Raw genomic sequence first — 573775 nt, 5'->3', positions numbered from 1 at the left:
TCCTCTGTTTCGGTAAACAGCTAGAGCAAGGGAGGAATGTGTCCGCTAAGATAAGAGCTCCGTGAATTAAAGCAAACCCTAGTTCCATCAAAATCAATAGGAAAACTGAAGGAAAGCTCACAAACCAGGATTTGACCCCAAATTTGGTAAGGAAGCAACAAAGAATGAGGAAACTCTGCCTTAGCAGACCCCGGTTACTACAGCCAGAGCCCAACTCCATGGCGAGCTTAGACCTATGTGTACGGGGCCGGATCCTTCCCCTCACGTGCTCCTGTTGGTTCAGATTCCAGGACCTGACATAAACCAGAAACCCACTTCCCACACTGCCCTCTCAAACCCACTTTACTTCCAGTCTCCTTAACCCAGAATTTGTGGCAGTGTCGGCTGCTGCTGTTGTGACAGATGCTGAAAGAGGCTGGCAATATTTTTGGTGCTAAAAGCTGTAATTCTTTGTTGACAAACTGTTAAAGAAAAGATTTACTGTTATGGGGCTGTTTCCCCTCAGGGTCACTTTCTTGAGGAAATAACTCTGGCTCTGTCAGCTGAGGATGTGTGGGGGCACAGCACCAGGGCACAGGCAGACAGCAGGGCCCTCGGGGAAGGACAGTGTCCTGCATGCTCACGCAAGTAATTCCAAGTAGCAGCTTGTCCAGATATGAATATCTATTCACGCTGAGTTCCTTTTTGGTTTTCCTGCACTAATGCGATTCTGCTCTAAGTCTGGTTCTTGCTGAGAGGTACAGTAGAGGACCATGAGCAGGTCCCAGTGAGGCAGAGCAGGAGGGAGCTCTGACCGGCACGGGTGGGAGTGTAGCCAGCTCCTCCTCCTCCTCTTCCTCCAGCCCAGTGGGATGAGGCAGCTGGAGATGCCTCCTCCATCAGCCCCGGTGAGATGTGAACAGGACGGGCCATAGGGTTTGTTCAGGGCTGCTGTTTCCATGGGCTTGGTAGCCGAGGAGCGATGCTCTGGCCCATGCCTGGGCTGACCCTACAAGCTGCCTCTCCCAACAGCCCCGCTCCTCCTTAAGGTGAGGGCTCTGGTCTGGGGAGGGGACAATTCTCTGCAGTTCAAAGGATCTCGAGTGTATCCACGCACTTACATTTTTTTCTGCACTGGTGTTGTCAGGAACGGTTTCATCAACTTTCCTCCTGCTGAAAGGCAACAGCCCCACTCCAGGACTCGTTTTTCCTACACAGCTTGGCTAACGATTTTGTACCTGTAGCTGTAAGCGCCTGTGTCCCTCAGTCTGTCTCTGCCTGAGGTCTCCTCATTTGTCTTCCACAGAAGCAAAGGGTGACTTTCCCCACTGGTCTGGCTGACGTGCCCATGATGAACTGCACGTGTTTAATGTGCGGCCAGAGCGAACTTCTGAGCTAGTGCCACTTCATGGACATCGTGATGATGTCCTATTGCATGCCCGCCCTCCTCCAAGCAGTCTCTTTTTTTCTATTTTTATTTTTTGGTGTATTACTTGGAGAGCTTATACTGCACAGTTTGTGCTTTTCTTGCTTCGGGAATAAATAGATGATAGTTGTCAATCTAGGGCATCTCACCAACATTGAATGAAATGTCTTTTTTTCTTCAAAGACACTTTGGGGGTTTTAAATGATCTTTTTGACTGGTAGCAGAAATCATGGAGCTATGCAGCTCCATTAAAGGCTTTGCAAATATTCAACTACAATGAGTGTCTCCTGCCTCTACCGCATTCCTGATTTTCTTCTATTGACAGGAATCAATAGTAGCATATATGAGGAAACAGATAAATATATCTCTAGCTAACGAGAGGTAAATGGCTCTTCAGAGCAAGTTGGCCTCACAAATTTCCACTTGTCTCTGCATTTTCTTATTTTTTGGATAAATATTCAGCTATGCTTGTTATCCCGCTCACCTTGAATGTATCTGAAATCTCCAACCTCTCTTCAATGTGTTTTCAGCATTTTGCAATGTCAGATGTTGCTTCCAGCTGTAAGAGAAATTATCTTTTATACTTCTTTAAAGTAAAAGCAATTTAGAGCATTTACATCTGCAGAAACAGTAGCTCCTTGTGGAGTCCAACACCCAAGAGGTGCTTGTTTTTATACATTATTGGACGATATCAAAGGCAGCATTGTAGGGTAGTTAATGATTGCCTTTTCATGTCAGTTTTTAAATTTTTGTGTAGTGTCTTTATTATTCATACCAATCTGTCTTTTAGATCATCTTCCATAGACACTCCAGATTAAATTTTCTTCATTATCATTATAGAACTAGATGAATAAGTGGCACATCTGTTCATGAAGTGGTTTATTATCTATTCTGATGAGGTTTTGGATGAATAGCGGAATGACTTAAATATGGAGCAGAGAAATGCATACAGGTTTATGCATAATCTTAAATTCATAACCAGTAGTGCTAACTTGAGGAATTTGATTTTATACGGAAGAGGTAATTATTAATTAATGATCTGGGCCAATTTATCACGAGGGCCAACTTAATGAAGGGACAAGACGAGACAGAAAACAAACCTGCATGTGAAATAGCACTAATGAAGACCCACGCATTGTTTAACGGGTTCTCATTCCCTCACTGCAAAGGAAAACTCTATAAATATTTTATAAACACACCATTCTAGCCATGTAAAACCAGATTGAACCAATAAATCTATTTATCCAGAAGTTATTTCCTAATTTCTTACAGCTGCATCATTTACAAAGGAGGACGCTGATCATTTGTCTATCAAAGAGACAAAAAGGCTAAATTTTCCACACCCATATGGTCGTGGCGGTTTCCACGCACGCTCCCAAATTGCCAAGCACCCATGATCCCATTCGCCTTCGGGTCTGGTTGTCCCACAGGGAGACAGAGCCCAGGAGAGACACGGCAGCCAAGGTTTTCCAGCTGCAGGTCAGGCTCCTTTTGGAGGGACTATTTTTCTCTTCCACACCTCTACTGTTGCTTGAAGTCCTGGAGGAAGATGCCCCAGTCCCAGCTGGGTGCCAAGGTGGGAAGGCAGCGGAGGGAAAACTGGAATCTGGGTAAAAAGCTCTGCTCCACTTGGCTGCACTGAGCACTGTTTGTTGCCCAAAATGTTTGATGAGGTGCTTTATTGCCCCTCTGCAGATGAGGTACAATGAAGCATCAGATTCTTACATGATCTTTATATGTTTATTCTGGGGTTGTGAAATGTAAGTGGGTCGTATGTAAAATATGAGTCCATGTCAGACGGAAGAGTTGCATCTTGAGCTCCAAGTGACAAATCACTCGAGCTGCAGGAGCTGTCACGGTATGCAAGGTTGCCAGGAACAATCAATGAAATTATAGCCTTGTACTACATGGTTGTTTATGTGCTATTATGGAAATAAGGTACCATCAAAACTGTTGAAAAAACTTGAGGATTACAGTATGCACAATTTGGGGATATGACAGCAACATTTAATCATGTTATTCTGACAGGTTCTGTTTAAAAAAAAATAAAAATCACAAACTTCTACTGTTGTTGCCTTAATATAGCTGAAAGGGTAGCAATTAATGTTATTTGTCAGCTGTTACGGAAGAACAAATCTGGAATAATGTACAGTGTCTCAGAAAGCTGAAATCCCCAGAGCAGCTCAGGTAATACAACAAACACAAGGATGCTCGTTATTAATACGGCTTCTGCCAAGCACAGGTGTCCATCAGGTAAGTAATTCTCCTGGATTTCCATGGAAATTCTACATGAAAGAAGAACATGGCAGGCAAGGGGCACCGTACCGCGCTCCGTGCTGGGCTGCCCCACGGCCGGAGCGCTGCGGCACGACGCCGGCCCCTCTCCGGCTCTGGAGTTCTCATTTAACAGAGAAAAAATTGTTCACCTAATCCCACTTGCTGTCTAGAGCTATGTGGAAATATTTAACTTCTGTCTGAAAATACATAAGGAAAGTTAATTTAATATATCATTTCAAGAACAGATCATTTTACACTCAAAACTCTGCTGTTAATAAGGCATTAAGAGCTTCATTTTGGGCTTGAGCTCAGATCTGGGAGAGCAGAGGCATTCCCAGCCTCTAGGTGCAGGCCTGGGGAATCTCTCAATTACAACAAGTTAGTATTTCTAGAAAATCATGTTAATTGAATAAGTGTATTTTCAAAAATAATGCAGAGAAAGCATTTTGCCCCAAAACTGTACTCGCTCCACACCGTTGCCTATGTTTTTTCTGAGATGCTTTGCTTATTTATTTTCCAGATTTTGCAAGAGAAAAGGTCTTTCCTATGGCTTTCATGAAGAGGTATGGTTTAAACCTAAATTGCTGTTGTAGTAATTTAAAATATTTTTTAAAAAGTTTCATACAGATTATCTTTAGACCATTGTTTTTGTGATCCGTCACACTGGCAGATACTGTACTGAACATTTTTGTCTACTTCTGAAGATAGTATCAATCACCTCTGTTCTTGACAAGCCCTAAGGAAAAGAACATTTATCAGCATCTATTAGAACAGTCTAAAAAAAATTCTAGAAATGACATTTTATAGAGAGAGTATGATCTGGTTGGAAAATAGCAGAAGCTTGATGCTTTCCCTCAAAAATCCTGCGCTGTCTCCTTATATAGTTGCTGTCATCACAGCATCCACACGCCTCACTCCTCTTATTTTAGGAGATCCTTTTTATATATTTTCACGTCAACCCCATGGGGGAAGATTCCAAAATGGGAGAGCATGGCACCAAACCTACGCTCAGCATTGAGCCTACAATTTTCTGTTGGCTCCTGCCCCTAAATCCCCAGAGCCAAGCGTTAGGCAGCACCCGATGCAGGGATGTGAGGGGACGGTGTCCAGCGGGGGGTAACACCCACTGACACGCCTCACACCACAACAAGGCAGACGACTGTTTCTCCAAATTTGCCTTTCTCCAAATTATAATTCCCCAGCGTGGCACGGTAAAGGCCAACAAGAGTGGGTGGGTTCCTTCTGCTGCCCCTTCGGGGCAGGGCGAGCACTGAGCCTGCACCTCGTCGTCCTGGGGGGCTTCTGCAGCCCCGAGAAAGCAGCCAAGGGGGGGTCGTGCCTGGCACAGGCCACACTCCTCCCTTTGAAGCCCGCCCAGGCACGGGCACGCTTCTTTCCAGCAGACACAGCATTTGCCTGAGAACTCTCCAGAACTTTATATGCTTCAATTTGACACCACATACATTTAGCTATAATAGTAAAATCAGTGGGACCATTAAAGCAGATTATGCACTAATAATTATGCAAATATTCCTTCAGTGAAACTATAAAAATCTCATGAAGATTTAGCACATGGCTATTACAAGGAGAGAAATATGTGGAAAATGAAAATGAAGATCATCATTAACTTTAAGGAGTTAGGGGAATTTTTTGGCTATCATTTAAATACATGATTTGGGATGCCTTTGCAGGTTTAACCTGGGGGAGATGATTAGTTATAACAGTGCTAAAATACAGCTGCAGGATGAAAATTTGGGCTGCCTGGAGAAATGATTGCTGGAAAACAGAGCTCACCTGTTTTGTCCTTTTAGAAGGAACTTAAATATAGTATTAGGGCATTTATAAAAAGCAGGATAACATTTGTATTCCTATCAGGTGGAGCTAAAGGGAATATCCATTTTCCTGTTTCAGGGCATAGATTAGTGGCTGGAAGAAATTACGAAGGGGTTTGACCACTTCCCCCTCCAGTGCCCTTGTTTTCAGCTCTGGGTGGAAGAGCAGAGACTTGCTGTGGCTCCGGGTGCAGAACAAAGCAAGTAACTTGCTGCCCCACAAGCCATAGCAGCCTGGTATTTCACTATGGTTGAGGTTATGAAATGATATAATATTTGATGAAGAGACCACCCAAAGGAGCAGATTCAGTTTAATTTGTTGAAGCTGGGTTCAGCATCCAGGTAACACTTGGTACTTAATTAACTTCAAACATGCAGGAACCACAGGAAGTGTAGATACCACAGTGACAGGCGCGTCTTCAAAGCTGATGGGTCTATCCTGATTGATAGGAAAAAAAAAAAAGGGTGGGTTTTTTTTTGTTGTGGTGCTTAAGTATTAGCTTGGGCATGTTGAAGTCAGAAACCTGAAGTGCATTTTACTCATTGGCCCCGGCGTGGTCCCCGGTACTGACCCAGCTTCTGCCACGCCGACGCTGAGGAGCCTGCAAGGCTTTGGGAGGGGGTGCCCAGGGTGGTGTGAGCAATCTGCTTCTCCAGGGTGCTTTGGCTGTCCTGTCAGTCCACGGAGACCAACAGGAGAGGGGAGGACGCTACAGATGTGGCCAAGGGCATCGCTAAAAATTTAAAGTGTTTGAAGAGCTGTCACTCCTCTCCATGTCAGGTCCCCGTCGCACAGGGTACGCAGCCGCAGTAACAACGGCCCGGTACACCAGGGAAGAGAAGGAAATGTTCTCGCTCGTGTTTTGTTTGCTGGGGAGGCATATTGTACAGCTGCAATTAAACTGCCAGTTTTTAGTTCTGCATTGTTAGCTGAATTTATTTCTCATCCATAGTGCTGGAAAAATAAACATGCTTGTGAGTTAGAGATAAGTACTAATGCTGCAGTGCAGCGCAGGGCATGACAAGCAGCATGAAGCAGTAGCAGAGGTAAGGAGTTGGAGAATGTTTTCTGCGCAGTGTGGTTTGCCCTAGCCATAAAAGGAGGTATTAGATATGGCATGAAGATGTGAGTGATTAAAAATACATGAAATTATGAGGGAAAATCTTCAGTCTTTTGTGTTGGCTAAAAGCTGCAAAAATGCATGAAAAGGCTGGTGAGGACTGGAATGACTTCTGTAGATAATTAGATCAATATATTAGATTTGTGGACAGTTTAAGGAGCTAAATTGTAATGTAGTGACAAACGTGGCAGTAGCTGTGTGGGATAATTGCAGTGAGAAGAACAGCCCTAAGCAGGAGACAAGGCTGGAGGGAAAGGTGGCGACGTTAGGGCAGAGGGAAAAGTAGGGCTGAAGGTATCTGCATTTTAGGGAGGTAGAGCTTGTTGCTGCTGCAGTCAGGGACAGGTTTTCCCTTAAATAACAATTTTACCATGAAAGAAGAGAGGGCTCTTGGGTTTGGCTTTGGTTTAGGTTTTTCTTCTGCTGGTTTTTGGTTGAGTTTTTTTTTGTTTGGTTGGTTTTTGTTTTGTTTTCTTCCTACAAGTATGGGCACCAGTGACAATTCAAAGCTTAACTCGCAGGGGCTGTGGGACAGGCTGTGTGAGGTTTAATTGCCCAAAAGAATGGCAGAAGGATCCCACCACCATCCTCCCTCCCCAGCTTCCCCTTCCCGGCAGCCTGGGCGAGGCACTCACGGCCAGGCCTCTGGGTTGAAAGGCTGGGCGGACCCATCCAGGCTAATACTGCTGTTAATTGAGGGATTATTAGAGCGGAGACATATTTTTAATCCTTCTGGTGCTGCATGTGTGGGCATTGACCTTCCCTGTCACCCCTCCCAGGCTGTACGTCACAGTCTAACTGTGTAATTCAGCAGCCTGGCAGCCCGACTGCACTAAGTGTTGCCAACCACGTTGCCGTTATTATTATTATTATTACAAAGCTTCAGCCTTGCTGCACCCTCTGTATCCGCTGCCCTTTTGCCTAAAGCCATGCTATTTCAGCCCATGCTCTCTGCAGCTCTCACAGGTTTAGATTGGATTAATTCATTAATGCAAAAGGCCAGGGAGAGATCTGGTGGCAACTGGAAAAAGGATGTTCTCTCTCACATGGCTCTGTCCCGCCTGGTTTCCCTACCCACATGCCACAGGTTGCCTGAGCACTTTTTACACCTATTTCCATCTGTCCGTCTATAGATCGTGCACCCTCAAGAGCACAACATAAGCAAAATTCCGTGGTTGTTCACAACGCTCACAATAAGACAGAGAGTGTCTTATGGCAAAGGAAAGACGAGGGTCAGATGTGATGGTCCTAATGAATAATTATAAATAGATCAAGACCTGTTCTTTTGGGCTAATGATGAAAATAAAAGCTCATAGCTACATGAGTAGCGCCGTTTATTTTAGCACTGGTAATATCACTAAACTACATACTATTCCCAATACATTATGTTAAAATTACACATATTAGATGTCTTTATTGGATTGTAAAAAATAATTAGAGTCGCTTAATAACAACTTCAAGTAACACAGGCAAGATCATAGAGAAAGCTGAAATTACATTTTCGATACGTGTCTGGGAGCGCCTGCACCCTGTCAGATGTCCTGGAAAGGGACGGTGCCACCGCAGGCTGCTCATGTAACTTGGGGGTTAACGTCTGTGACTAAATAAAAAAGAAGGAAACTGCAGATTTATCTTTGGAGGTACAGCCAAGGTCATTGCTGCCGCTGCCACTGCGTACAGCCCATTACACACTTGGAGCCCTTTAGCTGTGGCTGCTCAGGTGTTGTTGTAGCTTGTCTTCATTTTACCTCAACTCATAAAAGAGGGAATAAGGGGCGGGGGGAGCAAAGTTAATAATGACATTCGAGTCAGACGAACTGGAGTCACTCCGGTTCCGTGCAGAGGGACTGGGGGGTTCAGGGAGCCCCTGGCATTTAGGGTGGTGGCAGAGCACAGCTTGGGGGACGGGGGCTCCCTTCCCCCCCGGCTCCCTTCCCTCCCCGCCCCGCCAGAGCATCTCCCTCCCTGACAGCATCTCCCTCCCTGAGGGTCCTCGGGAGACCCCAGACCTCCCCGGGTCAGCACAACGCTGTCGATACCCGACGCTCCGACCTCCAGGATTTCAGGATTGCGGACAAGGCCCAGGACGTCAGAGCAAACGCAGCGATGTTGCGTTCAGTTGTGTTCAGCAGCTCAGCAAGTCCATACGCTAAAATATGTTTACGTTGAAATGCGCTAAATAATTTTTGACAGCCCAGGACTGTCTGAAGCTCGCAGAGCTCTGTAAATACCTCCCAGGCGGTTCAAGGGGTTAAATCCCAAGCAGAGTTTCTTCCCGCGTTCCTTCTGCTGGCCCAGCTCTATTTCATGGGTAAATGGACATTCGCAGGAATCGCAGGGATCGGCTTCCCAGTTCCGTCAGCACTAAATCTTGAAATCAGGGGATGTTTTGCTTCAGTAAAGACTAAATAAAATCTGATAAAGGCCTTTAGATTTAGCAGCCTGGTGCAGCACAGGCACACCTCACTGGGAACTGGATAAGATGAGATGGTTTTAGTGCTCCCTGGCTCCTGTTTACTGTGATCTCTGGGGCAAAATAATCCTGATAGCTGTGCCTCACTTTCTCCTCCCATAAAATGGGCATAATAATAAAAATACATCTGGAAAGATGCAAAATTTATGCCATAGAGAGGGTGTTTACAGTATTAACGTTTTTAGTGATTTTTAATAAGTCTCTGATGAAACCATTTTTCTCAAGCTTTTCTTTGGGAGGCAGCTAATTTGCATGCAGTTCAATTGCTTCAAGTTTTGTTTGTCTTGCTGTGCTTTAAAAATCCTGAGCATTTTGGGATAATTTGTCAGCCATTAGTGATATTTTTGTCATCGCAGTCCTGCTTCGTGACTCAGTATTGCACCAACAATCCCGTTGCAGAGCAGGATGCATTCGCAGCCGGTGACGAGTGCGCGGCTCCTCTTCCTGCTAAGCTCAGTGGACGTTTTCTCGTTAATTTAAACAGGGGTAGGAGAAGGTTTTTATCAGAATGTCACCAACTGCTTAGCAGTTCAGCTGCCCATGCTTCATCACGGCGGGGAGTTTGCAGGGCAGGGTTTATAATTTAATTTTTATGTTTCAGGTGGAGAAGAAAAACTAACGTTTGTGTTTGGAGAAAGCCTCGAGCCGAGTGATGTTGAGATGGAGTTACCGGGGCTCGTACTGCTGACTGGGGTGCTGCACCCTCGTGGCAATAGAAAAGGCCCAAGGCCAGGGGTCTCTACTTGGAGGGATCCCCCCACACTGGTCCCCCTCACCCAGCGCTGTGCCGGGGCACGCTGCACCTTCTGAGGCTCGGCCGGCTGTGCTGTGGGGGAAGGACGGAGGGGGTTTGTGGTTAAAAGAGCTCAGCAGGTCTCGGGTAGTCTGTGCTTCGGTTCCTCATGTGGCTTGAAGCGAGTCATTTGGACCCAACAGAGCCCTGCTCGGGGTGCCCAGCACAGCGCACCCGGACCCGGAGGGGACCTGAGCTCTTGGAGGGCTCGGCAGGGATAAACATGAACCATGTCAAGCTGTGGTGCTCCAGATGCAGCGGTGACATCCGCACCCAGCGCCCCTCGTGCTGGGCAGGGTGTTACCCCTGATAATTCAGTTTCAGAGGGATGTGTGCAGTGCCCTTCCCTGTCTGTCCTAGGCAGCGTTTAAGAAATAAATACCAGAGTTCGTACAGGCATCAGTGCTCATTAACCACATGGCTCAAAGGATATGAGGTGCCCTGTGTCAGTACTTTCCTTCAGATAAAAAAATGACTTTTTGAAAAAAAAATCCCATTTCCTTTGAATGTGTCATGGCTTTGTTTTCCAGCCACAACATGCAGGCGTGCTCAAAGGCTTGCCCAGTGCTGCAGCCCAGCTGGGCTGTGAAAGGGCTGTTTCAGGCTCACTGGTGCCTCCAAACACATCATTTTCCCACAAAGACATGCATGGGAATTATTGTTTCTATGCTGAGAGTTTCTCCTCCTGCTGAGAAGAAAATGCACACTGGACTCAATGCTGTAAGTGTCAGGACTCAATGCTGTAAGTGTCACCTGGACTTGCCATCTCGAGAGGAGTTTACAAAAGCCGGGTATCCATCAGCACGCAGATAAACTGCCCTCTTGGCTCCCAGCTAGATGAGTTTTGTCCTTCCCTTTGGAGGACCATGGCTTCAGTGTTCAGCAATGTGGAGCAAATTATACCCAGATTCCAGGGTTAAATCTGTGCCAAGCACTTCAATGAAGCCGGTCGCAAGGTTGATAGTTTTGGTGTCATTCACAAAGGTCTCACCCCTTGGGCACCTCTCGGACCAAGGGGAAGCTCCTCTCCTCTCACGCCATTGTCCGTGACTCTTCCACAGCCCTGGCTCTCACTCCTCCAGCTGAAGGGCTGCTCTCATCTCCCACCTTGCATTATTTCTGTTCCTGGTTTGCTCCCCATCTTGCAGTCCTCCACCCTGCCTCTCCCTAAATGGATCTGCCTTTCCTCTGGCGAGCTCTCCCCCTCCAAGACAACAAGCCAGGTTGGAAGATGCCTCTGGAGGTCATCTGGCCCAGCCTCCCCCTCACAGCAGATGAATTTCCCCTCCGGTTTCACACCCACCTCCAAGAACATCTGAGCTGCTGCTTTGTCATTCTCCCCTCAGCCGTACCAATATTGCTCCCAGAGACCAGGTGGCAGCAGGAGGGCTGGTTTTTTAATATACACAGCGTTCTCTCTCAGGTTGGGAATGGACTTGATTGAAATCACAATCAGGTCCTGCCTCCCTTAATTTGGAGCTACCAAATTGCAAATCCCAGGTGTTTTTTTCATTTGTTAAAATTCTGCTAAGCTGATGGAGTCTCTCTCTCGTGTTGTGGTTAAACAAGGAATGGGTGGATGAAGTATGTAGCATAACATTTATGCCTAAAGTCTACCAAATTTTTTTGGTTTTCCATTAACCTATAATGGCTTATGAATATTCATATCTGGGCTTGAAAATAAAGGGCAGAGTGGCCAAGAAGTGAGACTTCAATGCCAGTGGTGAAGACAAGATTTATATTTTAGGAATTGTTCTCCTCTTTCAGACCTGATTTCAATTCATCCCAACACACTTCTCTACAAGAGGTATTCTGCTTTTAATATTTAAAATTAAATGTTTGCAGAGTGTGCAAAAGGTGCTGAGCTGCCTGATCAGAGACAAGCAGAGCTCAGGCACCCACACTTCAACTCATCAGTGTGTCGGCTCTGCGGGGACGGGGACCACCCCCTCAGCCCGCAGCCCCGGCGCTGGTGCTGCACCAGCCCTGTACCCCTGATCTCATCACCTGCTCTAAAAATGAGTCTGAAGTGCCTTTGAGAGCTACAGTCTGGTCTGGTTTTTAAACAGCATCCTTGAACTCAACCCTTAGAATTTGCCAAATTCAGACATACTTTTGTTCAGATTTAGATTTCTAATCTACAATTTTGATTTTTTTAATTATTTTTTTTTTTTTTTATGTCTTATGTTACAGAAAACTCTGTCTTGAAATTCAACTTCTGTTTCATATTTCTGATCTAGGAGTGGGATATAAACTGATCACAGTGGAGGTGATGTGTGCCATCAGGACAAAGTGCCCTCACTGGACAAAGAGCCTCCTCCATCCCTGCAGCTCCCTGTGCTGGGGCTGGAAGAGGGACCAGGGAAGAAACACCGGGATGATCACGGACGTCTTCACGGCTTCGAGGCAGAATTCCTTATTTAGTCCATGGGCTGTGCGGCTCCCCCCATGACGGGCAGCGTCCCCTTCCTCTGAGCAAGTGCACACGAGGGGCTTGGCCCGGGTCACACACACAATGCCAAATGCCTTTTTTTTGTCTTTGGTTGATTTTTATTTATCAATAAAACAATACTACAAAACATGGGAAACATCTGCATTAAATACAGATCTGCTGTTACTTTGCCAGTTTTTAACCTGCTGTATTTACAGAGTTCTCCCCTACAGACTTTTGGACAGCCAGAGCCTGAGGGGCTGGAGGACGGGGCAGCCCAGCTCCTCGGCACTCCGCAGCAGCAACAGGAGTGAAAAGTTGAGCATGACGTGAGTATCTATCTGCTGCTTTCTGCTCTCGCACGAGACAACCTCATTGTCTCAGTTCCCTGCAGTAGGTCTCCTCTTTGCCCTGCCCCGGGTGCAGCGGGGAGCAGCTGCTGCTGCAGGCTGGAGGGTGCAGGGGTCTGTGTCCCACCTGAGTGGAAAAGAACTTCCTTCTCCACCAGATACACTGAGCAAGCTGCTGAGCTCCTCATTTCCTCTGGTTTTGGGGCACTGTACTAATTTATTCCCATTCCTGTCAAGCCCACGATGACTCGCACAGTCACGCCTCGCCCTGCCCGAACATGCTGAGATCAGCGGCAGAGCGGGCAACACAGGTACTAACCACCACCCTCCCCATCCAGACCTGCTCCTCCACATACCGAGTGCCTGCACAGTTTGTCATTTGGGGGGGTCAGGGGTTACAGGTGGGGAGAGGCGTCCCCTCCTCTGACAAGGGTTTGGACCAGTGATGAGTTAGGGCCGTCCTTCCCACCACCTTCCAGGCACAGACCCAGCCCGGGGCTGCTCACCCTGGGGCTGCTCACCAGCTAGAATGACTGTAACTCCATCAGTGAGAAAAAGAAATATACATATCTGTATATATATATATATTTTTCTATATATAAGCTCCTTTAATTACACAGTTGTAAGGCGGATTACAATTATTTTCTGATATCACCTGGTATCAAAGGGAATCTGTCCTACTTTCCATGCACACCATACAATGCTGTGTAGGGAAGGTAATTAAGTCTTCAGTAATTATCGTACAGGTACTCTAACCTGAACATCGATTGCTCTTTCACACCTGCGGTGACACGAAAAGAAGACAAGATAGTACTCAGAAGTGCTAGGAATAGCAAAATTTAGCTTCCTGTCCTAGAAAACCCGTGGGAAGCGGCAGAGCTGAGCGCCTGCTCGGGACAGAGGTGTGACCTCCCGGAGAGAGGACCCTGCCACCGCCCCAGAGACCTCAGCTGCTTCCGATGCGTCCTCCTCCTGTGCAGACTGGGACGACTGGGAGAGACGGGGAGTGAGAGCAAACTCCAGGCAGGGGCCAAGTGGGGGGAGACGGACCCTGAGCCCGGGCTGGGTCGGACCAATGACTCTGGACGTTTCTCCTCCTGCTTGCTGGAATTTGTCTTTGCCTTGGCAGTCAGCAAAGAAGAGCAAGTTGGGTTTTTCTCTCAACGTGTAAGGGAACAAGGACAATATTCCATAATGGTTCAGCTTTTCTTAAGATTTGTCATTAGGGCGCTGGCCAGAGCCTTGCTAATTGGCACTGGGCTGAGCAGCACGGCGTGCGCTCGCACAGGAGGGCTGTCTGCTCACACCCCGTCCCCGAGACCCCGCAGTCACGACGCTTCTGTAACGGGGCACAGTTGTGGAACGCAGCTTCTCAAGAACTGCCACAACATTGCCTAAGACAAAATGTTTGATCATAATTAAATAAAAGTTGAAAGAAGTGCAAGAACAGGTAGAGTGCTACTGCTCTGCCTGGGGTCTCCTCAGCCGCCAAAGGACAGCAAATCATTTTTACAAAACAAACTTTGATCCTGAATTGATTCCTTTCATTTTTGTCTTTATTTGTCTGCCCAGGCAATGGAAACAGTCTGGGACATCTAACTACACCTCCCAAAAGCTCGGGAAGTCTTAAAGGCCTTTTTTCCTGGGACAGATGAGTACGCTCGTCCTCAGGGGGCTCAGCCAAGCTGTGCTGCCAGCTCTGACAGGTGTCTGCCTCCCCCAAGCCCCACTTAAACCCCAGGGCATGTCTTAAATCGAGAGATGCGAGCAAGTAGAGCAGCTTAAAATATTTTCAGCAAAACGTGCTGTTTTGAAAAAGCCACAGTGTATTATGAAGGCAGGTAGATGTCGGAAGGAGCGGGGCTGTCTTTTAACAACGGGTGCTCAGGTTTGTGCGCAGTGGCTGGGCTTGCCGGGGCTCGCAGAGAGCCCACCCCCGCCTGCTGTGGGGTGAAAGGGGTGGCCAGGACAGGGGAACAGGTTGTCAGCAGGTCCACAGAAATAAGATTATTCAGGAATGCACAGCGAGTCTGGGAAACAGGCCTGGATGGAAAAAAAATGTGTGGAACAGGGACATGCTGAAATGTGCAAAAATGCATACATTGCCATTCTAAACGTGAAGGATTCCAACTTTTGTTCTCACAAGTTCTCATCTTTCAGTTTAAAACTGACCTAACTCAAAACAAAAAAAGAGCAAAAATGGGTGTAATAAATCATTATTAATTTCTTTTTTGTTTGAAGTGAAACATTTCTTTCATTTCGGGTTAGATGAAATGGTATTTGTAGTTTCACATTAAAAAAATTTTTAAAAAAGAAAATAAAAACTTCAATTTTCTGTTTATTCCAAACGGTCATTTAAAAAAAAAAAATAAATTGGTCAGCAAAGTCAAAATCCATTAGTCACCAAGATCTTGTCCACATACAAGTGCCGCAGCTCCACAGACACCTGGAGTCCAGATGTTTGCAGTTACTGGTTCACCTACAGCAATTTCAACACGTGCCTTTAGGATAAAACAGCATCCCCAGAGACGTAACCCGTGTCATTTCTGATACAAAACTGGCGACAGCAGCATTGGTGCTTGTTCCATTTGTCGAAGAGGAGTGTGCTATCGTGTGAGCTGACCTTCATCGCCCCCCGCCCCGCAGAGGACGAGGCTGCTGCTCATCCAGCGAGCGGGTGATGAACCCGGGTTTCAAATCCTGAGCAAACAGGCAGGTAACCAGGGCTCCGGACCAGCGGGCTGGTTTAGAAACAGCAGCAGAACCGTCTCCTCATGTCACCCCACCTCCATGGCTCCAGACCAGGGGTCGTTAATGTGGGAGAAGCTCGCGGCGGTGGCGGTTTGGGGATGGCAGGGCCCTGCTGCTGGCTCTGCAGGCGCTGGCCTGCTGTCACCGAGGCAGACGGTCACCGTTGCTCCCAAGTCATCTGCCGGGATGGGAATCGCCTCCTCCTCTGGCTCGTGGCTCCTCCAGCGCGGGCGTTCGCAGGCTGCCAGCGGCGGAGCGGGTGCAGCAAGCTGTGCCGGGCAGAGCGCGGCGAGCACCGCGCCTCGCCAGCTGAGGGGATGGAGCTTCCAGACACGCTTTGCTTTCCATATGCTTGTGCAGACACTGCAGCAGCCAAATCCCTGCTGGGGTGAAGCACCATATGGGGGCAGCTCTGCAAAGACGGGATCTCTCCCCTTTTCCCACAAGGGGCCGTTGGAAAGGGCTTCCTCTGAAGAACAGCCAAGTACCACAGATTAAAAATAATAATTAAAAAAAACCACCCCAGGTTACTCAGCCCAAGTGAGCAATTGCCTGGTTTTCTGGCTTTTTCAGAGCCAGCTTGCCTACAGCAAGGCTCCCCGGCGCGAGCCGTGTTGGTGTGTCTGCGCAGCTGGGAGAGCGACGCGAGCGGGCCGCCCCGCGCGGCGATGGCAGCGGGCCCAAGCCCCGACTGCCCCCAGGCAGCCATGCAGAAGGGAAGAAGGGGTGATAATAAACCCAAATTATGAGTCTGTCATTGCCAGAACGGCACTGCTGGGGGAGAGGATGGCAAACAGCTACCTCCTGCCCCCCGCAGCCTTTCTTACTTTTTCTCTTTGCAGCAGCCACTGGAGGGACGTAAAGCCTCGCAGTGGGCACCATCTGCGGACCCTGGGAGCTGCCTGGGAGGGATGACGTGGGGACCAGCACAGCTGGCTCCTCTCCTTGTCCAGGAGAGACGTCCCGCCCTTCCCTCTGCATCCTCCTCCTCCTCCTGCTGTGCCCTGCGCTTCCTCCATTTGTGACTCAGCCACTGGCTGTAGCGAAGCCATCCCTTGCCAAGGCGTCTTTAAAATGAGAGAGGATGAAAGTATTTCAAAGTATTCTTGGAAATACTCTGGCAGGTGAGCCCTGATGCGATGGTGGCTTTTCCAGAAGTATGTTCAAATCACGGCACCAGAAAATCTCTGTTCAAGACAGGGCGGCAGAAGAATCTCACCCTGTGACCATTGAACTGTTATTTTTCAGCCTAACCCAGAAATAAATGAGGAAAAAAAAAAAACCCCACCACCTTCAAGGGAGAGCAAACCCCAGCCTGCAGGGAACTGGTTAACATGAACTGATGCCAAACCACAGTGGGAGGAAAGCATGGATGTACCTACCTATACATTTATGTGTGTGTATATATGACAGTTGAAGGATACCAACTTATTTATTCTTGTCTGTGCTCTTACAGTGGATATGCACCGATTTATTTGCACGGCAAGACACAAATTAGCTGCAGTTTTCAGCCCCCCAATGCCACGACACCAATAGCTGCACTTTTCACCAGCGTATTGTGTAACACTAACCTGCACGTGGAAACAATTAGCATGGAGTGGCTCTCTCCATTTATCACCATCCCAAACAGAAGGTCATCTCTTCCGCCAGCAGCGATGCTGGAGCAGAAGGCAATAGCAACACCTTCATTTGCCACCTCCCAGCCTCTATAAATAGGCATTTTTTTGGCAGTTGGCCCACAGCTACCTGGCAGGTGCCATTGCACGAATGACTCCACGCAGGTCACAGCTATGACTTGTTTGTTTTTTTCCAACATCTCTCTTTCTTTCATGCTGTTATTTGTACCAGGGAAATACAGCAGGCTAAAAGCTACATGTTTTTTTTTTTTTTTTTACATACCACAGTAGAAACAGTTACCGAGTTATATTTGTCAGAGTCACAGTAGTTTATGCATATTTGCTATTCACAGACTGCAGAATATTGCCAATAACCTCACTGGTGGGGACTGACAACACGGAGATACATGCATTCATGTGAGACCATAATCAATGATGTCTATACTGTATTAAGCACATTCATTTTTTTAAACACCTTCCAGTAAAATCAATTCCTTTAAATTTGTAGATAAAACTTTTTTTTTTTTTCCACAATTACGCACAAAATAACCTGTAAACAATTTGACATTACACTTATGTACAAGTGAACCACATTGGAAAGTAGAGAGGTAATTCAGTGGGTGCCACTTAATCTACATCAATGTGCAACAGACTGACTCAGCCTCAGCAAAGTCATTAAGTGCTTGTATGAGGTCCGAAAATGTAACATGAGCAAGGCCCCGAAGAGATCACAAAGTCACCAAACCCCCCTCTAAATCCTGTGTTGGCTGGGAAAATATTGCACTGGCAGCACTCACTCCTCTAAGGCGGGAACGTCTGTCCGGACCCGAGCGCCCGGGCGGAGCACGTCCTGCAAACACGGGGAAGGGGCCGCCCCCCCTCACCGCCCCCGTACCTCGGGGCCAGGGCGGACGCGGTAAGGGACGTCGGGGAAGATCCTCCCCCGCCGCTGAAGTCCAACAATTCCCACCCAACCAGCCGGGCCTTGCCATCCTTCTGCTTCGCGTCGGTAGGTTTTGTCTGTTTAATTCTGAATTCTGCTTTTTCATGTTTGCTATAGTTTAAAATCTGTAATATCATACTTATAAACTGATTTTTTAGCTAAGTGATATCGATGCCAAGAAAAATAAAGAATGTCTTTTTATAATATAAATAATTTAAAAGTGCTTTTTTGTTCTTTTTCTATTAATCTACAAAACCCCGTTGGGGCATAAGCTATCCATAAGACTGGACAATTATTTTGTACCATGATATACATGGGGCCTTATGCATAAAGTACTCTGAAAATCAAGTCCACGTGCATACTCGTAATGGTGGAAAGGGCTTCAGGGCAGGGTAAGACATTGGAAAGTTTCCTCCAGCCTTTCTGGGGCTAGGAGAGCAGTGTGAGATACGACTGAAGGTCTCGGTTACATTATGGTCATTGCCAATAAAAATCAACCTTGTTTTCTCCTTCAGCCCACGGCTTTGCAAAGAAAATTAATAAATGGACTCACAAAACTAGAATTAAACCCCAAAATGTTCTCCAGAGTGCTGTGAAGCCTCTATTCGGTGTGTGCAGATTATTTAGGGGAAAAAAAAAAATTGGTCCCCATGGGTCTATGTAAACTCAAATGTTCTCCCTTTGTCTCCCCCTGATGCTTTGAGTCCTGCTCAAGTGTCTGTCTTGAGGCATTTGGCCCCTTGGAAAACATATTTCTGGCCACGAGAGGCGTAAAGGCCAGCGGGGATCCGTGTAGCTGTGATGGGAGCTGAGCCGAGCCCAGCTGAGCTGAGCCCAGCCAGCAGCCACACTCGTGGCCAGGACAGTGTCCGGGGTCCCACGTGCACCCACGGCTGCGGGGGGGCTCTGTCACCCCCCGGCCAGGTCCTCGTCCCGTACATACAGCTGCCACGCTCCTCCAGCCCCGTGTCCTACGCAAAGGTTAAGCAAGGCTGAACAGACCCCGATAATTAAAGCCTGGCTGGCAAGGCCATCACCGAACGACCAGACCTGTTTGCCACGCGTGGAAGTGATGAACGCTGTGAGCAACCTAAGTGGATTTGGATTTTATTACAGCTTAATGGCTTCCTCTCATCCCCACTGAGGCCGGTGCCCATTTTTCTTGAGGTGTTTTAGGAGAGTCTCAGTCCCACTGAAGTCAATGTAAGTTTTCAAATTAGTTTCAACAGAACTTATATTTGGTCTTTGTTATGCGTGGAAAGTAGCTCAAAGTGCAATTTCCTCCCCAGATATTTTAGAAAGAATAAAGTCCTCTGTTAACTGAGTTTCATTTTGGTTTGCCACCGATAAGTGACCAAAAATGTCCTAGGGACAGACACGGGTTCTCTCGCTGAAACAAAATAGAATTGAGCTGAATATTTTTAAAGCTCAAAGCCCAGCTACCTTTTAGACAATCTGTTCTTCCCATTCCACATCCCCCCGCTGCACTGCAGCCATCTCCCTTCTCTCCCTCGTTGCCTCGTGTCGGCAGGTGAGCAGAGGGGGGCTGCAGCCCCCCACCTCCCCTCCAGCCACAGGCAGAAGCCGAGGAGGGGGGAAGGTGCCTGACATGCTGAGCACCAGCCACATTTCCCTGCTTCTGCCGAGCCGCGGGGCTGGTCTGAGGGGCTGTTTGGATGCCCACCTATTGCAGGAATTTCTCCTGCCCCTTCTAACAGCGAGTGGTGCCGCATCCTGTGGACAGGGGGAACAACCTGGCCCAAAGGGCCTCTCACCCCGAGGCGCATGGATACATCTGTGTATGGGTATGTACTTCTGTATGGGTATAGATGTATATGCATGTGTGTGTGACATTATTTTGGGGAAAAGCTCTTCCATAGTTAACACATCACCCTCCTGTGCTAAGAAAAATCACCATTTTGGTGCCTGTACAGACCCCACCAGCGGGAGAAGGTTCGGTCGCTCTTTCCCGACCCACTGCCACCCGCAGGTGAACTACAGGGCCGTCGTGGCTCAGTGGTTTTAATTACCCTGGTGCCTGTCTCTCCCTGGCCAAGGTTCCTCCACCCTCTGCCCACAGGCAGGGTCCCATGCCTGGTGGTGGTCCCGTGCCCGGTGGCAGCCCTGTGGCCACCTGACAGTGGCAGAACAAGGTGCCCGAAGCGTGGCTCTTTGGTGGGGTGCGGTTCTCGCCATGGGGCACTGGGGGTCCAGAGAGCAGCAGTGAGGCAAGGAGGGAGAGGAAGAGCATTTAGGCTAACACCCCACAGGGAGGGTGGGCAGCTCCCCCCCCATTGCCCAGGGGCTCCTCTGCCACAGAGGCCGCGGCATCTCGAGCCTGCCAGCCAGTCTTGAGAGCAAAAAGCTGTGCAGCACAGCCCCCGAGTCCCTGTTAAACCAAACCACCCTGTACAACAATTGCAATGTGACATTGGAGCAGAACTGGGCCCCTGCAGCTGCGCAGCAGGAGGTGCTGTGAACACACGCCTGGGCGCCCGCGCTCCCCCTACACCGTCCCGACCAGCAATGAGCATTGTGCTTCCCAGCAGGCTTGGCCTGCCCGTGACTACTGAAGTTCTGCAGTTTAAGACCTTTTTTTTTGTGTAGCACTGGAGAATAATCACCATTTCATCTAAAACTGAAGACGTGAAGGCCACATAAATCAAGCCCATTCAGGCGCATTTCATTTGGTCTAATTTTTCTACAGTTATTAATCATCGTGCAATCCTGTGCACCCTGAACGTCAGTCTGGGAACACACACGCGCACACACACACACACCCAGCGCCTGTTCTCCCACTCTGTCACACGTATTTTATAGCCCAAATATTTGTGATATTAAAAAGAGGCAGGGAATGATCTGGAGTGGTGGGAAGGACAAAGTTTTAGCTGCAGTCTGCTGCTGAGGAAGAGGGGTGATCCATCCCGAACTGCACACTCCGCTGGAAATCCCGAGGCAGGGCCCTATTTGTTCCCCGGTTTTGTTCACTGGGTGCCAGAGCTGGGAGGCAAGATGCAGGAAATATTGAGTGGGAAAAGAAGAATGTTAGAAATGAACAAACAAATAACTAAGAGCAGCCAAATCTGTGGATCTTGTGCAAAACGTTGATTTCCATGTGAAATATGAGCAGAGAAGTGGAGGTTCTGCCCAACTACCATGCCCGCACTCGAGTGTGAGTGAACGTCTTAAAACCTGAATTGGTTCTAGAGCCTGATCCCAAGAAGTGCTGAGTTTTCTCCCTGAGCCCAGCTTTCCCCAGATCAGACCCTCTATTTCACAGCCCTCGCTCCACATTGCTGACACCGCATGTTCACCCTAAGAAACAGCACCTTCTCGTGTGTAAAACCTCAGCAGAGATGACACCGAGCTGCCGCATCCCAGCCCTGTTCTCCAAAGGCCAGCAGGGGTACGGCTGGGAGGGTTTTTCTCCCTCCCTACAGCCAGCTCACACTTAGGGATCGCTCCAGACAAGCATCGCTTCCTTTCTTGCTGGTAAAATTTTTCACCCTCACCAATGAACACCCATGTAAGGTCTGCAGCTGAGCACTGGGTATGAATCTCTGCCTGTGTCCTTGTGCAGACCCAACGGTTCTTCTGGCAGAACACAAACGCCCCGGGCAGGTGCGTGGGCGCAGGGGAGCCCTGCGAGCACCAAGGTACCACCTCGCCGAAACGGCACGACGATCAGACGAAATAATCTGTGCGTACTTGACATCAACTTCCGCAGCAGTCTCAGACTTAAGAGGGGGGAAGCCCTGGAACCTGCAGGACGCTAAGTAAGTCAGGATCAAATACTTTGTGTTACCAGCACTATCACTTCCCATATTTTTTTATATATATATATATAAAATCTCCTTCTTCCTGTGCCTTTAGAAAACAAATAATTTATCTCAAATACTCCAGCTGGTTTGTTCCCAGCTATGGCCAAGATAGGTTGGCTGGAGCGATTCATTTTTCCGTCACTCCGTGGCTCGCCCGCCTCGGCAGCCCGAGCTCACCCCTGAGCCCAGCCCCGCTGAGCCCAGCCTAGCCCCACGTGTACCTGCTCCAGGTTTTGCTGGCCCTACGCCTTGGACACCTGCTAACACCCAGCTCCTGGGCGCTCCCCGCTCCGGGCTGCTGTGCTCACGCCTCGCCTGGCAAGGACAACTTGTTGCACCCCTCCCCGGGGGCTGTGGGCCCCCCGCTCTGATTGGTGCAGGACTGGCCTGTTTGCTTCTGCGCTGGCCAGGACGCGGTGCCCGCTGGCCCTGCCAGCTGGGGCCAAACGCTCCTGGCACAGGCGAGCCCGCAGAGTTCAGCCATCCTCGGCATGGCCACACCGCCCGCCGCCGCACCCGGCCCCCGAAGAATCCCTACAGCTTCCAACCGGGACCATCACACCTTGAACCCACCGGCACCGGGAAGCCTCGAGAAACACGACAAGAGGTGTGGGGAGGACACGGAGGGAACAAGATCTTCAAAAACAAACAGAATATTTTGCTGACGGTTACAAAGACCCACACGCTGTTCCCTGGGCTCCACTGAAATGGATTTACAGTGTCTCAGAGAAGGGGGGAGAGAGAGGGAGCAGGGAGAGGGACAGTGAGACGGGTTTTCTACTGTTCAACCCTCAAAGACCTGAAGAAGAAACAGAACATCCACAGACTGCTAAAAAATGCTCTTTTCTGAGAAAGTGCAGTTATAAGGAGAGAGCCAGAAAATCTTTAAGCAATATATATTGATATATATATACATATATATATACACAGAGATATATATATACACACATATATATATATGCACATATATATATACACATGCTTAAGGTAAACTGTCATGGCATAGCTTGTTTCTTTGAGCGGGGTGCATCCCTCCAAACAAACGCACTACAGGGAGAACGCAGAAGGCATGCAGCCCACGGACACCCCGGGCACCGCCTGCTCCCGCGCCGGCTTCCCGCCGGCACCGGCAGCAGCCGCATGCCAGCAGCTCTTGGGGTCGGTCTGGTTGTGCCCTTAAGGTACTCAGCTTGTGTAAGACTCAAGAGTTTACAAATAAAAGCGTTTGTCATTGTGCTTCCACCACTGGAAAAATATTGTTACCCTATAACTATAAATATTAAGGTGAAATAGGCAAATTAGGCAGTACTATAGAGATGGATTTTTTTTTTTTTTTGTGACCTAACAAATAATTATTATCGGGAATTATTTTCATATCACTTAGAATCTTGCTCTAACGGTAATAAGGTGTGTGCTTTCCCCACCCTGAGCCTATAGGTGGTACTTCCGCAGCAGTTCGGATTGCCAGGGATGTTTCCTTTCTGGAAACCTGTCTGGGATTTTGATCTTGAGGAAATCCTGGATACATTTTTCTAGCTCCTCCTCAATGGAGAGCTTCTCCTTCACTGCTTTTTTCTTGCTGGAGTTGGACTCCCGGGAGCCGGAGGTGAGAGTCCGGAGCAGGTCGCTCTTCCTCCGGATCTCGGACTGCTGCAGCAGCTGCACCGGCCCCTTCTTGGCCGGCCGGTCCAGAGTCTGTATGTTGGGCTGGCGGGTAACGGGGCCGCAGATGACGGTCTCCTGGGGGGAGCTGGCCTCCGACTGGCTGTCGCAGCTCGACGTCGACAGCTCGTTGCACGACGTGCCGCTCTCTCCCTCCTTGTCGCCTTTGCCGTTCTTGCAGCAGCAGTCGCAATGGGATGAGGACCACCGGGAGGGTTCACCTGCAAGGGGAACAAACGAGAGTGCCCCAGGGTTACCGACAGCTCTGAGGCCCCCCCGCCCGCACCCAGAAACAGGCTCCTTGCCCACCGCCGAGACCCGTGAGAGCCGGGAGGGAGGAAAGCACCCGGCACAGCAGGAGCTTTCCTGAATGTCACCACGAACTGCCAGCAAAATCTCCACCCAGTCTCGAGGAGAGGCTGATTCCCATTAATGCTGGATCTTCTTCATCTGCTCCCCTTGCACGTGTTGCTCAGACACCCAATGTGCATCTGAAAGTTTTCTGAGCTCCTCGGTGGGGAACAGTCACGAGGATCCAGTCAGGGGTTTAACCAGAGCGACCAACCATTGCCTCAGCAGCCCCAGCAGCTTTCCCAGCTTGTAATGATTCACCGCTACTTCATCCACCCACCAACCCGAGGCCAAACCCTGAGCAGATCACATGGGGCTTTATGAAGTCTGGACAGGAGGGAATAAAACTTGTTTGAACAGGAAGGGTCTGTCTGTGCTGGTGGGTGAAGGAATCAGGCTGTACCTGAGATGGCTGCAGGGACCAAGGGGTCTCACCGGGGAATGCCAGGCTGCTCCGATCCCATCGAACGCTCCCGGCCTCACCATTCTTCTGCCTTTACAAGGACAGGGTCAAATACGCTGTTAAGTCCAACCTATCTCATTTTTTCCCTGTTTGCCATGTTCAGGTTAAAACCAACAACCTGAGGATGCTGCTATGACCCTTCTCCGTGCACTTATGCACAACCGCAGAGTCCTACCCTTGTTAGCAACGCACATAACAAACCAGCACAGGCAAACACCCTGCCACGGGCTCTGCCCAAGGACAGAGCCGTGCAAGCCACGTGGCATGGCCGGCAGCTCTCCCGTGCAGTGGAGATGGAATTCCAGCCCCGCTGCAGGGTCAGGCACCATCACCGCTCCGCAGAGGCATTGCGGTGGCTCCGTGGCATTTCCCTGCAGCCCCATGGCAAGCTGGCTTGCAGCAATCCCCGCCCTGCCCCCGGGGAGAAATGGGACGATGCCAGGCTGGGAGCCAGCCCACCGGTGAGTCCTTCAGCAGAGGGGCTCCTCCAGCGTGGCTCCCCCGTCTCCTCCCAGCACGACACGCGTGGGATCGCTCCATGGTGTGAGGGGCTGCAGCAAATTAAACGTGGGAGGTGAACGGCAGAGGCATGTGCACAAAAAGCAAAACACACAGATCCTGGCTACGGGCAGCTTGCCCTGATATTTCTCTGGATCTTAAGAGGTAAAATCTTGGCAATCACAACGAAATTCAGTGTTAGGGGTTTGGGTCTGGCCCCCAGCTCATGGCGAGCGAGCAGGGGGCTGTGGAGGCACGACAGCATGGGCAGCATCCCGGCATGACACTGCCACGGGGCACACGGCCTGGCATCACACGCCTTCCTCACCACGGGAAACAAAGCAAAACAAAACATGCTCCTCATGCCTAAAACAAAATGTTCAGACAATGCTGGTCTCACTGCTCAGAAGAATGTTCCTTATTATGCTAGTCTGTCATCATCGCGGTTCTTATACTGTCATTTGATTAAATACGGCTATTTGTTCTTTTCTGAAGTAAGAAGTCAAACATTCAGGGGACCATTGGCTACTTAGGTCAATAAACATCACTCCCACAACAAAAAGGACAGATACAGCCCATTATAAAATCGAGAACTGGGTACCAGAAGGTGCCTGGCTTCCCCAGCCTCCAAGGAATAGTGCTTGGGAAACTGTCTTTTCCGTTGCTGACAGCTATAGCACCCCTAATTTCTCCAGACACTCTATTCTCAGCTTCAGCTGTAAGAGGGTGCAGGCAGCGCCGGCAGCCTCCAGCCCCCTCCGGCTGCCCAGGCCCTGAACCCTGCAGACAAGTCATGTCACCTCAGGGGCAGCCTCCCCGTGCAGGGGGGTTTGGTCCCACACAAACCAGAGGCTTTGGGGAAACACGGTCCTTCCTTTGCATAACCCACCGGTGATGGGAACCCCTTCATTTATTTCCTGATTCATGTAGCGCATGGCTCGAGTTTTTGTTTTTCAGCTGGAGACCTGCCCAAACGCAGTAATCCGTGACGAAGGGGAAGAGCTGGCATTGCGAACAACTGTTCCCTGACCAAACCACTGCAATAATCATGGATTTAAATGTCATTTGGAAGCATCCATCTTCCCACTAAAAAGTAATTATCATTTCCAACTCATGCAGATTGGTAACATCATCCAGATCAAGAAAAGCATACATAATTCAGCTTTGCAAGTTCAGACTAGCAAAACAGCCCCTGGTCTCACCCGTGAAAACCAGGCCCCCGTAGCCAGTGTTGCCCCCCGGCACTTGTGGCGCTTGTGACGGTGGTGTAAGGGCAGGAGGAGGGAACGGGGAGGGGGAAGAGCCAGGTCAGTTGGCCCAGGGTTCCTGCAGAGCTCCTGCATGGCGGCGGGCGGGTGAGGCCGATGGGGAATCTCTTCCTCACACCAGGGTCCAAGGTGGCCGTTTGCTGCCACCGCTCCAGAAACAGGTCCCCATCAAAAAAAAGGGGCCAAAAAAAAAGAAAAAAAACCCCACGTTGCTGCCAATTTCAAACCCCCAGGCCTTGGGAGCAGACCCTGGCAGAATGGGGTTTGCAAGCTCATGGTAGCAAAATGTTAAAGAGCTGCACTGCTGATAGCCACTGCCCTGCTCGCCCATTCCTCCGCCTTTCTCACAACCATAAGCACGATGCATATCATTTACAGAAACTGGTGGGAAAACAGGAGTCAGGAAGCCTCTCCTCACCTCTTCCTTCCTCTGCCTTGTCAATGATGAAGGAGTCTCTCAGTCTGTGAGCTGTGTGGCTAAATTTAATTTATAGACTTGCTTCAAGACCTGTTCTGTATCTTGTCTGAAAGAAGTCAATAGTGGCTAAATGGAAATTTTTTAATAATTTGCTCAGCTTTGGCAAAGGCATTACCACTGAGCCTTTGTAAAACCCTGATCACACGTGCTCCTGAAAAACACATCCATGAGCCCTATTGATCTGCAGCTCCTCATTGCAGCAGACGTTCCAGTTCGGTGAGGGGTTTCCTGCGCTGTGGCTGCTGAGGGCTCCCTGCAAGGGCCGCCTCGGCGCCTCTGCCCTTCCCACACACAGAACTGGTTATTCCCACTGGAAAGGCAAAAATTAACCCAGTGGAAGGGAACTGGTGAGGGTGTTTCTGGCTGGTGGGAACACAGCGACGCCGGGAGGGGAGTGCATCCCTGTCATGGCTCTCCTGGCTGGCAGGAGGGCAGCTCCTGCTCTCCTTTTCTGTTTGCTCTGCAGTCGCCTGTAATTACTTTTTCTCTTCTCATCTTCCCCGTGCTGCCTGCGTGCATTTAAGGGTGGCAGTGAATCCTAATGGAGGAAACATGTTTGGCAAGCACCACTGCTGCCAGCAGCCCTTTCACGAGGTGTTTTCCCTCCTCGGACACCAGGCTCCCTCCCGCCACGGCCCTGGGGAACAGCGGGGCCGAGCTCCCAGCCAGCAGCGCTGGCGATGTTCTCCTGCTCCAGCACCAGGATGACATGCTCCTGCTGCTTCCCCACCCCATGCTGGACCGAATGAAGTCTGAAAAACGGTGAAAAATGAGTTGAGAGGGAAGAAGTAACAGCTCAGGTCAGTTCCCATTAGCACACCGTGCAACCTCCTCCTCCATCCCACCGCTGGCTCTCAGCATGGCAGTTTTCGGCGCCTCCCTCATAATTTCTAAGCAAATTCCTAGGGACATTCAGGCAAAGCCCATCCCCATCCCATAGCAGCCAGAGAGTCCATGAAGCCCAGATGAAAGCGCTGCACTCCCCCAGCCAAGGAACAAAACTCCAGCACGTGCCTCAAGTGCCCAAACAGCCCCAACACCGAACATCCGACACCAAATACCCAACACCACATCTGAGACCACTGCAGTGGCACAGGACGTTGCTGCCATCACCTCAGGAAACTTTGCAACCCTGAGCTAATGTTTGGCACACGCTTGGGTCGCAGACACCTCCTCACAGCTGTGACTTCATAGCTGTGGGGAAAAAAAGGGGTTCAGTCCCCCATGCCCCCGGCAGAGGGGACGGACCCTGCTCAGGGATGGCTGCACAGGCAGAGGAGCCAGCAGCTGCCATCAGGCACATCTAGAGTATATACTTCATTACCACCAAACAAGCCTGTTATACCTTAATTAAGACCTAATAGATGCTAATTTCACTTAATGAATATTCACCAACGATGGGCATACCATGGGTGAACTGGGAGGCAGAAATTCATCTATTCATGAGGCAGACAGCAAAAACCTGGGTGCTGGCATGAGCCGCAGGGTTTGGAGAGGTTCTCCGGGCAGAGACCTCCTGCCGGCACCAGTGCTCAGCGAGCTGGGCTGGGTGGGCTCACTAGGAGGGGGCTTGGCAGGAGAGCTAGTGGCCAGCGCAGATGCTCCAGGTGTGCAGAGCATCTCGGCGGCGGCTGCAGGCTGAGGTCTCCAAACAGCCCCGGAAAAAGGCAGAGCCCGGCCGGGAGAGCGAAAACCAGCCGGGTCCTCTGGGCAACCCCAGCAACTGCTCCACTCCGCTGAAAAAGGAGGGGCAAAGGTGAACAGATTTCTTTCTGATAAATACATTCTTGACACCTTTAAATGGTGGGGAAGGCTGTTTGCACAGTTAAACACACTCTCAAAAACCACCCAGCCAGCCTGGCTTCCAGCCTCCCTGCCAGCCCTGCCCTCACTGGCCCCAGCCCAGCGTCACGCAGCCAGAACCCCAGCAGGTGTGTGGGCTGTGGGCATCGCCAGCCGTGGGCTTCTACTTTGAGCTACAAAATGAGCTTAAGTTTTATGCTGAAAAGACCTTGATATAATCATTACAAGAACAACATATCAGGCTAGCCAGAGCAGTACATTAAGAAAATCTAAAGAGAGAGGGAACGCTACAGAGAAAATTGAATTGCCCTTTAGCATTTAATGAGGTAGGGGAAAAAATAATTTTCATTAGGCTATCATCAGATACCAGAGGAAGAAAAAAAAGAAAGGTTCCAGTATTAAGCAATAATAGATGAAAAATACATCTGTGCCAACCAGGATCAAAGTAATTACCATGCTAGGAAGTTGGCTCTGTTAGTTAAAACAGTACTCTAAAATTATCTGATGTCAAGTCAAGCAAGCTGAGCTCCACTTTGTTGCAGGTGCACAACAAAAAGTGTGGGCACAGCTGCCTAATTTACTGCTTCGCGAAGTCCTTTGCCTGATTTTGACTCAGTCAGGCGCGGGCTGTGGAAACCTCTGCTCCCCGCAAGCTTTGACAAACAACTCCAGACATGGGCTCAGCGAGATGGCTTCTGTCACCTCCTTGGGAGCCAGAGGGTGCCAGGGGGTGCCAGAGGCAGACTTGCCAAAACCCAGTGAACAGCCTCAATCCAAAGCCAGCTATCAGTCACATGAACTCTCCACCGAAGTGAACTTACTGCAGGATACACTCCTTCTGCCCATAGAGTTTCAGAGCCTATGCGGTAAGGAAATACAACAGCAAAATTCTAACAAGGAAGGGAGGTTGGAGATGCTAGACACATCATACAAGATCTAATTTCATCATTTTAAGTAACTAAATTACTCTCTGTATTACATCAATTAGTTGACATCAAAGTGAGGGAAAACGATCGGTCGGTCAGACAGAGAGACAGGGACCAGGCTCGGGAATTACAGATAATGGCATGCACGGCTGCCACGCAGCCTGTTAGAAATAAAAACCTCAACAGCATCATCAGCAAGGAAAAAGCCCTTTGGGAGTCGGGGAAAGGGGCAGCAGGTTGCAGAGCTGGGCTACCAGCAGCACGGCGAAGGTGAGAGGGAGCTGCTGTGCGTTAGCCGGGGAGCCACTGCAGGGCAGGTCACTGGCAAAGGGGGATGTGAAAGAGCTCAGGACTTAGAGAAAAAAATTCACTGCTGTTTGCCTCAGACTGATTTTATTTTTTTTCTAGCAGCGTTCAACCAAAATGCTTCAGCCACTCCCTACCAAAGGAAAATAATACATTGTTTAGCTATTTAAAAAACCCCTCACTTTTAAAAGATGTTTTGGAGCATGGAAAGGGGGATGGGGGACAAAGGGCTACTGATTCCAGGCTGTGCCATGTGCCACCTCCATGTAACCCCCCCACATCTGGGTGTAATTAGAAGCTGCTGACAAACCTGAGGTTGCATCAGAACTGTAACGAAATGAGCAGAGCTCAGCGCCCTTCACACCTTCCATGCGCACACATGAGACATTCCTTTGCTGGATACAACGAGTTTTCAACAGCGAGAACCACGCGGGGTCAAGGCGACCGCGGCGTTCGAACCGCAAACCCTCCCGCTGACCTCGGCCGGGCGGGAGCAGGGTCGGCCGCGGCTTGAGGCTCGGGGCCACATCAGCTCCTCCAGACTGGGAGCACGGTTTTCAACAGTCGTGTGTGTCGTGGAGCGACCACACGGAAAAGGAAATCAATAAAGCTCTACTGAAAAAATGCAGGCTGGTGCTAACTAAAAGCAAGGGCTGCACACTGAACTGAAATCAATTAAAAAATAAGAACTATCACAGCCATTAAAAAGAAGAGCTGAGGCAAGTCATTCATCCCCGTGCCAGCACACCATTGGTGCTCTTCAGGTGTTTTTCCCAGCATTTCCCAGATGACTTTTAAATTCACCCAGCTATTCACTTCTTGCGATTTTGGGGGAGAAGTTAGTAACTTCCAGCCTAGAGTCCCCACGCCAACACCCTTGCAAGGCTGCTGCTGGCTGCGCCGGGACTCGCCCAGGTTTCAGTGAGTTTGGGTCTGGGTCGGCGGAGAACCTCTGCTCCCCACGGGAAGCCACCAGCTTTGGGCGTGCAGGGACGCGTGGCTGGTGGGGATCCTGTCATGTCCCGTCTCTCACAGATCCGCACGGTTCCCCGCACTGTAAATCGGCCCAGTTGCATTGCCACATGGGGTTGGGCCTCCTCATCCCGGTTTTGGGTGCTGTCAGGGTGACTGACAGAGCCGATAGGAAAAAAAAAATATTTCTGTGGGTTTTGTAGTGAGAGGGAAGTACCTGCAGGAGCATCAACCCACGCAGGACCTATGGCTGAGCAAGGATGGGTGCTGAGACCCGAGACCGGCCACCACTCTGGCAGTAAACCAAACATCGTGCTGATTTAACCACAGAATTCATTAATTAATGTCTAAATGCTTTGAGATTCTTAGATAAAAGGGGCTAATTAATTCTGGCCTGGCTTTCCTGCTTTTCTCCCTGATCTCAGCACATTTCTCTCCCAGTGCCCTAATTATAATTATTATTATTAGAAGCTTCTGAAGAAGCAGCAAAGCCTCTGATGTATAATTGACACACAAACCATCAGCCATCCAGTTTTTCTCTTTTCCTCTCCCTCTTTCACAACAAACGTGCTGTAAGCAGGAACGGGAAATCCCCGCGAAGAGGGACGGCTGGTGAGCAGAAAACTAGGGAGGAGAGAGAAGTTATGATATAAAATAAAATTAGCACAGGACCTTCAAACCAAAATCAGCAAAGGTTGATTGTGAGAAATGGCACGCAGACCCTAACCCTAGTTGTCACGAAGCCCATCTCAGATACGACGGTGTTTGAATTTTGTAGTGCTAAGCCTGGATAAACAGCCCGACGGAGACAGACCTGGTTCCCCCCCACCCTGTCCCTCTGCAAACCCCCAAGCCAGTGGAGATGCTCCATCGTGGGGGGGTTGCAGAAGAACTTTGGGGTGTCTAAAACTGCCCCAAACCCCACTGCCGCAGCAGGCTGGGGCATCTCCTCCTCCTCGACTTCTAGGAACTTTGAGAAGTAGGTTTTTGCATTACTTCACCCAGAAAAAGGCTAACAGAAATGTAACACTATTCAAATGCAAATGCCATCCGTAAGTGACTTGCAGGCAAGTGCTGTTCTACCCTGTAGCTGCATCCACTTCTGGGGCTGGCACCAGCCTCAGCCTCTACCTGTCCCAGGTGTCACCCCCATTTAATCGCTCTAACAAGCTGCTGCAGTGGGAAGAAACCGTCACCCCTTGCTCTCCGAGCCCACCTGGAAACGCAGAGGGAGCGTAATCAAATGTGTGAAACCTCTGACAGATCCCAGGAGAAAGGGCTGAACACTAAGGCAATTTTTCACCGATAAATGCTGTTGTCTTGAAATGGAGCACGGTGATTTTGATGACATTTGCACTGGGAAAGTGCTCAGCTGGATCACTTCATCACCTCCTTTCATTTTGACATCTATATTATAATATTAGTTTTAATATCACATTACATATAGTTAATTTTCTGTTATAATGCTTCAGACATAAAAATGCAATGTTGTGATATTTCAGAATTCAGAATTCTACAAGAAATTTTAAAAATTATAATTATAATGCCTGAGACTTATAAAAGTGCAATGTTGTGATATTTCAGAATTCTACAAGAAAATTAAAAAATTTGATTTTTTTTTTCCTACTAAATTTGACATGAAAGCACATGTTGATGTGTAAGAACATGCAATGGGATGGAGACTGCTTTCTCATGTAGCTCTGACCTTACAGGCAGACGAGCTCATTGTTCTCAAATTTATATTCTTTTATTCAGCTTTCACGGTTTTCACAGCCCTTTTTCCTCAAGTTTGGGCTATTTTTGGTTTTGGGTTTTGGTTTGTTTTTTTTTTCTCCAGGGGAAGATGGATGGTTGAGCCTGTCTTACAAAATAACAAACAGCAGCTTTGTTGCTACAGGTTTGGAGATAGCAATGAATTATGAACCAAAAGGCACGAGGGAGTTTTCTCGCTCAGAAGGCAGCACGAGGGTCTGGCTGCCAGGGCCACCCATGCCTGTGGGAAGGAGCCACTGCTGCTGGGGCTAATGTCCACTCGGCCCATGCAGCCCCACCAGCCGCCTCTGCTGCGGGGCCGGGCATCGCCCCAGGCCAGGAGCAGCTTTCGGAGACGCGGCTGGGGCGGCTGATGTCTCCAGGCAGGACACGGCGCTCACACCCCATGTGCTTTTCGAGGCAGGTGGAGACCTTTTCAGCACCCAGACATTCATCACCTCTGTGTGCGTGGGCTGTACCAACCTTTCAGGCTGTGGCCATCCTCACTTGAGCCATTTTCCTGTCCTACTGTTCTCAATCAAATCTTATCCATTTACGTTGTCCTTTCACCTTTTCTTCTTCTTAATGCTTCTTCTGCTTCAGGGTTTTGTTGCTGGTTTTGGTTTTTTATTTCTACTTCACATTCCCTTTCTTCGTCCTCGTCCACACAACTTTAACCTCTCAACTGCTCTCTTGATGTCTCTTCCACACTTTATCTCTTCTGCTGGGGCCAACTGCAGCAACTGATCCCCACTTGAGCAGTAATTAACAGCACTGCCCAGGTAGCCAGGACTACCAGCAGGTGGGAACAGAGTGGCCCCCCCCAGCCAGCTTCCCATCACCCCCATCCCACGGGGGTCCCATCACCCCAGTGCTCCACGGGCCGGGCCCTCACCTCCACACTCACCTTTGTTTCCAGCCTTGTGAAGCAAGTATTCTCCTTTCAACACACAAAAAAATGAAGTGTTGAAGCTTTTAAAAATATCACACATTATTCATATGGTAAATAAAAAATTGATTGCCTCTAGATCTGAAGATAAGGTGATGTCGGTAAAGTGACAATTTGATTTAGATCACGCATTCATGCATGCGCAACGCCTCAAACAGTTTTTGCATCCGTGCATGAATTAAAGGTGTTGTGATTGATGACAGACGAAGGTCTAATTGGTGTTTTAATAAATACATTCTGACTTGGTAATCGAGCTAGATTTATCAGCAGAAAATGCCCCTGTCTAAATAAAATTGCCAAGGTAAAGCTTAGGAACAATGACAAATGCCATGCAAGTAATTGGCTCTGGGATCAGCGCTGGCAGCAGGACGGACATGCGGTAGATTTATTTGCATTTAGGATCAAGTATCTTCAGTAAAATTTCAGCAAGCAAACAAAACCAGGGAAGGACTTGACAGTAATGTTATTGGTTTGAACTCTCCCATATGTTCAAAGCCAGCAGTGAAGGGGGAGGAAGAGAATCAGCGGAGACAACGGCTGCTGCCAGGCACAGTTCGTAAGCTAATGCAATTTTTAACCCTCCTGGGAGTGTCTGCGGACACCTGGGTGCTGCCGTGGCCAGGACTTGAGCTGCTCTCCGCAGCTACCTGGTTCCTTCCTAGTCCATTCTACTCATTTAAATTTTTTCCATTTACATTTTCTGAACTTGCCAACCCAGTGTAAAAACCAGAATTGTTCGTCCGTGGTCTCTCTGTCTGGGGAGGTCTATGATTCATGCAAGAGAATTCCAGCCAGTCCCTAGCCAGCACATACATTTTTATCAGGAGTCTCCCCAGCACTCTGCCATTTTACCAGCACTCCTGCAATCTTTCCTAAAACACTCAATTCTGGAAATGAACTTCTGAAAGAGTATCAGATTTGTTTGAAAATAAAAGTTCCCCAAATGGTGGAGAAAATAAGAGACCTGGTGATAAAATACCATAAGGCATATTAAATGAGCCAAAATATTTATATATAGATCTTTCTCAAAGTAACACATGATGAAGTTAAAATTCTGAGTGGAAAGAGAAGCACCAAGTGTATGGTAAGAAAGAGAAAGTGTTTAGAGAAATTGGTCAAGCATGGTCACTGCTGTCAGACTGTTTCTGAAAGTTGTGGTATACCCCAAGTCATACAGACCCCTTACACTTCATAACAAAAGCCTTTTTATCAGAGAAAAACACTTCCATGCTCAATTTATTCTTTTGGGCATCACTTTGCTGTGCAATAAGCATTTCTGACTCTACCTGGACCCCCCGTGCTGGCCTGCCTGGAGACACAGCCTGTCCCTGGGCGACTCAGCACTTGTCCAAACCAGCAGGTACACCCTGGGGGGACCCTTCACCTTCAGGCGTCTCCCCTCTGGGCGAGCAGGGGGTGAGGGCGGCAGCCCATGCTGCAGGAGCTGCTGGGCCTCACCAGCACATGGGCATCCTTCCTGGGGAACGGGGTGGCCGCAGTGGCCACGCCGCACCCGCCCAGCAGCAAAACAAAAGCACTAAAGACTCAGCCCCGGGTGACTCCAGGCAGCCTCTGGCGGGCTCTGACAAAGCCCCTGCAGCTTTGAAATGGAGGTTGGAGGGTGGTGGCAGACCCTGTGGTTCCATATGCGTGACCTTTGGGCGAGTTATTTCGGTGTTCAGGAAAAATCTGTCCTGTCTCTCACTATGAAGATGTGTTGCGATACCTCAGCAAACGTCTCCATCATTAATTCAGGTCATCTGTCAGCTTTTAATAGTTTCTGATTATGGTCTCTTCAAATCAATCCTTTTTTTAAACCTCTTTATCAGTCTAACCATCGTTGTCTGCTTAGCCAAATCCTTCTCTGGTAGCACTGTAGAAATCATTCAGGCTTGCTCAACCCAGATTTATCTGCCTTTCTACCTTTTAGTTCTCATCCACTAAGTGAAATCGTTGGCCAGACCAAAATGGGAGCGTTGCTGAGCAATACTCTTTCAGTTCTCACCTGTATTTTTCATTGACAGTTTTGCAAGCATTTAGCCTGAAGAAGAAAAGTAAAATGAATAGCCCGGGTTGTAGGAAGAGCAGAAGGGGTCTGACTGTTCAGCATTGCCAGTGGAAGAAGAAGAAATTCCAGGAGTAATTCAGTGCCGCTGGCTTCCTTGCTTTGTACTCCCCATTCCAAATACTGTTTGGCCATCAGGGCTGTGGCATTTAAGTGTACCTTCCTCTGGGAAAATGATGCTGATATGAGAGACTGACGGAGAACATTCCTTCTGCCAATAGCGTTTGCTCTTTCTGTCCTTCTGCCAAACATCTCCAGCTCGGTTAAGTTTGATGCACAGAGAATTAATTGCTGCCACTACCATCATCTTCCTTCTTCAAGTCCAGCCTTGCCCCCTCAAATTTAAGACTCTTCTGTATCTTTTTTGATTTATTATCGACATATTAATGCCTTATCTTAAACAGTTTTCCCTTTTACCTTCTGTTACTTTAAACTGATGCTCAAGAACTCGGAAGTGAAGTTTGATTGAATGAAGGCAGCTGGGTTAAAGAGCGAGGGCTCTCCTCGGCTCCTCGGGACAATCCCCTGGAGCGAAGCACGGCACGAGCCGCCAGCTGCACTGCCTCTCTGTTAGCAAAAGGCGTGAAACCCTCCGGCAGGACCTTAAACTGACCCGCCAGAAACAGGGAAGCAATGCAGGCGCAGCGCTGACTGAACCCCCACGGTTGTTTCGCACTGACATATTCCTGATGTTTATTAAGAAAGAAATTCCAATCCTCCATTAATTAAAACACAGGTAAAACCAAATTAGTCTGAAGAATCAGAAAACACGTCCCCTCCCAGTGACCTAATTTTAGAATTACCCACATGAGCATTACTGCATACTCCTCAGCAGCTAAAGCAAAGAAATTCAGAATTAGACGAATGTCAACAAAGCATTAACGCCTAAATGCAAAGCCGGGGCAGTTTCCCCAGCGCAGCTACGCCGCCCTCGGCACCCAGCCGGGGCAGGAGCCCACCCCAACGCTGTGTATCGTGACTGCACACGCTCTGATCTAGAATGAAAGACCTTGAGATACATACATATATATATATATTTGCATACATATGAGTGAAAAACAGTTTACATTCAGACTTGAGTCCTGTTTTGGACACCTTTTTTAATTAGCAAAGCCAAAGTGTGTATCACTCCTGCTTCTTGAAAATATATATTATAAACTGCTGACAGATGGTTATGGTAATACAGGAGGCACAATTTTTGAAAATTAGAACTCATGAACTCAAAAATACTCTGGAGATATGAAGCTATCATGTCAGCCTATGTTGTTCCAATTAATTGCAATCAATTGCTAATTGAGAGCTATTTTAAGACTTGTCATTACTCTGAACATAATGTGGAATAATTTATGTGCTCCCTTTTACCCCCACCACAAATGACATCGGTGTAAAGAAATCTCAGGAAATGGAGTAAAAAAGAGTAGTGGGAGCCTGATTCCTGATTTCCTTCTGCCTCTTTGGCAGGTACGATAAAATCAGAAGCTGCAGATTTAAAAAACATAAAAGACAAGGACTGAGACAAGGAATCTCAGTCACTTGTTGGGGGTCCACCTCTAAAACTTTTCTAAATGGCAGCTCTGACATTATTGACTAAATACATTTGCTTACTCCCTGGATTCCCAGACAGTACAAATGTCTCTTGTTGAAACCCATGTCTTCAAAGAACATTGCACCTCAAATCCAGGCAATAATGGGGAAAGAGCGTCACAGGCAGAAGGCAAAGTGGAGCCTGGTTTGTATATTATAGTGCAGGACTGGCGTGTCCAAAGACAGATCACAGACTCTGGAGAGGAACTGAAAAATCTGATTTCACAGGCAGAAAAAAGGCAAGCTTAAAACATCCCGAAATGAAGGGGTTAGCAATGGCATCGCTTGCAGAGGAGCTGGCAGGCTCCAGAGCTGCCGAGATGAAGGCGCGGCGGGAGCAGGACGGGCGCTTGGCAGCGGGGACACCAGCAGAAGGCGAGACGTGCGCCCATCGCCCCGGCGAGCCCCGGCACAAGACAGGCACATTTCTGAGCAACTGCCATGGCAACAGATGCGTTATTAACCCGTTAGAGATTTCCAGATATGACGATGAAACAACACACGGGAGCCGAGAGAAGCGCTGGGTTAACGATGGCAGCGGGAGGGAGGCACCAACAAGTGCCCAGTGCTCCGGAGCTGAAAGCAGAGGCCCAAAGGTGTGTCTGCCAGCGGCCCTGTCCAGAGCCACCGCCTCCAATTCTACACTCCAGCTCCATGGGTTCTTTTTAAAAACCTGTGCATATACTCACGGGGAAAGGAAGCACCATTTGGAATTGGGCAACACAGCGGGTTTGTTTGCGTCTTTAGCTTGACTGGCTTTACAGCAGAGACCCCCAAATCCTGACAGAGTTATTTTGACATAAATATCAAATGACCTAAATAACTGTACAGCGTTCAGCAACAGGCTGGATGCTTACTGCAAAAGCTGGTGCAGCAGGGAAATCCAACAGGGATATAACTCTCAGAAGCAAGAGGCATTTGCGAGTAAGACCAGTGTGCTCAAAGACAGCAAGTCTGTCATTCAACATCTACATTCAGACACGCACCAGCTTGACAGGCTATTTCATGATGTCAAGTAGAAAAATCCCCAGGCAAAGAGATAACTAATTCTTAAATGAGGAGTTTCTGCTAACAGTGCTGGTTTCAACCAGCCAGTAAGGTATTTTTTTAAATCAATCTACAGTTCTGCTGTTTTTTCATTGCATTTTATTATGCTTATACTTGGAGCAAACTCAGCTCCCCTTTTGACAGAGCCAAGTTAAACTTTTTTCACCTGATTATTTAATCACATACTCTCTCCCCTTTCATTTTCCACTTGGTCCTCATATATAAATACACACTATATATAAATATGTATCTCCTTGGATCCTGTCAGTGGCTTCTGTGGACAGTTATGCTCACCATCATCACATGGATAAATTCACCTCCTTTCACCTCTCATTTCTTCTGTTCCTGCAGTCTCTCTGTTGCTCCAGTTTCTTCTCTCTCATCTTTTACTCCTAGTATCAAGTGATTTGCTATTCTGGGAGTATCCTCCCATCGCCTCTTTGTCTCTACTCCAACGCTGTTCCCAAAAGTCACCCTCTCCATGAAGTGTTTATGGGGGCTCCTCGGTCGGGTGCCCCCCTAGACTCTGCAGTCCAGTTTTCCTTTCCTTTGGGGTTACCAACTTCTTGTCTCTTTTCTTTACCAGTCCTTTTCCTTCACTTTACACATATGCAGCATGGGGGTTTATGATGCTATCAATTAATAATTAAGCTGCAATGATAGGCAGTGAGCTGTTATAACTCACAACTGAAATGACTCAGTTGAAAAAGGACAGGGGGATTTTCTGACTGCGAGCCCAAGGTTACTAAAGGTGAGTTAATGCAGCTGTGCTGCTCATCCCCGGAGAGCTAGTGAGGCTGAACAACCTCCCAGGGAGGAGCGGAGCAGCCGCTGGCTCCTGCCATCTCCCGGCAGAGCAGCAGGCTCCTGCCAAGGGCCCATGTCCCGTCCCCAGGTAGGGGGCTCCAGGGCTCCCCCCTTTCCTAGTAACACCCTCCCAGCGTGCCAGCAAAACCCAGCGCCCGTGCTGGACACTGAGCAAAAGGCAGGAGGTAGAGGACACCTGCTCTTTCACGCTTGTGCTGCAGGTCTGCCCATGGCACCATGTGCCCGGAGCGGAGCTGCAGCCGTTCGGACAGGCTGAAGCACCGTGGAGCATCACATGTGTGGGCAATGGGGACAGCAGCATAGAGCCATCAACCCACGACAAGTTTATTAGCAGCTTTTCTTTTCTGCCTAGTTTAGCGCCATTTGCTGGCATTCCCCCCTGAGCCTGGACGGCACTGGCAGAGCTGAGAGGAACAGCTGCTTTCTGGATGGCGAACAGTGACATGATGTATGTCGTTATTATGGAGGGAGCTGAACCGTGGCTTGTGCACCTGGACCAGGCGGCAGCGAGAGGGTCCGGGACGGGCTCAGCAGCCAGGAATGGTTCTCCTACTGAGAGATCCAACTGAAAAAGTTGCTTATTGAAAACAATGACTTTCTTCTTCCCTGCTTAAAGCTATTACTAATCCCCTAATTGCCATGATGCAGTTTTCTTCTTATGCTAGGCTTGTTTTAAACAACCTAACGTCCTTCACCGATCATTTAGTGTTGCACAAAATGGCCACGCGTGTCCCATGCAGGGACACCAGCCACAGGGCCAGGAGCTGCCTGGTGGCTGTGGCACCTCCCAACCGAACGGGCTGCACCTCGGGTGGTTTTCACCAGCCGACGCGAGGCACCCGTCCTCTGTCACAAGGACACATCCCCGAAGGACGTCCCACCCCACCTCCCTAGTCAACGGGAATTAACGTTGCAATGGAAGTGCAGTTGACTGCAGACCTGGCCAGCGGTGTTTGCAGAGCATTCCCCGCTTATTTATTATTTAGAATCACAGAAAACTCTTGGTGGTATTTCACACCAATGACAGGCACTAATAAATAACTCACGTTCTTTGCTGTGGCAGCGCATTTTCAACAGCATTGAACCGAACCTCGTTTTTCATAAACGGCTTCTTAAGAAGAACCTTGCGTGGTGCTGGGTGGCCCACATGGGGCAGCGGGTCCCAGCCAGGGGGCCGTGTCCCAGGGACCAGCGGGGGGGGTGGGGGCTCATCACCCGCCCCAAGCTCATCCCCCCACTCAGCCTCTGCTGCCCAGTGCCGCCGGGTCCTGCTCCCCACCAGCATGGCACAGCTTCACCGAGGTAAACACAAAGGAAATCGGAAAGTGAGGGGCTGCTAGGGAAGGGAGCAGCCCTGCAGGGCTGGTGTTTGTTAATTATTTGGAGCATGACCAAGGCAGCTGCTGCCAGAATGAAAGAGGAAGCCTGAACCCACGGCCAGGGGCACGGACGGTACCGGAGCTCTGCATCGGGGCTGCTGCATTTCTGGGAGTATCAGATATCCCCTTCCATAGGGGCAGACGCTTGGGTTTTATGAGCTATTTAAGACACACTCTCTGGAAGTTTTCTTTTTTTCTTTTTTTCCTGTCTGAACCTCATAAAATAGCCTTCTGCTCTATAGAGATAAATTTGGTTTATGTGAGAGAAACATTCCCAGCCACAGTGTGCTTTGCCTTAAATCCTGTATCTTGCTGTTCAATGTTGCTGTGGCTTAGCTTGGTTTATTTTCTATCCTCTAAGTGGTGAATTGAACTTTAAGAAATGAATGGTTTGGTTTATCAGTTTTAGCATCTAGACAAAAGCACTTCTGCATCAAATAAATGCATGCAGTGGGAGACCCTCCAGATACTGCTTTAAAAAATCCAGCAGTTTATTCCAAACATTTTTAGCACCAGCTTCAAGACCAATTAAGTTACCCATGCCTGGGCAATCCTCAGTGCTCCCGGATCACAGCTTTTCTCTTCCATGAAGCACAGGGCCTCGAGGGGGGCGAGGGGGTGCTGAGCCGTGGCAGCAGCCTGGCAGGGCCAGCAAACACCGCAGCTGGGCTCGTCTCCCATCGCAAGGCAGGTCTCTATGTAGGTCACTGAAGCTCTCCAGCACGCAGTGTTAGCATGAATGAAATACCCAACTATTTCTATTTTTGCAATGTATAAAAAAGAACTGTAGAAACCACCAAAAGCCCAACCTGCCCCACCACTTCTGACTTCACTGTGCAGACGGGGACACGGCCTTCAGACTAGTAATTCCAGAAAACAGATCAGTAACATTTGTCAACCTGCTCCGTGGGAGTAAATCCAAGTGAAATCTGGAGTGAGTGACATTTAGAGACGGAAAACTAAACAAAACACAGCACCCATGCCTAGGTGACGGAGGGGATGTGCTGGAACACGGCGAACCAGAGAAATCTCTTACTGGAAAGTGAGGGGGAGACGGGCACGAAGAGGCAGGCGGGGACGTGGCATCCTTTGCTGCCCACAGCCGCGGGATCCTGAGGCAGCGGCACCGCTTGGCACTCAACACCGGCAGCCGCAGGCAGATCCCAGGGAGAGGGTTTTCCACCAGGTTCTGTAGGGCTTTACCCTAATGGGATAAATAATCAGGATAATCTGATTTTTTTGAGGTGGGCACACTGGGTTGGATCAGTCTGGGGAAACTAAACTGGGTTTGGTTAACTAATATACAGCTCTGCCCTGCATTTACAGAAGAAAATACTTCTTTTCCTCCTGCCGAATCTAACAGATTATTAGATATTCTCTTCCATATGTTTCTACAGGAAGATGCAAAAAGTCTTTAGAGATATTAGTGGTTTCTATTATACTCTGTAGGGTTTTAGTGTCATTTACAGAGACTCTACTACTATGAGCATTATTAAATTCCATATAACTTCTCCACAAGAATGCAGAAAATCTCAATGATTATGAGTCCAGTACCTCTGTGAATGAAAAACATATTCACAGGAAATCTCAGAGCATTACAGATGTATTCAAAATAATAATAATGGAAGGATTTTTCTACACTCTGTAATGTGGAAATGCATCAAACATGGAAAAATTGGGCTGTCCTTTGACCTAGAAGAAATGTTGAAAATTTAAGTGAGCTCTCAGCTATGTAAAGACCTGATCCTGATCCCTCTGGAAATAATGTGAGCATTTCCACTGACTGAAAAATCTTCAAAACAGCACGCCAGCTGCAGCTGTAGCATCATGGTGTACTTTTGTACTCTTTACCTTATAGACACTATTTCTTTAGAAATCACTACATCTCACAGCTATCCAAAAGCTAATAAGACAGATTGTGAAGGCGGGCTGAGTCTGAAGAAATCCTCAGAGGAAAAAAAAAAAAAAAGACAGAGTTAATTTCAGGATTGGTATGTTGGGGTTCCCAGGCTGGTTCTGTGAGGACCCCTCAGTGTAGCACCCAGCAGGTCAGTGATGGAGCAGGACGTGGGTAGCAGCAACCTGGCACTGGGGTAACTGGTCCATCTGCACAAGGTGACCTACAGATGTTGCAGAGGAAGCCTTCATTGCAGGAAACAAGGCACAGACAGGAATATACCACAGTCAGGTTCATCTCCATCGTGTTAAAATGACGGGAGGTTTCAGAGAGGCCCTGGAAGAGCAGCCAGTGTTGCCTCCATCTGCTTGAAGTGGCGGAGCCAAGGAGTAACTGAACATATAATTCATGTTTTCTTGATTTCTGTTATTCGTTTTAGGTTTGATTAGCAGTGCCTGTAATGCATTTCTGGAGCGACTGAATGCCGTGCTTCCAGCAGCCATCAGAAATCAGCAATGACAGAAACTCTTCCCCACAGCCCGCGGAAGGCAGCCCTTGATACGTGGCAGCCAAGGCTGACCCAGTCCAGCCCAGCTGGTCTTGGATCTGAGCAGAGACCCAGACTGGCCTCATCCACTCGTACTCACAGAGAAGAAACGGGATCTGCAGCAGAACTCGGGGAAACCTTCCCACAAAAGGGGGAACAGCCGTAACTTCTGCAGGTCCTCAAACTCATGCCGCTTCTGGCATGGAACGAGATGCGGGCCGTCTCCTTCACCATGGTCTTCCACACTGGTTTCCCTTAGTAACCTTACGGTCCGACCGGGAGGGTGCTGCTGGGGGCCGTCACCAAGAAATGGAGCGCGGCTCATTTTGTTACAGGGGAATTTCCATGTACCCATTCCCCAGGGTTTCCTGGGCATGAGGCGTTTTCCTGCAGCCTTTGGCTCCAGCTCCATGTCCTCATCTGCTGCCCCGGGAGCGGACGCTGCACCACAGGGTGTCAGGTGGGTGACGAACCCCCCGGCAGGACCCTTGTGCTGGTGGGGACAGATCCTGGCTGAGGGATCGCCATGGCCACACATATAAAGGCTTTCTGAAATACTAAAACGCATGAAACTGCTTAGCTGAAGTGATAAATGGGCAGCACAATTATTTCTGCAGATATCATACACTGCCTTACGGCTGCCACAATAGATGAGCTATTTCCGCTGGAGCCAGCAAACACCTTGCAATGTTTTCTAAATATTTTCTATTGGAGGAAAACACACTTTCCCATGTGTGCCTGAAAGATTCAGAATAAAACAGGTCCATTATGGGTGTTTTTAAATCTTTTTTCACATAGTTACCTCTGGCACTGTGAAAATCATTTCGCCTGTTGTCAGCGCGTGGCGATGTCAGCCCTGACTCGTGTAGGGCGCTGCTGGTTTTCTGCGATAGGTGCAGCAGGATTCGTGCGACAAGCAGGAGGGAATAAATGCCACCGGGAGTTTCACATGCGCCTTGCGACAGCAAAACAAAAAGCACCTACAAAGCCCCACCTTGACTCAAGCTGTTCCTTCAGCTGTTGTCGTTCGGTTTAGATGAAGAGCAGTTTAGCAGATACGATGCTGAAGACACCATGCGCACACTCGTCTGCTTCGGAAGAGATTTGCACTTGCACATTGCCCGTTGGGGTTGGCACAGGGCAAGGGAGACCCTGGGCCCCCCAGGACTGAGGAAACCTCCCTGCCAAAGCGCAAAGACTGAACATTTGGAAGTAAGAAACATCCTGGAGTTAATACCCAAGAACAGAAACGGGTTCCTTTGCTTTGCCCGCTGCAGTTGTTTGATACTGGGAAGAAATGGGACTCTCCAGCCAGCTCTCCCAACCTGAGGTGTGCTTGTTCTCCGGGAGGAGCTGAGTGGGAGTAAAGTGGAGATAAAAAAGAGGAAAGGAGAGGTGTAAATCCTGTCCCTGCCCCAGGAGCTGCCGCAGGGCAGGGAAGGGCTGGTCGCCATCACAGGGGCCATCACTTGCCGCTCCAGGCCTGCAGCCGGGGACCTGCTCGCCAGAAATACAAAATCCCGAACCCCTCCTGACCCTGCACCGGCCTGTGACCAAGCTGGGACTTCACCAAATGTTGGTTCTTTTTGGTCACATTTACACCTGCCATCAGTTCTGCTTTAGTGCAAGAGGTCACATTTTACCTCTTTGCGGGGGCTGCAGACGCAGGCCCCGAGGACGCGGCCCCTCGGGGTGGCGGCCGCCACCGCAGCACAGGCGGGTGATAACCCCGGGGCCTCAGCACCGCAGCTTTGTTCGATGAGTTTTTCACTTTCTAGAAATGGAAAAGGAGTGTCACGGGGGCGGAGGCGCTGGCAAAGGCGGGGGGTCCGTGGAGGCGGTGCGGGGCCCTCTCCTGCTCCAGCCCAGCAGACCCCGCCAGGCACCACCTGCAAAGGCACTCTCCCCCACAAAATTAAAAAGAAAAATAATTACAAAACGCGGTTTCACAGGTGGTATCCAACAACATCCAAGGATTAAGGGGACCTCGCAAAGGCCTTTCTCACTACGCACGGCGAGGCCATCGCACAGGAAAACGGGCCATGCTGGAGGGTGGATGCACCAGCCCAGCTCCATAACGAGACCCCCACTCCGCCCCAGCCTCCACCCGACTGGGAAACACTCAGACTAACGCCACGCAGGCGACTGTACAGTAAAAGTCTCCCGAGAAAACAGTGCAGTTTTAGCGAAGCAGAGCGTTCAGCTGCTCTAATCATACTAATTACTTGTGAAGACTCCTTTCTCCCTTCCCTCCTGTACCCTCTTGGGCCCTTTTGCCTTCAAATCAGCTACAGAAACAAAGTAATTTGGTCAAGTAAGCAGCTTATTAACACATGATACAGCTCAGTGGCACGAGAAAACACAGAACATCACAAAGGTCCATCCACCCTGACGTGCTGACAGACAGACCGACCCGAACATGGCAGAGGGGCTTTCTCCCACAGGGAGGGATTCGGTGCTGGGGGAGGAGGAGGAGGAAGAGGGCCTCATCCTGCTCATGAAGGGCTGCAGGACCCAGCTCAGCCCTCAGACACCCTTGCCGGGGTGACCCACCATCCCGCTCCGTGGCCCCGTACCCACTGTTGGGGTGACTGGCTGCGTCCCGGCAGCGGCGGGGGGGCTCAGTGCTGGCACAGATCCTGAAATCAGCCCCCCGCTGCTTCCCCAAGTCTGTTCTCTCCCTTCTCCTCCATTCCTCAGCAGCCCATGGCTTAAAAAAATCTCCCTCAGCTCTCTTAATTCCCAGATGTAAGGACGTGGTTTAGAGCTAGTTTTTGGGAGTCTTTTGCGTCAGTCACTGATGCTAACACTGGCTGCTCGGGGCCTTCCTCTTGCTTTATTTCAGCTTTATCTGGTGAAAACCAAACGCTGCAACCAAGTTCTATTGTTCAGGAAAGATAAATTATATTCTAAATGTACGCATGACCTGCTGTTCAAGAGGCTTGTTTTAGTGTTTTACGGTCTTTATTTATTTATCAGGCAGGAGATCCAAATCTGGAACTGGTAGCTGTCTGAGCTGGGCTGGGAGTTAATGGGAGCACTGGCTGGGCAGCAGGACGGGAGCTCGGTGGCGGGATGGGCAGGGTCAGGCTGCCCCCTGTATTGCACCCACCTATTTCAGCATCACCGCTCAGCCCAAAACAGGATTAAGCCAGCAGTGAATCCCTTTTTTAAGTGGTGCAGGCAAATAAAAATATGATTGTTAAATTGAAGAAAAAAGCCCAAACTATCATTTAAAGAGTCTAAATGTTTCAGCTTGAATTCAGTATGTTAGCGTGTAAGTAAAGCTACTGCTTACACCGCTCCCACCTTCCCCGTGAGCGGCTCAGGCCCGGGTCACCACTGCAGCAGCCCAGCTCCATCCTGAACTGTCTCTGGTGGCTTCGCACCCTCATAAAGCTGCTGCCAGGCAGGCGCAGATCCAGGCAAAGGCATCTCCTGCTCCCCGGGGGAGATAATGTTCCTGACAGCTCTGCTCTGCAGCCATTAGAAGGAGCTGCAAATCCAGTGAGTAATTTCTAAAAGGAGCTGTTAGACCTGAATTAATAGGGAATAACGCACACACATCACAGTGTGCCGTGCAGAGCTCACCCCAGCCGACAGCCTGGGCAGGGCTTGGGCTAGGCAGGAGGTGTAGGCTGGGTCCCAGCGCCGCAGCAGAGGCGCGTAGTGGTCCCGGGACTGGGATAATGGGAGCAGCAGCAGACCTGCGTGGGGAGCTGGGACGTCGAGCCATTGGGGATGCCTGGCTCCCTTCGTCGCAGAGCAGGGGGAAGCTCAGCAGTGTTCGGCCAGGAGAACGCACCACTGACAGCCGGGAGGACGCGGCTCCCTGGGCGCGGGCCGCTCGTGGCTGGGTGCAGGGGTTAGCAGGATTTATGCACTCTCCGGGGCTTAATATCGCATTTCGCACTCTCAAAGTTCAACCTACTGCCTTCAAAAAAAACCCCTCATATTCCGCACGGGAGATTAATCTCTAACACAAAATATTTAACTAATACAGTGAAATTTCATTTCATGGGTACTTGCATTTGTGCTACGATAAGCATTAGTTGAAGATCAGCGTATCACCAAATCCTGCCTAAGACAAAGGAATCATTCGTCTATATTGCAGTCAAGCATAACAAACAACCAAGTAGTATTTTGGCACAGCTCTGTGTGTTTGCTGAACTCGTCCTTTACATGAATAATTTACAGCTGAAGGTCTGTTTCACTGACATCACCAAATCAAAAGCCATTTGCACTAGTTATGATATCACAGTGACATCTTGGCTGAAACAGTTTTCACTTTGCCAGCCTACATATTGCCTTGAATTTAATGGATTACTCTTACATATTAAGTGAAAATAAAATGAAAACAAACATTATCTGGGAAACATGCATGAATTTTATTGTAGCTATTCAACCTTAGGAGGGGCTTTGGTCCTTAACAAAGTAGTGCAAAGGGCTGTGAGGAGCACAGGCTAGTGACTTGCCAAGCCTAAAAACTATTCCAGGTTTACTTATTTTTAAGACTTGGTTTGACAACCAGCAGATGAGCTGACCTGAGACACCTCATCACGGCGAGAGCACACCAGGGCTACCCCAAGAGCACCCTGGGGCTACTCTGTCCCCCCAGCACAGCTGCTGGGGCTGGGGTCCCCCCGTGGTGGGGGGCAGTGGGTGCCCACCGGGCCAGGGTGGGCAGAACCCCAGGAATCTGCCAGCCCGTGGGATGGGGCAGGGAGCTGCTCCGCCGCGGCGCGCGTTGCCTCCAGCCAAACTCCCACTTATCGCGGGGAGTTTGTCATCTGGAAAGCTTTACAAATCCAAAACCAGTGAAGTCAGATTCTCATTTACACATTAAGTCTTTTTATACCTTTCTTACTGCATACGAGGGCCATAAAATAAGCAGCAACGTAATTTACTTATGCTTCAAGGCCCCTTTACAGAGCCAAAATGATTTATGGGGCTTTGGTGCACATGACCGATAGGCCGTTAATATTTAACAGCTGTAAAAATATTGCACAAGCACTGTATTACTGAGTCAGTTTTGGCCTACAAACATATTAAGATAACTCTGCATACACTACAACTGGTCAAATATTAATCATTGAATAATTTATCCTGTGAATTTATTTTGTTTTTAAAAAATCATTCAGCAAATATATTTGTCCACTCTAGTGCAAATACATATTTATGATATGGTTATTGGTCTAATATATGTTTTCTGGTATCCTCATTTCAGAATATACATAATAAGAGTTGAATCCATCCCGAGGAAAAAGAAAGGGAGGAGGGCCCAGAAAAAGTTTTCTACGCAAGGCTACGCTTGGTGAAATGCTGCTGCCTGCGTGCAGGGAGCTCTGGAAACGAGCAGTTGCAGTCTCTTTAAGTATTGATGGCTTCACTGGAAGGGTTATGAAAGCACTGGAGAGGGTGCTGGAGCTGACGCACAAACCCCAAGCCGCGACACGGAGCCCGCAGGAATCCCGGCACGACTGCGAGCTGCCGCCAGTGCCCGCCCCCCCCCCTTTGTCACCACACCAGCACACATCCAAAAAAGCAAAGTGGAAACTACACCAGCGAGCAGGGACCCACAAGAGTCACCAAAAGTATTTGTCTCCCAGCACCTTTCAGCCTCTGTGGGAGAGCCCGGGGAGCTGGTGGCACAAAGCTGGGGGGAAGCAGGTCCCTTGCAGCGGCCGCCCCAGCCTCGGCAGAGCCTTCCCACGGGACGCTCCGACATGCTGCCGGCACCGGCAGATGCCCAGCCTGGCGTGGGGCGACGCCACGAAGCCGTTCAGCCACGCCACGCAGCCAGCCGACCGCGCGGGGTGTTAGGGCAGCGCTGCTCATGCCAGGAACGCGCCGCTCGCTCCCCGTTGGCTGTTAGTCCTCGCTTGGGAGCCCCCAGCTTACAACATTTTGATGGTGGATTGAAGGAAAAGCCATGTGATTTAGGCAGTCATTAACAGCCTGGGAAGAGCCAAGTCAGCTCGGAGTCTGCGCGGGATAGCGTGTCTACAGGAGCCCACAGCACATCTGAAAGTCACATAGACGAGCCCAAAGGGAGCAGTGTTCAGGCTTTTGCTGGAAACAGCTTGTGCAGGCAGCTAAAAGCAGATAACATCCTTATGCCTACCATGACAGCCGTACACTGCCACATGAGTCTGACAGCACATACCTGGGTACGTTTTAGGGAAAGAAAATTCCTATGGAAAGCAAGTCCTCAGTTTAGGCTGGGCTTCCTCCTCCTCTAATGCCAGCATTGCCCCACTGCCTTACAATTATTAACTGCATGGTCATGCTTGGTAATTGTACAATATGCACAAAAGAGGATTAGAAGAAGGCAACACGACTGACATTGCCTGATTAACCTTAGGCAGCTGAATTCAGATCATCAGCAGTACCACGCTAACGAACGAGAGCTGGCCCAGAGCAGTGCCTGGCCCTCTTTCAGTCCATCCCCAGCAAAGGCTTTAATTAAAGACTCCGGGTTGTGCGTGACGACCATATGATGCGGAGGCAGGTCAGCTCCTCCAGCAGAAGGACTGACTGAGGAGCCTGGCCAGCAGGACAGGCAGGGCAGTTATTCTGCCTGTTCTTCGCCACGGGCAGAAAAACAGTAATTCACACCCTGTGTGCTGGGCCCAGCACAGCCATTTAATGACCCCAAACTGGGTCCCCTACTACCACAGTACGTCCACTGACAAATCCGCACTGTGATTACACCTCTTCGGGCGCTGAAGAGAGGTATCTCTAGTGCTGGCCTCGCCAGCTCCTCGCGGCACGGTTGGAGCTGCCTACCCGGCTATGGGTTACACAGGAGACAAAAACTCTGCCGGATACATCAAAGAGGGAAAGACAGACCAATGTCTGGAAACTGGGTGGCTGCAGCAATGCCCGCTTCCCCTTGAACCTGTGCTTCCAGACCGAAAGTCATGGGCAAATCAAGCAGCCATCCAAATGCACAAGTGTATCAGAGCCGTGTGCTTGCTCCAAGCCAGGCAGCACTGCCACTCTGGATCGACCTCCTGAAAACCCCTGCCTGAATCCTAACATCTTCTCTAACTACAATCACGTTTTGAGGCATTCGTAGCCAACGGGCAACTTTTAAACAAATCAAAGCAACGTGATTATTGAATTAAAAGCCACCAGGCTCAGCTGTTTCAGCCGACCTGCTCTCTCCACGGTAAATGGCAGCCTGCCGTACAATGTACCAATCTCTTTGTGGCCTGACTCTTCATCCCCATCCATGCTGCTACCAGGCACTGCCCACGGCAGTGGGGGAGGAAGGCACATGCGGGTCACATTGGGTCCCTTGGGGTCCCCAGGGTGAAGGTGGCCCCCGTCCCCCAGCACATCCCTGGTTTGCAGCCGCCCGTAGCACTGCCCGGCGCAAGCGGGATCTGCTGTGCGCTCCATCTGCGTTCAGACTAAATGAAAACTGCCCTGAGCTGCCTCCCCTTGCTCCCACAGCACCAGAACGCTCACAGCATTTCACTTATTTCCATTTCTTCATTACGAGTTGGTTGGCAATGTTGAGATTTTGACTTGGAGCAAGATTTTTCTCTCTCAGGTTCACGCTTCAATGATCAAGCGTGTTTCTAAAATCCCCCCAGTGACTCTTCAGAAGACAACTGCATCGCGCAGGTGATGCCGTCATTCTGCAGGAGTGGGACATCTCGGCCACGTTCACACCAGAGGGGTCAAAGGAGAGGTCCCTTATCAGAGCAAAAAAATACCCAGGATGTGGGTCCCAACTCCGCAACAGCACTCTGCACTGCTTTCAAATTTAAAACAGCTGCAATCTGAGCCACTAGCGTCAGCCCATCCCCAGGAGCAGCTACTGAGATCTGCTTTGTGCTTCTGCAGGCACCGCATGCAGCTCCGGCAAGACCTTGCTCACCCCCACCTCTAAAATGCCCAGAAAGCAGGAGCTGGACTTTGAGCTACTGAGAAAGAAGTTTAAATTTCTAGTAAACTGTGAGAGATCCTCCAGCTCCCTTCACAGCAATGGGCCTGACATTCTTTTAGGAAAATATAAACTTAATTTCAGAACATCTGGGAAATTCCATTAAATGATTTATCATGCAACTGATGAAACTGCAATTTAACTTCAAAGCCCTAAACAGTATTAAGGAAAGCCTCATGTGCTCAAATTAACAGTAAAATATTTGACACTGAAAATTATTGTAACGGCAAACAGCGTCGTTCTCCAATTAGCCTAATGCAATAGATCACCGTAGGGGCAGGCAGCCCCGCGGGCCCTGGCCAGGTGGGCACACGCAGGTTGGGGTACGTGGCCCGTGGGGTGCAGGCGCAGTGAGGGGGGGCCCAGATGAACCCACTCTGTCCTGCTCCTCCCCAGCCAGCTCCCACCCCTTCCCGGCATTATCCTCGGAGCAAAGGGCTAAATACAGCGAGACACAGCCCGGCCGGCTGCCGCCCGCTCGCCCTCGGTGCCTCACCTCTGCCACAGCACAGGCAGCAGGGGGATTGTGCAGGAGGAACCCACCCTCCCTCCCGCAGGAGCTGCTCTGTGCTGCTGCCCGGGGCTGCAGCCCCCCGGACCATCTCCTGCTCTCGGGAAACTGAGGGGCAGAAGCAGCATCAGTGCTCAGCCAGCGCCTGCCTAATTAGTTTACTACTGTTTCCTTCAATAACCGGTGAATAGGATCCCTATTGATCTAATTAGCAGTACGAGAAGAAAATTCTACCTTTTATTTTTATTTTTTAATATTTTTTAAAATTTTTGTTTAAAGGGCTGTTGGCAGCATCCAGGTTCCAGCTAAAGAGCTCCATTAGCTCCACGCCAGCGCACATGGGCATTGGGGAGAGATGGCCCCAGCGACCGAGCCCCCCCAGACTGAGCTCTGGCAAGAGCTCAGCACCGCACACAGCCAAGGAGCTAAGCCCCAAAAGGACCCCCCTGAGCAAGGTGGTGGGAGCCTGCCAGCCACTCCTGCAGAAACTGCTTTATTTAACGACCTTGGCCCTGATTTCAGGCTGTAACTGAGCTGAACGGAACCAGCAGAGGAGACACAAGTATTTATCCATGCTCTCCTCAGGTCCTTTAGGCCACCCGGAGCTGTCCCCGGCAGAGCTGAGCGGTGGCCCCCGGGATGGGAGCGCGGAGAGCGGGCAGGGAGAGCCAGGGGAGCGGATCCCACCACTCCCAGCCTGCGCCAAGACGCAGCAGCTCTGCCACAGGGTCTCATGGCTGGTGCCAGCCTGCGCCTCGGCCCGCACAAGTCCGACAAGGAATGCAGAAGGGATGAAGAGTCCCACTGCCTGGAAATGTTTAGTTGGAAAAAGAGATGAATGGAGGGGGGAAGGAAGAAGAAATACGTTGGTAGATGGTATTTATTTATCTTCTAAAAGGAAAGAAAGACTTCCCGGGACTGAATAGCTCAATTAAGCGCTTGCTAGAATGACAGATTTACTGCTTGCTCAACAAATACATTTCAAACCAGGAGTAAAACTGGGATGAGAGAATTAACTGAGAGATAAGGAGAACCCAGGAGGGGATCTACCACCTGCACAGAAACCAGAAGCTGCTACACAGCCAAGTCAGACAATTTGTTTTGCAGCTCTTTGCCTCTTGGAGGGAAGAATCACCCTGAGGAGACGATGCTGGTCCCCAGCCCCTGCTCAGCTGGGCAACCCCAAAGGCCACAGAGGCCCCAACAAACCCCCCAAGCCCAAACAGGCTGGGGGATCCACCACGAAGGGATTTCAGCCGAGGCTTGCTCAATCAGGTTAAAGATTCATCTCTGGCTGCTCTTGTGGAGACAGTTTTTCCTAAAAATAATTACAAAGCAATTACTTCTTGGTTTTCTTTTTATTGGTTACTACTTCTACTCAGAGCCTGTGATTGGGGCTGTAATTAAGTGCACGGTGCTGTGAACACGCCAAACCGCCGTGACAAACGATGCGCTTGAGTCCTCGTTCCTCCCGTTACGCAAGGGGCAGAGCAAAGCCCTGTAAAGACTCTGCAGCTACATCTTAATAAATACTCTGGTAGTTATTTAAGCCTCAAAAATTAGGTACAAGTCCTTCAATTTAATCCTGTGCCTTCAGGGGTCATAGAAAGTGCCAGATTACGTGTCCCTCCAGGAGCAGTAAGAAGTGTACTTTTTATTACAGGTACTCTGCTGAACAACAATCTCCAGCTCCATTGAGGAGATTTTTGATTAAACCAGACAGGATCGCCTACATTAGGTAAGGTAAAACTGTTTCCAGCCAAGCTATCTGGCAAGCATTTTTTATTTCAGCAAACCAGTAGCGATGGCAGGAATTCAAGATTTGCAGGTGCCCAGATAGAAGCTCAAATCCTCCTATTACTAAACCTTCACGCAATTATGGCAAACAAATTACTATCCCTTCCTCATTGCCCAGACTTAGAAGAGATTCATGGTTTTTCCATTTCAGGCAGATTTTGAAAGGCACAAAAGACCGTTGTGTGTAAAACTCCCAGTGATAATCAATGACAGTTGGATCCTTATCAATCATTATGTTCTCAAAAATCTTCACCTTTGTGATTAACATATTGTTTCTTTGGCTCTCTTCTTGATTAACAAGAATCACAGAGAAACAATTATGCATCCTATCATTACCTTCTAAGGGAGCTCCACAATTACATATTTTAATTAATATCCTTGCTCATGTCAGAGAAACTCTGGTTCTAAGTCTGTTTTCTGGCAATTAAATTGCATCCATAGCATGGCTGAGAGCTCTCCTCCCGCAGCCCGGGAAAAAGTGCAAAGGATAAAGAACATCATTCATTAAAACTTGTTTTTTTCTTTTCCAAATTTTGAATTTAACCCAAGACAATTAGTGATCTATTTCTCACACCTTTGCTTGCAGAAGGCTCTTTTTGCAGTGTTTCAAATCTACATTTGCAGTTTTTGGTGAGGCCACCACAAAAATTATCAGAAGTCATTCCTCGAAGACACCTTGAGTAAAACCACAGACCTACCACCGCCACTACACCGCCGAGCACATCTTAAGCTGGTTTTCAATTATGCGGCACATGGGTCAAAGTGGATCCCTGTGGATCTGGGACCTGGTCTGGGTCTTGCCCAAATGTTGCATTGCCTTAATCCAGCCACAGGCGAGTTTCTCAGAATTTGGGTTTTAAAGCTGAGCATGGCCAGGACCCATGTGATGCCACAGCTCCTGCACCTGCAAGGGCCACCCTCTTTTTCCCCACTTGGACCATTCCCTTTCCTTCTCATCCTTTCTCTTCAACTCTCCTTTCCACAGTCGATTTTTCTCTTCAGCCTCTTCCTTGTGCCTTCTGATGGGAAACTGGGGAAGATGCAGCCGGTAGCTTTGCCCGCAGCTGGCCCCACGCTCCCGGGTGCTGACCCAGGGCTGGCAGGCAGGTGCCTGCAGCCACAGCCAGACGCCGAGCACAGAATCCTCCTCTGAACCACATTATGCAGCTCATCTGTATTGCAATTTGCTGTCATAAATTCTCTGCTCATTCGATATACTGATTGTACCAGGAGTACCATGAAAGGAACAATTGCACAAAGCCTATCGAGTACCAGAGTGTGAATCAGAAATAGGAATTTTCCCTGCAATTAGAAATAAAACGGTGCTATAACTTGCCTTGCAGGAGGGTCATGCATTCAGAAGCAAGGCAAGAAGGGAACTATTTTATTTTTAAAATAGGGGAGCATTTCCGTGGGGAAATATAAAATGCTTTCAATTTTGAGATGTCATTTTTTCACCAAGTCTCCCTATGTGAAAAATTATGGTTAGTCTCAGCTCTGCTCAGTCTCCTTTTTGTACTAGTAAAAATGATCGAGCACCCATTGCCAAATTCCAAACTGCTGGTTATCAGTGCTTGGATTTAGGATCCAATTTGTCCTGCTGCAAAGTATGAGTCACGGAACCTGCATTCTTAGGCATCCCCAAGATTCAGAGAGAGTTTATCCTAAGTGAGAGATAAGCCAAGCAACCACCGAAGCTACAAGCGACTGGATATGAGCATCCATTTTAGCATCAGCCTGCAGTCATTTGCCTCGGGCAACACGGCCAGCAGCTGGGGGCAGGACCACCCCCACCCCTCTGGGCCCTGCTCCTGCTCCTCTTCCTCCCAGTGCTCTGGGGGCCGGGGCGGGGGCACCCAGGCACCTGCTGAGCCCTCCCGGGGTGCCAGGGCTGCTCCCCGTGGTGGCAGCTGTATGAACACCGTGCGTGCCACTCAAAACCACAGTCACAAAGCCAAGAGCAATTACTTAATTGCTTTGATCCGTGCTCTGGTGAGAGCCACGGAGCATAATTATATTCTTGCTTTAAAAAAAGAGTGAAGAAGAAAAAAAGGTTTTATTTTGATGTTTCAGTGTTTGCTTCTCAGCAATATGTGCTTAAAGGGAACTACGGGAATTTATCTTTCCAATGCCTGCTTTCTACATCTGAAAAAACAGGAATAGCTGCCGTACATTTGCATCTCAATTTTAGCTCCAGCGACTTGACAGGGATTCAGCTAAATGAATCGGCACAGTTTGCAAAGAAAGCAGCTGAAGTAAATAAAACCTCCAGGGATGCTGACAAAAAGAGGCATTAAAATCAGGATCTGCTCTTTTGCAATGAAACAAATCCAGCACTGAGTACACACTAAACTTCCCTGAAGTCCCTCCGTCAGCTCCAGCAGACTTTGGATGGCACCCAAATGTCTCGCCACCCATCGCAGCCCCCGCGGCTGGAACCTGCTGGGGCCAAACTCACAGTGAGACACGAGACCTGCTGTGGAGAGGGTGAGGAGCAGAGCAGAGCACAAGCCCCTGCCCGACATTCTGGGGCAACTGCAGGAAGGGCAGGACAGCAGAGGTGAGTCCAGCTGTCAGCGCCCAGGCGGCCCCACAGCATCCTCCTGCCACCGCTCCGGGGACAGCGGGTACCACTGATGGGCGTCCAGGGACCAGCTCAGCTCCCACCCAGCCCCGAGGTTTTATTTAGAGCAGTTCTCCTTCAAAATTCCATCCGAGAGTGTGAAAAATGCCCTCATTTTCAATTCGCTCAGGAAAAAGTGAGAAATATTGGCCAGCTGCACTTTTTATGGAGAAGTTATGAGCACTGATCTTTGAGAGCTGAAAAATATGTACCACTTTTGCATAACAATTAACTTTTATGTTTTTCAAGAGGGCTGTTCCCTTTACTGCCTCTTCACTCCGGGCCAAGTTCTCTCCTGGTCTCAACGGCTGAAGCTCCGCTGCCTCCAGCCGTGCTGCGGCAATTTATCCAAACGGAGGCTTTTACCCTTTGTTTTAACCCTGCCTTTGTCCGAAGGTCACGCAGGCTCAGAGGGAGATGTTTCAAAAGCATCGAGGACTTGGCTGACTAATCCCTGGCTTCAAGGGAAGCAGAGGAAGTTAATGCAGCATGCTTTCAAAAACCCTTCCCGAGCCCGTATTATCTTAAAGTGCAGCATGTTGGAGAGGCTAAAAGCAGAGGTGGGGCCGATCCAGCGGCTGCTGCGGGAGCTGAACAGACCACTTTAATTAGTAAGACTGAGCTGAGATAGAAAGCTTTCATCTTTTGATACAGCAAAGAGGACACAGAAGAGGCAAATGATTTAAAAGGTGCCCGTTGCCCCGGGGCTGGCTTTCACTGGGTACTTTTGTTACTCAGTTCCTTTTGGTCCAGTGAATTCAGTCGCTCACAATGGTTTGCTTATTTTATTTGAAAGAGTGGGAGGAAAAACTGCTCCTATATACAAGTCTGTGGTCAGGTTTGATCAGACAGAGTGGCAGCTCCCAGACTCTGCTTTTTTTATCAGGGCTACCCCAAATTGCCATCTCAGGGACAGCGTGGCCAGTGAGGCCGTGACAGCCATGGCCAGCTGAAGGCTCAGTAGGGAAAAGTCATCACCACAGGTTTTATTTCAGGACAGAACGGCAGCAGGTGTCATTTTAAAAGTCTCTGTTTACCACCCGCATATCGAGGTCATGTGTGTGTCATTCCAGCACAGAGTATCTGTGTAACCCACTGAAATGGCGCGCTCTGGCCCAGCTGGTATTTACGGGTTCAGGCTCTCATTTTCATTTTACAAAGCATATACGCTCACATCAACTCAACAGGTTTTGAGCTCTTGGCAGCAAAGCCTGAGCACACTTTACATCCTCACCAGGGCATTCTGAAGGGTTCAGGAGGAAGAGGAGCGTGCCCCTGGCCCGCTAGCAGCACGGCCGGTCCGGCTGCGGGCTGCAGGCGCTGCCACAGCAGAACTGCCCCTACAGACCATGGCAGAGGTACATAAAGCTGTCACTGCAAACCCCTCGTGCTCGGCACAGCTTAATCGATTTTATATTGTACAACGGCCCAGAGCACACTTCAGGAGGGTGGTTTTACCAACCATGGTGGTTACAGTTAATCCAGGCCACGCAGGAGCTGTGTATCAGTGTCACCCAAAATTCAATTTCCTGCAGGTGGGAGGTGACACCCAGTTCTGCAGCTGGCTGGTAATTCAGTTCAGTCCTAATGAACTTCAGACTTTGATGACATCCATCCAGCAGATTAAAACAAACAGCCAAGAGACTGGTGTCAAACCAAGCTACCCAGCGTCATCATCCTCTCAGCTGCAATAAAATCCCATGTGTCTGTTGCAAACAGCACAAGCCTGATCGTACTGCATCGTTTGGTGTGCTATACCCCTTAGTAAGAACCTAAGCAGAAATGTTGCCATTTTTTTTTTAACAGAAAGATAAAACAATCCAAGCATTTAGTTTTACTAATAAAATCTTCACAAAAAAAATAAATCTGTTTTCCCTTGGAACCGTCTTAGGACAGTTGTTTCTCCAGAACAAGATGAGGCAAGTGACACAGGAAGCTATAAATTATTATTTTCAGAGAGCACCTGCACGGCCATTTTTATCTGAGACATGAGGAAGGGAAGGCCTTAGACACACTGTATTTTCGGTGAAATATCTCAAGAGTACTTTGAACCAGGAATGAATACACAAGCTCTCCTCTAGCAACAGATTGCTTTCTAATTCACAGAATGCAAATGCAGATGCTGTTCTTGGCACTTAACCAAACTATTGCACAACACATTTGTTTCTAGAGTAGCAGCATTTAATACAGTAGCGATAAAAGGGAAAATAATACCTGGCAGACACCTGTATTTGCCCAGCTTTGTTATTTCTGCATATGATGCTATGAAGATCCTAACCTTAACACAAAACACAACCCTGCAGAGATCTCAGACTGCCCATCCTGGTAAATAATGAATAGGGAGGAAATTTAACAAATATTTCCATGATGTCCAAGGCTTCCAGCACTGTGGTCATCTTAGGAGTCATTTCATATAATGAGGTTACCCAACATCAACACCGCCTGGCTCCTGCGACTCAGCTAGGAGACAAAATGGTTAAATTACAAAAAATGCTATCAAAGCCGGGTGATTCAAAGTCTCTTTCACTTCAGAACATTTTGTCTCAGGATCAACAGAAAGACAGTTAGTCTGCATTAACACCTCCCAGAGCCTGTTCTCTGCGATTCAGTTCTGATGTGTGTTACAAAGGGGCGTTTGGATCAGCGGGGTGACAGCGACGGCCAGGCCCGAGCCCTTCGCTCTGCTGCCAACCCCCAGCCCAGAACCACCCCAAGACGACCCGGGACTGGCAGGGAGCCCACCCACCCCTGCTTCCTATGAACCCAGAATGTCTCCGGCTGCCAAAGGAAGAAATTTAGGAGTTAAAAAAAGCAACACCAAAAATTCCACATCTTTGCTTTGCCAGAAGGACTCCAACAAAAACCAGTATACACTTGGAAACAAGAAATCCTAAGTGAGGGTCAATATCTCTCCTCTCAAGAACAAGTAAGGGCAGATGCTGTCAATTTTTCTTGACATTTTTTCCTTCTGTTCCCACCTGGTTCTGTTGATGGGGCTCACTGTGCCCCCACAGAAGTGGGGAGCGCTCGGAAACCTGCCCAGGGCAGCGCGGCCCCTCCTGCAGCCCCCAGCACCTCCTTCCCGAGGCAGAACCCCGACCTCCGGGCAGTTGGCGCTTTAACCCCCTTTGTCCAAAGGGCAAACACTCCTACATTTCCTTACTTTTCAAACCAGTTAAGTGTATCAGGTTTTCAGCGCCAGGGTCACCGTAATTAAGCTGCACATAAAGTTTTCCCCCCTTGAAACGAGCCCGTTACTCCCCCCCAGGTTTCAGCCAGCCATCGCCATCAGAAGCAGCTTTGCCTGTAAAAGGATTTCGAAACACTGGGGATTACTGACTCGCTATCACCTCACACAAATTACATCTTATCAAAGAAGCACTGAAGTACATAATACAATTACTCAAAGAACAATTTGCTGGTGCCAGCGACAGTATTTTACATATTGCACTGAATTTACGGTTTAAGACTAAATATTGTCAATGAGCACCAATTTGATACACTTTCCTCTGGGTTTTTCCTTCCTTCCTCCTACTTCTTTTACCCTCCGAGTCACACACTAACGTATAGCTGGAATTAATGTCAGGCTAAGTAGCTCCCAGAGAGATGAACGTCCGAAGAGGAGCCCCAGCAGCAGTCACAGCCACCCCGCCCCGCCCAAACCAGCTCCTGCTTCTCCTTCTCCACTGCAGGAGACTGTACAGTGGGGTCCATACACTGGATTTCACTCTCACCCACCTTTAAGCAACTCAGACCGGTAATACATAATATTATATATAATATAGTAATATAACAGTAATATTATACATATATGTATATTATACATATACATATTACAATGTATATGATAATATTGTGTGTGTGCATATACCTATATAGAAAAAAAACACTTTTTCACAGGGACTCATTCAGAGGGTTTTGCTCTGAGGACAACGTTTGGGCAAGGCCTGGATCCTGGTTTGGATTGTCCAACCTGCCATCGAGTGAGTTGGGTACTGCTATCTGGAACGGCAGCCGCCATCCTCGCGTTTCTGCCGAGAGCCCGCAGCAGGCACCGTGTGCCGTGACACAGCAAAGTAAAGAAGTAAATGTTATTTTCAGCTACTGGAAACCTTGGCAGAGCCATGATCTCAACACAGCTCCTCCTCCACAGAGGAAGAGGGGATGGTGACCACACTCACTGGAGCAAGAACATCTGAGCTCCCCGATACTGAAGGGGAAGACATTATAGTTTTTGTAAGAATAAAGCCCAGAACAGACCCAAAACCTGTTATCTCACATGATCCCATCAGCAGCAAAGATGCAGCCAACAGGGCTCAAAATTAAGGTCACAAGGACCTCCCTCTTCTGGGAGGCAAGGCAGGCCCGAGCCCCACGGGACACAGGCAGGTACAGACACAGCAGGGGGATTTGGGTCAGGGGGCGTGTGGCAGACTGCAAGTGCAGGCACAGGTCCCCAGCTGTCCAGCCAAGCAGGCTATTTTCCTTTCACCTAAAGGTAAATACAGCAGGGTGGGAGATAACAGAGCAGCACGCAGGGGACATCCTCACAACGGCACCAGCAGAAACATCACAAGGTTCTTCCAAGCCATTCACATGATACAACATGTATTTTATGCATATTTGATATATACACACACATCTGCAGAACATGCACATATCCTGCATTGCTTAAAAGTGAAGATCATTTGGTGCTTGTGTTCCCCAAACCAACTTCACCTTTTGAATCTCTGAGACCTGTTTCATAGCCAGGGCCCTGGAACTGAATCCGCCTCATTTCAGGTGACACGACACCAGCTCCCTGGCGGCCGTAGGCTGCTCACTGTAATCACAGCCCTTATCGCACGGTTCAGGACAGGCAACCTCACCTTCCACCTCTTATCTGTTGGTTAATTATAAACATAAAGTCTAGATTTTTATCTATTTATCCAGATTTATATACATACAATCACCTTATTTACCTAGAAAGAATGCTGTGTAGACCAGTAAGCAAATATTTGATGAGTATTATCTGAACCTTAAGTGTTATTACTAATAAAAATGTCAGCTTGAAAATCAATTAAGTCCCATGGAACCAGATTCTCAGCAGAGATGGATCTGTTTATTTCTGCGGAAGTCAATGAAGTTAAACTAATTTACACAGCTGCTAATGCCATCCAGATTTCTCAACAATAATAAATAGTCTGTCCTTTCCTCTATTTAAAACAAAAACGCATTACTTGTTTAAAAAGAAAAAAAGCCTTGCTGTAATAGCTACTGAGTTTTTTGCTTAATGGAGATCCTGCCTCTTTCTTTTTAAATCAACAAGCCCAAACTGTTTTCTGAAATCTTTGCCTTATATAATATCAACTACACTTGACACAACCTTAATGAAATCAATGAAAAAAAGGCAAAAATGCATCCTACTTTGGTTTCTGATGGATTTTCCTTTGTTCTCGGAAATTCCCACTGATGCCTTTGAATTCACAAAAATGATGACTTAAAACTTGCAGTCGTGTTTCTGCTGCGCAGGGGGAGGCATCCTGCCCGTTGGCGTGCAGCCGCAGGGTTCACCGAGAGCGGTGCCGTGGGCACAGCACGTGGGGCTGGGGATTCTTCGTGGGAAGCCTTTCACAGTGATACGTGAAGATTCACTTTCTGTCAAGCAGTCCCTTTTCTAACTGGTCTGTGGACTCAGAGACAGGAGCCTCAGCTGAAGGAGCCTCCTCTGGAAGGACCACCCTGGCTTAGCCAGCACGGCTGAGGGAGGCAGCCGGGCTTCTGCGAGGAAAGAGTCCGACAAAGACTATTTCATGTCACTAACTAAATCTAACTAAACCTCCTAAATTTTATGGCCCCATGAGATCTACCACACAAGTATGTCATGCCTATTTTACTAGCCTGAATTACAAACACTGGCAACATGATTTAAGAGGACTAATGCTAAATGCTACACTGCTCATGATGAACCAGCATGCATCCCAACAGAAGACATTAATTTAAGAAAAACAGCAGAGCCCAGGCAGGCAAGTTCACTGCTGGGAAAGATGGCTGTTGTTTGCCCTTCCTGGCAGCTGGGGTTCATGTTCTTAGTTCTCACGACCCAGTTGGTCCCAGGCTCATGGTTGGCCAGAGCCCCCTGTTTGACTGTAAATGCTGGATAGAGCAGAACCCAACGCTGTTGAGCGGCAACACCCGCTCGTCCTCGTGGGGCACAAACCCAACCCCATCCAGCCTTACACTGAACTCCACACCTGCATTCACCCGATTCTCCATTTCCTGAAGATGTATTTCCTTTCTGCTTTCAATATTTTATAGAAATGTCAATGTACTGTACCATAAATATTTAATTACAGTTAGCTAATGAAATCACTGAAGTTAATAAAAATCAAGGTAGCGTGCGCAAACACAGCAAGGAACATATTCCTGTATACGTGAAAAAATAAGACAGCATATACTTGGGGTAAAACGTTTAATGCCTGCTTAACTAAATTCATTCAGGTTAATTAAATTCTTCTCAAACAATTATTTGTTTCCTATTTGTTACAGAACACATTGCAAAACATGTCCCTCCACTGCTATGTATTCAGCAATTAGACACACATCTTGATAATTGTTTTCTCTCATATGTCAGATTCTGTTTAGTATTTCTAAACTTTTGCAAAATACAGCAGAGAGAATTTAAGCGTTTCCACATATATCTTTCAGAAGCTGAGATACTGATCTTGGTTTAAAAGAAAAAGAGTGCAAGTACAAAGTTTTCAGTTCAGTGAGAGCCCAAAGCAATTTTCCAAGGACTCCTGCCTGCTCCCTGCGGGACTGGCGGCCGCCGGGCACTGCTGTGCCCGAGAGCGGGCAGCAGCTGTACAGACATCTCAGAGTTCATGCGTTTGTGAAAATTGGTAAACAAGGCACTTAGGTGTATAAAACGAGCGTATAAAATTCCATGTTTCAGAGCATGGAAGAGCCTAACGGAAATTACTCCCTGTGAGTAGCCAGTTCCACAGTTACCTGTGGGAAAGCCGACGACTTGCGTCTGCCTCCAAAGCACCCCCCGCTCAGACAAGGTGCCACCAGCACTTCTGCTCCAGAAGCTCCTGTATTTCTCCCCATCAGTAGCAGAACTATTTCCCTTCCTCTAAATGTTTTAGTCACAATGTTATTTTCTTTAAAATTTAAATTTTTCCCAACAGTTATGGAAATTCAGTCACAGTGTTTGCTAACTAGAGGATCCAGGAAGAAACTAAACATAAACAACAGTGACACTGACTTATCTAGTTTTTTAAATCCAAACATAGAGAAATTCAGAAATTTGGTTATGAGCATAAAATGTAGAAAATAAATTAGGTTGTGCAACTTTTCTTTGTTCTTTGTTTCTTTAACTGTTCTTTGTCAGTCAAAGAAGCCATTAGAAAATCTGTGGCAAGATATTATCATGAGAGCAATCTCATGATGCTTATCAGGACAGATTTAATTCTCTCTCATCAGGAACCTGCTTCTGAAGATCACCAAGATCTTCACAGGAGCAAAGTACAGATCACCAAGGTCCTGGCCCCGCAGGAGGATTTCACCCAGTAACCCCCCTCCACCATGATGGATTGGCTCCTACGCACCCACAGCCCAACGGTCTTCAAGGCCTGTTGACGTCAGTGCTCTTGGGATAAAGCCCTGGCTGAAAAAAAGAATTAAGGCCAGCCTCATTGTTTATATTATAGCCTAAAGTTTAGTGAAACACGGTGTCAGGGCCAGGAGGCAGCCTCACGTCTCCCCTGCCATGTTTGTCCTGCACCCAGCTCAAGCTCTGTGAAAGATTCATTACTGTATTTTTAAGAGACATAAGAAATGGGATTTTTTTTTCAGAGTTAGGAAGTTCAGAAGGGGTCTAACTGCGGGAAAGACTAACTAGGCATTTACAGCGAAGGGTGAAGATGAGGGTTTTATCATCATACCTATACATTACTTCCACCAGGGAAAGGGGAGCTTTAAACTGAGTTTAAACTCTTCAGGGGCTACAGGACAAGTTAATAATGGCTCACAGGATGAGGTGCTACATATTATTCGTGATCTTTAAACCACTATCATAATATGAAGCAATTATCAACACACAGAGAACCAGAATAATTAGCACATCATTACTCATAAAACAGGGTCATCAAATAAAAGATACAAGATAATTATATTACATAACCATACAGTTGAAAAGGCACAGAAAATATATGGAAAGTTAGTTAAGACCAAGAAATGATTAGTCTGACCAGAGCTACGATGATGTAATTGCAGTAAAACAAAGCAAATGTCACCGCCCTTTCTGGGAGGCAGCAGGAAAGTCGCTGTCTGTAATTGGACTCTGCGTTAGGGAAGAAGTGGCCTGTGATCTCCATCATCCACTCCCCGGCACGACCTGCTGCTCTCAGAGCCCACAGTGCAGCAAATGCACATAGAAAATGAATTGATGAGGAAATTAATAATTACCAGCTTCTAAGCAAATTCCCTGAACACGCAATTATTTCACCCTGCAATGCTCCCGAGTGATCAAAAACAAGATGGAGAACAAAGCAGTTAGTGAAAATCATGTAATCAAATAATTATTTATACTGTAATTGGCACCCTGAAAAACCCCTGTATGCAGGACTAGATAGGCAGGGCGGCAACTCCAGCATTAGAGACCAGCAGCCACGTGCGCCTGGCTACAGCGACACGCGCCCAGGGTCACTTACTCCTATTTTCCCATTCACATTTGCTCCACCACAGACTCGTGCCCACTCCCCATTGGTTTTGCTCCTCGGGGAGCAGCGAAGCAGAGGCAGCGGGTGCCAGGCCGCTGTCAGCCGCCGTCAGCACGACGCCTGGCAGAAAGGCTGGCTGCTGGCTTTGGAGACGCCTCACTGAAGCTTCTGCAGAAAGGAGACTCCACAAAACAAGCAGATAAATCACTTGTGAGTGCAGGAACTGGCAGCGATGGGTGGATGGGCTTTCCCTGCCTCCCTCGCAGGGCTGTACCCACCCGAATCAGCTCCTGGGGAGCAGGCGGACGCTGCCGGGTGCCCGCGGGCAGCTCCATGAGCTCACGTGGACACTAGCACAGCCCTTCGCTCCAGGCCGCCTGCGCTCCTCAGGGCCCCCTCCCCAGGTGAGCAAACCCCAGCTCAGAGCTGGTTCTCTGCATCCAGCCCGTGATGAAATGAGTTGGGGTCTGTATCCGACGGTGTCTGGTATCTGCCGAAGGCTTAATTTCAGGCCTCCAGCTTTGCTGCCTTCTGTGGTGGACAAACACCACAGGACGAGCTAAGAACCATCTGTACTCCCTGCACAGAGCTCTGCTGCTCTTGGGTGATCCCAAAGACAAAAGGCATAGAGAGGCTGAGACATGGGGCCCTGTCCTGGGAGTTGCCTCCCAGCCTGACAGCCAGAGCTCAAGGGCTCAGTCCAAACTCCTCTAAAAATTAGCGTCTCCCCACTGACTTGAGTGAATGGTGATTTCAGACCCTAAACCTGCACCCCCAAATGACTTGGAGCATCCAAAAGGATAAATACTCTCTGACGTACATTTGAACAGAAACTAAACCTAAAGCCCCACTGTTCCAGCTCTCCACAGAGAGCCTGGCCATGCTGGCTCTCCTTGAAACAAAAAATAAGGAGAAGAATTCACCTTTAGCGTAGAGGTTTGTACCTGCTGAGCATCTGCATCTCGCCCACCTTACACTGGTTATTGCACCCTCCTCTCCTGCCACCTTACCAACACAGGCTTGTTGAGAACCTACAATTTTGAAGCCACTGACAGGCTCATCACCACAGTCAGTGCAGCGAGAGAGGGTTCCCAATACAACCTCCCGTTCCCAGCTCCTGGCTCTCACCGCTCCAGTATCTGTAAATGGACCATCTTGGTTTTGGTCCAAAGAGAACTTGGAGCAAAAGCAAACCACGATTTTGTAGGCTCTGGGCAATGCTGATGGGAAGTCTCTCAAATCCTCGGCAGCGGAGAGTACGCTGCTGGCAGTGGCGTCTGTTCACCCAGATATAACTTAAATGCAGCTTTTAAAGTGCTTCTGGTTTTACCTGTGGAAGTATAAATCCATATCAACACTTCCGCGGCTACAAGCCAGCACCTCTCTGCAATGAGGGGTGGGTGGATCAAAGCAATAAATGAATGCAGACCACAAATACCATATCCAGCTCTTCCCAAAAGACTGCTTTTATCCGATTTTGATGGCTTGTGGAGCCTCTTGTGCATCTCCTCCTTCCCCTCGGCTTCCTGATGCAACTTCCAGATGAGCGCACCCCCCCAGCTCACAGAACACTCCTGGCAGCACCCACCAGGCTCGGGCGCTGCTCGCCAGCCCCCAGCCGCTCCAGCCCCTCACACATGTTCTTCTTTGCAGGGAAAAGGGAGACAAAGTGGAGCCAGTAGATACAGACCAGGCAAGGGGTGGTGCTGCCAACTGCCATTGCATGAAACACCTCGGGAGAATTACAGAGCTGCTGTGTTTTACTCAGCAAAAGCACTCGGAAATCCAGGGAGGGCCCGAAGGGGTGTTATTGGTGATCACGGGCTCACGAGGATCTGCTGGCTCCAAATGACAGGGCTGTGAAAAAGGAGCAATTGCATCCAGCCTGTGGAAATCCCTGCTGACCCCCAGGTCCTCCATCCTTTCTTCTTTCCCTAAAACCAGCTTTTTTTTTTTTTCTTTCCCCTGCAAGCAGGAAGGTGTGAGCACCCATAAAAATGGAAACACTAAAAGGCTGCTGGAAATTGGGAGATAAACAACTGCAGACATGCGGGAAATGTCTTCACGCGCAGAACTGCGCTGTTCAAAGCACCTAGTCCGGGAGTCAGATAAATCACAGGCTGAAAGATGATCTCAGGGAAATGACTTTATGGAGGAGAGGCAGGCAGGAAAGATGACATGATCGGGCTTCCGGCACAGCGGATGTAATGAGTGAGGCAACAACAGCATAACAGCACAACCCTCCTCCTGGAGCAAAGGACACCGAGCAGAGAGGCAGGAGTCCCATTACGTGCATATACCTACATTATCCTGGGATGAATCACACTTGACGAAGTGCATTTCTACATCTCTTTGGCTTCTTTCAGCCCTCACACATACATCCCAGCCTTACCATAACCCACGGTGCTTCCCACAGGCAATACATGACATGTATCGTTCATGCTCAGCATGTGTATTGCACCCATGTCCACAAGGAGGGCCAAGAATGAAATCACCCCATTTAAACAGAAAAGAAGTTTAAGAAAATCTCATTTTAGGGCTAGATCATCCCTGCTACATAAACCGAGAGTTCATGTGTGTAATTGGAGCAGCCAAAAACCTAAGTGCAATAACTGCCCCTCATCACGAGCTTGTCTGCCCCACAGGGTGTCTACGGGCACGTCAGCGGACCGCGGGGGCCGTTGAGGACTACCAGTGCACTGGGGACCCACAGCCACCCTGCGAACATGCCAGGCACGCCTGCGAGCATCACGCTGTGTGTGCACAACACCCCAGTCAGGTCAGATCCAGCTGCACACCTTGGAGGAGGAAGTCATTCCCCTTGAAGGCATCAGTGTGGTTTGTCCAGGGTCTGCTTCTAGACCTCGAAATGCAATTCCTGCCGAGGGCAGCGCCGACCCGCTCAGAGCCAAGGGGTCCCCAGGGTCCAGCGCAACATCCTACCGCCTGAATTACTGTTGGCGCGGATGCAGGCTCAGGGCTCAGAAACTCTTCACTCTCTTGACCTGCAGATTATCTGTTCCATGCTCTTTCCCCACACGTTACACCTGCATTTCCACAGGTCCCTTCACTGGCAACATCAGTTATCCTGGATCATTTGTTCTGAACTGTATGAACAAGCAAGCGCTATAATAACTTCTTTTTACACTATCACTACTATCCTGCTTCACAGGAATTTATTCATAAAGATATTATATAGTTATTCCAATTATTTAATTATTCCATTCTAAATCTTATCGATAACCCAGGTCTAGAAAACAATCAATGTTGGGGGGAGGCGAGTGGAGGGCAGGACACTTCCCATCTGCTTGCACCAGGGCAGGATGCTCAGCTTGAAACTATTGAAGCAAAAGATTTGTAGGACCGAGGGAAAAGGCAAAGACACCAAATGTGGTGAAACTGGGGTTGGCTGCAAATCCCAAACTGGTATTTCTGGGTATGAATCTGTAAGACGGCCATGGTACCAGTCTGGTTTAGGAAAGCCGATCGTCGGCACTTGCCTGGTACCACATCTCCAGGGCAAAGGGCGCACCGGGGCCCAGCGATGCCGCCCTGCCCCTAACCGGGGTCATGATGTAAGGCACTGAAAAACACCAGCAAAGGAGGGAACTGCAGGGCTGAATGTATGTGTGCAAAAAGTGAGCCTGATACTTCAGGGGCATTATTACAAGTCTGTTGATGTCCTCAAAGTCTTTTTAAGCGTAAGATCTACTGCACTGCTTGCGGCCTTTCTAGAATAACAGCTAACAGGCATTGATTTTTTTTTAGATCCGTTTGTCCTTAACACTTGCTTGGGTTATAAATGCAAATAAAAACTGAAACGGAAGAAAAGATAGTTCCTCAACTGTTAAACAGAGGACATGTTCACCTTGATTGTATTGACCTGGACTTGCCCGAGAGGCCATTTCTGAGCTGAGGCATAACATAACACTGCAGTCTCTCCTTGGGGACACCGGTCCCCAAGTCCCAGGGCTGCCCCAGCCTGTCCCTGACGCAGTGCCTGAGCCCTGGGGACAATGGGAGTCCCGAGACCACGAAACACACCTTAATCTGTCAGAGCCAGCACATCTCAAAGGCATCTGGCAAAGGACCACACATGCACAGAAGGAGCAACGGCCACCGCCGAGGCTGGAGCCTTAAGCACAGCCTAGAAACAAAGCCAGGTCCGTGCTGCAGGTATTTAGGAGAGCACAACCCTACAGCACCTGTGGGAAGTTCGATCACAGAAAGTACAAGGCATTATTAAAAACTTTTCTAGAACTATGTCTTTTCTGCAGTCAAGAACCAGATTGGCAAGACACACCTCATGGACATATGCTGCATGTTTCCCACCAGCCCTTACCACGTGGAGAGCCCTTCCTGCGAGGGAGGCAGAGACACGCCGGCACTTCCAGAGCTACCGGGTAAGTGCAGAAGCATCAGCTGTGCCTGGCCTCTGCACAGAGAGGTCCTGGCTGGAGCCGGCACTGTCCATGTCCTCTCCTGCACTGTCCCTCCAGGGGATGGCACTTGAGGAACCAAAGGGACCGAAGAATAAACACATAAAGCCCCGGAGCAGATGAAACCCTGCGCATCAGCTCTCAGCAACATCCCTTAACGCGTGCGGCTGTTTGCAGTCAGAGGAAACAACGCTGGTAACAACTCCTACGAACAGGGGATTTCTTCGCACAAGACAAACCCCACTGTCACACTCCCTTTCCCAACAGGCAAGGGGCAACGGCGGTAAATCAAAGGCTGGTGACTGACATTGCAGGTCTTGTTCCAGGCGTGCAGCTGCAGGAACCGAGGCAAAGGGAAGGCACGAAAAAACTGTAATTGGAAGGTGCTAGGGCATTGTCAGCGCTATCAACAAAAAGGCAATTGCTGTTTAAAAATTAATCTTTTTTTCTTTGTTACCCTATTGTTATTCCCTTTTTAATGTCAGAATGAGCAAAACAGGAGATTACTTAGCGATGTTCACCCGCAAGGGAAAACGCTGTTTAAATGCAAATGAGCGCACGGCTGCAGCACTCCTCCTGCCTCCTGCGCTCACCCCGGCCACGCCGAAGTCCTGTGCTGCCTCTTCTGTTTTTATCATTTTCCAACACAACTCCATGTCTCCATAGCCACCAGACTGGCCACCCGCAAGCCCACTGTCAAAGGAACTATATCCCCGTCACCCCTTCCCACTGCTTCTCCATTGTCCTGTTCTCCCCACAGGTGTTGTCTCAGTTGCGAGGAGCCCCTTCTTCCACTTCCAGCCCAAACTATCAGTCTCAGTCCTGGCCACCACACTCTGCTGGAGCCTCCCCTGACCCCACAGCACCCACAGGAGAGGGTGCACGTCTGTCATCCCTTCTAACAGGGGTTCAGACAGCTCCTCTTCTCTCTCAACTCCACATATTTACACGAAATCCCTCCTGCAGCCTGTCACTTGGAGAATCCTCTTTGACACCTTCGTTACTTTTCCACACAGTTCTCAGCAAACTGCCTCATTTGTCTTTGCTTCTCATTTGTTTCTGCATGATTTCATCCACCAACACATCTTTAATTAACAGTCCTGTGTTGATGATTCACAGATGTACCGTTCAGCTCCAGACACTTCTTCAGCTCAAGCCCCCGGTTCAGGCTCCCTGCTCCAGCCTGGCTGAGGTCTGTCCTTTGGCTCTGGTGCAGACCGAAGAGGTCGGTCTCTCTCGCCACATTCACCACGTGCTTTTCTCCATTGCTGTGGTCAACATCTTCATTGCAGGAGTAACTGGGGTTCACTCTGGGACTGGCCGCAGCGTGGGTCTCCCTGCATCCCCCTGTCCTGGCTATATCCACACCTTGCCAGTTCTTTACCCCAGCGATTGAAGAGCAACTTCTCTCCTATTCCCACGTTAACAAAATCCTCATCTCCATAACTGCAACACTCTTCTCTCCAGCCGTTCACACGCTACCAGAAGATCCCAGGAAAGGTTGTACCCACAGCTCTCACTTCAGCCATGTTGCCCTGCAAACCCCCCCTCTGCCTCCTCTTCCTCACAGCCGTAAGCTGCTGCTCTACCTCCCTCCTCTCTGAAGCAAGGTTTGTCTTCCTGGAGAGCTCGCGGGAAGCCGAAGGGTGACCTCCCTGAGGCTGCCAGGAAACAGCTTCTCATACTGACACCTAAAAGCAGTGACCTACCTTGGGAAGGAGCTCCCCAGCCCCTGTCTGCCTGCGGATACCCCATCTGCCAACCTTCAGCAGTTCTGCTCTGGGGACCATCAGCCAAGTTATCAGATCATTCTGGTTGTCACTACTCATAGGAAGCAACAGGGAGAATCCCAGGCTCTAAGACAACTTACTTAAGACTCATCAAAAATCGTGTGTGTGCGTGTCTTCACATTTATCCCATGCAAGCGAAAAAAACCTAAGCTTTGGCATTTTTAACCAACCATACATTCAGAGACCAGCATCCAAAAAAGCAAAAAGATTAATAAAAAATTATGTTCTTCATGCAGCAGAGAAGGTTGACACAGAATGGAAAGAGATGCCAGGAAGCACAGGAGGAGCTGATAACCTGCACAGGGTGGCTGAGGAGACTGGGAAGGAGAAGGAAGGAAAAGGGATTAATGAATGATGCCTGTTTCTTGTAAAAATTAAAAAAAAAAAAAAAGTCACTTCCAACACTGACTGTTTTTAGACTCCATGCTGTAAACAGGCTCATAAACACACCAGATGCCTTTTTCTCTGCTGTCCCCACTCATTAGGAAGCTGCAGCCCCCTGGGAACAGCGCTGCCAGACGTAAATGATGAGAGAACATATTGCCTGGTGCCAGCGTTCACCTTTCTCCAAGATGGAAACAATCACGGACATTTTGATTGTTAGGGTGAGAAAACCGTTAATGATGTGTTGATGAACATGAAGTTAATTTTCCAATACATTTCCTACAAACTGTTTCTTTAGGAATGCTCCTTGGAGCCCAGAAAGCAGCTTTAAAGAGCTACTGTTAAATATTGACTGCTGCACTGGGATCATCACAGGAAATGTGTTTGGGCAATATTTTCCAGGGCAGGCAGAGGGGGCTGGGTGGTTTCTGTTAGGAGAAATGCCTTTTCTACCCCAGTAAGGAGGAGCGGGAAGCCGGGCAGACTGAACTGGTCAATGCTTGTTTGTTGCTGGGTTTTCCCTCCCCCAGAAATCTCAAATAAAGCCCGAGGACAGCAGTTTCCTAAGCTGGGTCAAGCAGAGAGTGCAAATTCAATAGCAAAATAGAAATATCCTCCACTGCACCGCAGGGGAAAGCAAGAGCGACTCAATTGGGAGGGGGAAAACAGAGACATGGAGAGGTTACTTTGGGCCAAAAAGATCACAGGAAGAAAGGAAAAAAAGAAGAAAAAAAAGTAAGAGAGAACAACAGGGTATACAACATGCAGTGTTGCACCCTGCTTGGCTTTCAGGGGCCTTTCATGGTAGTACAACTCACCATCTTGAACTTCAGTTTTCCTTTCCAGGTTTAAAAAAAACTGAAATCAAAATCAAATGCATTTAAAAGATGCAGAAAAATCTCTGCATGAAGCAGCTGGAGGCCTGTGCTCCAGTGCTGCCTCACCCCAGCGAGGGCAGATGACCCCGCTCCCTCCGGGGAAGGTACCAGCACCGAGAGCCCCCGGCACGGCCCCGGCCAGGCAGGGCCGAGGCGCTGATCGATGCATTTGCCTCCACAGCGAGCAAGGACGACTGGAGCAAATGTAACGAGCAATGCTTGAGCAGCACTTACAAAGGAGCATAAGAAATGTAGTCTGAGAGGATGAGAAATTGAATTTTAAGCCCATAAAGCAGCACATGACCGTATCTGTGACGGAGCCCTCTTCGTCTTGCAGAGGCTTGCTCGTGTGCCCCCCGACGCCGCGGGGCAGGGGCGTGCAGGAGGCTGGCGATGCTCAAGGGGAGGGTGCTGAGCTCCCTCAGTGCCAGCACCCCAGGAGGTGACTGTTTCTAGGAATTTCTATGAATTCCCAATATCGCCAGAAGACATTCCCAGTATTGATACAGAACGTGGGGGTCTGGGCGGGGAGGAGAACAAAGTTAAGCAACGCGCTCCCGGTGCGAAGCAGATGCCCTCCCCACGGATCCAAGCGCCCACAGGAGAAGATACTTTGCATTTCTGTCTCTTTCTGAATGAGAAAGCACCAACTTAGTGACAAAACCCACGGACAAATAGCTCAAGAATAACGCAGTTTTACAATACAATTTGTACTATACACTGCAGCTAACATGTATTATGTTGAGGGATTGCCAATTCCGTGATTTTCCAGGCTTCTTAAACCCATAATAAAGAGCACATGTCAGGGATTTCATCGCCTGCAGTCAGTGGCAGAAGCTATTCTTCCTCACTGCCTAAGAAGGTAACAAACAGTTATGCACTTCTGCAGTATATGTCTCTGGAAAATACAGATCTTCACTGTAAAGGAAGGCCCGTGGACCTGTACATCTAGTTCAAAACCTAGCAGCATGGCAAACATGGCTTGCTCCATCAAGTGACGAGAGGGGGTTAGCGGTGTCGGTCTGCTTGGCCCAGCTGCGGAGGGAGGGAACAGACATCGCCGCTGCCCCTCCTCTGCCAGCCGCACAGGGACCAGCCTGTGCCCAGAGACCTGCGGGTACTTTGCTTTTACATGTTCTCTTTATGCACAATAACATTTTTTTTCCCCTTTTCCCAAGGCTCCTACTCACTTACATACAAAGTTCATTTTCTGTCATTTACAGTTCAAGACTGGATTTTCAATTTTCCACACACAGAAACATTTACAATGAAGGGTGGGGCAGAGACAAGTAACCCATGAGTACCATGAGCTGAAACACTTCCCTTTCTTTCTCTTTTTCAAATACTGATAGATACCAGCTACAGCACATTTTCTCCTTGTGTATCCATCAAAATTACTTGGGCACAACATTTATTTTTATGTAATGCAAACAGTATATGGAGGAGGGGGGGAACAACCACATTCATTTTGTACTTTGGATTCAATTTTGTCTAGATGATTATCTGTCCAACACCACTATCCTGTTTTTTTAACTAATCATACTTAAAACATGGAAGAAAACCCACTTTTTCCTTTAAAATTGAAATTCACTGATGATACACGCTTAGCAGCAAAACAACTTAGTTTTGCTCATTATCATCAAGGAGCATTTGAGTGACAGTCAAGTTAAAAAGCCCTGATTAGCACATGAAATAACATAAAAGATCCAAACAAAAGCAGGGCTTCAGATCCCTCAAATACAAATACCCCAAATAAATAAAACCTTGGTGTTGGCAAAGCTCATTTGTGGGATATCCAACTCATGAGAGAAAAGAATCTCCCTTTTCTTTTCTTTTGGAGAAGCTTCAGATGTCAGCTATACATCAACTGTTAACAAAAACTGACATGACCAATTAAGACAGGAGTGATCCTGCACTGTCCTCTCTCCCTTCGGCCTGCCTAAAGCTAAATAATGCAAATAATTCCAATTATTTGTGAAGAAACAACTCAAGAGTCAACCTATTTCTGTCCCTTTTGATGACACACGGGACCCTTCATGTGCCATGAGCAGTGCTGATAAGAAACATCCACGAAACTTCTGTGTTTAGCAAATCCATGCTAAAATTTGGCTAATCTTCAACCTCCTTTCGACGGCCCTGTTTTGTACCTCTGCTGCGGGAACACGCTGCCTCCAGCCAAGGAGCAAACGCCACGTGAGGTCACAGCATCCAGGTTCTGAACCATCCGGGGAGCGGGAGCGCACACAGCAAAGCCAGGCTCACAACCACCCGCTGGCGGTTAACCACGGCGAGTCTTGAGCAGACCCAGAGCAACGAGCTTATAAGCCAAAGGCTGCATCTGCCACACCCAGGGTTTGTCACACGCTGCTCCACGAGGAAACGTGGAGCAATTCTATCTACGTATCAGCGCAAGCATTTCCATGCCGACTCCTCACACGGCATAACTGATGAGTGTTAATTTAAATGATGAGTGTTATTTTAAAGACAGTTGAAGGACAGAAACTTGGAGGAGAAGAATAAACATTTTCCTTAGTGTAGTGGACAGCACTTTGCAGCCACAGCACCAACTCCCCTGTCTCGTGCCGTTTGAGAAGGCGCTCGCACACCTCCCGGCTCCAGGTTACTTAACAGCAAAAGCCAAGCCTAAGGGGAAGCAGCTAAAAAAATTCAGAGAGTGGGGGTTGAAAGAGAGTGGTGGAGAAGCACCTTTTGCTTCTCTCAAGTCTTTCTGAAGGAACTTCACAAGTACAGCAGAGCAAAAGAAAAAAAAAGACATCATTCAGTTTTAAATATATTTAGAGCATGTTGCTCCTAATGGATTATCATACTTTAAAATAAACCAGATCAGATGTGTTCAGCTGAGCTGCATCCCATAACACCAAGAGCTTTTAGAGCTGGCCTCAGAGCACACCCATTAAAACTCCATCAAATAATTACCACCAATTTGGCTGGGGGTAGAGCTTTAACCTCACACTGCATAATTTGGGGGAAAATTCAAAAATCTAGCTGTAGCTTCTTACTTATTAAGGGTATTTTAATAGTCTGTTCTGCTGCCTCACATGCTCCTGCTTGCGTTTCCTGGATATTGATGAGTCCGAATCTGCGCAGGCAGAGTTCAAGTGCTCTGCCTTTGCTCCTCACGTGCATATGTTGATGACATCCAAACTGGACAAAAAGAGGACTTGATGCCATCAGGGACACTTTATCAAGATTCCAGCCGGGCTTTTTCATTCCACTAGTCCAGATCCATGTCAGAAGCTTTTGTCTCAGAGAGGAGTCTGACCCCACAGCGTCCCTGTGGGGGGACATGAGAGCTCAGTGATGCTGGGACACAGCACGTGGCACAGCACCACCTCCCATAAGGCCAGCCCAGCCCCGTGCAGAGCTCCTAAGGTGGCACTGGCCTTATGGAGACATACAGCATGGTCCCATTTTAATTTCAGCACGTGGATCAAATAATTGTTTGGATTTTAATATTGAGTCTACGTTTCAGTGATTTGCATTTAAATGTGTTGTCAGAGAACTTCCAGAAATCTTTAATAAGAAGAACGATTTGCATTTTAATGTGCACTTAAAGAATTTCAAGAAATCTTTTCATGTGAATAGTGTTATCTGAGTAACGTTCACATTTGAGGGGGAACGAGAGCTGCCGAATTGCTAAGTACCATTCTAACAAAACTACTTTTTTGAGACAGCCCAGCTTTGGTGGGCTTTGTTTAGAAAAGAAAGATGTGGTTTACAGGGGAATCTGGGAGAGCTGGAAGGGCAGTGGGTGAGACCCGGGCTGGTGCAGGGAAGGCCCAAGAGCAGATCAGCAGGGGCTCAGCCCCCATCGCCATCAGGAGCGCTCGGTGAAGCCAGAGCCTGGGGGGGGGCAAAGACCTGCAGAGGGATTGTGAGCTCTAAAGGGCCCTTTGCTGGAGCCCGCAGCAGCTTTATAAACAATTCAGCTGGGTAACGGCTCGCTTGAGCCATCCTGCAAGCTAAGGAACCAGCTGCTTGTCTTCTACATCAAAAGTGAAGTTAGACAAAAGCCTGATTTCTTTCCTGTGCTCCTCAGTAAAATGAATATTTTAACCTCCTTGTTACCCTCTATATCTCTTCAGAGCATGTTGTAGTATCTCAGCCATGACACTACATTTATGCCTTCAGGTTACGGAGCAACCCTCCTCTCTTCTAATCAACCCAGTGCCACTGATACCCATCAGATCATCGGGAGAAGCAAGCAGAGAGCCCGGGTAGAGTTTCTGAGAACAAGAAATAGAACAAGTCTTCGCAAAAGCTGAAAACAAAGACAAGCCTAAGACCAAAAAGGAAGAGGAAAACCCTCACAAATCCCAGTCCTCCTCCCCAGCCAAACAGAAACACCCCACTGAGGCGCAGCCTAGAAGCCCCCCCACCCATCATAGCCCTCGTGCCTAGCCAGGCCTTCCCCCACAGAGGGGCAGAGACCCACGGCACCGGCCACGGCCTGCAGCCTCCACAGGGCCACGGCGGGCACCCAAGAGGTTTGGGGGACCCACTGGGGGCTCCTCGGATGTTTTGACATCCCAAGCTGACATTTTTCCATAAATCAGTAGAACACTAGCACATGTCTTTGTTATGTTAATCATTACTAGCATGGCTTTAAGTGCTAGGGAAGGAATCTGCATTTCTGATGATTGGCTTTATCCCACACTCATTCCTAAGCAGAGCAAAACCCTAAGCTGATGTGAAAACAAGTTCTTTCTTCCATCTGTAACACCAGCAAAGAAATGGCTCCTTCAGCTTGAGCTTTCTTATGAAACACTTGTACATGCCTGCAGATTATCTTAACAGAAAATTAGGTTTCTACACTGCTCTGGTTCTTTATGTTCTCACTTTAGCACCAAATACATTCAATATGCAGAATAACCCAGCTGATCATACAGTTAAATCATGCATTGAAGTTTAAGTTTTATTAAGCTAGTTTATGTATTTCTAGATTATGAGAACAGGCACAGATTCTAGCCTCTACAAAAAAAAAAAAAAAAAATCAAGTTATGCTTATTTTTAAAATAAACCAGTCTAAAAATCCATACAAAAATATTCAAAGCAACTGAGAAGCTCATTTTCCAACTACAGCTCCAGCCTTACCTTCATCCCATGCACTTTCCAGCCTCCATTCACCAGTACTCTGCCAGCTGCTACTTCCCCAGACCTGCCCCCTGCAGATAAATGAGCTTCACCTTAAGCCCCAGCTGTGCCAAATAGAAAAAGTTGGGCTGCAAGTGGTAGTAGGGACTGTTTCTAAGGAACAGATGAAGACAGGCTCATTGCTAGCAACAAGTGGAGAAACTTAGAGACTGTCATAAGAAACAAATCAGCTTTTTTAGGCCCCAGGAGTTACTTGCAGCTGAGGCAATACAGGAACACTGTCCTGCTGCTAAACAAATGCAAGGCTGAGGCATTTATCAAAAATAAATGACTTTAGGAAATGAAGACACGTATTTTTAGCAGACAACTCCTTCCCCGACAACTCTGCGTTGGGTTCCCACAACTGCACTTGTAGCTGGTGACTCAGGCTGTTCCGTCACCTCCTCGGAGGCTGCTCTGCACCTGCCCTCGCCTGCCTGTGGCCCTGCAAGGGCCAACTCCTTCAGAGCTGAAAGAGGAACTATAGAGCTCTGAGCTGTATTTGAGAAAATATAGAACATTCCTATCCTGTGCACAACAGAGATATCGGTAATTTAAATGTAAACACACGTATCTGTGCCGCTCTCAAAGACGGATCCTCTCCGAGCAGAGCCTGCAACTCGCAGCTTTGCAAACCTGCCGCTATTTCACAGTGCAATCAAGAGTTTAAAAACTGCAATTAGCAAAGTGGAGACATATGCAAGGAGACAGCACAATAATTAGTGAGAAGCAAACTGGATACTTCAGAGTTTAAATTATATAACACATGATTGGTACATAAGTAAGAATATTTGTTTGTTTACTCGATATGGGGTCACCTACTGCTTCCACTGAACAAAGCTGTCATTGATTTTAAATGGAATAGGCTTCTGCTGCTTAAGCCAATTATTTTCTCACCAGAGATCAGAGCATCAATAAAAATGAACAGATAAGCCAGTTTTTGATCAGCTGAAACATTAGTTATGTGGGATTTTTATCATATTCTTCACTGCAATAAACATAAACAGAGTATCGCGTACGCATCGACACTGCCAACGCCGGTAATTCTGCTGAGCCTCCCCTGACAGCTGATGTTTATCCCCATCCACCTGCCTGGAGACAGGGTGCGTCTGCCCTGGGGGAATCTGCGTGGGCTTACAGCAAAACACACAAGTCCCAGTGCTGACCCTGGGGCTGCAGGAACCACCTGTAAGCTTACAGCTGGGGACAGGCTTACCCGGGAGGGGGGGCTTTTACATCAAGTTGGAGACAATGTGGCGGCTTCACGAGTCACGGGTTTCATCAGCCCAGGCTCCTGCTCTGCTCCCGGCTGGCCCAGGGGAATCAGCCAGGAGGAAACGGCCGTTGTGCCCCATGATGGGGGCGTGCGGCTCTCTGTCACTAAATTCCACATGGTGTCAGGTGGAAGTCATCCTTCTGTGTTGTTTTAAAGACCTGCTAATCCACATCGTATTTCTGATGTCGGTAGCCAGCGATGCAATCTTAGGGAAAGTGGATCGTCTTGAACGCACGCTAATAAGCGGTTGAGGAGAAAACACGGTGACAAGGCAGGTTTTGTGCCGTCCTATATTTAAACAACAGTTCCAAGCACAAGGAAACCCTTCCCTGTTGTCGAGGCCAGCTCTGTGCTTCTGGTGCGTTTGGGAGGGTCAAATAAAAACACGTGTTATTGGCACATTGCTGTCAGGGTGTGCAACACACACCAAACAGAACTTCAGCTACAGAGGCTGAAAAGAAGTTGAAGGTCTCACTGAAATCATTTTAACAACGGTAGTGAATGGGCACAGCAATCGTTCTGATCTCACTATCAGCAAGAGGTTTACGTGTTTTTACTCCGGACCTTGCTGTTAGTACGTGTCAGCTCCGAGGGCTGATGCGCGAGAGCTCGTCAGATGGATTCAGCCGCCCTCGGGGACATACGGGACGTGTCCCTGTCCTGCTGAAGGGATTGTTTTATAGAAGGTTATATCCAGGTGGACGTGTTTAGAACAGCTCAGTAAAAAGGTGACTCCTGCACATCCACAGAGCTTTTGGCAAACTGTGTCTTCATGAATTTATCAAACCCGCTCTGTCTCTCCGAAGGGGCTGTGTCACTGCACGCCGAGTTAGCGCAGGAGATGACGGAGCGTGCTATGACAGGCAGGAATACGGACGAGCACTTCCACACACAAGCGTCCCCTGGTTTGCATTTTCAGATAGGAGTAAAAGCAAATGCTTTAGATCAAAAATGCAGCGTCTGTTAAGGTCCAGAGGCTCCAGCCACCTCCCTTCAGCCCTGGCAGTGACGTGAGCGGGCGCCCACACAAGCCTGTAGGGAAAGGGGAGGGCGCGGGCGCAGGTCACGGCGGAGGTCAGGGTACCCCTCTTTCAGCACAAACTGCCCACCCCACGGAGAGGACATGGTGGGAAGAGCCTTTCCTGGAAGGCTCTGGAAATACCCCTGACTTAGGTCTTGTGTATTTATGCATTTGGACTTAGAGCATTGCAGTCAGAAAACTGATAACCGAGCTCTAGCCACGAACACTGTTTACATAAGCAGTGAGAAATACAAATAACCAAATACCTAATAACCTTACACAGAGCCGTTTTAAAGGAAATATGATTTTCCCTAACAAAACATTCTTTAAGGTTTAACTTAATCTGTTCTCTTCAGTTACTCCATCTCTTGGGAATAAGCACATTAAAACACTGACGATCTGTACAAGCAAGAAGAGACATTACAATGCCTTTATCAATACAAACCAATTTAAAATGCCTCCAATATTTAGAGAAGACCTACAGTATGATTGCAAACAAAATCTCTGATCACTTTTTCAAACAATATTTAATCTGTCCTATAGCCATGGCTCTGTAAAAGCTCCATCTGCAAACAAAAAATACAGTGTGTAACTAGAATTGTCACTACAGCTGAGCAAACACATTCTAGCTAATATTTTACTTATTAAATTTCACTTTTTTCTTTTTGGAATAATTTCAGAATCAGGTCACAGAACTTGCAAACATCTTCATCACTGATCTGTTTTGCTGGGTTTCTCCATGCAGTGGAGAAACCTGGCAGGGTCAGGTGCAGGAAGTTCAGGTACAGGAGAATTTTTCTCTCCCCAAGGCAATGGTTTATGTCACCAAACAGCCCGGTGGACACTCGGAATATGATACTGGAATTCAGTTTGGTTTTACGGTTGTGTAACGCAAGCGGAGGCACTGACACTGATTTCAAGGCCTGGTTTGATTTCAAGCCATCAAGCCGTAGGTGGAGCGAAGCGTGGGGAGATCTGCCTGGGACACGGATCCTGCGGGCAGTGGGCAGGGGGGAGGCGTGGACATGCCGAGGGGCCGTGGGGCCTCGCTAGCAAGGGTGGGGCGACGTGGTGCCAGGCTGTGCCGGTCGGTAACAGCTTCAAGGGCGGGGAGAAGAGCGGGGGACGGTCCCCAGGGCTCCCAAAGGGACGGTGTAAAGCCATAACCTGCTCCCTGCAGCCAGGACCCAGCCCCCGGTGGGTGGACCGAGGTCCCACTGGCTCCGAGATCTCTACCGGGGATGGAGAGAGGGGCCAGAGGGGCTGTGGTTTTGAAGTCAATGTTTCAACCACACCATAAAGTGCAAGTTCATATTCAGAGCTCTGCGATCCCCTCATGCAGAAGTAGCGACACAAACTTTCCGATCTTTACGCTTGTGAGGGAGAAGGTGGCAGCCTGGATGCGTGCCCGGTGCCCTTCCCCTGTCACCGCCTCGCTCCCCGTCGGGTAACCAGAGAGAAAAACCTGCACTGGCTAAAGCAAGGAGGCAGCTGCGAGGGTGTGATGGAGTCAGTTGCTCTCATAGATGATGTTGCAATATTTTCCCATGAAATATTCATTGCCCATCCCCACTCACCCTGTCCGCATTAGTACTTAAGCATCGGAGCAGAGGAGAGGCGGCCACGTGCCCCTTGACGCGCGGTGCCGGGAGCTGTGCACAGCCCGTCCTTCCCAGGCACTCCGAGGAAAACCAAATTAGCTCAAACACCTCTGGCTATGGCACGGCCTTCTCGGTCAATGTCATCTTATCCAGGATAATTATGGAAAATACTAATTATCAGAAATAGGCGGGAGGGCAATTTTTTGCACTCCAGGGGATCCCAGAAGCCCTTCGTGCATCAGCGCGGCCACCCCAGCAGGAGGGGAGGTGCCGGCCCTGTGGGGACGAAGCATCTCTCAGCCTTTGGAGACGCTCTCAGTGACACCCTGGTCTGGAGGCTGCCCTAGTGTCCCTGCAGCCCCCCTGCCAGCCCCCAGCCAGCCCCTGGCGCACCCCTGGCCCAGCCGCCACCAAAACCGTTTTCATTCTCCACCAGTTTCCCAGGAAGCCCCCAAAAAAGTGACTGTGGGCCCTGAGTGGGGACGGGGGGAGGTGGGTCCCTGGGTACCATGGGAAAGCGCCTCCATCCCATTAGCACTGTGCTCCCGGCCCCGCTGCGTTTTAGGGATGGGAAGTGTCTTCTAAATCACTGTGGGCTTTAATGAGCACTGAGGAGATTTGTACATTTGCATGCGAGAGGAATGAGTAATGGCAGCAGGCACGAGGGAGGAATAAATGAACCTGATTATACCTCCACCTGCAACCGGCGTCTTTGCCCTTATGCCATATGTTTGCACCATCTTCCATGGAAACCTTCCCTGCAGCCGATATTTCCAGGATGTACCTGTGAAAGCACCAAGGACAGGTAATAGACTAAGAGTTATTTTTGCTGGTCCAGTCACCTGATCACAGTCAGACCTCAGAAATAAGTTCCCTTGTTAGGAGTAAGCTGGGTAGACACTTATTCCGTGATTTAACCCTTGGGAAAGGTTGTTCTCCCCATTCTAAAGATCTCAAATACCTGCAGCTTGTTTCAAAGGCAGGAGGCACTGGGCCTCTCCTGCTTTCTGGACTGGGCTTTAAGTTAATCACCAACACCACGGACTGGCACAAGCTTCCCTGTGACCAGCTGCACACAGCAAACACCCCTGCTGAGAGGGAAGATCAACGAGCCACGTCAAACCTCCCCGCTCCAAGAAGACACTACCACCTGCAGCCCCCAGCAGACATGAAGCCAAAGCAGAATCGAGGTTGGCACACAAGAGACTTGCCTGAAACACGTGCTCCGAGGGCCCTCCCCTGAGTATGTGACGGGGGGCGGGAGAAACAACACGGAAAATGCACACAGGTGCTTTGTGCAAATCACCAGCATCTTCGCATGAAAATCAGCACTATGTAGTAGGTGTAAAATATTCAGGTGGGCATTAATAATTTGTAGCAGTAGATTACTTTTTTTTCTATAAAAGATTAAACAAGCTTATAAATTATGACAAAAATATAGGCCTGTGTTTCACAACAGGATTACATAAGTATCAGACCCTTGCTGGTGTAAAAGTGGAGTCAACCTGGATTTACTCCAGTGCAACCAAGACCAGAACCTTGCCCTAGCATCCCCTGTCACACGGGGGCACGAGGCCCATCCAGCACCCCCATCTGCACCAGCCCTGCCTCGGGATTTGGAGCCACGGGAGGTTTTGGAGCAGCTGCCACCCATGAGCCCAGCACAGGACCTGCTAGCCCAGGGGATGGGACCTCCTGGCCCCGGAGACAAGGCTGGGCTGGGCAGAGCTCTGGTCCCGTCCTCCCAGGCAGGTCCTCCCCATGCCTCGCAGGGAGACCCCGCATGGGCCTAAGGGGAAAGAAAAGGGCCACTGGGAAGGAAACAGAAAATAGAGAGAGACAGGAGTTTCAGGCAGAAATAGGGCTGGTTTCAATCTAAAGTTACAAGGAAAAGAGATTCTGAGAAGACCTGCACATGTGCACAGACACACATACAAATGCACGCACACACGCACAGGGAAAGAAAAAAGGACAAGTAGAGCAATAATAATAATAATGGTCAAAAAGTAATTTGTTCTTAACCTGTTCAAAATAAAAATAACTAGTGTACAAGTTCACTCCTTGGACCATCTGCATCTCATAAGCATAAGTTAAAATCCTGACACCATCTGTTCAGTTGGAATTTTAATACTGTACCAATATGCCAGATCACAATTATGCTAGCAAGGACAGCAGCCTCCTCACTTACCAAACAACTTGCTGCCGTACTTCAGTGAGACGGGGAACACAAAGCCACCAACTTGGAGTGAAATGAATGCGGGTGCTTGGTGCTCGCCCTGGGGTGGGGGAAGTGGGCCCAGGCAGGCCAGGAGCCGCCCTCACAGCCCGACAGAAAAAGGCAGTTGGGGTACGACACCTGAAGGCTAAAAAATGAACAGAAAAACTTCTCTGGGTTCTTGCAGAATATATCTTGTTCTCCACAACAGCAGCGCGTTTGCCATCCTGCCCAGCCTGCAGCCCCAGAGGGGCCCTCCCAGCCGAGAGAGCTCCACCGCCGCCGGCACGCGGGTCAAGGCCCCGGCACTGCCCCAGGGCCCTTTGCCGGGCTGCAGCTGTGACTCTCTGGTCCCTCCGTGCCAGGCACCAGCCGCCATCACCTCCGTCACTTCTGCTTGTGATGGGCCAAGGAGGAGACACGGAGATCCCAGCGAGACCCAGAGCGTTGGTATCGGGAATTCAGGGGCAAGCTTGAATTCAATGGCAAAAAAAGTGTCTTGTGAAATGTCTGAAGAAACCTACCTTGCTAAATTAGCCCAGCAAGATTTATACCATCTTTTAACTAATTTCTAGAGAAGCTGTTGAAAGCCTTTGCATATTTTTTGTTGCTCCTAGTGGGAAAAAAATCCATATTAAAATGGAAATTAACATAATATCTGCCCAGCCTTCTTCAGTGATTTTTTTGGTTTTGCTTAGCAATCTTGTAGAGTTACAAACCATACATCATGTCCTGTGCTTCTTAGGATCAATTTCTTCAAGAAAGAAAACCAGAAATGTGTTCCCTTACCACTGCAGGATATAAAGTGAATGAAACTGAGGGCGGGAGGAAGGCAAAACACCATCAAGCAAGAAAATCTTAACGACGTAGCACATATCCATTTTTTCCTGATCAATGGAACTACGTAGGCATGTTCACAAAATTTAATTAAGTTCTGTTCCCCAAGAAATCTATGTGCAATGTTTCCCTGCCATTATTTATTTACTATCTGTCATGTAGCTTTTAGCTTTCATCCAGAAAATGGTTGGTTTCCGCTGCATTTTCATCAGCAGGCGTGCAGTAGAGAGGCTGCTTCCCAAACGGTTTGTGGGAAGGTTTGCTCTTCCTTCACCGTCTGTACATGACTGTCTTCTTGCAAAAAAAGTCCATTAATGTATTTAGAGGCACCTCAAGTACGATGCCACCAGGAAAAGTCGGAAAAGAAATGTACAACTGAAGAAAGTTCAGCTCTGCTGCCTGCAGCTACGGATGCTGCGGGATCCCCGGCTTCTGCCCATTTGCATCCAGACTTGGTTTGATCCCGAGTCTGTTGTTGCTGGAGTGCGAATACACAAACTCAAAGCTCTGTGCTACCTCAGCAAATTTATCCGGGCATGGCATGGCGTGTGACACCCCGCCAAAGGGGATGGGAAACATCTCAGGGCTGTGAACAGTGCAGCTGCAGAGAGGAGGTCTGAGTCCTTTGGCTCATCTCTTGAATCAAAGAGGCTGCAGAGACGCCCAGGGAGAGGGACCCAAACCCATCACCCTGCCCACACACACAGGACTTGGCTGTCAACGTGCCACCCGCTTTGTACCAGCCTGGCTGGAAGCACGGGGGCTGCTGCTGGAAAGGAAAGGATGCAGTTGGTAAGAGCTTCAGATGGATCATCTTCTCCAGTCCTTCGAGTTTCAGCACAGGAAAGGTTCTTCTGACTTCTTAGACCCAGAATATCTTTATAAAGTAAATACTGATGCTTCCTAGGTACAATCAAGTATTTTGAAGATTTAAAAGTGGAAGTAAGTTAGAGCAGAGTTTGATTCTCTCCATTAATGACCTCCAAGAGATCTGCCAGCCTCAATGGGATGCAGACTACTATGGGCTGCCTAATCCCATATCTGGGAAATTCTGGTTTATCTTTATCATGGGAGGCAGACTCATTTGTATTCATGGCCAATTCTGCAAGCGGAAAAATAATCCACAACAACTAACAGATATGAAACAGGAAAAAAAATAGTTGTGACACCCATTTCTATTTTAGGTCCAAGTAGTGTGACAATACTGTCCTTCTGGGAGGGAGGTTATTTTATTTATTTATTTCTGTCATGAAGGACATTGAAACCAGTGCACAGAATTATTGCTACTATATTTTCAGCTTTACAATAACACGTGAAAATGTTCATTGGACTTCTGAAATCAGAAGCACCCTTGGAAGCAGTGAACGGGCCGTAGCAAAAGCCACCCTGGGGCTGCAGCAGAGGAGCCGGGTGAGCCAGTGGGGAGGGACCTGCTCCCTCCCCAGCACTGGGAAAGTCACCGACTTGTGCAACTTCTTCCCACTGATCAAACATAAACCAGCTTTTCAATCCCTCTGCAAGAAATGGTATCTTTTGAGGTCTGCCTTCACCTACAGGACTCTGGAAAGCAAGAGATTCTTTAATCAAATCGTCACTGGTGAAAGCATTTTTTATCAGCATCCTTATTTAAATATTCTTTGTCTACTGAAAGTAAGGCAGGCCAGCTTTGTATCTGCTCTGACTTGAAGGAGGGAATGAATTATTCCTCATGTAATATAAGTGCACTGACTTGAGAGACTAGAGGATTTGTTCTCTTGAATGCTCACAAATGAATGAAATCAAGAATACCTGGAAACTACTCTTCCCCCAGCTAGGAAACCCGCCCTTCTGCATCCTGATAGCTGTGGCTTCTCTGGGGAAAGTGAGGACACCCTTGGGCTGCACGAGGTTTAGGTCCAAGGGATGAAAGAATTTATTTGAGCCATGGGTACAAAACCCCTCCTCCTGGCAAGTCTTGTGGTTTAAGAGGTGATGGCAGGACTGAGAGAAAGTCATTCTACCCAAAAATGACAGGAACGACGGACAGGTCCATCAGCCAGAGAAAAGCACTCAGCGTAGAGCGTGACACGGTCAGACTAACGAGACAAAGGGAACCCAGCTGTCAGGAAATTGTCAGCATCATGTTTCTGATAGTGACCTCTCAAGAAAGCACAGCTGTATTTAAATAAAGTACATCAAATATATTTGCTGTGCCAAACAATGAGATCTCTGCTCTCACAAACCCTCCTAACTGGGCAGAGCAGGCAGGAGCACACGTCTGTCAGGGCGAGAAGCGACAGAGGGGTAACGCGCTGCAGAAGCGCTCGGCCAGGCCTTGGCTGAGGAAGCTGGTGCAGCTCTGCTGGGCGCAGGGAGCTTTCGCATGAACCTCAGCAATTCAGATTTACTCTTCTGCCTATAAATATAACATTAACAACAGATATTAACAGTAAAGGTAATAAATAATATAATAAATAGCATTCTTTATGCACAAAAATTATATTACCACTGACCACTATTGGGCCATTAATTCAGAAACACAATTCCCTCTGTAATTCTGCAAGAGGACAGTGGTAGTTTCTTTTCCCCACGATTAGGCTGCATCATCGCACCAAATGGAAGGAACCCGGCAGGCTCTTGAGGACCAGCTCCCTGCGCTGCCTCTGATGTTCACCTGAAAACTAAGAGAGTAAACCAAAGCCAACATACTTTTAAAATAATCAGCAACTTGTCAAATTCCTCCTTATTGATTTTTGCATGTTATAAGCAAGGGGGGTTTAGATCTTCAGTGAAGCCCCAGTCTGTTGCTCTGCTGCCCAGCCTACGCTCATCTGCCATGTGACAGCACCCGAAGGCAACGACACAGCAAGAGAAAATTCTGTTCGAATATTATAGGAAGGCATCCGTTATTGACACAGGCGTTATAGTTAGTTTAACTGATGATCAATAATCACATTTTCATATGAGCATGCAAATAGTAAATTTGCAAAAAGCCATCTTCGCTTCCCAGTCTCGGGATTAGCCTCTGCAATCCTTCTGGTCCTTTGTGGAACAAAGATCGGACTTTCCCACACTACCAGTGAAAATCCTGAGCTGAAAGAAATTCATTAAAATTCCCTTTGTAGGAGCCCAAATAAACATTTTTTTCAAGCTCTCTTTTTGCTCACTCAAGCTTTGCTCTGAGTTTTTGGCTTTGAGAATATTTAAAGTGCAAAATTCAGTCCAAATCAGCATGTTCCATTGGGTTCTATTTCAGCCTGATTTAATTCTGGTGTAAAAATATACTCTGATCCAGTTTGATGGAAATTCAATCTGAAGTCTTGAAATAAGTCTCCTCCATAATATTCAGACAGAGAATTTCTCCTTTAAATTTGTCTTTCAGGCCCTGGCCAAAGACTAATGCCCAGCCCGCAGCACAGGGTCCCCATTCCCACGGGGAGGCGAGCTCAGAGCGAGGATGAGAGCGTCCCTTGGGCTGCTGCTCGCTCCAACGTCAGGCTGTTCCTCCAGAGGCGCACACCAAAACCTGGGTCCATTTTCCCATTTGAAATAAAAGGTTTGGGGATGTTTTAGTCTTTTTCCAACAAACTCCAGAGCCCCGTGTCTGGAGCACAGCTATAGAGATTTTCACGTGCAGACTTAAAGGAGTTTGTTTTCGAAGTTTTCAGATGGATTGCAAAACAGGATGGCCAAGGTTTTCTTCACTATATTTTCAGTAGAGGAATTTTTTAGCTGCCTTAGCAGCTAATCAATGAGCTCCTATAAAGTGCTAATCACTTTGTTAGTAGATTCAGAAGCAGCACTGGAAAATTTTTGGCGCCGGTGATTTATGAACCAGCTCCCTAAGTCCAGCCGGTTATTAGAGCTCACACCAACACTCCGCTTAGGGATGGAAAGGCATTTCACATGACTGATAGTCAATACAAAGTGGTCGACAGGATCACGCTCTAATTGAACAGTTTATATTTATGGGTATTTCAACAAAGCTTATACCCAGCTATTGAAATGTAAGAAGTGTTCACACACAATTCTAGACTTCTTGCCTTCTTTTAAACCTTATTAGAAAACTAAGACTACAAGCTAATTTGGGGAAACTAAGGAAAATGGCCTGCCCAGTACTCTGATGCCCAGTATACTCCTGTTCATTCTCTATTTTATCTAAAACCACGGAACACTGGCTCCAAAAGAAAAGTACAAAGCTCTTGGGAAGGCCCTTTTAAGGGCCATGAGCACAGAAACAAACACCAGCCTCTGACACGGGGCCAGTGAAGCGAGACGTTCCCTTTTGCACTAAGCGTTTATATCACATATTCGTATTCAGACCTGAATCTTCATGGACTTAAAAGGTATTGCAGGTGTTCAAACCAAAATAACAGGCGCCCTCACATCATCAGATCTGAAGCTCGAGCTCCAACGTTCCTTGAGCACTTGGGTTAACGTTAGGCAGCATTATAATGGCAGCAATGTTTTACTGTATTCCAGTATTAACTTGAGCACGTCTTCTGAAAGCAGCAGGGGGAAATCACTCAAGCAGGATCTTCTGGACTGGCCAATTCAGTCACCATTACGTTTTACTGACAATTTAAGCAATTCCACAAAGTCTAATTCACTTCAGTCTATTTTCTTCCTTTACAAAAACTACGGTTTTGAGCACGTTTCATAAAAGGTTACTCTTGCTCTTTGCAAAGATGTAATTTAGATTTTTTGTCTCCATATTTACTGTATGTTAGCCTTGAACTTGAAAAGCCGAAAAAAACGGAGAAGAAACTGAGAAAATGTTGTGGTTACAAATTTAAACAAATCCGGGATGGCTAGAAAGAAAAAAACCCAACCTGCTGCAAAGGAAGTGTTTGTCTGTGTGTACAATATGTTGCTGATATTCATCAAATGGCAAATATCTGTTGTATGTTTTCTTATTTACACTCCTTTCGTCTTTCGGGTTTTGTTTTCATAAGAACCACAGCTACATTTCAGCAAATTTTAAAAAAGGCCAGACCTCACCAGGCTGGATAAAGCTGCAGGAAACCGGCTGGGGGGAGCCATTCCACGCTGCTCCGCAGAGAGCAGCCGCAGGACACTGGGCCACTTCCCCCAGGATTCTGCTGGCCCGGGCAGCAGACGGGGCACTCCCCGTTTCCACACCTCCCCGGGTGTCCTCCATGGACACGGGACGGAGGGGAAAGGATTTTGCTTTGGAGGAAGCCTGTCTGGCTGCTGCGCAGGGGACAGAGGGAGCATGTGCATCGCCAAGTGGTATTGTGGAGCAGCAAGGTCACAGATCTGTACAATCATGCTATAAACATCTACCTCAACCGTTCAAGCCGACAAAGAACGTATCCAAAGGGCTATGAAATAACCAGCCGTGCCACAAACCTGGGTGGAGACAAAGGAGACAAAGGCCCAAAAGCCGTCCTTGCCATTCCTGATCACCACTATTGTTAGAATGAACTCCAAGTCCTATTCCCAGCCAACTTTTTTATCAAGTTCCGCTTTAGTTCTCCATTGAGCTGGAGATTCTTACACTAATCTAACAATCAGATTGGACACTAGTGGTTTCCAATAAATAATAACATTTTTCATCTGTGGAATAAGTCTAATCAAAAACTCTGCAGGCTTTCCAGTCTGCCAGGACAAACTGGGAAAAAAACCAACTGTCACTCAAGTCTGACCAAAAAGCTCGGAGCAAGGTCCTTCTGACACGAATATGCTAACAGACTTGGCTGATGACAGCCCCACCACCTGCAGACCATCATCCTCATGAGAGTTTTGTTTGGCAGGATGGACCAGATTCACTGATGATGACAATAATTACCTGGAAACAAACCCATCTCCTGTCAATAGGAAAAGGAGCTTGCATTATTCATTGGACTAGACGTTGTTATCTTTAGGGTCATTTTGATCTTCCCTGATTTAAAACCAGACAGAACCAGCTACTAGAACATATGACAGTATCAGTTTAAAGAGAGGGGAAAATAGGTGACACTCCTCTTCCACATGTAACCCATTTGGCAACACAGCTGTAGGTGTGACACAGGTGGTTTTGTTCGTCACATTTCTACCACACAATTCGTTTATGAGTCAGCAGTAGGTAGAGCAGTACGGGACTTCTGAGCTCCGTTCCCACATACAGAGACGGGCCGCAGGTGGCTGCATTAATCCCAAGTGGATCATCTTGTATCAAGGCCACCAGGATTATCTCAGAGACATATCTCCAATGAAAGGCCACCAGAGTGCAGTCGCAGGGGGTACCACTTGGCATTTCTCTTCCCTCCTGCACAGCCCCACCCCAGACGATTCAACTGTTTAGCCCAGGATAATCTGAAGCCTGCTCCACAACCCTCTCTGCACATCAGCCTCCCACCAGCGAGCAAAAGCCCACCCAGCCAGCATCTTCTTGAAAGAGTAAGGTGAGAAAGCCAAAGTTTACAACTGTCCCATGAGCGAGCAGAGGCAGCACGGGTCCTTCAGGAGCAAGAGCCTTGTCAACTAATTTTTGGCTTTCAGAGCTACAGTGCCAGGAAGGTCTCGCAGTTTCCTCTGAACACCTGCAAGTGCTTGAGCTGCTCCCTGTGTGCAGATGTGAAGTGGCCGGCGCAACTGATTGTCCCGATTTTCTCACACTTGCTCAAACTTTGAAACACGGCCTTAGGAAGGGCAGCGACAGTTGTCTGTCTAAGCCCCCATATTCTTTTCTGCTACTGAACTTGAAGGAGCATTTGTCAACCCCTCTCCACCTGCTTGTTGCGGGAAAACATTTGGGTTAAACTGAAGGCTTGACATATCTAACAAATTCTCTTGGTGGAGTTGTTAGTACCCCCATCTTTCCCTAGTTCTATCTCTCCAGATTGTGTGTGAATTTTCTCTCCTTCACCTCCATCTGTACTTCTATATTTGCTCCTTTTCTCCTGGCAGCTCTCCTCTCCCCCCGCTCTATTGCTCCAGCTAAGCAGAGGGCAACCTGCTGGTGGGGGTGCCAACCGCGCTCCTGTCGATGCTGCCACAGCTATGCGGGGAGCCATGAGAGGAAGCACGAGGGGTTCGACGTGATATATTGCAGTCGAGATCTCCCCCCTGCACAGTGAACTCTTCTGAGAGCCCGGTGCAGTCCCAGCCGCTGACAAGCAGAGGCAGAAGGGACGTGGCATCGGGGTTTTGGGGGCAACGGCAAGATGCAGCCAAGGGCTGCCATGTCATTTGTCCCCATCCTGTCCCGTCCTGTCCCGTCCCGCTGCCACGTCGCTCAGGTCCCAGCTGCTCGGCAGACACGTGCCTACAGCCTGCCGTGGCGCTTGGCTGCTGTCTGAAGCTAAAGCCTTCTCTGTTCCCAACCTGTTCTTTTGCTCTTCTGGCACTCACAACATCCACGTGCAGGGCTGTCACCCACAGTCCTGGCAATGCCACAAGATTGGAACGAGGCAGCAAGAGCTGGTTTGTAGGTTATGGGAGGTGGTGAAAAGAGAGGGCTGCTGCCGCTGCGGAGCCAGGAATGGGGCCAGGCTACAAAAGACTGAGCCAGCCCATATGCTGTAACACCCCTCACCCCCAGCACAACATTTACCAGATGTTCAAGTGCACATTTTGATTCATCCCGTCGTAAAGGTTGAAAACATTTAAAAATGAAGATCCAAGCACAGGCTATCACCCTCTTCAAAAACGAGAGTGTTTGGAGAGGAGGTTTTACTTCAAGATCATCAAAACAGTGGGGGGGGACACAACAGAATGGTTCAAGCTAGAAATCCCTCCTCAGCCAGTATAAAATTTAAGTAGATGTCTTTGACATAAGAGAAACTGGAGGGAAAGAAAATGCACGAGCAGAATCTCCATCTCCTTTCCTCAACTCATACTCCACCTGTGAGCAGGGGCCAGGCTGCGACTGCTGCCTCCCCACCGTGCAGGAGCTGCGTTTCAAAGAACTGTTTAATTGCAGCTCTAATGTACCAGTGCAGCCCATCTCCCAGCCCTCCTCTGCATCGGCCTGTTTGACACTGGAGCGGAGCCCAGCTGCGCCGTCATCCCCAGCGCCGGCGTTGCAGCCCATCGTGCCACCCACTCAGCAAAGCAGCTGCAGGTTTGCTGTACTGGAGCTTTCTGCATGCCCTGCATTTCAGGAGAACCTCCTCCACGGAGAACATGAATCTCCCATTAGCCTTAATAGCACCTCAATTTGAACAAGGGGAGAAAACGTCATGCAATATTAATCGTGCAATTCTGTTAACAGCACACACCGTACCCATGTGAGTAGCTGCACAGTTTACACCCCCTTCGGTCCATCTGAGCTACTTTCAAAAGGATTTGCACGTGAAGAATGTTCTTTATCTTTGTGCCAGCCACAGCCATGTACCTTCTGAGTAGTGTTTGGAGCATACAATGTCTGTGGTGTATCAAAAAAATATTCCTCCCTCTATCCTTTGGAAATACTGATCCTCTCCCAGCTCTGGAATCTCTCCAGCTTGCCGGGGGTAGGAGGCAGCTCTGCAAAGCCCACCCTTGCGTCTGCCCAACCACTTGGATTAGACACCTCCCATGTTTAGGCCCATTAACCTGATCGCAACAGCTTGATGAATTAATGCTTATGTAGACACAGTTGGCAGCTTCTAATTAAATAATTATGGCTAAGCAGCTGCAGAGAAGTTGTAATGTTCCACTAGAAAGCCAGATGTCAATTTTATTGGTCCTAAATTTCAGATTAAACGATTTTGGGAAATTTGGAAAGGGGCTTCTTTTGCCCCAGGTGAATCCTGCAGGTAGCGTGGCTGCTCCTGGGCCGGCCAGCTGCAGCCGGGCCCAAGCAGCCCCAGTAGCCCCAGCAGCGCCAGCTGCCCCAGCAGCCCCAGTAGCCCCAGCAGCCCTCCACCAGCTCTCTCGCAGCAAGCAGCGGTGGGCGCAGAGCACAACACCACCATTCAGATTGAGATAAGAGAGAGGGATTTGGCACCACGGTTGTCATCGCTTTAGCTTTAACCTAGGGAAGGACCCTTTGAAGAGTCCATCTCTGAAACTGTATCAGTGTCAAAACCCCACAAAACTGCGATGAGCCAAATGCAAAGCCTGTTCAACTGGCTAAGAGTCTTCCCAGGAACTTTAATTGGATTGGGCTTTCCCTGCACTGGTGAGAGAAGATTTTGTGACACCTCCTATAGACATTCACTCTCCAAAATTTCTGAGGTACCTCTCATCTCAGTACCTAACCCGGCTGTAGTGATGTGGAAGCAATGAGCGATCCTTGAAGGGAAAAATTTGAATAATATGAAAATCAGGAGTCTGTGTTTGCTAATTCATGCAAAACCTACGTTCATCCTCTCTTCAATTAGCAAACCATTATGCCTATAAGGCACACATATTTTTTTTCTGATTTTAAATATAAGTGCAAACACCATTTATTCTAATCCATTCCTTTACTACACTAAATCTCCTCCTATAACTTGTACAAGACACTAGGATTGCAAACAGAAGCCCAATAATAGAAATCATCCATCCCTGTCGGAATATAAGCGGATGCATGACCTTAGAAGCATTTTGCTAAGAAATCCAGCTAGAAAACTAATTTTAAGTAAATCTATGCATGTCAAAAATACAGATGGCTTTTCAGGGTGCTAACTTAAGCATCATTACATAAGCAGATCAGGGCTGCCTGTTGAGCCCAGACACGAGAGTAGATGGCGCTGAAGCCGGTATTACACACAAACTATTCACTTCCTGATATATCTTCCATCTACAACTTTTGTCAGCTCTCCACACTACTGAGCCCGCTAACTCTGCTGAGAGCGAGCCTGCTAACTCTGAGACTGAGCCTGCTAATTCTGAGACTGAGCCCACTAACTCTGAGACTGAGCCCTCTAATTCTGAGACTGAGCCCGCTGATTCTGAGACTGAGCCCACTAACTCTGAGACTGAGCCCTCTAATTCTGAGACTGAGCCCGCTGATTCTGAGCCCACTAACTCTGAGACTGAGCCCTCTAATTCTGAGACTGAGCCCACTCAGTGCAGTGCAGCCAGTCCACCACAAAGCATCAGCCTTCCCTCGCCCCCAGTGCCCGCAGCAGCCGCTGGCTAAAGCCTGCTCTTCTCCAAATGGGCTTTACTGAGGAAATGTTCCATCCTTCACCCTCTTGAAATGAAAATGGAGGAAAACAGCCTCGTGAACCTCTCAAATATTTAAGTACAGCAGTTGTGGAATGCTCATCTGATACAAAATTACAGAATCAAAATTACCCTGGTGTTACCATTGGTAACGGCGCCTCTACCTGGATATCGACCTGGGAAGTTAATGAGCCTGCTCGAGCTCGCAGCTAAATTCCCCCCAGCAGTGCGGGAGCTGGCGTGACTGCAGTGAGCGGGGCAGCTACTTCTCAGGACGAGGGTAGTTGGGTTTTCATAGGCACGTTGCATAACAAGGCACAGCAACTTGCCCTGCTCTGAGCCCTCGCTGCTGAGCATCAGCTGGCGCCGAGAAGGCCCCTGTTGAAAAGCAGCCAGGGGAGGGGATTGTATTTTCCCTTCCCTATGTGTCAGGGTGTCAGGTTTGCTGACAGATGGCTCGGCTGACTCTGCTCGACCGTTATCAAGCAGCTATTACCTTTGTAAACTGAATCCCATTTGAAGATTTTCTGTAATTAAATCTGCAGTGTGTTTGCGAGGCTTGTGTCTCACCCCACGCGCAGCCGGGACGTGTGCAAGGCCCTCAGCTGGCTGATCCGCACAGCCAGGGCAGCAGCACCCTTCAGCCCTGGGGATGGGTGCCGTGGGGATGGGTGCCGCGGGGATGGGTGCTTTCGGCAGTCTGTGCTGCCACCTAGCCAAGACCAAGCCACTCAGTTCAGCCTTCCTTCACATTTCCAAAGCTTAAACCCAAGCGTAATCCCCCCCCAGATCTAAATAAAGCCTGGGTCCACGGCAGACACAAGGAAACTGGCGCTCTCTGTGCTTCGAGAGTTGCACAGCCAACGGAAGAGAGCAGCTTAAACAGGCAGTTACATTTCCCTCAGAAATGCCTTGTACTTACGGTAGAAGACATATTCGGTGTAGCTGGACCAGACCTTGTCGTCTGTGTACTGGTTGACAAAGGAAGCCGTCACCGAGGAGTTACAGGCCACCATGTGGAATCCACACTCGGACAACATGTCGAAAGCCCTCTCCAGGTGCTTGAACTTGAGATAAAACCTGGAAGTGTACCTTTCTGGAGCCCTGTCTGGGTCTCTGCTTTCATTCAAACTTTCTCCAAAGACCTCTTTGACCAGAGCAATCCTTCCACAAACCAAAATCCTCGGGACCCTCCTGAATTTGGCATCTGCTTGGCTCTCCCTGCCAATAGTGCACGACCCCCGGTACCCGATGGTAATGAATCCCCACTTCCGATCAGGCGGTAAGAGCGATGAGGGTGGGCATATTCTCGTGTCGCTGCCTTGGGAGACCTCTTCATAGTCACTGTGGCAATAATCATCGGGGCTTTGCTTGTTGTCGTCGGGAGTCAGGAGTTTGACCAAGTCCGGGAGCTGGAAGTACTCAGCCTCCCTCTTGAGCCTTCCCTTCTCTGGGAAGTGGTCAGGCAGAACCACTTGCTTGTCCCTGAGATAGTCCAGAATATAGCGGAAAAGGAAACCATCTCTGTCGATGAAGAATCTTCCCTTGGAGTCCTTGGCCAGATCGTTGGCTGTGTCTCTCTTTGGGGTGAACATTTTCCATAGCAGGGAGTGAGGGGTGCCAACCAAGGTGGAGTGGCGAGTGAAGTAAACCTGGCCGCCCACGTTTAGCTCCACTACCTCTGGGAAGGAGTGCAGCCCAGTCCCCTGCTCTCGAGAAGGAAGGTAAGTCCTGCAGTTGCCACTTAGAGCCATTGTACTTTAAAACAGAAATCAGCAGCAGGAAGCAGCAGGACTCTCAATCACATCAAAGTGTAGAATAAGGCTCCCAACATCAAGGAGGAACAGGGGGGAGAAGGGAAGTGAGAAAAGAAAAATAGCCAAAAGGTTTGTTTAAAAAAAATCTGAATTGTCCATGAGTGACAGTGTGGCAGAAGTGGCTTATACCCTAAGCCATAGAAGCTGGAGAGCAATCACTTCGTGAAATGCAATCACATCGTTAGATCTTCCAACAAAGCCATCAAAATCAAGGTCAAGCCAAGCCTATGGTCCTTCACAGGTCTGTCGAAAGGGAAAACAAAATAAGACACAAATTATTCCTTTAAGCATCACAGAAGCTGCGACAGAGAAAAGCATAACAGTTTAGAAAGCCGAGCTAGATCTCCTGCTACATAGGTCTATTTTTTTGTGAGTTCTACGCTTCTTTTTCACGAGTACTAATCAATGGAAGGACTACATACGACTCTGCCGTCTAAAAGAAAATACGTACTTCATCTTTAAAGAAACATCTAATTTAGACATGCACATGAGGGAACAAGAACAGCAAGTCTTACCTTGGTTACAATTAATGCACAGCTCTTGTAAAGGAAAGCAAAATTTCAAGACACTCAGAACACACACACAGGCACAGAGAGTCCAGTTAGCACGAAATCCGATCCCAGCAAAGGGCAGCAAAGGCAAGAAAAGTGCTCTGAGCAACATCCGCGTAGATCTCAAGAGTTAAATCGAGTCACAGGAAAGTTAACCATGGCAGGTGACGAGAGAAACCGACACGTACAGTATGATTGGGGAAAAGAAAAATCCCAACCAAACCGCACCAAAACGCCCCGACTAAACGCGCCGGGGCTCCGGGCGAGCGGGGCAGGGGGGGCGCGGGGGGCGCGTTTCGGCGGGCTCAGATGACTTGCAGAAACCCCGCAGCCTGCGCTAAGGGCGGGCGGGCTCCGGCGGCTCCCGTGGCGGCAGCCCCCCGCGCAGCGCGGCCGGCGGCACACCCATGTCCCCCCGCCGGGGCCGTCGCCGGGGCCGCCCCGTTGCCGCTCCGCTCCGCCCCGTTTGCGCCGGGCCGGGCCGTGGGGCCGCTCCCGCGCCTCTTGCGCCGCGTTGCGCGGTTCTGCTCAGCGGCGCGGGGCCGGAGATGCCGATTGCATCATCTTAAAGGAGTCGGGCCGGGACGGCGGGCGGCACCGCGGGCAGCACCGCGGACAGCGGCAGCACCGCGGACAGCGCCCGCCCCGGGGACCCGCCGGGGCCGCCGCCGCCGCCCCGCTCCCCCCCTCTTCCGAGAAAGTTCCTCCCGCTCCGTTCCTCTCCGTCCCCCTCCAGCCGGCAGCGCCCCGTCCCCGCCCGCCCCCCCGCCGCCGAAACGTGCCTTTCCCGGCTCCGGGGCGTTCAGCCGGCGAGGCGGGCGGGCAGGGCGGGAGCGCCCGGCGGTGGGGGGCTCCCGGTTCGCCCGCCCGTGGCTTGCAGGCGGGACCGGGATTGTATCACGCTGCTGGCGCTCCTCATCTCCCCGGCAGCGACCCAGGAAGGGCGGGAGCCGGCAGGGAGGTGATGCGGGGCGCGGGAGGGAGGAGGTGGGACCCCGAAGGAGGCTCGGCCGTGGCTCCGCACCGACTTTATTAGTCGGGGCTTTAACGGGGGGGCGGGGGGGGGAAGCGGGGAGCAGCGGCCGTGGCTCCGCGCCCGCCCCGCGCTCCCCGCGGCCGTGCCGGCACCGCCACCTCGTGTCCGCGATCGCGCATGATCGTCCCGGCTGCTCGGGGCGGGGGGGGGGTCGTCGAGGAGAAGCCGGAGGCTCCAGGGGAAACCGGGGGTGGGGGGGGGTCGCGGTGCGGCCCGGTGCGGGCTCCGGGGGGGGCAAAGCGGAGAGCCCCGCCCCCCCACCCCCGCGGGACGTTAAGCCCGTGCCCCGGGGTAGATAAACGCGGCACAAAAACAATTAAGTCGCGAAGCTGCGTCGGTAACTCCCCGGATCGCGCCCACGATACGCACCCGGCAGCGATTTCACACCTGGGCACGCGGCGGGAATGGGGAAGCCCAGCGTCGTGCCGAGACATCAGCGCCGGGCAAAACCGGGCTACGCAGAATGATAAAAGTATGGTCAAATAAAGCCTTTTACTCCAACAGCAACCAAAACCTGGAGGGGAAGCTTTAGAGTGAAATCTTTGTGTGAAGTCACCACGCACAGATCGTTTTTGCTGACTGCACTTAACTTGCAGATACTTCAGCCAGATTGTCCTGAAAACACGGCTGTAATTAAAAAAATTAACACAACGTGCTAATGTAAAAAGTACAATTTTCAAGGCTAAGTCAGAAAATCACTGATTTGTGTAGTTACAGACTTTTCAAATTCAAATCTGAGAGTAGTTAATCAAACCCTCGCTTTTCACCTTAATCAATTCATTAATGCTGAAGCAACTGCTGGGCTCCTGAGCCAAGCTTCTGCCTCTTACTGCCGGATCTGATTTCTAATTTTCAAATCAGCAGAATCCGGTACCGCTACGGAAAATGCTCATTAGATCCCAGAAAGAGAAAAGATGAAGTACTGTGCATCCTCCCCTGACGAAGCACTCCTCCAGTGCTCCGCAGCCCTCCCGAGCAGGACTGAGAGGTGGGATGCGAGAGCAGGGGAACGTCAACGCCTTCATGACTTCATTCTAAGAGTCTGGCAGTGTCGGCGCGTACGGGCCTTGACACCCGCGTGCCCAGTCCCGTCAATGACAGCTTCCTTCGGGATTTACACTCATTAGTGCTGCCCCTGCTCAAAGCAAGCAGTATTGCATCAGCTTTCTCAAATATTTTAGTTATTAATGTTAGTTAATATGCTGTAATAACGTTTAAATCACTTTTCATAAAGCCAGCGATGCCATAGTGGCTGCGCTTGAAGAATCAATTCACCCTCCCCAGTAAAAACTGCTCTTGCCCAGAGAAGCCCCGAAGCCGCGTGTGATCAGGCAGTGGGATTACGATCCCCGCCACCGAGGCGGTGGATAAAGATCACCCGGGAGGAAGTTCTGGGGCCGACGAGACAACGCAGTAAGTCTGACGTGCCAGCACTTAGCGAGTGGTGTGGTGACAAGAGTCTTCTGAAAAACTGTGATTCCTGACAGGCTTCTGTGCAGCATTCTGACATGGATAGCATGTGATTAGTGAGTACAGAGAGATTTAAGCATTAAGTATTTTGAAAAATTGTAATCAGAATTGCCCTTTGAAAAGAATAAAAACCTTAGAATTTTAATCACAACACCTTTAGAAATGCATCTGCACTTTTCAAATAATAAATGAAAGAAATTCAACACCTGCTTTTATTTCTTTACACAGGATGTTCCAATCACTTTACTGTAGCATAATATAATTTCCTCTGATGAAATTACTTCAGTAGTAAAAGCACCACAAAATGCTTCCCAGCTAAAGACGAGGCATCGGCCAGATCCACCAAAATGCAGCCTGAGAGGAGTGAAACTTGAAAATCTGGGCCAAATACACTGGTGACCTAAATGTAAAATATATGTCAGGCCCCCACTAAGGTCCTCACCTACTGCGCGGCAGCACCAGCGCAGCTCATCTGAAGAGCAGCTCCAGTTCTGATGGAAAAGAAAAGCAGCTTCTGTCAAAGGGAGGAGGATGAAGCATGTTCCATTTTTAACAGATGCCTCCATAACCTTCAGTACTGCTAGGGGGAAATTCAGCCCGAGCTGTAAGTGAGTGTTCCAAAAGCCACTGCAGAGCTGTGCTTAAACCCGGTACACTAATGATGTGGCGTCATTCACGGCTCTGAGGCCATTCCTTACGGCAGAGTGCTAAATTAGCACTCATACTTCCCGGAAATCATGGGACAACTGACCTCATCAAACTCTGCGGGTGCTAAAAAAAAGGTGTCTTAAAAGAAGCAGCAACAAATGTTAGAAAGAAGGGGTAGTACTCGGCTGGGTCTGTAGTAGCAGTGGTGTGCAAACATATCACCTCACATCTCGCAGTGTGAACACACAAGCTATAAATACGAACCAAGTCGCCCACACGTAATGAGAAATGTCGAAGCTGTTTATCAGCATTTAGCAACACGGTGCAGAACTTCAAGGCACTCGGAGAAGTAGCAATTAGAAGTGGCAGAAATTGAAGGAGGAGTTCTGGGAAGAAAAGAATATCTAAGTGGGATTTTGGACAGAAGATTTCAGCTAAAAAGCCACATGGGAACTCTCATCACTCTGGGCGATTTTTACACACAATAGTTAAAAATAAAAAAAGGAAGAAAGAAAAATAGTACTTTCAGTTCTAGGCTTACGCTTTGGTTCAGAAACGACTTCAAGGGGCCACCTAAGGATCCTTCAGCCCCATATCCTGCAACATTCAGTGCTCCTCGGCAGTCTCACAGCTAAATACTGAGCCAACACAACATTTCGCCAGGGCAGAACTCATCAAGCCAGAGGGAGAGAGCACTTGCTGAGAAGGGTGGCACGGCAAAGGGCAGAACCGCCTGGCCCCAGCAGACCCCTTGGGCCGTTGTGGTTTATTGTCGGAGCGCGCAGCGGGACGGAGGGTGCTCTGAGAAGCAGCACCGCGCCGTTGGCAGAGCCCAGCGCCTCCGGACAAGACTTCCAACCCAGAGCAAAGAGCGGTACCAGAGCCCTGGTAGGAATAAATTCCAGACTCTTGCAGAGTTACAGCCCTTTAACCCAGCCACTTTTCTATCAGGGGTGTATCACTCCTAGGGTGAAGCGGACTTGACATCACTCAGGTAGCTCTAGAAACTGAGCTCCCAAGAACCGAGCTGGCAAGAAAAAGCATGATACTGAGCTAAAATAACACATTATCCACTGCTCCAGCAGCACGAATTACATACAGCGAAAATCTCATCTGCTGAAATCCAGCAGTATATGTGAATAAGAAGCCCTAACAAATCTTTCACTTTGAAGAAAAAGCATAAAGAAACACCAAATGGCAGAATCTCCCTAAGAAAAGGATCTGCTAGCAAAAGAGCGCGAGTGCCATAAAGTAGGTTTATTAACAAGTGCACAGTAAAGCATTAGACAGATTTGCCCTTGATCTTTTATTCATAACTCAAGTGCATAATGTATTTTCATCAAAAAAAGGCAAAGGGGAAGAAAAGCTTTTGCAGCCGCTCAGCATGTGAGCCCGGGCATGGTGCAAGGCAAACAATTAAAACAGAAGACATGCGACAACATTTTTTTTCTATCATGTAACATACAGAGTGTGGGCACAGCTTCTGCAAATAAAACTCTGTGCTCCTTCTGTCAAAAACCAAACCCAAAGCAAATCCATCGCACGAGGTTCTAGGTTTTCAAAAACTGACAGCAAGGGGGAATCGTGTTCCACTGATTTGAATAACAATCACTGCACGTCAGATACATTTTGACCAAGAATTGATATATCCAACGCTGACAAATCCTTTAGAATTTCATGGACACTGTTCAGCAAAGTCCAAACAACATAGAAACAGTCCTGGGGGTCTCTGACACCTCAGGGGACTCAGAGTGCACAGGCAGACAGAGACCTCATGTGTGCTCACACCAGCATCCAAGGATTAACCTCAAACAAAACCTGTTGTTTTCAGTCACCCTGCTGTGACCTCCCTTCTCTCTCACACGTTCTGCCACAGCAAAGCCCACTTCAGCAGACTCCTTCCTCCCCTCCATCCTCCCTTCCTCCAACATTGCCAAAGTTGTTTGAATAATACCTTCTCAGTCTGGTTCAAATTATCCCGTTATTGTTTTTTAATGTTACAGCTAAAACAACACCCAGTCCTCACCCGGTAGCATTATCATGGTATCAGCACTGTGTAATCCACGTACTAATTTTATGAGCACCTTTACTCTTCCCAGCTTGGAGCCATTTTGAGGCCTCCTGCAAAGCCAGACGCCCTCTCCAGATAACCCCAGCACAGCCGGAGCTGGGCCCTCCAGAACAGGATGGTGTTTGCCAGGGAGCGTTTGGTGCCTTGCCAGGCTGCACCCCAAGGCACAGCGCTGTTCTTGGGGTGCCCTTTCCAAGGTTTCCAAGGGGAAGCAGACGATACCCTAGAGCAGGGTTGAGACACCTAGTGCAGGGAGAACTAATTAATGAAAGCTCAACCTAAGCTGTCAGTAAATTCTAATAATCTAAGCAAATCCAAATAGATTTCCAGCCAAAGAGCATTTCACCAGCAGATCACAATTACACAGCCCACTGCCTGGGATTTGGGTCTCATTTTACCGTCTAGTGAACTGCAACCAAGTCACAAAGTCCAGCAAAGTGGCACTAAGTCACCAACATCAGATGTAGCCCGCACACTCTACAGGTCTTCAATGAGCACTGGGGTCTTCTCAGCCTTCAAACACTGATTTACCTAAAGTATACACTGGCAAGAAGCACCTTATACCGCAGTTACTGATCTCTGTATTATCCGTGGCTGCAATTCCCCCACTGTTATTTCATTCAGTTCTACAAACATACATATTTTCTGGGAGGCTGTTCTCAGGAGATACCGTGTACGCTGCACCACAAGATACGTTTTGCAAGAGAGGTTTGTGACAGGACTATAATTTAAGTACAGTAATCTCACTAGAAGAAGATTACATACATGAGAGTTTGTAACAAAATAACTGTAATCGTGTCCTGAGCCAAAATGAATTTAAAGAAAAAGGAAAAGCATATACATACTTCAAAACAGGGACTCGCCCTTGCAGAAGCCTGCGTGCCCAAGTGGCAAGCATTCGGTTCCAGCATGCGTATAAGAAGTTACGCTACATCAAGCGTGGGATTGCAACTGTTTATGCCTGCACAGCTATTTCACGTATTTCTAAACCTCATTACCATGCCCCTCTTCAGCGACAACGAGAAACCAGCCATCAGGATTCATTTCACTCTGAAGTTTCGGCTGCGCCTCCTCAGCCGGGGTTTGCCCTGACTCTGCCCACTGCAGAGCCCGCCTGAGCCATCAGCGCACGCTCGCTCCTTCCTGCGCCAGGACTGGGGGGAGTTAATAAAAACAAACTCTAGTTAACAGTCTGAGTACAGCCTGTTCCCCTGGCCCTACGTGAAAAAAAGGGAGCAAAATGATGAAACCAGAAGGATAAATGGAGTGACTGAGAAAGGACTGTGAAGGAAAGGAGCTTCTTCACATTAGAGTGCCTTCACAGACCCAGTCATTCTTCTTTTTCCTCAGTTCCACTGTATTCCCAGGTCCTCCAGCTCATTTTTGAGGCACAGGCTAACACCTGGGCTTTAATAAAGACAAGAAGATTCACGGCTCTAGCAAATTTTTTGTCTGGCCTCAGGAAAAAATTAATTTTAGTTAATGTGGGCATGTGAAAGGGTATGAAGGTCTAATATTAAATGACAGCGATTATTTAGTTTTCACTCAGCAGCACCATCACCTACCCCATTTCCCTCTGTGCCTGCAGTTTCACATAAACTCCCCCATCCATGCAGTGAACAGAGGACGCCCTGTTCCCTGGAGGAGATCTAGACAGATCACGGGGCAAGGTGCTAAACTTGCAGGCAAAGCCACTTCATGGAACTAAGCTGTGGCCTTGAGAAAAAAGCCCCAGCCTTAAATGAACATTATGCAAAATAGTATTTCTAGGGTCAAAGTCAACTCTCTTCAATGATGTCAACAAGAATTCTGTCTGAATCCTGTGAACACCACCTACCCTGCTCCACATTTCTACAAGGACCCACAGTACCCTTTCTTCTGATGAATAATAGGAAAAAAATCCTGGAGAGAAAGAGATTTTTGACAGTTAAAAAGTTGCTTAGTAACAAATGCCTCTGTGGCCTCAAATGCATTAACCTAAACCTTACTGAAAACCTTCTGATGTTGTCCGTGTACATAAACCATAGTGAAACCAAAATTCTGCACCCAGCTGAAAGCAGACGATGCTGCTGAGCATAAGCAAACACAGGGAACCTGGCAGATGCCACCAGCCCTAGAGCCTCTGTTCTAGACTTCAGGAAGCTGCATTAAAAGGGAGTATATTGCTCACTCGGATGCAGTGTTGTGCATCCTGGTGCCCTGAACAATCCCCGTCCTATGAAGATGCCGTGGAAGAGCAGTGTGGGGGTGAGCCAGAGCAAACCCTGAGCCTGCGCCTGAGGCCACGGCACACGCCCCAGCTGCTGTCCTGTAGCCAGCATTGCTTCTGGGCTTCTGCTCTACTGCTAACCATTAAATTCAGCCTCTCCTTGCTCCCCCAGCAGCTCTTTCAGACTGATTAGACTAATTGCAAACACAGCAGTGACAGACAGGAGGACTGCGCGACTTACTGCCATCCCCACAGCCCTGTTTTGCCCATTTCTGTCCCTCCTGAAGAAAAGCTCAGCTTTTCCATAAAGTGTCTCACGCCATCACATCTGCCCTGCGACCACAGCAAGATTTGCCAACTGGGTTTCTCTAGATGAGAAGATTTCCAAACACAATTTTTTTACATGTCACTGGTGGCTGCACCAGGAGAAAGCAGTAAAAATAAGTAACAATCACCGATTACCCAGTGTATTATGGCTTCACCTCACAATCAGTATTAGTCCTCCCACTTCACAGCTGGGCTATCTGACACTCGGCACGTAAAATGAGGCAAAGCAGTAAAAGGAGGTACTGACTACTGATGCTTTAACGCCGTGAGAAATCTGGACAGAAGCTTATTCTTCGCGTGTATTTAAAAGCCAGTGATTTGCTTTTCTTCAGATGTCAGGCAAAACAAGGGGAGGCAGAAGTCATGACGCCTCGAGGCCTGTTATAACAGGAAGGCTTGACCAGGCAGCGGAAAACGCCCGCTCCCCCTCACGGGTGAGCTGCGCGGCGGCCAGGAGGCCCGCAGCTCTGAGGGGGGCGACCGAGCCCTCCCGCAGGACGAGCCCGAAGCCACCAAACCTCGCCAGGGGTGCGAGCAGAGGACAGCGGGAAGCAGCCCACAGCCGCCATTCCGGGCTCCGCCGCCATCTTGCCTCCGCCCCGCGCCCCCGGCCCCGCCCCCGGCGGCGTCGCCACGCACCGGGGGCGGGGCAGATTCGGCGCATGCCCAGTGGGGCGCCCCGCCCAGCGCGCCGTGCGCACGCGCGGCCCCGTGACCCCGGAAGTGCTGGGGCCGCCGGGTGACACGTCGCAGGGGCCGCGGCGGCGGGTGCGGGGCCGGGCCCGGGGGGTGCAGGTGGGTCCGTGCGGGTTCCCCGCGGGTTCCCCGCGGGAAGAAGGGGGGGAGCGGGGCCTCCCGGGGCTGGGGCGGCAGCCGAGCGGTCGGCCTGAGGGCGGGCAGCCCTGGAGCGGGCTGTGAGCTTGCGGGAGCCCGCGGCGGCCCTGAGGGGGGCCCGGCGGGCAGAGCCGCTCGGCCTCTCCCAGGCGGGGTGGGTCTGGAGACCCGAGCCAACCTCGCTGTTCTCTTGCAGATAATTTGCGATGTCTGGGTTTGACAGCTTCAACACAGACTTCTTCCAGACCAGTTACAGCATTGATGACCAGACACAGCCCTACGATTACAGTGGGAGGCCGTACAGCAAGTAACTTGTGCATGCCCTTGTCTCTCGTGTCATGCTGCTTTAGTGGCAGAGCCCCAGTTGAGATTCTTCTGGGATAGTCTATTTGTTCAGGAAAAGATTGGCATTTCCGCCAGCTGCTGTTGCCTGGAAATGAATTCCTGATGCTCTGTTTTATGAAGAGCATAACTTCTATATGTGGAGATACGAAGCAGTTGTATGTTGAATACTCTGCCTTCTACGTTTTAAAGCAAAGATGATAAATCATATGAGTCATCATAATTATATGAACAATCTTCACATCTTTGGGAAAAAAAATGTTGTTGTTCTTTAAGTCCATCTCCAATCACTCAGGGAATAAAAATGAGTTACAGGGTCAGATAAACGAGCCTCCACTGTCCGTGGTGGTGCCTGGACTTGAGGAGGGAAGCATGGCGGAGGCGTCGAGGTCAGAGGAGCTCCCGGGAGCCCCCTGCAAATGGCTGGTGGCGGGCGCAGGGTTTGGTCCGTTACGTGACCGGGGTAATTCCTGCGCTAGACGGAGCCGGTCGGTGCCTCTTTGTGTCCTGGGAAGGGTCACAGGGCCAGGATGGGGCTGGACTCTGCTAACACAAGGAAAGGAGAAGGAGTGCTGGGTTTTCATTCTTTATCTTTTGGAGATGTTTGCTGAACTCTCTGTACTCAGACTTCAAAATGGTTAGTGGCAAGAATTTATGAGTTTGTTTAGGAACAAAGGACAGCTTTGGTGAGGCTATTTTTTAAAGATAGCAATGTATATTTTTATACATATAAAATCTATAACAGAAAGTATTCCAAAGACAGTATAAATTGATATGTTAGAAAATAATTGAGAGTATGTGAAATAAACTGAAAAATTGCCTTTTTTTTTCCCTCCTGCATCACGTCCTGTAGGTAGATGTCACAATGTGTTTAATGTCTGTATCATAATTGCTCCCTATATGTCATAATGCTGCCTGATACACGTGGTGCCCAAGTGAAGGGGAAAACAGCTGGTTTTTTTGGCTATGCTCATTTTTAAATGTAGAGGGAAACAAAAGTGACGGTATGAATAACTTTGTTCTCTAATAATGAGTTTGCAAATAAGCATTCTGAATAGCAAATTAATGCTGGCATCAAATGAGCTGTCAGTGGTAATTAATGGACAATATTTGAATAAGTTTGAGATGTAAAATTTTCCTCCTCTTTTCCAGGTCTACAGCCAGTTGTAGTAATTCAGTCCCTGGATAATGCTTGTTTCTCCAGGCTGCTGACTTAAAACCAGTGTATCTAGCAAGAATTATCTTGTTTAGCTTAACAGTGTGGTTTGTAAGGCTTTGAACTGGTGAACGTGGCTGTAGGCCTAAAAGGCCCAGATCCAAGTAGGGGATCATCTAATGTGACTTTTTAAAAAACAAGGAGGAAGGATTGTTTGCTGAAACAACTTACTGAAGTTTGCTTCCTGAAAATAAGCTTTGCTTTTGCAGAGAGATGTTTAAAGCAAAAGTCTGTCTCTGTCCACAATGCAATGTCATTCTTTGCAGGCAGTATGGAGGCTACGAATACTCTCAACAAAGTGGATTTGTCCCTCCAGACATGATGCAGCAGCAGCAGCCTTACACGGGGCAGATTTACCAGCCAACACAGACATACACTCCAACTTCAGCACAGTCTTTTTATGGAAGTAATTTTGAGGATGAGCCTCCTCTATTAGAAGGTATAACTTATGTTTTATGGCCAAAAGCCAAAACTCTTCCCAGTTTGGGGATAGGTTGAGCAGCGGGGTGTGTATTCCCCACTTCTGAAAGAGCGCAGTTGATTTGAAATTCTTGCTAATTTTGTTTGTTTGTTTAACTGTGTTTCGGTATATGAAATACATATTCTTGTGTGAACTTTGGCAGTTTTAGAATTGTGTGCTATTACTTCACACCAGCTGTTCTGTGGGAGACACAATTAAATGGATAACGTGTCTTCAGACAGCTCTTGCGACAAAACACTTTCTATTTCTGTTGTTGCAAATAATACTGACAGTTGCCCAGTTTTTGTAAAATAGATCGATGCAGTTAGTTTCGGTTGATTCTCTGGTTAGAACTGAAATCTTTCATTGCTAAAGAGGAATGCTAGACACTGCAGGCATTCCAGATCTGCAGACCAGACACGTAGTTAGCGTCTGGATCCATGGTTTTGGTTTCTAGCTTACAGCTGTCATTGTTCAGTACCAGACAACTGAAGAAACCCTCGCTGTTACTGGTTAGAGAGATGGGCATTCCCACCCTGCTGTGCTTTTTTTGTTTTTTTCAAAAAATAGATGCGTCCCAGGGTCTGAGGCAGGCAAAGAGGAACTGCATTCATAACTAGGTTTTCATGTGCAACTGTGGTCAAACTGGGTGGATGGAGACCTGAAATCGTATCGGAGGGAGCTCTGGAACTCCTTGTCAGGAGACACTGAGTGTTAAAAGGGTGGGTGGAATTTTAGTGGCTGCTTATGAAAGAGAAATCCGCTGAGGGTAGTTAAGTCCAGAGAAACTACTTTGGATTAGAAATCCTTGAGCGCTGGTCATTGGAGACCTGGTGAATCTGCATGTTCTGTGCTTATGCTCTCGTACACGTCTGCTTTTGGGTACTTCCAGGGATGGGGTACTGGGCTAAAAGAACTTTTGGGCTGCCCCAGAACACTGCGTTTCTGCTCTTACCTGGTCCTCGGGAAACCACCTTGTCTCTTCTGAGCATTTGAGACCTGGCATCTGCAGAGGCAGCTTGAGGAAAGATGAATTTCTGGTCCCCATAGGATGGTACCTGGAGGAGATTTAAAAGTGGAGAGGCAGGGAAAACTAAGAGTGAATCAAATGGGGGCAACAGGAAGTGAAAAAATGAAATAAATGTGTGTAATTCTTGTCATGTAACTTGTAGAATTGGGGATCAACTTTGACCACATCTGGCAGAAGACACTAACAGTGCTGCACCCGTTGAAGGTAGCAGATGGCAGCATCATGAATGAGACTGACTTGGCTGGACCGATGGTCTTCTGCCTGGCGTTTGGGGCCACGTTGTTACTGGTGAGATACGGACTGCAGAATATCACTGTGCATTAATATTCTTGGAAACAACTTGGCTTTTTTCCCAGTATCTATAGGTTTATTAGAAGTGAATTCTTGGCACGGTGGCCAAAAAAGCAGATTCTGACCAAGAAAGAGGAGCTGGGGCTTCACACACCGCTGACTGAAATGAATGAGTTCACTGTCACGTCACTTCTGTGGCATTTGAATCCAAGTCTTTGTGCTTTTTTTTTTCATGGCAATTATTTCAATGTAATTTGTATTTCTTTTCTTATTTTGCTTTTGAGGAATGTGGCTCCCTTTTGTCACAGGAATGAGAGTGCCCCATGTTTTCAGATTTTGGGGGTTTTTTTTATAGATTGAGATGTCTTACTTTCAGAATCACGCCTTGTCTTTTTGCAGCGTCTCTGTCATCTTCTGTCTTACCAGGAATCAGAACAGTGGACACATTAAATATTTAATATTTATTTAATTTCTCCATTTAAGAGTTTATTTTTGAACTCTTACTGTGTTTAATATTTGAGTCTATTTCCCTGTTTTGTTACATTGTATTGAATGCTCTCCATGCTCTTTATTCATTGTTCTTTAACTCAAGAGGCAAGGAAACTCAAAATTCCTGTGTAAAAAGTGATTTCCTAAGTGCTGATACATTAGGCATGTGTCAGTATCGAGCCAGTCTGGTACAACACTTCTACAGTAAACATGCTTTCAGATTGTTTATATTTCTTAATAGGTCGGCAGCTGTTGAAGCTTGATGGTTTTTTTAGTGAGCTTAATTGAAGTAAGATTGTGCTAGTGACTCAAAACTGCCAATTATGAAATGACAGAGTAGCAGCAAACGGTCTTCCTCATCATTGAAAGCTTCAATATTTTTAATCAGATTTTTTCTCTGCCTTTGGGCACTGCATTTAATTTTTGCCTAAACTTTCACATTGCTATGACACTTAGAACACAGTGTTTCGGTACCAAAGGGACTTCCAGCCTACTTCTATAAGTAATTTTTATTTATGGAAACTAGGCCAGTAGAAGTAATGAACATGTTTATAATAGATACATTTGGATGTTCTTTTCCCAAGAAATGATTACTTTCTCCTGTGTGCTTTTTTTTGTAAATACGTTGATTATAGTGGAAGAAAACAAGCTTGGCTTACCAAAAAGATTAAAGCAGATACGGTTGGTTTCTGTAGTGTTTGAGGAAGAAGAGGGCTGGGTTATAAGTAAACTGGAAGTTAGTAGTGGGAGACGCCCCGTGCCGTGTTCCTTCAGGCGCGTGCACCGAGCAGTGTGTGCTTTGATGGGTGTTAGGAGGGAAGCGTCGGTCACGTTGCTGGAAAAAGAGGCGGTGACGTGGGATATGTATGTCTTGGAACAATGTGTGTGTGCTTTCTGCATACTGGTAGTAAGCAACGTTCTGATTTCAACCTTTTAAAATCGACGTGAGTTAATTCTGCCGTTCACATACAGTGCTTTGCAGCTCAGCTTCAGCTGCTTGTGGGAATTTTTTTACAATTTACGTTGTGCTACAACTTTGTGGAGTCTGTCACAAATTAAAGGACGTTAGGTTTGGATTTGTTAGGAAGTTCCTGAATTACAACTTTTTGTCTTTATACACTAGCTCTGTAAAGATTATTATTGGAAGTAATCAGCATGAGAAGCTAGTTGATTAAACCTTAAAGAATGCATAGGATTTGCAGCTCAGATCGAAGAGTAACAGTTCGATCAAAATCTGCTCATCGAGATAGGTAAAGTTCGGATAAATGTGCCTCTTGGGTGCCTGGAACATACAGACATCCTGGAATTCCTTCCCGTTGTGGGAAAATACTGCCTGTTGGATTTGAATGTAGGAACTGGGGGTGGGGGACAGGGGGGAAGGTGAAGACACTCCCTGAAACATTCGTCTGCGGGCGGCGTTACTCGTGCTGGTCACTAACGGGCGTTACTCTGCTTCGCTTTCAGGCTGGTAAAATCCAGTTTGGCTACGTGTACGGAATAAGTGCAATCGGGTGTTTGGGGATGTTTTGTCTTCTGAACTTAATGAGCATGACGGGTGTCTCCTTCGGCTGCATCGCCAGTGTCCTTGGATACTGCCTCCTTCCTATGATCCTACTTTCCACTTTCGCAATTGTATTTTCGTTGCAGTAAGTACATAAACTTTGTGATCTGGTAGTAGATTCCTCTCCCGTCAGATGGTGGAGGAAGTTATTAAAAGGGATTGTCATATTCAGTGATGAAGCTGCGTATAATTTGAATATAACAGGAATTTGTAGTAAGTGTGAAGACATAAATATCAACGGTCTTCAGGCATTTACTGGATGAAAGGTGAATGCTGGTTTTCTCTGTGAGTCAATTGGCAGCTTTTGAGTACATAGACTCAAATAACAATATCAAGTTTGTTTGCAGTCAGCTTCGAATCTGACAGATCTCAGTACCTGTGAAGTCTACAAGTAATTATAATTTAAGATGCAAATTTGAATTTGACAAACAGAAGAAAATCAGTGTGATTCCTCATAGCTGTACAGAATTAGGGACTGAAAAGGAAGAACTTGCTACAGTTCCTTTACTGACCGCTTTTACATTTCGTATGCACATAGTTTGGGGGTTTTTTTTATACTGTCATAATTGAATAATATCATTCTGAAGTCTTTACTGGAACTATTTAATTTAAAAAGTCAAAGATAAAAGCTGAAATTCATCTTAGAATCTGTAAAAGGTGTTAGGAGGAGTCCAGTTAGGACTCCTATAAGCATACATACACCAGTCTTACATGAATTCTCTTTTTATTTCTGTCTTTACAGGGGAATGATGGGGATTATTCTCACGGCTGGTATCATTGGCTGGTGCAGTTTTTCTGCTTCCAAAATCTTTATTTCTGCCTTAGCAATGGAAGGACAACAACTTCTAGTAGCATACCCCTGTGCTTTATTGTACGGAGTCTTTGCTCTCATTTCTGTGTTTTGAATAGACTGTCCAAACCGTTGGACTCCAGTGGGCCAAAATGAAAACATCAACTTGGAACCTTTAGTTGGACCAGAAGCAGCTGCAAACAACTGTATAGTGTTGCTATCACAAAACTTAGACCTGTTTTGAATCATCTGGAACAATGAAAACAAATGTCTCGTGTTCACTTTTTTAGGACTTTGAATACTGTTTTCAATTGACCTGAGGTGTCTATAGCTTTAATAAGTGTTCATGCTTATCAGGTTAATGTAATTTCTTTCCTATTCCTCTATCTTTAGAAAAGTAACTTTTGGTTGTTTATTTGAGGGTTGTGTTTTTTGTTTGTTTTGTTTTTTCTTTTTTTAGGGGAGTGAGGGAGGGAGAAGGGTTGCAGTTATAAAATGATAGATTTTTATCTGGAAAAGTTAACGGAACCGCACTTGCAGTAGATTTGGGGTACTCTGAATAAATCTGCAGTAATAAGGAACCTGTTTCCTTCCCCTCTTACCAACAGCAAAATGCACAAATGAACACAAGCAATTAGAGTGTTTTCTATATTTTGACAAATATACTCTTAAGCTCTTTGGTCTCATTTATTTGTTCATTTGATGTGATGGTATTTCGGGATTTAACATACTTAAATTATGAATTAGAAAACAGATGCTTAAAAGTTAAAGGGATCTGTAATTCTGTCACACTTGAACTCTGAATACATTTGGATGTCTAAGTAGCTATATGTTAACTTGGATTTCTGAAGATGACTTCAACTAGAGTCTCTTTTCCTAATGGTGCACATACTGGTAGATGAAGAGTAATCTCTTTTGCAGTACTTCCAAGGAAAACACCATTTTGGAAATGTTATGCTTGTCAGTATTGTAGTTACTGTAAAATAATTTAAGGCGTATTGATTAAATTTTCCTTAGATTTTGAAAAAGGTGTTTGATTTTTCTAATCTTTCCTTTTTAATGGGGTTCACTTACTAAAACAAACTTCAACAGTGAAGCAAAATCATATTTAAAACTGTTCAGTTAGTGGCTTGGCTATTTGCCTCAGTCACAAATACTTAATCTTCCATGAGAAGCACAATGAGATTGTGATGTTAGTCACTTACAAGAAGTCTTACAAGTGTGAAAGCAGAGATTGTTCTTCACATCAGCACTTGCTAATTCTTAAGAAAAGGATACAGGCATAGTTTAACTCGTATTGGGGAGGGGGGGGGTTTACTTAGTAATTCCCTGCCCCGCCTTGGACCTGGAAAAGCTCTAACCAGGTGCTAGTTTATAATGGCTGTTTCTTCAGCAATTTAATCCAAGGGATTTCATTTCCCTGAATTTACCGCAGGGGTTAGTCTGATGTTCCTCTGTCATGTCCCTGGGATGGGCTGGTTCTAGACTTGGGGAGCTGAGTCAGGGGTCAGGTGTGTTACATTTACACCTTCTGGTAAGGCTCAGGGTGCAAATGCATCCTCAGAGGGAAACTCTGCTCCTTGTGATCCATGAATGAATGATTGTGAAGGCTCAGCACACCTCTCTGTTCACTCTTTCCTTAGTCCTGGGCGTTCTCCTAAAAATACCTTCCTAGTGCCACCAGAAGCTACTGACAACCCCCTTTGTTGTTGGCCTGGGCCAGCTTTTGCTCGTGTCACTGGGAGTTGTGGGAAGTGTCATCTGAGCGTAAAGCCTCTGAGAGCCACGCGGGGATGCCCAAAGCCCCTCTGACCCGTGTTAGGGGCTGTAACTGGCTGTTACAATGAATTTTAAAACTCAAGACGCAGATAAAACACTTCAGTTTCCTCCCAGAAGCAAATTCAAGAGCTCAGATAATTTTCTACTTTGATATGTTATTGCAAGTTATCATCCTAAGTAAAACGGTGAGTTGATCTTATTTAGCAAAACATTTTACTCTGTACTTTGTAGTTCTGATTTCTTCAGATTAGTAGACCACGTCTGCCCTGGTGCACAAAGTTCTTACTCCTTTTAATGAAGAACATTACCTGCTGATGGAGCATGATGTCCTGTATTTGTGCAAATAAATTACACTGATTATCTTTACTAATGAGGCCTAATTAAATACAGAATTGTTCTAGTAAGTATAAAAGCTCACAAACTTTCTTGAGCATATCAGGTTCTAATTCTCAAATACTGTATTTTTGTGAAGTGGCTAATTAAGCTTACCTTGCATAGACAGATGTGGTTCACTTCTTAAGGCTTGCGCTGATTCTGTGGATCACTTCCAGGGTGATTACATCTGTGTTAAACTGTTATTTATAGTAACTTTTTCTCTCACCACAGCACGAGCAAGCTAAGTGCCCAGGAAAAACATTAAAATTAGCTTGTCTCAGTGTAGCACTGGCCATACAGCTGCTGCGTTTGGAAAGGCCACGTGAAAAGGTATTTATTTAGATCTATACGTTCACCAAGTCCTTGCTCTGGCCATAGAGGATCCTACATACTCTACTTGAGCCACAAGGTCTGGCCAGTGAGTTTCAGGAGCATTTTGTGTTCTCCAGCTCCCATTGTGGAGTGTTTAGCACTGGATTTCTAACTGGTCTCCTGGGGGCAGGAGAGAAGCGGAGGGGTGTAGAAGGTCCAACGCTGTAATTCATAGAGGGCTTCATAAAAACAAGATGTTATGTCTAGACTGGTAGTCCTAAATATCCCAAATTCCTGGTACATTAATCAACGTGATTCCATTGACTGTGTTTATTGCCTTTCCAAAATCAATTCCATTGATTTTCTGTAATAATGTTTTGTCCTAGTTCTTGCTTCAATTTTAGTTACACTTCAGACGGTTTAATCTTGCCGTCTCATAGAATGACAAGATTGTATGCTGTAAGTCTTTACTCCCACATTTGCCTTTCATATTTAGTAGGACTTTTTATTCTTTTTACTTTCTAAATCTGATCTCTCCCCCACAGTCTGTTAACATCGGTATTCTCATGTAGTTTTCAGATGAAATACCAACATTACTTGCTTCCATCCTGCATTGTCTCTTGACATTTTCATGTTACTCAGCTTAAAGCATTCAAATATGAATGCGGGTGTTGCTTTTTCAGAGCCACTTCTGTTATCACGCCCAATCTTGAAATTACTTCCTATTCTACAAAAGTTAAAAGTTACCTTTCCCGGTTTGTCCATTTTTTGTCCCGGTTTGTGGATGTTTCCACAGTGACTTTGTTTTGCAGGTCACTTGCTTTGCTGTGAGGCGGCTGCTGACTGCAGCTCAGTTGGTTTCTGTAGGCAACATTTCTGTAAGTACCAACAAGTCCCATGGTGCGTCCTTTACTAAAACGTGTTTTTTCTGTGCTCTTCTGCCTTTCAGCTGTGCGCTGGTGTTGGCATCTGTTCTCGAGGGGCTGTTACTGGTTTAGCGATGGATGAATACCTTCAGAAGCTGCAGAGAGCAGGGACTGATGTGGTGCTTCGTGGGAAGCCAGATGTTCCTCCGTCCTCGCAGCTGGAGAGGAGCATCCTGGGTTTGCGTGGGGGGCACCGACACCGCTCGCACTCGCACCACCCTCCTCCCCAAAGCGATGACCTTATTTCTGCAGAGAGGAGCGCTCCACACCGGGTTCCTGGAATACCCTTAGGCTTGGCTCCAGGCATCAGCACCAGGATGTTTTCTGTGGATAATCCGTGCACAAGGAGCTGGGACTCCTGTTCCTCTGGGGAGCGATGGTTGAGGCTGGGCACACGCTTCGTGGTGCATGGGCTGGGCTGGGAGACAGCCGAGAGCCGTAGGTGGGAGGGAGCCGCTCGCTAGTGCGCTAATGGTGCGTTAGTTCACATCAACATCATTGTTTAAAAGTTTGTAAATGTTTTTTAGGAGCTCCATTAGCTAAAAGAACGGCCAGCACTTTGGGGTATGACAGATGTTACAGCACAGAGGCAGGGGTGGCAAAAGAGAGCGCCCCGCTGTGCTCTGCTGGTTGATTTACCTGGACAGGCTGTCAGTCCCGGTGTCTTCAGCGAGGTGCTTTGGCCTGTCTGCTGTTCACGTTACACGCTGCATCTTAACAAAAGTGAAGGAATGGAGTAACTGGGACTTGCCATTTCCTGCTTCTCCACAGGGTGGGCCTGCAGCATGTCTGCTGCGCTGCGACGCTCCCGCCGCGCTGCGAGGCAGGACTCGGGGCTGGCACGGCTTGGCACCAGGAAGCCTTTCCCCTCCTCCTCCCCTCCTCGCTCATCTGCCCCAACATCAGTAGCAATCACGCTCCCAGGCAGGCGAGCAGCTAACGCTGTCAGGCTGGGTTTCTGTCCCCTGCGATGGGGAAGGGAATCGTTCCAGTCGTGGCCTGTCGGATTAGCGGAGATGCCGTGTGTGCTGGGGAGCCCTCCTGCCAACGGGAAACCTTTGCTACGTCTCATTCTTTGTAAAAAGCTGTAATATTTCTGACCAGCTTTTTTTTCCCATTACCAGGAAGTCTCTTCGTTTTCTGTACGCAGTCCAAAAGCACATAAAACTATTTTTCTCTGGGTAATTCAGTGCCTTTCCCAGTGTTGGGTGACACAGGCAGGCAAGCTCTTCCTAGCGAGGATCACACTGTGCTGTAGCGCTGTCTTGGTATCTTTTGTCTGTGTAAGTTGACACGTCCTTCATTTGCTATACTTTTTAAATTTTGTTAAATAGCATCCCTCTCAAAACTAAAAAAAAATTATTTACACAATCTATGGGATTAAAAGAGTTTTTTAAAATACTTTTTGTTGCTTAGGAGTTGCAAGCCCTAATGCCTCAAGATGTGAGGACCTCGGACTATTGATTGTGGTTATCCCTGAGCGCCCTGTGAGATGGGGAAGTTCTCTTGTCCTGTTTTGTAGACGAGGAACGGAGTAAGGAGCTGTAGGTAATTTGTGTAAGTCCTGCTGCATTTGACCATCTTTACCCCAGCAAAACATAACGGGGTGTTTCTCCAGGGGGGAATTCTCAGCCCAGCTCTCTGGGACACAGTTTGAAAGTAGGAGGAGGTTTTGTAATTCAGAAGTCTGTCGATTGTGTTTGCCAGCTTTGTGCTTTGCTAATCAAAGCCAGCAGGCCATTAGCCAAACAGCAGGCCATGCTTTAGGAAGGACTGCAACCATTGTGCTCTTAAGGGCATTCTTTTTCTCCTATTATTTCTTTGCTTTATTGCAGGAAGCACTGACATTAGAAAAGTGAGGGTTCTTTGGTCCTCATCGGGCACAATGAAGTGGAAGATTGTCTAAAATTAGACACTAGTACTGGAACAGGCCTCTCTCAAAAATTGTCCTGTAATTACATGTCTTTAGGAAGGCGGGCGTTGCTCTATTTCTTTACACGCTAAACTCCACCACATCATCCTTGGAATTACAGTGCTCTTACCGTACATATTTCTATTTGTTTTTTCCCAACATTCTTGCTTTTCTGCTGTTAGCATAGGAAAATCTAATGTTCTTGGATACCTGCCTCACCTATTGATCTACCAGACCTATTCGCTTTTCAGTCATGGAATTTGCATCTGCTTCCGTGCCAGAGCTGCAGCCAAAGGGAAGAAGCCGCCTGTGCTTGGGTCGGAAGGACGACCCCAGTTCCCGTGGGCCTCTCTCCACTGCAGTGACACGCACTTGCCATTGGGCTTTGGACCAGACCCTGCCAAAAGCACTCTACCTACTCTATTTTCTCAAGTTTGGAGAATAATGATTTACTGCCAAAGAGGAGTCGGGAAGATTCCCTCGCTCTGGACTGCCGGTTCCCGGCACAGAGGGTTGGGTGGTTCCTGTGGCACAGGCTGTGTTTTTGCCTCTGTGACTGCACGGTTTGCATCTCGTGTTGCTAAATGCACTACAAGAGGTTAGTTCACCTCGGCTATTTCTCCCCCCGCGCAGCTTGCCCACCCACCAGCCTCTCAGAGGGGCTCACTGGAGATGGCGGTTTAGCGGCCCAGCTCAGCGTGGGACCCAGCACTTTTTGCCAGAGTTTCCAGGCCCGTTGGCAGCAAGCACCAGCAAAGGCTTATCTTCCACAGTTTTTATGAATCCAAACTCGAGGCCGTTTGGGCCTCAGGGTAAAATCCAGACGTTCTTACTTGGGGCGTGATTTATCCCACTCTGGTGGGTGCCAGCTTCTCAGTTCTTTTCCAGGCAGAATTCCCATTTAGCTCAACAGGAGACTTAGCTGAATCAACAAGATGAATATTTGGCCAATAATTATGTCAGGCAAATCTGGACAAATACCCTTAATTACGAATAAACCTGAGAGACTAGGACACTTGGCTAGTACCTCTACTCCAGACAGCATTGGACCCGAGCGGTGCCCGGCCTCCCAAGCCTGTGCTCGGACTAGCCACATCCGCAGAGAAAAGAATTTGTGTTGAGAGATCGATGCCAGCTCCTTACCTCAGAAATGTAGAGTCTGAAAAGTGTGTGCATAGAGGCCTTTTGTTCTAGTAAAGGATGCAATCTGCAGAAGTGAAAATCCACCTTAAGAACTTATTGTATTAACCTGTTCATGTTCAGTTACCCAAGAAAGTTTAAGGTCATATTGTCCTCATACCATCAAGAAAAACACTGAAGACTCATGACATGTTATGGAGGATTTTAATGAGTTTGGTGCCTTTTTCTTTCTCTATTTAATCTCTACTTTATCAATATGAGTCAATCTTCCGATTGTTTTAGTGGCTAGTTTAAATCTTAATTACCAGTAGGAAAAGATAATCTAGCATCTTGGCAAGGCTCTGCTGGTAGCGCAGCTGCTTTATTGAATCACAAATCGAAACATTTAAATTCAGGATGATTGTCTCATTCCAGAGTTTTGTCCCAATTAAAAATTACTGGTTCAGACAAGGTTAGGAGATCTAAAGAATGCCATGTCTGCACTTAACTAATGCCAACAGCAGATGTCACATTACTTGCCACTCTACTTTCTTACAGATTCATTTAGATAAATTCTGCCAAATGCCCATTTGGTCTATTGTAAAAGCCCTGAGCCTGCAAGGTACAGAATTACCTTTAATCATTTTATAGGGGATTTGAAAAATTTTATCATTCCCCTTGAGGACACAGGAGTGATTTTTATCTTTTGGAATAGAGTGGTCCAGGGAAGTCAGATGGGGTTCTCTACACAGCACATACCCCCTGAAAGCACAGACTTCTGGCTGCCTTGTCACCGCCTTGTCGTGCTCGGCGGAAGATCAGTCTAGTGGCCGCACTCATGAAATTGGATCCAGATTTTCTGAAGTGAGGCCTCAGAACTGATCTCTGAAAATCATATGGATGCCCTGTTTCATCGCCCTCCTGTGAGCCCCCGGTTCCGGGTCCCCTGTTCTGGGGCAGGAGGGGGGCACACGGAGTCAGGGGTGAAGCCCCGTTTCTCTGCTGTGGGAGAGGCAGGGCCTGGCCCGGGGGTGAAGGCAGAGCCCACCGGTGACAGGGCGGTTTTCCAAGAGTTAACACCCCGGCTGGGTTCCCGTGGCTGCCTCCCCCCTGCCCTGTGAAGGCTGCCTGTTCCCATGTCCTTCTCTGTGCTCGGCTGCAGAAGGTTGGTCTGGATGGGACCAGAGAAGTTCATCACCTGGTGTAATGGCAAGATTATCTCATTGCTGACCTGTCCTTTAAAACTCCAGCTGGAGGAAATGGCACAATCTCCCTTGAACACCGTGTCAGTCCTTTGCTAACTTTATGATTAGAAAATGGCTCATGATGTCAGGCTTATTTCTTCCTCCCTTTAATGCATTGTATTATTACTATTCTATCCACACTAGACATGAAAGGCAGCTTATTCTCTTCCTTTTGGCAGCAGCCTCTTACATAATGGTGAACTTGTTCTAATTTCCCCTGTCGTTCTTCTCTTTTCTTGAAAAAAACTGTTTGACTATCCACTGCAATCCCCAAGTCCTCTCCTACAGAAGTGCTACTGATCCCGTCTTGTGTATAGGCGTTGACATTTCTTCTTTAAAGTAGCGTTGTGCGCTGTACTGAATTCCATCTTAATGATTCAGATCATTTCTCCAATTTATGTAGATCAATTTGATCTCTAATCCCATCTCCAAAGTGATTGCAATGTCTTCCACTTTGTTATCATCTTTAAATTTCTTTAAGTTTCATCCCCCATGTTGATTAAAATAGTTGATAGTTCAGACTGAGGGTGGGGTATGTTGCCTGCATTTTATAGTGGTGCAGTCATAATTTTGTGCTCACATTTCAACCTTTATAGTAAATTTTTCTGACCTGTGTTTCTCGTAAACCACAATATCACATCAGCTGCTTCCCTGACTTTAATAAGACCAGTTAGCTGGGGAAGGAGATAACTAGGTTTTCCTAACCTGCTCTCTCCCTTACAAGCCCATATTGGCTGTTTGTTATCACCTCATTTTCTTCTATGTATTTACAGACAGATTCTTTTAATTCTTTTCCAGCCTCCTTACAGGCATTAGCATTTGTTCCTCAGGCCTTCCTCTTAAGAAGTGCTTTATTTGTCCCTCTGTAACCACGGCGTTTGTGGCCCCATCCCTGCGCTGGCAGCACACGTTCTCAAGATGATTGCAGGTGGCTGAGCAATTGCTCTGTCTGGTTCCCTGAGAATCCTCCAGTACCGTTTAATAAAGCCACACAATTTACAGAAATAGTCTTAACCTTTTAAGGGCTTAAGCATTTGGTCACAGCTGGTGTTTTGATGAGGGCTCACATAAAAAGGGCACGTTAACCTCCCTATCATCCGGCAGCACTGGCTTCCCTTCCCTGTTAAGTAATGGTCATGTACTTTGCTTTTACTTTTTGTTCTAATATATTCATAGAAACTTTGGTTAGTCTTGTCTGCAGCTTTGTTTATAGATCACTTATTACTCTTCCTTTTACCTCAGCGTAGGCTGCTTATTTTTCCATCATCTTTACTAGAAGAACACGCATCAAATTTTCTTTGATGGCCTCATTTACCGTCATCAGCCATTGAGATGTTATTTAGAGAAGAAGCTGAAATAATCAGACTAGAGTATTATAAAAATAGCCCTCCGTATTTTGACCTTCTCGATGCCTTTCAGACATACAGTTTCATCACTGAATATTTTGGGTCTACTTCAGTCTTTAAATACATGCAAAATGGTGACTTTGAGTGCTTTTGGATTACACAACACAGGAGAAGGCGGCCCTTGCTTTGCTTTGAATTGTTTGTTTGCAGGAATATTTGCTCAATCCTCTGCAAATCAGGTTGCTGATTTTAGCAGCCAGCCTTGAGTTAAACAAGTCTGGGAATTAACTGGCCTGAGATCAGTTTATCAATTATAAAATGGGATTGCTAATTCTGGAGCTGCAGCCATGGGCGGAGGAGTAGGGGCAGTGTGTTTGAAGGCAGAGGCAAACCGGAGCAGCGTCGCTGAAGGTGAGCACTGTGCTGTGAGTGGAATCTGCTAGTGCGGGTTCTCAATCCAGTGCTTTTCCCGTTAAAAATGCGCACTTCAGTAAAACAATTAAATCATTTAATTACATTTTGTTTGACTAAAAGCCACAGCAGTTGTACTGTTCTTGAAAGCTAAAGGATGAAAAGGGATCTGTGGGTATAATCTTACATGGAAAAGAACGCCCCGGGTGTGGATTTCAGTAGCGGTGGTTCAGTGACAAGAACATCTGCTTGATTAGCTGCAGTGGGCTTTAATGTTTCCTCTGGCTATTTTATACTCTCCTGGAATTCTTACACTCAGAATCCTTTTATCTAAACTAGATGTACTTAACTCTCATGTAATAGTAGGTTTGATCTGGAGGTTGAGAATTCACAGTTTTATATGTCAGTAACAGCTTTCTGAGAGAGGCAGATGTTTCATGTTAACTTAATTTCAGTATCCTTTAGACTGAATGAGTTTATTTATTTCCTTGTTTACACAACCAAGATGATAACAATTCTGATGCCATGGGGTAGTTTATTTCTGTTCATTTATTTAATGTTTAGATAACATTATCTGCTTTAAATATCACGGTTTGTGTGGGGGTTTTTTGTTGGGTTTTTTTAATTGAACAGGCCTCTCATTTCACTCATTAATCTCTGGTGATTTCCCTGTCATATCTGAATAAAGCATCAGAATTAAATTTTAAATACGCATATTGACAAAAGACAAGATCATGATTATAAATGATTGATTGGTCCAAGCCCATATCACTGGATTAATTCTTCACTCCTTCGCACACTGTTAATTTGGAATAAATTTGCAGCAATCAAGTGATCTTCACTCATGTAGTAAGTATGAAGATCTTAATGTTCTGCCTGAGCTTTAATTGAGCTTTAAGGGCCTAATTCTGCCTCAAATCTATTCTTATTTTTGTTTCAGACCTGGAGTGAACGTAGAGTTTAAATTTGTAAATGATCCTCCTGTCTACGTATTAGCTAGCGGTAGTTTTCCCACCCAGTCTTTCCTTCCATCACCAGGCTCTGACATCCACGCAAGGATGGAGGCTGCGGCGCAGCTGCTGACGCGCTGCTCTGGCTGCCGAGGTCGCTTTAGAGCAGATCGCTGAGACACAGGCACGTCTGGAACGGGATCGCGTGTTCCACACGTTACTCCTATCACTTCTCATAAAATCTGTTGTGAGTATACAGTGATTGATCTAGAGAATGCCAGGAGGGAATAAAGCCACGAAAGGTCTCAGAGCTTCAGAGTGAGGTAAGTCGTGGGTTGTAATATGTTTAACAAATGGTCATGAAAAACACAGGAAAAGAGAGAGAGGAAAAACACGTTCCCTGGCTATGAAGTTGTTTAAATGTAAGAGTCAGGAGCACAGTTCAGTTGGGAATTTTCTTGGCTTTTCCCTGCATAGATAAATCATCCCAGCGTACATAGTGGACGTGGTGATATGTAGTAAATTCTACCCTGAAAGCCCCTTGCCCCGTGCTGCCCTCCCCGTCACGGTACCAAACCCTGCACGAGGCCAGGCTGGAGCCCGACCCTGGGTGTGGTGGGCGGGGTGTGGCCACAGGATGCTCCTGGGGGATGCTCCCGGGGGATGCGGCAGCAGGATGCAGCCATGGGATGCTCCTGGGTGGGTCCAGCCATCAGCAGGGCCAGGGGCCGAGCGGCGCAGGGGATGCAGCGGAGCCCGCAGCGAGCCCACGGCTCACATGAAGCGGAGACGAGCCTCCTGTTAAGACACAGCAAGCGTTTCCCTTCCCATCTGAGTATAACGGGGTCTGAGGCAGCTTTCTGCCTCCTGCCTGCCAGTATCTGCCTGTGTCTGTAGACAGGACGCAGAGGATAAATGGTCAAAAAAACCCCAACCCCAGCAAAAAACAAAGAACAAACAAACAAACAAAAAACCACCAAAAAACCCCCTTGGTTCTTCTTTGTACTTTTTGCATTCAGTATCTTTCAGATAGTTTTACAAGACATCCAAAATTGTACCTTGTAAAAAAATACATCGGTTTAAGTAGGGAATAGGAGACAAAAAGAATAGCAATGCCTTTTCTGTTTGCTTGCATGCAAATGGCGAAACAACCAATTATTTTTTTGCAGGTTCTTTTTATTTGGGATTGAGGAATGGATGACAGAACAAGAACTCGGGGAGCGAATCCACGCGGTGCAGAGCCCGTCTGCAGCTTGTCCACAGGCTGCAAACCCGCCTGTTGTTGGTTGTCCCAGCAAAGCCTCGCTAGCAGGGGAGAAAAACCAAACCAAAACTGGCTAAGTAGAAGCACAGAATGTTAATTTGCCATTAAATCAGATTGGGGGTGTGAACAGCTGATCTATTGCAGATTACAGATAAGAAGCAGGAGGACAAAGTTGGCAAGAGGTGAACAGGCAAAGTTAAAAGTTCTCAAATTATCGATTATCAGTGAATTTGTGGGGCGTGTATGACTTGTGCTCAAATATCATCCGTTATTATGAGCTTCAGCTGCTCATCAGCCCCTTTCCAGTCCAAACTGGGAGCGCAGGGATGGGCCTTCCCAGCCCGGTGGCTCCCGTACGGACCAGCCTGGAGCACCGATGGAGGACATGGCTCTGGGGACTTTCACCCCGTCCCACCTCCCTCTCCCGTCTGCTCCCCCCACACAAGCAGAACTGAGACTTTCCCCTTCCCGTCCTGCCAGAGAAGCAGCTGTAGCAGCACCCCCCAGCTCTGCAAACACCCGCCCTGCTCTAGGCAAGCTCTGGCTCTTCTGGTCACACCTGGAGCCTGCGCACACCGTTATTATTCATTTCGCCGTCTGCCTGAGCCCTTCTCCGGGCTGGGGGTCCCGTCTTCCAGCACAGCGAGGGAGTGGCCTCGCTGCGCCCATGCACAGCCCGTCAGCAGGAGCGAGGAGCTGGGACTGAGGGTCTGTGCTGCTGAGAGGGGGGAGAGGAGGGGAAGGGCCGGCAGGGAGCTACCAAAATAATTATTTCCAGTTGAATCACAGAAGCTGTAAAAACTGCTATCAGCCTAACTTCTATAACTGTTAAGTAGTCGTACCAAATATTCCTTATTATTCTCAAATAATAAATGTTATTAAAATAATTTCTCTCCATCATGAATTACATATGAATGTGGTATTTATAATTATTAAAAATTAACCTCTTTTGAGCGGCATGAAAATATTCAAATTAGATTATTTCAGATCATGTTTTTTAAAGCATTAAAGTATATCCTAGCAATGCTCTACAGTAGCTGCAACTCTCAGCCAGAACTCTGTGTCAAGTTGATATGAAAAATACTGGGTTTTGATAGTACAGAAATTCTGGTGCACGATACCTTAGTCTTACCCTGGAGTCCAGCTCTGGGTGAGAAAACTAATTTTACTGACGTGGAGAATCTCACCGGCTGAAACTCAGCAGAGTTTGATATACTGGGGATCCCAATGGACTTCAAATACTGGAGGTAAGGAAAAAAAAAAAAAAAGTCTTTAAAATCCTTTCATGGCCCCTTTTCCTTGCCAGTGCAGAGCTCTTCCTTTCTCTGCACAATCCAGGCCACTTCCAACCACGCTCACGAGTTTCCATTCCACTGCTGAAAGGCGAAGCATCCCTGCGCAGAGGGACCTCCTTAGGGGTGCTGAACTCCCCTTTAACCACAGCACTTGAAAGCATCTTCAATATACTCTGGTGAAACGCAACAACAGTTTTTGTCCTTCTGCCACAATCTGTAATAAATTGGCTTTGCTGATTTGTAGGGGTTTTTGCTCCTACTTCTGATTATTTTGTCTGTATAAGGGAGGCTGCGTGCTCTTCAGGCGCGCAGCGTTTTTGAGGAGGCACCAACGTTCTCGTGCTGTAAGGAGCTCTGAAGCATTCACGTTCAGCTCTCTCCCCGCTTCTACCTCCAGCACATTTGTTTGTTTTCGCTCTGGATTGCTAAGCAGATGAATGAATAACGACAGAGGCCATTTCTTGTTCCTTCATTATTTTCAAAGCAAATACAGGCAGAATTCTAGACCCTGGAGAAAATACAGCTACGCTAAATTTTGAAATTGTAAAATGCTGGCAGCAGCTAGATAATACTCATTAAAAACACCAAGCTGAAGCTCTGAAACCTCTCTTCAGTTTACACAGTAATTCGGCTGGAAGTATGTTCTATGGGAGTTTTTTCCATGGAAACCTGAAGTGTAATCCCCCAAACAACTCACTTCACTCTCATGTATATGGGCTTGATGTTTAGATACCACCCGGCTGTGTTAGTCTGGTTGCTATGGTCCTGTTTTCTTTTTCATATAACCTCTGATTAATCCACTAACCATCGCAAGAAGTTGGAGGACTGGTATACGAACATGCCATCTGGAGTGTGCTGGGTAGAGATGGGCTTGCTAGATGCAGAAACGCTGCTAGTTGCTTCCAAGAAACTCTGGCAGTATAAACAGCCTTGGCCTGTGCTCATACAGCATCTCAGTCCCCTCGCAGCGCTGCCAAGACTTCGCACTGCAGAGGTTTTTTCAGCCATCATCCCCACCCCATCGCTGGGGCCCGGGGCCTGCTCACGGCCCGGCCGGGCTGCCCGGGGTTTGCAGCACGACCCTTCCCCCAGCTCCAGCCCCTCACAAACCAAGATTCAAGTGGCTCGTGCCTTGGTGCGGGCGCCTCGTGCAACACACACGTGGCAGGCTCGGGCCTGGGTCACCCAAACCAAAACACTGATGTCTTTACCCAGCTTTTTTCTATTATCATCAAGTTTCTGTTATTCCCAGCCTGCAGCTAAGCAAGGTGGCAGATCCTCAGGCGATACATCTTGGCAGGAGTGTTGACTTTCAAGCACAAGAGCAACGCATGAACTCAACACCTGATGAAGCTTAGAAAGCCAACAAAGCTTCACGGATTATAATTCTGCTCTGGTTTTCTCCTACTATAAAATGCTTTTTCCCTTTTTACCAGTCTCAGCCAATCCAGTTTAGAAAAATGCTGGTTAATTATTATCATTTCTGTATCACAGAGGGAGAAATTGAGACACAGAGAAGGGGAATGATTTGTCTGGAGGTCACTGAGCGAGCAAAGCAGAACCACACTCGAGGTCCCCAGTTCTGCTGGGAAAACAAAACCAGAACAAAAGTTACCTTTTGCTCATTAATCTATACCGTTATCAGCAACCTATCTGCATCGTTCTCTGAACCAATAAACTATTTTTAACTGCTATATTTATATTGCTGTGGTTCTCAATACTTCTCACCATTTTCAGCCTTTGTTTCAACTCATCGGCTGGGGGATTGTCCTGATCAGATGGATATCTGTAACGCACGTGTAGATATAGGAGTAAATCACTCGAGGCTCTACAGGCAGTGGAAATAAATAGGGTTTATAAGGTCTTTTTCTTACCTTAAAGTAGACTACCGTGATCAGTCAGATGAGTCACACCCTTTGACCGTAGAGGCAACCCGGGATGACTCAGACACGCACGAGGCCTCCGTAACCCGTGGGGTGAACCCTTCCAGAGGCCGGAGCAGGGGTGCAGGTGGCCAGCTGCAAGGCTGGCTCACGCAGGGCACGTGTCCCCGCGGGAGGGGATCTCCTGTGCAGTGACACCTGGCAGTGGGGGGTGAGCAGGAGCCCCATAGCCAACTCCAAGTCGGGCAGTAACGCCTTGACCCAGTGCCGTCGCTGGATTCCAGCTGGCTGCTTGAAGAGGTCGTGTCCTACAGGTTCGTGCACGCTGGCCATGTGAGTGGGGCGTTGGCAAGGCCACTGGGGTTTCCTAAACCTCCTGGTGTAAAGTGTGAGCACGGGCAGAGCGTCCCCAACTTCAAACCCCTATTTCACCCAGGAGAAGCAGCACCGACAATGAACCTTCTTCCCAACATCACCCTTTGGCCTTGCTTTCTAGCCAAAATATCTTGAAAATTTAAAATACAGGATTAACAAAGGAAGAAAGCAGAGCAATGTGACCTCCAGACCCGTTGATCGCAGCAGCACTGCCACGGGCAGCAGGAGGAGAGGTCAGGCAATTTCAGAGCAGCCTTGCGGCAATATTTAGACGCAATCAGCATCCCCTGTCAACAAAACTCGAGTGCCAAGTTCCGAGCGCCCATTTTCCTGTGCCACTAGATGGCAATCTGTGTATTCCACCTTCTCTCCGCTGCTAGAATGTTGGCGGCTCATGGGCTCTGCTCCCGAGGTGGGATGCCTTCCCCAGGGAAGCGCTAACGGTCACCCATGGGTGCGGGACACGGGGCTGGGGGAGCTGGGCCCAGAACGTGCGCCTGCCAACGACTGGTTCTTCTTAGCTTGATTGGGTTCATTTTCAGTGGAATCAGTTCCCTGAGCTTGGGCTTGTGGCAGGGCCACACGAACGCGGCAGGAGGGGACAAGAAGGGAGCGGGGGGGCAACAAGGCAGAACATCTTCAGCATGACAGTGTGGCCGAGCAGTGATATTCAAAGATACTCAAAGATATTCAAAGCAGTGATACTGTTTTAAGAATACTCACTAATATGTCAGAGCGTAAGGAAAGAAATCCTCACTTTGACCTGTGAATTATCAAAAGTTTCCACTTTCTCTACAGCTTACATTTTTAAAGAACACTCCATTCTTCTCCCAGAGGGGGTGGTGGGTACCTGCTGTTTCTGTACTCCTTTCCTGTTGAGTAAAGCTCAGCAATGTCTCCAGGTGGCACCAGGTCCTACAAGAACTCAGTGGATCACCTGGGTCTGGTGCTCTGCGTCTGACTTCAGATCTGGTCACGAATTTTGTCTCCTGGGAGCGCAGTCCCACAGCACCCGTGGGTGTTAGGTGCACGCAGCCTCTCCTCGTCCCTTCCAACAGAAGCTCAAAATCCTGTGTACCAATACTACAAAAAAAAAAAAAAAAAAAAAGAGGCGGAGGAAGATAATGATTTTTTGGCTAACCGCCACTTCACTTAGCAGGGAAAAGTTAATGGCTGTTCTAGTGACCTCCACAGTCACTGCACTCATTTAACCAGTTACACTTAATTATGCTGAGTAATATAAAAATTCCATATGTTCTGTGAGCAAATTCCTCCTTGGTCTGTGGAAAACAGAAATCCAGCAGAGGCAGGAAAATGCCTGTGCCTGACAGCACTGTTATAATCTATTTTTAACTGAATTTCTCCATCTTCTTTGTAAAGGAATAACACTTCTTCATTGCCTCTGGCTATAATTAATGTGCCATAATTCAAGTCCAAGAGACATATAAAAACAGACTTAAAGCAGAGCCTTAGCTTTCAAGCAGAACAAATAATTTTGGAGAAGATCGGTATTTTCTGTGCTTAAAACACTTTTCCCTGGTTTTAATTAAAGTCCTTCAGTTGCTTGAAGATGGAACGTGCCTTCTACAGCCACGCAGTGTGTGCGAGCGCGTCCGCCTGCGCCAGGGCCAGGCGAGGGAGCCCGGTTTGCTGCGGGAGCTGGACTGGAAATGGCAGGAGTGTCCAGGAGCATTAACCTGCTGTCACTGCCTCTGGTTTATTTTGTTTGGAAGCAATACTGTCGGTTTTATTGCAAAAAAAGGTATATAGAAGAGAGTAAACATTTGAAAACATTTAAAAACTGCGTTTAGCAATCATCCAGCTCTCCAAATTGGGTTCAGCATCCACCACTCCCTTCTTTTAGTTACCTGGTGACCAGGCAGCTCTTGGGAAGCAAAGTACTGCTCAAGCAGAAGAAATGCATTTCAGATAAAACATGTTTTGAAACAATAAACAGTTTATATACATGACTAATCCTAAGGAGCCTCTTGCCTGCTGTAGAGGGCCCTGGGGCTGCCAAAGTCTGGCAGCAGCAGACCCCATCAAAGCCCTCCTGCATTTGCTGGATTGGGATTAAAGCACACAGTGAACAGGTTAATGCTCTACTCCCCCTTCCCCTGCACCCCTTGAGCTCTCCAGCCATTGGGGCAGGACAACTTTTAACAAGCCCCCTTGGTCCCCAGCTGTACGCAATCGGCATCAGCACAAGAGGCACTCTTGCATCTCCTCCTCCCTTGCTTACAGTCTTAGGTCATTGTGGCTACAGCAACAACACTATTTACTAGCAAAAACATATATTCTAAAGGTCACATGCAATCAGAGCAGGCAAATGGGCAGGACGAGGTGCTGGGAGCCGAGGCAGGATGCCAGCAAGGAGCCTGTTGCTGCTTGTTTCAGGCCCCCCTGCCTGCAGCTCAGCTCTGTAACTACGGCCAGAGACCCCCAGGAAACGCAGCTCCTGCCCTTGGGCAGCACAGAGCAGCTCCCAACCCCTGTCTGGCAGGTTTGCAGGCTGGGCAGAGGGCTGCGGGTGTGCCCCATCCACACAGGTGGGTAGAATAGAACGGAATAGGCTGTTGCAGCTGGACGGGACCTACAACGACCGTCTAGTCCAACTGCCCAGCCAGCTCAGGTGTGCCCCATCTGCTCAGCCCTGCTTATCTGTGCAGCCAGCCCAGGCCCTTGCTCCTTTTCTGGGGGTCACTTTGCTTGCAGAGAGGGTGTTGGATGCAGGTAAGAGCTTCTCATGGGCTTCAGGGGTGGGAGAGGGGTTCCTTGGGGGCTGTGCAATAGTTGCTACAACCCAGAACGTAGCTGGGTTGATGCTGCCAGGCTGCTGTGTCTGCTTCTCTGGCTGCTTTTTCTGTGTGTGCTGCTGCTGTGTGTGCCCAGGTTACTACAGCTGCAGTCCTGGCTCTTGGGCTTGTTGTTGCTGGGCATGTGTAGTACTGGGGCTGTGGGCACACCAGGGTGCCCTGGAGCAGGGGGAATGTTCCTCCCCTTTGGGGCATAGGGGGTGGTCAGGGCTCTGCTGTGTACTAGAAGGAAGAACAAACTCATTTCAGTATATACCATACAGTAAAATACTTTGTGTTGTTATGGCAACTAAAATTCCAAAAATAAACCTGGGAAAAAGATGATGTACATCAAAATGACCACATTTTATTTCAATTATGAGGATTTTCTAAAATGCTTTCTATGCAAAGAATTCTGGTGTTTATTTTTAAGTTTTCCTTCTCTTTGTAACTTACAGCCTAGAAAGAGTCAGGTACTGCAAAAATGTTTGCAGAAGCTGGCAGGTGACACTCCGGCGTGTTTTCTCTGCTGCAGCTCAGCATGGTGGCAGTTGCCATGCTGGAATATAAAGGATAGAGACGAAATCTATTGTGAGTTCCTGCTCAGAATTTGAATGTATAGACATAATCTGTTTGAGGGAAAATAAGTTGGAGTTTCATCTTTGGGATAACTTAAAAATCTTTCTGAGCAAAATCCTACTGTGGGACTTTGTGGTACAAACCCAAGCAGCAGCAATAGCTGTTTTATGGCTTTATCTGCAAACACTGGGGGCGGATGCGGCGTCTGGGCTGGCTGTTGTACAGGTAAATAGTAACAATTGTTAGGCTAATCCTAATAATCACATATTGGCATTATGAACAAATGACTTTATAGGTAACCTTCCTCCAGTTGCATTGTTCTGCATGTGCTGTGTTTGCCCAGAACTGGCTGCCTTCCCCATCCTTTGTAACCCAGCTCAGGAGCTTTTACTTTTTTGCTTTTCCCACTAGTTCTGTGTTGTGAAAGACAACTCTTGAAACTGAGTGTATTGTTTTCTCTTAATAATAATAATAAACACATTCTTGCTTGGGCGGACTCTCCAAATTTAGTTGGTTACATTGCAAAACCTTAAGGCTCTGCTTTATCAGGAGAGCCCACTGTTCTTGCCGCTGGGTGCTGCTTGGGAACCAACGTTTGAACTGCAGAGAACAGTGAACTTAGGTCATTCTTGGAACGACTGGAGAAATGAGTTTTATTATGTCAAATCCAAGCTGCAGCTGCAATCCTTTTATTAATCATAATTAAACTTTCATGGAGTTGCTCATGAATGTGCTCGCTAGGCCAGGCGAGTCGGCTCCCTTCTGCTGCACCAGCGTGACTGAGCCATAAAGCCCTGGCTGGGAAGAAGGGCTGCAGGGAGGGCGCTTGCTTATGGTATTTGCCAGAACAGCAAATTCCCCCTGAAAATGGGGTTTCTATCCTTATCCCAGCAGACTGTGGATGACCTGGTGGACATCCTGGGGTCGGTGCTGTTCGCGGCAGGTCCCCGCTGCAGGACACGGCTCTGCCCCTTCCCGTGCTCACGCGTGTGCTGGGGTCAGGCCCTTGATGTTTCACTGTGCTTGGAGAGGATCGTTTAAGGTGCTTTGCCTGTCTTGTCTCTAGGTCCCTCTTTGGTAGATACCTTGTGACTGGTGGTAGCACCCTCCCCTGGACGGCAGCATGTCCCGTGGGCTCCCTGGAGAGTTTTTCCTGCTTTCCCAAGGTTTCACACCCGCCCTTTTTTGGGGATTTGGTGCAAAAAGGAGAGAGGGGCTATTTGCAGCTGCTTGCTGCTGAGGTTTCTTGATGTGTAATGCTGTGACTGGACATCTCTGGAGCCTCACAGGCATGGTGAGAGGCAGTGAACCCTTCTTGATGGCAGGGTGTCCCCTGCAGAGCTGGTGCCCACCCGCAGGCTGAAGCTGCCTGTGTGGAAGTCAGGAAAACCTGTGTCCTTCCTGCTGACAGCAAAGTACCCAGAGGAAAAGGGGGATCAGGCCCCCCCCTGCTGGGAGCAGAGCTCAGGTGGGAGGATTTTAGGGATGCCAGGAGCTGCTTGCACCCCTCTGTGTGGTGCGGTGCCTGCAGTGGGGGAGAGCCAGCCTGGGGTGGGGGGACACACAGCCCTGCCTTGACCCCCCCAGAGTGTTTGGGATGGGAACATGCACCTCCCCGGTGTGTTGGGGCTTGAGGTGGGGATGGTGTCGGGCACACTGCTTGCTTCTCCTGCAGCTGGGCTGATCCCGCATCTCTGCTGGAAGACAAACATCTGGAGAAGGGGCCACAGAAAGGAAATTTTCCTCCATTCAGAGGGAGAGCTGTAAGGGTCAGCTGAATAGTATGTGTGTGTGAAAAGCGGTATTTAATTAAATAAAGATAATGTAAATAGAAATATGCGTTAGCTTAGTATGTGCCATAGAATGAAGGCATTTCCAAAGAGCACGGAGGGGTGAGGCCGTGCACCCGAGCTTACTTCTTGTATCCTGCCTTCCAGCAGGAACAAATTAACTGCCAAAGCCATGCTGTTTCTCTTTATACGTATAGACATATAAATAGGGTGCATGTGTGTTTACTATGTGCTGTAATTTCTTAGGTGCTATAAATTTCGTGCTTCTTCCAAATATTTGAGCACTACTTTGACCTTTTAACCAAAACACGAAAAGTAAACTGTATGAAATCTATATGTACAGTGGTTGTCATTGAAAGCTAACATTTACCCATAGTCATTACTGTTTATATTGCAACAGCATGAAAAATTGCAAATATGGAGGAGAAAGGCTGCTCCTGATGGGGAGCTCTTTGAACCCAGAGAAGCAATGGCCTGAGAGCGGTGCTGTGCTTGCAGAAGTCAGGCTTTTTCCACCCTCTCTGAGCATTCTCCTGGTACATCTTGTCCCATCAAGGAGCCCCTCCTGGATTTGGGCTTTGATTCGTGTTTTGTTAACGAGTGCCTGAGCCATCACTGGTGCTGTGTTTGTTCGATCATTCTTCTGAGACCGCAGCAAATGGCTGCTGGTTGCCATAGTCGTTTCCCTTGTTACTGTGGGATGTGGCATTCTGGGGTAGTAGACAGTAAAACTTGTGCTTTCTGCTCAAGGTTCTGAAATCTCCTGTTGATGACATCTCTACGGTTATACCACTGCTCTGTTTGTCCCTTATCTCCCCTTTTTCTACAGCTGTTTTGGGATGAAAGGGCCTCCAAGAGCTGATGGTTGCGTGGGGGCAGCTCTCCTGGCGCTGCTCCCTGGTGTGCTGGGGTGAGGGGGGAGCGGGCACGGAGGGGTGAGCTCAACCCTGCTGGCCAGGGTGGGTTAGGGTGGGGGCAATTCCCTGGTGACCTCCTATTCCTGTCCCCCACCCCTCATGGGAAGCAGCAGTGTTTGCAGAGGCTCTGGCACGCTTGTGCGTGGGTGCAGGTATAGGCACCCCAGGTTCAGGCCTGCTGGGGCTGTGGTTAAATGGGAACCTCAAACCCTCTGGGGACTCTGTGTGTCCGCAGAGAATCCAGTGTGATGTCACCGGACTCCCCTGTGCTCCCAGCACTGGTTACTGGGGCTGCCTGGGAATGACTGGTCTGATTCCCCAGTGTAAAAAAACAAGGGTTTACCCTGTGTCTCATAAATGCTGGCAGTTTGGGTTGTCCTGAAGTAACATGTCAACACTCTCTGCTTGATATGTCAAAGCTTTTACAGCTGGCTGTGGTGACACAGGCATCTGCAGCTTCATTTGCATGTGAGGCACTTGTGTCCAGGAGGATCTTGCCATCTTTACAGGATGACAGATAAAATGTGTGGTGTGATTTGTAAAGCAGCCTACTTCTGGGGTCTCCAACCTTGTGTTTCAACTACCAGACTGTTTTCTTTCTAATAGATTTACTCTGTTAAAAGACCTCTGGTAACATGGTGGTGTCTGTGGTGCCGCGTAGCTACATAAACATCCAAAGCAGTGTCGGGGCCCCAGCTCTGGGCTGGTGTGGCACTTCGTGCTCTGTCGCAATGTTTGTGTTTGATGCTGAACCCAGAGGCTGCTTGAACTATTGCCCTATTTACCCCATCGGCTGTTTCTATTAAGAGCATTTGCTCTCTGGAGCAAGGCTGGTGTCTCCACATGGTGACCCCTCTATCCTTGAGTGCTCTTGCTGGACAAATACATGTATTGAAATACTGAAATCCAGTTGGATTTAAACCAAACATCTAGTAAAAATATGATGTTACCTTTAGGACTAGTCTGAAAGCCAACAGCCTGATGGATGAAGTGTCATTATTTAGCAAACAAATGGGCTGTTAGAACTGCCAGGGAAGAGTCTTGGTGTGCTACTGAAGAGTCAATATACTTGAATGCAAAGATAAAACTATGATGGAGGGGTGGAGTGGGCTCAAAGTCACATATTCAGGTGTTTCAACTGGTTGCTGTTCTGATATCAGGTCACTGCGATTGATACTAATAGTGCGGTTAGGGCTGGAAAAGCAGAACAGCAGCATTTGTTATCAGTCATGTTTTATGTAGGTTAGGCTAATCTATTCTGTAGCAAGGGGTGTGTTTCTAAAGTTCAGTGTATTCACCTAAATTCATTCACATCTCTTCAGTAAGTTTGGCTTCTGTTAACTCACATGGTGTCCTCAAATTTTAGCCTGCTTTTGCTGAGGATGTGTAAATAAAATTATTAAACATACCTGAAACAAAAGCAATTGCTGCTGCCTGAGCAGGAAGAGGTGCCCTTGATCCGCTCCAGCCTCGTTAGAGAATGAGCCCCACAATTTACTGTTTTTATATTGATTTCAAAATAATGTTGGCCCTATCTATGTCTGATCTGGATGGACTCAGTGAGACTTTTTTCCTACATGAGGGGTTTCAGCCTCCCACAGTCTGGGAAGGAAGTTTGGCTGTTTTACAGATACGCTCCGCTGTTTGGGACAGGCGGGGAGGAACGATGCTGTCAGGTCTGAACGCTACTGGGAGCATGTAGAAAAGCAGCATGCAGTTACCAGGATTTGAGGGAACATATGATAGGAGTCATTATGTTTCTAATTACCAAAGTAATCACAACATTTACTTTGCATATGGCAGTGTCTGGAAAATTTTTAAGACCTCTTTTTCCATTGAAAAATATTGATCTGTAAAACAAAAACTATTCATAAAAAGGGTAGTTTTCTTCCTAGCCTTCTAATTTAATCTTAGAGGACCTTTTTGAAAATGACCTGTTAAGCTGGGAGTAACTTTCTGTTTGAAACTGTCATGAAAAGGTTGAAACTGAAGGAAAATATTTAAAATGTTTTGCAGTGAGACATTTTGGTGTGTTCCCCTCCTAGCCTGGGCGTCAGAAAAGCAGACCATCTTTTTTTCAGTGATGCCATACAAGCAATCACTTGTCCTCTACAAAATCATGCCAGATATTTGTTAATTACAATGTTTTTTTGGTGCTAGTGTATTTCTGGAGCTGGAGAATGTCCACGGAGCGCTCCAGGGCCTGCAGCCCCTCGCTGCCCGCGGCTGGTACAGGTCTCCCTCCGTGAGCTTTACCTTCAGCTCCGGCGAGGTTCCAGTGGTTGGCCTAGAGGTGGCCTTGTAGGAGCATCCGTGGGACCTGGCTTTCTATTAACATCGTCTCATGAATAACTTGGTGCTCTTTGGTGTGAGCAAACTGTGTGTTTGATGTATCTCTCTTCCCCCCTAAAATGAAAGAAATTACATCTGATTGAGAACACTTAATAGGCATTAAATTAGATGTTAGATGTACTTAAAAAGAAGACAGGACATCCATATAGACAGCTGTGGGAGGAAAAAAGATTAGCTTTCCTGCCAAGTGGGAGTAGATTCAAGTAAGTCCAGTATTACCCATATGCTGTACTTAAACCAGTGTTTGGAAGACTATGGGCATTCCTAACTGTACCTTGTTTTCCTTGGCCATTTTATTGGCTAAATCTCTACTAACTTTTGGACAAAATCCTGATTTTTCTTTTAAGTTAATGGAAATTTGCATGTGCTTAGTTGTTGGGTTTGCCCTTTTCTGTTGCCAGTTTGCTTTTTATCCGTTTTTCTTAACCATTGCACTTTTGTGGCCTGGTGTTCCTAAGCATATATTTCTGTACCCTGCAGACCTGAAATTGCTGGAAATTTGTAAACAAATGTAAGATTTTGGAAACTTGTTACTGCATTGTTCTCCTAACTTCCCCCTCACCACTTCTTATTCCCAGTTCTCCTTTACTCCTCATACCACTAAGCCTGTTTAAATAAGATCCATGTGTTGAGTGAAATGAGAAGAGCTTGTGGACTGTAAAGAAAATGTTCACTGAGTGCTACAACACAGCTTAGTCAAAGATTAGGGATAATTCAGCTGTTTCTCTGCAGTCAATAATACAGATATTCTGCACTCTCTGTGTTAATGAGAAAGGGCTGGATTATTTTTAAGGAAATTACCCTACTTGGTTTTCTCTCTCCTTTTCATAATATTGGGGATGAAACATCCATGCATCAGGATGAATGTAGTTAATCTGTAAAGAGCTGCCAGTATGCAGATGAAGTTGCTCTTTAGCAGTAATTGAAACCATCATCTGGATGTTTAACTTGCGCTGACTGTTGGCCGGGAAGGTCTTGTGCTGTTGAGGCTGTGACAAAACTGCTGGTACTGAGTGGGGCATCACAGGTCTGGGATACCTGGGCCAGGAAGGAGGGGACTCTCCCTTGCACAGACTTTGCTTTTTAAGGTCCTGAGCATCTTGTTTCAGTTGAAGGGGAAAAAAATAAAAAGGTGGTCTTGCTCTGAAACAAGCTTTTCTGTGTTGCTGCAAACATCTGCCAGGTCTTTAGGCCCCAAGGGATGATTCTCTGGCAAGGGCTGAAGCTTTTCTGGACAGGCTGAAGTCAGATGGCTTTGGGATAAAGGAGCATCAGAGCTACCCTTGTGAGCAGGACATTATAGCTTGGGGTTATTAAGGTGACCAGCATAATAATGTTTAATGATACTATGACAGTTGTGTTTGCACATGTGTAACTTGTCTCGCAAGGTGTGGTTTGACTTCACAACTGAGCCAATCCAAGAAGCAGAGTTGCCATCAAAAAAAAAAAGACCTTCTAGCTCCCACCTTCGCCTCTGCTGCCCTCGCAGTGAGCTGCAGCGAACCTGGGCTGGCCCAGGCGGCACGGGGACAGCCACCGCAGTGTTGGTGGGAGGAGGAGGAGGAAGGTGCTGCAGTGTGCTTCACCTGCACCCAGCTCATCCACGTTCCTCCCTGTTCAGCTCTATTTGCTGTGACTGTCTTTATAAAACAGATGGGAATCTTGACAGCAGTGGCTGCGTCTGGGTACCAGACCTGATCTGAAGAGGGTGTGTAGTGTTTCCCAGCTCTCACCAGTGAGCTGGCGATGCCACCGCAGCCCGAGCTGGGTGAGCACACAGCGCTGGCTGGGGAGAGCTCAGAAATGGCAGGAGAATACAGATTAAAGCAGCAAGTCAAACAAAGTGCTAGCGAAACAAGCCTGAGCTGTTATTAGTAATGATTGTTTTAAAGCTGATAACAAACAAATCATAAGTTTTGATGAATACAATTATGATGAAGTGCCAGAGGTTAATTATCAATACTCTCTGCTCCTTAACAATGTATTTTTTCACTGCTATTGAGTGAAACAGCTTTGCTTGTCTAGGGACTCTGTTTCATCCAATGTTTGTTTCCCCAGCTGGCTGTGCAGTGTTCAGTGTGCTGGGCTGTCGTCAGCCTCACTACCCTGTGCTTCTCTTGGTTCGTTAGCTAACCTCAGTGATGGGTACCTTTCAAACTAGTTTTCCAGGGCAGTTAACCACTCACTAACCAATTCCCCAGAGAGATACTCCATGTGTGCTAAATCTTCACTTAAGGGTGGTGGGGGTGTGTTTTGGTTTTTGGTGATGACCAAAACTTTACCTCAAGTGGGGCTTCCCCCTTAAACTGTCAGGTTGTTGAGCTCTCTGAAACTGCAGTGGCTGTGGGGCTGAGCCTGAAGGACTTCCGAGGCTGATGCCCTCATCGGAGGGTGGTATGGGATCACTGTCCTCGTGTGGCAAGTTCACACGAGAAGCCGTGGAGAGACTTAGTTGCTGTGGATGTTCAGGAGATGGTTGTCCCCTGGATGCTGAGCTGGAGGAAGAGATGCCCGGGCTATGGAGAGGGTGGAGAAGCACATGAGTGTTGAGAAATGCTGAAGCCCTCCTTTTCTGAGGGCTTTTCTGCTTTTACTACCTAGTAATTAACAGGAAGGCCTAGTAGCTTATTAGCTCGTGAGGACTGAGTGCCCATTGCTGTCTGCAGTTTAGCTTCTCTTTGCCCCACCACATCTGTGGTTTCCCTGGGACCGAGGCTGCGGGAATGGAGTGTGTCCCCACGAGCTGTCCCACCGGGGTGCTGGGCCCCTTCCCCTGCAGTTACAGGACTCTGCATCTTGCTCTTGTTATTCCTTACTGCCTGCTCCCTGTTGTAGGGTCCCTGCAGCTCTGCTTTGAGCACAAGTCCTCAGAGGCCAGCAGCTCCCAGACATCAGCTGCGCAAAGTGCTTGAATGATGGTGCGGCTGGTTTGGACAAGGGGAGGAGACCTGCTGAAGAAGCTCTCCCCTCCTGGGCCGTGTGGCTTGTATGGATTTGTCTGGGGGTTTGTTCTCTCGGGGGGCAAGTTGTGATGCAGCGGCAGCTGCTTGGCACATCTGCGTCCACGTTGTAGTTCTCAGATAAACACATCAGGAGGCAGAGATCTGTGTTGTGGTTCTGCTCTTTATCACATACTCACAGGTTTGAGATACCATTTACCCTGTGGCAGGGTGAGGTCCTTTTGTGTTCATCTTCAGAAGACTTCTTTAAATTGGGAAGGAGACGCCAGTGGCTTTTTAAGTGTATTTGTGTGACTTGCACTTCAAGTAAGAAAGACTAAGGAATATCAGAAAACCTCTGAGATGTGTATTGCATATTAAATCTGCTCTAAATCTGCACTGGCCTCCAATTGTTAAAGTGAGGGGAGATGTAAAGGCCTTGATTAATTACAACAGTAAATTGGGCTTTTGCATGAATTTTGTTTTGTTAAGATTAAAAAAAATGGCTTGGATGAGAGGTCAAATTTAAAGATCATATTCTCTTAAGATGTCAAAGGAAGCTTTAAAGAAATTCCATTGTGCACCGTTTAATCCAGACCTGTTAGCAAAATGCATAGCCTACCCTCTTCTCCCCATCTCACCCCTTCCCCAAACCAGGGAACACCTTCTCCTGCATGTAAGACAAAGTTCTGGGTTTAAAGGCGGTACCACATCAATAGGTTTGCTTCTGATGGTGGTAACTTTCCAATAAATTACTCTGAAAATGCAGAGCGTGTGTTTTTAACGTGCCCTTGGAGAAGAGGCAGCAGACAGTCTGGGCTATGTAGTACTTGAGATGTTCTTCCAGAACAGTATTGGCTTTGTACGGCAGAGGAGGTTTCCTCCTAGGAACTGAGCACAGAATGACCAGAGGCCGTACACAGCCTCGGAAAGACCTGGAGTCACACAGCAACAGCTGAACAAAAGCATAAATTCCATGCAACAGAAACAAGAGATTTGGGAGGAAAAGTGAATGCAGCCAAGCTATAGAAATAGATCACAGGCAGTCTGAAGTCTACACCAGCTAGTAAGGAAAGCTTTGGTCCTAGTCCATAAGCACATTAAAAATATGAGATGGCAGGGTTTACTGAAACAAACACAAACCATTTGTTGATGTTGGCAAAGGCCACGTCCTTCAGGAACAGGGATTTCTCCAGCTACGAATGCATGGCTTCCAAATTGAACACAGAACAAGGAGAGATGTGGTAGCTGTAGACCCTTCTAGAAGAATAGACAGACTTTAAAAAGAAAAAAATGAGAACGTCCCTTCCCTCAGCCAGCCCTGGGTGTGCTGAGAGGGGAAGAGATGCTGATGGCCAGAGCCCCAGCGAGCTTCACCCTCCAAGCTGCTGCCAGACTTGGAGGGGAGAATGTGACTTCCAAGTGAAATGGATTAAACACTTTCCCTTTGAGATTTGAGTCACATCGTTACCTCCTGCTTTACTTGTCTGACTTCCTAGTTCTGTCCCAGAGCTACAGAGTTCTACTGGCCTCTGTTCAGATCGGGCTGTAAAACTGCAACTTGAGCCTCTGCTCCAAATCAGAGCGGCAGGGACCGTGGGGATCCGGGTGGCTGAACACTGGAGTTACCAGAATGATGTTTTTCTCCACAAGCTGAAGTCGTGTTGTCTGGCGGGAGAGGTCAGCGGGGACGATGGGTGGGACAGCGCATGTCCCCGCAGTGGTGTGACCCGGCAGCTGTGCAGTGCGGGACTATCGGCAGGGGCTTGTGCAGGAACTGCTCCTGGTCTCCAATAAGGATTTATTTCAAAACAAATAAATAAAAATCAGTGCAGCACTTGTCCCTCACCTGGTGCAGGCTGCCTGTAGATTTCTGAAGTTCAGCAGAGCACTGGCAGTTGACCCTTAGTCACCATCTCTCCATCAACAGGCTGGTTTGTAGTGTTTTACATCAGTGTATGGGGCCAGATTTGCCAGCGGGATCAGACAACGTACGACTTGAAACAACTTGTTAAGACAGTGATGTGTTAAAAAAAAAAAAAGTTGTCTTGGAACAATGAGTATAAGCCCATTTCAGACAGTTTAGTGAGAAACACATGAGACAGCTCTTCTTGCCAGTTCACGGAGCGTATCTTGGTGGGTCCTTTTATCACTCCATGTGCTGAGCTGCCAACTGACTCCCAACGGATTGCACAGGGGGCTCAGTTTTCCTCCTGTGCTCCTTTCTAGTTCCTTTCCATCATGCTCATAACAGCTATGGTTCGTTGTTTTAGACTTCTTCCTTGCTTAGCTCCTCTAATTCTGGCTGGTTTTGCCTGTTTCTAACATCCCAGAGATTTATTGTCTTTATTCCATTGCTGTTCTGCAGAACTTCATCTGAGTCAGTTCAGCTCTCCCCATTTCTCAGCAATTAATGAAAAATATTACCTTGAAAATGCTGTTCTGCCTCCCTGCCCCTAGCAGACATTTCTTTTCTGCATGGTTTTATCTCCCTTCCCTAATCCTCAAGCACTGCCTACTGTTTAAATTTTATTCTGCCCGGTGCCCACTGCTCCCCTCGCTGCACGAGGTGCAAGGCGATGCCCCTGCTCCATCCTGCTCTTCCGCTGCCATCTCTGGGCTTGCCTCCCTTGCACGCGCCAGCTAGGAAAGGGTGGATGCCCTGGGGTCAGACTTCCATCCTTGCCGTTGGAAATCCTTGAAGCTTGTTATTTAAGGAGCCCTGTCTTACGGTAAATAAGTTTTCTCTGTAAGGAAAAACGTGCCATCTAACTCTCGCCTTCCTCTTCCTCCTGCTCCAGCCCCAGCTGTTGAGTTTTATCTCTATAGATTCAGCTGCTGTATGCAAAGCTGTTTTCTGTATTCTGTAACATGCTGGCAGAAAGCAAACCGACCTGAAAGATAACATACCTGAGAAATACTACAGATGTGTCATGGCAAGCTGTCAAGAGTGCTGGCCAGTACTGTGTTTTAAATTAATGAAAAATAGGCAGGAGTACATTTTGTGCATGTAGTGTCTGCTGATGACTCAATATTTCAGCTAAACATATTTACCTGAATATTCATAGTCACTTAGAAGGTGGCTGCATCTCCTGAGCTCAGCTAATCGTTTAAATTCTGTTAACTATACTGCTTTTCTCCAGCCCACAATTTGCTACCTGCAAGCTGTTTACTATGTATCCTTTAACTTCCAAAAAAACCCCAAAACAACAACAAAAAACCACCACCCCAAGCAAACAAAAAAAGCAACCCAAGCAAAACCAAAAACCAAAACAAACAAAAAAGAGGCACCTGGGAGCAAGGGGCTGCCTGGGGAGCATGCAGGGGGATATGATCCTGTGCAGGGCCCCATGGTCCAGGGTGTGCTGAGCCCGCTGCCTGGGGACCTGAGGTGAACCAGGTACCTCTGGCAATGGAGGTGTGTGGTTTGGTTTATCTCTTTTTAAGAAGATTACGTTCATCCTCCAGAGCAGTATGAGGTCTGGGGACTGGGAAGAAGGGAAAGCTGCTGAACAAGGAGCGGTTCTGCTGGGGGCAGAGCTGTGGCTGGAGTGCTGGCTGCAAGACCTGAGGAAAAGCAACCTTAGTCTTGTTTTTAAATCATGAGAGAACGCTTACCTCTGAGCATTTTTCCCAAGAATGACAAAAAATAATTCTGGGGGTGTCTTCAAACAAAGGTGGTATTTGTCACAACACAGACCTGAAGAGCCTGCGGTTGTGATACCAGTGTCTGTGCAGCTCTCTTGGGGTGTTTGAACGGCAAAGCCCCATTCATCTGATCTAAACTCTGCATCACAGAAGCTGCGGGGTTCTTCTGAGGCTGCAAACGCATCTGATGAAGACCCAGCAGCCTGGGTGAGATGCCCCTTTCCCAGCAGAGGCAACAAATCCCATTTCATGCTCGGAGGTCCCGGGCGGGAGGAGCGGGGAGGGCACGGCTGCCTGGCAGCAGGAGCTCGCCGTGAAGCATCGAGGTCGAGACAAAGCTGGTTTAGTGCGTTTTCCCCTCTAGGAGGTTTTTATCAGGGAACAGATGGTGCTAAGATGCTGTTGAATCTCAATGTCACCTTAGTTAATCCTCTGCGAAGTTTTGAGGTTTCTCTGAAAGCTGCGGCTGCCAACTTCAGCTGCTGCACTGAGTAAGTCCTAGTTTGGCAAGAGGTGCCTTGAATAAGAAAGCCAGGAGTCATTACAGGGTTTTTACAATAACAACTATAAGTCCTGAGGTCTGGTTGGAATGTATTTTTATTTTAAAGGGGACTGAAGTTCTTGAGACAGCAATAAGAAAAGTGAAGTTAGAAATTAAACCCAAAACCAAACAAAAATGACAAAAGAAAAAAACCCCACACTGAGCTTTTCCTTTTGCTGGATTAATTAGCTTTAAGATCACAAAAGAATCAGAGGGACCTCTCTAAGGAGTGTGATGGGGAAAAAAGCTGTCATCCTCAGATGTGAGCAGCCTGCTGTGCCTCGGGCCGGCTGGGGGCAGGGGCTCGCCCAGAAACAGGCAGAGCTGGTTGCTGGAAAAGGCCGACCTGATGCTCCAACACCCGAGTGACTTCAGTGTCACATGCGCTGACTGTAAAACAGCTTTCCATAAGTTCCTGTTGATTGCATGTCTGCCTGCAGTTAATCAATTTTATGAAAACAGCTAATTAGGAAATACAGCGTTTCCTTCCATAGCCACTGTGCTGGCTGGTGACTGGTCGCTCCCAAACCCGCGGCCGAGCGGCTGCTGTGAGCACAGGCGGGTCTGCCGCTTAGGTGATGGCTTTAATTAAACAGCAAATGGGTGGTTTGGTTTTTTTTTACCAGCGGCTGACGTTATTGCTTGACATTCAGCTGTTTTCATTGGCTGCGTGATGCTGAAGGTGTCAGAGACCTGTGCAGAGACCCTCTGCTGCCTGACCCACCGCCCGTCCTGGCCACTGGCGATGGGCGAGTGGGGCCACTGCCCAGGGACTGAGGGTGGTGACAAAAGGTTAATGGTGCTCTGGATAAAGCTGTGTTCAGACACACGCTGAGCAGGATAAAAGTGTGCCACTCACTTCTGCTGGTCTGTCCTGTCCTTTCTGATGAAATGCATTTGACCCAGAACATCACCTGTGTTTTTGTTTTTCCCGTGGTCAGTGCCAGATAAGGCTTGGGACACACTAATGAAGAGTGCTGGTTTGGTAATGGGAAAATGTGGCCAGTAAGTGAAGTCTTCAATCAGAAAACTAATAGTATGTTCATAATGAATGGTGGGAACATTTAATACGTTCAGCAGGAGTAGATGAGATGTTGCCCAGGAATGCGGCTGTGTGAACACCTTACTATCCAGTGATCAAACGCAGGAAGGCTTCAGGATATTTGCTGGGGGAAGCCAGAAGATTACTAAATATTGCTTCTGTCTTGAGGATTTCTTGACAGCCTCGTGGCAGTGGGCATTTTACAGCTGCATTTGAAGAGTATTTCAAAAACTGTTGATCTATGTGCCTGCCATCATGCAAAACTTAAGTCTACAGTTCAAGATATGATTGATTCCACGGCTGCAGTTACTGTCATAAGATTCATCTAGGGATATGAGTTAAGGCTTTTACTCTTTTCTGTGAAATCTTCATAATAACATTTAAATTTTACAAAGTGCAGACAGGAAAGAGCTGTGCCTTGTTGCTCAGGACCTGCGAGGATTCCTTTGAACAACCAGTATGCGTGACTGCACAGCAAAGCCGTCGTTAGCGTTTCAGCTGCAACCACTGTTCACTACTGTACAGCTAAAAGTAATCCATAACATAAGAAATCTGTAGGTAAATAAGTGTGGGGCTTTCTCGTGCAATAGCAGCATGGGTTTTAATTGGAGGTGCTGTATATGGGGAGAGGGGGGGGAAAGAGGGAATAATTTAATCTCCAGGACATCCATTTGCATTAATCGCTTGTATACCAGGCATCAGATTCTTCCTGTCTAGACCATCCTACAAAGACAGATTTTCTTAGCTCTTGGCTCGGGAACAGGTGCTTCTATATATGTGCTGAGACTTTCCTAGAATTTTAAAAACAAAACTGAGGAGCTGCCAAAATAAACAATAATGCCAGCATTTTAAACCTGTGTGTTAAGCGCGTGAACGGGAGCTGATTTCCATTGGTGCTGTTACCTCTGATCATCCCAGCTGGACTTCAGGCCCTCCCAAACCTCAAAATTAAAGGAGATAAGATTATGTTTATTCCAGTATCTTCCCTCTGTAGTTAAGAGTGGTGAAAATCTTTACAGTTTATGTCACTAAAGATTCTTTAACCTTTTGATTTTTGATTTTTTTTTTTAATTTTTAAATCCTTGCCTTTCCAATAGCTTCATCCCAGTAATTGCTAAGGAAAATCATGTTGTAGTCGATACAAAACTGCTTTACAGCAGCGCAGAATTGGAACGACGTGTCTGTGCCCTGTCTGCCTTAATGACAGAGCTGCTTGTGAATCCCCACGAACACCAAATGCAGCTAAAACACTGCAAAGTGCGTCTGCCATGTCTAAATTTGCAACAGCACGTGCCTATCTGAAAGTATTTTCTCTTCCACGTTAGTGAGTAATGATACATAATAAAGCATTTACGTTCATCCTCCATGATTAATCTTGGGCGGACACTGTAATGATGTGTATAGAGTAGTATATCTGTGGGGTGTGTGTGCTGAGGGGAAGATGGAGATGGCTAAATGAAAGTGGTAACGATCTGTAAAGTGTTAGGACATAAGAAAACAATAACAATAGAGACAAAACAGAGGGAGGATTTCGGTTGTATTGGCCCATCACCAAACAAGTGACAAGGAACTGTGTGGGGCACCAAGATCCAGCTTGTAAAACATGAGAGCATATTGTGGAGATGTTGTTCTCTGCTCCAGCTCGACAGCTGCCCCGTGACCTCAGGCAATTCCATTCAAATCTGTGCTTTGCCCCCTGCTTGGTTCATGTCTTAGAAACTCTGTTTCTTTCAGTGTATGCTTAGGCATGACTTGACGCATGGGTTTTGTCTTTATTGAGGTCTACAAGCATTGCTAGCATTAAAATGTAACCTTTCATTTCAACTCCTGTGTAATGCCTACTCCCATTTAACTTCAGCGGGGCAGCCTGTGGTTGTGGAGGTGTCTAGCCTAGTCAACGCATGTCTAGAGGCTAGATGGGACTACTGAATTTGGCTACTAGATCGATACTTGTGCTGGTAGAGATGATAATGCAGAGGTACAACTTTCACAGCAGGTTGTGTAACTGGTGGGGGAGCCTCTGGCAGGAGGAATTCAAGTAGCTAATGTACGCAGATGTTTCAGGTCTGTATCTTGTCTTATTAATTGGTACTGACGTCCTTGACAGCCCCATCTCTGCTGTCCTTCCCTAAACTGGCTGGACTGTGTTCAGTTTGAGTACAGACAGAGCACAACATGCTTGGACAGATTTCTGCAGTTATGGAAGGCAATATCATCTTTGATCCTGACTCCAGGCACCCTGGTTGTGTGTGCTGCGGTCATCTAGTGCTGCCACTGATGATTGCGTTTGGCCTCTTCAGTTATGGCTCAATTTGAGCTGTTCTTGTTGAGTCACTTTAAGCATTAAGGATGCTTGAAGCTTCTCAGGCCTGATAAGACGATATGTTGTTAAACATGAGAACAGGCACAGAGTATCGTGTCACCACGATGGTTGGTTGTTCTCTTCACACACCCAAAACTCTTCTGAGTACATGGGGATGTGTGTACACCCCTGGGGTAACGATGGCTGTAGGTGAGCCCAACAGGTAGAAGAGGCTTTGCTCAGCACTAATATGAAATAATAATCTCAAAAAAAAAAAAGCTAGATGGACTTGCATATATGAATTTATTTGCAGTAATTTGCATTTTTACTCATTAAGGGCTGATTATTCTGATAATAAACTTTGCCATCAAGCATCTCAAGTGGCTTAACAGTCCTTAATTAAACATCATAATTTTCTTTGAAGCAGGTAAATGTTATTGCATATCGCAGGTAGGCAAGCTGGGACTGAAGAGCAAATGAAGCTCGTCATGTTGAACAGCTAAGCTTTGCTGAAAATGAACATTTTAGGATCTGTATGTTTTCAGCAGAGGATAGACCTTAATCAGAGGGACTTAATTTTTCAACTTTCTTGTGTCATTTGTAGTTTCTCACTGGAGAACGGGAATATCAAACAGTTTGTCTGCTTGGTCTCAGCATTTGTCTGATTCTTCATATTTTATGTGAAATTTGCACAAGAATAAATGCCTTTATGGTGAAATGAACACATAAGTTCCTAAACGTGTAACTGAAAAACTAATTGTGCAATGGTGGAAGGTATGGAGCACCCCAGACAAGTCTGTCTTCTAAAAGAACACAGCTCTACTCACACAGGCAGCGCTAAGTGCACAAGGAAGAGGATCTCTTACAACTTTTCAATACAAATGGCTGTTTCCAAGAGGTGGGTTCCACCTGGTTGTGGATAAATTCTTACCTCGGAAGGAAGAGGCAAGCTATTTGTTTGCATGTACACAATATTACTGCTGCCCACTCTTCAAAAAAGAGAAGAAGAAAAACGTCAAAGGGCCGGCCGGCAATCGCATTCAGAGCACTTGTAGGGTTGTTGCCCAGCTGCATTTCTGGCCTTTGAGCATCAGCCGCGCTCGGGCAGAGAAGCGCTGCCGAGTGCCGGGGCAGGGACACAGAGCCCCCCCCAGCCCCGGGGATCAGCCCCTGCCTGGCGCAGCCCTCTGCCTGCCCTGCGTGCGTCCCTCCCGGACTGAGACCTCCAGTAATTAATTTCTGTGTTTTCCTGTATTGAAGTTCTTGGCTGAGATGAATTCACGCTGCGTTACGGGCTGTTATGACCTAAGGAGACGATACTGAATCTACATGACTGCTATAGCCATTAAGTGTAATAAAGTCTGATTTATAGTTAGTGATAGAATATAAAAGAATTACAAGGGCTTTTTCTGAAGATTTAATACTTAACATGTTTGAGCTTTTTGCCCCTGGAGCGGAGCACAGCCTTTACCGTAGGCACTGTTGTGGCATCCTCCCTCTGTTCCTCTCTTCCAGCTATAAGGACAGATGTAAAGGTTTGCTGGGTGGGAGTCTGCTCAGTTAAAGGGTTACAACAGGCTGCTAACACTGGATTTTGTTCTGCTGTCATAAGTATTGTAAGATACCAGAGGAAAAAAGCCAAAGAAAACGAGTCTTTGTAGAAGGGCAGGACGTTCCTGCTAGGATCACCTTGCACAGAGTCGTGTCTAGGAAATAACATTCAAGAAAGAGTCACTGGCTCTTTACAAGTTGCCAGGTACCAAACTCTTGTACTTACAAAGCCTAGCAAATGAGATTGCTTTATGTTGGCCATACCACAGGAAAGCCAGATTAACCCCCCTGGACTCTGGAGCCGCCTTAGGTTTACCCACCAGCGGCATTTTTCTAGTCTGTTCCTTGGAAAAGGCTGGTGCAAGCCGAGGTTGAGGGTTTGATCTACACCCATGGCAACTCGAGTGTGCCCGCAGGCCTGTTGCTACGCTACAAATGCACTATCAGCTTTACTCCACGAGAAAGCTGAGAGGTGTTAATACACCTGAAATGGATCATTTCAAATATTAAACTTGAGACAGGCTTCAGAAGCTCTAGTCAGAGGAGCAGTTTCCTCCTTCCCATTTAAGAAAAATCAATCTGCTGAGCGGGTGTCCTGCGGTCAGAGCTGTTCCCTCTGCTCAGCTCTCCCAGCCCCCAGATTCGCCTCCCCGCCGGGGCTGGCAGGGTCAGGCCTCGGCGGGAGCATCCCGGGGGTCCCGCTGGAGGGGCGGTGCCGGCTGCTGGCCTCCGCGCCCCCGTGCCGTGGAAGATGTGGTTGCGGACGTGGGACCTGCTTCTCCTCTCTATTATGTGGCTCAGCCCTGGCGTACCCCACTGGTGTCTGATTTATACCAGTTTTAGCAAGATGAGAGTTGGCTCTTTCTACCCAGGTACATAAATTACCTCTCCAGGGTCACTGTGATAACGGATTCTGAATAATATACAGAGTCAATTAATTAGAGTGCTGGTACTCCACTGATCTGCGGAAAGGTCACAGTCATATTTACTTTTTCTACTATTAAACTGGGCAGTGAAAATCAGTTTTACAGTGCATCCATGAGTTTATTTATCAATGACTTCAAGGCATGTGTGTACTCTTCAGCCGTTAAACCCCAGTGCTTGGTGTCTGAGTGACTGTTGTCGCGGTGTTATTTGCAAACATGTCACAGCAGCATCATTTGAGCGTCTAGGTTTCATATCCATGATGTTTTCTTTTTCTTAAAAATATGTCTTGAAAAGCGGTGATGCTGGCATGTCAAAGAACAAATGTACCTTCAGTGCTGCTCAGTTTGTCTTGTTTTTTCCATCCAACTCCGTAACTTCTTACAGTGTGATCAACTTGTAAACAGTTTCTGTTTGAAGCAGTCGTGTAAAAACTGGAGGTTAATAACCACCAGTAAGGTTTGTATATTATGTCAGCAGCTTGCTGGCTAGAGAGACAAAATAAATACCTCTGATGCAAAATGTGATGATTAAAAGGTTCAGATGGACAAATATTTCTCTTCCCTGCATATCGAGCATTTGTGATGAGCTCATGTGTTAAAATATGCTGATTGCTCTGAAGAGACCCCTGGATTTATTTCCATATGACAGTGTATAATCCATTCCCCAATTCTGTTCTGAATTAGCTTTAACATTTGGTAAGGTCTTCAACTGCAAATATCTAATTTCTTATTCAATATTCAGATTTCCAAATGAAATAAATGATCTATTTACATGCATCAGTAGACCATCTGGTTCCATATGAGAATTCAACAAAGAATCTATTAATTGTCACGCATGTTTATTCATCTTTCTCAATTCATAATTCTTATAAATAATTAAATCAGAGGATCTTTTGCAAATAAACAAGCCAAATGATTATTTTGAAGCTCCAACTTCCATACCTAAAAGAAAATAAAATTAATAGCTGATGTAAATATCCAGGAAAAGGAAAACATCCAATTACACGAATATATAAAGCACTATCATTTTCTGCAACTAGCTAAGTCCCTTTCGTCTTGCATTTAAAATCATAATTACCATCACCACTAGAACATGTAGAAGACAACAGAAAGAGAAAACAATGTATGGAAAGGAAGCGTTAAGGTAAATTATGGGAAAACATCAAGACAAATTTGTCTGTGTTGCTCTACTGTTTCTGTAGTTATCTCCCCAGAGGGACGGCAGCGCCGGCTGTATGTCTGTGTTTTTATAAGCCTGGGCGTAGCATTAAAAGGAGGATGAGATGTGTTGGGGTGTAAAGGGGGGCAGCAGCGGAGCTATGGTGCAGATAACGGCGGGGGGGGGGGAAGGGTGGGAGCTGGGAGGAGCTGTTGGGGTGGGACAACTCCTCTGTGGGACCCAAACCAGCGTGAGTGGGGAGGCTGCGGAAGGTGCCAGGGATGAGTTGGGTGATTGCTGTGTGGATGAGAGGAATAAAATAGTTGGAGTTATCTTTGGATAAAGCATGGCTAGCAAGAGAGGGCAGACGTATGGGTGACGTACAGATGACTTCGGGTAGTTCGTGACTGGGAGGAGACGTGTAACAGTCTGGGGTGACATTTTAAAGGGGAGCACAAATTCCCTTTGCTAAAGTCTTTGGAAGATTAAAAACAGAGGGACAATTGTGGCCTTTTAGGGGAAATTTTGAGGTACATCCAAATAGCATCCGCGCATCCCTAGAGCCACTGGAGCCTTATTTTTATCTCCCAGCCACTCCAAGCATTATTTCTGGAAATCAAGAGTCCTCGGGCACATAGTGCTTTCACTGTGAGTGACTTCAAGCTGGAAAATGTGATTCATTGGAGCTAAAATGTAATTTCCAGAATAGTCATCTCTCACAGCTTATCTTCTGGAAAAAAAGACATTTTGGCATGTCAGCAGGTGAAAAGGTTGGACACCTGCTGCGACTTATGGATAGTGTTTTATTACTTTCACATTTCTTATTTTAACTTCACTGCCTGACATAGTCATTACCTTTTCAAGGACATAGTTTTTAAAAGTATTGGGAGTCTTCTCTCCAGAGTATACTGAAACTCCTGTAATGTAAGACATAAATGTACCTAATGCATCTCTCTCACTTTCATGCCGAGCCTTGGAAATGACATGGCCGTGTTCATTATGTGCTGATGGTTTGACTCAAGTTCTTATTCCAGGTTCCTGTAATTTTAAAAATTGGTATCCTTATTCCTACAGCAAAGAAGGGTACCAAATTGGTAATGATTTATGGGTGTTCCCCTCTGATTTATTAATCCAAATTAGCACAGCTCCGTAATGACAGAGATTGTTCCTACCTGATATTTTTTGAGGGCTCTGTGTGAACATATTGGGGTTGGAATTTTCAAATTCCCATTAAATATTAGACCAGTCTAAGCCTCTAACAGGACTGACAGACATCAGCTTCAAATCAGAAGTCAAAGCCTGGGCCCTGGAACTAAACTGTCTGTCCTGAAATCTCAGTTCAGACACCCATCCATCCTGCTGGTATTTCATCTCTTCATTCCAAGAGTGAAAAATAGGCTTTTTGTCATCCAAAAGTTGACAGTTTAACAGGTTCCTGTTATGATGCTTAAAACCTGTGTGTGATGTAACTTAAAGTGGCAGGATTTACTTTCCGTGGGGTTGTATCGAGCAGTTCTGATACGAAGGCCATGGGAGTCCTGCCCTGCGTGGCCTGAGTGAAATTCAGCTTCAACAACGATGTTCTCCGAGCCCCACGGTTTGTAAGAGCCGTTTATGAACGGTCTGGTAGAAGCTGGTGGAGCCACATGTCTCTGTTACCAGGTACACAAACAGGAATCTTAATGAGCAAGTCACAAACCGTAAGTGTGAGCTACCTGAACCTTTGTCGGCAGTAAGAGGCTTTTCTCTCCTTTGGATGTCTACGAGGTGACAGTTGGAATAGGAATTGTTCCTCCCCGCTCTATGATTCCTCTGGCTGTTTGTATAATCCCGGAGCGGGGCTGTGGATGGTCCTACATTAGAACAATGCATTCCAGGTTCCCAACCTGTAACCATTCAGGCTTGGTTTCAGTTGTAGCAGAAAAATGTTTGTAGAACGAGCAGAAAGAGGGCCTGACACGCTCATCTGTGCTTTGTGCTTCTGTCGAAAATATTCTTCCCCTCTCTGTCTCCCCAAATCACTCGGAGGAGCGATGCGGGCAGTACTGCATTGCTGTGTTTTCATTGAAAGCGGCTGCTGGGAGAAAGTCAGGAAAACTTATTTTGGAGTATTTTTGGGTGTGTTGGGTTTGGCGGGGTGTCTCTTGTTTTTTACTGCAGCCAAGAGACGCTATTTCAGTGTTTCAGGCACTAAGGTTAGAGAAAGCCTGGAACAGGTTTTATAGAAAGATTTATGCAGCTTCTGAAGACAAGCGTGCACATGCTTGTAATTATCGTTCACCCGTAAGTTTGCTGAAATCTAACTCAGTCTCCTGAGTGACAAGTATAAACTACCATGCAATTGTTTTTCCCTTTTTTAATGAACTCATAGCCTCATTTGTATGTTGAATGAGGAATCAATGCAATCAGACCACAAAAAGTAGATATTCCGTATAGATCAGACTTTAAGATACCAGCAACTGAAATGTTGCCCTACTTTCAGTCACCATTTATAGAGGTAATGGAAAATATTGATTTCAAATGCCATTGCCAAACTATGAGAGCATATTTTAAAACTTGCTTGCTCTTGGAATTTCATCTCCCCGATCAAAAACTTTCTGAGGATGCCTGAGTAACTACTCTGACACTCATATTTTCTGTTCTAAGCCTGGTTAATGAAGAATAAGTGTCAAAAAAACATAGAAAGATTTTTCTGGCTGCCTGTGATAGAGGAACAGGTAGTGTCACTGGGATGGCAAGTACTGATGGAAAGATAGTTGATGTAAATCAGAAACTTTCATTGCTTAGTATACACTAATGAAATTTTTTTTTACATCACTTCCTCAGCATGTGTTTTGTTTAATGTTGGCTTTCTGGAGTTTCTCTAACAAAATATTCTCATACATTGTATTCTAACAAATAGAAGAACTGTAAAGTTTTCATGATTTGGACATGTTTATGGTGCTTCTTTTGTGATCACGCATGTGGATACACATGCTCATGGACTCCACGGGTGTCCAGAACTCTGCCCCAAAAGCTAGAAAGGGAAGTGGCAGTAGCTTTAGTAGCAATTGTTCTACATATAACATACAACATACCAAAAAAACTCAAAAGCTACCTTTGTGCTACGTCTAGAGCTAGCTAGAAAAACTGATGAACACCTGTATCAGAGTGCAGATCAGTTGAAATTAAAATGCTTCATGTAATCATGCCATCATTGCTGAAAACTTAATTTCTAAGAGGGTGAAGGCACTAAGGAGATGACAAATTCAGGTAATGTCAAACATACCGTTTCAACAATTTTTGAATGAAATGTTTCAGTACTTCCTTTCAAAGTGTCTTTCCATTTTTGAAAGATTTTTTTTTAAGACTCAATTATGTTTTTATCTGTTTTTCACAAGCAAATGTCAGATTATATCAGGGTCCAGTATTGTAAAGTTCAGGCCTGCACATCTGTAAAATGGGCCTCTTCCATATCTTAAAAAAGAGTTTTGAGATTCAAATGCTTATGTTCTCATTGTTTCTTGATTATTTGTGAACCAGAGTGGAAAAGGTATTCTGCCTGGCACTGACAGTGAAGCTGTTTTCTTTGTTCTTAACAGCACCAGTGAATGAACAACCAGTCTTAAGTGAAATAATGAAATACCCCAAATTTAATCTAAATCTTTTTTATATATTAAAAATATATTGTTGAGTTTTTTGTGTTTCACCAAAAAGCTGCAGGTTTTCTTTATTCCTTTGTCTTTCCATTATAGTCTAGACTAAAGACTGGGTACTTGAGCAAGACAGGAAGCAAATAATAAAGAATTATTTTTTGAATAGTACAAGAGGCTTCCCATCCCCTCTCCTGGCGTGGGGGGGGGGGGGTGGCCCAGAGACCCACAGCAGCCTTCTAAATATTCAGATGTTTTTTCCACAGCTTGCAGGGAGGTGTGTGTGGAAGATACGCGGCTGTGGCTCAGGTTTAATCAGAAGTCAACAATTCCCTTTGCAGAAATATATTAAACAGGCCTTGTTTTTCCAGAATTTTGATGTGCGTCATAGAGATGTGAGCGTCCTCTTTGTGCAAATGTTATCACTGTTAAATAAAATATATTGTGGTAAGTGTAAAGTAGAGCTTGTGTAAGCTGAAACCCCTAAAACATGAGGTTGTTTATACAATGTTTGCTAATAAATTTGTGGTAACAGTCATAGTTTAATAGAAAGTCTGTAGGAGAGGAGAAAGAAAACACATTAGCCTGTAGCAATGACAGTAACGCTGGTGCTGAGGCTTGGGGCAGTTTAATGAATGTAGTGTGATAAAGTATTCCACAGATGGGAGAAAAGCTGTAGATCTGAAAGGAGTGGTGTGGGTGAGATCATTTGCGCAGTTTAATTGGAGAAAGCCTCGTGTGTGCATGACTGGGGTTACTCTGACGTTGCACACACAAACGTGCCCGTTAGCATCCCCCGGGCGGCTGGCTCCGCGCCGCAGCGAGGCAGGCTGCTCCTCACACCCTGCTGCCCCTGAAGTTTGATCTGCGGGGTCTGACACGCTTTAATTTCTTGCTCCTAATCTGATGACTTGAATTGGGGCTTCCAAGCGAGGGGCCTCATACTGGGGTACGGGGTTTTGGGGCTCTGCTGCCCCACAATACGCGGGGCCGGGGCGGCTGTGTGTGCCCGTGGGGGGTGGGCTGCATCGCGGCTCGTTTCTGTGCCCGACTAATGCCTCGGTGTGATCCCAGAAAAGCTCACACCTGGCTGCAAAGAGATTATTATAGCTGCAATGTGAAAAGAGAATAGCTGTTTTTCCTTCTTCAGACCCAGCTTTATCCTCTGCCTGGTGAATTTTGCTAAATTGACTCCTCGTCAGGCAGTGAGCAGACTGGCGTGAAAGCACAGGTGTAGATTTGTCCTCCTCGGTGTCACAGTCCGAGCTGAAGCGATGCCTCTCATCACTGACGAGCAACAGACAGAGCACAGCTTTTTCCCCCTTCTCCTTTTTCTTTCTTTTAATTTTTTTTTCCCTATACCATGTCAAGAAATAGAGCTTGTTGTCGAGTCCTGTCCCAGCGAGGTTTCTCCACGAGCCTCCTTGCTTGGGGGAGTTTGTCCCTTGAGAGCAGGCTCTGCTCAGCACAGGTTAAAGGCCACCCGACTGCTCGCAGCCTTCTGCTTGTTCACAGGGACCAGGACTGATCTTGTCTGGTAGGAAAATCACTGAACCACAGCTCACATGGCCATCTGGGTGCAGAGCTATCCCCGCTTCTTTGATAGACCTCAGAGATATCTAACTGTTGAGCACCTTCCTCTTCTCATGCCTGTTCAGAGACAGGTGGAAAACGGATTGCGGTCTAACTACTGAAGAGTTTGGGTTCCTGTATTGTTATCTGCTGCATTCAGGTTGACTCATTCCAGGATTATGTAGGCATTTTATTCACTGTGTTATTACTGGAAAGATCTTTCTGCAGAAGCTTGGAATATAAAACTGAAAATACTCTGATTGTAAACTGTCTAAGATAGTATGCAGCGTGTCGTAAAAGTAGGTCCTGTCTGTGCAACACTAATTCCACAACTGCAAAAGCCGTAGTAAGTGTTAAATTTGTTCCTGCTACCATGTAAGTGGTTTTGGTAACTGCCAGAATTGAGATTCTCATCACAGACAAATCTGTAGTCTGCCTTCTCTTCACATTTAATTTTTTCCTAGTTGAAAAACAGTCTTTTAATGCGTTACTGCTGGATGTTTCAGGTACTTTCTCCAAGATTATGACAACCCAAGAATTTCAAAGACGTGGGTGGTTATAAACTCTCTCTTGAAATGTGCCATAAAGCAGAAAAAGGAGCCAGAATTTGTATTATTTCATTGCTCTGCTACACCTCAAAGGAGCTGTCGTCTGAGGGGCACACGGCTGTCGAATCGAAATTAAGCTGAAGAGACTTCAGCAATAGCAGGGGGTTCTTTTTGTGGTTTTTACCCTAATTTGTGTATTCTACCTGGGTCCCCGTGTTGGGTTTCTGCAATGTGAATGCTAAGTGAGCTTTCCATCATTAGATGGTTACACCCTTCTCTCTAGAGGACTGGGTCAAAATGTGATTGCTTTTCCCTTAAGAGCAAAATTATTTACCTAAAGAGAAGGTTTCTGTCTTAGAATTTCTAGTCTTCAGTTTCAAAGTCTAATATGGTTTTTTTTCTCCCTGCTAGCTTCTGGCAATGTGAGGAGCTTTGAAACACAAATATTTATGGATGAGGCAGTGTTTGGATTAGGGAATGAAGAGTCTGGATCAGCTGCGTTGCTTATCTTTTTAAGAGAATGAATATTACGAGCATGGGTACACTCTTCAGATAACATCTTACAGCTTTGATTCCACAGAACATGCTTGATTAAAAAGTAGCCCAAAGAAAGAAGAGGTTCATTTTTACAGCTTCCTGCAAAGATACAGGATTTGGCACCAGTTCTTAGTTCCCTGGCAACGTGACCGTGCTTGGGAAGAGAAGGCTGTGAGTGTACATACCTACAAAATAGTTATGATTCGAGTAGCATCTGAATGCCCCAAGCTGTGCCGGGCCCCTCCCAGGGGCAGGGCATGATGCTCAGCCGTGGAGAGCAGCGGCATGGGGATGGAGCGAGATGCCCGGCGTCCTGCTGCTCAGCCCAGCCCTGGAAAGGGAAATGATTCTTGGCCCCGTATCTCATCAAAATCCAGCCAGAAAGCATCTGCGCTCTAGGAAGTGATTTATATTTGTTCCCTGGGTAAACAGAGTTCTCTGCTGGGTTCTGCCAGTCCAGCACCTTTCAGGCCTGTTTAGATTAACTTTTAGAAAAATAATAAAAGTAACAGGCCAGCTAATTAATGCCCTAGGAATTCTATAGAAGGCCTTATGACACCTACATTAATACCAAATGAGTTCATTATGATTAATGTTATTAAAATAAATGTCATGGGAATGAATAATGACTTGGTCATTATTTTAAAGTGTTGCCACTGGATCTATAAAAGCCAATGATTCAGTTCTGGGAAAGTAATTCTGCATGTTCATGCCTAAAACCTGTAGAGAATTCAAACTTTTTTGCAAAAAATAGCCATGAGATTAACGTGAAAAGATGCGTGTATTCTCTGAAAAACAGAACATGCCCTGGCTTCAGGAAGGTCTGGCTTCCCTAGGGCTGAAAGGGGGATGAGAAGCTTTCTGACCAGGGAATTTTGTTGTGCTTGATGATGAATTCAGAATTGCTCGTGCTGATTTGTGCTTAGGCTTTCATCAGGGCAGATTTATTTTTTTTCTTCCCTGTTTCTTTCAAAGGAGAGTTTGGGCTTCTGTCTGTGAATTCAGGAGGCGATTTCTCAGATCCGGATGTCCTAATGGTTTGTCTTTGCATTGCGTTGTTTGTAACAGGTAATTTTGTATAAATAATTTAAAAGAGAAAAGGGCCAGACTGAAAACATTTTCCTTCAGGCAGAACGTATATATCTGCAGTGGAGATGAGCTACGTTGTTCCTCCTGCTTGCAGTCATGTTTGGTTTCTGTGCCCTGTTGTACTGTCTGTCCGTGGGGCACGTGGCTGTGGGGCTAGAAGTAATTTTGGCTGGTCTGAGTGTAGCGTTGCTCAGCTGGAGTAGATCCAGTCAATGCAGCCTCTGCTGAGGAACACGTTGGGGTTGAGAGAGTCTCTGTAGCTGTTGTACTGCGTTAGATTTTCTAATAATTTTAAGCAATTACTTCCAAGTACTTTTTGACTACACTTCTATCACGTAAATGCTTCCCTACTATTTCTTGCTGTGTGCACGGTTACAGTTTAATTGCACTCTGTGAGATCCTGGGTGTGAGATGTGCTGGAGGTGGCAGCATGATCGTGAACTGCTCTGCTGCAGCAGGACGATGTTCAACACAAAACCATCCCATTTGTCGTGAGGCTGTTGGGCATGACAGAAGCGGAGAGTGGGGTCTTACTGCTAAGAGAAGGCTGTAAGGACACTAGGAGTTTGAATTATGAAGACTATAATTTGAATTATGAGCAATGGACTATAACATAACCTTCTGTACAAAATGAGAAGTGGTGAGAAAAATTTCGTCTTCCAAACAGCTGGTCTGAGTCCTCAGAAGTAGTTGCCTGAAGGGGATAAGGGAGCTGCCAGAGCTGTGTTGCCTTCAAGATCTATTTCCTGGTGTTTGGAGAAAGGGCTGCTGGCTGGCCAGCGCTGACTTGTTGGATTAAAAGATGGGGTCAGCTCATGCAAAGTAGGTGATCGGGTTTATCACGCAATGAGAAGTGTGTTAAATATGCAAATCCCATTAAGGATGCCTCAAGCTTGTGAAAGTCACAGCCAGAGCTCCCAGACACCCCCGTGACTGCCCTGGCCCCCCGCTGTGCTGCCCCCAGCTCCTGCTCCCCTTGCTCTGAGTCTGTGGGGGTTCCACATCCTCTGAGGATTTCTCAGGGTGATGCTGGAGCTCCTGGTTCCCCGTTAGCACTGCCCACATGTGACAGTCCTCACGCTCCCAAAGCCTGCCCAAGGTTGGATTTTGTTCACCCTAGCTCTTCGCATTGCTTTGTGAGATTGCTCAGTATTTATAATAAAATATTAATGTTTGAAAACTGCTTTAAAGATTAGGAACTGATATTCATTTAAGACTTTCCATATTCTTAGGGGATCTTGAAGGAGTGAAAATGAAGCCTTTTGGAGAGGGTTGTCCAGGACAGTGTAATTGAGATTCAGGCTGCGTGCTTTTGTAAAGAGCTAGGTAAATAGTAAATACTATTCTTGTTGTTCATGGATTTTTATAGCATTTTTGTGGCATGTACTAAATTGCTTGTAGGTTTAAAACTGAACGTGGCTATTTATGGGAATCAGTTCACCAACCAGTAAAAATTCATCCAGTCCTAATGTAAAAACATGTTCTGTTCATTCAGAGCAATTTGAATTTATGCAAAATGGTAGAAATTGGAATTTTGCTGGGTTATAAGAGTTGATATGAGATTGTTAATGACATAAATAGTCTTTTTGCTTTTGTTACATATTCAAATTGCTGACTTTTCACTATTTGCCTCTTACTTTGATTTTCCGAACAGTACAGTAGTCTCATAAACATCATAAACTTGTCTTTACAAGAAAGAAGAGGTTAGGAATGAAAATATTTATTTACATTATTGACATTTAAAACCCAATTATTTTCAGTGCAGCGGTTTTTACCTAGGCAAATTTTTTTGGCAACTTATGAAGCCTTATGAGACATTCTTTAGAAGCTTGATTAAAGTCTCAGCTGGAATAAAATATTTAGCAAAAAGATGTTTTCATGCTCTTCAATTACTCCGTAATGAATCATCTTTGTTAACCTACTAGGAGAACAGCCTGTTTCATTCAAGGTCTGCTTGTAATTTTTTCTTTTTGGCTTAGTATAATATATGTAAATTCATTTTTTGTTGTGTAAACCAAGCATTAAAAAAAAGAGAACCTTGCTGCCACTGATGGAATTTTGTTTGTAGGGCTAAAGGAAAGAAAACAGCCTGTTGGTTGCGTTGTCGTGGGGGGGCCATGGCAAACGACGTGTTGGCTTTTTGCTGCCGCTCAGTGATGCTGCTGTGCAACGAGCCAGCACCGAGGGGGCCTGGCCGAGAGCCCGGCCATGGGTGCCAGAGCAGCACCTCTTCCCTCCAGAGCAGGGGTGATAGTGTCCTTAAAGTGTGCAATAAAAAAGATACAGAACATGAGGAAAGAGATCAATATTTGATTTCAACTATTGCCAAAACGGTGCAGTAAAGTTTAAGAGGTACATCTTACCGTGAAGTTAAAATTGCCAGGGGTGTAAGAAACGTAATAAGAGATAAAATTTATGTAACTTATATAATTATTTTTAAAGCAATGCATTTGCCCGGTCACAAAACTATTTTAACTGTGGTGACGTAAGGTCTAATTAATAAAATGACATTGGGAGAAGAGGTACAAATCTGCAGAGTGTGCATTTTACTGCTGATGATCTAATTATGCTGCAGCGATGGAGCAACACACTTTAACCCCGACAACGCTGCTGTTTTCTAAACAGCGAGGTAGGTGAGTGCGCAGTGCCAGACATGCCTGATCTGGAAATGATGACAAAGTTTGTTGACATTCCAGAGTTAACCAGGTCAGTGAGGATAAAAGCTGGCTGCAAATAAATGCAGAATGTCCTCTTCATGCCAAATAACGAGGCGATGAAAGGGCAGACGAAATTTAGGGCAAATAAATGTAAAGTCAATGTAAAAGGGGGAAGAAATGCGGTCTGACTTGCAGAAATACATTGATGGGATTTCAGCTGATTAGTTCCACTGAAGGACCAAATCTCAGGGCTGCAGTAGATAGTTTTACAAAAATTTCAACTCAGTGCTCAGAGGCGCTCACAAAGCGCGCAGAGGATCAGGAGTAAGAAAACTAGAAGAGGGAAAGATCATAGAAAACATGGTTGTGCTACTGATGCATCTTGGACACTCATTAAACAAGAGACTCTTGACGTTAGAAAGGTATGGAGGAGGTTATTGAGGACAGCAGTTATGTAATTTTTATTTATTTTTTAAGGAATGTCTGAATAGGTTAAGGCTCTTCAGCCTGGAAGAGCGATGACTGATGGGGAATAAAAGAGTGGTCTGTGAAATCACCAGTCTCACAGAGATGATTGATAGGAAATGAGTGTTGGCTGTAGAACTAAGAATTACCACATAAAATGAGCAGCTTTGGGCAAACCAAAGAGTTTCCAGAGCATGAGCTATAGCTGTAGAGCCTCTTTCAGAGGGTGTCACGGAGGCTGAAGGCTGATATGGATCCAAGAGGGATCTGGGTGACTTGGTGGGAGGAAAACCCAAGGGCTGTTAGAGACAGGCCCTGGCTCACAGCCCCTCTGTCCATCCAGGGGACCTGGGGACGTGGGCAGGTTTGCCCAGTCCTGACACCCTTCCCTGGGTGTCTGCGAGAGGCCCTGGGCGCTGCCGGGAGAGCAGAGTTGGTGTCACCTGCAACGGCTGCTTTTACACTCATACTGCAGGAGTGTCAGCGCCAATCTTTTAGGTGAATAGTGGCTGGGGAGGTTTAGAGCAGCAGATGAGTCTTCTCAAGCCCTTCTTCACACTCTACCTCCTCTGCCCAACGCTTAGCCTGAAGGTGCACCAGGTGTCCCAGGTGGAAAGAAACGTGACGCTGCGGCACAGCCAGGAGTTTCACTGACGTTCCTTGGTATTTCATAAAATGTCGGAGTCTATTCTGGCTATAAAATTCAGGGCTCCTTTGAACTCGGCTTGGGGGAGGAACGGGATTTCAGACAAGCACTGCAAGCTGCCCAGAGGAGAGCAGATGGGATTGCACCCCTGTGAGTCACCGCGGCCGGTCCCGCTGCCAGCGGTGCCGGTGAGGGAGGGAGCCCAACGTGTTTTCAAAATCAAAACACGTGTCGCGCGCTTTGCTGTTGCTAGGGCCTAAAACCTTCTAATTTCCAAGTAGGTGTTTAATTTATTTTCCACTTAAATCTTTTAGCTTTAAGAGGCATGAATCATTCAGTTCCATTTACCAAAAGGGCTTTGCTCCTGGGTTTTGTTTCTGCGGATATTTGCAGCCGTTACCTACAGTGAGTGGGATGGTGTTACTGCTGTGTTAAGGGACAAGATGCTGGTAAGGAAAGCTGAGAAAACTGATTAATTTAGTGTTTGTAAACCATAGAAAGAAGTCCCACATATTGATGAGAATGACAGTGTATGTACCACCAGACTGAGATCAAGAGGTTTAAGAAAATTAGGTTTGAGATTGAAAGATATGTTGGAAAGGGGTGCAGCAGTAGTGATGGTTGCCAGTTCTTTCCTCATGGTTTCTTGACTGTGCAGAAATATTAAACTTAACTAAAGGATGTGACAACCCCTCTTATCTTTCTGTTCAAATGTCTTCTCTTTGTGCTTCACCGGGGAGGGCTTATGTCCATACAGACTTACAGCTGTGCACGTGCTGTGTCCCCAGCGTGGCATTGTGAACCATAGGGAGAAGAAGGATAAAGAACAGATATTCATGTTTCTGAGATATTGCCCAAACTAGAGGTTGATAACTTAATCTGCTGCCTAACAGCTTGACAGTCTACCAAAAAAAAAAAAAATCCCACTTTTTTCCACACACAAACAGCAGAGAACACTGCCACAGATGTTGGGAAAGCCAAAGAAATAAATAGTCCCACTGTAGTTATTAAATATGACGGTTGGCATTCAGACCGAGGTCAAATATCTTATTCTGCAGACTCAGTATTGTAGTATCTCCAGTTATTTCTATGATTTGTGCAGCTGTCATAAACACTTCTGTCTGTGGAAGCCTATAGATGTTACACTAAGATGCTTACAAAACTTTGAGTAAAGCCATAGATATTTCTTTAAGCTGGAGCTTTTTGATGGAACACCAGATCCCTTTACGTGCTGCTGCTGGAAATATTTTGTCATCTTACACCTAAGCTGCCACCATCGTGTCGCCATCTGTGCACGACTCCTCGTTAGAGCTGATCAGATTCTTTGCTGTGAATAACGCGCCGCTGATCCTCTGACATTTACCTGTGAGCGGGTGCCAGGTGATGAGAGCCGGGCTTGGTGCTGGCTGTGCTTGATGACCGGTCACCTAAGCAACAGGTTTCATAGAGTTAGTGTGGAAACGGCTTTTTTTGCACAAAATGGAACAGCGTGTGAACCGCATCTCAAAACAAGGGCGTCAGAAAGGGCAGCCCCTCCTGCAGAGAAGGAGGTACGCTGCGGGGCTGCCCGCGGCTGCAACCCTGGGCTGTGCCTGGGTCCGAGCTCCATCGCTGCATCCTCTGCTGAAATCAGAGTTCTGGATGAGAAAAGTTTTTCCAGATGCAGGTTCTTTTCTGCCCTAAACCGGGATATAAATACGTAGCTGATTTTGTGCATTCAATACTGCCTGTCTGCCCTTAGATGGATTTCTTTACAATTTCTGGTCACGCAAAGAGCTGCATCATTTACAGGCAGGATTCACAGGAATGCGGTTCTGCTGCTAAGGAGCAGCTGGAGGACGCACTTAAATAAAACAGGATTCCTCCTCACAAGCTGTTTCATGTTATCAGGAAGGTTTATAGATGGAGATAAATCCTTTCTGACCTATGTGACCCAGCTGGCAAGCAGTGACAGGTTCCTGCTGAGCCTGGACCCAGGTTCTTCTACTATTTCTGAAACTTGTGGAGCATCCCTCCCTCCTCGTGGACGTGCCTAAGTACAAAGGGAATTTAATCTCCTTTTGCAGCTCCAATCTCCCAGGGTCTGCCTTTCTCGCTTTCTTCTCAGACTGCATCTGCAGTCTCCCTGCAAAAGCAAAACTTCTCTGCACACTGAAACTGCTCCTAAATTCACCCAATAATATATCACTCAAACCTGACTGGGTCTGGAAAATCTTAGTAGCTGTGACATAACATGACACAAATCCTCGGCTACAGATACAGGAGTGTTATTTCTCCTTGGCGGGGTGGGGGTGGTGGTGTTGAAAAGGGTTATTCCGTGTTGCAACTTCCCAACTTCCAGGTGCTGTTAGCAGGGAAATGGTATTTTCAGTGGCTGGGGGACCAGCCTGGGCCAAGCCTGCTGTGAGCCAGCTCTATTATTAGGCAGCTCTGGCTTGTCCGTGGGCCTGAGAACCACCCATCGCCTCGGGTTCCTTCAGTCCAAACCTCATTTCCAACCAGAGGGGGATGCTGAAGGAATCCACTGAGAATAACACATGAGGAGGTTTTTGGCAGGTTGTTTTCCAGTCCCAATGTGTCCTCCTCATTCCTTACTGTTTGTTTCCTACAAGCACAGTATTAAAGTCATTTACTCTGCAGTCAGTTCTATGAAACCTGTACAGGATGTACGACAGATTCCCCGAGATCTCTCTGTTTCCTCAGAACTACCTTGCCTGCCAATGTTTCAGGAGATTGGTTTTTTTAGAGGTTGTTTTGTGATTTTATTTCCCTTTTCAGGGCCCCCAAACTGTATGTGCCTGACCTCATATTTCTGTTATTGAACATTTATGGGATGCATAAAGACGTTTTACAAGAGTCTGAACTAGACAAGATGTTAACACATATATCTCTTAACGTTCTCCAAGTTGTGTGTTAAACTATTGAAGCAGCTCTGCACGGGTTCAGCTCTTACAGAGAGTTACATTACTGCAAGAAAATAGTAATAAAGAAGTCATTGCACTCCATGAATGAGGAATCGGATGTCCTGGCATGGGAGTTGGGAATTAAAGATAAGCAAAACAAACTTTGAAATGAAGCCATCCAACAGGATTATGGCAACAAGGGGGGCGAAAAAATGTTCCCACTTCAACAGCATGTACATTTTTTAGATTGATTTGAAAAAATTGAGTTCAATAGACTCTTACAGACTCAGTAATTCAACACAGGCTGCTGCTGTTGATTGCTAAAAAACCTGCGCAGAACTTGGTGGGACGAGAAAGCAGGGAAGGGCGTGGAATAAATCCCTCTGTATATTTTGCATATGTATAAGCAAAAAAAGCTATCTGAGAGTAGCATGGCTGTGAGAGCACTCTTAAAGAATCAGTTAAGTAGCATATGCTTATAAAACTAATCCTCCTTGTGCCATTAGCCAGCAACAAGCCAGGGAGCGGTTCCAGCATTCCCCGTGGCAGGCGGGTTTGCAAACCAGAGAGACCAAAATCGTGCTTGCACAGTGGTGGAGGCACAGCGTGCTTTTAGCACGCTGCAGTTTTTCAAACCTTCCTTCCTAAAACATTTATGTTCCCAGAAAAGCCAATAAATATCCTCATGTTTGATCTTTACCAAATTACAGTCAGGGATGGATTTTGAGTGTTTTGCTGCCTGCAAACACTTTCACACAACTCTCGCTTTAGTATGGCAGGGCTCTTAATGAAGCATAATAACCAAGTTCAGGCTTTTTTGGGAAGGCTTTTGTGGTCCTGCTGCCAACCATAATTGACAGTGATTTGAGATGCGTGAGCTCGGTCAGCGCTGTGATTACATTTTTGAAGAAACTGTCCAAGCAGGCTGTGGCAGAGCGCAGTTTCCTCATACATTGTATTGCTGCTGTTCCCCGTCTTTGCACAATAACCGCCGAGCGCAGAGGCTTTGCTTGGGTATGGCTCAGTGACAGACTATACAAGGAGCTGTTTTGACAGCTTTGCAGCTGCCATTGGGCCCGTTCTGTGGTTAGGCTGCTGATGGGCTGTCTAGACAAGCACGCCTTCTAGGAAGCCATGTTCTTCTGGTTCATATTTGATTATGAGACAGGCTTTTTCATCTGTAATGTAAACATGCCCTGAAAAAAAAAAAATCTGCTGTGGCATTTCTTGTATGAAAGCCCCTTTTTCTGAAGGGGTGATTCGATTCATACATTTCCATTCCCCACTACGGTATATATTTTCAGCTTTCCCATTTGGGCATTAGGTTTCCTGAAAAAAAGGGTGAGGTGAAAATGCTGAGCCCCTCAGAAAGTGCTCATATTTAGCAAAGAGCCACAGCTGTGCAAATACAAGGCATTGCATGGAACAAGTGAACTGAAATCCACTTAATACACCCAGCCTCAGGCTCTCCCTGAGCGGCAGGAGTGGAGCTGGCATGGCCACGGTAGGGCCAGCTCTTGCCATCACAAGCAACGGCTGTCGGCGCTTTTGCAAGACAGCATGGGGCTGGGTCTGAAAGGACCATTGCAGCGGGTAATTCCTCTGACCAGCGTGAAAACACACATTAATTTCCTTGTAACTGAAGCAATATATCACAATGGTGAGGAGAGAGGGCCCTGGATCGAGGCGGGGTTTTGCCGAGGGGCTTCAGCCCTGGCTCCTTGTTGACGGCTGCCGGTTCGTTCCCCCACTCTGTGCTTACGGCCTCCTCGCCCACCCTTGCTGGGGGCCCAGGGCGCCTTTCCAGGTGCTGCGAGGGTGCATATGTTGCCCTGTGTTTGCTATGAACAGTGGTATCGGCTGCACGTAGGGCACAAAAAAGGGTGCTTGAAAAGCGTAGCTTGGGCAGTCTCAGGGACTTCACAGGGAACGGGAGATGACTCCTCCCATTGCAGCCTTGCATCTCCCCTCACCTTGCTCTTGTGTCTAAAGTAGAATTGAACCAAGAGGCCAGGTCAAAGCTACCTACAAGGTTTTGCATCATCCCAGAAAAAAGTGGCTATGAAAGCCAAGTCTCCCTCTTCCACCTCATGCCAAGCTCCTGTGAATGACCCACATTACTGAACCTCCAGGACGTGACAGACCCACAAGTGGCTCTGCTCCCCTCTGCAAACCCGATGTACCAACGTCATGTACCCCCGGGCTGGCAGCCAGGTCAGGGGGGATGTTCCTGCTCACTGAAAGGGGACCAGACCCCTGGATAAGCCCAACAGCTTCTCTCTGTAAAGGGTTTGAAATAGGGTCAGTGGGATGCATCATCTAGAACTAAATAAATGAGAGATTTTCATTTCTAAATAGGCTCTCTTCCAAGCATGTTTTAGTTTGGGGAAATCTGTTCTCTGCAGCTCTTCTGAAGACTTTGCTCTTCTGTTGACCATCCTACTTTTGTTTATGAAATTAGTATGGTGTTGTATTTTATATGTTATTGAATTGTTTTGAGCATGTCTTAGCCCTAAGCAAATATATAGTAATAGTGTAAGATCAGAGTCAAGAAAGGCATAAAAATTCTCTAAGTGTCAAGAGGGAGACAACACTCACTTTGCTGTATTTTAAGGAGATAGAGATCTCCAGACTTTCCCATCCCTGTCCAGCACCAGCATAATCCTGTCCCTAGATCAGATCTGCAGTACAATATATCAGAGACTTCAGTGAGTTTCCCTTTGTTTTTCCAATCTAGAATATAAAAAGAAATTCTGTGAGATAGCTATAAATCCAAACATAAATACTTTTGTCGAGCAAGAAAAAGATATTAAGGTTATGAAAGATCAGAACTTAAAATTAAAAGTCTGCTGTAGCACTGAAGGACAAGAAGCTATTTTGTTAGCTTTGTAACATACAACTCAAAAATTGGTATGAGGATTGAAATGCAGCACAACAGCAAAACCGCTGCAGGTGTTCTTCATAAAAGAAACATTTAGTTAGAGAGTTATTACATCTTATTTGAAAGGTCTTTTAAAATATTTGTTATCTAGCTCTACCTGTAAAATTGAGTGTTGTCAGTAAGTGTGTCTAAATCTCTGTTCCATTAGACTACCCTGTGCTCATGTCAACAAAAAACAGAAATAAAAATTATTTATTTCTTACTCATTTGATAGCAGGCTTGCTCCCTCATGATGGGGTGTCTGATAGATTTTTTGGATGACTAGTGAGTGGAATGGGTCTTACAGAGCTCAATGGAAAACCCTGGTTTTAGATCAGTCATTTTCAATTTTTTTTTCCTAGTGGAAGCATGGACCTCTTTGCTGTGAATTTAGGACCACTGAAAATAGTTTTGCTATCTTTAGTTACCTTTCATGGTCCCCTGCAGAGCAGCTCCTGAGTCAGAGAAGGTCCACAGATGGCAGCTACAAAGCCGTAGGTGTTCTGGGCGATTCTGAAGAATGCAATAGAACATTATATGCCTTTGATAAAATAGTGAACCCTATTAAATTTGTATGACTTTTAAATAAACTTCTGTGGAAACCTATTAGTTAAGTATATTAAATTTTATAAGACTTTCTTGCAAGAGCTGCTCCACCTGGCAGCCATCTGGAGGAGAAGGTTGCTGCAGCTGTGGCATTGTTTGCAGGAGCAGGGAGGACACCCGCGTCGTGCTGCCTGCTGCACCATGTCTGCCCAAAAGCCAAGGTTTGGGGGGTGTCTGTGCTGTGCACCCGCTCTTCTGCTTGTCCTTGACCCCTTGAGCAGAGCACGGGTGGCCAACCTCGATGTTGGTCACTGCCTGTGCTGTTAGTCCAACCTACCAGCTCAGCCTCGTTCAGTTTATCTACTCCTGGACATTTGCAAGAAAGGATTTAACCCCCAAAATAATAATAATAGAAAATCAAACTGTTTTTGCATCAGCAGGGCAAGGAAACGAAGCGTGCCGTGTTCTGTCAACAGCAGCGACGCTCTGTGTAGAGAAATTAACTCCCAAAGTGTACTTGCCCTTTATATCTGATTTTAAGCCCATGTATTTCTATCAGTTTTAATAAGTAGATTTATATTGGACACCAAATGTTAAAATTACCTAAACTTGAAACGCCTGCCTATGAAATGAGTCAGAATGGATTCTCTGTGGAAGTTACTGCAGTGCCAATAAGGATTAATTAAAACTCAAATGTTCTTCATTGTGTGTTAATTGAGGAATTGTTATTCAGTCAACCTTCTTGATTTTTCTCTGTGTTAAATAATCACAGAAGTATTTCACCTAGTCTCACTGTTTATTTAACCAATTAATTAAGGGAGGGGATATTCTGCATTTATTAGTATTTTAATTGGAGAATTTTATTCCCCATGGCCTAAACATCTACATATGTTCAGGTTTTGTGTTTAGCTTTTTTATCTTTTAAATGACCAATGTTCCTGATTGTACACACTATGGACTAAAAAAAAAATATTTTCAAGTACTTTGTACAATTGAACTTCATTAGAGCTTGAAAACCAGGGGCCAGGTTTTAATCTCAGCTGTGCTCATGTAAGTCTAAAGTAATTCCCCACTATAATAATGAATTCACTTTGAGTTGATACTGGTGTTGAGTTGAGAATCTGGCCTCTGTGATTTAAATGATTAGTGTGCATGTTGTATAATGGTGTTTAACAGTTGCCAGTTCAAAACATTATATTTAATGGTTACCGATTTATAAAAGTTCATTTTATAACACATTCACAGTTTAGCAGGTGCCACAAAATTTAAATCTCCATAGAGAGAGCCCTCTTGTAGGTAAACCATGAGAAAATCTTCACCTTATAAGGACAAAATTTCCCTGTATTTTGGTGTGCGTAGCTTTTCTCCTACGTGACCATACTCTAAAGGGTGATTTGTCCCTTTCCTGGAAACATTCAGGGTCAGGTTGGACGGGGCTCGGAGCAACCTGATGTAGCTGAAGATGTCCCTGCTCATTGCAGGGGGTTGGACTAGATGACATTTAAAGGTCCCTTCCAACCCAAACTGTTCTGTGATTCTGCGTCGTTAAAAAAAATCCAAGCTTGTGGCCTCCTGCTGCACAGGCACATGGGCACAGGGTTGTACGTGCTCCTCCTGCAGATTGTTTTGAGGCCACACTGAAAAAAGAATAATCCAGGTAAGGATACAGAGGTCAGAATTGGCTCTTGTGGGTCCTCCAGCGTTCACCCTTCTGCTGTGTCTTCGTGTGCCCAATTGCTTTTTGCTGGTGCCTGATGGCTCTCCAAAGCCCACGTGTGCAAATGCCGCTGCAGCGACCCGAGGGAAGGCTCGAATGAGATGAGCAAAGAGAACAAAGTGTTGACTCACGGAGCTCCTGCACCTCGTGTAGGATCCCCTGGAATCCTCCCTGTGGCTGCCGAGGCATCACGCTCCAGCGGGGCCACGGGAAGGACTCGCCGTGTCCCTGTGCCCACTAGGTCTGGGCAGGAGCAAAGCCCAGAAAGCTGCCAATGTGTGTATTTTAGTCAGTTGTTTTAAGAAAGAAAGTCTGTTCTGGTAAGGAAATCAGAAAGCTGATTTCCACACTTAATAAGCTTTTTTTGGGGGATGCTGTGCAGGTGTGCAGGCGGTCGAAGGAAGCAGCAAGGCAGTGTCAAGGAGGTGTTTGTGCATGACTTCCTCGAGGCACTGAAGGGATGCTGGAGCACAGGCACTGCCCTGACCAGCACTCCTATGGGAGTTTTGTGCTTGTAGAACAGTGTTATACTTCATTTTTACACCTGCAAATAGTAAAGAAAAGAAGAAAAAGGCATAAAATGACACCCTTCTAGAGATTTATTTCCTCTGACCACATAACTGCAGAATAATAGGTATTTGCAACTCAGAAAGGAAATCAAAGTACTTCCAATATTTTTCTCATGTCTACTTTTCTTCACTGCCCTCTGTGAATCAAAAGGCAACAAACACCAACACAGTTTTCGTGCTGTAGGTCTATATTCTTTGTGCTCCATTTTTTATTTCCATCTTCAGTAACCCTACAAATACATTTCTTTTCCTCACGACTTTACCAAGCTTTTTTATTTCACTGGGAAGATCAAGGTAGAGATTACTCCAAATCAAGCAAGACCTTATCTTGCACAGAATAATATGAAAAGCATATAAATGTGTCCAATATCTCTTTGTTTCTCCATACCAATGCTGAGTGATTTATAGCCACCATTCTTATTTCCTTGACAAATGGCTTTAGATTAAAAATTTGGCGAAACAAATATATATTTTTTTCTGTAAATTTAAAGGTCCTCTAGATGAATGTAAATTATTTTTAAAGTCCATATTCCAATCATGGTCCCTGATTTAGCAATGCAATTAGTATCGAGTTACATTAAAAAATATGAACAAGCCCCCCTCAGTCAGTGAAGCACTTGGGTACGTGCTTAAATCCCGCAGGGTTTAAAGGGATGTGTGAATATTTGGTTGAAGTCAGGTCACTGTGTTAAATATAGTAACTTAGATTAGCAGACACTATTTTAGCAATATACTCAGGTGACTTGATGTTATGAACACCGGAATTTCACACTTCACCTTATCTGAGCTGTCAGTGCATCCTTTTAAAGCTGTCAGCTTAATCTTTGTAGTTAGTCTGTCTTTATTACTCTTGATTGACGATTTCCTCGGTGCCTGCCCATTTATTTATTTTTAAATGGTATTAAACGCTTTCCAAATAACCCCAGTGATGATGCATCCAGACACTCAGAAAGGGAAAGGGCTGCCTGCCACGCGTGAAAAACCAAGGGCCGTGCCAGTGCTGTCGTGTGTTTCAGCATCCGTGTGCCAGCAGCCAGTCGCGGGGTAACGCTTTAATCCTTGTGGAGATACTGAGGCGGTTCCAGATGATAATTAATCTGATGACTACTGAGGGAAGCTAAAGGCGACCTGCCTGATGGGAGCGGGTGTCTCGGCTGCCACCGCACGCTCTGCCCCGCCGTGCACACACGTGTGCGCAGCCCTTTACATGGCACGTGCCTGCAGGGCTCCTCACCGTGCCGTTATCACGTGACCGTCTGGGTGCCAAACTGCTTTAGCTAAAATAACGCCTCACATGAAACTGCAATTAGTTCCAACTTCACCTACGCGACCACTATTGTCCGTATCGATGGAAGCTGATGCTGCCCTGCAGCTGAAGCAGAAATTTCCTCACCATGGCCCGTGACACCGCAGCAGGCTCGTGCTTGGTCCTTGCTGAGTCTCCCTTCTCCCCTGCTTTCTCTGCAGCATTGCCTGTTTCCTTCTGCCCCTACTTGCTCACAAATGTGCAGTGTTCACTCTTAAAATGAGGATGCACCCCCCCCGGCACCACCATCACTGTCCCCAATGCATGGCTGTCAGAGGTCCCCAGACCTTTCAGAAACAAACAAAATCATTCTCTGCTGCTAAAAAGGCACTCCATCAACACATGGGGGGTTATTCTTTGAACTTCCTTTTTGTTTAGGATTGTATTTCTGGCAAGGGAAACTTGTCCACAGTTCTTGAAAAGGAGTCCGAAAAGACCTGGGTGACAGAAGATTAAGAAAGTGAAGACCAGACAACAAATCATGACAAAATTTTGGAGGAGTTTTCTCTACTCTGCTGTTCATGACACCACAGGGAGTCATGAAGGCCTGTGCTAATACTGGTTGTCGCTGAATACTGGCAAATAACCAGAACTGAAAATCAGGGTGAATCACAATTTGTGCTTTTAAAAGAAAAGAAAAAAAATTCCTATTGTATCTATCTACCACTGCCCATCCATCCGAATCTTCCTGAAGTCCACTATTAACCAGTCTCACTCTCTGGGGTAATTGCTTTCCCTAAGAGAGCCCTCTTCTGTGGAAGCACTGTTGAAACAAGGATGAGTTTTGGGTCCATCAACCTTGACAATGTCCTCTGACATTATTAGCTGAATTCATCAGCTATTAATGACTGCAAGATATATAGGATATACTCTGGTTAGCACTTGGAAAGACTTTCAATTCACTTCTAGCTCTATTTATTCATTTAGAATACATGGAGTTATTAAAGGTCGTGACTTCATTTCCAAAGTATCAGGTGAAAATACTTTTCAATTTAACAAATAGAGGACACTGCTTGCAATAAAATTAAATACCATCTTCAGCTGTTTCTTTGATTTTAAAAGACATTTTCTAAAAGTTTTACTTTCAGTAACTAATTCCAGGTGGGGCCTGGAGAAATGTATGATGGTGCACAAGTGCTCAAAGGAGAGTTGTTGACTCCAATAATGAATTTTGGGACTTTGGGTTTTCAGAGAACAGCAACAAGATTTCTTGTCCTCCTCGGCACTGAATAACATGGAAAACATGAAATATAATAACTACCATGTGCAGAGAGGTTTTACAATAAAGCTCGCACTTTCATTTTATGATCTGAGCTTTACCTGCAAAACACCAGTGAGTCAGTCACAACTGAAGAAAAAATTTTCTCTGCTCTCTTGTTCCTTAAGGGATGTCTGCACTAGGTGCCTTTTATCTGTCTATGTTATTGTTCAAGTACTTTTGATATGGACATTGCAATACAAATTATAGATGCTGCTATATTCAAATTTTATCCAATTTTTTTCCCCCAGCAGGAAATCTGAAAAGCCATCTGCACCACTGACTTGTGCCAGAAGTTCGGGGTTCACCTTTTCATGTCCTATAACTGTTTGAGCTCTTGGCAACCTGTGCTGTGACTGTGATATAAAGCCCTAAATCTAGATAACGCAGTGCGGTTGGCCCCGTTGAAGGTGTCCACCCCACCTTCAGCAGGACAGGTGCTTTCTGGCTGGGTTTGGTTGGGAGGGCAGGCAGGTGTCAGCAGGCCTTCTCCAGGAGCTTCCCCAAGAAAGATGGAGGAAGAACAGAGGGATTTACGTGTTGACCTTCCCAGGAGAGAGGGTGGCATGTCTGACCCAGGTGAGGACAAGCTTCACAGCTAGAAACAGGCATCTGTGCCTGGGAAGAGATGGAAGGGACCAGAGAGGGGTCCTGGGAGGACTGAACTTACGGCATCTTGGGATTTTTCAGGATCCCTGTAGGACGATAGACATTGGGTCTTCAGGGGTAATCAGACATGTCCGGTAGGGTTGATATTGGTCCTACTTCATGTGCTGAAAAGTGTATGACTGAGAACAGAAGATGCTTTAGTGTCACAGCTGGACAATGGGTCACTCCTTGCACACTGCCTTGGTGTGCTGGGTGAGCAGCACACGTTGGGAAGAAACAGCCTTCCCCAATCCCCGCGTGCTTGCGTTACCTGCAGCTTCCTAACTGGATAACTTCAATAAGTATCTCCACTAATTTCGAATAGCATAGACTGCAAGATTCCCCCATTGCTGGCTACGAAATCTGAAAATGTTCAGTGAATAATTTTGCTTAGGTTGTTCAAGAAAACTTCAGGCCCCCGCAAAGGGAATGTGGAAGAATTCTGATTTAACTTAAATTTCTCCACGGCTCAGGCAGCGTTACAGTGCAGTGCAATTTAGATTAATCCATAGGCAGACTTCTGTGACCACAGAAATTTGCCTGCTTCGTTCAGTAGCCGCAAAACAAATGTTTCTGCCTCTATGAAAACTTGTTTTGAGAATGACCAGACATCTGAGCAAGGCCAGGTGTTGCGTGTGTTGTGTCAGATTAGAATAAAAAGGTGTTTTTAACAGAAAATATATATGCACAAGATAAGCATAATGCCAAAATAACAGAAAGGTCCCTTTGTGAGCTTTTATCTAAGAGTTTGGGGCTTTGTACACCTTCATTTTATTGGGGCTGTATGTTTAGTTCTCTAAATACAGTAATAAAGAAATCAAGTTGTAATCCATCAGATCTTCTTTCCGTCGTTCACTCTTGTTACTCCCCATGAGGAAGCCTTACAGTTGTAGGAGCAATGAACTAATTGGTAAAGATGGCTGCGGTCTTAGAACATGTCTAGGCATCGTGAGCATGACGATAGCAAATGAGAATTATTTCCTCCGAGGTCCCGTCTAAAGATGTTTTAAATGCCGTAAGATGCTGTAAATAAGAACTAATTAGAAGTACTGGTCAGAGCTTGTTCTGTGGCTTAGAAAGGGACCAGCAAAGCTACAGAAATTTGTACTATGTCAAAATATTTGCTTTACCTTGTTTGTTTGTAACGTATACGGCTTGGCCAGATGACCCTGCTTATTTTCCCTTGGTGCGTTTCTCTAACTACTAAAGCTGGTTGTGGAGACAGAGATTACAAACCCCTTTCTTGCTGTTATGGCTTGCGGACAGAAATGGTCTAGTGAGCCCCGGCTTACCCTCACAATTCAGAATGGAAATTGTAGCTTCCAGCTGATTATTGGAGAATAGCAAGGTAATGAGAAGCAAAACAGAAGGGAAGAAGTCGAGTCTGTGCGTCGGTACCTCCATATGGCAGTGCTGCAGGAGGACTGCCACCACAGTCGTCATTCACTGTGGTTTAGAATTGATAATGCCTGAATTTTAGAATGTTTTCTTCTTTTCTTAGGAGTGGCAAAGTGACTTATAAACGTAGGGATCGTGTTTTTGATGGGAGCAGCTGGGGCACAGTGCAGCGAAATGCTGTGCTTAAAGCTGCTCTGCAAATCCATCACAGAGCCTGGGATAAAATTCATAGCAGTTGAAGTGTTGCAATAATCATTTATTTGCAGAGATCCACAAGGGATCTCTGCAGGTCTGATATCTGCTTGTACCATCGCACTGCGGTCGCGGAAGAGCCATTCAGAGCTGTTGGCAAAGCACCCTGTGAGCAGAAGGTGCGTTAGACTCCTATGCCTGGAATGTCCATTTTGGCTGACCGAAAGTTACAGAAATTAGTTTTGCTCAAATATGCGCCTAATGCAGATTCACATTTCACTTGCAGTAAGAGAATGATGGAGGAACAAAACAACAGGATCATCTGGATAATCAACGTTATCTTACACAGCCTGATGCTCACCACCTTCTGTAACTTCTCCCTGGAGGGAGTGTTGCCGGGGGCTGCGGGATGTGTTCCCCCCCACCCTTAGGGACATGCTCCCTCCCTCAGGGATGTAGCCTTTAGGCCTTTTTAAAAAGGGGAATATAAATTAACCCTGTTCTTGAATTGCAGGCTTTAGTTTCTCTAGACTACACCAAAAACATCTGAAGATAATATTACTGGATTTTTCCTCGTACTGCAATGTGGCTACTGAGGCGGTATAAATGCTTTGTATTTCCTGTGGTACAGGTATCAAATCAATAGCATTTTCATTGGTCAAAGTTGCTAAAAAATTAACAAAAGCCTTGAAAAGGTGTCCTGCTAATGACATCTTATCAGCTGTTGACAAAAACAAGCTCCCTCTATTAGGAAAATATGATTTAAAATCCAGTAATAGCCAGTGATGTCGGCTCCTTGCAGCAAGTGAGAAGAGAGAAGTCATGAATATGTGCAATATATTTTTTAGTAATTTTTTAATGAAGAATTTAAAACAGCATCCTTATTATTTTTGCATTTCAAACTATCTGGAAAGTGGCAGAGCAGGCAGTAACATATAATGCAAAGCAAATTGAAATGAAAATCTGGGATAATTCACTGTAACCTCAGAAGAAAAGGTAGAGACTTCTTTTACTAGACAGAAAAAAAAGTTTAGTCTAAACTTGCCGTTTTCAGATTTTTTGCTCTCTGAGAGACTTTGAGGAGTAATTATTGCAAATGCAGTCAAGGCATTAATCCATCCAATGCTCAGAGGTCAAAATGCTTCATCAGATTAAGGGATTATAAGATTTCTAGAAGATTGGTTAAGGTCATTTCAAAGTTTTAGTGGTTAGATTTTATTTTAGCGGTTGCTGAAATGAAACAAATAGCTGATTGTACTTCTGCAGCAGCCCAGCATTTTGACCCACAGACTGTAGTATTGAACAAAATCCGCTTTAAAGTATTTACTCTGCCCTGCAAAGCAAGTAGTTCTTCAGGGCTTGGAAGGCAGAGAGCCATTTTACACCTGCTGCAAATCTGGAAATTTATGTTGGAGATTACAGCGGAGGGCAGCGCTGCCCCGGGAAGAGCAGCCAAGTAGAGTAAGGGCCGACTGAAAGGAATCGCTGCTGGATCTGGCTCTTGGACTGAAGCAAACCTGCTCAGTCTCGGCTCTGCACAGCGTCTTCCGTAACAGAAGATGCTGTGTGCAAGGCAGGATCAGATCAACCCGAGCGCAGAGTGGCGTGAGAGGTGGAGAATCCTCCGGTCTCAGAATAACTGACTTCTCTTTATTTGGCGATGACATTTTAATTCCTACTTTCAGATACAGCCAGGAATACACGTAGTTACTAGTTAAAGTAAATAGATGCATGAAAGATGTGTTGAAAAATATCTGTGTGTTTGCCAGGGGGGTGTGTGAGATTATGGCGGGTGTGTGAATGCACTTTGCTGGGAATTTCCCAGTCCGTTGTGATTTTTAGTATGCTTTCCCATCAACCAACTGGTTTGTGCAGGTTGGAAAGGAAATATCCAACGAACTGTATGAGAAAATACTGACAGCAGCGCTGAGCGCTGTGCTCCGCGTGTCCCTACTGAACAGCGTTTGTAAGCACAAGCCTTTTTCTCATTGAAAAATACGCTTTGAAAGTATTTAGATGCCTTTAGGAATTACAATCAGAATAGCCGTGTGTGATGTGAGCAGTGCCTTTGTCACTTCGGGGAGTCAGTCGGAGGTGACATCGTCTGCGTTACGCAGCCTGCATCCCCCAGCCACACGGTGCTGTTTACTAATAAGGTGCAGGTCATTAGTGTGATGAGTTGAGCTCATTACTGGAAGGAGTCCAGAGGCACCTGCCTCAGAAACCACCGGCAGCGAGACGCCTCCGCGCCGAGGGCACCGGGAGGGCCAAGGACCAGACCGGCGGCGAGCGGCGGCTGCTCCTTGTGCTTTCACCTTTGCAAACCCTCTTGCAGCATCTCTACGGGAACTTTGCAACTTGGTCGGCTTTGCCTGAACAAGTGAAAAAAATCCTCCGAGTGTGAGCGCGAACCTCCAGGAGCAGGAGCGAGCCGGCTGGCGCAGATAGCTGAACCCGATTAAATCATCTCTGCGGAGTTCGCCCTGCGGTCACCAGGACAGTGACTTATTGCTGGTGCTTCAGCAGTGCCTGGAGCCGCTGTGCCGGGCTCTATCCCACCAAACACGCTAAAAACCCCGATTGACATCGCGGAGCCTCACTGAGACATTCGTAGCAAACCCCGGGGGCAGCGTAGAGGGTAAACGGGCTCAGCAACCTCAGAGGACACCACATATTCACTCAACTATCGGAGGTTCTTCAGTGCCCATGTGCAACCTGGTTCGATGATCAATTTATTCTTTAATGATTTCCATTCACCTGATGTGCATTTGAAAGCAGAGACAGGTAACAAACTGCAAATATTTTTGCATACCTGTGCTAGAGAATCAATCATTTTCTGTGCAGCAAAGCCGCTCTCATACTCAGGGAGAAAAGTGATATATGAACAGGAGAAACCAGGCAAAGTTTTGAAATCACAGGAAACTCAGCATTAGCCTGCCTTAAACTGTGTCAGAGTGGGAGTCTGAATTTATAACATCCTTGTAAGTACTACTTAGCATTTAAATTTAGGATTTTCTCTGTGGGCGATGCTAAAGACGACAAGTGTCTGCAAAACTGGTGGTATCACACTGAATATGACCTTTTGGCAAGCCATGCGTTAGCAGCCTGCTGTCAAGTTCTCCTCGCTTCTTGCTTCAAACCTCATGAAAACAAAGCGGCTCTTGGCGTTCCGGAGGTGTGAGGCATTGCACACGCTGCCGGGGAGACCTGCTCAGCGCTTCCGAGCACCGGCCTTGCGCGGGAACCTTTCATGTCAAAAAGTGGCTGCTGAGAAACAGCTGGAGTGTGCAAAAACGTCATTGCTGAGCGCGGTGGATTCTGTACACTCCGTGTTTCATCGTCGTTATTGGGAAATATGTAACTCAAAGCACACGAGGCAAACCCGTTAGCTGCCCTGAGCTGCCTTGGCCCACGCGGGCAGATTTCCTATGACTTTTCATAATTTTGACCAGTTCTGTGTGACTGCGCCAGAACACCCTCCCTGTAGGATGAGCTTTCATTCTGAGGGAAACGTAAATAATTTCCAAAGCAATATTTTGTTTGGGTTACTCCCCTCATTTTACTAGAGAAGCAGGATTTATTTTAGATATCTCAGACTTTGATATAATTTGGTTCTGATTCTAATTAGCTAATTATGCTGTTCAACTGATCTAAGTATCTGAGAAGAAAAATAGCAAAAATTTTAATTAGCTTACTGCAGTACATAACTACTTTTCTTCTAAACTGGTGGGTAATTGACTGTGCATTGCCTAATATGATTCGTTTGGTAGTTAATTACTTCACTCACTGGATAAGCAAATGCTTGTAAGCAATTATGTCACGATTCCTTGGGGAAAGAATACATACATGAATGTGTTCACCTTATATTTACCACATGCCTTAGTGAGTTTGAAACATGCATCTAAGCACCCAGCCACGGTGCCCGCGGAACTGCAGAAGAGGCGAAGGGCTGGCTATGATAAACCCTCAGGTTTCAAGCTGCCGTCTGCCAGACATCTCTGTGCTCTCCCTGGGGCTCAGGTGGGGTCATGATGCTCAGGTGGGACCCCAGCCAGGGTGCACTCCCACTCCCCCCCATCTGAAGCCCTGGTGAGCATCCCAGTTCCGAGGTGACGGCAGGCAATAAAAGCTTTCCAGGGAGAAGCTGTTACTGTGGCTCAGTGCCCATCCGGAGGGGCACCAAGTTTCACCTGCCAGAGGGGACCAAGCAGGAACCTCCCGATGCACCTGAAAATTTGGCTTCTTAAAACTTTTCAAGTGAATGTCAATAGCTTCTGAGGACTTCAGCCCGGAAGGACACGACTCGCCTGTCTGGCAACACTGGTGTGCTCTTATGGCAGCACATACTTTTTAAACTTAACTTCTACCCTCTTCATGACCTTGTGTCTTTAATAGCTTTGCTGTCATTGATTTTCAGTCTCGTTATTGGTTTATTTTTGGATCACACGAGTGCTCAATGAAAACAGCCCAAGAGAAAAATACAGCATGCGTTGGTCAGTCTTTTATTTGCGAGCATTAGTGAAGGGTCCATCAGATCCTTTAAAAACAAGCAGGAGGAAGAGTAGCACAGAAAGAAAATCAGCGGTGAAGCGAGTTGTTCTACTCTGTCATGCAGTATAAGATAAAGACAAGGGAAAGGCGACGTGGTGTTGCTGTGTCTCTGCTCTTGTAGCAGTTTTCCTCTGCAACTTCCCCCTCTCAAGCTCTGCCGGGAGCTTTGGAGGGGACACCTCAAAATAAAATAAAAGGAAATAACTTTCTGCTCTGTATAACTTCCCAAACAGAACTGTGCTTATACAAGCACTTACTGAGATCAAGGATAGGGGTCACCTACAGCAGCAGAGAAACTTTATAGCTTGTATTCAAACAAATGTTCATGACTGTCTCATACTCAGTAGTTTTCATCCAGAGCCAATATCAACAACAGAGAATTGCACTGGTTTTCTGTCTCATAAATTGCTGCTTCGGAATATGTATTGACTTTGCAAGTCAATAGATCTGAATAATTGATTTGAACAGAGGTCACTGTTTGCATGCTTCTTAAAATTTTAAATATGAAAAATGAAAAGCTGCTAACTTTTGGAATAATTGGCTCAACAAATTTTTGCTGGGCGAGTGGGCTATGTGGCTATTCACTGCTGATGTGTGACTTCACGGGAGTCAAACTGACTTTTAAATCCATTGGGAAATGCAGGAGAAAAAGTTTACTTGTGCTCCTTCTTGTCATTTAACCTCCTTTTCCATTTTAGTTTCATTTCATTGAGCTTCCTGTTTCCTTTTTCATTTCAATATCCCACAAAAGGTGTCATGCACATGCACTTATTTTGTTGAAGGGTACATATTTACAGATGTATAAACTTTGTGTTTTAAAACATAAAGGGACGTATATTTTGTGATGCTCTTTACTGAACTGATTTTTTCCTCCAAACTAGCTGTGTGGCTTGTGGACTTCAGCACATTTTCCAGTTTCCTCAGTAAAACTGATCCCTGGAGGATGCTCGGTCAAGTGTTCTGGAGGGAGCTGGACACAGAAACCTCATCTGCTGGGCAGAGCCTGGCTGGTCTTCGCGTCTCAGGGAAAGTCTGAAGCCAAAGCCAGTGAATTTGGGTAACACACCCACCAGCACCCCGCAGTGTCCTGAGGACCGGAGCAGCAAAGCGATACAGGTGTGTGTGTGTGTGAATTTCACATTTAATTTATGCTATCAGTGCCTCTTATTACACAAATGTAAACTTCTGAAGATGTAAGAAATTAACACTTAGACACACAGGTATGTATATCTATCTGTATATTTATATATAGGGAGGGGACTGAGCTCATGCCATGGTTCCAGGTGTCAAAGAAATTTGGGCTCCTCTCAAAAATATCGACCTCTTCAATTTCCCATATGAGTTGCTGTCAAAAGTTGAATTGAGAATGACAAAGACCTCCTGAACCTTAAAACAGAAGGAAAAAATGAGAAAGTGATTGCCTCATGGAAGGTAAGGCAAGATGTTTTGGAAAGGGAGATGAGCTCTATGTTGGATAAGCTGAGGTAATCAAGAGTGTGAACAGGCTGTGGAAGATGTACGCAGATTAGGTGCTAACGCACATTAATTTATGAGTTTTGGCGAAAACTCAGGAAGGAAGAAAATTGCACATGGGATTGAAATGCCAAAGCAATAGGAAGGAGTTTATGTCCAAAGTCTGAAAGCTTCCGTGAATGATTTGCAGAGAAATGAGCACTGACCTATCTGAGTAAATCATCCTTGACGTGGAAGGAAACTGAGATCATGACCAGTCCCTGCAGTAAGAAATCCCAGCTCTGAGCAGAGCTGCCATCCGAACTGAGGAAGATCTGGCTGTTGCTCTGGCTTTGCTGTTTTGCTCAGGTAAAGAACCTGAAGTAAACCAAGATCCTTACAGCTCCTGTGCAGAATTTGTGACGTGACGTTAATGGCACTGCTGCATGGGTTTGTGTCTCCTACAGCCTCAGAGACAAGAGAAAATGCCCCAGGAGCACTTTTCCAATAACTGTTCTGAGCCATAACACGGCTTTGGAATGGCACGACTTCATCTTGTGCTTCTGCCTGAACACCAGAAATGGCCTTGAGAAGAATTATTTTAATTTAGATCTCATTGGTACGGTTACATAACTAAAAATATTTTATGGTAAAATATTTCAGAGTTGGAGTGAGCCAGTTCGGCATGGGGGAGAACAAAGCCTGTATTCTGCGGCGGGCATGTCCGACTGTTTGACATTAAACACAAACAGCTATTTTCCATCTCTGTGTAAAGGCTTAACATATTGTGGGGACTTCCAGCACTTGCCACTCCATTAATGCAGCCTGACCCATAGTAAGTTATTATAGGGAGAGGGGTTTCTTCCTCTCTTTTAAAAAAAAAAAAAAAAATACAAAGAAACCCAGTCCTCTTACACACTTGCTTAAATTGGATTTTATTCCTCTTTTAGCATGCATTTCATTTATCTTCAATGCTGGGGCATGTAAAGCAGCAAATCTGCATGGGGTTAATGCCTCAGTACACTAAAAAAAGCAGAGGCTGGCAAGGAGGAGTGGGAGAAAGTAGATCAAGAGAGAGTGCTTTGTTCCAGTTCGAGTGCTTGAAGTATGAGAGAGCGACTCATGCTGTTACTGGAGACTGAAAGAATTTTGTTACAGTTTAAAATTTAATATCTCTGACAACCAACCCAATAACGTGGAAAAGACCATTTCCACAAATATTCTCATGTGTAGGGACTTCGTCTGCTCTCTTATGTGCCTTTTCAGATGGTTGCGATGACAAATCTGTTTTTGCAAAAATAAAACTTTCTTGTAATACTGAGGATATTCAACACCAGGAAACCGCTAAAATCTCAATCCTTGTTACTGTGGACATCGTTAATAACCAATCACTGATGTATTTCGCAGATAGATATATCGAATTTTGTCAGTTGAAATATTAATTAAATTCCCTCCTACTCTCAGTGCTGGAAATACATGGGAGCATACGAATTATTTCTTGCTTCTCTTATGCTTGCAGCCTACACTGAGATCTCCACTACTATTTAATACAACATTATATTTTCTTTCCTTGCGGGGAGACACTAGGAAGATGTCAGAAGAATGGGGGGAGGGGAGAAGCTTTTGTTTTCTAAGAAAGGCATGAAGAGAATTTAGGGACTCTCAAATATAACAAGGGCTTTAGAGGAAGGAAATTCCTTTTGCAGCAGCTGATTTTGCACAGGCTGGCCTAGACGTTTGTGTGTGCAAGCTATGAGTGGGTGTGAAACACCCTCAGGGGTGTGTGACACTGCGGGAGCATCCCTGAGAGCCCGCAGAAACAAGGGGAGACCAGGGTGTTTCAGCTGGGGCCCCAGGCACCGTGCCCCAGGGCCGCAGTGTCCCCAGGGCCAGGGAGGAGACGGAGGGGCTGGAAGGCGGCTGAGCGTGACGCAGCTGCTGCTGCGAATGCTAAAGCAAAGGGAATTAGCAGAAATAACAAGGCTAGCGCTCGTTTCCCTGGGCAAAAAAGAAACGTGACACAGAGAGAAGGATGAGGGATCTGGCGCCTGTAATGCAAAAATTACCAGAACTTTCTCAAGAGTTGTCCTTTGATTTGCTTGTTCATTACTGGGGATGGGGAGCAGTTCAGGCTTGGCAGATTAGAAGAATTGTCATCTTCTCATTTTCATATACTTCAGTACTTTGTAATCTTGGCAAAAGGAAGGTGCTGAAGGGGGTCTATTCTTGAGTTTCCAATTCTTGCATTTGCAATGTTGATTAAACAAGAAAATCTCCTACAAGCCGCCTCTTGTTAGATTCTTCAGTCCTATTTTAAGATCAAATAGGCTTTAAAACAGGTCTGGATAAGCTCACAGACTTAATCTGCGTGAAAGGTATAGATTGGGCAACATGCTAGACGTGACAATAGATCACTCTGGTACCACAGGTGCCCTCCTGTCCTCGGAAGATAACAGTCATTTTCGAAGATTGCCTGGGACATCAGTGTTCTGCAACTTGCTGTACGATTTGCACAGCACAGTTGTACCTGAAGGCAGTTGTTTAATGGAAACATTCGGTTTGCATTTTCTGCCACTAATACTTGAGTGGGATCAACATTATCGAGGCTAATTAGAATTCAGTGAGAACTGGTTGTTCATTAGAGAGAGGAAAAAATGTTCCATGGAGCCCTGGGTTTGGTAGAACTATTTCGCATAATTAAGCAATTCCACATCTTGGCATTTTATCCCTCTTGTTATCATTGCACTTTGTTAATAAGTTTTTAATTGCAAATCATCTCTATGACACAAATTACACTGTGTTTACTGATCAGCAAAAATGCCATGATAACCACCTTGGATGCCAAGTGCTTCAAAAATACTAGCTGCCAACTTCTCTCTCTTACGTGGTTTGGCATTAAAATATCTTCAGGTTACTTAAACTATATTGATTTCCAGTTTAAAGTGTTATGGACTGCACAGATCCTTGGCTAAAGCTCCAGGATTAGGGGAAGAACAGCTTTCATAACCAAAAGAAGTTTGTTTATAAGTTGTAGACCAGCAAGTCTATCCGTGCCTCCCAGATGTTGTTTTATGTCCTGCGTTGCCACCACGTATGTTCTGCGTACCTCAAACTTATGAAAAGTGGTTATTCATACAATTATTTAAGACAGTTACATATTCACAATTACCTGTATAGAATTTGTGCCAGGTTGAGCATTTTATCCTAAAATTTACATTGTTTTTAATGAAGTGTCCAGGCTGACTGAATTCCTGGAAAATGTCTGGTTTCCCTTTATGAAGAAAAGACTCAGAAAGCTGAAGAGAGAAATCTCCTTCCTTGGTCTTAAAATCTTTATTTATCACCCTCAAGTACAAAAGGACAAGCCCGAATTCATTTTTGTAACTGGTTTATTCTATAATATATGAAGGAAATATGTGAATATCTATTCAAGTATGAAGTTTCTGATCAAGTGACTAAAACCTATTTGGTACTTAAGTTAGCAACTATTTTAATTGAAAAAAAAAAATGGGATAAAAATTTTGGAAAACCCCAGTGAGACTTGTATGTGTTTTAGAGAGGGTTTTAGCTTTTGAGATTTTTTTTAAATATGCAAAAATCTATTTGAAAATGTTTTACTTCAAGAGTTTATATGGATTTAGATATCCATGAGCAACTGAAATAAAAAAAAAAAAAATTAAAAGTTTGAGGTCAAATAAAGTATTCAACTCAAATTTAAATAAAATCCATTATGCAGTAGTGGTGAGAATTCAGGAAAGAGTAAAGCATAGGTGCCTTTGGGTCAGACTGTCAAAGACAAACTGTGTGCTGGGTCCCTGCCTCCTGACCCCTGAAATAAATGCAACACAGTCCCAAAACACTCAGGGGGTTAATTGAGATTAACTTATTAGCGATGAGCATCAGACACTGGCATTTGTCCATATGCATTTGCGTGAAGATGAGGTCGGGATTTCTTTGATCCAAGAGGCTGACGACAATGCAATTAGGAAGACCTGAATTTTTGTTCTAATCTGTTGACTTTTTTGTGAGATCTCGAGCAAACATTTATCCTTCACGGTTAAGTGACTGCATCTGTAAAATATTTAAATGTTACTCATTAGAGCACTTAACGAGCAGTTGACAAGAGCTTCGTGGCTCTTCTCCGGGCTCATCTTGCTCTCCTGCCCTCAGCCCGTGGCCCTTGGTGAGATGAGGCACACTCCAGTACTCGTAGCTTACCTTAAAAGTAATGAAGCAAATGAAGTCATTCCGACTTTAGTTAACCTTAATGTGTCCATTTCTTTCTCCGATTATAAAAATACGTGCCTTGTGCATGCTTTTTAATGTGGCAAGTGTACTCCGAGTACACTCTTAACCACTGCAGGGTAAATTACAATTCCCTTAAATCATTTCCAATTATCCTAAACTTTCAAAATACACCGCTGGGTCTCATTCCTTTATCTGAAGTAGCCTTATCAGAAAGTCGTCTCTCAGTTCAGATAAACAGAGATGCCAGATATACAAAACACTGCTGGATTTTACTTCTTTACTACTTCTTTTCCATAATGTATCTTCTGCCTGGTGCTTTGGGGCTTGGTTTCTTCCCTTCCCTCTCCCTGATCGGAAGGGACACTGTGCTTCCTTCAGCTGGATTTTGCTCTCTCCCTCCTTCAGCCCTCTCTAGTGACAGGGACATCGCTTTACATCTCCAGAGGACAGGACTATACCAGAGCAACCTCTGTCGCACACTTTCTTTCCAGAGGATGTGTTACCTAAACAAAACTGAGCTGTGGGAGAATGAAGGGTATGAATAGAAGGTATGAATACTGTTAACAATCGACATTCCCTTTCAACAGTAACTCAGCTTTGTGAAGAGAGTTTGTTTAAAACCCTTAGCCCTGTTAAATGACCCCTCCACCAAACATGTACCCGCATGGGGTTGTTTCATTTGTAGAATATACAGGTTACTACGGCTTTTTTCCGACACCTACAACTTCTTTCTTACACTTCAGAAGCTTTTTTGTTCCACCACTCTGATTCAGAGGAAAACGCTGTTTTCGTTTGGGCTTCATCACATGTTTCTCTGCATTTTTCCAATTCACAGATGCTAAATTATATGTACTGGAAATAAGTTAGAGTTACCTGAGCTGCTGCTGAGGCTGAAGTGTGCTCTGGCCTCAATAACCATACACCGGGGAAAGCTCGACAAGGCGCCACTGTCTTCATATCGTATTTAATTTCCTTTGGGCCTTTGCAGGAATGGGTTTCCCTGGTCAAGGCTGAAAACATCCCGTTAGGAAACATGGTTTGCAAAAGCTGTGTGCATGTAAACTTAGCCCAGCTTGTTACAAAATAAAATTATAAAATATTTGAATACCAAGGGCAAGACAACAAATACAGATACGGTCTCATCTCATCTAAAAATAACTAATGTCTATCAATCCTCGGGCTGGAATTATTCCCCATGGGTTAATTCTTTTAAAATCCAAGACTTTGAAATACCAGCTACAGCATGTGAGAATTGCTCCGCAGCAGGCAAAGACAACCAACTCCACATTTAATATTCCTAGAAGGTCAAATAACTTAAAACTACAAATACAGTGTTTGAGTTCCCTTTTAACTGGATCTAATTAATTAGATCACAAGTGAAAACAGTTGCTTAAGTACTAGATGTTACAAGAGGAAGCACACCCTGCAAGTCATTATCGTATGCCCAGAATAAATTCCTACAGTAGTGTCAATCTAATAGTTGTCAAGAGTGTAACTAAAGAATTAGTCACTGGCTGCTCAGAAAGTTATGTGTTTGGAACAGGAAAGGTAACCATCCATAATTTATCTTAAAGCACATTCTTTATTTTCTCCATTATGTGGAAAGTAGAAGGAGAGCTAAGTGAATAAAATAGTAAAAACCTGACAGAGTCAACACTATGAAATGTGACTGTTCATATAAATATTATATTAATGTAGAATTCAGCCTGAAGACCCCCTAATCTTGTAACAAAAATTAGCCCAAAATCAGAACAAAAAAGAAAAATCCAGGTGTTTTCGTGAGGCTGCATTGTACCCCCAGAGTACAAATGATGCGATTACTGCAAATGCATCTTCTTGCCCTGATAGCTCAAATGAAAAAGCAGAATAGCGGAAAAAACTTCTCCAAGGCACATCTCTTAAAAAGAAGTGGAAAGTATGCATTTCTCAGAATGAATGGCAGCGTTATTTCGCCTGTATTAGTGAAGATAGCAATTATTGTTGGCATAAGGCTTGTTGTAGTTTATACAGAATTTTCCTAGTTGCCCTTGATAGATCGTCAGCTGCAAGGCAGCATGCACACAGAGCAGATATTTTAACGTAAACCTTGGGAGCATAGTTTCTAAGAATAACATTCTCGAAACACACTTTTGTGGCTAATCAGTAATCAAAGAAGTTTTCTGTTGCAGGGGCAAGGAGAGCGTGCCATTAAATCTGTGCACAGCCATGGACACAGGGAGTGCCTGTGGTACTGGGGTGCACAGAGCTGCGTCCTCAGACCCACCGAGGGCTAAAATTATCTCTCCTGGTGAGCTGGAAGTGTCACAGCTTGCCAAGAGTGAGTTAGTTTCTCTTTCAGTTAGGGGAAAATCCATAGACTTTGGCTGAAAACGTTGTATTTTCTCTGTACCTAACGGTTCACCAAGGCATGGAAATTTCTGAGTGTTTCACTATGATGCAGTTTAAAGGAAAACTTTTCCTCTCTGCTCAGGCGTAAGGATATAGATACAGGGTGTTTCTTCAAGGAATATTCTGGACTGAAATACTGAGCGAGTGAGTACAGTCTCCAGGAGCCTTCCAGTGCTCAGGCTCTTGATTTTTTTTAATCTATAGACTTTATTATGCCTAGTCTAACTGCAAATGGAGCAGCAGAAATGGATGGTGCCGTATGTAAATCAATGTTGTGGGAATGCAAAACCTTGCCACATGCAGAGAGCTGACTTTAATAGGAAGTTAATAGCAATGATACATGGAAAGCATTTATTAATTGATATTTAATGATGCATTAATATTTATTTAAAGTTTTGCATAGGAATTTTAACCATAAACTGAAGCTTTAAATAACTGTTGTAAAAAGAAGTGGAAGAAGAGCAGCAGCAGAAAGATTCAAAAATTAATGTCATGCTAAAGGAAATCAGTTCACCTAAAAATATCTCTTGAATAAAATATTTTCACTTATTTTTCATGCCCTACCACCTTATTTCCATCCAAGACATGTAGTCATTCTGATAATGAAAGCTGCTGCCATTGATCCGTGAGAACCATGGAGAACTGCATTTCCATTACTCCTCTTTGTCAGAGAGCAGGAGATCCGGAGAGAGCCTGGGATCTGTTTAAAAGCTTGTGCACGCTCAGCTCACTGGGCTGAGCTCACGGGCTGGCTGGACACCTCTCCAGCTGCCACCGAAAGGGAGTTGGTGGCCAGGAGCTGCTCGCTCTGCCCCCGGAGCTCCAGCCACCGGTCGGTGCAGGCAGCTGCCCTGACACTTGCCTGGGCCACCGGGGCGGGCTGGCCGCTTACTGACACACGGTCTGTCTTGATTACATGTTGAAATGCAAAGACACACCCCCCCCCCACAGTCTCACTGGGATCTCTTGCTGACCACGAGTTAAAAATAGGACCTGCAAAATTCGTGGTTTTTCTTTTCTTTCTCTCTTTTTTTGCTCCAGGCAGCAATTGACTGCATGCCATTTTGTCTGGGCGAGCAGCTACACAGACAACTAAAGTGATGTAAAATTATTATTTCTTAACATATAAACTGAAATATACATATATTTTTACAAGATTCAATTAACCTGCAGATCCTTGAAGAGGGAGATCCAAAGTCCTGGAATGAAAAATGCATTCAGCAAATCCAGTTCCATGGATAACTGGTACTTGCTATTATTTCCTCTGAATGTAAGATTTTCCAGCTCATTTCACTCAGATTTTTAGACATTAAACAATTAGGAAGGTCTGTGGAAAGCCCTGAAGTTCATTCCCCCAAATTCCCCTTTTCTCTGTTGTTAAGAGGACCCCCCCTCGCTGTCCCTGTAAGCTGGGTCTGCCGCAGCTGCCAGCCCCCCGGCAGCCTCATCTTGCATCAGTGCGCTGCCCTGGGAAGAGCTGGGGTCAAAATATTAATCTAAAGGAGACCCCAAACACCCTGTCACTGGGGCATGGGCCAGCCCAGAGCATCCCCTCCCGGGAGACAGCCTGGGGGCACAAGGGAGGGGTAGGACTGCAACAGGCCTCCCCAAAAATTCAGACTATTTTCTGGGTCTCCAGGGACACGTGCTGGCATTTTCCAGAAGCAGCTCAGCCCCCACACCCCACCCGTCAGCTCTACAGTCATTTTTTATCCATTTCAGTGGCAGAATAGAGTTTTTTTCTACACACTGAACTGTGCAAGTGCATTGAGATTATACTTGCTACTCTCTATTTTCTTTACTGTTACAATTTAAGGTAAAGTGCTGATATATTCATGAGGATGCTGTAATTATTTTCTCATTCATTTACCTGTTTTTTCAGAGGGTGTATGTCGGGAGCTGTTTATCAGATGTTGGGAACACACTGATTAAGCCAAGCCTTATCATTTAATGCAAAATCCTTATTAATTTTCAAGTGAGTGAAACTAATTTTTTCCTGCTTTGCTTATAAAATCATGAGGCTACAGCTTCAAAGGCAAGTTTAGGAGTCAGATAGTCCCCGTGCAGGATTCAGCGAGAATGAAATGCAGATGTAACTGGTGTTAAGCGCGCTGTTGATGCTCTGCGATTTTGGCAATCTGCAGCAGGAGTGCTGGAGGAAGTTAGAAATTTAGGCTGGGCCCAAATGGATTGCATTGCACTGCTCTCGACCCAGGCGTCGCTTCTGCTTCCAGTGGCAGCGGCTGCTCCTCTGCACACCGAGGTGTGGGGCAGAGTGATGGAGATGGTGGCATTTGCCTGGCTTCAATGAGAAAGCTGCATTGCACAGTCTGTACATAGCATCACATTAGATCAGTTTTCCTCCTTCTACAAAATTGATTATATGCCCATTTATCACCTCCTACATTCACACTAAGCTCATTCCATTTGCCTTTTCTTATTCTTCAGATGTGCATTTTACACCATCAAAAAAGATGGAACACTGGAAAAAAATGAGTAAGTGTCTCAGTAAAACCCAAGAGTTAACTCACATCCTTAAACCCAGGGGATGAAAGAGAAGGAAAACGGGGGTCAAATCCTCAGGTTATGTAAGTTGGCATATATCAAGTTGGAGATGCTCAGTTTTCCTCTAGCCTGAGTAGTGCAGGGATTTCTCTGCAGAAACCAATGGAATTTGGTCTAAGTAAAAATGGAAACAGTCTGTCTGAGTTATAAATGGCACTTGCTGCCAGAAGAATAAAAATCATGAGAAACAAAGCTCCTACCACCAGAGCCAGAAGAAAGGAGTCGGTGGACTAGAGAGCAGAGAACAGCGATGGCTAAGACAAAACCTGACCTACACAGTGTTTCTAGAATAATAATCCGTTTCTTATAATTTCCTAAAATCCTACTAGTTTTAGTTAATGCAAAGGCCCATTTCCCAGCCTTGACCCATCTGTTCACAGCTGCCTGACAGTCCAGTTGCAGAGATCCTCTCTGGAGGTGGTGGGTTAGGAACGCTTAGGGACAGCTGCTGGCGAAGCAGCGGGAGTTACGGTCCCTGAAACGGGAAATGCGGGTTGGGAGAGACTGGGAGAGGTCAGTCAGTCCAGTCTGGCTCAAAGCTGTCCACAGCTATCCCTGGACCATTGCCAGCAATCCTGGTAATTATTCTACTCTTGTAATTTGAAGTCAGCACAGACTTTCCCTTAGTAAATTTAAGATCCTTCTTCTTTATACGCATTCCCAGAAATAATATTTTGGGCTTGTGTGTGATGGTGTTTATTTGTAGGCAAGACACTAAGGAGATTTCTAATAACACTGTCTCTTCCCAATTAGCAGCAGACCTACAAGGCAGCTAAGAAATGCTTTTATGCTTTGTATAGAATATTTGACAGAAATACTTAATTTTAAATGTTGTGTATTACACATGGCAGGTTGTAAATCTGAGAAAGAGGGAAGAGAATAAATTCAGAAACCATGGTGGATGTTTGGTTTTGAAAGTGCTGACTTGAGCAGTGTGAGGATGGTTTGGTTGAGCATCAAGAAGGTGCTTGTGTCAGAAGCACCACAACGCTGCACAGGAGTGTGGTTTTCTGTGGGGAAGAAAAACAAAAAAGCTGAGTTTCCAAGACTCTGTGAGCGTAACTTGTTCTTAACCAATTAGCAATATGGGAAACTATTTGAGTAAAATGAGGTTTGTGTTTGGGGGAGGGAATGGTGCAGCCTGAGTGAGCCAGCCCCGGGCAATCATGGGGTGCAGCTGGGAGCTGGGGGGTGGCAGAAAGGGGGTGGCTCCCTGGGGTGGCCTTTAAGCAGAAGGGTCTGTGGGGTGGGGGGTGTTTCTGGGTGCCACAAGTCAGGGTGAAAGGTTTGGTCCTATTCCTTAAAGCCTGGCACCACGGCATGTGGAGCTCTGGGTGTGCTGGTGGGTGCTTCCCGGCAGCAGGATCCAGCCTGCAAGGGGGGACTGACAGGGAAATAACTGGTACTCTGGAAGCATTTAAGGGGCATCCTTATTATGTTTAGAGATGTGAGAAGTGCCTTTCCCAGCACGAAAGAGTGGCTCCTTGTGACTGTCAAGTAAGAAATCTTCAAAAGCTGCTGCTGAAGATTTTCTAGAAAATGAATTAATTTAGAAAATATATATTCTGATTGTGACAGAGCTTCATGTTATCAAACTAGTTGTTTGGTTTTTTTTTTTAAAGGGAAAACCTGTTTTATTTGTGCTTCAGTGATTTCTCCTCATGTGAACATGCACAATTAGGAGCTTAAAGTCCCCTCCCTACCACACTGCTTAATTATGAACTGAAGGTGTTAAGCTAATTAAAGAATGATTGCAGTTAGACACTAATCTGCCTTAGCAGCTGAAAAGTATCTTGTTCCTTCTATAGGGGGTAGAACATGAATGTAAATGTCGTGTCTGGGGGCTGTGTAGGGCATTGTGCTCATATCGCTCTCCCTCCGCAGACACATTGTCCGCCCGCGCCGGTCAGTGGAGATGTAAGAGGAGGAGAGTCCCTGCTCTGCGCTTCAGCCCGGTTGAGCATCGTGGGCGAGAAAAGGTTTGCCTAATTGCAGTTAAAAAGTAAGATTTAATATTTTAGATTGCAAGAAGACTATACAAAAATCACCCCTGTCTTCCATGGTGTCACCCAGCCTTCTCCGATGGGCAGTTCTTTAAGGGCCTGTGGTTTGTGTTCAACACTTTCGAGACCCTTGGGCAGGGTGTGCTGCTGCTTTGGGCAATGTCATGTTCACCCAAAAATGCCTTTCTTAAGTGAAGAGCAGCTGTACTGAAGGTGATCCTGCTCTCAGCTTGCCCCAAAGAGACGTGGGGACTCTGAGGGTAAAATAACAGGTGGTGGTTCTGTTTTGGTTTGGTTTCCCCCTCCTAATTAGTCATCATTAATCATAATTTTACTATCTGTAATTATGGTATCTCCTAAGGTATAATAAATATAAGGAAAATAGAGTATGATTTTATATGAGTAAAATAGTACAAGTCACATTCTTGTTCTAGTATTAAGACAGTTCCGATCTTAACAACTTACTGTGCATCTAGAAGGGGGGTATGTTTTCGGTTGCTCTCTTTGATAATGTTATTAGATATCTACCACCTCTAGTTGTGCAATCCTTCCAAACTGAGAAAACTTTCCAGCACGCCAGGCTCCATTGTGACTGTGATTTTTCCCAAGTAGGAAAAAATGCTGTGCTAAACACCCACCATAAGGGCCAAACCATCAAAGACAAATAGAAACAGGCCAAATATACTAAATGCACCTTCATTCCTGGTTAAGCCATAATGCAGTGAATAAGGGTTTTTTTTAAAAAGTGTGTATTTCATGGAAGGATTGTCAGTTTTTTTTATTTTTGTTGTCTGTGTGTTTCACAACTGAAGAGTTATAATGGTGGTACAGTCTGTTCTATCAGAGAAGACTGTATTAAAAGTTTGCCCAGCTTGTTGCTGGATCTTTACATTGGAAAGGAGTTTCTGAAGGCATTTTTGATACATCAGCAAGGAGGGGAAGAGAATTTGATGTTCCTGCGGAGCAGGTAGGGAGGAGGCTGTGGAACTGACTTTAGACAACTCTCTTTAAGCTATAAGACTTTTACCCTACATGTCTTAACTTCATCACTTCCAAATAAATGAAACTAGTAACGAAAGAATAATTAAAATGCTTGGGAGCATTTGAGAGGTGAAGCCTTAGAGTTGGTCTGACATGGTGCAATCAGTAGTGGCTCACAGGGCGTGGCCAGGTTGGGTTATTTTGTGTGGCCGGGTTGGGTTATTTTGTGTGGCCGGGTTGGGTTATTTTATGGCCGGGCTGGACCCACCTGCAGTATTCTGGGGTAACGGACCATGAATTGCAATACCAAGGTCTAATGCATGGTAAATAAAGAGTTGTAACTTATTCTAGGAAATAATATTTTGTTGTAACGTTTCTCAATACAAGTATGAGAAGGTATCATTCCAAAAGATGGTGTTGTTAAGTCATGCCTAAAATGAAGAAACCTTTGGGCAAAGGTTAAACAAATGGTTCTGTTCTCTGTGGAGATCTTCTGAAGTTGCAGGCCATACTGGATTTCCACTAGCATAGCTAAATTAATGGAGTGTATAAAAAGTCACAGACCCTGAAAGATGTAAGTGAGCCTCTGTTGTAGAAGCAGCTATTAGTAATAGCCTCTCCAGGAGAGTTTATTTTATGTTTTAGAAGTGGTTTAGCGTACCCACATGAGGTGCCGCTATGCTGTTATATTTGCATCCATGTGGGATGTCGTCTGTTTTTAAAAATGCTGACATTTCCATGGCTCCAAAACGTTCAGCGTAGATGGAAACTCCGTTTCAAAAGCTTATTTGAATTAATACTGTGATATGACCAAACATTTGCCTGCTACAGAAGGTATAATGTTTTGCCTAGTTTGCAGTGAAAATACTTCAAAATGGCACAGATACGGTTATCGGACATGAAAACTGAGCAAGAAGTTACTACGAGAAAATCCAGCTGAGGAAGCCCACAAAGCTGCTTCTGTCTGGGGGGGAAAAAATCAACATTTAATCATTCCATGGCAGTGAAACTGGCATTTTTCACTAATAGCACTGAACTGTGATTCTCACTTCTTACAGAAAGGAAAAACATGCCCAGTATGAGAGTCTGCCTGCTTTACTAAAAACATTTGTTGTTCAGAAGCTCTAGTTAATGCAGAGCTGTTAATTGTCTGACCATTAAATTACTTGGCTTCTACTTAGTCCCCCACTGGGGACTAATTTTAAATTCAATTAGCACAGAATTTAAAGGGATATAGTTGAGGGATTCTAGAAAGCTACAGAGATATGAAATCAGGTTTGATAAGATGCAGTCAGGAAAGGGAAGTTTTAATCTCAATTTCAAGGTTTTAAACCAGGAGAAGCTCCAAAAGAGGAATTAAAGTCCCTTTGAATACACGTGCACAAATGAGATTCCTTTATGTTAATGCACTGTAATTTCTAATTATTTTGTTATTTCAGACAAAATATTAATCACCCAGAATTTGAACTAACCAATAAAACCTTTAGGAATTAAAAAGTCATGGGAGTGTGTCTGTAAGTTCACACATTGTTGAATTCTTTAGGTACTGGCTAAGACTTCAAAGTGTCAAAATGCCATTTCCATCATTTTCACTCAATCGAAAGCAAGACAGATGAGAAATCCCATTAAGTGGCCTGATTTCCAGAATCCTTTTCAACTGTAAGAAATTTAGGCAAGCACACAGAAATCGGTTAGGAGGCCGACTGTGCTCCTTTTACCGCACACAGATGCTGCCATTTTTTATTTTAAACTGCTGGTAGATTTATGGAGGTGGAGTACAGATCTGCAAAGCAGGATTTGGCTCAGGCTGATCTCGCTGTTCAGCAGCACCACCACGAAGCGCTCTGACTCCTAGCATGTCTGCCCCGCAGCTGCGGTAATGATAAGAGTGTTTAGATACTCAAGCTACCATTAAAATTATATTTTAAGATTTTTTTATTTAAAAAAAAAAAATCACACAGAGTAAAAAGTTCTTGGTAGAAGACCAGATGAACCAGTCCTCATACAGATTTGGAACTGTGTGCCAGGCTTCTAAGGAAGCCACTGGAGCAGTATGGGGAGATCTATATCGTGTTCTAAACGGTAAATGCGTCGTGTCCAAAGAGATCACGTGTTAAAGGGGTGATGCCTTCCTTGAAAGGAAACAGGGAAGTTATGCTGCGGGGTGCACTTGTAGAAATATCTCATTCCAGAAACCTTGCAAGGAATGGCATTGCTCCTGCACACCCCGGCCTTGAGGGGACTTTGTGCACTTTGCGTCTGACTTTCAGACAAGATTTTCTGAGGCTCTTAAAAGCTTTAGGGGCTCTGTTCTCAGTGAGCGTTGGGCACTTAGACTTTTGAAACTGCAGCCTTGTGGCTCGGTATCGCCGCTATCCTGTTCTACAGGAGGTAAATTCTCATCATTTAGAGCGCTCTGGAAACGTGCGCACGCGCTGCAGCCCCTCTCTGGGGCAGCTTAGGGAGAGCTGTGGGCGGCGATGGGCACTGCAGAGCAACCTGCCCCGGGAGACGGGGCTGCCCCGGCGCTCTCCTGCCTTTCCTGCTTCATTGGGGGTTTTTTTTAGCATTTTAATCACAGTCAGAAGCACACAGCCAAAGGCAGAAGTATGTCTCTGAACCACTGTTTTCATTTTTGTAATACTGTGGTTTCCCTGAGGAAGGAGGAGGAGAAAGGCTCATTCTTGTAGCAGCTCATCAGCTGGAAAACAAGTGTTTCATTGAACGAGCCGGTGCAAAGCACCCAAAATACCGATCTGCCCAACCCCTGGAAAGGTGCAGAGGAGCTCATCGGGTAGACTTTAGTACATGGACTCGCTTCATTAACGTGCTACTCTTGCATGATTTTGAATATTTACGTTTTGAGGTAAATGTTGGTATAGATGAAGGAATTGCTCAGAAACGTCCGTGTCTAAACGCGTGAGCAGTTCCCCTCCTGCCCGCACTCCCAGCACCCGTTCCAGTCGCAGCCACCAGCTCGGCGTCAACAGTGGGCAGGGGCTGGAAGGTGTTTGCTGAGCTGATAGAAATATTCCTGCCGCATTTCCCACACGAGCCGGGCACCAGCGAGCAGACACAGCCAGGAGGGACCATCCAGCCACCCTGGGTGGGGAGGGGAAGGCTTCACCCTCATCCCTCGCTTCGGTTTTGGCCGAGTCAAATTCAGTCATGGGCCTTTTGCACTGTTGAGGGGATAAAAATCCTCGTGCTACCCAACACCGCCGGGAAAGGGGCACACCGGGAGGGACGTGGGGGCTGGAGGAGGACCCTGGCAATGCTGACCGGGGCGGGGGGTGTCCCCGCAGCCTGAGACTTGCTGTGTGTCCACTGCCATCACAGAATGAGCTCAAGTGAGGATAAAAATTGAAGGAGTTCAGTTAGGTGGATGCACTTGACTTTCCTCAGGTAGAGTTCACGTCTGCTTCAAATCCTCATCCGTTTAGCAAACCAAAGGTTGCGGTGTCTGCACAGCCCCCTCCTGTTTAACTCCCCGTGGGCACATGTTATTTTGATGGTTTTATTCTCTTTAATTTCTCTCTGTTCCACATTACTTGAATTGTCCACGTTTTTCTATTTTGATGTCTGCATATGTTTTTGAGAGTAGAACCCTGTTTAAAAAATAGTACTTAAAAAAAACCTAAAACAACAAACCAAATCAAAAACCAAACAGCAAAATAATTACAATTAAATCCAAAACTTTTTAAAGGATGCCAGTTTTATTTTCCTTCACTTTTCTGGCACAAATCCACTCAGAAACAGGGCTTGCCAACTCATCTTAATTTTGGATAATTACATTTTTGCGATTTCTAATTTGCTAATCTATAGTAATTCTCTTGTGATTTTTAAAAGGCAGAAGGGGGAGTAAGGAAAGCTCATTTGTGATCAGAGTTCTCCCTGCTATAATTAACTACATCTAAAAAACCATAATTGATGCTTATATAGCTTCCCAATAGCATCTCTTGAATCGGAACATGCAGCATTGTATACTGTGCTTTCTGCTCTGAAAAGATTGATTTGCAAGCCACTATCAATCTGTTGCTAAGCAGTTAGTGACGGCACACTGTAAAGTCCTCAAGGACAATACAGAACAGCCAGAATGTTTTTCTCAGTATCAAACCTTTTTTTTTTTTCCCCGTCTCCTGAAATATTACATCAGTTGCTCCTTAATCAAAGTATAAAAAATGTTGCCAAGGCAATGCCACATTTATTGCCACAGATCGCAGCAGACAGACCTGTGCTGGGAACTACAAATTTTAGGACTTTCACACCAGGCAGCAGGGGTGTAATGTGTTTTGTTGTCATTGGCATCTTCATTTTACACTCAGCTTTTTTGTAGGGTCGTTTGGTTGGGTTTTTTTCACTTATCTAAATAAGGTTAGCGAACAAGGGTAGAAGAGTCAAAGTCAGCTTTAGCTAAACCTGGTGAATTTGGCTTGCTGATCTTTTTGGCTGCGACACGGAAGCAGCCGTCGGAAGAACTGGGCTCGTGTAGCAACACAAAGCGTGGCTGGAGGAGCCTGCCAGGGATGCAGGATGACGCAGTGCTTCGTGTCTGTGCCAGGAGCCTCTGGAGTGGGCAGGAGCAAAGTGTGCATCCATCTTCCATCTCGCCTGGGCTCATCTTAGCAGTGTGTTTGTACAGAGCAGCAATATAAATTTTAAACTTAGCCCGGAAATAAAATATTCTTTCACAAGCCTGCTGTTCCTTTTAGGACCGTGGGGGGAGAGACAGAGCATGTATGTGCGTCTGCGGCAGAGATGTGATTCCTGCACACTAAAAAAAAAAATCCAAACCGAATCAATGAGACCATTAATCTGTGTGCATTTTATTTATGTACAGATGCAAATTGAAAATCAGTCTTTAAAAAAATATCCTAAACAATTAGGTCAGAAAAGGAACCGAATGCTAAACTCTCTGCTTGCCTGTTCTACTTTGTAATGAGATTTTAATAAAAAGGCAGAGAAGAATGCCAGCTGAGCTGGCACATCTGACATTTTGATAACCTCGTCAATAGTACAGTTATTTTATTGGCTTTAAGCAGCTGCAGAACTTTCCCTTATTGTTTAGCTGCCTGTTCCTTCTATTCCTGTCTTGTTGATAACAGTACAGAGATGATGAGTAACAGTGGCAAATCAATAGAAAGGCATGTTTCTTCTTATATGACCATGAACCCGACTCTTCAAATTACATCTTAAAAATCCAGGCTCTTTCTTTGATCATAAACAGCTATGCAGGGGGAAAAAACATCTGAATTTTTATTTGCTGGCTTAGGGTTTTATGAATGTATTTGTTCCCAGGTTTTCTTTCTTCTGAACTAAGTTGCGTTATATTAAAAGCAAAGCACAATATTTATTTTAAGTGAGGGATAAGCTTTTAAGCTTCATTACAAGCGTCTGATGGATGGGTGACCACTAAGTGAACTCACATCAGTGTGCAGCCTTATGACAGCACAGCAGACTTTGCTGTTACGTTATGAGGTTGTGCTCCTGGTCAGAAGGTAAGAGGAGTATTTCTGTTGTGGCCTCTCCTGGCTGAGTCCTGAGTAGAGAGATGAAGGTGAACCTGCAGTTAAAATTATTATGGTCGCAAAAGTCAAAATTAAAATTGAGTTTTAGGAACTAAACATGGCTCTCAACAACATTAAATTTCAATCTGAATGTTGAGCATGTGAAACTTCAGCTGTGATCATGGAAATTCAAAGTTCATAAGCAACCAATAGGGAATCTCAGCTTTTAGCAGCTTTTTCATGGTAATATAAGAATGATGTATGCATTAAAATGTATCACTTCAGAACAAAATTTGAATTATTGTTTTAACATATTCTCTTCTGCCTTCTGAAAATAATTTCTCATCATAAAATTTCATCAAAGACAACATCAAATAGGACATTTTGAGCACCATGTGTGAGCAGGGGGGGGATTGAATTCAAAGCTGGGCACGAGCCACCCCAAGTTCCTCTCACCCGTCAGCCCCGGTCCTGGCACGGCCGTTGGCGGAGCCATGGGCTGGGAGCCCAGGGCTGGGGCACGGCTCTGCTCTGCTTTTAGCTCAGGTTTCTTTGTACCTAGAGAGGCTGAGCTAACGTGGGGTCAAACCACCCAGAACAGGTCAGTCCCTGTCTGTGTGTCCCGTGGCTCCTCTCAGCCACCAGGCTTCGTGAACCCACCGTGGTTTCCCTGTTGGTACATTCCAGTAAGATCTCCCAAACTGGTACTTGGCTATGGGATTTTATCTGTTAATATTTTTTTCTCAGACAGTTTGAACTCTCAGCCAGGGAGATGATGGGAATGGTTTCATCTATCAGCAAGTGCACTGCTCAGTATACCTGCTGTTGAGGTGGTGAGCGGTTTTCAGTGTCTAAGTAGAGCGCGAGGCGAGGGCGGCCGAGCCAGGACCGCTCTGCAGCCTCTCGTGACAAAGTCAGTCTGTGCCCCGTCCCCTGAGCTCATCTCTTTGTTGCTTTGGAAGCGTTGGGACGTGCTCAATGTCCACCTGCAGCGGGGCAGGGATCCCGCGCCCACAGACATCAGCCTCTCCCCTCTGCTCACAGGCGCTCCTGGTTTTAAACCTGAAGTCACAGCAAAAATAGGTGTGATATTGCTTCAGCAGGGATGCCACGAGAAACTACAATGGGAAATCAGAGAAAGTCACAAAAATAAACAGTGTCTCCTGCTAGCTAGAAAGCGTATGTTTACCATGCAAACAGAACTATTGTGCCCTGGTTGAAACTATTAAGCCGCTGCAGGCGCAGGCAGGGAAGGTGGCTCGGACGGGGATCAGGCAACACGGACGGGCTGTGTCTGCTCAGAGGCAGCTCCGGCAGGAAAAGCCCCACCGACCTCAGGTGCAGTCAAAGTCTAAGTTCTTTGTTTACAGAAAGGGAGAAGCAGCAGCCTGGTGCCTGCCTGGCTTTCAGGTATTAAGATGAGGATTAATGAGGAGCTGCTGAGGCTCCTGGCGCTGATGAATCCACCTGCCCACACCGCTCCTCGCAGGCATCTCCCACCCGTTGCCTGGGCACAGCCTGAGCGCGCGCAGGGTGATGGGACAGGGGACCTCAGGTGGGGACTCAGCCAGCCCTGCTGTCCCCCCGCGCATCCCCCAGTGCGGGCTTTGGTGTTGTGCTGGTGCCTCTCTGGCTTCTGGTGTCCTCAAGTTTAAAACGATGTTTAAAAATCTAGAAGTAATGTCAGGAAAAAATAAGAAAAATTATGCAAATTCTGGCATAGTCCTGAAGAGGCTCTTTAGGAACGAAAGCACAAGACCCACTGATAGCTGGAAGCTGAAGCTGGCAAATGCAAATGACGTAAAATAGATTTTTAATCGTTCCTTTACAAAACTTGCAACATGCCTTTGGACCAACTCCCTTTCTAGGAAAAGGCCCAGCGTCCCGTTCTAGCCGAGAGCCAGACAGGCTGCACTGAGCACACAGGGTCTCCCAGCTGAGCACGGGGCCACGCAGGACCTTGCACCCTATACAGGTAGCAATAAAGGGAGTTGTGTCTATAATACTGGTTCTTGGGCAAACTCCCTGTGTGCAAGATTATTGTTCTCACCCCAGGCTGATGCACAGCGTGTCTCAGAGCTGCCTTTGTGTGACCGTTTGTAGCTCTGCACAGGCAGCACCGAGATCCTCTGATGGCAGAGGAGCACCAGCACCATGATGAAGTCATCTCTAACCAAGTTTCTTACCACTTAAGGGATTAAGCTTCCTAATGTACCACCTGCAAGCGATTGCTTTCTGAGAAAAGAAGATAATCAGAATGTGTCTCCAAAAGAACATAATCTTTCAGCTCATCCTTGGAAGATTTTTTTTTCCCCTACCGTTTGTATGTAATTAGAAACTGAAAATAATAACAAAAGGCTTTTTGTAGATAAATTGATATGCTTGGCTTCAAAAACACATTTGAAGAAGATTAAAAGGGACTAAAAAGACTAAAAAACATTCACCTTATATGGAACAAGACCAGAATGTACTCAATGGGAGACAGAAATCAACTGCTCCAACCTGCAGTACTGGGCCCGTAGGAATTCAACAATTTGGAAAGTGTCTTCTAGTCTCTAACCTATGAAACTTGAGCTCTGTTGTTTTAATTTTACCAATTTACTCTATTTTCCTCCTCCTGTAATACTGGGATAATAATTTTTCCCTATTTTTATTTCACTGAATTCAGTCTGAGTATTTTTCCACAGTTATTTAATATTTGCTGTTCAGACTGCAACAGCTATGCTTGTAGGTGAAAAAACTCAGGTTGCGTTGCCAAAAGAAGAAATATAAGCCAGACTGCTTGTGTTAATATTTGCATTTGAAAGTACAAAACTGAGTTCTCTCTAGTACTAGACACTTCTCTCGTAGTGGAAGTGCCTGAGAAAAACGTTTGCTGGGTAGAGGAGAGGATGCAAAAAATAGTCATGGAAAATACCACTTATTGAACGATATTTTCAAAATACAGAGTACTCGGAAATGTCAACTATCCGCTTAGAAGCTAGAAGTTATGTTACGGTTCTATCCCCTAGAACAATTTCCTATTTGCCTTTAACTGCCACGTTCAGCTTTTAAGAAGCAATAACCTAACTCCGTAACGGCTTTGGGGACGCTGGGCCACTCTAGGTTGCTTGGTTTGGGCTTTTTATTTCTAACCCCTGCAAAGAGGCGATGAGCTTTTGATGCTTTTGCCGACTGTCTTGGGTTTGGACGTGGCTGAAGGTGGCCTTCAGCAAAAAGATTGTCTGTTATTCCCTTTTCTGGACTTAGAAACTCTGACCCTCTCTTTGAAGGATGACACAGGGCTCATTTTTGTATTCAGTTTTTCCCCGAAGAAGAACGTACACTTCACTTTGTTTAAAACTGGTCCCTCTTACTTTGGGGGTGGCTTTCTGACGCTGTAGCAAGCACGTACCAGTGGACAGAGAAACGTTCCTTCAGGCACAGCACTGTGGGGCTGAGGTGTAGAAAAGGGGACTGAGAATGAGGTGATGCCTCCTGGCAGGAGCTCCGAGGGCTCTACCACGAAACCGTACCATCCCCTCTGGAGGAGCATTTCTGTTGTTGAAACTGTGACTGAATTGAGGCAAAGGCATTTCTGTGGTGCACCGAGAGTTCCGCTGAACCCCTCGGAGCAAGGAGCCGCTCCATCCTTTCCTTTCTGGGAAGGGCTGGCCAGCGGCAAGGGCAGGGCTCCTCCTGGTCCCCATCCCACCTGGGAAGAGGCAAAAATCAAGCAATTCTTGGCAGTGTTTGGGGGGCTGTTAGAGAAGGGGGAAGAGCTGTTTGGACATTGCATAGTGAAATCCATCCAGCTGGAAGGTGGCTGGGTAGACCTTGTTGCATCCTGAAGAGAATTAGTACTTAATGCCTTAATCTGACTTCTCCTGGGGTTTTAGCTGGACTGTGTGTTTGCTCTGCCTTCCGTTTGGATTCACCAGATCTCAGCTCCTGGCTTTGAAGGGCATCGTGTAGCTTTTCCAAGCAGTGGGCAGGAGGACCCCTGGCACTTGGAGATGTGACTTTGTAGGCAACTGCAACCGGCTGCTCAGAGTCCAATATTGCTACTTTGTTTCTTGACAAAACGATAATACTCCTGAGCACTGATGATGGGTTTTGCACATCAAATTCCCTTAAATATATTGCTGCTATTAAGGCATCTGTAAAAATAGGGGCTAGAGCGCTAGAGATGGTGGTGCTGTCTTTAAGCTGTCTGCAGAGGCTCTTTTCCCTTCTCCTGTTTTCTCCTGGTCTCCTCCACGCAGAGGAAGGCAGCGCCCGAGGAACAGCCCATCCCAGACCAACACCTCGGGCCAGCGCTCCCCATCCCACAGTCAGGGGCTTTTGGCCACTTGCTCTTTCCTGCGCTCAAACCTTTTTGAAAGCGGTGCTGCTGTGCTGCCGGCTCCTCAGATCTGCGGTGGGGGAAGCTGGGGGTGTGCGTGTAGAAATATAAACTGGTATTGGAGAGGGTGCCAGTAGATGGCACTCAAGAATACAGAGCCTTATATCTGGGGCTTGGAGGACCTGGTGCTCTACAGGGAAAGTGGTTTTCCCTGGCAGCTCTCTGCTGGCTCCTGTGAGGAGCTCTGGAGGGACACAAGCTGTGCTGTGCATCAATCCTGCTGTACCCGAGAGCCCTGCGGAGATGTCGGGTCTGAGGTGCCCTGGGCTGTTTCAGAGCAGGAGGTGATGTGCAGTGGTGCTCAGCGGTCCAGCCTGCACCCCTGGAACTCCCAACGTACCCATAGCTGGTGATGCTGAAGTGGCTTTTTCAGCAATGGGGAAAAATTATGTAATTTATTTGTCAAAGGTGATCAGGGGCAACTTTAAACGGGGATCTGGGCAAATGCTACTGCACCTGTGCTTGGCATCCCCATAAAGCCCAGCGTGGGCGCAGCCCCTCCAGCTCTCTCGGGTGGCGAGTGTGTCACAGCGAGTGGCAGGGTTCACTCACCCACCTCCAGAACACCTCGTCTGCAGCTCGTTAGTGGTGTCTCTGCCACCTCTCACCATTGGCAAAGCAGTTACGCTGGCATGTCCCAGGCCAAGAAACCCTTCCCACCCCAGGTAGTGTGCTACCCCCTGCTTTGGATTCTCTGTATCCTTCAGGCCAGGTTCTGCACGATTCCTTCTGCACCAGCTCCACAGCAAGCGATCTGCCGTAAACAGCAGCACAGAGACACGGGCAGTGTCCATAAGGGAAGATGCTTCCCAAGCTCTCTCCAAATCCCTCTTAATTTGCCCTGAGTATTTCTCATTGGGACTGGTAACATAATAATTGCTGCATGATTTGATGAAATCCATGTTAATTCTTTAAAATGTAATTTATTTGACAAATATTTCTTTGCACGCTGTCACAATAACTAGAGGAAGAGACTTGCAGGGTGAAACTGTGCTCTGAGTTGCATTGATTTAGTGATTAGTGTCACGTTTATCTTGAATTTTGTAATTCATACTCATTAACCTGAAAATGTGCTTGCAATTTTCGTCTCCTAGACTAGTTTTAAAGTACAAAAGCAGCTTCTATTAGTTTCAAGGAATCTGAGAGCAATTGTCTCTTGTAAGGCACTAAACAAGAAGGGGGCAGGCTGAGAATCACTAAATGGTAGTTAAATAATTAAATTTATCATTTGTTCAAATCCTTGATTAAAATAGTATTTATCTGGTTTATTTCAACTGTTTGAGGAATTGGACTAAATCATTATATTAAAAAAACCCAACCTTCAACTCTCTCTGCACTGCCTTATTGTTGTAGCTGGTAAATAAGTAGCGTGGTCCTGATTCTGATCTCGTTTGCTTTAGTTACGGGCTGGCCCAGTTCCACTGGCTGTAGAGAAATTAATCTCTGTTTACAGCACTTAGTACAGCTTCTTGCACCCTGCACCATCCGTGTGCACTCGCCTGCACCCTGTCATGCTACCGTAGACTCATTTTAGGACGGAGATGGGTAGATCAGACCGAAACGATAGCAGCAAAGCCATAAGCAGGCAGCAGTGCTGAGTGAAGTGGAGATCTGGGGGCGACGGCTGCGGCGCCGTGCCTGAACGTTGGTGCCTGTGCCACGCAGCCCCACGCACCCCCTCGTTCTCTGCACCAGGACACCTCCACGCGCGTGAAACCACACAGGTACCGATGAGCAGACACCAGGTGCTGTTTGATTTCCTTGTCTGGTTTTGATGGTTTTAACCCCAAAGCTGTCCTCACGATACACATGCCTTACCTACCCGTGTTCTTGATAGCACACGCGTCCCCTTGCCACCCTCTCCAATTAACAGGTTCATGGTTGGTGCTGCCCCACCCTGCGTGAGTTAAGGCTCTTTGCCGGGGACGCCGCGGGCAGGACTGTCCCTCTCAGGGAGCTGTGAGTGGGGTTCACCCAAGGTGCTGGTGGAAATGGTGAAAAGGGTTGCACGCACTTGTTTTTGGATGTTATTATTGATGGTGCAGATCTGTGCTGAGGCTGGTGGCCTCAGGGAAGAGCCCAGAGCAAGTGGACCTGCTGGTCCTCACTGGGAGGGGGGCTGCTGAGAAAAGAGCCTCTGACACAGGTACCGTCTCTGTAGGGCAGCCCCCGGTGCTCACGAGCTGGAAACCAGCCACGTGTTCGTTGCAGGAAAATGCCAACATCTCCAGCCTGTGAGTTCAGTTTATTTTAAGATGTGTTCTGAACTCTTGCAGTAAATACCCAGCCTCTGTTGTGGCATGGTGAACAGCCTGGCAAGGATGCCCTGTCCCCTCTTGGCTCGGCCATCGTACGTCCCACACGCAAGGTGGGGAGGGCAGGGATACCCCAGCAGCTGGCCGGGCTGGGGGACTGTGCCTGGAGGTTTGGGGCTCTGCTCCTCCAGGAAAGATGCCCGTCGCTGGGTCAGGCAGGAGCAGAGATCTCCTCCTTATTCTTAGTCATAAACTGTTCTGGAGCACGATGGGAACTATCAGGTGCAAAAGCATGTCAGGTTTTTTTTTTCTCCTAGATAAAGGGCTGACCTCGCTTAGTGCACACACCCCAAGTTTGGAAAAATAATTTCAACTTATTTTGCTTTCTTATCCCAGATGCCTTTTTTGGGTCCAGGTTATAAGCTCATCCGTCCAAACAGTAACCTAATAAGCTACAGGATATTCCAGAATGTGAAACTTATTTCTTTCATGTGTTAATTGTAAGCAAAACAGCAATTTGACTCACTGGACTCTCCTTTCTTAGATGAGCACTGCCATTAGTCACGCAATTCCTTTGGTTTTTGCACTGAGCAACTGTGAACTTTTTCCTAATGGAACGGTTTATTACAAATGAAATATTTAATTTGTGTATGCAGATCCCTTGTAATATAATCAAGCTCTCTATTCAAGAAAGCAGATCTGATGAAACATCCCATTTCAGTGAGGGCAATTTAGGCTAGACATCAGGAAAACGTAGCTAATGATTAAAATACTGAGGCACTGCTGTAGGTTGCCAGGAGAGCTTAAGGAAACTCCATCATGGGAAGTCTTTAAGAATAAGTTTGGCAGCTATTATCAGGAATGATTTAGCTATAATTGATCTTGACTTGGAAAAGAGAATGGACTGCATGATTTCTTCTTTCTTGTTTTGCATGATTTCCAAGAAATTCTAAAAAAAAAAAAAAAAAAGTTGAATTTAGATGGTTCAGTATTACCAAATGTTCCTTCCTCTCTTTCTAAGGGAATTTTTTACTAAATTTCAACTGAACGTGCAAATAGTTGAGCACACTTTGTAATTTATATCACATGGCAAGGGCTAAACCTCTTGAGGATGTAGCTTCACCTCCCTAAATAATTGAATATTTTTTCTTTTCCTCCTGTTGCTTGGTAGGTTTGTTGTATTGCAGACAGCTACCTTGAGCTGCTGTTTCTCCACTGATGCCAGAACCTAGACAATTGTGCTGAAAGGAGCAGAGCTGCAGCCACCTTGCAGAGCAAGGCTGAGCCAAGCCTTTTATTTCCACAAATCAGAATTAGAACAGAAAACGTTTTAAGCAAATATTATTCAACTGAGCTTAAAAGAAGAGCTGAGCATTCAGAAAGTGACTCATTGTGCAGGCGAAGAGCATGCACTACCTTGAAATGTTGTCTTGAGGGCTGTTTTATTAAATACATGAGTGAACTGACTAACAGCAAAACCGATGCAGAATGCTGATGGTATCTTTGACCTTTAAAACCTTGATAAAATTTATAATTTGCTCATTTTCTAATTTTAAAAAAGCATTCGTATTAGTCATTCCTTACATTTGCTCCTCCAAACTCAATGAACATGTATATATATGCAACTTTATACGTTCAAAATCAGTATTTTAGCCTTGTTATATTAAAATGCATTGAGATGCATCCAAAAGAAGATATAAAATGTATGGATTGCTTCCTGTTTCTCTTACTGCCATGATGGACAGAAGAGAGACAGCAATCTGCAAATAACTGCCTTTCACACTTAAAATTCATATGCACAGGTATTCTGCCTATTCAGAATAACCAAATAACCCAGATCAGAAAAAATACTGTGTGCCCTATCTGAAACGTATTTATCATTCCTTTCAGACGTTTGATTTTGACTCATTCAAGTTTAAATATTACTGTTCAGAAACACAACAGGCTTACCCTGATAGCAGGGATGAATGCTTATAGTCACCATCACAAGTTCTGTCAACGGCCCAACGCTGCCCAAACACCGTCTGTTGCAGAAACAGGACCCTGAGTTGCCCAACACACCGGGCAGCTCTTCTGGAGAGTTGCCCATCTGGCACAGAATTGCTCATTAGCAGCGTCTCTTCTGTGATGGGAAATGGTGGATGGCTTCCAGGTTGGAGGAATAGAAGCCATGCCTGGCGAAAAGCCAAATCTGGGGTCGGCGTGTGTGTGGAAGGGGGAAACTTTGGGCGTGTTTTGTTTAAAGGAGATCACGTGGCTGTGGAAGAGGGGTTTGTTCTTGGTGAGCGTTTGGCTGGCCATGAGGTGGCCTTTCAGTGGCACAGGGTAGTCCTGCTCATCGAAGGCTTCGCAAGCCTGAGACAATGACCGGTTGAAATCTGCAGATACACACCAGTTAATATTTCTGGATAGAGATGGGCCAAAGCTTGAGTTACTTTCCAAATCCCCGTGACTTTGCAGGTTGGAATTAAAATAGAATATTTATGCAAACCACACAACTGATTTTGGCTTTAGGATGTGAAAAACTTGCCTGATGAGCTTTTGCCAAATAAAACCACCCTGGGTTTTATTTCGCGGCAGCTTTTCCAGGCAACGATACTTTTCAGAAAATGAAATCCATTGACCTAGGCCAGGCCAAGAAACGAGGGAAGAGTGTGTAAAGGTTATAACCATGTAACTTTAAAAGTATTTAAATCCACCCCTATATAAGTTTACTGAATCCAGCGTAGCTCGCTCTTTGACACTTGTGAACTGGCAGCCAAGATCACGTGAGAGCAGCAAAGCTCATTTCCCACCTCAGAGCTATCTCATGGTCCTGAAAGTCCACAAAACACTTGAACGGCTTGTAATGTTTTATGCACAAAACCCTTTTCTCACTTTTTGTAGTAAATGGCAATGTCCAGTAAGTAGTTGCCATCCCTAGTTTGGCACAGGGAGCAGGAGGACCAGCAGCAAATATGCTTGGTACTTACAAGATCAGACTTTCAAAAATGTTTAATCTCCATGAAGTCCTGTGGTTATCCAGCTGCATTCAGACCCTGCTGTTTCTCATTCACACTACAGGTTTAGCATGGGGAATCTATGTAGAGAAGAACCTAAGCTGGTAAGGAGGAAGCAGCTCTCTCCTTTTCGAATTCAGATCTTTTATACAGTATTTCTGGCCAAATCAACCCGAGCGAGGCACTTGAGTACTCCACCCACCCAGCTTCAGATCCTTCAAGGGTCCAGCCTTTGAGAAAGCTAAAGAATCAGCATCTCCCATTATTTCTAACTCGTTATTTGTGCACAAGTAACTTGTACTTCACCACCTGCCCTGTGAACATCTGCATCCTTGCACAGGCAGCGGAGGTGCACAAAGAGCTGAGGTTTGAAGGCATCAGGCACGTTGCCCAGTCCCTCCTCTCTATGGCTTGCTCACTATAAACATCTTTTAAAGACACCGGAAAGATACGGCTGTTTATTCTGAAGGTCTGTTTGTCTTCAAACTGGAAATACAAGTAGAAGAGGTCTGTGGTTGGGTCACTAAGGTAGCGTTCTGCTTCTGGCTGTGGGAAAGCACAGAGGGGATTGCTCTGTGAAGCTCTGCAGGCATGCATGAAATGTTTTTCAGAATTTTGCTTCAGCTACTCCTTATCTTTCCAGATGCAAAAAACTTAAGCACATTAAAAAAACTTTATATCCCATTACTTTTTCTTAGACTCCACCCTGAAATTTAAGTCTCCTTTTCCCCATTTCTCAGGGTAAAATGCTCCCAGGGAGAAGAGCAAGGAACAACCTAGAAGCTGACGACGTGTCAGTGCCTTGCCTCTCGTGAGATGGATGTGCTAGGACTCTGGCATCACAGAATGACTAAAGGCAGTCAGATACGGTGAAAGAAATGATGAAACCAGATGTAAGGTTGATTGAAACCACTTCTACCGATTCATACTTTTAATGTATTTCTCGGTCTTGGTATTTCGTTGCTGTATATTTCCCCCCTGGAATTCATTATGCTCTGTGTGTGCAACATCTCTGCTAGCAGCTGTGGAAATGATTGTGTGATCACTAAAAACTGTGGCTTTAGGTGAGAAATGGGCAATAGGAACAAAGATAGTACTAATGTGCAGTTTTCTGCTTTCATATACATCTTATTAGTGCGGGGGGAAGGAAAGAACCCCCCCAGAATCATGGAATAATTTTGGTTGGGAGGGACCTCTAGTCCCTCCTCCTGCTCCAGTGAGATCGCCTTGCTCAGGGTCTGGCCCAAAGTCAGTCCTTACCTGCAGCGTCTGTGCCCCACTGCCAGCTCCTCCAGACAGCCGTGGCTCTGCCGGCTGCAGGCACACCTGCAAAATGGAAACTTTTCACCATCAACCTGTCTGAAAGTAGCTGCTATCCCCTCCAACTGTAAATATATCATATGAACAACTAGATTTTCTAATGCCAGAGCTCTCTGCCTGTTTCTGCCATGCATAGCAAGCGTGCCCCTTTCTGTCCGTAAGCCCCACGTTCAGGCTTAGCAAAACGACTGCTCGCCTTTCCTGCCCCGCGCAGAGACAGGGGCGAGGTGCTTGCAGGGGACTGAAGAGAAGCCTTGGAAAAGTGCTGAGCTATTTCCTCCCCACTGCTAGGGACTGATCTCCACAGCTAGGCAGCATCCTGCCGAAATTCACTCTTATATGGCTTAGCTTGGCCGAAAGCTTCATGAGCCTGAGCGAGGTTTGGGTTTCTGATCATATCCAAAACTGGATATGTTTTGCCAGGGTTTTGCTATGAAAATTGCTCACAGCTCCATTGACTGGCTGTGCTGCCTCTGCAGCATCAATTCTAGCTCTGGCTGACACCTTTGATTTTGGAAGTTTTCTCCATTTTCCAGAGAAAAGTATGCACATTAGCTATTTTTGGATAGCGTATATTTAATCTCCTGCAAGAAATGGAGTAATTCACTTGTTCCTTATTTCCAGAGCCATTACATTTCTCTTGGTGACAGCTCCAAGGAACAGAAATCCTTAACTTGTTTAATGTCTTCATCTGGGTGATCGAAAGACGCCTAACCAAAGATCCATTTCTGTACTACTGTGAGGAAAACAGCACGCAGCACCGACTAGGTAAAGCAGCTTCTCTTTCATCTTGGGTAAAAGGGGATGTTAAAAAGGAACCAGTTTTTGGACGGTTTTTGTATCTGCTTGGAAGCCAAATGAAAACGCTAGTGACTGTTCATCATTTCCTCTGGTCATTCTTTTATTTTATGCTTAGCTGAGGATAAACTGTGGTCTTTGCACCATGTAAAGTGCATTTAGACTCTTTGCTCAAGTGAAAAATGAGTTGTTATCTGTGCCAGTACTGAAGTGTGCAGAGAGAAATCCGGGACAGTCACAGGGGCTGCCAACGGAAATAACCAATGGAAGGTTTGACTCTGTTTAATTGAAAACACATAAAGCAGAGGCATATATTGTGAGTTCCTTGTGATGGAAAAGTGACCAAAAGTAAGCAGTGACTTCAGAGGGTCTGAAGAACACAGCCTGGGGGATTCTCAGGCCTGTCCACAGACTTGCTGCGTACACATCTCCGAGGGAGAGCTGGGCTGCTTGCAAATTATAGAAGTGATCGATATTGCTGATAGTTGGAGGGGCCTCTTTCTCAGATCAGAAAGTGCAAACCTTGCTGGAGCATTCCAAGTTCATCAACGTGCAGCTCAACAATAATTGTCCTGAAGACCTGACGTGTTTGCAAATTTGCTTAAAAAATATTTTTTTTTCTAAAGAAAGGTACAGCTATGGCTGTCCTTGAAATGCAGGCTGGGCTTTGAGCGGGTGTTGCTGGTTGCTGCAGCGTGCGCAGAGGCCGCGGCTCGCTGTGGGGAACACCCCTTTCCTGCGGCGCTGCAGGAAGGATATCCTCACCAGAAGTGAGGCAGCACTCGCTTAAATACTGGCTTGGGCTTGCGGGTTGAGGCTAAGTGCAGGGAACTCCAGATGAGATTAACACTGCTGAGGTGAAAGCAGCAGCAGTCAAGATCTGGATTTGGGTCCAAGGTAAATAACAAGTTGAAACAAGGTAAAGAACATAGGGTCATGCCACTGGAGCAGTGTGAAAACACCAGCTCTGTTACGTGCTGGGTACTGATGAAGTAGCTCTAATGAGGGGACTGACAGCTGAGGCACAGGCCAATGCTCTTTGGGCTGGTACAAATTAAACCATTTGTTCATATAAAGTACAGGTTTACACATATGGAAGAAAGGCTGCAGTGTTTAGTCAGCAGTTTTGGGTTGGTTAGTTGAGTTTTTTTGGTTAATGTCAGCTATTTCAAAAACTGATTGAAAAGCCACAAGATGTTTGCAGAAGCTCTCACATTAGTTGTTACGGATGCAGACTCACCTGCGACTCGGTATCTTCGGTCCCCCCAGGCAATGCTCGTGGTTGCAGGACACCTCAAGGTCTCTCTAAGCTCGTGGTCCCATGAGGGTGCTGAGAGTCAAGAGGGCAGGGGCGACCCCCTGCTACTCCTGTGATCGAAACACCTTTGACGAGTCTTTCTCTGGTTCCGGTCCCTTGCCAAAATCCAAAAAGAACAGCCTTGTCTTTCACTTCTGCTACCTGTCAGCCAGTTAAAGGACCTTTTCAGACCCATTTCTGTCTTCCACCTTCCAAGGCACATGCCTGGGGTCACGCATACAGCCCGCAAGCTCCCCAGGGGCTTGTTTGCTTTGGCTTTGCTCCTTCTTGTACTTCATGTCTTCTGGTACTTCGCAGCACGGCAAGGTGTGTCCTCAAACGCAGATGCATGGAAAGGTCACCCAACAACAGCACGGTTATTGTTTGAGAGTTTTGATAGCAATTTTTTTTTTCTTGATGTCATCATCAGCTATAGGATGGAAAAACACACCAAAGACTGTTTTATTGTCCCTTAGAAAGTGACATCGTCCATTCAAAGCTGTGATCTGATGAGGGAGGAGGGAACATCGCCATCGTTTGGGGAGTGAAACAAGGAGTTGTTAATTAACCTTTGAATTTCTAAATCTAGCTACAGTTGGCAGAGTGGAAAGCATTGGTAAAATAGATTTCTCTTTCTGACATCTTTCTTTCCAAACTAAAGGGCTGATAGTGAGGTCAGCACCATTCTGTGTCTTCGGAAACTGGATGTGTTGGAAAAAACATGAAATTTGGGGGTGTGTGGGAGAAACCTCGCTGACTGCCGTTTGTAGCCTCAACAGTGAACACATTGGATGGACCTGGAGAAAAATAAATAGAATAACCATGGTTTAAAACTCTCAGAGAGAAAGGGGAGTAGGTTTCTTTTTTCTCTGACTCCTTTTCTTTCTCTCTCTGTATCTCACATACACACATGGGCATATTTTTCCAGATTTCTAATTTACTCTGGATCCATCTGATTGAATAGAAGCACCAAAAATAAAGAAAACTGCCATTTTTCTGTCTGGTATTTAACAGCCCCTCAGTGTGACAGGCATCTGACGCCTGTGCCGTAACGCTAGCACATCTGTTATTAGAAACAGCTACCAGTGGGAAATCTCGAGCTGTGTACTCTCTATGGTTACCCACAACACAGGAGCTGGAAGATGAAACATGTCAGGCCAGAGAAACAATTCATTACCTCAGAGTCACAGGAAACACACGTCAGGTTTTTCAAAACCAGCACAAATATTCATGCTGAACTGTTCACCTGCTTTTGCCCTTTCAGTTGCATCGCTCCTCTTGCTACGGGCCGTGCAGCAGTTGGCCCCTCTCCTGTTCCAGCCTTCCCTCCCTGAGGCTTTCCCAAAGTTTCCTCCCTTCCCGTTGGGGCAGTCGGCTCCCGCAGGCAGCATCCCCCTCTCCCGCTGACCGTTTTGGGTCTGATTTTCCAACTGGCAATGGTTTGCCAAACGTTGGTGGCTACTGAAGCTTGCACCCAACGACATGACTTTCCCCTTATGGATTTGGGCTTCGTAATGTAGGAACACAGCTTTTGTTTTGCTCGCATTAGCAGAGCAAATTACAGTATTACGGGAAATCAATGTGATTATTCAGTTGGTGATGAAATCACATGTGCATTTAAAAAAAATCATATCAGGCTGCTACTCTACTACTGCAGTAAGCATGTCAAACTGCTGTGATAGGAGGTGACTAATTATTTTAAAAGGTGCTGCTGAGAGCAACTCCATCTAACCTTCCTTAGCAACTCAACATTTTATCTTGCTAATCTCTGAATTGCAGATGATCCTTGTTACCGTCCGTAAATCCCGGATACTACACAAGCCCTATTAATTAGCATTTTTCGGTCTGCTGTGAGGTGAGAAGATGAACACTTTGATCATAACAGTTTTGTAAACTGTACTTCTGAAGTTGTTCACCTCTCATGTTCCAAATATTTTTAATGTTAGGTCAGGAGGATTGCCAGGCCCTAAGACAGTACATAAGATTTATGTCCATATATCAGCCCTTGTTTACAGTGGTTGGATGCCATTATCTGGGATTTCTGTCACTGAAAAGTGATGCAAGGCAGAAAAATCCTTTCTTGCCAAGGAATGATTCTGAAATTTCAGAGGAACAAGAAATTTGATGGTCTGAGTTTTGTAATGTCCTCCCCCTTAAAAAGCTACAAGTTATATGAACAATTTGCATCGACAAGCATCATACGCTGCTTTACAAACGCTTATAAAAGGCTCAAAACGTCTGAAATTGGGAACCTGACCTTCCCTCCAGGGTGGAAAAGGCGAGTAAATTCTGGCTAATTTTGGTTATGTGACTCTAGTGTTGCTTCACTGCAGTTGCACCAAAGTGGTGTTAGTGAGGTGGGAACAGATCCCTGCTTGGAGAATAAATTTGATAATATACACTTACAACTGTTGCTTTGTTGAAAAACTACAGAAGGGTTTACCTGGTTGGCCTGATCTTTAAGTGAGGAATTTTGGCCTAGTAATAAATGTTAAGTAAGTAGGAGAAAAGGCTGGCTCTTAAATAGGGATAATCTATGCAGAAAGGAAGAAATCTGACAAGTTTTGCTCCTGGCTCAGAAGCAATTATTTCTAGAAACCCAAATTAATGTACTGGACTAGACCTCACCACAGTGCAGAGGTGAAATCACTTCATATAAAAACGCTAAAGGACAGGCTTTTAGCAAGAATTGCCTGGATTATTCTGGTCTGGCCACTATACGGGACTTCAGGATGACAATAATGTGGCTGTTCATTCCCATCCACTGCCCAGGCACAAAAGGTGTTTGTCCAAGGAAACAACACGGAGCAGTTGCTGCAGCCACCACCACTGTTCTGTCCTTAGGGAACTGATGGAATTTACACAGAAAGGTCAAATAAATAACACAAACATCTTCCAGTCTCTAATTTTATTAGATTAAAAAAGCTCAGATACTAATTAGTGATATTAATTGGGCATATCAATTTCAAATGAGTCCAATGAAAACCATTAAAATCTAAGTTAAGTGCTTTATTACCAGAGTGGGAAACTATTTTTCTTACAAAATAAAGCAGCTCCTCAGAATTTGCATCTGCATTTCTGGGGAGTAAGAACCATTTGCGAATCCCCAGTGATGCTTCTGGCCACCTTTAGGTGTTGCTTCCTCAGGAGTCTGAACTTGCACTTTTGGACAAAGCTCTGAATCCGAGGAGTTCTTGCAGCTATTTTCCAGCACAGCCCAGCTTTGCTTTTGCCAGCAAGATTATAAATGGCAGTTTCAAGCTAATTGTCCCAAAGTTCTCAGCTTTTTACCTGGCAAAGGATATTTTGTAATGTCCATCTTTCTCTGAAGTTACCCCAGTGTCCAAGGGAAGAACAATTGATCTCCAATTTCCCCATCTCTCAGCAGATCCTCCTTCAACTTGTAATGCCTTCCCACACCTATTTTATTAGCAAATACATTTTTATATCTTTGCTGAAAACTATTAACAAGTTACTGCTTTGTCATTTTCAACATTGTACAATTACTGTTTTATAGGAAAAGTTGTTCTGTTCGCCCAGACTACGCTCAGTAATCTCAAATATGTGTTTTATTCTCACATAAATGCTTAGCTCTGTTCTTGTGTAGTGTAGCATGAGCCGTACAATTACAGTGCTTCCATGACAAAGCCTTCCTTAAAGTGCTTTCCTGAGGTGATGCTTGTATAACTATTAATCTTTAGTCATTACAAATGTCTTTTTTGGTAGTAAAAGTAAACCACAAGACAGCTGTCTATGTTGTGTGCTTAAACATAAATGGCCACTCTTGTGCTGAGGTGTGCTCTGGAGCAGCTGGAAAAATTACCTCATTTATTCCTTTAGGAGACAAAGGTTTGATTAAGCAGCTTGTTATCGTTCTTTGCACTTATACAATGCAGGAGTAGTAAATGCATTTGGAATGATATGCAGCTGCGTGACTTGGGTTTGTTCAAAACGTACCATAAAAATTGCCGAGCAAGGGAAAAGTGTACTCTATGGGAAGTGTATATATATATATATACACACTCTAGACTCAAAGGAAAATTGTACACTATGAGTACTGAGCTGTCGCTTCCCCCCCAGCATTTTGGATCAGGCAGTTTATGGATCGTGTTCGCCGTGTCAGCAGGTCACTGCGCCGCTTCCCAAGCCCAGAGACCAACAACTCCGAACGGCAGGAGAGCCGCGATCCCAGCCGCCCCGCAGACCTTGCTGGTCACCTCTACGCGGTAGGTCAGGGATGGCGTTGAGTTGTGCTGTGAAGAAGAACACACAGATGTTCAGAGAAGGAAAATAACTTTCTTCTGAGAACCCTATCAATGAACACCAAATGCTGAAGAGCTCTCGTAAAGCCCTTGAGCATGCTCGGGGATGGCCAAATGGTTTAAAATCATGGTTGTCACAGTTCTCCGTGGAAAACGTGTGAGCTGCAGGAAGGCCAGCTCTGCAGAATTAACGGTGTCTCATGGAGAGACCACCCAGGCAAACATGCAGAAAACATTTGGGCCAGGTCTACACTACAGAATTTTTCCAGTATAGCTGTGTTGGGCATGGGGATGGTGACCTGTGATCTCTCACCAGCAGAGCCGTGCTAGCAGAAGCACGCTTTTTTGAAAATATGTAGGAAGAAATTTACTTTTATTTTCATTGGAATCCTGTAAGTGTCTTTGACAATTGTTGCCATTACATTGTTTATATAAGCAGAGGTACCCATATATGAAGTGGAAATATTGCCACATTATAAACACCAGAGCCGGGTTGAGCCTGAGATCCTCTTGAGTATCTATGGGATGTTGCCATTCTACTGACATATGGTAATGTTTTCTCCCAATAATCTCCTGCAGAAGTAGTTCTGGCCAACTACTCATACATTCAAATTCCATAAAATATATAGCAGAGTTTATAAAGTTATTAGAACAAAAATGGTTTTGGAGATCTCATTTCATTGTACAATATGCGGCTTCAGCAGAAGAAATCTGTAAATAGATATTTTAGCTGAATACAAAACTCTTTTTAATATTTACTCTGACAATCCTAATGGTGGATTTTGGCCAAAATGTTTGTGCAGCTTCATGCCTTAAGGTTTCTACTCCAGATTTACAGCTGAATGTTTTCCTATATGATGGATGACTATTTAAAGCTGCTGCTCTCTCCAGTCCTCAAAATGCCTCAAGACAGTTTTTGTTGCAAGCTGTAATTTAAATGTAGAGCCAGATCCTGCATGCGCTTCACGTCAGTGTTTGTACATGAGGATCAAATCTTGGAGGCTACCCTATGCAAAAGTAAGAGAAGAACAGAATCAGGTCCTTCAGGGTTCAGTTAAAGAGTAATAAATAATATTAATGTACATCTACTAAATAATTATGTTTGTTAAAATAATCAAACTGAGGCACTACCAAAATATTTATGGCAATTAAAACTCTTCTACATTAAAATTGCTTTCTACAATTGTTGCCTGTACCTCTAGCACTGGGATGGAGCCTGGGTAAAAGTCCAATGAAAAAAAGTCACGTGGCTTGGAGTCCGTATTAGCTCCAAAATCCAAAGGGTGCTTCAGGAGAGAGATGCAAACAATCCGCTAATAACTGGCTTGTCAGTGCAGAGCTCATCAATGCAATTAGCTGAACGTTGTCGAATGATTAGTCCCAGGTTTGAGCAGACCACTATCACACACAACATTTGCAACCCTTTGCCATAAGCAAAGCCCTTAATTCTCTCCCTGGTGTCAGCAATGATGCTGTTGTCCATCCTTTGATGCCAATGTGAAAGTACTTCATGTTCCATCTGCACAAGCCAGGTTGATATTAAATGATGTGAGAAGTGTGAAAAGAAATAGGTTTTTAAAGTTAATTTAAATAGAGTACCCTTTTAAAGGCCTAAGGAAGTGCTATTGAGCAATGGGGAGCAGTTAGCGTAACAATGGAACAGAAGCATAGTTATAGAAATTACTATGTTCATTAACCATGTATTCTGAATATAACCCTTTATTCTCCCCATCTATAGATAATGTAAACCAGAGTTCAAGGTGGCTGGGGCACCTGAACTGCTCAAATTACTTCAGTGACTTGATGGCGAGTTTGTACTAAGGTTAGAATTTCACAATGATTCTTTTCCACTTGCTTGTTTATGCTTAATCTAAGTTTAAACAGGGAAGGCAATCAAGTAATGAGATTAACACAAATTCTCTGTGTTTATTCAAATACTTTGAACATCCGATTGCTGGTGTATGTCCTTATAACTGTTATGTGGCAGCAGGCTTAGGCATCCATGAAAAATACTGTGGTTTCTTTTTGAGATCTTTCAGAATATTGTTTCCAGAACTCATTCGCCTCAATTTATTCTCAGCTCTTCAGCAAGGCTTTGTTGTTTAGTGAGCCTTTAGCTACTCGTGTCTAGATGCTAATAAAGGTTTCATGAGTGATAGGAAATGCTCTGCATAAGAAGTGCTGACCTGTGAAGGCTGACTCCCACTGAAGGTGCACATTTCTCCAGTCTGTGCATAACCTGTAGGATTCAGAATGAAATAAAAAAAATATTTATATCACATATACTCAGCTCTGCAAGTAAAGTTTCAGAAACTGCAATTTCACTGTAAATGTCGAACTGCTTTGTACTGAGTTTTTGTCTCCATCTCACTGCAGAACATCTGTAATTTTGAGCGTTAGAACTTGACAAGTCAGTTGTGCACACGAGTCGAGGCGCGTGGGCACAGGTGACCCTCGTACCTGGTCTTGCTGGGGTTTGTGGCACAGTGCTGAGGACGTGGGAAAGGTGTTAGGAAAACGTGACTGCAGGGGTTTCTTCCTTGACATTAGTGAATACAATTTTATGTTAAGTAAATATCCGCATGCATTTCATCCCAACCTCTGTAACCAAACCTAAGTCAATAAGACTTTGCCCAAGAACATGTATTTTGGTTTGGTTCCTAATTTTAACGTTTAGATAAAACTGAAGAGATTTGGTTTTTATCATCATTCTTCATTACCAATTGGCATCTAACTTTCATGAATGAAAGCAGACTGGCTGCTCTCCCAAAGCTGATTTATCTCAGCCAAGTTGAAACATCTGATTATTATTATGTGGCCTTATTGACATGCTGGTTAGAGATTCCCTGAACAGAATTGGAAGAGACAGCTTTAATATCCTCTTCAACAACATTTTCCAGGAATAGAGGTGTGTGTTTAGGTAGAGAGTAAGCTCCACGCATAATTTTACATCAAAGTCGGAGAGCCGTCCTGCCGCGGCGACACAGAGGGCAGGAGGGTGGGAAGCCCTGTCCGAGCAGAGGGGCTCTGCTGCTGCCGAGCACGTAACCCTGGAGCAGTCGTGGGCTCTCCCAGCGTGGCGGGGGCTGGACGGGGACCTACAGCCGATGCAGGGTGGCGATGTGCAGCACGCAGCCGTTGGCCGGGCTGGCAGGTCTGGCCTTGCAGGTACCTGCCATCATCACCTCCCTCCTGGTGCGGCAAAACCCGGCAGGTGTCGTCACCGGGACTCGGCGTGCACACGCTGCGTGCGGAGCTCGCCTCCACCCGCACGCGACGGAAGGAACGGTGGGGCCAGGCGCTGTCCCCGGAACACCCTCCACTTTTTAAGAGGTCAGTGTTGGCCCTTGGAGCAGTGAAGCTTTAGGCTTAGATTCCCTGGCTTTTCTGCAAGGTTTGACGCGGGCATAGCAAGTTCCCTGACCACCACCCCATGGCTTCTCCCTGCTCATCTGCCTTTTCCCTCCTCTGTCCTTTGGGATCAGGGCCAAAGGCAGTGAGCAGTCTCTGGGAGACAGGCTGCTGTTTCTCGCCTGTGTGCAATACGAAACACATTTCATGGTTTCCAGAGATTTGAGTTAGAAATGCATTAACTTTTGTTATTCTGGTTTTCATAAGTTTGAGGTTTTCTGATGTTTTGGGACCGTTGTCATCTTGATTTATTTTCTGGGTTTGAACTTATGTATCCATCTTTAGGTTTGTGCCTGTCTGCTTAGCACTTCACTGAGCTGCTCAGATATTTTTTCTTCATAGAAGATAAAATATTTCAATGCTGGAGCAAATGTAAAGGTGGCAAAACCCTCTTGAGGCAGTTTGGTCTGGTTTATTCAGAGAGAAAAATGTGGTAAGAGACTTACAAAAATGCTGCTGTGGGAAAGAAGGGAACAGTCTCTCTTTTGGAAATCTCTTGCACAAATGATCTAAATGATATGATCAATAACCTATTCCCATGATGTTCTTCTCTCAGAGGAATCTGCAGTAGTCTGCCAATGGTCTGGTACGTGGGAAATCAGACACTCAAACAGAAATGGTTTTTAAGAGAAGTGTGAAGAAATGCATCCACTCCAATACAGTGATTTAATCTGAAAGGCGAGATGAACATTGCTGGAAACAGCAACGCAGCGAGGTGAGAATAGGACTGTTCGTTTTGGTGGTGGTTCTCGTCTCCTCTTCCCCAGCGCTGGTGCAGGGTCTGTAGCAGGACAGGACCTTCTCCAGCCCCATCTCAGCACCAGCTCTGCTCTTGATGCTGCCTGCGTAGCACCTGACTCCCTGCCCAGAGGGACAGACTTCCAGTGGAGAGGGAAAGACTGGGCAACGAAGAGGTTTATTATTCCTTTTGCCATCAAGAACATGTTAAACTTGGTGACTCTGAAAGATTATGAAAGAGGTAACAGCTTCTGCTCCCCAGCCCCTTCTGCTCCTGAGTGCCAGAAGGCAGGAGCACGTCTGGGGAAAAAGCTTAGTGCTGCCGTCTGAGCATCCACTGTCTGCTCTGCTGGCGGCAGAGGGAAGATCCTGGAAGTGACTGACCGTGTGGGCTGATCCAGCGTGGATCGTCTGCTGCTCCCTCGCTGCGATCACTCACAAGGCATGCTTTTTTATACATATTTTAGTACCTGGTTTGAAATTTTTGCAATTGTCAGATTTGTTTTAAACCCCTTATTCTTTGACCAGTGAAGGTTGTAGAAACAATTCATTTCCTTTTGTTTCTTTTTTTTTCCTTGACTGTTTGATACTGCTCCAGTACCAAGTAGTTCTGACAACTCAGTCTGAGAAAGTGCAAGATCTCCCTCTTGTCTTTACAAAAGCATTCTGGGGTCAGTTCTTCAGCTTTGCAAAAATGCAGCTCAGGAACATTCACAGATTTCTTCTGCCAGAAGAGCTCTGTGGCAGTAACTTCATACGGCTGGGGAAACATTCAGCTGAGATAAATCACCACCGCCACTTTGACAGCAAAAATCCATCTTCAGCCCAGACCACTTAATGGCCATGAGCTAATCTTCATCATAAATACCATTTCCAATTTTGCCTCAAACAGGTGGAATGTCAAATGGTGAGCGTTGGCCAGCTGAAATTATTTGGATGTTGATCAGAACCACAGTTAGAGCTCTAGGTCTGAGGGCAAAGATTGTCATCTTGCAGAAAAATGATGTATTTGGTTCGGGGGAAGAAAGGAACTGAACTCCTTATTTCCAAGACCCCTAGTTGAAATTATTCCAAGTGCAGGACTTCAGGTCTGCTCCGTACCCAGCTGAAACACACAGTTTTTCAGAACATTCGAAGCAGGTATGTGAATTGTAGACAACTGAGAGAAGTTATCCTGCAAACTGAGAGGCACTTCCAGCTCCAGGGCAGATGAGCTGGTGCCTCAGCCCATCAGCGTCGGCTTTGCAAGCACAAGACTCGCAGGGACCCTCTGGTGTGACTTGGGGTGGCCAGTCCCCACCAACCCCCGTCTCCACTCACCGCGTCAGCCGAAGGGTGTTCCCTGCGGAGGGTCAGCAATCCCACACCCGGCCCCACGCGCTCCCTCAGCTCCTGCCTCAGTTTCCCAGCTGTGCCGGCTGCAGGAGGAGGCTGGGAGGTTTTTCCATCGGTCTGATTCAAATGCTGGAAGAAGGAGCAGAGGATTCCCGCTGCCCACTGCCATAACGTTCAGTAATTGAAGTACCGAGGGTACTCACAGCCCGAGGCCGCAGACAGGCAGTTCTGACACCCCGCTGCGGCAGCGCGGACGTGGGCACATCGGCTGCTGGTCCTGCTTGGAGAAAACTTATCAGCGCACAACTCTCCAATTACCTCGCCTGCCTGGCTGAATCACTGAACGTATCATGCAGTTGTTTAGCTGCTGCACTCCTCCAACTTATCATTTTCTTTTATGCCATTATATTTTTTATATCCTTTCCCCCAGTTCCTTATGATCTCATCCAAAATTAACCGACATTGTGTTTCCTAGCCATTTAACAACTATTAGAGTGGCTTTACCAAATGATTGCTAAAAAAGACTTTCAAGCTTCCCAAACATAATCATGGATTAAAAGAATAAAGGAAATAACATGCTGTGCTAGAGTGACTTCACAGGCTTATTTCTTTCTACCAATTAATGGTTTTGAATGAAGCTGTAATTGAGCAGTGACTAATACTGAAGGCAGAGATTGTCTTCTCTCTCTTATTTAGATCTTGTGCATCACTTTTATAACAATGCTGAATAATAATAATAATAATAATCATAATACTGTATTGTGGTTTCTCCAAGGATTTAAATGTGTTTATTAAAATTACCATACCAGTCCATAAGGGCTCCATAAGGAAGCCAGCACAGTTTAGGAGAGACAGGATTCAAACCAGGATTAAGAAACGTCAGGGAGAGCCAGACGAGACAGCCAAGCCAGCGGGACAGCTCGCTGCTGCCAAAGCAGGCAGCTGTGCTCCCCTTCCCTGCCTGCTGTGCTGGGGCACGTACCCTGCAGCGCCCGGCCATGCCCCCCAGAGCCCCCCGTGTGGTGGGGAGCGGGGAAGAGGAGCGGGGGGAAGGCTCACCCTATTCTGCCCATTCTTGGCTGTGTCATCTGCCTGAACCGCAGGCTCTGCCCTGGGATGTGGCTGGGGGTTTTTTCTTCCAGCGAGCCGTAGTGCACGCGGTGCCTCACTGCCCTCACCCCCAACCTGTTGTTAAAAGTAAAACCCAGGCCAGAAGGGTGGTAGTGCCCTGGTGCCCAGCTCTGGCAGAGCCCTGCGTTACTGGTGCCATTTTATGAATGCAGAGATCAAAACACAGAGATTCAGCGGCTGGCCTGAAGCCACGGCCCCCAGCATCCCTCCTCACTGCTCTAACCTCATCCCTGTCCCTTTCCCCCGCCCAGTCCCCTCCCTACGCTCTGTGTGACTCAGTGGGGACTCAGCCCAGCCAACGTCCCCAGCTGGCCAGTGACCCTGGGCAGGAGAGGTGACCTTCAGCCCCACTACCCTCCCAGCCCAGGCTCCTCTGGGTGCCGGTGCTGTGGCTCACGGGGAGTGCGTGGTCCCCAGGCATGGGCCACCCCTGTCCCCGCATCTTCCAGCACGGAGACAGGTGGGTAGAGGGGAGTGGGTGCTGCTTCTCGGGGCGAGACCTTCGGAGACCTCCTTTAGCAAGGCAAGGGGGTTCTCAGCTTCCATGGATGTGTGTGGTGTTTATAAATACGTGATGTACTTAGAAAAGTGCTGTTCAATTTACCAATAATGCTGTATTTATTTTTCCCAATTGTATCTAGTCGCTAAGTCATAATTCTGCAGCCGATTGGCTGGCTGCGATGGTTTCTCAGGAAACTGGCAATTAAGGAGCAGGGAAAACGTCTGTGAGTCACAGATACTTATAAACAAGCAGAGGAGATTGATTGGGCTGCAGCAGTGACCACCCGAACACCGCGAGGTCCCCGGCCACGGCACCATCTCAAAGGAGCAGCTGCCCCACCGGTGCCGTTTTGGGGTTAATCGCCTGCATTTTGGTGCATTCCCAGCCCCAATGGGGTGATTGTCACCAATGCCATCCCGCTCTGCTCCCCCCGTGCAGCCTCACAAGGCCGGTGTGTGTCCTGCCTTTCCAGCTGCAGGCAGGGAACCAGACGGCTCCTGCTGTGCCACAAATTTGAGGAAGGAAAGGAAAGGACATTTGCGGTCCCTTGGCCGTTCCGCTGCGTCTCTGCTAGGGGAGAGGATTCCCTTTGCCCCAAACTCTTCCCGTTTGCTTGCTCGGCCGTGCGGGGAGCAGCAAGGCTGAGAGAAGCTTGGCCAGGCTGTTGATGCTCCCGCCGTCGCACTGGCAGAGCTGGTGCAGGAACATTTTGAAAGGGAGGTGTCCAGAGGAGCCCTCGCCCCCCTGCTCCCTCCCCAGCCCCCCGCACAGCTTAGCGGTCATTTACACGGCTGCTTTATTTTTTGAGGATCGCTCAAGCCCACTCTGTGCTAGCAGAATTACCCCAAATAGCGAACAAACCAAAAAGAAGCAAGAACAAAACAAAGGCAGAGCCTGCGGGGAGCTGTCGGGGATGCGATGGTGCCGCCCCGCGTACAGCATCGGCCGGGGCGAGACGGGAAGCGGCGGCTGCATTTCAACAGTTCTTTTGCTATTTAATACGTATCTGTTGGAAAAGCATTTCTGTCCTGAAAGAAATCATCTGATGTCATATGGGGAGTTGGTGATAGAACTAGAAATAGATTCCCATATTGGTAATGCCTTGTGGTGTGCTGCTTTGTATGGTGTTACAGACACAGGCTTGCTCCTTTTTCTTGTCTTTTATCCCCTAGTTTGACAGAAATTTTCAGATTTTTTTTTCTTTTTCTTCCTAATCTTTCAGTGCTGTGAACAACTTAATTACTGTAGCTGTCCCATTATCTGTTTTGTGCATTCCAGCATACGTTACTCTGAAATATAAAAATCTTCTCTCATATTAAAACTAATCTAGAATTTTGATTTAATAAATTGGACCATGCTCAAGGAAACTGGAGTGAATATCAGCTTGTTAAGTTTCATATCACCAGCCCTCTGATAGGTATAATACAGCAATTTCTGGTGAATTAATTATCAGAAAGTTTTATATGCTGTGTCTAATCACAATTCCTATCAGATCGAAATTACCACCTACCTCCCAAAGGATGGATTTTTTCTTATTATTCTTCTATACAGCTGTGAAATTAATTATGCTATTTGGGGTGGGAGTTTATGAAAAAGACACAGAAGGTGGTTCTTAGGGGTTTCTCTTACCAATGTTACTTCAGCCATCTAAATAAACACAAGGGATTTGTTTTAGAGGGAGGTAGAGTCATCGAATGCTTTGATTCTGCATATCAACTCTTTCCCACTTCAAAGTCTCATCTTCATCATTTAGCACCAGCTCTCATCTTTAGCATCTTTTTTAAATGCCCTCTTCTGCTCAGCACTTTTGAGACATTTTCCTAAGTGGGTTGTTTTTTCCACTGGCCCTTGTTGAGCTGCATCATTATTCTGCATCTTAATGGCACTCTAATCTTCTTCCTAATTACATGTAATGAGTATTTTGGAGTTGACAGAAGTACATGAAGACCTAATAATAAAGAAAATGACTAAATCTAGTCTTCCAATTATATTCTATTAGCTCAGATGGTTGGCATCTAGTAGATATAAAAATAGGTATTATTAAAATCCTCCAATCTTCCCTTGGTATTTCATCCCTTGCCCCACATTGTGCTTCCACAGTCATATCAACAACAGCCTTCTCTGCCTGAGCCAAAGATTGGCAGAGTTCAAGCAGAGTGTTTAGCATGAAGTCCTGTCTGTGCTGGAGATGAGGCCAAAAGACAACTGGCTTCACTAGGACCAGACTTTACCCCTCAGCTGTGATGTTCTGGATCAACTGAATAGGCCCATAATCTATGATGGTGCTAAAAATGGTGATCCTCGGCACGCAGGAGTGAGGGCAGTTAGCATTTCTTAGGATAAGCATCTTTTTTTCCCTATTGCTTATTTAAAAGAAACAATTTTGTTCATTCTCTGACTGAAGAGTGGAGCTTTTGCTCTTATTTTGTTACCACGTTGGCAAATATTGTACCACTTATGGCCTGTTTCCAGAAGCGCTGGTTATAGTGTAACTATAGGAAAGGCACGACAGCTTTTCCTTCCCTCCATTGCACTCCTTCAAAATTTCTTACCCGGTGATGCAGCTGTGGTCAATACAGTGTGCACTGCAGCACCTATCACTCAGAACTGGAAAAACTCTGGAGGTTATTAAGTCCATATAAAAAAGGAGTTTTGAACTGATATTGAGACCAAGCCACAGAATTTGCACCCAAGCTGTCCCAAAGCCGGGAGTCTGGATTTGGGTTGAAGCTCCTCTGACTCTGAAATCTAAATGCAAAAATGGTTCATAAGGTTACATTGTCCTCACCTTTTTCCCAGTCTTTTGCTTCTCTTCATTTGCAGCCCTCTACAGCGTGGCTGAAATGTTGAAAAAGTACCTCCTGGCAGAAAGGAGACAGCTACAGAAGATTTAAATATTTGATCATGTCTGTAAGTCACTGTCTTTATATCTTCAAGGAAGTCTCATAGGCTCATGTCCTCACAGCCAGGAGCAATGTGATGGTATGTTGTGCTACTTTCACTAGTCCCCACCTCAGACTGGCCTCAGTAACTGTTTGGAAATGAGTCATTAAACTCGGAATTAAACACAAGTCAAGACGTAGCTTTATTGTGTATTATGGCATTGAAAACCATCGCGAGAGCTCTAACCCAGACCCGTTCAGCTGCCTTCGCTGTTCCCAGAAAGAGTTTGCAGATTAGCAGCCAAGTCCGCATGAATTTCCAGCTGTTTGCTCCCTCTTCCCCACGAAGAGCTGTACACTTTGCTTCCTATCACTCAGGAGCACTGTCTCATAACAGTCAGACTCGTCCCAGCAACCTTCAGATAGTCTGGAAAGTCATTTCCCATATGAAATGCGGAAGGAACATGTCCGATTAGAGGTGCTCCCTCGTGAAGTGCCATTTTGAAGCAGAAGTGTGATCAGACTGAGGGATTGCACATTAGCTGCTTGAGTGGTGGAAATGAAACTTGTTAACAATTCTGCTGTTCCTCACCGAAAAATGGCCCCCGTGCGATGTAACCCAGCTGATCTTTCCTAAAGACAATTATAGGATGCAAATATTTATAAATCACCCATTTATTTTATGCCCGTTGATATGTTAAACGCAATCTCTGTGTTTCCAATAAAACTCAAACAAATGCTGCCCGTTATCTCCCTCTCCCCGGCTGGGCTGAGCGGGGGGCCCGGAGAAAGACTCTTTGTCCTGGGTGCGAGCCGGCTCCGATTCGCCCCCGGGAAACTGAGCCGGTGGCCTCGCACACTTCTCCCATCAGGCTGGCTGGGGCACCCGCCTCACCGGCTGCAGGTGTAGGCTGGTGTCCCCTGCCTTTGAGGAGGAGGAGGAGGAGGAGGGGGAGGATGGCCTCTTCCTTAAACCTTTAGTGATGCGCTGGGAAAATTGAACCAACAATAAAAAAAAAAAAAATCCCTTCCAAGCTCCAGGTCTTGAAATGCAATGAAAACAAAATCATTTACAGACTTCCAGTTTCGCTCATTCCATCCTCCCCTGCCCTGCTCACCCTGCACTAACACAGCCCTCCAGCCCCTTCTGGCTGTAGTTTCAGCGACTTCTCGTCCTGGACTGTCATGTGGCTTTCCTGGACGAGGCAGCCTTTCCTCACCCTCCTCTGCAAGCCAGAAGTAATGAAACGTTCACATTTCTGGTATAGTACCATTTGTGCAGTTATTTGAGGACCTGCGTGAATATAAATTGTATTTATAGAAAGATAATAAATATAAATTACACAGCTAACACATCACGACATTACACTGCCATTTTAAGGTCTGCCCTGGGCTGCTGAGGAGTCTCCTGCCCCAGTGCAGAAAAGTCAGGGAATTATAAATTGAGGTAAGACATGTGATCATAATGGGACTGTGAATCCCAAATATTACGAGCAGTAGGACTTCTCACCCTGATTCAGTTTTTATATATTTCACACATTTTTTTTTCTTTATTCCTGTTCCTTTCTGCATTTTCTTCCCCCTGTGCTGAGGGAAGTGGCCCCTGCCCCTGAGCAGCCATGGTGCCGTTCGACACCTGGAGGTGCTCGTGGGAGCGTGTTAGCACAGTGCTGCTTCAGCAGGGAAGGGCAGGAACTGGGGTTATGCTCACATGTTGTCTTTGCATCAGAGGGTGATGTTGGCTATACCACAGGATCGTGAAGTGGGTGGACAGTCTCCTTTGCCTGAGGCTCTTGGGTGACGAGGTCTGACATCTACCATTGAAAATACCAGCTTTGAGGTCAAAGATGGGAGATGGGTGGCCATAATTAAACAGAGTTAGCCCTGAATAAACAAGCCTCCCTGAAGGATGTCCTGGCTGGTGGCCTGGCCCAGGAGGCTGGCAGCACATCCACAGCATTCAGTGAGACATCTGCGGCAGGAAAATCAGTTTGGGATTTGGGTATGAACCCATACCAGCACTGGAAGCATTTATGAATAGTTCTGCTTCTGCAGAAACAGACGGCCTCAGCTGACAGTCACAGAAACCATCTTATGGTCTTTTGTAATGACTATCACCCTCCCTTTTCCTCCCCCAAACCAGAGAATTGCCAGCTCCAAACGCCCCGGGGAAAGCAGCCAGGCTGTCAGCGAGGTAAAGGGCTGGGGCATATCCATGTAGCTGAGGACTGCCATAGACTTGGAACTGGACACTTCAGAGACAGTGTGATTTATACATCCTGTCTGAAATAATGGTTTCAGCAGAAGAAAAGCACCTATTGAAATTGCTGCTGTCACTTCTGCTTCCTGTTTATAACGCTGGATTCGGTTACACAGATGTCAGCGGGGGCATTGCAAACGTAGCATCTGCACTGGCTTCAGGTAGGGGAGAAAATAAGAGAACACAGGCTCTCAAATCACATTTTGGTGCCAATATCTTCCTTAGCAATAAGGGAAAGAAGAAAAACAATTTCAGAAAAACTGCAGTATATAAGCCACAGTTGCTTCTGAAGCAGAACAATTATTGTTGCTATAAAGGAACCTGTGATGCATCATCTGCTCCTTAACAACTCCTGCAAGAGAAGGAGGGTTATCAAGGGACTCAAGGGGAGCGAATCTCTAACCCCAATCTTTAATAAAGTAGCTGGAAAGAAATCAGGAAATTATACACTTGTAGGGTTGATCTCAATGGTAAATACGAGTCTACAGAAATTAATAAAGGATGAGGTCACACAACAGCTGTAGGAGTTTGAGTTGGTTTTAAAAAAATAGTCCAGATGGCTTTTCTAATTTATTTTTTAAAGGAATAAGGTCTTACCTGACAAATCTGTAAGAACGTTCTCAGCAGCTGAGAGCGGAAACAAGGCGAGATGAGCAGCGATAGTACCCAGATCAAAAAGTAACTTAATATTCCTAAAGCCAGCGAGTGGCGGGCTGAAGGGTGTAATCACAGACGGGGTGACAGCTCAGAGCCGCATCGTGATGCGCACTCGAGCCACGGACATTTAACCAGCCTGGAGACAATTTATGCACCCCTGTTGATCATGAGAAATGAAACTTCTGTTGCACTTTTGGGGGAAAAAAACCCTCATTCCTCTTCCCACCCCTGCTCCACTCCTGGCAGCGGTCAGCCTGAGCCGAATGCCGTGGTGGGGACAGAGGGGACCCCCGTGCCCGGGCATGGCAGTGGGGAGCCCCCACCCCGTCTGCAGGGCTCACTGATGTGCTGGGAGGCTCGCTCCCCTGCGGACCCTTCAGAGGTTCATGCAAGGCCAGGGAACATGAGAATAATTGCATATACATTTGTGAAGAATTTCTGGCTGGTTTTCAGCGAGCGCTAGAGCAAAACTGCCTATTGTACTCGGAGGGTTTTACAGACTGTCCTGCATAGCTGAATCCTTACCCAACACGAGCTTGTGTTTGAGGTTGGAGCCAACTGGTATATACTCGCTTACATAAGGGTTAGATTTGGGACTGAGCAGCCATCCCAAATTGCAAGCAGTATGGATTGGCTCCAGGACGTATAAACTGCAGAAAAATGCAGTTTGAGCTGGGCTCAATGCTATGGTCGGGTTTTAGTAGCAACTAGCCCCAGGTGGGTGTTGGCTGCTTTGGAGGCTCGTGGTCAGCCCCGCGTTGGCACTTGGGGCACATGAGAGGTGGCAGAGGGCTGGGCTGGTATTTGGGATCAATAACGGATGCCGTGGCAGTGATGGGAGGCTCTGGCGGGATGGGCATGAGGGCTTGGGGGTGAGCAGGCAGGGCTGGGCTGAGCTCAGCTGGGCTGGGCTGGGCTGGGCAGGCTCACGTGCTCTGCTCCTACCAAGCGTGGGTGCGGGAGGAGGAGAGGGGTTGGGACAGGAGCAGGCTGATGGGTGTGCTCAGACCTTCTGGGGAGCCCTACCTAAGATGATACTTGCAAGACCCCAGAATAAATTAGGGCCGATGCTCCTGCATCTCACAGGGTGCTCTGTGAGACCCAGCACTAAGTACTCCAGTACAGAAACCCTTCAAATTGTTGGTTATTTCTGGAAATTGAGGGGATAGAAATTGCAGAAATAGAAGAAGGTGACTCGACAACACGGTTCCATTTCCTACAGTATCCCATAAGATGTTCAACAAGGAAAGAGAAATGTCAGTATTTGCAGAAACTGGATCTGCACGTGGTAGAAGGCAGCACTGCGAGGAGCACTGTGTACTGGGAATGTGGGTGAAAACAGTGACAATGCTTCCAGCTTGAAAACGGTTTGTCAGCAAGGGGCATCTCTGTTTTCCAACCCGATACTTATCCACATTTAGCCTCAGGATGGCCAACTTGCGAGATTTTATCATGGATTTCATGGTAGTGTTTTCCTTAGCTGTATTTCCAAGACTCATGCGATACACAGATTTCTTTCAGTTTTAATAAAATATCTTTTTTTGACATATTACTTCAGCCCTTAAATTGCAGTAAAATACTTGTGAGACTGGGAAATGCAACTTTGCAGAAAGTTTTCACAGGTGGGCGCTGTGTCCGTAGGACACCATCCAGACCTGCAGTCAGCTGTCCTGCAGCCTGCACGCCTTCCATCAGGAACTTCTGGTGAACTTCTAGCATTGAGCCAATACTGAACCAGTGTGAGCAAGATCTGTTGACAGGAATGAGGTTTTACAAACCATGAATTCTCTCATAGCAGAGTTTCTTGACCTTTCTCTGTTGAAGGACCATCTGACTCTTTAGGGGAAAAAAAGTGGGTCACCCTCAGTCTCCTTACTGTTTTGCTATTGAAAGCAATGCGATAGGTAAATTAAGCTTTCGGCATTCTGTGAACAAAATGTTATTGTTTTTAAGAATCATAACAGTACTGTGGTAATTGCAAAGGCTGTAATTAGTCACGGCGAACCACTGGAAACTGGCACCTGATGTTACATGTGTGCAAGCACTGACACGCGTCTGCCAACCTGCCTATGTGTGCTTTTAAAAAAAAAGGCTTGTTATTTTTCAACTGAATTCTAATGCCTTATAAACTTTTGCATAACACTGGTATTTAGGGACCACACTTTATCCTTCTGGTTTTGCTCAGCTGTTTAGCTGTTTCTGTTGGTTAGTTTTGACCAGACAACCTGCCACGTGCTGCCTGATCTCAAGGTCCCTGTACACCAACTAATCAGGAAATATTCAATCGGTTAGCTGGAACCTCGTCCTGTTGGGCTCTTTGTCATCTGCTCCAGCCTGCTCTGTCTGCACGTACTCAACTTCTCGAGCTGGGAAGCGACAGCCAGGCCTGGAACGCCGTCGCTTTTTCACGTCACCATCCATGACCAAGTACCAAAGCATTATTTCAGCTCTCCTTTTCCCTAACCTGCACGCACGACATCACTGCAAACCACGCGCATCCTTTGAATCATTTGCCAGTTACACCTTTGTTGTCTCTCTCTGAGTTTCAAACAGTCGCTTAAATCTGGATCCTGCTTCGTCGCCTCCTGCAGTGCCTGGTCCGGCCCCGGCCCAACCGGTTGGCTACTGAAATCCAGCCAGGAAGCCCCGCTGGCCCCGCTGGGGGTGCGGCTCCGCGCAGGGTGTGCCTGCGCCTGCCTGTAGCTCACATCCATTTCAGCTACAATTCCTCATCAGAAATAGACTGTTTCCAGATATTGCTTTTAACATTACCTTTTATAATCAAAACTGTAATTTTAGTCTTTCTTTTCATTCTTTGCTCCTCATCTCTTTTGATTTATACACGGGGTGGGGGGGGTGGGGGAAGGAAAAAACCCCAACATTTGATCAGTCACCTAGAGATTTCAAACCAGTACAACTTTTGAAGCTTATACAAAGAAACTTATTTAAGATTTTCATCATTTTTCCTTCCATTAAAAAGCTGTCATATAGATGTGTGTCTAAGCCCACCCACTGTAATCTTTCATGTCTTGTCCCTCTTTTGATTTTCCTTTTATTTTTATCCCTGCTTTTATTCTTTCTCTTCTTTATTAAATGACAGTTTACAATGTCTTTTTTTTAAACTTGTTGCCAGTTCATTAAATCATAATGCAAATTTTTAAAAGTTAGGCTACAATGTGCACGACCATAAATAGCTCACAAATAAATTTATTTATTAGCATCTAAAGGTGTCCTCTCCAAACAGATTTTCTTAGCATCATTTACTGATTTTATTTTTAATGGGCTTACCAAAGTCATTCTTTCTTTCTTTAGGAGAAAAACAGTGAAAGAAGAAATACTAGAGTCATTTATTTCCAGTGACATCATCTATTTTTGCTAAATCAGTAGCAGGTCACACTGGCTCAAGAAGAGCTCTCCTTACACTTCCAGTCAAAATGAATCTTAGCTGTGAAAAGCAGTATTGTTAAAGTGTGATTTGGAAATGTTAAAAATAAATAGGAAGCAGGCCGAGGTTCAGCCGGGAGATGCAGTTCATACCACTTCGGGTGGCTGCAAATGCATTTTTTTCTCCACCATTCTTGAGAATATTGAACAAGTCAGGAATTATTACAGTAATGTCCCTGTCATTCTGAATAATACATGAACACAATTAGTTACTCTTCATTCAGATTGAAGCAATTATTTCATGTCTCCTTGCATGAGGCCATGTGTAACCTATTTCTGAGTGCTGCAGACAGGGCCTTAAAGGATGGTGAAATAACAGCTGGGACTAATTGGAATTATGGTTGACTTGATTCACTACGTTTATTTATTTATTTGTGTGTGTGCAGGGAGGGGAGGAAGGTTTAATTCAGTCTGCACAATATTTAAAGGGAAAAGAGCCGTAGCAATTCTGTTGTGCGCCAATGCCTGTAAGCTTTGCTGGTTTAATTAACCTTTCAACATGAAGACCATCCAGCCTTCTGTTCCGTAGCTTATCACCTTATTAATACAAGTCACTTTCTTTAGGCACTATCTGTCCTTTCCACACCTTCGAAACCGACCGGCCCCAGCTCTGCGAGGCACTAACACAGCTCCAGCAAAGCTGCCCACGTAGGCACCAAGACCGGAGGAGAAATGACCTGCTCTCCCGTGACACGGCATTAGGCATCAAGCTCAGCTGGGCAGGAGCTGCAGCTTCTAGCCCTTGCCCTGCACCAAGCCTGCTGTTTTCAGAGAAAACCTGTTTCTTAGGAAATTGAAACTGTTGAGCTGTTTATTCATCTGCATCTAATTATCCTCACGGGTCTGAAAATATTCAGGTGTCTCAGAGTGACAATTAAAAGGGGTTCTTGGTGCACCTCAACGCCCAAACAGGCTTTGGGAGGGCCAGATGGGACCCTGCTCCCGGGTGAGCTGGGGTGAACAGGCAGGAGAGCGGGCAAACTGCTGACAAGCTTGTGGAAAGCATCTCAAACCCAGTAAGTATCTCCAGACTGTTTGGTTTTGATCAAGTGGCATTTTCTGACACAACCTGCTTTTTTCCCTGAAGACCCCCAGCCCGTGGCACGTGGGATCCCTGAGCTCTGCTCCCAGCTCTGGCAATGGCGAAGGCGGTTTTGACTTGGAGCCCATCACTGTGGTATCTGAGCGCCGATGTTTATGTCTGGGAATCATCCTGCCCGTAATTTGAAAGCAGGAAAGTGATACTTGGCAACATTGTGGGGGTGTGCAGAGGATTAATGTTTACAGGATGTTTCAGAAATGCTGTAGCCTCCTCGTTATAAATAGGTACAAAACCTATTAATGATCGAGTCTGTTCTGAACAGAGCACACACTCATTTCAGGACACAGTGGGTTAATGTGGTGGTTTTTCTGCCCTACTTACTTTTTTTTTCTGTGATGTGGCAGGATGCTGCTGAAAATGTATAACTCAGTTCGCTGGAAAGAATCCTGTAAGTTGCAGTGAATAAATGCAGAGCAGGGAGTATAAAATATATGTGCTTTTTAATATTTATTCATATATTAAAAAGTCAATACAGTGGCTGAGATGAATGCTAAAACTTTAATTAAAAACAAAACAACAATGCTCTCTTTCAGTTGCCTTAGCAGCAGAGAAAATGTAGGTAAACATCCTTCTTTCTGAAAAATGATCTTGTTCCCAGCAAATCCTATAACCTCCCTTTCCCAATATAAATGTATCATTCTGCTGAAGTGAACCGTAAAATGACACTGGTGCGAAATCCTCTGAAGTCAATACGAGTCTTTTTGCTGATCTTGCTGGGCTCCGGATGGGTAGGTGGAAAATTATCTCATTTCATTAATTAGTTGGAAGAAAATTAATCATCTCCTTCTGATGCATAAAATTTTTAATACTAATTTCTCCTCTCCCAGGATGTATATGCCAGAGTTTGAGAGCCGTGGCTGTGTGCTCCCATGTAGGAGACGCACGGGAGCTTCCACCGGCCCAGCCTGGCTCTCACCTCGGCTCTGCCGTCTCCTGCGCAGGGACAGAGGCACGAGAACTGTCCTTTGCCTGCAAAAGCAAGAATTTTAAACCTCGCTGTGCTGCAACGAGCCAGTGGGATCAGGGTACACTTAATCCTTCTTACAAAAAACACATTTCATCAAATTATAACTCTATTAATATTAATAACATATTTCAACATGAAGAGTACCACCGAGCATCGTCTGCTCCTTTCATTTCCATTTCTGGGTGGCCTCTCCCCCCCGACCCTGCCAGGCTCTGTGTCCCTGTGCCCCGGGGGACGCGGGGCAGCGGCTGTGCAGGGGACGGGGACAGACGGACGGCGCTGGCTGCAGTCGCTGACCCCGGGACAGCAGCTGCCTCGGGCTGAGCATCTCCCACCCGACCCCACCACCCTCTCAGGGACCTGGGGTGCTGGGTGCCGTCCCGAGGAAACTAAAGCAGAGGGGGGGGTAACTGGTGCTGATGGGCGAGGAGTCCCAGGGACATGCCAAGAAGGTCCCCTCTCTGCAGGGTGGCTGGGTGGCAGCTGGGCAGCAGCTCCAGACACCTACAGCTATTCCAAATTCTCCCACCACTAAAACTTTAACCAATCTGTCCGCTGTCTTTGGGCCTGGGCACGGGCAAGGTGACCCACCCCCGAGGGTGCAGAGCATAACTCACATCTGAATTTTAAAGATGCTTTATTAGTTGCTGAGAAGACCTGAGCTCCTGGGCCCTTAAGCTGAGCATCAGAATTAGAAACCATTACTGAAGAGTATTATGAAAATCAGCTCAACCTCGACTGTTCGTAAATATGGCCTGACACTTCCCTCTCTGCCTTTACATAGTGGGCGTGCATTTAAATAGTCCAACCTTATATAAAGGTTCACTGTTATGAAAAATAGTTTACATTGGTTCCTTTCCCAAATACATTAATTACAACCTCAATAAGAGCATACGGTGTTTGCATTTCCACTTACAAGGATGTGTTTCTAAGAGAGAGCGCTAGAGTAGCCGGAGTACTTTACTCCATCCATAGACCTTGGCATTTCCCAGCTCCACGGGGGCTTCCTTATGGAAGAACCAAAGAGTTCCAAAATCAGTATTCCTTTCCAAGAGGAGACAATACAAATTAAATAGCCCATATAATACTAATTTCACCCAGGCTGTTGGCATCCACAATAATTAGGCTTTAGGTTGCATTAAATATTAGCAGGTAAAATACCTATTTGCTCATTTTACTTTCAAATCATGAAGCAGTGAGCACTAACTTTACTTTCTTCAATTATTTGTTAGCTCTATTCATTATAGATGCACATTTTCTAAGATAAGTATCTAGATTTCACATCTGTATTATAATTAAGACTGGAAAAATGTGAAGGGTACAGGTGCCATTTAGCGTCTCTGTTCAAATTACTGGTGTTTGCAGACAGTTACTCAGAAGAGGCATTTCCAGGAGTATCCAAGTCACTGCATGTTCCTGCCTCCCTTGTAATGACATTTCAAAACAGTTAGCCTTTGGCCTTCCACGGGCAACAGACACCTAGTTAGCCAAAGCAAAAAAACACCTCACAGCTCAGTTCCGCGTCCTGTTCTTCATGCAACAAGAGAAAACGGGGGTGGTGAAGTTGTGATGACAAGCAACGATTCCCAAATTGTTGGGATCTGCCGGGGTACGTTCTCCTCGTGCCCGGATGCCGGGTTATGGCAGCATTAGTGTTTCTTCTGGGCTACTGGCGCAGCGGCAGCGGCGCGGGCAGCAGCCGAGCCCTGGCGGAGGTGGCAGCCGCGAGGACACACGCGGGCTCTCCCGGTAGCAGCGAGCCCTGCTCACACGGGTGGCTGCAATCCAGATTTTGTTTTGGGATGGGAATAAAAGGAATGCAATTGTTGTCACAAACCATGACCTCATCTAGTCCGAGACCAAGTATTTTCTTGCTAAATAGAAAGGCTGCTTTGGCGTTTTACTCACTGAGGCCAACTGAACCTGACAACTCTGAGGAGAGCTGGAGGAAGGGACCACTGAGACGGGCGTTTCTACATACCTCCTCCTCCTGAGCCAATGTGTGTTTACAGGAGACGACTGTGGGGCGAGATGCCAGACAAAGTGCATTTTTTTTATTTAGATTGGACTGGACATGCACAAAAACTAACCTTTTAATTTTGGAAGCAGGGCTGATCAGAGTTCATACAGTCACTGTGTGCGTGCAAGACGGCCGCAGAGAGACAGGGGTCGCAGAGGGAGCACCAGCTCCAGAGCCCACCCGCGCACGACCCGCGGGCACACGCGGCTTTGGCCGTTCCCTGTCGAGGGGACCGGAGTCACAGTTTGGCCGTTAGCGATGGAGGGGACCGGAGTCACAGTCCCCTGGGCATCGCCGTTCGCTGGGATGCAGACGCTCCGTTAAATGGATTTAAAACTTGCACACAGGGTGCGACAACCAGGTACTTCCCTGATCCATGGGGCATAAACCACCCCAGAGGGAGGCACGAACCATGGCAGGGGCGCTTGACCCTTCTTTTTAGGAGGTTGATAAGCGCACGGGCAGCTGCCTGCACTCCAAATCAACGGGGGATAACAAGCAGCTTGTTTCCCTGGTTGGTTCTTTTCTTTAGAAATTATGAGCTGGTGAAATGGTGTTAAAATGAGTTTTTGGGTGAAGTAGCTTTGCTAATGTTGCTTAGCGGACCGTCTGAGGAATTGATTGTGCAGGCAAAACTTAATGGTTCTTTTTTAAGAGAAATGAAAACATTCACAATTCAACTCTTCACTAAAGGATAATTATAATGAAGCTGTTTGTGGTAGTAAACAACTGCTGTTTACTGTCCCTCACAGTCAAGTAGACAACGTTTTTTAGCTTATATTAAGGTTTTTCATGAGGCTCAATTATCACAAAGGCATGCTAATAAGAAATAAGGAATATCAAAGGAAAAATAGATAGAATAACAGGCCCCTAAAATTATGTAAATAACTGATTGATGAGTGTGGTAAAGATGATTTTTTTTTCATTTGAATATACTGAATAGTTATATTTGTGGAATTATAGCATCTCTTGGGGCTTTTCTAACATTGTGGTTTGTATGTGCTACACTCATGCATAACTAGCTGTCTGCACGCCAGGAACATTTTTTTTTTTCCCTTTATAAATGACAAGATTTTGATTTCACACCATAGTTATATCAGTATCCAGTCTCCCAAGATCCTCCTAATGTGATGACAATTGTGATATTAGTTCAGGCTGTTAATCCCAGGGCTCCTATATTTTAGCATCTCCCCAGTCTCATCAGAATTATATTCTTTCAGGAATATATTGCTGTATTTATCTTCATATGTATCCCATAAATAATGCTGATGAGCACCCAAGCAACGGTTAGAATCAGTTTTCAGGGGGTGTGAAGAACCGTATGTGGTACGTGTAGGCATCCTACAGTCACACCAGGACAGGCTGTTTCAAAGGAAACCAGAGCTCTGATTCTTCATGTAGACTTCCTTTCTTTTACTTTTTGTTGTTTTAATTAACATTAAAAGTAAATTCTGCTTATAAATATATGTTTTGCCTATAAGAAAAAATTTTCCCCAGTGCAAGTATACGTAGCTGCTCCACCTCGGGAGCAGATGCTAACTCCTCTCTATGAGCAATGCAAGTTAACTGTTCTGAGGAAGGGCAGCACAGGTGTCAGGGAAGAAGTGAAGGTAATCAAGGAGTAATCCCAGGCCTGGGAAGGTCAGCTGATACCAATTAAGCATTAGACTTAGGTGAAAAAGGCTTGTGGGTGTGACATGGCTCAGGAGGTGGTGCTGCTCTTCTGTAGAGGGCAGGGTAGGAGGCTGAAGAAAAGGGCTCCAGGAAGACTTCAAATATAGGAATGACTTCTTGGCAGAGATGTGAAGAACTGGAGGAAATGACTAGTTGGGAAAACAAGGTAAAATATTTATGTCTTAACAGTAGAAAGCTCAGATCCTAGAACTACTTCTTTTGAACTTATTTAAATTTTCTGTAAGATAATTTAAGAAGGGTGTCTCTCATTCTGAAGGACCTAAACAGACATTTTACAGGGTGAACCACAAGGCTGCGATGTTTGGTTTGTTCTAGGCCAGTGTGGGGAACTCACCTCCCAGAGATCAGCGTTTGGTTAATGAGGAGAAGCAGTGGGGGAGTGCTGGTGGCCAGGACCCCTCTGCTCCTCATCTCCTGCCTCTTGCTGCCCACGCTGGCATGAAATGCTGCTTGAACAGCTGCTGGAGCAAGAGTGACAACATCCTGTGAGGCTGGGCAAAGTCTTCTTGCTGAGTCTTGCTTAAATGCCTTTTTCTTTTGGTGAACCTGAGACTGTTCAGTCACAACCTCTCTTGGTTGCACTCTTCTGAGATTGTTGAGAACTGGGATTTTCATCGTCAAATGCACAAAAACTATTTCCGAGGAGCAAATGCCTTTCTAATATGTTTTCCAAATATCTCTTTTTCAGATTTGCAAGACATGAGGGAAATAAAGCTACTATTAGTGCCAGCCCAAAATGCTGTGCTGAGAGCTGCACCTCTCCAGGTGGAAAGCCAAAGCCCTGGAATGGTACCCACCCAGCAGGTAAGGGGTGTTAAAAAGAAAACAGTGTATTTGTGTGTGAGATAATCACTTTCAGATAATTTCTGTGTAAGTGCCATTGCTTAGGGCAAGTCTACCACAAAGTCGAGCTGCTGTTTCTGTTCTTGTGGGCTGGCAGTTCACCTGCCTGGGAAGGGGCTGCAGGTATCTGTGCCTCCTGAGTGAGCACCAGGGTCAAGGCCAGTGAACAAAAGAGTTCAGAGATGATTTTGCCTTTCCGAAGGGCCTCATGGAGAGGATCTGCACGATGCTTATTGCAGGTTCCAAGTAGGTAGCTCAAGTGGAAAATCCTCACTGAACTGTAGCTCCTCAGGTGAAATGTTTTTGATACCTCACTATGAATACTTGGGCAAAGCAAAACCATCCTGGAGTTATAAAACATGGGCGTTATTTTAGTGGTGTGTTTGTTGTGGTTTGTATGTATTATTTTTTTTTTAAAAAAGGCCTTCCATGAGCACTTTATATGTATATGTTTGAGTCTGCTCAAGGTGAGTTTGCACTTGGTGAGGCTGAGCTATGAATAGAGGTTCAGTCCAAAACTTTCAAGCCTGAAGAAGCATTTGTGCGCTTCTTTCTCATGCCAATGACTGTGATTTTTATGATTAACCAGATAAAGTGGTGTTGCCTTAAGCTCTCTGAATAATCTCGCTCTTACTCTGCAGTCGTCTTCTGTTCCAGTATTTAATTAGCCTAATTTTTTTCCCTTCAGGCAGAGTATAGACTTAGATTTGAATATAACTTTAGAAATATTATACATAACTCCAGGAATAACACTGCTGAATCTGTTAAAAGACTGTGCTGTGCCACAATTCCTCCGTGCTTCTGGGAATTTCACATCAAACTCATGAATCTGGTAATAATTGAGGAAGAGTAGAGTAGATATCACAGCACATTGGAAAATTAGAACCAACATACTAGCATCAGTTCATGCTATCTTCATTTTCTGGTTTAAAATCATCTACTACTTATTTAGTACAAACAAGGGAGCGTCCCTGCAGGACGGTGCCAGCGGTGGGCGCCTGGGAGGAGCGGGGTGGACGGGAGCTGGCGCTTCCCTCTTGTGCTGCTTTGGGCCCTCTGAACCAGGGTGGTGGTTCTAGGCTTAGGAGCTCTAGGTGGACATTTTTTTTCTTCTTAAAAAAACCTCTGAAAGAGCCTTTGAGCAGATGTGAGCTTGTGGTACCATCCGTGGCCGCCTTCCCCAGCCTGTGTTGCGTGCAGAGGGACATCCTCCTGTTCGCGTGGGACCTGCCACGCGATGACTTCATTTGAGGCCTCTGGTTCTCAGAGTGAGACACAGTGATGAACTTGTTCCCTATTAGTCTCTCTCCCACTCACAATTTTACAGGTTTCTGTCATGTTCCCCATCCCCCACCCAGCAATCTCTCTTTGCAGCCTGAACTCACAGCTTCTGCATGAGAAAGGGCTGGACAGATAATTTCCTACCTTTGCTCATCTCTTTCTTCTCTCCTATAGCGATCAAGTGAGACACTAAGCTCCTCTCATGGACAGGAAACACAATGGAGGGGTTGATTACATCTTTTTCTAGAGCAGGAGTGTTTCCTTCAAGTGCCTGTTCTTAGTGCTGGGTAATAGCCTTGCAGAGTTGCAAACTACTTTATTTAAAATATATATATATATATTTAAAGATCATTTTATCCCCCATACAGCTGCCTAGGTTCTGTCAGTAAGTCAAAATCTAAAACACTTGGAAGAGCTTGTTCCTCACTAAACATTAGCCATGCCCAAGGCAAGGGCAGCTTCCCAGGGCTCCTCTGCTTGGCCGTGCTGACCCTGGCAGGCCTGGATGCCCTCTCCTATGCAGGAACTTCACTGAATTTACATCTCTGCACTGATAAAGAGGATCTGGTTGCGCTCATTGTTCTGAGCCCAAGTGTGTGAAGCAACTCCTTTTCCTTGTCTTTGCACTGAATAGAAATTGCAGCCTCCTGCTCAGTCCTGCTCAATGCAGGACTTCTTTCTCTAAAATAAGGAGATGGATCTGTTGTTTCCACCAGAACAGTGATACAGTAAAAGCCTTTTGTGTGTAGGAAAACCTGAAGAAATACTTGCAAGGCTTTTTAGAAATCCTGCATGTGGCCCAGACCTTGCTTTGTCAAAGAATTTAAACATGTAATCTTGACATGTAAATATTTCCAGAAATATTTCCTGAATAAATAAAATTCCTTCCAAAATGACCTCACCCTTTGGCAGCCGCGAGCACGTATACTGTACATCTTCCAGAGAGATTCATCTGCGCAGTGCTCGGGGCTGTGTGCTGCAGAGCCCCTGGAGATGCGGCGAGCTTGGCAGGATCGGGCACGGGGGAGTCTGGAGCACGTCACGAATGCCAAGTTCACTGCGCTCGGCTGTGAAGTGTCTTGTCCTATCTTAATCCCGTTCTCCTTCCAGATCTGCGCCACCTCTAATCCAAACCATGTATAGTCAAATGTGAGGAAGCAGGAACTGAGCATCGCTGATTTTTGTGGACCATAAAGCAATTAGATTTTATAATTTATCTTGTATTCCAGACAACTAAGGCTGGAAGTGGATCTGACTCCAGTTTCTGGAGCAGGTTTGTCCTCAGGGTGCTATGCAGAGTTATTTGCACTGATCTGGCCTCCCAAACCTCATGTGGGGTTTTCTCTATGTTAATTTTTTGGATTTTTCCTTCAGGGCAAGCGCCTGTCTCTGCAGTGTCTGCCAGCTCCCAGGAGAGCACCTTGTATGTGAACACACTTAAGGGGATGGGGAAAGGCAAAGTATTTCCCCCTCCAAATCTGGGGCAGGCAATCACTTGCAGGAGATCTCTCCCCACGCAACAGGAAATAAATAAACGCTACTCTCTCTTACAGAACTGGAAAATATGTCTTTAAGCAGTATCTGGGAACTTTTAGCCTGAATCTTCCTTTTGGCCACTTCACTTCCTCCCCACTATTTTATTTTTTCTTTCTTGCCAAGCCAGCTCTGGGGCGTTAACACTGTGGCTTTACTGGGTCACCTTGCTTACCAGTAATTTTATCTGGTATCTGTGACCAATTTTTTGCTGTGCTAAGCAAAGCACAAACTACTTCTTTCTGTCAACCAAATTTTTTTCTGATTATCTTCAGTTAAATTTTTGTTGTGCAGAGGAAGATGAGGGAGCCTGAGTGAGGTGTTGCAAAGCCTCTACTCCCCCCTCCCATGAGCAGGTTAATGAATGTGCTTTTTGGCGTGCGCTTCCATCGAGGTGATCATCTCTGCCTTTAGAACAAGGCTAGTTTTCTCTCTGTTTGTCTAGAGTTATAAAAGTGATAAGAAATTAAAGTAATTTCTTCAAGTTTGAGGAGAACATAAAGAGTTTCTTCAAAGGGTATCTCTTTGGAAAGGGTGATTTTAAAATCAGTTTCATTTCTTGGCCAATTTATTACTTATCCAACCATGCTAAGCCCTGACCATGTTATCAAAATACCGTGTTTGCTAGGATCGAGTAGGGCTGGCTAGAACACAAGAATGTAATTTTCTGGAGAACTTTTAAGACTTTGAAATTTGTTTTCAACGCATGTTGAACAGAACTGTGTGCTTTAAAAAAAAAAAGAAAAATGTGAGTCAGGGCTCTTCGTACACATCCCAAATAACAGAGCATCGCAGGTCTGTGCCACATCTCCACAGCCCAGGAATCCTGAGCTCTGCTGGCGGTGAGCAGGACTGTCTGTCCTCTGGGGCTGCGTTGATTGCCCTGCCCTCCATCCTTTGGAAACATGAAGAACTATCCGTGAGGCCAGGCAGGCTGACCTCGGAGCTTGGCGAGAAGTCAGGCAACTGATGCTGAAGAGGGTCTCCAGCCCTGAGCTGCCCGATGTCAGGCCAAGGGCTGGAAACTGGGCAATAAGGGGGGCTGTGTCAGAAACCCCACTCTGCACCCACCGTGCTTCTTCACAGGACTCATCGATACCCACGTGTGCCTCGGCATGTGTGTGGGGGGAGGTCTGTCTTGAGGGGGGGGTGTGGTTTAGCGGGTTTATTTTTGAAAACTCAGTTTATTACAACAGAAAATTATTTCACTGAAAATTCCTCAGGCAGGATTGTGCGCTCGCCCTCGGTGCTGAGGGGGAAAGAGGCAATGTGGGAAGGAGAACCCGTTCACGTGTAGGTCACTATGGCTCTTTATCTGCAGGAATACTCGGGCATGTGAAACCCTGTGCTATACTCTCTTTTAATTATTTGCTAGAACAGCTTGTGCTCTGTAAACCAGAGTAGTTACCTAATTGCCAGGAGGAACTGGCTCGCTCCCCAGTGCAAAGGGTGGAGGACTTGCCCAAGCAATAGGCAAGAGCGTGTTGGGTGCCCGTCCACCCAGCGGGTTGGTAACGGGGCCAGCAAGGCCGCATGGTGTGGGCACGGGCTGCCCGCGCACGCTCACAGGGAGAGGATCAATGTGGAGGCCACCCCAAAGATGGCCTTGAGCTCCCTGGGATTGTCCCGGGCTGAGCCCACGCTTTCTTTTCTCTCTAGCACCTGGGATCGATGTCCTTCCCCCTCTTCTTAAACCTGGTAGGATCAGCCACAGATGCAACGCTGTTTGCTAATCTTCATGTATATACGTACATATGTGTGTGCATTGATATACCCATGTCTAAAAATCCTACAAGAAAAGTGACTTATTTCACTGTTGGAAGGTAGAAGATAGTTTGAAAGGAGATGAGTCTCCTCAGCTGTATAAAGTTCATTCCTACTACTCTGAAACTTACTTATTTTTCCCACCCTGATGACCAGCTACAACAGGCAGAAGAAATGCCAGCGGCAGATTTGGTAACAGGACAGGCTGGGTGCCCTTGGCAGAGCTGGTGCTGAGGGAGGCAGGAGATCATCCCGAAAACTCCCAGGTCTTATTCATAAGGAAAGGAGCCCCGAGAGCACGGCTGGTTAGGCAGGGATTTGCAAACCGCTGGAGCTGGGCTATAATTTTCGCAATCTGGTAAAACTGCTTTTAGAGCACCAACTGAGGAAAGCTTCAGCTGTGTGGCAGAAAATCCTGAAACAAGTATCAGGCACTAACCAGCTTAACCAACGCCTTGGTGGTCTCGAGGGGCTGCGGTGGGGACAGCATGGCACCCGGAGCACAAACCCTCGTCCCGCTGGTCAAGTCCTGGAGTCGCTCGCTTTTCCCCTAGAAGCAAATTCACATTATTTTCTTCAGCTGCCCCAGACCGAGGAATCTCTTGCAGTCAAAGGACCGGCCAAGCTGACGTTGCTCAATGCGTGTCGCTTCGCTGCATTGCTAGAAACAGTTGCCCAACCGCGCTGCCCCAGAGACTTGGCTCATTCACTCGTTCCTCATCCGCTGGATCTGGGAAGTATTCACTTCAGCTACAGGATTCAAGCCTCACAGGAAAAAAATAGGAAATGGCATGTCATATGTGAAAGATTTAGGACAATAAAATGTTTATTCCACCTCGGCCAGTTAAAAACACTAGAAATGAGGCTGATCAATAACTTTTTATCATTTTTTTTAAGGTTTAAAAAACATTGTGCTTTTTCTTTTTATGAGAAAACCTCTTTTGCTATGAGTAGGTACTTTCAACTTGTTCATCAAAAACTGAATTTCCAGTTTTGTTTGTATAAAACACACATTTACTAATTGAGTGGAAAAGTTCTCCTGAATTAAAAAAAAAAGTTCTGCTTTAGTTAAAACTCTGAACTGAGAATCAGCGTTTAGATACTGCAAAGCCCTCTGTGCTCAGAGACTGTGTTTTCGTCCTCTGAAACTCCATGTTAAAATCTGCCCTCCCTAATTCTAGGGAACCGACTCTTTTTCATCGTAAGGCAGCAGAAACAGTTCAATTTGGGAACAGGCGGAATCCCTGTTAAGGGATTCCTGGGACCCTCGGCTAGAACATGCTGGGAGACAAAGGTTCAAATGGAGATGGGTCTGAGCTTCGCTTGGCTGTTGTTGATGCTCAGGAAAAGAAACGGCAAATACGTGCTGGTGCCTGGAGGACACGTGGCAGTAGAAAGCAGCGTGTGATGGCCAGGACACCCAGACCCCCCGCAGCTCCAAAGACGAAGCTTTTCTATTGGAAAGGGCTTGTGTGGTTGGATCACTCCTATCTGCATTAACTAACTGTCAATATGAGTTTAGGGAAAGTCCTCAATTACTTTAAAAAAAAACCCCTCATTATTAATTGTCATTTTCGCACTGTAGAGTAATTTCACATTTTTATAGGATGAGTGCTTCGTTGTGTGATTCATGTGCTACACCGATAGTTTCTTAAGAAGTACTCGGAGCAGCAAAGACCCCACCGGCTGAGGAGAGCATCCCCCCGTCCCGCCCTGCGTCGGCAGCACCTGTATTTGGCGAGGGGGGTGGCGGGAGCCGGGTGCCTGTCCCGCCGAAGCAGGAGCTCGCGCTCTGGGGCAGCGTCGCGCGGAGCAGATGCTGCCGCATGAGTCAGGTCTCCGTTTCGGTGGCTGCAATGACCTGTTTTTTCCTGCAGCGAGGCTCTGACAAGGAAAGTGCCTGCCAGCGTTTGCCCTCATGACCAGTCGTCCCTTGAGCTGCGAAGTGGGCGCTGAGGATAGAGCTGAAGTTTCAGGTAGCTGTTAATAATGTCTTTTGGGGTTTTCCCTTTTTTGAAACTTTATTTCCAGTATATTTAGGCTTGGTTTTAGATAGAACAAAACTGATTAATTTTTAGGCTTATTTATTAATTTAAAGGCTTATCTGCCTTTTCGGTGAAACTGATGCCAAGGTGGTTTTTGAGATGTGCTGGTTCCTTGCTACACACAAAGCCTGCGGGCTCGGGGGCCGCGCTGCTCCGGGCGCCCGTGGTGTGGGACTGGGGGGGCGGTGAATTCCCACTGCAGGGAGAAACCCCCCGGCAGGAGCACGGGGCTGAGCTGTGGCACCCAGCAGCAACCTGACACGGGAGGGAACTTCTGCAAAGCTATTTAAGTACAGTCTATTAATCTTCAGTGACTACATAGATCTACTTAATCGTATTTAAGTCCGCTCATATGTGAATGTTTGCTTAAATATTTCTCGGTGTTCCTTAAACTACAAACTCATGCTCCTGCAGAATACAAGCATTGATTTCTTTAGGCCTTTCCAACAATTCAGGCTATGGCATTTGTTTTCCAGCTATTGTTCTGTAGCTTTTCCCCTCTCAGCTAATTATTGCAGTTCTTTTTAAATGATGCATTTAGTATTGAATTATATATTTTTTAAAATGTCCTTAAGCTTGTCTTAGCTGGAAATATGTTCTGGCCTGACTTGTAATTCCCTCTGCAGCCTCATTGGAGGCAAGTAATATATACAAAAATATTAAGTCAATAAAATTGTACTGTAAGTCACTGCAGATTTAAAGATTATTTTTTTAATGAATAACTATCCCAGGCAGCCAGAAATAATTTTAAAAAATTCCAAGCCCTAATTAAGAAAATCATTTAAGAATATCCTGGGATTTAAAAGTATGCCAAGGGCTTTGTCTGTACGGAGCTGAAATAAGCAGGTACCTGAGAGCACCCTGTGAGGGGTCCGGGGGCCTGACACCTCCCCACCCCACCCCCGACCCCCCCTTGTTTCTTGCTGGGGGAGCAGGAGCGAGGTCGGTGGTGAAGTAACTCTGGTCAATGTTAATTGAGTGAAATGGATTTTCCTGCCAGCACGAAAGCAGACAGGGAATCCGTATCCCTCTGGCTGCAGGGCAGCCCTCTGCAGTAATTAGATGTGACTGGGGAATATTGCATCCCCCCCGCCCCGGGGTGGGCTGAGCTACGGAGCGGGGCTCCCCATGGTAGCTGCATCGCTCTGCAGGTTTTTCAGACTTTGTAGTCAAAACGGAAAAATGCTTGAAATGGAAACAAAAAAATCACCCAAGTGAGTCTAAATTAGAGCAATTCCTGGTTCAGTTTGCTGTCCGGTTTCCTGTTATGATGAAAGTTTCCCATTTAAATATTTTAATGCACTTGATCTTTTCACAAGCTACCAGTAAACTGTTGCAACAAATCTGTGACCATTTAGTAACCTCCGAGTTTCATCTTAGCTGCACGGTAAGGCACAGGGCAGCAGCCAAACCCAAACGTTTCACACTAAAAGCGGAGGATGCTGCAGCCGGAGCTGATGCTCTGAACTGCTGGTCATGCAGAGCTCCCTGACCACAATTGGCACTTTAATAATTGGTGATTACAAGCAAACCCCCCCCGTCCAGATTTGGTTTTTAGGGCTCAGATCGCTTCCTGCTTGATAGAAGGATGTTGTGACAGAGAAATGCAATGGAGGTTTCTCCAGCCCAGGGCAGGAGGGAGGTTGGCTGCTGGCCCAGGGAGCGCCCGGGATCAAAGCCAGAGCTTGAGCTGAAATCCAAGGGAATTTCTTCATAGCTTTCCCCAAACCTACAGTGTGATCCTCAGAGGCTGGAGGGCAAGCCAGCGTGCTGGGCGCGGGCAAGGGGGGCCGTGCCCTGGCCGGAGCGGGGCCCGCGGTGGGGTGTCGGGGACAGCCCGGGCAGGGCCCGCCGTGGGGTGTCGGGGACAACCGCCTCCCGCGCACGGGCAGGGACCCGGATCCGCGCACCCGGGGGCATCCCGGGTGCTTTAGCAAATGGCACTTCTCGCTCGGGCGGATTCAGTCGGGATGACCCCGGTTAAGTTACATTTATAGAACATGCCTTCTGTCGGATTTTATTTTCGTATGTCGTCTGCTCGGATTTCTTCTGCTGGTCCTGTCAGCGTGATCCTCTTGGCTGTAGGTACAGAAAGCAAATTCCCTGATCCAACGGGGACTGGCTCCCACAGAAATATTTTGGGCGTTAGCCTCTCAGTGCTAGGGAGCCGGAGGCAAACATGCTGACTGCTGAGCTCAAGCCCTCCCCTATTTGCAGCTAATGCCTTTGTGCTGAAGGAGTAAATAAAACGTATTTCAGACTTCTGACCCTCCTGTGGGTTTTTACCTCTGAGAATTTATGGAAGGTAATTCTATGGGAGGGTTGTTTGCACTCAAACCTTAGCATGGTTATTTATAAAGCCAAAAAGCAAATACATCTCTAGACCAGTGTGTATAGCTTTTCTTTTTTTTTCTTTTTTTTTTTTTTTTTTGGCCTGGCTCTTGCAGCTCTAGGCAGCGTGAGCTACGCCTGCTGCATGGCTGGTGTAGCACTGGGGTGCTGAAAGGTGGCGCTTCCTATAGCGCTGCTCTAGAGATGGGCTTATCTGAGAAACAGTGCGCAGACACTTTAGAAATAATATTTTTGTTTAAATGACTAATTCCACCTAATTCAGAGCCTCACTGACTTCAAACACAGGTAAAGCCTTCTTAAGGAATGTAAGACATTGCTCTGAATATCAGTGTTTAGAAGCATCTGTTGTGTTATGCTTAGCCTAAAAGTAGTCATTCTTTGACATAATTTGAAATAATGTATTTTGGTTTATGTCTAACCTGAAAAGAATCGTTCCAGTAAATGAATCTGCAGTAAATAGTTTCTCCCAGTGTCAGTCTTATTTCTTCAGTGGCGATAATAGTGATAGAGCCAAAGCTTATTCAATCTCATAAACCAGATGAATGATTCACAGGCACTGTCTCTACACAGCAACTCAATTTATATGATATGAGAATATTATATAAATACCATGTCGTCTTAATCATACATCTGTATTCATTTTGATGGGAAGGCAATTATTTCTCTCTAGCACAGTTCCGTTTAGTGACTTCCTAATGTGCCAGAGATTAATTATTCCAGAAACAAATGTTAAAATACACTTTCAATGGTCAACAACACCACGTTGTCCCCATCGGCCCACGGCAGAAACTGGACGTGTCCCCTCAGCTCCACACTGGGGATGTGCACGGGGGGCTGAGCACCTCCATCTTCTGGCACTGCAGTGGTGTCATGCTGTGGGGACATCACATCAAATAATCTTTTTCAGAATAGGGAGGACTCATGGGTGGGTTTATATAATAGACCTGGGGGAGCGACCAACAAGTTCAGGACAAAACTTGCGTCATCCTCTGGATAGCCGTGTCGTACCCAGCGCGGGGGACCCGGGGGTGGCAGGGGCCTGTGTCCTGAGCTGGGGCACGGGGGACCAGGCTCTCCTGGGCTCTGCTGTCACCGTACGAACTTCTCCTCGCCACAACAGACCCAGAGGAAAACAGTGTCTGGTAAATGCTTAAGCACATAACGCATGCCTCAGAGCAAACAAGTGCTCCTATAAATGGGCTTTTGGCCATTTGAGTTAAAGAATCTCTGTGTCTTCTGCAGCCATTACGCTTGTATAAACAAATATTCAGAGGCAGAGAGAGATGATCCGGGCTGATGAGGAGCCCAGGCTTGGCTCGCGGCCTGAACCATGCCTAGGACTAAATGGACCAGCTGAAGAGGTGTTGGTGACATGCACAAGCGAGTGTCCGCGTTTTCTCCCACATTCTTCTTCCATAATTGTGTCAACTGCTGAGGCATCTGGAGCCCATCCCTGGGGAATTTTGCCTTTTCTCAGTTCCCAGCAGCAGAGCAGAGTCCCCCCCTGTGCTTGCATGCCCCCAGGGCTGGGCCCTGAGCAGGACAAGCAGTAACTGCAGCCTGGGCTGCACATGGTTGTACCCCTCGGGGATGCACTGACAGCCCCACGCTGACGCCTTGGCCGGGGGCAGCATCGGTGTCGCTCCCCTGTTCAGGATGCACATGATGTGTTAGAAGGACCAGCACGAGAACAAACCAGCCTGTTTGCAGTTAATTGCCTCTTCTCGGCAACTTCAGAGAGAAGCAAAAAAAGATCAAACCCGTGTCAGTTGTATTTGTCTGTTCTGGGGTTGATGCACAAAATGTTCTCAAAGTTATTTCTACCCTAAGTAGTGGCGAGGAGAGTTATTTCTCTGACCATCGCATGTTTGAGGGTCAGCAGTAAATGCCAAGAGCATCGTTCTTGTGGCACACCCATTCCGGTGCAATCCTGGAGCTTGTCCCCAGCAGCGACGGCTCCTGGGTGCAGCTTCTGGCCGGGGGGCGAGGGGAGCCCGGGGGAGCCCTGATCCCCCCCAAGCCACGGCCCCAGGCGCTCCCTGTCTCTGTCCTCTGGGTTCTCTGACGTGCTGGCCTGCTCTCATTTTTAACTGGAATTGGAAAAGGGGAAATGAAACTTCATAATTGTGCAGGCTGGGAACAAAGTCAGGATCAGTGAGTATGCTCTACTATTGATTTTTTTTTAAAAAACGTCAAAGTGGCTCTGAACAGAGGAGTGAGTTTGCAACACGCAGTCAGGTTTCATTTTAAAGTATTTTTTTTCAATGTACTAGAATTAATGTTAGTCTAAGGCTAGTGACAGATGTTATTTAAAAACACTTGGGTTTGTTCTCTGAAGACCAAATTGTAGATACTCTAGATTTAAAAGATGTTTTCTCCCAGTGACCATGTACAAAAATGCTAAAGACATGTTCTGGGCTAGTTTCCTGCTTCCCATAAGTGCAATTCCATAATTACAAGCTAATCTGTAAGTGCAGAAGACACAGAAATACAAAATAGCTTCAGCTTTAGCAGCTGAAGGAGACCAGGGGGGTGAAAGGAAACATGCGATGCTTTAAATATTAAAAACCAGAACAAGGTCTCCAAGAGCTCGCGAGAAGTTTTTCACCAGCCACGTTGCCGGTCTGCAGCCAGCAGAAGGCTCCTCTTTGTTTTGCACTTTGCAGGGACAGGACTGCCCACCCGTCTGCCCGTGCAGGGTCAGGTGGGACCCGAGAGGTGCCAAGAGCTCCTCCCTGGGTGCTCCAGGTGGCACCTTCAGGTGACACCTCAAAGCCATCTGGCAGCTGGGAAAATTTTTCTCAGCTTAGGCCTTACAGATGCATTTCTGATTTTTTTTTTTTTCCCCAATGGTCTCTCTGCTAGCCAAAGTGAATGTTTAGGGGGTGCTTTAGAGTGCTTTACCACCCTCCACCAACAGAACAGTAACCCTTGGCTGTGCAAGCCTCCCCTGCAGAGCTGGGGCACTGCCTCCTCAGCAACAGTGCTGCAGGCCGTCGCTCAAGCCCACTCTCTTACGAAGGCAAATTGGTCCTGTTGATTGATCTCATATGTGGGTGAGGAGTTCATTTTCCTTCATTTCAGGTTACATGTGATCTGAAATCCCAAACACAGATTTAACACCCGGTTTAATGTCCAGGCAAGGCCCTTGTTGAAGTTTATCAGACAAGAGCCTGGTCAGGAAAGCCCCGTACCTCGAGCACCTGAATGCTGTGGAATGTTTCACAGCAAAAATGTTGCTGTAACGATGCTCTCGAGTGTTGACATTTCCATCCCTGAAACGTCTTCTTAAGTGCTGAGACCTGTCATAATTATGTTTACTCTTTTCATTACCCAGTAATATTGTTTGGGGATCTAAAGCATCCTACGGCACGCAGCTGCCTCCCCCCCTCCTGCGAGCGGAGCTGCAGGCGCCGTGCCCGCAGCGTTCTCCGGGTCTGTGCAGAGCCGTCTGCCTCTTTGCAGCAGCAGAGCGTGATCACACTGACACACGGGTTCTTTTTTTCAAGATGAAAAGAGCAGTTTCTTTAGAAGTTTCTTATTAAATGCATAATCTTGTTGAGCAAAACCATCTTCCTTTTAACTTGTTTAGCCTTTCATCGCACATTTGTTCATGCTTGATCTACAAAGTGGTTTAGCTTTTGCAAAATTTCGTGAGTGTTGTAGGTTGTTTTCTCTTGGTTTTTGGCTTGGGGAAGTTAGAAGGTGATTTATTGCAAAGACAAAGCAAATGACACAAAGCCAGGCTTGTTCTTCAGACGTTTGTTGCCTCAGACTTTGTTGTTTCCTCCTCATAGTAAATGGGCCAGGGCAGTAACCAAAAACCAGGGTAAGGACTGGAAAACTCCTGTGCCAGGCACTGGGCAGTGAGGAAGGTGGAGCTAGCTTCCAGCCTGTTTTACTCTAAACTGTAAAATCTGGGACCTAGAAAATTCAGGATGCCAAGCTGTTAGGATTGCTCCTACGGTTGCTCGTGCAGATAATTAGCTCACTCATTCACGACATTAATAGTAGTCAGAAAATCTGCAGGAGTTAGTAACTGTGGCTTGAACATCTCTGCTTCTACAAGGCGGGGGCTGTCCAGGGTCTCTGCATCTGGCCAGGGCTCGGCACAGAGCCAGGCAGCCGCGGTGGCCCTTTGCTCTCCATGGGTACCCTGTGGTGGCCGGGACATCGCTGCAACTTGCCAAGGTGCTGTTTGGACTCAGACATGAGCTTGTTTTTACCTAAGGAAAACAGCTTGTCAAAACAGACTGGGCACATAAGGAAAGCAGATGGGTTTTGTAGCTGCCCAGCTGCCTTCCCCAAGCATTGCCCGGCGAGAGAAGTGTATGCAGGGAATCACAATGTAGTGGCAGGCTACGATACCCAGCTAATGGTCCTTCTTGGGGAAGATGCTGCCTTCCCAAACAGATACACAACACTCCCTAGGCAGCTTGGCCACCGAGGCCATCAGTAAAACTGGCAAAATTGTGTCAGTAATGTGCTTGTCATTTCGGTGTTTTTACATCCCTCTGTTTAAAATATTTAACAACCCAACGGATGCTGCATTTTAGTATATGTGGACTTAATACGTACTCTTCTGGTGGCCAGAGCTGGTGAGGAGCACAGCAGCAGATGCTCTCGATGCGAGGAGAGCTCTCGCTGCATACGCCTGAGCTGAGGAAGAGAGGGCAGCATCGAGGAAACGCCCCAGTGCCAAACCGGTGCCGAACTGCTGCCTCACCAAACGTAAAAGCGACCGAATTCCCAGGGAGAAGCTCTCTGATGGCAAGACATCCGGCTGGGATGCACCATCATTTCACATCTCTGCCTGCTGGGTTGCAGCGAGGGAACCAAACTATTCCCCAGAGCAGCCACAGCAAACGTCTTTTTGTTTCTGACACAGACCTTTTCCGCTCGAAAGCACCGTGCCCGTGTGAGCCCTGGTCTGGAGGGTGCAGTGTGATGTCTACTCCTGTTTCAGCCCGTGCTGCCATCGGTTACTGTCATTACGGGCTCGTTAACAGGCGAGCTCCCTGGTGTTAGCTGCAGTGGATCTGCACCCACGGTGCCCCGAGCATGCCTTCACCCAGCCCTGCTCCTGCACCCTACAGAAAGGCCATTTCACCAGAAAGAAAGCTCTTCTCAGGGCACAGAGCTCAGCAGTGCCCAGAAAATTGGTGGTTGCCTGAGAGGAGTCATGCTCTTCGCATGAGTGGTCACACATGAGTCACACAGCCCGATGCCCCGCCAGTGCGAGCTCAACCCCCGTGCCAGCGGGTGCAGCTTTGCCCGGGGACTGTCGGTGGTTTTGTGCCGTCTTGAAGCTGCTCTGCACAGCTTGGGGACAGACCCCGCATGCTGGTACTCTGTGACCAGCTCCCTCTGCATGAAACAGCAGCGTGGGGCTGTAGGGCCTCACTTGTGATGTCCCAGCCCGCGCTTAGAGCACGCGAGGCAGCTCAAACGGGGCAGGAGCCCTCACAACCCACCCCCCTGAGCTCTGGCTCCTGGCCGCAGGCTGCCGGAGGCCGGTGCTGCTTCTGAAAGTCATTTCATAGCCGCAGGTAGACCTGTCATCCCCTGACTCGCTCAGCCCTTCGCTGGGCCTGCTCAGGGCCACCGGGATGCTCTCGGTGATCTCCACTTCTCTAGGTTTGGTGAAATTCATTTTGTTGTTGTCCCTCTTGCTGTCTATGTTCTAAAACGGTCTAATTGCATAGCAATTAGATATGCCCTGCTCCATTCGCAGCATTACGTCTCCTGCTTATCGCGTTGGGCTCTTGCCCAGTGACAGCCTGTTACCGTGATTCATCGTAACTTCATTTCTTGGAAAAGATCTTTGCAGAAGTAGGAGTTGTGCACCCAGCCAGGTTCAGGCTCCCCAGTCATGGGTGATTTGCTGACAACATCCTGGTTTGGCAAAGATGAATTTCAATTATTATAGTTCCTTAAAGAAAAAACAAATCTGACACCTAGATCAAATATCTAGATTCTATCAAATACTCCCACCATAAATTAAGGTTATTAAGGTACTAATTTAAACAACCTGTTCTTTTTTCTTTTTCCCAGCACTAATTAATATCTCTCTATACCTTTGGAATACATATAATTTCATCTATATTTTAGCCAGGCAAGAGCCTTTGCAAATATTCTCCTACTGTGTTTGGGAAAAAGAAGAAAAAAAAGAAGAAAAAAATTCTACCAAAGGAAGAATTTTAGTATATTACTTCTGCAGCGAGAGACCATATTGCTTTTAAAATATATCAGAAAGTCCCTCTCTCAGTGAATTGTGTACATTCTCTCCCTGAAAGATTTTAGTGCAGCAGTGACCTTAGAGGGTCTTTGGAAGCGAAGCCCTTTATATCTGAATTGGTATCCTGACATGTAATGAAGAGGTTGCCATGGCAAATATGCATTTTTTTATGTATTCAGAGAAAATAAGTGAATAAACCATGTAAGTCTGATTCATAAGTTACTGCTGCTCAAGGCAGTAGTAACCCCTCTCTACCAATATATGGTCAAAGAAAGATTTTTTGGTTTAAAAAAAAAAAAAATGTATTAGACTGTTAAATGTAAAAAAGGCCGTTTGAACGTGGTTTTGCTTCCTTTGCCTTGTGGGTTTAGGAATGTTCAATTACTGGACAAAACAACCAAACTCAAAAAGCTTCTCCTGTAGCTCCACAGAGTACGTACAAGCACTAGCACCAAGAGGTCACTTCTATTATTCTTCTTCTCTTCACAGGGGGAAAAAAATCCACATTGTATATACAAATAGCCTGAGAGCACCTTACATTTGGCGCTATTATCTGATTATATACACATAAATCTGCTTATATAATTCTACTTGAACAGCAGCAAATTGTTTTGCCAGAAATTTACGCTCTCGTAGCTGAGCCCTTGCAGACCTACTTTAAAAACTGACTTAACTCTTTGAACTCTCAGTTGCATCTGGTTGAAAGGATCCTCATTTTTTTCTCTAAAATGATAGGTGTTACTTCATTCAAATGGTCCTGTCATAGAAAATGTTACATTTTTAGTGCGAACTGTAAATGAAACTTAATTTCCGATTCTGTCCCTGTGCTTCCTTTTTTCATTGTAACTTTGCTGATGTGTAACTCTCAGTTGATGAAGTCCCATGGCAGAACTGCTCAGAGTGTTACTGACACTAAAATGATTTAGGCCTTATCTTAGTGGCAGAGGAGTCTGAGACCCACCTCCACAAGGAGGAAAAACATGATCTGGCCTTAAATTGGTAGATTTTCAGTCTACAATTGGTAAAGTGAAGAACATTTTGATAAACAAAACAGGACAAGAAAATACTTTTTGATGGAAATTTTGAACTTTTTCAAAACACTGACATTTCACGCAGACGTACAATTCCTTCGGACAAGTGGCTTGCAGGGGATATTTTTCATCTAGTTTGGGGGGAAATAAGAAATGCCGGGAGAGGAGCGAGGATTCCCGGGGCAGAGCTGCCAGCGTGGGAGAGGCCCGAGCACCACGGGTGGGGTGGGGGGGCAGGTCCCCTGCGCCCACGGGGTCACTCCAGACGGGCTCATCGCCTACGTCCGATGTTCGCTGCAGCCACCTGACGTGTGTAAAAGTATAGATGTGTGTGTGCGCTGCTTGGTCTGCTTTTCCAGTTGCTCCCTCCCTTGTAGTTTATACATTTTCCTAAAGGTCACTTAGGCAATTAACTTAATAGTCGGCAATGTCATTCAGCAACTATTTAAACTCCCATAAATGAAATGACTGGAGTCCAACTGTTCCTCCCCCATGACCTCCGTGTACTTTCACTTTGTTAACTCTTTTCACCGCTCAGTCAATCCTCCGGGTGCCAAGAAGTGTTGCACAGCCGGGAGAAGGCCCCGCCGCTCCCACCTTGACCGCAGACCTCGTGCAGCCGCGTGCTGCCCTTCATTCCTGCAGTCGCTGCTGTTTCGGGGCGCGTCGTGGCTGCGCCTCGTGTGCCTGCCGGGTGTCTGCCGTTTCACTTTGCATGTGGATCCTGCAGCGAGGAGTCTGCTCCAAGGTCACACAGCGAGACGGGGACCCAGGAGAGAGCTCAGGTTTCTCTGGCGGCTGTTCCTGCCCTTGCCATGTCCTTCCCAGGTCTAACAGTCTTGTAGGACTGGAAGGGGGGGTCTTCATTTGTCCTCTTCATTAAATGACCAAGCTCTGCTTTGAGAGCCCCGGCCCTGTAACGTCCTCACACCGCCAGCAGACCCCTGTCATGGGGTTTTCAGCCAAAGGCACCCACCGCCGGGTCATTACAACCTGGTTCTCGGTTGGTCTTGGCAGTACGGCACCGGGCACTGCGCCCGACCAGCTTCTACGGGGTAATGCTGCCCACAAAATCGCACTGGGGGAAGAGGAGCTTCAGTTCTGCTTCCTTTGCTTGACCTAATCCTTGTTGGAAAGGGTCTGATCCTGCAACCCTACGTGCTCGGGAGTACATGTTTTCTCTAGACAGAGGAAAAAGTCTGGAATCTGAAAAATCCGGATCGTGTTCCCATCTTAACCCCTGAGGGCTCCTCGTGATCCCCTTGCCTTGTCAGCTCTTCCGAGGGCTTTACGCTCAGCCCAGATAAAACCAAGACGAGGTCTCAGCTGCTGCCACGTGCATGCGTGTGTCCTCAGATAAAGCAGTGTAATTAGTGCAGTCCTTGTCAGACACATTGTTGACTAAACCACAACTTTATCTTAATTAATGGTGTTCTGTCTAGTATGAAGTGTATTAAATAGCAAAAAGAGAAAGGAAGATAAGAAAAGGCAAAGCACTTCCTTATCTTTTTTTTTAAGGCAAAAGAATTCATCTAGAAAAGACCCAAGTAATCCCACTTAATGGCAAATTTAGCACCGTATTTGGTACAGAATGTTTTCAAATAATATATATGCTTGCTCTGAAAATACCAGGTGCTAAAGCTCCTGTTGACTTCCACAGGGCAGTAATTTATCCGGGTGGTGGAAATTTACTTGTTGTTACATCATTTACATGGACCAAACTAGGCCACAGGTGAGAAACTGTTTGTTGTGGTTTGCTGGGCTGGCCAGTAAAGAGAACTATTTACAAAACCCTCTGCCCCAAGAAAAACAGTAACAAATCAAGTATTTACAGGTTCAACACGTTTTGTGTTTACAAGGACAGGCTGGTTCCTGAAAATCCGCCTTGTGCTACAGAGTGAAACGTTTTCACGCTTGGAAGGAGCCGCTGCGAGCGCCGAGACCTCGCGCTGTTGGTGCACGTGTGGCTCCCGCGGGACCCGGGGCAGCAGGACCCGACTCTGGGTGGCAGGGAAAGGGCAGCGGCACGGCAACACTCACAGCAGGGGATGGAGACGGGCAGTGGCGGGGAGCGCGGGCAGGGGCTGCCGGCTCTGCCCTCGGTGGCGGGACGGGAAAGCTGAGCCCGGACGAGCGCTGGGTCTGGTGCCCAGCCCGGGGTCGGGTCCTCGGGGCAGCCGGAGGCAGGGGCTCAGCACCTGCGACCCGCAGGAGGGTGGCTGGGTGCCCAGCGGGGACATCTGGGCAGGGACACTGGAAATGAGGGGCATTCGGGATGGCAGGGAGGCGACGGGGCTGGTCACGACACCGGCTGAAGTGCCAGGGCCAGCGATCCCATCTAAATCGGTTACGAGACTGCTGCTTCTTCCAAACTGCAGCTTTAAACCACACCCATTAAGATTATTAATCCCCATGTAATTAGCTGCATGGTTGATGATGTCTTCATAGAAGGAGGTAATGCCTTTGTCCTCGTCTCTATTTCATCCTTCAAAACTGAATTTGATCTTTTTAAGCTTTTTTTTCCTGTGCTGAGCAATGCCATGAGTTTTGTCCAGGACACCAGCCTGGCGTGAGGACAGGGCTGCCCAGGGGGTGCCGGCAGCACGGGGCTCGAGCAGGCGACCGCGATCAAGGCCAGTGTCTGGGTGGAATTGGGAATGGAAACCACGAAGGCGGCCGGGCTGGATCCATGGTTTTAACCCTCCCCTGCATGGAAGCGCAGAGTGCGGCTCACAGCCAGAGCGGCGGGTTCAGGGATGCGGGTGATTCGGCAGGGAACTAGTTGAGGTCTGCGAGGTTAAAAGGAGGCGTTTAACCTTGTTAAGTAGCTTCGTTATAAAGGGAAGGGCCAATGTCTCAGCTGTTACAAATGTTACCCAGTTAGAAGGCAAAAGTGGCAACCCAGCAGAATTATCGAAAAGACTCTTATCGTGTTGGTGGCAGATTGTTTCTGGAAACGGAGAAATGGCTGTGTAATGGGAACTGCAGGTTTTCCTGGAATTCTGGATGTTGTACAAAACCAGCTCTTTTCAGACCCAGCAGACACAAACGAAGTAAAATAGGTTTTTCAAGCGGAAAACTGCCAATTATTCCAGATTGTTGTGATAGTTTAGCGATTCAGGCAAGGCTTTAGTAGACTGTTAGTGAGAACATCTTTTTAAAATGCACTATGGGTTACAAAGCACATTTGTGAATAAAGCATTCACATTTTAAAATAAGTCTTCCATGCAGCTTTTTCTGTTTCCTGAGGATTTCCAGTGGCCGAACGGCGCCTCCTGCCCAGAGGCCGGGTATCGGCACGAGGGGCAGAGGGTGCTGCCCGTGCGCGGAGGGGGCACGGGGAACCCTGGCGAGCACAGGACCCAGTCCCCGCCGGGTGGGTTTGTGGACAGCCCAGGTATGGTACTGACACCCAAGGCAGGGTGTAAGCGTTTTACCGACTGCTCTGCAGCTGCAAGAGCTTCCTTTAAAAAAAACCCAACAAAACAAACAAAAAAACCCCAACAAAACAAACCAAAAAACCAAACCAAAAGAAAAAAAAATAAACAAAGCAAAAAAACCACCGGACACTATTTTACAAAAGCTTGTGAGCTACGTGATCTAGGCAGAAAGACAATGAAGTTTCATTTTTTGCGGGCCGCAGGGCCCTGTGTTTTCCAGCTGGGTGCTTTAAAGGTCTGGCTTTACACACTCTAGGCAGAGTAAAAGAGAATTTACCCAAAGTGTTTGTGATTAGGAGGAACAAAATTATGCTTAAAAAAGAGGGAATTAGGCTGAAGTAGGTTACCGTGTGTCATCATCTGATTTAATATTTAATAAGGGATTCTGCTTGTGAGCAAGTCTTTTTGAAGACATTTAAGACAACGCTTAGGCTGCAGGATCACCAGGTACCAACCAAGGAAGCTGCGTCCTGTCTTTGGTCCCACTTTTTCCAGTTCTTCTGCTGGAAGAGTTGCACTGACCAGTGAGCACTATTGCCCATGTGAAGCACACAGCACAGTACTGTAAAGTGTATAGAATAAAGCACCTAAAGCACATGACTGTGACAGGAATACAGAAAATATGACAGGACTAGTGGATAAAGATGTCCATTGACCTGGGAGGTCAAGCATCATTCATGCATGCAAAATGTAAAAGAATGTATTTAATTATTCTGTGATTACATATTAATTACCTTTCTGTGGCATGTACACCCGGGAGGATAAAAGGTCTCTAAGCAGAATGACTCTATTTCCTATAAGGAAACAAGACTCAAAAAAAGACAGATGTCTGCCAGAGGAAGCTGATAGGGTTTGCTCTATCTTGTTAGATTTTCTCAAATACTCTTTTGCAAAAAATTACCCAGTGCATAAAAAAACCTTTTTGTTTAAGTCCTTGTGAGTTAAGATTAAAGGCGGAATGGAAAATTGATGTAATTCAACAGCAAGAGAAAGAACGAAAAATGTATTCACCTTCAGTTTGGAAAGACTAAAGTAGTCTGGTTCTTCAAAACTGGATTGAAAACTGGGGGTTTACATCTTCTTTTATTGGTACACATTTTTCTCTAATGTAATTTCTTGATGCTTAAGTAATCAGTCTAGCTCGTACCTGGTCATCACCATTTCCTAACAAATAGCCAGAAACAAGGCAAACTTTTATTATCAGCCCGTACCACTGCTCTCCACCTGCACCGCTGGGCTGGGCTCTAAAGTCCTGTTGAAGTAACGACATGAGAGCTGCGGGACTCCAGCCGATAGGTCTTGCAAGGATTCCACGTTAGGATTTAGCAACATGTTGGTCACAAATGCTTTCCAGGCCTTCCAGAGCAGGCGCAGGTTTAACGCATCAACCCCCGCTTCAAATGCATCAAATGTATTCCAGACCTCGCACTGTTCATTCCAAGTGATTAGATCGACATTATTCACAATGAAATGGGTAGCCCTCGGAGCGGTACATGGATTTACCGCCAGATTATTAACGTGACGGCCTTCTGTCTTGAAACCAGAGGTGCGGTGAGACCCGATGCCTAGAAGTGAGTTAGGCTAATCCTGAGAGAGACAGGCCAATACTTTTAATTTTGAAGGAAGCTTGTCACAGCAGATGCTAAAATGCCTGTGCAAAAGTCTGCCACTGAAAACAAAATGAACTTAAAATTAGACATTTTTACATAAAATTAGACATTTTTACATGTAGATACATTGTTACTGTGTGTGTAATACACAGACACACTCCCCAATTAAGAAATTAATTGCATTGCCTTTGGTCTTTTGCTGACCATTCTGGATGATCACAAGTGGCTCTATAGTCAACTAATTGCACGGCCCTAACTGATCACTGTATCATTTGTAGTTTATCCCTTTAGCACATTTGTTACAGTGTGAGCTAATTTTAGCGTTCTTATAAACATTCACCCCTACTGACAGCCAGCCCTTCAACTGAACTGGTCCTTCTCTTTAAGCAAGGCTCTCAGGAGTAACAGCTCCAGATCGGAGCTTTTGTCCTCAGCCTGGCTGGGAAGGCGCTGCCGCGCCAGCTGTCCTAGACGCCGTCCTGCTCGCTTCTTAACGCCTCTTCGTGCCCAGAAGGAAAACTGGGGTTTGTGAAACTCTTATAATAAAAAAAATACCATCTTAAAGGCACTTTGAAAATAAAGAAGACGGGGTTTCTCCCTGTCTGAGGTGAAAAGTTGTCAGGGAAGCAGAGGAACTTCATCCAATTCTCAGTGACTGAAAGTTTTGTTTAAAAATCTTAATCTAAATTAATAAAAATTGAAAGATGGGAAGAGCTTCACAGTAATGACCTCTCCTTTCTGCATGCTTCCCCAGCATCCCTTCCAGCTTGCCTCTCTCCACAGGGCACAGCTGGGAGAAGTGGTCAGTGCTGAGGGGAAAAAAATTGCCTCTTTTTAGAAGTGATGCACGTAGCTCCGTCCTCTGCTCCCGCTGCGCTGGGCAAGCAGCCGTGGTTAAGGTAAGCGGCAGACTGGAATTACAGGAGTATCGTGACTCATATCCTTCGTGCTCCAACATATGAACAAAGCCAATGTAAAGGGGCTTCTTTAAAAAATCCAGAGGTCCTGGATAGAGTTGTCCCTGTGGTTAAAATGAAGGTGGTAGGAAAAAAGAAGCGCTATAGTCACTGTTTTTTACCTTACTTAAACTTCTCACTAATCTAACATCATCAGATGCAACTGACAGCATGTACATGTGACATCAATTTTCTTATAAATGCAAAAAAATTCCTATGTAGTTTATAGAAACTATGACAGATCTTTAAAACGAATGCTTTTTCTCCTTTTTTTCCACTTTATTTTTTTACGACTTTTCAGTGTTGGCAGTTTAAGGAATCTGAAAATTGAATCCATCCATCTGGCACTGGGAAAACAAACAACATATTTGTCTCTGTATTCTCTCTTCACTCTAATGCTTAAAGATCCTAAACGCAACTGAGTAAACGTGAAATGGTAGGGGAGGAGAAGGTTGAAATCACCTGCCCCTCAGTCCATTAGCTTGGCCATGTTCTAAAGAGATGATCCGAATTATTTACCAAAATTTCTCCTGTAGTCTTGAGCATCCAAAAAATTATAGAACATCTGAAAAATTCAGTTGGTAAAATAATGGGGAGTAGTCTGAAAACACAGGGGTCAGTCTTGTTCTCTCACACGCAAGGTGGCGTTTCTTGACATGAAGTCATGGGAGCCATGGAGGGCTCTGAGGCTTTTACCCGTGCGTGCACCTAAGTGCAACAGAAGAGGCTTTTTCAGGAGAGGATAAGAGGTAGCAGTCCTGTTCCAGGTTAATTATTTAAACCACAACAATCTGATGATGCTCGCCGAGGGCTCTATAGATGTTTGGAAACAATGCTATCGTCCTCTGCATTTCACCAGTCTCATGCATTATGATTCCTCCACCATTTCATGGGCTGATGAAGATTTTTTACCACTATTTTCTCCTTTTGGACAGGGGAGGAATGCCAGGAAATACATGATGGCATCTCGCCAGTGAGCCCAACTGGTCCCTCTATAAGTTGTGCTCATTCATAAAATGCAACAATCCACAAATTCTCTTCTTCCACATGCAGAATGCAATAGTTTCAGAAATGCAGTTCTCTCTGGGTCTCCACTCTGAAGTGACAGTTCCCAGATCCCCTCAAGGCTTTGTGCACTCTGCTGTACGTGGTTTTGTATATGATTTCTTGAATTTTTCCTTTTTGGGATAATAACAGATATTTTCATCAAGAAAGCTTTGGCTGCAGAGAGCAGGTGCCGTGTGTGTGCACTCTCTGAGCTTCTGAGCTGAAAACCTCGTGTGCTCTATGTGTGCAGCTCCACGTCAGGAAAATGCAATGATTAACCTGCCTAAGAATCTGGCCCATATTTTCTCCCTTTCTTTTGCCTTTTACATGGCAGTGAGTTGCTTTACTGGCCATCTAAGGAACAGGCAGCTCTTCATGTACTGGCTTGAAGATTTAGCATCTTCTCATACTGAAGGATGACCCTGATAGTGCTTCCCTCTGGAGAAGGTATTTGTCCTTCAACAGAACGAAATCGCGTTGTTCAGATACTGATTAAATCTTGAGGAAAGCAGTAGGAAATTCAAGCGGTCAATTTTTATATCTGTGTTTAGATCAGTTGGGGATTGATCACTCTTCACCTTGCTAAATGAGAGAAAGCTGTAAAGTGTTAATCTTTAACAGAAAAGCTATAAGAACACTAGCCAAATTATTTTCATTAAGCTCCCTCCCCCTATCTATAACCTTGGTCACATAATCAGGAATGAAAATCTTTATCTCTTTCTTTCACATCTGTTACTAATTTTTTTGAAACCTCCTCTAAATCTGATCAAACTTCTCATCTAAACCAAACAAATTCTGAACTCAAGGCTAAAATGTATCAGGTTAGCTTAGTAATTCACATATTTTTATTTTCTCTTCCTAATTGAATTTGTACATTGATCTGTGTAACTGTTCTCCTGACCAGTTATTATTAACTGTTTATAAAATGCCAAGGGTGTACAGCGCACTGTGAAGACACTGGCAGCAAATTGCTTTTCCAGTTAATACAGCCCATCATTTCTGTCCCCTGCCCAGGCAATTTGCCGTGCGTCTACTCCAGCTCTTCCTCGCCATTCAGCTCTAATAAGGCCGTTTCTTTACGACTCACTGGGAGCGTTATCTGAAATGTTAACTCCTGAGGCCTGGCCTGTACGAGTGCCATGAATTCTGAGGGAACAACCCACTCGGCCAGTGGCAGTACAGGTAAAAAAATAAGGCAATTTAATACATTTACTTCATCTCCTTGCGAGCATCCCCGTTAGTTTCCATTGCCTTGGGGTGGCCAGAGCAGTACGGCAGCGTCGAGAAAGAGCAGATGCATGGGAACGCGCCGGGCTCCGCTCCACAGCGCTGTGGTTTCCTGTTTTCTTTGTCAGTTATTTAGAAAGGTCTCTCAGCAAAAATAGCCACGGGTCCCTGCGGGGAGATGCCTTCTCCTGCAGTCCAGCATCCCGGAGCGAGCGCGGCTGCCGAGAGCAGCCCCCCGCACCGCTGCGAGGGCCGGAGGCACCGCGGGTGGCTCGTCAGGCAGCTGGGGCTGGAGGAAGACAAAAATAACCCTCCGAGTTTCACTTTCATTCTGGGTGACAAGAGGGGTAGATGCTCTCAGATACGGTATCGCTTTTAGAAATATCTTAATAAAGCCCCGCAAAACACGCATGCTAGCTGCCTTAGGGCTTCGCGAGGGGCTGTCCCGGAGCAGCTGGTGCCCGCGCTGGGCGGCAGAAAGCCCCTGAGCCCCGAGTCAGCTCTGAGTCAGGCTGATCGGAGCGACGATGGCATTTGCTGTCATCCGGCCTCTAATTTCCTTGTCTCTTTATCTCAGCTCTTTAAGGGCTAGAGGCGTAACAGTGTTTTGGCATGGAGACGATACTGTAATGCCTTCTTTTTTTTTTTCTTTTGCAATTGTTTCAAGCCTTGTGCCTTGTTATGCTGTAATGGAAGAAGTCAAATACTGACCTTTTGTATAAGCACAAAAGAGCCTTTGGGGGCAACATATTAACCTCTGACAATTCCTGTAGTTTCTACAGAGGTCTGTATATAAGTTACAGTTCATAATCTGCTCTTCCTCTTTGATGGTGATTGAAAGTTATCCTAAAATTAGTAATTATTGTTTTATTAATAAATATTTCTCTAGGCTCTCCTTTCTGTGGATCACAAAGCTTCACAATTACAAACAGTATTTATTGTTTTATTAATAAATATTTCTCTAGTCTCTATCTTCTGTGGATCACAAAGAGCTTCACAATTATAAACTATTACAAATCTTACGTTGGTCTTGTGAAGCAATGGAAGTTCATAGAAGGAGAGCTGAGGGATCAAGCCTCTCTGCCTTCAGCCTTAATCATTCAATGTATTCCTCCCATTTTTAAATTCTATAACAAAGAGATGTGACCAACACAACGATTCCCGAGTTGTGAAGCTGAAGTGAGAAGACAGGGGTTACATTTCTCACCCGTACCCTTCCCTGGATCGCGTTATTGTTCAGGTGTGTTCCCCTCAAGGCAGACGGACTGGCCATGGCGCAGCCGGGGCCTGGCTGCGGGTCCCCGGGCAGGGTTCCCCCTTTGCTGTGGGCAGGGTTCCCCCTTTGCCGTGGGCAGGGTTCCCCCTTTGCCGTGGGCAAGGTTCCCCCTTTGCCGTGGGCAGGGTTCCCCCTTTCCCGTGGGCAGGGTTCCCCCTTTGCCACGGGCAGGCACGCCAAGCCGCCTGCTGCGCCCACCCCCTTCGCCGCACTGCCCCAAGGAAAGCGTCGTGAGAGAAGGGATTTCATATTTCTCAGCCCCACGCATCCACTTGGTAGCACCCTCTTAAACCGCTCATTTTCTCTTTCCTTTTGCCGCCTCTCTGATCTCATACGCCCCCAGCTGCTCCCCGGTGACCTGCTCTCGAGCAGAGAGGCATCAAGCGCCGCGCCGCTCCGCCCCGCAGCAGAATTGGTGCTGCCCAGCTGGCCCGGGGAGCGGGTGCACCCAGCGGCTGGAGAACCCTGCAAGGCAGCTGCCGGCAGAGCCGAGGCTCCTCCTCCACACACACACACGCACAGTCGGTGTCTAATAATAGTGTGCTGGAGGGGCCGAGCGCGTTTAGCGTTCAGAAAGCACTCTGATAGTTATGCCGTACTTTGATCCGACCGTCCTGCAGTCCTCTGGAAGCTCTCATTTGGAAGCATGGTCGATTGTATCCATTTTGATTTTCTGTTTTTTGGGGTTTTTTTTTCTCTGTTGTTCTTCGCTCTCTGGTTTGTTTTACTTTGCGCTCCAGAAATCTGTCACACCCCAAATGGCCTCGATCAGAACCATACGGCAGTTAGCATTTCTCTTGGCTTTCCCCGACGAGCCAAACGCACGCTGCGAGCATGCCGAATGCCTCGAGGAGACCGTGCCCACGGCTGCAGGTGACGTCGTAGGGCCACTAACCGCAAAAACCAAGGGATGTTAACGTTTGGTTGGCATCAGGTCATCTCTTGCAGACAATCCATGTAGCAAGGTTTAATATTTGACCATTCAAAGCACCTGGTGGGCTTCAGCTCCTACGAGACGTAGCGGCTTTCTGACCTGAAGGAGGTGCCAGGCTCTGGCGTGTGTCCCCTCCGCGAGCTGCCGTGGGAAGCACCTGCGGCCCCACCAGCTCCGCAGGAGAAAGGTTTGTACTAGTTCATAGCGAGTCATAAGCCTCGACTTCTCTTCGGCTGTGGTAAGCCCCACAAAGCATCCCGCTGGCAGGACTTCTACCATCACGTAACCTCTTCTGTTGTGACAGCATGGGTGTGTCTGGCTGTTACCTGCAAATTAACGACTAGTTTCACACCATACCTGAAAAGAACAGAGAAAACTTGTTTTGTAGGAGAAACATTTTTTTTTAGAAAGTTTTGCATTGATCCAGGAGAGTCAAAGTCTACAGCTTTATTAGTGCTCCCAACCCAATTAACCTCACTGACACACTCTCGTGTAGAAGTTTACAAATTCAGGAGTTTAAATCCTGCGAGCGAGTCTGTGCTTGGGCAAAACATCCGATTCTTCCTAATTAGCCAGGAGCTGAGATTTGTTGTCATTTGTCTGCAGGGGTAACTCAGGCTCTTGTTCGTCTCAGCATGAATCTGGTGATTTCCTCGAAGCTACTCCAGCTTCATACAGACACTCCATACAGCAGAACTGGGTCTATCGTCTGTCTTTGCTGCTTTTTTAATAAAAGGTCAGATTCATTCCTCTGCCATCTATTTCTTGCTACTTCAACAGCATTCATGTAAGATGAACTGAGCTATCCAGGGAAAGCAAGAAGATTCTTCAAAGGGTCAAAAAGTGGTTAAAATATGGAAGCAAAAGGTAGGAAGAAATAGGTAATTTCACAGCAAAAGGAGATTATTAGTGGAGTCCCACCGGGACCTGTGCCATTCCAAATATTCATAAATGACTTGGAAAAGCAGGAGGTGACAAAGTTGGCTGCTGAAAATAAATTATTCAGAGTAATAAAAACAAAATCTAACTGTAAAGAGTTGCAGAAGTAACTCACCATACTGACTGACCAGGTGATGAAATGCCAGGCTGGATTTACTGACAGTAAATTATAACACACAAAAGGAAAAGCAAACTGCGCAAAGAAAAATACATGAATGTGTGCAATAACAAGCTGTAAATTAGGTATCGCCACCAAGAAGGAGTTACTGGAGATATGTAGTTCTATGGAAACATAAACTCACTGCTGGCTGTCAGAAAAATCAACTGGAACGTTAGGAATTACGAGGGAAGGAAGAGAGAACAAAACAGAGAACACCATTGTGTTACCATGTCTTGTGTATTGTACGTACTTCTGGTTGCCCATCTCAGCAAGTATATTCTAGAACTAAAAAAGGTATAGAAAAAGTCAAGAAATATAATTAAAGCAACAGAAGAGCTTCTGAGCGTCTGAAAAGAAGGGAAGCCTCAGAGGAGAAAAGAGCTGGCAGTGGGAGGTCTGTAAGATAAGAGACCTCCAAGACAGATCTATCAGGAGGATGGGGAACAATTATCTCCTCTCTCTAATGGACAGACAAGAGTTAGTAGCATTAAATTATCATTTGCAGCTTAAAGCAAACAGAAGGAAGTATTTTTTTCCACCCAGTGTGTAATGAAACTGTGGAACTTACTGCTGCAAGATGCAGTAGATACCAAAGCATAACAAATTTTAGAAAGAGAAATTGAAGAAAGAAAAATCCGTCAGTGATTAGTACCCCCAACTCCGTCGGTTCAGGAGGGCCTGATGCTGGGTCTCCGGGCTGCAGAGGGCTGGAAGATGCACCCCTCGCAGTTCGGGTGGTGTGTGACGGCCTCTGGGCTTCGCTGACACGAGGAAACGGCCCCGCTGCCCACCAGTTCTGCCTGCTCGTCCCCTCTCCTGACTTCCCCCGCGTGCCAGGGCTGCTGCTCGGGTGAGGCCTGGCTGAACAGCAGCGTTTAACCTGTGGGGAGGGCACAGGCCTGGGACAGGACGGCTCCCCGCGGCCTCAGCGCCAGCTCTCGCCACCATAAGTGTCTGCGGACCGACAGCCTCACGCTCTGCTCCAGCATCTCGGGCGCCTGCTGCCACTGCTGCTGCTCTCGGGACAGGCTTTGGGCCTTGGCAGACACCCAGTCTGGTCCAGTTTAGCCACTACATCCCTGTGTCATTCCCTGGTGCTGGAAACACGGACGAGGCTCCCTTCTACTGTGCATCTGCCTCCCGTGAGCTTTGTGACGCGCTGCGTGACGTGATACCCACAGAGGTGAGCGTGTGCCTGCGAGGGTGCCATCGTCACCACATCCCCTGATAAAACTCAAAATAAAAACCCAGATGCCCAGGCTGAACCGAGACACAGATGTGTAACGCGTCGTGAACCACAAGCTGAAGCCAAGGTGTTCTTACATCACCCAGCCCCCACCACTGTCACACGTTTGGAGGAGAAAAAGATGAGCCAAAGGTGGCTGGTTTCAGGCTCTTTCTGAACAAAAAGTAGGAGAGGCACTACTGCTTAAAATATTTTAAGCACAACTGTTTCTGATAGAGATGTTTGTTTATTGTGCTGAAGTGTTTAGAATCCGTTTATGAGCCTGGGTCTCAGTGCTCCTGGCAATGCAGAAACTCTGAGGTGGCAAAACAAACACCTCTTCTAAAGGGCTTTGCCTTACCATAATGTTTAGGTTGTCTGTAAACTTATTGCTAAATATGAGACAATATTACTTTCTTTCTATTTGTCTTTCTTTTTGACACTGCAATTTCGGCACCAATTTCTGTGATGTCGGACTGATACCAAGTATAATCTTACCAGGGAAATACCTTTTTAAGTCTTCAGGTTTTTTATTAGATCTCCCAACTAAAATCACAGAAGAAGCCTGTTTAAAACAGAAGTCCTTTAAAAGTTATATTCAGGTAAATAGTGTTACAATAAAACACAGGGAATAAGTAAGAATGAACACAAAGCGTGAGGACAACTGTCTGCAAATACTTTTTCCATAAGAACTTCAAAGATCAAGACTTCGCATCAAATTCATTTATACTGTGTCTTTTTTTGTTTCAAGAGAAAGCATTTTAATTTTCCTGTCCCATCTCCTTACTTAACTCCCTATGAATTCTTCCATTTCAGGTCTGTGATATTTAAAATTTAAGCATCCTTTCTTCACATGTAGCACCCACTGCAATTCAGAGAATCCTTCCCTTTGGCTCCTGGGTTTGGCTCAGACTCTAGATTAGGACCCATCTGTGGTACTAAATGTGGCAGAGTTTGGAATTATGTTTTCAATTTCAAGAGGTGTCATATCTCTTGCAGTAAAGACAGATGTTTTAAAAGGTGTATGACATTTCATAAAACACGCTTTTAGTGGTAACATTTCTCTTTTGCTTATACCTTATATATTTTACTCATGAGTCTGAGCTTAAAGCTCGCACAGTGTCACATCCTGAATTTCTTTTCATTAGTGAACTCTGTTGCATATAATTCTGTTTTATTGCTGACAAGCCCTAAATTTATAGAACGTGATTTGAAATCACTAACATGGGAAAGTATGACTTGCTTTAAAACAAAGTAAGTGTAAGCCTACTGTGTTGTGCACCCCTGGAATGTATTTCTCATGTCAGAAGTACCCAGTAACTCCACTCGCACAGATGTTGGTACCGTGGCTGCCTTGGCACTGTGTTGATTTGCCCCTTTACTGCACCATTACCCCCAGAGCATTCCAGAGCAAACAAAGGAACATCAAATCCTACTTTTTACCATTTTTATCCCTTAGCGCATGGCCCTTCATGGGCCTCTCGCAAGAACCGGTAAGCAAGGACAGGCCTTCATCCCGCAGCAAGACTGACCTCTCTAGGGAATTTCTGCCTGTACCAAACGCATTTCTGCCTGTACCAAACGCATTTCTGCCTGTACCAAGCTGAGCCAGGATGACTCCGCAGCAGCACCGGGAGGTCCCACGCTGGTTTCTTTGCCCACACACAGGCACTAGACGCGCAGCAGCGGAGCAGGGTGCTGCCGGGCGCCTGCCTCCAGCAGTTGCAAGGCCCCGCGGTCCCCGCGGCTCCTGTCCATCGTGAGCAGGCAGCGGGGTGCAAACCCCTGGGCACAGACCCTGCTCCCTGCCCTGCGGAGCCACACTCGGGCTTCGACAACACAAGGAGCCTGCACAACCTTCCTGTCGGGCAGAGGAGACGCATTGATAATGCCACACAGCCCAGACTGCATTAGAATCTGTGTGTCACTGGCTACTGATTTTTATTAGGCATTGTGTTGCAGGAAAAAATACTGGTGAAATCAAAGGTGGTTCTTTTCTTGCAGGCATCCTGTAATTAGCTAAAGTTTTCTTTTCTTCATAGAGAGGTCTTGATGCATAAAACAAAAGTTTCCTCTTCCTTGCATGTTGTTGCCAGATGTTTCTGCAAAACTTAAAAACAACAAAGTTATTTGTGCATACTTACATATGACTTCACCCCAAGGCCTGTCTCAAAGTGCTCCTCCTCCTCCTCCTCAATTAGCCCAATTAATTCTCCCCCCATTTCCGAACAGTGCGTTTCCACTGTCTGTTTGTCACAGCATTTTAGAATTTCAGCCATTTGTTACAGATCTATGTCCTAGCATTCAGAAAAGCTCAATAGGACTGTAACCTCCCCAGATTAATTTCCAGTTGCAGTTGTGATTTCTTTTTTACACAAAACAGCTGCAGAAGAAAGCAGCTCTCAATGTTTTGTCACTATAGATCCAGAGACGGGTGGATTCAGCACTCACAATTGTTCTTATGGCTTCAATAAACACCGAGGGCCAAACTCTCCGCTGATGGAACTAGAAGGAGTTAATATCACATTATGCCAGAAGGAGATTTAACCCCATGTGGGGCTTTATCAGTTGGATACAGGCTTCATTTTTTTTCCAGTTTATGATGAAGCTGGGACATGTGTTTTATTCAGGCGTTTGCCATGAGTTCTATTTCACTGTATTGTTACCCACCAAGCCTCCCTCTGTATTCTTTTCTCTTTCAAGATTTTGCTCTATTCAGGCATGAACCTGAGAAGGGCCAACAGACTCCACCTGCCCTGGTACAGCGCTGCACTTCTCTGCATTGATGATTAATACTGCTATATTGCAATTAGCAATGCCCGTGCAGTCCTTCACTGTTCACTCTTCCTAATTAGCAGGTTAAGGTGTTTGCTAGCCACAACCTGCTCACAGCTCCTGTAAGCTAAGGCACGCCTGGGGAAGCTGGCAGAGCTCAGCACCCCAGCACATCTCCATGAAAGGCAGCGAGGGTGGAAGGTGGCTGTGCTCTGGGGAAGGATGAGTCAGACTCCAGCTCTGGGAGAGGGGAGAAGAGGGACCCCAGAGGGGACGTGTTCTGTTCTCCAAGTGCTAAGGGGAGAATGAAAACTCTGGGAGAGAAGGGGAAGAAATAAAGGGATTCAAGATGAAGCAGATCAGTACAAGTAAAGAGGAAGGAGAATGGCATGGCTGAAGAATTAAAACAGTCGTTCGTGTAGAATTGAAGGACCTGATGGGAAATCAAAGTACAAAGACAAAGGACTAACGCTGGAAATAAAGACAGGAAGAAACGCGAAGAAAGTAGAAAAAATACAAAGAGTTATTAACCTAAAGAGGATGAAGGAGGGCATGGCCCAGACCCTCTATGCCTCAATCTGTGACCTACTAAAGTTAATCGCAAAAGCATACTTAGACTGAGTTTGGATCCAGCAGTCCCCTCCGACAAATAAATTTGCAGTCATGAGGATGCTGCTCATGGCATACTCGTAAGGAAGCGTGCTCCTGCGCCGCTGGAGACTGCAGCTGGGGAACATTGTTTTTCCATTCTGGCTTAGCTGGGAAACTATTGACAAGCTGCAGTCACTGCCTGAATGACTTTGATGTATATTCAAGAATTAAACAGAATTACTTACAAGCTGATAGGAAACAAAACTGACCTCCTCACAAGATGACCAAGGTCTTAAAAAATTTCTGTTTGTGAAGAGCATTAGACACTGGGCATGTCTCTGCCTTTTCGTAGAGAGACAACGGATTGCAAAGGGGGGAAGAGTTCTTCCTATAAAACTGGAGCTTCACTGAGCTGTCTTTGATGCACAGCTACAGAATTTGCATTTCATAGGAAAAGGCAACGCAACCCTTATTTTTGGAAGTACTTCCAAGTAGGCTTAAGGTCTTTATGATGTGATATTTGTGGACTCCATACAGTAATTATTCCAAAAGTGCAAATTCTTTGTTCTATATAATTCTGAACAATCATCCTGGTATCTCTGCAAATATTTATTTACCAAGATTTTACTTCATTGATGTGGCTTTTGGTCACTGGTGCTACCATGTCCTTGGTTTGACTATATTCTTTCCATTCCCCATTGTCTTTGATATGTAGCTCTGGTTCTTCAGCATCTGTTTTTTTCCTTTAGCTTATCCTTATTAATTGCTTCCGAGATCAAAGACACCATTTGTGTCCATTTCAGTACTTTGACTGAAATACTGGTAAATCAGTCCTTTAGCCTGCAAACTTCTGTGTCCTACCAAGGTACAGTAGATGCAACCAATTGAACGCGATCTCCATTAATTGCTAACACATTTCATACAGTAATTTCTTGAAGGTTACAGAGAAAGTTGTTGCTATTCTCTTTCACGGGCACATCACTTCATCTGGAAAAACTTCAGTCATTTTTTTCTAGGCTGCTTCTAGCACTAAAGCTGATTTCGTACAGATCCACAGTGGCCTATATGTGTTTGCCAACAGGGACCCATGTGTCAGTTCTATTCTTACTGGGCCTGTCAGCAGTTGGTAACCAGAGAAACTTCCCCATACTGTAAACGTACTTGTGTAATGATCATTTTACAGTTATTTGTTTCCTCGAGTCTAGAGGGGGTTAATTTTTTTCCCAGTGTGACTCCAGACCATTTTTATACCTAGATGCTTCCTGCGGATTACGTTATGCACGCTCACTTCAAAGTCGTACGTGGCACGATCTGCTTATCTTCGGGTGCTGCGTATTGTCCAGGCAACCCCCAGACAGACAGATTTATGGCTGCATCTGGCAGCCACGAGAGCTCCCTTCAGTGCTTCAGATGTTTCTTTCTGACATTTGGTTTGGAATGCTGTACACAAATCTGAAGTTGGCTCTTGGTTTCCATGCATTGCCTGATCTCCTCGATGAGAGTCATAATTATGTTTTAATGATTTAATAATGGCCTCCACTTAGATATATATTTTAATGTCTATATTTAGTGTTTGTTAAGGTTGAGCTCATTATCTTTGCAATATTATTACATTGTGGCATAGGAATCTGCAGTCATTTATATTTTTTTTAAATCTATTATATGACAATTCATACCACTCTTCTCTTCCTGTGGCTCCACAGAACTACTGGGTAAGCTGGATACTCCCCAGACCTGCAGTCCTACTTGCTGAAATTCTCTTTCAAAATTAGGCACTGATCTACAGCCAAAATTTTCATCGTCGATACAGTGCGGTAGATGAAACTGTATTTCAGTCCTTCTCTTGATCCTGTTTTTTTCAGGATATTCATTAGTTCTGCCTCAAATTCAAATTTCCTAGATGGTGGAAATAATTCTTTCCTCTATTGTCCAAATATATTTTATTCTTTACACAGAATATTAATACATATTCCATTTGTAGACATTTTGGGATGGACACAAAACTCCTGTAGTTAAAGTCTTTAGTTAATTAACTATTCATCTGTAAAACAGCCACAGTATTTTCATCATGATTGTTATAGTTCATAACATTTATTTAGAAGATGAGAACTAGTGGAATTTTTGAAAAAGAAAAAAAAAAAAAACACCACAAAACCCAAACCTTCACTTCTAAATTTTAAGAGAAATTATCCAAATTTTACCAAATTGCCATTCTGCTCAGGTTAGTAGAAAATAATTGAACAATGCTGACATTTTATGGAAGATGTGGTCTTGCTTAAGATTTGTATCAAACAGGAGCCAAAGCCATAAAAACTGTTACCCCAAACAAAACTTATAACCTATGTTGACACTTTCAGCAGGATGGAGAAATCCTGTGCTGGACTGACACAGGATAAGATGAACCACATATTCTGGGGTTGCAGTAAGAATTTTCTTAATATTTTTTCTTCCGGGGACTAGTGAGGTTCCTGTGGTAAGAGCCAGAGCAGCTGCGTTACTGCCAGCTGTGCTCTGGGGAGGGGAGAGGTACACTTTCCGATCGGTGTCAAGATATCTTGATATCAGGGTTGAGAAATTTATTAACAAAGGATTTTGATGATGCTGTCACAACAGTGTGCTCACTTCTAAAACCCAGCAACGCCCTCGTAGTTATCTGATCATAAGAATTTTTGTATTTTAACTGTGAATATAAAACAGGTTGAATTCAAGAAATAGGAAACTCATGCCCAGTAATTAAAATATTTTGAAGGCTGATTATGTTACAAAAAGAGTTGTCAATGCCAGTTATTTAAGAAATTCATAGATTTTTAGGGAAGGGACAAAAATGATCAGCAGCATAACACAAGCCACAGACTTTCAGCCAGTCATCATCTTCTAAACCTTTAGTTGAACAGGAACAAAAATCACAAGTCTTTTAAAGCCTAATTTGTTTCATACATTTTTATAAACTAGGAAAGAAGGGGTTTTTTTAACCCTGACCATCATCATATAATGCATTTTAAGTTGTTACGTCCAGGGTAGCATGTTACTATTGTAAAATGTTAGCCAAAACATGCAAGCCTACCAAGTTTTTACATGACATTTATTTTTACAACGTAGGAGTGCCCTAGGGAACATTTCTGCTTGAAGGAGAACAAAGGGAGATGGTATGTTCGGGTTGTTCAGTCACACGGGAGGCCAGAAAGATTCATCCAAAGCCACGTAGCAAAGCCACTCCTCCGTCACTGCTGTGCGTGATTGTGCGTTACTTCTGTCTCAGTAGCACCTGTAGCTAAAAGAAGTGAGAATCAGCAATATTCTTTTCCCAGCTTTATAGACTAGAAGCAGAAAGTATCTGAGGTTTTTCATCTGCTCAATTCAATACATTTAAAATGGAATAAATCCAAGAGACAGAACTCGTGTATTGTAGCAACACGAAGACAACGAACAAACCTCACTTTGTATTTGAACATGACCAGTGTGGCACAGTTTACCGACAAATTGTGAGTTTTACCAACGATGACCTTGCAATGAATGCTGTTGCGCTTAGCAACAAGTGAAAAACATCCTTCAGGAGAGTAAGAACACGAATGGTTCTGCCCTGGCCAGGTCCCACCTCTGCACGTACCGCACTGGCCTGCCTCAGGGTTCCTGGCATGGAGCCGCTAAGATGTCCTCTGCTCGCTGCTTTGCACCGTTGTACGGTGTGCCTGGCTGCTGCTGCTGAGTAAATCCTCTACAGCAATCTCAGATCGGGTCCTTTCGGATGAAAGGTGATATTAAGATATGGAATTAGCCATTAGAGAAGGAATGTCTTACCCATTACCGTGCAGAACCAGCTGTAATTAAGCATCTGAGTGTGTGTTTATAAACAGATGTTCTCATCTAAATGTCTTGGAAATAAACAGCTCTGTTATCCAAGTTCCCTCAAACTACAGGAGGTGGAGTGAAGCTGACAGGGCGCTGCAGCTCTCCTCCGCAGGCTGATGTCCTCCCGTACGTACCCCACATCTGAGTTTACCAAACTGCAGTGGTAGGAGGGATCCCCAAATGCAAGACAGTTTCTGTGGTACGCACAGATCAATAAAGTGAAGTAAATTTTCCAGGTAGAGTCCCAGAAAGCACATTAGGATTTCATGCTTCGAGAGACATTCTTGCCTTTATTTAATACCGAGGACCTCTGCGACATTCCTGTACCTGCTAACAAAGAGTTCACAGCATTTGTGAATAGTCTGACTTCTGCTATTCTGTTTCCCTCGTATGGGAAGAAGTGTTTCCTGTTAGCTGCAAATTCATTGCATCATTCAAAAAGCACCAGAAGGCAGTTTTGAGTGCTATTTTAGATACATCTTTACATTAAGGGAGGTTGCAGAAGAATATCTTAGAATTTTTAGAACCCCTTTTTGTAATTTGTGAAACATAAATGATTATTAAGTTAACATCGCATGCATTTATTTTGCATTTTTAAACACAAATCGGTATCTTCCAAAAGTTAATGTGACATGTAAAAAAACTTACTACTTAAAAAAAAAAGGGCAGATTAATTGTGCTTTAAAATCTGTGCTTTTACTTCGCCTTTTCTTTCTCTTTCTTGGAGAGGAATCCCCAAACCTGCGTTTAAACAGCTGGAATGACAAAAACATATTTCATGGATGTAACCTGTATTACATAATTTATTGGGTGCCATAATAACCATTTCTAGATAGTAACTGCTTGTCAACACAGTCCCAGTGCAAGCATTATCTGGTCATTGTCTCCAAGCTCATTTAATTGTCCCAAATCGGAACGACCCCGATCTTCAGGAACGGACAATCGCCGTCTCTCTTCCCCCATCCCCTGAATTTGTCGGTTCCGGGGAAAGCCAAACCCAAGAGGATCTCTGGTTCTGAAGGGCAACCTCTTCCCCCTCGGCTCTTTCTCCACTTCTCCAAAGCAGCAGAATTTCCTACTCTGCTGTTTAACTCCACTGATATTTTTAACTCCTGTTCTGCTCCCCCAGTTTCTGCTCTCTCCTCGCCCAGAGCTGCGTGGCGCAGCAGCGGTGGGCGCAGCAGGGCTGGCCCGGCGGCGGGGATGTCCCACCAGCAGCGCTTGGCTTTTCGATGCCTCTGCCGTCTAAATCCAACTTCAGACCAGCACACTACCCCGTTGCTCTTTATTTTAAAAATGCCGAAATTTGTTAACTTCTCGGTCAAATGCTACCATATTTTGTGGAGTTTACTCCTATTTCTCAGTGGAAACGTCTGTACTGCCAGCGCTTGCCAGGGGATAACTCCCCCCTTGGCCCCTCAGTGTCTCCTCTCGTTCCCTCAGCCATTCTGAGGGGTTTTTGGGTCTCTTTTCACGGATTTTTTCCCCCCACGCTGCCCCCCCCCAGCTTCCACCCGGCCCTAGAGCTGCCCACCAGGCTCCAAGGCCGCTTTCCCGGGGCTTTTTTCCCTCTCTCCGGCGCGGCACCCCCCACCCCAAACTCGGCGTGGCGGAGAGGCGCTGCCCCGCCATGGCGGCCCCGGGGGTCGGTGTGCGCGGGCCGGGCCGGGCCCCGCTGGAGCGGCCGCGGGGAAGGGCAGCCCGGTCGCCTCCGCGCTGCCCTCCCCGGGGTGCTCCCCCCCTCGGTAGGAAGTTGGGGAAGTGAAAGAGGAAAGAGGCGCCGCAGCCCCCCCGGGCCGGCGCCCGGCGGCTGCCCCTCAGCAGCGGCGGCGGGAGGAGCCGCCTGAGGGGGCCCCTCCGCGCCCGGCGGCCCCTCCGCGCCCCGGCGCCGCCTGCAGTTGCCCGCCTCAGCCAACAGGTTGCACCGTTCCCCCTCGGTTGGGCCCGGCGGGCGCTGCCCCGCGGTGCCGAGCGAGGGGCGGCGGGCTGGGCTGTGCCGTGCCGGAGCGGGCGCGGAGCTGCCGCGGCCGCCCCTCTCGGTACCGGTTGTCTCCACTCCCTCTCCACGTCGGGGAGGCGGGGGAAGGGAGGGAGGGGGAGGAGGCGGCCGCCGCCGTCCTCCATTTTGTGGCGGGGGCAGAGCACTGCCGAGCGCGGCGCTGCCCGGCGAGGGACGGGGCGGGGAGGCGCGAAGGGAAGGCAGGACGAGGAAGGGGGAGAGGAGGAGGAGGGCGAAGTCCGCGGAGGCAATTAGCGCTAATTAACGGAGGGGGCGCCGCGGTGGTGGGGGCGGGCGGGGCGGGGATTAGGTCAGGGTCTCGGGCTCGGCGGTAGGAGGAGGAGGAGGAGGAGGAGGAGGAAAGCAGCGGGGGGAGCGGTGCTGGCCGCCGTCGCCGCGGCCCCCGGAGGGGCGGCTGTTGACTCCCTCACTCCTTCCAGCCGGCTGCTGGCCCCCACCGCCGGGCGCGATGGCAGTTGGCGGCTGAAGGAGCCCCAGCGCCCTCCCCTGGACGAGGTAAGGGCGGCGGGGGGCGGCGGGGGACCGGGGCCGAGCCGTGCTGCGGGGCCGGCGCCGCGGCTTCGCCCCGGGACGTTCCCGGGAGGCGGCCGGGGGGGCGCTCGGGGTGCCCCGAGCGCGGGGAGAGTGGCAGCGGGGGAGCCGAGCCGCCCCCGGAAGGATCCCGGGGTGGGACGGTGCCGGCGGTGGAGCCCCCCCCCTCACCGCCCCGACCCCGAGGTGGGTGCCCGGGGCGGCGGGGCCGCGGAGGGACCGTCCCGGGACACCCCCCTCCCCGTTCCCGTCCCGGCCCTTCGTGCGCCCCTCGGCCGGCCGGGTGTTTGCCCGGGGTGTGCTCGACCGGGGGGCGAGGAAGGGGGTGAGGAGCGAGGAGGGGGAGCCGAGCCCCGAGTGCAGCCTCGCAGCCATGGGCTGGTCTTATTTTGCAGAAGTGGGTGTGCCAGGGAGACAGCTCAACAGGTCTCGACACATTTCTCTGAAAACTATACTTTACAAGGGAGAATTTATTGTAATCCGGCAGTTTTAAGTGTTCGCAGCTTTTTCCTCCTTTGGGCAGACTTGTATCTGATTTTTGACACGTTTCCTACGCTGGATGATTCGCTGGTTTTTTTTTGACGTTGGGGAAATTGTCAAATGGAATAACTACATTTTTCCTCCCCTTCACGTAAAGAAAAAAAAAAAAAAGGCAGAACTGGAGGTAGATAGCTATAATTTTTTTTCCAGTGGCTGTTGCGGTGTCCACCTTAAACGGCCCAGCAATATTTCCGTGCTGTTGGCAGTCCGTGAGATTTCGGGGGGCTGCCCCCTTCCCGTTCGGGGCCGCGGGCCCGGCTGACGGCGCTCCCCGGGCGTGACCCCCGGCGCCTCGGGAAGCCCGGCCGAGCGACCCTCGGCTGGGGCACACGAAAGGCCGGACGAGGAGGTGTCGAAGGACCAAGAAGGGTTTTTGCGTCGGGCTTCTCCCGCTCGGGACGCTTTGCCCAGGCCGAAGCTCGCTGGGGCCACCTTAAAATTTTTTACACGTGGGGACTTTTTGTTGATCGCAGCCTTAACTTTGGCATACAGAAAGCAGCGGCGGTCGTCGGCAGTCTGGAGAAAATGGGCGACAGAGACGGCGGGTTTATAATTAAGACGACCGTAAACTTGTTGTGAGCACTCTTGGGTCGCTCTGCTTAATGGGTAATTCCGCGGCCAGGCTTTAACCGGGGCATTGCTGCCTCTTACGGGCTGGGGGGAGTGCGAGCCGATGGCTGTTTGCTGTTGGTGTTAGGCCATAGACAAACAGTATAGAAAGTTTGCGTAAGAATTTACAGTTATTCTCCAAATATTTATGCTGTGTGCCAAAGATAAATGTAGTAAATACAAACAGATGAAATTTAGGAGATTTGTTAGATGTGTTTGGAGAATAGCTGTGAGCTGGTAAAATGAAGCTAATAAAAATTCTGCTTTATCTTTAGTTAGCTTTTATTTATAAATTCGATTTTTATTTAAAGAATTGCGCTGAGTTTGCTTCAAGAGTCACGAGTTGCATTTTAAGCTGAACTTATGCAAAGATGGCAAACTTCATGTTTTGTGGTGGGGAGGTTGCGTGGACAATAACAAACCCCTGAGATTTCGTCTGGCTGGTAGGACCGCGTTTGCGCGGGCTCGGGAGGCTGCGGTACCTGTTGTGGCAGATGTGTCCGAACCTGCAGGGAGAGAAGTGAATTCGGGAAAGGTGATAAATGCCCTGCTTAAGATGTAACTCAATACCAGGGAAAGTTGCCTTCCAAAATTTGTGAATTGGGTACTTTTAACAATTCTTATGCTTTCTTACGTGCTAGGATGGGCAACAGAGCTAGAGAGGGTGTTCAGAAAGATGTCTTGTGCTGTTGTCTGATTCTGAGTTGTGTGCAGGCAAACTTACCACTTCACTCAGGTTTAGCAATGCTTTAAAAAATATACTTCCTTGTTACCGATCAGAAATAAAAACAAGCAAACAAAACCCCAAAACCAGTGGGTTTGAGAAAGACGTGACACATGTCAGTCAGTTCGTAGCTCGATCTGCTGTGCTTTCATTCTCAGAGCAGCTAAACCAGGTTCACCGGGCTAATGATTTAGAATTTTTTTTTTTTAAGCTGTTATTAAAATATCCTTGCTGTGCTAACTTTGAATGCTTCTGATCTTTTTATAGCTAATGTTACAGTAATGGATTCCAAAGAATTGCTTAACTCGTCGGATCAAGACGAAACAAGGAAAAATGCGCTCATCAGTACCAAAGGAGGGATCGTGATGGACTTTCATCCACCCTTCAGGGGTGGAGCTACTGTACAAGCCCCTGTGTCTACATCTCCTCTCCCCACGTCTTCTCAGTCGGATTCCAATCAGCAACCTGCTTTGGCTGACTTTTCAAAAGGATTAGTAAACAATGTGCCTCAGCCAGACCTTTCCAAGGCAGTGTCGCTCTCGATGGGACTGTACATGGGTGAAACAGATGCAAAAGTGATGGGAAACGACCTTGGATTTTCGCAGCAGGGCCAAATCGGCATCTCTTCTGGAGAAACGGACTTCAGGCTCCTGGAAGAAAGTATTGCGAGCTTGAACAAGTCCTCGAGCCTGGCCGAGGACGCAAAGGGAGCAGTATCTTCTGAGGTGCCGCTTGAGCCAGATTTCCCAGGCATGGCTGGCCGCAACGTCCCTTCAGAGTCAGGAACTGGAGTCCAAAGCCAGGTTGGCTCGAATGGTGGCAACTTGAAGTTATTCTCTGAAGACCAAAGCACCCTGGATATTCTCCAGGATTTAGAATTGCCACCAGTATCGCCTGGCAAAGAGCCCAATGGGAGCCCATGGAGGCTTGACCCGTTGCTAGATGAGGGTGGCTTGCTGTCCCCTATATCTGCAGATGATGCGTTTCTCCTGGAAGGAAATCTCAGTGAAGACTGCAAGCCTCCTGTTTTATCTGACACTAAACCTAAAATTAATGACCGTGGTGACCTTTTACCCAGTTCCAAAATGCCAATGCCTCAAGTGAAAACAGAAAAGGAAGACTTCATTGAACTCTGTACTCCTGGCATAAAGCAAGAAAACATGGGCCCAATTTATTGTCAGGCAAACTTCTCTGGGTCTAATCTGCTGGGTACTAAAGTCTCTGCCATTTCTATCCACGGTGTCAGTACCTCTGGGGGACAAATGTATCACTATGACTTAAATACTGCATCACTCTCTCAGCAGCAGGATCAGAAACCAATTTTTAATATCATTCCATCTCTTCCTGCCAGTTCAGAAAATTGGAATAGGTGCCAGGGATCAGGGGATGAGACGTTAGCTCCTTTGGGAACGCTCAACCTTTCTGGCAGACCTGCTTTCTCTAATGGCTATTCAAGGTAATTAGTTTTTGTTGCTCTTTATTAAAATACTACAAGTATGTTTACTACAACTGCATGCATGCTGGTGTGTTGGGTTTTTTCTTTTGAAGTCAGTCGTCCCTTTTTCATTTGTCGGTGTGACTGATCAGACATATTTATTCTGCAGTACAACGGGAGCTTTAACCAAGTACTCAACTGTTGGCATTAAAGGGAAGAAAAGACAAGGGGAGCTGGCATGCTTTAAAAAAGAAATAAAAATAAAAATTCTGAGATACAACCTAGAGGGAAAATTGAGTACGTGGTAGAAGGATCCATACACAAGGCAGTATAGAAGGAGGACGGTATGGAAGGAAGTATTTAAGTGTATACAAAAGCTGCTTCGTTCTCAAGGGTTAGAGGATCAATCGCTGTGGGTTTTTTTTTTTTCTTCCTAGTGTTACTTAAATGTTATGCACAAAAATAACTTGGTTGCTGGGTAAATTTCTAGAATTACATTGAAGCTGAACTAGAGTTTTAGCTTTGCTTTGTATTGCATTTACCTTACATGGACAAGAAGATTCCGAGTAGGAAATACTCAGAGGTTTGTTTAATAACTGCATTTAAAGAGAGAATATTTGCAGTAAGATGTAAACATACCTGGAATTTAACTCTTAAATAGGACTGCAGGTGGGCTTGCTTTACAGGTGGTTTTTTGGGAGCAGGGTCTGTTAGGGGAGCTGGTCAGTATGCATTTCAAGTGACTTCATAGTAGTGTTTTCTACAAGTAATTCAGAGGTGCAGATATTCATGTAAAACACTTTTCCTCTGCCCTTCAGGAGGAAGTGCGATGGTGGCAGCTTTCTCAAGGAGTAGCTGTGTAGGTCTCCTCGCAGCTGGGGACGGGTTCTGGTTTCAGTACAAACACCCCACAGTCTCTGGCCTCAGTGGAGGAAGAGGTTTTTACTGTGTTTCTGTGGAGTCTGAGTTAGAAAATGGCTCTTCAAGTCTATATACGTAACACCAGTAATTGTAGCTTTTCATGAAGTATCTGTTTTAGCTTTCTTTTTTTATTGCCCCACTGACAATTGATCCCCTGAGTGTTAGCTGCCAGTCCCGGGGCTCTCCCTCCACGTTATTTGTTCCATTTTCCCATGGTTAGAATGAAGTGTGTCAGAGTTCCTCCTTTGTTTCAGGAAGACAACTTTTAACTTGCTTTCATTCTAGATTTCTTCCATAGTTTCCGATTTTTGTAGTGAAGATGTGGATTTTTTTTTCTTTTGAAATGTTTAAAGCAATTTGTAATGTAAGGAATTCGGAAAAGAAAATCGGAATTTGTGGATAAATTCCACTTTGGTGTATGAATATTGAACGTGCCTTATCATTTATTTTGACAGAGTAGAAATCCTTTGTGCTAACCTTTTGCATAATCAGTCCAACTTCCATGTTGTTTCTAGTTTGTTTCATGGGGGATTTTTGGTTTTTGGGGTTTTTTTTTATTTTGCTCCTGCTATATATTTAATGGCAATAATTATAAAATCTGTATCAAAGCAAGAAGTATTTCTGGGTTTGGGAGGTGATTTTTGGTGACTGAGTAAGCAGATTGCTCACAGATAATGGAAACACCACTTCTGAGAATACTTCTGTAAAGTTGATGCATTGTTTTTATTTTACAGAACTATTTAGGTAGAACCAAGTGCATTCCTATGTGAATGGGTCACACGTGGATGTTTGTCCGGCTTTTGGGGCATCTCATAAATACTCTTTTTTTATATACTGTGCTGTGGTGAAAAACCCACTCAAGCTGCTAATGTGTACGGAGTGTGTCTGATCCTAGAGTAAGGAGGACAGCAGTGCTAGATGTTATCGTTGCTTTTATGAAGCAATGTTGAGGAGTGTGCTGGGTGTGTTTGTGTTGGAGCTGCGCGGGCAGCGCTGGGCGGGCGTGCGGGGAGAGCTGCGGAAGCCCTCGGCGGAGCTCCCGCTGCAGGCGGTGGAGCATCCTCGGCAAACGTCTGCCTCCGCCACGGGACAGCGTTAGCAACGGGGTGCTGCAAGTGTTTATGTGCTTGCTTCCTGCAAGGTTGTCCTATATTGCTTGCTTTTGCCTTAAGATAATGGAATTTTTTTTCTTAATTTAAGGAATGTGTAAAGAAGTTTAGGGCAGCCTCTCGTTGAGCTTTGCATAAAAATTCATTATTTCTAGCCTTTGTGGAAGTTCTTCTTACTTCCCGAGGATTTTTACACACTAAAACTACAAAGTCCGATTCTAAAAACAGTGTTGCTTGGGTTTGCTTTATTTATTTTTTTTTTCCATAAAATAGAGGCCACTCCATCTCCTTTTTAAAATGCCTGAGATACTAATGTATCCTGAATTTGAAGCAAGAATTCTCTTTCTTCCTGAACCTTGTCAGAAATATTTGGTCTAAACTGGGTTAGTTTAAGGTGATGTATTGTGGATTTGTTTGTTTGTCTTACAGAAGACTTAACAAAATTGGCATTTGTTCTAGAAACAAAGGAAGGACTCTCTTGCCAGGTTCCTGTGGTCTTTTTTCTTTTAGTACTGATTGAGGTGAAGGCTGGGATTTTGAGAGTTCAGAACTGCTAAACTTTAATCTCCAATAGGAGATATTTCTTGGTGTTGGTACAATTATTTGAGTATTCACAACATTAATTATATACGAAACATATGCAAAGAAAAGCTGCAGTTCTGCCCTGGCGTTTAATCTGTCCGTTTTAACGGAAAGCATGTAATGTCTCTTTATAGACACGCAGTCTTGAATTGGTGTCATGCAATTTTTGAGTGATTTTGCTTCTAAGGATAGCACAGCGTGCTGCCTTTAATGAGACAAGTGATAATCAGGACTGAGAAAGCTAATCAATTTTCCTATGAGTGGTAGGAGTTATTCTGAAGTTAATAAGCAGAATACAAACAAATTCCGAAATTTGTTCGATGTGAAGGAATCGGCAATAGTCAATAAATTACTGTCGGTATCTCGGGGTTGTAGAAGAGCCTGCCAGTGCTTGTGCTGGTGTGCAGCACTTGGAGCTGCAGCTCGGCGTTTCGGCAGCTAACGCTCAAAATCTCCCTGAGCAGCAGCGAAACTCCGAAGAGGGCAGGACGGCTTCGTTCAGGGTTGCCTTGGCGAGGTGTCCCCTCGGAGCGAGCGAGCTGCCGAGCGATCGCAGTGGAGCGACCGAAGGGGAAGGTGCATAGAATCAGAGGGAGGAAAAAAGTAAGCTAACTGAGAAAACTTGCCTTAGATTTTCTTTAACAGAAGAAGTGAGGCAGCATCTGGAAGAGGAGTGAAACAGGCTGGAAGCATTTGGTAAACGCTTCACTGAAGAATTAGGGGGTTTGATGGTGCCTGTCTCTGATGGGATATTATTTGTGATTTATTACACCGGTGAAAACTGTTAAAATTCAAGGAAATTATTTTAGCAACACACACTTGTAGGACTCTTGCGTGGTATATACATTAAATCCATCGCTCAACCTTTTTAATTCCTCTGAGTTCCTGGAGATGTGGCTTGTTGTGGGGGGAGTGAAGGACGATGAGAAACAACACAGCGACGCAGGGGTTTCTATGTGCCTTTTCTCTTAGCCTGCAGCCAGAATTTACAAGAACTGGGCCCCACTGGCAGTGTTACGGCTTCTCTTATTACATTTGAAATCATTCCTAGTACTTAAGCTTGTGGTGGGGGATAAGGATCATTAAGGAAGTTTAAGAAAGGACAAGAGCTAAGAGAAGCCATGAAAGAGGAGGAGAATCTGGAAGGGGGAAGAAGTTTTGCTGATCGGTCACAGTCCAGAGCCTTGCTTTCAGGAGCAGTTACCTTTCTGCTGTCACTCTTTAATGGGGATTCTTCTTGGGAAGGAAGGGGGGAAAAAAGTTTGCTAGAAATGGTTAAAGGTCAGTTGTCCGTTTGTCTTACTGCATTGTTTCAGCTTGGCTTTTGGCCAAGGCCTGTGGCTTGGCACGGTTGGATGTAGTACTTCAAATGTTGTCTGACTCAGCAGTATATAATGTATGGTACATTTGGAAATGAGTCTTTTTTAATAATTCTATTTTGATATAAAAAACAGACCTGTTATTTGGAGGGAGTGCTCAGGGTTTCGATAGTCTATGTTGTGATTTGTCAGCTTAATGTAATACTGTACTTGGGTTTTGAGTCTTGGAAATACACGACAAAAAATCTAATTGTTTTGGCAGAAAGGGATGAATCAGGAATGTCCTGCAGCGTGTGCTGTAAGGCGCTACGAAAAGAGAGCTAGATAAATGATCGGTCATGTAAGATGTAATCCACTTTTTCCAATTTTAGCTGATCCATTCAGCTAGCTGATAGCTGAGTAGGTTTTTGGGAGTCCAACCCAAATTGTTAATTTCTGCTAATTTATTTCCCCCTAAAATGATCTCTATTTTAGACCTAGTTTTAACTTACAAAACATTGGTTTTTGTTGCCCATTACGTATTTTTTTTTATCCATCTTAAATGATGGTTGAACCCCATTGTGCTCTTCTGCAGTGAAAGCAAAACTACAGTTGAAGCATCTCTACTCATGAGTCTTCTCACAAATGTGAAATATATGTATTATACAACTCCTACATCGTCTGTTTACTGTGTAAAAGCAAATTGTCTTGGAGATGCAAACGTCCCCTCTTACTTTGACTGTTACTGCTCATTCTGGAAATGAAGAAGTGGTAACTATTCTATACATATATGTAACTGCAAATGGGAATTATTTTTTATGTTTTAAGAGGTTACCAAGGCCTTCTGTCTTCCTAGGTTCCCTTTTATTGCCACCACCTAGCAAGTGGGCCTTTGGGAGCTTTCTCTATTGTTTTAATTCTTCTGTTTTTTTTAAATGTTGCCTAACCTCAGGTAGTGAAAATCAGAGGAAGAACCTGGCACTGCTGTCTTGGATGTCACGCTCGTACCAAAGTTTGACTGTTTACGTTTGTTACGCTTTGCAAAATTAGATCTGTTGTTTCTCTCATTTCCACACCAGATTCAGCATCTCTGGCCACAAGCACTCTTCACCTGTGCATATGCTTGACCTAGTTGCATTTCCAGGGCAGATACTGTTGTTCTAGTGATCAAAACTCTGCAGTTAGTCTGGAGTGTGATGGGAAAGGCTCCCACCAGCATGGCTTTGGGCTCAAGTGAGGATACCTTTACAACTCTTCGCTGCCTCATTCGTAAGATGTAGTTCAGTGGGATCGATCCTGTACTGACTAGTTTGACTCCTCTGATATGTTGGTCACAAAAGTTTTAGCCACGCTCCTTTATATTTTGTTCTTTATTGATCTACAATATTCAGTCAAGAAAGCAAACTTTTAACTCATTGTCCTCTTATTGTAAGCTGGTCACAAAAAGAAGCTAATAGATTTATTTTTAAAATTTTTTTAGTAGTGTGTGGCTTCTGAGTCTCTTTGGAGTGCTTCTTGGAGCAAATGAGGGATCCAGTGTTGGCACTTCAGTGCAAAATGTGATTTGGAGCCTTTTTCTGAGGCCATTTTGTTAAAGCTCTTTACCACTGGCCTGAGAAGCATTTGTTCCCGTGCCACTGGGTGTTGTGATCAGAAACTTCACAAGCCTTACAAGAGGAGAGCAACTCAGCACTCGGAAATTTGCCTGGGAGAAAATGAACATACGTTTCTTGGTAGTAACTCTTCTCCTCACAGAACCCTTGCTTGTGGAGTTCTGTAAGACACAGTTATATCTCCATTCATTTTCTGGGGTAGATGGGGACTGCCTAAGCAGGTGTCCTACCACCGGTGTGCTGGTGTAGCATAACGTAGGCATTCTGCAAATGGTTCCAGTGTCATTATTCTTGAGACAAATAACATATCAATAAAACCCTGTTTTCAGTCCAAGTTATAAGCAGTGGGAAACACTTTGCAGAGCTGTAGTTACAATTATCTTGGGTTTGTGCTATTAAAATAACTGAAAGCGTGTCGCCGCTGGCGTACAGAAATGAACTTTAAAATGTGTTCATAAAATGATCAACTTCTAACTGTTCTTAGAAACACAGAAACAAGTGTGTGTGCAGCAGTTTCTGGGAAGAATATTGAGCTGTACAGTGTGCGGCGCAGCAGACCCGGGGAGCTTGTTCTGTTAAGCTCTCTTTGGTTTTATAGTCTTTGTCTCCCAGAGTCTGGCAGTATACACAGATTTTAATCTTATTTACTGAAGTATTAATGTATTGCATTGTTGCATGTACAGATTATTCATGTTCCCATCACAGCGGTTTTCTGCCTGATTCACTATAGTATGATATCCACTTATAATACAGCCCTTGCTTGAATAACCAAGACACTTGTAGACCAGGAGTTAATCCTGTTCTTAATGCTGGGTTCTGGAAATACTGGGCAGATACTGTCAGTGGATGGCCTCATCCCCACGGGACAGAAGTGAACCAATACAGCTGGAACAGATGACACACAAAAAAAGAAAGAAAGAAAAAAAAAGTTCAGCTCATTGTCTTGGCACTGACTTGACATCAACTAGTTTCAAATATATGCAGGAAAAAAACAAAATGCAAAAATGAGTTAACGTTGTCCATATGTGAGGGGAGAGAAATGGTGACTACAGCTTTGCTGGTCACCTGCAAAGGAATCTAAGCAGAGGGTAACCTGCACAGAGCGTGCGCCATCCGTGTGGTGGAGCACTTAAGTGTCTCAGACTTAATTAAAAGGAAACTGAAAGGCTGTGGACGTGCAAGTCTTGCTACCTCGCGGCAGAAGTGCGAGGAGGTGCGGGTTGTCCCCTGTGCGTCGCAAGCCCAGCATCTTGAATTATGGTAGTTACTGGAGAGGTGAGTAATTGTGCTTCCAGAAGTAGTGTGTTGGGTTGGGAAAACAATTCAGTGTAATTACTTTGTCACTCCTGAAGGTTTTTCTTCTTACCTCATCTTCACTACAAAGAAGGTGTAATGTTGTGCACATGCCTCCTACGTCCTTACCTGATTCAGCTTACACTAACCTCGACCGTGACGTTTTCTGCCAGAAGTATTTTCCTGGCTGAAACGATGTCTTCCTGCGTGCGAGCTGAGCCCTGCATTGCTTGAAATAGAACTATATGTACTGTTGCAAAAGCACATCCCTTCTCCTTCTGTGGCCCGCACCGCTGGATTTATCACATGGCCACTTCACGTGTCCCAGAGGTGCGTTTTGGCAGTAGCAGTGAGGTGTAACTGCAGCTTCCCCAGCTCCTGCTCAGGCAGAGGTAATGCTGGCGAGCACCTCCGCTTCGATTTTGTAATGCAGATGATGTCGGTTTTTCTCGCTGCGCTTATGTGAGACTTAAGTTTAGATTCCAGGACACAGTGTTACTTATCCAGGATATCATGTAGAGTTTTATAATAATGGTTCCTTAAATCAATAATCACTACAATTGTGTGGATTTCTGGAGGAAATCGTGCTCCTCAGAAGTCGTTTGACACCTTCTGTGGAGTACACTTCTCTACCAGCCAGCTGCATTCTTAGTATAGTCCATATCAACTGGTTATCACTAAAACTCTGTATTCCATCTGCACCTATAGAGCTTTCACTCCATGTTAAGTCTTCCTAGAAAATTATAATTCTGATGCACTTTGAGAATTAATATCCAACTGCTAATATTTTGTTGTGGAGATGTGATGTTATATGCAACTTCCACTTTTTGATCAAATATCTCAATTTTCCTGAGATTGCAAAGGCAAAATGCTGTTGGGGAAGGACTTCCAATATAGTAATAATGTCTGTCTTGAATTCAATTCACTACTACTGTAATTTAGTTAAGAAACTGAGTTTCATATTAGATTTTACAGTAATGCGTTCTTCATACTATTTGTAATAGGTTTGTACAGTTACGGTGTGTCAGAAAACAGCTGGAGATCATGAACATATTTATGCATCACAGTCACACAAGATTTAATATGAAAGTTCTGAGCAGCAGGGCACAACTTACTCTTGCTTTATTCAGATACTTCATATTTCCGGTTGCTTTCATTTGCATAACTAAATTTTAAGTACATAAAGGATGCTAGTTTTCTTTTAAAAAAAAAAAAATCAGGTCACAAATGAGTAGTTTACCTCAAAATACTACCTGGGAAACTCGGGAAACTTGCTGTACTGTCAGGTAAGAGTAAGTAAATGAGTATCAATGAAGTATGCAGTTTATTCAAATAAGCAAATAATGGAAGTGATTTTATAGCTTTGCAGTTGGTTTTCTTTGGTTTGGTTTTATTTTGGAGGATCTGAGATCCGATGCTTTGATTGTCAGTCTCTCAAGAGAGCCGTGAGAAGTGCTGTCATGGTCCTTGTCTAAAGGATCTGCTGTGGTGGGCTTCTGGCTGCGCCGGGGACTTCTGCCTTGTCTTGTATTAGAAACTTGGAGCGTGGGGCGTGGTGTTTTGGGGTTTGCTAGGGTGTGTTCCTGTCACTGAGTATTTGAATACCCACTTCTCCTGGAAGTACTTGTTGAGAAGAGGAGGTTGAAGGTGGATGGCCTTTTTGTTCACAAGTGGGCAGGCAGTAGCTTGGCTGCGTCTCTCTGGTGGCGTGAGAAGGGCGTGAAAACAGGACGTCTGTGGTTGGAAGTTCTGTGAAATTTTTTGAAAATGAGTTTTTGGTCTTGGATGAGAATTCTCCAGCCATTTTACGGCTCCTTTCCCGCTGTGTGAATTGTGTATGACAGGAGAGGCCTTCGTTCGCTCTCTTCCTTCCCAGCTGGATGTTTGAAGAGGACAGTGCTGCTTGGGGCGTGTGGGCGTCTGGCCTTGCTTTGGGCTTCAGCACATCTGGGAGTTCTCTAAACCTGCATGCTGTGTCTCTAAACCATGCCTTCCCGTGCCGTCATAACCTGCTTTTCAGAGCACGAGTGTGAAGTTCTGGGGTTCTTCATGTTTTTTGTTGCTAAGCTTCAGAAGAGCGGCTCTGCTGCATGCCGGTCTCTCCTGAGCTGAGAGTCTGGTGTCTGTGACAGAAAAGAGCAGCTGATGCAGTTTATTTTTGTTGTCATCGCTTGGAGAACCTGCTTGCCTGGTGTGTGTGCGATCGTATGTAATGATGTAGTAATAGGGTCTGGTAGGGCTTCGTGTGGACGGGGAGCTCCGCCAGGAGAGCGCTGCCAGAACACGTCAAGCGCTGCACATGGCGGTTGCTTCACGGCGGAGCCTCTCCGCAAAGCAGGAGTCACGCTTGGGGTGTTTCTGGTGGCACGTGGAGCGTGGTGTGCTGCTGGACCTCCGCAGGCCGTGCTGCGGCCTGGGTCTCTGCTGCTCTCCTAAGCAGTCCTTAATGTGTCCTCGTTCATTCACTGACGCTTTTAAGAGCTGGGACACAGGGCACGGCTTTGAAGGAGGTTGACTGTTAAATCGATGTGTTGTCAGGAAGGCATTGTGTGATCTGTCATACCACTTAAAAATGAGGTGTGTGTATGAATACGGTTATAATGTGCTATTGTAAATAAAACACACAGTTTTTCTGTAGCTTTTCACTTGATCAGATGATGTAAATCGGTAACAATATATTGTAAATCAACACATCTACTCCATAGGCACGTTATGTATTGATGTGTACCTGTGTATGTTTTCCCCTTGCTTATTTTTGTTTCTAAGAATTTTCTGTTACCTTAAAGCCGTTGGCTAAAGGTTTTTAATAAATCGGTGCTGAAAACATACATGTGCTGCATGCACACATGTGGATCAGTTATGCAAGAATGCAACCGATGCATGTTAACTTAAAAAAACCAACACTTTGCACACTCTGTAGCTTCATGTCCTGATTTCAGTTTGCATATTACCTGGCTGTTCTCTCGCAGATATTTTTCATGGGTTACTTTTGCTGCCAGGTACTTTGATGGTTTGTTTTGCCTGTTGAATTTCTGCTATATGAATCGCTAGACAATGAAGTGCATTGTCCCAGTATGAGGGTGATGTAGATATAATTAGACTTGTTTTTAAAGAACTCTGCATCTTGGTTCTCTTAAAACTTGGAGTAGATCAGAGTATAAGCCGATATAAAATATTTAAGAAAAACAGCCTTATCTGAAAAGAGGCATTTAAAAACATTTTCAAAGTTAGAGATCCTGGACTTGGTATCCAGAAAAGCTTTTGGATGCTGGAGATGAGTGAAGAAGTATGGAATTTCACTTCACAGTTTAATTGTAGTAAGATGATAAATGTTTATTGAGATAATAGCAGACTGCCTATGAAACGGCCAGTTCAGATTCTTTCTGGATGCTAGAATTCCTTATAATTGGTCTTTAATGAGTGGGAAAAACTTTACTTAAAGATTAAATCAACAGGTGAGTTGGATGAAAGCAGTTGGCGCAGGTCGCGGGAGCAGAGGGAGCTGGCAGCAGGCGAAGGAGCCCTCTCCTTGGGGCAGGTGCTGGCGTCTCAGGCAGGGATGGGCAGTTTGTGGAAGCCAGGTAATGCAGACGCCGAATACGTAAGCTGATAGCTGGAAGAGGAAGAGGGGGGAGAATATATTTGTAAGCAGTTGCAGTAACGCTAATGATGGGATTGGAGGGGCCTTTGGGGACCCTCAATCCCAGCCTGTTCTGTCATTGTACCTTGTAGGAAATGCAGCTTGCAAACCATCCTGACGTGCTTCGTGGTGACACGTGGTGACACGCGACTTGCACCAAACAGAAATCTCCTCCTGTCCAGTGTAGCGGCCTTACTCACCGCAGGCTTTTAAATCTACTGCAGGCTTTAGTATCATGGCCTTACAGAGAAGCTACGTAGAGGTTGACACTTGCTGGCGCGTTGCTGGTGAGAGTCCTGTGAGTAGGTGTCAGGGCCGGCGCTGCCCGGCGAGGTGCTTCCGTTTCATACAGCTCACATCAAGCTGCAGGTCTGCACCGCTTGTACACCCAGAAGTTCCTGGGGTAGCCGTGCTGTCCTTCTATAGCACAAGTGAAAATCAAATACGGAGGGTAATTGAATTATGTAATATATGGGGCTGCACCTCATGTATTCAAAAAGAAACTGAAAGTGGGAAGAACAGACATATGCTGTTGGGACTTCCTTTGCAAACATCTAGGGCCTTAGGTGCTTACACAGCCTGTCACGGTGTGGAGAGGCCGACGGGCGCAGCCCTGGGCGGTACGTGATGCACACCCCCGCCTCGGGGAAACAGCAGGGTTGTGAAGGAGCGGGGCTGGGGGTCAGAACGTGTGCTCATGAAACAGGAGATAGAGAAGTAAAGACTGTCCTGAGTTATATCTGAAAGCTGGGGGATCGTTTAAAATAGCCTCAAGAAACCAGCTTTTTTTGGCCGTAAGTACCACTAGAAACTGATTCACCTCAGTGTAACAGTTATTCTCATGAACGCAAAAAACTGTTATCAAATTTTAACTTTTAAAATGTTAAAATCTTGATGAGGAAATTCTAAAGAGCTATTAGTGAATTATTTTTAGTATGCTGTTTTCACTTATTTATTTCAATGATCACCTCTGGTAGATTCCAGAGGAAAACAACTATGATGAGGCTGAAGGGCTGCACCACTTTTTCTTAATTCTTGAAATTCAGTAAAAGAAATTACTGTGTTTTCATTTAGCTCAGTAGGATTAGGTCTTATGAATATGCTAAATTATTGTATTGAAGAGATACTTGCTATGAAAAGAGTGGTTTAAAATGGAATAAAATATAAAGAAAGAAAGGTAGTATGTTACACTCACTTGAAAATAAATTAAGCAAGTTTGTTTTCGCTACCTTACTGCAATTTTCAAATGTAGATTAAAATCAAATTTGTAAAGAATGTATGCTGGTTTTGGCTGGGATAGAGTTAATTTTCTTCAGAGTAGCCAAGCCAGTATGGGGCTGTGTTCTGGATCTGTGCTGAAAACAGTATTGATGTTTTCCTTACTGCTGAGCAACGCACACAGAGCCAAGGGCTCTTCTGCCTTGGGGGGGCTGGGGGTACACAGGGATTTGGGGGGGACACAGCCAGGACAGCTGACCCCAACTGACCCAAGGGTGTCCCAGACCCTGTGGCGTCCTGCTCAGCACATGGAGCTGGGGAAAGGAGGAGGAAGGGCGGGATGTTTGGAGTCATGGTGTTTGTGTCCCCAAGTCAGCGTTGCGCGTGACAGAGCCCGGCTGTCCTGGGGACGCTGAGCACCCGCCTGCCCATGGGGGGGGGTGAATGGATCCCTTGCTTTGCTTTGCTTGTGTGCGCGGCTGTTGCTTTACCTATTAAACTGTCTTTATCTCAACCCACAAGTTTTCTCACTTTTACTCTTCCGCTTCTCTCCCTCATCCCACTGGGGGAGGGTGAGCTAGCAGCTGTGCGGTGCTTAGTTGCTGACCGGGGTTAAACCACGACAATCCTTTTTGGTGCCCAGTGTGGGGCTCAAAGGGTTCAAGATAATGACAGATTTGATTGGAACGTGCTAGATCGAATTTATAGCTGTTACAGCTGTTTAGCTATTAATTGGCAGGCTCCTGTGCTTGCCATGGGGCTTGCTTGCTGTACTGTATATTAGAGTCTGGTGCTCATTAGTGACTGCTTTTCACTTTCACTGCTTGCTGTACTGCTTATCGTCTGGCTCTGCCGTGCCTGGGCGTGTTCTGATAACGGCAGTGGCCATGTGCCTGGGCTGGGGGGTGGCCAGAGCATCGCTGTGTTCTGTGCTGCTGCACTGGGCAGGCTGGAGCTCCAGGGAGAGCTGGAGTCGAAGGGCCCGTGACCTGTGGATGAGTCCACGTGGGAGCAGGACCCCCTGTGAAGGGTCTGTGGCCGTGGATAAGGCCATGCCAGAGCAGGTACATCCTGAAGCCTCTGAAGGGGTTGTGGCCGTGTCTGTGCCTCTGAAGGGGTTGTGGCCTGAGGAAGAGTCCACGCTGCAGCAGGTACACCTCGGAGCATCAGCGGCTGTGCACGAGGTTGTGCTGGAGCATATCAAAGTGTGTGGCCATGGACAAGTCCGTGCCGCAGCAGGTATCTCCCTGGAGAGACTGTGGCTGGGACGGCGGGCTGTGGGTGCGCCCAAGCCGGAGCAGGGGCAAGGGGAGGAGTTTGCGGCAGTGTTAAACCCGAAGGTCTGGTCCAGAGAGACCAGGGCTGGAGATTATAATGGAAATACCTTTAAATGGTTGTAACCTGGGATTTGAGTTGCATGTTACAGGAATTCCTACAGCAGGAACCTCGTATGGAACCCTTGGCCAGTTTGCGTGCCATCCCCGCGCAGGGGCCTTGCTAGTCTTCTCTGTATCCTTCCAATTTTAGTAGATGTGCTCGCTTCGGCAGTATGTCTACTAAAATAGGAATGATACAGCGATTATGTCTTTTTTGAGAAGAGTATGTCTTTTTTGCCTATTAATTTTATAAATTATATAATCCCTTTTGGAAGGAATGGGGGGACTTGTAATGCTTTTTGTGTTACTTGCTTTGACCAAATGGTGCTGATAAACTTAAAAGGTTTAAAAGCAAAATGAACATTAAATTGTATGTTCCCTCTCTATTATTTGAAGTAGCACAAAGTATGGAAGAGATCCTCTATCACGACTAGAGTCTCCCTTGGTGCTGTCTATAGACAAGACAGCTGCTACTTCAATACATATTTCAGAAAAAGCATCTTCTCTGACCTGTTCTACTTTGTTACAGACCAGACCAGGCTTCTTAAAGGTCGTTTGACCACACTGATTTCAGTGGGAAGTAATCTTTTCTAAAATCTGAGTCCTGGTCTGTGTGTAGGTCCCTTGGTTTCATTTGCATATAGCTTTATGAATTCTGCCCTTCCCGAACATGTATTTCTACTAAGCCCCACGCATCTGCCATTTTCTAAAGTGACAAGGAAGCTATTCTGACACCTTCAGTTTTAACAAAACCAATCTAACAAGTTTTGTAATGAATTAGCTTTCCATAGTTGGAGAAGACAAGTCTGTTCAAATGAAGTGCCAGGTTATTTGCAAGTTATGTGCATGATTTAATAAAAATGAAATTTAGTGCTAAAACTCCTCGTATAAAATGTAAATGTAAAAATCCGAATGCTCGGAATTCTTTATTTTGAGTAGCAGAGCGTTCTTTTTTTATTTTTTATTTAAGCAAGCAGTTAATATTAGGATGCCTGCAAGATTATATTCTTAGTCACGCTAGATATTTGACAGCTACTTTCCAACCAGAGCGACTGGTTTGACGAATGAGATTGGACCTATTTTATCACTTTAAAGATCCTTCTTTAGAGACTCTTTTAAGACGTTAAAGGTTGGAAAGTCTGATATTTTATTAAATAACAATTAGGAGGTTGGAATATTGCTAATAGTCCGCTTGATTTTGTGACTTAGTTTGTTCCATCTTGCAGATCAAAACTATATGGTGAAGTTGCGCAGCATACCAGCGGGGAGGGAGGAAGTGACTTGTGTTTCTATTCCTGGCTGACCCCAGCCTATAAACCGAGGAAGAGCTTTAAAGGAAATGCAGCATTTAGCTCTTTGAATCTTTCCAAGCATTCGTAAGTGCTACCAACGCTGCCTTCCTGTATGCAGCGTTTCAAGGCATGGATGTCTTAAACTGCCGTCCTCATTTAAAAATGAAGCAGAACACATACCTGACAAGGGACGTCCTAAAACTTCCTGGAAAGAGATGGCAAAACTGCAATTCCAAATTTTATTCAAAACATCCTATTTCAACAATCACAAAGATGTTTATTTCCTAAATTGTTACTGCTGTTGGCTTGAGGGGGATGCCTATTCTTTTGACCCACTCTTTGTTTAAGAGCAAACTTGGGCTCCTTGTTTGGATCAGGGAGTCTCTTTCTAGGTTCTGTATGAAAAAAGGGAAATGAATGCAACAAAGCTTTTTGCTCACTCCTGTTTTTCCTACTTGAAGCTGTTTGTAATGGTTCTGCTTTTGTGCAGATGGCGTAACTCCTTGTTCGAGCATTGGAAGTTGAAATAGTATCTCTGAAAACGTGGTCTGAGCATTACGGGGTGTGTCCGCGCTCTGGTAGAAGCCACTGTCACAGGACAGCATTTCTTCTGCAGAATGGGGACAGATTTTTGGATTTGGTTGTGTATTCAAAATATCTGTATTAAAAACCCTTGGGGATGCAAAAGGTGGTTGGGTGCCACATACGACTACTTGTAACTTCGGGGTATCCTTTCTAAACACAGATAATGTGCTTACTAAATGCTGCCTGTCGGTTGGGTGCTAATTGTAAGGTAGATTTTTCTTCCAGATCGTGTGTTTAAAATCTGGTGGTTCAGCAATGATGATTTGCCATCATATTGTAAGAAACCCCATAACTAAACAGTGAACTGTGTCGGGATATTTATGGAATTGGGAGGTTAACAGCCTTCCACAGACTGTGGAGGGGTCCACAGGCACACGGGTTGCTCGGTATGTCTGGGAAGTTTCGGTCCGTACGGATACAGCCGTCTTACCCCAGTGTTACGTCACCAGCTGCATCGCTCCATGCTGGAGGTGGCACGGCCGTGCTTGGTGCTGCTTGCTCGAGGTGTCCTGAAGGCCTGTGTGTGGTGCAGCGAGGAGAGGTGGTGCTCTCAAGTGATGCCGTGAGCTGGCTAAAGAGGGTCCTGGTGCAAGGGCTGCTTTGAGGTAGCCCTCACAAGGCTGCGGAGTTCGGCACTGCTGGTGGAGAGTGAGCCCAGTCCAGCGTGCAGACAATTGCAAAAGAGGGAACTACATGTGAATGGGGCAATTGGCTTAAACAAAGCCCCCCCCAAAAGCCAAAACCTAAAGAGGCAGCACCACCACTGAGAAACCCGTAAAGAGCTCGGAGACTGGCTAACAAAACTGAATACCAGAAATGTATCACTTTGTGGTGCACTGATAGCTCCAAGTAGCTTGATTTAATTTAAAAAAATAAAAAATAAAAAAATTTAAAATCACCATTTTAAAATGGAGAAAATCACAAACATGGTGAACAAAAATCCCATAAAAGATGTAATTTCAACTCTAAATAGCAAATTGAGAGGGATTAAAACCAGGGATTTGTGACGTGCCTTGTGAGAGGTGCTCGACGTGGGGGGCAGCGGAGGGACGTGGGGCACAGGGGGGCTCCCGGTGTCCCTCCCGTTAAAAATGTGGCTCTGCGGGACCTGGAGCGCTGTGAATGAGTCAGTCTGACTTCTGCCCTTGGCAAGGTGGTGGATTGTAAAGCCGTAAGGTCACTGGGCCCGGGAGTCTCTTGGGAAAGAGCCGTCCTTGCTCCTGGAAGGAAAACACCGCCTCATCCGACGTCCTGGGTTTCTGTGAGGCTGTCAGTGAGCCTGTGGACAGGGGAAATCCAATTGACCTGAATATATTTGAATATTTATTTATTTCCTTTTAAGTCTTTGACAATGCTTCCTTGCCAGAGGCCATTTAAAAAGAAAGAAACCAACAAAAAAGCCCAAGTTGTCATGGAACTGGAAGAGTGGCTCTTTTGTGGGCTTGAGAGCTGGTTAGAGAATAGGAAGCGAAGGGTAGGATTTAGCAGTTGCTTTTCAGGAGGAGAAGTCGACTGCCTGGTTCCCTGCGGGTCAGTGCCGAGACAGGGCCTGAAAAGGGAGCGTGTGAGGAGGTTTCTGGGTTAGCTGATACGAAGCTATTTTGGGTAGTTGAGTGCAGGGTAGAAAGCTCTCTGCAAGCACAGCGAGCCGGCGGGGAGCCTCTGCCTAGAGAATGTAAGGTTCTGTGTCTGGGGAATATTATCTGTATGTTGCATATACAGCTCGGAGCTGGCAGCTGGGACTCGGGAAGGGGTTCAGGGTTGGCACTGATGGTTGCATGAAATCCTTAGCTCAGTCTGCAACAGCAGCCCAAGAGGTAAACCAGGGGTTTTATTACCAAGAAGGATGAAGGGAATGGCCTCTGGTTGTGCTTTGGAGCCTTGGTGTGCTCGCATCCCCAGCGCTGTGCTCATCCATTCCAGGCTGCTTGTTCAGGAGGAGGGTTGGATAAGTTTTTAATTTGTAACAAGAAGATTTTTGTCGGATGTGTTTGTCTCCAGTGCTTAAGAAATCGTCCCCAAAAGTCAACAAGCTAAACAGACAAAATGAGGGGAAAAGTGTCAGCAAAGAGAATGCAGCGTACGACAGTGCTAAGAATTAGTGCAATCTGTGGGGGTTGTAGTGATGTCTTCCTGCACAGCAGGGTTTTTTTTTCCCTTGTCATTAATAATGGTATATTCACATGTGAGTGTGTTCCCCCCACCCCACGTATTAAATTTTATACTTCATTTTATCTTTAAAATTGCAAATAAATCTAGGTAACAGGAAGCAGGCTATTCAAACTGCTGCCTGGGGAAATTCCTACATGCTTGAAAGCTATCCTTCACTTGTTCCACACAGTAGTCAGTTCCAAAGACATCTAAGAAATTAAAATCTTCTATTATAAAGATAGGTTACTCTGTCATATCTATTGTCAGTAGTTTTCCCAAGCTGTTCCTGTTGTGTGTCCCCACACACACACACTTCAGATTGCTGTAGCGGCGCTGCGGAACGTTGTTCTGAGTCCTGTGCCGCTGCCACAGACACGCCACCAAAAGCAGTCAGACCCCCAGCTTTGCAAAAATCAAAATTCTTTTCACTTACACCGCTGCTTTCTCTCCAACTTAACTGCAATGCTCGTATAGTATTAGAATAAATATAAATTTAATAGAATTAATACAAATTTTTACAAATCTAAATGTAAAGCTTAGAAGTATTTTCTACAAATACAGCATATATTGTCATCCAAGAAAACTTAGAAATTGGCAATGTTTTAGCCATTCCAGTAATTTATTTATATTTATTTTCTAATACCAAAGGATAGAACTCAGTGCTCAGGCATGATTATATTTGTTCCTTTGTTAACAATGCTTTCTGGTACTGTAAACTCCTAGTTTTGAAGATTCATTAAATCTGGGGGTTCTGCAAGGTGAGAAAATTGGCTGTTGGGAAGGAGCTTGTACTCATTGCAGTTGTACAGTTGTGTGTGGTTGGAAAAGGGCTTGGCTGGGGTCTGGAGGGGCAGTCGGTGCTGTCGGGCAGGTCGGCAGCAGCGTGTTGCCATGGGATCCTGACTCGTCCTTCCCTTCCTGGCGCTGATGGAGAGGACTGGCCAGGCCCCTCTGCCCACGGCTCCTCGTGTGCGGTCCCTTGCGTTACTTCTGTACGTTTCCCATGATGATGAATCTGTAACAGTTTTCCCAGAACTGTAATTTTGGTGAGTAAAGCCGTTCTTGATGCAGAAGCAGGGAATGGCGTTGCAAATTCTTGGTGTATTTCTTCCCTGAGGGTTTTTCCTAATTCTTTCTAAGCGGAAAGAGTCATCATGCAGGTACTGCAAAGTATTAATTGCTTGGACTTACCTTACATAACATGTGAAAAGTTAAGAATAATACAAACAAGCTGACTAGACGTTGTGCTGGTAGACGTTGCTGTTAAAAGGAGAATTAGCAGCGTTTGCAGCTTGTGTTTTGAAGAACTTTTCATGCAGTAAATGAGACCAGGCTGGGGGCAGCTGATGGCAGCGCCCTCACTGGCTGCTGCTTCACTCCCGTGAGTGCTGCTTTGCTCTCTTGCTCTTACTTCTGGAGCTCAGTCAAGTAGTAGTTTCGAATTTTTTTAAGTTAGTCTTTGAGCAGTCTTTACTGTAATATGTCACAATTTGTTCATAAAATGTAAAAACAAAGCTGTGTACCTGCACTTTGTACAGCAGTTTCTCGAGGAAGAGCTGGTTTTACCTTTCTCACTGCCCGGGACTACCTGAGATCCTTCTTTTCACAGCCCCCGGTCTGTGCATCTGAATTTCTTTTGCCTTCTCCAGCAGTAGGTGTTCATGTTCACGCGTCTCCATTATTTTCTATTTACGTTGCTGAATGAGATGATTGTAAACTGGGGAACAGTATTACTGTCCTCTTCTGCAGGTGTCTGTTGTCATCTGCTTTTATTAATACTTTTGTAGCATCACGTCCACTGAAATGTTGACATTTGGGAGGGTTCCTATAGTTATTGCCATCCTGCATCTCAAAAATCTGAATCAACTCTTTGGTTGTAATTTTGTAACACTCATTAACATTGACACATTCACCTTTTGGTTTGGATCTATGAGTTAGTCAAGTCTCTGCTTCCTTTTTGTATTATCGGCGACACAGTGAAGACAAGATCACTCTCGATGTATATGTACACTGTACCTTTTGCAGGCGGGGGAATACTTTATTTAGTTCAGTGCTTTTTTAATCCTTCTGGAAGCTATTGACATAAAAATAGTATGAATAAACAAAGGTGCAGAAAAATGTAAAAATATATACATATACTTGCAAAAGGATATTGCTGTTCCTTACAGATGGTGATCTTTTAGACGTCTTTACCATTGATGAGTTCAGCCACATTTAGAAGATGACTAAAGTTCTGTATTTTTCATCCTCGTGGTACTGCTGAGAAAGACAAATGGAAATTGAGATTAATTGTAGCTGGTTTTATGCACTCATGAAAACTAGATAAATATATTTCTAATAAATCCTTTCTTGCACTGGCCTTCAGAAGGTCTTTGAAAGTGGGTTTGGTACAGGGCATGTGTGTTTCTCAACCTGAATTTGCCTGTTGGTAGCAGCACAGATAATGGGGAGAAAAAAACGTTGTTAGGAGGTATGATCCAGGTGTGTATCGGCCAGTATTTTAAGGTCAAGACAAAAATATAATGATTTGATGGAGGAAGGGGAGAAGAAATTAAGTTGGTAACTGTGGGGAAATGGACCCATACCACGAGTTGTACATGATTTCTGTTCTGCCAGGCATGCAGGCAGGTGAGTCCTCGGTGGGATGCAGGGAATTCTCGTAGAAGACCAACCTTAGATTTTTAAAAATTACGGTGATCGTTAATTCAGAAAGTTAGAGCTATATTGAGCATTCAGACAACATAATTTTTGCATATTCAACTTCCTGTGTCTCTTATTTATGCATAAATGCAAATAATAAGGAACCAAGCAGCCATTCTGTGTATAAACTCTCCGCTGGGTCTCTGGACCTGCTGCTGATCAACCACCCAGCCGCTGCGGGCGACAGCCCGTCCCGGGGTCACCTCCTGGGCTTGAACCAAAACCTTTCTGCTCCCTGTACTTCTGGATTTAGTATCTGTTGTTCTGAGCTGGCGCATATTGAGGCATCCAGCTTGACCTCTTCCTCTTGTCTTGGCATCTTTTTTGTTACCTGTTGGAATTCACTTGATGAAGTATTTTGGCCAGTGAAAACTATTTTGTTCCTGTCCTAGTGATGCTTGTCTCCATTGTATCACCAACTGGCAGTTACTGAAACTATCTGCAAGTACATTTTAAAATTTTCAGAACGAAATTGATATTGAATTAGATTAGAAGGTACATATAGAAAGGTGATATTTGATACTATTATTTAGAGAAGTAACATGCCAGTTTTGTCTCAGTGTAGACATGCAAATGTAAGACAAACATTTTGAGTCATGGGTTTGAAGTCTGTTGGTCAGTCCCAGCATGTGGGACAAGATTAGAGTGTCTTGTTATGAAAGATGGTTTAGAATAAAGTCAGCTTCTGCAACAAACTGATTTTTGTAGCTGTCCATCTAAAGCAAGAGGATATCTAAGTGGATATCGCCTGTCAGCTCCTTACCACCTCTGCAGCAAGCCGTGGTCCCTGGCTGCAGCCACAGGAGTGGGATCAGGGTGTGCTGACTGACATCAAATGCAGATGTGGACTCAGCACGGCAGCACCTGCTGTTCTGTGAATGAGTAACAGAGTCAGGATCAAACCTCTACTCACTGGCTCTTGTATCTGTGATGCCTTTTAGGCTTATCAACAGAATATCCATACGTTGGTAATATATGTTTTTGAATGTGCGGTGGTTTTACACAGTAACTCTGCGTTTGCCTTGAGACCAGCGGGATGGGTCGCTGGTTTGAGCTGTCGGTCGCCGTGGGCAGAGAGTGCCCGTCCCCAGGACGCTTCCACGGCTGCTCTTCCCAAAAGAGTCCTTAGGGCACGTTGGAGCAGCAGCCACTACCCCGGTGCCTACAGGGTCAGTGCATGGCTCAGACCCCAAAGCTTTGTCCGCTTTATGCTAGAAGAAGGGAGGAGGAGCTGCGTGGACAGCCCTTGGGCTGCTGCTCGCTGGTTGGGAGGGAGCGCGGCGCGGGACGGCACGTGCAGGCCCTGGGTGACGCTGCGACGCCAGGACTTCGTGTTCAGTAAAACAGCCATGAAGGCATTGCGTGTATGGTCAGTTCTACTTGCCTTTTGGCATTTGGAATATTTACGAACACCCGTCAGCAGTTTTTTTCTCTTTAATCACAAGGTTAAACTTAAATAACTGAGAGCTCTTAGAAAGAATTAACTGTCTGTGACGTGCACATCTTCTCCAGTTTTGCACACGCTTTGTACTTTACTTGCTCAAGGAGCACAGAGCCCTGAAAGCTAGAGTTTTAAATGGGGAACACGTGCATGGCATCGTTGTTTCTCTTTAATAATACAGTTCCTGCTTCTGTCTAAATGTTTTTGCCTCATTTGATACATAAGGGTTTTAATTCTACATTAAATTTTTTTAATCATATTTAAAAAAAAAAAAGCTGTACTGATTCAGAAGGGACTGTAATAGCCATCGGTGGTGAATATTTTTATCATTGTTTGCTTTGTTCTTCCTTCCTTTCTGCACAGAAAAGTTCTTTTTTGGATTCGTGGATCCACTCTCCATAGTTATCAGCGGTTAGACAACAAGTAAACAACTTACTGTAAATGGGCCGCGCGCCAGCTGGCCTCCAGCTATCCTGCAACTTGTGACTTGCATTCAGGCTCAGAAGAATGCCTTTTTACTTGGTCATTTCCTTTCCTTTCAAATAGAAAAAATAAAACTTTTTTTTCTTCCCAATTAAATAGCTTTCCTGGCCTAAATATTAAAATCAGGGGAAGATAGCAGAGCTGCTCGGATACTGGCTCGTATGCATTTTGGAAGGGAGCTTTTGACCTTTGCTTAGAAGCCTTCAAGAAACAATCTTGCAAATGCTGGGTGGGGAAGTGGCTGGTCTTGAAATTCATCTTTTTTTTTTTTTTTTTTTTTAAACTGTGGAGCGGTGTTACACTAATTTTCTTTCCCTAGTTGAGACATTCATTGTTTGTGGCAGCTGTGCCTGCCGCAGAGGGAGGTGCTCGGGCACACGCAGCCTCTTGGCCGGTCTCAGTGTAGAAGGTGCCGGGGGAGCACAGCTCCTCGGGGCCAGTGCCTCACTGCTTGCCTTCCGTGTACCTGAAACCGAGAGCTTGCTCTACTTGGAAAATCACCTTTCACAATAGTATTTTCTGCATATTTTGAACTACAAGTCAGGGGAAGGTGACTCAGAACGTTAAATGAAGCACTCCAGGTACCAGGACACATCTGGCCAGGATAACCCAGCGTTTCGCACTTGCGTGGCTAGATTTCTTCCGATATTTGAGTGATCTAATTTGTGTAATGTTAAGTTAAATATGTCTATGCTGTAAGTTGGAGAATAATTAGTCTGAATGAATGCCTGTAATTGATCTTTTTGCTGGTGTAATTATGCTAAAGATCTGCCAGGAAACTTGCCTCCTTTCCCGTGTCTCTTTCCTTCCCCCCTCAAAATATGCTCACATCTTCCAAAAGAAAATACTTATGCTAGGAAGGCCTCAGCACATGGTTTGAGGCTCATGGTTGTGGCTCTCTTTGAACTGCAAAGGATTTTTTCAAAGGCACCAACACAATGTATATATTATTCATTCCAGTGCATTCATTCTTCAGTCTGGGATAAATATATGGGCAGGTTATTTCAATGGCATCCTTTCACCTGATGTTACATATACCAAGGAATTATGACTGTTGGGATGTTAAAGCAAATCTGCTTTTACAGGGAACTTTACAGTAATTGTTTATTAAACAGCAGTCTGAGATGTAATCTCTCTTCTTGGCCTTTAGTTTGAGGTCAAAAAGAAATCAGAGGATGCCTTGGCAATACAGCTGAAACAGCAACACACGTATTCCTGTGGTTAATTTACTTACCTATAGAACCCTGCTTCCAACTTCATTTTATCTCTTTCTATGATCTGCATAGGTGTATATCCATTTTAAAACAGACTATCTCCATTGCAGTAATGCTGGATTGTAACAGCAGTTGCACTTCTGGCAACTACTGGGCAGGTTTGGCCTTCTTGGGGGTGGCGGAGCTGACTGCGAAGGCGGGCGGTCGCGCTGGCAGGCGGCGAGGATGGTGAGGGAGCGAGCGGCTGGGTAGTGACAAACGGGCACGCTTTCTGACTTTCTGGCAAGGCTTTAGAAATCTAAGGAAGAGACCCAGCATTCTGTATCTCGGAAAATCAAAATAGTGGACATTTTTAGAACAGTGAAGATTGATTATAGGAGCTGCCTTCTCTTCCAGCTACCTCAAACAAATGTGAAGTAAAATGCTGATTTTACTGAGAAGGGTGTGAGGAAGCTCTCCTGTAAACTTGTGTGTGAAAACTTTCTTTTCACATTGTAATTGAGGACTGAATTTAAAGGCTGCTTTTGAAAACAATAATACTTGGTAGAAACTGGTTTTGAGTATTTTGAATGGTTTTCCTCGTTACTAATTTTCCATTTTAACACTTCAACACTTCAAAGCATATCCAGTCTGTTTCCAGTCTCCACGATCAAGTTAAGATTACTTAGTGGTTTTGCTGGCCTTTTCAAGGCCTTGGTTTGTGTAAATGACAGTCCCTGTAATATTTATAAAACTATGGTTTTTGCTTGGTGGCTTTATTAAAAAATGTTGAACAGGAAAAGTCAGTCTGAAAGGAATTAATTCCATTATTTCTGACTTTACAGTGCTCTCAAGTGACTCCCAGCTAGGGTAAGGAAGCTACTGGTACTGCAGTAGGAGAGAAGTGAAGATTGGTTTATTCTGTGTCTTTAGAGGTTTCAGGGGAAGAAAGCTGAAGATGAGCACACACGTTACTGGATGCAGTTAAGGCTGTAATTAGGCCTCTGCCAGGCTCTGCAATATGTAATCTCCGTAGGGCTTCAGGCATCTGAATGCGTTCTATTCCCATAACACACAGTTTGGAAAATACCTGCACGTATATCTAGGGTGTGTGCACGTGTACACGGCCACATGTACATGCCCTCAAGTCTGGTCATTAACCACTTGCGGTCCGTTAACAACGGGCTCTGTCGTGAGGAGCTGGAATTTCTCACACCCTGTTAGCAGGGAGCCATGGAATTTGTTTCCTCCTTCATCAAAGTCCTTGAAATATTTCAAGTTTTTCTTTTAAAGCTTAAAACCACTACCAGCGCCATGGTTTGAGGCTCAACTTCGTCATGAGATGCTGGAAAATACTCAAGTGGACTGCTGCCTTGCTTTTTTTAACCCTTCGGTGCATACGTTTTTCAGCTCAGTACAGATTTTCCGAGGAAAAAGATTCTCACAATTGTAAGCCCTTAAGCGGGGCTAAAGGAAAAGTGCCAGATGCTGCAAGACTTGTGATTAAAATTGCAAGAATAAGCAATACAGGGAAACACTTATCATTCTCTCCTTGAAAAGGCTGGCCTGCTTATCTCCAGTTCTTGGCCTCACTCAAGCCATCTACAACTAAGATGAAAAAACTACAGACCTTTGGCTCTATTTGTTATTTCTTTATGGATTGTCACAGTGGAAAAATGGTTTAAGTTGTGACTGTTCCAAGCATTTTGAAACACCACAGCTTCCAAAATACAGAGAAGTAGCATAAATAATGGAAGTTGGTGGTTTTGTTATTTTAGTGTTAGCAGTTAGAGACAATTGGTATATTTCTCTCAGAGTGTTTGCTTTGTTTTTCTTCTGGAACTGGGGAAACCTCAGCGTCTGTAGCTTTAGAAGCCACTGGGAAGTGACAGTAGGTCAACACCTTGGAGAATCAATTCTTATGTCTTGAATAACAGAATAGGGGTTAACAGGAAAATCTATACTGTGGGTAGGAAAAGCTGTATCTATAATGATTATGCATTCAGCATCAGAAACAAGAAAATATGAAACTTAAGAAAATAATTCCTTCATATCAATTTGAGTATAACTTATATTCAGGCCTTGGTTAATCTCATCCATATTTAGGTGTGCTGAGGTCTCAAATTGAAGAGCGTAATTACCTAAAGTTCAGTTTTGTGCATTGGGCAGTGGAAGAGAGAAACAGGCTTGAATTACTCTTTGCTGTTAAGTGTCCCTCTGTATTGACTGGGTGAGTGTTCATTGTAGTGATGCTTCTAAAATTAGTACCTCCTTTGGTTCCTGAAGTTAGGTGAAATTAATTCAGACCCTAAATTTTATTTTTTAAAAATTTTATTCTTAGGATGTGTTAGTTCTTGGTTATTTTTATTTTTCATTTTCTGTGGTGGTGGTTTATTTGATGATACCATCTCAGTTATATTTTAAAAATCAGTCATTTGAGACACTGAAACATGAAGACTGTGTCCATCTTGCACGATTCAGGTATTACTTTGACCTTTAAAATCTGGTTTGCCTCTCTCGACTAGATCCCATTATTACATTGTCACAAGTACATTAGATTGAGGCAGCTTCCCTAGGCAGGGCGAAAACTAAAAATGCCATGTGTGCCGTGGGATGGCTCCATAAAAACGAGAGGCTCCTTTTCTCCCGGGAAGGGCCAGCGCAGCGCAGATTCACAGCTGACACCTCGTTGTGTAACGGCAGTGGCACTGCGTGTACAGTCATATAAACTTGTGCAAAGTGAATCCCTTTTTAAACATGGGCTTAACCACAGGCTGTAAGAGCTTACTGAAACAAAGAGTTAAGTGTGCAATCAATGTTCAGTTTGTTCCTATTAGCAAACTTTCTTGTTTGTCAATTTGACCTTTGTTTAATGTTTCTCAGATGGAACATGTAAGTGACATAACAGAAATGCTGGGCTTGGTCCTTACTTCAAAGACTATATAGCCTAACATATTTTAGTGCAAACTGGAAATAACGCGAGTCTTTGATCATGCAGTTATTTATTTCACGCTAAAAACAGTCCTGTGGTAATTACCTGTAATCAGGGGCTACTGAGAGTCTGGCCTGAGCACGAGCAGCGCTGGAAGAACCAGGCTGATCCCAGCTGCTCTCAGGTTTTGTTGACATGTCTGGAAGCTGCTGTGCTGCTTCGGTCTCAACCTCCGTTAAAAATAAGCAAAGATTAACCACTTTCCTGTTTCATAAAGAAGTTTTGTTATTGAATTAATTTCTCCGAAGCTCCGTGAATCTGAGAAGAGCTTTACAAGGGTAAAATAAGCTTTTGTGTGAGAGAGAATCTCATACAGTGTTGAAGTTTGCAGAACCATTTGATCGATGTCTCTTGAAGATGCATTAACGGTGCAAGTTATTGTTACTGCAATAGGAGAAACACTTATTTAAAACCAGAATGTTGCGGTTTAGATAAAAGAAAAGCACCATAATGTGCTTTTTATTTGAAAAATTAAGACTTTCTGAATGTCAGCATCTCTTCTCTATTAAACTCTGTCAGTATGTTTAAGTATCAGTTATGGACTTTACTTACAAACCCAAGCCAGACTTGGACAACTGGTGCTGAGGGCAGCAAGAGGTTCAGGTGCTCTCTTGGCCATGGCCCAGGGCTCCTGGCACACCTTGCTTTAGCACCCTCGGGAGCAGGGTGCTGGTACGCGCTGAGGAGCGCTGCTCGCTGCTGGGGTGTCCCTCAGAGCAGGAAATGTCAGTGCGTCCACTGCCTTTGTCTTAGGTGCTGCGCTCCTCTATCTGAATCCATAACAGTAAATTATTTGGAGTAAAAAGCTTGTTCCTGTGTGCGCCATGGGAATTTGAATGCTGCTTTGTTTTGTTTCTGTAGTATTCATTACTGAAAATGCTGATTATGAAGCTAGGACTTATGCAAATGGAAGTTGTGCCACAATGGGGTCTTCTCAATAATGTCTGATTGAAATGGATCTTTTTTCTTCCCCCCGTTGCTTTATGTAAATATTTTTAAAAGATAGGATTGATTGATTGACTGTTCATCTGACAGGTAACAGAGATGTTTGAAGGAATTGGCAGAAAAACCTTCTTTTTTTTTTTCCTCCCTATCCTCTGTCTTTGGCTCTGCCAGATTTTCGTCTCTTGCATGCTCTTTGCAGGTTCTTATAGCACCTTCTGTGCTTTGAAACCCTTCCTAGCTGCAGCTCAAAAAGCAGTATTTTTATATGGTTTGGCTTCATGAAATATATGGAGAACAGATGAAATACCTGTTTTGTCAGTAGCCTTTATAATTAGACTTTTGTAGGGAAGTAAGGACCTGGGTGGCTAATACATAGTCTTTAAAAGTGGAATTAAACACTGTTTTCTTCAGGTGGTGAGTAGGGTGATCTCTAGCCTCTTCTAAAATCATCATGCAGTGAATTCTGCCTTACATATTTCAGTAGTAAAGAGCTTCCCATTTTTGCACAAGGAATAATGCAACTCTTAATGGAACAGACTTTGTAAACTAAACAGCAGTGGCTTAACTTGTTGCAGATGTGAACACACTATATACTGCATTAGGTAAATCTTGAACAATGACCATAGTTAAAACTTTCTATTTGAGATACCAAACCTGAGAGACCAAATTGTTAGTGAAAGATAGTGATAGGGAGTGATGGGTTGTAAAAGACTCGTAGTGGCCATCAGGACTTTTATAAGAGTGCATCTAGTTGTAATGAACACTGAAATTCGGGAGAAGAAAACCAGTTTCCCACCAGGAAAGTTTCTAGTGCTTTTCTGACAGAATATTGGAGTCCCCACTGTTTCAAATTTGAAATGAGTACACGATGCACGGAATGTCCTTAAGACACAGGAGATGCTCTCAGAGGAGAGCGATGGTGTGGAGATAGGTGTGTACAGACTCTGGGATGATCTGACTAGTCACCTTCGTGATAGTTATGTGAGAGAGGTAAACAGCCTCTTAATGAAGTTTACAGATGGAGTTTAAATTGGGAGGGGTTCCCAGGGCTGCTCAGGAAGAGAAAATATACAAAGAGGCAGAGATGAACAATGTGGCCAGGAAACCCTGTGAGGTTCAGCAAGGAAGGAATTAAGAGCTTCCTTCATCTGATGGGGAGGGGTAGAGGAAGAGGACAGAGGAAAGTGGATAAAATAATAGGAGAAATCCAGGAGAGAGAGAGAGAAGGCAAGACCTAAATGTACTGTGGGGACAAAAACCCAAGACGAGCGTGTAAAGTCTGGGAGTACACAGCAAGGGGGATGTGATGAAACATCTTGATAGTCTCGAGTGTGTGACCTGGATGCCAAGTGGAAATAAAAGCAGATACTGACCTACTGCATGTGCATGTTAGAGCAGAAATCGTAATTGCCTAACAGTGTTGACAAAAGTAATTATAGCGCTTTACTTGATAATTCAATAAAGTTGACTTAAAAGTGCCATGAAAATTACATACGGTAGCTGTAAACATCTTACAGGTCTATGGTACTACTTGATGCTCATCCTTCTGAAAAGATTACACAAGTTTAGATAGCTGATTTTGTGTCAATAAACTTATTACATCCTTTTCTTCCTGTTCATGTGTGGGGAAGAGTGGCTTCATATATATTCCTTGCGTCAAACATGTCAGAGGCCAGTTAAAATTAAATGAAATAGTGTTCTTAAGGGCATCAGAATTGTTTGTAAGACTTTGGAGAACACCTTTTAGACAGGTTTGCTCAGTTTTAAGCTCTGTTGTGTACACACACTGGTCTGGATATGAAGGATAGAATGCACCAAAAACTGAATGTACAGCATGTTCAGAGCGGGAGGTCTCAGCCTGTCCCGTGGGGAACCTTGCAGCGTGCATCACGGTGTTTGTCCTTCAGCAACTTTCTGATTTTTAAGTCACAAAGAATTGTGAATTTGCTCCCTATCTTTCCCTCAAGAATTACTGTTCTCTCTCGAATGTGATAAAAAAGAATCTCTACCCTTTCAAGTGAAGTTATTGCTCATCGCTAAGTGGGGAACATAATCCACACGCGTCGGGGGTAGCCCCTTACACAGTTCTTTATACTAAGTTGGCGCTGAACCTCAAGTCTGGCCTTTAGCACGGAGAAGAACATCTTGCAGTCATCCTCCTCTGTGACTAAGATCTCAAAATCATCAGAAGTATTTTTGTATTCCAGCAAAGTACTCAAGATACAATGTTTTTATTGGGTTTGTTTGTTTTTCATGCTCTTGGAAGTTATGAAAGCTGATTCCCTCCTTGTTAGATTGTTGTAACAAAGCCCAGTCTCCCTTCACACTGCATTTCTCTTATTAAAGATAGCTCAAGTTCTTCCTCTGCTTGTTTCTTTAGCTGCTGATCAGTTTTCTGAAAACAAGTGGATATAACATTGAATTTCCCTCACAGGAGGTCAAAAACTACTGAAAACATACTGGCTGCCTGAAATTGGGGAAAATGAGTCAAGCAGACATGTTCAAAATAAGAAGAATTGAACCCTCGCTAAAAATTTCTGTTGTTAAATTCAGTGCATTTCTGATTCCATCCATGTGAAACACATCTATGTTTTTAAAGCAGAAACCAATAGTATTTAAGGACTTCTCTGACCCCAAATAGAAGTCTACCTTCAGTACTGAAACAGTAACTTTTGGGGTTTAAATTTTTTCATTTTGTTTTAGATTGAGTGTTGGCTGAAGTGAATTAACAGTATACACGATGATCTAATATATCAGGAACCGATTACTGTTATATCTGTTAAAAATACAGTACCCATTCACTGATTTATTTATTTTGGAGGGGAAAAGGTTTGCTTCTCCTTCCCACTTCTGTGTTAATGGGGGGAGGAGGATATCTCAGAACTTCTTCAGTAATTTTGAAGTTAATATTGTGTGTTACAAATATTTGGTAATATAACAGAAATTTTTTAAGTTGTGAGGTAAATTTTGGCTTTTTAGCTGTCTCTGCTAAAAGTAGATGTCATTTAAGGAGAGTATTTTTCTTGCTTAAGAATCTTGTTTAAACTCTGCTTTAGCCCCTTTTTGGTTCACTGGTGTTTTTTGAGCTTCTGGACTCCTGTTCAAAGTTTAAAGAACAATAACTAGTCAAATGTAAAATAATGTCAATTGAACCAACCTATGACTCAACAGTCAACCAAGTCATCCTGGACCTGCATCAAATGGACTGAGGCCAAAACCTAAAATTGGCATGCGTCCCCGTCCCTCTTCTCCATATATTTCCACTGAAGCAGAGCCCAGAATGCAACACGTTGGTTAATGTTCCATAATAAACTGCTCCATATGTAAATGTATTATTTTCATTGACAAAAAAGTGTGAAAGCCTATGCCAAGGGTAAAGACACATTGTGCAAGGCTTCATACAGACCAACAAGGAAATGGAGTTTGTGTTCTGAAGAATTCACCATCTTGCCTTTCTTTTAGTATCTGTTCCACTTCTAAACAGAGCTTCCTTGAAAGGCTGTAGAAAGAATTAAGGAAGAAACATTCCTTTCTGCTTCTCTTGCCCTGTTTCCATCTTTCCCTCCTCCTCTTCCTCCTCCTTCTCCCAAGTTAAGGTTTTATTTCTACTTCTTATTTGTGTTTATTGATTTGTTTGTCTTTTAAGTGGTTTGTTTTTTGTTTTTTGGGGTTTGGGTTTTTTTTTTTTGGCAAAGCAGAAAATAGTTTTGCAGTGCTGGTAAAAGCACAAACTGTGTTTGAATAAGTGTGTGTGTATGCATTCATAAAAATTGGTGTCCGGATTACTGTTAGAGGGTTACACTGGCAGCAGAAGAGTCTTGATTTTTTTTCTCAAAATAGCAGAAGTGAACTTTCTAATTACCAGTCTAAATTTATTTATAGCTTTATGACTCAATTTGACTATGCAAGCATTATCCTGCAGCTTTTAAAATATCTGTTCTGTGACTATTACAGTTTAGTTTAATCTTTGCATTTCTTACAGTACCATTAATATTTTTCCCTGTACGTTAGAGTCAGCTTTCCAGATGTCTCTTGCTTTCTATCCTAGCAACACCATTTTGGCAGCCTGTGACTGCAGTCCTGTGATCGGCACAAGCGTTGACGTTGAGACCACCAGAGCAATGTACATAACTCATGCTGAGGTCACTAATGGAGCAAATCCTCTTTAATATTTTAAGTTTGGTTCCTCTGGTACCACATTAACAAGGGTGCTGTCATAAGTAAAATACTTTTCTGCTATATGCTGACTCCATAGGATAAGCTAAAATGCTGTGAGTGATCAAAGCTCATGGGTCTGTGCTAATAACAACAGAGTATCTCTGTGCAAGAGTTCTGCTGTCTTGTTGAATTCGGTGTGCAAACGTAAGGAAGCAAATGTATGTAAGGAAGGAAATTAAATTAGTGTGGTAAAGGACCTATGTTAAGATAATAAATTTTTGGTGAGTGCATTGGTTAGTTCACAAGGTTCAGAAACTAAGAAATTGCTTCCAAGAAAGTGTCACACAGGTAGAACATACCTCTGTGGCTGCTGAGATCGGAAATGGTGCTTGCAGCGTTCAGAGATTGAATGGGCTAGGAACAATTTTGTGTATTGTGCTTAAAATGAAAAAAAAAATTCTAATTCTGTTTAGATTTTTGAGCTTTCTTTTACCAAGTGCATATTAGTTTTGCAGCCTTCCTAATTAGGGTCTCTTTTTGCAGACACACCTGCTTGCACCTTAGTTTGTAAATGCAGAGTGCGTACGTGCACATATAAGGCTGGGTCTATCTGCAAGACTGAGTTCTTGAAAGTCAAGTTTTCAGATGATCCACAACCTGTCTGTAAATATATGTAGATCAAATGCATATTTTGTTATCCAGCAAAGCATAAAGAATTAGGATGGCCCAGGATGATTTGATTCTCTGTTTTTGTGTAAGGTTTTTATTTAAATTTAAAGGTACTGGCTTCTGTCTTATTCTTTTTTTTTTTTTGCTGCCTCTTTATGTAAGGAAGCAAGGATACACAATGAAATTTCAAAAAAAGACCTTTGGGAAAAATATGCATAAATTGATTCATATAGAAATTAAGTCCTACCCTTGAAGGTAAGACTTTTTGGCTGCTTTACTGGAGCACTGTAATAAATGTAAAAGTTTAGAACATATAATTTAATTATCATATTCTGGTCATAAATACTTCAGGGCTGTAGTACATTTGAAATCCCAAGAGCTCTAGCTAAGGTTGCAGCTGCAACATCAATTACCATTTATCCATTCCAAGAAAGCTTTGCCTGTGCCCTTGAAACCTTTACGTTCTGGAGAGTATCCAAAAGGGGAAAAAAAAGTCGCGTCGCTCCCTTGCGTTAGTGTTTCTTTCTCACTCCTGTGCGAGCTCTAAAATGGTAGCGGACGCCATTTCGGAGCGGGGAGAAGGGGTGTCTTTGGTGCCAGGGGCTTTGGAGCTGCCGGAGGCTCCTCCGAGCCGCCCGGCGCTGGCGCCTTCGTTAAAGAGTGCGCGGAGTCACCTGCGCTGGGATGCGCGTCCCCAGGTTGTGGAGTAAACCTGGTGCAGGCTTTGAGAGAGAGAAAAGGGCCCGATGCCACGGGGAACCTGCGCCGCTCGACAGCGGGGTTTGCTTCCCTTGCGCCGTGTGGGGAACCTCTGCGAAGTATTGTTCTGTTAACGTGCTATTGGTATCTGCCTGTTTATTTTTATTTAATAGAGTGTAATTTATGAGAAACGAAAGAGCAGAGCTTGCAATGGCAGTCCCTGCCACCTCTGCCTAGCACAGAGAAACACAAGCTCCCTCTGAAGCCTGTTCTTAACAACACGAGTTCATCACTGGAGCTCTGCTCCGCACAGAATGATGTATCTGCTTGTCCAGAGCGGCAGATCTGTCCGCTGGCGTGTGGGGTTGGAGGGGGGTGCAGCATTCCCGTGTCAGGGCGTGTGCGTGTCCCGTGCCCATGGCCGTGGTGCCGGCGCTCCTGCCAGCTTCCAGAGAGGCGTGGGCTTGGGACGGGCGAGGGAAGGCAGGGCTTCCTGCACAGGCAGAGCCTGCGTGTACTGGGTTTCTAATTAAATACTGTTTCTTCATATACTTATGGAGAATAGCACTTAGGTTTGCAGTTCAGGTTCTTCTTCAGACCTCTGGACTCTACAGTGATCATAAACCTTGCCAGCACCAAGGTTTGACTGGGCCTGTACAGCAACACTTAGGGGAAAGGTATTCGTTCCAATTTATTTTGTTTGCCAATAGTAATTGTAATTTTATACATAAAATCTTTCATAATGGATGTATGTAAAGCCTTTTCTCGGTGTGAACTGAAGTCACTTTGCTTTGGACTCAGTCTGGATACTTTGGTCAGTGTCCTTGTTATGCTGCACCTGAGTTGTTGAAAATATAAGCAAAAACATTTATGGTATTTGAGGTGTCTTTATACAAAACAATGAATCCTACAGTCTGCTTCGGTTGTATTAAAGGGATGGTAAAGTGTATGTTGTTCTGCAGATGGAGAGGTTGATTCTGAGACTTTGCTGCTTCAGGTAGGTCTCATATTTTCAATTTTTCTGAATTAGAATCCCAGTACTCCATTGTCAGTTAGCGCTAAAATTTATCCTGATGCAGAGACAATGTCAGGAGGAGGCACGGTGGTACCTGCCAACCTGGTTGTAAGATAACCTGTTTCTCTGTCACGAGTTTCTGTATCCAGCAGTGAAGCAAATTTGGCCACGTCCTTTCTGGGTGACCCGTTCCTCATGTTGCTGTTATCTTGGTAGTTACAGGCGTGTGCACAGAACTAGACTGTTAGTTCAGAATCTGGTTTCCTGGTTTATCAAGTCATGATATGGCGTTTATCTGGATGCGCGATAAAGGAAATGGTGTTAATCATCTTGGCTGTAAGGGGTCTCTAAAACAGTAATACTGGGTGCTTTTATTCACAGGCTTTGGTTAAATACTGTAATCTGTAGTAGATTTTTAATTTATTATGGCATCGTTGGGGACATGCTTGTAATCAAGAACAGTGCTTTTACCAGAGCAATTCAATTCTCTGTTTTTAAGTACAAAGCAGGAAGGAAAACTTTTATACAGAACCTACCTATTTTTAAGTTATTTGGAAGGCTTTCTGGTTTGTTTTGTGGGTTTGCGGGTGTGTTGTACATTCAGGCAGCTGGCAGAGGGGTTTGAGCCCTGGCTTTGGGTAACTCACCGTGCGTTTAATGCCCGCTGACAGGGGTTGAGCTGCGTGTGCCCTCGGTGGTGGCTGGACAAACCGAAGCCTCTGTGTGTCTGCGTGGAGTTTGCAGGCAGCCTGGGGGGGAAAACATTGGTTCTTACCAATTTTCAGTCTCTTTAAACTTAAGTGAGTATGTTACAAGAGACAGAAGAGACCGTTGTAACCCGTGGTTCAGGTTCTCGGCAAAACACGCTTTTGAAATAATTTTCAGTTGGCAAATATACATTTAATATGATAATGAAAAGTATAGTGTCAGTAGCTTTGTTTTAAATTTTTTTCCTGCTTGAACTGAAAACTACCTTCCTGCCGAAGAGGGTATATAAAATAATTAATAGTTTCTCTAATTAATAAAGAAATAAGCAAGCAATTCAAAAAATGTAATCAGTTGGTGTGTGCAGCTGAGTGTTTACATTGTTCTCATTGCTGGAAGATAAGCACGAGGCCCAGATGGCATTGACATTGAAAATCATTTCTTCACTGTTGGTTTGGTGACACTACTTAAGCAGATAAGTAACTCGCTTTTAAGAATATGTTAGCTCAGTACTAAGGTGACTTATGCTGGAGAAGCAGGACTTAGAGTGTGCAGTATTTTGTGGCTGTATCATGCAGAGTAAATGCAACTCCTATTTGTAAAGCAGTAGATTAGAAGTAGGAGCAAAATTAATAGTCTTTTTACCCTGCTTTAAACTTAAATATAGTCAAATTTTGAGCTGTCTCTTCCCACCCTAGACATATTGCATCCATTTCTTTCCTTGGAGTTGGCAGTTGGACATGAATCACATTTCCTTACAGATTTTCAGGAGCCAGTTGCAAGTGTTCTGGTTTTATAATTCGTAATAGCACCAGGAATACCTTAGTTGTACCTATGTCTGGAAAAAAACTTGTATTATGCATTTCCCCTGAACTTTTCTTCAGGGTAGATTTTTTCTTAAAAAGGTGAAAATAGCTAAGCTGGCAGCTGCTGCTTTGCCTAGCAGCCCCACGGATTTCCTGAGGTGCTGCTTCTCCTGGACGGTAGCTTGCAGCCGTTCTCCTTAAATGCAGTTAGTTTTTAAATGGTTAACCAAGTTCTTTTCTCATTGCATGTGTGTAACTTGCTATTGGTGCTAATTTAATAAGTATTTTTTAAAAGGATTTACCCTTCAGCAGAACTGTACCAGGGCTGGGCATGGTTTTGGGTAAAATGGGATCAAGGTTGATCATCCTGAGCTTTGGTGTGCTGGTAGAGTTGCAAGTTGGAGACTGGAAATGAGTAGGAGTTTTAGTAGCTGAAAGTATTCATCTCTTCATTATCTCACTAGAGGGTTTTTTCCATTTATTAATGTAAAGTAACAGGAAGGTAGTATATTTTTTAAATAATGTTTTAGCGTTAGCTTCAGCGTATGGGAGCGTGCACGTTCTGTGTTGTTATTGGGGAGGTTTTATATTCTTCACAGTAAAGATAGAAGGAGGAAAAAACAAACAATTTCTTCAGTAATGAACAAGTGTGCCGGAGGAAGGTTTCTTCAGAAGAGCGAATTAACTTTCTCTGCCACATCTTTCTGCCCAAACGTCCACAGCCAACTGCAGGGCTGTGGCTTTGCTGGTGGCCCATGTCCCATGTCCCGGCCGGAGGAGCGCGGCGCTGCCGTGACCGGCAAGCATGTCCCCCAGCCCCGACCTCCGCGGGAGGACAGCGTGACCCACGGTGGTCGGGGACCCGGAGGAAGGAAAACTGCACACTGCCATGAACGTTACCACACCCGACTTCAGTGAGGTTTGAACCTTGAGCCTGGTTTGAAAGTCTCTGGTAAATGATTAACACAGAAATGGCTTTGGTTAAACAACTTGATCTCCACAGAGCTCGTTACTGTGGCTGCATCTTCTTGTCTTTAAGTCTTTCCATTTTACCCCCATATGTTTCCTTGACTGGAAACAATAAATGTATCTACACAAACGAATAAAAATAGATTATATATAAATAGTTTCTGAAAGTATGTGGGAATGGTGCTCATACCCTTAAGCAAACAATACCTTCCCTCCCAAAATAAAATTTAATTAAAGTTTTTACAAATTGGAACCCTTAAAAGTTGGATTTTTTTTTTCCTGACCCATCTATGCTTCTCAACTTTTTCTTTTATTTAGATAAGAATCATAGTTTATTAGGTTTCTTTTGAGTTTAAAAACATTTCTGCAAATAACTGCAAGGTAGCTTTTTTTATTATTGTATTATTTCAGAGTGTAATTTCCCTCCCTTACCTCTTCCTTAGGAAGTGGTTGTTTGTCTTTGACTACGTATAACTATAGGTAAAAGATTTATATTAAACCTCAAGCCGGTTTGTTGTAGCTCTTGCAGGAGTCCTTATGCACTATAGTCCCTCCTGTTCTCCGTGTTTCAGGCAAGCAAAATTGTGTTTTACACAACCAGGGCACTGTCAGTGTCTGGCAGCTCTCCACACAGTTAGTAAATATTGGCCTTATCTGATACAGCCAGGCTTGAAAAGATATGCCAGAAGCCCAGATTAGATTGCTGGCTACTGCTTTATTAATCAATGTAATAATTTATTTTTAGTTTTGTAAGTCATATCATCTGTTTTCTTTCTCATATTACATTTTCTATGGTACTGGTACAGAAAATGAGCCCTGTTTAAAAATTAAAGGTGATTGAAAAGTTTCAGTGGAATATGTTTGGTGCTACCATAGTTTCTGTGACAGTTGATGAATGTTTCCTTAAAAATGCTTTTGTCAGAAATTTGTAAGGTATAAAGAGTGTAATTTTTGTATCTAAATCAGCTGTCTTCAAAACTACGCATAGAAAGATGTTTCCATCTTTTTCTGGTTTTAATCATTTTAATGAAATGAAGTTCTCAAGTTATATATTCCTTATTGAAAATCACAGACTCCCAGCCTATATTTCAATGTTTAAACTGAGATTTTTAGTATGAGAAAAGGAGCCACTGGGCCTAAAACCTTAGAGAAAAGGAAGCCACTTACAGTAGCTTTTGACTGGCCAGTGATTACTGCTTTTAATAGGGGGCTTTGTTTGGTTTTGAGGTAAGTGTTGATTTTACTTATTTTTATTTAATATGACACTATAAAGTGGAGATACAATTTAATTCCTTTTTCCAAATGGGTCAGTAAGCTGGGGGGAAAAAAGAAAACAAACATAAAAAACCACCATGACAAACCAAACAACAGAAGAAAGTAGAATGTGTTGCATGAAAGGAAGCAAAGCATTGTAGTCAAAATTATTTGTCTCATCAGCCAGGAAAGCTGTGAGGGAGCAGAAGCCAGTGCAGGGTCTCCAGCCCGGGTTGCACTCTGGTCTGTGATTCCCTCTGCAGTCCTGGTGGAAGAGCAGCCCTGCCCCGGGGCGCAGGCGGTGGCCTGGGAAGACGGGGCTGTGCTGCTGGGGCGGCTCGGCCAGCGCTGGGCTCTGCTCTGTGCCAGCTCAGACAGCCCCGACCTCCCCTGCCAGTAACGCTGGGTGGGATCTGCCGGGCACAGCAGGAGCACCCAGAACACGACCCGTGTCGAAGGCGTGCGCCCGTGCCACTGGCGTGGCGAGGAAGCGATGCTCCAAGCAGAGGAGCTGGGTATCGCCCAGCTCCGCTGAGCTGGGGTTGCAGCGTGCCTTTCCTCAAAGTACGTGCCGGGTCTCGAGCTGGGTGTTAAGAAGGCAGGATTTCTGAAAAGGCTGGCTTGTAGTAACCAAATACAGTCACACACAATAAGAGACAGAAGTAGACGTGAATCCTCAGCTTCCTTAACTGTGAGGTTTCTCTTCCTGCAGACCCACAGCCATCACCACTTTCTTCCTCAGAGGGGATGGGGCCGTGCAGATGGCAGCTGCCGTCCTTACAGTATTCATTCCGAGAGCGCCTCTGCACTGGGGGAGGCAGGCGTGCTGTGTAGAAGTTAGGATGAGTGTGTAATTAAAGATGTGTGTGTGTAAGGACATCACATAAATGTAACTGGGTGGAATTACATTCGGCCATTACTTGGCTGTTGAGCACTGGGTTGTGCAACCTTAGTATTTTATTATAGCTTCCTGCTCTTTAAAGAAGACAAATTAATTAGAAAACACAGAAAAGCCATCATACGGATCATAAACAGGATTACAACCTATGGGTGACCGCCACTTGACAGACTAGCTGATGATGGCTGTCAGCCTCTTTGCAGAGTAATAGAGTAAAAGTGTTGCAGTATTTCACAAATATTTCCTGAACACAAAGGAGTGATGTGGTGGATTTGAGTTTTCCCAGGTTCTGGAAAGAAGTGGTCTTTCCTGGGTGGGCTTTTTCCTTCCCTTTTCCCTGAGGGTTGACTCATTCTAATTCCCACTGCCAGCCTTTCCTGTTGGAGCCTCTGCACCACCCTTGTTCTGGTCTTATTCTTTTTTCCTTCCCACATTTATTCCAGCATGTTTGAGCTGTTGCTGTGTTCTTGTCGGGTTTTGGTTATCTGCTCAGCCCTCTCTGCTCTGGCTTAGATACAGGTCACCTTCTCCCTAGCTCATATCAGACTCTGGTTTTTAGGGGGGTCTTTGCATGCCTGTACTATGTCATTTTTTTTCCCTAACACAAGTAATTTTCACTTTTCTCTGCCCTCTGGTTCCCTATCTGTCAAAGCGTGGACTTCATTGACACGTTTATTCTGGTTTGACTCTTATCCCTCTGTATTTGAGTGGTAGGATTCCCACTCCTTGTCTGCTTTTATTATCAAACTCCCTCTCGGTGAGAGCAAATGCAACAGCAGAATCCTTTGACTCTCTGGACGGGCCATTTCTCACTTGATCTCTGGGGATGGGGCCTATGGAAGTGACCTGTTTGAAAGTAAAGCCTCCCAGCTGTTGGAGTGTTTTGATTTGGGCTGGAGTTTTTGTGAATGTTTGAGAACTACGGTGTTTTTTGGGTTTTGTTTTGTTTTTTAAATGTGTGACCAAATCTGGTCAGACTTTCTTGAGGAGAGGAAAAGGAATTTTCCATGCAAAAGCCAGTCCACATACAAATGTTAAGCCCACATCAGAGAACGTGGATGTCCTGGAGAGTTTCCGAGTAAAGGCACCAAAGCCTTAAAAAAAAAAGTGTTATTTTCTACCTTCATCTGGAAAGTGGCTGGAACCCTGTTGGACAAAACTTTCTGTGAAAATCGCTTTAAGTCAAGCATACAGTATAGAAATTGCATATTAAAAGTTGAAAACTTTGTGAAAATAAACTCAACAAAATGGGCCTTATAAGAGGAGGTGTCGAGGCAGCCTTCAACAGGTGATGCATCGGGTCTGGGCCGTACTGTTTACACGTGCCAAATAAGATTAGCCTCTGAACTTTGGCACAGCTGCTGTTGGTTCAGCCCTTATGATTTAGAAGCAGCTCGAAGGTGATTACGGTGGATTGTTTATTGTTCTAACAATGATTTATTTTTTTGTTAAAGAACTAGCCATTCATTTGTAGATGGTTGGTATGTTTACGAAGGAAAACCAGATCCTAAAAATAGGAATATATATTCCTCTCCTAAAATGCTGGGGTGAAATGATCATTTATTACTGTGACTGTATGTCAATATATGGCTTAATTTGCACATCTTCTTGCATATTAATATCCCAGTAGAAGACTGTGATGATACTGGAAATGAAGCTCTTGTAGGACTCGATGCAGACTGCAGGGAATGTGTCAGTAATGACAACAGCAACAGTATGAAATATTATTTGAGTCAGTTTTAAAGGCTAGAATAATTGTGCAAGAAACTTGGCTTCAGAAATGTGTAAGGGAAGTAATCTTGACCTAGTCAAATAGGCCATGAAAAATCCATGCAGTTTTACTTAAGTTTTACAAAATTCCTTGTTTAACTGTTTCAGAGTCTAGTGAACTTGGTGTGCAAAACTGTAGTACTTGAGGATGAGGGCAGTCCGTTTCCTGCAGTTATGAATATTATGTTTGCCAGTATCCCATAGATCTTAATTAAAAACATTTTTATGCTTTTTTTTTTAGCCCTGGAATGAGATCAGATGTAAGCTCTTCTCCATCCACAACCTCAGCAACTACGGGACCACCTCCCAAGCTCTGTCTTGTTTGCTCTGACGAGGCCTCTGGGTGTCATTATGGTGTTCTTACTTGTGGCAGCTGCAAAGTGTTCTTCAAAAGAGCTGTGGAAGGTAAGACTGGTTTGATGAATTTGCTGTTCAAACATATAAAATCCACATACATATCATCCACATTCAAAACCAGTCTGTTTAATCTTATGGGAATCGATGTTTTTGCTGAAATCCTACTGGAAAATCCCATCCATTATATCACTGATCTTTTCATAGTAAATAAGATTGATAATGGTGTATTATCTGAAGCATAGATTCCATTTACATTTATAAAATGCTCCCATTCACTCACAGAGCAAAAGGATGTATTGTTGTCTTGGCTTTTTGTTTCTTTCATTTGCTTTCACTGTTGTTTTTGTTTATTTGTCCTATTTATATACAGATATTGGTCTGTGTGCATTAGATTTGTAAAGCTTGTGATTTTTATGTTTAATGTTAGCTGGTTTGTGTATAAAACTGTACATGAAGCTCGATACATCTGTTGTATGCAGGATTATAATAGTTCTACAATTTTTCCTATAAGCAAAATTGGTTAAATCCCATACATGTCCGTGTGTGTTATTTGCAGGGGTAACTAGGTAACAGGAACATGTGTGTGAGTTTGGATCATCGAGATTTCTCTCTCATCACAGGAAGAAAATCATTCTGGAAAATGGGGAAGATGGAAAACCAAATGTGAATCTGTAGTGTGTCTAGCACAATAAGTAATCTGTGATTTTAGGGCTGCATAAGGAGCCGTTTTGTAGTGAACCTCAATGTCTGACTCTTGGTTTCGATATCAGAGAGATACAGAAAAGTTGGAGTATATTCTCGGTGTCTCTGAAAGGACAGCAATTCCTCTATCCTGAAATCATGTCGTTCTTAGACACAACCTTACAGGGTTTCCTGTCTCGTACCTCCTTCACGCAGCCATTACTGGTATTTTGAAGTGAATCAGACTTACCATTTTTTGCTAATGTTTTTGCAAGTTGGGTTTCACCGGAGAAGAGGGAAGGCTGTTTTGGCAGAGAAGAGCCACCATTCGGTCTTTCAGAAGCAGCACTTTCTCCCAGCTCTCTGGATGCAGCAGGGAGCTCTGTGGAAATGCAGAGTCTCTCGGAGGGATTGGAAAAGTCAAGTTCATATCGCAGTTTTTGCTAGTCGCGGGGAAAGGATGTCGGTTCTGTGGGAAGCTGAAGCTGTTTCTGAAATCTAAGAAGAGACAATACGAGCTCAAGTGCAAAGCACTGAGCTGCTCGGGCTCTCCGTGACTCCCAGCCAGTCCTGTCTGGGGTTGCGCTCCCATTTAGAGCCAGGCTCTTTATTTGAAGCAAATACTCACCTGTATCTTTGATTAAAATAAGGTCACTGGATGTCCCTCAGAAGTACTACTATATTGCAGCTGGATAAATGTCATAGCAATGGTTTCACCCATCCTCAAGCTTAGATAAATCACAAAAGTATTGATAGATGAAGAAATCAACCCAGTAATTCCTTTTGATCAGCAATGTGACTTGCTGCATCTTACCTGTATTAACATTAAAAATATAAGCAGGCTTGTAGCTGAAAAATTGCAATAATTCCTCAAGGCTTACCTCCACTTTCATTTTTATTGTTCCACAGGTAATCCCAACCTTAATCCTTCCAATAGATACTGTGGATGTTTTCAGGAGCTCTTCCAGGATCTCTCAGTTCTAGTATTCACTTTAAGGAATGAATAATTTGCTTTTGTCTCTTATAAGCATTTTTCTTACTAGGAACATATGTAAGAAGAATTTGTTTCTGCAGTATCCTTTTTATTAATAGCTGCCTGTTAGGCACCTGTTAGTATACAGATCAAGCTGACTCTGCACATTTGTTATCCAGCCTCTAGCCTGAAACCCTTTTTCGTACCTTTGTCTACACGCATGTGTACTGTGACAGAAATAGTCACAGAAACTGAAAGTATCGGTATCTAGAAAATCAATATAAAGTGTATTTCTTCCAGCGAAGAGCAGAACTAGGGGAGAAGAGGAAGGATGAAAGTGGGACAGCAACTGTGTGTGTATACGCAGTTCTGCACGTAAACGGGCCTTTCTTCAGGAACTCGGGGTGGCCAGAGCCGCCTTGTTCTCGTTCTTATTTTCCTGGTGCTTCAGAGCCCTCGTGATTTGGTTTCTCCGGTCCCAGAACCAACCCCGCTCACCTCCCAGCGTGTTACCCCCGCCCTGCTGCCAACCCAGCTCTTCACCACTCCCCACCTCCGCTTCCTCGCTTTGCTTCAGATCCTCACACCTCCCCTCCGCTTCAGATTCCCCCAACACCTCTGCCTCCTGCTGTGCTCCAGATTGTCCTTATTCTTCAGCATTTTTAATTCCCATCTTCCAAACCCCTTTGTCTGCAATTTCTAACCTTTTTACATGGCAGTGTGCTCAAATGAGCAAAGACTTGTTCAGTCTCACAGTGCTTCAGAGCCCCGGGCGCCGGCTTGTGCTGCCGGCTGCTCTGTAAAATGCCTCCGTCTGCCGTAAATCCCCTTGGAAATGTCTCCGTTTGCTCACTACCAGTTTTTATCAGTGTATTGTTTGTGAAGTATCTGGTTTTTGAGCAGCAAAGATAAGTGAAACGCATTCCTTTGTACAGCTGGCATGTCCCCCGGCGGCAGTCAGACATGAAGCAGAAGGTGGCATCAGCTTCCCTTCACTTTTCCACAAAATGTTCATGTGACAAGAAGGCTTTAATATAATATAATGCAAAGAAATAGAGTAGCTTTCACCTAAAAAAGTCAAGAATAGGGATGTAGTAAGTACAAGAAACCAAACAGTACATTCACAGAGATGAAGCTCTTTGTTAGGAAAAAAATGGAACAGCTCAGGAAAATCTATACCTGAAGCCTCTGTATTGACTGCGTGAAACCCCGGTCTCACGGAACGTCTGTGTGAGACGTGAAATTGTAGTCTCTGTTCTACAGCAATGGCAGGTAGTCACTGGTTTGTGTTTCGTGTGTGCGTGCATTTGTATTTGTTCTGTGCGTATTAGTACGCTAATGGCAAACAGAACGTTAATCCTGGATCTATTTTCTAGGTTATCTTAAATACAAAGATTATGCAGGGGTCAGTCAGGCTTCCTCTTCCTCTCCTTCAAATGAAAAAGGTAGGAGGGTTAATTCAGAAAAAGGTTCAGGGCTTCCTTGGAATATCACGTTGAAACACTTCATTGGAGAAGTTTGACTAAAGTCATAGCAATGGACTCTGCATACCCATAATTTTCACAGCTGACCTGAAAGAAATTCCTTAAGCTTTTTTCCTGTGAGAAGACTCTCAGACTCCATTGTTAATAACTCACTATTTGGAAAATGTATTTGTTTCTAGCAATATTATACTGTCAGGACTTTGAAATGGTGTAAAAGCCTAGGCTGCAGCTTTCTGCCCTCCAAAGAGACAGCTTTCTTGATCCCCATCTGGGAGAAGGATGTATCTTTTAGTAATACCTGTCTCTAAATAAGTTATATTAAGAAATTTATTCATATAATTCAAATAATTAAGAAGAGATACTACTCTTCTGTTGTCCTGCCCATAACAGCTAAGAAATAGTTATTTTATGTAGTTCAAGTTGCCATGTTTCTAGGATCAGTTTTGCTCGGAATCTGTGAATCCATAAAAATGGAACTTGGTTTGTCCAATTCAGACTCTTAAGTTAAACAAGGAGGAGGTTTCATGACGTTCAAGATGAGGAAAGCTGTGTCTGTGTATCTCTGGAAATGTTTACATGCATACTCTCAAAATGTGTTCATGAACGTTATTTACATCTCTGTCAAACTGTTTAGGGGAATTCGAAATGTGCTGTAGAAGATAGCTTTGAGAAACATAAGAGGAAAAATAGTTTTAAAAATAGAATTTGCCTGATATTAACAAATAGAAAATAGGATTACTACCTAAATTTATTGGCTTTAGTGTCTAAATACGAGAAGACTGTCTGGTGTATAGATACGTGAAATCATATGGGGACTGATCTTTTGCAAGGGATGAAGTACGGTAAGTAAAGGTATTATATAGTCCCCAGATCCTTAACGTTACTGAAAGAATGAATGACTTCATTTATTACTCTAATTGTAGAGCTTATGGTTCTTTTGTTTGTCTCTGTGAATACAGGGCAGCACAACTATCTGTGCGCTGGGAGAAACGATTGCATTATTGACAAAATTCGGAGGAAAAACTGTCCAGCGTGCCGCTACCGGAAATGTCTCCAGGCTGGCATGAACCTCGAAGGTAACTTAAAATGTTCAAATTCCTTTTTTATTTTTGAGTCCTAGACAGTAAAGGTCATGCTGCTAAGGAAATTATTTGAGCAGAACTTTAATGTGTTAAAAGCGAGTACTGCATTTTACGGCATGTATGAGAATTTTAATGAAAAGGAAGGGGTTTTTACAGGAAAATTTCTCCTGTGCTTTCCTATCATAATCAGTTGCTCTATCTCTCAGTATGTTCAGCAGAAGTGAGTCATACACACAAAACAGGGTTATTTTTTATTCCTGTCAGCACATATATCTTGTTGCTTTTTTACTGAATCTGAGACAGCAGAACTCTAGGAGAACTCCTGCAGGGAAGTGTGATGCCTGCCTGTCCTTACTCAGGAGAGTGACCTGACACTGAAACCACAGATGAGAGGGAAAGCCCAGAGACACAGATCTAAAGTTGGAGTAGGGCTTGTATCTTCAAACTGAAGAAAAGGAAAGTATTTTTATTCATGCTGTGGATTTTTCTTAAACGTCCATGTAAGAATCTCTCTAAAAAAAATAGGTTAAATAAATAAATTTGAATGTACCAGTACATATTTCTTCTCTGCTAAGTCCTGGATGGCTTATGAGAAACTGAAGACCACATCAACTAGAGATTTAGCAGCAGCTGTAAAATGACATAAAACATTTTTATTAGTGTCAGCTATGTTTTATGCTTGATACTTTTTCCTTGAGCTGTAGAGATTAATACAGTACTTGCTAGCATAGTTATCATGGTGATACTTCTATAATCAAAATTGTCAGATAAAATAAAAATGTCAAAAATGTATTTGTAAGATACAAATATGAACAGAGTTTCATTTCAGTCAGTGATAATATCCTTTGGTAAAATGTAAGTGGTGAATTATGTTGGAGAGGTGGGTGATACACATACCGGAGTCTGTTAGCACGTCCCTTCCTCCTCTTCGCCTTCCAGCCTCTCTCCGGAGGGTGAATCACCAGTTTTCCTGCCCTGCAGGTGGCTCTACATGCCCCTTCCTCCAGAGCAAAGGGAAAACCCATCGCTCTGAAATGCTTCCCCCCCTCTGACGTGCTTACAAGTACATCCCACCCCCTGTGGCAGAGGCTGGCAGGGAAGCGAGGAGGTCGCTGGTCAGTTTGTTGAGGTGCTGTTGCGATCTGTGTGCAGGATGCGAGGGAAGGTCTCAGCAGCCAAAATCTGCAACAGCGGGTTCTACAATAAATCCTTAAAGTACATGAGGTTGTCAGCGAGTGTCTCCCTGGAGCTGGAGTTAGCTTTTAGACGCTGCCAGTGGGTTGAACCTTGCAACTCCAGAGGTAATGGCAGCGTAGTCTGCTTGCCTGCTCCTGGTGCCCAGGGTGAGAAGATGCAATGCCCTGCTGGGGCTGGCGTGGCAAAAAGAGGTAACAGCAAACCCTAAAGAAAGTTTAGAGTAATGCAAAAAACCACGATTTTCATTTTGAGTTGGAAAATAATACATTTGGTGTTAAGAATTGTTTCTATTTTTTCTCTCCATAGTTGTTTTCAAAATACATACATGGTATTCATACATTTATCAATATGACTAAATACCTTATTATGTATATTACTCTAGTAGTGAGCCTTTCCCTTCCTGCACCAATTTATTTGAACCCTTTTTGAAGCAGACCCCAATGTAGCTATCTCAGGCTCTAGGACGTGTTATCTGAGTTGCCTTTCTGCACCAAAGAAAATTAAAACTGAATGACGTCTGATACTTGCCACTTTTCCACATGTAGTTTGGAGCCCTTCCAGCTATAGTTTGTTTGCCTGAATTTTGGCACAGAGAATCCTAGAGAATAGTGGCTTTCTGGAGGATGGATATTGTTATATAAGTTGTTGGAAAAAGGAGGGGGGGAGGAAGTTTTTATGACTGAGAGGGAAAAGAGATCTAGAAAGTCGGCAGTGCAAAAATGGAAGAACCCAAGGTAGTGTGAAGCAGTGAAAAACAACCATGAAAACGATGATTTATTGGACAGATCTGAACAGATGGTGAATTGGTCATAGAGAAGAACTCATAGAAAAGAAAACTGGAAGACAGCATAAAGAGCAGAAGAGACTAAAAAAGAGTTCCTTGTATCTTGGCTATTTTGGGGTCACAGTTCAGGAATTACTGTTGTTTAAAAGATAATTAAATTTGCATACTTTTTAGACAGTAATTTCTTTTTGAAAAGTCATCAGGTGTATCCTCAGTGCATGAATGATGGTTATAAGCAAAGCAGGAAATGAATGGCAAGAGATCAAAACTCCCTATAGCATGTCAGTCTGACTTAGCCTTGCTGGCTGGCGGGCTGCTTCATGAATCTGGGCAGTCACATTTTGAATAGCTCTGGATTTTAATACCTGCAGTGAATTTCACTGTTAGGGTTGGGTAGAAGACTAATTTATTTTTAAATAAATAAATGAATAGAATCTACCGTGCAGTATTTTAATTCTTACCTGCTCTTGTGCTGAGACAAAAGTGGCTCCTTGTACATTAGGAACGTGGTACTTGATCATTTTCTGTAGTAGTCGGGTTTATCATCAGTCATACCTTTGACCCTATCTGTCACCCTCTTCTGGAACTTTCTTGTTTCTATGGCATGCTTTCTTTGGGTGTAGAGGACTGGAGAAATATAAAATTAACAAGCTGCAGGTACCAGAGATTTATAAAGTAGAGTAATGATACTTTGCATTATAGCCTTTATTTCTTTGAATTCTCATTTCCGCTTTCATTGTTAATTGACCCTAGGCATTCCTTGGCACCCTTTCTCTTTCTGATGTGTTTGGAAAAAAAGATTTGTTGTTGGATTTTGTGCCTGTAAAAAGTCATCTCATAATTTTTTTGGCCTTTCCGACTGCATTTCATAGTTAAACTGTTGGCAATTTATGGATTTTTTTCTGTCATCTTCATTTTGAATTTATTTCAATTTTTTGAAGGATCTCTTCCTCTTTCTAGCAATATTGGTTGCCCTGCTCTGTGACTGCAGTGGGTTTTGTAATTATAAATCCCATTTTAGAAGTGCATGGTCTCTGTGTCTATCTGGCAGCGTTTGGTTTTCAGCGTGGTGGTGGGAGCGTTTCACCACCTCCCGGGACGGCGACCTGCCTGCGTGGTTCGGGCGCACAGGCCATCTGCCGACGGCAGGAAATGTGTGTGGTCAAATAGGAAGCCCGTAAGACCTCACTGGATGCCAAACTGCAGGGGTTTTGAGGGGAGGAGTTGTTTGTTTTAAACAGAAAATCTTGGATGCTTTTATTTCCATGCTGCGTTTCTCTGTATGGATCATCTTCTGTAATTTGCCCTAAGGAGCTGGTTTTAAATTTGTGGTATTTTTAGATTTGAAAAGAAATTGTAAAGAAATACATTATTTCAACCTTCTTTTTTGTGAGTTACAACTATATATCTAAGTCAGGTCTAGTAGCATAGCCTAATAAAAATTCTTGCATAATACTTTGTCTTATCAGATCTATTTCTTTTGATTATAATTTTACGAGACTTTCTGGGCTGGAAATACCCCATACCAGGTGTCTGCGTTACGCTGAAGGCATGTGCATGTAAATTTAAGTCAAAGCAGTTCCTTTGCTTTTGAGAACAAGGACAGCGGGGCAAAAAATGCCAGAATGTTGAAAGGATTTTGGAGCAGCCATTTCAAAATTTAGCTGAGAATAACAAGAAGCCCTTTGCTCCAAGGAAATAACTGTTGCTATTCCCCCATGACAGTCTTGGCAAATGTGGCCGGTGTATAAGCCTTTGGGAAACTGCAGTTTATACAAGGTCCGTGGAGAATTTCGGATCTTTAGCAGTTAGTTTCTGAAGTCTGTCCTCGCCAGTGGGAGAAGTGGGGTCAGGAGGGGGATTTTCTGGGTTGGTAAGCTCCAGAGTTGGTGCATTTCTGATGATCAGAGATTTTGAATAGGTCAGTAGAAGCTTTGAATGTGACAGCACATTACACGATGTTTTTATGTGCTACTGATTTATCTCAGAAGTTCCAGAACAGAAATCAATTAATTAATTGAGACACAGGAACAGAACTGGGTTGCATTTTGGTCTCTGTTAAATAGTGTGTTTGGTGTAGCAGTCTGCATCCGGGAGAGCTGAAAGCCGAGTAGGAGACTCCATTACTGACAATATGCTAATAAAATTGTTGCTCCAACTTTTTTTAGTTTACAGTTAACATCTCTGTGTGATATTTTATTTATTTGGCGAATGAGTTTTATGGTTTAATTACGCAGCAATGATTTATATGCAAGAGAGTTGGCAAGAGAAAAATCTCCTCCTGCCCAGCATTTTCAAAAAATGTTTTCCCTGGCTCAAGAGGTTGAGTAACTCCTTAACCATTAAATACATTTTTTTTTTTTCCTTTCATCTGTATGCTTAATCTTTTAAGGAACTTATAAAGTGCACAGTCCTGCAAGGATTTCCAAACAGGTGTCATGCTGTCACATGAAGTTTCACTGAAATTTTGCATATAAGAGAAATTCTAGGATCAGGGCTTTTATTTGTACTGCCTGCAGACATTATTTACCATTTTGAAACATTAACATAAATGTTTAATTAAAACGTAAAATAAACTTATTTGCACAGGCAGCTTAATTAGAATTAATGTGAAATTATTTACAAATTGATGAAAAAATGCTTTTCAAGTTTCAACTGCCTGATCTACAACTGCAGGAACACAAAAGCAGCGTTTCCTCCATTACATTTTTATAGCCGTGCGGTCGCTTTCCATTATCTAACCTGTGACTCACCAAAACTTTCCTAGCTCGAAAAACAAAGAAGAAGATAAAAGGAATTCAGCAGACGAGCGCAACGGGAACGCGGGAGGCTTCTGAAACGCCTGGAAACAAGAGCATCGTCCCAGCGTCGCTGCCGCAGCTGACGCCGACGCTGGTTTCGCTGCTGGAGGTGATCGAGCCCGAGGTGCTGTACTCAGGCTACGACAGCACCCTGCCCGACTCCAGCTGGCGCATCCTCTCCACCCTCAACATGCTGGGCGGGCGGCAGGTCGTGGCTGCAGTGAAGTGGGCAAAGGCGATTCCAGGTAACGGGCAAAGGCATTCGTTACAAAGCACAGTTTTTGTATTTGGTATCCTTCAAAGCCTTCGCGGGTAAAGTTTTAGTAATATCCGAGCTAATTTGTGTCCCAGATACATCTGGAGTGGAAAAGCAGAAGAAACACAGATGCAAAAATTTATTTCCTAGGATTACAAGTTAGGTCATTTTACTCGAGCCCTTTGACCACTGAGTGTTAAAATTCATAGTTAAATAGAGATTTGTTTTTAAAAGTAATCCAGAGAACTATTTCTGTTAGCTCTAGCTCCACCTCTTCAATAATTATTTCTTGAATATTTTTATCAATGAGGTTCTCTTGACTTCTGCACACTGGTGCTGCTGTACTGGCTTGGCTGGGTCTGCATTCATGGGTGGTTCTTTTTTTTTTTTTTTTTTACTACCCCTCACCTCATCTTATCTGTAGTTTTTTTTTCTTGCCTGGGAATAGGCATTTGAGCATCCAGTTCCAGGGTGGAAGTCAGGATGTTCATTTTCTCTCAAGCACTGTAGCTACACGTGTGATCAAACTGTCACCTGGGGCGTGTGGAAGGTTTGTTGCTCTTCTGGCTCCCACCTGAAGACCCAGGGAGCAGTTACAGGAGAAGCAGTGTCCAATCTCAGCAGTATGTCCTCAGGAGAGGCCAGAGCCAGAACTAAAGCTGGAGGCGTGTTTGTTCCTGACCGAACAAAAACTAGTGGTTTTCTCCCTTTCCCTGCTACTCAGTACCGTTAGCTACCTGTTCTCAGAAACCCGAGCAAAAACACTTCCAGAATGCATGTGTTGCCCAAGAATAACATCACACAACAGGTCTGCCAAAAAAACCAAGAAGTCTGATAATGAAATGTGTGAGTCATAATGGTGTCTCTCTTGAGGGAGGAGAAATAAATTAACAGTGGGAAAGAAGGAATAGTAAACTCAAATCTGTATGTCCAGCAGAGATGGGGACAGATCTGTACGTCTGTCAGGCTTCTCTGCGGTGGGGCATTGCGCTGAATTCACCCAGGTCTGTGTTAGGAGAAGTTCCCATGCACACACTTTCTTCTGGGGCAAGGCTTTAGGAGACCATCTGGCACTCTCAAACACAAACTTAGATACCATTTTTATAAAGCGGTTCTGTGTTCATAATCTCTTGTGAACAGTTTCCCTAACTAGACAAACCCTTCAGGTTAGAACGTATGCTCTTAATGAAAATGCCAGTCTTCTCTTTAATAATTACATTAATAGGAACTACTCTTATCATTTTTTTATCTTCTTGTTTTTGTTTGCTAAGGTGGTTCTTCATGAGTATTTAATTTGTATGTACTACTGCTGGCTGTACACCATCAGACACACTAACAATAAGCCAGCACTGGTTGCCAAACCCTTTAGTTGGGATTTCAAAATAACCTTTTCCTGAGGAGGGTTTGAGAAAAGATTTCAAGATTTGACCCAGTAAGTTTGAAGTAACTTTGAAACACTTTGCTTGCATTTTAGAAGTAGTAAATGGTAGTTACTGCTGTCTCCAAAGCCAGAAGCTTTTTCGGAAGCTGTCAGGCATACCGAGTTTTGTTATGTATTAGCCTACTGAATGCTATCGGCACGTCTTCAGGAAGCAGCACTGTTGCGAGCTCTTTAGATGTCAGATGCTTAATAAAATTAAATAAAATCAACTTGAATGCAGGCTTTAATAATGATTCAATATGGCACAGTATTTTCTTGCTAAATGTAGGTGGGATCTAACAGAAACTAGTGTTGCAAATTAAAAGCTGCCTGCATTGTAAGACTGTTTGAGGGGCCAATTTTCAGATTCTATACATTTCCTCATTGTCTGATTGGCTCTGTTCGTGCTACATGTTCTTAAAAGATTAGAAGCAGTTAAAGATGGTAACTAATGCAATACAGATTTTGTAAATTCAGTGTACAATTGTTGTTGAATAAGAACAAAATTTGACATTAAACCATTTATTGTCTAGTGGACTGCTCTCACAAAAAGTAAAATATACTGTTATTTTTGGAAGATAGCCCAATGAATTATAGTGTGTATTAAATGGAACTGCTGTCTGTTGTAATCTATCTAACTGACCATCAGTTCCAGATAAGCACATGCATATATTCTGATTTATTTATTTTTTTTTACATATTACATCCCATTTTAATACTTGTAGTACCTGTTGAGACTTACCCCTCTGGTACTCTGTCTGTCCAGAACACCCCTGACATCGTGTCTGTCAGGGCCTCCAGGGTGCATGCGCTTTTGTAGATGGGTGCTGAGAACTTATTTTGAAATGTATATGTGTAAGTATGAATATAATGTATAATGCAGAGTTCCAGACTTACTCTTTCTATTGCTCTCTTTTGCCTATTTTTCTGTGTTACGTATGTTTTGTGTGGTTGAGAGTTACACGTTCAACCCAGCTCAAGGTTGAGTTGTACTGGAGCTTTCTGCTCCAACCTTTCACAACTCGTGCGTAGCCATGTTGTCCAGAAGACATAACTGGAGTGCTGTGGTCACAAAAGCTTAATTTCTACATATGCAAAGTTTTGCACCTTAATGGTATACTAAGTATTTGAATGTAGCTGTAGTAGCTGGAACATGGCATTGAAGTTTTACACCCATTTTAAAGAGCATTTTTTTCATCCAGCAAGAACGTCCTCATAAGAAACCTCTTACTGTTCTAATTTATTTCTTTCTTCCGCCAAAGATCTAATCTAAAATACTTGACTGAATCAGATTAATGTAATATGGTAAAAAATCTTGTGTTATTTCAGGTTACAGTCATCACAGATACAGAAATTGTTATCAAATACACTTTTTAAAGTGGTAATTACACTGATAATACAGAAGTTGTACTGACGATAACCATGGTCCTTTTCCAAGGTATGGGAGTTTTTTCTTTTTTTTTGCAACTGATACCGTCACACCTCCACTGTTATTCTTCCAGGTTTCCGAAATTTACATCTGGATGACCAAATGACCCTTCTGCAGTACTCATGGATGTTCCTAATGGCTTTTGCTTTGGGATGGAGATCATATAAACAATCAAACGGAAATCTCCTGTGCTTCGCACCAGATCTGATTATTAATGAGTAAGTAAGACATGAGTCATTCTCCAGGTTTCTCGGGGTGATTTTAGACTCCACGTAGTATTTCTGGGTTTTGCACTTGAGAGGTGAATCACTGGGTAGCAAATTCTTGCAGAGATCACAAATCAGTCTGTCATTTGCAACTTGTTTTTCTTTTAGCAGATTGCTTAGAGTTTTTAAATAAGTCAAATGAAAGAAAGATAGTTTAGATATTAAGTGTATTTATATCAAGAAGTTTTTGTGGGAGGTGTGTTTGTACTAAAACATTCCATATTGTGACTGTTCCTGCACCATTCATTACAATCATTCATTTTATCAGAGCCAACGCGGTTGAAGCTAAAAATATATCTGGGATGGAGTGAAAAGTTTGGCAATTGCATAGTGTTCTGTATGTTTGTTGTATAAAAGTCCTACCAGTTTCACAGAGTTTTTGATCAGTTAAACATTTATATCTGAGCCTGATTAAAATCTGTCTAAAAAGACAAGGTTACAAATGGAAAAACGTCTGATTTATATTTTCTTGTTGAACTTTGTTACCAGTTTTCAAGAAAAGTTGAATTTGCTAGAATATTTGGACATCTTTTTCCTTGCACCTTGCATAATTTTTCCTTCTATTTTTCAAATTCGTGTTGTGCAGTAATTCTGTGTTGTGGAGGAGTGAAAGCAGGAATTCAGGATTGCCGAGGTGATGGGCAGAAGGCTTAATCCAAGGTGTAGTGGGGATAAACTTTTTGCACAGAAATAGGTATAGTTCTGTTACTTTCCGTACGCTGTTTCGAAGGTGTCGTAGCAGCTGAGGTTAGGTTATGCCTTTCTGCCTCCAGTCTGGAGAGAGAACGCTCCATCCAAACCCTCTCCTGCTGGGTGGATTCGGGAATCAGGCCCCATGCACTGACACACTCTCCTGCCTTTTACTTTGAAGCCATTTCAGCAATTGGGTCCTTCAGCTCATAGTTTAAAAAACCACTTCTTCAAGCAGGTGGAAGAGTGTCTGTGTAGTCTGTAACAGACCTTTCCAGGGATCTTTCAGTCTTGCAATTCCAGTGGTGCTAGGAATATTTATAAAGCCTGTCGAGGCATTTTGTCTGTATTTTGAATTATTTGCTGAAAATATTCTGTGGATGTAAATCTTCGAGGCTGTTGGCCAGAGCCATTCAAAACCTAGATTACCCATCTGCAGCTTCCCATTAATATGATGCTCTCACTCTGGATTTGCCATTTCTTTTTTCATGAAATGACATAGTCCATTTGTGGGGGCTAAAACTAATAAATATGATTACACAGCCTTTGACACATATAATCAACATGATTTTTAGCATTGCAGTTTCACTGACAATAATTTACAAATTGATACAAGTGACAAGGTTTTTTCACATCTGTTTTTCTGTCTGTAAAATGGAGGCAATACTAATCCCTTTGGCATGCTGTGAGACAGTCTTAATGGTTTTGTTCCTATTGCACTTCAGTATCAGATCTCACAAATCTTTTCTCTGTTTAAAAAAAAGTAATTGTTACATTTTCAATGAGATTAGCCATTTACTTTTCAGACTACTTTTTCATGTTTATTTATTCCCTTTATTTTTTCAGTGTAAATATTTGTCCAGGCTTTTATAAACTGTAATTATTTCTTTATAATGGCAATTTTTCAAAAGAAGGTAAGGAGCAGACAACAGGTGAGGGCCCATCTGTGTACTTACGTTTATTAAAGTTCTTAGAATATGTCTCTGGAGTAAAATAGTCTCTATGTGGTAGGATAATTGATGTTGTCCCTAATAGGTGTAATACCATCTGATTTGCTTTAAGTCAGAGGTCTCCTGCTGCTTTATCTGTGGGTCAAAACCACAGAGCTTTACAGCTAAGTATGTGTTGGTACTCTTAAAAAAAAAAAAAAAAAAAAAAACAAATGCAAGGGTAATCCTATTAGACTAAATATTAATTCTCAGATTCATTCTAGTTACAGTTTCGGTACATAAATTGTTTATCAGAATGACATTTGTTTTCAATAAAATATGTAGACTGAGAGAACTGCAATTTCTTCTCCAGTGTGCTACAGGTTCCCCATAAAACTCACTGGTCGTAACTTTTTATGTACCATTCATCAATAAAATACAGCCACCTCCGAGTTAAACATGGCAAATACTGAATAATACATAAAAGCAGTGCATGAGTTATTAGAAGCTTCTGAAGCGCAGTACTGCAGGGAGAGCCAGAGGGGCAGCGCCGCTGGGGAGGAGCTGCTGATGCCGAAGGGTTGGGTCGGGCAAGAGAGACATCAGGGACATCAAGAAAAAAAATCCACTTGGATTTTAACGATCAGGTGTGCCCACTCTCACTGCTTGATATGTCCTTCAAAAGGCAGTACTGCAGCACGTAATATCCCCTAAAAACCGTTCTGGGGTTTATTCAGTGCTGCTTTCTGATAGGCGTTTTAGTGATCTGTCACCCAAACAGCTGCGTCCCACCACCACCCCTAAAGCTCTTTCTTAAAGTTAATTTATTACTCTACCTTGGACCTGTTTCTAGTGTATCTAAAAAACATTATTTGATGTAAGGATCATATTTATTAAAACCCATTGACCAGTATAAACAGGTAAAATAGCATCCTCTAAAAGTCAAATCTACTCCATTGTTTGGTAATTCTAAAAACAATTGTAATATTTAATAATGTTACAGTGAGTTCTCTGAATAATAGGAAAAAAGCTGAGTTTTCCTCATGAATTTTAAACCTTGATTCCACTAAATACAGATGGACATAGGTGTCATGCATAACAGAATCAGAACCTTCATTTTGATTGTCTGCAGTCGAGGATCATACTCATTTTTACAGCTAACTTGAAGCTGTCTGCATCAGATTTTTGGCTTCCTCTTCAGTAGTTTCAGATTTATGCATGCAGTTAAAGAGGTATAAGTTGTTCAAACTTGTAATTTTTGAGATCTGCAAATGACATTTCTACAGGTCTGTTCTTTATATGAACATTCTTCATTTGTAACTAAGAATTTGTTCTGGCCTCATATCTATTAACTGCAGTTTCAAAGCATGATTTCAGTGGAGAGCCAGAACAGAATTATGTGTCGTTAAACATACTGTGTTAGAATACAACAATTCCAGGAGGTCTTCCATCTCTTCAAGCCACAGCCTTTAGATTGAGGATGTACTTGTTTTTCTTAAAAACATTATAAACAAGTTGTGGAGTTGGCAAAACCTTCCAAGCCTCTGGTGAGCCTCTCGTGCAGACTTGTGTCAGTTCAGCCTTACAAAACAGTGGCAAATACTCACGTGGATGGGCTTTCAGTTCTGTTGTGTAATTTGAGTCTAAACATCGAACAAAATCAGATGTATCACACTATGCTGTAAGTGATAAACATCTCACTGTGTATATGGAATTACACATATTCAAATCTTAATTAGTATGATTTTTTAAATATATTTAGCCTACTTTTCACCAAAGACATTCCTTTAATTTACTTGTAAACAATGGACCCTGAGAAGGGTCATAAGAAGAGTATAGGTGTTACTAGGTACAGTGTGAATCAGGAAGTGGAACAGACAGGCATCTTACAATCACATTATTTCTTCACATTCCTGTGTATCTTCATTACAACTATAAACTCGAGTTGGTCTCAAACCACTTCCTTTGTGCCACCATGCCGTGTAGCTTGCAGCAGCGTAACCCAGGTGAAGTTCAGGACCGTGAGTGCAGGATGAGTTATCGAGTAGCGGTTGCGGAGGAGTCGGTAATAGTTTGTCTCTGCTGAGAGCTAATGCTCGGGGGGGCGGGGGGCATGGTGTGGAACAACAGAGCATACCGTGCCTCCTGCTGTCTTACTTGTATGGTTACAGCTAAGTGCAATTACTTCCATTTTAGTTTTCTTTGGGTTTTTTATGGGTTTCTAGAAACCATTTATTTTACTCCATTTCTGAGCTTTAAATCTTGTCCTCATATTTGGTACAATTCAGTGTCTTCAGCTTCAGGAAGAGAAACTCTGTCTTTGAAGGGTTCTCCAAGCCTAAGTGTTTTAAATAGACATAACTGCAAAATATTTTTTTTAAGATCTAATTCTTTATGGGGTTAACAAGGCTTTCTTTAGTTTCATGTATCTGCCCAAACATCGGAGCAACATCAGTCTGTCGTGCATTTATCCTTGCACCAACCCTGTCCGGTGTTACTCCTGTGTAGTTACCACTTACATGGAGTAGCAAGATCCACTAGCTCATGTTGACACTCCCCAGGGAGCTGCGTGTAACCGGGCTGTACAGAAAGAACCCGTCTAACCCGTTACGAGATTTGTCGTGCTGTGTTTTCAGCTAAGAGATCCTTAGCATTTATAAATATCTTACCGTGAATGCATAAAAAGCTTCCCAGGAATCAGTGGATTTGTTTTGCTTAGTGCTCAGGTAGCTGTAGCTGTGGTAGTGCAATGCCACTGGGCATTGGTTCTGTTGTAGATTCCGCCATAACTGAATTTTCCAGGTATCATCGATTCAGTCTGTGGTGGGAAAGAGAATTAAACTCTGTTCTTCTTTAAGTCTTAAGATGGCAGCCTAGTCATTTGACCAGTCTTCTCCTAAAAATTGAATATTTATTGAATATTCCATTTTTATGTCTTTACTCCTGTCATTTATTTGGGGGGGGAATAAAATCATCCAATATATTTGAACAATGTTTATCACATACTAGTCGTAAGTTCATACATCTAACAGGCTTGGGCAGGGTGGATTATAAAGTTGCTGTGGTATGAAAATAAATTATTTCCCATAGCATTTGTTGAGTGCAGAAGGGTTCACCATAAATATGTACGGCAGTTTTCATTTTGTACGCTTATGCTGCACCTGTACAGCTTTTAATTTGTTTGTCTACAAAACCAAAAAGCAGGAAAGATGAGTGTGAAGATCCAGCTGTCATTTCTGCAAGAGTACGGGTCACTTCAGCATTCCTCCTGCTTCCATTTTTTCGGAACTCCTGCCAGTTCCAGTTGATCCAGGTCTCGAAACAACAGCCGCCTCCTCTCTGTCCCCCTCAGAAGCTGACGAGGGGAGCGGGGCTGGCCGGGCAGCGCCGCAGACCCTCGCCCGCTGCGGTGGCGTTAGCGGTGGCCCCTCGGCCAGCTCCCGCCTCAGCCCACGGCGAGGCAGCGGCACCGGGGGCTCCGGAGCTGAGGAGCAGGCGCTGGTAGCGCTGGGCAGGCGGCAGGGGAGCGTTCGGTGCTCCCCGACGGTCGGTCGCCGACGGTCGGTCGGTGAGCTCTTGGATGTTCCCACCTCAGTCAGCAGAAGAGCTGCCACCGCATGGGCCCACCTTAGTCCTCTAGTGTGTAAAACTGGTATTTGCTGCCCCAGCTGATCCTGCACAGGGAAAAGCTACAGAGCAGCTGTGGGCAGGTTTTCATCTCCAGGCAGGCCAGGGGGAGAGGGGAGTCCTAGTCAGCTCCTCATCAAGGGAGGGGCAAAAATGTAATTCAAGTTATTTTAAGGCTTTGGAGAAATTTTAGATTTACATTTCTATACTTCATTTCTGGGTAGAAATAATATGCTTTAATGAATTAGTGTGTGACTATTTAGTAAGCTCATCATTTTACATTTCAAAACAAGAATTACTTTTTTTTTTAGAGTTATGTCTGTATCAGCTGGCAATTTCATACATAATATATGTATCCTTTTATATATATACACACACACAAAAAGCCCTCAATTCAAGTTGTTGACAGGTTTGGCAGCTTAATAAATCTTAGGCTTCAGACCATCATTTAGTATTTGGAGATTGTATAAACTTGTGATTTGTAGTCTTGTATAACTGTTTCCACTATTTATGGTTCAAAACCTGCTTTTGTTGGAACTGGCCCTGTTACTGTATCAGCTTTAGGCCTCTGGTTACCTCACAGTGTACATGAACTTACAGTGAGCAACAGTAACTATTGCACAGCAGTGTTCATCAAGTAGCAAAGGCCAGTTAATTGCTGCCTAGCTTTAGAAATAAGTTCTTGGAAGTTCCAGGTTTTTTGGACTCTGCATGCTCATCGTCTTAGCTCTTTGCTCTTCTTAGGTTTGAGCTCAACTCCTTGGGCTCATGTCTCCTTACAGTATTATTGTATGCTGTACAGAATGACTGTATTGCTGATACTTGAATGGAAAGAAAATAACAGGCAATTACAGTTTTAAAAGCAATGTTTTATCTGTTCTCTTATTCCCAGAATTTTTTCTGAACACTCTTTTGCAACTGGTTCTGTGGAGTCGGTATCATCTGTTTTTCAGAATGCCAACATCTTGTTTACTGATTTTATTCTTTTATAGACTTAGCTGAACTGAATGACTCACAGCAGTGTTGAAAATCATCACATGCTTTTATCATCAACATGCATCCCACACAGAAAGCCCATGTACATCCCGTGTACATGACATGGGCTGTCATCGAGCTCAAACTTGCCGCTAATGCCCGTCGCGTGTTCGTTTCTGAGGTAGCTGGTTACAAAGGCAGAGGAATATTAGACACTTACAGAACAAGAAGGCGATTCAAATGGGATTAGATTTACAATCACTGAAGCAGGATCGCTTCAAAAGTGATAAAATGCTGTTAGTCTCAGTTCAAGTCTCAATTTATATGAATGGCGATAATTGCAAAAGCACTGAAGTGCCGCGACCTGCCCCGTGTTGCCGGGGTGCTCCCAGGTGCTCCCCTGGGCCTCGGCGCCGGCTCTGCCTCCAGCGGCAGCTGCTCCCCAACTCTTGGGGGGTGCAGGCAGCTGCCAGACCTTTCAGCTTCCCTGGGACTACCAGCCCTGGCCATCACCAGAGCTTGACTTGAAGACTCCACAAAGTCACTACGGTTCTGTAGATAGTTTCTGCTAAGAAGGAATCACATGTGATGTCATCCCTAAGTATAATACCTATTTTAATTAGCTGTACACCTAGTTTAAGTATTCCATCTGGTTTGTGTGTGGGTGAATTAGTTCCCAAGTTGCTAAATTCCCTCTGTAGGGAGGGGGACCTGTGACACGGAGCAGGGAGTCAGGCGGGAGCCCGAAGCCCCCGCGGCAGCTGGGATCATCTGGTGCGCTCTGGCCAGGAGATGGGCGGGGGAATGTCTGGGACCTCTTCCAGACCCTTCGCCAGCACCACGGGCTGTGCAGTGAATCAGCTTCCCTCTTGCTCAGATGGGGCCCAGCCCCGCCCCGGGCACGGTGCGGAGCTCACCCCGGCGCTCGGGCTCCTCTGAAGGGAGCGGGGCTGTGCTTTACTCTCGGTTTTTGAGAACCGCAATCTGCGTAGCCTTGGCCTTACCGAAAACCTTCGTGTGGATTCTCAGACTCGCGGATGTGATTGCATTTACAGCAGACAGAAGTAAATGACAGGCTGACCCATTTCATAATGTTTATTTTAACCTTTTGCCCAGAAATGGTAATAGTTTTACATGAGGAAAACTGCTGAGCCTTGTCACAGAATGGGTTTCAATTACTCAATTTGAAATATGTAAGATGCCCTTTGATACAACCCAGAGGGGTCAGGAGAAAATTTGCCAAATGGCCAAATAGTGGCTTTGTGTCAAGTGCCCTGAGAAACATCCTACAACTGAACATCTTACACTTACTCCTGTTTCATGCAGCTTAACCTCAAGTGCACTCTGTACTCTCACTGTTACTCCTCGATTACTGACGTCCAACATCACCCCGGTGTTTCTGGGTTGCTGTATGTGCCTGCACTCCTGTGGCTGTAGGTACCATTTGTGGACAGTCCTCTCAGTGCAGGAGTTGTCCGGCCACATGCCTTTGGAAATCATGGGCTTGTACTTAATTTGCTTTTAATACAGTTTCAATAGCTTGTATTTCTTTCCGTCTTTCAAAACCCATCTGAATTCCTGTTGTTCTCAGGAATTTTTGCACCTTGAGGAAGGTGTGTCTTCTTGCCTTCACTTGGGGTTTCTTAGGGTGCTCATGAGGGTTCATTAGATAATTCTCTTGCAGGGCTAAGAAAGGGAGAACTGGAAAGTGATAGTAGCTTTAGAGAGGTTGGTGTAGTTTCATAACCAGATCTTAACTTATACTGGGATTCAATTTTATCTGTGTCTTTGTTTAGATTATAATGCTGAATAGGTAATGCCTTAGAAAAGATGACACATCATTAATGAAAAATAAATTGCTGGCATTGCTGTAGAGAGGTGATGTAGTCATTGCATTTGAAATGTACTATTTTGCCTGTCTTTTTCTCTACAACAGTTTACATGGGAAAAGCATGAATCTCTCTTACACTCTTCAGAACGAATCTGTTCTTGTTTATTTCCCACCCAAAACTGTAATCCTGCAGTATTCACAGTAACCAGCTGTAAAAGCACATGTAAAGAGGATTGTTGTGGCAGGTGAGGTACTAAATAAAAGGAGGAGTTCCTGTCCTGATGCAGGGCTTCATTAAAATAGAAAAAATAAAAGGAAAAAAATTTATAAATACATGTTTGTCATTCTGATTCCAAGTAAGTGCTTTCCAAGATTTTCCTGTGGTTGTCAATATGTCTTTCCATTTATGGTTAGAAACCTTATTATTGAGGCTTCTTGTATTTATAATATAATTCTTGTATTATTTCAAAGGTAACAAAATTTAATTGCAATACTAGGCATCTTTTTAAGAAGTAAAAGGAGTACAAGAAGTATGAAGTCACTTTGAAAATTGAGCAGTTATGGCCAGTTGATGCGGTCACTAGTGAGCAAATATACAGTAAATTTTGGTGAATTTTTCAAAGCCTCGGAGAAATCTCATCTCATAGTATAATATACCTCTGTGGTTCTTTATACGGATTAAATACTTTGGGACTGCCAGACTTGAGGAAGTTTGTTACACAGTGTCTGAACTTGATTTTTCTGTCAGCTTTGTGAGGAGCTGTTGGGTGTTGTCTGTTGATAACAGCTCACTGATGGGTCCTTGGCAGAGACCGGCCTCCTTTGTGACCCGGGGATCTCGTACGTCGCGCTCCCCGCGGGCTGCAGTTCTAGGCCAGTGTTTACATGCCGTGACGAAGGCAATCGCCCTGAACAGCTTCACTGGAGAAAACCAGCGATTGTTTTGCTGCAAGATAGATCATGAACTCACTTGTCATCTGCCTCTACGGCCCCCGCTGCTCTTGAATGAAGCGTGGAGAGACTTAGGTTTAGAATTTTTAGATAGGCAGACATTGAACTAACTTTTATGCTCTTATTTCTCAGGCAGAGAATGAACCTACCCTGTATGTATGAACAATGCAAACATATGCTTATGGTTGCCCGAGAGCTATCACGGCTTCAAGTCTCATATGAAGAGTATCTCTGCATGAAAACGTTGCTTCTCCTCTCTACAAGTAGGTGAACAGTTAAATACCTATGTGAACAATGTAAGTTTGACTTGCCAGTGTTACAAGCGTGCATGTGTAGTTTAAAATTGTGTTTAGGTATCTGATAGCAAATACAAGTCAAAATGTTCTGCTTGGCACCTGATCATGCGGGGTTAGTGAAGGCAATTCTGCTTTTAGCAAATACAGTACATTCGTGCGAAGATATTATGGATTGTGTTCAAAACTTCCCAAGTCCAACAGAGGGGCCTAACTCAAAATTGCAATTTGAAATTCTTCGAAAATACATAAATCACAAACTGGCTGAGGAGTTCAGAACACAGAGAAACCGCCAAAGCTGTGAACTTCATGCCCATAAAATACTTAAAAAAAAAAAAAAAAAAAAAAAAAAACAAAAAACAAAAAAACCACCCCAAAACTAAAACACTCAAACAAACAAACAAAAAACCCAAGCAAAACATCAACATAACCAAAACAAAAAATCTGCCACCACCTGTGAGGAAGTTCTGATCCAGTGAAGCAGTTTCCCCCCAGAAAAGTTAACAAACTCCCCCAGAATTTATTTCAAAATTGTTAAATACAATTACAGCTTTTTGCATTTGCATCTGAAAAGTATATGGTAGATTACAATCGATATCATGAGATAGCTTTGGTACATTAGATAAATCTATCTAATCTATCAAAGATCTAATATACTACATGACGGTTTTTATGTCTTTTGACAAGATATGCTGTAGTTAAAACAAGTCACGGCTTAGTAAAATTCTGTGGTCTGTACTGCATGAAATGTCAGTGTCAAAATAGTCCTTTCTAGACCATACAGAAATACACCAATATGCCACACTTACGGGGCTGTTTTCAACGTGTGTTCACACTCACTGGTGTGCAGGTATTTTCTCTTCGTGCCCGGTGGGGCCGTTGCTGCCTGAGGAAGCTCAGTTGTAGCCCTGCCTCTGTTGCAACCCAGGGATTCTCAGTAACAAAGAGCGTCCGTGTGTGTGTGTGTGTGTCAGCGTGAGCGGGCACCTCGCCTGGCACCGCTCGGTCTGTCCTGGAGCAATCCCCTCACAGCGATGCCTGCGGGCCCGCAGGACCTGGAAAGCTGCGTCTCAGGCAGCGACTGTGGTTTTCCCGAAGCCTTTGCTGCTTCTGCTTGACAGGAGGTTATTTTTGGTTCAGTGTAGTGACAGGTACACTAGTATGCTTTAAAAGTATCAGTAAGAGCAGCAATGCCAGTAAAGATTTTTCAGCGTAGTACTTCTACATGATTGAAAATGCATAGTTTTAAACATTTTTGACAGTTTATTAAAAATTGTAGACAGTTTGTTACATCGAGGGCTTGAACATTCCTTATCTTCAATATTTCCGGGGAATAACAGCATTAATTCTTCTAAACAAATGAGAACTCAGTAGCTTTGGGCTTTTCCCCACTGGGCAGCAGGAGGGTCTCGTAGCCCCGTGCTGAGGCCCTGCGAAGCCCCGGGGGAGGGCGCGGGCAGGAGAGGTGTCGGGCGCTGGACGCTGCCGTTGCCGGTTCCTCCCCGGGCCCATCACCTCAGCAGCCTGGCAAGGGCCAGCCCAGCCTCGCCTGCCAAGCCCAGAACTGGGACAAGGGCTCTTTTCAGAGGAAACTTTCAGCTCCACGCTGACGTGGGCTTTGTAGGAACTTGAAACTTCCCCAAAACTGCAGATTTAAAGTAGTTTCTGAAATCTCTCCCGAAAATTCCTCAAGTGTTTTGGATGTGGTGTAGGCCAACTTTCCTTACAGGAATTGGAAATTTCCTTAAAGGAGTTTCCATGGCAGAAATGGTGAAGAGGCAACACTCGTAGAATTAAGCCCGTTGACGAGTGACGTATGGCAAGCACTGGAGTTAACCAGCAGAAGGCCTCTTTCTTATATTTACAGTGAAAGACAATATATTTTCACATTTCACATTTCTTTCTGAGTACACACATTGTGTAAGGGGCACGTTGTGGAACTTCTGAAAGTTGAATGGCTGAAACTTGTATAGCTTTTTAAGCTGCAACTTCACAATCTTAATTTATGTTTATTGTGTTTCTGTGTAAGTTTTCCAAGAGAAGAGGAGGAGGAGTAAAACAGGAATCCCACGCAGGTCTAGACACGCAGCTCGCACATAGACGTAGCTCACAGACCTTTTCCATGTAAATTGCTGAAGCAGCAGTTGATATGCTGTCATCTCCTGTGTAGGCAAGGCAGGCAAGATACTTGACTCCAGCATCTCTCAGATGCTGACAGTGTAGAGAGGGTTGGATTTTTTAAGCAAGGGAATGTGCTTTAGTGGCCTCTTTCCTCTGTGCTTTCAGTCAGCTTTGTCTCAGCTCTCTTCTGTATCTTCAGCTCTTTCCGTTCACCAAGGTAGTCAAAGGTTTCAGATCAAACATCTTAAGGACCACTGGAGTCCTCGTGCTTGGTCTGTCCTGATTTGCTAGTCCTTGGCCTTTAGAAGGACCATCCTAGCAGGAGAGAACGGAGGCACAGGGATTTAACATGGATTTGAGGCTGAATAGAGGCCTCGGTCCCCACGCCTTGGGTTTGTACCCCGCAGCTCCTCGTCTGTCCGGTGCTATCTCCATGTCCCGTCCCTATTCCAAGAAGCTCTGCCCAAGCCCCGAGTCCTCCCTGGCATGGGCAGTCAGTTTGTCGTCCAGACTCTGTTACTGCCTTGCCTAGATGCGTTATTTGATCCATGTTGGGCTTGGAACTAGATGATCTTTCAAGATCCTTCCCAAGCCAGGCCTTCCTGTGATCCTACCCTTGCTCTTCCCTCGGCACACGGAATTTCTGTGGAATCTTTCCAATGTCACATTTCCCCAGACACTGGGAGCACAGGAGCTCCAGCCCTGGTGGTGGTTCTTCAGGGCACCTCCAGGGCTTAGTGTTGTTGCCTCCACAGTCCGGTTCCCTTCCCCCTGTTTCTTGCCGGGTTACCTTTGGGGTTTTTTATTTTTATTTTGCCAGCAGTCCTATGCTATTTGTTCACCTAGTCATCCCTCTCAGTTTCTGCTCTCTTTCTTTCTCTCTCAGCTGTCATTCCATTAAGTCCAAGTCCTTTTTCTTTTGGTCATTTTTGTGTAACTAATGTAATGGAACTTAAATAATAACACAATTCATAGATGTATAATGTCTTAAAGGTTCGTATCAATGTTACAGTTCCTAAGGAAGGCCTGAAGAGTCAATCTTTGTTTGAAGAAATTCGTATGACGTACATTAAAGAGCTGGGAAAGGCCATAGTGAAGAGAGAAGGGAACTCGAGCCAGAACTGGCAGCGATTTTATCAACTGACTAAACTGTTGGACTCTATGCATGATGTAAGTTCTTAAAGGAATGCTGCAGATGTTCCAGATAAATGAGGTTGGGATATGACAGTAATCTCCTCGATCCTTTTATTTAAAGGGATAAATGTTGGGGCAGGGCGGGGTGGAGGTGGCGGTCACGCTCCCCTATGTCTAACCAAAGGCTAATTGAAGGAGATGAACGTGGTGCCTTTAGACGACTTTTGCAGTGGACTCTGCAGCAATTATTTTTATAATTAATATAATTTTCAGTCTGTTTAGTTTTTTAAATGATGTTGCTTTAAAATGGGGGGACTCGGAAATTGTAAATGATTTTGCAGTAGTAGCAGAGATGTGAAGTTTAAAAACCGTATTATCTCAGAGACAAACTACTTAAGAATCTAGAGAATTGTTTGAAACTGTGTTAAAATAATGCATCAGTGCTATTTTTAGTATTAGTAGCAGTCTAATTTTGCAAGGAATTTCAGAATTCAGGCTGTCTCCTTTTGCGGTATGCACTCTAAATTGTGCATATAGTGCAAAGCAGTCCAAGTAGTCTTTAAGCTGGATAAGGCAAGGGAAACTCTGAGACCTCAAAAAATATTTTTTTCTTGATAGCGTACCAAGCACTTGGAAAGATCTTATGAAGCTTATCCATATGTATGATATTTATATGCTAGAATGGGAATTGATACAGAATCTCTTCGGTATTTGTAAAGAACTTGCACGATCTGCTCCCTTGTTTTATATTAGAATGCCATTTGCAAGACTTACTAATTAAAACGAGGATAACGCGTGTCTGCCCCGCGCCCCAAGCGTTACCCGAGCGCCTGGGAGGTGTGTTCGGCTGGGGGCTGGCCCGGGCCTGGCTGCGGAAGTTAGGAAGAAGGAAGGATGTAGGTTAATAGTTCTTCTGTATGTATTCGTGTGAAAGTAATTCTTTGCTTTATCACTTGTAGGTGGTTGAAAATCTTCTGAGCTTTTGCTTCCAGACATTTTTGGATAAATCCATGAGTATTGAGTTCCCAGAAATGTTGGCAGAAATCATCAGCAATCAGATACCAAAATATTCAAATGGAAATATCAAGAAGCTCTTATTTCATCAAAAGTGACTGCCTTAATACAAAAGGGTTGCCTTAAGAAAACATCAAATGATAGCTTTTTTTTGTAAAGAAAAAACCTACAGAACTTGTTAATTTTGTCCTTTCAGCGGTGTTCCTTTTGTAATTATGCACTACATGTGGTTTACAGAGGGCCAAGATTTAGGCTATAGAAGCAGCGGATTTCTCACATTTGGTAAATAATTGGGGAGAAAGGAAAGGAAAATAAATCTTGCTTGTCAGAAATTATCTCTCCCCTCGTGCAACATCCATGGATGCATCAAAACCACCAGTGACAAGATCTGAGGCTGTTACACGAACATTCTGCTAATTAATTTCTGCAGTTGGCTGGAGACAATTTCCTAGGCTTTATTTTTTTTTTTTTTTTTTTTGGTAAAGTGTTCTGGATTTTTTTTTTTTAAAGTTAAGGTAGCATTTTGGTTTATGCATGTAACCTGAAGAAAGTTTACAAGTGTATATCAGAAAAGGGAAGTTGTGCCTTTTATAGCTATTACTGTCTGGTTTTAGCAATTTCCTTTAACTTTATATACCGTGAACTAGGCTTGTTCATTTTTTCTTACATAATTTTTTTGTAATACTTCAAGATGCCTATTGTACAGCTGGTTTTTTAAGGTGGGGCAGCTCGTAGCTTTCCTAAATGACCTCTAGACAGTAATCCTTGAGTATATGCGTGTGCAAATGGGTTGGGCTTTTCTAACCTAATAGCTTTGAACTTGTCAAAGTGACCATAAAAGTTTGACATTTTTTAAGGGCCGAGGTGGGTGGGAGAACACTCTCAAATCTAATTTAAATAGATGCGAATGAAACAAATACTTTTGGTATATGTGCAAAAGTGTTGGATATGCAGATTCAAAGAAAATTAACCCAGTCCTAACTGGATGTAAATGAGCAGGTTATTTTATATATTGAAAAAAAAAAAAAGCCTGATTTTTGCATATAATGCAACAGCCATAACTATAAGAGTCATGGGCTGCATTGATGCCAAGAAGATCAGTCCTGACTGCCCATCAGGAAATTTTCAGGAAAATATGCATAGCTTAAGAAAAGTTTACTTCTGTGTGGAGAAACTCACATTTTCTATACACTTAAATCGATCATCATACAAGTATATATGGAAAAATACCATTGACTTAAGAGGCAGACATGTAATTACGCCCAGCGGTTTGGTTTTGTTCCGTTTCTTGTATCGATTCTCGAGATCTCTCCTTCGGCGCGACGCCCCGTCCCCCCCCGCCGGCCGGCCGCGCCGCGGAGCAGAGCAGGGTGGGGCGGCCGCGCCGCCCGCCCGTCGCTCCGGATGTACAGACTCCGTGTGCTCAGAGCCCCTCTGCCCATCTCCACCTGCCACCGGCTCGCTCACCCCCTTTCCTGGAGAGCAGGAAAGCTCCGCTACTGATTTTGTGGTCTTAGAGTCGTACGTCAAACTCTCTGTCTTTGTAAGGCTGCGTCCCTTCATACGGATTACTGGCGTGCCATGGAACCCCCATAGGTCTTGTGGATTTCTCCTCGTTGCCATCAATAACTATATTTTAAAACGTTTAGAAGCTGTAGTAGCCTTTTCTACGTGCACCTTAACAATTTTCTGTATCTCAAAATTTAAATATTTACTAAGCCACTCTAAAATTTGATTTTTACGCAAAGTGGCCAGATTATTTGTGTAATAGAAAAGAAGATCATCTGATAAAATACAAAACCTAATATATTTTTATATTTAGTTATAGTTTCAAATATGTATAATCGGTATATTCGCTGATCCGAGAAAAGAAGGGAAGGGCTACTGCAGCTTTAAAAGCAATTTATTAAATGATTGTAAAATAGCTTGTATAGTGTATAATAAGGATGATTTTTAGATGACAGATCGCTTTATCATGATACATGTAATTATATTTTTTGTAGGGGTCACAAATATGCTGAATGGTAACCCGTACAAGTTGTGGTTTGTCTGGAGGTAGTGCTGACGGCATCGGTGTTTAGTATCCAAAGAAGTTCTCTGTTTGGAAAGGAAAACCTGTGTTCAGTGGGTGCTTTGAGGGTGGGTTTTCAGTTTATCGAATCACTGTGTAAAAAGGCGAGTTGGAGCTTGGATGGAATACTCCTATCTGTATGGCCGGTCACCATTCGCGAGCCGTCGCTCAGCCGGACTCCGCTGCAAAAAATGTAAACGGGAAAGACGCGTGTGCGCAGGCACGCGTGCGGCTTGGAACACACGGGGTTAATTTCATATACAGCCTCGCCTGCCACAGCAAAAATTTGGCAATAATAGGCATACAGGTACCAGCAATATGTAAATACCGAGCGTAGGTTGTTCACGATACACTAGTGCGTTTCTATTGTTCAGCAAAAGTTTGTTTCCAAGTGAAATGGGAAACTAAATTTTCATCCTTTCTTAAATCTCTTTTTGAATGTTATACCTATTAAGAAAAAAGATATTATATTCAGTACTTTGGAGTAAAATATCATCTTTAATAAAAAAAAAGTAATCATGCTCTTCTCTTTGATCTGTAAAGAACATGTACATTTTGTAACAGTTAAGGTAAAGTTCAGTATTTTAATGATAACTTTGAACCCAACTCAATATTGATGCGACCCGTTTGAGATACAGATAGGAGTTTCATACTCTGTGGTTCCAGGTGGGCTCTTCACTTAAAAGAAAACTGTTTTGACTTTAGCGAATGTTTTTAAAAATTGCATCCCCAGGTACCTCAATCTGAGCTTGCGTGACAGGGCGGGTGCGTGCGTGTGGGTGCGCGTGGGCAAGCGTCTGTGTGTTTGTATACACAAAGATACAAAACTTTCTTTTTTTTTGCCAGCAGAAAAGTAACTACAGTGAACGCGAACAAATTATCACCACCCTGAGAGGACTGATACCGTAGGAGAAGAGAGGCTCTCTACCCCCTTTTTGTCTATATGCCTGTATATTCATTTTTAGTTTATGGATTTAAGGAAAAAAAAAAAAAAGAGACCGTGATGTTAGAAGAAAGCAATCGTCCTGTACGTGCTGTTGAGTTTTGAACTTCACAATTAAGAATGTGTAGTGCTTTCGTAGGGAGTGAGGAGTCCATGTTGTGTGTATCCGTAGTCCTTGTAGCAGTGGGTAGTATCTGCACTCTGGATAAAGCAGGGAGAATTCTGACTTTGTCTCTTCAGTGCCTTATCACAAAGTGCACGTCTCCGAGCGAGGGCCGAGGGCCGGCCGCTCGCCGCCGCCAGCCCGGGCCCCGCCGCTGGGAGGGGAGCGGGGGCGAGCTGGGGGGTAGGAGCTGGGCAGCGGGGGGGGCTGGGCAGAGGTGCCAACCGAAGCCGAAAAACGAGCTCGCCGTTTTCACCGGGAAAGGTAGAAAACGGGAGGAAGTGCCTGGATGACCATCAGCTCAATCCTGTTTCCCGCAGTCGAACTGCAGCGAGTGGGGACTTCAGGGTCAAACCTTGGAGGGAGGTTTTTCTAAAGATTGTATCTATCCTGTACTAGTTCAGCTCCATCCTTAGCCCAGTCTGCAACCAGGTGTTGCTGAGCCATCGATGTTACATAGGAACCAAATTTCCAGGGAAGGATCGGGGCCTCTCGACCAGCACGAGGCACTCGTTTTCCGATGAAAGGCTGTGTGTATGAAAATATCCCCCACCTCCAAACTAACTTGCATAACAGCATAGAGTCAGCGATGTGTCATTATTCTATTTTGTATATTAAACAAAAGATATATACTGGGGACAAATCCTATATCATACCGGTGTATGGCATTATTAAAAAATCATTATTTTTATCACAGTAATTTTAAACAGCATAAAAAAAAATTAAACCAGTGACTCCTGTTTAAAAATAAAAGTTGTAGTTTTTTATTCATGCTGAATAATTCTGTAGTAACAAGTCTGTAGTTTTCACCTACTCAGTGAAATGTTGGACTGTAAAAGCTTGTGTGGAATTGTTGAACATTTATTTTTTCATTTAAATTTGCTGTTCTGGTAATACAAAGCCACACATCTGTACAGAAGTTGCAGTAAATGTGAGCCATTTACAGCAATGCCGAATAATGGACAGAAACCATATAATAAAATTCTGCTTTTTTCATTAAATGGCTCCAAATGGTTTTGTAGAGTTCTTGCTGAGTACCTGGAAGGGATTGGGTCTGACAGCCGAGCCCGTTCATTCACGTTGCTCTCGTCGTTCGCCTCATCTGCGGGAATTCCACTAAAGCGAATTGCTGCTGTAGTTCAGTTCCAGAGTGGGAGAATTCCTGACAGTCAAGGTCAGGTTTAACAGTTCAATGGAGGATCAGTCCTTGCCTTTCCCAGACCTCGCTGGGTTTGCTGCTGCGTCCGTAACGTCCCTTTTCTGGAGGGGAATCGGCGCCACAGTTTTGTAATCAGATCAAACTCAGGTCTGTGCACCCCAGCAAACGGACTCGAGCACACGTCAGAGAGGCCGAAAGCTGCCGGGGTGGCTGAGCTGGTGAACAGCACAAAGGGCATTTAGAAACAAAAATCAGAATTGATTTAGAATCTGTTTTGTTCTTACCCATTTGATACTTGTCAGAATGCTGATAAAAGCTCTTTACCAGGGCAGGTGCTGACGCCAAAAAGTTTAGTGGTAGAAGGAAAATACAAAATAGAGCACAAAGCGTTGGGTGTTCACGTGGTGAATCTTGGTGTTTCCACACGTGGTGCCTTCGCACCCGCTCTGGTGTCATTGCACCTCCTGATTTTGGGCCCGTCCCGCCACAGCCCCGGTGGGGCCGCAGCTGCTGGGGTGGTGCTGGGGCTCTGCCTGCATGGGGCTGCCCCTCGTTGATGGTGGGGTACTTGGAACGATGTCATTGCTCTGTTTTTTTTATTATTATTACTATTTTGGGGGGTTTTGGGCGATGTGCACAGGGCGGGCAGAGCCCCGACAGCCTCGGGCAGCGATGCCGGGCCGGGGCGCGGGAATCCACACTGAGGGGTCAAACTGCCCTCGGGCTGCTGGGGCGGGACCCTGCGGGACAGGGTCTTGGCTTTCCAAAAGCGGAATTTAACCGAACTTGGGAAAAAGTATTTCCTAAATGAGCAGCACTGAAAAATGCCTCCGCTGGGCTGTGGGTGGGTGGTAAAGACGTTGCACTTGGTATGCAGAAAGTCTCACAGCCCCAGACCAAAAACCACTGCCATAAAATTCCTTTCCTGCCAGGAGGCCAGTTCAGTTTTTAAAAAGCAGCGTATCCTCCAACCGTCAGTAGCTAAAACTGCTGAGTTCTGCTCCTTAACACAGCTCACGCCTTTACCCCCATTGAATAGCAGGGCGAGATTCGTGCTATAATAAAATTTCATTTAATAGCAGCATTAAAAGGCCAACTTCCCAGCAGGGAATGATTTCTTTGAATTGTTTGCAATTAAAACAAAGGCTTGTACAAATTTCACTTTGGTACTTCCCAAGCTAGACGGCCGCAGGTTGGGGTCAGAGGCAACACAGGAACGGGATTTAGGATGGCTGCATTTATTTGTGTAACAATTAGGAAAAGATGCTCTAAGGAGATACAGCAGATATTAAGATAAAATAATTGCTTTATGGCTGCGGTACCAGCTCCGGGGCTCCCACGCGCTTCACGGCAGAGTCCGTCGGCTCCTGGCTGTCTTCACGTTCCACCCCAAATCCGATCTGTCCTATTGCATTTACGAAATGATTTACATCAAAAGTATCTGTGAAATGAGCGATACAAAACCCGAATCCATTTCATTGTGGGGTTCCTGCATCTCCCCTGGCCCGTTCAGGGGGTTCAGGGGTTGGGGCTGAGCTGCAGGGAGACGGGCAGCCCCCCTCGCGCCCGCTGTCTTATTTTGCAGTTCTTCCAGGAAATCTGGGTACAACTCAGCATGAGGTTGAAATTTGTGATTTTTGTTTTGTTCACGCTATCCCCATAAAATGATGGCATTTCAGACTGGTTTGGAAAAGATGCCATTAAATGCCATTTTTACAGCTTTGTCCTTTACGATTTCCCAGCTCGAGCACTCTTGACTTTGCGTTTGCCTCTGGGACAGCCCACAACGTGCTGCTTTCTCCTTGGCCGTGGGCAGAGGAGCCGTGGGGCTGAGCCCCCGGGAAGGGGGCTGAGCCTCCCTGCCTGCACGGCCCCTGCCCGGCCCCTGCCCGTGCTGAGCTCCGGAGCATCCTGGCACCACGTGCGAGGGCAGCGCGGACCTTTGCTGGGGCCTTGGCCAGATTCCTGGTAATTCCATTTATTGGTGGGCCTGAAAATATTATATATAGTATATGTACATTTTAAAATAAGGTGTGAATATTCAACTTGTCAAAGTGTGACTGGAGGAGCGGTAACTAGAGAAACCCACTGAAGGGGATTAAAAGTTCGTCGATCTCAAACGCCCGAGCGCATGGAACAGTTGATAAACACTCGCTCCGAAGCAAACCTGGAGGAGGGGTGATGGTGGTAAATAGTCTTATTCAATACATCATGGGCTTGGCACAGCGCCAAAGCATAATTAAGGATATTCTCCGAGGTCACAACAGGGAACTTTAAGTTTAAAAAATAACATGTAAGTGGAATCCTTCTAATTATAGGCTCTGTTGATTCAAGGTCAAACCGCATGAAAAGATTGAGGGAAAACTGCTGATGCAGCAGCTAATATGGCCGCTAATTGCGTTGCTAATGCGACAGGACAGGGGTTATACTTTCTGCTTGATGTGATACATGCTGAAAAAAGTGACCCATTGTGCCCAGTGGAGTGAAGTGGGCACGGCTGGGAGCCGGCGCTCGGTGGCGGAGCTGCAACTGCAGGAGGAGCAGAGCAGGGGGCACTTGGATCCCCTCCCAGCCTGCTCCCAAACGCAGCTTCTGCTCCCCCGGCAGCTCAGAAAAGCCATGCTTGGGGTTTTTTTTTCCTTTCCTAACACTTGCTGGGAGGTTTTTTTTTTTTTGCTTTTGGGATGTTTCTTTGTTTTAAGAATGAGCGTGAGCGGGCTCTCGGCATCGGGCTGCTGCGGCGCTGCTCACCCCACCATGGCAGCCCCTGGCCAGGCACCCTGCGCTGCCCTGGGCGAAGCTCTGGGGCCTGACGAGCCGCCGTGGGCAGGATTTGTGCTGGCAGGGACGACAAACCCTCTCGGGAGCATCCCGGCGAGAGCCACACGGTGCCTGGGACGCCGGGGCGTGGGGCCAGCTCAGCTCCCCCAGCGCCCCTGCAAGGGCGGGCACCCAGCAGGGCCAGGGCATCATTTCTGAACTCTTTTCAAGAGTTTTTTCTTCTCCATTCTTTTCTTTTTTCCTCCTTCCTTTCTTTTTCCTCCCGTTTTCCCCCCATCTTTTTTACTGTCCACTTTAATGAGGCGGCCCAAGTTGCACCCAACACACGGCACTTCCCAGCCCGCCCGTCCACACGCGGCCGCCCAGTTCCTCTTCCATTAGTGGGGACAACTCACAAAGAATTGTGCCGAGCCCGCGCTGCTCGCAGCTGGTGCCTGGGGAGGACGAGGAGGGCAAGGACAGAGCCAGGCTCGAGTGCCTTGCGGTCACAAGGCATTCACACGCAAACCTACGTGTGTGCATACAGATAAATATATATATGTGTGTTGCTCATCGTAGCTCTATGTGTGTGTGTGTCCCGTGACTGTCCCAGGGCTCGGTCCTTCAGTGCTGATAATATATGCAAGAGGGAGGAGGGGGGAAAAAAAAAAAAAATAACAGGAAAACCAGACGCTGGCCTGAGGCACCGTGAACCGAATCCCAGGAGATGTGAATAACGTGGTAAAATCCAGCGGAGCTTTAGCCACACCAAGTCACAGCGAGAAGCCCCCCCCCTCTCTCTCTGCCCCGAGGGCAGTTTATGGGGGGCGTCGCGCTGCTCCTGCCACAGGGACGTGTCCCTGGTCACTGCCAGGGCCAGGACGGGAGAGTGCGGAGGGGGGACGTGCAGGTAGAGGGCAGGTACCAGCAACATCCTCTTGCTGGTCACACCATGTAGCATACGCTCCTGCTTACTCGGTGTGTATGTAAAATATTTATTGCTAAAGAATAATATTAATGTCTTGTATGCAGCACATATCCAGATTATGTTATATACATCTCAGAACTCTGTAGGTGTGCAGGTAGCAGGTTCCTGGAGACCCGCAGGGGAGGCCCCAGCTCTGCACAGTCCCCCAGCCCCCCTGGGAGGGACTTTCCTTCCCAGGTGAGCAGCCGCTGCCTCCCACTGAGACACCCACACTGAGCCCCAGGTGAGTGCCCGATGTGGTTCGCTACGCAGCCTCTCTAATTAATTACCTTAATAGAAACGTGCCACGTTAATTCGGCGCTGACCCTGAAGAGGCACCGCAAGCCAAGCAGCCGCGCGCAGACACAGGCAGCACGAGGCGAGGGGTGTGGGGGGGCCTCCAGGAGGGGAAATAGCGGTTGGCCCCTTCGGCGAGGTAGGCGACGTGTGGATGGGTGGCTCGTCAAACACCTCCCAGACGAGCTCCAGTTCAGGACAGGAGCAAAAAGAAGGGGAAAACCCAGCCCAAAGGAGCTGCCCACCCAGGAGCCTCGGGTCTTGCCGCGCTGTCCTGCTGCCGGAGCCCTCCCATGGGAGCAGGTGTTAATCAGCCTCGTGGCTAATGAGACCCTGCCCGAAGGTCCAAGTCCTGGCAAAGGCCCAGGGCTACTGCAGGGAGCTGCTCGCTCCCGGCCAGGCACAGGCTGGGGCCTGGGGGAGCTGTGGGGAGCCCCGGGTGGTTGTAGCTGCTGTGAGGGAGGAGAGGGCTCATCCTGGCCCCATCCCCTCTGCTGAGCCCCGGCTGGGCACTGATGGCTGCGGGTGTGCACCAAGCCCCAGGTGTCCCTGGGGAGGCACCAGCACTGCGGAGCAAACACTGGGCAAATGCTTTACCCACAGGACTCGTGGCCAGGCTGGAGCCATGTCAGGGGATCCCTGTCCCCATGGAGTCACACGGCTCTGCAGCTGCTGCCCGCACAAGGCTGGGGACACAAGTGATAGGACAAGAGGGAATGGCCTCAAGCTGCGCCAGGGCAGGGTCAGACTGGCTCTTAGGGAGGATTTCTTTGCAGAAGGGGTTGCTGGGCGTTGGAATGGGCTGCCCAGGGCAGGGGGGGAGTCCCCATCCCTGGAGGGGTTGAAGAGTCGGGTTGACCCAGCGCTGAGGGATCTGGTGGAGTTGGGAACGGTCAGGGTGAGGTTCATGGTTGGACTGGAGGAATCTTCAAGGGCTTTTCCAACCTGGATGATTCTGGGATTCTGTGACACGGACACGGGTCGCCCCAGCGAGAGGGACCAGGATGAAGTCACTGATACAGTGATGAACTGGGAAAAACAGAGGCTGCCGAGGGAATCAGGAGCTCTAAAGCCATAATAAGCTATTAAGAAATATTATCTGCCTAAATAATATTCACAGATAATTTGACAAATACTTTTCCCTTGCCAGAAGTACAGTGCTTTTGCTGTCTCCCCTGACGGGTGCTGGTATTAACGCTGCTCGGCAAACGGGCGACTCGTGTTCTTCAAACCACTGAACCATCGGCCACTCTTCAATCGCAGCCGCGTCCGAACCGCTGCCGCCCACCGCGGAGCAGGAGGGGTGGGGGCAGATCACCCGGCCTCAGCCCCTGGCCCCACCGCATCCGCAGTTGTGCTCCTGCAAGAAGCAATCCTCAATTAAAAACCAGCATTTTTTTAATTCCTCATTTCTCTCATGCTCTTTTCTTCTTTTTTCCTTTCTGGCTTGCAGGCTGTATTCTGTAGCTGAGCTGCAGCAGAACTGTGCGTGTTCCTACCACAAACAAATAAAAGCACCTTTCTACAAGGCTCAAACCACAGCAATTACCAAAAAAATAAAAAAATCCAACCAACCCAACCCAACGCTTGGCAAACCAAAAGAAACCTGCTTGACGTTGCTTTCACACCCTCCCCCTTCTGTGGAGATGCTTCCTCCCAGGTGTGGGTCGGGCCTCTCACCCGCCCGCACCCCCCAGCCCCCGGGGCCAGACCCTGCCCAGGGCGAGGGGCTGCCAGTGCCGCAGGCTCTGCCCGGCCAGGGGGGTCGGGGGGTTCCCCCGCTGGGGCCGGGGGGCTCCTGGTGTCGGTGCCCTTTGACACCCCCAGCCCCACGGCCAGCACTTGCTTCATCGCGGCTGCCTGCGGCTGCTGGGATTTGCTGAGCATAATGGGTCTGAAAAAGCTCAAAGCTGTTGGTCTAAATATATCATTGTTGCTGGGGAAATAAATAATAAACAGAGGAGTGATTATGATCTTGTGGTTTAATTGGTTCTCCTTATTGTCGCTGGAGGGCCGTCCCTGGGTGTTTCGGAGGAGCAGACATTTCAGGTACCAGGCCAAGAAGGTTAAAATATTAATTTATTTTTAATATTATAAATAATATTATTAAATTAAATAAAATCATTTATTTAACAACCCAACCAAAACCAAATTTTAAAAAAATAAGCAAAAACAAATAAAATAAAGGCAGGTGCAGGCCAGAAGAAGCATGTGCATTTCCCAGTCCCAGAAATATTTATTATAGATTACGGCTGCCGCAGAATTAATAAGCTCTAACAAGGCACATGCAAAACTCCAGATGAAGCTGGGGCCGGACGAGGAGGGCACGGCGGGACGCCCTCGGCTGCCGGCCAGGCCGGTGGCTCTGCCCCGGGAGTGAGTTAAACACCATTAGAATCAGCTTGTTTGCACAAGAGCTGCTCTAACAGCGGCTGGAAATGCGAGTTAAAACCAAAACCCACAACCTCTCGCTGCAGCGGCAGGTCCGGGCCGGGCTGCGGGGCCACGGGAGGTCACTGGCCCCACCGGCCCCACCAGCCCCGCCGCAGCCCCAACCGCTCCGGGCTGGCCCCGGGCACCTCGTGCTGTGGCCCAGCGAGCCACGGCGGCGGCTTTTCTTAACGCTGGCTTCAAAGGAACCCCCTTTGCTGGGTGCCTGGAGAGCAGAAACCAGCCGGGGAGGTTGGTGGTGTTGTCCCATCAACTAGAAATGTTTAGGTGAGGCTCCAGCAGTTTTCTTTCAAACCCCCACTTCTAATAAGTTTTGCATGAAGCTGATTTTTTTGCTTTTGTTAACGGGAGACCTTGCTTCTAATTCTGTTTTAATACTCTCTGAGCCTGCTGCAGCTGTAGCAAGACACAAGTGCACTGGGGTGGTGGGTGCAAAGAGGGAAAGAGCCTTTCCAAGAGTGCTTTGGGACAAGAAAAATCAGGTTTTGGGGTGTTATTTTTTTTTTCCTTATTTCTCTCTCCTTCTCCTGAAGCAGCAGCTCTAGGTGGGGCGGCTCTTCAAAGCCTGCCTGGTCTTCTCAGTGGTGCTGGGGAGCGGCGGGGGCTCGCTGGGTCTGACGAGCCCGCACGGGCTGGATGTGAAAAGGCTGTGAAAGCTGTGAAATTGGACATTTTTGGTGTGAGGTTGGACATTTCGGGTGTGAAGTTGGAGATTTCTGCTGTGAAGTTGGAGGTTTTGGTGGTGACCGTGCCACCCACCGCAGACTGGACTCACCTGCACCAGGATGGCTGCACCCCCCACCCCCCCCAGGTAGAACCTCCCCGCGCCCCGAGAGGGATGTTGTCAGATATTAAAACTGGGATTAAAACGGAGCAGAGCGAAGGGGGCAGGGTGGGCACTGAACCCCCGAGGCCACAGAGACGCTCACAACAGGGAAGGGGGGGGTCTGCCCTCGCTCTGATTCACCTTTCAGCCGTCCTGGTGCTCATTCCCGGTGCCTTTTTCAATGCTTCTTCTCTATCCCCAACTCACAGGTGGTTGGTAACAAAAGCTCTGATCACTTTGTGGGTATTTAATTATCTAATTGTCTCGGGTAACTGAAGGGGGAGCAGCCGGCGGGATGCAAAGCTCTTGCGGAGCCGGGGAGCCGTGGGGGGCTCTGGGGGGAGACGGGCCAAAGGTGGGCAGGGACGCAGAAATCCCGCTGTGGAAATGGGTTGATTTAAACTCCGCCGGCGCTCCCAGACCACCTTCCCTGCCTTCCCCATAGAATTTGAGCCCCGCAGCAGATTTCCAGGGTGCCCGGCTGCTGGGGCTTTTTTTCCCCTTCCTGAGTGCGTCAGTGAGTTTTAGAGCACAGGTGCGATTTTCTAGACCCCTTTGTCTGAGGTTTAGAAGCAAGAATGAGCTTCATTAACAGAAGGGAGGATTTCTAATAAGTAATAGCTAGGTGCTACCTTGTGAGCTGTCAAACAGTTGTGCTAAATTACAAGCTGCTTTGCCATGCTTGTCTTCAAATAATCAGCTCCTCACCCAGAGAATAGAACTTTAAACGGCTATTTCTTAAAAAAACCCATTGCTTTTAAACTTTATTTCCCAAAAGCTAAAAATTTGAATTAGCCCAAATGTACAAACTATAATTGCTTTGAGGTTTCTGGTTCGTTAGAATAATTAAAATACCACGCACTTGCTAAGCAGAACATGTCCCTTCAGCACTGGGCTTTCTTTTTTTGCTCAGGTGACTTTCCTCAGCTACAGACCGATCTGACTTCGGTCGATTCTGCATTGAACTGTGATAATTTGACCGATCCCTCTGCTCCCGGCGGGCTGGGGGGGGGGAACACGCTGCTTCCTCTCGGACACGGCCGCCTGGGACAGGCCCTGTCGCAGCCACGTCCCCACTGCAAGCTTTGCCTGTGCTTATGGGAGTTAAAAAGCTGGGATTCTTTAGGAGAAAAGCAAGTGAGCAGCGTCCCAGCAGCGATAATCTTCTACCCTGAGCACAGAGAGGCCGCAGCCACAGTGGTGCCTCCTGCCATGTGCTGTCATCATCAGGGTCCCCTCCCGCCCTGCAGGGATGTGGCTCTGCCAGGGCGCTGCCACGGGTGTCGTTTGGGGGATGCTGGGGCTGAGCACCCCCCAGGACCCTGCAGCCCGTCCCGGTGCGGGGTCACCGGGCTGGGTTTGTGTTTTGTCAAGCAGGTCTGGGGGGTGTCACTGCTGCAGCATAAAAAAACCACCTGGGTGCTTCTTTTAGAGTGCGGCCTCCAACCTGAGAGAGGTGACGTTAGACACTGGGCTCGTTTGGCTTTTAAATATAAACAGCTATTAATACAAACTCAAAAACCCTCCCAGAAGGATGCTGGAGGACGCTCATGCCTCTGCCTCGGCCCCGCGGGACGATGCTCCCAGTCCCGCAGCTCCACCGGTGCCCCGGGCCCTGGCGAGGGATCATCGTCCCCCTCCCCAGCTCCGCTCCCTTCTGATCCCCTCCCCAGCCCTCTCTGACCCACTGACATGGACTGTGGGCTGAACAGCCAAATGCCTTTTTTTTTTTTTTTTTCTCCACGCTGGCATCACTTTCCTTGCGTCCGCCTCCATGCCTGTCCCCAGAGCAAGCGACAGTTGAACTGCTGCTGAAAAAAAGATCCTAAAAAAGAAGGGAAGAAGAAGAAGAAGAAGAAGAAGAAGAAGAAGAAGAAGAAGAAGAAGAAGAAGAAGAAGAAGGAGAAGGAGAAGGAGAAGGGGAAGGGGAAGGAGAAGAAGGAGAAGGAGGAGAAGGAGAAGGAGAAGGAGAAGGAGAAGGAGAAGGAGAAGGAGAAGGAGAAGGAGAAGGAGAAGGAGAAGGAGAAGGAGAAGGAGAAGGAGAAGGAGAAGGAGAAGGAGGGGAAGAAGAAGAAGAAGGAGAAGGAGAAGGAGAAGGAGAAGGAGAAGGAGAAGGAGAAGGAGAAGGAGAAGGAGAAGGAGAAGGAGAAGGAGAAGGAGAAGGAGAAGGAGAAGGAGAAGGAGAAGAAAAATGAGAAGAAAAATGAGAAGAAAAATGAGAAGAAAAATGAGAAGAAAAATGAGAAGAAAAACGAGAAGAAGAAGAAGAGACCGGCATCCCAGGTCCATGGGGCAGATGCCCCCAGGTGCGGATGCCCATGTGAAGGGGACACAGGGCCCTGCTCATGCCCAAGCAAGGCTCCCAAAACGGCCCCAGAAATGCTGAGCAAAAGCCTCCCTGGCCAGTGGAAAAAAGCTTATGTGTAATCAAGCCTGTGCCTGCTTCCAGGGAAATAAAGTTTCCTTGTTTTGAGTAGAAACACAGGTTTGCTTTTCTGTCAGTACCTCAGCCCCTCGCAGGCGGCCCTGCCGGAGGATATTTCTGTGCTCTGTATTTTATTACCAAGTGCTATTCCAGGCTGGCCATGATCTAGTGCTCCAGAGAGCTCTGGAATCACGAGTTTTGTGCTATTTCAATCATTTCTGGAGATCGCACCGAACGCTCTGATAAGAAGCGGGGATCAGGGGCCAGTTTTGGATGGGGAGCAGAGGCCGGGCAGGCCCAGGGCTGTGACAGAGGGACAGGGCTGAGCCTGACGGTGGGAAAAAGGGTTTCCTGGGTGCTGAGGAACTTTTTTTTTTGCCTTTTCAGGAGTATGCACTTGAAGGCTGAAAATATAAATGACATCGCTATAGGAAAGATGTGTCCCTGTGAAACTGCAAAGAGGGAAAGAGCCTTTCCAGGAGTGCTTTGGGACAAGAAAAAACAGGCTTTGGGATGTTATTTTTTTCTTACTCCTCTCTCCTTCTCCTGAAGCAGCAGCTCTGAGCGGGGTGGCTTCGCACAGCCTGTCTGGCCTCAGCGGGGCTGGGGAGCGGCGGGGGCTGGATGAGCCCGGGAGCCCCGGTGGGGTTTGGAGGGGGGAGAGGCCCCTCGCAGCAAAGAGCTCACAAAGGTAAATGTTGCGAGAAAGTGCGGGGCAGAGATCTCTGTGGACATGGGGAGAAGCAGGAGACCCTTTGCATTCTCCCATGGCAAAGGACGATGCCAATTCTTCACCTTTTGTACGGTGGCCTTGGTCACACGCTTCACACAAAGCGAGGTTCTGCCTTTGGGCATCAAAAATCTCTGTCAAACAGCAACTGGGTCACGTAGTGTGGCTGTCTGGGAAAAAAGCCCTTTCCAGGAGCCCTTCCCCACTGCATCTCCCGTCACCTTGTGTTTCGCTTTTTTGATTTCCTGACATTCCTCCACCAGTTGTGGTCCCCAGCACCAGGGTGGCCGCAGGTCTCGGGGAGAAGGGTGACGTCTGACACGGTGTTTCGGCCGGCTGCAAGGAGCCCACTGACCAAATCCCACCCTTCCCCAAACAGCAGCTCCCAGGGAACTCCCCGCTTCCCCCGGTGCTGCCCTGAGAGGGGTGCAGGCTGGCAGAGGAGCCCCAACACCAAACGAAATCCTCCTGAAAAGTAACCTGAAAGAAAGAGCCGAGGGGAACGCAGCTCCTCGTGCCCGAGCATCACCTGCGGCCCCAGCGCTCCTCAGGGCAGACTGGCCAGAAATAAAGGAAAGGCTCTTGGAGGCACCCCGGGGACTTAAATATTACTTGAAGCTGTTTGGATTTGTGCTGTGAAATCTCTCAGATAACTCAGAATAACTCCTCTTTATTTAAACAGAGCCATCAGCTGGCTGTTGCGGGACCAGCCATGACAGCGCTGCGAGGCTCTAACGAGCATCCCCCTCCCGTCCCTCACTGCCACCCTCTTGTAAGCTGTCAGCAGAAGTGAAACTAAAATAAGCGACATCCTCCTTTGAGGGAAAATTCCAGTGCTTCAATTGCAGTTCACCCCGTAAAGTGCCAGCAGAGCCTGAAATCAGTATCACAAAACTTCTGTGTGGGGATTGGAGCAGCCCACGCCCCAAGGGAAGGTGCTCGTCTTGCCGTGTCCCAGGTGTGTGCATCCACACCCCGGCATCGTGCGGGAAGGTCCGACACCCCCCCCCCACCCAGCACCCAGAGGAGCCACCGGTGACGTTTTGGTACCTGGTCGCAGCACCCAACTCCACCCTGTGTGCGCCGGCCGTTCGGTCTGAGCCCGTGTTAAGCGGCAGCAGGGACCAGCAGGAGCCCGTCTGCAGCCCAAAGCCTCGGCGCTGAGGACAGAGCACCCACGTGCCCCTGTCACAGCACTAATCAAGCACCGCGAGCGGCTATGGAGCACGACTGTAATTAGCTGTAATGGTCCGGGCTGGTATTCAGGCCACTGAGCTCACAGAAGTCTTCTCGAGACAATTACCAGGAGGATGTTTTGTCTGACTGCAGAGCCAGATGGGAATCTGAAAAATTCGTGGAGGGAGTCTGTAATTGTTGCTTTTATTGAGTAATAGCCTGCTTGAAAAAAAACAGCCAAGCCAACCCAAACCCAAGGCAACCCAATCTCAACCCCAACCCAATCCAACCCAACGCCAACCCAACTCGATCCCAACCCAATTGAATCCCAACCCAACCCCAACCCACCCCACCCCACGCCCCTCGCAGGGCACTGGGAGGTGACAGGAGTGCTGGCAGCAGCTTGGGTGCTCCCAAACCATCGAAGGTGCTTCACTTCCTGCTGCAAAACCCTGTGAAATCAGTGAAGAGACAAGGGCCACAGCTCACACACAGGTTCGTGGGGACCTCAGAAATGTCACACGTGTCGGTGGCCCCTGGGACATGAGGACAAAGGCTGGTGCATGGTGGCCTGGCTGTGGCCAACTGGTGGGACTTGTGCCATTGACTTGAAACATGGCAAGACTGCACCCCGGGACATCTTTTTCATCAGGTATTACTACACTGTGTCTTTTTTTTTTTTTCATTTAATACGTAAAATGATGGGACAGGGAGTACAGGAGAGACTTTACCTCTCGGCAAGTGTGACTATCCCTGCTTTCTTATAATTTTGACTGATGACTTTAATATTAAGCATCAAATGTCATGTCAAGCTGGTTTAAAAAAATATTTTCTAACTTTAATTTCTCTTAGAATAAACCAGTGTTTACTCCAGTATTAAAGCTGGCCCAAAATGGGAACATTTAATAAGCGTTTCAGCCAAATTTTTCTTTTTGGAAAGTTTTAATTAAAAAAAACCCCATTCCACTACCTCTGCCGTAAGAGCAATAACTTCTGCTTACGTTTTATTTTCCTTTCCTCCAGACGACATCTTGTAAATACGTTTGCGTGGGACTGTTGTTCCCAATAACTCTCTAGGTGTCCAAAAGCTCCTAAGTGCCGAGGAAAAGGAATTTGCTCCCGTCTCGGAGCAACTCGAGCTCTGAAGAGCCGAAGGGGGACACTGCGCTAGAGGGTTTTGTGGGGATACCACTGGCAGCAGCCTGTGCTGGTGCTCGTGCAGCATTACTGACAAGGTCCCTGACTAACGTATCCCTTAAATATGCCTTTTAAGGTGTTTCTGAGGTGGTTGAAATTCTCATTTGTCCATATTATGCTTTTTCTTCAAAGGCTCACAGTCAGGTCCGAGACAGAAGGCCCCGGCTCTGGCCGCACCCCACGAAGGCCGAGGGACCACGCTGGAGGAGCAGCTCAGGCTGGGCAGGTCCGAACACAAGCAAATAGTGCTGACAGATGAAATATTAAGCCTTTTTTTAATTTTTTCTCCTCTCCATTAGCCCCTTGGGTCCCTCTCCTGCACCCCTGGCAGAGGGTTTCTGTACCACCCGCCCCAGGCCATGCAGGTGCCAGAGCCAGCTCTGAGCAGCCCCCGAGGGCTCGGCCCTGGCCGGCAGCACTGGATAAAGCCCAGCCCCATCCTCTGCTTCAGGAAAATCAGCAAACGGTACAAATATTCACTGTTAAATCCAAGGATGAACATGAACCAGCAACTTGCCAGTGAAACACTGGCTTTTAGCCCTCCAAACCTCTTCATCCAACACAATAAAGCAGAAAATACGGGACAGTTTGGGGGCTTCAGCCCTGCCCGAACGGCCCCAGAGAGGTGCTGTGCCCTGCGCGTCCTCAGAGGGGCCAGGGGGTCACTGTCCCCGGGAGATGAGCTGAACCGCACCCGCCCTGGGAATCAGGAAAAAAAAGATCGACTTCTTCCTCTTTTTTTTTTTCTTTTTTTCCCGAGACAAACGCCCAGGAAGTTTAATGACTGTGACAGAAATGTAAAGAGGTCTGAAATTTCAGTCTCCCTCATTTCTAAGTGACACCACAAAGCGGAGGAAAAGGCAGCCCAGGGCCCCGAGGGTGGGTGTGGATGTGAGTGTGTTTGCGAGCGCTTTTCTGTAACTGGTTTCAAATGTCCTTCGCTTCTCTCATTACAGGTCTTCTAAAAATATCAAATATAGATCTTTCCCTCATAATATTTTAAGATACTCTATTTATACATTAATTCTTTCAAAAATAAAAAGTGACACATACAGCAATTCAGTCACTCGGAGTCTTTAAAATTATTACAAAAAGACACGACATCCATCCTCCAGCAGCACGCGACAGCGTCGCTTCTGCACAACAGAGTCTTTCCGCCACCAGGCTGGGGTTTCTGTCACAATTTTCTATCACAAAATAAAATCATTCCAGCTCTCGACATGCCACCCGGCCAGCCTGGCTCTGCAGTCACGCAGGGCTCCTTCTCCCACCCTCCCCCTTAAAAACGACCCAAAATGGTGAGGGATTTGCAAACTCGCCCTGCCGACCCCTCCCTGCACGAGCATCCTCTCCAGGGCGGAAGCAGCGGGGGGTGAAGCTGAAGGGCTCATCCTTGGTTTTCCGTAGCCCATAGGTTGGCCACACCAACAATAAACGTCCCGTGAGTATGGAAATAATTTACCTTGCACAATCAGTACTGCACAGACTTGGCACGGACAGACTACACGCCAGGCTGCAAGCAAGGAGACCACCTAAAAAGCAGCGGTGGAGGGTGGCAAACGCAGCTCCAAAATGGCACATCAGCGGCCTGGGCATTGGCGAAAGCATGGATGTCTGTGCAATGTGCATTGGAAATACAAACCAGCCAGTCAAACAAAAGGAGTGCTATCTATCTGGAGCTGCATCTCATCCTCCAGGAAGGAAACGCAGGCTGCACAGATCACAGATGTTTACCTCACAAAATCTAGATCTTTTCAAAAAAAAAAAAGTTTGAGAGGTTTGGTCTAAAACACTCTCCCCACCACCATGCCGAGGGCTGCCGAGTCCTGAGAGCTGCTGGGTGGTGCCGTGCCCCGCAGAGCCCGCTGCGCCTCTCGCTCTCGCCTGCAAGAGCTGAGCTCTGCCGTCGGCCTCGCCGGGGCTGCCCCGGGAGCTCAGCCCCACCGACCCCCCGCCGCAGGCACAGCCTGTGGGTCAACGTCCACCAAAAGCACCTCACCCCTTCCCTTGCTGCGCCGGCGGGGCTGGGCTGCTGCACGGGCAGAGCTTCGCTGGGCTGGGTGGAAAGCAGGGAAGGGTCTGGGAGCAAAGGGCTCCTCACTGCCGGCCGCTCTTCCCCCCACGGGTTGGGGTCCCTCAGCGCCCACCGATGCTCCTCACAGCTGCCAAACAGTCTCACCGGAGGGAGCATCAGGCTGGGTGGTTCTCGTGCCGGCTCACAGTTTGCAGGCTGGTCCCCTACGGAGCGCTCAGGCTGCGGCGTGAAGCTGCTGCGTTGCTGGTTTGGTGGTTTTTCTTTTTTTTGGCGGGGGGGGGATTGCTGCGAGGTGTCCCAGCTGGGACATGGATGTGTCGGGCATCACCTGCCTCAGCTCGGGGCCGTGGGAGCAGAGCCACTTCCCCAGGACGACTCCCACCGCAGCCCCGGCACCGCGGGAGGAGACACGGTCGTTATTATCCACACAAACATTCAGCGGGCACGGGGGAGCCCTCGCCCCGCGTCGCACAGGGGCAAAGAGCAAAACAGTCTGCAGGACTCCCACCAGTGGCTGCCATGGATACCATGGAAAGCTCAGCGGTGACGCTCCGCACACCCCGTTATAGGAACTCGACGTAGTTCTCGGGGATCAATCCTGTCTTCCCGTTGAGGGTCCCTTCCAGCCAGCCGGGCTCCTGGGATGGATGGACTTGAGGAGAGAAGGAAAAGGCAGGTTACTACAGGAGGGGGTTACGGCGTAGAGGCCACTGCTCTTTGTGTGCTGCCAGCGTCAAACTTGCTCTCGGGATAGAGCAAGACCTTTAATTTGGGTTTATTTTAAAATACGGAAACTAATACGTGAGGAGCTCAGAAAGCTGAAGCGCTCTCTCCTGCTCACTCCCAGGACCCCGCCGTGTTCCCTTTCCAGATCAGAGACCACACAGGGAAACCACCTGAAGCCGCACGCTCCGCTGTGGGCTGGTGCTGCAGGGCTGGCCTAAGCAAAGCATTTGGGATAAAAACACTGCAACACAACTTTCCTAATGTAGTATAAAACTTCAGTCTCTGGCAGCAGCAGCTCAGGGGGGCCCCTTGCTTCAGAACAGGGCGTTTTCCGTTTCAGGGGTGATTGCTGGTTAAAAACACATGAGCCTCCCTTCCCCGGCCCGTGACTCTCACCTGCCCCAATTTCAGGCCCCCACACACCCAGGACGTTCCCCCCATTTAGCGCCACGACAAGGGCACACAACTATCAAGTGCACAAGATCTGCTGGAAAATCCAGGTTTTGTGTAAGTGAAAGGCCCAGCGCTACGGAGTTTAACTGTGCCTCTCAAAACCCGGGGTTATTTACAACGGGGGCAGCAGCAGCCCAATTTCCCCGTCAGACCGAGATGCTGCTCCGCCATGGGCAACCGCAGAGAACCTTAAAGTCAAACAAGAACCTGTCTCTAAGTATTTCCAAGATCCACTTGCTTCACCGGGTTTTATAAAGCCCCTTCATCATAACTATATTTCTACCAAGCAGTGCTGTTTCTAACTTGCTTCCCCCAGTTAATGTGAGCCCCGGCTACGCTGCTAAGTGATTAGAACATGCTGTATATTTTTTCCCTTGAATAAACCATTGATTTTTATCTAGCAAACACAATGTATTTAATTCAGACTTGTTCCCCTCCTAGTTGCTCTAATTCCCACGGGCTCTCCAAGGGGAGACCATGTTTATTTATAAGATATCTATGGAGCTGCTTAGGAAAAGTATTTTCTTTAATTCAAATGTATTCCTTCTCTTCTCCCTTCTGCTATATTCTCATATATATCCCAGGGCAAAACCAATGCATGTGGTAGCAGTTTCCCAAATGACAATGCTTAACATATAAAAGCCAAGAACTACTTGGAAAGTAGTAAAAAGTCTTTTCTTTACATTGGGATTATATCTAAACCAGAGCTGCTTACTTCCATGGGGCACAGTCTCTTTCCCTTGCTGCAGGAAACAGAAAATCGATGTTCATTAACATCATCTCCAAAAATCCGACTAACCAGAGCCCACCTAGGCCAGCTCTCAGTATCCAGAGGAAAAAAAGCACACGCTGCTTTTCCACCTCCTGCACGAAACATGATGGCAACTGCATAGAATATTTCTGGTGTCAATACTTGGAAGATGATCTCTCCTACCCAGAAAGCCATCGAGGAACAGCTCTGTATATGGAAAATGTCACTCAACCGCTCACCAGCTCCTCCCTGACAATCAAACCAAGGGTCCGTGCCCACAGCAGGGCCGGGGGGTCCCACCCATCTGGACAAAGGTGGTCACCCAGAGCTGGTCCCCCCCATGTGCCCTCACCTCGCACCCTGCGGACGTGCGGCCACCTCCACTGCCGGGGCGAAAACACTTGTTGCCCCGTGCCGGCGGCTCCGACACCACGGGCACGGGCAGGGCGGTGAGCGGGACACGGAGCGGGAGGAGCAGAGTGGACACCTCTGCCGGAGAGATCTCCCACACTCTGCGCCGGGGGAGAGGAGGGGAAGCCCACCCGTGCATCCCTCCTATTTCACAGGTCTCTCTTAGGATTTATTTCCCTTAGGAATAAATCAGGATCTTCAAAAGGCAGTTTTCACACTGATCCCAGAGATGATCAGCTGTTTTCAGTGTGGATGCAAGAAGTAAGGCAAGGTACACCTCGGATTTAATGCCTGTGTTTCAGTATTTCTGCTTTCTTCTTTCAGGGGATTTCTAGTGGTGGAAACAGGAGAGTCCTTAAACGGAGGACTGAAAGGAAACCCATGAACTGAGAGGCCAAATCATTCCCTGGGTCACAGGAAGAAACAAACTCAGCAATTTGCAAAACTCAGTGCTAAAATAAGTAACAGCCAAGCGTCCTTCTCCGCAGCATTATCCACCCTGGCGTCACGCCTGCGCCGCTCAAAGGAGAGGTGAGGTGCTGTTATGCTGTTACGGGAGGAAAGTGCCCCTCTGGAAGTGGAGGGGAGCGCTCGGCACCGTTTCCTGGCAGCGAGACTGCCACCAGCCACGGGCAATACCACAGCCGTTATCATTTGACGGTGTGTTACGAACGCTCCCGGTACGTGTCCCCCCTCCCACCGCACTCAGCAGCAAACTCCCCTCGGGGCTCGGCGCCAGGCACGGAGCCAGTGCAGCTCCTGTGGCACCGGGCCGGGAACCACGGCCCAAACACAGCGCTGAAAAATGAGCCCATCTCCTCCCGCTCCCACGAGGTGCCCGGCGCTGCCCCGCGCCCTCCTCGGGTCAGGGACTCACCGTTATCGAACACGGTGCCCGCCGTGAAGGAGAGCTCTGAGTCGTGTTCTGCTTTACAGGCGTACAAAGCTCGGGCTTTCCGCAGCGGCGAGCTGCAAAAAGAAAATATATTTATTGGGGTAAGAAATACTCTACTCATACACAACAGCACTCCCCTCCCCGCTGTGCTGAAGGGGGGTCCATGCCAAGGGGTGCCTGTTGAAGAGGCGTCCAAGGAGCTCTGCAAGGGTCCAGGGTTACGCTGCTCAGGGGAAGAGTGAGGAAGACGCCAGAGGAGGCTGAAGGCTCCCAGTTTTCACCACAGTGCAAATCCCAGTCCGAGTGCAGGACCAGAGCCCATGCCCGGAGCCCAGGAATGGGCAGCCCCGAGCCAGGGGTCCCCAGGAGAGCTCCAGCCGCCAGCCAGGAGGGGTTCAGCGGGGCGTGGGAATGTTTTGTGAGTCTCTGCAGGGCCATAAGCGAGCGGAGGGCGGGCGCGGGGCGCAGGGGGCTGCAGCAGCCAGCACCCACCCTGCCCACCCGCCCGGTCACTGCCAAGCCCGCGGCTCTCCCAGCGCAGCTGCAACAAGGAGAATTTCGTGAGGCGTTATCAGCGCTTGGGGAAGGGTATTTCAAAACAAAAAAAACAAGTAGGTCCTTGAAGAATTTGCTGCACTTCTTTAGAGACTGTACCTGAAGATAAAAAAGATTTAACAACCATTAGATTTTACTGGGGAAGAGTCAGCGTGCCTACGCTGTGGGGGAGCAACTCGGAGCAGAGAGAGCCAGAAATGGAGCAAGTCGCCGGCAGACACAGGGAGCAAAGGCAGCACCTCAGGACGCCACCAGCAAAGCGCAGGCAGGCAGGGCTGTCCCCTGTCCCCGGAGCCCCCCACCTCTCTGGGTTTGGGGTCGAGCGAGGCTGGTGGAAAGCTGGGACACTGCCGGCCACGGTGAGGGTGGGCATCCAGCGCTGCCGCAGGCTGCTTGGCCAAGCAAAGCACTGGAAGTGCCCCCAGGAGCTGCTGGGGTCAGAAACAAGGTGTCACTATTTCTCAGGTCAGCAGTTTCCCCAACTTTTATCCTCCCGAGGACTTGAACTTATTCTGAATTGTCTCCTTGCAAGCCCAGGGAAGCAGCACGCTTTCACCTCACGGCAAGAGTGGTTCCCTGTCACACAGCCACCACAAACCAGGGAAGTGGTGAATGGGTTTGGTTTTGCTGTGAAGACAGCCCCGAAGCAGAGGTCTCTCGACTCCTCTCCGAATTCCAGCTGCCTGACACGAGCAGCTGCCAAACACTTTCAAAACCAGGATGAGCAAACACTCCTCCTGCTCGAGAGGGTCCTTCGCTGTTGGGCAGGCACCGCTCACAGTGCCTGGGGAGACTGTCAGATGAAAAACAAAATGTATTTTCAGGCTTACTGCCTTGAGTTATTCACGTTGTTGTTTTTCTCCCCCAAAAACGATCTCTGCAGCCCAGCGTCCCTGCAGCCCCATCCTGCCCCTTTCACCCACCGGTTGCTCTCCAGGCTGCGACTGCACCCATCAGAGCCCGGGGAGCTTTCAGGGACTGAAATGCTGGACCCCAGCGACTGCTCCCATTAGTTTTCTGCCTCCAAGCATGGCACGAGGCCAGCAAAGCACTCAGGAGCTTCACCCATCTGCCCTTGTGCAGTTTCAGGGCTGATGAACCTCTCTCCCCCAGAGGGGGAAGGCTGCTTGGATGGTGTTACTCTGTTGTCAGCCTTTGCAGGCGTGCAGCAAAACAAACAAATAATGCTGCCAGGCAGGCAGCTGTACAGGCAGCATCTGCAGGGCTGTAGGTGCAGGGGAAGAGCTCGGGCTGTGCCTGGAATGAACAAACAGGTTTGACACGTCCCTCAGAGGAGGGATCGGTGCCCTGGCCCTGTGCTGGCGCCTGCCAAGGGGCTGGGAGCCGAGCTCTGCCCGGGACGGCAACGGCCGCTTGCTCCCCTGTGCCAGGGGTGGGCTTGGAGGGGAGAAATCCCGCCCCAGGGCACCCTGCACACAGACCAGAGGCTACCCCGGCTTCCCCGGCAGGAGCATCCCCTGGTACCTGCAGCGCGGGTCCCCAGTGCTGCCCATGGCTGCAGCGCTGGTGCCAAAAGCCCCGAGGACCCCCTGGCAGGGCCCGCTCCCCGGGGGAGATGTGCACAGCCTGACCCGCTGCCCCGGCGTCCCTGGAAACCCTCCCTTAGGCTGTCTGTAACTTTGAGGATTGATTTATTCCGGCGATGCTCAAGAGCCTGAGACACAGGCACCCAGCAGGCAAACGCCTACGTTGCCCCATGTTCTTTACCCTCAAATTGCAGGTAAGAAAAGGAAGTGGCCAGAAAATGAGGTAAGGCAGCGTTTTACAAGGGCTTCTTAGCCCTGGCTGCTTGTTAGTCCTACCTGTTGCAGAGAGGAGTAAAGCAAACCGCAAGAGCCGAAATGGCTGGGCAAAACCACGGCAACCCCCCACCACGCCGACCACTGCGAGCGCGAGCTGCGAGCGCCGGCTCCGCTGGCCTGACCACAGGGCTCAAAGGGGGGATTCAAGGGGTCCCCCCTGGGGCTGGAGACGTTTGAAAGCTCCTCTCTTGCTGAGTGCAGATATAGCTGTGTTGGGGGAGTTTGAGCAGGATGCAGAGGGAAAAAGGAAAGTGAAGTGGGGGAAATCGAGTAAATTAAACAGAAATATAGCAAAAGCAACAAAAAGCAAAGCGAATTCTGCAACAGACCTGATGGGGGATGAGTCGCTGGACGTAGAGGAGGTGGGCATAGGACTTGATGGCGCGGAGAACATGGGCCAGGACGGTGAGAGGGGTGACGTTGGGCTTGGATTCTGAGGGCTGCAAGACATAACCAGATACCTTATCAACATGCAACCACAGAAACAAACAGCAACTGAGAGACAGTCAGACGACATCCGACGATAGCGAGTGCCTTGGGAATAGTCAGAGCATGAGAGACAGCTACGAAATGAAGTGCCAAGACCTTGGGAAATGTTTCAAGGCCAGATCTGCATTTCTCTGGACAACAAGAGCTGGATCTTCCAATTAACCCCTGCTCCATCATCCCGCCCAGTGAGCCCAACACCAGGCAGAGGGTTGTCTTGCTGCTGGCAGCCCAGCCACTTACCTGCCTTGTTTTATTCCCCCCACTGCTGCCTGAAATAGTCAATGGCATTTCTGGATGTTAATGATGCCTGCGAGTAGCCTCCATCCCCCTTTTGTAGGTCAGCTGTTGTGGTGTCAGAGCCTGTGCCCTGATCCACGGTGCCCAGCCACCGCTGCCCACTTAGGTTTCTAACCAAAGGGGTTTTGGAGGCTGGGAGCCCTGAGGAGTTCGTTATCTGCAGGACGGGGATGTCATTTCCATGCTCTCATCTGTCTGAGGACAACGAGCAGGAGAAAATCTCCAGCCCACCCTGTCCCGCAGGCGCCAGCAGCACCCGAGGGCTGTGCTGGGGCCCCTCAGCACTCCCGCACACGGTGAGGTAACCGGTGCTCCGGGCTCCTGCTGGGTGCAGACATTCAGCACCACAAACATTTAATTGATTTGTTTTCTGCTGAAGAACTTTTTCCCCCCTTGTAAACTGCTCTCGATTCCTCGCTTTCAAGCTACAGCTGTCAACTGAAGTCGAATCAAGTTACTGAACTAGTAAATGCATGCAGAAGCCGGGTGAGAAGTGTTTGGTCCCTTCAAAACTGTTCGATTTAGGTCATTCTCAGGTTCACCAAAAAGCAATTATTGTACTAAAATAACAATGTGAGTCTGATTCATCTGCTGCTGTTTCTGCACTTATCAACTCATCTGTATTCTCTAATTCAGACTGTAAACTCCGTCCCTGATAAAAAAACACCAGAAAAACCTCTCCACACTGAAAATGCCTCTGTAAAAACAAGAAGTTTTGTAAAAGCAACATGATTTCTGTTTTTTTTCCTGAGAGGGGGACGGTACCTCTGAGCACACGGGTCTGTGACGAGGTGGGGATACAGTCCAACCACACAGGGACCCCTGGGCTGTCCCCATCCCCGAGCTGGGGGGTCCTGAGGGAGAGGGAAGGGATATGGGGGGGCTCCAGGGCACGTGGGAAAATGTGGCCCACATGCGGAGAGGGGCACAGTCCTCCCTCTCAGCTCCAGGCTGTAAGTATCATTTGTTCCAGATACCTGTCTGGGATTATAAAAACATCTTCTAGTTATGTTTAACTCATACTTCCTCCTGTCACCGCATGGTGTGCAGTGATGTGGTTCCTTCACGCTCGAGGAAAGGCCTCTTGAGGAGCATGGCTTGGACCAGAAGCCAACTTGGAAAAAAACCCCAACTCCAGGAAGGACAAAAGATCCCCCTCCCCTCCAAAACGAACACGATGGGCAGCACCAGCACACACACGGCGGGACAAAGCGCGGGCAGCGGCCAGGAGAGCCTACGCTGCCTCTTAAACCTTTAATAAAAGGACGAAGTCTCTGTAAAAAATGTAACGGGTTAAGCCATGATCATCCAATGATCACAACAGCAGAAGTTCATTGTTTCAGTCCCTGCCTTCTGCTCTTTAAGCCCAGAATGAAATGTTTCATATATTAAGAGAGAATATGACAAACATTCTTTCATTTCAAGCTGAATATAAAACCTCAGTCTCTATTATTTAAAAGAACCAACCTCCTCCAACATCCAAAGAGGGTCTCCAGGAAATATTTATGATTAATCTTGACTTTGGTGTTTTCTTGTAATTTTCTTCAGTTCGAGTAACAATTTAACACCTTAAAACAAAAATATCACTCTTGGCACACCAGCTTCTCCCCAGTTCATGCACCTGCACAACCGACACCCCGACACCTTCCTCGCCTGCACCAGGTTCACCGCGGGGTATCCGGGTCCTCCTCCGGCCCCGGCACTTGCCGAGAGGCCAGTGACTCTCGCCAGCGGATCCTACGTGTCCCTTCCGCGCGCCCGCGAGTGACGCTGCCAGCCAGTGCTCTCTGGCATTCTCTGATGGTGACAACTCAAATGGGAAAGGATACACCTGTGGATTGGGTCCAACGTCCAGGGGGAAAGTGCCCATGTCATAAATATCACCACTGCAATGGCACCTAGAGGACACTAAAGAAGGTTAAATTGTTGGCCTGAACTGCTCTGAGGTCCGTCTCTGCTTAAGGCCAAACTCTTGGCTTCTTCACTCCTCGCAGAAGCTGGATTCGACAGAAACTAATGATTTCCCGTTGTAATTATGGGCAACACCTTTATTACGTCAGAGGATTACATGCATATAGAAATGAGATACAGCAGTGCATCGCAACTTTCACAGGAGGGCTGTAAAAAAGGGAAACTATTAACAGAAATCCTCAAAATGTTCTCCTAATAATTGCCACCATTTAAAAACAATCTGTTTGCATTTCTCTGTCATCAAAACTGTCAAGTCTTTCCAAAAAATTAGTAATTACCTGTATTACCTTAACAAATCCGTTAGACATTGGTACTTACCATATATTAAAACTATTTCCAACTTTAAACAGAAGGAGGTGCTACAAAGACCACCAAGTTAGCCCAAATCACAAAAATTAACCCTTGAAGCACCAGTTCTTGCTGCTTCTTTTCCTTTCTAGCAGGTGCAGTTGTCTGGTCATTTGTGATGGTGTCCTACCTCCCCTTAACGCAACAAGCTCTCCAGCACACAGGGCAGGTCATTTTGCTTTATTTTAGCTGTGGACAAGCCTGCTTCTGCCCTCTAATGGAGAGCGCATGTTAGACGCATCTGAAGACGTGGAGGGTGCTCTCCTCTGGGCAGCAGGAACTAGAACATTCCCTTCACTGTTAGTGCTGCAGGAGGGGCCGGTATTTTGGAAGCCAGAGCCCATTGGTTGTAATATCTGTACACAACGGTCTTTGGCTCTGCACAGCGAAGCTACTACAGCGAGCCTCCGAGACGGTACGTGCCTGCACGGCAAATGAATGCATGGGCTTATCCCCCAGGAGGCAGAGGAGCTGCTAGGTGTGCCTCTCGCCTTACCACGGCCTCTCACCGCTCACGCAGACTCCTCCATCCTGGTGATCTCAAAAAGCTCTTCACCAAATGCCCATCACCTGCTTTGCACATGGATTTTCTGTAGGTGAGGAGTGTTGCCTTGGTAAGCAAATCTCCCGGCCTCCAGCCCCTGGCTCCAGCGAGCTTCCTGTCCACTGAACCGTCTGCAGTGCAGGATGAGTACTGAGACAGCTTAGGCACCTCCAGCCACCGGCCTGTCTTCTCAGTGGTCACACCCCTGTGGGCAGCAGCCTCTAACCAGCCGCAAAGGCCCCACGCTGGGGTAGGAGAGCGCAAACGAATGGCACAGCAACTCCCTTCTCACAGAGGATCTCGGAAAAAGTGGGACTTGGAGGGGGCGAGGAGCTGGTGACTGAAACGTGGCTGGGCTTGTCCTCCTGAGAGTGGCCACCGACACCCACCGGCCCTCCCACCGCAGCTCCCACCACCTCTGTGGGCAGCGGGCGTTGGGTGCAAGAGGGCAGTGGGCTCAGGGTGCAAGAGGATGGCTCCTGCCTCCGCTACCAACCCGGTCCTCCTCACTGCACGATGGGAGGAATATCCGACCACATAGGGCTCTGGGACTAGAAATTCCCAATGAGCGTTTTGAGATGAAATCATTTTAAAAGAATGCAGCTCTCACTACGTGCGAAGTCGGCTCTGTCATCGCTTCACCAACTGCGCGGCCTGCTACACTAATTACAGGGCGTAATGCAATCAATATGATTCTCAGAGAAGAGGATTATTTCTGTGTTGCAGTAAAAAAGCCTCACAGCAAGAGCCAGCACTCGGGCCAGTCTCTATCTAAGAAGCCATTAATAATTTGGGCCAGGATTTTGGTGTCTTTGGATCCTTGGTGGCAAAGAAAACACTCTCTGTGCCCACCAAAACAACTGAGAGAACTATTAATTAATGACAGCACGGGGATTCATAAGTATGAAGACCATCCTGTTTCAATCAGGTTGCTCACAGAAGAGACGAACGTGGGCTTACGATGGCTGAGCTACCCCCGCGCAGCCTTGCGGTCCCGCTCTGTGAGTCTTTCCTGTGATTTCCTCAAGAAGAACAAACGGACATTTCAGGACCCGGCACCTACAGACCGCAGGGCTACGATGTGCATGAAGGGTTCATCTCCCTTCCGTAAAATACAGGTATTCATTTCCAAGATACTGCTTGAGTGTCACCTTTCTGAGCTTATGTGACCGCAAGACCCGAGTCCTGTCTCGCTGGAGAAGTCAGTGCACGCGAGCGAACAGACTATTCTGAGGTCTCTGGCATTCTGGAAAATGGTTTTCTTGTAGGATCCAATTTCCTTTCTGTTTCTCATGGAAAGAGCAGAGGTGGTGAGAGGCTTTGGGGAAATGTTGGCTGCTGCCTGCTTTCAGTTCTGTCTGCAGAAAGCAAATGTCATCTGGACTTTTTTTTTTTCCTTCTTCTTACTCTGGAGGACTTTGCGAAGGGCCCTTCCTGTTGGGTGCATAGTGGGAAACAAAACAGAAAAAAATGCTAAGAACCAAAGATACCAAAACCAGGAAAGAAAGAAGTGGCTAAAATTAGAGTCTTCCGAGGCGGGTGTGGATTTTCCCCCACAGAAGCAGCAGAGGGAACTCCACGGGTCCACAGCCCAACACATCCCGAGGCTCTCGCCTTTCCTGCCGCTCCGTCTGTGCCCCTCGAACGCAGCGGCCGTGACCTGCAACCCAGCGGGGAGGTGAAACTGCCCTGGAACGGGCAGGGAGCAGGAGGACGTTGTGTCGCAGCCAGCAGCCCCCCGGCTGCGGGGGCACCTGCGCCTTCAACTTTGGCAGTCCCACTCTTCCAGCCAACAAGTGCACTTAGAAATAAATTTAGAAGCTAAATCCTCCTCCCTGCTTCCCCTGCCTGCTGCACACTGCTTTTCCCATTCTGATGTTTAGTTTGCTGCCTGAACATGCGAAAAAAGCAGCAATTCTTGTTTCCAGGCTCCAGTCTCCTTTCCAGTTGCTGTAGCTAAAAAATCTCTTTTCTATTCCCTTCTCATAACCTGCCTCTTTTTAATTCCTCTTCCTCTGCAGCCTGCCTACCCAGACTGCCTCTGGCACTTTCTTTACACAGCTCAAGTCCTCAAGGCATCTACAGGTCTGAAGAGTTATTCTCAGCAGGGTTTCCAGACGACTTCTGCTGCTTTGTTCTTCTGGCTGAGAGGACACCAGTTCCACTTCAAAAATGTTTGTAACTTGTTTATTTTTGTGGAACTCGGGGCTGCTTCTGACACAGAACATCTAACAACAATGAATGGGCATAGTCTACTGATGAATTAAAGCCCTTTCAAGAAACCACCTCAAGAATAAATAACAATCCATCCTGACATTATCAATACCTTTACTGATGTATTAAAATACATCAAGAACCACCCAGCCCTTTACCTCCTGATTCGCTCCTATAGACAAAGCTGCATGACATAAGGCTCTTCTCAAAGCTAACCAGAAAAAGCAACTGATCAGAGTATCACTTAACGCTGGGGCACTTAAACTCTGCTAAAACAAGGACAAGATTGCAGCTGACCAGCGGACACGGCTCTGTTGCCTAAATGAAATGGGAGGCAGCCTTGGGTTGAGAAGCTGATGAAGTTCATGCACCGCTGCACGTGCCAGCAAAGCTCCGAGCGTGACAGACGGGCTCTAGCAAGAACTCCCCAGGCGCTGGCACGGGGCACCTTAGAGATGGCACCATGCACGACCCTGTACGTGACCATTAGCTCACAGGGCTTCAGATTGGCAGGACTCTTCCTCTGCTTCGTACTTTAAATACAAGAAAAATGATGTTAAACTCTCTTCAGTGTTATTCTCTCAGGATTTAGCTTGCTGCATAATCATTCAGGTGGAAAATAATGACACGCTTAGGGAAATAAGCAGCCAAAACGCATTGCAGTCAACACCACTTGACCAAAAACGTCCAAAAAAGTTCAACTTCTTCATCGGGGACTTTTCCCACACCTCCATTTACTAGTTCCCCTGTCTCCATGAGCAGAGATTACTGAATCTTCTTTTCAATAATATGGACGTGTCCCTCTTTGTAATCTTGAAGATACCCAGCACGCTGGTTTGTCTTGTCACTTTGCTGCTTGGCTTATTTCCCATATGTAGAAATATTTTCCCACCCTAGTAATTTCATAAACCATCTAAAAGCTTTTCCACTTGAATAAGAGAGAGACTGGAAAGAGTTCTGACTTTGGGAAGGAGAGCTGGAGTTTTTGTTGTCCCCCTTAATGGACATTTCCATTTCCAAATCCAGACAGATGATGCTTGATGTTTCAAAGGGATGCGATGACATTGCTGGTTTGGTATAGCCTTCTGGCATGAAGCGGAGAGACTGATGTTAATGCTGGAGAAAGGCTGAGTGAATAAGCAAAGAATCAGAAATGGATGCATGCTCAGCATGAGTAAGCGTTGGAGGCACCGCAGAGAGGGAGCTCGTGGGGCTGGTGCTCACGTCAGTGCAACTGGCGGGTGGGCAACTTCCCCGGCCGGTGAGATCCAGGAAAAAAAATACAGAAAAGCACCTTGTTAACGGTTATACAACTTGTTTAGAACAGAGAATTTGCAGTATCACAACAAGTTACCAAACCATCAGTCACGGCTCTTACAGAAACACTGTACCAGCACTGGAAGTGGGACGGGCAGGACGAAATGGGGCAGGAACAGAGGCAACCATGGGGCCACGCTAGCGGGTCTCTGGGTCCTTCACGGCGCCTCGCCTGGACGCGACACGTTCTACCTCACTCCACCATTTGCTCCGCAGCTGTATTTTCGGCACCCCCCTCCCTGCTTCCTCTCTTCAAAAGGCTCTCAGCAGACTCAAAATCAAGCTGGCGGATTTTATGTTCAACCAAGTGCTTTCAAACTGTGTCAAAGCTCTTAATTATTAATAGAAAAGTTGTAATGTGCCAGTAGGAAGCCAAACGGCAGTTTAGGAGGGAAGCGTTGGTAAATCGGGAGCCAGCATCTTAGTCACATCTTTTCCATTGCGCCACTGCTTCTAATACATGAGGTAATTCTGCAAGTCTGGATGCATTAGTCACCAACAAATTGCATTCACAATTAAGGAGAACTCAACAGTCCTCCAGAAATCTCTCGTTTTGTTCTGGCGTTCAATCCAGTGCTATCTTACATCCCCCAGAAAAGAAAACTATCCCATCTGCCACCCCAGCAACCATATGGGATTCTTGGAAAATGAAGGAAATTAAAGCCCCTGTGGATCACAGCTCCCAGATCAGCTGGGGGGTGTTTGGTAGGATCAAATATTTGAGGTAAACACATCCTGTGCACAGGGTGGCCCTGCTTCGCTGCCGAGCAGGGTTTGCCAACCGTAAGCGGCTCAAACTTGCCATCGGTGGCTGAGGGTGGCCCGGCCACAGGCGCTGCAGGGAAGCTGCCCTTGCTGCCAGTCCCGACCCCCTGCCCGGGGCAGCCACAGGACCTGCATGGCAGCACCAGCCCCGTGTCACCCCGCCTCGGGCTCAGGGCCAGGGAAATCAGTCTTTTATTCTCCAAAAACAAAACTGCTTTTTGCTGGCAGAGCCGTTCAGCTGCAGGGAGCCAACGAGGGGACGACCGGATTGCCTGCAGCCGCGGCAAGGGCAGCCGCAGAGGGAGATGCCGGGAGCTGTTTTGCCCCACATGCTCTCAGACTCCGATGTGAGCCCCAAAGAAGAAGTAACGTTCTGCAAACACCCAAGGAGATTGGTCATTATGGGATAGGCAGCAGCAACCCACCCCACAAGCTGTTACTGTCAGCTCTCCAAAGGAAGAAAAGTTTCTTTTACTTTTTAAGTAATTTCTGGAAATGGTTAGAAAAGCTACTCCACACCGTAAAAAATTCATTCCTGGCTAAGTAATCTTCCTCGCATAATTTGATAGAGGGCCATTTCCAGACTCAAATCCTAACAAAAAACAAAGGCCGTTTATTTAAGCCTTCATCAGCACCACAAGCTAAAACTCTTATTTTTGTATCGTGCAAATATTCTTCACACTGTGTAAAGAACTAACACCTGCCCACATAAGTCATACACATTGGGAAAAACAATGAGGATTATTTTGGCTTGTAAAAGTGATTTGAGAATAATGGGTGAGTAAAGTCACTGCATAATAATTTTATGCATTTACTTGATTTGCCTGATTTCCTTTTGTATATTTGTTCTTTGTGCTGCTTTGTTTCGCGAGGATTCTGCAAACATCAGTTACAGAGAGCGGATCAGAACACTTCACTCCAAAACCCAAAGACAACAATACTGAAATGATCCAATTTGATCATATTTATCAAAAGAAGTCCTGAATTTGTTCTGTTCTTTCTTTTCTCATCTTTTTTTCACTTGAAAAAACCCAAACTTTGTAATAACACTTTTGCCTCATCAGCTCTCATCAGCAAAATCCTCCTCCTCCAGTTGCACATCCCCTCCCAGTGCAGCCCAGCTGGGAGGTGTGAGCACAACAACCCTCCCAGTTTACTGGCCCAACCTCAATTCCTCTGCCTGCAATCAAGCTGAGAATGTAGCTTTTTCTCCCTTCCCATTAATCAAATACAGGGAAGATTAATACATTCAATTCTCTTTTTCCAGTTGGCTATTTTTTCACTTCTATTTCTAACATTTCATGTGCTTTCCCAAGTCTCCCTGTGGGCTGCACCCTGTGCTGTGCCCAGAGTCCCCGAGGTGTTTGGGGAGGACCTGGGAGGTCTCTGACCCCCTCAAGAAGGGGGGTGCTGTGAGACTGCAGCAGGTGGATCCACCAGCGCTTGGAAACCTCTGAGGATGGAGACTGGAGGCAACTGATACGACGTTAGTAACACATGGAAGAGCCTAGCCTTGTAAAAGAACTGAAAACCACTTTTTGTCATGTCAAACATAACTAAAGCCATAGTAAAATACATAATTTTAAGTCCCATCTTGGGCTGCCACACTCAAAAGCTACAGATATACTGGACAGAGGTGATACATTGCACAGAGATGATTAGTTGGTGTCATTATTTGAAGAAGCAGCTGTCAGGGACCAAACCAGCATGGGCTGGAAGAGCCCCAACTGCCCTGTGGCCCTCAGCAAACAGCTCAGGCTCAGCCTCAGCTTTGTCGTACAGAGACCTCTTTGCCTCCAAGCTCACGTGAAGGTGCCTGCACAAACCCTTCCTGACTGGGCACCGCTCCTCTGAACCCCGGCAGAGCCACCAGCGAGGCAGGGCGAAGCTCCTGCTGCTGAAGAGCACACGGAAGGTCCACGCTGCTGAGGCCTCCCCACATCCTCTGTCACCACGATGCCACCCGGCAGCCCACAGACGGACGGGCACCCCACAGAATCACAGATTCATCTCCGTTGGAAAAGACCTTGAAAGATCCTCCAGTCCAACCATGAACCTCACCCTGACCGTTCCCAACTCCACCAGATCCCTCAGCGCTGGGTCAACCCGACTCTTCAACCCCTCCAGGGATGGGGACTCCCCCCCTGCCCTGGGCAGCCCATTCCAACGCCCAACAACCCCTTCTGCAAAGAAATCCTTCCTAAGAGCCAGTCTGACCCTGCCCTGGCGCAGCTTGAGGCCATTCCCTCTTGGCCTGGCGCTGGTTCCTTGGGTCAAGAGACTCATCCCCCCTCTCTGCACCCTCCTTTCAGGCAGTTGCAGAGGGCCATGAGGTCTCCCCTCAGCCTCCTCTTCTCCAGACTAAACCCCCCCAGTTCCCTCAGCCGCTCCCCATCAGACCTGTGCTCTGGCTGCACTGAAAGGGGGGATACATTTTCCCTGCTCCCCAGAGTTCCCCGGCACATTGGGCGTTTGTTTCAAGCAGGCAGCTCTGTTTCCGTGCCTGCGGCTCCTTCCCCTCTCCCCCCACTCCCACCCCTTCATCCCGGCGTGGGCAGAAGCCAGAGGGGATTTTCCTCCCCTCCACAGTGGACACGGCTGCTTGCGGCCGTGTTTTTCCAAGTGCCAGTGCAGCCAACAACAAAAGATGAAACACTGCTCCCTCCTCCCATGATTTCTGTCCCTGCCCCACTCCACACCCGGCCGGCCTTGCCGGTGCTGGCTGCCACCGCGTCCAGGTGCCGGCAGCCGCGGGGCTGAGCCGCGGCAGGGGGGGCGATGCCAGCACGCGGGGGCAGGCGAATAATTGGCGGCGGTTCTTATGCTACCGATAATTTCCCAGCTTAGCACAGCCCTGTCAACAGTGTCTGCAGAGCGGCTTGTGCACAGCCAACATGCAGCTGGACAGAAAGCGGACAAGGGCAAATTAATCGGCGGGCAGGATCCCTTACAGCGGCAGAAAGGACCGGGGAGATTGGGTTACCTCCATTTTAGGTTAAAGTGGTGGCGTTACAGCTCCAGCTAATTTATGAAGTTAATTAGGCACAAGGATCTTCTTTCAGAGGGAGACAGGATGTCTTTGTGAGCCAGCAGCCCTGTTTTCCTCCTGCTCCTTCGGGGCAAGTTGTCAGCCTTTTGCTGGGAAATCGGATCGCGGGCGAGGAGGGGGTGGCCGGCCCCGGGACAGAGGTGGTCCCCATCTGAACCCCGCTCACGCGCCGCTCCGCCGCCCGCCCCAGCTCATTCCCGGCCCTGGCAGTTGTAGCTGCTGGGCGACTGGGGAGGTTTGGTACGTTTTCAGCATTTTCAGTGCCTGTGTGGTACGGCTGGAAACCAGCACTGCCTTCAGAAAACACTCCTACATTCGTCAAAAGACTTTTACAAGGGAGAGTCTAGGCTACATCCTTGATTTTGAATTAAATCTGCCTGCAGAAAGAATGCATTCGGCCGTTTCTTTAAAATATTTTGACTGTGTTGACATTTATAGGTGGCAGAAAGACCTAATTTACTATCATTTCGCTTTCAGCAGTCTCAGTAAAAATTTTGGCTAGGCTCACACTTGAGAGATTTCTGCCCAAAAGAAACTCCGAAGCAGACTGAGCAGAGTTGCTCGAAGCAGAGCCGGGATGTGGGGGGTGAGCGCTGCACCGCAGCCAGCCCGGGTCCTGCCACCCGGCCCAAATCAAAGGGGAGAAGGGGGATGGCAGGCAGGGAAGGGAACAGCGAGAAAGAAAGGACTGGCCAGCGAGAAGATGAGTCTGAGATCTGCACATCAGCTCCTAACAAAATACAGACTGTTCCGCGGGCTGCCCCAGGGAAGGCTTTGGTGTAGCATCTTTGATTCCCGCATCCATTTCCCCACAATGGCCTTAATGTATTTTCAAATACTGCTTTATTTGAAAGTAAAATTTCCATTAGCCAATATTTGTCCGAGGCAGTTTCTTTGAAGAAAATACAGCTATGCAGCTATCTCCACACTAATTACATGAATTAAGAAAGAAGTGAAAGTGCAATGTCTGTATTTCCTTTCCCGGGCTTTCAAGAAAGCTGGCTTTTAAGCGTATGTGCCGCTGAAGTTTAAGGCACTTTTTTAGATCTTGGAGGGGGATCTAATTTAATTCAACTTGCGAGAAGCACTCTTAGATGTTCCCAGAGCAAATCACACAAACAGAGCAGTGCTGTTCAAAGGCAGAAACTTCTGAAAAGTCTCCTGAGAGGCAGCGCTGGGAAAAACTGCGGTCGGCGGGAGTCGGGCTGGAGGAGCTGCGGGCCGGCCTGGAACACGGCGACTGCAGCGTCCGTCCGTCCGTCCGTCTGCAGCCACCCACACACCCCGCGCGGGCGAGAGTGCCCGGAGGAGCACAACCCCCAGGAACGGCAAAGCAGCAGATTCAGAGCAAGCACATAACTCACTCCTGCTGCGAAAGGGAAGAGGCGCCTGATCCCATTAGTGAAAGGGCTCTTAGCCTGACAAATTACCTTTGTTTTAATGGATGAGCCTGTAGAAAATATTTTGATGTATGACTACTAGTTCACATGGGGTTAGCCACAGAACTGGAGACTTATTTTATGAGAATATTTGGTTTAATTTTCAAGTTCAATTTGTGGAAAGTTTCTAGACCAAGAGCCAACTAAAAAGTGAAAGAGCTAAAGCTTTCAGAAGTTGTTGTTCCAAACTCTGGGGGATATGAAAAGCCCACACAGCATCAAAAAACAGATAAACCATCTGTCTTTGACCTTTTCCTTCTGCGAGCCCAAAGCAACGAGCCCGCCGAGCTGAGGTGCTGGGGGAGGCTGGCATCCCTTCAGCACTGGACTTTTCCTCTTGGCCTGAAATATCTCACCTCAAATGGAAGTTTGTCATTTCCCTCTGCCCTCCCCCAAAGAAGATCACTGCTCTGGTGGCCTACAAGCATCGCTCTTTTTCACATATCTTAAAATACCTCAGAGATGCTTCGAAAATAAATCCAGGATTATTTAAAAGCAACATAGGAGAGAATTATGAAATATATACATGTATATATATGCAAGTTTTAAAATGTATTGCCATCAGCAACTAAGCCTCAAGTATATGTATCTGCAGAGTCTGAGTATGCTGCTTGTGTTTTTCAAAGAAACAGGTTTAAGGATGTTTGCCAGACCCTCGAATCACTGAAGTTTACGGAGCTTTCTAACTGCAGGCACAATCTAGGACTCCCAAGTTAAAACTGCTTTAAAAAAACCAAGCAGACAGACACCCTTACAACAGTCTGCACCAAAAAAAATAAGTAAATCATAAGATACTTTGAATATTACGTCATGTGGAATAAGCCAAGCAACAGGCTGAGAATTTTAGGATCTTTTCTCAAATAAGAAAAGTAGCAGATAGGCGGTTTCTGTTTTAAGCTGGAAATAATCTCTACTCCTCTTGAACACAAAGCCAAGCCCATGTCCAAAATACAAAATGCAATGCACCCCTGGAGACGTCTGCCTAAACCCCCCTGCCCGGCCCGGCGCAGAGAAACGCCCCTGGGCCCTCCGGCAGGTGACCGGAGCAGGAACGTCGCTTTGCCAGCTGCAGTATCTGCCTTTTCGGTGTAGAAATTCGGCATTTTCCCGTTCCCCAGGCCCCAGCCCACCCCACAGTGCCGCCAAGTGCCCTTCAAGCCATGCTCATGGTGAGCCTCTGCAGCAAACTCATTTCTCTTCCTGGCACAGAACCTCACACCTCATTTTTGCTGTGCTGTCCCCAATCTTGCTGTTGTCACCTTTTAATATTTCCTGTGACTCCAAACAGAAGAGGAAACAATTACATTTGGGGTAACTTCACCCTGATCTGCATCAAATGGCACAGGCTGACTTTCTGCTGCTGAGAGCAGCTTCACAGCCGAGAATCCTCTGTCCCTCCAGACAAAATTATGTGCAGATCGGTTATTAGGGGCGTCCCCAGGGCTCTTCCCCATTTCCACGAGCAACGCGGCAGCACGTCGCAGCTCTGATAGGAGACAGAAAAGGTGCAAACCCTGACCAGCTGCACGAGGAGGTACCGAGGGAAGGAAAGACAAAATAATTGTGTGTCGTGACACTGCTTGGAAAGCAATGCTTTGAGCAGCAATTTCCCGGGGTGACCCGGGGTTAGGGACCACCCAGGGCACCTCTCACACCAGCTCTGGCCATCCCACCCCCCTGGGACCACAGATGCCAAGTGTAAAACCCCCAGTCCCAGCATATGACCGCAGCTGGGAACAGGTCTGCTCGTCTTAAAAAGAAATTTAGATAAGGCTTTTCCGGAGGAGCTATGATTACAAGATTTTACCTAATCCCTAAAAAATGCCATTTTTTGTTTGGCAGTCAGAAGATCCGCCCCTCGTGGCTGGCCTTTGCAATTAAAACCCAGACTAGGCCAAAGCCCAGCGTTTCAGGGTCTGGGCCGAGCTTTGTGTGGCTGCACAGAGCGGGGCTGGCGGGAGAGGCGGCTCTCCAGCCCCAGCAGTTTCCAGCTGTGTGTCACCAAACGGTGCCCAGCACATGCCAGGCGCTCAGGGCTTCACTCCCCCCCGGCACAGGCAGCAGAGGAGGGTCCTGGTGGGGGGGCCCCGACCCCAAGCTCATGGCCCCGACAACGCCTCTCCCAGCTCTTGGCTTTCGCCGGAGCCGCGGTGGCTCCCGGCCAGCCGGCCACAATGCGGTGGAAGGAAGAAGAAACAGCTTTGTTTTGCCCGAAGCCTCGCAATTAATCAAGTTCCGATTTCCTCGCGGTCTGGCTTTACCTACCCAAAACACACCAGGCAGTTTCTATCACCATGTAAGAGTCCAGGCACCCTGCACCCACCACAAGGGTTTTTTTACAATTTCGTATGAACAGAGAGAACCAGAAAATGAGGCTCAAGTAAGAAATGTCTTTACTACGGCAAGCACCGCTCGGCTGGCGTTAAGAGTTCAATGCAACCCCCCAAGCAGGTTGGCAGCCCCATCCCCGCCAGCTGCTGTCCCCAGGACACCCTCCTGGGCACCAGCTCTCCCACCCAGGAGGAAGAGGACCCCTCTGAGCACAAATTACCCCATTTTTATAGCAACACACGTCAATTAAAAAACCCCACTGCATTTTCCCGGTCTTTTTCCAAATTAAAAGCGGGGCAGAATATTGGGGTGGGGGTAGAGCAGGTGAGAATCCAGGTTCCTCAGGGACAGGAGTACTTGATTTATGAGAAAATTTCTTAAACAGAAGTCCCAGAGATGCCATTTCAGAGAGACATTCTCAAAGTGGCTGATGGGAAGGCAGGATGAGGGTGGGACCCGCTCCTGCGCCTTCTGCACCTCTAATTGCCATTATTCTTCAGGAATATAAACAACACGAGCAAAAGAAAAGAAAGAGAGCCATGAAAGCCTCTGCAAAACAAGGGCAAGTGACAAAAGGGAGAGGAACTGAAGAGGTTGTGCAGGTTAAGGGCTCATTTCTGACACAGCACAACCCCTCTGGATGGCAGACGGATGGGCAGGTGCTGCCTGCTCTCTCCTGCCTGATGGTCTCTGTATGGTTTTACGTTAACCTATAGATAATTTTTTTTCCTTTCAGAAGCACTGCCGGGTTCCTATCTCCTGAACCTCATTCATCCTTCTGAAACAGGCAACATACTTATAGGGAAAATACAGCTCGAAACCATGAAGTGCATCGGTTCTGCACCTCACCTACATCATTTAATAACAGGGGAGGGATTATTTCAGAAATACTCTGACCTGTAAGCCTGACCTCTGAGAAACGCTGGTGCGCAGAGGGAAACAGAAGCTCAAAAGTTCCCTGGCAGGTCCATGCTTGGAGGCTCTTCCACACCCTGGCACTGCCATGCTCCCCACACCCTGCCAAGGGGAACTAGCTGCTGCCCAAACCCAGAGCTGCTCTCAAACCAGTTACCTGTGACCAGTTACACTCCAGGGAGGGCTTTAATGGGCAGAAGAGGAATAAAAAACTCAAAGGGGCTCAGCTGCACATGGACCTTCCTTCCCTCCAGGGGTGAGCACCACCCGCTCCTCCGGCACACGGCGCTCCCGGGCTCCGCAGCCGGCGCTGGCCCCGGGGATGCGGAAGGTGGAGAGGACACGGCTCGACTCTGACGGGAGATCCCACCTTCAACACGCAGCAGTACCAGCAAGAAAAGCCAGCTGGGCTTTAAACTGTGCAAATCAGAAAGGGGGAAATGAAATCCTGCACTGCTGTTCACAGAGTGGCGGTTCTGGATCGGGCCGAAGCTCAGACCCCAGCACTAATGGGGCTGTGCAGCTACTGCCAGCATCATTTGTGCAGTCCCAGCAGAAAACAGGAGTGGGCAGCGAAAGAGGGAGAAAAAGAGGGAAGAAGCATTCGACAGGGATGTTACCGAGGTCATACACATAACCTGCCAGCTCCCAAAGCCCTCGTGAGGCCTGGGCCACGCCGAACAGGGCAGTAACAGCCTGAGAGGAACCAAAGCTGCCGGCTGGGGCCGTGGCTCCTGCCCGTGCTGCCGCTGTGGCCTGAGGTGCAAACCGGAGCCCCGAGCCTGCCGGCACCGTACCCGCTTCTTCATTGCATGGGATGACCTCACGGTGCTGCTTCGGGCACCCAGCAGAAGCATTCTGCTGACAAGGATGGTAAATCTTATTGCCAAGTCAGCAAGATGTTATCTGGTGAGTGCAACAGTTCGTTATCTACCAACTTCATTTGCATTTTAAAGGTGTGAAAACTGCAGCAGTGACTAACGAGCATCTCCCTCGCAAGACCGGCTGGTTCCACTTCACCCGACAGCTCATCTAACACCATGTTGGAATTAGTAACTTCAGCTGCAACCGGACATTTTCCTAGCTTGAAACCGAACACTTCTGAGCAGCTGCCATCCCCGCTCTCACTGCTGAATCCGGTGTGATAAAGACGGGATTTACTTAGAGGATGCAAATCCCAGGGCAGGACAGAGGGCACAGGCCAGGCTGCTGCTGCTGCTGCTGCCGCTGCCCCGCAGACAAACCGCCTTGGCCTCTCCAACTCTATTTACCCAACGAGACATTCAATAGAATATATCACAAACACCCATAAAAAAACCCAAATGAAAGTACAAAGCATCTGAGCATTTCCAGAACTTGGACAAGACAGAAATGACAGTATTTTGTGACAGACCCAGAGATGATCACTGACAGTAACCACGGGTTAATTCTGCGGCCACGAGAAAGCTCAGCTTTGCCAGGACTGCACACGTTTACTGACGTTTTAAAGCACTGTATTTTACAGGAAAATAGATCCAGTCTTGAGCAGAGGTTTCTTCCACTGTACGAGTTAAGCTGGCCTAGAGTCGGGGTGCCAGGACGACTGCCGTATCACCCCCGGGAGCACACATAACCCCTTTGCCGTGCTTTCACCGAGCTCTGCTCGGAGAATGAAATGCCACTGCCTCACAGCTTCTCTGTGCCCAATAAAATAAAAGCTGAATATGGCTGTAAAGAGTTCTTGGGCTTTCACAGCCTGCAAGTAACTCCCCAGACATGCTCTCTATAACAGCCTTCAGGGGGGTCTTTCTATAAATAAAAGAAGTTTATTCTAGCTGCCAACTTCACACGGCATCCAGAAACCAAGTAACTCTCCCCTGAACTCCCAACCAGCACCAGCTTCTGCTGCCCTTTGCACCCGGATAATCTTCCTGCTGACAGTGTAGGGACATGGCTCCTGAAATAAGGATTTGTTCTTACAGGAATGTGGCTAATGAAGCAGGGTACTGTAAAGTTCACATCACTCCTACTACTGACAACTCCACAAAAGCTTTAAAAAAAAAAAGTCAAGCAAAACTAAACAATTTATTTTTGCTGCAGAGATCTGCATTCTGCACAGGCATGGGGAGCAGAGCTGCTGAATAAGGCTGTGTCATGTTTATGTAGTTATTTCTCAGAGTGGAAAAAGTGACTTAAATTCTGCAAGGAACCAGCAGCATTTAAAGGTCTAGTTACTTCTCCTCGTGTGCTTTTGCTTACGTGCATCACAGCTGATCACTGCCGAAGCCATTTACATTTTTAAGAGGTTATTTATTCAAAAAAATACTATCCTGTCCTGTTTGATACATTGATGATGCTACACTGGTTTCTCTGCTGCTAGACATGGATTTGGGATGGCGAGGGACTTCAGAGCAGGGCACTGGGATGGGGCAATGGGGAGAAGGTGCCATTCTTCAAACGGCACATCGTGGCCACTGCTCGGCCCAGGCCCAGTAAGAAGTCACTGAGGGAGGCTGTTTTGCAAATATATAATACTTGAAATGTCTCTCATTTTCAGGCAGGGAAGGAGAAATGTTGCTCAAGTTTTAAGCGGGATGCCTAACGAAGATTTATTCTAGTCCTGTAAATCAAGAGCACATGGGAATAACCTCTCTTCCTTAGATTAACTGGGTTATTTTTTTCATGACCACTAGACCTTAGATCTGCTCCTCATTTCTTTCCATACGCATGGAGGGCAAGAAATAGCCATACTTGGTCAATGAGAAAATAAAGTAAAATGCAAATAGACATGTGATGACTAAATCCAAGTTTCCCAAAGCTATTATTTCCCTGAGGGCAGAGTCCCTGGGGTGCAGGAGGTGCAGCAAACAGGACATGTCGGGGCTGGGTGCTGGAGTGGGGGCTCAGCCTGTCCCGCAGTCCCCAGCGCCTCGGCTCTGGGCACAGCCTCCCCTGGCCAGGTCCTGCTTCCCCATCACCTGGGAAAAGCCCCGACTTTGAAGGTCTCCGCTGCTCCACTGCGATTGCCAATGGGCTCGGAAGGGTGCGGAGAGCGGGAGACACCGTCGAGCACAGGCAGTGGTGTTAGGCTGGTTGTATCTACACAATAAATCGGGCAAAAATGGCCGATAATATTTCATTTTGAGGGAGCAACAGATGATATTTCCTTCATCAAGTGATTTTTTTTCCTGCATTCATTGTTTTGGACTTGGTTTGCACCCATAAAGCTAATCCCAAGGGCAACCGGCAAAGGCATTGACTTTGTAAAGGGAGCTGCCCTGTAATGACCACACCAGCACAAAACCAAGCAGACACTGACTGCCACGTGATCTTGTCCTATGTTAAAGGGACGTCAAGATTGCCAAGCCATGTACCCCAAAGCTGGGGAAGGCTGAAACAAGTCAGCACCAGAGCACCAGGGAAGCTTTGCCCTTTGGCTGCCCGACGGCAGGGCACGCACCGGGCCCCTCCGCCCCCCCGGGGGAAAGCAACAAGCATTAAAGGACAGATCACGTATGCACCGGGGCAGGGAAATGAAGGCCGTAGGGGCCATACGGCAGCTTTAGTTCTGGCATTTCCTTGTGCGTGAGGAATCCCAACCTCAGGGGATCCCTTCCAAAGTCGGGGGGCTTCTCGGGGCTTTAGAGAGGCCAAGCAGATGCAGCAGGGTCATGCCAGGTCAGCCCTGGGCAGGGCTGAGCCTGCCGGTGCCCGAGGTCTGGGCTATTGAATAGCTCAGTCCCTGCTATTTTTAGAGACACCCACTCACACAGCTGACGCTCAAGTCCCACCCCACAGAAAAAAAAGGTGCATTTCTGTGCCTGCTCTGCAGAGGTAAAACCTTCTCCTGCAACTCATCCCGCTCCCACACCACTGGTGAGCCCTGGGCTCGCCCCAGCCGCTGCTGGGTTCCGAGCACACGCACGGGCCTTGCGCCTGCAGTGCTTTCTCGGGGCGTTAAACCGAAGTCACTCTGCACGGGAAAAACGGGTGAGCTTCTGCCGAGAGCACGAGCAAACGTAGGGAGCCAGCTCTGCTCACAGGGGGACTTGCAGGAAGGTCTCGTCTCTCTAAGCTCAGCCCAGGGCAGCTTGCGAGGCGTGAAGGCAGGCTGAGCCACAGGCAGAGCGCTGCCCGCTCAACCCGCGAGCAGCCAGCAGTGACACGCCACGTACCGCTGGACCTGCGGCGCCGGAGGCAACCAGGCAGGATGGCACAAATCCCTGCCCACCGCCGGGGGAGGAACGGCCGGGCGAGCAGAAATGGCCAGGTTCTCCTGGGGCACCCTGCCACCAAGGCAGCCCAGGAATGGGAGGTTTTTGCCTCTGAGAACACTGCTAAATAAATCTTCCAACAGAGACAGAGGGTCTTATAACTTCAGAAATCAGCCTCTAAGGGAGCATGAGAAACCTGTAAGAAGCAACTGCTCAACGGCTCAGAACCACCCCTGAAGTCCTGTCAGGCTGCGCTTCACTCCAGCAGCGGTAGCAGAGCTGTCCCCCCATGGCAGCAAAAACTAAAAAGCGCTCAGAGCCACCACGGGGAAACATCACTGCAAAGACGTGGCCAAGGACTTCAAAAAAATAAAAGTGTCCAGTTTTCGTATTCTAGTCCCATTTTCTGGGCAGGAAATAGCAGCCAGCCTGTCTTCCCAACAGCCCCCCGCCACCCCTCTCCCTGGGAGCTGCAGCAGGTCATCCCAGCACTTGCCCGTGGCCAGCTGACAGGGGTGCGTGGCTACCACTGAAACAGGGCACCCGCGGGACCTGGGCAACCGTCCCCAGGGCTAGCTGTGAATCTTGGGTGCTCCGCCACCCACCCCAGCCCTTCCTGTGCACTTCAGATGCTCACTCCCCCTTAAAGAAAAGGCAGGAGTCCCCTGGGTATCGTTCGCACGTTCCTACTCACGAGGCTGGTAATTTTGGGAGACGCAGTGCAAAAATGCAGCTCATCTAGTTACCCTGCTAAACATCACCCGGCCCCACCCCGCCTTCAGAACAGTCCCACACCACAAGATATTAATGGGAGAGGAGAAACTGAAACCCTCGCCACTCCATCTACCTCCTCCAGTTCGGCTGCTGTTTATTTTCCAAACTGTAACACATTAGTTGTTCAGCTTTGCAAACAGCTGTCAAAGCCCCGCAGCAAGTCGCAGGCCGGAGGCCAGCCAGCAGCACCCAGTATTATACCCAACAGCTAATTTCAGACTTATGCTGATTTGAAGCACTAAAAGGTGATTCTAAGGAGGCTGTGGAACGCGGCTACGGCTGCCTGTGTTTGCAGCACCCACCTCCGATTTGGCCTCGGCCAGATTTAAGCACTCGGGGCCCTGCAGGCACCAGAGCTCTTTCAATAATACAGGGGACCCAGGTGAGACTAATAAAGAAATAAACAGAGAAGAAAAATTACAAAGCACAATCAAGGTGTCGGTTATCCGCAGCGATATACCCCACGTCAGAGGCGCCACAGGTATGCACTGCAGAGCCACCATAGCAAGGCGCTTTTTTTAAAGGGTTTTAAAACCAGCAATTGTAAATCTTTGCCTTTCATGATCACACAATCTAGCTTGAAAACTTCCCCCACTTCAGCTGAAGCATGTGTCTATGCTAGAAACACTGCACTTTCTGCTTCTTGTTTTGCCATGTTTTCTCAGGAAGACGTTTTCTGGAAGGGCAGGATAAAGAAACCAGACGCTTATTTAAAAACAAATCCCCCTCCCTGGGGCTTTGGTGGCCCCGGGCAGGCAGCCCCGCTCCCTCTGCGCCCTGCCGCCCGCAGTGACAGCTCCTGGCACAGGACAGCAGTCCTGCTGACTCACTGAGTACAACTCCCGCCCAGAGCGGTTTTTCCATAAAAATAAACCCAGCTCTACTAAATAAATGCATTCCCATAGTAAAATCCCAATTGGTGGCTGGGAAGGAAGAGCCTTTGCCCTGCAGCAAAACAATTTCTCTCCTGGCTGGTGAAGGACCACGCTGGAGGGAAGGCAAGTGGGAGAAGGACCATGACACCCATGGGAGGAGGACAGGGGTAAGGGCAGGAGATGGGGGCACCTCGGCCCCGGCACGCACGGGCCGTCGCTGCTGTAACGCTCGTCACAGTCGGGGGCTTGGGGGAGAAGCAGCACACGCTCACGGGGGGGATTTAGGAACCGGCTCAGCCGCCCATGGAGCAGACCCCCGGGATACATGAAGCATTCAGAAGGGAGCTGAGAAGCTTTTGTAAACAAGAGCTCAAACAAATATCTCTAGTTTCAGAGTGTTCATGGTTTTCAGCATCACACATTGAAAGGCAACCTCTGAACGCATCAGCGCTCACTGCAGCAAAAGGAAAACAAGAAATCCCCCAGACTTGCAGTCCTTAACATCTGTAGTCCCAACACGTCTCCCACTGAGATCAACAGGAATTATTTCCACAAGAACATCAGTTTTCAGCTTAATAAGAAGAACGTCAAAGTCCTTTCCCTGCAGTTTCCCCAAGCGTTTTTGCAGAGGGTGAGTAGCTCCCCCAGCTCCCGTGCAGCTGGGAGCCACTGTGCCCAACATGAACTGTCATGTGTGAGGACACCCCACTCAGGCTCTGCCACGGCTGAAAGGATGGAGGTGGCAGCTCTGAACCCCGCTGCGGCCTGTGGGGAGGAGGCAACAAACGACAGGAAGGTGTGACAGTGTCAGGAACGGCACGGGCCCGGCCGCCGGCTCCACAGTGGACATCACTTGGGGCAACACAACCTCACACCTTCCCCGGGCACAGACCAGAGTTTGGTACCTTGGGACCAGCAGAAAAAAATGTGTTTTCCCCATCAGAGCTGTCACGCTCTGCCTGCTTCAGAGCTGCTGGGGCCAAGGGCAAGAGACGCAGCAAAAGGCACTAAACCTCAGAATAAAGTAGAAGGCCCTAACTAATGAAGGCATTTCCCCTCACGGATATCTCCATCAGCCCGTTTTTTTCAGCGATGCATTTAGCAGAAAATAGGTGTAAGTCAAATTCTGGTCTGGAGTAGTTTTTAATTAATTTACTAACCTTTGCTGTTGTCCTGTTAGGGCAGCAGAGGTCCCTTCCTCGAAGGGAAGGAAACACCGAATCCAGGATTCTTTTATATTTGTCCTCTTACCGCGTTTCTTGTTCAGAAAGAAATCCCTTTTTCTTTCAAGGAGGAAAGCAGGACTTCCTGGCCTCCGCACACCTGGAATTTTACAGCTCCTCAGCTGCAGGGTTTGAGTTTTGGCGAGAGCTGGCTCCCAGCTCAGGCAGCTGATCAACTCGTGGGAGGCTGCCCGAAAGCCAACCCCTCCTGAACGGGTCCTTGAACAGGATGGCCTTGGTCCATGGCCAGAAAATTACAGAAAATGGTGAAGAATGCAAGAAAAAAAACAAAGTCCTGAAGCAGAGCTCAAATGTGGGTCTCACAGCACCGGCAGAGAATTTGGTAGAGCAGTTGTAAGGAGCGCAAAGGGTAAGGCACCCTGAGACCTTCCATGCTGCCAATTACCCTGATTGTGGATCCAGTAATTACAGGGGAGCACCAGAACCCCCTGCACGGCAGTAACAGACACCACAGACCGACTGCAGCGTGCGTAGGCCCAAGGCTTCCCGCAAAGCCCAGATTACTCAGCTGCTTAAAAACCAGAAGCAGCTTTATAGAGATATTATTTGGGTAGTTCTGCAGAGCAGCAATGACAGAGCTGTCCGGATCCTGGCACAGTTCAGACAGGGCTGAGGGACAGACCTGCTGCTGGCAGCCCTCCTCACCCTCCTCATCCTCACCACTGCAAACCAAGACCCCCCCAGAGCGCTTCGCCACTGAGAGCAAAGTGCCACGGACCTGCCAAAACCACGGGCACAGACTTGTGCGGGCACAGAGGGGCTGATGTGACATCTATACGTACTGTTTAAAAAGAATAAAATGAAGTCAGACGCTTCGTTTCTCATCGAAAGATTGGATTAAAGATATTTGATTTAAGTATTTGGGGTTATACAGAAGAAAATACTTGCTTTGTGGTATTGTTCACCCACCTTAAGACTCGCTTTTCAACCTTTAGCTCAGCATTGACTGAGAACTTGTGTATTCCTGTGTGCGTAAACCACATAATCACTGGATTTGAGGAAAAGCACCAAATGCCACAAACGTTGTCAGAGTCACAAGAGCTGCCCTGATAATCACTATTTCACTTCACAAACTTGTAAAGGCCCCTTAACTGGCGGCAAGCAAATGCTTTTGCTGCCAGTCTGCTCACTTAATTCCTCAGTAACAGCAAGACGCCTCCGTTCCCCAAAGCCTCACATAGCTTTAACAGATTTACTCTGCTGAGCTTCTTTATGACTTCCTTTAAAAACGAAATTATTGGGAAGAGGCAACTCTTGGAATCTGAAAAACTGCAACTTTGGCAAACAACTCCTGTAGGGTCACAGCAAGACTCAGGCCCACAAACCTTGCTCAATTGTAAGTCCCATCATTTTTTTCCCCCCTCAAAGGATAAATAAACTAAAAGCATCCTCTGGGGGAATGGTATGTGACCGACTTCCAGAGCTCAACCAACAGTACGGGCATGAGATATCGACGCATCTTTACTCAGTACATAATATACGTCACGCGCAACCTTAATTTAGAGGCGTCCTACCTTTTGGATGCTCTACTCTGCCACCACAACTCTCCCTACAGGTGATTTTCTCGCAGCAGGTAGATCACAGGCAGCAGGCAAGGCAGGGAGCTGAGCCCCACACACCCCGCTCCCGCAGGCAGCACCAGGCAAGGCCAACGAGAGGCCGGGCGGGTCGGGCGCTCATGCAGCTCATGGTTTTAGTGGCAGCAGCGGTGAGGAGAGAGGCAGAGCGGATGGATGGAAGCCAGAGCCTGTCCTCTGTTCGCACGCGCGCCGAGGCAGGCAGCAGTGCCGGCTGCCCGCTGGGTACTTACCTTTCTGCCCCTGCAAACCGCTGCAGTCAGGGGCCTGAGCTGTCCCCTCAGGCTGACAGTGGGCTCTGCGCCACAGCCCCCCCAAACCCCAGCCCCTGCCACCAGCCGAGCCAACAACAACAGGTTTCACCATCTCTACCAGCACCCACCCTGGCACTCATCCATTTCAAGCCCTTTGCAATCCTGCTGATAACCAGGAGAAAGCAGTTAAGCAAAAATGTCACTGTCTGCTCCCCGGGGACTGGGGACTTCTACGGTTGAGTGGGAACTGGAAGTGTTTGGGGCCTGTGGGAGGACAGGAGGGGTGGGAAGGAAGGTCTCCCTTAATTGCGAAGGTCGCCGCGTTACAGCGAGGCCATAGAACGCCATGGAGGGAGCAGCATTCCTGCCGGCCGATCCGCAGGGACAGGCAGGGGCGTGCCGAGGAGTGCTGGGGGGGAACTGGCTTCAGCTTGCAAGGGCTGCGATGGCTCTTGAAGATCTGAGCAGATCTTCACATGTGCGAGAAGGGGAGGTTCTGTGGGAAAATGCTATCGGGCCCAGCAGAGCCGCGGCAGGAAGGAAATTCCCCCAGCAGAGGCGGCCATCGGCGCGAGGGCTCAGCTGTGTCAAGTTCAGGGGACTTCATAAATAACTCAGCCCTCCCCAGGGAGTCATTGCTAAGGTCGCTATTTTTTCCCTTGAACTTTCCAGATGAAGGAAGCAATAGCAGAAGCAATGGCACAGATTTGGCTGGAGATCAACTGTACTGACAGGAGTCATCGAATTTAACTCAGAAGAAAAAAGTCCTTTGTGTTTGCTGGAGTTATCACCAGATGGGTCGAGCAGTTCAAGCAGCAATGAGGAGTTCTGCTTGAAAAATATTCCACATGTGCAAAATAATTAGAGCTGAAACTCACCAGCAGATACAACCCACAGTAACTAATTCCACCACTTAGACCGAGTTAAAAATGCAGGGCACATGCTAGGCACCCATTAAAAATTAAAATGTTAAATTGTATTCTTCAACAAACTGCTGGGATTCAGAGTAAGAAACAGCCGTGATTAAAGATTAAGGACAGAGAGCCTATAAAACACTAATTACCACTGTACTTACAGTGAATTTGGCCTGTTGGGTTTAATTACTTCTAGTTCAAGATCACTTGAGTTCAGGCTGGGCTGGGGAGCGCTGTTGGAGTTGAGGAAGCTGTTTACGTTTGAAGAGATGACGGATTCCAGGCTGGAGTTGATGATGCTGTTCCTGTTCTCCTCTGAAAAAACATCAAAACCCAAGAATCATCAGCCACCACACAGAGCTGCCATCGCACACAAAAGTCACGAGCGTAGTGCTGCAAAGGCATCGAGCGTTCCTGGTAATAACCCCGGCCCTAACACAAATGGGGCAACATCTCACCAGATCTCAGAAGACAGGCAGTCAGCTAACAGAGTTTTATACATTAAACTACAACAAATAGCAGGCACTTTTTTTTTAAAAAAAAAAAAAAAGATGCAGCTCTATTTTAAATTAATACCTTTTTTAGTAAGAAAATATTCATTTTTCTCAAGGCATTAATATCTTATGTTCCTAAAGGCATCCAAAGTACCACACAACCTGAAAAAAATTAAAATGCAAACTCCATACAGGAATGGATTTCTCTGTGACTGAAATCAGCTGCCACGGGACTGAGCATTTGTGTGACAGCAGGGTAACATTTTAGAACAAGAAAAGGACAGATCACCCAATTGACGTTTATCTCAGCAAAAAATGCTTCAGCCTACGACTTGACGTCAACTGCCATCGATCTGTCCTGGCCAGGTCTATAAGGACAAAGGGGACGGGGTCCCCGCTCCATCTCAGCTCAGCTCTTCTGAAATACAGAGCAGCTGTGGGTCAGAAACTTGGCTTTATATCCAATCTGAAACAGTGCCTCATGCCCGCTCCTGCCGCCGTGCTGCCTGTACTGCGCTGGGCAAACGCCGGCGCTGCTCTGCCGACGGTCTGGAGGTTTCCTGGAGTTTCTTGTTTCCCTTGAGCATATTCTGTTAAGAGACTTCCCCTTATTTGTGTAACTTCAGCAGTGAGGAATGAAAATATTATGCATCCCAAACCGACATCAGCAGCATGGGCTCCCTCCTCAGCTCTACGCCAAATTACCTAAAATCACATTAATTCATTTTCATAAGATGCCTTTTCCGTATAATCAGTAATTGTAATTGTGAGAAGCAATTATCATCACTGATGGCACGGAAAGCAGCCCTGTTGCAGAGAATTGTTACTTCTGTGATGGTGTTTTCCTCAAAGATAGGCACCTGCTGGAAAACATAATGAGTCCTACTTCAATGATAAATCTTTAAAAAATTGTTTTTCCAGTGCACACTAATATGATCAAATTACTACCAAAAAGCACATAGTAACGGGGAATCCCTTATTCTCAATCCCTTTAAATTGTACACCTCGGCCTGTATTAGAAGGAGAATGCGTAGTGCCCACCTGCATCCCATACACATTGAAAGGGTAGAACAGTGCCAGAGGAACTCCTGGCGTATAGGAAAAGTTAATCCTGAACACACCGCAGACAGAAACCACCTACATTTCTGTACAATAGCTTGGCAGGAGTATTGTCTTGGGCACAGCAGAGCATGACATTGTGGCAACTCTCTGCCACCACTTCAAAGAGAAAAGCCTACGCTGGCAAAAAGTTTGTGGGTGCCGGGGGGAAGAGCAGAGTCTAACGCTCCTTGTCATGCTCCGTCGCCGGAGCTGCAGCATTTTCCTGGTACCTGGACAAAATTGGTGCCTACAGGGCAGCAAGAAAGGGCTAAAACTTGGTTTAGCTCAGGTTGATCTTATCTTCCAGAGATTAGCGAAAGCCAAGGATATGTTAGTTGTGCTGATACACGTCAACACGTTCCTGCAATTGCACTTCATTAATCTTGCTCTCCAATGAACCACCAAGGGAACAAGCACCGCACACACTTCTGTCCCCAGCTGTGTTCCCCCAACATGCCTAGTTGGAGTTTTTGCCCAGCCACAGTTCCCACTCGCCACTGTCTGACATGCCAAAAGGAAAATACAAACAATCTCATCAGCTTTGAGCCATATGGTGGCTCAAACAAGAAGCCAGGTCTTCCCGAAACCACGAAAAGCTCACAAACAAGAGTGATTTCCCCAGAGTGCCCAATTTAAAGACATTTATTGGCCCATTCTTTCCGCCCAGCCCCAGCAGCAGGAGGTGGGGTTGGTGCTGGAGCTGCAGCTGAGCCGGGGGCTGTGGGTGTCACGGGGGGCAGGCTGATGGAGGAGAGCACACCGGGTCCTGCCGCAGCCCCACGTCCTCTCACGTGAAGCTCTGAGCTCGCGAAAGCCCACCTGGGACTCGGAAGGCATAAGCACTTTGTGATGAAAAAGATTATCCATGCAGAACGTAAGAAGAGGCAAAAGTGAAGAAAAGCAGAGTGCTGACCTCCACGAATATTGACAGGGAGACGTGGAAGCCAGCAGATGAAATAAGAGAGAAATTAAGCTGCCTACAGACCTCAAAGCCCCAAAAGGCCAACTCAAATCACTCCTCTATTTTCTGCATCTGCCAGGAGAGGTGTTGAGCTGTGCTGTGACAGAGCAGCTCCGTAGTGTGCCGAGGTGGCCAAGCGCAGGGGCTGCCCCCGCTGAGCCCCCCCAGACCCCCCGGCTGGACGGGAGGCTGCGAGGAGTGCGGACCTGAGCCGACGGAGCGTGGTCTAACACCACGTCTTATTATTTCCAAACATTTTCTGCCCAAGGCTGAAGTCTGAAAATAAGCTCTGTAAGCTTAACAAATCAGTGTCAATTGTCTGCCTAATCTCAGAGCTAGCGACCGGCCAAAATTGAATTAAAGCCCCTATCAGCCAAGAAACTGGAAGTGTTTCATCTAAAGAGGAAGGGAGATGAATGGCAGAATCTGAAACTCTTGCTTGATTTTATTTCCTCCTTTTTAAAAGCCTGATACTGTATTTTGCTTCATTTTTAAAAGCTTCTGTGAAGGATTCTTTGCTGTGAGATTTAATTTGGTCTTACAGCTACACGAGCAGAACTGCCCGTCAGCTAAGGCGTGTTTCCTCTCCGTCACGCGGAAGAGCTGGGTGTGTGGGGGTCACAGCCAGCCCTGCTCACGCTGGAGAGCACCGACACCCCCCATCGCAGCACAGCCCCAGCCCCGGCCCCCGGCCCCGGCTCCTGGCTGCATCTCCTCTCTGCTGGCACCACAGCCCAGCTCCCGCCAACCAGAGAGCAGATGAGTTAATAACCCAAACCAGCAACTTCTCTCCAAGACCCCCAAAACTACCTTGCCGGTAAGGAGGGGCTTAAGGGAGAGCTGGGCTCACAGATTTTTTTGCAGTCCCCGCTTCACTAAACAACAAACTCTCCCATCGCTGAACTGCTCAGCCAGTCTCAGTTCCCCTCTTCCAGATCAAGAACCAGCAACACGTCGACGTGAGTTTGAGTTTTCACCACTTACCCAAACCCTTGTGAGAACCTTAAGGGAAAATAAGTCAAGCAGAGCCGCGGGAGCCTCACCGAAGCCTCCAGCTTCTCCGGGCTCTCCTCCAGCCACGGCCGGAGCGCAGAGCGACTGATAACCTGACCCAGGGCACCTCGGTAACAGCTGTCCACGGGGAGCACAGAAGTGATGACAAAAGCATTCCGCGTAACAAAATACGAGCCAAGGGCCAGAACACTGTTTATAATGACAAACTGATAAGGAACAAAATGGTGTATTTGCTGTGTTAATGACACTTGTTTCACAATACCCAGTTCCTGGGTCAGTTGTGGGCAGAAATGTGAACGTTTAACAACAAAATAATGACTATCATTATCTACTCTGCTCTCTTGCCTGATCCTGTCTGTTGAACATTGTAATCTTTGCTTTTACACAGCTTTGCATGATGAATTTTAGTGAAAATCTTAGAAAGATATTTGACTTCGACGAACAGATTTCAAGTAATGGAAAATTCACTGTCCTACTTAACTTCTTACGGTTAAATTGCTCTCAGTCTTAAAAAATATGCACTCTGTTAATGTTTTGAATGTGTCTAGCTTCAATTTCCAGCTATTAGATCTTACTATGTCTTTGTTTCACAGATGAACGGCTCCTGCAGCATGCCTTCAGTGTTCCCATTGTGCCTGGGGCTCCTCTGAGCCATCTTTACCTCTTTCAATACCTATTTTAAGTCTGACACATGCAGCAGGGATGGCAAACACTGAATAAAAGGGTGGTGACTTCCCATAGACACAGGAGATTATGGACTGTCAGGAGGAAAGGTGAGAAAACATTGCTTCTTGTAGGAATAAATAAATGCAGAAATAAATAAAAGAACTCAGTTCTTCTAGGCAAGGGGAGGACGGTACATGAAGGCTCCGGCAGCCGGGCAACTCTAGAGTCTAACGAGCAACTGCTTAGTTAGCAGCAAATAAATTACTTGGGCTGAATTTTTTCAAAAGCAGCTTTTGATATTTGAGGCTCCACTGACAGCTGTGCGAGACACTATTTCCAGTGCACGCTCTGGGGCTGCCACTGCTTCCTTAAACCCACGTGTATGGTCAGGACATCCTCCGAAATGAGAGTGCCTGATAATTAACAGTAACTCAATCAGAGGCAGACAGGCCCACATGTTTTGAGAGTCAGCAAAGTACACAGCAACCACTCCGTCCACCCCGCAGTTTTAAGTCCCGGGGAGACAGGTTAACTCCAGCCTTCCCCTGCTCCTCGCTCCCAGCGCTCCCCCCAGCCTGAGCAAAGCAGGCTGTGCCCCCGAGCACTTGCTCTGCTCCCCAGGTTATTCTCCTGCTTTTTTAGCAAACTGGGACAGTTCCCTGTGCAACCAGCCAGCTCCAAGAGCAGCCCGGGCAAGGCTTGGGAGCGCGTGGCCAGGAGGGACGGGAAGAGCTGGGACTTGGGCTCATGCTGCAACCTGAAGCAACAGCCTGAGCAGACACATTTCTGCCCCGCCATGAGTAGGGATGGGGCGCTGACTCCTAAATATCTGGAGCATCAATTAGTGACAGAAATGGAAAGATGATCTTCGACATTTTTAAGCTGCCGTGGTACATAATCCTCAGAAAAATGCAGAACCTCCTGGCCGGGTTTTCGGGTCTGTAAAAGGCCAAGTGCCTGAGGGCACCCAAAAAGGGTCAGAGACGCTGGTGGGCGCCGCCGCTGGGCACATGCGCTGTGCCCGCGCGCGGGAGAGCATCTCAGCAGCTGGCGGCAGCAAGAAGGGGATTGAGGAACATGAGAGTGGGGCCCGTCAGGTGGGGAAGGGGCAGCAACATTCTATATCCTGCTAACGCGGCCTCACTGCAAGGCCCTGGCTACGGGCTCGGATGCCAGGCAATCTTCACACTCCACGTCAACGTGACAGAAGAGGAAACCGAAGCCTGATCTGGTTACGGGAGTCGTCTCTTCCACTGACACCAGTAAAATTGCATGGGAATGGCATGGGAATTACAATCCATTAGTCACGATTAGGGCAAAAACTTTGCCAAGTGGGAAAGCCGGGAGCTGCGGCTCGGCACACTTACGCTTCTCGTTGGGCTGTGCCGTGTGGAAGAGCGTCAGCGGTCTCTCGCTGCATGAAGGAGGCTTCGAATCCGTGCTCTTCTTGCGAGATAACAGCAGCTGCGAGTTCGATGGCGGAGTCTCTGGCACCGTGTTAAATATCTGTTAAAAATAATAAACAAGTTGTTCTTTGGCATCACCCCTTCGGACAGAACAGCTGCCTACCTGCCTGGGCTGCACCGTTCCGCAGAGCAACACGTAAGGAAGACACATGTTCAACGAGGCAACATTTTGGGTACAATTTCCGAAATTTCACGTTCCCACCCCGCCTCCTTTTCTCTATTCTTCACCCAGGAAGCATGTTGCAAGGTGGGAAGAACCCCGATAACCTGGCCCCAGCAGGTGATGGTGAGAGTGCCCTGGGCACGACGAACCCGCACGTCCCCACGCTCGCTTCCCCGCAGCGCGGCCCTCGGTGCCCTTGGGGAAGTCTGCACCGCTTCCAGCCACAGCTGTCAGAAAACCGAGTAATCACATTCTTCTTGAGGGGCTGGAATTTTAAAACCACACAAGCCCAAAGGGCAGCGGTTTTGTTTGTTGTTGACGTTTGGTTATTTATTGTGTCGTTGCTGGAACCCCAGGCTCAGATGACAGCGGTGCTGCCCTCTCAAGACCAGCCCTCTCAAGGTCTCCCTTCACTCGAGTATATTTAATACTATCTCCCTGTGTCTTCCCCTGCTCTCCCTGCCTCTGACAGCCCACTGATCGGCACTGCTGGGGGCTGCCAACAGGAAAACCGTATTTCAGAGGCAGCTCCGCTGCCCGCCGCGGCGCCAGGGCGGCTCCCGGGGAGCGCTCACCTTGCAGAAAGCCACCAAATGCTGCCCGCCGGCCAGCGCAGCGGCTGCCAGCAGATAATGGCTTTGCCTCGTGTAACAACAACAAAATCCTCACGCGCACACAGAAACCCTCCATGCTGATTTCTACAAATAAACGCTAAAGAGCCAAGAGGCGTTAGACGAAGATTTGAATGCCACATTCCTCCCCAAAAGCGTGAGGAGGCGGGTGGGAAGGGCGGCACTTACAGCCCTCGGAGAGGAACTACGGAACCACGCTCAAGGATTCAAATGCAGAATCACAGAATCATCCAGGTTGGAAAAGCCCTTGAAGATCCTCCAGTTCAACCATGAACCTCACACTGACCGTTCCCAACTCCACCAGATCCCTCAGCACTAAAAATGCCCCATGGCTGAGGCTGTTGCTCCTCAGCCCTTCTGCCTGCAGGCACCCGGGCGTGGGGTCCGAGGGCGCCGCAGGGCTGAGGCGCGGGGAGCAGCGGGGCATCGCTGTGCGAAGCCAGGCCCCGGCCCTGCCGAGCGAGCGGCCGTGCATAGCTGGGCACCCCGTGCAACAGACGGGGGGATGACGGAGCCCAGCGGCCACCCTGCCCGGGGAGCTCCGTGGAGCTCAGTCACACGTTCCTCCCAGGCTTGTGGCTCCGTGGAGGGAGCAGCAGCCCAAGCCCCGCGTTCTGCAGTCAGCGCCGCTCGTCCTCACCCTGTGTGCACCAGCCCACGGCCATTCCCACCTCCGAGGGGGCTGTTCCACGGGACTTTGGGGGGCAGCAGCTCCCCGGCTTCTCGCATGGCTGTTGCAGCCCTCTCCCTGCTCCCCACCAGCCCTCCCCAACCCCAAGAGCCCTCCCTGCACCCCAAGAGCCCTCCCCTGCTCCCCAACAGCCCTCTCCCTGCACCCCAACAGCCCTCCCTGCACCGCAAGAACTGACCCCAGCACCCAGGAGCCCTCCCCAGCACCCCACCAGCCCTTCCCAGCGCCGGCGCTCAGGCCAGCTCGCAGGGCTGTTCGTAGCACATTGCTTACCAAGCTAAAACATCACACAGCTGCACATGCTTCAGGTGCCCATCCCGGCTGCCAGGACCCGTGCCATGAGCCCTTCACTCTGCCAGCTAAAAACAGCTTCTCTGGGGCAGGAACCTCAGCACGGGGGGGCTGAAACTGGTACCGGGGGCACCTCGCCTGACCTGGGCTCCACTGCCCACACCCAGCACGGCCACTGCCTGCTTTAACATGCTCCTGCTTTCAAATTGTTTTTCGATAGTAAATTGTACTTGGGAAATGTAATGGAATGTATAAATCAAGCAAGATAAAAGTATTGATTTACAAATTGCATTTTATGTGATGATTTCCCACAGCACACTTGAAAATAAACTTCCGGGTTTTTGCTTCGGTTTTTTTGGTCTTTAATAAGAGAAGATATATACGTTCTTAAATTATGAACTCAGTGACTAAAACCAGCCTCAGCTTACAAGGAGGATGCATTTTTAAATGCAGCTGGAATGTCATTATGAAACAATTTTACTAAAAAGCTTCAGCACTTCACATCTTGCACACTCCAGCTCACCGTAACCAACTTTGTATTTCAGTTAAAACGCCTGATGAGCCCCAATAAACCCCCCCACTGCCCGCGGCCTGCACCGTGCCCTCACGCCGCACGCTCTGCGGCCGCGCTGGCGGAGGCAGGGAGAGGCGCAGGCAGCACAGCAGGCAGGGGACAGGCAGCCTGCGCCCAGCAGCACACGCACCCCACCATCTCCTCCCGCGGGCTGTGACGTGCTCCACTCCCAGCCCTTGGGCTTCCAGCCTGCGCTGCAGGCACCGACACAACTGCAAGGGTTCCGTAAATACGCTTCTGGCTGTGTTATCAACTTCTTTTTTTAAGCCCCAACCTCCTCCCTGAGCGCCCTTCACCCCTCGAGCAGCGAGCTCCCCTGGGGAACGGGCAGGACGGAGAGCCGGGGCTCCAGCCGGCAGGACGTGGCCTCCTGATGGAGCAGAAACATCGGCCTTTCTCCACGATGCTCTGCAACCACGATTCTCCTCAGTGTCCCCAGCCCCCCTCGGCATCCCCACTGAGCTGAAGCTGGAGCGGGGGGAGCGGAGGCGATGTGCAGGAGGGGGCAGGGCTGTTAAAAGCTGCTCTCTCTACCACCTCGGAGCAGCACAAAGCACACGGGCTAAATTTATCCGCTCGCAGTGGAGAAAAGTCAATTAGCAGCTACATTTAAAAAAGCACGGCGCTGATTTTGAAGGTCTAAGGAGAGACCCCCAAGAACTGGCTCACTTTGCCATTATGGTGCACTGGGAAACAGCACAGATCTCTTCCGCACCAAAGGAAACTGGCACTGCTGGACCAAAACCTCCCACCCCATCTCCCTCAGCTCAAACCCCCCACTCTTCTTCACAGGAAAGTTTCTCAGGTTTGTTTCATTTTTTTTAATTTAACAAGAACAGCCGAGACATGCTTCTCACTGCTCAAACCTGTGTTATAGCTCTCCCAGTCACAGAGTCCAATTAACAGGGAGAGAGAGACAGTTTAATAGGCAGAGTAGGAGAGGAGCAGCCAGGATTCATAAATCACATTTACAGCTGGATCGTGCGCGCTCAGCCTGATGCAAGCGGCAATTTCACAGCTCCACACCACCTTCTCCTCTGTCTGCAGAACGGCAAAGACCCGGCAGCACCTCGCCTCAGATGGTAGTTAAAAGGCTTTTTTTTGATACCTCTCCCACCTCTGAATGACACACATCTGGGTGCTGCTACACCCTTTATCCTGCACCTCTCCCAGAGCAACCGGCCCATGGAGCTGGAGACGCTGGCGGGGCCAGGGCTGGTGGCCCCTCCGTCAGAGCCCTCCCTCCCAGCACGCGCTGGAGGATCTCCTCCTGCTTGGTGTTAATTACCCCATTATGCCCATTTTATTAGGAGGAAGGTGAAAACCAGAGGGGTTGGGTATCCAGAGGGGTGTGGGGTAACAGCAGAGAAGGGTCCAGCCCTGGTCTCTGCTCCAGCCCACACACAAACCTGCACCTGGACTCGCGCAGGGAACCTGCAGATGAGAAGCTGCTGTGACGTTCAAAATGTCGGCGGTACTAAGTCTTCTACAAAGACCAGCTAAAACTGCCAACAGCATCACTAAACATTTCAGCTAATCACAGAAAAGAATAAAATGAAGACGAGGTGCTGAGGGCTTTGACTTTAGCATTAGTCCTTACCATTTACCGAGGTTAGTGTTTGGGTCTGTGTAATTCCCTGCATGAACTAGTCTCCTATTTGTCATCAATACTGGCTGCATTAACATTTCACCTGGTCAATCTCTTGTCTGGAGGGAACATCATCAAGACAGTAAATCAATCTCTTAATTTTGTAACACTTCAGAACAATGGCCTTTTCCAGAGAGCTATAAAAGTTTAAGCTTTGGAAAAGAAAATGGATGGACATCTGCAATTGTCCAATATAATAACATTTCAATATTACTTTTGGCTAACATTTAATTTTTAGATCAGAAATATGGTGTTAAATGCCAGTCACTTGAGTAACCAGGCACAGGATACGCTCCTGGTTTGCCTGTCATGGCAACATCCAGAGCCATAGGAGAAAAATCATTTGATCCTTTTAATTATATCCATTTAATATATCATCAGGATACATTTTATAACACATTACCTTAATGCACTGTGTTCACAAGCGTACACAGAAAAGGCTGAGAATCACTAATGGATGTATCTTATTAAGTAGCAATTTGACATTTTGTTGGGTAGTGTTGGGCAGAGTGCCGGGCACCTTGCTCCTGCTCGGCTTTTTCAGGGTTCCTGCCTGTTGTGTTACCTGGCAGGCGAACGGAGCCGTCATCCCCTCGTCCCCCAGCCCCAGTGCTACCCTCATCCCACCGCCGTCCCATGTTTCCAGAAGATCTGGTGCCAGTACAACCTGCAGGAGATCACCCGAAGAGCATTAGCTCCCAGTGACAGTTGTAACCGTAAGGACACGTATCAGAATCTTGCATCAGCCATAGCGTGGCCAGCAGGGACAGGGAAGGGATCTTACCCCTGTGCTCAGCACTGGTGAGGCCGCACCTCGATGACTGGGTTCAGTTTTGGGCCCCTCACTCCAAAAAGGCCATTGAATGACTCGAGCGTGGCCAGAGAAGGGCAACGGAGCTGGTGCAGGGTCTGGAGCACAGGTCTGATGGGGAGCGGCTGAGGGAACTGGGGGGGTTTAGTCTGGAGAAGAGGAGGCTGAGGGGAGACCTCATGGCCCTCTGCAACTGCCTGAAAGGAGGGTGCAGAGAGGGGGGATGAGTCTCCTGACCCAAGGAACAAGCGCCAGGACAAGAGGGAATGGCCTCAAGCTGTGCCAGGGCAGGGTCAGACTGGCTCTTAGGAAGGATTTCTTTGCAGAAGGGGCTGTTGGGCGTTGGAATGGGCTGCCCAGGGCAGGGGGGGAGTCCCCATCCCTGGAGGGGTTGAAGAGTCGGGTTGACCCAGCGCTGAGGGATCTGGTGGAGTTGGGAACGGTCAGGGTGAGGTTCATGGTTGGACTGGAGTATCTTCAAGGGCTTTTCCAACCAAGATGATTCTGTGATTCTGTGACATACACAAGGGCTGTGATACCTTGATGTGCAGAGACCTCCTCGAGGAGAACATGTCTGAGAAGCTCTAAAAACCATCTCAGAGTTTACTGCTGTTATTGCGAGTAAAACAAACAATTTGGATCCAAGACCTGGAAACCTGTTAAATCTCCAGAAACAATTTAACTTTTCGGATTACACACAGGGTTTAATGGTCTGTGTCGGATGCTCTGGCAGTAGAGAGAAAACCATAATTTACCAGTTGTTCCGGGAACCTTCAGAAAGGCCCTGTTTTGCTGACTGATTCCAAACTGCACATCGGAAACACCGGGTGTGCAGGGCACATGTTAACCCGGAGGCACCGTGTTAGATCAGCACCACATCCTCCAGCATCCTTCTCTGATACTTTTATGGCTTCAGGACAAATGTGTTTCCCTGGGGATAATCTCAGGTGGAAGATGAGCTGAATCTCGGGTGGGGCGATGGCAAACGCAAGCAGGAGAGCGGGGGACGCTGAGTAACCCCCCCGAAACCCTCTCCCCTGCCCCAGCAGTCAGATAAGCCTACTGAAGCGATCGTGTAAACAAGCTGCCAGCAGTTATTCAGACCAAGAGATGTCATCACCAAGCTTGGTTGGTTTTTTTTTTTGGTTACACAATGACAACAGTAATTTTGACGGGAGAGGCATTCCACTTACCTGGGGGAAATATAATGTAATACCAGACAGTTGCTGATTGCCAGGAACCATTCAAATCAATTACATTTTCCCTGCGACTGTACTTAATCATAAACAGTGTCTGTGAGTCACTGGTGTAAAACAATATAAAGCACCAGAAGCACAAGTGCAAGCAACTTGCTTATTGCTAATCACCTACGGCAGCTCCTGCGGGGAACCTTCAATGAGCTCGAATCAATTCAAATTAAGAAATACACTGAAACGAAACAGTCCTAAAGCGGGAGCTGAACCAGCACTAACACCACATTTAAGAGATTTTCCTTTCCCGGAGTTACCTCTTCCCTGTCTCCCTCCTTCCCAGCATCTTTTCCCGAGAGCCCTGGAGAAATCGGGACATGGGTTCACAGGGGTTTTGCTCGCAGCATCCTTGGGTGAAGAGGCAGCTGCAGACAGCCCCAGCCCCGTGAGCCCCACAATTCCTGGGAGCCCTGGGAGCCCCACGAGCCCTGGGAGCCCTGGGAGCCCCAGGAGCCCTGTGAAGGCAGCTCATCATCCTGCAACATCAGGCCTGGCTGCAGCCGAGTGCCCTGGGCAGCGGGTACACCCACCCGCAGAATTAATTGGTGATGAATGTATGTAACCAACATGAGGATTCACCCTTCTGCTGGTGCCATAAATTACTTCTAAGGAGAGGGAACCCTCAAAGTGCCAGGACACCCTGGGGTAGGAGCTGTAACGTGGCTGGTGAGCAGAGACGAGCCCTGCAGCCCACCCAGATGTGATCAGTGCAGAAATCTGTCCTCGATTCCCCCACAGATGCCAGCTGACGGAGGGCTCGGCTGGCACAGCAAGAGACTCGGTTCAGGAGGAAAAAAACCCAGTGTCTAAAGACATGTTTCTCTACGGGCCCATGAGGGAAGGGCTCCATAAAGCACAGCGAGGGGAAGGGAGATAAAACCCGCTCGTAGCGATGCCGTGACGCTCGTGACGCTGGCGGCACAGCTGAAGAGCTCAGCAGCAGCAGGGAGAGGTGGGGAGCACTCCCCTGCACCGACCCGGAGATGACGGACAGACGGACGGGACCACCGAAGGCCAACACGAGGTTTCGTGCTGGTTCCTCCACGCGGGAGCAGGGCTGGGGGAGCTGGGCTTTGCTCACAGCCACAGGTTCCTCCCCGCTGCTCGCACACCCCTCTGCACAGCAGCTCATCATTAAGCCGTCACTGCCATCACATTCCATGCAGAGGAGAAGAAATTAGCTCCTCTGTCCTAAATAAATACCGTGGCCTTTAAGTGCCCGTGGAAGCAATTTCTCCAAGAACATACAACAACAGACACCATCTCCCCGTCCCCGCCGGCTGCGTGTTTGATGCCCCTTTGCAGCGCCATGCAGCCGTGCACCGCGGCTGCTGCCTGCGCCACGTACCAGAGGCTCAGCCCCACACCTCGACCTGCAACAACCCCTTCCAAGATGTCCACGAGCAAAGCCCCACACCAGAGCTGTCACCCTGCCCCGGCCGGGGGCAAGTCTGCTTCTACTTCTTCCTTCGCAGCCTGAACGCACAAATTTGTTATTTCTTTCCAGCGGAAACCAAACAAAAGATCATGATCGGGGAACTGTTTGAATTTAGAAGAAAATGGCATTTTTTTAACGCGGCCGGCGGTGGGGGACAACCAGTCCCACCAAGCCGCCTCTGCTCCGCTGACAGACGAAAACATCCTTATGGGCAACCAACACAAATGCACCATAATTTAGGAGATCAATGTTGTGGATGAAGCCACAATTGAACGAACCCGGCTTTAGTCAGAAAAGCACGAAGCCAGCCTAAGCATGTGTCTCACACTAGTTTCTTTCAGCGCTCATCCCTCCTCAAACTGAGGACAAATTCCTATTAAGCAACGGAAAGGGGAGAAAAAGGGGATTTCTGCGATGAAGACACGGACACGCCAACTCACAATGAGACAACCATAAAAAGGGCTGGTTACCAGCAGCGCTGGTTACACAACCACAGCCCAAGAACCGCCAGTTTTGGAGCCCCTACACCCCATCCTGAGTCGTGCCCATCGCTGGGGGTGCACCTGGGAGGTACCAGCTGCTGCCCTCCCCGGCACAACCCCTCCATCTGTGGTGGCCACGGGGAGCAACAGGGCCCTGGGAGAGGGGGCCGAGACAAATTCGTTGTCATAAATTAACTGCACTGAAAGAAGCAAGTAAAGCCATTACCTTCTCATGGTTTTCTATTAAAATTTCAATCACGATGTTCTGAAACTTGATGTCCATAATGGCAGCGACTGTTTCCTCTTGAGGTCGAAGCAGTGTTGGCCCAAATACCACACCCAGATTAGCAACAGTCATCAGGTTCTGCTTGTGATTATTTGCAACTCTGGAAAAAAAAAAAAAAAAAGAAAAAAGTAGGTGACAGAACTACTCTGCATGAAAACCCCCTCCCTGCCTCATGGCTGGCACAAAGCTTACTCCCCTGTTTACATTTTTTACACTCCTGATGAGCTCCTTGAAGGCTCAGCCATGTGGAAAAGTACAAATTTAACTATTGTATTACTAGAGACCTTTCAGCCTCAGTGAATTGACTAATCCCATAAAACCCCAACACTATGCTGGCCACTGAGTCTCATGTTGCAAACCACTCCCAGGAAAACATCTTGAATGATTAATGCTTAAAACCCTTCTAAAAACAAATTGTTGGACCTCTGACACACGCTGCTCTCCAACTGAATGAGTGACCTAATATGTTCCAAAATCCCATTCCTTCTCATCCATTTACGCTTTTGCCTGCCCCAGAGGTCAGCCCCATCCAGCCCAATCAAAGCAGGCTGGGAGGCAAAGACGGGGCTTTACCCCCAGGCCCACATGCACGCACACGTGCCCCTCTCCGCCCTGCCGAGGGATCCACCCAGCATAAACACCCACTCTGCCACGGACCCCCGACACTCGAGCCTTCCCTGCTCTCACCTCTGTCTATTTTTAAGTTCACAAGTGTTGCAGCCCGGTGGGAGCAGATTGGCTCAGCAAAGCGGAACAGCTCGCGCCAAGGCCCTGGCACCCTGGCTAATGTGCATTTTGGGGGTTTATTTTGGAGAAGCTAGAGTCTGGCCCCTGGTCTTAGTGGTGCAAAGCATCAGCAGCCCTAACAGGGCACGTCCTCTGCCCCGGCTCAGCCCAGAGAGCTAACGGGTACCGAGGGCACAGCGCGACGTGGGACGCAGCCCCAAGGTCCCCGGACCCAGGGGACCCACACGCTCGGCTGCTCTGTGGCAAACGCCTGGGTGAGGCACAGACCAACCTCGCTGGATACCCCGAGCTCCGGTGGAGTCACGTGCCGGAGTCCCACAGCGACACAGAACACCAGGCCACGTGCGTTGGTGACGCAAGGAGGACCTGCGGTGGAAGCCCCACAGCCCTGTCTCTGCGACTCTTTCTTGTGGTTTTCTCCTGACCTCTTCAACCAGGAAACTCGATGACTTCAGGCAGCGCAATCACTAGTTTAGCTTAAGGGGGGTTTTAAGTGCCTTTTCCCTTTACTCTTTCTCTCCCATTTTCCCTGGACAAATGCACTAGGCCAGCACAAAGTGAGGCTGAGATTCAGATCTTGCTGGATTGTCCCAAAAAGTTATTGCCATGAGCTTTTATTATTGATCTCAGAGCCAAGCCACCACAGTGCTCATCTGTGTGCATGCTCAGCTTATTTCAGCACATCGTAAGCTAGGGCTGGCTTAGACAAAAAGATGCTTTCCATCCTTTTTCATCCAAATCTCACTTGATCCAGCAAAAGGAACTCTTCATTCCTCATCCCCATATACAGCTCCTCAGGCAGGAGCCCTTCACTGAGGGGTGCTCAGGGGCTCAGAACTGTTGGCTTCGCTGCCCCCAGCAGCAGCTTCAGCCTTATTTACTGCCCAGGCAAGAAGTCTGTCACCTCCACCAAGTGCTCGGGTTACAATTTCAAAGGTGCAGAGGCCCTGGCGAAAGTCCCTTGGGAGCTTGCGGGAACTCCCTCTTACCCGTAACCTCCCCCGCTGGCAGGAAGCTCTGAATATTTTATCACAAGCATCCGAGAAATCTCCTGTGTCAGTAAACTTCAGCGCTGCAGGAGACGGGCTGCCCCAGAGAAAGGCTCCAGTCACAGAGACGATAACTCGAGGAGGACGTAGCCCTGTGCTGGCAGCAAGGTGACGCTCTGCCCGGCCGGGCTGCTGCCACCCCGCTCGCCCCATCGCCTTCCCCCGGCCCTGGCCCCAGCCCCAGGCAGGCACAGAGCCTCTCCTCATCCTCCATCCCTGGGTGGGCACAAAGTGGAGAGAAAGGCCAGGGAAGTCCAATAGGAAACAAATCCTTACTTAGGAAAAATCCTGCTTACTTACAGGAAGAAGCCTCCTACTTACGTAGGGATTCAAACCTTTTCCCCCCTCCAACCCACCTCCTTATCAAGACATTTGCAAACACCAGTGACACTTTTCCATTGCAACAACATCAGTATTTCAGACACATTTTCACATGCTCCTATTTGGATTTTGAAAAACACAGCTGTAATTCAAATAGTTTTGAAAAGTACTAATAAAATAATAATTTTAACGATCTTCCGTGGTTAGTAAAACAATGTTCATTTATAAAAAAACAACTGAATTGATCTAAGTCTTACAAAATTAGGTCCCTCCATTTCTCATTACCGTTACCCTGTAATACATCACTCTAATAAATTGCACTGTCATTGACTCATTACGGCGAGGCAGCTGTGCACGGTCCTGTTAATTATTTCAGACTAAACTATTAACAGCTTCCCAACCAGGACACGGTCCTGCAGCACCAGCCGCAGCCCTGGCTCTGCCCTTTGCCCGAGGAATGCCCACGCGCCCCGACACGAGCGCTGGCCCTCGCCTCCATCCCGCGGTCGGCACCGGCTCCTCTTCGCTCTTACTTGTTTGCTCTGAATTTGTTAAAGCATGGAAGCCATTTTGCAGCTGCGCAAGTCTGGCTCCTTTCTGGAATAAACCCGGGTGGCACATGAACTCCTGGGCTGTACCACGGGTACTTTTCCAGCAGCAGCCTTCACAGTGCTCGGTTACCAAAGCGGCGCTACAAAACACCATTCACCTTTCACATCCTTCAAATTCCACATCCATTACCCACATGATAATTTACTATAAAGTATACCTCTTCATTGTCCTTTCTACTAGGAAATAATGCCACAGTTTCTAAAGATGGGGTGTTCTCATCCCAAAGTGTGCTTAATGTTGGTGCTTTTCGGCAGGCATTGTTAGTGCCGTTCCTGAGCTGCCCTTTAGAAGGTTTCCAAGTATTCGCTGTATTTTCCTTTTAACCTGCTGTTTTTTTCTGGCCCTCTGTGCACTCTGAAAGCAGCTTCACTAATATTAATTTAGATGGGTCCTTCTGCAGTTCTCTCTCCATCCACACTTTGCAGAAGTCACTTCCAGCACAAGCAGGAGGTTGGAAGCAACAACTACCCAAGACATGCGCAGAGCAACCTCTGAACCCCTGCTCGGTGCTCGCAGTGTGCCGGGCAGCTGCTGACTTGTGGACTCTGGGCTGTTCCTCCCCCTCGCAGCACACGACAGCTCCCACGGCTCCGCGGGAGATCAGCCCGGCAGCGTGGGACAGGCTGCGGAGCCCCCCGGCTGGGGGAAGAGCTGCACCCACCACCACCGAGCCACCCCGCAAAGGGACCTTAGGCTGAGGGGAGACCTCATCGCCCTCTACAACTCCCGGAAAGGAGGGTGCAGAGAGGGGGGATGAGTCTCTTGAACCAAGGAACCAGCGCCAGGACAAGAGGGAATGGCCTCAAGCTGTGCCAGGGCAGGGTCAGACTGGCTCTTAGGAAGGATTTCTTTGCAGAAGGGGTTGCTGGGCGTTGGAATGGGCTGCCCAGGGCATGGGGGGAGTCCCCATCCCTGGAGGGGTTGAAGAGTCGGGTTGACCCAGCGCTGAGGGATCTGGTGGAGTTGAGGACAGTCAGGGTGAGGTTCATGGTTGGACTGGAGGATCTTCAAGGGCTTTTCCAACTGAGATGATTCTGTCCTGCGAGGACCTGACCCACTTGGTGCCAACCCAAGAGGCGTGCTGGCCACGGCGAGCAGCCAGCCAAAGGAGCTGGGGAGCGAGCCCTGTCACCCTGTGGGGACAGTGGGCCGGGAGCCGAGGGCAGCACTGTCCCCGCCGCTGAGCAGGCCGGTCGTCCCTCCTGGGGGTGTCCGGGGACCCCCACTCACTTTGCATTCACTTTCAGAAAAACAAAGGAGGATGGGAGCAGAGGAAATCCATGTTGTGTGTCAAATTAGATTATGCCTAGGTTGCTTGGATACTGTATAATCACCGGCATGACCAAACATAATTTAATACAGAGTAATTGGCAGTCAAGCTTCAGTGCAGAGAAAGCATACAGGAACAGTAAATATTTCTTTGTTGCACTGGCTTGCAGTCAGCATCGGGCAACAGAACTGCAGCGGAGCCGGGGTGCTGCAGGCTGGGGGAAGGGCTGCGCTGGCCCTCTTTGATTTTACAGACATTAATGATTTAAGTTTCTCCAGCCTGGTCAACAGCTCATATTTATTTTCATGGAAATTCAATTAACTCATTTGCTTCTCCAGCGACCTACAGAGAAACCTGTATGGTGGGAGTGGCGGAGAACACTCAGAGGCAACACATGGGAGCTGCCCAGTCCTCCCAGTAACACAGCCAAGACCTGGCACCAGCCCAGCGCTGGGGGCCGAGCAGCAGCTCCAGCGCCGCAGCTTAACACCACGCACAGAGCCAAGGGCGACAGAAAATGTACCAGCTTGAGACTTCAGGGCTGTGAACTGGCACTGGCGGGGTTGTTCAACCGGCACATGCCGTGACCTCCGTGAGCACACTGCTCTGGCCCGCTTGCCCAGCAGTGCCGGGCACTAGCCACCACACACCTCCATGGGCAGCAGTGGCCTCTCCAGGGGATGCCACCCAGGGCGCCTGGCTCTGCTCCCCACAAAGCTCTTGCTTTCTGTGCCTGGAATCGCTCTGCATATGTATTTTATATATAAAATGAACATACATAAGCCTCAGCCAGAGAGCATTGTTATTAGTTCAAATATCTTCCCTGATTCAGAGAAAAATCTCTGAGAAAACAAACATCTGAAAGGGAACAAAGGCAGTCTGGAGTGTTTCTATTTCCATGCCTGGGACAAACCTTTGAAAACAAAGTGCTTGTTATGGCTGGCCTAACAAGACCTTGCAGGATGGAAAATAATGCAGCTAATTCATATTGCTGCAGGTAAAAATATATTTCATGTCTGCCACCACCATTAGAGCTTCTATTGAACGTGAAAAGCCACCAGGCAGAGGGCTAGAAATCCCCAAAATTATTTAGGCTGCTCTGGGTAGTTTGTTACAAATTAAACACATTTGACTCCGGACGTGAATGAAAGCTAAAAAGCAGAGCGAGCGCAGAGCGAGGCGGGGAGCGGGTCGGTGCGCGGGAGAGCTGCGCTCGCCCACACCGGCAAGACCCAACCAAGGCACCGAGTCCTCACCAAGAAAACCATGTCTGGGGGGGTACAGCTCCCCGCTCAGGGGGAGGCTCGGCACGATGCAAGCGAAACCCTGCAGTCGTGTCCCTGCCCCCCCAGCTCCCCCCATTTCCATCCATTTCATCTGGAGAGCGCACGCTGCCGGACAGAGAGCAGGCAGCTGCAGCGCACACAATTGGTGGTATTTATCAGATAAAATCTAATGAGTTCTGGGAAATGTTCCTGGGTGCATTCAAGTCATCCCTGCACATTATCGAGTTTAATTGGGCTGCAGCTGATGAGCGTGTAGGTGGGGAGCTGGGTGAGGAGCCGGGCGAGGGCCGGGCTGGCCACCAACGCCAGCGGCTCCCCTGCCCGGCTTCGCCGCTCTCCGAGGGGCCGGGGGAGCTGTGCCCCGGGGCTGAGCCCCGCAGCTCCCCGGGGATCCAACCCAGCGCGGGGGACCCACCCCGGCATCCTGGGGACGCCAGCCGATGGGCGGGAGGGCAGCCGGCGTTCTGCGGCAGGCACGGTGTAAAACACTGCAGAGCTCATGCCACCCAGCCGTGCGCGGCCACCAGCTCCTGCTCGGAAGGGAGACGGAATGGCGCTGGCACCCGAGCTGCTCCTGGGACCCGGGAACAGAGGAGCTGAGTTTTGTCAAAAGCAAATGGGTCAGGAAAGGAACAGCTCAAGTTTTAAAATGGCTGATAACAATAGTTGTGAAAATATTCCAAGTTACTAAAAAGAGATTTTTAAAAGATCAAAGCTCCTCTCCTGCGATATCAGAATCAGAGGAGACTGGAAATGGAAATTCTCCATCAAGTGCCCTTGCAAACACAAATGCCACCCACCGCTCACAGCTGGAGAACCAAAAGGGCTGTGGCACGGTACAGAGGAATTACACCTGCAGCGCTACGGCAGCTGAGTTGGGCAGTCACGCATCAGGGTAACCGTTCCTAAAGGCACACGTGCACGGGCCGGCGGGGCCAGGAAGGTGGATCCGCAGTGGCCCCCGGCAGAGCCGTGCAGCCGTGAACAGCGGCGGGGAGCAGGGAACGGGGGAGCATGACCAGCTCCGCTTCACCTCCCCGGCCGGGCACTTGCGCATGGGAATGACACACTCACAGATTGCATCACTGTGATTTATCCTGCTGTGTTTATTAAGGCTCTGGATATGCCTGCATTCTTCTGGGCTGCTCTTGGATGTGGGGAGCTCTGCGAGGGCCAGAGGAGTCTGGAGCTGCGTGTTCTGAGCACGCAGGAGCCGGGACGGGGGCACAGGTGAGACACCGCCGTGCGCAGCCCAAGCCTCCCCCAGTGCAGGTTCTGCTGCGCTGCCGCTCGAGCGGGGAGAGCCAAGAACCAAGGAACGCAGAGGGAGGCGAGCGGAGCCAAAAGGAGGACAGATCACCAGGAAATACAAAACCTCCCAGTCACAACAAGGAGAAACTTTCCAAACGTAGTTGACAAAACCTTCAGATGCAACGTCGAGAATTAAAGGGGTTTTCAGCAAGCGGATGCACTGCTCTCAGTTTTCCCTGCTCAGCTGGGACAAAACATGTACCTGCATTGTTGCTGGGCGGTTTGACTTGCTCCAACAAGACTCTCTTTTTCTCCCGGGTGAATCTGGCCACAGCTGGATGCTTGGGTTCACTCCCAGGGAAAAAAAAAAAGCGATCGTGTCGCACCGAACAGATGCAGAGGCCAAATGTGAAGTTCAGTATCGGTAAGCCTCATCAGCGTGAATACCAGGCATGCTGGGACTTGCAAGGAAAACACATATGGTGCTGCAACGCTCCTCTGAGTCGGGCTTTCCAGACCAAGTTGCCTGGGTGCCCAAAGCCATCCTCTCTGGCTTAGGGCAAGCTGAGCTCGACAGGAGATTGCAGGGGGACGCACTGACAGGGGATCCCGGATGCGCTCACCAGCCCCAGCACGGCGTCAGCACCGCCGCGGGTCTTTCATTGGTGAAAGCCACGGGCACAGCCACGAGTTGATGTTAAAACATCACCGCGGTTCCCACCTGCAGAAGCACAGCCAGCCGAAGGGGACTTCACTCAAACGTCCCCCAGGCATGGAGCCGGACTGGGGGCTGCCAAGGCTGCAAACACCATCCCCTGCACCGCTGCCACCCCACACCAGCAATGCCCGGCTGGAGACCAGCACCCAGCCCACAGCCCGCGGGGCAGCACGCTGGACACCGCCGAGGATCCGCAGCCTTCCCGCAGGGGCCAAACCCCGGTGCCACACCAGCCAACTTCACCTTCACGGCACACGACCAAGGGGCAGCACCGGGCAAATGCCATTCCCACACCCCCGACCACCAGTCTCGTTTCTTCCCTTAACTCTGGCTGTGTGCGAGCACAGCATTCAGTTACAACTTCAGTCTGCTACACTCAATTATCTTTCCTCTTCGTGATAATAACAGCTATTGTATTCACCGACAGCCGCGGGGCTTTGGCCAGCCCCGGGCCGTGTCTGCAGCCCTGCAAGAGCCAGCCCCTGCCCCCCCAGCCCACACACCCAGCAAAGCCCCCGTTTTCCACTGAAAACAGAAATTGCCGACGCTTTCACACTGCAATAGGAAAAGCTACAGAGCCAGCGGGGCAATAAACACCTGAGAGAACAAGTTTATGTTAACAAGAAATCCTGTGAAAGATCTGCTGCAACGGAAAGCAAGGTGCTGAAGCCTACCTGAGAGGTGGAAAACAGCCGAAGGAAAGGGGCTCCCAGAAAGCCTCCCAGCAAGAACCAGCACTGGTTTTAGTGTCCCACTATCCCTCTGGGCTGGCACGGGAAATAATTCACAGCCAAAGGCCAGGCTGCAGGGTAGGGAGCAGAAGTTACCCTCAAGTACACCTCTGTGTTCACACGAGTGCATCGGCCGCAGGGCAGAGTAAGAAAGTAGGTTTCTTGACTTTTTTTACTCCCACCTTAGAGGTATTTTGGAGCACGTTTGCTTCACAAATGCAAGGTTAGTGCTCTCCCCTCCAAAACACTGAATTCCTGAAAAGGACTGTTGGAAGGAAAGGGAATATAAAAATAACCAGCTTTGTAGAATAAATTAAAGTCGTGGTTAACAGCAGGTACTATGCTTGTCCCGACTTTGCCAGTGGAACAAGGTTTTGCCCAAGGAATGGAAAAACACCTCCCCCAGATTGTGTGCACCCTGCCACACACACACGGGCAAACCCACTCACCCCACGATGTCCTTCCTACTTTTCATGGCAACAGATAACCATCAAATTGCAACAGACTTCCACGGAATTGCATTACAGTAACTATTCAATTTGGTAAAACAACAGTCTGTCAATCCCCCACCTCACAGTGGGGCACCCGTGCAGCCGACGGACAGAGCCTCCTCCCACCTCCCTCTGCGGGGTGAGTTAGATCAAGGGAGCAGGAGCCAAGAAAAGCACTTCCAGGGTCCCGTGCCCCCCCCGCGTACGTAGGTACGTATGTTAGTCTGGAGAAGAGCAAGCTGAGGGGAGACCTCATTGCCCTCTACAACATACATATATTTTTAAAAATATATGCTTTGAAGTTTGAACGTAGTTACAAAAAGTCTAGGCCTCGACTTAGTGTGCAGTGTAGTCACTGGGAGGCAGAGAGAGGAGACGGGTCCAGGTTGGGCCGGGGATCACTCCCAGCATCCCGGGGAAAACCGCAGCTCAAAGACATCTCGGCGCTGGTGACTTTTATTCTCCTTTCTTCTGTTGAAAAAAGATTTGACTAAAATCTATATAATTGAATTGGTTTAGTACTGGGTCTGTTCAGCACAAAGAGCAATCTAGAGAAGCTCTCATTAAAATGTCTGTGTCCTACTCTGTCTGCGGCGACCGAGCAGACGCCAGCTATTTATTGGAAATCTTTTGCTCATGCTAGATTCAATCTGTTTCTGTACATAGTTTCAGTTTCACTGTGATAAACAATTAAAAAGAATCCAGATAATTACGTGCTATCAACAACCTCTATCCAACAACACAAAGTTCAAACGCAAGCCCACAGGAATTCACGCCCGGGTAATGCAAAAGGCCTGGTGCTTCTTGCGGAGATCCCGGCCGGCCGGCGCGAGCTCGGCAGAGATGTTCAACCACAGAAACTCCAGAGCAAACCCAGCACAGGCCGCGGTACGTGCTGCTAAACGACTGCTCTTGCCAGTGTCGGTGATGTAAGCTTTAGCCTAATTTAAGACACCCGTTATCATGTCTAGAGAGATGACTCTTATGTGTGATGAAGATACAAGAGCTGCGAAGAACCTGATAAGAGAGATGCTGCAGTCTCTGAAGTGCGTTCCTCTCCTGCTAGGAACAGAAATATACAGGTCTTTTGGAGAAGCGTGGAAGAAAAAGCTACCAGAAAATGCAGACAGCTCATCTATTGACAATCCAGGCTAAGGAGGTTAAAAGTTCATTTGCAGAAGCAGAATAAAACCTTTTGCTAATTTACACATTACAGGAAGCCAAGCCCAAAGAAACACAGCAAACACCTACAAGTTTTTTTGTGGGATTTTTTTAAAATTCTGTAGAATCTCATATTAAAAACAAAACCAGAAGAGTAAGAGCGAGCCAGAGCTGGCGAGGCAAGGGGACACGCACCCAGCCTCGTGCTTTGCACCGCACAAGGAGAGGGCAGGGGGAACGCGAAGGTGGTGCTGCTGCCCAGCGAGGCCTCGACGCCTCCGGCTCCTAAAGACCCGCTGCACCACGGCAGAGCTGCCTCCCGCAGAGGGGCTCCAGCGGTGGGCAAGGATCGCCCTCGCCACAAGTCTTGAGCAGAGAAAAGACCAGGAAAACAAGGGAATGCACTCACAGCGTCATCGTTACCCCAGCTGCTAATTGCAAACAGCTCGGGACCGCGCTCGCTGTGCTGCTGCTGGGTATCTGGTGGCATGTGCTCCAGGAGCCGATCTGCTGGCACGTTATCAATAATCCCGTGGATTATTCTGGGGTAGCAGAAGGAAAATGGACGCAGGCCACTGGCAAACAGAACAAGACCATCTAAGAGACTGCTGTGACGGCCGGGGAGGTCTGAGCCCCATGGACCACATTCAAGTGCTGCCTCTGGCTTTGTGGGATCTGAAACCACACAGGATTTCTGCAGGGAGGCAGGAGAAGGCACAGGGCAGGCTCCTTCCTCTCTGCAAAGCTCCCTGGTTGAAAAAACTGACCCCTAACAAATTATGTTCAAGGGAAAATTATCTTCGGGAGCCTAATGCAGAAACAGAAAACAAGAGAGACGTTATGGCAAAACCAGGCAGATTTCATCACAGCTGGGAAGGCGTGAGAGCACGGGAGCCCCCGCTGGGGGCTCTGCCCGGGGCCTGCGGACCCCCGCGGCCTTTGGCTTTCTGCAGAGCTACCGGTGGTTCCCATTAAATGCTGTAATCCAATTAGCCGGGCAAGACGGGCGCGCTAAGATTTCAAACTGAGCTGCAGAGCAATCTCATCCACTGCCCGCCTCCAACATTAAAAACACCCCAGAATCTGCACAGAGCCCGATCCGATGGAGGAGGGGGACTCAGAGGACGTGGCGCTGCCCCCCCAGAGCCGCACCCAAGCGCTGCCTTCCCCTTCACCCGCCCTCCCAGGCTGCTCCTTCCAAACCCCCTTCTGCCAGGAGCCCGCGGCACTGCTGCTGCCTTGGTTGGCTTCTCCCACGCAGGAACAGAAAAATAAACAGACAACGGGCTATCCTTGCTAATCATGTCAAAGCATTAAAACAAAAGGGATTTTTATTGATCTGAGTGGGCTTGGCTCCAGTCAGGAAGAGGATGATTTAAAAGAGTCGCTTAGAACTGTATTTTCCAAACCAAGGATGTTCTCGGTTTGATTTGGTTTAGCATGATCAGCCTAAACTTTCCTTCCTCCATGCTCTGTGCTGGCTCCCAGCTCTGCCCTGTCGGCCCAGGAGGTGTAGGCAATGCACACAGCAGGGCCGGCCCGGGCACACGGACCCGGAGGCACCAGTGCTCCCGGCCGCTGCCGTGGGGATGAAGCTGTGGGGAGATGCGGGCTCACCCCCACAGCACCCCCTCTCTGCCTGTCCCTTAAAACACCCGTTACAATGGCAGAGTGGGGTGGCTGGGGCTGAGGGTGCCTCGGCACAGCGGCTCTGGGGATGCCCAGCGGCTCTGACATGGCACTGGCTGCGGCACAGGACAGGCATGGTGCTCAGCATCCATCCCGGCTCGCCAGCTGCCAGGACCTGGTGCTCCAAAAAGCAGAGAAACAAAACAGGAGAAAAAGAAAAAAAAAGGAAAGAGGGGGGAAAAAAACCCAACCGGTGTGAGCCTGAGCCAGGACAGACGAGCCCGAGGCAGATTCTCCCAGTTCCTGCGAGGCAGAGCGGTGCCTCCAGGAGCCCCCATTTGTGCTCCCGTGGGAGCACCCGGATCCTTTGGGCCACTCGATCTCCCAGCAGTCCTGTGATCCAAAGGGATCAGAAACAGGCACTGGGCAAAAAAATGGCATTTCCGAAGTAGGGCAAGTGGGCGGCAGCATGGGAGAATCACTGCCCGGCCTGGCCAGGCGAGGTCAAGGAGCTTTTGGCAGGCAAATCAGGCGAGGAGCATATGAGAGAAGTGCAGCTCAGAGGCCTCAGTGACAAGTGGAAATTTCCAGAACATCCTGGACAAGAATGACTTACTGGAAGTAATACATAAATCAAGCAAATGAATAGTTACCAGACAGCAGCATAAACAGCTGCCAGGGGGATGAAATCAGACCTGCTGTGCCAAGAGGCGTCAGCCTCCTCGCCGGCTGCACCTTCGGGGGGAAACAGGGAAAACAGCCCAGGGAAAAGCACATTTCTGGGGAGCAGCCGCCGCCGGCCCCGCACAGACGCCTCGGTGGGTTCCCCGAAGGTGGCGGGCACAGAGCAGGTCCCCGGGGGGGACATCGGCTCCCGCGGGGCTCTGCACGGGCAGTGCAGCCCGGGGAGCACAGCCCGGGGCTGCCAAGGACGGGACTGCTCCGCGCGGAGGAAAACAAGTGCCGGGTTGTATTTTTAGGCAGAAGACTTGGAGGATTTTTTTTCACCTTCTCCTTCCCCAACAATCCCTCGTTCAGCAGGGAGCCCTCCGAAAGGCGCCCAGCTCCCTGCCCAGCCCCGGCCCTGTCCTGCCGAGGGGCCATAACGGAGGGTGGGTTTTGCTGGGGCTGTGGGGCCATGGCCCTGCAGAGCCCATGGCAACCAGCCACGCAGAGAAGTGGAAAACAATTTGTGCTGGAGATAGCAATCACCATCACTTTGGTTAAAACACGTAAATTAGAAAACACCACCACAGCAAAACCAAAGGGAACTAGTCACTGCCGGCCGGGCCGCAACTGTCAACGATTACAGATAATTAATTCTGCTAAACACACGCACACACATTTCTGCTGCAGCCTCCTTCATTGTTTTGACCTTTTGCCAGGAGAGGAGCGGACGCGCGGCAGGGCCAGCCCGGCTCCTCGGGCCGGGGGGATGCACGCAGCAGCGGCGGCGATGCGCGGAGCGATGCCAAGCTGCCGGAGGCTCTGGGGAGCTGCTGAAGGGAGAACCTGGAGAACCTGGATCTCACTGCCACAAGAACAAAGCAAGGCTCAGATGTCCAATTAAGTCCACGCAAAAAAAAAATAATTCCTAAATGCTTCAAACATCATCAGAGTGAAATCCTCCTGGTCTGCACCTCCAAAGCATTTACTCCTTGGAGAGAAAGTACATTAAAAAAGAAGAAAAAACAGGGATGATACCACAGCTCCATTAACAAAAATGGCAGTTTGCTGCCACCAGCTCCGCTCCCGGCAGCATCACCGGCGCAGCCACCACAAGCTCAGCAGCACCACGCGCACCTCCGCTTCGCTTTCAACTGTTTCAACTTATTTGGCAAGAAAAAAAAAAATTGGTTTAATCAGAGCTGGCACATTCTTCTGATAAAAAAGCATCTAAAACCACAGTGCAGCCATTCTTGGAGACAGGTGCTGGGCCAAAAGCAGATAATCTGCAGCAAAACAAGAAGCAGGCGAGCAGGAGCGAGTTGCTAGGTGATGTGCTGCGGGACAGCCTGCTGCACCCAGGGCGCTCCACAGCACCCAGGAAGGATTGTTTTCCTCCCTTCCCAGCTCAAAACAGTGGGGGAAAATTCCCAGAATAAAGAGAGAGAAAGCCCTGAAGATGGTGTGAGGAGTCCCACAGAGCTTGAGGCTGCTGCCCCGAGGGGTGCGGGGAAGGCTGGGCCCAAACTGCTAAAAAATGCTGCTGGAAAAGGCATTTGGGAGAGCGGGGAGCCACTGCCCTGGGAGAACCCCCCTGCAAACACCAGGAGGTCCAAGGATTAACAGACTGACTAAGCTCTAGGGACTGGTAACTAAAACAGCTACAAGAAACAGGAGAAGATACGTGCGGGTTTGTCTTTCAATTCTTTGACAGACATGGGCTATTCTGGCCCGAGACAAGAGGAACCAGGCGATTTTTAAGATCATCCATAGTCTCACTAACTTCAGTCTCTGCATCCCCAGACACGTCTGTTGGCAGGGCCAGCAGATGCAGGCATGGGGCTTACTGGGACGGTCCGGCCTGCGGGTTTGAGGCTTTCCTGCAGAGATCCCCTTGGAAAAACACCAGAACAAAGAGATCTCCTCTCTTTCAGGAACAGTAAATCACAGCTGGGTTTATCACAGGAATCCTGACAGCATGAACATGTCCCAAGAAAGAAAATTAAAGGTTTCACCTACTCATGGGTCAAAGAATAACATCATAATAGCAAGTTTCACTGGAACCGGGGTCTGTAGGGCAGAGGAGGGAATTTGCAGCATGACACTCCTGACGCAGGAGCAGGGACAGGGGTTGCTCACGCTCTGTATTTCGCAGCAGATAACTGCCTGGACACCTGAACACGAGACAGGAGGCAGCACAAACAAGCCTAGAGACGCAGTCAGAGGCAGAAATCAACTTCATTTTCTATTTATACACTCCCCTCCCTCCACCCGGCCTGTGCCTGTCACCAGGATCTGTCCTCCCCCCACCTCCAGATCTCCCTTCCCCTCCAGTGTGGGGGGACAAGCCCTGGGACCAGCAGCACTTTGCCCCTGGACCAGCAGCACCAGTGTCCCCTCACCTAGCACGAGCCCCTCTCCCCACACGCCGAATTGCAGGGGGGCACCCAGCCACCACGGGAAACCCATGACATTTCCCTGCTGCGCAGAAGGAAGGGCACTGCTCACGACCTCAGAGGCACTCATCCCGGCTGGTATTTAATTTGTGTTAATTATTGCTGTTTTTCAAATTATCAGCTGTGTTAGAACGGTTTTATCACTGTTCTTAACCACAGCCCCACGCCACACGAGGAGCCCGGTGTCCCTTTTCATCAAGCAACAGTGAAGATGCAAACCAAGAACCAGGAGATGTAAGGCAACGTGGGACGGCGTCTTTTTCTCTGTTTGACAGATACAGATTGAGTTCTGCTTTTAGTCGAAGAGATCTCCGCAGTAGTACTGTGAGAAATACTTTTTTAGCTCATCTGATAAAAATGCAAATCTTGATTATTCATACATTACTTCAAATAAATAAAAAAGACACAGAAACAGATGAGGCAATCCCCTGCCCGAAGCGCAGCCCCAGCTTGGCAGAGCCAGGAAGGGGCCCTTCGGTTCTGCCCGCGCTGCCTGTGGATGCTGCCGGGTGGCGAGCGCAGCAGAGCAGGCCCTCGCTCCTCGGCTTCCTGCCCTTCTTTGAGATAATTTTTTTCCCATTAAATAACCACTGTGAGCTGTTTCTCTTCCTAATATAGCACACACCACTGCAGCCGTTGTTTGTTTGTGTTTTGGTTTAGTTCCTTCCCTACTAAAGCAGCATGAAACCCATTGTATCACCTGCCTCTCCTCTCCACATCTCACTCAAACACCGCTGGGTTTTCCTTTAAATGAAAAGCACTTCAGTGGTTAGGAGATTCCTCACGCATATTTGGCCGACGGGAGAACCTGGAACCGCCTGGCCCTTGGCGTGAGCCCGGAAACGCAGAAGGGTTTGAAACTGAGATCTAAACCAGCTCTTTGGTTTGTAACAGCCTTGCTGGGGAGCCCATGGAACAGACACAAGCCTGGGTCACAAGAAAGCATCTGGAGTCACTGCTAAGCCTATTTCAAGTATCATTTGTTATTTTTTCTCTTAAGCAGATAACTTCAGGTTCTCCCAGACCTTCTTCTAAACAGCCATGCCGATGAACTCCTTCCCCAGATTTCCAAGCCCTACCTAATCCCTCCTGCTCACGCAGTGCTGGTGCGAACAGCGAGGGCAGCTACGACCCCGCAGCCTTGAGGCTGGCACAAACACCTGATGATGCTCTCACTTTTTAAACACTAATCAAAGGTTTCCATGGTAACCAGCAGGAGCAGGAAGATGGGAAATTATAGGTCAGCTCTATCACTGAAAGCAAAAAAATTATTCAATTCCTTTGCCCTCGAAGAGTTTCAAGGTGACCTAGAAGTATTGATTCATCAGGCTGCATAAAGGCAGAAAACACGCCCCAGAGCGGCCTTCTACTGCAGCGAAGAAATAGCTTTTAGTCCTTTAATACCAGGCTTGATCTGAACCCCAGCGAGGAGCTTAACCTCCGCTCTGCCTTCCGGAGAGCCGAACGCCATCCCCACGCCATCCCCAGCAACGCTCCGCTCCCAGCAGTGCAGGGGTTCCTCCTGGTGCCACACAGGCGGGGGCCGGCGGGGCCGGGGGGCAGCAGGAAAGCCCCCTCCCTCCCTCCTGCTCCGCTCCGGCTGCCAGCCCTCACTTCCCTCGCACACGGGTTTCCAGTTACTCGCCAACCAGATATGACTCAACACCGCGCACACACACACACACACAAGGAAACTTTTCTCCCACTATTAACTTTCAGAGGAAGTGGAAAAAGGAGAGAAAAACATATCAGTCATAAACGTACTTTGCCAAGTGGTTCATCAGCAAGTGCAGCATCTGCCTGTTTTTCTCTGGGAGCCGATGAACGAGGCTGTGGATCTCAGACACCCTCGACTCCTGATTCTCCAGTTCTGCATTGGAAATAAAAGATGATTTAACTCCGTGTCAGGGGGGTTATGATAGAAAGAGGCGTGCAGGCCCAAACATTACCATCGCCAGACATCCCAGAGACCCAAGGCTCCTGCTCCTTACTCCCCCCTACACCCCGGCACGCTGTGGACCCCTTCCCCAGCACTTCTCCTTTCCACCAACTCCAGCCAGCTGTTCCCAAAAGGAAACTCATGGGCCAAAGTGGCGAGCTGAGCGCAGACACCAGCTGTGGTCAAGGCCGGCTGTGCTCAGGGAAGGGGCTGGCTGTAACCAGAGTGTTTCCCTGATCCCAGCAATGGGAACAGGGGCACATTCCTGCTTGCCGTGCTCCCGAGCACCAGCAGGATGTGCCAAACATGGTGCCCGCTGAGGCTGCAGCATCAGTGGCCGGTTGGGCCTGCGGGTGCTGGCAGAGCTGTCCCCACCACCCGGGGAGGCCACAGGCCATGTGGGCCCCCTCCCAGCCCCCTGGTCCCAGCCATGGCTGTGCAGGCTGCGCAGAGCCAGCAGAGAGCTACCTGCTCTCATAGAAAGCACCTTCCCAGGGCAGCCAAAGGCAAGTGGCACAGACATCTGAACTGCAGCTGAGCTCATCAAAAGGCCGTGGGTGGTGTTTGAACAGCGGCCTCCCCCACTCTGGCGCAGGATGGTCACAGTAAGACAGAGCTGCAGCAGCAGCTCCTGCCACCAGCCAGCTCCCTGCTCCCCCTGCACCATCTGTGCTTCCTTTTCATCTGGTTCAGTCCCAAACAACAACATGCCCTGTGTCTCTCTATTCTTATTCTACTTTCCGGGACTTAAGAACAAGGAGGTCGGTGGGGAAGCAGCAGGGCAGAGGTTACGCTCAGCTACTTGCAAATTAGGCTCCTCTTTCAGACCGGTGCCGTAAACATCAACAAACTCACTTGCTGCTTTGATGAAGCTCCTTTGAAACTGGTACATCATGAGCGGCCCCGGAAGCATTCTGGAAGATAAAAAGGTAACACACACAAAACACATCAATCCACAGAAGTAAAGCTCTGCCCTCACCAGAAATTCAGCTCCATTTTTAAAAGTGCAGAATTAAGCAACAGCAACTCTAATTAATTCTCCCCATCAGAAGGAATAAGATCTATTCTTATATAGACCTACATTCTTATATACAAGACCTTATTCTCATATAAAGAAGTACCTTTGAGTTATTCTTCCTCCCTTTTCTGCACCATTCATTTTTAATTACAGCATTCCTTCAGTAACACAGTAACACAGAGTTTCAGTACATTAGTGAGCCCATGATTTCCAAGTAAGTTTAAAAATAAATTAAAAAGAGAAACAAGCCTAGTCATAAAGCTTGAACAGTCACCATTCCCATTAAATTCCCCGTCCTCCCCTCCCACTTCCACATCCCTTCAGTGGGACATCTTGGTGCTGCCGACATTCTTCACTGCTTTGCAAACAGTTCGAACTCTGGAGCAAAGGTTGCCAATCATGCAAAATTATGTAGTGTTTTGTGATTTTCTAGGCTGAGATCCACTAAGCTAATTATACTCATCACCCTAATTGGATTTAGCCTCTCTCTTGTGCGCTCTCTCTCTCAAATACAACCCAACGCACAGAACAGCAACAGCAAGCAAGAAGCTGCAGTCGCGACAGGTAGAAGCATGTTGTAGCTAATGAGCTGCTGAGTGCTGCCAACAAACTAACCCTTTGGGAAGAACCCACGACGACAACGGCAGCAACTTGCAGACAGAAATTATTACTACAATACAGCTCAGCACTCCGTTCTGAAAAAGGACTACAGCCCCAGCCCTGAGAGAAGCAGCGCTCACCTCCTGCCACAGGCTCGTTAGGCAAGAGCCCGTCGTGAAAAGCTTAGGGAAAAATTTAAATCAAGGCAGAGGATGCAAGAATGAGCTTTTAAAATCATGTTTGTATGATACATGCATCTGTCAGAGAGCTGACCGCGTTCCCCAGATCCTACTCAAACGTGGTGGGGGGTCAAGGGAAGAGCCAGAATAAATTCTCTAAGAGCAGTTTCTCCTTTGTTTCTATTGAAGTGCTATTGTTAAGGATCTGCAGGAACAGGCAGTAACGCCTCAGACCATCGCCGAATCCATCCTGAAGCCGCATGAGAGATGAGGCTTTTCTGCCTTACCTCAGGTAAGTTTTCAGTGCACTAGTAATGGTCTTTATCTCCCACTCCGCACAGATCTCTGTTTCTGTTTCTGTGGCTGTTTTGGGATCTACGGAAAAAGACAAAAAGGCAAAAAGTGAACCAAAGGGAAGATAATTCCAGTTCATACCAGCTAAGCTGTGTGGGCAGACCATCACATCCCAGTTTATTTGCTATTCCCCAGCGCAGTGACCACAAGCCAATCCCCAACAGACACTTCTGCAGGGAAGCAGAGTGCGTTACACGACACGGGCCACACTCACTTGCACAGGACGAGAAAAAGAAAAGACAAACATTAATCATGAGCGAAGAGATGGGCAGTTTGACTCGAAGCGTGACATTACACGGGGCACAGGAGGCTGTGGCATTCAGCAACGGCGGTGACAGAGCAGGGCACAAACACAACAGGGACCCCGGCACACAGAGACCCCCCAGGCCTCAGCAGAAAACCCCCCGTAGGCTGCGGGCGCTGCCACAGCCCAAAGGAGCACGAGTGGCAGCAGCACCAGGAGGTGGCTTGTTCTCCCACCCGAGGCAAGGGAAGAGTCCCCAGAGCCAGCCCGACCAGCCGTGGAGGGTGCAGGGAGGCAGCTCCACGCTCCCTCACCTCTGCGGCTGTTTCATTTGGACGGGAGGGAAGAAGCGGGGCTGCTGCACCCCGTGCTCCGCGGACAGGCTCAGCACAGCTGATGTTGGCACGTTATCTGCCGGGGGACTGGGCTCAGCTCACCGCTCCAGGAACATGTCACCGAGTGTCACCTTCGCCAGCCCAACACCATCTGTGAGGGGGTCTCAGACTGGGAAGGTCCCGTCACCTCGCAGAGCCCGAACACCCGCCGAGCTCCCAAGGACCACCACAACCCTGGAGCCTCTCGCTGCTGCCCAGGTACAAGGGAGGGAGCAGCAACACGGCTTGGTTTGAGCTGCGCCAGCGGCGAGGAGGGGGAGGAGAAGCACCCAGGGTGTTCTGGAGCGCTGCAGGGCACGGGGCACAGAGGCAGCTCCGGTTGGGAGGGTCACTGGTGCGGCAGAACGACACTGCAGTTTGTTTTGACACCTCTGGCCTCTCACTGTCATCCTATTCTGCTTCTCCATCCTCCCCACCGCAGGCTGTTTCTTGCCATCTTTAATTTTTAAATTCCTGATTCACCCTCCTCCACCCCTGCAGCAGACACAGGGCTCCACAGCAGCCCCTGAGCCGCCGTGAGCCTCGAGGAGCATTGGGTATGACAGCAAACCTCCCAGCACGGGGACAACCCAGCCAGGACCCCACAACAAATGAGACGGTGCTGGGCCCTCGGTGGCAGAGATGGAGCTGCCATCCACATGCACCCGCCACAGCCCCTGGCCACGGCTCGTCCTCGCCCTGTCCCCAAGCCCGTGACGCAGCGGAGGGTTGGCTGCCGGCACAGCCGGCGAGCGCAGCTCTCGCAGCACTCCTGAGGGAGGTCTCCAAGCTGCCAGCACCCGGAGAGTCACTGACTGGCAGGAAAGGTGCAAACAGCAATGCTGGGTCACACTTTGTAAGCGTAAGGCCAGGGAGCCTCTGAAGCACCTCTGTTTTTATTGTTGAATACTGCAGCACGCTATTCCCCGTCTCCTCTGGGGCCTTACCTTCCTTTCTGCATTTTTCCCCTCCGATCTTTCCTTTTAAAAACTCCTTTACAGAAATCAAAAAACTGCTGCAGCTGTTCTGGACGATGTAAATCGGAGGCTCCAGACTAGCAGCCCGTCCCTTCCAGCTGCCTGCAAACTCGCAGGACTCTGCAGCTTTCTGCTTCTCCCTGCTTTCTGCAAACCACTGACCCAGGTCTGGAAGCCAGACTTGTTTGCACAAACTTCCACAGTGAGATCAATAAGGCGCTATTTTTACTGATTTCTGCAAAAACACCTCAACGCTCTGACAATAAGAGCCCTCGGGAAGCAGAGACTGCTCCCCGCCTCGGCACCTCCACCCATGCCGGGACCCCGTGGCCACGGGGGCCGGAGCCAAGCTGGCTGCACTGGGGGGGGTCCTCGGTGACCGCTGCCATCTGTGCCCCCGCCCCGAGCAGACAGCACCGCGGATGATGTTTATTTTTGCATCTTTGCCGACAGTTACAGCCAGCCATCAAGAAAGCCACCAGGAGATGGGCGGTAAGTGGCCTGGCCGTGGATACCTCACGCGCGGCGCCGAGGACCGAGACTAAAGACGGCAACTGCTCCAGGCCTGAAGCGAGGAGCACGGCCGGGGAGGAGGGGGAAGCTGGGCACGAACGTGCCCTGTTCACAGGCGTCAGCATGTTGTTTCTCTCCTGCTTGGACGCTGCTTCATGAACGCTCTTTGCTAACTCGCTCCTGGCATCTCTCAGCCTTCAGCCTCATCGGGCTTTGACTGCGCCGAGCCCCAGATGAGCAGGACCTGGAAATGCAACAGGGATCCTGCTCCCACCGAAATCCCCGGGAAACCTCTGCGGGGACCTCGGGAGACACGGCCGTGGGTAATTTCAGGGATAGGGCCGTGCCAAGCGTCCCTGGCGAGGCGGAGCAGGCGCAGAGAGGCACTCACCGCGACCAAAGCCAAGCCTGATGCCAGATACAGCTGCCGACGCCATCTGGTCCCACGGAGTCAGCTCAGTGGGTGTTTGTCTTTTCACAGACACATATAATGTGCTTTTGAATTTTAAAGCAATAGGTAAGCAGAGTGTAATTTTAAAACTAATTAAAAGAATGCACTGAATAAGAGTTCGGCTTTCCCTTAGGGCAAAGGGTTTATTTTAATTAAAAAAAAAACATCAAGAGGAGCACTTGAAAAAGTAAACATTTAAGAAATGTATATTCACGCAAAGATCACGTGTGTGTCTCACAGCAATCAGACAAATGAACACCATCCTTCCTCATCAATGCCAAGGCAACTTCCTACTGCACTACCTTTTTAAGGAGGCGATTTTAATAGATTAAAGATAAGCTTGGCATAGTAAAAAAAAAAAAAAACCCAAAACAAAAAAAACCTAAACAAACCCTTTTTAAAAAAAACCCTTTTTAATAGCAAGGCCTTCGCTGAAGTTGAACAAATAACTCAAGACTGGATGTCTTTTCAAAAGCTCATCCAGGAGTTTACAGCCATGATTCATGAAACAGTAGGTGCAACTCTACAGGCGGTCTCACGAAAAGGCTCGGAGCAGATAGTCAGATCCCCCTGACCTTCAAATCTATGAGTCTGCAAAACGTCAGCTTGGGGGTTACAGATGTGGCATCTGTCTCTGCAGCGAGAGACGGCCGCAGCCTGCACCACAGCCAACGCCTGTCTCGCACAAGGACACATTTCCACAGGAACTGGTGTAAATGTGAAACAGGGCCTCTAAAAGCACCCACAGGCCAAATTCAGTATTAACCCTGAAGTTGATAATTGCTCTGAATTACTAATCTGATGTCTCTTAGCAGATACGGAGGAGGCCGGAGTGAAAGGGTAAGGGGAAAGGCAGTGGGAAGTGAACATCCCCAAGCTTTTTACTCCAGCAGAGACTGAAGCAAGCACTGTGCTCACACTGTGACACGGCCAGTCGCTGCAGCATCACCCCCGTTCTGGTTCACTCGTCGTGCGTGGTGACAAACACCACACAGGACAGTGTTCCCCGGCCCTCCCCGCGCTGCCAGACCAGAGGAGGTCACCGCAGCCTCACACGGGGCGATTCTGAGGAAAGAAAAGGGAGCTGCGGCACTCCAGATCTAAATCAAGAAGAAATTAGAATGTGCTTCTTTATGGCAGGAAATAGACAATTTAAATAGAAAATCAGGGGTGGGAGGAATCCATCCCCACTCCCAAAACATCAGTTTTGCTCATTTGTTTTCTTCCCAGAGGCAAAGAGCAGCAGCGGTGGGGGGGACGGGGTTCCTCCCTGCAGCCCCCGGTGCGGGGCTGGGTGCCACAGGGCAGGGAAGGGGCTGGCTGCGGCTCGGCAGCGCGGCGGGCGGGAGGGGAGTCTGGGTGGAAGGGAAGCCCAGGCGGGTCAGACCCCCCCAAACCCACCGCTGGGACGGGACCGCAGCAAGACACCCGCGTGCGATGCCGGGGATGGTCCCGAGGCAGCCGCACAGCCCCTGCCTGATGCCCTTTCCAAGGAACTTCACCTGCTTCCTGGGGATGGAAGAAGTCGCAGCCGTGAGGCAGCTGCTTCCAATTCCTCACTGATTTCTCCTGGGCAAGGGGAACCACTTGGGACACCACCACATCACCCACCCGCACCTGGGTGGTTCGAGAGATTTCCCAAAGAGCCACAGGGCAGCAAGGGGGCATCATGTAGCCTCCTAGCCCATACAAATGTTCCTCAACAAGCACAAGGATGACTAATCACCCGCACAATCCAGGCTTTGCTGACAACTTCACCATTGGAGGGGTGATAAAGGTAAGAGAGGAGCATCCTGCCCTGGAAGGCTGGATGGTTGCCAGAGAAGCATGAAATCAGAAAAAATCTGCAGAAACTGGGGGAGAAGTAAAGGTGGCGGGGGGAGATCGCGACCACCGACTCAATTCAAGACTGAAAAAACTTGCCCCCACCCCTGCAAGGAGCATGCCTGCTAATTTATCCAGCAAGAGAAGCTAATTTAAATATAACTCACCAATAGGAGGTGGAACAGTAATTACGGACCGAGGAGTGTAAACTTAGACAGGTTTTTGATTAATCTTAAATAGGTTGTAGTTCCTCTGTGTGGCGTGCGAGCTTTGTGCGATTGCCCCCTCGCACCCCTCTTTGCACAGCTCTGGAATAAAGGGGGATCTCAGCCCTGGGTACGAGCGTGGCTGTTGCTCTCTGGCCCTTCCGGCTCACGGCGGGGAGGAGCGAGAGGAGCAGGGCAGACGCTGTAAGGCTCCGCTCATCTCAGTGCCGAGTTTCAGCGGCGGATCTGCTGGTACCACCGCTGTCCTGCACGCACACGCTTCCACAATAAACCCTTTCATGGGAGCTCTGACTGCTAAAAGTTTGTTAATTTGTTGGGTTTTGTCCTCATTTTGATGGTGTGTGGTGATGGTGAAGGTTAGGGCAAGACAGCTTGCTCTGGCACAGAGGACCTGCCTCCCACGAGCCCTGGGGGAGGCACCCCTGCGTGCTTCACCCCGCTTTAGACAAAGATGAGCTGTTCTGGCCAAGCCCAAGACTCGTGCTGGGCCCGACTCAGCTGCTGCCCACCAGCAGACTCTGCTCCACGGTCGGCCGAGTGCAGTGCCGGCCTCCTGCAGAGACACCTCGTGCCAAACGCCTTCCCAGCCGCATCACCGACACCAGTCACCGCTCGGGGAAACTTGATCTTTTTGCCATTTAAACTGTATGTGAATCAGTAACGCTGCCCACATTCATTTCTAAATATAAGGGAAACCTGAAATTGTAAGCGCAACGTGGCTCCTCCGTGCAGGAGGGTTGGATCCGAACGGGAGCGTCCAAGCAGAGCGGTGCTGCTACCGGCAGGACGTCGGAGCCTCGAGGGCAGCCGAGAACAGGAGGGGGGTTGACAACGGACACGTTTCGTTTGGCGCTGACTTCACAGCAGCCTGAACGCTGGGGTTGTCAAAGATTATTGAATCGCCTGCGATTCGGAGAAGAACAGGGAGTCACGGGTTTGCAAAGCGTCCTGGCGATCACCAGCACAGCGGCTCCCGGCACACACTCGCCTCTGATGGGGCTTCCGGCATCCACAGCTAAGGAAGATGTGCCGGGACAAAGCAAAACCCCCGACGATATATCACCGTGTTATGAGACACGAGGTCAACAGCTGAGTGGCTTCAGTCGCTGAGGAGATAATGGATGCTGGATGGCATCCAACACTCCGAGTGCCTCCCAGCTCGGGAGAGCTCTCAAACCAAGCGAGTTTAGCCATCTGTCAGAGCCCCGCCACCTCAACCCAGAACTGACACAGCCCGAAACTGCCCTCGCGAGCAGAAAACAGGCCTGGCCGCTTGGCTAGCTCGTGAGACGACGCGCACCGGCACCAAAAGCAGAAGCAGAGGACCCGGCTCGACAGCCCCGCTGCGCCGCGGGGCACCCAATCAATCCCCAGCCTATATTTATCGGTGGGCAGCAAAGCTCTTTAAGCGACGCTCTAATGCAACAGTGCCAAATGTGTGCGCCACGAGACAGCTCTGCCGTAGCTGCCATACTTGGGTGGCTCGCAGGGCGCGTTCACATGCCCCAGAACCTGTGCCAAACTTCTACTAATAAAAGAGACAGTCAGTCCCCAGCTCCTGTGACTGCAGCGAACTTTCCAAATGCCAGAGCAAAACTGGTGCAGAGAGGTCCCCTTGCGACAGCCTCTGATTTAGAGCCTTACCCTTCTGTTTCCTAATTACTCCTGGATTATCAATTTTGCATAGGTTAACACTGACAACTGTAACAGCCACCACGGGCTTTGCTCCATGAACATCTTAACGGCAGGAGAAGAAGAGGGAACTGGAAGAGGAGAAGGAAAGGTGTTGAAAGTGAAACACAACGGTTTAAAACTTTTTGTAAGGAGAAATGCACAGAGAAAGGAGCACTGGCATTTTGGGATGGCAAGGAAAAGTAAGTCCTGTTGCAAAGGAATAAGAAGCGAATGGAAAGAAGAACCACAAATGTCACTCATTTCCCCCAAGGAGTAGCAAATACATTCATACGGGCACTAACAAATCATTAAGCATTTGTTTCCTCATTGTTACAGCTATTTCATGCGTGGTTTTGCCAAGTCTGAGAAGCACGAGCTGGGACTAGTGGAGGGCAGCTGCCGCTGCTCCAACCCAAGTGTGTGTTTTCTCTAAATGGTTCTTCAAATGTCTGTCACGCACGTGTCCGGACAGACAGACTCCCACAGGGCTGCCGCTGGGGGATGGAAATGCTGCCTGCTAGTTCAGGGGACAAAACGCTCCGTTCAGTCACACGCAGCCATAGCCAAGCTCAGCACCAGCCTGGGCCACAGATGAGGGCATGGGGAGCAGGGGAGGTTCTGAGAGGGGGGCAAGGCTTGAGAAGGGGGCAAAAACACCAAAGAGGGGAACAGCTCACATTTCTTTTTGGGTCAAGTATAACCCCTGGGCTCTAGCTGACACAGCAGCTGGGTGGGGAGTCGGGCTACAGATTCTCCAATGCAGCCCAACAAGAGTGACCCAACGCAGGGCTTTGCAGGGCTACGGGGTGATGGAAACCCAACCTCACCATCAAGGAACCACTCCAGAAGTCAGCCGTAGTCATCTACCTGCACCAGGACCAACGACCAGCTCACTGACGAAGGCCTGTTTGCTCCTACGCGTTTTGGTGCTCAGATTAGGCCCATTGGGATGCTGGTTGAGAGCACAAAGGCACTTGTAGGTACCACCTCAGAGGTGGGGAGGGGTTTCTGAGGGCTGCCAGGCAGATGCAGGGTGGCTGCACATCAGGGCCAGTGCTCAGAGGAGCCCCACACTGTCACTACCAGGCTCTGCCACGGTGTGACCCAATGCTTTCTCTCCTTCCGAGCACCCAGAAGCGCAAGACCTGATGCCTCAGGCCCGAGGGAAACGCATGCTCGAAAGGTGGGCAAGACCAGGTTAAAACAGGCACAAGAAGGTCCAAGGGGAAAGTAAGAAGAGCCACAGGCAGCATGCAACACACAAGAGAAAATAATTAAAAAGTATTCTGAGAACAATGTGGCAGGTATGAGATTAAAAACCAAAGCTTTCAGCTATTTCTTTGAAGATTTTAGTTTGCATTTGGGAAGGCTGCCAAAATTCATAGCGCGTGTGAGCAGGACACCAGTGACGGCACCAGAAGACCTTTGAAAGCAACGTCCTCCATGAGTCCTACCTTAGCAACCTGCCAGTGGTGCCCCAGGACCTCCCGGCCTCTAACAGCACGTGGGCCTAAGAGCACATTCACCACGATTAGGTACCCTGACAAGAGCCTCCGCTCTCGCTGGCAAGACTTCAAAGCAGCACAATCTACTTGCCTTTAACAAAATATGAGATACTTACCCATTAATATACTCAACAGCTTTTGAACTCTAGAGTTTACTCCAACAATTCGGTAGAGCCCTTGCTCATTGATTCCTAGGAAAAATAAAGAGCTTATTAGGAGAATGTCACAAGAGCTACTAACATTTCTTTCATTTCTTTGGCTTCTCTAACAGCAAAAATAATTAAACCCTCTCACCAGCTACATATGAAATTATAGAAAAGGGTAAAATTTGGTTTTGATGTCAGGGCTTCCACGTATTGATTAAAAGTATTGCCCCCAATTAGCTGAGGAATAAAAGATTTAAGGACATCTTTCCACCATGCCACAGTCAGGAAGGGAGCTCTGGCTGCACCAGGAAGGATCTGTACTTTATGTACAACACAAGGGCAATTTTGGAAAATCTTACTGTGCCAAGTCCTTCAGGTTGAGGTCTGAGCCTTTTGCATGTTCTTCATACAGGGAACGAGGCCTTGACCCAAACAACTCACTAGGGCAGAGAGCAGCCAAAGGACGTGGTGACAGAAGCCCCTTCGCACCCCAGCTTGGCTGTGCAGCTCCTCCCCCGCTGGAGCTCCCTCAACTTTCCCCAAGAACTGCACTTGCCTTGTTTGGTTCATCTACCCCCTTGATTCTTTTTCTTTTTCTTTTCCTTTTTTTTTTATTTGCCCCCAGGTGTTCCTTGGCTCTCGACACCAGTGTACTGCTGCCAGTATTACAGGGAAAACGTCACATTTGAACAGCCCAGAGCATCTTACGTTGCCTATGGGCAGAAGGTGGCCCCAGTGAAAGAACACAGGCAGAAATCCTGCCCGCTCAGAGCCCTGCTCAGCCCAAAGTTCCCTGTGAGACCCACATTTCACTGCGAGGGCTTCCGAGACAGCCCCTTGGATCTAAACAGCCTTTGCAAGAGGTTTAGGGGAAGGATTGGAAGGCCCATCTGCCTGTTATTGCACACCAGAGGAAGCACCATGCGGCAGCACCACACGAAGGGATGCTCAGATGAAGTCCCTTCCCCCATTTTGTATGTCCAGTGCAGTATTTCTGCCCCGATGTTTGCTTAAGCCCCCACTAACTCCAGCCACGGGGCAAACGCGTGTCCCAGTGAAGGCCTGAGCATATTACAGGGTTTATCTGATGTGGGTCTCCAAGGGTTAATGAATCATTTTTGTTCATGAAAAGAGCAAATAAGCAATTGTTCTGCTGCAAGGCCATCCCCCAAAACGAGACCATCTGGTGAACTGCTCTACCTCTTGTTTCGACAGCGTGTATGCATTTCTTGATAATGCTGAAGCCGATATTATCCAACTGGGCAGCTGAAAGGGAAGAGAAGAGAGGAGAGATCAACCCTGAGCAGAGGGACGGTGTCCCTGAAGCACAGCGCGCAGTCCTCGCCGACGTTCACAGCACCACTGTACCGCTGCTCCGACAGGGCGGGGAGCAAGGAGAGGAGAAATGAGGGGTTCAGGGGGGAAAGGCACGAGTACAGCAGCTTACACCAGGTGTAACCCGGGCAAGTGCAGAACGCTGATCTGTCCTTGCAGCCTCCGCATCCCTCTGAGGTGGCACCTCCCACGCCTGCCGAGCAGCAGAGCCCCGGGCAGTTGGTCAAAATATTAATTTAGGATCAAGGTGAGATAACCCAAAGAGACCTCTGTCTGGGAAGTTGACAGCACGTTGCTTGGAAAAAAAGGGAATTGTATATATCTTTGACACAATAAATCCTTCAAAATGGCACACGAGGCAGCTTGCTTGATGAGCCCTGGGTAATTCCTATAAATCCTTCCAGCTCTCCGCCCAGCTAACCAAACCACCTATGTGCTGGAGAGACGCCTTCACCTCGAGGCCACCTCCATCACTGCATGCTGGGGACCACCCACGCACCTGGGGTACAGGACTGACCCCCCCAGCTTTGCCCAGGGCAGTGGCGCGGGGGCCTTCGCTGCCTTGGATTTCTTCTTGGGGTTTCTGAGGTGGTTTTGTGTGGATGCAGGTTTTTTCAAGGACAACCCCCATGACAGGTTAGAGCACTGAAAAGTGACGGTAAAAGGGGAACTGGGAGAGAAACAGGTGGAAAAGAGAAGCAGGAGATAACTAAGAGCAGCAGCTGTGAGGGAAAATGGAGTAAAGAAATCAAAAGAAAGGTGAAGGCATGGAGGTAAAACCATAACACGAAGAGGAGAGAGAGCTGACGGCATGTGGCAGTGGAAGAGCAACAGGGACTGGGAGATGGGAATGAATTTCAGATCAAACCTCTATCTGAAGCATATCCCGTGCCCAGTGGGAGGAGACCTGTCCCTGGGTCAGCACCAACCCCAGCCCCCCACCCTGCCTGCACCACGCTTGAGGCAGGCACTCCTGGCCCCAGCTAAACAACACTGTCTATGAACACGCACGTTACGTCCCATTTACCCTCTTTGCAGATGTGCACAGTTCAAGAACAGCCCCTTCTTTTATTAGCACAAATGAAATAGTTATTTGGTGCAAATTAGGATGTCCTGAAGGCAGCTGACGCTGCCTGAGAGTAAGATCTAAAACATTTGTGTTAATGGAATGTAAAACTCAATTAACTCATGCCGCTGCAGGTTTTCATATGTAATTTCAAGGAATTACTAATACACGGATCCAAATACCTGCTGGAAGGATTCATCCCTTAGTCAGCTTTGCCCCACTCCGTGGAAAACCCTGCCCGCAGACAGCTATTTGTTAAGGAAAATTACTTCCTCCCTACATAAAGGTTTGGGAAACCTTTCACGTGGCAGAAGCCCCACGGAGAAGGGTGTGCAAAGTCACCGTGGGCTCTAGGGCTGGGCCGAGCATCCTGGGCAGAGGAGAGGGGAGCCGGGGCACGCAGCCCGCCTGCCCGCCTTGTGTTACCTTGAGCAAAACCCTTTCACCACAGCTGGCCCTTAAGATGATGGGGATCCCTGGTCACCCCTCGAGATGATGGGGATCCCCGGCCAGCCCTCAAGCTGGTGGGGACACCTCTTCCCCGCCGCTGTCCCTCCTTCTGCGGCAGCCTGGGCCCAGCAGACGGGAGAAGCGTCGCCGGGGACTGGGGTAGAGCCACGACCTGCTCCACAGGGAAGGTGCAGGATTCTCCCGCCCACACCTGATGGAGTGCAGCCGCCCAGTTCAAGACGTTGAACTCCAGAAGACAGAAAAGGCACAGCGTTAGCTCAGAAGCAGACGACTGACTCTGCGTCCGCACAGACTCGCGGGAAGGCCATGTTGTAAGAGACACAAAACTGCATTTTACCGAGAGCACAGCAGGAAGGGATCAGAGCCCAGGGCTGGCAGCGTCCTCCCAGCCAGGCACGTGCAATTTTACTCCTTTGCATTCCCCCTGTTCACATCATTTATTTAAACACAGATTCGCTGCTGGTGCACGATCAGCTGCCAGCTCACTGCCTGCCTATGGCTCGCATGGCGCAGTCCCTTACTAATCACTTGTTTTGAGCTCTCTGCTGGTGGCGTTTCTTGTGTGATGAATGGCACAAGAACCTGAAACAGTAAAACAGCTCTATTATATTTTTCTGGGCAAGCACAGCGAAGTGCTGAGCCAACATAAGCACACAAGTTGCAGGGTGCCTGTGCCATAGGATGTGTGAATATCCAGAAGCTCCAGGGCCCTTTGCTGGGCACCCGGAGGCTTCTCCAGCACTGCCCCCAACCAGGCTCCAAGCACAGATCCAGCAAAAAGTCCATCAGGGGGGCACAGCCCGCCATACCCCAGATCACTGATAAACACAGCACAAGGTTACCTGAGAAGCAAGAAAACCATGGTGTAGACCAACCTTTTGGTACAGGTACAACACCAACCCTTTCATACAGGCAAACCCGGTTCAGCAGGACTAATTCACCTTGGCTTAGTACTGGCCATAACCCTGATCTTCCAGCGTCCCTGCACGGTGTTGTCCAGCCAACACAGATCACCGTTCCAGGCTCCCTGCCACACACTTGAAGTGCCAACCCATTCCATAAAGCAGCAGTTTTTTCCCCTCAGTCCCTCGTGGGTTTGAACATGAGCAGGAGACAGCTACAACGGGGTGGCTGCCCCCCGCAGAGCCCACCGCTCCGCCGCCAAGCAGGCGGCCAGGACGCGCCGTCGCGCAGCGCTGGGCGACCGCAGGGGTACGAAATCAAGCAGCCCTTCCGGAGGGAAGTGACCAAGCGTAATCCTCCTAAGCAGATGAATAAGCTCTTCCACTCATTGCTGAGCTCTGGATCAGGAAAGGTCGGGGATTTATTTGCAGTAGTTACATCCAGAAATAATATCTGATTAAATATCCAAAGTGCCTCTATTCATCCTTAAATTTAACTTTTAATGAGCATTGTAAAAGCTTGATTTCCCCTCTCACAGAAGCAGCTTCTCTTTATCTCATTCATTTACCCAATGATTCAGTTCAGCAACAGCACAGATCAAAGTCGGATTTGTATCTGCTGCTGTCCAGATCCCACATGTGCTCCATCCGCCCCGGCAGCACAGCGATGCACAGCCCCGAGCTTTGGTCCAGCCCCTTAGACCCCACTTAGCTGCTGCTTGATTCTGCGGCCTGGCAGCTGCGGCCAGACCAAGTCTGGCCCATTACAGCCCCATCCTCGTCCCTGCTCTCCTCCATGCCCTGACACCAGGACTAGAGCAGAGAGAGGGTTCAGCAAGATTAACAAAAAAAGAAAAATCCCTGCTCTATCAAAAACCCCACCAAACAGAGGCCGTCAGCCAGCTGACCTCAACAAGAGCCGCCACTGCAGCGAGGCAGAGGCAGGAGCGCGGTGTACAGGAGGGACGGGACCCAGAGCCCATGCTCAGATGGATTTAAATCATGGTGGAGCTGCCTCCTGCCATCAGCTGGGGCCAGGAAACAGGAGAGGGAAGGCGGCGGGGAGGAGCGAGCTCTCGGGGTTGCCACAGGAAAGCATGGCCAACTCTTCCCAACAGGCATCCCTAATCCCTGTCCTATAGGTTTAAAACGGCCCCTCAGTCCTAACAGGAGTGGACTTACAAACTCTTTCACTATCAGAGGCAGCACTTTCCTCTGTTCATGCATTCAAACCTGTTGCAGGGGCAAAGCCTATGGCCCAGCCTCCCGCTATTCCCCCTCCCTGGAGGCTCATTCCCTAGGGGAAAGATTGAAATGCAGCTCCAGGCCAAGATACGTCTCACCAGCTCTTCATACAAGAGCAGCGTTTCAATGCACAGCTGAGATGCACTATTCACACTGTGGTCCAGCAGAGAGATATTTCACATCAGCAAAGGTGATACACATGGCCTGTATTACAGCTGTTGCACACACACACACACACACTTATCTGACCTTCATGTAGCATCGTATTTCTAGTGCTACTGAGCTGGTCTCATCCTGTTCTATTTTTGCCTAGCAGATTATTTCTATTTAATCCATTAATTCCTTTACTTTACGCTGATAAGGCACATCAGAGCATCGGTAAGGGGGCAAGAAGACTGAATCAGCTCTGTTCAGTCTCAGGCAACCTTGCTGACTCCAGCTGTGTGCATGTCAGTCATGGCAACGCAAGGTCAAAGCAAGTTCTTCTGCATACCCCACCACACGCTTCTGTGCTGAGCAATGAAGTGCCACGGTGATAAATGCTTTCAAAGACTTCATGGAATGAAGAGCCACGGAGAAAGGGAGAAACCAAACAGCAGAGGCCAGACAAAAATGAGTTTTCAAGTCTTACTTCAAGTCTCAAACTACCAGTCAGCTGCCAAGATCGGGAAATAAAGATGGCTGGGGAGGGCCAGGCCACCCAGACAGGCACACAGGGCAGTCAAGGGACACAAGGTCTGTGAAGAGCTTATGAATATAAAGACAACTTTCAATGAGGTCCTGAACTAACGGGGAACCAAATGGATGCGGAAAAAGGAGAGGGAAAGGGTGGGGAGGTGAAGGCAGAGGAGTCCTTCTGTGCTTTTCCATGCAGTAAGTGCAAGTACCTGGAGGATTTGTTTCCACAGAGCAGGGCAAGTCCTCCTGGTTTGCAAACCAGCACCTCTAAGTTCAGCTGGCTCTCGCGGACGCCCGCTCACCCCGCCTGCTCAGCACCGCTTCCTCCCACCTCCCAAAGAAGATTAAGACAAATCACCCCGTAGGCTGATGGCCATCTGGCCACACAGCAGGAGGCAATACCCAAAAGCTCTGTCAAATAAGTGGCCAAAAAGCAGACCTCACTATAGCACCGGGAGCCTCTCTCCAACCAACGTCAGTAGGGGCAGGAAGCAGAGGGATAGAGGTGTTCGGGGTCAAGAGTTGCACCCGGACTCCACTCCATCACTGCACTCAGTGAGTCCTCACAGGAAGCTCCTGCATCAAGGGCTGCATGGCAAAAAGCCAGTCTCCGAATCAGTCTGAAGTGTAGCTGATGAGGCAAGCAGTTCGCTACAGACATGGTTTTAATGAGGACTAAAGCAGAGTCAGATGTCTGAACACACCAGCGGCAGCCCTGGTCAGAGGCGTGTGTGAAAATATAATTGTCACCAGACAGTTCAGGAGCTCAGCTACGTCAGCAGCCTCCAGCTGAGGGTCCCACCATGCTGCCCGCAGCTGGGGGAGGAGCTACAGAGCAGACAAGGGGGATTTGCATTTTTAAGACGGACCATCAAAATGGAAAAGGTGCTAAAAGATAAGAAACTTTGCCAAAGCCTTCTCAGCTAATTAAACCCCAGCTTTGCACTCGTCTGCGGGTCTCGCTACGCTTTGCCAAACGCTGAGCTGCTTCGGAGGGGCATGACACTCAATCAACCTTCCCGAGAGGCACCGGCAGCCCAGTGCTGGGCTGGGAACCCACACGGGAGGCAACCGTGGGAGCTGCCCCCAGTCTGGGGACAAACCTGCCTTCTCCTCAAAGCCACCGCCCAACGGAGTGAGACGTTCTCCTCTGACACCTACACCCACCTCAGATTAAGCCCAGGAAAATCATGGATTCGTATGCCAGCAGCGGCTGGAGCAGCCGGCCTGGTGTGCCCACACCTCTGCTGGCACGGCCCCTCACAACTCACCACGGGCAGGAGCTGGGGCTTGGGGCAGGAACAGCCTGGCCGGGAGGAGCCCGGGGGCAGCCCCACCACCCAGAGAGCCCTTCCCGACAGGAACCCCAAAGAGGCATCCAGGAGCCCCGACCTGGGATCCGCCGCAAGCTTGGACACTGAAGACTGGGATTAGACAATACAAATAACCCTGGGAAAGCCACGGATGCACTTGACTCGAGTTCTTCCCATCCCTCAAAGAGCCGCTGTTCCTTTGCAGGATGACTCCAGCCTCAGTCACAGCCCCAGGAGGATTTCTGGCTGACAGCACGTAAGATGGGAAGGTCACGGTTTGACAAGCGCTTCTTTCAGAAGCAGTAATTACTTCACCAATCCTTTCTCCCACCCCCTTCCTTAATGTTTTCCCTGCTTTTGCATCATCCCTCAACAAAGTTTAGAAAACTTTTTATTTTAACACGTTTCTTAAGCCAAATCACGACGCACTGTCCTGGCAGAGCCAGAGGTTGTGTGCAGGGAACACGCAGATTGGTGACAGTTCATAGCTGGGGTAGGACCGAGTTGAGCAAGTCCTGTTCTCTGTGCCTCAAAAAACTCATTTTGTCCCTCTGTAAAATAGACAAAAGATGGAGCTGTTCTATGCAGACTCCATACCCAGCTGGGGCATTAGCCACACCGTCCTTCATGAGCGTCAGGATCAGCTGGGTCACCCAAAGGATCCATGAGGATCAGCTGGGTCGCCCAAAGGAATACACACAGGATGAGATGGATGTGCAGCTGACGACACGGAGGAGCAACAGGGAAGGGAGAACTCACTTCAAAGGGAGCAGAGAGGAGGAGGAGACTGTTCTGTACAAGGGCTGAAAATAGGTGCGAGGAACATTATCTGCAAATTATACCTATTATTGTGAGAAAAATGCTTCTACTCAGGATGAAAATGCCCCGAGGCAGCATAAAAATGAACTATTTACTAACCATCAACCCGGGCTGGGCTCCCACGCGACCAATGACTTTGGGGAAAGGAGGGAAGGGATCAGAGTTTTGAGTATTGCAATTGTGGCAATTCAAACCTACTGAGAAATAGCTCAATTAAGGGTTTTGAAACACAGGACATACGAGCCAGGCCCAGACGCAACCACTCCTCTAGGAAGAAAAACAAGTGCTTTCTTGACCCAAGTCTTAGATTGCCCGAACTACAATAAAAACAGCTTTTTTTTTTTTTCAGGTGTGCTTCTTGACAATCCTGATCAGGTGCGACCTCCCTAGTTTTTATATTTTTGGTCCAATTTCCCTTTGGAAAAGGCACATTCATCTTCCAGATTCTGGTTCAGAAAGAAGAGCTGGTTGGCCCAAGACGCCACCCACACCTGTTGGCTGTGATAAGTGGAAGAAGCTGGACCCAAGGCACGCCAGGACCCTCTGCCCCGCTGCCACGGCCCAGGGACACCAAGGTGAGGAGGGGACGCACCCCAAAGTGCCAAGGGAACAGCCCAGCTCCGCTCTCTGTGGCCCCAAGTCCCTCCATCATGTTTCTGTGCCTGTTCCCTGCCAGGTGCGGGACCCAGCTCCTCCCCAGGGCCACCCTGAAGTCCCCAGGCCGAGCCCTGTCACCCCACAGCCCTGCTCCACGGGAGCACAGCCCAGTGTCACCAGCACTAGCAGCTCAGCCGCTCCTTCTGCCCCCCAAACTCTGCACACCACAGCACTGCCACCTTCCCACCTGAAAGGAAATACTTACTGCCTTCGCTCTGGTTGTCCTTGTTCGAGTTGTAGACCTGGAAAACACAAGAAGAAAGTCTTATGAAGACCCTGGCTCCACCTGGGACGGGACCACTGACAAGTCTGGTGTCCCCCTGGCTGGTGACAGCTGGCAGGAGGACCTGCCTTGACCTCCCACCACAGCCTTCTGCATTCCAAACGCCAGGCTGCCACAGCTTAGGAGCTGGATTGCAATAACTAGGACAGTTCTTAAAATGAGAGAATGCAAATGGATGGACTAGGTGAAAACAGAAACTAAAGGGGCTTTTCAACAAAACAAAGGGAGGCATTCTCGAAGATGCACATAAAGGGTATAAACTTAGAGCAGAGCAGACAATTCCCTTTACATCTTACGGGCATTACAGTAACAACCGGCAGGTGCGACTCCGACAAGTAGGAGGAAGCCACCCTCCCTCACGGTCACATACAGCCTGAATGAGTGAGTCAGGCAAAGGGTAAGAGAGGAAAAGAAATGTCATTAATGTAGAGAGGACCTGAAATGCAGAAGGATGAGGCAATGCACCCAACACTGCTCGTGACAGAGCCGCCCTCTGAGTCAGCGCCGGGCCTTCATTCCAAGACTCTCCTGTCTTCAAATATTGGTGCTCTTCCTCCTGTCCCAATCACTACTACAGCTTGGCTACTTTAGATTAAAGTAATGTTTCAATGTATACAATAAAGAGGGGAAAAACAATAGGAGAAGGTTTTAATCACAGTTTGAGGACGATTTAAAAGTCCAGCATAATGAAAACGGCAGCTGCAAGATCAGCCTTCAGACAGGTTACATTTCTCTAGCTCCACAGAGTAAAATGTTTTAAAATAATCCTTCATCACACCCGACACCCAACAGAAACACACACACACGCCAGTGCTCCATCAGCACCGCGAGCTGGAGCCGAGCGCAGCAGCATCCATTCAAACAGGAAAAAAGGCCCGTGTAGGCTGTTAAACAAAGCCGGTGGCGTGCACACCCTTCCTCTGTGGGAACAAAGCTGGGAGCCCCCTGCCACCGGCAGTGCAGCACGGGGAACTGATTTAATCACATGCCACCTCCAGAAATAGCAAGTGGGGAAGGAAAGTTTCCAAAGGCAATGTTGATAGCAACACCCAAGGCAGCAACGGCCGACACATCCGAGGGGAGTGGGGAGGAGAGGCTCCCAACTGCCATCAGGCAGGCAAGCATTCCTCGACCTTTCCCACCACAGGCTCCCAATTAACAATATTATAAAACAATAAAATAACAATAAAATCCCCCAGGGCTCGGTTTTGGGGCCACTCCTGTTTAACATCGTTATTGATGATCTAGACGAGGGGATCGAGTGCACCCTCAGTCAGTTTGCAGACAACACCAAGTTGGGTGGGAGTGTTGATCTGCTCAAGGGCAGGGAGGATCTACAGAGGGATCTGGCCAGGCTGGAGCGATGGGCTGAGTGAGCCCAACTGGAGGAGTTTCAATAAGGCCAAATCCTGGGTTCTGCACCTCGGTGACGACAACCCCCAGCAGCACTACAGGCTTGGGGAGGAGTGGCTGGAGAGCTGCCAGTCAGAGAGACCTGGGGTCTTGTTGCCAGCCGGCTGAACAGGAGCCAGCAGTGTGCCCAGGTGGCCGAGAAGGCCAATGGCATCCTGGCTTGTATCAGCACTAGCGTGGCCAGCAGGGACATGGAAGGGATCTTACCCCTGTGCTCAGCACTGGTGAGGCCGCACCTCGATGACTGGGTTCAGTTTTGGGCCCCTCACTCCAAAAAGGCCATTGAATGACTCGAGCGTGTCCAGAGAAGGGCAACGGAGCTGGTGCAGGGTCTGGAGCACAGGTCTGATGGGGAGCGGCTGAGGGAACTGGGGGGGTTTAGTCTGGAGAAGAGGAGGCTGAGGGGAGACCTCATGGCCCTCTACAACTCCCTGAAAGGAGGGTGCAGAGAGGGGGGAGGAGTCTCTTGACCCAAGGAACCAGCGCCAGGACAAGAGGGAATGGCCTCAAGCTGCGCCAGGGCAGGGCAGACTGGCTCTTAGGAAGTATTTCTGTCCAAAACGGGTTGTTGGGCGTTGGAATGGGCTGCCCAGGGCAGGGGGGGAGTCCCCATCCCTGGAGGGGTTGAAGAGTCGGGTTGACCCAGAGCTGAGGGATCTGGTGGAGTCGAGAACAGTCAGGGTGAGATGAATGGTTGGACTGGAGGAGCTTCAAGGGCTTTTCCAACCGAGATGATTCTGTGACATTCACACCAAGGACAGAGATTCAGAAGCTGCCCGTGGGTGCGAGGGTCTGCATGCTGCCCGTGGGGTCCCTGCTGCCAGCGCCCCTCCCAAGAGCTCCAGCAGAAGCGTGAGACCGGGCAGGTGACACTAGAATGGTCTCAAAGGATCGGTGCCAGCGGCAGCCGGGCACACACACTGCTGACCACAGCAGGCCTCGCCACCGTGCCCAACACCCACCCGATCTCCCCATTACCCCTGCCAAAACACCCCACAAAACAGCTGTGTGTCACATAGTGCTCCTGCGACAGCACCATTAAGCCACTTAAACAGTTGCCTTCCTTGGAGGGCACCAAAACAGAGGCCATTCCTGTGCTCCCCGGCCTGTCGGCTGCAGCTCCACAGACACCTCTGCAGTGGCTGCATGTGCCTGTTGGGGTGCTGAGCTGAACAAGGGAACTTCATCGGCATCAAAGAACAAAATGAACCTCTTCTGTGGGTTTATCTTTAACCAAGACCTACCCCTCGATGCCACCCCCTGCACGGCCACAGCCAGCCACGCTGGCACCAGCCAGCCTTGCATCAGCCACCCCAGACATGTTCAGGGAAGGGCAAATCTAATGGCCCAGCTCAAAAGTGGGCGTTTCGGCAGAGACTGACCCCTTTGCTAATTCCCACTCTTCCTAGGATATTTCCCAAGGAGCACTTTCCCCTCCCGGGGCACCTAGCTATGCAACATAAGACAAAACAGATATTTTTGTTTGCAGGAGAAAATCTATCACCCCACATCTGGAAACTGGGGGATGATTCAGCAGCAAAACCAGCTGTAGTCAGCAAGTGAGTTTTCCTCCAGGAATAGTGTTTATATCAAGAAAATAAAATAAGTGAAAAGAGGGAAGGAAACCAACAGCAGGCTTCTCTGCTGGTGGTGCTGTCTAGCAGCCCTGGCCACAAAGACAATTTTCCCTAAAGAAGTTTTTCTCTCCAACTTCAGTGTTGAGGACTCGTCGAAGGGACGAGGGAGACAGTTTGAGGTGACTCTTACCCAAAGGTTTGCAGGCGCACTGCCCGTCCTCGGGATCCCACGCAGACCTCAAGCCCTGTGCTCTGCCCTGGCTCACTCAGACACCAGCTCCTGTGTTTGGGACACCAAAATATTTTCCAGTCCTCCCGGGTGAACCCAGTTTTCAGCCACTTGCTCTGGCACCTGACACGCGTCCCAGCACAGATTTGCCACCTGCTGTCCTTCCCCCGATGGTTTCCTCTGCTGCCCAGGTGCAAAGGACGGGCCACACAGCTCGAGTTATGGTGCCCGGCACATCAGCTACAGGGAGAAAGGTGTCTGCCTGAATATTCGCTCTTCCAGTTCGGTTACATGAAACAATAGAGGGGTTGTTAGTCATCAGAGGCTGTTCTTTAAAAAAAGGGAAAAGGACAGACAAGGAACCACAATATACTTATGCCATTAATTGCAAAGTGTGCACACAGTGAAAGGAAATTTCATGCGGAGGTCAACTATGCAACCATAAAACAAGGAGATACTGTCACCCTACATCCATCGTATTAAGGAGAAACCTTTTATCCATTGTCAGTGTGTTAATCTATTAACACCACTCTGCAACATCAGGGTTTTAACCAAGCCCCAATTCTGTACTATCATTTCCTTTTCCAAGAAAAACATTACTTTTAAAAAGAAATCCTTTCCCCGTACCGCCTCAAGCCTTTTGAAGAGAGAGATTTTTCAGGATAAGAGAAAGTTTCCAAGTTTGAAGAAAGGTCTGTTGTGTATGAAGCCCAAGAGCAAAGTTCCTCCAGCACCCCAAGGCCGACATCTGCCCCGCTGTCAAAAACGCGCCCTTAGAGCCGCCAGACTGGGCTGGCCCGGCCCGCAGAGACCCCGCGGGGTCTTGGCATGGCAAAGGTCAGCTCAGCTTTATGGGTATTAATATTCCGCTCTTTCCAAAATAGCTTTGATAATATGCAGGGGTTAAAGCACAAGGATGCATTTCAAGATTAAGCCTCATATGCAAGTCAGTCAGCTGGTGGGCCAACTCCATGGGAAAGGCTGCTGCATTTTAAAGAGGTTCTTACTATTCATTATACCCAAGTCTCCATTGATTACTGACAAAAATAAAGTTACAGATTGTTCAGACAGAAGCGTGTTTCCCCTGCACCATCCTCCCTGTAACTCCACCACACTGTTACACTGTCAATTCATCTTTACAGCACGACAGAAAATTATAAGTCAAATCATTCTGCCAAGGGCCGGAGGCCCTGAGCTCTCTGGCACTCCCCGGGCACAGCGCGCTCTCAGCCACCCGATGCTGGTGAACAGGCTCTGCCACCCAGTCCAGAACAGAAAAACTCAGCACGGCTGGGGAGACCTCCAGTGAGCCCCACAGCTAGCGGGTTGCTGGGCCTGTGTTCAGACAGCGGAGATCAACAAAGCTCTCTGTACAGAAGCTGTGAAGCCACCTCTGACCTCCCAGGTCCACCCGAGCCCACCGCTGCCTGCGGTCCTCGGGCAGAAGCACCCATCTGTAGATGCAGCCAGCACGGCAACCATGGCTGTTTCTCCTTCAGTGGCTGTTTCTCCTTCACCACGTTTGAATCCAGCACAGGCTGCTGTTGCACCGCTGCCTGCCCACCATGCCAAGCGAGGTCTGCCCCAGCCACCCATGCTGGCTGCTCTGCCAGGGCAGAGAACCAAAGGGAACCAAAGGAAACACCTCACTTGGCTGCGTAAAGGACTAAAATATTTCCCCGTAGGACTTGGACGGCAAAGGACCGAACACTCATGAAATAGTTGTGCGATCTCCACGGCAGTGCCTGCTGCAGGCTTGCTGCTTGCAGTGCCCGGACAGGGATCACCAGGGTACGGGCATCACCGGGGACACTGGCTGCCCCAGACACGGGGGACTGGCGTGCCCGGGGTGGGTGCAAGGCACTGAGACCCACGGCTGCAGCCACGTCTGGCCCAGGAGAGACAGGACCCAGGCTGGGAGCACGCAGCCTTCAAAAACCTGCTCTAAACCCTCTTCCAAATAACTTCCAAGCACTATGTCTGAAGAGAGAGGCAGATATATTTTTTTTCCCCCTCCCACAATCCTCTCTCCTGCATTTCTGGGCACAGCTCTGGCTGTGCAGGCTGCCTTGCCACGGCCGTGCCGGTAAGCACTGGGTGCCGGCTCACGGGGCTCTGATGCTTGTGCCAGCCTAAGAGCGAAGGGATAGCAGGGCTACACCTCGCAGGGTAACAGCATTTAACAGGCAGTTCTGCAGACGTGCACATCACCCAGGATAGAGCCAGATGATAAAACACCACAAAATACGTGTATTTGTATACGCACACACACCATCTTCCTGTTGTCAACACAACTCTGGAGAAAGCAGACCTAAACCCAGAAAGCTTCTCATGAAGTAAAAAAGCTTCTTTTGCTTTTCAGTGTTAGTCACTGATGAAGGGTAGGAAATCTGAGAGAAGAAAGCATTTGCCAAGAGGTGAAGGGCCCGTGTCCCACGTACCGCGTGTGGGAACAGGCTCAGTTATAAAACTCACAAAACTCGGGCTAGTGACTAACTTGGAGACAAATCCCTACCCTGCAGCACCGCAGTCGTTTTAACATCACACTCTCACTAATTATTCCCATTTGATTGTATCTTCAGAGCCAAAAGATTTTTACTAGGAAGTTTCAGAAGTGGTATGTATAGAAAAAAATATATTAACCTAGTACAAAACTTGCAGACCTTGATGCCTTGAATTTAGTTTTCTGAATTCATGCTGTAGATGGTCAAAACCAGACTGTACCTTTTTTAGTGGAAGCTGCCGCTGCTTAATTTCTGCAGAATCACTGCTGTTTGGAGGCTTAAAACAAGGCCTTTATGACTTATTATTGTAAAATTCTGAGATACATCTGTAAGTAATCCAGAAGCATAATTTTTCCAAGAGCACAACAGAAATTGCGATTCATTATTATTTTGAGATTTTCCTGCAAAGTTAAAATCCCCCCCCAGGACACCTGAGCTATGCTCTGTAATTAACTCAATATTTAAGATAATCGATCAAAGAACAAGTTAATTCTTCCCGGTGGAATATTTCACCAGCTACACACCATGTTTTGCAGAGGAAACAGTTTTATAGAGATGATTAAGAGGCCTGCGATGTTCAGGGGCGTGCCGAGCCGCCCCGCTCCCTGGCTGCCGGTGCGCCCACTCACTTGCGTCCTCCCCGCAGCCACGGTCCATCGCTTCCTCCTTGATTCACGTCTCCAACACCCCGTGGAGCCAAGTATGGCCAGAAGAAGCAATGCAGACCGCGGGACCCGCTCCAGCCCCCCCCCTCAAACTTCAGTGCCATCATTTCCACGTAGAAACACCTACACTGGCGCTGCGGGTAACGCAAACATAACCTGTGGATTTTCATAATCAAAAATACCCCAATAGCCACGATCTGTAGCCTAAAATCCTTCTGCAACCACCATTCCCAGCCCGATGCCACCTTCTGCTTGCGCACAGATCAGTCAAGAAGAATCCAACCCATCCGTTTCCCAACCTGATCCTAAACAAACGGCACACACAAAGAGCAAACAGGTATGTGGGGCGTTCAGGATGAAACTGGATTGTGGGAAAAGAAAAGGAAAAGGAAGTAGCTGCGGTCTGGAAGGGGAACTAAGAAAAGATGATGTTGAGTAATTTGATGTTTATTTCCTCATTTCAGGGTTCCCACTGGCCACCCATGATGTCTATTAACCTCCGCAATAAATTAACTGTGCTTTCATACAGCAGTTGCATGTGTGCACACATCCTTTATACAAATAGGCTACATTTCATATACAGAGCAGGTTTTTATTTAAAATTCAAAATGGCCCAACCTAAGCTGTATCCCTTGGAGGTTGCACAGTGTTCAGCACAGTCCCCAAAACCTTTCAGGTTCCAACATTGGCATGAAATGCTGCCCAAATGGCTAAAATCTAGAGGAAAGAATTGTGTGGGAGGCAGCAGTGATTTCTAGAAGCCCTAACCAGCCGCGGGGCCGGCAGCCCTGCTCTGCAGCGGCAGGCAGAGGCATCACCATTTGATCTCAAATCACCATTTGAGAAGGAACCCACCATTTTGGTCGCCTAGTCTGTGTCCAGGCGTGGAAGATTCCACCTCACACTCCTTTTAGTAGCACTGGAACCTACCCTTCAACCCAGACTTTCCATTCAGACTAAAACTACTGTCAGATTAGGCCAGTCCTGCCAGATTTCCTTGGTCTCCCTGGAGGAGCGCAGTGTTTGCAAAGCCCTGAGCAATAGGAGGAAATGCTGCAGTGTTATGCAATTTCCTTGTGATTCATATTCAGAAATCCTCAAAACAACCACGAACGAGTTTTTCAACTTTTGGCTCAGAAGATGCACAAGCCAAAAGAGTATAAATAGAAATCGTTATATTCCCTCAGAATCAGTAGTCCAGCTGGCTTGCCAGCCACCCAAGGACAGGTTGTGAAGACACGGGCAGGAGGAGCACAGACATTTTACACGGGTATTTTTCAACCTTTTTGTAAACACAAAAGGAAAACGGGGTGAAAAACAGCATGCAGGCTGGAGTCCAGCCACTCGGATTGACTCAGATGGTGCTTGGTGGGGTGGTGTCTGCAGCGCTCTGAAGCTGCAAAGCAGCCGCTGCACGAGGACCCGCTCAGCCCCGCAGCGGTAACACGCACTGGGACTCCTGCACACCCCTTTTCCTACCCGTTCAGTTGCCCTGCGTGAGAGGGACGACAGCCCATCTGCTTGGAACAAGCCTTTTCTCTTAACCTCTTTCTCACCTGGACACCAACGCTGCACCTGATCACTCCCCGCAGTCCAGATCCTAAAGCCCTCGTCCCCTTCGGAGCACAACACGCACTGAAACAAATCAAGATCCATCCTGGAGAATTTGTTTCCAATCCTACACAAGGAGTTGGAAGCCTGAGAAGCAGCAACCATTAAGGAAAAGATTTATGAAAATTATCCTGCAATGCCTGGACAGAAATCCCTTCAGGATGATGTGGCACAGTGCTCAGGTGCTTGTAGAAGGCCGGAGAGGACTAACTCTTGTGCTCACTTAAAGCTCTGGCAGCACATGAAAATCCCCTCTGATGAAGTGTAGTGCGGGTGCTGTACATAAGGACAAACAGGCTTTGTGTGGAGATCTTGGGTAACTCTCAGTGACTTCAAAAGAGCAAAACTTCAGTGAATTATTGAGCACGTTCAGCTTAAAAGATAAGGTGGCATTATTTTGTTTCTGCTATTTTTACTGCCAAATACTCCATTATTTTCATAGCAATTCAAGGGAAAAATAAAGTGAAAAAATAGCATTTTCAAGCCTAACCTTAGCCCATACGTGTGGCACATTTTCTCTGACTGTGAAGACTATAAGGAGTTACCTCCTCACTTCCCCAAACTGCTGTTGGATGGAAGCACTTTCAGGGACTCCAGAGAAAGGCCAATCTGTGGGTTATCCATTTCTTCTGGCCAGGCATGTTACTGCTCACTTTTCTTTTCCTGTGGCTATTACTGCACTTGTGTCTTTCCATGTTATTGCCAGAACTGGCCTTCATGAAGCCAGGCAGACTCCAGCCCTCCCTACCTGCCCTCGCCTGGTCACACAGACCGGGAGCCCCTTTCCCTCGGGAGCGACGTGGGAGAAGCTGGTTCCTCTGCTTTGCTCTCCCACGCCGCAGGAGGGAAGAGGGGAGAAGGTGCTTCCCTGCAGACGGACGGCAGCTTGCTCTGGGGAACCCCAGAAAAAACAGCACTCCCCAGGCGAGCGCTCCCCTTGCCAGGAACACTTTGTGCATCGTTTCACTGCTCTGGCTGCCACAGTGACGCTCCTGCTGTGCCATTTCACCCAAACAGCAAGGCAGGGCCACCGGAGCTGCGGAGAATGCCGAATGCCCCGCGTCCTCCTGCCTGCGTGCCCGCGGGAGGTCATGGTGCCCCCGCTCAGCCCCGCAGGCAGCAGCATAATGATGGTTTCACACCTGGCTTCGGTTCATCTAACACCGCCCTGCAGCTGAAGGGAACCATCTCGCCCTCCGCACGCTCGCAGCCACGCTCTCCCACCTACACAGCCGCACAGGGAGTCTGATCCAGCTGAAAATTAATCTAGCAAGCCAGTTATTAGGATTATTATTACTTGACAGCCTGCAGCCAGATCAGGTTCACAGTGTGGGCACACAAATGGTTGGTCCAGCACCAGAGAAACAGAGAATGAGCAGCCGAGGATGGAGTGGGGAGTAGGCTCCCCGCCTCCCACCGTCCCCAGACGGGGATCGACGCGTGCATGGAAGTGCACCCTGAGCCACCTCCAGCCCCCGGAGCTGCCGAGCACCCCGACAGCCCTGCTGTTGTCCCCACGCCCCGCCTGCTGCCACCCAGAGCTGAACGTGACTCAGGGCAGCACCACAACACCCCGGCAAGCAGGGGCTGTTTGCTCGGCCGCAGGCTCCCAGCCCCATCCCCGCAGAGTCCCATCTCCTGCAGCGTACGCAGGAGTGCCCGGAGCTGGGTCAGAGCACCCGGGGCTCCCCAACGTGAGCTGGGGTGGGCACTTTTGAGGAGGGGAAGACAACGCACCCCCTGCCCCCCACAGCAACAGGGAAGCGAGGAAGAGGAAGGAAGAAAGAGAAAAAGAAAAGAGCAAGATGGGCACGGGTCCATACCACGCCAGGCAGATCCTCTGCACCTGACGCCTGAGCAAGCTTGGCACACCAGCGCGGAGCTGCTATGCTGGGACACAGCCCAGTAGCAGGATGCCAGCAAAGCACAGAGCAGGAAGGCTCATGTACAAAAAAGCATATTTCCTTGTTAAAAGCAGGACACCTGGCAACCTTGATGAAATCAGCCCTTGTTTCTGGCTCTGCCTTATCAACCCTGTTCTAATTCTGTCCAAGAGCCAGGTTTTCGTACTACAAGCAGGATTTTCAGAGCTAGACTACACTGTGTTGTGGCTAGAAATAACCTTCCTTGCTCTCTGAGCCAGAACGATACAGATAGGAGTAAGATCTTTCCCAGCCCACATCCCTGCAAACCTCCCTGCAGGGGGAGGGGAGGAAAAAATATGCCTTTGCTTCCCAAGTGAAAGACTTGGCAGGGCAGCAGAAACCCGCTGTGAAATGCTGGTTTATGTCATTCAAACGAGGGCTGTTCATTTGGAAGAAGGTGGCCCAGGGTCCCTGGCAGCTCCTTCCTTCCTTCCTTCCTTCCCTCCCAACCTACTGTTCAGCACTGAACTAATGCATTGCAATCAGAGCCACCCCCCCACCTCGCTTCCCTCCTTCTCTCTCCCCCTCCTTCAGCTCAGAACTTCCACCAATGCCTGAGTCTGATTAAAAGACAAAAAAAAAAAAAAAAATCTATCAAAAGTGAAGCATCTGGGGGCTTGAATCCTCTACACGGGTCTTGCTCTTCTGTCTCTCCATGCTGAACTAAATGATGGTTCTAATTAAAAACAAGCCCACGTTTTATTACAAGTGCAGGCATTCCCAAGAGCTTCCAAAGCCGAAGCCGACCGGGCTACCCGCCAGCCATCTGGACTGCTTAGCTCAGCGCAGTTATATAACCCACTGTGTTTGTCACCCGAGGAAAAAATTACCTGGGTCAACCTAAGGAAAAAAATCACCTGGGTCAAACTACCAACCTAGCATGGGTAGGAAAGGAAAAATCAAGCAGCAGACACTTTGGGAGAAAAAACATGGGGGTAGGTGGAAGCGCCGGGGAGCAAAGCATGTTAGATATACAGCAGTCTCTAGAATAATGTAACTAAAGGTCAACTGGTTTAGAAAAATACATTTTTGGAATAACTAAAGCATTTAAAGTTTCACAGAGCAGCATTTTTAAGCAAGTCCAGCGGAGCAGATATGTTCAGATCACTCAAGTGACTGATTAAGAGTGAAAACTTCTACTAGTTTAACAGCTTCCCCTAAGTTTTCTAGGATGCTTGAGCAACAACTTGCACATCCTCCTCCGCCAGCTATCTGCACTGGAGTCCAGCCAGCTTCTCACTCTCCCTCTCTCCCGCAAGCACACACGCCCTTCCTCCTTTCAACGTCTACTGACGAACAAGGAGCCTGAACACATCAAAACCAACCTAATTTTAAATGACAGTGTCATCTTTATTTTTAAAATAACTGTAACACAGACATGCCTCGCGTTCCTCCTCTGTGAAAAGAGGTTTGACACTGCCCAGTTGTTCTGAACAATGGCTGGTGGTTTAACGCCAAGACTGCAACATCTTTGAGGCAAGACCACTTTTAAACCTCGATGCTAGGGGGGACACCGGCTCGGCCGTCGGGGCGGGTGTGCTGGCAGCGCAGCCCATGGCGGGGACCCCGGGGCTCTGGGGGAGTCAGCAGGAAGGGGACCACGATCCCACACTCGTCAACCCTGCCCTCCGCACCCTGGGAGACCTCTGCGAGCCCCAGAAAGCCTCTGTGAGCCCCGGGAAGCCTCTGTCAGCCCCGGGCAGCTGCTGAGGTGCTTTCCTAGAGCAGCCCCGGGATGCCATGCAGGGCTCGCAGAGCCCCTTCGCCTCCCTGGTGCTGGGAGCCAGCCTGACAGAGACCTGAATGCTCTCAGTGCCCCTCTCCAAAACTGCAGCAGGACATTTACCCCTTTCCAGACATGACTTGAAATTCCAAAGCGCTAATAACGCCCCCCCGGGAAACTACTCACCCTCAGCACGTACACAGCACCACGAGGAGCATTTCTACCACGTGGCATCCACCAAACGCTGGCTGAGGGTCGGCGTGGGGCATGTCCACCCTGCACGCCGCTGCAGCCCGAGCCCGGCGCACGAGCTGCCCTCCCCGGCAGCGCTGTGCCCGCAGCCCGCCTGCTCCTGCCAGAGCCCAGCCCCGCTCCCCGGCTCCGCACGGGCACGGCGCTGCAGGGGGTCTGCCAGCAGCGGCCAACCGAGGGTGGCACGGGAAAGGGACCAGAAGGACAGAAATAAGATGATTTTAAAACAGCTGGAGTTTCGAAGGGCGGACTTTCTTCTGATGCTGCAGGTAGGAGGAGGAAAAAGCCTGGGTCAGGGACCATGGTGGGAGTGTAGCAGGACAGTAAATCACTGCTCAAAATGAAACGCAAGGACCGATAAAGGAGGAAGCAAAGAAAGAGGCCAGTTTTGCAACTGATTGTACAATGAACTTAATTAATTTTTAAAGTGGAATAAAATACTTTAATAGTCTAATCAAACTGGCAGAGAAGTTTGTTCTACTAACATGGAGCTATTCCATGAATTTCTACATGCTCCTTGAATTGTCTGCTCAAGTATCTCTAAGCAGAGGTGATACAAGAGCAGGGAGGAAAGGCAAGCAAACGTACTCTCTCTGGTCTTTCACTCCAGTAAGTGCTTTGTGTCTCCCCACACAGCTGGACAGATGTGGCTGGCGGGTGGGCAGCCGGGTTCACACCAGAACAGTGCGAACGTGAAATCACTTGATGCAACCACTCTGCAACCTCTTCTTAAGTGGGTTCGCCCATCCAGGCCCAGACTTACAGACACGTTACCACACGTCAGCTGATCCCTCCTGCTCACACACACACCGCGCTCGTCGCCAGCACGCTGCAGTTCAAGTTCCATTAACCGGCTTTTGCCAGGGACTCTGCAAACTCAAGTCATGTCTCACCACCCCCCTCACCTCCTGGCCTGAACCGAAGGAAAAGAAAAGCTGCAGCCGTCGGTGGGTGTCCCACACAGAAGGGGGGTGCAGATCTGTGACCTGCGCTCAGAACCCCAGCCCTCCTCCTCCGTGAGTCTGCCTCAGGGGTATCAGCAGCAAGATAATACGAGAGCAGACGTGCAGCTGCCAATGCTTCCCCAGCAGAACCAACATCTAAAGGGAGAGCGGAACCCAACTCATGTCATGGGACCAACCACCCTCGTCTCCAAGTAAAGTCCAACTTTCAAAGCCAATTTGTGCAGCACAGACCTCAACGAAGAGTGTCACGGCAAAGCTGGCTACAGCAAAGATTGTGTTAAAGAAATGACGAGGGATTCATGCACAGGAGATGGAAACCAGTGAGCAGCCACTGCTTTGCTCCTGGATGTCCCCACAGCTGAGCTAGAAGAAAGAGAAGAGGTCACAAGCTTTCTGAAAGCAGCTGGGATAGCACTTTTAGGTGTGCAAAAGCAGTCCGAGGGCCCTTTTCTCTTTTTAAGATGATCTAGAATGCCTCTGTCAGTATTTTTCTCTTCATCAGCTTCTTAAGCACAGGACAAAAAACAGTCAGCCTGAAGCAGCAGTGATTCTGGCTGGGTAAGCTATCAACCACTGAAGCAGCATTTGCTGGAACCATAAATAAAAGCCTGAAGTCAAGGCCTAGGACCTCACTGGCTTAAGCGCTTTAGAAACAAAATAAAAGCTTATAAACTCAATGTAAAGTTACTGCTTTTATAGGCTTAAAATAGGTTATGAAACAGAAGAGGGAGAAGGGAACAGCGCTAAGAGCATGTGATACAAAAACTAACATGGAACATGACAAATCATCATTCAGTCTGAAAGCGCTGGCTGATTCACTGAGGATCCTTTTCTACCACCTTGTCCCCAGAAAGGACAAAGAACTTTTTGAGGCAAAAGTCTTGAACTGTGGGATGCAAAAAAGCCAAGCAGAAGCTCCAGTGGGCCAGGCTTTGCTGCCAAGCTGGCAGTGGGGCTGCACAGGACAGACCTCACCGAGGCAGAGGTGCTGCTCTCAGAGGCAGTTCCGATGCTCCCAGGCGGCACGAGAGCACGGGCAAGCCCACAGCTGCGGTTCAGGGAAAGTTCACTAGGTTGTCTGGGTCAGGGAGCCAATTAGAGGCAAAGAGAAAAAGCAAACAGTAGAAACTTAGAGATTGAGAGGGGGCAGAGTGGGGAAAAAATGTCCTGTTCAGCAAAGAGAGACAGGGAGATGGAGAAGCAGCAACTGGAATGAGTCAGGTCATGGAAAACAACAGAAAGAAAGAATTTGCCATAAGCAAACAAACCCGGACAGGACGAAGGCCACGAAAAAACTGCAAGATAAAGCAGACACAAATAACCATCTTTCACTGGAAAGCCCACAGAAACACACATCCATGGGATCGAGAGGGCAAAAAGATCAGCAGGGAAAAGGCTGCGAGGAAACACTCTGAAGAGACAGACACGGACCAAACCCTGGAGAGCACCAGAAGTGTAAACGCGATGATCGCTCCGACACCTCGCCCACAGGCTCTCCCATGCAACGAGAGAACAGCCAAAGACCACCTGTAGTCAAAGATGTTCTGGGTAAGGATTTTTCTACTGCCTCTAATAATTCACCTTCCTCAGTGCCTACCAATTTACAGCCAGTGCCCTCAGAGAAAAGCGCTGCTGACATTATCGGTAGCCAGAGCAGTTGGTCCCCAAGTCCTGCCCGAGGCTGGTGCAGCAGCAGCTGCAAACACGCCATCCTAAGCACAAATCGCTGGTGCCGTCTCCATCAGTGAGGGGTTTTTCAAGCTCTGTTGGAAGCACTTAGCTACAGAGGTAATGAGTGCAGTACCAAAACCAATATAGAAGAAGAAAGTGACCTCCGAGGAGTGGGAGATGAGATGAATTAAAACGATAAAGCAGATCCGCAGCGAGTCCCGGCGCAATACGAGGAGGTTGGGAAGGCGGGTGGCTGGTGCCCAACCGCCCCCCGTGCCGGCGCGGGTGTTGGGACTGAAGTCCTTCAAGTTAATTTATTTTTTGAATGAGCCAAAATGACAGGAATGCCGAGGTTGAAAGCACTGGATTGAGTTCAAAAGACATCATTTCCACTGGGAAATAAATCTCTCACCATTTTGTATAATTAGACATGGAAAATGAAAAACAATTTCAGAAAGAATTCCCAGAAGCAATATCCGAGGAGGAGGCGGGAGGCGAGGGTGCTGCGTGTTGGACAGGAATGCAAGGCTGGGCTTTGTTGTTACGCTGGGGTTTGCTATAAAAACACAACACTACATCTCCAGAGCAGCAACGCTGAAGGAGCTCCAGCACCACCGAGCCATGGTCAGAGCGGGAGCGCAGCCGAGGGGCCGGGACTAGGCCCACGGTGGTGGGAGCTTCTGCTCCTCTCACCACACCAAATCAACCACCACCGCGGGTCCCACCACAGCAGGACATCCCGGCATCCACCGCAGGGACCCCGGGACACCCCAGGCCCAAACCAGAGTGACGCAAGATGGTGGCAGTGGTCACCATGGAAACGCCCAGCCTCAGGCCTGGAGACCACGGAAGGAGAGGAGGGGGGAAGGACCCCCATGGCTGGGGAGGGAGGGAGACGCTGAGAGACCTGACAAATTTTGAAGGTCTGCGCTCACCTTCCCTCAATTTACCCTGATTAAACACTGCCTGCCCCCAAAATTATCAGTTGCTTGTTTGGGGGCAGCAGCGGAAGGAAGGCAGACGAACAGCCGGGGGAAGCAGCTCTAATTTTGGGCTGTGCCGGGTTTTGGGGACAAAACTGGGAAGTGAGTGCTTTTCCCACCCTGTGCAGTATGAAGAACCCTGGCCATGGGAGCTGGGTGGCAGGCACTGGCTCTGGGGAGACACATCGCTCCCCCAAACCACAGCCCCCCTGGACGGGTGGGCAAGGGCTGCCCCAGACACCCCGCAGAGCCCCTGGGCATGCGGGGAGGGGGGGCTGGCCTAGCCCCGCTGGGGCACAAGTGCAATGAGCGGGCTGGTCTCAGCTTGCCATCTAGTGGAGAGCGGCCGTAGGGCCTCCTCCCACGCTCGCCCTGCTCCATTTTGTGCTGCCCGCGGCACTGGGGGACAAGCGTGACGAGCCCGAGCTCCGCTCCCAACGCGGCGCAGGGACGCAACATCACCCCGTCACCCAGTGCCAGGGCGGCCGCCACGGCCCCAGCGAGGCTCAGGGTGGCCCTCGCAGATGTGGAGCCAAGGAGGAGCTGAGCTGGGTCGTGGCCGGGAGCCCTGAGGCGGCTGCAGAAAGGAAATTGAGTCCTTCACGCCCGCCATGATGTGTCTGATTGCCCCGAGCTCCCGCTGGCTGCAAGCAAGAGCCCTCGGCACCCTGCAAAACGGGGCTGTTTCACACCCCACCACCAAGGAAAGGCTCCAAGTTCTTGTGCTGGTGCCACTCAACTGTCCCCCACAGCCCTCAGCTTCGCCCGCTCGGCGGCTGCGCAGCCCAGCAGCCTCTCACGGAGGAGCAGACACGACCAAACCTGGGTGGGCAGGAGACCCTGGGAAGGTTTCTAGACATCAGAGTGGTGAGGTCCTGGAATTGTTTTCCAGAACGGGAGCAGAAACCTTATTTGCTCTCCAGAGGACGGAGCTTCACCACACTAAGAGTGCAAGGAGGAACAGGGCCCTTCCAGTACGACAGGTCCGACCCCTGGGAGGTCCCAGGACAAAAAGCTTCTGCCAGGCTGCCCTGCCTTTCCATCCAGTGACCAGCCTCCAGCTTCCCGAAGCACAGGAGGGACTTTGTACTTTGTTCTTGCCTTTGCGAACTTGCAGATTATGTTAAAGAACTGAAGAGAGGGTAAGGGGAGCCGAAGGAAAGGAGAAGGCACTGCTGATGTGTCACCATTTCAGAGTCCTTCCTCCCTCCCTGGCAAGGGCATGAGACCGACTGCTCGCCCCCGGCCCGCGGCGCACTCGGCTGTACAGCACTAACAAAACCAACTCTGATAGGAAAGGCTGGCTGTATTTTTATAGACTCATATTGCTTTAAAGAACAAAAAAGACAAACAAAACAAATCGAGCAAAGGGCAGCACGATGCGAGCGCCAGAACAGCACTGCTCAGATCCCATCCATGTCTTACGGACTCCGACAGGATCACAGCCTGCTGCGTTTGCCGTTTAACACTAACTTCTCCATCACCACTCCGGATTAATACAGCTTAACGGGGATACGAGCGAACATGTTTCATATCCTTAACCCTCTACACACCCTTACCTCGTGAGGATCGCTTTCCTGGAGAAGCGCTTTCATGTCCCAAACATTTCAAATCCAGCACCCCACTTCTGCCCTCACTGACGTGAGAGTGATTTCTAAGATTACCGACCTGCTCGGGAGGGTAAGAGCAGGAACCGCTGACACCGACATCTCCCTTTTGGCTGGCATGCTCGCTGCAGACTTGGCAAGCAAAGCCACAACCTTACTAAAACGCTTATCTTGTTCAGTTCTTTGCCACAAAGCAAACAGCCTAATTTGTGCCTCTCTTAATCCTACAGCCTACCACAGCCGCTGCCATGAGCCAACACAGCTTTTATTTTTGACTTCGGCTCCAACAAAGTTTCAGAATCACTCTGGCCTCCACCATATACATTAGCAAACTGCATCACCAGAGGAGAAAAACCATAGGAAACTTATCCTGAATATCCTAACAAAAATGAATGCAATGGCTCTGCTATGGAGTTAGTATTTTCTCCTATTTCCAGCCTCTGTAACATAAAAGAAAACCCAAAGTCAACACAGGGGGTTTAGCCAAATTAATAACAAGTGGTAAGAGTTAACAGACTGATGATAGCTATCTGGAGACTGCTTTGACTGCAAGATATATAATAAATCTTTTCAAGTTGTGACAAATGTCTTGGCTAATGCAGCCCACATTCTATGTTTAGATCTTACTAAAATGTAATACAACATTTGGTTTTAGTTTTTTAATTATAATTAAGAAACAAACTCCAGGCCACTTTATTCTCTCCACAGTCCGAATTTGCACATGGAATTACTGTCCCCACTATGCCAATCTTTCCCACACTCTATTCAAATCAAAGGAAAACCAGACATTCTTTCCAGTAGGGTTTTTTGGTTACAGTAATATAGTCAAAGCATAGAATGGATATTTCTAGAAGTCCAGAGGTTAAATCCTTCTCTCTTGCTCAAGGAAATCTCTGCAGAGTAGGTAACATCCTACACCCTGGTGTTGCAAGATAAGAACCCAAACAGAACAGACAACAACTCCACTTTTGATGGATCAAGGAGGATAACTGAGGACAAGGAGCTACCTCGTCTGTCAGCACACACCATCTTTGCCAGTAAAATGCCTCTTGGATCCATTTCCATGCAGGCTGCATTCCCAGGGCTCCCGCAGCACACCTGGAAGGCCAGGTTTAAACGCCACCAGCATTTCAGTGCCATGAGGTATTGCATTAATGCGCAGCAACAATCCTTGACGTGCTGGACGAGCAAGCTACCCTGAGCTGATGGGCATGATAGGGAAGAACAGAAATATGCAGGTGGCGGCACGAAGACCTGTGTGTTTTTGAAGGAGTTCGCATAACCAGATTCTGAAACAGGATAATCCAGGCCATCCTCCACAGCACCTTTCACGTGTGCAGCACTTCACAAACACACAAAATCCCCGGCTGCACCTCTGCAACCTGAACCTCACAGCCCAGCTCTACTGTTGTGCCAAATGCTGGTAACATCAGCAGGTCAAAATGCAACTGGCTGACCATATTCACGTGGCTTTCGCAGCCTGGCAACAATCCTCACATCATCCTCGTTGCAGCTTTCACATCCTCGCAACAAGGAGGTGAGGCAGTGGGAAGCAGGGGAGCAGGCTGCAGCAGGACAAGGCTTGATTCTAGGAGCAAGAACGCACACTTTGTTTCTGAAGAAATTGAAAATATTGTCCTGTCTCCGGGTGCCACCAGAATGGAGGTAGGAGTCAACTTAGGAGGCAACAAGACAGTTTGCATGCTGGAACTGGAGAGGCTGCTATGTCTTACACCCGAGTGTCTTCCCACTACGGCTGCCCCAGGGCAGGGCCACCTGGGGCAAGAGCCAAGGTGGCTCCCCCAAACACAGGTCCCTTCTCAACACGACAGAAAAAGGGAGCAGAGGCTGTCCCGCGCACACCACACACATTCAGGCCTTTTTTGCCTCTGTGCCTGCCTGTCCCACAGTGCCTGTTCTAGGAAACAGTACGTCTGCAGGTGTAACTGAGCATTTCTGTCCCAGAGGCACCATTTTGCTGCAGGGAGGAAACCCAACACGGCAGAGCTGTGGTGACCATCAGAGATAGGTCCACGCTCACAGCACACGCCCTGTGAGGGAGCAGGGCTTATCCAGCCTGGAGAAGGAAAAGCTGTGTGGGGACCTGGCCCACCCTTCCTACGAGGAAGGCGGCAGAGAGGCAGAGCCAGGCTCCTCACAGCGCTGCATGCAGGAGGGCAAGCGACAGCAGGAAAGGTTCAGAGTGGGTATCAGGAGAAACTCTCCTCCAGGAGAATGGCCAAGCAGCAGAGCTGGAGCCCAGGGAGCAGTCACCTTCCTCAGATGTTTTCAGCACCCAACCAGATAAAGCCCTGAGCAATCTGCTGTGAGCAGGTTGGACTGGAAACCTCCTGAGGTCCCGTCCCACCTGAATTACCCAATGGATCTTTGATTCCAGGCTGAGACCTGGCTGTAATCCACAATGAGATGCTTTATCTGAAATCCAGGGCAGCACCCTCACGCACACACAGCCTCCTAGACCTCTGAATGTGTTTGCCTAAGCCCAGCCTGTGCTTTCAGGCACTCGCTGAGCAGCCCACATGTATCCATGTCTCACCTGGCTTTAACAAATGCTTTTTCTGACAAACAAGGACCTTTTCGTGGCCTGGGGGCAGGGGGGGAGCTGCTCAAATCAGTACCAGTCTGTGGCCATGGGGCTGTGCTGAGACAGGACACCCTGCTCCCCACGTGGACTCTCCTCCGACTGCCAGAGCCTGACTCAAGCCCGGAAGCACAAACACCTACTCCAGAAACGTACGGGCTGTCCCGTAACAACCCTGGCCACTCTTGCAATCTGCAAAGTTTCTCTTCGGATCCTGCTACACTTTTGGCCACGCCAAGGCACAAGAGGCCACCGTCTAGTCCCGCTCTGCATACGAGGGCTGCTCGGCGGCGCTGCGTTTGCCGGTCATCGCTGGACAGCCGCTGCGCCGAAACCCGGCAGGGCCACGGCACCGGCACAACACAGTGCCCGCACCAGCGTTCCTCCCAGGGAACCCAGTCAGAACCAGCCAAAGCTCTTCGAGCTTGGCAGAGAAGCTTGCAGACGCATTAGAAAATAAAAAAAACAGCTATGAGTTTTCTGAAAACCTCCCTAATCCCTTCCAGAGGTGAGGAAGCCTGCGCAGCTTTGGCACGGCGGGAGCGAGCACAGCAGTGAGGAGACTATCGCAGAGCGCAGGGAACAGGGGCTACGCTCCTCTGCTCACATGAAATCTGCAATTCTCTGCAAGACCCAGAAACAGCTGCCAGATGAGCTGCAGGACTCAAAAAGCCCTGGAAATCTACAGCGTATTTTCTTCCACTGCTCTTTTTGCCATGTTTTCCTTTCAGCACAGCACAGCAGCGTGTTTGTGCTGGCCAAGCCTACCCTCCTCCTTTCCACCGCACCTTCAAGCGATCCAAGCACAGGAGATACAGTATTACCTCAAATATTTAACCAAGGGATTAAACTATTCTCTTGGCAGAAGGCGTGAGCTGCCCCACGGATACAGCTCTTGCACCGGCTGGCAGGCGCTGCGTGACAGCCTGCTTCACAGCAAACAATCTGCCCCAGGCTACGAAAAGCTCTCCACAATTTTCTCCAACGCTTTTTCGCTAATATTTCTGCTCACCGGTTCCCGGCCATCCATCGCCTCCATCCACAGCCTTCGGTCCTCTTCTGAAAGCGCCTGCATGGTGATCACGCCGGGCCTGCGGAGATAAAGGGAACACCATAAATAAACTGCAGGATGGAAAACAAAGATGACAAAGATAAATTTCCCATGAGAGAGAGAGGACAACCTTCTTCGTGGCCAAGCCCCAGCAGCATGGGGCTGAGCCCAGCCTGACCTCTCCAGGGATGTCCCTGCAGCTCCTCGCCAGGGCCAGCAAATGAGCAGAGGGTACCTCCAACAATTAACACGCATTTTCAGTGGTTTTGGCATAAGAGAGCGGGATGCCAAATTCTTCCTCTGGTTTTCAGCCAGCCAGCTCACCTGCGCTTGGGCTAAGCACATCCGCACAGCGGCAGATGGCAAGGAAGGCAACCAAACAAGCAGAGCCCCATGCACCCCAGCCCCTCACATCCCACCACCCCCCCAAGCACCGGCTCATGGTGGGGGACCTTCTGCTTTCCTCCCCGAGCACGTCCCTATGCTGACGTGACAGGCAGTAAGGGCAGCAATGCGATCCTGGGCCGCGTGTCCCTGCGGCAGCTGTGCGGGGGGAGCACTGCGAGGAGTCCTGGGGTGCCCCTGGGTGCTCACTCCTGCGCGGCCCTGCCACCCGCGCCGTGACACAAACAGCTCGTGAGCCGCACTGTAAATCCAGCCTCCAAAAAATAACTCTGTGTTTGATTACTTATTTTAATGAGAAGGGGAAAGAACAGGCCCAAATGCCTGCAAACAAAGCACGGGGAGCCAGGGGACACCACCAGCCCAGCCCTCACCCGCTGGCCAATGCCACCTCTAGCACCCATAAGCAGAGCTCAAGCCCTTTTCCATTTCCCTACAGGGAGTTAAAACTCAATTATCTAGCTCTGATAAGCACAACCACCAAGGGGGTGGTGGATTTAACATGGTGGAGAGTATTTGCACCACTTCAGGTGCGGGCTGTGTGTTTGCACGAGAGAGGAACCTGCCACAGAGGGGGAAGCCAACGCTCTACCCCCACGGGTCGCGTCACGGGCTGACGGTTCACTGCGTCTCGCTTGGCTGCAAGATGTCTGGCTTCCCCTCCTCAACACCCCCACTTGCCTTGCAGCCAGCAGACCCAGACCTAGCTAGTCCTATGCCCCCCCCCAGCCTCGCGCCTTTAGGGCCGGGTTCTCCAGCCTCTGAAGCAGGGGTCGCATCCTGCCCTGCCGCACAGCACCTGCGGGAGCGGGCAGAGGCCCTGCTCTCAGCGAGACAGCCCCGATCTGTTTGTTTGGTCTGGTCGTTCTGCTCCCTCCCAGGCTATTTCCAGATGCATTAGCGAGCACAGCAGCTATTTCTGCAGGAGGAGAGCGGGCAGCAGCCCTGGCAACAGGGGAGATGGAGGCACGGCCAGGGTGCTGCGTGACTCGGCGGGCTCGGGGTGGTTACCTGTGTGCTCTCCGCAGCAATGCCTGGGGGGTTTCACCCATCGGAAGTACGACAGCAGAGAACCCCTGACGCTGCTCTTCCCATCCGCGGCAAAGCGCAGCGGCTCTGAAAAGGCCACAGAGAGCCAGGATCACCCCTCGCAGGGCAGCAGGCTGCCAGGGCACAAGGGAAGGAGTGATTTCACCTCGGGAGCTGCCAGTCAACCACCTGCGGACAGTGCTCAGCAGAGCACAGAGGCTCCTTTTGGTACTAAATCCTCAAAAACTGATAAGGCTGGGGAAAAGGGGTAATTTCTAGCTCACACTTCCCAAAAGTGATTCAGCAGGAGAACATGAGTTGCAACAACACTCTGCAAAAGTCGTTTGGTCCTTGGTAAGAGTCGATCCTCTGTTAGAAAAAAAAAACATGAACAGGGCTCCCATAGTGGTGGGCCTGGCCTGTCTTCTGGCACTTCTGATGTAGGTACGGGCAAGGAATAAAGGATTAACCCTTCTCCCTAACTCTGCTCCCCATCCAACCACCCCAACAGCAGGCTTCGGCACACACACGGCAGTTCAGCACCATTTCACCAGCAGAAGCCGTGCGTTCAGGCTTGCACAAGCCCAGGTCCAAGTAAACCAGACATAATAAGTTTGATCTCCGCTAATCCCATTGGTGACTCAGTCAATACTCACCAGCTTAGTGGTTTGGAAGTTTACTCATTTTGAAGGGAAGAGGAAACCACTTAACCATCGCCCCATTTGAGAAAGAAAATGTTCAACTTCCAACGCCAATTATTTTCAAAACACTGAACAAAGCTCCTTGTTGTGCAGATACAAAGCGATTCAGGAATGGTCCCTGGTACCTGCGGAGCTGCAGGGGCACTGGCTACAGGCTGACAGCAAATCTTTCCCCCACAGCAGGAGCAGGCTTTTCCTTGGGTGACCAGAGGACTCAGCTACACCCTCCTTCAGCCAGGGCTTAAGTCTGAGTTTAAGGCAAGCTGCTGCTGAAGGCACAGATACCCCAGGTGGAAAGCCCTGGAAGGGCTCTAGCTCAACTAGGGAGACATGGGGAAAGGAAATACTGGGATTTCTTTAGCCAAGACCTTAAAACAAAGAAATTTAAATGGCTCATTTGTTCACAAATCATTCACACTGGCCAGCTAGCAAAGCACGAGGTCCTGGGGAGACAATACTGGTATCTGGTGTGCCAGGTTCCCTCAAGCACAGCGCAAAAAGGTGATAACATGAAAATGTTTGTTCTGCCTTTGAGCAGATAACAACTCTTTGGGCTACACTTCAAAGTCAAACTTATTTAACAGCATGAGGGGAGGGGCTGTGAAACTGAATTAAAAACCTATTTACATTGCAAATAGCTCTGCATTTCCTCCCACAGCGTTCATTTGCCAAGGCATCCATTGCACCACTTTCCTGAGCAGAACCGTCCTCCTGGTTGTGATAAATTTAAAATGCACCCCACACATTACGCCTCATTCATTATTTATTTGGACGATGCCCATGGGGTACCATGTGCTTAACAGTCAGGTAGCATGGCTGGCGCTGGAACAGCATCCTCCTCGTGCTATCAGCGCGCAGCCGTGTCCCGCTCGCTGCCTGCAGCCAGCCTCATCATCACCCAGCTGCCCTGAAGATCAACCGTTTCCGAAAGTGCGCTCATTAGATTACAGATATCTCAATTATTCAGTGTAGAGCCTGAGACAGGGAAGGCCCTTCTCTGACTTCCTTTCCCGAAAGATAAACAGAACATATCTGCCTTTGTTCCCTCACCCAACACACAACTGATCCTGAACACCGGAGCTAGATTTTGCCGCTGTAGCTCCCCTGCCCTCCCACAGCGGGACATGGTGTGGACAAGAGGAGCCTCCTTCACCCAGGGGTTCTGCCGACCCCAGCCTGTGGCAGCAGGACAGCGGGCACCCTCCTGGCTCTGACAGCTAAGATGCACAAACAGGAACTGTTGTGGCAAAGCAGATAAAGGACCCACTGATTCACTACTAGATGCTGCATCACGCATTTCATCCCCCAGGCACCAAAACCCTTCGCCTTCTGCTGGGATGCAAGGGGGGAGAGGGACATTTTGGGATCAGAAGGAATCCATTTCTGAACTGATTGGTGCGGGTAGCAGAACATGGTAAACACTTTGCAAGAAAGTATATTTTCAATATGCTATGATCTAAAAACTAAAGAGATTTTTCCATACGAGACCACACAGGAAATTTGAATTTTTCTCAATATCTCAGCTTTTGTGAAAAACAGCCTGGTTTTAAGGAGCTGTGACGCAGAGAAAATGAGAAGTCCGATAGCTTTTCCTTCTTTCAGAAAAACAAACAAATAATGAAAGCAATAGAAAGAGATAAGAACTTTCAACTCCTGAAGCAGCTTATCATACCGAGACGATCTTAACTGCTGAATGAAAAAACATAAGAGGGGACTAATACCAGGGTCTCGAGGGCCGAGCAGAACTGAGCGCATGGAGCATTTGCAGTCCCCGCCTGAGCAGAGCGGTGCACCCACATGCACCCCAGGGCACCCCATGGGCGTGGGGCACTGCCCCAGGCACCAGCAGCCAGACATGTCCCAAAAGATGAGAAAAGATGTAAATAAGGGGGAGACTTTGTTCCTGAATTCAGAAAAGTCTTGCTTGTCCACGCAAAGCTTAAAGCACCGCCGGTACAACCACCGCCATCTCGCTCCGCAGGGGCGGGGGCCGGCGGGGGTCTCCGTGGCCGCCAAGGGGGGAACGAGCTTCATCTGCTCGCTGCCAGCCCACCAGTGAAAACCCCATGAATCGCTTTAAAAGGTCACTGGAAAGGCAACACCGGCAGAGGAACAAGTACAAGTTGTATTGCACGTGCTGTCCAAAGCATCGGTGAGAGCTGCTGGCCCCACCGGCGCTGGGGAGCGGGGAGCGTGCCCCGCCACAGCCGGGGTGGCACTCAGAAAGAAATACACAGGTCTGAAAAACACAGACCCCGAGCAAGGCCAACAACCCTCCCACTGAAAACCACCTGGTCAGGGAAATGCTCGGGCAGGCGCCTCGCAGCTCACCCACCTCAATGCCAACCTTTGTGCAGCCCGAGCGCGGTGCCGGCCGACTTGGGGCACACGGGCAGTACCCCAGGGGAGCGGCGCCACGTGCAGAGTTTACTGCCCTTACGAACAACCAGGAGACCAAAAACCCCAAACCCCCACATTTTGAATACCTCTTGTTCCCATAAAAGCCAATTGGTATTAGAAGCACTTCGCTTCTGGCCTAGAGCAATGACCTACATTATCCTAAATTACAAAGCCTTTGTCATCAGCCAAACAAGATACTCCTCCTCCTAAGGCTCATTTTGTAAGGCACTGGCTGTCATCCCTGTTTACCTTGTTTACAAAACTGATTTAATGCACCAAGACTACAAATAAGTTTAGTTAGAAAAAAAGAGCACCGGCGGTAAAACACAGCATCCATCACACAGGGAATGTATTTCAGCCAGACACTAGAACACACTAGAACACCATTCCGGGGCTAATTTTGCTGTAACAAAGCAATAAAATATTCCTAACTTCCCACATTGAAAATCAGAACTATTTCCAAATGCAGTGTCAGGGGTTTCTTAGACCTCTCAGACACCTGTACTGCAGCTTTTCAGTCTTCAGTGCTGGGAACTTCGGCGTCTCCTTATCAGTCAACAGGAAAAGGAAACAGTGTTGTAATAACAGATTAGGCCCAAGATTTTCAGCTCGGTAGTGCTGAATCATCTTTACAGGAGAAAAAACAATTTTTTTTCCCCTCCTAACGAGCAACATCTTCTCCGGGTGTTCTTTAAAAAGCTCCCAGCCTGCGCCCCACATTGCAGGCACAGCAGTTCCCCAGACGCCAGGCTGAGCAGTGCGTTGCCGTGCGGCTGGCGGGAAGCGGGAGGGCCCAGCTGAGGCTGCTCGGCAAACCGGGAGCGGGACCAGGGGCCCTCGGTGTGGGCACACAGCGCTGGGGTTACCGCGTCCTACCACGCCGCGCGGGTTAGCACGGACAGAGCTTGAAGAGCTACGTAAATGTTACGGTGATAGGAGATAAAAATACCAGAGTAGGAAGTGAAATTTCCTTGTGTGTGCTTCGCTGTGTGTGAGGCTGTTAGCACAGGATTTGATACAGAAGCAAACCCTAATTACTACAGGTTTTATACTGCCAGCTCCAGCAGGAGACAGAGGGATAACCTCGGTCCTGAGCCCCACCAGTGCTGCTTCATCCCCCTACCCCTGTTAGTAAGACAGACACAACCTGTCAGGCCATAATAAAACAAACTAGTAACTAAGCCAGTCTGTGCACAGAGAGCTTCAAAAATGATGGAATACGCTTTAGGAGAGCCTGGGGAGAAAGTGGACTTCACATTGCCCCTGTGGCACCACCGCAGACAAGTAACTCACTGTCAGGGACAGAGAAACACTGCAGCGGAGCACAGGCTGCCTGTCCCCTGCGGAGCCCCGGCGGGACGCCGGCTTGCAGGTGCCTCTGCGGGGTTCTATAAGAGCAGCAGTGAGAGATGTTTTGGGCACAAATGCTGTGAGGCAGTGACGTGTCACCTATCCTCCCTCTGCGCGTCGCACAGCCGCAGGCCTCAAGCCGGAGCCTGCAGATCCCCCGGGCGTGATGCTGCTGCAGGGGGGCCAGCTGCAGGTAGCCCAGAAAAGCCACCCGACCAGCGAGGGGATGTGTATCTGGAAAGATACAGAGGGGGGGCACAAACCAAAATCTGCCAAAACCCACAGCGGCAAGCAATGCCCCTTGCTCTGGCCGAGGAAGGCAGACGTGCAGCCTGGCGTGTTCTAGCTCCACGCGTCCTTCGGAAGGGACAATCCAATCTACCCGTCCATAGGAAGCAAGCGATGTGTGCAGAAAAATCTTCCTGCTCTCTTAATCCACCTGCTTAGGCCTTTGAAGGGCAGTTTCAAACCTGAGGAGAAGCGCACTTGGGTGGCATTACTCACCCTTCCCACTGAACACCACAAACACACATGGTTTTCTCAGCATCACAGTGGTCTCCTGGGCTGGCTTAATGACAGGTGACTGCATGCACCTACCAGTTACAAGATGCTTGACCCTTCTTGCTGGACATTGGTTACAAGTCTAATTTGAATTTAGAAGTTGCAAACAGAAAAGAAAGGGGAAAACTGCTGTAAGTCAAAACACAGTACATATGTGAGACAGAGAAGCATCTTGGGGATGTTTGCCTTAATCACATCCAGACTTCCTGCGCAGGGTTGAAGAACAAGACATCAAGTTTCTAACTTCTCTATTAGTAGAGACAATAAAAAAAACACAAAACAAAAAGCCAAAGAAGAAAAATAACCAAAAAAAACAGCCCAAGAGAAAAAGCCCACTACACAAATCAGCCTTCTCTGTTCCGCGAAAACAGAGGCAGACCCCGCTGCAGCTAGCCTTCGGTCAGAGACAGCCTGTCATTTGTGGTCAGCAGGCTTGGGGGGAGAGTGGGGGCTGGAGTTTTTGCCAGTGCTCGGGTCCTCAAGCCAAGGACGATCTCCTCCAGCACGAAACGGAGAGCAGTGCCTCCCGAGGCGTCCTCCTGCTGCCGGGCCTCCCGAGCCGCGGGCACGCTTCTCCCTCCCCGCAGGGCCCGGCTGAGCCCAGCATCTCCCGGGCACCCGCGCTCCCCCCAGGGGCACGCAGCGAAGCTGGGCCAGGCTCCGGCTAAACGGCTGCAGGGTGGCATCTGCGCGCTGCCAATCCCCGATAATCCCGGGCTGACAGGGAAATCGTTCGTCGATACACACTGCTTTGGAAGGCAGCCAAACCCCGAGAGCCGGGCGAGGGGACGGCAATCTCCAGCAAACCCTGGCCACTGACAGTGTCACCTGAAGCCCCGACGGTGCCCAGACCTCCCAATGCTCAGCATGACTATCCCGGGCACATCACACTCTCTTTTGGCCATGGCAAAACCTGCTGGCTCCTCTTCCTCTTAGGTTAACTATGTTGGATATAACCATTATTTTGGACAACTGGTGACAAATTCTGATACCAAAACCATGCAGAGTTGCCTGTCTACTGGGGGGAAAACCAGCCTTTTATTTTCTGTTTTCTGCTCTCGCCATCCTCTTGGGCAGTCTCTTGCAGCAGGAACGTGTACACGAAATGAGCAATTTCTCAGGTTTCCCCTCCTTTGCCGCTCCCCTGCCATTATTTACATTTAGCAGGCATGTTTCTGGAGTAGCTCTTGATCCCTTGCCTAGCAGGCTCCAGACATCAAGGGAAGGTTCAGCTGCTTCTGAACATGCTGCAGAAGAAAACTATTGTGGTGGCTGGCTTCTCCTCCTCCCGGTTTTATTTTGATTTTTCACATTTTAAAAAAATATCCTCAGGACATAGGAAAAAAAAAACACAAACCACGTCAGCAGAAATACTGCAGCGTTCTGGAGGAAAGCACAGCTACAGAGAGCAGGAGGCAGCCCTGGGGTTATCTTATCCCTCCGCCAACACAGGCAGAGCTCCATCATCCCAAGCCCTCCAGGCCCTGGGCTGGCAGCGCGAGGGGCTGGCACTCAAGCACAGGCTGGGCAGGGAAAGGCACTGCGGGATATTCCAGCGTTATTCAACAACTTGGGTTTGGATGAACTCGGGTTTTCCCCAGATCTCCTGGACATTCCCACAGCGGCCGGCAGAGGGGAGGACAGCTAGAACACGAACAGGCACACAGCTGGGAGGGCAGAGACATCCAGTGACTTTGGGGTGAGCTTTTGTAAACCCCATAAACGTCCTGCAGCGAGGAAGACACGGGGCAGCGACTAATACCACGTGGAACAGCACCCCCAGCCTGGTCCCCCTGTTTATATATGTGAGCCATGCATGATGCTAATTAGATATGATAACGGGCACCCGTTCCTTAGGCGCTATGGAGTGAATCCACACACACATCTGCTTCAGCTGCTACGTGATAAATCACATCAGAAAGCATTTTACACCTTCAGGAAAAAGTGAAGGGCCCGGAGGTGCAAGCTGGACTTCCATTATCGCCCAGCCATAGCAGACCAGTAACAACCACTCTGCAGCACAAAAGCTGAAGTTATTCTAACACATACCCAGCGCTGGAAAGAAGCATCATATCCCTGCCAAAACACCCACAGAGCATCTTTTCCATCCTTGCAACCATTTACCTTACGTGGCCAGAGACTGCAGAAGTGCTAAAACACCATTAAAGTTTGAGAGACTTGAGTAAACTCGGCACCTTGTAAACCGAAGCACTAGCTGAATAAATTGAGAGCACCTGGCTGGAAGCACCAGGGAGAAGCGTGTTTCCATGGACTAATGCTTTCCATTCATGGAGGGTATGACTAAAGGAGAAGGGAAACACAGAAACTGCACAAGAACTTCCCAGAAAAGCCAAGTACAGATGAGTGCACCCCTTCCCTACGCACGGCCAGCGCGCGCGTCCCCTCGGCACCCCCGGCCGCAGGTACGCCGGGGCCACCGTGCCCCTTGGCGCTCACCGATCCACAGCTTCCACATCAAAGCAAAACCTCTTCTCGATGGAGTCGGTTTTCCGCCGCGTGCAAGATTTGAGGATAACAGCTTCGTCTTCTCCCTGAGAAGAAACAAAACCACAGATAAGGCCGAGAACAATCAACCAACCATGTGCATGTCCCCAGCACCCACTGCGCTTTCAGTGAACACGTTCAAACCTGGGGGGATACAGCAACGTCAGCCTGCTACAAATATATATTTATATATCTGACATGAGGACTTGTCTTTCACCTTGCAAACATGTTTAGTCCAAACTCTCTCACGAGGAGCCCTCCTTTCAGAACACACATGATTGAATTTGTGCATTAAGGACCCCGCGACCCACACTTCAGGCAGGCAGGGAGTGTGGAACCACAACTTTTGGGCAAAGTCGGTTTTATTTTCCATTGCTGAACAACGCATCACAGACCTGGCTGTCAATTTTCACTCCAGGCTGCATTTCTGGCAGCATTCTGCAGACGAGAACTCTTAACGAGAGCAAACATATCTTAAAATCTTTATTAGATAACAAATCAACGACAAAGCCATTCTCACATCCAAGTTGCACTGGATTTGGACACGCTGAGCAGCGATCCGGCAGGATCCGCGTGCACTGCTGTCCTCTGCTGGAGAAAATCCCTGCTCAGTCCCTGCCAGCACAGACACTGCTCCTTCTGAAATTTTTAAAATCCACGGATGACTCAATAGAAAATTAATTCTCAATGAGTTCCTGGAGATGGCCACTTTCCTGTGCTCTCTGTGCTGTTCTTGGTGACACCTTGGCTGACCACCCTGTTCCCTGACATCATCATTTTTCCAGGAAACATATTTAGAATCATAGAATCGTTTAGGTTGGAAAACACCTTTAAGATCACCGAGTCCAACCATTAATCCAGCACTGCCAAGGCCACCACTAACCCACGTCCCTAAGCACCACACCTACACGGCTTTTAAATCCCCCTAGGGATGATGACTCCACCCTGACCCTGGACAGCCTGTTCCAGGGCTTGACAACCCTTTTGGTGAAGAAATTTTTCCTAATATTCAACCTAAACCTCCCCTGGCACAACATGAGGCCGTTTCCTCTTGTCATGTTATTTGTTACTTGGGAGAAGAGACGAACCCCCACCTCACTCCAACCTCCTTTCAGGGAGTTGCAGAGGGCCATGAGGTCTCCCCTCAGCCTCCTCTTCTCCAGACTAAACCCCCCCAGTTCCCCCAGCCGCTCCCCATCAGACCTGTGCTCCAGACCCTGCACCAGCTCCGTTGCCCTTCTCTGGACACACTCCAGCTCCTCAGTGTCTTTCCTGTGGTGAGGGGCCAAAGCTGAACCCAGTATTTGAGTGTGGCCTCACCAGTGCCGAGTACAGGGGGATGATCCCGTCCCTGTCGCTGCTGGCCACACTACTCCTGACACAAGCCAGGATGCCGTTGGCCTTGGCCACCTGGGCACACTGCAGCTCACATCCAGCCGCTGTTGGCCACCCCCCCAGGTCCTTTTCCTCCGGGCAGTTTTCCAACCGCTCTGCCCAAGCCTGTGGCGCTGTGTGGGGTTGTTGTGACCCAAGAGCAGGACCCGGCACTGAGCCTTGTTGAACCTCATGTGATTGGCCTGGGCCCATCGACCCGGCCTGGCCAGACCCTCTGGAGAGCCTTCCTGCCCTCCAGCAGATCAACACTCCTGCCCAACTGGGTGTCATCTGCAGAGTTACTGAGGATGCCTTGGTCTCCTCATCCCGATCATTGATAAAGATAGTGAACAGAACTGGCCCAGTACTGAGCTCTGGGGAACACCACTTGTGACCAACTGGATTTAACTCCATTCACTCTTTGGGCCCGGCCATCCAGCCAGTTTTGATCCAGTGAAGAGTGCACCCGTCCAAGCCTTGAGCAGCCAGTTTCTCCAGGAGAATGCTGTGGGAAACGGTGGCAAAGTCTTTACTAAAGTCTAGGCAGACAACATCCACAGCCCTTCCCTCATGCCCTAAGCAGGTCACCCTGTCACAGAAGGAGATCAAGCAAGACCTGCCATTCATAAACCCATCCTGACTGGGCCTGATCACCTGGTTCTCCTGTACGTGCCTGACACTCAAGATGAACTGCTCCATAACCTTCCCTGGCACTGAGGTCAGGCTGACAGGCCTGTAGTTACCCAGATCTTCCTTCTGGACCTTCTTGTAGATGGGTGTCACACGTGCTAACCTCCTGTCACCTGGGACCTCCCTGGTGAGTCAGGTCTGGTGATAAATGGTGGCAAGTGGCTTGGTGAGCACCTCCGCCAGCTCCCTCAGCACCCTGGGGTGGATCCCCTCCGGTCCATAGACCTGTGTGTGTTTAAGTGGTGCAGCAGGTCACTGACCATTTTCCCCGTCCCTGTCTTCCAGCTCGGGGGGGGGTGGGTACCCAGAGAACAACTGATGTCACTATTAAAGGCTGAGGCAATGAAGGCATTAAGTACCTCAGCCTTTTCCTCATCCTCTGTCACTATGTTTCCCCCACGCATCCAATAAAGGATGGAGATTCTCCTTAGCACTCCCTTTGTTGCTAATATATTTATAGAACATTTTTTACTGTCTTTTATGGCAGTAGCCAAATTAAGTTCTAGTTGTGCTTTGGCCCTTTTAATTTTCTCCCTGCATAACCTCCCAACATCCTTGCAGTCCTCCTGAGTTGCCTTCCCCTTCTTCCAAAGGTCATAAACTCCCTTTTTTTCCCTGAGTCCAGAAACCTCCTGGACTGCTTCCTCTCCACTGCACTGTATTTCCAGCCGACGTCTGGGAGGTTGAAGTCCCCACAAGAACAAGCGCTAGCGATTGTGAGACTTCTCCCAGCTGCTTATAGAATATTTCGTCTGCCTCTTTGTCCTGGCTGGGTGGTCTGTAACAGACTCCCACCACACTATCTGCCTTGTGGGCCTTACCCACAGCTCCTGCCCATAAACCCTCGACTCTATCAGCACCATCATTAAGCTCTAGACAGCCAAAAGACTCCCTGAAATACAGGGCTACCCACCACCTCTCCTTCCTTGCCTGCCCCTTCTGAAGAGTTTGCAGCCACCCCTTGCAGCGCTCCAGTTGTGCGAGTCATCCCACCATGTTTCCATGATGGCAACTGTGTCCTAGTTTTCCTGCTGCACAGTGGCTTCCAGCTCCTCCTCTTTGTTGCCCATGCTGCGTGCGTTGGCACAGAGGCACTTCAGTTGGGCTACTGTTCCCGCCATCTTTTTGGGGGAGAAGCCCTAATTCCTACATGGCCGTTCTCAGGTGTTTCTGTGGTTTCTAACACATCGGTAACCCTCGCATCTCTGCTGCCACGAAAGACCAGAAAAGGGACCCTGAACAGACCCGGGAAGACAGACCTGAGGGAACTCCCTGCAGGGCTTCCCCCAGGGGCCAGCAGAGGCCACGTGCCCCCGGTCCTCCCCAGCCTGCCCTGCTGCTGGCACTGGGTTGCTCCCAGGCTGCCCAACTCCCCGCCCGGTATTCAGGGAATGCCCCCACTTCCACCCCACTAATATCCGGCTGCAGCCACAGCCTGAGGCACATTCACGAGGGGTTGATAGCACGGGCAGTGTCCTCTGTGACCCAGCAGCGATGGGTCCCCTCCTGCAGCACCGACATCGCCTGTCGCTTGGCTCCAGGCAGACCCCGAAATGCCCCGGCACTGCGGCCACAAGCCCCTGGGCTGCTCCACGCCCCGACACCCGTGTCAGTCATCACCGATAGACCCTGCAACCCGGAGGGAGCTGCCCCAGTGTAGGCAGGATCAGGCAAGCCAAGAGACCCCCGGGCGAGCAGCCGCAGCGGCGCAGTGGCTGGCACAGTACGCCAGAGCAGGGCTCCTGCCCGGCGTGAGAAGGGCTCGTGGTCGTGCCGGCAGCGCCCGCGCCCCAGGGAAGCCGTGAGATGAGAAGAGGCTGCATGAAACACAGCGCAGCCGCTGATGATTACAGGGCTGGGATATTTTAAGGCTGAGTTATAATGAAGATGCTCCGAGGCAAGAGGAAATGAATTTTAAAAGCTGTCCTCCCCACGGCTGGCTCCCTTTGCCAGCAGGGAGCCGTGCGGCAGCCTGTCCAGCCACCCGAGGCGCTCCCCTGCAAGAGGATAATGTTTGCAAACCGTCCCAGCCAGGAACATTCCGGGGGGGATCTATTGTTCCTGCTGTATAGAGGAGCAAAGCCAGATCCAGCTACAGCTGCCCCAGGAGCAGTGGGGCACATGGCATGCGCTGGCCCCCCACGCCCCACATCCACTGCTCCCCCCCCTTCCCCGCTCCTCCACAGCCCCTCGGGGGCCAGGGCAGCTCCTGCCTCTCCTGTGGCTCCACCTCAAACAAAAAAACTTCACTGGCCAAGTCATAGGCATTGGGGAAGGAGCAAAATCATGAGCAGGTTCTCCTCTCCGGGCCTCAGAGCAGGAACGAGGGGCTGGGGAGCTGGCGCTGATGGAGCTGGAGCATGGTGGGTACACAGGGCACGACCCCGCTCTACTCCCAGCCCCCAGACAGCCCCAGTCTCACCGGGCATGGTGCAGCGGCACCACCCACCATGTGCCCAGCACCGCCAGGAATGGCAAGAGAGGAACCGAAGACGCAGCTGCACACGTTTCAGCTTTTAAAGGTCTCTCCTTTCACAAACAGAATTAAATAAGTAAAGGACAGACCTAAAAGCAAGAGGAGAAAGGTCCAGTCTCGGCCCAGAGGCAGCTGCTGCAACCTTGTCCTTACAAATAGCTGTGTGCAGACACCGGCCTGGGATATGGAGCTGGAGCATGAAACAGAGCCATGACCAAGGGGCTCTATCCGCTTGGGAAATCAGCTCTGCCCTCAGCACAGCTGACAGTTTCCAAAGATCTGTGAGGCTTTGGGAGTTTGCTTGTCCTTTTTTTTTTTTTTTAATTCCCCATGAGGCACCCGCTCAGCCTGGAATGAATCTGACCTACTTCATCTGTTTTTGTGTCACCTTGCTAAAAACAGTTCCCCTTGAGCACTGGGAGAACGTGCGGGCAGCAGCTCCGCGGTCCCTCCCAGCACACCCCCAGGATACAGTCCTGCTGCCTGTCGACACTCACCCCTTTTCCTCCAGATTTCTGGTCAAACGGCACCATCGTGATCCGCTTCGACTCCCTCTGGTACGTGCAGTAATGCTTCACCCAGGAAGTCCCAAAGTGACCTACAAAGCAAAAGCCGGTTTTATTCCCAGAACTAGTACAGTTTCAGTGCCCTCCCGTTAATAACCTGTTGTGTTTAACAACCATTTAACATGACAGATTTCTGTACCTATGGTTCTGGTTGGACTTTGCAAGAGGATTAAGCATTATTACCCCCTGCTCTGTTCAGGAGAAAGACTTTTAACAGGTCCTGGCAGTGATCTTCCCTCCCAGGGAGAACCTGGCTCCCACATTGCCACCTTAATATCCCACCCACCGGGCCGATCCCTCTCTCCCACAGATTTTGGAGCCTCCTGGGTCATCCTTCATGCCCCACGTGCTGACGAACCACCTTCCTCCGCTGCCCACTCGCCGCATTGCCCTGGCAGGCAGTTCCCCACCCCGACACTTACGTTTCTCCTGCACGTAGAGGTAACCCTCCATCGTGTAAGGGCTGATATTCTTGTGCTCATGAGGGTTCTCCTTCATCTTCTTCATCAAAGACTCAACCTCTGACCTCGTTCCTTCAAAACGATTCCTTGTCTGCAAATTAAAACAGGAATGCCTTCTCCAGTGTGTGGGCCCAGCGAGGAGGGACCCCGCAGGGGTGGAACCCCAGAGCTGGGTCACCACAGCCCCTGTGGGAAGTGGGACCAGGGAGGCCCACCCTCAGCCACAGGACAGATTTTCTTCCTGAGCCTGGATTTAAGCTAAAAGAAAAATATTACAACAATTGGCAAGTTGTTTGTATTACGAGTTTTGTGAAAAAGTTGTTTCAAAAGAATTAAACCTGTCTGTGTCCCTGGGAGAAAAAGAGTAATTTTATAACAAGAGAGGAAAGCAAAGCTGCAATTGTTTGGCCAAAGCCCTGCACACCCGTTCAGCGTGCAGGCACCGACTGCGCACTGCCCACGGCCGCAGCCAGCCGAAGGGCTCCGCTCCACAGCCCGCAGACTGCGACAGCAAAAAGCACTGCACTTCCCAGAACCAACAGCGCTTTGAAACACTTGCAAAATGGTTTGAAACCCTCACTAAAAATCACAGGGCACGCAGCGACGTCTGCCCAGGGACGTTGGGCCTCTGCGCTTGGTATGTCCTAGGGAACGACCTGCCAAGCAGGCTGTGTACAGGATGAAGCATTATTTACAAAAAAGGATTTGCTTTCAACGACACAGTCAAAGCCTTTGCTTGATGGCACACAAAAAAGGGATAATACAACCTTTATTAAAATTTATCAGAAGTGTTAGTTAGCCCAGTGGGACAGTCATGGCGACGGGCACTTACGTTCTGGATGCTGATTGTCAGCTCTGTCTTGAAATCGCTGAAGTCCTTTGCAAGCTCATAGCCGTGGTGGTAGAAGGTGAAAAGCCCCTGCAGAAAGGCCAGCAGCTGCGTTGGGGTAAAACGAATCAAGACGGTCAGTAGAGACCCACAGCTGCATTCAGAGCAACCGCTGCCAAGGGGAAGCGTCCCTGCAACGCCCCAGGGTGGAGGGGCCAGCTCCATCCCTGCCAAGATGCCCTGTTCCTCGTTTCACTTGCAAAACCTCCTCTGAAGGCAAAAACTCTCAAAGCCGAGTCTGTGCCTCCTTCCCCCAAAACCAAGGCAAGCCCCTGCCCCAGGACCCCTTGTCCCTCCCCAAGCCCCAGGCGCAGGGAGAGCAGGGCCGGGAGGTGTGAGGCAAAGCAGGCAGCACGCTGCCCGTCCCTGCGCTGCACCGCTCCCCACGCCGAGCTACTCCTGGCTCAGCAGGAATTACCTTTGCAAGGAGTCAGGGAGGTTTGTCACTTCCCAGAGGAGCTTTAAAGGACTTAGTACCTGAGCAAAGGTAGATCTTAGAAAACTTTTTTCTTCCTGTTTTGTCACTCCCACCCTTTCTCCCTTGTGGATGTTACAGTTCTATTTTTTTTCCCCCCAAAATCAAGCCTATTTTAATGTTAATTGCCAGCGGGCCCTGCAGTCCAGCCCACCATGACAGAGGTGTCCACACAATAAAAAATGAAATGTTCCCGTCGTGCACGTGGCCACTGAGTCAGCAGCTCCACACAGCGGGGCTCACACAGGTGCTTCCTCCCCCCAAATCTCCCTCTGAGGGAGGGCTGGCGGGGTGAGGCTGGAGCCCCCCCAGCCATCCCACTGCAGGGATGCCCCACACCGAAGCCTCATTTCCCCCAAGCCCCGGCTCCTCCATGCAATCACCCAGTTTTTTGGAGGCTGAGGCGGTTCAAGCGCTCACTTACAGGTTCCACGAACTCAAACATCTTCCTCTCCTGGACCTCTTGCACCTTGGAGACATACTCGAGGGAGACTTCATAGAAATGCTGCCGAACCAGGTCCACCTGGCTGTCTGCCTGCAAGCGCCGGGGGGATTAAAGAAGAAACACAAAGTTACTACTGACCGGGAGCGCTCGGCCTCGCCACCAGAGGACATCTGGGTCTAACGGGAACGTGTCCGTGCAGAACAAATTCAGCTTCAGACCCCAGTCCAGGGCTGAACAGATGGCACAGCTCTTTCTTCAGCTAAAAATGACTCATGTTCTCACCTCCCTGACAGCTGTGTAGAAAAGCACGCATTAGAAGCGAGAAAAATGAGAAGTCACTGCATACTTGACAATAAAAGGCAATTCTCTGCTTTCTGGAAAGCGCCACAACGGGTGAATGTCCGGAGCGTCCCAGGGCCGAACCAGGCAGCACACGCACCCACCACCCTCTCCAGCGAGCGTGTCACTATGGTGGGTCAGCAACAAATCCCCTCTGCTTTGCACGTAAAGCCCAAGTGAGCGAAAATAGAAATATGCCCCAAAAATGCATAAAAATAAACCTTGGCACGCAAGCAGAGCAGAGCCACTGCACTGAAAGCAGGGTGAGGGACACAGGTATCCCCAGCACACGCTGCTGCCACGTTTGCAAGTGACACTTTGCACAGAGCAACCCAGCGTGTCAGCGAGACCCTCGCTGGGCCCAGGCAGAGCCGCGCCCCCGGGCAGGAGGATTCACTGCACCACGCATCCCATCGGGGCTGGACGTAGGGCTGCTGCCTGCAAATTCAGGTGGCAAACACCCGCCGGCATTTGGGCAGCAGCTGGCTCCTGCTTTTCTGTGTGACACTGCCACAAAACGGCCCGCGTTCCCCACGACCCGCCAGCAGCCTTTGTGCTGTGCGCCCACGGCGCGCGGGCTGAGCTATTTAGCAAACTGGAGTTCTGAAAAGCAGAAAATATGATGCAATCAAATAACTTTGCCAGGAGTTAAGTGGCAGATTAGGTTCTGTGTGTTATTTAATTGGTCAACAGCCAAAGCAGCAGAGAATTCCCATGGTTTCCTCCTCTCCCTGCCTCGCTGCAGCAGTTGCACATGTGGCCGCTATCGCCCTCCAGATGTAGACAGCGGGAGGAGGTTAGGAAATATAAAACACCAGATCTCCCGGACACAAACACTTTTCCCTTAGGGCATCAGTGTGTCTAGTGAAGCTTCGGACTGCTCATAAACGGGGGTGTTAACTTCCCTAAAACGATATCACCCCGTTGGCACCTTTTGTGTGCATACATCTGCCGTGGCTGCAGCCCCCTGCCCGGGAAGCCCCTCGGTGGGCAGGGAGCAGGGCGGGCAGGGAGCAGGGCGGGTGCCAGACGGGGCGAGTGCTCCCACGTGCCACTGGATGCCTCATCCACGTTTCACAACCCACACACTGAACTGCTCTTTCACAGGCACCCCCCTCCTCGGTGGGGCTTGAGCCACCAGAACCAGTGAATATCTTCTAGCTCCCCAGGGGAGAAGGTCCCAAGACTTGAACTTGGGAGCTGGCTGTAGCCTCCTCCAGCCTTCGCAGCCAAAGTCAATGTTTGGGGTGGAAAATGCCAGCAGATGGCACCAGCAGCCAGCGCTGCTCCACACGCACCCGCAGCGCATCCCGCTGCGCCAGGCTCCCGGGCAGCCCCTCCAGGCCATACCCTGCCCAGGGCACGGGATCACACCTCTAAAAGTCACTGGTGCAACCTCACAGGCACAAGCGGCTCCTTCCCTCCCCAGAAAGAAATCCTTCCGTTCCCGTGTCTCACAATAGTGGTTCAAACACGAACTAAAACAGGCTTAAAGGGTTAGTTAAAAGCCATGAGAATGGGACTCTCCATCTTCTGGGTTCTTAAGTTATTTACAAACCCAGAACACCTACGCAAGGACAAAGCTTGCAGGCATGTCAACCCTGACTCTCACCCCTCTTCAACCCTGATTTGGCAGAAGATGATTATTTGTGCCACAGATAGATCCGTTCTCTTGAGTCCCCAACTCTGCCGGGCACCGTACCACCACCGGAACTATCCCAGAGTAGGAGCCATCCCCAGTGCCCACCAGTTCCCCCAGCAACAGCTCGGCAGCACACCAGCATCATGCCCAAAGGCAGGGACACACACCCAGCAGGGACCAGCCCAGCTCTGGGCCAGTGCAGGGAATTCCAAACTTGGAAGAAGTGACTGAAAACTCAGCATACTCATCCAGGAAGGCATTTGGCACGGCAGCTCACTGCATCCTGAGTCAGTAACAGGCTCCTAAAGCAGTTTTAAAGCCTGATCACTCCTCCTATGAAGTCCAAAGCCAGCGCAGCCACTTTCAGAGAAGGAAACTAGACATCCGTGATTCGTGCTGGCACAAGGGAAGCCTGCAGCAGAACCAGTTCCCTTCTGTTATGCTCTTTAATTACAAACTCTCTCTCCTTTTTGATTACTATCCTTTTTGGGATCTCTCTGATTTACTCATCAAAATAGCTCCGTCCCCTTTGATTAAAGGAAGAGGGGAAAATCCACCGCTCGCAGCCAGAATGAGGGGAAAAAATTAGTTTACAGCCAGAAGAACCAATGCTGTAAGCTGCGCAAAGCATTCAAAAAGCTGAGTTACAGCTAGACATGGAGGACCAGAGGTTGCTCTCACCTCCTGAAGCTGGGATTCTTTCTTCTTAGAAGACAAGTTTAAGTGCTTTTCTAGGACACCACAGTACTTCTCCGTCTCCTTGTCGTATTTCTTTTTGGCATCCTACAAAATAGAATAAAAAGTGTGATGCTGAATGCAACGGCACCAGAGCAGCCGTGAGGCTCCACGGCATCCCTACGGCATCAGGCAGCACCGCAAGTCCCAGGTGGAGTTACCCCCATTCTGCACAGCCCGAGATGGGGCCCAGGGGCATCACCTGGAAGCGGGTGAAGCTGCTTTTACCCATGAGCACCAGGCAGCTCCAGGAAAGCGGCTCACACTGCCAAAATCCAAGACTCGGAGGAGCCCCTCCTCTATTCCCAGGGCCCGAGGCTTGGCAAAACATCCAGATCCAGGGCAGGTGCAAAGACACCCAGCGAGGAAAGCGTTTGCTACCCGCTAACCAGCACATCGTCACAACTTCACATCCCATCCCTGGCCGCCCCTTGCATGAGCTTATCCTCTGTGTCACTTGGGACGATGACACGGAAATTTGGCTGCTTGTGGCCCTAAAGGAGGATGTCAACCTTAACTCTTCTTTCGCACCTCTCATCCCAGCCTCGCCACCCCGACTCACCAGTACAAAATCCACCGCTGCCACCTGTTAATAACCAGCCCCTTATGAAGCAGCCCTCTTTGTCTTTTTTTTGGCTGCCCAAGCCAGGACAGCCTGGCTGGGCTGGGCCATGGCTCCCGTGCCAGCGGGGAGCCAGGCACACTGCTGCCATGCAAACATGGCCCCGCCGGGCTGGCGTGGGCTTCTTGCAGGCAGCAGCAGGTTGTTATAACAACAGGAGAGCCGCAGACAGAGGTTTTCATTTCAGAACAAAGGCAGGAAAGAAAAGGGGGCCAGGCTGTCTCACAGATGCCCTCAGCCACACCGCAGCTTCCCCGGGCTCGCCCGTCCTGCCACAAGTCGTCCAGATTCCACTCAGTGACATGGCGGGGGTGGAGAGCACAGACTGGGGGGCTCAGGCAACGGGGAACCCCTCTAAGAAAATGCTAATTCATGCTTGGAGTAAGAAAAAAAAAAAGTTCACTTCAACTGGCATGCGATTTTTGGCCCTTGGGATGTTAGTTGGTTGTAGGTGGACTCAGAACACTGAGGCACTTTCCCAGGAGCTGAATCATCCCCATGTGCACCCCGCAGTGGCGCAGCACCCCCCCTCCCACACCCCTGGGGGTGATGCAGCACGTCAGGTCCCGGGGCCACCACCACGGCCATCACCGCACGGCTCTGGGTTCCACTCCTCAGCCCCAGCAGGGTGTCCCAGAGGGGATGGTGCTTGGGGCAGCAGCAGCTCACCTTGGCAGCCCCAATCTGCTCCTTGCGAAACTTCTCCAGCGGCGTGATCAGCACCTCGCTGGCATTCTCGATCTGTGGGCAAAGACCAGCACAACTCACCCACCACCTTCTGCCCAGCTCAGCCCCAGACACCCAAGCCACTCACAGCCTTTCCCAGAAAACTCCCCTGCAGCCCACAGGAACCTCGACACTTCACCCCCTCCAGCCCTGCATCAGCTGAGGTCCAGGGGGAGGCCGATGGGCTCGTCCCACCAGCACCGGCATTTTCCAACAGCAAGACACCATTACTGATGGTCTTCAAGTGTGCCCCCAAATCCAAGTTCACCCTCTCTCCCTCTGCTCTCCCCTGGGCAAGGGAAGGGGCACCCGGGCTTGCCGCATGCCACAGTGCCCCGAGCACCACAACCACCCACCGCAGCAGCACCGGTGCCGCCAGCCGCCCCGTTCCCAGCAGACAGGGCCGTACCATGCGCATCCGCTCATCCTCCAGGTTCCGCAACACTGTGGCAAACTCCTGCAGAGACTTGGCTGGAAGGGACCCATCCGCACAGTTAAAAACATTTAACAACGTTTTCTTTTCTTTTTAAATTAAGAGCGGGACTCGACAAGGTTTTTTTTGTTTGTTTGTGCTTTGGGGGGCTTAGTAGGTTGGTGGTTTGGGGGGTTTTATCAGCTTTGCTTTCTCCCTAGGAAGGTTTCCTGGTAGCAGAGCATCCCCTGCGGGGTGTTCTCCCCTCCAGAGAGGAGCACTGCACCTTCATCTCAAACCTGTCTTCCCCAGCAGCCGGTCACTGATCTGGCTCAGCATCAGCCTCGGCCGCGCTCGTCGCATGAGCAGCAGCTTGCCAGCACATGCATCGCAGCAAGGGGACTTGGATGAGAAAGCGATCTGTGCTGGGCACAAATAAATAAGCCAAGATAAATCAGGGCTAAAGCTCATTTGCTCTCCTGCCTCCAGATGATGTGCAGAATAAACTCACAAAGTTCAGCTGGTGTGGAAGCAGGATAACATGGAGCGAAGCGGCTGAAGCTGCTGCCCTGCGCCATGAGAAGCTCCATGGTGGGAGCTTGGAGGGTGCTGCCAGGCTGGGCACTGCTGGCTGCTGCCCACTCCTTCGCTCCTGCAGCCGGGCAGTGAGGCTGCTGCTCCCCTCCTGCACAGCACAGCCCCTTGCAGGGTATTTCAACATGGCCACATCTCCAGATCCCTGCTCTCCAACACCAAAGGGACGGATAATCTAAATGGTTTCAGATACAGGCAATCTTCTTCCTTCCCTATCTGGCAGGGATAGATTTAGGCCAAGAAACAACTGATTTCCTTGGGAAGGCTTTGCTGATGCTGAACCAGGAGAAACCTCTGCCAAGAGGAACCTCTGCCATTTCCAGAATGCAGGAAAGCACCCAGACAAATCCCCAGGCCCCTCAGTGTCCTCATGTGTGTTTCTTCCCCATGCCCTGCTCAACTCAGGGATCTGGATTGTGGCTTCAGGGCTACTCAGCCCCCAGGACTCACCTATGCAGATCTCGTCATCCGTTTCAGCATCGCCGATGCAGAGGAACTTAAACTCGTTGAGGGAGTCTGCAAACTTGCGCTTGGCCGCCGACAGGTCTGCCAAGAGAGCAGGAGAAGGGAAAACACAGACGTTAGAAAAGGGAAAAGCCCACCAACAGCACAACACAGACGGATGTGTCTCATGGAGGGACCCATCCAACGGGACCCCCCCAGCACCGGGGAAGCCCCAAGAGCACTGCCATTCTCCTGCACTCTCCCCCAGGGATGGGGCTCTGAGGGGTCCCGGCCAGCACTCGCCAAAATACACTAGAGGAGATTAAACCTCAAAATACCGTGAGAAGTATGCGGGAGCTCAAGCCCAGTGCCACAGGGCAGCGGGAAGCTCCCCACTGCCCCCCAAGAGACGGCACCTCTGCGCAGCCTCCCCGAGCTGCTGAACGAAGGCACCGCGTACGGGTGATAACATCGAGGTTTATTGCTTTCCAAGCTGCAGATTCTCTCCGAGATCTGAATCCTATTAAGTTCTTACTTGCAGTGACCTGAGCGGATCCAGGATTGGCTTTTTGAACCGGCCCCGTAACCCTGCGCACGCAGACACACGCTCCCGGGCACCGCAGGGCAGCCGGCTCGGAGGGGAACTTGAGCAAGGCGAGGGACTGCAGGCACATGGACAGCGGTATAGGAAGACCTAAATCTAATTCCCCTGGGCATTTCTTCATTCAAAGTCCAAACATTCCGTGGTTTTAATTCCTTTCCAAGCACAGGTGGAAAACATGCATGTGTACATAAAGACTGTTTCCTCCTCTCGCACACCAACAACCAAAAGATAACCGCAGAAGAATTCAAGTGCTTTGCTTTCCCCATGGGATAAGGGAGTTCGCAGCTTCCTCCAAGCATTAAAGCTGTTCTCTGAGTGTCTCTACTTAAAGCCCTGGAGCTAATCCTGCCCACAGCTCCATCCCTGGGAGAGGGAAAGCACTGGGAGCTTTCCCGGTGGAAAAGTACAGCGGAGGCTTCTCCAAGGTGCAGTCAAGGAGCCACAGCCGCGGGGGCCCGGGAGCGGAGTATCCACGCTTTCAAAGCATGGGTCAGACAAAATGGCATTTGCATTTTGCTCCCTGGACAAAGCAACGAGCACTGCTGATAGCCTGTCCATGCCCGAGGCTGCCGGGAGCCTCTGCACCTACGAGAGCGGACCAGCCATTTTTTGGGGCAGGTTCTAGGGTGCTCCCGCAAGGTTCCAAAGAGGGACTCATGGGAGGTGGGAGGCTTTGCTCCAGCTCCGTTGCCGTGAAGCAGGTGAGGGACACCAGAGGCACCAGGCCAGCCCCTGGGCAGCTCTCTGGGTGCACCAGGGAGGGGGGCAGCTGGCTGCACCCCTGGAGAAGGGCAGGGCAGGGCTGGGGGCTGGCTGGCAGCACCCCCATCCTCTCCTCCACACGCCTGTGCTGGTGCTGTCTGCAGCGGAGCAGCCCCTCTTCCCTTACCGGGGCAGCTGGAGGGCCTGGGGACTTTAACCCGCTCCCTGGAGCTGGGTGGCCTCCTGCCTCCTCTGGAATACTCACAGAGATGACGTTAATGATTTAAGGAGCCATTTCCTCTCCCCCAGCTCCGTGCTGACCGACAGCCACACTCTCCCCGCCGCATACCATGGCCTCACTGACAGCCCACCCGCAGCACACATGGCACAGTCCCAGCCAAACCAGCCCTGCTGTGACACCCCCATGCCCACCGGGCAGGACCCTGGAGCCAAGGCTGCTCTGGCACGGGATGAACACCCGAGGAGGGCTCACCTCCAGCGGCCCAGGGCAGGGGCACCGCCAGCACTCCTCGCCAGGGCCGTCCCGCCCTGCAGAGAGCGAGGAGGAGGCCGGGGCTCCGCAGCCACCAGGCCCGAGCCAGAGCGAAGCCAAGAAGTCTTCGGAGCCGGCAGCACCCGGCAGTGATGGCCCACGGTGCTTATAAATAGGGAAGGGGGAGAGGGAGCGACATTCCCGGTGCGACAGCGATAAAGGAGGATGGTGGGCAGCCACTCACTGAACGACACGGCCAAGTCGCAGGGGCAAAGTGGATGCTAAAATTAGCAGCAAGTTCAGCCAGAAAAGGAGAGAGGGGCACCCGCAAGCGAGGAGCTGGCGTGGAGGGGCCCCATTGTCCTCTCTGTCAGACCCTCCCACACTCCTAGCACGCCATTTTCCTAAAAGCTTGAACCTCTCATCTACATTTTGGGGAAAAAACCCTCCAGTGGAAGCAGCCAAAGCTCCCAGCTGCACTACAGGCAGGGATGCGTGGGGAAAGCAGGGTGGCCCCTCCGTGGGCCAGCTCAGCTCCTGAGGCTTCTTATTCCACGGGGCTGTGGACGAGCAAACCCAAAATCCTACAAAGGCTCCAGACAAACTTCTGCTTCCTCTCATTCACGAGTAAAACCACCCAGACCTTGTACGTGAGTCAGAGCCGGGCTGTGCCAAGGGCTGTGAAAGTTTTGCTTCCAAGTTCTCCAGCTGGCTTCATCAACCACAACATCAGGGAAAACCACCACAAAGCCAGAAAAATCCTCCTGCCTGAGCGACACGACAGCTCGGGGTCCAAGGACAGAGGCCGGGCAGGCAGGGATGGATCCAGGGCTGCGCAGGCGCTGGCAGAAGCAGCGAGGCTTCAGCGTGCCTGCGGGGACAGGGACGGAGGTTCCAGCCCACAGCCCTGCTGCCAACAGGTCTGTCCTGGGCCCGTCGTGAGCACCGAACATCTCCAGGGGTGGCAAGAAAAGCACCATGTCTGGCAGAGGCATCCCGGGAGGTGAAAACAGCTGCTGAAACACCAGGAGGGTCTGGGGTGCTGCCATGGAGCCACATGCCTGCCTGCACCCAGGATCCGAGACAAAACCACGTGGAGAAAACACTGGCCAAGCAGTAGCAAAACAGATCCGTGTCCCGCCTGCAAGGCAGTGCCCATGTGCGTGGGAAGGCAGCGGGGCTCCTCTGCCCGCACACACAACACGGTGAGCGCACCTCAACTACCGGCTCTGGTCAACAGGCACTGGGCTCCAGCAACAGCCACACGTGGTGTCCAACAGAGCACCGTGCCCACCTGTCCTCCCCTCCACTCCGTCTTCCTCCTCATCGTCACCTCCCAGGGCTCCCCAGCCACAGCCCCAGGCTGGCAGGGACGGGATGATCCCTGTGGGAAAGTCCACTTGACAGAAAACAGGCACAGGCAGTGCCTGCCAGAGGCCCAGCTGCGTAGCTACAGCAACCAATAATCTAAATAAAATGCCGCTTTAAAAGTGATGTATCAGCTCGTTACTGCGATACAGGGTTACCCACTCAGCCGTTCCTGGGAGCAGCCCGGCAGCGCTCCCCTTCCCGAGCACTTTGTTCTTCCTGGAAGAGGGTTTGTGACCCAAACCGGGTGCAGTGGGGGAGAAAACTGCAGAGGACGGGACGAGTGACGTGGAAGGAGACGTCACCTCGCAGAGGGACCAGCAGGGGCCTGTCCCAGCCAGGAGGGAGCTGGAGCTGAACTCCGAGGTCTGACCCCATCGGCAGGTCGGAGAGCAGCAATCGAAGCACCCGGCATTGCTCGTCCATCAGCATGGCAAAGCTGAGCAGCACCAAGGGCACAGGCAGGGGATGGGCCTCCGGGCTGCTCCCTGCCCACTGTGGCTCCATCGCTTCCTGCACAACTCTTGAGTCGCAGCTCTGCTTTTTCACTGACCAGTCCTTTCGTAGATGTTCAGGAGTCAATTTTGGCCATGGCCCTGGGATGCTGCCACTCCGCCCCCATGGCAAGGGACGGAGCATCTCTCCGAGATCTCCACTCACTGCAGGACCAGCGCAGGGGAAGGCTTCCAGCAGGACAGAGGGCAGCTGCCTGCACCTGGAAGCTGCCTCCATTAACCCCTTTGCCCATCCCTCCTCCCTCATGCCCGCGTCTCCCCTGGCACCCCACACCTCTCCTCCTCCCTCCACCAGCCAGGGAGCCGGGTGATCCCTGGTGGAGTTCCCGTCCCAGCCTCACACCTCCAGGCACCAGGGGTCCCTCCAAACCCGGCTGACGCCAAGGTTCCTCCAGCTCACAGCAGCCCTGCAAGGGATCAGCAGCAAGGGAGCACTCGCACTGTCACTCCTCCTGGATCACCCCGGCAGCCCTCCTCCTCCTCCTGCTCCTCCTCAGCTATTCAGAGTTAAATCTTCTTTCTGGGAAGTGGTTGCTGTTACTGTAACGAGACTGAAGTGGCGGTTTTTTACAAAAAAGGCCCCTTCCAAAGGAATTTGGAACTATTGAAAAAAGCCATTTACAGACGGAAGATGTTGTGATTTCACAACCGCGTGTACAGCGCCCCGGGCGCAATGGGGACAACCCCGTCCCAGCCCCCAGGCGCGGGTCTCCCCCTCTTCCCGGGGCGCGGGCGCCAGATCTGCCACATCCATGGTTCGTGTGACGGCACCAAGAGCTTCAGCCACTTTGGGGAAGTCATTCGCGCCGCAGCCTGCCGCGAGCCACAACCCTGCCATGAGCTGCTCCCTCCCACTCACCGGCTCCCAGCTCTTCCCCCAACTTTATTCCTCAGTCGGACATCTCACCTCTGTGCAACACCCCTATCCCCCCTCTCTTTGCGTTCTGTGTTTAAAACAGTTTCAGGCTTTGCCAAAGGGACAACAGAGGTAACATGAGCTGAAACCTGAAAAGCCTGGGACTTTTTCCCTTGAATCAAAATTTATAAGGGGCTGAGGAGAGATTGCTACTCCCCCACTTGGGTGCTTTTCCTGGCTGGGATGGATGGCTGGGAAACGTGACCACAGGACACAGAGGGGAACCATAACACACCAAAATGAGACATCCAGAAGACAGACATCCCCTCCTGCCTGCTGCCCGCCGAGGAGCGCGGTGCCCCGGCCAAGCAGCGCGTGTTTGAAAGATCAGTTTGGCCAGGGAAAAAGTTACGCTGCTGGCTCAGAAAGCAGGGGCTCCCTGCAAAGTCAGCTTTGCAGCCAGCTTGTTATTTAAGCTGGAAAAAAGCAAAAATAGCTCTGGCTCAGCTGCACTATTGGGGCACCCGGGACAGAGGATGCTGTGGGTGGGTCAAGTGAAAGACAAACCTGGTGAGCAATCCAGGAGCAAAGGGTTAATGCTGCTGCAAAGGGGGCAAGCAAAGGATGCTGAGGAGGCCAGCTGCATGCTGCAAGGCATGTTCCAGCGCTCTGGGTGCCTGACAGAGGTTGTGCTCACACAGAGCAGTATTTCTACACATCCTGCAAAGAAAATTGCTTAATAGCCTATATTTAATGCTCAACTGGGCAACAGGAACCGAGACTCCTGCCCCTTCCTTCCCCCGCGGCAGGGAACGGCAGGGAACAGCAGGCTCAGGCTGCGTCTCCCGGAGAGGGACGGGAGGGTCCCCAGCAGCGCAGGAGTCTGTCCCCTCCTCTGCCTGGCTGCCCACGGTGGCACTGCCCGTCCCCCCCCAGCAGCACCCGCAGCCCCAACACCCCCTCGGTGTGGCGGTGACCACTCCCAGTGGCAACCATGAGGCCAGAAGCCATCAGCTCCCCCCTCGTGGGTTTGACAAGTTCCTCAACACTTCTCCAAAACAATGTACGGTTTCACCTTCTGGCTACTTTTTAAGAAAATGCCTCCAGCCCTTCTTACTGCACGTGTGCCCGTGGGTGTGCAAGAGGGACGCACACCACAGGGTGTGCTGACAGGAGCTGGGCCTGCTCCCAGTGCCCTCACCGGGTGCCAACACACGGGCCAGCCTCTTCGCTCCTCCACGAGGAGCTGCCCTTTCAGTGCGATGGGTGAAAATGACGGGTCCTGCCTCCCCGGGACTACAGAGGTGAAGCCTCGGGGTCTGCAAAATGCTGTGGGATCTGCACACAGCAGACTCTGCACAAATGCAAGGTCTGACTGTCATCAGGCATCGTCCGCCCGGGCTATGGGGGTAACACACACAGACATACACAGCGCTGGCTGGTGACAGACCCCGGACAGAAACACTTCGGCACAAACAGCGCAAATCCTGGAGCGACAGCTCAAGCAAAGGGAGCGGCATGGTCTCGCTGTTTGCCGGGGATCTCACCGCGCAGGTGCCACCACCCCACGGCAGGTTGCCCTGTCCACAGCCACGGACACTGCTTCGGGCAGCGCTGCCACCACCAGCACCCGCAGCAGAGCAGGGAGGGGACCCCGAGGCAAACCCAACGCAACGTGCAAGCTGCTGCACGCAAGCCATGAGCCCCAGGTGCAAACCATGAGCCCAGTGTGCAAGCCACAAGCCTAGAATGCAAGGCAGCAGCGGTGCTGCCAGCCCCGGGGAGGGGACGGAGGGGAACTGCAGCAGAGCAGCCAGGGGCAGCTCCTTGTCCCGCGGACCCCACAGGGTCACGGCCGGGTCTCCACGGGGTCCCACAGCGCACAGCTGCAGCAGGGGCTAGTTCCCCTCCACCACCACCTTGGTGGCCTGGCAGAAGCCTCCTGCGCTGATGCTGGGGCAGGATCCAGCCGGAGGACCTGCCCTGCGAAACAGCCCAGGTGCAGGAGCCCAGAGAAGGCAGATCTGGGGGGTCACTAGCAGAAACACCCCCACCCCAGTCCAGCTGCGGGTCACAGCATGGCTGTCCCACACCTCCCCAGGCTGCGGCAACCGGCACCAGGCAACGCCACGGCAGGCAGAAGCCAGCTGGGCTGGATAATCCAGGGAACAGCCGCTCTAATCAGCAGTCAAAACAGCCAGATTGTGGCCCAAGGGTGCTTAGGAAGTGGCAATATGGTGTCTGTCCCTGCAGCGAGTACCCGCTGTCGGTGAGCACCCGGTGACCTGGGGCTTCAGGCACAACAATGGAGCAAAGCCGCCGTGGGGTCATGCACCATCCACCCCCCAGTGCTGGGCGATGCCCGGGGATGGGGGTTTGGGAAAGGTCAGGGCTGGAAACCGCCAACTGGATCCAGCCCACGGACACAACGCCAGCTCTCTGCTGAGGTTGGGACGCTCTGACCCAACCCCGGCCCTGCAGTTCATGTGGGAATCCGGCAACGAGTGCCTCGTGCCTGCAAACCAGCGCCTGCAGCCACCAGCGGCGGATTTCAGCCCTCACACGGTCCCAGCCCGTGTGCTGCTGGGGTCGGCATGAAGCATCGGGGCAGCATCATCCAATGCTTAATTTGTTCCAAGAGGTTTCAATCCTCCCTCTTTGCGCTTCCTCACAGAGGTCAGCAAAAGCCCCACTGCTGCAAGACGCCACAGCTCTGGACCCAGCACAATCCCCAAACTGCTTTCATATATAATTAGCAATGACTTGTTTATTAACTAACTTCTCTGCCGGGTGGTTGGAGTTAATCAGTGATTTAGAATGGGATTGCAGCTGCTGGCAGGTTCTCCCTCTGATTCATCGTTTGAGTAAATATATAAAACCAGATGAGCAGAGACTACCCCACCTCCAGCACAGCTTCTGCCATCGTGTTCGTGCACCAAAGCCCACGGAAAGGTTGTCATGGCTCGGCACGTGCTGGAGATCGAGGTTTGAGGGTGCCCAACCCCGCAGGAGGTGATCCCAAGGACCGCTGCAACAGGCACGGAAGCCCCCAAGGCAGGGAGAGCATCGCGGCCTGGGACCCGCAGCACCCCCAGACCCCATTTTGTGCTTTTACCACACTCACGGCCTCCAGTCAAAACGCAGCGCCCAGCCTTATCTCAGCAGTGCATGCGGGGAGGCCAAATCCCACCTCCTCAAAGCCCAAAACTTCATTTTACAGTGGAAAGCTTACAAATATGTACACCCTACGACCCACGCTTCAAGGGAAAAACCCAGAAATGCTCAGATGCGCTAAAACACAAGAAAAATTGAACTGGCCAAGATGGCCCCAAGACTGACGACCCGGGAGGTGCCACAGCTTCTGCTCAGCCTTTTACCGCAGCCATGGGAGCACAGTGCACCGCTGCCCAGCCAAGGCATCACCGTATGCCTCGCTTCACACACTCAACGTAGCTTCAGACGGCAAAATGTTTGCCAGAGGGACAGAGAACCCATTGTAGGATGAATGGGACTATTGACTGGGCTCAAATAGCAGATCAGATTTGAGTAACACGCTGAAGACATGAATTATTTCCATGGTATTTTAAGAGATAAAAGTTCCGTGCTTTGTGAAAAACAAAGTTAGCCCTTGGAAGGACTGCCTGGTTGCACAGCTAAAATTATCCCTGCGCTGCCCACCAGCCCAGCACCCTGGCCACGTCATCCTGCCACCCCCAAATCAATAACATTTGGAGTTATCTTGGGAGCCTTGCCAGGCCAGGACGTTTTTGCAAAGCTTCCCAAGATTCCTGATGAAAGGCACTGAAAATCCAAGGGAAATGAAGCCAGAAGGACCGTTGGGTCTCCTGGAGAGATAGCTGGATTTCCAGGAAGATGGAGGAGGTTTTGCATCCCGGGGACACGAGGTGGCCCTTGCCCACAGCAGCCGAGGTCACAGGTACCTGCCTTCAGCGGCCCCATTCGAAGGCGAAGCTGCGGGGAAAAGGCGGGTTTGTTGGCAGTGGTTGACTCTGCCGGGGTTTCGCCGGGCAGGTCGTGCCAAGGAAGAAAGGGGACAGATGTAAAAAAAGAGATAAAGCTAGAAGGAAGCCCCTGCCTAGCTGTGGGCTGGGGCTGATGCCCACTTTGGAGGGGCAGGGGAAGGCAGCCCCTCTTGCTGCAGCGAGCACTGCCTCGCCAGCTGTAGCCCTGGGCACCGGCTCATTGGAGCTCCGGTGGCGAGCTGGCGCTTCACAGAAAACTTTAAAATCAGTGAAAACAACTTCAGGGAGATAAGAGCTGCGTGGGACGCTCAGAAACATCTGGTGACGGATGTATGAGGCATCACAGGCTCCCGCCTGCTCCTCCCATCACCTGTACTAGAAATGGTCCAAACCTGCAAGGCGTGTTTTGGGAATGTGCTCCAAAACGCCCGTGGTGGTGGCTAGAAGCCGGGCTGATGGCAACGCCGCGGGCCTGCCAGCACATCCCGCAGCAGGGGCTTGGGGCACCGGCAGCGCAGGGGGCCAGGACCTGCCTCCTCCGACTCACACTGCTCCGGCCACTCTTCTGTTTCACAGAATCACAGAATCATCTCGGATGGAAAAGACCTTGAAGATCACCTAGTCCACTGACTGTTCTCAACTACACCATATCCTTAATTATCCATATTTCCAGCAGCCGCCTCCTGGTTTGAGGAAGGCGATGGCTCATCAGAGCCCTTGCTCCTCTGACCAGACTCCAGACTGGATCTGTCTCCATTTCTGAACATTTTAGCCCAATGCAGAGGCCGCTTTGCCGCAGACGCTTTGAGCAGGGCTCTCACCACCGCTCTCCATCCTTCCTGTTCAGCTTTTCTTAGCATTTGCCCACCACTTCCTACAGCAGCAAAACCCAAACAGCAACATTCGTGACTCAGATCTTTATCGCAGGGTGGCTGAGACCTTTCAGAAACCCAGCGCATGCAAACGGCCGTGCCCATTCCCCCCTCCCCATGCCAAGGCAGCAGGGATGGGTTAACGAAGCAGTCCCCACTGCTGCCAAGGGTGGCACCCAAAGGGACCCTCACTTCAGCACCAAGCACACGAACCCTCAAACAGCGATGGGCTCCACGACCTCTCCTGGGAAAGGAGGATGTAGGGAGGCTCCCATCTCTCCTGCCCTCCATGGAAACTCTGGACTGTTTCCCTCTACTTGCCCAAACAGGATTTTTCAGAAGTAACCGCTCTGTTTAGTGCCCAGCACAGTTCAGCCCTGCCCCAGTTCTGCGTTAAGCGCGTTATTTGTGGGGAGGAAGGAGGCACATAACGAGCCGCAGCAGCTCTCAGTTCAGAGGCCCGGGTGGAGAGCGGGCAGAGACGATGCCAGGCGGGAGCAAAGGGAAGCGATAGAAAATAAAACACCTTGAGAAATCCAGGAGCAACCTGCACACGCCGGGTCAGCAGAGCACCGCGAGCTGTCCTTAGCTGAGGTTAGGACGAGGAAGGAGAACACAAAACCTGTGAACGATGCAAATGACCCCAGAAAGGTTTACTCTTTCTGGAGACGTTGGCCAAGACAGATGTCTGCAGCTGCAGGAAGGCCCATCCTCACTCACAGCAAGGAGCACTGGGGCTCAGAGAAACACAGGCAAGCTGCCAGTGATCAGAGCCCTCCTGGCAGCGGCTGGGAACCACCATGAAACCCCCGGGATGGTCTTTGAAGATAAGAGGCCCAAAGCAAGATACCAATACCCCAGCAGGCAGCTTCCAGGCTGACCAGCACCATGTCAGGAACTGCCACCGTGTCAGGAACCAGCACGCCAGATCGGCAGAGCCCTCCGTGCCCACCGCCTGGGGGGGGGGGCTTTCTGGTGCTTTGCACGAACGTGGCAACACCCCAGTGCTCCCACAGCCCCCCCAGAGCATCGCTGCCCGTGGCTGCTGGTGGGGCAGGGGCTGCATGCCCAGAATGACCCATTCGCACCCAGGGAAGGAGCAGCAGCTCACGCTGGGACACAGCACGGTCCAGGTGTGCGAGGAAGGTCAGCATCCTCGGAGTGCCACCCCCATGCTCCTGCGCTGGCCCTGAACACCGAGAGCATTTCATGCACTTGGCAGCAAAACAAAACAAAACAAAAGGAGATTTCTCCACTTCCCCACCCAACTACCAGGCCTGGCACTTTTCCCCGTGTTTATTTTTGTTCACATCCTGGTGTTGTTTTACGGCAGAACCCCCCCACCCCGCCCCAACCTGTGCCTGCGGCAGCAAGCGGCGGCCGAGCCGGCGGAAAGTTTGCCAGCAGACGGGCAGCCAAGCAAGGGGAGGGAGCTCAGGTGGGAGCAGATGAAGTCTGCGAATAAAATCCCATGTAAATACTCAACACTCAAACACAGAGGAGGGGATGCATCGAAACGGCAGACGTGGGTGACGGCTGAGGTGCCTGGAAAACTTCAGGGACACGGAAATGAAATGGAAAACTACTGCCCGGGCTGGCGTTTCCACGGGCAGCCGACTGCACACGCCAGAACTGCTGTGAGAAAGCAGCAGTGAAATCCCCATGTCACAACCAGGGCCGGAGCATTTGGGAACGGCGCTGCTCCGAGGAGAGCGATGGCGCAGCCACGGAGAGCGGCCGTCCTGCTGCTCCCCACTGGCTCAGCTCTAAGCCCAAAACCATGGAAGATCTTTCCAACTTCTTTCAGGCAACAAGGATTTTGAATGTTGCATTTACCCCCGTGCCTGCAAGCCGCCCCACTCTCCCACCAGCACCGAGCAGGTCGCACAAACGCATCCAGCCCTACATCTACGAGTAAACCGCCTCTGCGGCACGATGGAAATGCCACGTTTTACTCACAGCTCACCATTATTCCCCCCAGCTGCCTCGCTGGGGAAGCGCGGGCGAATCCGTGATAGTGTAACGCTAATTATAATTTGTCCTCTGAGCCTTTCCCCGTTTCCCCCCTTATCAAGCCCTGGAACGACCCACAGAAAGGCGGCAGATTACCCTCATTGCCACAATAATTCATCAACTGGAGCCTGGAATCACATTTCATTAGAATAAAATGCCCTGCCCGAGACAGCTAATCGATTTAGAGGATGCTAATCCAGAAGAAATTTGCTCCTGACCGAGGCAATGACCATTAGTGGAGTAGAAGGCCAGGCGGGGGTCTCGGCAGGGCGGGGGGGTCCTGGCACAGCGGGGGCACGTTGGCAGAGCCCCTGGCCAGACACCGCGCATCGGGCAGGAGCAGATTGCCTCAGCCACGCATTTGGATTAGCTCATTATTAAATCTAATTAGTTAATAGCCAGCCTGGCAGGGGGCCAGCTTGGTTTCTCAAGGAGCAGGCTCTGGAGCACTGGGGTCCCGAGGGGGGACGATGACTCTGTGGACCCCACACCCCATCCCTGCAGGCAGAGTCCCCTCCGGCACATCCCAGCCATCCCACGGCACCCGCTGCCCGCAGCGTGGGGCAGGGCCTCGGCTGTGCCCCCCTCGGCTTGGCACCCACCCTGGCCTCTCGCCAGCGGCCGGCGTGCCCACAGCCATGGCAGGAAAGCGGGGTCAGCTCCCAGGCCCTCAAAAAGCAGTTTTGCAGCAGCCTGCTTCCTTCTCCTCCCAAGAAGTCTGCGGAAATCCTTTTGTCTCCAATGCTCTTCCACCTCAGCTGTAAGAACAGGAAAAATCCCACCGTGTTCGCAGGAACATCGCCGGCAAGTGAGTCAATTTTTCCTGCTTCAGCAGGGAGAAAAAAAAAAAAAATCTCTAGCAGACCCCATGGAGGCATGCAAGGTGAGAAATGGGACGCATGGCCCAGAGTGCATCGCTGTCTTTAACCTGGGCTTTCTCCCAACCTTCGTGGCCACCGACACAGAAAGGGCTGGGGAATGCAATCCTGGAAATGCTTCCCAGCTCCCTACAGGCCACCCGCGCTCAAACGCTCCCTGCGGCAGCACCCACCTCCCAGGCTGGAGGGAGCGGAGCCGCAAGCACCCACTGCTTCTCCAGGGACAGAGCAAGGGCAGCACCTGCTCCCCAAACCCTGCAAGAGCAAGGCAGAGCTGCCGCTGCCCCGGCCGCACAGGGGAAAGCAGGGGAGAGCCACCCAACCGTTCTGCTCTGCGGTGGGGTTTCTTTTTTTTTTTTTTTGTAAAACATTGCTAAGCAACCAGCGCTCAGTGAGGACATGGTTCTGGACAAGATGCTGTTTCAGCTAGAAAAAGGCAAAACAGCGAAGGGATGCTCTACCGGGCAGTATTATTAAAAAGGCACATGTCAGCTTATTCTACAGGTCACTCAGCCCGTGCAGAGAACCCTTTATACCTCCCTGAGACACCGATGCAGGATTAGAAGCTGCTAAAAAGAAAAAAAGCACATGGGTGCTCACACAGATGCCCACCCCGTGCAGCACACCGAGCGCACCGGGCTAACGGCGGCGAAACGCGGGTCGCAGTAATGTCCCTGCATGTGATGTCAACCTCGTGACGGCAGCACTACGGCACAGCACAGCTACGCGCCAGGGAGCTGGGCAAGCCCTGAGGAAAAAGAAAGTTCTTATTTTACGAGCTATTTACGGCCCGGCTGTAGATAAACGATCTGTATCTTTTTAAAATAGATTATTTTACGCTGCAGCCCAGAACAAAGGGAGCATTTTTGTCTTTCAGGGAATAAAGAGTCGCCTAGCCGGGCTGGCGCGGGGCAGAAAGCACACGATCCCCTCGGTGCCTGCTGGCTGCCCCCGTCTCCGCTGATGGGGTGCTGTGGGGAGCCCCGCACCCCGGCCGTGGGTCTAAACCACAGGGAAGGGCGAGGAAGCAGCAGCCGGGCCCTCCGGCAGCCCCTCGCCCCCGCGCCGGCGCTGGCGCAGGCAGCCCCGTCCCCCACGCGGCACGGCTGGCGCTTGCCGCTCCACGTGCAGGAGCCAGATGGTCCGGAGGCTGGTGTAACTTCCCACCAACTCCAGCTTGAAACCGGTTCGACATCACAGCAGAGACGGCCCCTTCCCCCTCCGCATCACCGTCCCCACACCACAGCACATCCCACGGCTGTCGGCCGGTGTCCTGGAGGCACTGGGACCCCCATGCTCCTGGCGGGAGCGGAGGCAGAGAAGTGCAATTCCCGGTTCCTCCAAGCCACACTTGAGACCACCCTCGCAATTAAGGGCCAGGGTGATGCCCTAACAAGCACGCCTCATCGGAAGCATGCGGCCCACGGGCTCAGGGCCACCAGGCGCTTGCGGGGAGCAAGTGGAAGAGCCTTCAGGATGGGGTGGAGCGGGGAGAGTGCCAGGAAAAGAGGGAAAACAGCCTCGATTCTGCCGGCCACGGTGACAGCCGCTCGCGTGCCCGGGGGAGGAGGGAGGGATGATTCACGCCGAGCAGCCGAGAAGCGAACAAGCTGTGCGGGTTTTGGTACGAGCTCCCCCTCGCTTTGCCCCCCCCTTCCCGCCCACTGCGGTCACGCTACAGCTACTCATCACGCCGCATCCAAACCTGGTTTAAAACTGGTGGATCAAAAAAAAAAAAAAAAAACAAAACCCAAAAAAAAACCAAGCACAGTGACAGGATACCCAGCAAAGCCCAACCTCCTGCTGTCCTGCTGCCGGACGGCACGGAAGGGCTGCCCAAACCACCGCAGGGTTTGCTTTGCCACACCGCCGCTGCTGCCCCTCGGCCAGGGTGGCGGTTTCTGAAGCCCCTTTGCTCGGGTGGGGGGATGCAAACCCCTGGAGCAGCCCTGCCCCGTTCTGTGCATGGCTACACAAGGATTTCGGGGTGCCTGCAGGGAGGGGTGAGAGCAGAAGGGTCTGCATTCCCCCTCTGCCAGCCGGGGAGGGGGCTGGCAGCACCACGAGGGCCGAGCCTGCTCACCATGTCCCGTCCTGTCCCTCTGCAGGCTCCTGCCTGGCTGGGATCAGCCAGGGAAGTGCCGCGTGTGCCAACCTGGAGAAAAGCACGGGGCCAGGCGGCAGAGCCCCGGCACCACTGCCTCCTACCCTCCCCGCAGCAACCATGGGAACAGCATTTCCTCGTACGCATTTTCAACGTCATTGTGAGTTGCCACCCCCAAAGGAAAAAAAAAATAAATAAATACAGGAAACCAAAAGAGCCCACCACCCCCAGCCCATGTCCCGGGGCACACAGGTAACGCCACACACACCACATGCACCGCTTGGCATGGTGGGATGGCAGGAACAAACGGAGACACGAGATGTGGCTGTGCTGGCACAGCTGCAGCCTTGGAAAAACGGCCTCTTGACCCAAATCAGGCAAATCTGCTCCGTGCTGGAAGTATGAGCAGGACCCAGCAGGTACCTGGCTCCCGGCGCTGGAGGAACACCGGGACACCCCACCCTGCGCCTCCGCATCCCCCTCTCCAGGTCCATCCAACCTCCTGCTCAGATTTTTCTCTCCAGCAGCGCAGCCCCTGCGTCTCAAAGCTGCTGTTTCTTCCCCAGTCCATCCCCCGCCAACCCAAAAGGGTCGAGTTTAACCTGACACAGGACACCTGGTCCGTGCTGGTGCCACGGCCAGGCAGTGGCATCCACCGGGCCAGCAGCTTCTCCAGACACCATCACCACACCGGTGTACTGGGACATGCGCCCAGAGGTGCTCTGTGGCACACTTCCAATTAAAAAGATCTCTAAGCCCCGCTGATGAGCCTTCTGCCAGTGTAATTTAAAAGACGTAATCACAAACACACACTCTCCTGCGTGCCCAGGCCCTTTTGCTCACTAGCTTCCCTCCCCAGTGCTGCCGAGAGCCTGGATCTGCATGCAGCCCAGTGGCACAGCAGAGGTGGGGTCACAGCCAGAGGGACTCGAGGAGCCGACATCGCTCAGGAGCTGGGCTCTCCCCATCGCTCCCCACGCACAGCAGCACCCAGGGTTCACGGCTGTGAATGGGGGGGACCCCGGGGGACCCCTGGGGAGACAGGCAAACAATGCCTGGGGGTGTCGCCACGAGCCTCCTGCATGGATCACGACCATGGGAACCACTGCAACGCCCCGGCAGGGTGAAGGGCTGTCGCACCCTGAGTTTTCCTTCTTACAAACAGGGCTGGGCCCCACGCGATAAGTGTGCCGCGCTCCGGAGCCAACGCTGGCTGCAGAGCCGTCCCTCCACGACTCACGGTGCGGACCCACCAGCAGAAGCAAAGAGCATCCCCCGAGCAGGAACATGTTCCTGTCGCTGAGTTCCACCAGAGAGGAAGAGGAGGAGCTTTCAACTTGGGCTGAAAATAATGCAGAGTATTATCATTTGTATTACCCCTCGTTTGAATAAAATACCAGACGAGCTATTAAATATGTGACTGCACAAGCCACACAGGTCATGCAAGGGAGGGAGAAGTCCTCTTTGCCTTTGGCCCTGCTGGCGCAGAACTGGCGGAGCTATAACCACATACCTCTCCGTATTCCCCACACCAAATGTTTCCTTCGGCCCTCCAAAAGGAAGAGAGAGGAAAAATACATGGGGGAGCCACCTTACACCTTCACGGGGTGAACAAAGTGGGAAAAATCAGAATCAACTCATCTTAGCAACCAAACCCCAAAACCACGTGCTTTCCCCCCAGATTGGCCCTGCGGTTTGCTTGCCCAGCCAAGGCAGAGAGCCCAGGGCGGCCTCGTGGGGGGCCTGGCCATGCCCCACCACTGCCAGGCTCAGCGCTGGCAGAGACACCCCACCCCTGCGAGCACGGGGCGAGCTCTTTGGGTGAAGCTGGGTCCCACCAACTGGGAAAGGACCGGGGCTTCTGCCCGCACAGACGCGGCGCTGCCACCGAGCCCCAGGAAATCCTCCCCGCCGCAAGGCAGCAATTTCCTCAGCCCTTGGAAGATGCGAAACAGGCTTGTGTGGCAAGCGCGGCGTGAGTCACTGTAGCAGCCCTTGCACCCCATTGCTGCTCGTAGGCGGCCAGCACCGAGCGCTCGATGGCGGCAGCCAAACCCCATTCCTCACAGCACAAGCAGAGCAGAACCAAACACAAGCAGCCACAGCAACCCAACGGGGCAGGGGGGTTGTTTTTATTTTTGCACCCTCCAGAAAGCATAACACTCCTTTTCCTCCAAACCCAAGCCTGCAGAAGTACAGCTGTCTCCTGGCCAGGAGCACAGCTCTAACCATTCATGTTTGCACCTGCAAAAATAAGGGCCATTCCTGGAAAGACCAGGCCTAACCCTCTGTATCCCAATCCTTTCTCTCCTCTGTGTGCGGGCGATGGGAAGGTTTGGGCTGTTACTGCTTTCTTCAGGGACAAGAAGGACAAAAGGCTGAAAATAATCCAAGAAGGGCTTCAGGTTTCTCCTCCCCAGGGCTGGCGGGTGCCTGCAGTGCTGGAGCACACAGACCTGACACCCCAGAGAGCACCGGGTTACAAAGCCACCCAAGCCACGGCTCTTCCTCCGACACACCCACAAGGCAAGCGAGGCCACTTCGCGTGCACGGCGCCGCGTTCTCTGTCTGCAGCTCTACCCACCCAAGCCAGGGCCTCCCCAGACTCTGGGGTGCCGCTGCCGGGGGCACCAAGTGTGCCAAACTGGGGGGAGGGCAGGGAGAGGCAGCAACGGTACGGAAGTCGGCTGGGGCAGAAGGGAACTGAAGGCATTGGCCAAATTTGAATTGTTTCCTTATTGCCAGCCTGAGCCTTGTTTGTATCAAAAGGGAATTAACTGCTCATATTAAACACTGGACAGAAGTTTCACTTTCCCTTCCAGGCGAGCTGTGGAGTCGGCACCAGCCCCGGGTAGGGCATGGCCGCACCACACCACAGGCACAGACGTTTTGTAAAGGCTCAGTTTCAGCAAGAGCCTGCCGAGACGTGAACAGAATCCGTGTGCGAGCGCAGGGTCTGTGGGCCGAGTCCAGCACGCTGACAGTACCACCAGGAACCACACAACCACCCCACTCTGCTTTTTAAGCTGCACAGCAGCCATGGAGCAGGATGTGTCCCAGGAAAAACCCCACAGCCGCAGCAAAAGCCCTCCTGGTGTCACCCATGGTGGCAGCACAGGCCACCCCCGCGACCCCAGCGCTACACGGGCAAGCGCAGCTCATCCCAACAAACAGCCAAAGGAAAAAGGATCCAAAACCCCAAACCAGCCCGACTGGGCCTCTCGGGAGCACGGGCACCTCCGCCCTTCCCACGAGAGCCCCGGGCACGGCACAGCCCAGCCGGGGTCCGGCCCTCACACCCCTCACCGGGATGAGGTTTGCAGAGCCCCCACCGTTCCCAGCCCGGCCCCGCCGCCCAAATTGCAGCCTGCAACGTGCGAGCACAGCAGCAGCCGGGGCGTGGACGAGTTCGGTGGCTTCAAATTAGTGCTTGGGAGCTGGAGGAAGAAGCAAAACAAAACAAGAGCAGAAACGTGGCAGGGCACCACCGGACTGCAGTCCTGGCGTCCAAAGGAGACGACAGACCCACAGCCCCATCCCCACGGGGACAGAGCACGGGGAGACCTGGAGGCTGCGGGGAGGAGGAAGAGGAGGAGGAGGAGGAGGAGGAGGAGGAAGAGAAGGAGGAGGGTGTCCCCGCTCAGCCCCTCACAGCAGTACGGGGGAGGCGATGGCTGCCAGCCACCTGCAGCCCCACATCCTCCATCGTTACGTGTGCGCTGCTCGTTTTCCAAAGCAAGCACCATCATTTTCTTTGCAGCAGCTATCGGGGCAGCTGGGCTGGATGTCCCCCTCCCCAGAAGCAGAGGGGCTGGTGGCGCTGCCAGCACCACAGGCAGCTGCCACACCAGGACCAGTCGCCGGCCGGGACACAGCTCCCTGCCTGCCCCTTCCGCAGGCACAGGGAACACGGAAAGGGGCAAAATGCTTCCGTATCCCTGGTACCAATGGTCACCCCAGCTCCTTCGCTGGAGAACAAGTTTCACAGCATCCGAGTTTCAAGTTTATTATTTATGTCTTACTTGAGGTCTCCACATTTGCAAAACTTTCTGAATAATTTATGTATGGCATGTAAGGGAGAAAGAGGGACACGCTTTGCTGAAAACCAGGTCACTCCTAATTCCAGCCAAGCAGCAAAAGGAGACAATAGAAATAGGCACAAATACTCACTGGGTGGGGAAAAAAAAACAGTATTTCTATATATACATATATACACCCACACTCCAGAGATGCCCTCAGCATCAGAGGATACTTAGCAAGACCAGCCCTTCAGCAAATGAGGATTCTTTTCAACCTTCTGAATTTATTCCTTATTAAATGAAGGAGAAAGCATTGTGAATCAGTCCCATTTCTTGCCATACCTTCACAGAGGGCAAAAGCGGGGTAGCTCCAGAACAGCTCCTCCACCAAACCCAGAGAGAGACTTTATGGGCCTTTACACCAGCCTCACCGTCCCTGCACACCGCTCCTGCCTGTGCTGGTGTTGGCAGAGTGGGGGCTGTGCAGGGGTCCTCCTCCCTCCTGCATCTTCCTCCCTGTCGCATAGCCACACCACAGCCCCGTCCAAGTCGCCCTCCGCCTCGCTCCTCGCTGAGACAAAGAGTTACGTTCCCCTCGCGCCTGTCTTAAAACAAAGAGGATGTGAAACATTCAGCAGAAAATGCAAGAGGAAGGAAAATGACAGAGGATATTGCCAAGACTTCAAGTAACTTCAGTTGCAGGCTGCCTCACTGTGCCAAGAGCCAAGACGCCCTCCAAGCCCCTCGCTCCAGCGGCAGCATGCCCCAAGCTGGGGATTTGCTGCTCCCTGGACCTGCCCAGCCCCGCATCCACACATCATCCACGACGACCAAGGAGCGTACGTGGAGGTGATGCCGGCAGTGAGGTAAGGCCACCCTGCCCAGCCACAGGGAGACAAATCATTTAGAGACACTGGAGAAAAATAAAAGCCGGGTAAGAGAACCGAGCGCCTAGTCGTTGTCAGAAATGGCCACCAGGTCCCACCTGCACCGACTCATGGCAGTGCCACCCCAAAGCCCTGCAGTAGTGAAATGGGAACAACACCCAGCAAGAGCCAGCGCAGCAGCTCTCCACCCCTGGAGCATCTCCACCCCCGCGGACGGATGCCCAGAGGGTCTGTAATAGCCCACGCACCACGGCCAGAGCTCAGACCTGTCACACACCGAGGACAACGCATGTGGAAAGAGCTGGGCCGGATCCTGTCTGGTGCCAGGTCGCTGCTGGAAAAGCCAGAGGCATCACAGGAATTGCGGGAGAAGGGGCCACACGCAGCAGAGGGACGCACGGGGCGGCCGAGCATCACAGCCAGGGAGGAGGACACTCATCCCCAGCCCCCAGCACCCCCAAACCTCCCCACAAAGGGCCCTGCAGCCCCTCTGTGGGGAGCTTGCAGCCACACACGCATGCGAGGCAGCCACAAGGCCAGGCAGCGCCAGTGCTTGGGCATTAACACTCCAGCAAAATCACCATTACTCATGCCCCCACTGACCGCAGCCAGGGCATCAGTGGAATACACCCCCAGCCCTGTACGGGAATTAAGGTCTAATCCAGGAACGCATTCAATAGAGGCTTCAGAACAATTCAGCCATAAAAAACATCCTTATCTCCGGAGGCCGGCGAGCCTTCTTCCTGCCCCGGCGCAGGCAGCCAGAGCACAGCGGCCGCGCAGCATGGCCACGGAGTCCCCCAGCAGCCACGAGCACACCCAAAAATACCCGATGTGCAGTGTGACCAGGCTGAGGGCACAGCCAGCCCCCTCGGCCAGCACCTGCCCATCGCCCCAGTAAAAGTCCCCGCTGACTAAGCCCAGAGACAAACACCCTTGGGACCCACCCATTAATTCTTAAAATCTATTTTCAGTGTAAAACGATGCTGTAGGGTTTGTTCTGCGATAAAATGAACGCTCCAGGCAGGGCCAGGCACAGGCTGCCTTCAGCTCGACAGGCAAACACACCGCAGCAAAAGGGAGCTCAGACCTGCAGAACCATAAATGCACTGATAGCTATCGGGTTGAGTTTTTTTCACCCAAAATGCCAAGAATTGGCACAATGGGGGTCCCTGTAATCCAGACGTTCCCAGGTGCTGCACGGGGGAACTGCACCTGTGGGGCTCGGTATGAGATCTGAAGGGGAGGGGACAGGAATCAGCCCACAGCTGCAGCTCGGCCCTCCCGGGATGGGATGGGGTGGGGGGCTCGGCCGGAGCATCACCGACCCACACGCCCTGGGGGTGACACGGCCGCGCCTCAGCTCCCGAAATAACCCCAGCGCATCCCCGAGGCCAGGCTGGGGTGTCAGCGGCGATGCCACGGAGGGGTCCACAGCACGGGTGTGCATGGACATGCCCCTCTCCCACAACCAAAGCAGAGCAGGGCAGGGCGAGCTCAGCGAGGTGACAACTGGTGCTGCCGGCGTTCTGGGTACAGGAAACGTACTGGCTGGGGCGGTGATTTGGGCCAAAGAAAGTTAAAAAAGAAAAAAAACCCAAATGACCCCGTAGAAGGGGGAACAGTGGGAACAGAGCTGCTGCTCGGGGAGCAGCCCACCCACCACAGCACCCCGAGGGTGCAGCCCACCCAACCGTGGCACTGGGTGCCACGTAGAGGTGGGGATGGCCACCAGCCCAGCCTGGGCACGAGGGGGAACTACAGGGACGCTGCCGGCCGCGGGTGAGGGTCTCACCATCCCCGGAGCCACAGCCTGCGTTGCAGGGTCCCCCACCTGCGCAGCCCCCACCACAAACGGGGGGTCTGAAGCTTTGCCCTCCCAAGCCCACGGCTCTCCCACACCAGCTGTCTCCACTGGGGATGGAGGGGACAGCAGCGGTGGGGTCAGCCCGGGAAGGGGGCACTGGGCATCCCCCACCCCGCATAGAGAGAGGACAGAGGACAACCGGGGTGGGGTGGGGTGGGGGGGGCACAGTACCCACCACCCCCAAAGGACGCAGCCCCAGAAGGCCCCGGACTGGGACCTGAGGGACCACGACCAGGCACGTCCCCACGGACCAGCTGGACCCCAAAGGGCTGCGGGGACACGAGTGGGAGCAGGTGGCCCGTGACAGGCCAGGAGGCCACGGAGCACGTCGGGCAACGACGGGCCAGACGGGACCGCGGCGGGCCGGGGCCGGGGGGCCGGCGGAGGGCGCGGGGCCCCGGCAGGGCCGCCCCCGGCCCCTCACTTACTCTTGAGGGCGGCGACGAGCGACTTCCCGTCCTTGATGAGCTCCTTGATGAACTTGTTGGTCTTCTCCAGCTCGGCCTCGTGCGAGCGGAGCCGTTCCCGGAACTGGGGACTGTCCAAGCAGCACTCGCTGAACTCCAGCGGCGGCAGCCCCATGCTGCCCGCACCGATCACCACAAAAAAAAAAAAAAAATATTAAAAAAATTAAAATTACACGGGGTTTGGTGGGGGTTTTTTTAAGCCGAAGCGCGGGCCCGCCTCTCCGGGGAGCTGGCGCCCCGGGAGCGGCCGTGCCGTGCCGGGTCGGGCCGGGCCGTGCGGAGGGAGCGGAGCGGCGCGGAACGCTGAGGGACGGGGGGCGGAGCCGGCAGAGCTGGCGGAGCTGCCACCGCCCGGGCAGGGCCCGCGCGCTGCCCGCCCGCGCCGCCGCCGCCGCGACACGCCCCCTTCCCCGCGCACGCCTCCAGCCAATGGGCGGTGCCGGCTCCGCCTCTCCCCGCCCTTGCCGCCCGCTGCAGCCAATCAACCAGCGGCCCTCGCGGGGGCGGGGCCGACAGCGCCTGAGGGAGAGCCCGCCCGGCTCGGGCCCGGTGCGGCCTGAGGGAGCGCCCGGCCCGCTCCGCCCTCACCTGGGGCCGGCCGCCGCCGTGGGGGAGCCCCGGGCTGGGCCGCGCTCAGCCCTCGCTGAGAAGACCGTGGGGGGGTTACTCGAGGGCCTCTCCCGGCGTCTCGCCCCGCTCCCCGCGGCCGCAGGGCTGCGAGGAAACCCGCATCCACCGCCCGCTCAGAGGCCGCCTGGTTGGGCCTCTCCACGCTGCGGCTTTCCACGTTTTTCCTCCCATTAAACATCAGCATCACAGATGATTCCCCCGGGTTTCATGGTGTGAGTTGAGCAAACAAACCCTTAATCTCTAGTAAACGGCTGGTCAGGAAGGAGCACCAGCAGCAGCCAGGTCCCCAACCCCAGCATGACCCTACGAGCGCATCATCTCCAGCCCAGCGAGATGGGGCAGGACAGCGCGGCGGAGCAGTGCACAAACCCAGCGGCTTCTCCCTGCAGCCCCTTTCCTTCAGGAACACGCCAGGAATTTGGCCCGAGCGCAGCAGCTGCCTCGTCACCTCCTTCCCTCGGCTGGGAGCTTCCAGGAGCAAACTGCAGCCCACGAAACAATTGTTCCCCGTCATGGTTTTGGCTCTGGCTGCCATAAGGTAGATGGCAGCTAAAGAGCGATAAAACGGGAGAGACTGACAGTGCCGGCCCCACGGATTTGAGAAAATCCATTCTCACTGTAAATGACAGCGCTGAGTCCAGGGCAAGCAACCCTGCTGCCTCCCCCCCCAGGCAGAGAAGCACGTAGGAGCCGGCGATGGCCTCTCACCCCAGACTGTGACAAACAGACACATTTGGGGCTAATCCCCGGATGGCTGGAATTCCCTCTTTCTCCCCAGCTCAGCCATTCAGGCTGGCGAGGAGGGCTCGGGGCAGCCGCCGCTCGGCAAACACGAGCCCGCGTGCCGCGCAGCGAGCGCGTTCCGGATCAAGCTGGGCGACAGGGCAGCATTCCTGTCAAGTCAGCCATGAAACATGATGCGGAGCCAGTGCCAGCTTTATGCTTTTTTGCAAACTGGGGAAGATGGATGCTCTTGCACAAAGCTTGGGCTTCACAGAGGGCTGACAGAACAGGATCCAGCCCGAGCCTGATGCTAAAAAGTTAATCCACCTCTGTTTTCCAGTGGATGGGTCCAGGCGCAGCAACCTGATACCAGCTCAACCTTTTTGTCTCAGCTTTTTTTATTCACTGGCAGGTCTAAAGCACGATTTTCTCAGTCTTCACACCACAGCCTAATTCAGGCTGAGTCACTGCCTTCAGATATGGTTGGCGAGCCACATTTTTTTGGATGAGGTCTCCTAATTATAAAAAAGGATGTAATACTAATTACATGCTTATCTTGTAGGCAGGATATAAAGTTTAATTAGCTGTCATTTGCGCCATATGCATACAGCCCTATAAAAGCACTAGATATTATTTGGATTACACTCCTTAATTCTACACTGTACAAAGCCACAGGAGCACATACTTTGGTTTTATCCTTCTACATCATCACTGTTTGTATTAAAAAGAGTGTTCCAGCACTTGCAGCTAATACAGAAGAACCTGTAACTAGATTTATAGGACACTGCCTTAGAGGATCAGAATATCTGGGACTGGAAGCTGAATTTTTTTCAGCACTTTTCCAGAGCCACAGAAAGTAACGATGCTCAAACTGTCATTTTCTGGTGAGGACAGGATCGAGGCATGACAAAGCTCTGTCACACATGAGATACCACACAGACCGTGGGACTAGAACCGAGGCCTTGGGCAGGCAGCGATTAATGTACCAGCTCATGGACTCGTCTCCCCTTTTTCCTGCTTACACTGCACTGCATTCATCAGGATACACTCATCGTGCTTGAGCTCCAAGTGTGGGAGCAGAGCGGGGCAGCAGGCACTGGGGAGGAACAGCCATGGACATCTTCTGGCCCAGTTTTCCAAGGATTGCGCATCCAAACTGTAAAAGAACACCACCAAAGGGACAAAGAAGCAAAAAAAACCAAGCTTCCACATCCTCCTGCCTGCAGCTAATAGCTTGCATCCCTCTTCAATCCCCATGCGTTTGCCTCCCTGCTTTGATTTATTTTTTTAAGCGACTTGGTCACCTCACCTCCAGGTGAGCTAAGGCAGTTGGGCGCTGTGTAGGGGCCCTGTAATGCTGCCCACCGATCGCCATGGTGCAGAGCTTGGCCCACCGGTCTCCCACCAGCACCCCCTCCATGCCTCCCCAGGGCTGTGCTCACACGTATTCCAGCAGATGAAAGCTGCGGCCGCTGCACTCCCGCACTCCCACACTCCCACCCCCGAGCCCATCCTTGACCACACATTAACACATTCTCCCTTCCTCAGTCACCAACCCGCATCCCGCAGCTAACTCGCTCAGGGAGCAAAGTCAGCAGAAAATTAATCCAGCATTAATAAAAAAAAAAAAAAAAGAGCAGTTTCTACCTAGTTTAGCTCACTCTGGGATCAAATAACCACCAGTGCTGGTGCAAGCGTGGGGGCCACCCCAGCCCCGGCCAAGCGGGAGGAAGAGGAAGGCTGCAATCGTGTCAGCTCGAGTCAGCCCCAGCTGCTCTTCCCAGCCCTCCCTCACACCAGCGCTACCTCTGGGCGAGTCAGGCGACCAGCTGGATTAAGCAGGTTGGTTTGAAAATTAACAAGTTTTTCTTTTAGTTTTCAACTGAACCAGCTCCCTGATCTGCCAGAGCACAATATCCCTCCACCTCCATTTTCCTGCCCCATCTTTCTGCTGCTTGCAGTGGTTACAGCACCTCTGAAACACTCATTGCTAACACAGCAGGAACGAGCCACTTCTCCTCCAGGAGAGCTTTCTGCCACTTCAATGAGACTGGTCAGATAAAGCAGGAGCAGGAGCGACAGCAGGAGCAGGAGGTGGGAAACCAGCCCCGTCCCCGTGCAGCGGTGCTGAGCGGCCCTGTCAGCTTGTGGCACCTCACGGTCCTGTCCCCGCAGCCTCGGGGCAACAGCCACCCACGGGGAGGCTGGTACTAGACCCACTTATGCCAGCGTCTGGCATCGGGGATTCTGGAGGCTCCTCTCCGCCTGCTGACACCCCCGGCCCAGCAGCATTCCCAGTCACATTCCCATGTGACAGTGTTACGGGGGGGAGGGAAGGTGGAAAACCAGCCCCTCATCAGCTCTGAAAACACCAGACGCTCGGGCACACTAATGTATTTCTTTAAGCCCCAGGAGACTACAATGGGCATCTTGACTGTCAGAAACCAGGAGCTACACGAGAGGTTTCTTGGAATTGCCCTCAAGCAGCAATGTTCAAGGTCTATTTATTATGTGACTGTATATCACACACGCGTCTTTCTTGCTCTCAAGGATTTTTTTTTTTTTTATTGAGCTGGGCACAGATGAAGCATTGTATATGGCCAAAAAACCCAAGTGTTCCAGATAATATATTAGACCATCGCAATGAATCTACATGAATTCCCTGTTGTAAACCAAAGGGCATGTATTGACCTATTGTACTGACAACCTTCTGAGAGATCAGATCCTTGAGCTTGGACCTTTTGTTAGCTCTGAATACAACTCCAGAGGAGACACCGAGAGCTTCCCATTCTCCAGGGCAGCCATGTCAGCCTGGAAATCGGCTCTGGGTATGGTCTTACTTGATAGACCTTTTCCGTGTGGCTACAGCAAATAGCCTTGGAGACACCCTCAACGTACGCTCCCTCCACTGAGCATTCAGGAGTTTTACATACAGCTAACATGATTTTTGACATGTGTATACCTCTTACAGCAGAACAGTACCTTTCCTTCCTGAGTCACGCCTCTAGCGGTCACACATGAATTTCCACCTCCTCGATTCCTCTTTTCCCTTCTTCAGCTAACTTCTCTTTCCCTTGCAGTCACTCCTCCTGGCCTTCAGGCAGCTTTGCGGGGTGGGCGAGACAACCCAGGGGACAGGTCTCTACACTGAGAAGCAGTGACATGGTTGAGCCCCTATGTGGGGGCCAGGTCTCCCCAAAGTGAAAAGCAGGCAGGACTGGAGTCCCCACTCCCAATCTCCAAAACCTCGTCAACTCCCAGCTTATACTTGTTAACCTCCAATAATTTCTTTTTTTTTTTTTTTCAAAACTCATCATTAGCCATTTGTGCTACCAAGTCTTCCTGGGTTTCACAGACACCACAGGTTTGGTAACAGTTTTTGGAAGCTGGTTTTGAATGGAAATATCAATGTGAGATGCTATTAGTCAGTCTGCAGTCCTACTTGCAGTAATCTTCTCCCCATCTATCTCCTTCCAGGTCCCTATATCTGTTGTTAGTGCCTTGGGCAAGCAGCTATTCTCCCCCGCAGAGAGCATATTACCATAGCTATACTGCTACAAGCCTGTCGTCTATCTTGGGCTAATTGGCTTCGCCTCCTGCGTTTGCTCTGCAGCAGTCACACCCGCTCATACATGCCCGGGACATGCCAGCTACTTACAGCACGGTCTTTGCCAAGCCACTCTCCTGGCACGTGCCTCTGGGAGGCATCGGGAGCACTGAGAAGAGAGCAGAAATTGCAGTAACAAAGCCCACAGGCATCGCATCCGAGGGGAGCTGTCTCCAGACGAAGATAGCGCCGCGTCCTTTCATCTCCCTGGCAGGTGTCGGAGTGGGTAGACCAAGCCCCAGCTGCCAAGGGCAGCAAGTACAGGAATGCTCCTTGGGCTTGAGAGTTCTCTGGTGCTTGCACTTCTAGCCCATTTAGGAGGTTGGTTTGCCTCGATTCCTTGTTAAAAATAAAAAAACCTTTTCAGTACTCTCCAGCTAAAACACTGAGAAGCTGTATATATATCCTTGACCCTTCACCTGACCCCTCAATTCTGCCAACTGGGCCAGTCCTTTCACTCTGTCAATATGAAGCTTGCTGCGGGGGGTGGCACTTTTCCCAGCTCTCTTGATTTTTGGCACAATTCTCCAGAGTGCTGCTTGCTTCCCCCTTCCCCAATTTCAGTGGCAGCCTACTTACATTTTTACTACTTCGTTAAGGTTGATACTCTGCTCCAACACCTGCCCTGACTGCTAACCTCCCTTCTGTTCAGGTCTGTGACCCCAAAACCAGCCTGCTGTCAGCACCCGAACCAGGACCCTCCCCAGAGCAATACTCACGGATCCCTTTGGCTTTTCCTAGCCTGGTGTTACGCTTTGACTTTTGTTTCCAGGATGATGATCCCTGTGGCGCTGGAGCCAGGTTTCCACTCTCAGTCTCCTTTGTCCTCCCTTAATTTGGTGGTGGTGCTGTTGTTGATGACTATTAAAAGCACCATGAGATCCTTACGCTGAAGTACCACCAAAGAGCAGCTTTTAGAATCATCATGCTTGGGTCTGTGGTCACGCTGCCCTGCCCAGGAACTGGGCATAAAATAACTTACAAAACAGAAACCTCATTTTAAAGAGTAATGCTTTAACTGGGAGATTGCAGAGGCTCAGTTACCCGGCAGCACAAATCCCTGTTTGACTTGAGCCACAATGACCCCTTCTCTATTTCATTTTAGAGCACCATTCACACTGTAAATGTTAACGGCACTGTGCATACATGCAGAGACAGAACAAAGTGCTGCATTATTATCCGTTATCTGCAGCATGATTTAATCCGTGTCACAAATCATGAAGACAGTGGCTGCGTGATCATAACTTCTGGAGATGTGACGATCGTTCAAGCACAAAGATGAGGGCAAGAAATTACCAGGTCAGGGAACTAGGATGTCTAGAGGCATTTAGCACATCTATCGTGATGCAGAAAGAACATACATAAAGCAACTTCACTGCTTACATGTGTGCATTTGTATATATAATTACCTTCCAGGCAAAACCAGGGCTAACGGCACTGAAGATCACCGTTTCCCTGCTCATGGTCCAGGTTACATCTCAGCCCAAGAGAAAGGTGGGCTTCCAGCTTCAGCTATACTCTTCACCCCTGTTTTTTTCACTGTGCTGCCCAAGAGCTTCACTAGCTCCTTTCCTGCCCAGGCCTCACCTGTGCAGGGATTCTGTGGAGCAAAATGGTAGTTATTTAGCAAGCTGGGAAAAAAAAAAACCAAAGAAGAAAATCCACTCTCTCTGCAGCTGCCAGAGAAGTAGCAAAGGAAACGTTACTACAGGCCCTGCAGGGAAATTCTTACCGACACAAAAATGACAAGTGATACATAAGTAAGAAGAGTTTCAAGCCTGGGATTCTTTGGGTGAACCCCTTGACACGTAGCACACCACAAGGAAAATCCACCATGAGAACTAGTGCAGTGGTGCTCGTCCTCTGTTCAGCCCCACAGATCTCAGAGACCTGGGAGAGCATCCCAGGCCTCTCCTGCAACTTTTCTTGCGTCTAAGCAAGCTCAGATAACATCCTCTGAGAGTAAGAAGGGCTCAGAGCAGCAGCTAAGGGCTGAAGTTCAGGATTAAACTGACAGCCACATTGAAATTCCTACAGGACTGCGTCACAGTGATGAAAAGGCTTCTGAAAGAAAGAAAAGTGTTGGTCAGATGTTCTCTAAATTCCCTGGGAAGCTTTTCCTAGAGGAAAATAAAAGGACTGACAGGTGCATTTTGGGCAGCGACAAGGCATTAACCAGGCTGCCCAAGCTACAGCTAAACACACAAAGGCAAAGTCAGAAACAAGTTCTCAATTAAATGGAAAAGTGAAATTAGTCATGCCCCTGGGAATCACTGTAGCACAGGAAGCTGAAATGGAAAAGTAATAAGGGAACCAAGGGCTATGAAATCTTCAAAGATGTTCATGGAAGAAGTATTTAAATAACAGGGTTAATTATAGATATGACAAAGTTTCATTGTCAGGAAAGGCCAAACAGTCTATCTATTCTTACTCTCACTTTTTTCGGGAAATACGAAATCTCATCGAAGGCCCAGCCAAGCAGCTGCCACTCATTTCCTCTGCAAACACCAAATAGCAGCCTCGATCCGTGTTCTACATGGGAGCTTTGGTCCCTTAATGCTCCGTGGAAAAGCACTTCCACAGGTTGTTACACAGGGGTTTGCGGTGGGGAGAGGGAGCAACAGGCTGAGGAGCGCAGGACCCCGATGGGCTGAGGGTGTAGGAGCAGGTCATCCTCTCCCAGAAGGACTCACTGATGTGCCCCTTGGAGATGGAGTAGCAGCAGTCAGCACCCAGAGGTGTAACTGGCTGGTTTTATACCTCGCATTTACCAAAGGCTGGACGTCAGCTGCTTTCCAGCACACACACATGCCACATACCCCCTCTGAAAGCCATCACACCAATTCATACCAAGGAATTTGTACATTCCTCAGCTCTCCTCTGCAAGGGACACCCTTAGAATCTGTCAGGTTAAGGGACAAAACCAGTCTCACGCAGCCGAGGCATCGGATTGAGCCGGAGCTGCGGCCTGGAGAACCCGGCCGTGCCGGACAAGCCACGGGCTGCGTAGCCAGGCGGGGAAACAAGCAGCACATGAAACCCGTAAAGTGATTCCCAGCTTCTGCCGTTTGCGCAGAGCTCCCAAACCCCTCCAGGTTTGGAGGGGAGCCCCCGCCCTGGCGGGTTCTCCTCGCAGGAGCCTGGTTCAGCTTCCTGAGGCTGGCCATGGGAGGGGTGTGGGGCTCTGGGGACTCCGAGGCGCAGCCAGCTTGCAGGGCACCAGCCTTGGACAGCACCTTGCTGACCGCGGGAGCCAGAGCAGCAGAAATACAACACACATCCCAAGCTTTGCAAGGCAGGCAGGGAACCACTTGCTGAGAGAGGCAGCTCAGAATTAAGACTGTGGAACTTAAAGTGATGTTTAAACCTACACTTTTAAGTCTGTGGAGATTTGGCCTCCCAGTTTCAGAGAGGGGCAGGGGAGCAGCCTAGGACAAGCCGGGTGTGATTTTCAAGAGCAGCCAACACCCACAGCTCCCTTTGGGCTGGAAGGGCTCAGCCCCACAGAAGGGATTTGCTCTACACCATGCAGCACCGTGGAGCCTTTCCACCCACGACAGCAGCAAGCTTTCACCAGGGTACATACCAGTGACAGTTGCCCAGATGAGCACTCGCAGCAGAACCACGTCCCCTGCATCACAGTTGGAAAAGACCTTGAAGATCCTCTAGTCCAACCACTAACCTCACACCGACCATTCTCAACTCCACCAGATCCCTCAGCACTATGTCAATCAAGCCCAGACCCACAGCAGGAAGGCCTTTGGCCACCACCAGCATCAAACACCTACCTGCCCCATCCCAGTACACCCCACAACCTGCCTGCGCAGGAGCTGGAGGCAAGTCCCAGTGCTGCAACAGCAAAGACCCCAGCACATACCCAGGCTGGCTGCCCAGCACAGCCACCCCAGCCCAGGGCACCACAGAGCTCCCCAAAGGCTACAGCCAGCTGGAGCAGTGGGATTTAAACCCTGCTCCGCCCTGTAGCCCATCAGCACTGACACCCTGCAGCTGGTCCCTCTCCCAGCAACACCCTGGGCAGGGTGAGCCCCTCAGGGAGAGCACCTGGAAGCCCAGAGTCACAGAATCACAGGATGAACCTTTGAAGATCATCCAGTTCCAAGCCCCTGCCCCAGGCAGGGCCACCTTCCACTAGCCCAGGTTGCCCAAAGCCCCGTCCAACCTGGCCTTGAACCCTCCCAGGGAGGGGGCAGCCACACCTTCTCTAGGCAACTGGCTCCAGCATCTCACCACCCACATTGTAAAAAATCTCTTCCTTATGTCCCATTTAAACTGAGCCCAAGGGGCAGAAGACCCTTCACCCATCCTGCCGCTCAGTTTTCTCTCACTTTGGTGTTCCAGCCTGCACGCTGCTGCCTGCCCCGCGCTGCTCCAGCTCTGCACAGCCCAGAGCGGGGATGCAGCCGGGAAGGAGCATGCCACAGCTAGCTCAGACCCCCGCCCAACAGCCCCCCCTGGGCTCGCTTTCCTCGCGTGTCAAAGTACAGTGGCAGGCTGTAATAAAACTGCAGACACGCCGTGGATAAACAGTCCCTAGCGATCCCCAGGCCGAACTGCGAGCTGCCAGGGCACGCGAGGCAGATGGGAACTGCTTCTTGCAGGCACCTTCTGGGGTGGTTTGAAGCCATACAAAACCTCCGACCACTTAAGTGGGGTTATATTATCATAAGGCAATTCCAAGGAGAGGAATGTTTTCCCAAAATTTGTATAACCACTGGAAAAAAGTCACAAACCACTGTGAAATTGAGCTGAAGCTGTGTTTCCAGGAATTAGAACCAGAAGTTCCCAAACCAAACTCCAGTTTCCTTTTTGGAGGGTTTCCAGGGATGTCTGCTGTGCATTAGCCCTGGTACGACCCGTAAGATGGATGTAAGCGCTGGCTCTCCCTGTGTAAATATTAATTTCCTCACAGTTCTGCTCAGTGGTCCCAGTCTCGGTGTTCCCTCTTTTTCTGTCTGCTCCTGGAAGCTGGATGGAGGTTCTCCTCTCCCCCAGCACTCGGTGACCACCCCTTGCACACGCTCCTTTTGCCCTGGTGCCAGCTTTACATCAACTCCCCACTGTTGGCTTCAATGGAAATTGTTTTGATTTTTGTAATTACAGCAAGGCCACTGCCTTTCCTGGATAAAAATGCCTTCAAGAATAGCTAATGGTATCTCCAAAATCCTGTGGAAATCCCTACTGACTATCCCAACTTTGCCCGGAAAGCCAGACAAAGGGGTTTGCCCTTGGGGCTGGGATTGGGAGGCAGGAACTGGCCGCTGCAGCTCCCTCTGCCCGGCTCTGCCAGAGGGTGCAGACCCCCCAGCATCGTGCCCACGCTGCCTTTGCCTGTCGTTAGCTCCGCACTTGGCTTGGACCCTTCTCTGCAGTCTCTGAGGCTGGTGTTTCCTTTCCCTTCTCTCAGCAGAAGCCGGGGAAGGGCAGCTGAGCAGGAGGGTGCTGTGAGGGTGCCCAAGGGGCTGGGTGTGATGGGAGACCTCGGGGTCTCCGCGGGGCCAGAGCCGAGGGGAACTGGGAGGGAGAGGAACAGAGACGCTGCAGCAGAGCTGGTTTACAAGAAAAGAGAAGAAGAACCAGGAAACAGATTTGCATTTCGTTAATGAACTGAAGAAGGAAGACGAGGCGCTGCCCTGCGGGGAGGTGTGCGGGCCCCATCCCTGTGCCTGGCAGCCCACCCCAGAGCTAGAGAGGGACCGCGGCTTTGAATTCAAGGATGTTTTGTCCTGCTCCAGGGAGGCGGCTTCTTCCGAGCGGAGCGGATCAGAGGCTGAAGCTTGCCTTCCCTCCTCAGCATCACGCAGAAGCAGCCCACAGCCGGGGGCTCGTGGCAGGTGGGGAACGGGGACCACCCCGTGGCACTAGGAGTGATCTGGGGGGACGCGTCTGCTCCCGGTGAAAGCGTTTTGCCTGTGAACTCAGAGGGCCGTGTGGGAGAGCAGCCCCCATGGAGCAGCGTGGGGTGGGACACAGCCACAGAAAACACCCAGTTGTGTGAAACTGATTGTGGGGAGGCATAAGGACCAGTAAAGTACCGATACCTGTGGCGGTGCGTTTCTCTACACCCCAGAGCTCTCCAGGGAGATGGGTGAGGACTGACGGTGTGGTTTCAGCCATGCTGGCAGCAGATGCACGGCCGGATCCTGGCGCCTCACTTAACCCGCTTTTACTGTGTCAGCATGTAAACACAGAGCCCAGCCAGAAACCCTGCCTGTCCCCACAGATCGGTGCGGCGGCTTCACCGTGCGCCTCGGGGACAAGGGGACTGAAGCTGCACAGGAGGCGGGCTGCTCTGGGAGCAGAACAAAATTATCCTCGTCATCTCAATTATTTTTCAATCATGTATTTCACCTGTTCAAGGTTATGGCATGAAGTGTTCTCACACTGCACAGGACACCCCAGCCAATGCAGCCCTCGGGGCAGAGCCGCAGTAAGCAGATCCACCTCCTCGTATTCACCTTGGCGCACAAAACCCCGGCGCGGCACCGTGTTTACTTTCACGGCAGCGTTTGCAGAGGACGTGCCCTTGAAACGTGCAGATAAGATACTGATGATTGGGAGCAATTCCGTTTGCTATTAAAAACATTAAGCGACTGGAGAGCTCCTCATCTGTTACCTGCTGCAAGGGCACGCAGGACACCACGGCAGCCCCGGGAGGTCCCGAGGGCATCGCTGCCCACCCTGCCTGCTCCTGGCCCCGCAGCAGCCCCGCGGCAGCCCCGGGAGGTCTTGCGGGCATTGCTGCCCACCCTGCCCACACCCACAGCGCAGACGTGCAGCCCAGCTGAGGGTCAGCCTCCCGGGGTCAGCACCGAGGTGCCCGTCCCCGTACAACTCTCCTCTTTCCAATCCCACTCCTCTGCGGCTTCTCACTCGAGTTCCCGGGAGAGCAGCAGCCCCTTTCCCTGCAAAGCCGTCCTGCTGAAACCAGTAACAATTCCTGATTAATGAGTCTGGCCCTGCTTGTTCCTCTCCGGTTTGGGTTTCTTTGCTTTCCCCTTCCTGTGGTGGGACGCAGGAGGGCGTGAGGTCTCTGCGAGCCAGGTTGCACGCCTGTTTATATTCACTTGGCTTGTGAGATGGGGTTTGAAACGGGCCTCTCTTAAACTAAAAATACATTATTTACTGTACAATTAAATATTTGTTTCCTAGTGGATTGGACTCAAGTGAACTCTATTTTCTACAACACTGTTTAAGTATGACTTACATTCTTCCCCATTGCCTTCAGTTTTGTATCATTAATTTTCTTGCTCATTATGTCTTTATTAGCTGCAGTGAGGTTTTCCTGTGACTTTACACAGTAAAAAATGAAATGGAAAAAAATTTCAAAAGAACAAACCCAAAGATTTTAGAAATGACTTTGAAATTGAATTCATCTCTCACTAATTTGATCTGTAGGAAGCACAGCGGCAAATTGAATACAGAATATTTCTTAATTATTCAAGAGCACTTCCCCGTGCAAGTACATCGGCCCAGTCTGGGCATGCAATTATCATATTTTATAACAATAGTACCACGGCGTACTCAAGCGGACTGTCACAGCCTTTGCCTGCAGATTATCTGACTCACCAAACCCTTCCCTCGGCGCCGATGTTTCGCTCCAGACAGGCCGTTATTTCCAGCAGCAGCCTGGCAGGGCAGGGCAGGGCTTCCACCGGCCGAGCACTGCTGGAGGCTCCCCACGGCCCTGGCTGCAGCATCCGACACATCGTTCCAGGGGGATGGGACCGGCTCCCCGATTGCACCCACGTCTCCTCTGCGCGCTCTGCGTGCTGGCCACAACCTCTGCGGGCTGAGCCCAGGAGAGGAGGGCTTGTGGAGCACGGCCAGTCAGGGGCCAAGGTCTGGAGCAAGCCCTGTGTATCTCGGGTACCCCCCACAGGTATCTCGGCCTGGCCACGTAGGACCCATCGTTGCCGGGCATTAGGTCACAGCGCAGAGGTTTTGCCTGAATTTTTTGGGGGGGAAAAATCAAATGCACCAAAAAATCATGTCAATGTTTACGGCAGGTTGCCCACATTTGATCCAAGGTGACTCCTGCTGTCTTGTGGACATACATTTCTTGAAAATAATTCAGTGTGAAAACCCAAATGATTTTTCTTGCTTGTGGAATCGGGCGAGTTCCTCATTCATTCCATACTTCCCAGTCGGACATTGGTGCAGCCAAACCCCCCCCGGCCGGGACAGCCGCCCCCCGCACACTGCACAGCCCCACACTCAGCACCCGAGAGGAGGGCGAGCTGCGATTTTCTGGGTTAATTGCCAGGATGCCAGTGAAGGGGAGACACAGAGATTCCTTTGTGCCGGCTCCAAGTGCCTCTGTTCCAGGAGAATGGCTTATAATCGACCTTGCTTTGTGTGGCCAGCCCTGGCCAACACTATTTGCACAAGTGGCTGAGCTGACAAAGACAAAATCAGGAATTCTTGGAGATTTTGGGCAGTGAGGTATCTCCTGGAGCAGCCCCCAGACACTGAAGCCCCAGTTTTGTTTTCTTCTTGGGGTTCAGATCAGAAAATCCAATGCCGCAATGAGCAGAGCATCCCCAGGCTGCCCTCCCTCCCCTCCTGCATGCCCAAGGCAAAGAAGAAGGCAGCAAAGCAAAAGAAATATCAACCAGTGACATGCGTACGGAGAGCCGGGCTCCTTCAATTCCAAACATCCGTGTGACCTCCCGGGCTCTGGCGTGGTCCTGCCGGGCCCGGCCCCCCCGCAGTGCCTGCACCCAGCACCCACAGCCCCGCCAGCACCGCAGCCCTGCTGGCCGCAGCCCGCTTACGCCAAAATGAGGAAAGACAAATCTTATTTCCGTTGTCAAACATGTGGGAAATAAAATTAAAACCAGTCAGTCAAATATGAACGTGGTGGGGCTAGTGATCGGCATCACACGCTTTCCAGATGTGTTAATACAAAATATAAAAATGCATTTTAAGACGTTTGCCGCTGTCCTGGGTGTGGGGCTGATGGCTGGGTGCCGGGGGGAGTTTGGAGCTCACCGACTGGGTGAAGGTGGCAGAGCATGGCCCCACGGTGCTCCCCTGGGAACATCCTCGTCACCACTGGATACTGCCCCAGCAGTACGGGCTGCTGGAATCAGGAGACATAACCAGCTCTGTTATGGTGGAAGAGGTCAAAAAGACAGAAAGGGTAGTAGTTCAAGAGCCATTGCTAATAGATGAACAAAATAATTTATATAAACCGGACTTGGTATTTGTCAAAGCGGAAGAAGCTCTGGTGGTAGATGCCACAATTAAGTATGGAAGTAAATCAGCATCACTGGTGGAAGCAGCATGGGAGAAAGTAAAGAAATACCAATGTCTCAAAGATTAAGTGCAAGAATTGACCAGCACTACTGGGCAGGTCCTCGTGCAGCTCTGGAAGCGGCTGCTGCGTGACGAGCCCTTCCCAAAGCCAGAGGAGCCTGCGGCCGCCCCCTCTCACCAGGTGGGAGATGCTGGCAAGCGGTGGGAAAGGGCACGGGACATGTCTGGGGATGGCAGCTCTTCCCCGGTGCCGCGTTTTCCTGCAGCCCAGGACCTGTGGCCTCAGCACCATGACCCCCAGCAGAGGTTCAGCGCAGGGACCAGTCGGGACGGCTCCAGCGACGCAGGCTCTGACGGGGCCAAGACGGGACTTTTCCACCCTTCCTTCAGAGCCAGCTCTGCCGGGGACCGCCGCCGCTCAGGCTAACAAAGCAGTTTCCCAGGCGGGGAGAAAGCTGCCTTGGCTCGCCTTCTGCGGAAGCGGGGGCAGCTCCAACAGCTATGGCAACCACACAACGATCAGAGGGAAGAGGAGAGGGATGATAACGAGCAGATAGCAGCTACGGGCCTTACCTCGGGTGGGGTTTGTAAACAAAAGCAGCTACAAGTGCAGCTGTAAGAAGCAGCGGGCAATGCACCACCTCCCTGCCTGCAGGAATTACCTGGATGTCAGCGGCTCCCAAAGTCAGGCAGGTTAAAAGCAGCCTGAGCCGGGTAATCTGAGCCCTGAGGAGCCTCCCGGGCTCTTTGCGTTTATAGTCAGCAAATTTTGGAAGACTGGAAGGAGTGAAAAGTGAAGGTGCCTGTGGGCTCCTGGCAGCAGCGGCCTGTCAGCTCGGTGCTGCGCTCGGGACAAGGCTGTGGCAGCTGATTGATGCTGGGCTTGATGGAGCAGGGCAGGGTCAGACTGGCTCTTAGGAAGTATTTCTTTGCAGAAGGGGTTGTTGGGTGTTGGAATGGGCTGCCCAGGGCAGGGGGAGAGTCCCCATCCCTGGAGGGGTTGAAGAGTCGGGTTGACCCAGCGCTGAGGGATCTGGTGGTGTTGGGAACGGTCAGTGTGAGGTTCATGGTTGGACTGGAGGAGCTTCCACCCAGATGATTCTGTGATTCTGTGAAAGGAGGAAACAACACCGGGTGGCGGAGGAGTAGGAAAAATGGGTTCTGTCAAGCTAACTTGATCTATTTTTAGATAAAACCATAATTAAGTCAGTACTTGATAATAGCAGTACTTTTAAGGTAACAGGGCTTCTGTTACATATCTGATTTGCAACAAATGCAACATGGCACATATTAAATGAATCAAAAATGTCTGCTGTCCCAGAAATGTAATTACAGGAGAAGATTCCTCATTTGGTTAGTGTATCCAGGAGAGTCCTCTGGGAATCAGCTCTTGACTCCAAACTAGTGCTGAGCGCAAGTAAACAATGTTCATTTCAATATATAAGGTCATCTGTTAACGAACAAAGGATGGGAGTCATTCTTCAGGAGGGGGTGCTCCCTCCTGGGAAACGGTGACTGGGAAAGGCTGGCGGGATCCTGGCGAACGAGCGGGGACTGAGAGCGATGCGCGAGACCACGGGAAAGACAAACAAAATTACCCGACTGCGTGTCTGGGTGGGAGAGCGGCTGGTTCTGACAGAAATCAGGGTGAGTGGGACGATCTTGATGAGGAACAGTCTGCCTGCCGCAGCCGCAGTGGGCGGGCAGAGGCCTGGCACCACCTGCGGCCACCGTCACTGCGGGGGCAAACACGAGCCCGGAGCCATGGCAGCGGTGGGAACGGGGTCCTGGGCCCACGGGGGTGCCGCCAGATGTGCGCAGTGCCAGCTGTGCCCGCTGCGCCACAGCTGCCCACCCTGCTGCCACCCAGATGTGCTCCAGCTGCGGGTGCTGCCACCCACCAGTGGCCTCACCTGTGTGGGCCTCGTATGCTCCACGGCTGCCAGATGTGCCACAGCTGCTCCAGTTGTGCCCAGTTCCAGCTGTGCTGAGCTCCAGCTGTGCCCCCCAGCAGCGCTCGTTCCCCTCTGTGCCGCAGTCCCCCCTTTGCCGGCTCCCAGCTGAGCGCATCCCCCAGCGGTGCGCCCCCAATCCAGCTGTGCCCAGCTGCGGCCCCGCGGCGCCCCCTGGCGGCCCCTCCCTCTCCTGCAGCAGTGTCTCTGCTCGGTCGCCTCCTTCATCCCTTCTTTAAAATCATTAAAATTATACAGTAATTGTTTTCCCCTTGAGCCCTCCCCCGGCCCGGAACGGTTCCAGAGGGGACAAGGGGCTCCACAGGTGCTTTTGGTTTCTACACCGTTATCACAAACCCAGCGTTAATTTGCTGAGAGTGCGAAAGAAAAGCTTCTACCCCGGTGGTGTTCGTACAGCAAGAGTCCCCCCGAAAAGAGAACAGAGCCTTCAGTAGGTGTCAGAGAGCAATTCCTCATTTCACAGAAAAACGGTTAATAAAACTGGAAAAAGAAAGTAATTTTATGTGTTATCCTTCTACGTTTATATGTTTTCGACCTGGATTTTTCATGAATCTGGAATAACTCACTTCTCTGTAAACCAAACACCTACCTCTGATTAAAGTTTCACACCGTGGGTCCCATCCTGTACCCGGCCCGTGCTGCCGTGTGCCACCTGCCCGCGGGGCTGTGCAGCTCCACGCTGGCTGCCAAAACTGGCTTCTTCCACAGCTACACTTGGGACACTTCCTAGGGAGAGGGAAATGCAGGTTTCTCTGAGACTCCGGCTTGTCTGGGCAAAGGTGTGTCCATGCACACACGTCTCTCCCCCGCCCTGCGCCGCCTACACAGCAGGGAGAGTGCCCAGGGGGATCAGCCCCTTCCACAGGCACCTCTGGCCTCCAGCACAGAAACTTTAATGAGTTTTTTTCACCCAAAGACCCAATTTCAGCAACCAAACACTCCCTGACAGCATCTGCTCCTCCTGCCGCCCACCGCGAAAGGGCACAGATGTGTCCACGTGTGTGTGGGGACCAGCCAGATGTGGTGTCACATCCCAGGCACCCCTTTCGTACCCCACTCCTGACCCCCACCGAGCCGGGCTGCTCTTCCCCACCACCACCCTTCAGCCTTCACCTGGGGGGGCTGAAGGACATAAATGGGATAAAAATAATCAGCCCTGCCAGGGGCTGGAGTCATCAGGATGTCCCCAAGGACCTGTCTCCTCTGGGAGGCCCCAGGGCAGGGACCTGTGCATGCTGGGGCACGGCCTCTGGCCTCCAGCATGTTGTGGGGGGGACCCCCAGCAGCCCCCCACCCCCCCATATCTGTGCACACCCATCTCCTCCAAGCACTGGTGGGGGACGATGAGCAGTTCGCGGGGTCAGGCCTCACAATGGTTTATGTCGAGGCTGCTGCAAGCTGCGAGCGTTTTTTTTAATGGACTTATCTCCCATCAGCTTCCTGACGGGCTGTTTAGGGGGGGGGGGGGGGGGGGGGGGGGCGAAATGAGCAGAAAAAGGGCAAACAGTGCTGGGGAGACTTGGACAGCAAGAGCCCTGGGGGACACAGGGCAGGGGGTGCCCACGGGTACAGGGCAGAGGGGCAGCTGGGCATGGCCTCCGCACTGCAGCCCGTTTGCCATTGTCCCCTGAGTGCACAGACGGCTTGGGGACAGAAAGGGCTTTGCAGCAAGAGAGGGAAAAGGCTGGGGAGGACACGGGACAGTGAGCCAGCAGTGGGGTTTAACCCCATCCTGCGGGCGGGCAGGCAGAGGTCCTGCAAGGCCCTCGGGGTGGGGGGGGAGGCAGACTGGGTTAAATCCTCGTCTTTCACCTGGGCTGGAGTCCAGCCCCAAAATAGCAGTCCAAAAACAAGATCACATGAGAGGAAAAAAATAGCAAGGCGACAGATTATCCATACTTCCTCGTCCTATGGGGTGCAGAGCGGCGGCCCGCGCTGCCAGCCGCGGCAGTGCCCGTGTCCGTCCGAGGGACGCTGCCCTGCTCCGGAGCCGCCCGTGAGTGGTGCGAGGGCGTGCGGGTGTGGGTGAGCGTCGCTCCGGGAGCTTCCTCAGCCTCCCCCCAGGGAACGGGGCAAGGGGCAGGGTGACCCCCAGCAGCATCAGCCTCCCTGCTGCTCCCACGGTGCTGCTGCCTGCGCCGGTGCCACCATCACCACCCAGCCCCGTGCACCCCAACCCGGCAAGCGAGCAGCCCTTCCAGCATCCCCCAGTGCCCCCCACCCCGGGCACGGTGTCCTGGCAGAGCCGGGGCCCGCGGGGGCTTTGCGACCCCTTCCCAAATAATCTGCAACGCACGGACCTGAACTCCTGGCCAAGTTTGCCGGCTCAGATGGGTGTGTGGGCTGGGGGAACAAGTGGGGTTTCTTTTTCCTCTCGCCAGGCTCAGAGGCAGGGAGCAGGCAGGGAGGCAGGAGGGGGACACGTTCCTCCTCAGCGCTGCTCCCAGCTTGAACTGGGCTGAGCAGCACTCGCTAAGGCATTTCAGCGATACAGCCCCGAGAGGGATGAAACCAAAGCCTGGGGCCTGGGGGATCTTGTGGGTCTCGTTGGAAGCGTGCAGAAAGTTTTGCCTAAGTCATCTCTGCTGCACAATGGTGGTTTGGGGGGGGGAGAGGGGACGCTCGGCTGCCCGCACAGGCACTGCCTGCGTGCGGCTGGGACCCGGCAGAGAGAAGCACCTCCTGCTTCCTCAGGGCAGAAAGCGGCTGGATGGTTAATTATTCACTGTGCTTCCAAACAACCCCAAGAAGTGTATGATGTTATTTATGGGACTCATAAATAACTGGGGAGGGCGGGAGGAGGCCGAGCTGGCTGTGAAGGCAGTGACCCCCCTCCCCGCACAGCAGCAGGGCCCCGGGGGCCGTGGAGCCAGCAGCATCTGGGCTTTGGCCAAGGCGCTTCTCAGCGCAGGGGGGACGTTGCCTCGCGTGAGAAAATGGAGCAGCGTTTCCTAATATTCCTCACACCCTGACAACCCCAATGCCTCTCAGCTAGGAAAGCCCGGGCCAAAGCCAGGGCTGTTTTTTTTTGAGGTTCAGAAATGTTTGGCTAGAGCTTTCTCATTTTTTCTTTCTATTTTCAATGTGGCTGAAATAGCAGGAGGAAATCTTATGTGAGCTTGTTCAAACTGAAAGAAAAAAAAAGAATATTGACATGCTCATGCTAGAAAGGCCCCGAGTGTGCCGGTGCTGCTGGATGCTTTAGGAGCCGTCCCCACGAGCTGCTGTTAACCGCACCCAGCTAGGATGTGTTTTTATCAAAACGTCTGGGCTCAGTACGCTTTCAGCCCAGACTGCCTGTCCAAACATACAGGCTCTGTGTGAGCCAGGACTAAAAGCCTATTCTAAGCGAGCCTTAGATAACGCAGCTTAAATACCACATCAAAGCAGCCGTGGAGGCGGGCCAGGCTCTGAAGTCACGGCACTTGCTTCTCCAACACTGCAGCCAGCTAACGCGCCGCAACCCGCAGCCTCCGCACGCCGCACGGCCTGCGCCCCGCGAGCCCACCATGGTCTGACACCCCACAAGCCCACCATGGGCTCCCCATGAGCCCACTGTGGTCTGGCACCTCACAAGTCCACTGCTGGCACCCCACAAGCCCACCACGAGCCCAGCGTGAGTCCACCATGGTCTGGCACCCGGCACCCCAGAAGCCCACCATGGGCTCCCCATGAGCCCACCACAGTCTGGCACCCCATGAGCCCACTGCTAGCTCCCCGTACGACCACCATGGGCTCCCCATGAGCGCACCACAGGCTCCCCATGATCCCACCACAGTCTGGCACCCTGTGAGCCCACTGTGGGCTCCCCACAAGCCCACTGCTGGCACCCCATGAGCCCACCATGGTCTGGCACCCCACAAACCCACCGCAGGGTCCCCACGAGCCCAAGGCCCTGGCAGCGGCACCAAGCCCAAGCTCTGGCTAGACGGCCCCGTCCTTGGGGAGCCGGGGCTGTATTTTTTCGGGCTGGCCACCCTTTCCAGAGCGCTTCGGCTTTTCCAGCCAAGCTCTCCCCAGCCCCCAGCCTGGTGCCAGCACCCGGCAAGGTCCCACGGGTCCCAGCTGCCCAGGCCCCATCCCTCGGCATTGGGCAGAGCCCCCAGCCCCGCTGGTGGGGTGCACCCGGGAGCTGATCGGGGGGTCCATCACCTTCCCCGGGAGGGCCCTGAAACAACCAGCGCTTGCACAGAACAGCACGGAGCACAGGGATGGGGATGGGAAAGCCAGTAAAGAAACCCTGCTTGGCCGCCAGCTTTTTGGGGGAGGGTTTTTTGGGGGTTTTGAGGGATTTTTTCGTTTTGTTTTTTTGGTTGGTTTTTTTTTTTTTCCCCTCTGACCCTGCTGCGCCGCAGTCCGCTGTTTCCCCGGCGATGGGAGGCCCGACAGCAGCCCCCGCCCGCGGGGCTGACCCAGCGGGGCCGGCAGCGCAGGCAGCGCAGGCAGCGCCGGCAGCCGCCGGGCAGGTGACCGGTGCCGCTCGCTCCGGGGGCGCAGCCGCGATCGAGCATCGCCTCCCCCTTCCCTTCCTTCCCCCCCGGCACCCTCCTGCCGCCGCGAGGCAGCTTTCATCATCATCATCATCATCGGTTTTTAATTTTTTTTTTTTTTTTTTTTTGGCTTTATTCGATCCCGTTTCTCCCTGCGCTCGACACGGCGGAGCCGCAGCCGGGAGAACCGCGGTAGGTGCCGCGGGGGGGTGGGGGGGGGCTGAGCCCACCGGGGTGCCCACGCGTGTCCTGCGAGCCCCCCGGCTCCCCGCGGGATGCCGGCACAGCCCGGGGGCGGGGGGGGGGGCAGGGGGACAGGACCCCTCTCCAGGGCCAGCTTTAGGGTGTCAGGGTGCAGCTCCCCCACCTCGGCTTGGCCCAAAACCCCCAAACCCTGCAAGTGGGTGGGAGAGGAGGGGCTTGAAAAACGGGAGCGTCACTGCAAATTGCAATCGCAAAATTACTGCCAATTAACCTAAAGCTTGGGCAGGAGCCTGGATCAGAGTTTGAATTGGAATATAAAAACATTTCAATTACAAAACACAATATTTGGACCATTAAAAAAACCCCAAACAAATAGGGAGTTTGTTGAAGTGACACAGCATGATAAAACGCCTCGGTTTTGATAGAAAAAAAAAAAAAAGTTTCCTTAAAGAAAAAAGAAGTCCTTGGGCCTACTCTAGCCAGACACCCAAGTCCTACTGAAAAATATTTTTTGACTTGCATAGGATTTTATAAATTCAGATCTTACTAGAATTAATTATGCGTAGCCAACCCCTGCTCCCTCCAACCTTTTCCTGCCCAAAGGGGTAAGCGCTGAGCATCACTGCCTCCTCCTCTTCCTCCTCCTCCTCCTGCTCCTCTGGCTCAGGGGCTCCTGGGCTGCTCCCGAGGCCCCGGGTCCCAGCAGCATTTGGGACGGGTGGTTCCAGTTGGGGTCAGGATCCAGGCTGGGAAATGCTGGTGAGGGAGGTGAGAAGAAAACGAGCAGAAGCAAGGTTTGAACAAGACAAGATGGAAGAAAAGCGGGTTAAATTAATTTTGTACCGCTTGGCTGGTTTCCTGACTGGATGCCCAGTGACACCCCTGAGCCAGCTCAGCACCCCGCGTTGGGCACCCACCCCCCACCCTGACCAGGGCCTTCAGAGCCTGAGCAGCGGGCGCAACCCCTGCGGCCCAGGTGGGACGTCGAAGGTGCTGCAGGGTCTTGTGCACCAGCTGCTGCCCCCAGTCCTGCCCATCGCTCAGAGGTACCGGTACCCCCCAGCGCACCCCAGCACCCCCCCACCCCTCTGGGTGGCTGCTGTGGGCACCCCAGGGGGGAGCATCACCTCGCCAGCCCCCTGCTCCCGGGTTTGCTCCCAGTTCCAGTGAAAGCAGCATCCCAGCATCACCCTGGGCCGGGAGCCGGGCTGCTAATGGGGGTATCGCGGAGCCCAGGCCCCTCCCAACGCCTGTGGCAATCGGGGAGTGCGCGAGACTTATGGGAAGTTCTGCACAAACGGGGGTCTAAAGTTTAATCGGGTCTAAGGGCAGGCCTGGGCTCGGTGGCGATAAGGCAGCAGCACAATGTCCAATTGTTCTCGCTGCCGCAGCGGGTCGGCCCCGCTTCCTCCGGGATGCGCAGGAACACGCACGTCGGATTAGGGCTGGAAAGAGTTCGGGTCCACCAAGGTCTCCAGCCAGACCCAGAGCTTTGCAAGCCCTTTGGATAAACTTTCCTTCCCAGCTCCACCCCCGCCCAGGGGATAGACTTTCCCTCCCAAGCTCCCTAAATGACTTTGGCCTTCCTCCCACTCCTGAGACCTTGATCTTCCTCCCAACCCAGGCAGCTCATCACGCAGCTGGCTCCGGCTCCTTCCACTTTGTTCCCTGTCAGCTGCGTGGCTCAGCTCCTGCCCGCTGCTCCTCGAGCCGAAGCCCTGCGCCGCCCGGGACCCCTGGCCCCGGGGAGCTGTTAGCCCTGTGCCTCCCTGCCTCGGCTTCACGGGGATTTTTCCCCTTGGCTGAAGGGCACGAATGAGCCCAGTCGCTGGGGGAGGTGGCAGGGGAGCGGTGGGGACGTGCGGGGGCTCGGCCATGCACAGCACCTGCGCCCGCCCACCCGGGGCAATTAGAGTTTGCAGCAATTTGTCTTTATATTTGGCATCTTTGGTTTGGCTTGGAGAGCAGTTCGCAGCTCGGAGCAGGGTTGTAATGAGGAGTTAGAACAAGTCAGGAGGCCCGTGAGGATAACAGCCGCGGCCGTTTTATTTCAGTCTCTTCCCTCTTGTTTCCATGTGCTTCCAAGGATGCGCTCACAGAAGAGACCAAAACCAGAATTTCAAGCACCTTCTTAAATATTTCTTTTCCCTTTGACGCCAAGTCAGAAATTAAAAAAAAATAGCAGAACTTGGCACTTTAGAAGGACCTTTCCCGCTCCAGTGCACTCCCAGCTTTTCCTCCCCACCGCGGCCATGTCTGCCCGTCGCAGGGAAATTCCCAGGGTCATTTTGGAAGTGCCACTGCCCCTTCCCTGCAGGCATCAGCCTCCTTTCAGCCGGGTGCAGTTTTCACGGGTGCTGGATGTGGCCCCTAATTAGCGCAGGAACCCAACGAAAGCGCAAACACTTCCATCCATTGCTCAGCCCGCCCGTATCTGTGTGAGCCACAGTCTGGGGGAGGAGACCCCAAGAAGGACTTTTAAGAGACTGTGCAATCCTGAACCACAAGCACACACATTTCAACAGGAAATAAGCCTAGATTTAGGGTAGTAATTAGCAAAAGAAAGTTGTAACTTTCCAATGAGGAAGCAATCACCGATTTTCATTTTAACAGTGTGATAATTGCGAGCTGGTGATGGAGCCAGCCCCAATCTCGTGCTGCCCATGGAGCCGGGGCTGGCAGCAGGAGGCTCTGGCTTCTCAGGGCTGCAGCCACTCTCGGGGTGCCCAGGCCCACCCTGCAGACGAGGTTTGCTGTGGGTGCTGCTGGCGAGGGTGCCGGGGCGGCCATGCACACCCTCCTCTTGCCCTGCCACAGGACCACATGGCTGCATTGCAGCATGATTTTCCTCAGCATCCCCTGCAGTAAAACCCCCCACCTGCACTGCACCACTCTCCCCTCAGCTCTGCAACCCCGGGATGGGAATGAAGGGTTATTTCTTACTCACTTTATCCAGCACTGGTCAGTCCTGGCTCTTCCCTTTGAGTCTTTTTTTGTCTGCAAATATTTGCCTCAATTTGCCAAACATGCTAGGATCGCGCTGGGCCAGCGGGTGCGGGGTGATTTTCCTCCACGCAGGACAGAAACAGTTTTCCAGCACTTGTTTGCTGTGGGAAGTGGCCGTGTGGCTCTCCAGGGCGAGGAGGAGTGTTTGCTGCCAGCTTGGCCAGAGCCAGCACAGCCGGCAGCAGCGTGGGCTGGGGACCCGCCGTCCCACCGAGCCCTGGCTCTTCAGTTCAGGCAGTTCACGTGGTGCTGGACCAGAGCCCGTCCATTTTCAGGTGCTCAGCAAAGGCCTTGCAGACTGGCGTGTCCCTGAGGAGGTGTGTGCATCCTGGGGGGCAGCTGTAATGTCCCATGTCCCGCAGGCTCCAACTGAGACCACTGCCAGGCGCCAGTTACAAGCTGGCAGCATGCTTGGCTACGTGAGAGAGACCCTCTCGGGGCCAGGCGCCCCATTCCGTGTGCACTGGAGATGCTGGTCCCTGTGGGACACCAGGCACCCCCACCCATCACCCCCGGGTCTCCTCGCAAACAGCTGAGGATGCTTTAGGTGTAGGAAGAGGGGTGAAAAGGCACCTTCTCCACCACCCACAGCTTCAAAGTGAGCTGCAAGCACCCCTTTAAGAGCCAGATAAACTACGCTTGGGGAAGGGTCAGACTGGCTCTTAGGAAGGATTTCTTTGCAGAAGGGGTTGCTGGGCGTTGGAATGGGCTGCCCAGGGCAGGGGGGGAGTCCCCATCCCTGGAGGGGTTGAAGAGTCGGGTTGACCCAGCGCTGAGGGATCTGGTGGAGTTGGGAACGGTCAGAGTGAGGTTCATGGTTGGACTGGAGGAGCTTCAAGGGCTTTTCCAACCTGGATGATTCTGGGATTCTGTGATTTTCTGCCCTTAACAAAACAGCAGACTTGCACCAGCAGCACGATTCCGGTGGCCTTTTCTAAGCCCAGATCTCTCTGACCTTCGCAGGCTCCCTGGACTCGCCACTTCCCAAACACTGGTGTCACCTTTGGGTGCCAACGCCAGCTGCAGCCAGCACAAACCTCTGCTCCGTTCAGGGGGCCAGTGATGGCAGAGCCCGGGGACAGTTGTCTCACCCCCCCCGAGAGCACAAGCGGCTCCGTCGGCGGGAGCATGGCCCTGAGGACGCTGGCGGGAGGGCGAGCGGGCTGAGGACATAAAAGGGGGCTGAGGACATCAATGCACGGGAGAACAAGTGTATTACAGAAACTCCTATTAGCTTTTGGCTTCTGCTTGGCAGGAAATAAGATTATCAGGCAAGAGCTGCTGCCTCGCGGAGCCTGGCGTCGTTTCAGGGCGCAATCCATCACGAGAGGCCGTGGGAGCGGGGAAGGGCTGCAGGAAGGCGCAGGGAAGGTGGCTGGCAATGCCCTGAGCCCTGGCAGCCCCGGAGGTCCCGGGGCAGCTCCTGTCAGAGCGGGGGGGTCAGCCTCACCCTGTATTCTTCAAACACCACTTTGGGGTAATTGCACAGTGACCTCTGAAAATACAGCTGGGTCTGCCTTCATCAAGGTTCTCAGCTGCCAGAGCAGCACCTTCCTCCCCAGAACCGCAGGAACGCCAAGTGCATTTGCCCATTGCGTTAAACAACTCCCCTTTTAACCATCCTTAATTTCATAACCCCCAAAAGCACAGCAGTTTAGGTGAAATGAATGTACTTCTTTCCAAATGAGGGTTCAGAAATAAGAGGTTGCAAGGAATGGTGGAGAAAGACAAGCATTAGCAGCAGGTCAAACCAAACCTATCACCAGCCACAGACAAATTCCCAGGAGGCAAATCCCGACGGATCCCGGGATCCCTCTGACACAGCCTGCCCCGGCGCAGGCGCAGGCTCAGCCCACGGGGACAATCACGGCCACTGGGGATTTGTAGTCGGAGTAGACCCACGGGAAGCATTTTCCACCTTTCACCAGCAGAAGGTCAACGCAAGGGGCAGCGGGCACGGCCCCAGGCGCGGGCAGAGCTGCAGCAGGGAAGTTTGAGGCTTTTCCACCAGACCTGAACTTCTTCATACGAACCGGCTGCCACCAGAAACACGCTGAAGAGCGATGTGTGCCGGGGTGTGTTTGTCCGTGCGACTGAGAGAGACCACAGCCAGGGCCTTGAGACACACGTTAGCACATGCCTTGCATCTTGCAAATGTTCCCTAAATGAGAACGTATATTTGGGGGGGGTGCCCGGTGAAGCCTGCCCTGCCCTGCCCTGGCTGGCCCTGGGTACCGACACATCACCCTCTCGAACGCAGTGGGTGGCATTTTTAGAAATCCTGGATATATTTTCTGCCACTGCAGAACTGTAAGTGATTATCGTTTGGGCTGGAGGCCTGGCTGGGTTTGTCTTTCAAACGGCTCACAATAGAAATCTATTTGCAGAAGAATTTGTTGAAAACCAGTTCGGCGAGAGAGAGGGACTATTGCTTTGTCATGGTATCTGTGCCCCGGCATGTCGTCTGGCCTTTGTGAATGCAGCAGTCCTCCCGCTCTCCCCGTTTGTTAAAGGAGAAAGATGCTTCACTCAGTATTTCTTGGTAATGGCAGTTACTATTTTTTCCAACATCAGTGTCTGTTGTTTTAACGCTGTTGGAGAACAAACGCAGATGCCGAGGCCTTGCAGAGCAGTTGCAGAAGCAGTCGGTGACTTGCAGATTTTATATACTCTAAACGCTGGAAGTGTAACGTGTTTAACGCGGCGCGGCGGGGTGGCACTGCCCTCCCGAGGGACGGGGACTCCCGCTTCGTGCCTGGCTCGGAGGCAGCAATGAACTTCAGCCAGGGAGGAGGCAGGGGCGGGTCTGCAGGGTGCAGAGTACCTGAACGTAACAAACCTCTGGCTGCCACAAGCCCTTCTTTTCTTTCCAAAAGCTTGCTCACACGCTAAGGAAAACAGCATAACAAAAATCGCTTCATTTTCCCAGCTGCTGAACGTGGCAGATAAATGCTAACACAGGCCCTCAAAGTGTGCCATGGTTAATATTTATGGATTTCAAGAATAGCTAATACACAGCCAGTGCTAAATATTATTCTGTTAACCCCAGCACAGCATCTTACCACGCATCCACAGTCCAGCTTAAAGCCTAACCTTTGTTTTAATAAGGTAACAAAACCCACTCTTCTGGGTCTTAACTAACTCAGAAGTGAATTCAGCAGAGCCCCCTTTCCCCTTCTGTTTGTGCTTTCCCAAACCCCCGGGTCTGACCCTTCCCGGGATGAGACGGAGGCACTTTAAGAGGGATGAAATCACCCTGGAAAACTGCATCCTCCAGCGTGGTGCCAGCAGAGAAAGAAAGATAAGAATGAGAGCAGAGCCGAGGGGAAAAACAGCGATTAAAGTGATCTGGTGACTGAAATAACACTGCACACAGGGCCGCTTACTGATGTGAAAAAGACAGCTGTTCCAGAAAGCTGAGGAGCATAGAAGGGAAACCATCACACTGAGCGAGAGAGCCTGGGGCTCCCTGCACGCCTCACCAGGGTGTCTGCTGCCTGGGTACCCCCTCACCAGGGTGCGTACCCCCTTACCGGGGTTCATGCTGCCTCAGCATTCCAGACCTTGCCTAGGGCCAGCACATGGAGCTGCCCGGGCATGGACCAAGCAGACATCTCATAGGCAGCACTTCCAAGCCCGAGGCATCCGAGCCGGACAGCTAACCCTGAGGACAAAAAGAGGCAGAAAAGGGCTTTTCCGCATGAAGCGTTCTGCAGGGCGCGGGCGCCGTGCTGGCTGCTGTGCCCAGGGTGCCAGCCCAGCTCTGCACCACTGACTCACAGGGTGACATCCAAAACCCTTTTGTCCCCTTCAGACTCATTTCTGGAGCGGTGTTGTCCTCTCTGAGTTGTCCTCCCAGAGATTTGCACTTTGCCCACAACGGTCTAGACACACGGTTCATAAATGACTCATGACTTGCTTACGCTCGTCAAGTCTATCCTTGCTTCTGGCTCTTAATTTAGATCTGTGCTTCATGAGCCGAAATCTGGGCGTCAGCCTTGACCTCGGATCTTTTCTTCCCACGTCTCTGGAGCAGTAAAGCCGCCTGTCCCACCTGCAGACGAGCCCCGCCAGCGCTCGCCTGGGCAGGGACCTTATTTCTGCCGCAAGCCTGAGCTCGCCTCCGGCAGCTCCCACTGCTGCCCTTTGCCACCACCAGACACCGTGTCTGGGCAGCTTCTCCCCCAGAGGATCCTCAGGCATCCCCAGCGCTGCTCCGGGACAACCTCCCGGTGCCCAGTGCTGCCCGTGCCCTTCCCCGCTGAGCTCACACCTCCTCCTCCTCCACCCGTGTATCTCTTTGCGTGGACAGGGCAGCAGGGCCAGGCACAGTCTCCTCCTGGCACTGCCAGACCGTGCTCCTGTCCCCAGCCAGGGCCCTTCCCTAGGGCCTGCGAGAGCCGTGACCACCCCACAGTGCAGCCGGCCCCGGCAGTGGCCCATGCAGGGTTCATGGTTGCCCTCATGGGCGTAGCTCCCACCTGGCATCCCCAGCTCAGGGCATGAAGGCGGGCAGCTCGCCCAGCCTCTAAGCCAACCTTCAGGGCACAATCACGCTCCCTGGCTCAGGGGGGCCCCCAAATTTTACGCCGAGCTTGTCTGATCGGTGCTCAGCCCATGGACCAAGAGCAGGAGCCCCAAGCGAGCCATTTCACTCGTTTGCTCTCATCCCACGCCGCCCGGGCGGACAGGAGGGGGAGATCTTTACCGTGACAAATCCCAGTCTGTGCAGCAGCAGATGAACTCCAGATCCAAGCTGTTCACTTATGCCAGCGACACTTTGCACGCCATAAAGCCCCTGAAAATTATGCCTGTCACAGGAGCTCAGCGCCGGAGCTGCTTTTGGCGCATCCGCGCTGCCTGGGACAGTCACACACGCGCGACCTTCTGCGTCCCTGCACCATCCAAGCAGGAGATGGAGCACCCTGCCCCCTCCGCACGTTTCCAACCCCCCCAGACCTTGTGCAGGGCCGTTCCCATCGCCGTGGCCTGGCAGCTCCCCAAAGCTGCCCTGCCTTTCACCCACTCTGATTATTTTTTTCCCCAGAGAGGTCACTCGTTAATTCTCTAACAGCTGCACATCCTCACAGGGCATGTTGATGTTACACAGAATACTACTCAGTTTGGTACATTTTCCACTGGAATTTCCATCTCCCTTTATATTTTAATTTCAATTGGACGTCAAATCTTGGACATAAAATACAAGTATTTAACATCAAGTAAAACACCCTCCCTTTTCCTTCCTTAATATTCCCTTTGCTGTGGGGTGTTCTAAAAAGCTTCCGACCGACGGGAAGAGTTTACTAACAACTGCCAAACTCTCAGTGGGGTTTTTGTAGCTTACGGCTGCCCTGGTGCGGATGCGGTCCTCGGTGGGTGCCCACGCCTGGGTGTCACACAAACTGCAGTGAACTCCGCAGGCACTCGGGGGGTGCTCATTTACTCCGCGGGGACCCCGCACCCCAGCGCGGGGGCTGAACGCATGGCTCCTCTGTAAGAAAAAGATACAAAACCTGTTGGGGTCCTGGCCACGGCATCCCTGGCTGGGCAGTTCACCAAATCGTGGAGCTGGCAGTTCGGTCCCATCGCCCAAGCCCGGCTGCATCCATCACCCCTTTCTGGGGGGGGCCCTGCACGCCCAGGGTTTCTGTTTGGGGTGCTGAGCTGGAGCTGTGCCTCGGGGCTGGCCGACCAGCTCCTGCTTACGGCAACTGGCAGCATCAGGCATTTTGGGGGATGTTATCGCAGTTTGGGTCAGCCCTTTCCTGCCCACGTAGCGCTGTGCGAAGGGGATGTTTGTGCCCCAGGACCAGCCAGGTTCCAAAGGGGAAAGCTGCGTATACTGAGGTGCATTCATGTAATTTTTAAAAATTCAGCCGAGCTAGGACAAGAGTCTTAGGAGTTGCACTGGGATGGAGACACTCCATAAACATGTAAAACATTAACATCAGCATGCAAAGTCCCTGCAAGCAGATACCTGCAGCCTGGTCCTGGCACTCCGGTTATTCCTGGGCCGTGAGCCGCCCGCTGCAGCACAGCAGGGATGGCAACGGAGCTGGTGCAGGGTCTGGAGCACAGGTCTGATGGGGAGCGGCTGAGGGAACTGGGGGGGTTTAGTCTGGAGAAGAGGGGGCTGAGGGGAGACCTCATGGCCCTCTGCAACTCCCGGAAAGGAGGGTGCAGAGAGGGGGGAGGAGTCTCTTGACCCAAGGAATCAGCGCCAGGACAAGAGGGAATGGCCTCAAGCTGCGCCAGGGCAGGGTCAGACTGGCTCTTAGGAAGGATTTCTTTGCAGAAGGGGTTGTTGGGCGTTGGAATGGGCTGCCCAGGGCAGGGGGGGAGTCCCCATCCCTGGAGGGGTTGAAGAGTCGGGTTGACCCAGCGCTGAGGGATCTGGTGGAGTTGGGAACGGTCAGTGTGAGGTTCATGGTTGGACTGGAGGATCTTCAAGGGATTTTCCAGCCAAGATGATTCAGAAATTCACTTACATCCTCAAGGCTGCCTTTTTTCTCCCAAAGTTTTTTGGCTTAGTTTGGGGTTTTTTTCCACCTAGATGATCCGGGGCATCTTTCCGCCTCCTGACATCACTAGCATCCTCAGCTGCATCCCTGTGGGCCAGCCTGACCCCTCAGCTTTCCCCTAAACTGGCTGTGGAACTACCGGGCACGACAAACATCCCCGTGTCTCTGGCCTGCCCACTCGGGAGCTGGAAATAACCTGTGTGGGTGTCACCTCTGTGGGCAGCGTGCTGCGAAGCGCTCGGTCCGGCAGCTGGGTCTCATCAGGTAGTTCAAATTGCAGACTTCTCTCCTGCAATGTGCTTTTTCTGGTAGTTTGTTGTTTACGGAGATGGGAAAGGGTAGAAGAGCCTTCAAAAAAATATCCGCTGGCCTCTGAGGGCACCGTTATGGAAACCTGCGGCAGTGTCCGAGGCAGGGCACTGTTTTCCTTGGAGCTGCCTTCTTCACAGATGTCACGGCAAGGACCAAATTGGTGCCCACCTCTTTACGGATACAGGTGCCTCCGTATACCCCTGTCTGGGCCAGGGAGGACCAGAATTAAGGCTGGATCTTCTACCAAGGTCTGGCACATCCCGGCGTCTGATTCATGCTCCTTTCTAGGCTGGACATGAGGATGACAGAGGGACAGCCCAGTGCCCGTGGGCCTCCAGAGCCACCCACTGCCTGGAACCAAGAACTCCCCAATTTTTGCCTAAAGACCATGGGTCAGAGCAGTGACCTGTCTGGCTCTACGGACAGCAGGAGGTGGAGGTGCACAGCTTCTCTCACTAGTTTACTCCAGTGACTAGTTATCCACAGCTAATTATTCTGGGGTTTTTTTGCTGACCCACTCATCTGCACTTAACAAGATTCAGCTTTGAGCTCGCCTTGCTCCGTTCTTTCATTTGACCCTCTCCTTGCGTGCCCTTACGCGCGGCAGTTTTACACTGGAAGACATTTTCTCCAGCCCCAAAGTCGTGCAGATAAGAAAATTATTATTTATTGGAGGATTTTCCTGGTAACAGCAATTATTATCTCAAGCTTTTGTTGCACTGTTAAGTTACTGAGCAACAGTGTGCACAGGAAAACACACCCCAAGCTGTTTACTCAGGCAGCTCAGAGAAGAAAACAGGAGTTAGCATCCATAGCTACTAGATGCTAAATTTAAAGTAAGATATTGAGCAGCAGATTTAAGAACAGAATTCTTCCAGCCAGTTTTTCTTAGAACTTAATGAGACAAGCTATATAGCCCTTATACAAATATTTCAGAATGAACATAATTAACTCCCTGTGCATTTTCAGCATCGTAAATCACTGCTGAGCTTATGGTGAACCCAGAAACCAAGTGATTTTCCTTGGAACAACCAAGACTGAGACTATGCTGGAGGAAATTTGATTTCTGAGTGATGATATGTCTACTGATGGTTAACCACGAGGATGGATGTGGGGTTTCACTTGGCCTGGAGATGAAACCCTCAATTCCAGCATCCTTTGCTTCTTTGGGGAAGGACGTGGTATAAAGTCTGAACCCAAACTCAAATCCCCGTTTTGAAGCCTGAGCCAACCCTTGATTGAGCTTGGCCACCCTTCAGAGGGCCAGCTGCAGGAAGCGTTGCATCTGACACCACGTGAACAGTCCTGCTTTTCACTCCTAATTCGAGCCTCACGCCTTGTTAGCAACAGCACACCGGGATTTCGGACCCGTCTGAGCGCTGAGAGGTTGGCGAGGGCTCGCGGGTGACAGAGGGTGACCAAGAGGAGCAGTGACCAGGCACGTACCTGTAACGGGGCCATCAGCTGGGAGGTTTTGCTTGGGGTGGGCTCAGGTGGGATGTGGTACAACAGGAGAACCAGGTCAGCCCTTTGGCATAAGAGCATCATATAGAGTGAAATTTTGGGGGGGTAGAGGCTGTCATTTGGCATCACCTGTTGGCACAAACAGAGCAGGTCCCCGCATCTGCATCTCCCGTATCAAAATGCTCCAAGGGACAGAGAGAAGGGAGGGGAGCTGGAGAAAAGCACCCGTAACCAGAGCAGGAAAACAAAGCCGTGAGAAGCCGGCCTGTGGCCAGGAGCGGTGGCGGCCGGCGCTGCCGTCTGTCCGTCCATCCGTCCGTGGGCGCGCGGGGCGGGAGCCGGCGGCCGCGGGGCAACCACACCTGCAGTGCCAGCCCAGACAGCCTGGGCGCTCCCGCTTTGTGGTCTGACATGTTGCCCAGTGTCCTGCGTGGACGCTGGGGGCGGGTGACATTTGAGACCCGGGTGAAATGTCACCCAGCTTTAACCTCCCTGCCTGCCAAGAACAGGGCAGCGGGTCCCGAGCAGGGTGTGGATGGGGTGCCTGCTGCAGGGACCCCCTCCACATCAGGTTGCTGCTGAGCAGGAGCTGAGGGGAGGGAGGTGCCGCTTGACCCCTCCATCACCGTGCCAGGGCACACCGAGTGCCCCCCTGCCCAGAAGGGTTTCCTGCATCACCACAAAACATTTCAACCTGCAACAAGCAATTAGTTTTTACAGCATCCCTCGTGGTTTCCACTCCCTCCAGATGCTTCTCCCCTGGGAAGCAAAACATGGGCAGACCCACAGAGGAGAGGTGTGTGCAGCTCTGTGCTTAACCGCCCGCTGCCCCGTGGCAAACACCTGAAACAAGGTACCTGCACCCAGGGCATCATCCCTGGGGCCTCAGCAGCCCAGAGTCATCCTCCTCAGGTGCCAGAGACGAGACCATGAGAACTGTGAAACTCGTGGCACAGGTCCGTGGCTGCTGCTGGCCAGTCCCAGGCGCCGGTGCGTCTCGGTCTGCGCGAGCGAGGTCCCGGGCAGCAGCACTGCAGTGGAGCAGGGCAGAAGGGACGATGCTTTGTGGTGGTCTCAGCGTGAGCCTGCAAGGGGGAAAAAGGCACTTGTGAAAGGCAGGTAGTGTGTGCCATCTCCTGCAGGGAAGGGGAAGCCCTTGGTGTTACTCCACTAATTACCCTTTTTTAATTAGGACGCCTCTTGCATTGCCTCTGCTGCAAAGCCCAAAGGTGTCCCCTCGGACGCGCTGTGTGCAGCACATCCTCCGCCCTGCACTTGGCTGGAGAGACTGAGCTTTTGCGATTCTCTGTCCAGTGTGTTCTTTCCACACAGCAGGTCCCACGCAGCTGGCTCGCTCTGGGAGTCAGCGCTTAAATCCCCCACATGAGGCAACGGGATTTGCTTCTGCAGCCAGCGGTGCTCGTGTACGTGTCCGTGGTCTCGGTCTGAACCCAGACAGGACGCGTGAGGCAAGACCCTCCTGGCAAAGCTCCTGCTCTCGGGCTGGATCAACTCCTGGCGCTGGGACTGTAATTAAGTTAATCACTAGATTGCAAAAGGGCGTGGGTGGGGAGGTGGGAGAGGCTGGAAGATAATTAGAAAGCGGATCATCACCTTGTTTTCCTGTCTCCCCGCCGATGCCACCAGTTTGCCAAGGTGTTGCACTGGATGTCCCAGCTTGAAGAAGCAGCTGGGCTGTCCCGGCCTCACAGGAGCCACACGTGGCTCTGAAGCAAAACCTCGGCTGCCGGCAGGCCGTGGCTCAGCCCGGCTCTGTGCGGGACAGTCCTCACCCATGCGGGTCTGTCCCCGCGACACACACACATCCCCAGGGCTGCCTCTGCTCACAGAAAGGTGAGAGAGGAGCTAAAGCAGGGCCGGGATGGCATGAAATGGCCAAACCCAGCCTGACTGACCTCCTGTCCCTCCAGCGTGGCAGGGAGGGAGCCTCGGGCCAGGCAGGGCTCCTCGCCGGGGCTGGGACCGCATCCGTCGGTGTCTGCCGACGTGCGAGGGGTGCTGGGGGGGCTGCCCGATGCTCCTGCACCTCCAGGAAGGCGACCGTGGGGACCAGCCCCCCTGAACAGGTGTTTCCCAAGGTCTGGAAGTGCCCCACGTGTGTAGGGTTTCTCCTGGGGCATCCCTCATGCTACAGGATTTTCTGTCTTCCCCCGAGCCAGGTGCCCCTCTCTAGTATGGTCATTTAGTTTTAAATGCTGCCTCCGAGGAATGGTGAGCAAAGGGATGGGTTAACCCCTGCTGCAGTTCATCACTGAGCACCCCCTCAGTGGGCAGGATATGACCTTTTCTTAATCCGTCTTTACCATGATGCTCGTGGTGGTCAGCATCAGCCTCTTCTCGGCAAAGAACTCGCTCGCTCTTGCCATTAGTAATACCCACTCAGTAAACTGCTAAAAGTTTCACATTTACGCTCCTGTCTGTTTTACCTAACACAAATCCAGCGCGACCAAACCCAAATGACTGTGTTTTCTGGCAGAGAGCAGGCCACGATGACAGCAGACACTAGTTAAATTAATTTCTACAGTTTTGGTCACACTTCATACCACATATTCCCCTTACAGATGGTAACACCTGACTGATAAATATTTCATTAAGCAGTTAATCATATCGCTAGAGATAAAATCACCTCGCCATAAACACTGACTAGACACAAGCCAATGCATTCCGCTGATACGCACAAAATGATCTATTACATATTTATCATATGCTTTGCCCAATCATTTATCAAGTCCTTCTAAGAGGATCCACAGTCCAAGGAATGTGAGCCGTGCCTTGCACCGCCAGCCCTCGGAAGGGAGGACAGCCCTTGCAGGCTGCCTGTGCTGATAACCCCAGACCCACTGTGCTGCAGCTCCGGGAGCAATCAGAGCACGAGGAAACCTCTTGCTGATCTCTAATCCTTTCCTGGATGAGGAAACCCATCCCACACAACGGATTGCTAAAACTTATAATAAATAAGATCCCTGTTTTTCCGAGAGATGTTTACTCCATACGCTCAGGCAGCTCTTGGATTGCCCCAAAGCTGTACCTGTCAGCCTGGCACTAAGCTCAGGGTGCTTCAGGAATCCCTCGGGTGGAGGAAAGCCAGAGCCTGAATTCCTGAAAAATATTTCACCTGTTGTAAGTGTTTTGGATTCCCATATGTAGTGTCTGAACTGCCTGGGAAGTGGCTGCAGTCAAAAGTGGGAATGGGAAATGCACCCATCAGGAGGTAACGCTGTCTGATCTCAGCTGAGTCACACACCCTGGGATAAATACTATTCCTGCTTTAATGGAGAAAATAACACTTTCCAAAGTGAAACCAACTGCAGTGTTTCCACTGAACTCACCAGAGCCCGATTCAGGAGACACTAGTCTCGTCAACTGAAGTCTGACAAAACCTTAAAAGACTCCTGGGCTTTGCTGGCCTCTCACCTGTTTGGAGTTTTCTGGATGATCTTTATCTGATCAGCTAGATGGCAATTGTGATTAACTGCCCTTTTCATCAACACATCCAGACTTGTTCTGAAGGGGTGCTTAGCAGAAGCTAGACACATTTCTCTCCAGTCCTGTATAAAGGAATTTTATCCAAAGCTGAGGACAATTTTAATGTATTTGAGTCAACCTCCAATCTTGTCTTAACCCATGATAGGTGAGATATTTCTGGTTTCCTCCACGTAGTAGCCAGGTAATTTTATATTTAAGGAAAAAAATTAGGCTCACCTTAGCTGGTCAGCTCACAGCTTCAGGGGCAACCAGTGGGACGGAGGCACCCTTGGGGGATCAGCCGCAGACACCGCGTCGGCTCCACCAGCCTCTGGTGCAACCTGCTTTCACAAACGTGCAGAATCGCTGCAGCTGATCTCAGGAAAATGGATCTATTCAAGGAGGTCAGGAGGAGTCTAAAGAAAAAGGAGTGGAAAGGAAGTGTTGGAGAGATGGACAGGAAAGAAAAAGCAGAGGAATTTTAGCCACAGGGTAAGGGACTCCATCTCCCCACAGCTCCTCGCGGCTCTTGATCTCGGTGTACTTTGCAGTCTCTGACGGGACGGCTCATGAAGCCACTCACCAGTTGGGCTGGTGGAAGGAGGTTTGGGGATGATGGAAGATGCTCATCTCCCAGCTGAGAAGCAACAACTTCCCATCCTCGTGGTCTCCAGCTACTGCATGTGTACCGAGCGGTGGCCACAAAAGGTGTGGGGTTAGCTCCCCCCTGGAGCAGGGCCCACCACAGGGACAGCCCCGCGGGCAGAGGGATGTGCCCGGCATGTGCCCAGCTCTGCCGGGAGCCCCACGGGACACAGCGTGGCTCCTCCTCGCTTGGCTCCTCTGCTGAGCCTGCTTCTGAAAACGTGGGGCGCTTGCGGTAGTGACGGGGGGTTAGGCTCAGCTGGCCACTAAATTTGTGTCACAGGAGCCACAAAAGAGGCACAAAAGTCCCCTTGAAGCCACAAACAGCCCAGTCCGAGTGCGTGACCTGGCCATCCAGACACGCAAAAAACTTTTGGGCCATTAGCAATCCCCCAAGTTGCCAAACTCTCCTCAACACCACCTTTGTAACGCCAGCGAAGGGGAGCACAGCACTATCGAGTGAAGGCTGCGCTGATTTTAAAACGGGAAGGGAAGAGGACCTCACTGCTTTTCCATGGCCCCCAGCGTGCGCTGTTATTTCAGAGCTCACACAGAGTTCGCCAGTTATTGGCAACCTAACCGGCCCTCGATGTTCAGACTCAGATGCTTGCAGAGTTTGGGATTTCACATCAAAGCCACTGGTTTGGCCACTGCAGCAGCAGCGGTCGGTGATAAAGTTTGGAACGAAACCCAAACTTCTCAGAATTTCACAGCTATTCCGGTCCCACGCCGGGCTCATCACTCCTCGCTGCTGCAAGGAGCACGCACGCCGCAGCACTCCAGCCACCAAAGTTCAGTAGGACCTGGTTTCAGGTTTAACTCTCTTTTTAAGTCGTTTTTGTCTTCAGAAAGCTATTTGTGAGCTTCTGGGGTTCTGATATCTCCCTCCACAGCCCAGGAGGAGGAGCTGAGTGCCACCAGGCTGCGGGCAGGACCCTCTGCTCCCTGCGCCTGCGGAGGGAGCTGGGGCCACCCAGGTGATGATGCTGTTCATCCTCAGCGGTGGTTTTGTCTTCAGGCAACACACGGGAAAGCTACGGGAGTGAAGTGGATGAGCGTATTATGCAGGGGTGGGAGGAAAGAGGAGTGCCACAAGCACAGCCGGTCTTGGACTCCCCAACTCACTCCACTTACTGTCCTAGTGTGACCGGTGGTGTCAACCGCTGGGCAGCAGCCGTCCCCCTCGTACAGTAATCTCCTCTTGGAATATTTTCCTTTGTCCATGGGGCACCAAATAACCGCTGGAGTGTGGTGTCTCTCAGCTTCGCGTCTTGGAGAGAGCTTTCTGTTCTGCTTTGAGCTATTTAATAATTTTGCTGGGCTTCTACCCAAAGAAATAAGGCCTTTTATGTTGTCTTTGGTTCAGGTTCTCTCTCTCACTCAGGCTTTTTAATTCCCATAAAAACCTAACATGTGCCTGCCAAAAGTATAATAGTAGGGCCATGAGTGGTAGTGTGCGTAGAGTACCGACTCCACAGTCATAAAAGTATGAGAACAGCAATAGCATTTAGCAAGGAGAGACAATGGGACTGGAAAATAGTGTTCATTCAGCTTCTCTTGTGGACTCAAAGGCAGCGGGTGAGCACTGGGCGCGTTCTAAAAATAGCAGAAAAACCTTAAAGGAAATGTGAAAATGAAGAAGCCATCTCCAGTCAAGCTACGGATAAAGGTATCCATAGATGCCCTGGGATGCGCAGACCTTGAGGTGGCCAAGGGGAGCACCCCCGCCTGCGCCTCGCTCGCATGGGCTGCAGCCTAAGTTTGCCGAGATCCTGATCGGACCTCTTGGCTTTGGGATATCTGTTTCTCACTTCTATCCGTCATCAACCCAGGAGACTTCTGAGTGCCTTTTACCCTCAGCTAAAGGGTCAAGAAAAGCTTTACTTCCAGTAAATTACACAATACCACTGATCTTGATTAATGCTCAGTAAAGCACTAAAGCCTTGTGTACCACGCTGAGTGACATGAAGGCTTTGGTTCAGAGAAAGCTTGGCAGACAGACAGCATTAAAAACTGAACTGCTGCAAGAAATGTATGATCCCTTGACAGAAGAATAAGTTTTGCGACTAGACACTCTGAGAAATACTTCATTTCAGCTGCCTGACAACTGTGTTAAAAAGGGATTTTGAAGCTATACTTAGCTAGTCCATCACCTGCTTTGGAAAGCCACCAGGAACCATAAAACTCCTGAGCGCTCGTGCGTTGCTTCACCAACCTCATCGCAGGATTCCAGGTTATCACCTGCAGGAAGCACTTCCCAAAAACCCCGTCTGTGTCGAATGGGGAATCTGCGAAACTTCACGACTTCCAGACAGACAGAGTTTGAGCGCACGGGGGCTCGGCTGGACTCGGCTTCTGCGCGATTCAGGAGCAAGGGCACCAGCAGAGGCGGCTGTAAAACTTGGTCAGACTCCCTGGGAAAAAATTGATACTTTGGGCTTTGCAAATAGCTCCGGAGCAAAAGCGAGCTTTGGGGAGATGCACGATATGGGGAGGAACTGGCCCGGGGATGATTTTTAAACCCAGATAAGAACCGAAACAGCTTCCAGTGCAAAAGAGCATATAGCCGAGGAGGCGCTGGGCTGTGAAAAAGTAACACTTGGTAGGCGTTGGTCCAGCAAACATGACTTATCATCAAGATCAAAATGGTTCTGGAGAAAGGGCAGCAGGGAAAAGTTTAAAATAATTTGCCCCTGCATTTTGGCTGTGCGTTCAGCTGTTGTAGTAGAGATTTAATACCTCCATCTGCAGCAAAACCCGGGCTGATAGGAGGAAAGAGAAACTGTCATAAACCAGCAGCTGCCAGAGGGAGCTGAGGCCTGGGATGGCAGGGGATAGTTTTTTCTTTACGGTTGTGTTTTCCTCTCCCAGGAAATCTCTCTGTTCTGATAGAGACCCTAAGGGGACACATCTGAGAGTAAGGGATGAAGTCAACATACTAACCAAAGCTGGCTGCCATGGCTGGGTGCCTTTTCTACAAGAGTGGTGAAATCTTTATTTCCAAGGCTTCAGCTTTTAGCAATCCAACTTGCAGACATTTTTATTGTCCGCAGGCTTTTGGGATCCACATGAAGGAGTAGTTTCCCCGCCTTGCAGCTGCCTTTGCAAATTTAAATACTCAGGAGTTTACAGCCAAATGTTTAGAGATTATATGTGTATGTGTGTGTGTTACAGAGTTGCAGTCCTTACTGTCTCCCAGGTCACTCTGAGTACCATGGCAAACCCACACGGTGTGATACTGGCTCCATCCTAATGTACCAGTAGCACAACTCCATGCCAAAGAGACATTTTTACAATCTATAAATATATATATATATTTTAAAACAGTGACTATATGATATTTTCCATAATCTAGCTATGGGAATACATGACATTTAAAGTAATTTCCTGTATCTAGGTTTATACTGTGCCCTGTCTTTTCCTGTTCATAAATCCACTTCTCCGTAAGCACTGTGGAACTTTGTATATGAACGACAGCACATTCATGGGAGATTTTAAATGTAGTTTCTAGGCTAGAAACATTAGGATAAATTTGAATATACCTGGAATACGTGTGGGGCTTTGGTCCCCACCCACACCCAGCCATGGCACCTGCAGATCCCACGGCCACGGCTGCAGTGGCAGTTCTCACCCTCCGACATTCACAGCGTCTTCCTCTTATCGGTCTGACGATGCCTTCAGGTTTTGGCACGGTCTCTGCTTAAATGTGGATTGTGACCACACAGTCTCTTGCAAAATGAGGTTTCAGTGTGATCTCCGTGCGTTTCCCCGGAAGGAGCTTGGGGAAGGAGCACTCGCACGAGATGGAGCTTGTTGCTCCCCAGCAGCTGGTCATGCCCCGTGCCCGGCTACACCCTTCTGCCTCAGCCAGAGCTTTGCCTTTCCCTTTTAACTACTTTTACTGAGATGCAAGGGTGCACACCATGGTATAACCTAGACTCAGAGGTCCTTTTTTCCATATACTATTGATCCGTGTACGGGTGAATCCCCTGCTTACTGCCCAGGTAGTAGCAGCCTCCTGCCCCCCCCACTCATCTCCCACAATATCGAACATTTGTTCTGACCATGTACGTGCCTTGGCCAGGTGAGATGCAGCGTGCCAAGAGATGAAGCAATGTTTGCTATCTGGCACAGAGTACGTGTTGCAATACCTAGTCATAATCGTGTTTGAAAGTTATAATAGTGGAGAGAGTTATTAACCTGGGCTCCCTTCCTGCCTCTTGTGGGTTTCAATCAGACACTGGGTGTTTTTCAGACTTTTTTTTTTTTTTTGAGTGTGCAATTTTAGTACGTACGTCAATAGAAAGCAGAAAGAAAACAGAATTTACTATGATAAAATTAAAAGGACAAAGTCCCTACCAGCCAGCTACACCCAGTGAGGAGACGACCCCCCCCCCTCACCTCCCACGCCAAGGAGCATCACCTCTGGGGCTGTGTCACTGCCGGGGCCATCAGCTACAGCATGAATCACCTGCAGCCCGTCCGGCTACTGGCCGGGGACCACCGGGCTCCCTCCCCTCCCTTTAAAACCTGGCAGCAGCAGCGTGTGCCGAGCACTCGGTCCCGCTGGCCCTGCCCTACGGCCCCGCATCTCTTGCAGCCCGGCTGCCGGGAGAGGCTGAGAGATGGCCGAGGGGGAGATCACTACCTTCACCGCCCTGACTGAAAGGTTCAACCTTCCCCTGGGGAACTACAAGAAACCCAAACTCCTGTACTGCAGCAACGGGGGCCACTTCCTACGGATCCTCCCAGACGGCAAAGTGGACGGCACCAGGGACCGAAGCGACCAGCACAGTAAGCAAACCCGACAGGGCTTCTTGGTGCTCCACCTTGTTCCTATCATTGTCTCATCCTTTATCAGCCAGGAAGGGGGGAGCTGGAGGAGACGGGCTCTGTACCAGGCTCTCATTTCTCCTGGTGGCAACACACCTCCCAGGAGGTCACACACCCCCAGCCTGCACGCAGAGCCCAGGGAGGCGCGGTGTGGGTGCTATTTCACATCTGCAGAAGTAGTAAATCTGAAACTGGTTATCCAAATAATCGCAGGCAGGCTGGCCATACAGGACCAAAGCGCTCACAGCAGCGCGGCTGGCTTATGCAGCAAGCCGGCAGCAGGGAAAAAAGGCTTAGGAGCAGCCCCATATCCTACATGCACGCAGCCACCACACGTAATTCTGTGGTATCTTTGCATTTGCTCTGGGATGCAGCACAATAGCGGGGCTGTGCGGATGCGGCGTTTCCCCGCAGCTCTGCATCTTCAGACGTGAAGTTGTCAGCCGGGGCGGGAGGTCGGGCCCACATCCCTCTGCGTGCAGAACGGATTTTATCTGCGTGTTCTGCACACAGTGTCCCCTCGCCCTTGGGGAACCTCCCTCTCCTCTCATACAGCAAATTAAATCCCTGCAGGATGCAAAACCCAATGGAGGCAAGAATCAGGTGAAAAAGTTATGGTGTGACTTAGGGCTTTAGAAATGCCCTCATGTTACCATTCACTTTTTCCCTGGAAACAGGGATGGCCTATTGCACGCTGAAACAGTTATAATATATATTTTACATGCATCTGTGTGTCACAAAGATTTAATGGGCCGGGCACAGCCGGAGCCTCCTCTTGCCTGTCCCCCTTCCCTGCAGTCAGTGATGCCGGTGGCTCCAGCCCATGGGACCCCGGGGACCTGCTGCTGGGATGAACTGGCCATGCAGATGCCAACACTTGTCCGACCATTTGCGCATCCCGCTGCCTTTCTAGGAGCACATCCGTTCTCCAGAATTGGCATCAAAATTTACCCAAGGAAGCTGACAGAACTCACTTGCCAAAAGTACTGGTTTTGTAAATGCTACTAGAAAGTGCCGCAGACTATCTGACATAGAGCAAACCTTAACATAAAAAATTCATAATATCCTGTACAGCAAGGAATGGTGCATGTTTGTCCTGTTCAGTAGCTGTCCATGTCACCAAGAGCTCCTTCCCTGCCAGCGACTCTCAGAGCCCGAGCCAAGCCGCGGTGCTGAGGCTCTCCTGCTTTGCCCAAGCCACGACAGCCGTTAGATGAGCGCTGAGTACCTGCCCCGACACCAGGGAGCCCCTTGCCCCCAGCGCCTCGCCCTGCCGAGCCTGGCCAAGCCCTCAGCAGCAACCAGGGGGGCTGCCCAGAGCAACCCCCCCGGCAAACCACTCAGACAAAAGAGTAGGTGGCTGTGTAAGGACGAAGGCTCAAAATCCAAAGAATTGGTTGGGAAGTTTTAAGCTTTTACGGCTCTCGCACTTCCAAAATGCTCAAGAGGATTTTTTTAAACCGGTGCCTGTGGAGAACTGGACTGGCAGCGCAGCAAAGCTCCCCGCGGGCTCTGCGGGCAGCGCGGCCGGGCTCTTCCCCACCACCACACACCCGAGCTCTCAGTTCTCAGCGGAAACCTCTGGGTACACCATATCCTGAACATTTACTGGAATATAACTGGGACCTGCCAGGCTCCTATCTGGTTAGAAAGAAGGGCTGGGAGGAGCCAAGTCTGCCTTACAAAGTGCTAAGAAAAGCACTTTTATTTTCTCTAAACCACAAGTGTACATGTGGCTTTCTCCCCCAAACTTAACCTTTCTTCTTGTTATTGTTGTTTTAATGAAAGGCAGTTTATAGCAGAGTTTTAATTATAAACACTGTTTCCCCGCCACTCGCACAGCACGCGGGAGCGCTCCAGGATGGGCGAGGATGAGCTCACCAAGGCTGGATAAACACAGCGCAAGGCAGGCAGCCTCCAGCCTGGAATAAACCGGGCGCTAACCCTTCTTAAACCCCTGTGAGAGGAGGCGAGGACACTGACCTAAAGGATCCGCAGAGGACGGCACGGGGCTCACAGGACCCACAAGCTGGGGAGTTTGTGTGAACAAAACCAGCGTCTCTGCAGCATTTTGCAGAGCTCAGGAGTCTGCTGGGGGGTGCAGAGATGCCCATGTGCCCTGGGGAGCGAGGCGGCATCTCCTGGGACATGGGGTGCTGCTGAGGACACGGGTGCCCAGCCCCTGCACCCCAGCCTTGAGCCCATTGTCTCTCGGCATCTTCCCTCCGGCAAAGCAAGCCCATCAGTCCCCACGGCCACACCATGCACAGAGGCAGCGAGTGCAGGCAGCACGCGCAGGCAGCAAGCACAGGCAGCATTCCTGCACATGGCACCCACTGCGCCCCGGCACGCTCGCACCTCGCCGGCTGCTGGCCTGGGGCCACATGTGTGGAAACCTCTGCCAGAAAGGAACCTCCTGTAAATGATCTCGTAAACTTGGATATCCGAACGTACAAATATTTACAGAGAAAACTCCTGGAAGGGCTGCGTGCCAGCAGAGCAGCCCTGCCGGCAAGGTGCCCTGCCTCTGAGCACCAGCGGCTGCCCACGGTCCTGCCCCGGCGCCCCGCAAACGCCGGCGCGGCTCAGCACCACTCCCCAGCATGCGAAGGGAGCAGCCGGGCCGTGCCCTGCACCGGGGGATGCTGCTTACACAGCTGGGACGAGCACCGGCCAGCACGGAGCGAGCCAGACCCATACGGGAAACCTGGGGGTGACAGCGGGGAGCGAGGCCGCCAGAGGGGGACGAGGCACAGGGCTCGTTGGGGAGCCAGCGAGCAGGGCTGTGTTAGAGCCCTTGCTGGTGCTCTGCAAACTGCCCACGTGCGCTTTGTTCCAGATAAATATCAAGAATTCATATTTTGATCTTAAATGGCCTCGCCGGGTGCTAGCCCCAGGGTCCAGGAGGATCTCTAAGGAGAACAGAAGTCACTCACACCAAGCCCCGGCCATCCAGCCCTACGTAAGGATTCCCTGACCCATGCCGGCGCATCTCAAGCTTGCACCGTGAAATAAAGAAAACTTACCAGGACACTGCAGACCCTCGAGGATGCTCATTTCCACAAACAGCCTTATTTTCGGTGTTTCATCCCGTTACTTCATGGAAGGAAATGCCTGTACAGACCTGTAAAAAACACAAGAATTTGCACACGAGCTCCTTCCTCTGGACCCTCCGTTCTCCCTCCCTCTGTGTCCGGAGACTTTAATGTCCCCATCGTCAGCTGGAGGGTCCCCCCCCTCCCCTCTCTCAAAGGCAGTTTTTAGGAGAGCATCATCATTTTTATCATCAGTTTTATCGTCCTGGGGCTGCAGCACCACAGCGAATGCAAGGCTGGGGGCTCTCCCGCTGCTGGGTTTGCCAGCTGCCAGCCCCCAGCCTGAACCAGGCAAGCATTACTGCAAATCTGCACCCACACGATTTACTAATTAACCATCATTTACTGAGCAGGAAATGCCAAAAATGAAGAATGTGGACCATTACAGCAAAGATCTCACTGGGACAGGGGCTTCTGCCGTGCCAAGAGGTAACATTACCTTGTACCTCGTCCAAATAAGGGTAAAATAAATTTAAAAAGCAAGGAAAGAGCTGGAGCTGAGGCATCCATTCATACTTCATTCAAACCAACCAAAATATTTCTGTTACAAATCTCTACAGTAAAAGCTCAGGAAAAAAAGCTGCCTGGGAGATCATTTGGAAGAGCTGGATTTTGCAAGTCACACTGACTATCCCCGCAGCCCTTCGCACAGGCCCGTGGGCCACTAATTGCTCAGACATCAGTTTTCCTGCCCACCCATGAGAGCAGCGTGGGGGCCTCTCTGCGCACACGGTGCTAGAGAGCTCTCCTCCCAAAACTCCTCTCCAACAAACAGCCTCTTCCCTCGCCTCTTCCTGATGAATACATTAAACAAGAACTTGAGCCAAGTTTTAATCATTTTCCCAGACTCCTGTAATTAGCAAAGTAAGAAAAAAAGGCACCCATGGAGGGGAAAAGAAAAAGCAACCAAATAGAAAGGTTAAATCTGCTGCGTTAGGACCAGGATGCTGAGCAGAGGAGGGAGATGGCTCAGACACCCCGGCCTGCAGCTGACCCGCTCACCTCCTGCCATACAAGACCAATAAGGAGCTTTTTTTGGCCCAGATTTTCCAGCTGCTTCGGTGACGGGGACGGCGAGCCGGTGCCCCGTGGGCTGCACAAACCGATGCAGCATCACCACGAAGGCATCGCCCCCGCCAGCCTGTTACCGCCACCAACTAGGACAATCCAAGACATGGCTCTTGGCTACCTACGGGAGGAATTGTTTTTAGGATGAAGATCATCCCTTTCTGTTTCTCCACTACCCATCTACGACACGCCGGGTAGCGCCAGCCGCGGCACGCAGCTGGATGGGCCGCTGTGGATCGGGGTTTTGCAACGCAGGCATCTGAAGTCTGCCCGCCCCTGGTTTAGCTCTTGAAATACTTCTTCATATGTCACTCCTTAAGTGTCTTGTCAAAACCACATGAGAAATTTGTAAATTAGAGCCAGAATTAAAACCCCAATCTCCTGTGTCCCATTCCAGCGTCTTAACCAAAAGGCTGCCCTTCCTTTGATGTAAAATAAGGAAAAAATTGGTCTTGGGTTCCTAAAGCATGGCTGTGGGGTTTCTTTGAAGGAGAGGGTACAGGGAGGCACTTTTATAACACACTGTACTGTTTCCTATAAACTCTTTAAAAGCCAGGCTTCAGAGCAAAAACACCCTGTTAATTTTCCTAGCAGCTCGGACATTATCTCTGACAACTTTTTTTTTTTTTTTTCCCCTTTTCCTATTTTCCTTTTGCTTTTGTTGTTGTTTTATTTTTACTTTCAGTTCAACTCCAGCTCAGCGCGGAAAGCGTGGGAGAGGTGTATATAAAGAGCACCCAGTCGGGGCAGTACCTGGCGATGGACACCAACGGGCTGCTCTACGGCTCGGTAAGTAGGAGGTTTATGTGGGACCAGACAGGGAGAGGGTTTGAGGTTTGCAGAAATCTCGTAGCTCTGAGTAATGCAAACCGCAAGCAACAATTAGCCTCTGTTTGTTATTTTGGCAGCTGGACAGGCCGCTCTTCATCCGGCTTTATTTTGGAGGGGGGAGGAAATAAATAAATAATCAAGTAACACCATTTACCGCCCTGCCTCTAGACAAATATTGTATTTCATATCTGGAGCAGCAGCTGCTTTGCATCCCCTCGGCAGCTGCCAGCTCTGCACGGGGGGCCATGGGGGACCCTGACAGAGTGCAGGGCCAGTGCACCTCCAGCCCTGGCTCTTCCAAGCCCAGCAGCACCTTGCCCACACCTCTGCCTGCCTCCTGCCCCCTCTCCACGGCTTTGCGAGGCGGCTCAGGGCTGCCAGAACAAGCAGCCCCAGGCAATGGCCCACAGCCACTGAGCAAAGACCTCCCCGTGTTTTTCCTCTGCACCCTGGTTGCACCAAACCCTGTGCTGGAGGCAGCCACAGCATCCCAGTGTGAGCGGGATCGTGCAAGGCGGGAGCTTAACCCGCATGCCCAGGAACTGGAGGGCACAGAGTCACTGAAAGTAATCTCAGTTTTGAGAATAGTCCCATTTCTAGCCAAGTGTGCGACACGTAATCCTGGTCGGAGGCTGCTTAGCCCCACCAAAGAGCTGGTTTGTTCCTCGTGCTCATGCCCTGAACCCACAGCCGCCACCGCACAGGTTAGTGCCAGAGCAGGAGCCGGTGCCAGGACCAGCTTACAGAGTGCAAGGCTGAGCTCGGTGACCACCGAATAAAATGCCCAGGTCATGGAGAAGTTACTGCAGGGTTGCTCAGGGGTCTAAATCAAGGCTACTTACCTCTGTGCTTTAAATATGAGCTGTACTGGGGCACGAAGAGCTGGGAGGTGGCTCTGGCCGGCCTTTGAGCCAGGGAGCACCCGGGCTGGGATTGCTGCGTCCTCCTCCCTACGGCATCGCCCCCTCTCACTGTCGCTACCCGGGGCTCTCTTTCAGCAGTTACTGGGCGAGGAGTGCCTGTTCCTTGAAAGGATCGAAGAAAACCATTACAACACATACGTCTCCAAAAAGCACGCGGATAAGAACTGGTTTGTAGGTCTGAAGAAGAACGGGAACAGCAAGCTGGGGCCGCGGACTCACTATGGCCAGAAGGCAATCCTCTTCCTCCCACTGCCCGTCTCACCCGACTAAGCCCAGAAGCTCAGAGACGACCCCGAACCCCAAACTCCAACCGCTGCTGCCTCCTTCTCCCTCTCTCTCTCTCTTTTGGCTAGTACGACAGAGCCAAACATTAGAGCTCCGAGCTTTAAGTAAACGCTTTACCAAAAATAGACAAGGCAGAGCTCCTCTGCTCTGCCCAAGGCTTTGGGGAAAATCCCTGACACCCCCCAAGGCCCACTGGCACCCCCACCTCCCCTGCCCGCTGCTGGCTCGGGCCGTGACCATGCTGCAGCTCCCGGGGACATGCAGGAACCTGCCCTGGGCCAGCACCCAGAAACGTGGCCAAAGGGCACCCCAAGGACACCCCAGTGACCAGAGAAACGCACGCTTTTACCATCCCCAGCCATTCTAAGGCAAAATACTCTGTATTAGCATATTTATCCACCTAAGTATGTAGCTTCTAATATGCCCTTCAAGCAATTTCAGCCCAGTTACCAAGTGCCAGCCTGGTTCAGTGTTTGCCAAGATCCTCAGCGTATTAAGTTAAACCAGCATCAGCCAAAAACTCCAAGCCCTAGACATCCTAACCTCCCTTACAACGTGAATATTGCTATATTTCGTGCTAGTACCTGCCATATGTTATTTGTATTTATTTATTAAGTAAATATGTCTCTTCTACAAGCTGTGCATAAGTAATTCCAGGCACCAAAGCCCCCTGGTGTTGTCCCAGTGAGGATGGGGCAGAGTGGGAGTGACTGAGGTCTGATGTTGAGGATGTGATGGTGCAGCAGCAACGGGCTGGCAGCGCATCACACCCCATTCCCGGGGGCTTCCTCCCACACCCCCCGTGTCTGGCTAAACAGGGCTCTAAAAATGGCCCCTTGGTGACTCCCAAACCCTCCGTGAAGCTGGCTGCCTGCTCTCCTGGCAAGATGCAGATCTCCTGATAAATCCAGGGAAAACAGGCCTTGCTGCAGCTCGCCCAGCTGAGGGATGAGGTAAACTTTTATCTTCTCCTTTACCCTGGGCCACAAGCTGGGCTGGGGACAGGCACAGAGCCATGGAGCCTCATGATTCCAAAACACTTTTCCCAACACTTCCCTTTGTACGGTCCCACCCGTTGGGCCTGACTTTCTTTATGCAGCAGTAAAGGGGCGAAAAAAATGGTGTAACAAGGTAGTTAAACATTACGTTGTTGAAATAGTGGTGTCAGTGGTGAAAAGCACTCCGGTTTGGAAAAGGTGGGTAATCTAATTCATTTTACCTTCATTTTTGTATAATAGACCCTTGGAAACTGCAGAAGTAGGTATTTGCCTCTCCCCAGCTTTGCAAAGTGAAAATTTTCAGGCAGGGGCGAGCTACGCGGCGCGTTTCAGAGTTGAACAATGGGGTCCATGTTTCCATAGCAAACTTTCTGCTGAGAGAACACAAACAGCTTTCCTGTTTACAGAACCGGGGCCGTGCACAGCCTCCTGGCCTTCACGCACGCAGCACCTTCTGGCAACACGGAGGCAGGGCCTGCAGTGTCCGCTAATTAGATAGCGTAATTTATTTTTTCCTGTCGCTTGGGTACTGCCGGGATCCCTTCCCCGGCCGGTGTCACCTTGCTGCGGTGGCTGCAGGAGGGGTTTCACAGACACACTTTGTTCCTGAGCAAACACGGCCAGGGATGGTCACCTGCCCCACAGCCAGCAGTGCCGGTTTATCGATTGTCTCATCCTGATTTGCAATTAATAAATGAGCTGACAGCCCCCACCAGCTGACACGCTGAGCTCCTGGGGGGGAACTTGCATTAGGCTGGAGAGCTGGGGGGACCTGCCGGCCCTGCAGGGCACCCACAGCCTGGCTCTGCCAGTTGGCGTGAGTCCCAAATCCACATTTCTGGCACAGCCCTGGGGCCTTTGCTCCAGAGAACAACTGAGTTCACCCTCCCGGCTTCCACAGCCTCGGGTTTGTCCCACGAGGGCTCCCCTGCTCACCGTTTCCATTCCTGCCATGGGGACAGGGACAGGGACAAGCGCTCCCTGCTCCCAGCACACCCCAGATAAACCAGGGAGGGAGGAATAAAAGGCACCGTGACTTGCCTATTTCTGCAGCAGCAATTAACCACTTACTGCACTTGAAAATTGCTCCGCTTATTATTGTACTCCTGAACTTTTGCACTTGCTGGCTCGGAAATCTTCCCCCCAGCACCGATAACATCGCGGCTAATCGTCCTCCCAGGCAAACAGGAGTCGCGGCAGGCAAGGAGCGTGTGGCAGGGCCCGGCACCCTCCTCGCACCGTCGCCACGGCCCGTCAGTGCTGCTTGTCACCTGGGGGAAGGGCGTGGAAACCACACCAAAAGGCAATTTCTGCTCCTCGCGGATGCCAGCTGCTTCTCTGGGCCTTTGCAGAGCGAAGTTCCACCCAGCTGCCCGTGGGGAGGTCAGGTGTACGGTCTGCAGGTACGTGCTGAATGCTTGAAGGACTGCAAATAGCAGTTTCCAGTTTTCACTTATAATCCCCGACAGACAAAAAGGCACATTTTTACTGTATATACCAACTAAAGCATTTTAATTAAAAGAAAGAAGAAAACAATGCTTGTGAAAAATCTACTCTGCACAGGCACCTTCCCTTCCACCCCAAAAAATTAAGCACAGCAGTAGGATAACTTTTGGGTTTTTCGATATCCCCATATCACAGGGAAGCGAGCTGGTTATCCCTAAACTGGCAAACCCCTGTGATTATTTTGCAATGTTGCCTTCTTTTACACATCTAAACCCATGTAATATAACTCATACCCAGCGTACACATTCCCACTATAAAAGGTGAACAAGTAATGATTCATCAGCTCTGCTTTTAATTACCTGAACAGGGAGGTAAAACACTCTCTCAGCTCCCAGCGAAGGCAGCTCAGGCCAAGGGTGGGCGAGGAGCAGGCGCACGGCTCCCTGCAGCCATCCAGCTGATAAGAGATAGCCCGTGGGGGCATCATCATCATCCTCACGCATGCCCACGTCCTACACCTGCAGGGACACCGTTCCCACACCAGGCTGAACCCCTCCGTCTCTACCTTCTGTGCTGTGATGAACTTGTAACTGCTTAACTGCAGTGGATAAGAGTTGAGAAGTTTGACATTTAAACCAGTAAGAACTGAATATCTGCCAAAAGCCCAGATTTAGGCCAATGAGCTGCAGGAGAAAGGAGAAGAGAAGGACCCAGCCACTGCTGATGTCCTTGCACTGCTGCTCTGGCAGGTCAAACACCTGGGAAAGGCTACAGACAATGTTCCAGTGGCAAACACAAAGCTGGGCAAGACAGAGCCAACAGCATCCACACCTTACTTAAACATCGCGGTTGCTTTCCCTGTGAAACCCTGGGTTGTCACTCAAGTCAAAAAAATGAATGAGTGCATGACCAGGAGATCCAGGTTTCTAATTAAACTGGAAAGTTGGAAAGGGTCACGCCAGATTTAGCCATGCTGTCTTCCAACACCTCATTATCCACAGGGCATTCCTCTCGTTAGACTGCTGCCGCTCAGACATTACCACCACAGGTACACACTTGATGCCCAACCGGGGAAAAATGTCAACACTTTGTCTGAAAAATAATCCCTAAGGAAGCCACAGTAATTGCTTCAGACAGATGAACAAGCAAGGATGACATTACCCAGGGAAACCACGCTCGCTTCGGAGAGTTTTGTCCTTAGGGTGAGAGGTGAGGGGAAAAAAAATAAAAGATTTAAAGACTTATAAGATTTAGTGAAATCATTACGCTTGAAGATCTTCCCCAGTAAGTGCAGTGAGCGCAAGTTCTGGAGCGTGGTGCGAGGAAGGAGAAGCACAAGAGGGTGAGCCAGGCAGGCACAGCTGGGCCGGGAAAGGACAGTTGTGTTCAGACTCTCAGTTGAATTCACAGAATTCAGACCCAGCAGCAGCCAAGGGCACCCAACAGGGTAAATTTCAGCCTTTTTCAGCTACGACCTAGTACCGTCTCCGGGTGGATCTTGCCAGGATCTTGGAAGTTTCCACATCCTAAAGAAGATCCCACATCCTAGATCTTTTTTCCCACGATCGCCCAATCCAGAAGGGCTCAGACACGGGAAGGGCAATAAAGGGCCACAGATCCACGCGCGGCACAGGGGTTTGTCAGCTAAATCCAAAAATCAGCAGAGCTCTCAACAGGCCGAGAGCCCCCGGCTGCAGAGCGCTCTGTGTCGTGCCCGTTCCCTCCTTCTGCTTGGCTCAGGAGCCCTCTGAGGAGATTTAAACCCGACTGCTAGTTCCTGTTTACTGGTTAACCTGCATCAGGAAGGAGGGCATGAGGAGTCACACCAACTATTGCGCTAGGAGAGCTGAAGCTATTTTTCAAAAACGTCACACTCTACATTAAATAAACAACTCTCTGACATGCTGCCATGTGTTAGGGAAGAACGTAAACCTGGGCCTTACAGCTCCCATCCATGAAAATGCCCAAGAAAGGTGAAAGCTGGGTAGGGCTGGGCGGCACAGCCGGGCTTAGCTAGAATCACAAAATCATCCAGGTTGGAAAAGCCCTTGAAGATACTCCAGTCCAACCATGAACCTCACACTGACCGTTCCCAACTCCACCAGATCCCTCAGCGCTGCGTCAACCCGACTCTTCAACCCCTCCAGGGATGGGGACTCCCCCCCTGCCCTGGGCAGCCCATTCCAACGCCCAACAGCCCCTTCTGCAAAGAAATCCTTCCTAAGAGCCAGTCTGACCCTGCCCTGGCGCAGCTTGAGGCCATTCCCTCTTGTCCTGGCGCTTGTTCCTTGGGTCAGGAGACTCATCCCCCCTCTCTGCACCCTCCTTTCAGGGAGTTGCAGAGGGCCATGAGGTCTCCCCTCAGCCTCCTCTTCTCCAGACTAAACCCCCCCAGTTCCCTCAGCCGCTCCCCATCAGACCTGTGCTCCAGACCCTGCACCAGCTCCGTTGCCCTTCTCTGGACACACTCGAGTCATTCAATGGCCTTTTTGGAGTGAGGGGCCCAAAACTGAACCCAGTCATCGAGGTGCAGCCTCACCAGTGCTGAGCACAGGGGTGAGATCCCTTCCCTGTCCCTGCTGGCCACGCCAGTGCTGATACAAGCCAGGATGCCATTGGCCTTCTCGACCACCTGGGCACACTGGTGGCTCCTGTTCAGCCGGCTGGCAATCAACCCCACCAGGTCCCTCTCTGACTGGCAGCTCTCCAGCCACTTCTCCCCAAGCCTGTAACGCTGCTGGGGGTTGTTGTGGCTTCGCAGGACAGACGGACACGGGTGGTCCTTTGGTCCATCACAAGCTCCCTTCAAACACAAGGCAGACGTCCTGCCCGCTGCCCCCCATGTCTCTGGGGAGGTTATTCCCATCGGTGCCGGAGCTTTCTGTCAGCTGAAGCACTGGCTCCGTGGCACCCCCTGAGCTCATTCCAGCACGGGGCCACCTCAGCGTGGGACCCTGGGGAGTGGGGGGCTGCACCAAGGCTGCGGGGACCCCCGGGATGAGGCCCAGCAGAGCCCCAGCCCAACGCCCCCGTTATATCAGCGATGGTTCAGCATCTTTGGGCGAGGACGGTAACGTGAAGGTGAGCGGGTTCTGTTTCATCTTCAGCTTTCGAGCGGGATCAGCAGGAGTGGGCAGGGATGAGCTCCTGGGGTGGGGAGGGGGTGCATCGCAAAATAAAGAAAAATATTAAAAAAGCGGCGAACCCCCAAATTGCTCAGTGTCGAATTCCGCTTTCCCCCCGCGGAGCAAACCGCAAATCCCTGTCCCCATGTCTCCGGGAATGCCCAGGAGGTGGCGATGCGGAGGCGCCGGGGAGCGGCGGGGCCGGGGAGGGGGGTGGCGGGGGGGGGCCGGGGCACCCAGCCCGCGGTGCCAGCGGGCAGACATCGAAGCGGCAACATCTGGATCAGCATCTGGCTGACAAATGGAGCCAGAGGAAGCTTAGAGGGGCCCGGGAGGTGGTGGGTCCCCCCCTGCGGGAGGCCAGCCCGGGGTGGGGGGTGCTGCAGCCCGCCCCCCACCCCCCCGGCCCTGCCATGGGACCAGGGCTGGCAAGGGACCCCCGTGGGGAGCAGGAAGGGTAGAGAGGGGTTACGCTGCTGGCAAGCCTCGGGGGAGGGCTTGATCACAGGCAAAACACACTCATACCACAAAGTGGCTTCTCTTTCCTCTTCCTCCAAGCTGGAGGGCGGCTTTGCCCATGAGACAGCGTCAGCCCCAGCCCGAAAAGCCAAAACAACCGAAGCAAGGAAGCCTGAAATAATCTGTTATTAAGCTCTGAGAACCGACGGGAATCCAAGCAAAAGGAAAGCTTGGGTTTCTGCTGCTTTCCTGTGGTTGGCATTCCGGACAGGCTGCCGGAGGACACACACGTCTCGGGGCGGTGGGAGCCGTGGGGCGGCATGGGGGGGTGGCCGGGGCCAGGGCTGCAGGACACCATGATTCCCTGGAGCATCATCCCCTCGGAGGCCCCGGCAAGGACCGAGGGAGCCCCGGCAGCCACAGCCCGAGCCTGGCTCCTGGATCCCCCCAGCTCTCCCTGACACTGGGGTGCAGCAGCGCTGCCTGTGCCCCCCACCCCTCCCTCTGCACACTCCATCCCCAGCACCCCAGAACCTCCCTCCTCACCCTCCTCAGCCTTCCTTGAGTGCAGGTTGTGCCAGACCATTTAATGATGTGCTGACTGGGATAAGCTCCCAGGACAGCACATCTATTCCCAAGGGTGCCATGACGCCGTTTTTAGAGCAGCACTCCTGAGCTACAGAGGGGATTGGGGTAAACCTCTGGTCAGGGTACTGGGACAGCTCAATCCGTTAATTAAAGCAGAGCGGTTTCCGTGGTGAAGGTCACTTTAGGGAGAATGGGGGGATTTGCCGGAGCAAGTCTGGCAAACCTCCGCCTCGAAGCATCGTCGCAGTTTGCGCAGGTTGGGCTGTTTCTAAGCGCACGCAGCAATTTGTTCTGGCTTGTGAGGGTGGCTTGTGGCAACTGCTAATCCCAGCTCTCGGCTCAAGCCTCTCAAGAGGGGGGAGAGGCCCCTGCTCACAGCCCTCGCTCCTCCGGAGGTACTGAGCATCAGGAAGCTGCAGCTTAAACCTCAGCATAATCCCCACACAAAGAGGTGGTCACCGGTAATGGGTTTACCTGCTTAATTCTCCCCGGCCATTCCTGGCTCTCAGGGTTTTTCCCTTCCCCACTAAATTGGTGCTGCAGGAAACTCTGCTTCCCACATTAAGCAGATTGTCTGCAACAGCACAGGCAAACGCATTTATCACGCTGAGTTCCCGAGCCCTTACACCGCAGCGTTTCCGGGATATGAATCCTTGGCCGCTCACATCCTCCCCTGCCCAGTTTCCAGCGCCGGGCCATGATGCATTTATCACCCAAGGCCCAGAGCATCTCCACCACCCCCTCACCCCCGAGTCTCTCCCTTGGGACCATCTGCTGTCGCCCAAACGCACTGAGGAACCTGATGCAACACAGTGACCACCAAAACACCTCCCACCCCCCTGCCTCACGCCGCTCCGTGGCAGAGGATCCTGGGTGGTGGGGACGCTTGGGCCAAGCTCAAACCACTCCCCGCCACCCCAAATCTACTGTTTCTCTGCAGAAATTACCCCACCATGGATTCCCTCCTTTTGCAGATCCGGAGCTGCAAGGGAGGGTGAGTGGGCACCTGCACGTACCTCAGCAATGTGCCTCAATCAAAAGGGGTTTCTAGACTCAAATTAGCAAACGCTGGCCTAACTCTGTTAGGAAAGGCTCTGTTGCACACTGCTGGGCAGGACGCTGCTCCCAGCCATGCTGCGCAGGGCTCCGGGGAAGCAGAGCTGCTCCCACTGCATTTGCTCTCCCAGCTGCGCCCGTGGCACCGGGGACCCCCCACGCTTCTCCTCCAAACTGCCCTTCCCAAACCGTTCAAATCACATCTATCCTGCAGCCGATGGTTTTTCCTTCTTCATCCGAGATGCTAACGATTTCTGTGGATCCATCTGGATGTTATTAGCAAAACGCAGGTCCTTCCTCGCCTCTGCTGTCCTGCACCCCTGCGGCCAAGGAGCCGACTCGCAGGACAAAGAGCAGCAGGCAGCCCAGCTCCTGCCATTCCCAAAACACACCCAGCCTCAGGAACTGGCATGTGCCTCAGTTTCCCCACTGTGAAAAGGAACTAAACCCCTCTCGAGGTGACACCAGTGAGAAACCAACAGAAGCGACGAGCCCCTGTGTCCTACCTGCCACGTGCACTCGTTGCTCGGAGCTCTGGCATTTTCGGGGCAACTCAGGCTCCAGCCTCGAGGAACCAGCATGGCCTAATCCTGCGTCCTGGCCCAGCACTGCCGGCTTTGCCGGACCTGGAGCAACTGTGGAGCTCGTGTCTCCCCCTCTTCTGCCACACACCTGAGCGGTCACCTGCAACACGGAGGAAATGACACAGCTTTTGGTAAATGCAGGGGCTCAGGCTGCTGATCGCAGCCCACCGTGGACGTTCCCCTCCAGCACGCCCACCTCCCCCTTCTCTCCACACTCCCCTCATTCAGTCCCTGTCCCTTTTTTTGTGATTTGCAATAGTCACCATTTGCTTGCACAAAAACCCCATTCCCTGGGGCCGTAGCCAACATCTTCCATCACTTGGGGCATGGTTTTATTTAGCCTTTACAGCTACATCCTGAACGCGGCCATAAAGCCATTTATCCTTTATGACTGAACTCAGTGCCAAGTTAGTCTCAGTTTACGGCTCATGCTCTGTACGCCGTGTTCACGGTTGGGCTTCGCCGTGCCCGCACCTACGCTACCTGCCAGCTCGAACTGGGAAATGAGGGAGAGACCAACTGGGGGGGAGCAGCCTGAGCGCAGGGGCTGTGTCTCCTCCCGGGGACCGGCTGCGCTCAGGAGGCGTTTCTGCGGGGAGATTAGGGAGGTAATTGGGAGAAAAATGTACCTGTTGGACAAGAGCCCGTGTCCAGATCTACACGCAAACGCTGGCGAAGACAAGGCGAGCTGTTTGAATGAAAACTGCCATTGCCAGCTTGTTGTGTGTATTAAAAACACACCTTAAGCACAGGATAAATAAAGGAGGAAAATAATTTCCAGGCACAGCCATGAAACGCTAACAACTTAGATAAATCAGACTGCAAGGTTTTTGCTCTTTAGAGAATAAGGCCTCAAGCTCAGGTCCAAACCCTCCTCTCCAAGGACAGTTCCAGCTTTCCAAAGCAAAACCAATCGCAGCTCAAAGCCATCTGAATCCAATCGCTGCTCACTCAGGCAGATCCAGCCTTGTCACTGAGCACGGAAATTCAATATATGGGAAGAACTTGCAACAAAAAAAATGAAATTCTGTTTATTTTCATAGCAATAGGTTTGGCCAAAACCCTTTACTTTTGTAAAGAGAGTCAGTAATTCTGCTGCTTCTTTTTTTACCCTCTTTTAGTTACTTTCCTAAACTAAATGAAAGCCAACAGGAAGGCTGTGGGACACTATCACAGCATCTTTGGCGGGATGCAGGCTAGCTAAAGGTGCAATTCCAAAATAAGACACTGCAATAATGAATTAAAATACTGTTTTACTGATTTTCCTCAGAGTCTGGACAGGTTTTCCTGCACTTCCCCAATACAAAACACCCCTATTTTTTTCTAGGCAAAAAACTTTTCTAAGCAAGAGCTTGAGAAGGGCATCCATAAGGAAGCAGCCCATGCTCTCACCACGTGTGCCCTTAGCAACACTCTGAAGAGAGGGAAAACACATACAGGCAACTCAGGTTTCCCCGTCCAGGTTCCTCCATACGCCAGGCGTAATCCAACGGGAGAAAGAAGAGGAATTTAGGAACAGGAGGGTTTGTGGGGTGCTTTTTGTAGAGAACAAACAAATAAATGCCACAGCTAGAAACGCATCAACGGGGCCAGTTCACAACCCCCAGCTGAGCAAGACTGGGGGCTGCCAAGTGAGGTCCTGCCTCCCAGTTCAGAAACTAGGAAATATCCCCTGTATACAGGGAGACATCAGACACGATGGTGCTCGGCCTGGCCCAGGTAAAGAGGGAGGGAGGGAAGGATGCGTCACCCGGCTGAGCAGAGCGGTGCGCTGGGCAGAGCTGGACCCTGAAGGATTCCGGCAGGAAACTTGCTCACTCAGGCTTGGGTTGTCTCTGCTCCCAGGCTCCTTTTGAGATGGTTTCCTTCCATTCTGAAAACTTGGTATGGAAAAAAGGACGGTGACAGTGTAGCAGGAAGGGAGAAGCAACACAACCATCCCATCGGCTCTGAAAGGTCGCAGATGCTTTTCTGTCCCAAGGAGAAGGCCACTGCATGGACACTGCTTCAGCCTTAGCTCCGAGTAACACCGTGCGGGAAAAACATCACGGTGCTGGGTAACTCCAGCTCGTTCACCATTTCAGGCTTTAACTTTCTGTTACTGTGTGGTTTATATTGTGTTAAGCCCATCTAGACAGCAAGCAATTTCCTCCTGCTTAACAGCCCTCCTGCTCCTCCCTGACATCCACCGCATGCCGCTAAGCCCGGCTGATTAACACTGTCTCCACCAAAGAGCAGAGAAAGGTCCCCACAGCTCTTAAACGCCGTCCGCTCCTCCAGCCTGGCCAGGCAATTAGTCCTATAGGCTCTGGGGCCGTGTTTCCATAATGCACCTCCTTCCCTCTTGATGCTTGTTACACATGTTAATTTATTTTGTGCGCATCCTATGGATGCCAGTGTGCTCACCGCAGCTGCATGGACCATCCTGCTCCCCCAGCCAGGGGCTGCTCTCTCCCATTACTCCAAATCCTTTGAAGCCGCCTCTTCTCCTTTCCCCATGAACTGCAGGTTTTAATCCTCACTTTTTTTTTTAGATCAGTAAAATCCTTTTTCTGGTTGCACCTCATGGCTCACTTCCCCGCTGCCCGCATCCCAAGGGCCCCAGTGCTCGGTGCTGCCCAGATCACCTCCCCCTGCAACCAACCCAGAAGTTACACCCCCACAAAAGAGTTAAAAGCCAGCCTGGAGAGTTGCTCCTGCCCCACTTTGGTGCCTGAACATCATCCAAAAGCAATTAGGCAGCGCAGAATAACTTCATCAGTAGCAGCGAGGTTCTGCACAGAGAAACAACATGACAGCAGCATCACCGTCCGCCCCCGTCCTCTCCAGGATTTTCACCCAAAGCCATATCCATTCACAAGCACAAATTCCATTTTCTTTCCCCAAGCTGCCAGCGCTGAACGCCCAGCCCAGGCTCCCTCACGTCCTGCATGGCCCTCGTCCCACCCAGGGGCGCAGGCACCCTGAGCAGCCCTGCTCAAACATGCCAGCTGGACAACCAGAAACCCGAGCTCCAGGGGCAGGAGGGATCCAGCAGCCTGCACAAGAGTTGCCCAGATTTAATTCAGCCTGTTTAGAAACTCTTGCTGTCTCGCTGGTGTCATTTCCACGTGTCCGGCAAAGCTGGCATTTATTGACGGGGCCAGCACAAACTGCCACCGGGACACAACCCTTTAACTCTGACCAATCTGCAAATGAGTAAGTGCCAAAAGGAAGAAGAAAAGAAGAAAAAGAGGGACCCAGAGGAAGGAATCTGCACGGGGAACAACTCCATCTGGGCTTGGCATCGGCGTGTGCTCACCACATCACTGCTAAAAGGGACGATGGGTTCTGGCCGGCAACAAAGCTGCTGGCTCCAGCCCCGCGGGGGTTAGGCCAGTTAAAACGCCGAGGGCTGCAGGCGATTCTCAGCTGAAATGGGGACACACAGCTCGCTGCCAGGGAGTCCTGAAAAAATAAAATAGGTGGGCGCTTCCCTGCCCTGGCTGGGGAGCCGGGGGTGGGCTGCGACCAGTATCACCTCCGCTTTCTGTCCTGGGCAGCCACTGCTTCCTGCCTGCGCTTTATTTATCCCACATGTTTATTTTCTATACGGTTGGTCCTCAAATATGTCAGTTTGCGACTTTCTAGGCTTTCCCATCCCGCTGGGGTAAACCCAACGTATGTGGGATGACACGGAAGATTGAATCAGCCATCGCTGCTATTCTTGTGCTCCAGGTTCTGCCAGCTCTGCAGAGGCTTTAGGGGGTTTGGGGGTTTTTTGTTTGTTGGGTTGTTTTTTCCTTTTTGTTTTCTTTTTTGTTTTTCACTGAACTGGTGCTTTGAAACACTTGCTGTCTTCAGTCTTTTCAAAAGCTAGAAATAAAAAAAAAGCTTTGCTCAGATCTACTTTTCCACGTTTTCAGGAAAATGGGAGAATCGCTCAGGATGCCCTGGGTGATTGCTGGGATGTGCCAAGGGAACAGTGACCGCGGGGCCTATTCTGCGGGGCGTAACCGTGCTCACCAGCCTCACCAGGACCTTAATTCTGTGCATTTTGGGACAGAGCATTTACACACACAGCTTAGTCCAGAAAGAGGCATTTTTCTACCCACCACTGGTTTTGCCTGTGTTCGCAGTGCCTTTGTAGGAGATTTTGGAGGAGGCATGAGCCAGTGTTCAGCTTCTTAGGCCCAGGACTTCAGAGAAAAGCCCATCCATGACCCACCACAGAGGTTCAGCACCATCGTGGGACAAACGCTCCAACGTTGTAAACTGGAGATGTTTTCTTCTACCTGTCACAGGGAGGGATAAGGACAAAACACCGGCACTGAAACACTTCTGCAGTGCAGACGTCCCGCAGTCCAGGTTTAGATCAGTGAGCTCTATTTTTCCCCAGAAACTTAGTCCTGGGACCAAACTAGGCACTGGCTGTTTCACACGAGAAGCTCCTTTGCTGGTGACCTCATGGAAGGTCAATGACTCCAAAGCACCATTACTTTTCCAGAAGGACCCTCTGGTTTTGCCTGCTGGGGGGGGCACAGCCTGCTGCCAGCTCAGCTGCAGCGGTGGGCAGTGACCATGGCTACCCGGGCACCAAGGCACGTTGCCCAGGACAGTGTCTGCCCCTCTGCCTACCTGTCGCTGGGCTATTGGCTGCCCATGGGGTGACAGCAGGATGCTCAGTCCCAGCCGGAGTGGTGCTGAGCCACTGCCACGACCATCCCCCAACCCAAGGATCAAGAACGAGAATTAAAATAAATAAAAAAACACAACTCTTTGAAATCAGTTTTAAGTAAACAAAAAATTGATCTCACAAGCTGCAGTAACCACAAGCATAAATTTGGGTTTGGCTGGGTTCTGTGTTTTGCTTGGGTTCTTCTGCATCACATATGAAGCCTATTTTAAGATGATTTGCTTGAGCAGTTCAGCATATCACCCCAGCTAACATGCACTCCCCAGTCACCTAGGAGCCACTGCTGTCCCCATGGCCACCAGCTCCCCCCGCACGGCGAGAGGCAGAGCTGGCCTGAAGCACAAAGTCCCTTGTTCCTTGGGCTCCCACTACCATGGGCAAGCTCTGGCATGAGCTAGTTCAGTATCCCCAGAAAATGAAATGTAGAGAGAGGTAAAAGCATGCCCTTTCCACAAAAAAAAAAAAAAAAAAAAAAAAAATAAAGGAGGAGGAAAAGGGGGAAAGGGAAAAAGGGGAAAAAAAAGAAGAAAACAGAAAAAAGGGAAAAAAAAGAAGAAAACAGAAAAAAGGGGAAAAAGAAGAAAACAGAAAAAAGGGGAAAAAGAAGAAAACAGAAAAAAGGGGAAAAAGAAGAAAACAGAAAAAAGGGGAAAAAGAAGAAAACAGAAAAAAGGGGAAAAAGAAGAAAACAGAAAAAAGGGGAAAAAGAAGAAAACAGAAAAAAGGGGAAAAAGAAGAAAACAGAAAAAAGGGAAAAAGAAGAAAACAGAAAAAAGGGAAAAAAGAAAAAGAAAAAAGGGAAAAAAGAAAAAGAAAAAAGGGAAAAAAGAAAAAGAAAAAAGGGAAAAAAGAAAAAGAAAAAAGGGAAAAAAGAAAAAGAAAAAAGGGAAAAAAGAAAAAGAAAAAAGGGAAAAAAGAAAAAGAAAAAAGGGAAAAAAGAAAAAGAAAAAAGGGAAAAAAGAAAAAGAAAAAAGAAGAAAAAGAAAAAAGAGAAAAAAAGAAAAAAGAAAAAAGGGGGGAAAAAGAAGAAAAAAGAAAAAAGTAATTCTATACCCTCATTTTATTTTGGAGGAGGTCTTGGATCACAGCAGGAAAACCCGTGCTCAGGAGTGTTAGGCCAGTTCCCTTCTGCCTGTGCTCCACGCGGCAGTCGCTCCTCTTCCTCGCACAGAGCAAAGGCTTTAAACGAGGCCCAAACCGCAACGGGGAGATGCAGAGCTGCAGTTCTGACCTGGACCATGTTTGAAACGGGCTCAGCACCCAGCGAGATGTGGATCCAAACCTCTCCGAGGCTCGAGGAAGGAGAGGATTGTGTAGCCGGATATTGGCTTGGCTCCACTTACCATTACAAATAACAAAAATAAAGTAAAAGAAAGCCAAGTCACTCTTGCTTGTTGGGCAATTGCCCCCAAATCAGGCATCTGCATCTCCAGCAGGCGTAAAAGCATAAAGAGGAAGGGAAATGAGGGTTTCTGGTGTCTGTTTGGACATTGGCCTGGGCAGCTGGAAGAACATTAAGCTACATACTAAATTTCAGAGAGAAAAAAGGGGAAAAAAGAGAAAAGAAAACTAACTAAAGAAACAGGATGTCTCGCTTGTCTCCCTGATGTGCACGGAAGCCTGTCAACCACACAACCCGACAGACGGCTTGGGATAAAAGCAAGGAAAACCACCGTGAAACGTCCACGTGTGCTGAGGCTGCCTCTCCCCACGCCGCCCCTCCTGCAGAGGTACCCGGCCACTGGCCACCGCTTTCATTAGGCAGAGAAATTGCTAAACGAAAGGAGACGCTGGAGCAAAGGCTGCGCAAGGCCGGGGCACGGCGGCAGCCGGGAATCCCAGCGCTCCGGCCCGCGGCTCTTTGTACAGCAACAGAAGAGGTCGGGTTTATGCAATGCTTCCTGAGCATTTCCACATGCAATTCTGCAGCCCTCCGGGCCAAAATTCCTGCCAAATCACAGGCCTTGGCTCGCACGTGAATGTCACAAAAGCAGAAGAAAATGCACGAAGAGCTATCGTTTCTAGAAAAGCATTTCTTGTTTCCGCTTGGAGAAGCTCTGGGGGTTATTTGCAGCCTTTAAAGCGACGAGCGGCCGACACGGCGCAGGCAGTGGGGGACGACAGCAGCTGCTGCCAAGTAATGAGACTTTACACTTACAGATGCTTTTATCCCCGTTCCCCTGAGCACTTCACAGGAGGTAGCAAGGCGTTATTATCGCTCCCCTATTGAGGTGGAAGCTGAGACGCAGTTTAGAGTGAAATATTTTGGTCTTTCTTAAGACTCAGTACTCTGGAGGCTTATTTGGGAAGGGGGGGACAAGATGAATTTCCCTCCCTCGCCGCTGTAGCACGAGGGGGAAAGCAGACTGCCCGGCGATTCCTGGCAGGATGCTCGGAGGCCGGAGCTGTGGAAAGGCAGATCACACCCCTACCTCTGCAGGCTCCCTCCCCCTAAAACACTCCCGGCTGGAATCGCACAGGGAGGTTAAAGGAAGGAGAGGAGAGCACGGGGAAGTTTTCCTTTGTTACCAAATTTTGCAGATGTTTAAGGCTACTTTTACTAAAGGCTTTTACATTTTGCAGAAGCTTCTATACAACTGATGCAAAGCAAAATGAAATCCCTAATGATGCCTGCAGTATGGATAGGTAAGAAAATACCCGTTACTTTGACTTCTTATTTCTCAACAGTAAAAGCTTTCAGGAACAACCTAGTGAGCCATAATTATTTAACGCTGTGGCTCTGCACATGGGCTTCCACGTGAACTCATTCACCTACACTCAATACCTGCTTACTTCAGCTATCCTTACACATGGCAAAAGATGTAATTATGCCAGCTTACACACAGCTCCCTGCCTCCAGACACTGCTGCGTCTGGTGCTCCTTTGTACCACCAAGAACAATTGCACGGGCAAGGAAAATTACACTTCTGAGGGACCTGAAGCAATCTCACACTAGTAAAAACCAAGATTTCAGATGAAATGCATGTTCAAGGGCAAACTGCTGAGCCCTTTCCCCATCCATACTCTGATGGTACATCCAGTGGACGGCTGTATTTACACATCACAAGTTCTCTAATGTCCCTTCACCCCATCAAGGGATGGTGGGACGTTAGAGCCGGGTCACCTCTCACCCCAGCTCTTCCTCAGAACCGCGCACTTCCACTCAGCTGGTCACTTCTGCTGCCGTTAGAAATGTTCTCAGCTGTACTGAGCGTGCCATGTGGGTTTTCCCCCAGCTGAAGGAGGCTGGCAGGGTCCCTGGGTGCCTGTCCTTGCCCCAGGACAGGGAGTTGTGGCAGCCCCTCACCTCCCAAGGGCGGGGGGGGACAGGGGCACAGCTCACCCCTCACCGAGGCGTCTGCACATTCACATCGCCCCGACCACGCAAGCTCAGCTGCGCCGGGAGGAAAACCAGAGCGTGCCAGAGCCCTGCCTGACAAGTGTTAGAGAAATTACAAATCTGCACAGAAAAACCTTTAACTACTGCACTTTCCTGAGAGATAAGGGCCTGGGGACGGTGTTCCTTGGCCAGGAGGCTGAGTGCTTGTGAGCTTCCAGGCAGACCGAAAGCAGGGACCTGCTGAAAGCCCGTTTCACCAGCTCTGTCATCGGGTCCAAGAACAGACACTGCCTTCCCCTATTAACCTCAGCACTCACATACTCAAAACACACTCATGTATTCAAAACTTACTCCTTCTCCACCTGCTGGCAAAGCATCCCGCTGCTGTCGCTGCTGTGGCAGGGAGGCAGAGTCATTAGCTCATCCCTAGGAGAAAGGAGGTCGATCTCTGCTGGGACCAGGACCGCGGTGGCGAGGGAGCAGCACCACTGTACACCGAGCTTTGGGGGACTGGGAGCGATGCCAAAAACGTGAGATCGAGCCCGCTGCGGAAACACGGGTCCAGCACAGAGCACAGAACAGTGCAGACTGCTGTGAAATAAAAGTATTAATTACGCTTGGTGGGGCTGACACATCACTGATGGGGCTTAAGGCCGTGTACAGCTCTGGCTTTGCCTACCCTGAACAAACTTACCGAACCAAATTCACACCTAGCTCATCCCCAAGTATTCAAGTATTTATAACAACAGCCATTCTTCAAATGATCATTCGAAACTAGGGTGCTGTATGATAAAAAAAAAAAAAAAAAAGAAATCTGACTGGCATGATTGTAGGTTGGCTTTATTTATTCATTCACTATGAGTGAATTATTCAGTTTTCCAGAATCCCAACACAGAAACC

General features: G+C 48.8%; 5 protein-coding genes, 2 long non-coding RNA genes and 1 other non-coding gene across 17 annotated transcripts; 3 read left to right on the top strand and 5 right to left on the bottom strand.

Moving 5' to 3' along the window:
* Positions 1-16848: 16848 nt before the first annotated feature.
* Positions 16849-104550, bottom strand: KCTD16 (potassium channel tetramerization domain containing 16). Of its 3 annotated transcripts, none has more exons than XM_074883550.1 (3): positions 104120-104550; positions 94758-95895; positions 16849-23696 (listed from the first exon to the last, which is right to left on the bottom strand). In XM_074883550.1, exons 2-3 carry the CDS (start codon positions 95587-95589, stop codon positions 23245-23247), a joined length of 1284 nt encoding a protein of 427 aa, XP_074739651.1. In that variant the 5' UTR covers positions 95590-95895; positions 104120-104550; the 3' UTR covers positions 16849-23244. The 3 variants fall into 3 exon arrangements, with proteins under 3 accessions (XP_074739651.1, XP_074739652.1, XP_074739650.1); XM_074883551.1 differs by having other exon boundaries at positions 104212-104550; XM_074883549.1 differs by lacking the exon at positions 104120-104550 and adding an exon at positions 96168-96582.
* Positions 104551-104672: 122 nt separating this feature from the next.
* On the top strand, positions 104673-112005 carry YIPF5 (Yip1 domain family member 5). The gene is made up of 6 exons (XM_074883761.1): positions 104673-104759; positions 104995-105105; positions 106623-106795; positions 107989-108134; positions 110091-110272; positions 110930-112005. The coding sequence occupies exons 2-6, from the start codon at positions 105005-105007 to the stop codon at positions 111090-111092; spliced, it is 765 nt and encodes a 254-aa protein (XP_074739862.1). The 5' UTR covers positions 104673-104759; positions 104995-105004; the 3' UTR covers positions 111093-112005.
* Positions 112006-275912: 163907 nt separating this feature from the next.
* Positions 275913-349691, top strand: NR3C1 (nuclear receptor subfamily 3 group C member 1). Of its 4 annotated transcripts, none has more exons than XM_074884081.1 (9): positions 275913-276097; positions 278274-279462; positions 319458-319621; positions 323671-323787; positions 328542-328820; positions 331754-331898; positions 341082-341212; positions 344376-344533; positions 345457-349691. In XM_074884081.1, the coding sequence occupies exons 2-9, from the start codon at positions 278288-278290 to the stop codon at positions 345607-345609; spliced, it is 2322 nt and encodes a 773-aa protein (XP_074740182.1). In that variant the 5' UTR covers positions 275913-276097; positions 278274-278287; the 3' UTR covers positions 345610-349691. The 4 variants fall into 4 exon arrangements, with proteins under 4 accessions (XP_074740182.1, XP_074740184.1, XP_074740183.1 ...); XM_074884082.1 differs by lacking the exon at positions 275913-276097 and adding an exon at positions 276817-277248; XM_074884080.1 differs by lacking the exon at positions 275913-276097 and adding an exon at positions 276817-277279.
* Positions 292560-292666, bottom strand: LOC141949990 (U6 spliceosomal RNA). The gene has a single exon (XR_012630898.1). It is a non-coding gene; the product is annotated as a U6 spliceosomal RNA (small nuclear RNA).
* A 13977-nt stretch (positions 349692-363668) lies between the features above and the next one.
* On the bottom strand, positions 363669-509627 carry ARHGAP26 (Rho GTPase activating protein 26). Of its 4 annotated transcripts, none has more exons than XM_074883285.1 (23): positions 509191-509624; positions 487608-487703; positions 486561-486622; positions 486095-486166; positions 484750-484851; positions 482067-482177; positions 481111-481215; positions 480240-480369; positions 479749-479849; positions 474664-474758; positions 465725-465803; positions 444908-444944; positions 437417-437482; positions 436187-436261; positions 428215-428302; positions 426986-427044; positions 425956-426061; positions 409744-409903; positions 401439-401577; positions 395997-396150; positions 370655-370765; positions 367930-368021; positions 363669-365363 (listed from the first exon to the last, which is right to left on the bottom strand). In XM_074883285.1, the coding sequence occupies exons 1-23, from the start codon at positions 509342-509344 to the stop codon at positions 365275-365277; spliced, it is 2283 nt and encodes a 760-aa protein (XP_074739386.1). In that variant the 5' UTR covers positions 509345-509624; the 3' UTR covers positions 363669-365274. The 4 variants fall into 4 exon arrangements, with proteins under 4 accessions (XP_074739386.1, XP_074739389.1, XP_074739387.1 ...); XM_074883288.1 differs by lacking the exon at positions 509191-509624 and adding an exon at positions 506351-506369; XM_074883286.1 differs by lacking the exon at positions 370655-370765 and having other exon boundaries at positions 509191-509626.
* A 1341-nt stretch (positions 509628-510968) lies between these two features.
* LOC141949739 (uncharacterized) lies at positions 510969-515101 on the bottom strand. The gene is made up of 3 exons (XR_012630846.1): positions 514909-515101; positions 514241-514528; positions 510969-511738 (listed from the first exon to the last, which is right to left on the bottom strand). It is a non-coding gene; the product is annotated as an uncharacterized LOC141949739 (long non-coding RNA).
* Positions 515102-527329: 12228 nt separating this feature from the next.
* On the top strand, positions 527330-557240 carry FGF1 (fibroblast growth factor 1). 2 transcript variants are annotated; one of them, XM_074883597.1, is made up of 4 exons: positions 527330-527437; positions 550170-550363; positions 555251-555354; positions 556395-557240. In XM_074883597.1, the coding sequence occupies exons 2-4, from the start codon at positions 550195-550197 to the stop codon at positions 556587-556589; spliced, it is 468 nt and encodes a 155-aa protein (XP_074739698.1). In that variant the 5' UTR covers positions 527330-527437; positions 550170-550194; the 3' UTR covers positions 556590-557240. The 2 variants fall into 2 exon arrangements, with proteins under 2 accessions (XP_074739698.1, XP_074739699.1); XM_074883598.1 differs by lacking the exon at positions 527330-527437 and adding an exon at positions 529521-530123.
* On the bottom strand, positions 544710-556384 carry LOC141949706 (uncharacterized). The gene is made up of 3 exons (XR_012630838.1): positions 556239-556384; positions 553429-553526; positions 544710-545340 (listed from the first exon to the last, which is right to left on the bottom strand). It is a non-coding gene; the product is annotated as an uncharacterized LOC141949706 (long non-coding RNA).
* Positions 557241-573775: the final 16535 nt, after the last annotated feature.

Source organism: Strix uralensis, chromosome 14 (assembly GCF_047716275.1).
Source record: "Strix uralensis isolate ZFMK-TIS-50842 chromosome 14, bStrUra1, whole genome shotgun sequence".
In the NCBI taxonomy this organism is placed as follows: domain Eukaryota; kingdom Metazoa; phylum Chordata; class Aves; order Strigiformes; family Strigidae; genus Strix; species Strix uralensis.
Note: the sequence above shows the minus strand (reverse complement) of the source record. Positions and strands in the feature narration are given on the sequence as shown.

Coding starts and splice junctions, on each gene's coding strand:
- KCTD16 (XM_074883550.1), bottom strand. CDS start 95,589: ATGGCTCTAAGTGGCAACTGCAGGACTTACCTTCCTTCTCGAGAGCAG. Junction 23,697..94,757: donor CACCGAATATGTCTTCTACC/GTAAGTACAAGG, acceptor TTCCCCTTGCAG/GTGAACCCTCCCGGTGGTCC.
- YIPF5 (XM_074883761.1), top strand. CDS start 105,005: ATGTCTGGGTTTGACAGCTTCAACACAGACTTCTTCCAGACCAGTTAC. Junction 105,106..106,622: donor AGTGGGAGGCCGTACAGCAA/GTAACTTGTGCA, acceptor CATTCTTTGCAG/GCAGTATGGAGGCTACGAAT. Junction 110,273..110,929: donor GCAATTGTATTTTCGTTGCA/GTAAGTACATAA, acceptor CTGTCTTTACAG/GGGAATGATGGGGATTATTC.
- NR3C1 (XM_074884080.1), top strand. Junction 328,821..331,753: donor GTGGGCAAAGGCGATTCCAG/GTAACGGGCAAA, acceptor TTATTCTTCCAG/GTTTCCGAAATTTACATCTG. Junction 344,534..345,456: donor TGTTGGACTCTATGCATGAT/GTAAGTTCTTAA, acceptor TATCACTTGTAG/GTGGTTGAAAATCTTCTGAG.
- ARHGAP26 (XM_074883285.1), bottom strand. CDS start 509,344: ATGGGGCTGCCGCCGCTGGAGTTCAGCGAGTGCTGCTTGGACAGTCCC. Junction 487,704..509,190: donor GCTCGTCGCCGCCCTCAAGA/GTAAGTGAGGGG, acceptor CTCTCTTGGCAG/ACCTGTCGGCGGCCAAGCGC. Junction 396,151..401,438: donor GGCACAGCCCAACGAGAAGC/GTAAGTGTGCCG, acceptor ATGTTTTTTCAG/AGGAGAACAGGAACAGCATC.
- FGF1 (XM_074883597.1), top strand. CDS start 550,195: ATGGCCGAGGGGGAGATCACTACCTTCACCGCCCTGACTGAAAGGTTC. Junction 550,364..555,250: donor GGACCGAAGCGACCAGCACA/GTAAGCAAACCC, acceptor TTTTACTTTCAG/TTCAACTCCAGCTCAGCGCG. Junction 555,355..556,394: donor ACGGGCTGCTCTACGGCTCG/GTAAGTAGGAGG, acceptor GCTCTCTTTCAG/CAGTTACTGGGCGAGGAGTG.